Raw genomic sequence first — 552870 nt, 5'->3', positions numbered from 1 at the left:
AGCACAAACGTCTATTTGCCTCAACAGGTTTACGTAATAATAATAATAATAATAATAATATATATTTTAAATACACAAATTAAATTTACCTTTTAGATTTCCAATCAAACGGTGGTCTAGTTACTTTTTTTTCTTCTTCATACATTAAATAATACAAATGTAAAAAGTAGGAATGAATACCTTAATTTTCAAACGATCCCACCTTTCACGTATTGTCCACCTTAATTTGTAATCCTACAAAATCAAACACAAGTAAAATAAACTATACTGGTGTTTAACAGCAGTACAGCTGGTGTAGGTACTAAAGTGAATGTACTGAAGTCACCCGGTTTCCCCTGCTCCTTAGAAACTGGATGATTTATGAATCCCATTAAATTACATCACCAGAGTCTCCCAGTGTGTTGTATCATTAGAGGCTGATTTGTAATTCCTTGCTGTAATCCCTGTAACCATTGCATTGGGCATCACTCCAGGGGGGTCATGTGCTGAATGGTGCTACTTTCTTGTAAACATTTACAGACTCCTAGTTATAACGATTCTTGAATGATCATCCTATTTTAAAGAATACTTTACTTTGTGATTCTATAAATTGGGCATATTGTGGGTAAATTATTTTACAAAATAATAGAATCAATGGTTTTGTCCATAATAAATAACCATACTGTCTCTATTGCTTTATTTTGAAACATGAAGTATTAACTGAGGAAACAAATTGTCTGCATGTGACAGTTTTTTGTATGATATTTTAATGAAAAAATAATTAATATTTTGTATGTTTGTTAATATCAGTGATAATTTTTAATTTAAATAATAATATAGGTTAGTAGTAATATGCAGCAGTGATAGTGGCTAAAAGAAAGTACCTTACATTCCCTAAGTAATGTTTATTCTCTGAGAGAGCCAGAATTGTCGCTGCGCCTGTATAACAGCTTCCTCTGCCAAATAAAGCTGTTATCACCCCTGTCACAGCTTGTGCACTACGAAACGTCACCAGAAACATTGGATACATACATTTGTCCATTACCTTTAAGTATGCTTATGATAAATAGTTTAGGATTCAGATGCTGGCCAATAAATCTGCGTTGTTATTAGTCTGAAACAGCTTAAGAACATAAGAACATAAGAAAGTTTACAAACGAGAGGAGGCCATTTGACCCATCATGCTCGTTTAGTGTCTGTTAATAACTAAGTGATCCAAGGATCCTATCCAGTCTATTTTTGAATGTTCCCAAATTTTCAGCTTCAACCACATCGCTGGGGAGTTTGTTCAGATTGTGACGCCTCTCTGTGTGAAGAAGTGTCTCCTGTTATTCGTCTTGAATGCCTAGAAGCCCAATTTCCATTTGTGTCCCCGGGTGCGTGTGTCCCTGCTGATCTGGAAAAGCTCCTCTGGTTTGATGTGGTCGATGCCTTTCATGATTTTGAAGACTTGAATCAAGTCCCCACATAGTCTCCTCTGTTCCAGGGTGAGAAGGTTCAGTTCCTCAGTCTCTCTCAGTAGGACATTCCCTTCAGACCTGGAATAAGTCTGGTTGCTCTCCTCTGAACTGCCTCTAGAGCAGCGATATCTTTCTTGAAGTGTGGAGCCCAGAACTGCACACAGTATCCAGATGAGCTCTAACTAGCGCATTGTACAGTCTGAACATTACTGCCCTTGTTTTAAATTCAACACTTTTGACAATATACCCTAGCATTTTATTTGCCCTTTTCATTGCTTCCCAACATTGTTTGGATGGGGAAAGTGAGGAGTCCACATCAACTCCTAGGTCTTTCTAATATGTTGAATTTCATCTGCCAGGTGTCGACCCGCAACTGAATATTATCCAAGCCCCTTTGAATCACCTGTGCAGCCAAGATTCCAGATCATTAACATAGATTAGAAAAAGCACAGGCCCTAGTACTGATCCCTGTGGAACTCCACTAACAACCTCACTCCAGTTAGAAGCGACTCCTCTAATCGACACCCTCTGTTTCCTAGACATCAACCAGTTCATAATCCATCTACTTACATTACCCTGAATGCCTGCAGCTTCCAATCTGAGGATCAGTCTTTGGTGTGGAACCTTATCAAAAGCTTTTTGAAAATCTAAGTATATCATATCATATTCTTTCGCATGATCTAAAGCTTCAGTTGCGTGTTCAAAAAAACTCGAATAAATTAGTAAGACATGATCTGCCTCGTCTAAACCCATATTGACTATCTCAAAGAATATGGTTTTCATTAAGATGCTCCTCTATTTTCTGTCTAATCATTTTTTCAAAAAAATGCAGGTGATGCAGACTGATTGGTCTGTAATTTCCTGGCTCAGTTTTGTCCCCTTTCTTGTGGATTGGTATGACATTTGCTGTCTTCCAGTCAGTTGGCACATCCCCTGTTCTAAGTGTCATTTGGAATATTTGAGTTAGTGGCCTATAAATAATTTCCCTCATGTCTTTAAGTACTGTTGGAAATATACCACCTGGCCCAGGTGATGTGTTTGTTTTTAATTCTGTTAGTCCCTTTAGTACCTCCTCCTCATTTATCTTGATCTCTCTTAGGGTTTGACTGGACTGGTTGTTAACCTGTGGCATGTTATCTGTTTTTTCCTTTGTAAAAACCTCTGTGAAATATTCATTTAGAACATTTGTCACATCTTGTTCGTTTTCCAAGATACCTCCATTTTTAGCTTTTAGCAGTTTCACTTCCTCCTTTATTGACCTCTTGCTGTTATAGTTTAACAGACATATCCCTATAAAATCTCCTTTATTTAAATTGGACGAAAAAACAACAACAACAAAAAAAAACTTTAATAATAATTAATATAACCAAAAAAGAATACACAAAATCAGTTTATACTTTTAAGACCCTAAAACATAAGTAAAACATATTAGCCCCAGTATAAACACAATACCAAGCAATCACAGAAATGAAAAAATGTATTTGAGTTATCAAGTTCTTAACCAACTTTGGTCCAAGCCTTCTAACAGTTTTGGTAAATCACAAAGCAAGTCTGTTACCTGACCCTCCTCTTTAGAGTCCTTCGCCCCTGTCCTGCTCATTCTTTCCTTTCTGAACGCCATGAACCAAGCCTATGGCAAAGTCTATACATTCAGTAAGAGCGGGGGCCTACACAACAGAGAGGAGGTCACTTGTGTAGTGCAAAGCAGGACCATGGGCAGCCTGGGGTGCCCAACTCCACCGAACCAGTTTCCCTGGCCTTTCAGTAGGTACTCAGGGGCACTGTACCCTTTGTGCCCCATATTCCACCTGTCTGGCACCAGGTGAAGAGCTGAGCCTCTCTGCTCACCTCACCCATAACTTATATAGAGAAAGGCCAACATGAAAAATATGTAGAGACAGAGACATGAAAGGGATGGAGCTATGGGGCTATTGAAAGCTCTGTGTCCCTGCTTTCTAACGAGCTATGAACCACCAACTTGCAGTGTAAAATGAATGAATTAAGCAGGTTTAAATACAGTTGTGGGGGCAGTGAAGAGTTAAAATTTGAGCCAGTCTGAGTCCAGACAATAGTTCTCAACTCTAATCTAAGTCCAGTGCAATGTGTAGTACATTTTGAAGACCACACAAGATAATACAACTGCTGATGGGCAAAATAGTATCAGTTTTTTTTTCCCACTGATCTTTAGACATTGATGATTTAAAGAAATGAACAAAAGCTGCAGAATTGTGACTACTGTAATAAACAACCCCCTTAATTATAATAGCTTGGACCTTTGAACTGGTAACTTGGAAAAATGGAGTAATCCATATTCCCTTAGTGAGTCTTTGACCCTGCTTTATATGGATTTCCCCCAGCCTGGTTTCATAGAGGAAAGAGTTAAGATGCAATGTGATTATCCCAGTCTTGTGATCCAGCGTCCTGTCATGAAAGAACTCTCTTCATATACAGTGAACAGGCCTATTTCAACAAGTCGCTTGCAGTAGAACGGCAATAGTTGATTTTTAACAAAGAAACCTCCTGTGGACCTTCATTAAACCTGGTGAGTTAAATAAAAAAATACTACCGGTATCTAGTAAGACAAGCTACTCCATTTAAAAAATGCCTTCTGCATCATAGCTTCAGAGGGTTATATGCTTTAGTATGTGTGGGATACTCTTCCACTTCATTAAGATATCATGTCAAACTGCATATCATGTGTTGTGTTTCATCTTACATTGGCAGTTCATTATAACTTTAAAACTTGGATAACTTCAGGATTTTACACTATTAACATAATATTAGTGAATACAAGAAGTATTTGCCTTACTGTATGTTTTCTGTATTTATTTTGCTCTAATTTAATTGTCCAGAATGTGTTTCATATTTTTAAAAATGTAATATTGAGGTTTGTATTTCTATCTATCACAATATACTTTAAAATAAGTTTTAAAGAACAGTGTCACAATATGAAATTACATTTATATTGATTGAACAACAAAATATCCAATTAAACATTTAACCATTAAGATCAAACATTAAGATAGAATTGTTTTACAGATTTTTTTGTTTAAAGGCTGGTCTCATGTGAAGCACATATTGAGTAGATTAATTAGTTAGAGACATCAGTTGTATTTTCAGCACTGCTTCTGTTTTGACCTGAATTATTTCCTCAAATATTCATCATCTGCTGCTGCTGTGTGTAGAAAATGCTGGTGATTTATGTACGTTTGCACATGCGTGATCTTTGCTCTGTTGTCCTCACCGGCCAAGACTCCTACATGTTGGGGTTACGGCATCTCTCCTTCGCTTACCAGAACCTGGTGGAGATCCCCTACAGCACCATTTTCCAACACCGGGAAGTCCTGGAGGTGCTGGACCTCAGCTTCAACCTGTTGGAAGAGTATCCTTTATAAAATCGGTTTTATCTTCTGTTTGTACCTTTGAGCCAATTATGTGTGAAATATTAATGTGTGTGGACGAGGAAAACAGCCCCACAGGATGAAGAATTCAACTCAGAACCAGCAAGACGCAGGTCAATTCAGTGCCATCACATCACTAGGTTGCTCTGCTTTGTGTGGGACTTTGTGTGCCACACTATCAAGTAAAGCAACGATCCATGGATGCAGTAGTTTTAAATGTATGTTTTAAATTTGTATCTGTATGAATTGTTAGTTTACTTTAACTCAGACAATAACGGAGTCCAGCTCTTCTGGGGGAACTGGAGAAGCTCACCACCCTGATTCTAGACTGCAACAACTACACCTCTCACGTGAAGTTTCCATACATGCCCAGTGTCACAACGGTCTGGATCAACAAGAACAAAATCAAAAACCTACCAATTTTTGTGGAAGAGATCAGAAGGAAATTCCCAAACGTGAAGTAAATGAAATAGAATTTCAAATTTCACATTTGGCATGTAGTTGTTTTATTTCTTTGAAAGGACTCTTTACGAGCTGCTTTGAAATCCCCTGAATTTCCCAAGACACCTGAAGTAATTTCCTGTAGCCTGAAGATTTTTTTAAATTGTCACACATCAGTCACACAGAATTGAAGGACATGATCGTGAGAGTTAATATTGTCATTCGGGTGCATCAGCCCAGCAGCATTAGGCATAATAATTTTAAGAATGCAGGGGGGAAAAAAACATATGGCACGCTGCTAAACTATGGTAATATGTCAGATTATTGCTGTTGATGTAGAACCATTAATCCTGAACCTTCAGTTCAGTTTTTTTGTTCTGCATTTTATCTCACAATGTGTCAAGAGATCTGTATTACAGAGGCATAAAATATATGGTTAAAATAGGTCTAGTCTAGGTTTTATATTTTTCTAAGTAATCTGGAAATATTGAATTATAGAATGTGCAAATACACAAAATACAGCATTAATAACTTTATTAATAACATGAATGAATAATTTCCAGACCTCATAAGGTGTCAGGACACTGTCATCAAACTTTTGACCATCCAAGAAAAACAGAAAATTGGGCAGAATAGGAACAGACAAAGAAGTCTGTGTTATAAATGCGAAATGACAGCAATATGTTTCTTCTTTTAGATTTCTCAGCATGATGAATAATGAGGCAGCACCAAGCTATTTTAATGGAGGGACTTTGACTCAGTATCTAGATTACAGGTAAGAGTTGAAATAAACTGAAATGTGCATTTTTGTGTTTCACTGTTTGTTGTACTCATGCAAAGAAGCAAGAAAAGTTAGTTGGATTAATAAATTACAAGGCATATAAGCCATTCCCTCAATTGCTGTTAAAGTACATTCCTGCAGGCTCAGTAATTCTCACTGACAGCTTTTCACTATTAACTGTATTGGAAATTAATATCACCCAGAAGTTGCACCACTGAAATCAATACTCACCATCCATAACCAGAAATACTTTGACACCGCTTCAATTAAAATGATTGCCTTTTTTGCATACTTGCACACAGCAGCAATAATCATATATCAATCTGAAAACAGGAAATGTACGTTTTGTGTATTTGCCCCATTTTACAGAATCAGTTGACCAAGGCCTGGCACCTTGGACTTCTGCTAACGTGTTGCCTTGACCAAATCTCTCACAGGCAGTATGTTATCAGCCAGATCCCAGGACTGGAGGTTCTGGATGACAAGGAGATCCTAGAGGAGGAGCGCATCGAGGCCAGAAAGACCTACAAAATCCAGAAGAGAAAGGATACACTCAAAAAGAAAAAGGAATTAAATAAGTAACCCCAGACAACCTCTATGTTTTTAAGTGTTTTTTCTTCTTACCTTGCATGTATAAAAATAGGTATTATAAACAAATGTATAACTTCCAACAAAACAGAAAAGGGTCTGAGTAAGCTTATTACTCATCCAATATAAAGTTAAACTAAGTAACAGAGGCTCAGGTAGGAAGAATATCTTAAGATACCATGGCTATTTAGGTCTGTCCTTAGGTCTGTCCTGTCTTAATTAAATAAGCTAAAGCCCCACCTCATTTATTATGAAAATTATGATCATATCTTATGTGTAAGTGGCTTCTGACTGCAGGTAACAGAAATGAGTGATCATGTGCTATGAGGTTAATATTTATTTTAAGCTTAGGGAGCACAGCATTATTCCAATATTTAACAATATTATATTGTTAAAATAAAGCACCTACATGAAAAAACACAATTAATACATGCTCGAATTATAGGCAGTGGAAGATGATTGTGTAAAAACATTATATAAATAAAGACGTTATAAATTAAACAAGAAGGCACAGACATTTTTCCACAATTTTCAGCTTGTTGTCTACAACCGTAACAGCAGGGGGCAGAAATGCATTGGAAACACAACAGCTTGGAGCTAAATTGGCAGTGCTTTGTCTCTTGTGAAAACAACATTGCCCATACAATGTGTACTAAGGGATTTTTTTATCAGGAATCAGGAATATTCTACACTAAGGCACAGTCTGATCTGCAGGAGACCTCGGACTGTAGCGTGATTAACATGCCATGTACACAGGTCTGACCATTATGCTTGTGCTCAGCTGGGCAGGTTTGATTGGGCCGAATGTTATGAAATGCACACTCCCTAGAAACAGCAGATTCGAGGAAACACAACTGGCAGAAGAGACCACAATTATGATGTAGGAGAGCTTCTGATATATTATGTTTCCAAGGTAGTTTTTTTATTTTATGAATTGTATTAATTACTTTGATTATTTAATTGGAGCAGGACCTAGATTAAATAAAAAATTCAATTCATCTGCCAGCAACAACTGTTTATGTTTTTATTTAAGCTAGGCGCACGTTACCAGTGAGGAATGGTCTGAGAGTTGCAGAATAACAGAACCACTCCACCTTTTTCTGTACAATGACACTTTTCAACTGAACACTTTCTTAACACACGTAGGCAACTCTTTCTTTTGAAATACTTGTACAGCCCATCTCAAGTTCATCATTTATCTGCATTCAAGCTAGTATCTGTAAGGACAGGACATTTTAAAAACATACATGTATTTGTTCATGTTCCGAGCAGAATGTTCCACTTTAAAACAAGTCACTACAAAATGCTAAACTGTTCTGCTCAACATTTCAGAGTGTAAATACTAAGAAAAGTGATAGTGTTATGAAAGGAAATAAAATACTGTGAACTAGAGTAACAAAAATATATTCAATAAACTACCTTCATATAAAATATTATTTAATTAAAAAAAACATATGCTAGGAGTATGTTCTGCATGAATAATTCAACTGTGTAAAATATACTTAGTAGGTTCTGAAGTTAATATTCATTGTTAATTAATAAGCCAGACAGTTTGCTGAATGTGTGTTTCTGCTGCACATTGCAAATAACAGACATTTTTGTGCATAATGGGAGTAATATATATGGCTTAAGATATTATATTCAAATTAACATCAATTTAAAGCTCAAGAGTGTTGGAATTTGAAAACCACTTGCAGGTGGAAAGCAGGTCAGTATGAGAAAATAAATACAAATTAAACTTTTAATTGACTCCAATATAAAGCCTGTAATGTACTTAGGGCAGCTATTGTATAATTAAAATACAACAAATCCAGACAAAGCCACAGAAACTGGAGTATAGTCTACATATAAATTCACTAGCACTGACCTTTGGCAGAGTTACACTATCAGCTGATTACAAGACTGAACTTAACTTAATGTCAATAGGCTTAGTGTTAGCTGAATCTTTACACTATTATGTAGAGTAGAGGTGAAGTTTAATCCTAACTAGGATTGTTGCAGCTGTGTGATTTTCATTATAAAATCAAGGTTTTTGTATTGCTTGGAAAATAACATTTTGTTTGTTTTGGAAAGGTTCTGGATTGATTCCATTAAACCAGATATAAATTAAATAAATGCATACATTGAAATGCATAATTATTTATCATATATGTGTGTATTCATACACACACACATACATATATAATTTATTTATTTTTGTTCATCTATGTTTACAGTAGGGACTTTATCTGTAGACCAGATTGTCCAAACGTTCTTCCAGTCTAATCTTAACCTTGCCTATGGTACATCTTCTCTGTTCCAAGGACCTGAAAGATTGTACTAGCAGGGTAACGGTAACTCCTTTACTTTTTCCACCTAAATATATAAATGTGAATATTGAAGGTTTAAAGCTGTTCTATATTTTATGTTTTATATTTTACTAGATAGCCCGACTCTACAATTTTATTTGATGAATACACAAAGTATATATGATTACAAAACAGAATTGTATGGTTAGCTAATTTGGACCAATGTTCAGCAAGAGTTATGGTGACCCAATTAAACCCAGTTCAGTGGTGCTGTGTATGTATGTGTGCATGTATGTAGGTATGTATGTATGCATTCATGTATGTACTGTGAATTGTTTGTAATTCCTATTTTTATTAGGATTCCTTCAACTGAGTTCAAATTTCCAATTCAGAATGGCTGAAATTATGGGTAATTTCACAAATACGTATTTTAAAGTCATTGTTCATTCATGTGACGTTTGCATGTAGTGTATGTGCTTTTATTGCATGTAATGTGGAATACAGGTTTATAGCTACTGTCCCTTTAAATGCCGGTCACACTTCCAGTATTGCTACGTAGATGAGAGCGCACAATTTAGCAGGCTTTTCCAGAAGAAAGTAGCTATTACTTGCTAACTGGTAAGTGCTGTGAATTGCACCGACGTCGTGCGTTAACCATTACATAATGATTTAATAATAATGTAATGTAGGTTTAGTGTATTTTTTCAAATGCATGTAATCGTGAGCGCTGTGCCCTTTGCTTTGAGGAAACAAACCTGCTACTGCTAGCCCATTCTCAAGCTGTGATCACAGCAGTGCTAGGCCACAACACTGGGAACTATATATGTTTTTATTCATATTTTGCATGTTTCAGACGATAAAGCCAGCATTTAATGTAATGTATTTGTTTGTATGTGTTATTAGTATTTATTATTACGTGTTTTTAATTCTTTACTACCACTGTGTGAACCCTTTAGTTTTACAGCGCTGTCAGAAATGAAGGGGCAGTTTTTTCAGTGATTACAATGTAACTCAGGACAGTTCAATAATAGATACAAAATAGCCAGTGTGTTACACGGTACAGCACCTGCTTTTACAAGAATTATATACGTCTGTAATCATTACAACACAGTTAACTTGACGATTGTTGTTGGTGACGTGCATATTTAATATATGCTTTAATGAATCCAGTAATTATTATTAGCTCACTACAAATAATGAATAAAACCCTGTGACACTGAGGGAGGGGGGTGGGTTATGCAATACTTGTAAGCCAAGCCTTTTGTCATTCATTTGCAAACCGGTGGTGTCGTTTCTTTGTTTCTGTGCTGCAAGAAAAGTACTCGTGAAGACACCAACCAAGGCATGAGCTGTTAGCTTTAGAAATGTCAAGACAATAAGTGTCCATTTATGAAGTTCTTGTCAAATTGTTAACCTGTGCAATTGTCGATTTTGAAATCTCTCTATGCTGTTGTGAAGTAGTTGTCGTTCCTTAGGAACACTTGACAGATCAATAGGCTTAATGTTGCTCAATGTTGGGATTTTATTGAAAGGTGCTCTTTGGCTTAGACTCAGGGAATTGTGCCGAGTTTCTTTGCTGATTGAGAAAGACCTGCATTATCACAAAAGTCAGCTGTGACTGGATACTGGCAAGAAACGCCTTATTTAAACTTAATGTACTATAGTAACTCAATTATCTCTAGCAGTGTAATTCATCCAGTTACCGCAATTGTTAATCATTTGTTTGGTTCTGTAGAAGAGTGAAGGAGATTGGCTTTACCACTACATATATCTAATAAGTGTTCAAGTAAATGCAGTTTCTATACATGTTCTGCCTCATTGAATGATTCACTAGGGGGCATATAGTTGGAGCCCACAGAATATCATGAATATCCAGACCAATCTCTGCAGGTGAATCCACACTGATCAGAGTATTACACGTCACTCCCTCCCTAACACTACAACTAGCACACTGACACTACAGTTGGTTTCTAAAGAGGTGGCATTGTACTGTTTTACATAATATAAAGTAGTGTAATAAAAAAAAAAAAAAAACCTTTATTCTGCATTTACACTGCAAGGGTGGACCTAAAGTGGTTTTGTACTATGCCCCATGTTTTGATAACTGTTTCCAATTATCACGTGCATTGATCTTTTTTAGTTGATTTGTTCACTATATTATCATTCGGGTCATGGTGACATATACTTTTCTTTTGTAGGTGTTGGGTTTTGATTTTAAGTGCTGTGTCTACAGAACAGTTCACTTGAATCGGACCCTGCTTTGCCTTGGTATTAGTTACAAACTGTGAATTTAGATTATGGTGAGCTACTTTGTCACAGTACAGACACCTGATTGCTTGAAGTATTGGAATACTGTATCTATTGAAACCACAAGGATGACACCACTGTTGTCCACATGCATATTTTCTTGGAATTAACGTCACCCCTGATTTTGTACTTAGTTATTATTAATATTAATAATAATAGTAAGTATTATTGCTTAGCAGATGCCCTTGTTCAGGGTGACTTACAAAATATAAGAGAAATTAGGTGGAAAACCATCTTTCATAGGAATGTGGTTAAAGGTACTGTTGTTGTCAGGAGAGGAAAATCCATTATATTATCTTGTGAGACAAATGTAGATTTGCCCTAGACCTAAGCAAAGTGGGAATTTCACATTGTAAGGATTATTTAGAAAATCACTGTTCTCACTAGATGATTGTGCTGGAATCTGTGGAATTCAGAAAGTCTTTGAACATGAGCTCAAACATTTCCATTGTTCCTGCACTGCTAATTGACAAACTGTGTGAGAGAAAAAACATTGGAATGTGATACTTGGGGAGGAATTATGTCTGTTCATTTTTACGAAACAAGTTAACACAACTGCTGTGTACATAAAACACTTGTATGTAATTGTACGTATAATTGCACTTATGTTGTAAGTCGCTCTGGATAAGGGCGTCTGCCAAGAAATATTATTATTATTATTATTATTATTATTATTATTATTATTATTATTATTATTATTAATTGTTATACAAAATACTAGGAATTGCACATTTCTTTTAGCACTGCTCAACTCGAGACTGTAAGGGTGCAATCCTACAGGTTTTATATTTATCTAAAAGTTTCTTAAGATTATGAAAAAGTTCTTAATTGGTGCATTTAAAATAACCCAGATCTGACATTATTTTCTTTCATGCTGTCTTAAAATAAACTCTTCTGTGAAAAAGGCTGGGATAAGAGAGCAACAGTCCTGTTATTTTCCCTCAGTTACTGTTACTATCTCTGATCATGTGGCCCGCTGTGTGTCACGTACCAGGCTGGGATTTTGGCTCTGCGTCAAGGGTTTCGAGTTAAATAGGGGCAGAAAAGAAGCCATGTGTTTCATTAACACAGAGACGTCTCTCATAGCCTCTAGCTTGCCTGGATGTTTACAATCACAGCAGCACCACTGCATGAAAGAAAATAAACTGAGGAGGGGGGAACTGAGCACGTAGAGTACCTTTTGTCTGGAGAAAACCAGTGAACTTGGCACCTCATAGCTGCTGCTTTTCTGATGCTCCCCTGTTGAACAGTCTATTCTGAAGGCTTTTGTTTTTGTGAGGGGTAAGTTTTATGGCTGAACGGTGCAATCCAGTTAAGTTTTAGCATTCAACAGGATGCTGTACGAACTGTAGGCATTTGCCATTGCTGGCATTGTCTCTTGAGTGAGCACTGAAATCTAGCCGAAGACAAGGCATGATGAAGAAATGTGATGAAACATTGCTTGGCTTAGTTACCAATTGCATTAGCCCCTTTTTGCAAGATAATCAAAGGCTTTTAATGCTAATGTAACTGAAGGAACTGGAAATTGCTCACGTTTTAAGCACTTAACATGTTTATCAGTTTATGTAATGGGGCCATCAGCCTGTTAGGGTGATGTCATTCCTTTGCGTCCTAAGGTCTTATATCCCCTTGTCTGGGGCCTGAGCTTTTGATGTCATTTTTGTTGCTTGTCTGGGCTGAGCAGCTCAGGATTTGAGCTCAAGTTTGAATTATTCCTGATTGAATGCTTTGAATCTGGTCTCTGACATAGAGTACAATAACATCTGAAAACAGAAAATACTTTTCCTTATACAAATAAATCCATTAATGTTCATGAATATTCAGTTTGATTTATTTGTATTTGTTTTATTTTTAATCAAAATCCATAATAACCATTAAGTGTCCTCCATATCATCAAAGGGTACGACAACATTTTGTGCAAGTACGGGGTGCCACAGACACACGTCTTGTGGTCTTTGAAGGAGCAGGAGAATGTATACACAGTATCATGCTGGGATAAACTCCATTCACTGGGCTGAATGACAGGGGATGACTATTTGTATTGTGCTTATTTTGTAAGTCGCCCTGGATAAGGGCGTCTGCCAAGAAATACAAATATTATTATTATTATTATTATTATTATTATTATTATTATTAATAATATTGAGCTGTTTTTTTTTTTTCCTTTCAAAATTCTCCTCAGGTGATTAAAAGACACCATCAGTTGTACAACCATGAGGAACCCATACGCACACATTGTAGAACCTCTGGACCCAAAAGAGCCAGCCAAAAAGATCTACAACTTGTGCAAGTTGGGGGATCCCAGATACGGTAGGGATTTCTGGTTTCCTAATATTCTGGAAGAAGTGTTCATGCCTGTTGTTTCCTGCCTTTTAATGTTGTGCTCCTCACACAAGTGCAAGTGTTTTTACTGATTTGCAGCTGTTGTTTGTCTACTTACATTATTGGCCAGTATTACACAGGACTCCTGAAACAACCTTTTTTAAGCCTGACTGCAGCTGCTATTTCTCAAATGGTTTAATTGCAGACCCTAAAGCTACAGGTTTTATATTCAAAATGACAGTTATTCATTATTAGACTGAGGAGCTACATTACCCCAATGAACACAATTAAATTTAATCCAGAAACCTTGATTTGAATAATTAGCCTCATTAATGCAACAGTAGGAATGACTTGAATTACTGGACATGGTAACAACCTTCTTTCAGACAGACTAATATTTATGAATATGCTGAACTGCCCTTCCTAATTAATTAATAACAATATTGTACTTTTGTACTTTTAATATTATTCATCTTAAACCTTTCATTCTCATTCCAGAGGGGGTATATGCCTCCCTAGCAGAACCCTGTTTTGTAATTATACTTGAAATCAGCTGTAAATACTGGAATAAGCTTCACGATCGCACACAAAGCAGATGCCCGTGTTCCTGCAGGACAGTGTTCACAGGAGGGGGGACATTTCTGATTGGGTTTCTTTTTCCTTACAGCCCGCCTTCCGTTCTCCATCCGGGTGCTGCTAGAAGCTGCGGTCCGCAACTGCGATGAGTTTCTGGTGAAGAAGGACGATGTGGAGAGCATTCTCAACTGGAAGGAGACACAGACACAGAGTGTTGAAGTGCCTTTCAAACCTGCAAGAGTCATTCTGCAGGACTTCACGTGAGTTTGGGAATGGTCTCTTGCTGATGTTGTTCGGTGGAGTGTACATATCAAACACGTGTTCACTGGTGATGTTAATGAATAGAATGAAAAAATGCATTTAATTAAAGATTTGGCAATAATACAAGTTTTAGTATTGCATTTCCATTTCTAGAAAACTATTCTGAATCAAAGCAAAAATTGTCAGTGTTCAATGAATGCTGGTCATATTAAATGTAAAATAGAAATTGTGGATGTACAGAAATTAAAGTTAGTCTAAAATGTTTGTGCAACACTTTCAGTTTAAAAGTACTGCAATATCTGATGCATAGCTGCACAGAAATGAGTTAACACTTCCGTGGGGTATTGAGTTCGTCCTTGCTCCAATGTATTCCTCACATTTTTACTGCTGGTCTTGCCTGTCAGTGGAGTGCCTGCTGTGGTGGACTTTGCTGCCATGAGGGATGCTGTAAAGAAGCTTGGGGGAGACCCGGAGAAGATAAATCCAGTGTGTCCGGCTGACCTGGTGATTGACCACTCCATCCAGGTGGACTTTAACAGAAAGTAAGTTCTCCATTTTTTTTTCCTCTCTCTCTCTCCTTTAAAAATAGTTTGTTTTTCCATCTTTTGAAAATGTTAAATCCAGACTGCTCTCTTGGTGGCCATCCAAACACCAGTGAGGAGAAGTACAGACGGAACACCGCCCTCAGACTTTGTTGATGCTTGCAATGTTCCAAATCGGTATAAAGTTTAAGGTTAGACATTGTTCTGATTTCAATACAAAAGCATGGTTGTGAGCAACAGCAAAGCATTGCACTGCCTTACACCAGATGTGAGAACAAAGATCATTCAAAGGTGTTATGCATGGATCTGCAGCCAGAACCATATCATTTCGTTAGAACCTTCTCTGTTCTCTTGATACAAACCTCTTGCTGAAAGGCACAACAAAGGTCAGTTAGTTAAACATTTTTTCACATTGTTTAACAGCGTGACCTTAACGTTTTGTTCAACAAAGTTACTGTTGGCCATTTAGTTTATGATTGGGTTTATGATAACTGACCGAAAAGTAACATCCTAGCAATTGTGTTCTCATACTTTCTTGTATACCTTATTCCTAAAATGTCACAAATTGATAGGTGGCCTTAGAGTTGGGTGTCATCTTAAAGTTTAAAGTTGTCATGTTACACATAGCTTATTGCTCCAAGGATTTCATTTAAGATGTTCTTTGAAGTTAAATTTGCATGGCTGTTTGATCCATGATGCCGTGACTCCTTTGTGTAAAGAATTTCCCTAATCGGTTTAATTTCTGTGTGTGTTCTCTGGTCTTGGGTCCTGGGTTGAGTTTAGAGTGATCAAGGATATAGATTGCTCTGTAACTTTGCAGCAGTTGCCTGACTGTCTTTCAATGTTAGAAAGGACCACATATCAGTTATCTGCTGTTGTGGCTGACCGCAGATGGACTTGCCTTAGATGTGGATGAACATGTTCAGTCTCTTGGAAACTCTCCAGAAGCCTCTGGAATCACTCCCTGGCAGGCCACAAGTTCACACGCAGCAGCGACTGCACACATTGCAGAACTGGACAAACCTCCTGAAATGCTGAATATCCATTTGCCGTGAGAGTTTATCTTCACAACGATTCCTCTTTTTGAGTTAGCACTCATGTTCTTAAAGTGACATCCTCTTGTACTCCTCACTTCAGAACATTATGTACTACTTAAAGGTCCCGTAGATTCAATCTTTGTTTTGTCAAAGTTGTTGTGTGGTGCATCTAATTTTTACATGCTTGCAAATGACATATGTCTGCACTGAAGTTAAAGGTTGAATATAAACTGATCAATATTTTTTAAACATATTGTTATACCTTTGCTTAATTGTCAGAATGATTTTAATATATTTATTTTCGCAGGGCAATTTTAAATCATTTATAAATGAAAATGTACGTCTTTCATTTGATAACATCAAAACTTCCTGGTACATCCTGTGATATTTTGTGATTTTCAGGAAGAGCAAGTTTTGATAGCCTGCAAAATTACCGGCACCTGTTTGTATTTTTGCACATTAATAAATAAAAATCATCCTGTCAAACTATATCCAGTCATTTGGAGATTTTGACAAGTAAGCAAAGGTATTTAATACGATATATTGAAAGGTTTATACGACGACCTACAAAAGAAATGCCTACCACTGACTTGCATCATCTGGAATAAATAAACAACTAAACTGTCTTGGCTGATGAAACTATGTGCAAGTTGCATGGTTCCATTGTGCAGTTCAGTTCACTTGAAAACCTCATGTATTCATCCTTGAGTGCTGCCATTATAGGATGTTGTCCCCAGAGCTCAGTCTCGTAAAAGCACTTTTAATGTGTGTGCTTGCATGGCTGTAAGTACATTCGTTACATCTAAATGTCTTTTATTTATGATTATTTTGTTTTACTAAATATTTCTCAAAAACATTCTTCTTGGAGAAAGTGAACAATATAATGTCTGTTTTAGTTTTCCGTCTGCACCCTTTGTCCGTTGTTCCATATGGATGGAACTACAGCCTTTCAGAAGACTAAGATTCTCATACTATAGATTCAATACTATACTTTATAGGGAAACATTGGTCTGTCTCTCTGTCTCTCTTGATGTCAGGAATAACTTTTTCTTTATGTTCAGTTTCCCTCATTATATAAAGTCCCTCCCATAGCTCGATTCGATTGTTTCTCAAATTATTCCTTGGGACCAAAGACCTTTCATTTATATGCAGTGCTGTGTAATTTCTTCTCTTTCTGCTCCTGGAGATAACACTCCCTTTCATGTTTTCCCCACTAGAATTTAAGAAGTGCTCTCTGCTGGGAAGCACAAGGACAGGAACTGAGGGGCATCGATTATCTATGAGCGCTGACGAACAGAGCAAGGATAATTTATTTAAGTGACAAAGAAGGCCTTCAACTGTGACATCTACAAAGATATACATTAATCAGAGAGACTCATGGTGCATGTTACAATCCTACTAATCAGCTTTCCTGCTGTTTCCTTTGAAGATGTGAACTTCACTTTGGCAGAAAGTTCTGAAGGCCTTTATTTTGCGAGGTTATGACTATTTTTTGTTGTTGTTGGTTTGTTTTAGAAATCAGATCTTACTTAGTAAAGAGACCAAGACATCAGGAACTGAGAGAGAAGGCATTCTGGCAACTTCAATGTGTGTTAAGCTGAATGCTGTGTATGCTGGGCATCGGATTATCGCAAAACAAATATGCATTCACTGAGACTCCTGCTCATCTTATCATATTACCTGGCAATGGATACAAAGCAAAATAATGTAAAGTATTATTCTAAAGGCTTACAATATCATGAGTTCCTTCTCTGTTTCACAATGACTTTTTGGAGGGCCTTGCTAAGACTATAGCACCATTGTCTCTCAGGAAGTGGGGTAGGGCAGGGAGAAAATTGTTGGCTGCGAATATAGCTGAGGAAGGTGCTGCAGCAGACTTTGCCTGCAGTCATGTTATAACTGTTGACCAGCTTAATCGTCGTTAAGCAACTTCCACAAAATTCATTCAGATCTCCGAACTTTATACCATGCTGTTATCTCACTGTTGCTTTGAATGGCACTGAAAAGTAATGCAGCAGTTCAGATAATGGATAAGGGCGTCTGCCAAGAAATAAATAATAATAATAATAATAATAGTAATGCACACTCTTACGGCTTTGAATCGCTTAATACTGTTTCATAGCCACCATCGTTAAGAATTCATCACTTCAGTGAAACGCTTCCCCACACAAAAATATGTATCACCATCATGAACAGTAACTGCATGCCAGATTTAGGAAAGCTCTGTGTTGGGTGACGTACTATAAAAAAACTAAAAACAAATTGTCGTTTTGCTGTAACGCTTTGAGTCTGCAGTCTTCAATTTATTTTTCAGATCGCCGCAGGATAGGTGTAATTAAATCCAAGATTGTGCTGACCATCTCATAATAAAGTTATTAAAGGTTCATGCAGCTGCTTATGTTTTTGCCAGCAACAGGTGAAAATCAGCCCTTATGGGTATTTTCAAGTTAGTAAGAATACCTGTATTCTCTTTGCAGGCCTGACAGTCTACAAAAGAACCAGGATCTGGAGTTTGAAAGGAACAAAGAGAGATTTGAGTTCCTAAAGGTAGGTAGGGTTGTGTGTGTATATTGCATTTTTTTTTTTAATCTGTGTAGAGTGAAGTATACTGTTGCCACAAGACAAAAGATGTGTTGCGATCTATCCATCTAAAAAATGATTCTCTAATCATGTGATCAGTGAGTTTGGTTCACGAGGTGGGGAGGCTGTTTATGTATTTTTGTATTGTTGAAGTTCTTCATTGGGAAGATGTGGAAAGAAAATGCACTGTGTTTTCTGTTGCTTCCCAGTGGGGCTCAAAGGCTTTCCACAACATGAGGATAATCCCCCCAGGCTCTGGAATAGTTCACCAGGTCAATCTGGAGTACCTGGCCAGAGTGGTGTTTGACCAGGATGGCTTCTATTACCCAGACAGCCTGGTTGGCACTGATTCCCACACCACCATGATCGACGGACTAGGCGTGCTCGGCTGGGGTAGGCCACCAGCGTGTCAACTGCACCATGAATGTGAACTGTGTGTGCCAGTGTTCATTCAATACTGCTACCAGCAGGAAAATTGTACTGTAGCAAACACACGATTTAGACTGATTTAATGATCTGGATTCAACAGGGAGCTACTCTGCTTGATCAGCTTATCTCATTTTTTTATATATTTTCAATTAAAATGCCAGGAGATGCTCTGGTAAGGCAAGTAAAACCGTGAAATGTCACAATTATTTTTAATGCTGGAAAGCCTTTCCTTTTCTCTCCAGGTGTTGGTGGAATTGAAGCTGAAGCTGTGATGCTGGGTCAGCCCATTAGTATGGTCCTTCCAGAAGTAATTGGCTACAAGCTGCTGGGGAGCCCAGGTCCTTTAGTGACATCGACAGACATCGTCTTAACAGTCACCAAGGTATGTAAGAAAACAAACGGCTGGAGAATTCGAACGTCATCGGTCAGTTAACAACCTTTGATTTGTGTCTTTGTACACTTTGTGCACTATTTTGTCCCCCACCACTTCCTTTTCCTTTCTTTCTCCTACTTCTTCCTATGAAAAATTGACTGGTCATCAGAAGATGAGAGACCTAACAATGAGCATGATCTCAAATACTCCTTTTAAAGAACATAATCTGAAGTCTTTCCCTTTTTTATTATTATTTATCATCATTGTTGTTGTCAGGGATCGGAAATGTTACCTGGCCACCCAAGTAACACCAGAGCTCTGATTTTCTGTCCTCTCTGCCCACAGCACCTAAGGCAGGTTGGCGTGGTGGGAAAGTTTGTGGAGTTCTTTGGCCCCGGTGTGGCCCAGCTCTCTATCGCTGACCGGGCCACCATTGCCAACATGTGTCCAGAGTACGGAGCCACAGCCGCTTTCTTCCCTGTCGATCACATCAGCGTCAAATACCTGGAGCAAACGGGTGACCACAAATTCCCTGTGCTTCCATTCCCGGCCTGATGCAATCTTCTGTATTTTTTATTTTTTTTATTTGCTTTTATACTTGCCATTTTTGAATGCCTATGCCTTATTTATAGCCCTTGAAAATCCTTGTAATAGGCTAGGATAGATGGAGGCAGCTCTCCCACATGCTCCAAAAACATGCACATCAAGTCATCCATATAAGAAAACAAAAAGAAGCATCTGGGGAATTGCAGACTGCAATAGTTCTGAAATCAACTGTTTGCCTTTATAAAAAATAAATATATGGTGGTGTTCAAAACGAATTGCATAGATATTGCAGGCTCCAGCAGCTGAATTGCATCATATTGATCTCTAGCAAGACTGGAGTTTACTTCACTATTATTTCATGTTGCTAGAGATGTCCTTACTTTAGAATGGGTGAACTGCCTGGAGGGGGCAACTTTTCAGAGAAACTTTCAATCTTATATAAAGAGCTTTTAGTGACCTCTGTTGGTTGAAACAGGGAGTGTAACAATAACTATTTAATTTAATTTTCTAATTTCTGATAATCGACACTCCACTGTTGCACTTGCACTCTGCTTTGTAATGCTTCCTTTCTCTTTAGGGAGAGATGAAGATAAACTGAATTACATCACCCAGTACCTCAAAGCAGTAGGGATGTTCAGGGACTTCAACGACTCGTCCCAGGATCCAGACTTTACAGAGGTAACGGAAATCAGCGTTGCCTTTTCTACCCTGTGGAAGCATTCTATCTCTCTGCCTTTACTTAGTTTACATATGGAGGCCATTTATTGAAGATCGTTTGTAACTGCGGAGCAAAGATGAGCGTGGAGAAGCTTTTCAGGAGCAAAGATGGGCTCCAATTTTGAGAGCCACGTTGGCTGACACACCTCCTGTCAGTGTCCTCTGTGGCTGTGAGGCACTTTGCTGTTTCTTCTGTGCAGGTAGTGGAGCTCGACCTCAGCACTGTGGTTTCCTGTTGTAGCGGCCCCAAACGGCCCCAGGACAAGGTAGCGGTGACAGATATGAAGAAAGACTTTGAAAGCTGCTTAGGAGCCAAGGTAAGGCATCTTCTCTTGATCAGGTTTAGTGCTGTAGTTCTTAGTGTGTAGAATAAAGAGGAAATGTTGTTCAATGGGGAAGATCTTTTGTAACATCTCTTTATCACCCTAGCACTCTAAATTGAGTTATGGAATGTGCAGATATCACAATTTCAGTATTGTGACATCTATGTACCCGTTTTTCAGAATTGCAGAAGTGAGTGCAAGACTGGACATTGTAGACACCCACTTATATCCTGTCTAAGTCATGTCCTTTTAGCCCACACTGAACTCTTTTGGCTCAGACCTATTTCTGCTTCATATTATCTTCCTCCAACACTTTGTCTAACTTTAAACTTTTAAGTCTAGAACTTGTGCTGCTGTAGAGAGAGCCTATAGGTGCATTTGAGATCAAAAGATCCTGAAATCGACAACTGATTGTATTTTCAGCAAGGATTTAAAGGCTTCCAGGTGGCGCCCAAACATCAGACTGTTTCAGCCTCTTTCGAGTACAACGGCAAAGAGTACAAGCTGTCACACGGGTCCGTGGTAATTGCAGCCATCACCAGCTGCACCAACACCAGCAACCCCTCCGTGATGCTGGGTGCAGGTACCACCCCGGCCACCTCCGCTGCCTCTCCCAAAACATCGGAACGAACCTATATTTTATATATAAGGAGGTTCATTTTTAACATCTAAAATAAATGTATATATTACAGACTACAAATATAAGGGGGCAATGCTGGTATATGAGCAATATTAGCCTCATTCATCAATTACGATATTAATACATTTTTGTTCCATAAAGGCTATTTACATTTGAAATACTTATTTTTCTTTCCCGTCCTTTGAAAAATCAATGCTTATTAGATTTTAAGTCTACACACTTTTGTCTAGACCTCTTAAAAAACAAATCAATAAACCAAATGCAATGTCTAGTTTCAATCTGACATAGAGTTGCTGCCCCAAAATATTGAACCAGTTATATCAAGGCCATCAGTTACTGCATTTCTAATCCTATCAATCTAGCCATATAGAATGCCAGAAATGACAAAATGTGTCAGGTGTATGTTCCCACACTTTTGAGATTAGATTTTTATTAGAGCTGTCAGTTTTGGTCCTCTGTTTTAAATGCGTAGTTCCCAGGTTCCATAATGATCCCCAAGATAGTCTTCCTTGTATCATCAGTCACCTCTTTAATGTCATTCTGTTGCATTTTTTTTCCAGGGCTGTTGGCCAAGAGAGCTGTTCAACAGGGGCTCAGTATGAAGCCGTACATAAAGACAAGCCTGTCTCCTGGCAGCGGCGTTGTCACCTACTACTTGAAGGAGAGTGGAGTGATGGATTACCTCTCTCAGCTCGGGTAATGACACAGAATTCAAATGAATGCTCAGCCTGCAGGAAATTATGCAGAAGCAGCGGGACACCTGTCCTCAGGGCTGCGTTCAAAGGTTCCCTTCCTAGTCATACGTTCATGGGTAGATCTCAACCTTTGAAGTTTTATCAGACGTACCACAAATGTAGCTTAAATAAAGCCATGATGTTATGTCAATTCCATCGGCAGTTCTTTAGCATGGTCACTAGATGGTGCACTTATGTTGGCAATTTACTGGTACCTCAAGATGTGATATTTGTAAGCTGCAGGAATTTCTGTTTTTCATTCCTTAGAAACTTACTTAATTGAACTAATCATTGGCTCAGTTATTAAAGATCCCCGTTTTATTTCCTTTTTAGAAAACAAAAACAAAAAAAAACTAGTATGCTTGCTATGGTTTTGCCAACTTAGCTCACGGTCAATTGAACTTTGTTTATTGTACATCCAAAAGATGTACTCTTCAGGTCCATGTTTATTCATTGATATGTTGTGGAAATTCACATCTTGGTATACAAAGTGGACCTAGGAGTTGAGTGGCCCCATTCCTAAAGTGTATTATTAATAAAAGGTTTGAAATGTAACATCTCCTGGGTTTTGTAGCTTTCACCCGAGTTTAACCCCCACACTTTGTTGTCTTGCTAATTATATCAGTGGAATCAGGCTTAAATACTACAGATTTGTGGCTATACATTCTTAGGTGGTTAATCTAGTTCTACACCAGTAGTTTTATCCTCCCCACAGATTTGAAGTTGTGGGCTATGGCTGCATGACCTGCATCGGGAACAGCGGCCCTCTTCCAGAGCCAGTAGTGGAGGCCATCACTCAGGTATGTAGGGTTCAGAATGGATGTTTTAACATTTAAGTACACCACAGTGCAGACCTGCTCACTTGAGCTGTGGAAAGAGAAGTAAATAATTCCCCATTGCTCTGGCTGCTGGCCCAATGCACTACTTTCAATGTTGTTGTCGGCGTAACTAGACCAGCGCTTGGTATTCATTGGCTATTTATATAACTGTCTTATGGGGTGGAGTGTTGTACCATTAGTTTTCCATTGAAAATCTTTGTCTATTTTTGTGTCTATTTTTACATATATCCTTCCTCGTCTTGTACCTTAAAGATCACTTCATATACATTATGAATTAAGTTGATAATGAAGATGTGTGTTTAATTCAGATAAGAAAATAACAATGGTCTAATGGTGTAGGTAGTCTGTGAGTCTTTACTGTTTGAACAGTGTTTTGGCATTGTTGCTGAGATTGTGTGTGGTATTGTCTTCAGAATGATCTCGTGGCTGTGGGAATCTTGTCTGGCAACAGGAACTTTGAAGGCCGTGTGCATCCCAACACCCGCGCCAACTACCTGGCCTCGCCGCTATTGGTCATTGCCTATGCCATCGCGGGCACCGTGTGCATCGACTTTGAGACCGAGCCTCTGGGTGTGCTGCCGTGCTTTTACATCACAATCTTTATCGTGCTTCTGGAATGTTTTTTTATTTTATATTCATTTGCTTTCAAAAAATATATAAATATAAATAAGAAATATAGAAGTGTAATTGCCCTCCTTCTGTCTGTCTAGGCATCAACCCTCAAGGAAAAAAGATCTTTTTGAGGGACATCTGGCCATCCAGGCATGAGATCCAGGAGGTGGAGCGAGAACATGTAATTCCTGTCATGTTCAAAGAGGTCTATGAGAAAATTGAGGTAAAGTGCTTTTCAAGCTCATGTCCTGAAGCCCTGGAACTGTTGGTAACTCCTTTTTGCTCTGGAGAAATATAATTTAAAATTTTAATGACTCAAAGCACATAACTGTACTCTCTCTGTAGAAAGTGAACGAGCGATGGAATGAGTTAAACTCTCCCTCAGACAAGCTTTACACCTGGAATCCCAAATCGACCTACATCAAATCTCCACCTTTCTTTGACAATCTGGTAAGCTTCCATTTTATCTTCTAGAAATGCAGTGTATTTCATAACAAACAACTTTGTTTTAACTATAGCTTAATGAAAATGTAACATTGGCAAAACACTGTACTGAATACACAGACTGATGCAACCAATCTTTACCACCTGGCATCTTAGCCTTTTGGACTGAGCAAAATATAAATTCCTTATAGTACAATGTTTGTAGAGTGTACAGTACAATAAATTGAGTAGTACAGTACCACCATGGTAAACCTTTTATTTTTTCAGCTACAAGTGAATTTTGAAAAGAAAAGCTAATTTGAGAGAAATTCTGATTTATTTATTCAGATGTATGTCTTCTCGTGAGCACCATTCCCAGGTCTCCTGCAACTCAGAAGTGGAAAACAAACAGCCTTGTCATTATTTGCCTGGCCAGCATTATTTTCTTGTATTGGATGTCCTCACTTGCCCAATGCTCTCCAGATTACAAAAACTTCAAAAATGTCTCTATTTTTCAGACTATAGACCTTCAACCCCCAAAATCAATAACTGATGCATATGTGCTGCTGAACCTCGGAGACTCAGTGACGACAGACCATATCTCCCCCGCTGGGAATATCGCACGCAACAGCCCCGCAGCTCGCTATCTGACAGGCAGGGGGTGAGAGATGCATTTACGCCACTACTAACCTGAACACATCATTATACATGCATAATAATTGAGACGTTTCTTTTGTGAATGATACATTAATGTTTGGTTCTCTACACCAGGTATTATTTCATTTTTTCAGACAGGAATTGGTACAATTTATATAAACCTAATATTATTGTTCTGATATTGATTAAAACAAAATAGTGTAATTGCATTTAAGATTTTAATTAAAAACCGAAACCAAGAAAACATTTGGAAGAAAAGAGAGAAGAAATGCATACAAGACATAGTTCTGTTAGTATGATGTTTTCTGGCTTAAATATGATCGGTCAGGCAGGTTTAAGTAGTGGGAATGCCTCTCGCCCCTAGTTTAAATTCATGACCTGGTAGAATTTGAGGTGGTTAGTTTTGTGGACAGACTAGATTGTGATTAATCTGTGGGTAATCATTTGCTTTTCCTGTCTGGGCAGATTGACTCCTCGAGAGTTCAACTCTTACGGATCTCGCCGTGGAAATGATGCTGTCATGGCAAGGGGCACCTTTGCAAATATCCGCCTCTTCAACAAGTTCCTGAATAAACAGGCTCCTCAGACACTACACATACCTTCTGAAGAAACGGTACGGAGAACTCCTTAAATTAAATGGAGAGTCATAAATGAACCGCTTTAAACATTTTTCTCTTTGATTTATAGCACAACATCAGTAACCAACAACAAATATGCTTAGTAGACATCTTTTCATCTTTTTTTGCAGTCTAATCACATCTCTTGGTATTGTTTTAGCTTCTTTATTTCCATATGTTGTAGTTCAGCAAGGAAATGAAGTCCAGTGTATCATTTTATTTATTTATTTTTGTCTGCTGTGGCAGTTGGACGTCTTCGATGCTGCTGAGCGATACCACCAGGCCGGCCTTCCCCTCCTCATCCTGGCAGGGAAGGAGTACGGCTCTGGCAGTTCCCGAGACTGGGCCGCCAAGGGACCTTTTCTTCTGGTACGGTTCTCTCAGGAAGATTTATTCACACAAAGATTTGGACCTGCAGTGTACAGTACATTAAACACGCGTGCAAAACCATTCAAACTCAATCTCGAAAGATGACCAAAGAGAAGAAAAACCTGTTTGAATAATGGGCTTAGTTAGTAGATGATACTGTAATGTATTGTTTCCTGCAGGGCATCAAAGCGGTGCTGGCTGAGAGCTATGAGCGGATTCACCGCAGTAATCTGGTGGGCATGGGCGTCATCCCCCTGGAGTATCTCCCAGGAGACACGGCGGAGTCCCTGGGCCTCACAGGGAGAGAGCGCTACACCGTAGTCATTCCTGAGAAGCTTACACCCAGGATGATTGTTGACATCAAGGTAAGGCCCGCATTCTCAAAACCATATTGAGAGGTAGGATTATGAATGCAAGATACACTATACACCCATCTCTCATAGTCCGTTCTGGAGAGGTACTTAAGTTTTACAGACTCGAGGTTGAATTTTGTAAGATGATGTAGCAAAGCCTTCTGTAACTATTGTTCAAGTAACCAAAGTATAAGTTCAAGCTTAACCGGTGCCCTCTTGGTCTCGTCAGCTGGACACAGGGAAGACTGTGAAGGCCCGCATGAGGTTTGACACTGATGTGGAGCTCACATACTTTCTCAACGGGGGAATCCTCAACTACATGATCCGCAAAATGCTGGAGAAGTAGAGACGGAGCTTTCAGGTGGAATTAAAATACCCAGTCGGAACTAACAGCCTTATTCCAGGAGACCGCACACATAAGAGCATCAGAAAAGCATATTCTCTGTTTATTCTGTCTATTTTTCCTACTTCTTTCTTCTAGGGCACAGAAAATGTTTAAACTGAAGGGAATTTGTCATCTTCTTTTCAATACAATATAGACATATTATGGTTATTTTGTCAGTTTGTTGGCTTTATACCCTACCTCACTAGAGTTTACCACAAAACAAAATTCTTAGGTCAAACAAAGTCCTCTGTCCTGCTGCACTTTTTCTTTTGTTGGGGATCAATCCTACCTTGTCCATCAGTGATATCTTTCTTGTGTGGGTGAAAATGTTACAGTTGCATTTGGCCTGCCTTTTAACTCCCTTTTTAAGATGGATAAGAAAGAAATTATGCATCTGTCAACTATAAAAGCAGGTGGCAATACACACCTGCGTTTACATCAGCTCTGAGATCCTCTATGCTAGGATTTAATATGCTCAAGATGAATTTATGAAATACTGGTAATCATATTTTGTGCCACCTGGAGATGCCAGCAAAATGTGACTTTTTTTTTCATCCTCTTATGGTATGATGTGCTGCTTTTCTTCAATTAATCATGTTAATCATATTACTGATAAACTGTAGATTGATGGTATGTTTCTAACCTGAAGCCAGATTAAATGTATTTTTTGAATCATTTCTTCCCCCTTTTTTGTATTATTTCCTAAACCTTTGTCAGAAGAGTTGTTTCTGTACTACTCCTACCCACAGGTTATATTTAACAGGTGACAGGATCCCGTAACACGACTTTGATGGGGGGAGGCTAGTCCAGAATGACACTACACCAGCACATGTGTTCTGCTGAAAGGATATTCTGTTCTTGAAAATTAGTTTATGCTTTAACTAAAATGATTTAAATGTAAAATGTATATTCTGTTCTTATGTAGATTGCATAAATTTAAAAGACATGGAATTTGGGACTGGAGTATTTTAGTCAATTATGACGAGACAACACAGATGCATCTTAATTTGAACTTTTCCAGAATATTGGAATAATAAAATAATGTAAACGTGATTTTTTTTTTAATTTATTTTTCCTTTGAGATGTATTTTTAAAGGAATTCCAAACAGCATGTTTTCTTTCAAGCCCATTTCATTCTGAAAACTTGCTGAAATCTCTTGAATGCCTTAATTCTTTGTCTTGAACCTTTATAAAATGCTTGGCTTCATTCTCAAACTTCTGAGGAGGTTCTGAGATAGTCATTTTGATCTGGAAGTTTTTTACAATTAAGTACAGGCTTCTGTACTCACCACAGAATTTAACAATTTTCTTTTATGTGATTCAACTTGTCATAATAGCCCAAAAGTAGTCAATTTTATGGAAATGCAATTTTAGAATTTGTCTCTGGTTCCCTGAATATCCAACATTAAATACAAAATATCAGGAATGTCATATTTTTTGTTTTAATCCAAAAGGTATGAAGAGATACAGAAATGTGGTAAAAAAATAAATTTTTAAAAAGCATGTAAAAAAACAAAAAGTTCCTAAGTCCCTTTTCTCCACTGCAGACCATCCACAGTAGCCGATACAATGCTTTTCCTAGGTTTGGTTGCGGACCAGACTGGGGTCCATTAGAAAAGGCCCATTCTGGTGAGAGGGTCTCTCTTTCTGGACCTCACACTGACACTCCTCCACCATCATCACTACTTTGGTAACTTGTAAGGAATCCTGGCACTTGAGCTGCACCATCTTCCTGGTGAACTTGGCCGGGAAGCAGTAAGAGCAGAAAGTGTGGAGACCATCCTCGTTGCCTGGGACGTTCACAGAGCTGCACTTCCCAAAGCACAAGTTGTTCTTGAGCACCACCTTTTCACAGTTCTCATGGACTACACTCTAGAATGAGAAAAATCAACATTGCCAAATTAATATACTTCAATATTCACCTATAATAAACATACACACAACATATTTATATATATCATATATAATGACTATTAGGAATGAATGACTCATTAATAGCAGATGCGAAATATACTATTACAGAGCCAGTAGAATACAAGTTCAAATGTCTTAATTTAACTCCGTAAAATAACACTTAAATATTTGTGTTCTATAATTACATATCTTTTTCCAATAGCTTGAACAAAAATGCATACATGCAAAAAGGGTGCAGCATGTCTTATGAAAGAAAAGAAAGCAGCAATATGTGTGGTCCTACCTGCAGAAAAGGCAAGGTCCGGCATGTGTCCTGTTGCACTTGGTTGTTGGTGATGGGTAAGATGGACTGCGAGTCGGATCTTCGCCTGAAAACAAAGTGGTCCCAAAACTTTTTGGCATTTCTCAGCGCAGGGGTATAGGTCGGGACCCTAAAACCGGCGGCCGGTGTCGGTTTCAAACCACCGAAGAAGCTGCCCAACCCCAGGCGAGCCTCCTGGCCTGTGCGAGCCCTGAACCCCTGCTGTCGGGAGCCCAGAGGCTGCAGGACGGGCGCTGCCATCTTCCTAAGAGAGGGCGCCCTGCCGCTGCCCAGGCCAGGGCTGGCATTACTCTTGGTCAGGTTGGTGATGGCTTCAATCGCTCTCTTCATGCCCATCTCAGGATCTTCATGGTGGTCGACGCCTGTCATCAGATCCAGTACGAGACGCCCTTCTGACGCGGGTCTCCTCCGGTGATAGAGGTTGTTGACAGTGGCACCTCGGGTCTCCATCTGTATGGCGCTTATCAGCAGAAAACCCACAGCTATAATAAGCATCGCGCTGCGCTACAACGGGTCCCTGTCTGGATGCAGCTGCAGCCTCTTTGGTGAGGCAGGGATGAGGACTGGCTCTTTTTATGACAATCCTGCCACCTTATCTGCGTCCATGCCGGGGGGGGGGGTCCCATCCTGTCAAACTTCACAAACCAGCTCTAGATTTTAATTATGATAAAGCAGGGGTGAATGCACCTCCTCCCGCAGAAAGCCCACTTTGAAGTGCTGCTGTGTGTACACAAGGAACAGGAGAGATGTTGATTGGGGCGTCTCAGGGTGGATGTATATTGGCGGAATTAACGTCGCTGCTTTCAAACAGCAGATAGCAATCCCCCCCAACCACCACATGTGAGTGTTTGTATGGATCAATGTACTTTAATAATTTATGGATGATTGTTTTTAAAAAAAGATTTTAAAAATGAATCTTAATTGTTTTTAAAGATTTAGTTGCTTTTAAACCACATTGTTTAGGGTTTTTTGGTTTAGTTTTGTTATATTCTTTTGTCAAATACATTGACCGTTTTGGATTTAATTTTAAATGCATTGGACCTTTTTTGTTTGTTTTTTATTTTTACCTTTTTAATTGTTTCTTTATTTTGTCCAATGCATTTTCAGTTATTTTCAATGTATTCGACTTTTATGTTGGTGAGCAGTTTTTGCTTTTATCACGTTTGTTTTGTTGTTTTGGGCACGTTTATTTTGAAGTTAATTGCTTTATTGTTTGTTAAAAATCACAAAGATTTTAAAAAATTTTAAGTGATTTTAAGGATTGATTTTTTAAAGATTTTAATCATGAGTATTAAAAAATTTGAATTGTTTTTATTCATGTAAAATGAAAAATACTAAATACAATAAAATAGTATTTAATAATGTATAAAATAGTGTTGTCTTATGCATTATAATGCCTGGTAGAGAGCGTTGTAGGCGTTATAAATGTATGGAATAAAGATGTGTGTGTGGGACATTTGGTGGTTGGTTTCTTTCTTGAACAAGAAAGGAAACCTACACAATGATTAATGAAATGACTTTACTCCCCTACCCCTTTTATTGCAAATTGTACGCTTGGGATTCAAACAAAACGCGTGTAGTACAATCTGTGATAACATATTTTTTATTCAGTTAACATAATTAAGTTTTAATGGTCTAGTTTTGATTCTACATATCCCTTTCGAAATTTGAAAATACATTTTAAATAATTACGTTGTGATTAAGTTGTGATTCGGACTTTAACGCATTTGAATGGTCTCAAGAGTAATTTAATTTTAATTGTCTCTGGGCTGACTTAATCTTGTATCATTTAACAAACCATTTATCATTTTAAAGTGATCTTAAAGAGGTGTCAAGTTGTGGCCAGGTTGTGGCTCGATTTGATTAAGCACTTGCAATAAACAATTAGGATACCAGCATTTATTGATAAAGGGATCATGATTGGGGTTAATAGTGCTATATTTCGGCTGTTTGCATTTGATTTGTGTTTTGTGCGGGCTGGGTAAACAGTCTTACTGTAAGTATACTTGGGAGGAAATTGTATTTTGTTTCTTTACTTTTAATTGAGTCTATGATCGGATAATTGTGTAGTTTGTAATGAATCACATGTGTTTTGAAATTAGTTGAACGATAGGGAAATAATTTTAAAAAACGGTAAATATTGTATCGTACAATTATATAGGTATATATATATATATTTAAGAGAGAGAGAGAGAGAGAGAGAGAGAGAAAGTGTATGTGTGTGAGAGAGAGAACCAGAACAGTGGTATCAAATTTGATACCATTGTTCTGTTTTTTTATATCCCCTATATATACAAAAACATCTGAATATATGTGCCCAGACTACTTAGCAACACTGTGAAGGTCTGTACAGTTTTCAATACCCTAACACCCCAGTTATTCTTTAATGTACAATGTATTCTTCCACATCTTATATCCCCCATCGAAAGCTTTGATTAGAACATTAAGACAAATCTTTAAAAGTTCAATATATATGTCTGCATTATTCCAATCTAACTATAGGGAGCTTTGAAAAGACAAGACAACAAATGGTGGAGACTGCAATCCTCTGTCACACGTGTAAATAAAATAAGAAACGTGTAGGAAAAACCTACAAATGAAAACCAGAGGGAATTTAAAACTGGACTGTGAGTTGGGAGTGTGTACAAATTGGACTTTCAAGTTATGTGGTCTAATATCCTTAATATTCTGTTTTAGCACACACTTGTACCTTACCTTACCAGCACTAACTCAGACTTGCAAAACCTTTGGTGAATGTGCTCTATTCTTTCTTACAAAACCTCATCATGAGATTTTGAGAGGTCACTGACATGAATATTGAGCACATCCTGGGTGACTTCCACCTTATAGTGGCACCGTATAGTGTGTGCATTTTAACATATCTATCCACACAGGAAAGAAAATGTTAGGATTTGCAATAGAAAACCTTACCATAGTACAGAAGTATTAAATGATACCTATATGTTTTTAAGTACCCCAGCAAAAGATACAAGCATATTCATTTGAAGCTATTGGGACATATCTTAATTTAGCTCCAAGAATTTTATATTCAATATTTTTTCTTTAATTGTCATGGGGGGAAGGTGTCTCCTTAGCCAACTTGACAGGAGGATGCAAAACTGCTTTCATATGTTAACACTGTTGATTAGTAGGTCGGAACATATGGATAGGTGGTTTGTTTCAGACTTAGAAGAAAGACACTAATGAAAGGTTCAAAAACTCTGAATGTAAAGGTCTAGTGTTTGCTGATTATACAACTCTTTGCTTGTGACTAATAACTCATTTCAGAACTTTGATAACACTATGTAACACAATTTTTGTTCCTGGGTAGTAAGTGTTATTTCCTAATTGCTTATGCCTCAAAAGTATAGAAAGGCTATTATTTACGATTATACTGTAAATACAGTATAATCATGAATCTTGAAAAATTAATCACTTCTAAATCTTTTGTATTACTTTAGTATAAATACATGATAATTTGGATTCATATGTTGTTGTGTTCTTTACTTTATGTGAACGAAAAGACACAAATTCGCCCGTTTTCTCATTGGAAATAGTTACATTTCAAAATATCACTGTTCTGGTCACAACAGCAAAGTTTGTGGGGAATAATAGCCATTTTCTATACTTTTGAGCAATAAGGATAAGCAATTAGGAAATAACAATTACTACCCAGGAATAAAAATAAATAAAAAATGGTTACACGGTGTAATCCATTGCATTATCATCATCACCTTACTTCAGATTATAAAATGTATTGGACGTCAGGTGTATGTCCTCAAATATGTACAGCATTGAAATACACAACAATAGGGACAGTACTGATATAACTGGATTCCTAAACAGCAGCAGGTCTGTAATAATGTGCTGATACAATACAATACAGACTATACAAGCTTTCTGTGTTTAAAAGTGTGTGGCCAGCTGTGATATACTAGTCCCATGGGTTCTCCGACCATGTGGCATTTGTTTGTATACATGAGGGGATAAAAAGCTTTTGTCTGAACTCACTTTGCCCTTCTCTTTATCTCTGGAACATCAGTTTAACCATTTGGTACCCATGGGTGTGGGAGAGAGAGGGGGAGTTTGACCCAAGAATTTGGATAAGAAACATAAACTAACCATGAAGACAGTTATAAGTGCAAATGATTAATGACTGTGGCAATATTACCATGAAAATCTCACATTGTGTTATTCTGAAATAGCTAGCGGTTGCCAAATTCAGAATCTCACTAGACTTGTGTTTTTGCATTAGGTTTAGTTTTGGCATTTCATTCCTACTATAAAATAACTATTAATAGTAAATATGATTTGACTCCCTACTGTGTATCTTGAACCTTTTTTGACAGTGATATTCACAGAAAGTTAACTTATTCAAGTCTATCGTTTAATTAAACTTTTACCATTATTTTATTTGTTTGAAAGAAAAAAAAAAGTTAAATTGAGAGAGTAAATTGAGTTAAATACTTGTACTCCTTTGGCCCTTAGGATACATCAGCATGTCAGAAAATGAATGTATCTCACTGCAGGATAACATAGACAGTAAACATAGAAAATGAAAAACCCTAAACATATCATAGGGTTAGAAAGAGGTAATTAGTTCACCAGTTTCCTAGGTGTCCAAGAAATCCCATCACACAGCACAAGGGCACAGGAACTTTAGTCCAAGTGAACAAATCAACAAAGAGAAAGAGCTGCCGTGTAAATAGACACGATCATTTCCCACATGATAGACTTTAGAATTGGATTGTGTCGGTTAGTCAATTGCTGTCTAGCAGAAAAGGACACTTGGCTGTGCCATCTCTTCTCCAAAATGTGCTATGGCAGTTTGTAGGTCAAATAAACATAGCACAAAAGAGTCTTAGTCAAAGTCTAAATAGTTATGTACATTATTATTTGTATTTGTTTAGCAGAAAGATTAAATTTGGAAGGTTCTGGTTCAAATGAGTATTCTGCTGTCCTTGTGCTAAGTGATGTTTAGTGCTGAGTTCCAGACTGGCTGAACTGAAAGTCCCTGTGTAGGAGATGTTTTTATGTGGTAGCTGTTGTATGAAGTGGGTAATAGTGAAATTGGGGCTCAGATTCTTGACATGCACAATAGGGAGGTCTCAAACTCAATTCCTGGGGGACTGCAGTGTCTTTGAGAGACCCCTGGATGGGTTTTCATTGCCTGCCTTGTATCTGGTACATGATTAGACTAATATTTAACCTGTGTGTAGCAGTATACTTGCATTTCTAAAAGAGGTTTGAGCATTTATTTGAGGATGTCGAAAAAGGAAAATACAGACAAAGATCAGAGTTGCTGTTTCTTGATTCAAAAGGATCTTTAATTAAGGGGATACAGGTCTTATTTAATGGATATGCAATTCAATGAATATGTTGTTGATTAAAAAGGTCTTCTGTAATGCACACATCTAAGATTTGCTCTTCCTTCTCATTCTGTAGAGCCTCCTTTTACTGCTGTGTTTGGAGATGTGCAGATCAGGGTCACTCGTTCTCTTATTATGGACACTGCATTTACACAGACAGTTGGTCCGAGACAGGGATTCAGTCTTGGGAACTTTGCGCTGTGGGACGAAAAGCAAAAAAAACACATAAATATAAAGACAGGGTTATCAGTCATATGCATCTTTTAATTAAACGCTGTCACTGGAGTTTATTTCTCATGTTTAATAAGGTATGGGTGAATGCCAATTTCAGTATTTTTATTTACATTAATATATTGATACTAATTAATATATATTCTTCACATCTTCTGAATTAATTATAAATTGACCATACAGTGGTCATATCTCACCGTTTGCTTTGTGAGGTGGTTCTTTGTCCAGATGAGCATCTGAATCACAATAGAGATTAAACGGGCACCACCCACAAGGATCAGAAAACCTTCCAGAGCCTGCTGGTTGGGCATGGGCACTTTTTGGAGAACCTTCCACCACCTGTGAAGATCTTTTCCCACCACATCAAAAGCTTCATCAATGGGGTAGTTCTGTTCATCACCATCCATGGCCCTTTCACCCTGCGGGTTTTCTTTCTGAACCTGCCATTGCTCCTCTTCAGCAATCACCTTCAGTTTACCCTCATTGGCTGCCAGTAGGTTCTCTACTGGGGCAGTTGGTCTAGGTGTGTAAATCATTTGTCCACCAAAAAGAAGGAGGCCATACATCGTTATTAAGGTCCTCATTGTCGACTGCATCTTGTCTGTCAGTTGGCTTGCCAAACACAATACTTGCGAACAGACTGGGTTGCCAGGCTTGGAACAATTCAATGGAATACAGAGGAATGGTGATGCAGGCTGATGACATCACAATAGACAAGGCTTCCAGAAGACATGGCAGTCCATCAGTAACACAAGAGAATGATAGAATTTCAGCAATGTGAAAAACTATGTATTAGGTCCTCATTACAATTCATAATATTAAATATATAATACATCCATAGTTTGGATAACAAATTAGCATTAAGTATCAACAATATTGTTTTTATTTTTGCACAATCCTGACCTCTAACATGTAAACCATTATATTTTAAAATTAAGTTTTGTAACCCATGTTTTGAAATGCATAAAGGATTACAAATTAACATTACTTATTATCATACAATTGTATTTATTATTCATATACAAAAAAAAGCTGTGTTGTAAAACCCATAACAAACATTTCAAAAAGTTTATTTTTCAAGGAATAGTATGGATCTTGGAAAGGGAAAATCCTGTGTGGGGAATCAAACACTTAATTAATTAAATATCAAAGCTCAAACACTTGCCAATCACAAATTTAAAACCTAGTAGGCTACTCGGTGGTTGTAGTTAAGGCTGTGATGAACAAAAATCTGCCACAAAGTCAATGCAAACCTTCCACTGCCGACTATGTCAGAATTTTGTGATTGGCTGAGGGTATTAAATTAAATTCCAACTTAAAGTAGAAGAAATGTGTGAAATAAAATCACCTTCACATGAGGACTGCGATAATACCCACTAACTTAAAGTGAGTCAAAAAAAAAGTTTCCAAAGAAACAAAATTACAATATTTTAATTCCCATAACAGCCCCATGTAGTCCAAGATGTTTTGGACAATACGTGAATATTCAATAGAAAAACTGACCGTATAAAAATAAAACTTCTGCTATTAAGAAAAGGTCTGAACAGCAGACTTTTTAGTGAAATTATTCAGTTAAAATGGATTCATATCCTAACCGCAGCTGGTTTCAGTTTCTGTTGTAATTTCCACAAAATCCTGTCAAAAGCACAAAAATATACAGGATGTTAAATACAGCACCCAGATATTGGGATCTGGTCCCCGACTCCCTATCCTTGCACAAAATCAATACGCCATCTTCCCAGGCACAGAATACCACAAGGTCTTTCAGCTGCTGTCCTCCTCTGCGATTATTACTGAACCAACCATTCTGAATCGAGCAGAAACCCAAGCCTAAGCGGTTCGGCATTCTTTGGACGAGTGCAGTATCCATTGTTTTCGTGATTTCAAAAAAAATGACACATCTACAGAACCTCTGCATTGGCCATAAAAAATATTGCATAAAGCCTCATGGACAGGCGACCATGATTTGTTTTGGGGTTTTGCACTGAGGTACCCCAGTAGTTGGTCAGAAGGACTGGAGAAGACTATTTAATCAACCCCACTTAAATCTTCCAAAAGATTTTCTTCCTGTAGAGCAGGTAGGAGACGAGGACCCAGACTGAGGTGGCCACGAGGTTCTGAGTGAGGTGCTCAGCATGGGATTGGCTGTTCATCATTTTCCACTTGAAGGGGAAGTAGTCTGCAAACACTTCATGGCCGACGTAGATCAGGATGGAGTTCATTCCTTAAAATAGCACAGAAAGAAGAGACAAAATCTCAGGACATCCATTCAAGTCAGAAAACGTTATATGGTACATGTTAAAATTACATCACGTGACCAAGATGCAGGACTAAATGCGTATTTATTGTGCCTAAATAGGTGGAAATAAGATGGATTGTTTCTGAGGTGGACAATGCAGAGACTTTTCACTTGAATTGCTATTTTCTGGAATACTGGGCAATAAAGTATACATTTCAACATGCCATACAATACAAAATGCTGCCATTGTACCATGACTGAACTCACCAGGGTAAAAGAACGGAGCTCCCGACCACCATCTCTTCACATCTACCGTGTAGTAGGTAATGAACAGCAGCACAAAGGCGAAGCAGCCGAGTGTAGTGATGTACGATAGAGACCTGGAATGAATCAATCACATAAGACCCTCACGACAATGTACTCAACTCACAGGCCTTGGCTGAAATAAGTCAAGCTGTGCTCCCCAATTATAGAGCTTTCATAGGAGAAATGAACAAATCAGTCAGCAGAGTCTATGAAGGCGCCGATAAAATAAAGGAGACACGGTTGTGGTGTAATCACCCAAGGACGGAGAGATGAGACACGTGGTTAGAGGCACTTTTCAAGACACACTGTCAGAAGCTGGTAACTCCAGACAACAAGTGAGGAAAAAGTGGAGCACCCCCACTAAACTTAATGTTTACCATAACACGGTGGGTGGCCTGAGCCCAGGATTTCTCTCACAGTGCAATCGGACATAAATCCACTTTTTTAAGGCCTTTTCTTTATATTACATATTTTGAAAAATACAGTATCCCAATAAGGCAAGGCAAACAGAAGTCTTAGATGTTAAACTGGAGTTGTTTTAAGTTAGACATTACCATAAATTCTTATTGACGGGGATGAAACCTCGGTCTCTGGAACACTTGGTCAGAATGGCTGAAATAATCCCCTGGGATGAGAAGGAAAAAGCAATCAGTGTGTACCCATGTAAACCACTCTGGGGAAAAGTAACACAGATAAATCTGTCAGTTCACTACGACTTACCAATACAAAGCCCCATATAAGAAACCTGGTCATGATTTTCTTGTGAAGGTCCTTGTAATGTAGAAGGATTTTTCCAGCCTATTGAAATAAAATTAGAGTGTGGTTTAATGTATAACTATTAATCACGGTAGTAAGAGCAGGCAGATAAACTCAAATAAGTTAATTGATAATAAATGTTATACATTTAGCTTGTGCACAGACCCCATTTACCACATGAAATTCCACAAAATATATTCAACTCAGTGAAAACGTGGTTTAACAGACATAAACCTAAAGCTTCCAGCCTGTGATTCATCAGCAATCTTACATATACACATAACAGTCCAAGACAGGAAGGGAGAGGAGACATCAAAATAACACTTTGTGTGCAGAAGTCACATCATACTGACCTGCAGGCCTAGGAAGGCCAGTACAACTGAATTGATGGTGCCCAGAATCCCCTCTGGGTCATAAGGCATTCTGGTCTGGTAAAGGACCTTTCAAAAGTACAGAAGAATGCGTCACATTTTACACATGATCAGCTTACTAATGAGTTACTAATACAGGGAAGTGGGAACAACAGTACAGTAACAGGGAAATCAGTGGAGGAAATGTTCAAGCTAACTGCAGGATTGTCATGATTATTTTCAGCAACATTAGTGGTTTAGCTTCTAGATCTGTAGATCCTACATAGGGAATTGACCTTTCTTATGGAGACAAGCTGATTATACATCTACAATACATTATATTATGCAGTACAACCATAATACGACCGTTCATGACTGGTTTGGTTGAGACACAGTCACAGTCCTTTCTGCTGACGTACATGAGAAGATGGGTTCTGGTAGATGTGATTTTCCCCCAAGAGCCAGCGATCGATGTATCCCGCAGCCCCTCCGGTGCAGTTTGAGTACTGTCCAAAATCTCCTATTCCACCTGGTCCCAGGTAACCTCTAAGAATATAATAACTATTTCAGTTACACTGCAGATTTTGTGGTCCATGAGAAGTATCTCTGCTGCTGACAGATTCTGAAGCAATGTTGGTCTTCTTTGTCAAACTGTGGCCAAGTCTGGCAGTTGAAACAGATGGATTGGCAAGTGTGTATTTGTGTGTTAGCAGGCACTCACGATGGACAGTCGGGGACAGGCAGTAGGAAGGTGAGACAGAGCCACACAGTCTCTAGAGCAAGGATGCACAGCCAGGCTGGCCAGTAAAGCACCAGTTCCTGGGCTGGGTACCACCAGGCATCCTGGGAAAGAGGGGAGAGAGAAAAGAAATATTAATTATATTTTGATTGAAAGGGAAACATCATAGCTGCTGACTGCTTAAAAGTTGATCAAAAATCACAACAACCACATGCACAAACTGGAATTAAAACAGGCAGTTTTCCTAACAATGGAAATGAAAAGCTCATTAGAAAATACTCAGTTGGCAGTTACCGTGATGGTGTCCAGTCTGGTCATGGAAAACAACAGCTCCAGGACAGCTACTGCCAAGTAGGTGAAACCCAGTCGCTGGAGGACCCCTGGGATTCGCAGAGAGTCCCAGGACACTGTGGAGAGGAGCACAGAGGAAGGCTTTGAGAGAGCACAGATGAAGACATGCACCAGAGGACAGGAGAGGAGCATACTTGGCTGTACATAAAGAGGATTCGAGATGGAGACAGATATACAAGACATGAGAAGACAGTGGGAAGTGCAGTGGTGGGATGTACTCACAAGGCCCCAGGCAATAATTAGGATTAATGACCAAGACCCCAATCATGAAGAGCTGCAGGCTCCTCCACAACACTTTCCAGAAGAGTCGTAGCCGAGAGGACCCGTGGCGCAGAGCGGAGGAGAGGGACAGGGAGATGGATGTCCCCATGATGAACACAAACCTGGGAAGAGAGGCCACAATCACCTTCCTGCTTTACAGGCTCTGGTGTCATGAGCTCTGTGCACAACCACGAGTGATCCTGAATTGAGAGCGTCCACTGCTGTGGCATGATGACTTCTCCACTGGCCACGGTTTTTTATTTTATACAGAATCAATGCCTGATAATCTTCACTTTGAACAAAAAACTATTTGCGCCACCCACCACAGTCTGCATTATTTACAATTACATTTTGTTAGTTTCTTCTTTCTTTTTCATTTTTTTCATTAATAGGATAGTGCAATAAATTCAGATTTTCTCAGCTTACCAGGGAAAGACCAGATCTGCCACTGTAAGCCCTGGAGAAAGGAAATAATAATTTCAACCCATTGGCTACACGTATCTATAAATCTGTTCAGTTTACAGACCGATGGGAAAAACACTGAAAATGTCAGACGTCTTGCGTGAACCCTGAAGTCGTATGAAAGTGCTATGACATCAGTCTCTGACGTGGCCGATTTTCAATTGGACTGCAAGGGCATAGTATTTACAATAAAAAACATGCTAAGCAGCAAATCTTTGGAATCTGAATAACCTGAAGAAGTTTTTTTCTGCATCCTGACTGATCCACCTATTACCTACAATTCTGCATAAATCCCACAAACTAATGCCTAGAATGTATTCCATTCAATTTATTTGTATTTTCTGGTAATTCAGGTTTAAATGATAGTATCTGAATATGTTGGATAGATGTATTACATGCAGAATTCCTTTGTATTGATTATACACATTCAAAATTAATACAGCTTATTAATGGGACAGGAGTAATGAAGGGTTACCATTCCAGCTTTCATGTTTGAAGAACCAGTATCTCCCTCCTCCATAGTTGACAAAGATCATGATCACCAGGGACAGCCTGACACAGATTCAAAGCAGGTATATATCAATGTGGGCAACAGACACGGGCCATTATTTTTAAATAATACCCTACCTATGATAAAATAAAACACACACACACACACACACACACACACACATACACATACATAAAACCAGCCTGTGTAATGCCCTTTGAATAAAAAAAAAAAAACTAAAGGAAAGACTTCAATGCACACGGTTTCCCATTTCCTTCTATATTTAGGATAAAGAGACTAAACTCCAATTCTACCATTAGCCTTAGTCCTAACCCTTATCTTGACCTTAACTATAACACCAGCAGAAGTTGAGTTACACAACCTTTTTACGATATGTTTATACTAATGCTGGCATACACAGCTCATGACATCTTTAGCACAATCATTTTTTAAATTTTTTTATTTATCTGCAGTAAACATCCTTAAGTTGTTACACATTCTTGTGACTTTTTAACAAGTTCACCTGAGAGTAGGAATGTACATTGAGTCCAGTTGGCTTTGGCCGATTCAATAAAGAGCAGCATGCAGAGATACGTACCCTCGGAACGTGTCCAAAGATCGCAGTCTTCTGCCAGGGGCTACAGGGGCTGCTGCATGAACAGAGGCCTCCACTGACCTGCTCGGGGACCCCAGCTCCTGGAACACAGGTCAGATTCAGTACCGGAAACCACCGGTGTGGATTCTGGCCAATACAGACAAAAAAAACCACTAAACGGGAAGGAGGGATCATTCTTTAATTTTGGTCAACAGGTTGTCATTTTTATTCCCACCATGTGAAAGTACGAATTAATGAATAAACACACATACAAGCCATGATACACAAGAACCTTCTGCAAAGGTTTGCGTTTCATTCTCTTTGCCATTCAGCTGAATCAATGGGAATTAAATCACAAACCTAAGAAAGTTTAAATGTATCATAGACCTGAAATATAACTTACGTATTCAGAATAAACAAGTATGTATTAGGATATACATTTATCTCCCTCTCTCTATCACAGAACTGGGAATACATTCCTGGTTAAAGACAGGATATGCAACGAAGGACCTGTTCACTTACTGAATTGATGAGTCTCTCAGTCTCCATTGTGTTTGCCATCCTGTACATGAAATTTCTCACAACATCAAGTCTGGAAATGACAAGGAACTCATCAGAGACTTTTAACAGCATAGATTTGACAAGAAAGATCAATAAATCAATGTGACCCTATGAATATTGACACAGAAAACCACCTTACCCCATGAGGTACCCTCCAATGGCTACAAGACTAGCTAATCCAGTATAAACCAGGAAGGCTACCAAAATGGCTGAAGGGAAGAGAAGAAAAATATATAGAAGAATTCACTGAAGAGTCTCATTTGTGCAATGCACACAAAATCAAAAGTCTCAGTGTCTTCAGCACATCTGCAGATTGATTTGGCTTGTTTACACCTGGACAGAAGCATGCTAATAAGTCAGAAGAGGACATCAAAGAAACAGTGAATCAGCATGGGTAAGGTATCCATGTAAACACTCACGAAAATAGCTGTTGACAGGCTCCTCGTCAATGAAAATGGCACAGGTGATCTCTTTGGAGGTGTCGTTGACGTTCTTGATCCACAAAGAGTAATTTCCTTGCTCTGCAAAGCTGAAGTGTATCCTGCACAAATGTAATACAATTGAGTCTTGTGGGGATAAAGAACATTTGTCAATAATCATATCCATATGTCTTTTTTTAATGGGACCAGTATTCATCAGCTGAAAGTATATTCCACAGTAATGCTTTACTCACACACAGTAGGTTGTTTGTTTTTTGGTTAATACCGACAAACAAATACAAAATACAAACAAATGACTAAACTACTGCTGTCCCATTTCTTTCATTAGATGTTTTGTTGAAGCACTACGTGTTTAGTGATCACGGTACCTCGAAGTCTGAGAGATCTTATTGTATAACATATACTGGGAAAACTAAATTCCTAACATCAACAAGCTTCCATACCCTTCTAGAGGACACTATTACCACCTTAAAGGGTTCTTACTTTCTCAAATGGGAAAATGCAAATACATCTACTTGCATGCTCTCCTGTGATCTTACCTGCACAGCTCTGTGTCTGAGTTAGTGCTGTTGAGCTGCAGAGTCAGGGGGTACTGGGTGCCCACATTGAACACTGCTGAGCTGGGCTCACCGGGCCCTGGACCCGCAGGCACAGTCCCCAGAACCTGGAACAAACACTGTCATAGGAAACAAAGAGTTATTTTGTTTCTTCATTTACTGATATTTAGCCTAAGGCAGTGAATCTCAACCCATGTATCTGTGTTGCCTGTTTATTATTCCAGTTAAGCTCGGAGTTATGTTAACTTAACAATTACATTTTCTATACGTCTTTAACATATGGAAATGGGGAGCACAAGAAATCAAAACAGTGTATAAAGGCTTATCCAGGACCAAGGTTGTGAGCCTTATATTTCAAAATAAATATCCTTTTGAACATCTTTTACAGGAATTGAAAAGGAAATCTATGCCAAAAGCATTATGGAGGTGTACAATGGCTGTGGTAAAAAAAAAAAAAGGAAAACAGTTATAATGAAAGATTGTGTGGCAAACCTTAATTCTAAAATCATAATTCTAGAATAATAAAGACTGTACTACAATGGCTGCAAGCATATGCTAACATATTATTTTCTAGATTTTGGTGGGATAAATTCAGCATCCTGAATAATGCAATAGTGCTTCATAAGTCAGTGGAGGTTGATATACGATTCAGAGACCAGAGAACAAAGACCAATTTGAATGCAAATTAATCATTACATTTTAATTTTCTGTTTAAAATTGATTTGCATTTAGTTAATTCAAGTCTATTCTGAAAAATTCCAGGCATGACGATACTGGCCTTGTGTCATTCTATCGTATAGAAAAAAGAAAACCAAAAACTAAAACTGAATAAACAATACCACAGAGTTTAAAAGATATTTCGGAGTGCTAACCATTTAATGTTAACGTACAAATGTCTCTATGGTCTGCACAGTCATCTGTGTCTTGTCTTCATTACACACTGGGATGTGCCAGGTCTTAAATATCAGGCGATTAGATGTCTGTGAAATATAACAGAGCCGGAAAATGCCTTTACATGGTATGACCACATCTTCCAGAGATGACAGTACTCACTTGATAGCAGCGGTCAGAGAGCCAAGACAGCAGCAGAGTATCGTTCAGCAGTTCGTTTTGGATGTTCAGTAGAGCCTGATCCATCTTCAGCTCTGTTGATCTCCGGTGCGGGTGAGAATCTGGAAGGACCAGACAAAGAAAAAGAAAATCAGCTCTCCTAGAACTGTAACATCAAAACCCACTGCAAGCATTTGACTACACCGATTTGAGCACTTGGGATCACTTCATAGATATTGAACTGTAAGTGTAAACAACTTGGCTTTAGAACAGTGATAATAAAAAAAAAAACAAGGTCAGGAATTACCCTGTACTTGAGCGAACTGAAAATGTGTCTTTCATGAGATTACTTCAGTCATGATGTTATATTTCTACTTAAAAACAGAGAGAAAGCAGGTTCTGTTACTAGCTGGCGTCCTCCCTGCTCGACTGCCTGTGGATCACAGCAGCACTCAGTGAGCATGTGAGGAGCTGCGTGGGGTTTGTGCTCCCACACACACAAATCACATGCCTTAATCTGGCTTTCCAAACAGGGTCAAGTTCAATTTCCTAACCTCCTAAACCTAACCTCTTCAAAGGCCTGTTAGAGAAATTGTGGCAATGGAGGTGGTGCAATAGTGAGTAGTGTGAAACAAGGGGCCTGTAGCACTAGTTTAGTTGGAAGTGTGTGAAGCCTTAAGTGATAGAGCCCATCATGTTACAGAAAAACAGTTAAATCCTCATACAATACATTTACTTGCACAGAAAATCTCCATTTGAAACAATGTAACAGCTTTAAAACGCATACTTAGTTGAACTGGGTGTAGGCTACTACAATTAAGAAACCTATGCAGGGTACAATTAACTTTACCAGACACATTTTCAAGTACACTGGAAAGAAATCCATGTCTGGAAAGTTTTTTTATGGTCGGTACTGATTGTGGGTGTTCAGATAAAGCACACATTTCAATGTGAACATATTCAGATATGCATTTTCAATAGCTGAAAACCAAACAAAACCATAAAGCCAGGTCTGTCCCGGGATTAAAATCAAGACCAACAAACACTAGATCTTTAAAATCTTGAAATCTTTACAATGCATTTGGTGTTGATCGCGAAATCTGCATCAAGAAATGCTTTTACTTTTCGCATGCAGCTAAACCAGAGCAATCTCAGTTTATTGCTGTCTTCTCAGATGCCGATTTTTCTGTGGTGGGTGATCATTGGATACTACTTTTCCATTATTGCTGGACATTAGGCTACTTACTGACGAGTTGAGCGGTCAGGGGTGCCACGCACGCCGCCACTAGCGCAGTGATGGCAGACAAAATCACAGCCGTCTGCTTATCAAACCACTTGGCCATAGTCACAGATCCGTCCCTTTCTGCGCTGGTACTAGTGTCTTTGCCTTTTCTTTTTTGACGGTGTCTTTCGCCTTTCATGACGGACACTTCCGACCACTCCTTTTTGTTTTTAACACCATATGTGGGAGAGGGAGGAGGGACAGAGTACAGGACAGGTTGGGATTTGGACCGGCAAGCAGGGGATGATCATGCGTTTCACCCACCCCAGAATAACCCTTGCATGTTGGGATATTGTAAGAACTGTTCCACACAGACAGGATAGTTAGATGGTTTAAAAGGGAGAAAGACGTACTGCTAGCAAAGTGCACGATATTGCCTAAGGAAAAGTGAGGTGGATCACGTGGTTTTTTTGTGGTCACATTTATCACGTGGTCGCATCACATCTCAGCAATCAAAAAATACAACCAAAATAAGACACGTCTTGGATAATCGCTTATCCAGCTATGGGTGTGCTGATGTTATAGTTAATGCAATAAAGCAGTCAGCAGATCATTATATTGCTTTTTTTTTAGTATAACTTTGAGTCATCCACGTCGGTAGATGGAGAACATTGTACTTACAATCGTGTGAAAAAGGTTATTCTACTGCAGTAGCGTAATTTAACATTATACATCACACTGCATAAGCATAGGCTTACAATTATTTTGGATAAGAGGTCTCTGTCCACAATAAGCGCTATTTCATATATTGTTAGCAGACCACTCTAACCGTGATAGTCTACTCAATAAGCTCATTCTCAATAGAAATGCATGAACGACAAGTCTGAACGAGCAGTATTTAAAACCAATACATGAACAAATGCGAATATGTATCCGAATATACGGTAAACACTATAAGATACCATAGAAAATAAGAGCTAAATCTTTTCGAAGACCTTACCTGTCGATTATCGAGCCAGCACGCAAGCGTCAAAAGCGTGCGTTGTGACGTCTTTACGTAGGATGTATGGAGTGAGAGAGTGTATGATGGCGCAAACCAAGAATTTATAGAGAATGCTTGTTCAAGATTTTATTTAATTAGAAAAAGGTACACATTTTTTCTTTTCTTGGCAAGAGCCAGCTCGGACAGTCGGCGACCAGGTAATGAAATGGACATCTCTGTTTTGAGTGCTTTTTAATTATTTGTTTAAGTTTACTTAGAATGATAGATACAGTTTACTGTATTATGTATCAACATTCACTGGCGATAATACAGCACAGGTTCACAGTTGCATTTTGCTGTATTATAATATTTACTAATGTGTTTAGTGGAGCATTTAGTAGCTACGCCAGGTTTAAACTTCTAACACTAGTGCTGATGGAAACGATGACAAACAGTACGCTACAGTGTAACAAGAAGTTGTACCTTAATAGAAGTCGTCTGAACCGTTTAAAGTATTGTCGTGACACGAATATCAATTTGGATTCCTTACTATTGAATGTATCTTGTTAGCCTTACCTTGTATTTATCTTCCGAGTTTAGTGAAATATGATCTATAATGTTACCTATTGGAAAGGACAACTCACGAAACCCTGATCTACTTGAAAAGGTGACGATGTGAAATTGTGTGCTGTTGGTAGAAAATGTGGTAGACTAGCGCAATAATAGATCCATCAACGATCAACCAAAATCAGAGTAGTAGAATTGGAGTGATAGCTTATGATACGTATGTTTACCTTTACTGAATAATTGTTTCGCAAATATTTTAATGTAAAGTTTTGTTATTTTATAGTCTTTTTGTTCTGTACACATTGCTTTTTGGTATACAGATTTCACCTCACCATTTCCTTCAGACATTTTCTTGTATATGTATTCTTGGCACATATTTACATATTTTCTGCCATTGGTACACTCAAGAAGCACCGTTGTTTTATAAGTTAATAGCAGTTGTGCAGGAGTGAAATAAATAGATAGATAGATAGATAAATAAATAGCTGCAGCTACCTAAGATAATGTATCCCAACAACACCACACCTGAAAAGCAGAATGATTTCAATGCAGGTTGTTGCTTTGTATTGGTTTTGGAGGTGGAAGGTGAAGATGAAGACAAATTATCTGGCCTATTGTTATTCCCTTGTCCTGTAAAACTGTGTGTAATTGTTTTGCTCTATGCTGGCAGGATGGATCCAGCCCTGCTCAGAGAGACTGAGCTCTTTAAGAAGCGAGCCCTTTCCACACCGGCGGTGGAGAAGAGGTCTGCCCACTCAGAATCCTCTTCATCCAAAAGGAAGAAGGCCAAGCACGACCATGGTGGATCTTCAGGGTCCAAGCACGGAGCAGGTCAGTGTGTGGTTATGACTGACAAGCATTGAACATCAAGGTGGTCACAACTGAGAGAAAGCAGTTAGGCCCCTTTATGCTTCTCTGCGTATTAGTAGATACTTTAGATATTGATCAGTGGTGTCATCATTTATAGTATATAACATTTGGAAATTAGGTGCAGGGTTTTGCTATGTAGTAATCCTTGTGACCGATTTTCCACACATTTAAATTTTAAAAATAAGAGGAGAACATATACCCAACTGTGTCTAGAAATGTTTGACATGAAATATGTGCTTAATATGCATGAAAAAGAAAACAACACAACAACGTGACAGCACTCTGAAATTATACTAGTTCTGTTAGTATTTTGGAGATGTTCTAAATTGGAGATGGTTTAGAGGGGTTGTGAAATTAATGCTATAGAGAGGAAGGCTCTTTAAAATAAAGACTTACTTCTCTATTTCTCTCTTCAACTGAATATGGGATGATTGGCACACAGATACGTGTGTAAATTCTGAGTTGGGTATCACATGATGGCGTTGTACATCATACAGCCACTTAAGCTGAGAATGTTAAACTCGCTGCTTTAAAGTGTTTGTAAAATGAGAGGTGATGGGACCAGAGACTGATGGATACTGGTTACATTTAGCACAGTATTTCCAAATCACAACAGTCAATTTATCAAAGAGTATAGTTTAGTTCAAATTAAAGGGAATTTTGGTGCTAAAGAATTACTGGCAATCCTGGTTGCTAAAGTAAGGAACTCTATTTGTGAATGTAGTTCTGTTGAAAAGTACAATGCTTCCCAATGTGTAATGTGAGGGATGGTGATTGAAAACCTTAAGAAGCTTAAAGGGACAGCCTGACTAAAGAGACTGGGATTATGGACGTTTCTGTGTTGATTTATTTAACTGTGTTCTTCATCTGCATCCCTTTAACAACCCAATTGCATTACAACATAAAAAGGATGTAGAAAATCATTGTTTAAAAAAAACAAACGTTTACTTTAGTTTAATGCAGTCCATTATACAGTGAAGCAATGCAGTACCAGATAATTTCCTTTTCTGTTGCTGTGTTATACAACGAAGAGCTAACATAGAGTAGAATCAATGTTACAGAGTATAAAAGGTTTCTGTAATTTGATCTCCCTTATGTATTGCAGTTACATGGAAAGAATTATTTTGCAAATACTGATCTGGTTTTGTTAATTTTCTATTTACTATTTACACTGAGTGGCTTTTCATGTTCTTTTAGCACCTTGACAGTATCTCCTAGCATACTCAATATGTAATTTAAAATAACTTATATTTTATATCTCTAACAAGTCTATATAAACAAGACCTTGTTTATATATAATATATATAATTAAAAACAGCTATTCACCCATACCCCTGCTTCAAATATGCTATGAAAGCAAGCACCAGGGAACATGTATTGTATTGTATTGTGAACTGGACTTGGAACAGGAGCCATTTATATACACTCACCTAAAGGATTATTAGGAACACCATACTAATACTGTGTTTGACCCCCTTTCGCCTTCAGAACTGCCTTAATTCTACGTGGCATTGATTCAACAAGGTGCTGAAAGCATTCTTAAGAAATGTTGGCCCATATTGATAGGATAGCATCTTGCAGTTGATGGAGATTTGTGGGATGCACATCCAGGGCACGAAGCTCCCGTTCCACCACATCCCAAAGATGCTCTATTGGGTTGAGATCTGGTGACTGTGGGGGCCAGTTTAGTACAGTGAACTCATTGTCATGTTCAAGAAACCAATTTGAAATGATTCGACCTTTGTGACATGGTGCATTATCCTGCTGGAAGTAGCCATCAGAGGATGGGTACATGGTGGTCATGAAGGGATGGACATGGTCAGAAACAATGCTCAGGTAGGCTGTGGCATTTAAACGATGCCCAATTGGCACTAAGGGGCCTAATGTGTGCCAAGAAAACATCCCCCACACCATTACACCACCACCACCAGCCTGCACAGTGGTAACAAGGCATGATGGATCCATGTTCTCATTCTGTTTACGCCAAATTCTGACTCTACCATCTGAATGTCTCAACAGAAATCGAGACTCATCAGACCAGGCAACATTTTTCCAGTCTTCAACTGTCCAATGTTGGTGAGCTTGTTCAAATTGTAGCCTCTTTTTCCTATTTGTAGTGGAGATGAGTGGTACCCGGTGGGGTCTTCTGCTGTTGTAGCCCATCCGCCTCAAGGTTGTACGTGTTGTGGCTTCACAAATGCTTTGCTGCATACCTCGGTTGTAACGAGTGGTTATTTCAGTCAAAGTTGCTCTTCTATCAGCTTGAATCAGTCGGCCCATTCTCCTCTGACCTCTAGCATCAACAAGGCATTTTCGCCCACAGGACTGCCGCATACTGGATGTTTTTCCCTTTTCACACCATTCTTTGTAAACCCTAGAAATGGTTGTGCGTGAAAATCCCAGTAACTGAGCAGATTGTGAAATACTCAAACCGGCCCGTCTGGCACCAACAACCATGCCACGCTCAAAATTACTTAAATCACCTTTCTTTCCCATTCAGACATTCAGTTTAGAGTTCAGGAGATTGTCTTGACCAGGACCACACCCCTAAATGCATTGAAGCAACTGCCATGTGATTGGTTGGTTAGATAATTGCATTAATGAGAAATTGAACAGGTGTTCCTAATAATCATTTAGGTGAGTGTATACAGTAATGTTTAGAATATTATTATAATTAAGCAGTCTGCATTTTGTTTCTCTTTTAATGTTCTGTTTATTAAAATTAAGATTGTTCTTTAAACCAGGTTTAACACTTAACATTTTGTCCTGGAAACCAAATGCATACTGACGTGATTTTAATGCGGCTGATTCACAAATACGCAGTGCACGTGGAAGAGGGTAGACAGAGTATGTGATCGTTAGTATTCATTCAGTATGCAGCAGTGGAGGTGACTGTATGTTAGTCTGGTTCCCACACAGTGTGGATGTGGAATTCAAACGCTTTTGGCTCAAATACTGAGGACCCCTTGCCACAGATGCTGCATGGTACAACATGGATTTGATCCTGTAAATGAGCCTCTCTGCCAGTTAAGCCTCTTGAAAGAACCCTGTTAATTTAATTGTTTGACATATTAGATAAGTTATGAATGAATGTTAATGATGTTCACATAAACCATGCATGCGGTTTCTGACTCATACCACTATTTTTCACTGTGCAGACTGTGTGAAAATTAGAGGAAGCAATGTGCAGGTGCATAATATCAAGCTTAGTATCATAAACCACTTTTTTTTCCCCCCAAGAAGGAAGACATATTCAGTATGCATTCTTTGGTGCATGGAATTCTGGACTTAATCAATGAGGGCAGATACATTGAGAGATCAAGACAAAAGTACAGATTCTAATTGTTTTAATCTAAAAGTACATTGTTTTAAGGCAAGTGTATACATAATGTGCTCTATAATGCAAGGCTGATGTACAGTATAGTCAGGATTTTGTGTTTCACACAAAGAAGGCAAGTTAATGACATTTAAAAGCTATGAATGTGTGTGACACATGCTGTCAGCTGAGATGTTTCTATAATCAGCACTTGGTTTTCCAATTAGATATGCAGTAGATGTCAAGGTTAATGAGATGTGGGCTCTAAATAATGAGAAGTTAATCTCTCAATTTGGAATAGACATTTCTCTCTAGATGTCCTATGACAGGGATTCATGCTAAATGCACAGTGCTTTGAAGGTGGCTTTTAAGTTTTTACTTCCAAGGCTGATGATTTTCAACAGAAAACTGTTGATTGAACTTGTCATCTTTGCTCGAAGCTTTTGTTTTTACTGCTTACATTTTGCAAGCTGATTATCTGTGACCTCCAGCTCAGTTACAGAAAAATACAGTACAGCATTATTTAAATAAGGCAAGATTGTGTGTCAGTGTGTTAATGTTCATGAAGGGTCCCGTCAGTTTTTCTTTCCAATTTTATTTATTTATTTATTTATTATTATTTTTTTTAATTTAGCCTACTCTTTACTATTGCAGGTCATATTAGGCATTTGGTGTTTGAAATCAATGGAGTATATGACAGGGAGTGCAGGAACATTTTGATGAACAGTCAGAAGCGTTTGCCTGATCGGTTAGCTGGTAAATAACCTACGGAAATAATTGCTGTGTTGGCATTGATGTTGTACATTTATTTGTCCATTATGAAGTAGGGTGTTTACAGGGGATACACAGAATGTTTTGCAGCCAATGTGCTGACAGTGTAGCCTGCCATTGCCGTATAGAAAGAAATGGGACCTGTTAAATGGGCGTGGACTTGCTACAAGGCAACTTCCATCCCACCAGTCCCAGCCTCTCTGATTGACAGATGTGCTCTCAGTAGTAATGCCTGAGCTCCTGTCCTTGTGTGTCTGGGTCGTCCAGGTGGCTGCGTTCCTTCTGCTTTGTGGTGCAGAGCAAGCGAAGTCTGGCAGCGTGAATTGGCATCGTGGTGAACTTACACCACTTCCACCCGCCTCTTGCGCACGCTCTCCATCATGGCGCGCAGGGGCCCCGGCTGCTCTCTGAGCTCCCGCTCTGTCTTCCCCTTGGCACAGCAGCCGCAGTCCAGCAGCTCGTAGAGGAAGGCCAGGGCGGCCAAGGAGACCACTGTGAGGATGAAGAGAAGCAGTATGACGAAGCAAGCTGTGTTCCAGCCGTCGTGGAATGGGTACATCTCCTGAACCTGCAGGGACAGGTCTGCGGCGTGCGCAGGGGGGTGCCATGGCTGGCTGGCGTTCAGGCCTGTCATTGCCACTAGATGAGGGACGGTGATAGATTTACACCAGTATCCAACAGCTGGGAAAACAAGAGGTTTTAGGGCATACAATAAGTGTCAGTTTTGGCTTGGTGGGCACTGGTAGGCAGTCAGACAATAATTCACATAATGGAAGTGCTAGTTCAGCAATAGCATTAAATACATATATCCTTACACACAAGTGGTTAATTTAACTAGCATTTTCCCCCGAAATATACTTATTTTATCATTTAAAGTAAGTAAAGTAAAGTAAGAAGTAAAAACTTCTTAGTAAGGTACAGGTGTGGGGGTGGGTATACTAGGCTGACATTTCCTTCATGTAAGAACATCCTTATTAAACTGCTAGGTAGAAATGAATATAGTCTGTTATACCTGAATATAGGCTGATACACAGTCATAATACTTTGACCTTAAATTGATCTTTTTGTTAAAGTTTCAGGCCATTCGGTTTGAGGGAATTTTTGAAGAGCAAGGAAACAGAAGTAGTGATAAGATTCTGTTGTGTGTAACCTGAACTACTGTAGCTATCCTCCATGAATTGTTCAACAGTGTAATGTGATAAAGCTCAATTGTAAACAGCCTGTAGTTTTTCTGGAGGATGTGAAAAAAAATGTATACGTTTCCTGTTTTTTCAGTTCCTTGTTTTGTTTTGCTGGAAAACCCCTGAACCAATTACGTGGTTTATCTTTGAGAAGCAATACAATTGTTTTTGGAGAAGGATAGTTAGACTTTCTGGTGCATTTCTTTTGTAATATTACCGTCCAAGATATGTTCTCATTTCAATTATGTATAATTCATGAGAAGTTAAAAAAAAAAAGAAAAAGAAAGAATAGGTGCATGTAAGTAAACCAAATGAATGTGAAAAACAATGGATTTAATTGTATCTAGCATCATGTTTTGAAAATGTTTGTTCATGCAATAATAAATTGCAATGAATAGGCTATGCCTTCTTTTGATAAAAAAAAGACATCTTGTGAATTTGAATACTTGCTTCTTAGTAAGTCTGTACTGTTTTTTTTTTTTTTTAATATTGACCTGTCACTGTTGCATTCAGTTTTTTTAATATATATATACAAAATTGAAAACTGTATGATATTAATTAAGAAACACTAGATCTTTAATGTTTTTGTAGTTTGATTTTCAAATATGAGTTTCAGAAATGTCCTAAGCCTCTGACTAAGTACCTTGGTCTGGGAGTCCGCAGCTTAGGAACAAGGTTTTCCCAGTGTACTTATTCCTTATTAACATTACATTTTTAATCAATACTGTCTGCTGGTGAAAGTGAAAGATGCACAGGAAATTTCTTCATAACTGCAGTTCTGGTACAGCATATCTAAGTACTGAATGATCCAAATCAGGTCACGAATCTTATGTTAAGGGCTGAATTGCCTGCTCCCACAGGATGACACCACTGTAGAAAGGATATAGATTGAAACAAATACAGCATTCAGTGTGCTGAATATATTCCTTTGGCCTTTCAGGTGCTTTTTAAAGCAGTGGATCCCCCAAGATCTTTAGTAGAGAGAGAATACAATTAAGAGCATCCATACATTTATCTGTTAGCTGGGGATTAGCTTCAGTCAATGCCTAGCCTGCATCACAGATCCCCTCCCCTCCCCAGAAAAGCTGCATGCTCGATGGTCACACCTTGTAATTGTTGGTTAGTTTCATTTTGAGAAAATGGAAAACCCCTAGCCCACTATTACAGGTCAGTCCACCACCAAAGAAAGGGTAAACAAATGCCAAGCTGTGACACAGATCTGCAGTATTTATCCCTGTATTTTACCTAAAGAAAATTGAGTAAATCTCATAAGTGTCGAGGAAGCTGTGCTTCTGAATTTTAGGTTCAGTTTACAATAAAACACTGAACTTATTTTTGCTTTTTGGGGGTCAGGTTTCCACATATCAAATATAATCTTTCTGTTTTGCCTGGTCTGATTTCTGTCATTTAATGGTTTTGTTTGGGGGAGGCTGGTGATGGGTTTCTTTCAGATATGTCTTATTCTAGGTCAACTTATCTCAATCATTGATTGTTTTGTTTTGAAATTTTAAACTAGCACATTGCATCTTGCTAACAGTTAATGCACATAGGGTTTCATGAATAAAACATGTAATACCGACGAAATGAATACTTACAATTCTAAACAAGAAAAACAAAACAGGGTGGACTTTTTAAGGAGGAACTAAGCAATTTAATCTACAGTACTCCAATTCACAGCCTGTCAATTGGTTTCATATTCAGTTTCCCCCAAACCTAAATAAATTGCTACTCAATTCCCAATTCTAAAAAAGTCAATGTCGTTGGAAAAGCCCCAGTACCAAATTAAACCCAGTTAGGAAGAAAGCATGCAGATGTACCTTTGTGCCTGTCGGAGGGGATGCTTGAAAAGGCTTCTCCCTGCTCGCTGCTCCTTGCGGCCTGGATGACACAGACAGCAGCAGCGGCAGCTGTAAAATGGGGCAGCGCTGTGATTGGCTGGGCTGGAACACAAAGAGAGCAGCCCATCCTGTCTGCATTAGCATATAGCTCCCCCCCTGGACTGAATGTATAATGAATCTGAGAAATACATTCGCTTAAATAAGGAAATTACTGATCCATGGGAGTGAGGCAGACAGTGTAATCTTGGGACCGGCTGCTGCATGGGCCTTTGGCTGTTTACTGGCTGCATTAAGACGTTTACTGTCACGGCCATGAAACTGCAGTGTCAGTGAAGGATGACTTTCTTCCTGCTCCTGCCCTGTCGGCATCCAGAAGCATTTTAAAGAGACAGCCTGTATATCATTGTTACTCTTACTGTGGAGTTTCTATTTACCTCTTCCTCTTTGCCTTCTGTTCTCTTTACTCCAAACTATGTTTAAGAAGGATCAGTACATAGTGAGATCTGTAACAAGGCAGATGTATAAGAGCAGTGACTCGCCTAAGAGAGAGATCCTTTATTTATTATTTATATGTCACCAAGGGCAAACACAGATGTCTTTTTTTTTTTTAATTTCCTGGGAAGAAAAAATGCAATGGGTATAGATGTGTATTGAATGAAGGATGATACAAAACAATTTCTACACATTTGTTTTCACTTCTTATACAAATGATGTCGACCTAGTGTAAGTTATATAAACAATGTGTAAAATATATAAATGGCAAAGTCAAATGGCACAATTTTCCACAATTTTAGGAAGTTTGAATGAATGACACTCATCTGCATATAGCTTCAGGTGCATCAGAGGAAAACCCAGTTGATAGTCCTAACTCCTAACTGACATTTTTCAGTTTAATTTGACAATGAAATAAAGCACAGCTACTGTATTTACGACTGATTCTGTAGGGAACACTGACTTCAGTCACTATAATTAGGGCTGTTGTGATCTCATGCAACACTATATGCTAGATTTGATTGGTTTGAGGGATTTGCAGGCATGGGGCAAACAGCTTAATTCAAGGAAATTTGGGTTCAACTCAACTGGCCTTTCGCCTGTGATGGTCTAGTTTGCACTGTCATCCTCTGCTGAGAGCCCTACTCCTGACAGCTTTGAATCCAAAACTAAAACCCGTTTGATTCCTCTCATTGACAAGTCGGTTTGATTCCAGTTTTCAAAATATTTGCTGGTGAAAGTTATTTCTCAAGGTTTTACAGAATGATCTTGTAGTTAATCAGATTGCCCTATTACATTTATAGGTGTTGGTCTCAGAGGTGATTTTGTTTATTTTTGGTATCTTTCTGCAGACTGCATGATAGGTAAAATAAAATCCAATCTATTTTTACAGAACCTAACTTAGTGGAAAACGTGGGTTTTAACTGGATTTGTTATAGCACCGTTATAATTACTGGATGTGTGTCCTTTAAAATACACTCTGACATCAGCTACTGAAATAACACTGGATTATGTAGGTTGAGTGTGGGGGGGGAAAAAAAAGTTTTTGTTAAATGAACTAGAAATACATTTGTGAAAATTATAACAACAATGGGCAATGGGTGTTAAAGTGTGGGATGATCTAGGAAAAGCAATGGCACAGAATGTTCTTCTTTTGGCTGAAAACAATGTTGTTGTTTTCCTTTCACAAGGTCCCAATATTTCATGTTATTCATTTGACAGTGATGCTAGTAGATTTGACATCTGATCTTCAAATACTTCAAATCCTTTTCTGATTTTAATTTCAGAATCCAGTAATGGATCATTTAACCTGAAAGCATTGTCTGGGAGTTCGGGATACAAATTTGGAGTTCTGGCTAAGATCGTGAATTATATGAAGGTAAAGGAGTTTTCTATTCATGTTTCATTTATTCTTCCTTCACTTGTTTCGTGGACTTAAGATCTAGTTTAAACAAAAGTATTACCCACAGGCCAGAATCCAAAGCTCTCATCTCAGCTTCTTGTCTAGAAACCTCTTGCGTGTATAGGAATAAAGCCATCATGAAATATTGGTTTGAAGTATTAATGTAATTTTAAGAAGTTTAATTATATTTCCGTTTTTTTTTTTTTAATGCTGCAACATTTGATGAAACTTGTAAAAGTCTCAAGGGCTTTTATTTGATCTGCACAGTCAGAATAGCCTATATGTGGAAGCTGGTCTACTTCTGTTAAATGTGAATTTTATACATTGTTTAAAAAAAAAAAATCACCAGAATAAATATTTTTAGTGGTAAGTTCTCGGTCATTGACAGTAAATCTTAGATATTGGAAAATGGGATTAATTCCAACAAAACCTAGTTCTCATGACCTGAAACCACCAATGATTCTGTTTTATTATTGTTATTGATTCTTGGATAATTTATATAATGCAACAACCACAAAAAAACTGGTAATTCTGATGGTGTAGATAGTCTCACCACTTGAATATACTGCATGCATGTATTTACTATATACTGCATGCATGTATTTACAGTCTTTATGCCTTCAGAATTGTGGTTACTGGCAACTTTGGCAGTTTACAGCCCACTTATCAATGTGGCAGCCAGTTGAAGTGTTGTTGAAATATTTGTTGTTGAATATCTCATGATTATGTAACAAATAGATATGCATGATTATAATTGAGTGGGTTATTTTTATTTTGAAATTTTTATTTTAAAAAAACAACTTGTATTTCCAGTGTATACATATAGAAAGAGGAATGAGATATACATATCTTTCGTTTGTGTGCCAAGACCAATTATAATAATAATATTTACATTGAATTCTGACAAGTCGGTTACCACAGGGTACTTATTTGACATTAAACTAACAGTAGGGACTATCTTGCCATCTCTATAAATATACTGTCACTCCCTGGGTTACATAACACCTGACATAAATTTGACTTTACATAAAATGTTCCCATAGGCCCATTATGAAAATTTCAGAGTTATGAATATTTTAAGTTAGATAGGTACAGAGTGACTAGTGCCTTTCCAACAAAAAAACAACTTGTACAGAAAATTGCGGAATGTAACCCTTACGTATGTCAGGGAACGTCCCCCCCACACACAATGCTTTTAATGTTGAAAAATATATTGTTCGTTTGTCCATTGAGGTGAAAACCAACAACAAAAACAAACTTTAGTAAGTGACTAAGAAGCTCTACTCCATATAATAGGTTCCCAAGTTACTACTGATCCCTTCATAATCCTATTATAAATTAAATCTCCAAAGTGAGAAAGCTAAAGGGTGATGAGCAGATGGTGTTTCTGTGGGAATATTTACTGTCCTTTGTTTTGTGTTGTTTGACAGACACGACATCAGCGTGGAGATACGTATCACCTGACTTTGGAAGAAATTCTGGATGAGACGAAATTGCTGGATATCGGTTTGAAACAGAAACAATGGCTAATGACTGAGGTACAGTATCAAGTTGGGGATTAATTGAAAGTTTTTCCCTTTTATTTTTTAATGAAAGCACAGATGCTGAACTATATGAGAATCACTAGAACAAAATTGTGCTAACTGAGGTTATAGAGGTAACATCTTTTGTATTACCCTGTTTACTCCTTTTCTATTTCTCTATTTCTCTGTCTTATCACAATATATTCTGTATATGAAGTTGTGTCCCACAATTATTTGTTGTCATATGTTGCATTGAGTGTAGGTATATAGGTTTTTTATTTTTTATTGTGCAATCTTATTGTTCCCAGCTTTCCTTGCCATCAATATGACTTGATTTTTTGGCTACTCCAAGTCATTTATTTAACCTCCTAATTTTCCCTGACTGACTCTTTAATATTAAACATTGTATAAATGTCAAAGACTTGCAGTTTTGCTCGGTGGTTTGCTTCATGTTTTGTGCTTAAATAAAAATTGGAGTACAGTGCAGTTACCTGTCCTCTGTATTTAGTTTATTTTTAGAAAATTATATTATCCTCTAAGTTATTCTTCAATTTATTCATTATTTTTTTTATGTTTTTATCAATTTTGTTTTAACTAGAAAGATTAGTCCACTATTGTATAATGCTCTTTACTTTTGTCCTGAAAAAACAAACATTTCAATTAGTATCCACAAGAGGGAGCCAAATGTTTGCTGAATAATTGTTAACTTAGAAGGCTATTTCCATTGCCAAACTCCAAAGAAGTCTCTTATCCTAAATCAAGCATGTGGAATCCGAGTTAAGTGGATAGCATTATAAAATATACATTTTCTAAAGAAGATGGCATTGAAGAAAGCTAGTATACTTTTTGTTTTTTAACATTAGTAACTGAGAGGAATAGTGAAATTACATTTTACACTCCTCCACAAGGTCAACTCCATGTTACCGGACCCAAGTCATTCATTGATGTATTGTTATTGCTTGCTTTACTCACTGGTTGAATGTTGTCTTCCAGGCCCTAGGCAGTAACCCCAAGATTGAGGTGCGTGATGGAAAATATGCCTTCAAGCCCAAGTACCACCTGAAGGACAAGAAAGCGCTGCTGCGGCTGCTAGACAAGCATGACCAGCTGGGGTTGGGGGGGGTTCTGCTGGATGATGTGGAGGAGGGACTGCCCAATGCACAAAAAGCCATCAAGGTGAGGCACTGCACTGCACTGGCCAAATCATTAAAACGGACTTGAAACCAAATTCAGAAGTCGTACATATGATGATAATATGAAAATGGAAGCGGTGTAGCAGAATTCTGTATCGCTAGTATCATTAATTTGAGAAAGGCCCTTGTCTTAAACATGTTTGTTACATTGTCTGTTCTTAAGTCATATCCTGCCAGTACTATGACTCTATTTTTCCAGTAGAAATCTATGAAAAAGAAGAGAATGCTCCACTATATTCCATTCTGCCCTTCCATGAACTGGGGGAAAGGATTCTCAGTTTTGCTGCTATGCAGTCAAGAGATTCCAATGGATCATCTGCTTGTATCTGATCTGGCCAAATTATTGTCATTGGCAGGCTTTGGGTGACCAGATCATTTTCGTGACGAGACCAGACAAGAAAAAGATCCTGTTCTACAATGACAGAGACTGTCACTTTGTGGTGGATGAAGGTAAGACTATTTGCCGTGCTCCGGCCTCACAGAAATCAGAAAAAGGGAGGTGATAGGACACAGTTATCAGGTATTCAGTTACATTATCCTCAGCTTTGTATAGGGCTACATTGTACAAGCTATTATGTTTAGGTAGTAAGAAGTAGAAGTTCCTTTTCCTTACAATTAAATTGGTATACATTTGTTGTTGATGCCTCCATGCTTGTATGCACACCTTATACAGGATGTACACTGTCCATATGTGTTTCTGCTGTAGATGTCTTGGTAGGTTATTCATCACAATAAAAAATAATTGTGGGCTGTGCTGTCCATGTCCCACAGTTTTCCAAGCTTTGATCACACACTGACGAGTTACATTACCCTTTTTCATGTAAGTAACTGCAGTGGTTGTGATACAGTTGAGGCACTGCTGCACACTTCCCCACAGCAGCACAGAGTTCTCTCACCTTAAGAACGGGTGCGTAGAAGGGTTTGTTGCTGGGATCACTGAGAGCCCGCCATCATTGAGTGTTCTCAGCCCTGTCTTCACAGTCACCACAGCATATCCACACCAAAGCAGGGCCAAGACTCGTGCCCTCAGCCTGCAGCACAACTCTATTGATTGTAGGCTGAGAGCTCTGCCTCTAATCCCCTCGCCAGCAGCCTCATGGGTGAGGTATTAGTGGTGATATTTTGTATAATCTGCTCCTAGACAAGCTGCTTTGAAATGAGCTGCTTCCTAAGCTCATGCTATAGGGGCATTTTTGGGGGGGATTTATTTTATTCACTGGTGAAACCGAGCGTAAGAAGAAAAAAATTACATCAGTACTTTATGCTAGCTTCTATGTTTACACCAGAACTGCAGAAGTTGAACCATAAATGATACAGATGTCAAGGCTATAAGGCTTTAATGTTTCACAGTGTAGTATACAGTGATGGATTTTCTTGTTTTGGCTGAATTCTCTCTAGACAAACCAAGAGTTCTAAATTAGTTGGGAAAGGATTATTTCCAAGGTAATGTCCAGGTTGTATTTTGTCTTGCACCCACCATTTTCAGTTTGTATTTGATCAAGTGCATTACTGCTGCTAAATATCTAGTGTTGTAATTAAAGATACTAGTTATTATCTTGTGATCCCCCACAGTCTCCGCTCTGAAAATAATGCAATTCATTAAAAGCCAATGAACTTCATCAAAATCCAGGGGATATTTTGGTCTAGAGGATCTGGATTGACAAACCTTGGCATAAATATTCTAATCGAATTACAATAATTCCACAGTAGCACAACAACGCTTAAAGATGTCTGAAGCTTACATCTAAAATGAGGAATCTGCTGAAAGCATTGTGTTCTTGTTCTTGTCCTGTTTCAGAGTTTCAGAAGCTGTGGCGGAGCATTCCAGTGGATTCCATGGATGAAGAGAAGATCGAAGATTACCTGAAGAGGCAGGGTATCTCTTCCATGCAGGAGACGGGACCAAAGAAGATAGTACGTACCTGAACGCCAAGACATGCTGCCGCCCGAGATACCATCCGAAGTGAAACACTGATGCACACTAAAAGCACTTCATACTGAAACTGCCAGCACACACTTAACAGTGACTTTCACGGTTTATATAATTCACTGAAATATGCATGGCAGAGAATCTGTACTGGAATCCTGTTTACCTTCGTTGACGGTTCAGTAACCCTTTCTGAGTGTAGAGAGCCACATTTTAATAAAGCACGCTAGCTTATTTACTTGACAGAAATACTGTAAGACCAGTGTGAAAGTATCCTGCTGGAATCTTGCTGATCTCAACTGCCTGTGTTTGATCCCACAGACACCGATCCAGAAGAGGAAGAAACCTTCTCAGAAGAGACGTTTCAAGACTCACAACGACCATCTTGCGGGGGTTTTGGAAGACTACTCCGAGGGTGTCCCAGGCAAGAAGTGAACAAAGACTGTATTTTACCCATCAGGCTGCAGGAGGGACTGACTCATGCAATCCAAAAGAGGAGGGAAACAATCTTCTAAATGATCTTGGTTTTGGCTCCAGGGTTTGGAACGACTCAGCCAAGATCATGGCACTGGCATTTATTTTACTGTATAACCTGGTTCAGAGACATGCAAATGTGAATCTCTATATAATAGTGTTTTTCCTTTCATGCCAGCATTCAAAAGACAATAAACTGGATATGATTTGAAAGAATGATTAACCTTGTTCCAAGGAATCTGCATAGATTATCATCCGGTGCTTTATTATTGTGCTTTTCTTGTTTTCTGAGCACATAGTGTATGCTGGATATTTTACCTGAACATCTTTGAAAGAATATTTGTAATAAAAAGGATGGGGTAAAATAACCCTTTTTGTTTTAAGAGATGTCGATATGTTTTTCCTTGGAGGATGTAGTGACTCAGAGAGGTCTTTAATTATGAATCGGGATCAAAAAGATCAATTCAAATCCAGCGTCTTGCACTTTTTAATGACCTGTTTGCAAAGCAGTTAACCACAAGTCCTCGAGGTGCTCATTGGATTTCTTATCCAAAGACTGGTACAGACTCAAGACTATAATAATGAGTCCAGATTTGCTTTATTTCACATAGTGTCTCCCCTGGTTTGTCTTGTTTGCTACTTTGAAAAAGAGGGAGGTCTATTGCAACTTACATTTTTGCAAAACAGTTTAATCAAATTGCAGTTCTTAGGTTTATTGTGTAAATTGGATTGTATATAACTGGAAGCATATGTTAAAAAATACAATGCATTTATTTTAAAGTAACACAGAGGCCATGCCACTGTTTGGCTCAGCTCTGTTGTGTTTTTTGAGACCCGATTTTTTAAAATGTCTCTTGCTGTTTAAGCTGCCCTGGAATATCTTGGCAAAAAACAGAGTTCCTTATTGGAGCAAAGTCAAAGCACAGGGCCTTAATGTGTTACTGATTTATGTTTTATTCATATTCCCCAGCTTTTAAACAGTGAAGGTGGGTATAGGCTAGGGGTGTGTGTGATTTACAGCGCCGCAGCCCATAGTGACAGAGTGCACAGTCCTTGTAAGGCAGGCCTGTTTCTGTCACTCCTGATAAGTGCAGGCAGATGGTGGCTGCACACAGGGGAGTAGGGGTCTGGTGAAGTGCTCTTGATACCTGCTGATGTAGAAGGTCTGAAAGGTACACATGACAAGGGGGAAAGTGATGGTAGTGACATCTGATTACTTCCAGGCTCGTGGCTAGCCTGTCGGTCCTTTCCAGAACCAGTGAAATTCCTCTGTGCGGGCAGAGTTGCTAGGAGACAGCTGGTAAGAGCCCACCCAGGGGGGAAAAATTGATTGTAGGTGGTAAGCTGGGATGGGCAGAGTCTAGATTGTTCTACAAACAAATCAAATAATGGTCTAAAATGTATTTGTTGTGTTTACCTTTGTTTTAAAAAGCAAAACCATATACAAGTTACCAGCAGACATTGTTTTCAATAGTATGGCAGTAGATGGCTGGGGTCATTTCCTCAGAAAAGCTCCTCAAAACTATATACAAATGCAACCACGTTTCACAATCTGCCTTATAGTGTGCTCGGTCTCACTCCTAATTGAATTTTGTTCTGCTTTTCCAGTTGCTGTCAATATTTCTATACTACATAGTGTTTTATGTGTTTGTGTTGTAATTGCAAAAGTAAGCTTCTGGCGGCGTGGGTTCACTGAATAAGTGTTTTGTGGACGAACATTTAAACTGCACGGTGCACTTAAGACATATTCTGTATTCTGTAGCCCTGACCTGCTTGCCAATTGCCATTTTCAGTCACGCCACAAGAATATGTTTCTGGTTATTGTTATTTATTTATTTGCACATGCCCTTATCCAGGGTGCCTTACAGGCTACATGAGCAATACAAAAGGGCAGTATAGGTTACAATTTAAGTTCATTGTGTTTCCGGGAATCTGATCTATTATAAATTGGTAGCGACAAATGTCTGTTCATGTAAAGCCACCTGTGTAAACTCTTGGAGTTGCAGAGCAAAATAAGATGTCTGAACTTAATTCGAAAAGTTGCATGAAGCCAGTGACCTCCTATCTTTGCCTGGAGAGGCGGGGGGATTATTACGCTGACCCCGGTGCTCCCAGGGGTGATGGTGAACAAATTGGATGGTCACGGAATTTACTTATTTACTGAGTGGTCCCCAGGGAAGGCCCAGCTCTCATTATCCAGGCTGAGAGACATCCACCTGGGCTCAACACCTTGGCCAAGGCTCCTGATGACCCCACATCCGTGCTCCTGTGTGGGCTGCTGCTGCACAGTGAGACCTGAATGCTGAAATTGGTGGGAAAGATGTAAATGCTGCCTAGGTGCCAGTATGTCATTTATCAGTTTTTCAAATCATTCACCACATTACATACCGGATTTGTGTCTCGACTGCATTGGTGTTCTGGTGGGGCTTTTGTGGAGTCCGGCAAAATATTACCCTGCTGAAGAGAGATTGCACTGCTGGAGACGGTGCTGCATTTGGCAGAGCTTTGACAGGATGCCACTTATGTGTCTGATGATCCCTTGCTTTCATAAGAAGAAAAAAGAACGATATTGGATAATTTCTGTGCTTGTTGCTTCTCAGATTGTTTCCACGAGTCTTTTCACTGAGCTGGAGAGGCAGGGAGGTGTGATTGGATTGTTAATCAGATGAATGAACTGTACATTATTAATCATTTTGCTCCTTACTCCAATTCTGATGAGAAAGAAAAAAAAAAAAGATGAAATCGATCGCTTTGTTTTAGCTATTTATTTAAAATATTTTTCAAGTAAAACAGCAAAAAAGATACAAGATACAAAACATGTTTTTGAGCTGGTGTTACAGTTTCCCTTTAATTTTCAATGACATTTTTGGTTGTTGTTTTTTTTTCTTCCATTTTTTTTTTTTTTTTAAAGGTTAACAACAATGACTGCAATTCACTGAAATAAAACTCCCCCTGTGGAGACCTTTTTTTCTCTTTACAGCTAAAGCATAAGGAAACATACCATGAACATGCACAATGAGTCTACACACTTTACTACTAACATAAAGTTAAGGAACAACAAGTATAAGTATTTAAAAGTTGAAGAAAAAAATCCAGATTTTGTCACATATTTCAAGAAGGTTTAGTCTTCATGGTTGATAATATTTTATTGACTGGTTTATTGAATGGCGTTAATTTTTTAAAACATTTTTGATTATATGGTGAATTACTTTTTCTCTGTAGTATTCATGGCTGTGATCAGTCTATCTCATCTTATCTTCAAACATACAGCCTTACCTGCACAGATTGAAGTATTTTAGGGGGGTATTGGTCTATTGAAACCCATATCAGTGGCTTGCAATCAATAATTCTACTGCTTATTTATGAAAAAGATGTGTACTGGTTAAAAAATATCTTTAAAGATGAACAGAAAACAAAAAAGGATTGTGTAAATGTACTGCATCATTTAACAGCAGAGATGTTCTATAACTTTTCAAAACAAACTTTGAAATAAACTATTCACTACATTGACTCACTTGAGAATGTATTCAACCTTTTCAAATCAATAGTTATTTGCATTGGAAATGGTGTTGGGGTTGTGTAGAGACCAAGGAGAAAATGGAGAATTTAAAAATAATTTGCCTAAATTTAATGCTGGGGTTAAAGATGACTGAAGTAGCCAGGATCTAATTGGATAGTACTCGGCAATCAGTAAAAAACAAAGGCACACTTTGTTTAAAGGAACACAAATATTTTACTTGTATGTAGTTGTAGGAAATGATTGAGTTGCAGTTATTCACATTATTGCTCACACAGTTTGTTTTGTGGTGATAAAACAGTATTGCTTAGGATGTTCACCTTGTTCAATGGACACATTTTATGATGTTGAGGATGGTTATGATGGGTTATGTGATCTCTATACTGCTTGTCTGAGACAGTGAACTGGAGACTAATCAAGCTAATCTCCAACAAAGCTAAATTCTCATTGAAGATCACTTTTACTTTTTGCCCACAATTTGCAATTTGCCCACAGCTCTTCCAACAGGGAAAATATGGACCTTTCCCCTATGTTGGTATACAAAGTTCACGTATGTTTGAACTCACTCAAGGGATGCCTGTACTGGTAATTCAAAAGGGTATAGATCTGAAAATAAATTTGGCATAATAGGATGTCACAACAGCATTGCATTCTGAAAAATTGCTTTGACCCTCTGTTCTGAATGCTTATCACATTTAACCAAACCAGGCTCACAATTAGAAAATGTGTTAGTCTTATCAAGCTTATCAGAAAAGTACATTATAAAAGGGAAGTTTGAAGTTATAAAATCCAAGGCTGACAATGATAACGGATATTTGGCTGACTGGAAATACACTTCCTGTATATCATTAACTGAACTGCCCACCACTTCCACTCACACCTGAATCGCGTTTCTGCTGTATTGACTGCTGTACACTTTGACTGATGACTGAGTACCATCTTAAGAAGCCTTTGGATGTTCGATATGAGGTCGAATAAAATAAAAAAGCACAGTCATTTAACACTATAAGCAATGGGGAAAAACAACCAAAACGGACGGTTCTTCATACTCACATCTGCTCAATACAAAAATACTTGCTCTTTTTTCTCTCAAAATATTAAAAAAATTACAGCACTGTTTTGGCAAATCATGCTTCAACATTTATAATAATAATAATAATAATAATAATAATAATAATAATAATTTCTTTATTATGCAACAATATAAAAAAGGAGGGAGTTGGGTTGACAGGTGGATGTGTGATAGAGGCCGAGGTGAAGTCTTGAAGGTCTTGAAGTTGCTGAAGCCTGAAAGAGGCACAACTGGAAGTTAACACGGTGCCTACCACATCAGTACGGCCTACACTTCATCACCCAGTGAAACGCTCTGCCTCAGTTGGGCTTACGAACCGCCCAATAAAACAGTTTGAGCTGCTTCCTGGCAGCCCAGTTAATAATGATTGATTTATCATGCTTAAACATATGGAAACAGAATGTTTATCATTATCAAGTCGTTCTTCTTATACACAATATTTTAAATCTACTTTCACCGCAAATGTGATCCAATTTTAAAAGAGAGGTGGATCATCCATAACTGTCTCATCATCAGGCGCAGAGAGAAAGGAGAGTTTATGAGTCTTGAATGAATCTTCTGGATTAGCCGGTTAGCTGCCTGAAGTCAAAACCTATGGAATGCTCAAACTGGTCCATATTCAGTTTCCATGGGAGGCAGATGTTCCAGCCTTCCCCCAACCCCTCTGATGTGGGTGGAGGAGGAAATGAAAGATTAGAACAGATGAATGGTGCCGTGTTCTTAATACAGGTACAGGCAATCGCACAAAGATTGACTTTAAAATATTTAGTTTCTGAGCCTCTCAAAGTTCTGCCCAACCTTCATTTTACTGGTGATCGATGGATGAAGTCTAGACCCCTCAGCTCAGGAAACAATCTACATAAGGCTTCAAGATACTATTTGGAAAACTTACCAACAGTCCACAATTTTGTGATAAGGATCGGACAGCCTCAAGGCAGGGCAGGAGTATAGGTGAACACCATCAAGACCAACTGTCGCCACCATCACACATCAGAGCCCTGAATAAAATCCCACAATGGAGTGAAAGTTCAGAATCATTGCAAACTGAGCTAACAAATAATAGTCATGTGAGGATTCAAGGCCTATTAAGAGATTCATCCATAAAAAGAGGAACAAGAAAACTGCACACCTGATCAAAATCTGACAGGTGTGTAGAAGATAAAGCCTGTGACAATAAAGTGTATTGAGATCCTCCTGTGTCTGGCATTGTTTGTTTATACATTTTAAAAGAGCAATGCCAATATTTTCTGGAAAGCCTTACAATGGCAAATTATGATTATTATCATTGCTTTATAAAATGCTCTAAACATTGACTACCACATCTCATTTCAATCACCTCAAGAAGATTGAAGATCTCAAGATTCATATATAGGAAATGGGTTATTCCACCACAATGTCTTTAATCAGGGAGCTGGGTAAATATCACTGAAAATATGCTGCTAATGCTGACCTCACAATAAATGATAGAAGTGTTATTTGGTGACTTTAATTCTCTAAGTTAAGTAGTGCAGTGCAGTATGAGTAAAACATAAGCCATGCACACCTATTTCATCATCGTTACAAAACAGAATACATCTTGTTGAGGATGGTTATTAAATATGACATATGAGATCAATATTAAATCTGTTTAGAACTGTAAGATTTAGGGTTCTGGGAGTTGAGAATCGCTCTGGCCTCTGAGAGCCTGAGCCTGAGCCTGAGTTTACTCCGCTTTGCCTTTAAGGCAAGGTGTACTAGTACGCTGTCCTTCCCTTCAGCTTATCAATAGCTCCCCACACTTTGTTCAAGTGCATGGATGCCGTTCTGGTCTCCCTGAGGAGTCTGGCTGGTTTGTTCATTGCGTGTGGTGTGCTGTTTTGTGGTGTATTCTCGTTTTCAAATAATCAGGGTTGCATTCACAGCAGAGCAATTCCACTCTATATTGCAAATCTAATAACACAAACCCAGTCATACTTTTATTTATTTGTACCGTAACTTGTAACATGCTCTCATAGTTCTTGAATTGCATAATCACCCTGCGATCATTACTGATTAACTCACTACACTGACCTGCTTGAACAAAAAATACTTTGAAAATCCCAAGTCCAAGCCAAGCCAAGCCATTGCTCAAAGCTTAGGGTTCATATTGTGGTTTAAAGTGCCAATAGGTTAGAAACACAAAAAGACATATGAAACTGTGCTTTTTTACATTATCTTTTTGGCTCTGGAATTAACCTTTATTATGGTTATTATTCTTGTTTCATTGCCTCTGATTTCTGTTACTGTGAAAGAGGTCAAGACAGAAATCAACCTCTACATTTCCTTTTTAGAGGTCACTACATTTCTGAAGTGGGAATTATTTAAAAGTTAAACAAGAACCTCTGGCTTTGCTCTGTTATTGAGCAATATGCCTTTCGGCAAGTAGTAATCGTCTATGGTTGTCGTTGCAGAGAAATCTCCACTGATGTTTTGTCAGAGGGCAAAGCATTACATTTTTTTGCTTTTCACAGCACATTAGTATTTAGTTACTGACCTCATTTGTCATTGCATTTCCATAGTTTCAGAATCTGTTAAATATTAGGTCCATGTTCACCAGGAACCTCATGTTTAATTAAGGAAAAGGAACAGACTAGTTTTTGTTGTTTTCTTCCCTATATTGGTACACATTTTTCTTTTTTTACCCTCCAGTTTGGGATAATCATACTGACTTACCACTACAGCCCTTGTAGTAGTATGACAACTATGAAGACAGCACATCTTCTGAATTGTGCACTGGCAGGCCATCCGCTCAATACATTTAACCCTGAAAACAGCTCTAGATACAGCAAGCAAAGTTATGATGACAATTTGGCTAACCATACAACAGTTTGTAGACTGATCCAGCTCTCAGTGATAGCACTACAGCCTCCTAGCCACCCAACCAGCTATAGGAGTCACTGTTGCATGTCAAACTGATAATCTGTCCCCCTTACCCAACTCTGGCCTGCCTTGATTTAAAACAAGGCAGGATTTAAAACAACTCAAGACAACTATGACCGAATCGTTCTGCTGTTTTTGAGACATCTGTGAATGCCTTGCTTTGTGGTATCACGTTACAGCTTTCTACTGTTGCAACTGACGTTCAGGTTGAGAAGCAGTCACTTTGGTTTAGTTAAGTCCGATGACGCAGAGGTAATTTTCCGGCACTAGTCCTGTTGTACTCATGTCCAGGCCTGCACTCTGGCAAGGCAGTGACTTCTCATTGAGACACTCACAGCACTGCACCAGTTGAGTTAAATGTGTTCCTGTGAACATCTGTGTACATCTGTTTATCTGATTTCCATGAACAATTTCTGTTGAGGCTATATTTAACTTTTCAGTAACCTAAGATTAAAACAAATAACAGACATAAATGCCAGTCACTACTATGCTTTTAAATTCAAGCTGAAAGGTCACTAATAAATATTTTTTTTAAACTTGAATAAGTAGGAAGGAGAGAACAATGACTATTTTATATGAACCGAACAATAGTATACAGAACAGTAGTACACTATACTGTATTGCAGATCTATATACCTTTGTAATATGAATGCATCTGCAATATTTTTTCCTCCATTGTAATGTATTTCAAATAAAAATATATAGGCCTATTATATATACATATATAGAAATATGCACCTAAAATACATCTAGGAATGGCTGTTTAACATATGTCAAACAATTTTATCTAAGATATGCTTGCAATAAGAGCTTTTTTTTTTCTTCTCTTGATTATGTGAGATATTTACACAGGGTGTTTGTGGGCTTACAAAAGAACCTATTAAATTATGTTAAAAATGCTCATTACTAAGATGCTTTAAGAATTGGCTTAAAAATGGTTCCTGGATCAATAAGCTACACAGGTCTGTCATATTACAGAGAAAGCTTGAACATTGTGAAATAATCACATTTTCCCACAATACATTTATATAATTGGTAAGAATATCAGCTTTGTGCATCAGGCCCTGAACGGCTAAGCTGTTTGATATGCATTTGTTTGTGTCTACAACATTTTATGTTTGCAGTTTTGTAGGACTGTTATCTTTAAGTCAAAGCTGGCTGTACTGAATATGGCAGTTAGATGAGCAAGATGGGACAAACAATGTGCTCTTGTTTGCAACTTTCATTAGGTTCCTCAAAGTTTTAAATGAATATTGCAAACCTCCACAATTATTGGCTTCCTCGTTTCTCCCACTGGAATTTACAAGAGGACGATAAGGAGACAGCATCGGGTTTACTCTCATTTTTCATTTCCCTCACTTCTCCCTACAGAGAACAGCCAGCATGAAACGAATGATACGAACCTCACACTAATCAACACCACCCTGCCAGTGGACAGACCCAAGACTCACCCCCGGGACTGGGAGAATGTGTCTGAAAGGCATGTCACTTCCTGTTCTACCATCTCCGACTTCATGTTTACACTGCAAGATTTGTTTCTTTCCCTAGGATACCAAATCTATTCTTGAAATTCGAAAATCACTGTCAAAATATGTGCACAGGTTTAGAACACCCTTTCATTATAGTGTTCCCCCAAAGCATACCTTCCAAAGAATCCAGATTTCATAATACAAAATAACTGTTCTGGGAGCTAAATGCATGCTGTGTACTACATTGAGTCAGGCAAAAAAAGACACACTTATACTGTAAAACAAATAATCCACTTTACACTTTCAGTTTGATAGGATATTTGATAAATAGCAAAGGAATTCGATTCAATCAGACATTTGGCAGCAGGTTGTGATGTACTCAATCAATTAATTCTGAATAATTCAAAGTTGTAAAGCAAAGGATTTGATGCAGAATTTTGCTTGCATTGATTCCCTTCATACCCTTAATTAAATAAATGACATGACATGAATTGTGAAATGACTCTAATTTGCCAGTATGATCTTCAATATGAAAATGTCAACTCTTCATGCTCGTGACATAATGTTAGATGATTCCTATGTTCATTTCAGCAAAACACATAAATCTATTGGTGCATTTCACTAAACAATAACAGAAAAGCCGTGGGTTGAGGGAAGCGGTTTGAAGTGGAGGCACAAGGTTTATCTATTTTGCTTACACTGTTGCAGATCAATGTTACTTTTTGTAAAATATCTACTTGTTATATAGGCTGCAGCTAAAGCAGAACAAAATATAAATATGCATTTCCCACATTGTTTTAGACCATTGTGAGATTGAGTGGGGAGTAAATTACGGATGTGTGGTCTGTAATTAGAGGCTATGCAGAGCCCCAGCCTGTAGGCCTCTCACAGTGTATTCAGTAAGCATCACACTTTGGCAAAGCGACCCATACTCACGCAGATTTCAGCAGTACTGCCTGGACTTCCATCCCTGAGGAGCAGCGTCTACAGGAGGGATCCAGCGAATCTGGACAAGTGAAAAAAGAACAAAACAGCACCTGATTCACCGGGCTCCGGACCAGCTCAACTCTTGAACCTTGATTCTCACAGTGGCTCCTCTGCGCTGCTTCAGAAAACTACTCTCACTCATCGCTGCAGGGTTCAATCTGAGTGCACCCCCCTCTCTGGTTACAATGCACCCTCTTACTGCCTGGGAGCCGCCAAAGGACTTTCATGACAGAAAAGGAGCAATCTGAACATTTAGCACTTCTTGTCGTGACAACCTAGGAAATGTTGTTCAAAAGATTACTCTTCACATTTCTGGCTTTTAAACATATCCAAATCAATGGTATGCTCTGTGTTTTTGATAACAGCCCAATCACACTGTTCTAAACCTACATTTAATACTGCATTAAAAATAACTACAGGTGACATGGGTACAGTAGCCTCAATGGTAAAGCCAAGGATGAATAGAGATATTGAAAAACTGCTTGAGGAACCTGGGAAGAATGTGGTGAGACCAGGAGAATCAATCAAGCAACTTCTAGAATACACACTTCCAAAGGTAGGGACCTTTTTGCACAGCTGTTTGTTGAGGTGGGGACAAAGCAGTAACAAGCAACTCTATGTCCACCTTGCAAAGATATCTGCTTGTGCAACACCATCATTCATGTGTGGACATCTTAAAGTTTAAGAAGTTTGAAATGTTTAATTATTAAAACATGAAATAAAATAGTGCAGACTTCAGTAATTAAAACTTAATGAACTTAAGGGCATTTACACTGCAGAAGAGTTTTACAGGATTGTAACTGGGCAGCATGAAGGGTTTGATAATAATATGTTCTGTCAGACAGAGAGCAGGGAATCCACCAACTTATATTTTAGTAATGACAGGAAAACCATTAATGAATGACATCAGTGAGAAAAGGAGATGTTGAGAATGCCAGAATCTGTCTTGAACACCTGCCTTTTATCCTGTGATTCTTGCTTTCTAAAAGATCAGAAACCATGCTGCAGCACTTTCATGAGTTTTTCCAATTATACAATTCACAGAAGGCACTGCTTATTAGTAGACTAATGCCAATATGATAATGCGAGAATTAGAAATGCAACTGAACTTGCTCTTGACCCATCTTATATTTATAAGTTTCATGTGACTAATGTATAGCCCTGTGGTCGATAACATAAATCAAGCTCGGCATATCAGACAAATTGAAAATACAAGGAGAAACAAAAGGACACATTTCATTTCAAATTTACAAATACCAACTCCTTTTTTGTAACTGCAAACATAGTTTTCAAAGTTGTTTTTTCCAATTCTGCAGCTACTCTGCACAGCTCTTTACTGTGACATGGTATTTGCACTGATGTTTTTGTCATGAACATTTTGCGGTTTGCATGAATAGCTTAGTTTTGGAATGATAAATGAAAAAGTTAATTCTGTATTACTGCTACACTACATTAATGTGATGAATGTTCTTCTGAGAGCTCCCAAGTGGCTTAGCTGGTAAAATCCTCCCCTTGGAGCACACTTTGGACCTATTGGACCCATTATCTGGACTACGTCAGCCAGCTGTGCTCAACCAACACTTTGCTGGTGCACAGTTGCTTCATAGCCTCAGGGGTTGGGTGTTTTTAGGTCAGCCAGGATACTAGGCCAGGCAACAGCGATCCCTGTGGCTTACTGGGTGCCTGCGAGTCTGCAGAAATATCAGTGCTAAATAAGTCAGGCCACCATGCAGTGCTTTAGCTCTTGTTTGCACCGTGGGCTTGAAAAGAAGCAGATGTCGTGACAATGACTTCAAAAGTAATGTGCATGTTATCTGCATCTCTACCATTCAGATAAGAGGCCTTGAGCACTGACCGGAGTCGAATAGCTGGTTTGAAAAGGGGGGTTAACAAGACTAACTGCAATTCCAAATAATACAGAAAAGGAAAAGAGTGTATTTTACAGGTTTTAATGGAGCTCCAAAGGGAAGGATTACAATATTTGTATGTTCCTTTAAGTTAAATAATTACCTGTGTGTTCCTATTTATATTTAATCCATAATTTATTTTTTATCAGTAGAACACAATGTTATATTATTGATTCATTATGTCATATTATATATTCTAATACACTGTATTATGTTATTTCAAATTTCAGATTTCAAATCAGTACTTAACCATTGGATCTGCACAATTCTAGCTTTGTGTCTTTACGGAAATTGATTAATCTCAGCTCAAATGCAGCTCCAAGCAAAGTTGGGAGATGAATAAAATGAGACCCTAACTTGAGAATAAAAGGTCATGGCATGCTGCTGTATTCAATGGGAGGCAAGCTGCTTACTGAACCTCTGCAGACAGAGTAAACTATGTGGTCTATCAACTGGATGTGTTGCAAGGAGAATGATTTATTATGATACCCTGGGAGAACTAGGTGTCAAAGGAATGGGAGCACTCTCTTTCACACATTCCATTAGCTCTTTCTGGCTGTGGACAAACTGCAAATGATGCTTTCCTTTTCAGGTAGACATGCCCGGCAAAGTAGAGGAACTGCATAAATCTTTACTCCTTGTATACTTAAAAAGGCACCAGCAGGATCTTTAATTACATAATTATCACCAGCAGCCAACCCCTTTGCTAATACAATGCCTGCATATTATTGATAATATTCTTGATTCCCTGTAGGAAATTCTTCAATATTTGTTTTGTCTTTAAATATTTGTCATATCTGCAATTTTATATGGATCTACATTATACACTTTCCCTCTCTCTCTCTCAATTTATATATATTTATATATATCCCTTCTAGAAACTTACCCCTGCTTAGCTTCCTTTCATTTCCTCTCTCATTAATTCATCTCTGCTCTTGGCCTGCTAACCCCCTGACTTCAAGGCCAATGCAAACCCTCGTCTTTAAGAAGCCTTCTCTTGGCGTCTCCCTACAGAACTATCATCACATCTCTTTAATTTCTATTCCATCTACAACTGGAACAATCTGTGGTTGACCCACTCAATCCATCAATATTTTCTGGATTGAACTGTAATGTGTCCTGCCTGGCAGAGGTGTGTCTTGGGTCAAGTGACAACTGTGACATAGTATCTCGAAAACAGATGTAGACCACACCACAATTCCTACATAATCACTCTCTATAGTTGGCCACTATCTGGGCTTAAACAGTTTGGAGATTATGCAGTCAGGCTGTCATTCTGGTGAAGAGACTTGCTGTTCAGTTTTGTGGCAGTTTCAATTTGTCAGACACCATTGTCAATGAAACCCAATACTCTTGCTTTTCGACTTAACTTCGCGCTTCTCTCGCAGGAGGAGCAGGCGGTCATTTGTGGGTCACACGTCACTCCCAAATATTTCCAGAGTTTTACAATGTTCGACACATTGTATGTACTTAACATTTTGGACAGTGATGTACAATTGTATCATATTTACACATTATTTTCAGTGTTCATGAAAATGTTCTGTTCGGTTTAAATGAACTGACTAAATCTTGATCATAATAATACATTATTTTGGGGAAAATGTCTACAAATTAATTCTGGTTGTCCTGGTAGTTGCATTTAAAAATACATTGTATGTGTAATATATATATTAAAAAAAAAACTACTACTTTTAGTAAAGCATTTAAAAAGATTGAATGGCATACATTGTTTAATAATATTCTAGTTTCATTTAGCTTATAGTTTTACTAAATTATTTTCCTTACACATTGTGCAACTATAAAACACAGAATATATAGCACTTGTAAATGCCATATACATTTTAATATTGTCTGGCATTATTACTGCCAAACCTTAAATAAGTGTGATATCTACACTAAAATAACTATAACTATAACTATAAAATATGTGTATAATTTTATTTAAAACCAGAACTCCAGTTGGAGCTAATATATTCTCTATCCAATCCATCATGGCCTACTTGTTAATTGAAGAGCAATTAAAAGAATAACAATTCTGAATTGCTGAGCTGGAAGATAGTTTGAAACCTTATAAACAAGAAACCGATTCAAACAGAATAGTGTACATATTAGTATGATTCACCACAATATGGTATTTAATGATGTTTAAAAGGAACTAATTATTTGTGAAATGTACCTCTCTAGCCATAGGTCTGCCTACTAGTAAAGTGCAGTGAAGTTAATTACAGATGTTGTTGGTTACTGTAATGAACGGAATATTCCTGAAGCAGATGTAGCTGCAAAATTCTAGGGATGCGTTTTCCTGGAAATAAATAAATAAACATGCTCCTGAAAAAATAATAACAGGGCATCCTTTCTCAGTAATTCATAAACCCGTATTTTACCTGGACCCTGTACATGAAGATTGTAATTTTTTGGATGTTTTCCCAATGTTCAATTCAATCACTCAGTGAATCCAACGGATACACAATCCAACCAGACATCGCAGAGTTGTTGCTGGCTGTCACTCTCTTGTCAAATTCACCCTCTGGTTCTTATCTCTGTGCAGAGTTTGACAGACACCATCGACCCCTTGGTGATTTTGAAAAAGGCTAAACTTTAAAAGCTAAAAGTTAACCTCACTGATGCTTTGTGTTTTCTTGACTGAGCTATAGTCTTGTGTCATAAGTGTGACCCTCTAGAGAAGATTGTGGAGTCACTGCTGCCCCCACTATTACATACCTGTACATATGTGGGAATATTTAAGTTTTTCAACCCTATCTCTAATCCTGATCTCACCTTTAACCCTAAATCTAACAAATCAACCAAATAACTCAGTCGCAGTTTGCTGTGTAGACATTGCCACCATGAGCTATGAAGAGTGTTAGATGGAGAAAAGGGGATGAAAGGGGCAGGAGTGGTCACCTTGGACAGAATCTATTAGCTGAACAGGGGGTTAGTTGAATGGAGTGCACTGTGGGGCCATGAAGGGAAAAGGGCTGGTGGGAGGGTTGGTGAGGCTGGTTGCGCTCAGGGAGATTACCTGAGCATGCAGTGAAGAGGGGAAGGTGAAAGCAGGAGGAGGTAGAGCAGGTGACAACTCCGCGGGATACAGAGGATAGGGAGCCCAGACATCGGGGCTGCTGGGATAAAGTGCAGGTACTGTGAGCTCATCTGCAAGACAAGAAGAGGAATATGGTAAGTGAAACAGGAACGTAGACCCTTAACACAAACGGTGAACATAAATAAAGAAGGAAGACTGAGAAAGATCACTGAAGTTGTGATCACATTTCATTGAAGTTATTAGTTAAGGTTAGGAGCTTAAAAGGAGTAGTCCATTCTAAGATGTATGTGCTGAAGTTGTGAGCAAAGTCAGGGTAGTTTTCAGAGTCTGAATTCCACGAGGATGTAATACACCGCACCATCTCGAGGTTCATCCCAATAAATAAAGCTGACACCAGGAACACTAAAATTAAGTCATAAGCTGTAGCACATCATCTAGTCAGGAACAAATTAGACTACATTGGAATTTAAACAATAATAAATACTTGTCATGCCATCCAAAACTATTAATACACTTCTACTGTTTGGATTCTGACACATTCTCTCTTGAGAGAGAGATATGTAAGCTATACAGACGTATTGGGAAGCTGTTTCTTCTGAGCACATATACTGTATATATTCAAATATTTATGCACACATTCCCAGCTAGACATGTAGTTTGTTTTTGATTCTATGCAAGTCGGAACAGTAGGAATTAACTGAAATTTAACACTTTAAATATTGAAGTATTTCTAAGGTGCAGCACGATTAGCAGGTCTCATGGCGCGTCAATGAATAACATGACATAAATAAAAATGCAGAAGCAGAGAGATGCAAAGCAGTGCTGTGGGCATTGTTTAGCAATTTACAATACGTAAAAAAACATGCCTAGACACACTCTGCTCTACAGTTACGAAAACTTTATGATTCTCTTAGTAAATAGATGATTTATTTAATCAATACTATTAATCTTCTCTACAGACGTTAATTGTCAACTGTTTGTTTATACACTCCTCTCTAAGGCAGGAACTGGGCCCTCAAAGACTGCTGAAACAAAGTATGACTAAAGGCTTTAGACATGGTGGCAAAATAGGCAATCTTATTTAGAGTAACTGTGACTTAAGAAAAGCACATGTGCTAAATGTAAAATAAAATGTTACTGAACAGACACCTCAGCATGTTTTATTTACACTGACTGTCTGCTGGATGAAGTACAGAGTTATTTTCTTTTATCGCACTGACATTTGTACAACAGTCTTACTTTCAGATAATTATGGCTGATTTGCTTAAAATAGCATTTGATTATGTCATCTTTTCAACTAATTGTTTCCTTCCGTATTGTTTCAGAACAAACCAGAAGGAACATGACTTTCTGTAATGTAAGATTCCAGCTAATAGCTTGCTCTCTCATTTTTCAGGAATGCACCACTCCACTTAAGAACGTAGCGCTTGTATACAAAAATCTTTGCTAACTTCATACTGTTTATTCAATATTGAACAAAATATTTATCGTTAAAGTAATCAGAACACAACCGTGTATATAAAAACTCCCCTTTTAACTAGATTGAGTTAGTTTCATGAACATCAAAAAAAATCACAGAATGTTTTCTTTATGTTGCTGACGTCACTTTTCTGTCATTTTAAAAGAAAGAGTCGACTGTTGTTAAAGGTTCATAACCTAAATCCTTTTTCATTTTCTCCCACCAGCTGTTTGAACTGTTTTGCTTGACTTATTATGTGAATTTGAAAATGCTCTGACTCCTTAGGGAATCATTGTTTTCACTCATACTAGAACTCAATGCCAAAGACAACCCTTCCAGGAGATTAGCAACTAAGCAACATCTTCAGTAGTTATTAATTATGAACAAACAGGAGTAAAATTTATTATTTCTCACTATGTACATGTATATAACAAATCTTTATTAATGGATAGCATTTATTGAATTACTTTAGTACCAGGCCTGTTGTAGTTTATCAAATTAAATATAACAATTATATTTATTTCCATTATGAAATGAAAAAGGAAAAAAGGTCAGCAAAGTTTAAATTACACAATAGCCTACAACATGATACAATGATACTAACACTGAAGTTTCAGGGTTCATATTTACTGACGAGGCAGACAAGACTATGAAGTAAAATTAAATCACAGACTTTAAGAGCTAATGAAGTACACACCTGTGTCATTAAAAACCATTTCTCAGTCGCTTTTCTTTACATAGGTTTTGCCCAAACAGCACGTCTTAATTAAATTGTAACATGTGCTCTGTCTCTCAGTTTGAATGGCTCTCTACAGACAGCTAACTCAAATCTAAGCTACTGAATTCAATAACAACATCCCAAACTCCCCTGTACCTATGAGATGTCATATGAAATAAAATGTAAGAAATGAAATATATATATATATATATATATATATATATATATATATATATATATATATAATTTAATCACATTATCTATTGCACAACTTGTATGCGAAATGTATATATAGTACTTTTGTAAACAATAAATATTCAAGACACATAATTATTCTCTCTACATTTTGCATAGCAGACTTGTAATTATTGTTAATTTGCAATTGGCAAATGGGTTGAAGAATTCATATGTTAATTTTGTTCCACATTTCTTATTATGATCTCCTCCAACGTTAATGCAATTCTTCCATCAATGTTCAAATTTGAAGATGTTCTCCGACAACAGTTGTGTTAACAGAATTGTAGAAATCATGTTTCATGTCAAAATGCTGTTATTTCGGATGTTCCCCGACTTGTGCAATGTAAAAAAGGTTAAATGGTGCCGTATTTCAGCTATATTATTTCCATTGTCAAGCACGAGCAGAAGTCCATAGAAGGTTTTATAATCTGTCAAATGATATCTGACACAGTAGAAAACTAAGCCTCAGCAGATCCCTGCATAATTTACACATTATGGAATTAGCCTTAGTGAGGTGATAATTGGTTAAGGTATACTGTAGAACTGGACGATGATAAATGCTGAAATGGTCCATACATATGTTTGTCCTCTTGGGCAGAAGTTAGAGAAAATACTTATTTCACAGGTTTAATACATTATTTTAACAATGTCCATCAAATGGTTGTAGGTAAGTAAGTAAGTGAGTAACCATATGGACAACTCACATATGTACAATATATGAAAACATATTATTTATGTATAAATCCCCATAACTATCATAATCGGCCTATATTGAACCACTGCTGGCTGAAGGCCCCCCCAAGATGTTTCCACTTAGAACATAAAAAAGAACATAAGATAGTTAATTCACGAGAGGAGGCCATTCGCTCCATCGTGCTCGTTTGGTGTCCATTAATAAGTGATCCAAGGATACTATCCAGTCTATTTTTAAATGTTCCCAAGTGTTCAGCTTCAACCACATCGCTGGGGAGTTTGTTCAGATTGTGACGCCTCTCTGTGTGAAGAAGTGTCTCCTGTTTTCTGTCTTTAATGCCTTGAAGCCCAATTTCCATTTGTGTCACCGAGTCCATGTTTCCCTGCTGATCTGCACTTGCTTCAATCTACAGCTTCTCTTTTCCATGTCATGTTTGCAAAATGTATGATTTAATCTTCCCACAATTTCATCTATGTGGTCATATTCTAGTTTTTTTTAATCTCTTGGTATCCATTCTGTAGCCTCCTTGGTCCACCTTTCATCTGTTCTTCTTGCAATGTGTCAGCTCAGCTGTTTGAACATTTTCACTCTTTCAATGATGCCACATATTTTGGTTTGTTCTTGGATCCATCCGTCTCTTCTTGTTATTCCAAGGACACATCTTTCCATGCTCCTTTCTGTCGTCTCCAATTTCTGTATCATTTCAAGTGACCAGGTTCCACAGCCATACGTGAACATTAGTAGTATGCATTCAAATGGTAGATTACCTTTCAACAGCATGTGGTTTCTTCCAAATGCACTCCATCTCATTTCTACTCTTCTTTTGAAATCTGCGCTGTTTTGTTGTCCAAAGTAGACATAACATTTAACTTCTTCGAGTATCCATTGATCTATTTCAATTTTCTTAGATTTAACAAAGCTGATCAACATATCTTTGGTTTAACTCATGTTCATATTAAGTCTAGTTTTCTTGCTTGCATCTGAGAATTCTTGAAACTCAGGTATTTTTGCAAAGATTCAGTTGTTCAGTAAATTGTAAGTTTTTCAAATAAACTTCCTCCACCTCCTTGATGTACTCCTTTTCAAATATTGATTGAGTTGGATTGTGGATGTAGCATTGTTGTATATATATTTAATAAGAGTAACATAGGTTTCCTCATTGTTTTGATTTCTTAGAGCTCTGATGACTAAGGTTGTAAAATGTAAAAACGAATTTGATATATTGTAACAATTGTAAGTCACCCTGGATAAGGGTGTCTGTTAAGAAATCCAGTAATATACACTCACCTAAAGGATTATTAGGAACACCATACTAATACTGTGTTTGACCCCCTTTCGCCTTCAGAACTGCCTTAATTCTACGTGGCATTGATTCAACAAGGTGCTGAAAGCATTCTTTAGAAATGTTGGCCCATATTGATAGGATAGCATCTTGCAGTTGATGGAGATTTGTGGGATGCACATCCCGGGCACGAAGCTCCCGTTCCATCACATCCCAAAGATGCTCTATTGGGTTGAGATCTGGTGACTGTGGGGGCCAGTTTAGTACAGTGAACCCATTGTCATGTTCAAGAAACCAATTTGAAATGATTCGACCTTTGTGACATGGTGCATTATCCTGCTGGAAGTAGCCATCAGAGGATGGGTACATGGTGGTCATAAAGGGATGGACATGGTCTGAAACAATGCTCAGGTAGGCCGTGGCATTTAAACGATGCCCAATTGGCACTAAGGGGCCTAAAGTGTGCCAAGAAAACATCCCCCACACCATTACACCACCACCACCAGCCTGCACAGTGGTAACAAGGCATGATGGATCCATGTTCTCATTCTGTTTACGCCAAATTCTGACTCTACCATCTGAATGTCTCAACAGAAATCGAGACTCATCAGACCAGGCAACATTTTTCCAGTCTTCAACTGTCCAATTTTGGTGAGCTTGTGCAAATTGTAGCCTCTTTTTCCTATTTGTAGTGGAGATGAGTGGTACCCGGTGGGGTCTTCTGCTGTTGTAGCCCATCCGCCTCAAGGTTGTACGTGTTGTGGCTTCACAAATGCTTTGCTGCATACCTCGGTTGTAACGAGTGGTTATTTCAGTCAAAGTTGCTCTTCTATCAGCTTGAATCAGTCGGCCCATTCTCCTCTGACCTCTAGCATCAACAAGGCATTTTCGCCCACAGGACGGCCGCATACTGGATGTTTTTCCCTTTTCACACCATTCTTTGTAAACCCTAGAAATGGTTGTGCGTGAAAATCCCAGTAACTGAGTAGATTGTGAAATACTCAGACCGGCCCGTCTGGCACCAACAACCATGCCACGCTCAAAATGGCTTAAATCACCTTTCTTTCCCATTCAGACATTCAGTTTGGAGTTCAGGAGATTGTCTTGACCAGGAGCACACCCCTAAATGCATTGAAGCAACTGCCATGTGATTGGTTGATTAGATAATTGCATTAATGAGAAATTGAACAGGTGTTCCTAATAATCCTTTAGGTGAGTGTATATTGAATCAAATGCTTTCTTGTAGTCAAACAAAGGAAGCATCTTGCCAATTCTTCTTGTACAACTTGTGTATGATACATTGTGTTATATACACTTCTGAATCCTGTTTGTTCTCTTGGTTGTGTAAAGTCCAGTGTGTCTTGAAGGCAATGTGTAAATATTTTTGAAAATATGTTGTATTAGATGGGAACTACACTAATGGGCCTGTAGTGTTTCAGATCTATTTTGTCTTCTTTCTTGTGAAGGAGAATAATGGTTAATTATATATATACAGAGAAAGAGAGATAGATATAGATACAGATATAGATATAGATATAGATACAGATACAGCACATACTATATACACAGTATATAGTACATATATCAGTTGTCCTTATGGATATGTAAAAATGTAAATAAATAAATACATACATACAATACAATCAATTAGCATGAACACAAGAGTCTGGTGAGTTGTCAAGGCCAGCTCACAATAAAAATGTGTACCTACAATCAGTTATGATGAATACCAGATTTTTATATATGAGATTATTTTTCTTTCCTTCTCTTTCTTTTTTTTTAGTCATGGGGCTATTTTATAAAGATTGTATTGTTTTGTAACTGGTTACAATTACTGGATAATTGTCCAGAATGCCTTAATGCTAGAATGTAATTTTTTGGAATCATTTAGTCTCCTGTTTAGATATTCAGCTAAACCTCAATACATAATGAATACAGTCCTAAACTGATGCCTGCTTACCATCTAGGTAGATAAATACAATTTGACCAAGTTTGAGTCACACTCACACTTCTTATTGGTCCATTTTCAGATGTTGTGTAAATTCACATACAATTAGGCTACAGTTTAAACAATCAACATAGTCAGATAAGAGAGTATCAATAAAGATACAATAAATAATAATAAAAACAAGAAACACTTCATTTTCTGTCTGGATCGCAGCCACAGGAACCCAAACAAGAATCAAACATCTTGTCAAAACATGTGCATCAGTTCATGTGAATTCAATAGTCCATTTAGCTACAGGTATTCCAAAACGTATCCAGAATATTCAAGAAGATCAATAGGAGATAAATATAACGGCCTCGTCGAGAGGCAGTTTTCTGTCTTTCACAATAACAATAACTCAATATTATATAAATAAGAAAATATATCTGTATAAATTCAAATAATTGGAAGAGCATACCTTTATATCACTACAAAGGATTGGTATCTTGTAGTTACATATAGTTACTCATTTGATTTTATGAGTAACTATATGCTGAAATAGCTCTGCATTAAAATTAAGTTCTTAACATGGATCAAAGAAAATTTAAGAAATAACATTTTTTTAAGGTCACAATACCAAAATATACTGTTTGTTAGAAACCAATTGTAATAGGATAATATTTGTAGATAATAGAATGTTCACTACAAATCTGTTTTTTAATGCAAACAGTGTTATAAAAACTACTTAAATTTGAGTTAATATACTTATTACAAGATAACAAATGATAAAAAAACAGTAGCACACTATAATTATAATCAGGGGCTTTATATCTTAACTCTTATGGAGCATGGCACACACAGAGGCCTAGTAAACTAGGATAATATATTTTTGTGAAGCCTGTTAAATGTTTGTGACATAGACATCACATTGGATTGTTAAGGGTGGATTTTGTTTGTAGTATTCATTTAATTTACTCAACATAACAATATATATAATTTAAATAATAATAAAAAAAAATCTGTCCATATTAAGAAGCCCAATAATTCCTGAGGACAGAAATTCAGCCAAGGTCTCAGTCTGTCCTGCAGATGTGCCAGGATTGTACTCACAGGGTTCTCTAGTGATGAACTGGGGTCCAGGACTTTGCTGAGAGGGGTTGGGGGTTCCCACCAGTTTGCTTTTGGCCATCTTGGTGTTGGCTTTGGCGAACTCCAGTCTCAGTGTCTGAGGAATCTCTGGGTCGAAGCGGATACCCTACAGGTGGGGGTTCACAGAAGATAGTAAGAACCAGTAGGAGCACATAGTCCATATTTAGTGTGACTGTGGACATTTTGAAACTGAATTCCCTTAAACAGAGTTAAATTTAAATTATTACAATTTTGTCAATGCTTAATTGCAGTGCGTGACAAACAATTAGCTTCGATCAGTGGTCTTTGATTTTTGGGCAACGGATCAGTGGATTACTGACCACTTTTTCCCATTTGATTGGACAAGAAACCAAAAACTGGTTTACTTTTTAATAAACAAAATAAATCAGTGACTGTAATGCAGGCCTGACAGCAAAATAAATTCAAGCTGTAAATGTCAGATTTTAATGTGTACCTTTGGTTGCACTGGTGGTGGTTCAAAGTAACCAAATACAAAAACACAATAAAGTCTTCACATCCAACACAGACTGTAGGGTTAAACTACCTTTCTTATTGCACTCTGGCATATGCTGTGGAATTACACATGCAGAATGACTCATTACAAATAATACTTCTCTCCACACATACATGGTGGTAAAAATATGCACAATATTATGAAAAATACTCCTTCGGACTCACTATTCCCTCAAATTTTGCCCTGTGTATAACCTCTGCACTGAAATATAGCCCTAAGGACACCAACTGTAAATAAGATAGAATTTCAATTCACGGCTTAGAAAGTGTTTAATTTAAAACCTTCCCCATCTACACTATATTTTTTTCTGGAGGTTATATGTCTATATATGTAATTTCTGCATCTTTCACTCAAACCCTTGGAGGAATATAGCATCCTACTATATGTACTATGATGATTGCTCTGGATTAAAAAAAAAAAAAATGAATAAAGTAAATAACACATAGGTGACTCAAGCTCCAAATACTGTAGTTATTAAGGTTGAAAGTATGTGCCTTTACTGTACCCATTATTGTGAAATCGAAAGTACTTGAAAGTTGATGTTTTGCACATTCAAACACTAAAGCTATACAAACAAACTGTTACCTTAAAATACTGAATGTGTTAATGTACACTGAACATTCATTATGTGACAGTCTAGAGAACATAGGCATTATATAAAGTCAGTAGTGAAAATAGCAGTAACTGTAGCTGGAATGAAAGTTCATTCATTGATTTTTCTAAATACATTAAAATTCAAATGTCATAGTTGGGAATTACCATCAATCTATACAAGATACCAATCCTTTGTAGTGATATAAAGGTATGCTCTTCCAACTATTTGAATTTATACAGATATATTTTCTTATTTGTATGATATTGAGTTATTGTTATTGTGAAAAAAGACAGAAAACTGCCTCTCGACGAGGCCGTTATATTTATCTCCTATTGATCTTCTTGAATATTCTGGATACGTTTTGGAATACCTGTAGCTAAATGGACTATTGAATTCACATGAACTGATGCACATGTTTTGACAAAATGTTTGTTTCTTGTTTTGGTTCCTGTGGCTGCGATCCAGACAAGAAAATGAAGTGTTTCTTGTTTTTATTGTTATTTATTGTATCTTTATTGATACTTCAAAGTTTAAATATTTAGAATGAGCATTTTTTAGGGGAATAAATATAAAAACATGAAATAGAGTCACCTTTAATTTGTTTACCAAAAACATAATGCTAGTTAATGTTAAATGTAACATGATTGGTACATACTTAATAAAACAAAACATTTAACTGGCTTTTTATTTTATTTGAGAAAATTGTCCAGCCAAAATTTCGCTTCTGCCTGAACTACAAAACTTACTTTGAACTCAGTGACTTTCTGCACACACGCCTTACATGCAGTACGCTTAATCATCTTGTTCAACCAGAAATTAAAGATCTACAAGCCATTAGGTTACACCCTGTCTGAGTTTGAGGTAGGTCTCAGGTAATATAAACTGAGTGCCAAATAAAATATACATCTCTATGGGGTTCACAGATCAGTAGCTTCACTCAGAAACACACTTGGCTATAATGTAAGCACAACAAATTTATAGTCATTCATATGGTACAAGTCCTGGCCTGTTTTTCTCTCAAGCACAGGTGGTCTGTGTTTGTCCGCTAGGCCTGTCATCACAGAGTTTGATAAGCTCTGGAAAGATATTGTTCTTGGAATCACACTCTTAAAAAACCCCATAAAAAGATCAAATTTGAAGGAGCACAACACGTAATAAGCATTTTACATTTATTTGTATATAAAACATTTTTATAGGATGATTTCTGATTCCAAGACAAAACTCAATTAAGTTTTAACATCAAAGCTTAGCTGGGACCAAAACAGACTGGTTTCAGATGGGTTTTCTTATGTTTGTATTTCATTCTACTGGATGAACTCCAGAAAGCAGTTGTTACATTTTACCTTGTGCTTTCAGGAAGTAAATTTGGCTGTTATTTACTTATACACAGCATGTTCTGGAATTACTTAAACTAGTAACTGTAATGCTTCGGTGATTGAATGGCAGCTGGCAGGGGCATAAAATATGAATGCATGTAGAATTTACACATAGACAATGTGGTTAGTTCTAAATCAAGGATGCATTCTATATTGCATCACACATCTTACTTCAAGATAAATTATGTGGTTTTGCTTCCTTTGCCTTTATGTTTCAGACTGCGTGAGCAAATATGACTTCAAATGTAGCTGTCAGCTTTTTTACTCACATTCAGAGCATTCTTAGCCACCTCAGCTTCTGACCGGCTGTCGAAACTGACAAACCCTACAGGCTGGAGATAAAAGCAACAAAAGGAAAAAAAGTGATTTATTAGGCACTCTAAGCACCATTATTCAACTGTTATTGTTGAACTCTGATCTGTGAAAGAAAATTCACAGCAACGGAGAGACTAATTTACACAAGCCTGTTTGACCTAGATGAAGGCATAACTATAAGACTGTGCTTGAAGGTAAGTCAACCTTAACAGAAGACCGCTTGCTCTGTAGGTTAATGAGGCAAAGCATTATAAAACAACAAACTGTGAAATATATGGTACATGATAAATTAAGCATGTGTTGAAAATTGTGGTGGGACCTTTGTGTACTTCAAGTTCAAGATCACTAATAAAGTATGCATGACATGGAACTGAGCTTCCCAAAGACCAAATAAAGGCAATAATAAAGTGCTGAAAGCCTGCCCTATTCAGTTAAGATGTCTTTAACAGAGCTGTCACATGCCAGCGGAAAACTGCTCTGCTCACATAACAGATCGAAAGCATTCCTTACTGAAGGATTCCATAACAGAGACAAAGCCCTGAACAGGCAGTTCTCCAGAGGCTGCCGGGTAATCTGTGTGGAAAAGGAGTATCTTGAGGAACACGGATGCTTTTAACCAAGCAAGAAATACAAGGAAGACATGCACAGAGGGTGGATATAAATAGAATTACATTAAGAGCAGCAGTTTTGTAACTATATATGGGGATTGCTGCATTGCCGGGCACCCTGCTGGAATTCATTTATGTTACTGTCTTGCAATGTATTACCCAGTGTTGAAAGCAGACTAATACATTGAGCATTTTGCAAAGCTATATGATGAAGGTAGATATGTGTATAGATATATCACAGCATAACTAAATAATATTTTACAGCCTGACTATGTAACTGTCTCTAAGATAATTTAATTAATGCTTTCTGTGTTTTTTTTTTGTTTTTTTTTTTATAATATCAAATGATTACCCTGTTTTTGTTACAGTGCTCAACATATTATTATTGGAATCATAGGCCTTGTTAATTTCAACTTTCTCTGAATTATTAAGATTAAAGACTGTCCATGCTGCACCTGTGAATTTGACTTTTTTCATTTCTACAGAGCTGCTTTTATTATCTTTAATGGATTTAATTCAAAAGGAACTCTTTCACAACACAGAGAATGTGAGGTTATGATATCACACTTAAATTAAATATAATTCATCATGTGTAATGGCCTTAACCAATTGCTGGAGGAGTACTTCTCTCTGACACAGATGTTTTGTGAGCATTTCAAGAACGTAAAACATTATTCCAAGGCCAAAGGAACCTTGCAGTACCCTTAGCCAAAACACATATGCATGGACACTTCCACAGTTTGATTTATACATATTGTCCAGACAACTAGCATATACACAAAAAGTTGGAACCCTATAATCAGATAGTTTTTGTTGTTTCCCAAGTGTGATTGTGTGAAAGAGGTGATCACATAATCATGCCATATGCTCACTAGAAATGCTCAAATCTCAGACCTCCATAAGTGATTTAGTATTCGAAAGCACATCGTTTTTATTGTAGGATTTTTTAAGGAAATCGTTTCATGGGTAAACAGGGCACGGCTGGCAGATGGGGAAACAAAAACTTCCAGGAGGAGGATGTTTTTGCGGATAGTCATGTCTACAGGAGAGGGATTTGCTTAATGAGGCAGTCTGACACGTCTATAAAAAATGTATCAGTTCCTTTAACTGAGAATCAGAGAAAGGTATTTTCACTGAACCCAGGGAGCACAGAGAGCTCCAAAATCAATAACTCTGCCTAAAAGAGAAAGACTTGTCTTCTCCTTGATGTCTGCTGTGCTAGGGCTGCATGGGGGACCAATAGGAAAAGGTTACGTCATATTATTAGTCCTGGGTCAAATTAACATGACATGGAACTTCAGCATCTCCCTTGGCCAGCCACTTATCATGGAAATAAAGGAAATAAACACGATAAAACCCCCAAATGTACAGTTCATTTAATTTTCCATTTTTAGTTATTGGTGCCAAATAATACTATGAAAACTGTGTTATCAAAAATAGTCCCTTAACATATTAGTACGAGTTCCACGCCACATCATGCAGACCCCAGCTAAGTAACGCAGGAAAAATGTTAATGCTGCTCTGAGAATGACAAAAGCATGTTTCTACAACATTTTCCTACAACACCTTTCTTTTGCTTCCTCCTTAAAGCAATCTGAGCAAATTTTTTACTTGCCCCCTGAAAAAAACAAAAAACATAAAAAGAACAAAGACCATCTGACATCAGGCAGCAAAAATATGACATACATTAATCATGTGTAAACAGTGTGACATTGCCTAAGGAAAGCACTTGAAACCCAAGTCTATCATAGATGTTATTCTTCAAGACAACCGTATACAGACAGTTAGCATGTATATACAAATGAGTTTGCTTACCTGTTTGGAGGTGAGTTTAATTAGGGAACCTTCATAACCCTTTAAAATAAAGGAGACACAGTAAGCCACATTAAAGGTATAACAATATAGCTTGAGTAAAGGAACACCAACATTTATAATAAGAAAAGTGTAGAGAATGTGTAATAGTTGTCTACCTTTCTTTTCTGGAATGACTTAAGACAAACCTCTGGCTCAAAAGTCACATTCAGGCACGCTTCCAAATATGTTGTCAGAACACCTCTATAGTTTGGCCAACTAAGTGTGCAGATGCTCTTCTACACGTTACAATTTTAAATTAAACTCAAAAATGTGATCATTAGATCATGCAGGAAACATTAATTAAATCTACAAAAGTACCTTAAGGGAGAATGAGGTCACCAGTAAATTTTATATTATTTATGGCATTGTTTATGTATATAAATACATGAGCTAATAAATAAAGAAACAAAACAAAATATAAATAAACAGACTGACAGACAGACAGACAGACAGATACTTGAGAGGCAGAGTTAGCAACATTTGCAATCTTTAATTATAGACAGTTTTGACTGAGCATGCTACATGTGTTTTGTAACAATTACATTTTATGAAAAGGTCAGGGTGGTAGAGCCATTATTTGCCAGGCTTTTTAATTTTATATCAAGGAAATGTTGCAAGTTGATGGGTAATTAATTAATTAAACAACGGCTTCCAAATTCAATAGAAATAACATCATGCAGCAAAGCATAAAAAGGATCTTAAACCAAAAACTCTCAAAACAAACCTACCTTAAATGGTCTGAATAAAAGATAAAGTTCTCTGGGCTTGATATCCAATGGCAGTCCACTAACAAACAGTGTTCGGACCTGGAAGACAGCAGAAGAATATGATGTTGCAGTTCATCAAATAAGATACAATCAAATAATCAAATAATAGTTGCTTCATGTTAAGTCAATTTGAATAGGGCCTGCTTGCAGTAAAATGCCACGTGTCCTTTGCAGCTGAACTCCTGAGATACACACTGATTTATTATTATTATTATTATTATTATTATTATTATTATTATTATTATTATGATCATGTCTACTTAGAGTTTGTCTTCCTCTGTACAGAACTGTTTGCTATATCTGGTGCACAGAAACAGCAGTCAACAGTATACACTCATCAGATGTTGCTTTTAAATCATCAAGCCTATAAATTCACTGGATGGATTTTTAAAATGCTACAGCCATGAAATCCAAAGTGCAACCATGGTGGTGAACCTGAGTTTCACTAGTAATTTTCTGAATAGGATGGGATATTGACCTTTTATTAGCGACATGCATGCTTTCTGGAAAATGCTTTACACAGAGAAAAGTGAACAGATTAAAACGATTGCATGTGTGTAAACAACAAAGAACAACTATGAAATTAAGTTGTCCACTTGGTTATAATAACACTGAGGTAAAGTTAATAAATAAGTTAATAAAAGGAAGACTGATTCTTAAATATATTCCTTTTACTATAATTAATACATGTATTTCCCCCCTTCACTGTTATTTCCATTAGTACTGACAGTGTTGTACTAAATATTATGCAGGCCTACTTTTCCGTAATGCCGAATTTGCCTTTTTGTGTGTGAATCATTTACCATTTATGGTGCTGTTAACCTTCCTTTGTTACCCATGCAGATAATGAACTGTTGGAAAGGGATAGAATTCATATAATATGTAGCTTCAGACTGCTGGAACCACAACATGGTCACCTGGCAACAGTTAGCAAACTTTGTTTCTCCTGAGCTGGAAAGATCACATCCTATTAAGGTGACCTTTCTTATATTCCCTTCAAGCTTAGCAAACATATAGGTATCACTCATAAGTACACAACGCATGAAAAACACATATTTTACCTGAATTAAATCCAGTTTTCGAGTGCAACACAAACCAAAAAATCCATATATGTATTTTCCCCTTTGTGATTAATTATAATAGGGGATAGATACATATAACTTAATTTATTGGTTATCGATCGATTAAATGATTGATTGTTTGTTAGAAGAAAGCATGGCAACGTACAATTCTATACATTTCCAAAATATCAAGGAAACAACACAATGGTTCATCTTCATGCTGGTTCCTGCATGTGTTGTTACAAACAATGTCTTCCTCTGAGTCTTACACATATGTAATCCTGGATGGTGCCTATGCTGAAGGAATTCTTGAGGAATTCATAGGCAATGATGTCCCAGCAGTGTTTGGCATTAATAACTCAAGCAGGAAGAGCACAGAAGGAATATCAGATCCCAGCTACCACTTCTCATTAATCTATCAGCACCAACCCCTGACTCAAACAAGTCTGCACAGACATGAAAACACTGACTTCCATGCTTAAAACACAATGGAATGAGGTAAAATAACAATGTTTACAATTTAACCATTTCATGCATTGCAACCTTAGATTGGGATGGGTGAAAAGAGAGTACTCACATTCTCAAATCAACCACATTTGTCTTGGTTTTGGCACAGTTCAGTGTTACTAAACTATGTACTACACGTTTTTTCTTTTAAAAAGCCATTAGAAAAACACAATTAAATTACAAATATACGTATACGTCCAATAACACCTTAATGTGTTTAATTCAACTTAATTAAAAAAACTGATGCACAAGAAAGTAAAACTATATACATAGCTAATTAATGTAGCATTAGCCTAAACTAGTTAATCATATTCAGAATTAAATTCTTTGCTGTGCTGTGCTGAATGTTGAATTGTGGGTGACTTTCGTAATTTTCTGTGCTTGTTTACATTTAGAGAATCTGTATACTAGTTTTTCCTTTCGGGGCCAGGGCTCTGGTTAGGGATGAGATGGGTTGATGTTGAAATGGTGTAGAGAAGAACAACAAACATGAATTCTGCATGAATGCCACAGAATCATCTCAGTACAACTGGCAAATGAGAAATGAGCAATGCATGATCCTTTGAAATGAACCGAACACTCACTTTCTTTAACAGTTTCAGACATGAGGAATCTATTCAGATTATTGCGTGGATAGTAACTGTGGAATGGAACTAAAGAAATAACCACAAACATGAATAACTAGAAAACATAATTGGAAGAAAAATGAAACAACAGCAGAAAACATGGTATAAACTATCAATTTAATTGCCCCCAGCAGCATTTTTTAAATACGACGATTTTAAACCAATTGGCTTCACTGCCTTATGAGTTTCTTTGACAACACCGTGGCATACAGAGATTGATAGCCACTGGTGAATACTGAAAAAGATTACATCAGTCTTGGTTGCAAATATAAAAACACATGGTAAAATAAAACCAAGGATTCTTTAGTAATCTTTTCTCTTATCACATTTAACAAATTACACACTAATATAGAAAAACCTTATCTAAAAGTATCTTCTCCATACAAGGAAATTTAACCTCACAAATGATCTGAATTATTCTGTGATTTAAAAGGAGAATGTTTGGTTATATCACTTGGAATATAGCCTAATGTGCATCAGTATCAAGGTCTCTTGCATATACACTTGATCTTGATATGATACATGATCAACAAAATATTTGTTCCAAAATACACCATAGGTCTCCATTTAAGGAATCTAAAACTCACAAATGGACTTTTTCAGGGAGATTTTTTGAAGACATGTAAAATTGTAATTCAACAAACAGCTTCCCATTTAATAAAGCATCCATTTGGAATAATTAAAAATATAAATATAAAATAAAATAAATACAAATATAAATAATAAAAAAGATAATGTATGGTTATATCTTTTGGACTGTACTCTTTTGACGGTTTCTGGGTATGATTCATGGATATAATACAACATAGGAGCAGATAAGCAAAAGATTGATGCCAAAATATGTTAATGAAAAGTGCTTATCAAAACAGGTTGCAAGGCAACAACAAAAAATACATTTTTTTTTTTTCATTTGCAACTGATTTTGTAAATGATTGGTAACTAAACAAGCTGTGGAAATTGGCCATCCCAAAGACCCCAGACCTTGCTTGTTCTAGGATTAAATAAGTGATCGATTAATGAATCCTCCTGCAAGACATTCTGCTGTTGGTTAAGAACCAGGCTTGACTTCACTGCTCTTGGCAGCATTTCCATCATGTTACTCAGCTGAGACTCAGCAGCCTTTTCATGTACAGTTCTGTCATGTTTGGCTTCTATGACCATAAATGGACCGTTTAAAGGTTTAGGGTCATGCTCTTGAGATACATGATAAGACTTACGGCTGTGTGCCAGAAAAGGGAAGGCAAGCAAAACATTAAGACAAAGAAATGCTGCTCTTAAAGAGTTGAAACTTGGGAGACTTTGATGAGTTCAACGTTGCAACTCTGAAAAGGGTGCTATAACAAATAAAGATTGATTGATTGACTGATTGATTGAGGCTAGATGGCAAATGAGATTCAGTTCAAAAACCTGTGGAGTATTTCTCCTCAGTTCAGGCTTGAATAGGTCACATATAAAGATAAGTTACTGCTCTTAATTAAATGGATATTACACTACACACTGAAATTAACCACACAATATGGGTAAATTCATCCAGTTCTGCTAAGAAAGTCCCTGGGGATTATCATGTCACAGGGACTTGTTTACAGACCTATTATTACACTTGCCTCAACTGTGCCTGATTGTACGTAGTCCCGTAGTTATGCTCTTTGTGTTGTGAACATTTCACAAATACTAATATCCACAGCCAAGCAAGACGTGATCATAAACTGAAATAATTGAAATATTGCCGTATTCACTAATCCAAACCTCAAATGAATTACTTTACTCCTGAAGTATGTGTACTTTTGGCATTAGATAGCTATGTTAGGCAACAACATAATCAGATAGTTACTAATATAGTCATAATATATCAGGTTCTTTTTGAGAACAAATTAGACTGAACTCAGCCAATATCCTACTAGCAGAATAGACATTTAAGGCTTTACCCACACTCTTTTGCAGCATTTTAACCTGACAACATGCAAAACACCTTTTCCGCTCACACACAATATTCTCTGCTAGTGCATTATTGGTTTGTAAAAATATGGTTCTCTATGGTTTACTACATAATATCGTTAGAAACCAAAACAACCTTAGCCTCTTTGTCTTTTCCCCCAACATATATCCCCTTTTGCATACTCCCAAGAAACACTGAGATAAGACACAATTTCCCTGCACGCTTATATAAATAAGTGTCTGCGGGCATGCTCTGTCATGATCAGACCGTGGCAGGAGTTATGCTTCCTGTATTTCCAGCAAATACTGCCATCCCAGAAAGAGCTGACAAAAACTGAGGCTTTTTTGATGAAAAATGCTGTCAATGCAACCACATAATTCAGATCCTACGAATGCATTCTGTCAGTATACTTTGTGCAATTTCATTTACATCAGTGCTGCTAAATAGTTCCATCCAGATTAATTAAGGTTCAGGTTTTCTGTGCAGTCTCATATACTCCAGGCTGTACCATTAAGCCCCAGGTAAGATATTTCCTGCAGATTGTGTTCTGCAATGAAACTATTTGGATGAAAGCCAGGTTTTTTGTGGCTCCTATGTAGGAGGCAATGACTTAAAAGTCTAATTGCCATGTGAAAAACTATGTAAGTCTTAATCAGACAGAAGTGTATTTTTCTTTCATTTTAAATACAATTTTCAGAAAAAGTGACTATATTACATTAACTTCCATTCCTTTATATCTATTACCTATTATATTCAACTCAAGGATCTTGTTTTTTTAAATAATTCTAGCAGACGTTCGCGTGAAGTTGATGCAATCACTGATGCACAAAACAGTTCAAAGTGTGTTTTCTGAAATTAGGACAGAAAGCAGCAAAAACAAGTACATGCCGTACTCAAGCAAGAGTCTCGATTAGTGTTGAAGTGTTGACATTTTTTAATTACACTGAGGTAACTGACTTTCTCTTACAGTGCTGTACATTACAGATAACTAAACATTTACAATTTGTGTTATTATTATTAAAAATAAATCTAAATTCTTAAAAGGGAAAATAATGTAAACATGTAATACACACAAATACTAAATCAAGTGCAAGAAGTTAGAGAGCACCAAGTGTCTCCACAACAATCATATCCTATAAAACCAATGTATAATCTATGGCACAATTGGTGCTTACTTTATCCTGTGGTCACTCCTTTGAAAAAAGGCTTTATGGAACATTATGTTTATCAGGAACCAATGATTCATTCAAATCTTAAAAACTCACTATCTTCAGGCATTCTTTTTGCATTTAACAAATGTATTTTGTATTAAAATGTTTGTATAACTTACACATAGCCATGGGCCTGCTGATTATCTGTATGCTTAGGACAGCCTTTTTTTAAATATAACAACATAATTTATTCCAGCCTAATGTAGCTGTTTCTGATCTAGCTGAATGATTGGGTCAGATTAGATTAGATTTTGTAGGAATGTACCTTTTCACCCTTGTTTTTGTAGACCGGAGTACACTGAATTTAGATTGTACTGTTGCCACAACTGAGCCAACCACAACAAAAGCTGTAATGAAAAAAACAAAGAGTCTTTTAAAAGACCCCTCTGTAGTCTCAGAATACACTCTTTGGCATATTTCATCATTTTTTTTCATCAGCTTGGCTTGTCCATGTCTTCATACGAAAAATATTCAACAAAAGATTCTGTGTAGGAGAAACGCAGGCCGGATGTTAATATTTTTCGGAATTTAAATTGGACATTGTTTTCTCTGGTTTAACACATTTGTGGTCGCAAGTATTCTCAAAATGTATTTGAAACAATGCCATTTTGTGATTCTATTAGATGAATAAATATTGTTAACTAAATTAAAAATGTTGATGAGAAATAATGATATATTTTCAAAGTTTGTTGAATAATAAATATGTCTGTTAAATAAGTAACAACTAAAATAAGAACTAAAACATATAATCATCATTACACTTGATATCTTAAGCAACAAATACACCTATATATGTCCTTTACTATTGTATACATAATTAGTTTCTAAAAGCAATTACAAAGAAATAGAACAAAACAGAAACCCTCTTAATGAAATGAGAAGTTAAGTATATTTCAGATATTACACTGCATGTATTTACTAGCTGCATTTTTTGGCTTTCATCACATGTGCTTCAAGCCGGGACATCTAGATAAGATATCATGCAGGTTAACATTCCTCAAATATAAGGACTTTACTGCACCCTGGCATGGCAACTATTCCTAGCTCACATTTTGCTTTTTAACTAATTGGAAAAACACTTCCCTGAGCAATTTAGTTTAGGGAGTCATTTGTGCACTGGAATGGAGTTAACCAACCAAAAAATTATATTCACCCCATTTACATTTACACCCCAATTTGGAATCATCAACTTGATCCACCACCTACGACTGGTTATTCAGGAGGGATGAGACAAAGCCCTGACACACCGGTTGTCAAAACCAGTTTGCAATCTCACAATTACAAGTCCACCAAACAAACCAATTAGAGGATTTGATTGCAGATGGAACAGCTAACACCCTGAACCCGCTGGCACCGCAGAAGTCACAGGAGTTGTAGATAACACAGTGGTGCTCGGACAGTTGTGCACTGTGAACTGGCAGCCAGAGCCCATTATGCCTGGATTTGGGGCCAGTTCTGCACTTGCTTTTATAAGGAGCTAACATCCAAACATGTGTTCTGTAAATAAAATACGATAAACACTAGAAGATAATTTAACATCTTATTTTCAATCACTAAACACTGGTTAAACTTAATTCTGTATTTAGTATTAATCTGTTATTAGACTGACATGTACAAAATGCCTGATTTCAACATAATTTGTCTCACTTTATGCACAAGCAAGTAGAATAGGCACAACACAGTGAATTTAGACTACACACTTAAAAGATAATGACCATGTTAAACAAAGACTTAACATTTCTTGCAGGTCAAGCTTCTTCCAGGATATTCACTTAACATGTGTGTATCTGTCATGTTTTACAGTAGGTAATGCTTTTAAACTGCACCACACATTGGTTTAATTGCAAATCTCTTCATCACATGAAAAGGTTATTACATTAAGAAAACAAAGAACATATTTCTGACATAAAATATGATCTCTCCATATGACTTAAACTGTGACAGTCCTCACCTTACAGAAGAAATATAAAGTTAATAAATAAATAAATAGTTGGAGTACGCAAATGTTGTACAACAATCTCATGTTCTTTCGATTAACTAAGATGGTATAATATTTAAAATAGATACCTGTCTATCTTCAAATGCACAGATATCTATTTTACATCAGGAATGCTGATTTTAATGCTGATTCAATAACAAGTGGACTAGGGAAATTGTAGTTCAGTGACACTGACTCTTGGTCCAAGTTAAAGACAGCCACAACATTGCAGCATTTATAGTTAACTTAAAATACCTAATGGCTTGGAAACCAAGACCAATTAAGTCTAAGGAAAACATAGGATCTTGCGGTTGAATATGATAAAGAGTGAATAGATTTGGGGGGTTGGATGCTCTACCCAATATTAAAACGATTATTTTATTACAGCAGACTATACAGTCCATAGCTGTATGAGGCAACTGCACACCATACCCAGTCAAGCTATTAAAACATAAAAAAACACAGTCCATTCATGCAAATAAGACCTTTCTAAGGAATAAATCTGCGGAGCCCACACTTTCTTGTACTTTTGCATTTGTTTTCACTGACATTTTCTATAAGGCAATATTACAATATGAGTGAATACATACAGCGAGGGAGAGATGGTGCACCAAAAGATTTTAAAACTTTTTCTTTTTCTTGCCAAGCGTATATTACAATGCATTTCCATACAGAGGCTCCCGGCTAATAATTTACAATGAAGAATCTCTGTACGTGATACCAGACTGACTTTCCAGTGAACCTGAGTTTTAGCCCAGTTGTGAAGCCCAAAGAAATGCGGTAACAAGCTGCCCAAATCAATTCAAAAGGACATATAAGACCAACATTACACAAATATTACCTCTTCTTCGTAGTTATTAGATTCATTGGGCTCGATCTCCTTTTCAGGTTTGTTGCTGTTCATTGTGGAAAAGGATGAACTGTCTCTGGTTTCTGCGGGATGTGTTTTCTGTGGCGGATCCAGCTGTTGGGTTAGTGAGTAACCAATAAGCAAAGATGGTGCAGAAATGAAGAGCACTTGGATCTTCGATTAGTCAGCATCAACGACTGACTGGTGATAGTAACCAGCAGATCAAAACTGCTCGTTTCAGATCAAGCTGTTAGTCCGTGAAGATAAAAGTCCCACATGCAGTCCAGTCCAGTGCCCGGGTCTCCAGACTGCTCCAGTGCGAAAGAGAAACTGTTACCATGTCTGTGATGAGGCCACAGCGTCCCACAGCCCCTGGCAGCGCGATGCCATCCCTCACTGGGGGCTGGGCATGGCGAGGGGGTGGGCGCAGGAGATGCTTTATTGAAGGCATGAGGGAAAGGAAACCTAATTCTGGGGCCAGAAGGTGAAAAGGTGGATCGGTCGACTGTTCTGTGTTTGGGGCTGTACGACAGGCGGGATCTTTTACACTGAACAATTGGTTTTGAAAGTATACGCAAAGTAACTTTCTGGAGAACACATTGCGTGTGTGGGGCCGGTAGTTTAGACAAATCACAAACACCTTTGGCGACCTGCGTAACTTTGCACACGTTAGGGAAACGCGCTGCCATTGAAACATTGAAAACTTCATTGAAAATTGAACAATGACACGGTCAATTATAGTATATATGGACTAGATATATTTTTTTTTTTTTGGCAAAACTATACATCACAAACAGATGTCTAAAAACACTCTACTTCTACTATAGCATGTGTTCTTGTTTTTCTCCCATTACTTTTTTTCTTATCTCATTCCATGTTTCCGAGTCCCTGCAAAGCTATAGAAAGTCTATTCCATGATGGATCCACCTCAGGGATTGAGCTCGGGTACAATTAACTTTGAATAGATCTCCCCTTTTTAAGGGACTTTTCTGAAACTCTGGATGAGGTTGGTTGGTTCCAGTTGGCTACATAATGACATACAATGTGATTAATGAATGATGGGTCCTATGAGTTAATCTTCACAGGGTTGATTCTGGTATGAGCTAAGCCCCAAAGTGGACGAGATGGGAATCTAATGTGTAATAATAAAAAAGAGAAATTACACCAGACATGTTCAATGAATATATACATAAATATAAAATGCATATGCTTTTTGAATATTATGTTTGCAATAATGGTCACTTTGGGTAGAATGACACTTCCCCTCTTTGATGATGTTGAATGCCTTTCAACCAGTTCAAAGGACCTGCTGGTAATTGCACCACAGGAGTGCTAATGTGCTCTCTGTTGGACCTAGACCGAATGCGCAATAATGAACCATGAACGAAGCAAATTATAATTTCTCTTTCTCAGTTATGCTGGTGTCCTCATCCTCTGAAGGCTAGGGGTAAGATTAAGTTATACTAATGTACAAGAGTACCAACTGTCCATTTGAAGTCACTTCAGCTGCAGGCAGACCTCTTCATATGTAGTCCTGTCACACAGTGAAAGCTCTTGACGTTTTGGACAGGTGAGACACAAATCACAAAATTAGTTTTCTACCCTTTTCTGGGATGTAATTGTACATGTTTTCTGGACCTTATAGTAATATGTTGAATAAATGGAAAATAAATCATCTAAACTCATCTGTGTATAGAAGAAGGAAATTCACATTGTGGCTTATGGTAGTCTTTAATGTAAACTGACAAAGTTCAAGCTTTTTAAAGTAGCACATCTGCAACTGAAATTATACTGAGTGATACTGCACACACTGCAAACACACACTATGTGACATTACAACTAATCATTTTAATGCTAAAGACATTCAGTTCAACAGCTCATTTCAGTCACATGTAAGAAAGTTAATGTTGACCAAATAGATAGTAAGACATTTCTGAATCACTAAAGCAAACCTCTTGTTTGCTTGTTTGCAACTACTTATCTTTTGTATCACAATTATTATCTATGCTTGGTGTTATAGAGCTGAATGTGAATAGGATATAATATTCATTTGCAGCTGCTTGTGGAAATGGAGAAACCTCTGGGGGATATGTTAGCAGAATCAAAGAGAACTTTGGTCTCTGTCAGTTATACATTTCACAGCACAAATGGCACTTTAACTCATTAACATGATGGGGTTATTTTCCTCTTCAAATGTATTTGCTACATGTAAACATAGTTTGTACTTTGAACATTGCAGTCGCAGTTTATACCCCTCTAAGCAAGACAATTAAAATTGCTTTGTTGTATTAAAATTAGTTTCGCTTTTAGAAAGGTCAAAAACTAAATTATAAGACCTACTTATATGTAGTGTTTTTGGTAAGTGGCTAAAATTGCACATGCCCAAGAGTGTCTAACTCACCAAAATTGCAACTGAGGTTTTAATTTAAGATTTAATATTACAGAGGCATTGTTGTATTGTCTGCCTGTGTTTCTGGTAAGACAGTTGGGGAACTGACATGGGGGGTAAAAAGCCTTTATAAATATTTTAAATAGATATTTGCTCATAGGAAAACTACATACAGAGTGCCCTGCAGTGGCTCTGTTACACATGGCTTTGTCCTGGCCAGCAGGTGTCGAGACCCACAGCGACTTCACAAGAGGCACCTACAGTTGGTTAACTATAATATCTTAGATTAAGCCCTGGTTATTATCCTGTTATTATCAAGCCCTTGGTCACTAAATCTTCATATATTTTAATGTAAAGTTAGCAATTGTCTAACACATTAATTGTAATCCTTCAAATGTAGGCCATCTTAAATTACTGTAAGAATTAAGGCAACTAATAACACTGTATATGTATAAATTGTTTGAAAAGAGTATTTTTTTATTTTTTAGAAGATAAAATAAAATCGACAAACAAGACTGGATATTTGCAGAAGTGACAAGTTGAGTGTTTATTTTTTTACCGCTGAGCTTGATTTATTTATTCATTCATCCACCCATTTTCAGTAACCAGTTCATCCAGTACAGGGGCACGTGGGCAGGGTACACCCTGGATGGGCCACCAGTCTATCACATGGCTTGTGTGCATATTTTCTTGTGATTTCCCTTTTGTGTCTGGTGGAAGCACAAAACCCCAGTAAGCAGTTGCCTAATCTCATACAGCATTCTCTGTTCTTTTGAGCAAGTGGCTTCATGAACTGCCAGCATACCATGGCTTCTATATATAGATCCAAACAACATGCCAGCGATTGTTACAGCATTCTGGCCCCACCATTCTTTGCTCTATCATTTCCTGACATTCTCTGATCAAGCTAACCTACTGTGCAGAATTGTGTAATGCTGGTTCACAGTTCAGTTAAAGTAAATGAAGCCAATCATGCAGTGTGTCTTACTGTCAACCTGCTGCTTTACCCTATGCATGACTGGGCAAGAAAAATGATCAATTTCAAGTATAGGCATGACAGTCAAGGCATATAAAATTTTTTTCATCATTTACATCTGTGTCAAACTTGGATCCTGGATTGAAGACCTCAATTAAAAGCTTGATTTGTCATGCTCATACACCATCACAAAATAAATCAGGAATTCAATTCCAAAATTAGTTTTTATGACTCTAAATTGAATTCAGATTTCAGTTGAATAGGGCTGTTTAGGTTATGCAAGTTAATCTGGTAACATTATGAAACTCAGTAAGGTAACTAGTGTGAGCTGAAGTCAACATGACAATATAGGAAAATGTTCTGGTTGTCTTTGAGAATCTATAATCCATGCCATGTACATTGAGTAAACAAAACAATAAAAATGGCAAAAGTGGCAATAACCATGAAGTTAAATATTACCATTACCAAATGATCAGAATCTTTTCTCTGTTCAGCAACTTTAATCCTTCTTCCCCCCCAACGTCATAAAGTAACATTATGAAAAGAATGTGTCAAAGATGCCAAAGCTGCTCTTGACATTCACCGCAGTGGAGAGTGTGGTAAAGCTGGCGCAGAATGCCCTCTCTGGGATGATCAACACACCATGTTGCCAGTCAGAGCTGGTACCAGTGAAGATAGTCAGCCAATCATCAAATAATCCTGATGCTTTTTTCACCACACTGTTCCTTCTTATTTTATTTTTATCCCATATAATTTAGCCTAAGAATACGAAACTGAAATAGGATTTTAATTAATATTTTTAACCTTTTACTAATACTGCTTAGACGTATGTTCTTCTTTGAAGATACAAGAAGACTCTGAAAAACTGGTTAGATGCTGGTCGCGTTTCATGCCAAATGATTGGCATTAGACAATTGTCAAAAACTGAGCATTTTTCCATTCCCTTAAATAACCGTTTATTGTTTTTTTAAGCACTGAGCATGAGATACATTATTTCTTTGAAGCCTACAAGCCTGTAGAGCCTACCTTTTGCTTGACAGTTAACATTCCTCTTCCAGCTTATAACAAACCATTTTCTCTAATTGTATAATAAATTGTGTTTCATTAATACACATTTTTAGAATGTTAATACTGGGGCTCCTTTTGAAGTTAATCTTAAAATCATGTTAGATTTGAGATATTCTAGTGGATTTTTAACTTTGAATACCCCTGCATGCTATAGATTTACAGGACACTTTCACAATGCTAGGACTGCCTTAAACACTGATAATAGTGCATTTCTTTCATGTTTCTTTATGAGATCTTTATGCTACAAATTGTGGCTGATTTTGTGACCCCAAAACTACCAGAAAGAGAAAAGTACATACTCTGAACATTTCAAGAATAAGAACATCTACGCCCCCTCCACAGCTATTATGATATCTGGCAGAAAACATTGTCAATGACTCCACTTATGAGATTAAGTAGGTTGCATTGCAGAGGAATGAGGTAGAATGTGTATTTACCCTTTGAAGCAAGATAGGGTCATCTGGTTGTGACTGTCTCCAATTTGACATGCTGTAAGAACACACAGAGAAACAAAGCTGCACTTCCCAAACTTTTATTAAAATATATGTAACTCTTTAAGTGTCACTCTCTGAAGAAAATGAATAGCTTTAATCTGCAGCTGTCAAAGCCCCCCCCCATACCAAAATCACAACAGCTCATGGTTCAATTGTGTGGTTGAGTAAGCAGACAAAGGGTTAAGAAAAAGGAAAGACTGACAGGAACCACCTTAAGCATTTTTAACTCTGAGTTCCAAACTGTTGACATATGTTTCTATAATGGATTACAATTCCCTCTTGGAATGTTTGTACGCACTCTTACAGTGTCCGATCTGGAAAGAAAGAAGGGGCAGACGTATGAAAGAAAACGACGGTACACAGAGTTTTGCTGTTAGACATTTTGCAGCTAATAAATGATATTTTTTTTCTTCCTTTTGTGCAGCTCTCATAAACGGACAGTCTTTGTTTCTTCAGAGCATTAAAGCCAGCAGGCACGGTTTAAATTGTGGCTACACATAGAGTGGACCAATTCAGAATTCTTTGTATACTGTAGCTGTAAATATTATTTTATTTTGTATAAAGTTAAACAAATTAATATTCATATACACTAAAAAGGACATAGTATTCAATGTTTTATCTTTTTAATATTCATAGAAACTGACATCTGGCAATATTCCTAGCCCCACACCTATTTGTTGACAATTCACTTATCCCTTCATATCGGAGTCCATGCTACAATCAAAGATTACCATATTTCTTATTGGCAATCATTGCTGAAACTCAAATAGCTTCAAGGATGACACATCAGAATGGTATTGGGTAGCTGTTACCACAGAGAAATGAGAAAGCCTTTAATTTCAATTCATCTAAAGCAGTGAATGGAAAAATCAGAAAGATATTGTGACTGCATGAATGCAATTCCATTTGTTTACTTTAGTAAACTTAAACTCCCTCCCCACTCCCCTCCCCACACATAAAGGTAGTGGACACAAATATGGAAACACCAATGTAAAGTTACTGAATAGGGCATAGGGCCATTATGTGCGATCAGTACAGCCTGTATGTGCCGTGGCGTAGAGTCTACCAGCATCTGGAGTTCTGCAGGAGGGATGCAGCACCATTCTTCCATGAGCAATCAATCAACTCACACCTGGTTGATGGTAGTAGATAACGATGTCTAAGGCATCATTCCAGAATATATCATAAATGCTTGACTGGGTTCAGATCTGGTGACTGAGAAGGCCATGACATATGGATAATAGTGTCATGCTCATCAAAACAGCTAATGCCCCAGGTTGAAATTTGCATTCAAATGATCAGTTGCTCACCTGTTTTGCCTTGCACTTTTAATGAATGCATAGATATCACACTTCTGGAGTCTGTGCTTCTGCCCACTCTTGCCCTTTGCTGATGATGTCTTTCCCTTGTAGTTACATGCCGACATCACCTTAGATACCATTGCTAGTGAAGCATCATAAAGTTGAGCTGTCTAGGTCACTAAAGCTCCTGTCAAACGCCCCAACAATCTCCCCTCTTTCCAGGTCACTGAGGTTTCCTATTGCACCAATGCTAGCAATAATATATGCAACCAGGCCTGTCCAACATTTTTATACATGACCATAAGCATGCTGGGATGTTATTTGCTTAATTAACACACACGCCACACCTGTGTGGAAGCCCTTGCTTTCCATATACTTGGTGTCCTTCATTTGTGTTTTTTTTTTTAATTGTCCACTACCTATACATGACATACAATATATACTGTAAACATTATATTCAATAACAATTCAATACTTTCTATGTAACTTTGTAAATTTCCATTTTACAAGCTTGAATATTCTTTTAAATCTGTCCCATGTTTTTGTGCATGACTTTAACTTGACCATGTGGAGAGGGGAAAAATAATGGTCAAATGCAATGTATACCACAGAAACCTATAGGTCACCTTTCACTTTCAAACTGGAAGAAAAGCCTGGATGCAAAGGCCAGCTGTCAGAAAACGTTTATCTTTCTAGGAGTGTTTGGTGGCCTTTTTAATATGACATGTGGAATTTACACTGGGTTGTGATTGTGGAGCTGTCAGGGGAGTTTCTTGTTGGTTGCTGAGAGACCATGACTTCAGTGTCTATGAAGGCAGAGAAGGGGTCAGTCTTGTTTATCAGCCCCTATCTCACTGTCAGAAAGCAAAACTGTACCCTACTCATTACAAACAAATCATAAGATGTACGAACTAATCAGCATGAATAAATCATAAGATGTCTTTGCTAACCCTGACCATATATATATATATATATATATATATATATATATATACACCGATCAGCCATAACATTATGACCACTGACAGGTGAAGTGAATAACACTGATAATCTCGTTATCATGGCACCTGTCAGTAGGTGGGATATATTAGGCAGCAAGTGAACATTTTGTCCTTAAAGTTGATGTGTTAGAAGCAGGAAAAATGGGCAGCGTAAGGATCTGAGCGACTTTGACAAGGGCCAAATTGTGATGGCTAGACGACTGGGTCAGAGCGTCTCCAAAACTGCAGCTCTTGTGGGGTGTTCCCGGTCTGCAGTGGTCAGTACCTATCAAAAGTGGTCCAAGGAAGGAAAAGTGGTGAACCGGCGACAGGGTCATGGGCGGCCAAGGCTCATTAATGCACGTGGGGAGCGAAGGCTGGCCCGTGTGGTCTGATCCAACAGACAAGCTACTGTAGCTCAAATTGCTGAAAAAGTTAATGCTGGTTCTGATAGAAAGGTGTCAGAACACACAGTGCATCGCAGTTTGTTGCGTATGGGGCTGCGTAGCCGCAGACCAGTCAGGGTGCCCATGCTGACCCCTGTCCACTGCCGAAAGCGCCTACAATGGGCACGTGAGCATCAGAACTGGACCACGGAGCAATGGAAGAAGGTAGCCTGGTCTGATGAATCAGGAGTTCAAGGTGTTGACTTGGCCTCCAAATTCCCCAGATCTCAATCCAATCGAGCATCTGTGGGATGTGCAGGACAAACAAGTCCGATCCATGGAGGCCCCGCCTCGCAACTTACAGGACTTAAAGGATCTGCTGCTAACGTCTTAGTGCCAGATACCACAACACACCTTCAGAGGTCTAGTGGAGTCCATGCCTCGACAGATCAGGGCTGTTTTGGTGGCAAAACGGGGACCTACACAATATTAGGCAGGTGGTCATAATGTTATGGCTGATCGGTGTATATACACATGGATCACAAATTACATCAGAGGAATATATGATTCAACAATACCATCCATCTCATCAGTGCACCTAGACTATGTTGTGAATGTATGGGAGTGTGTCATGCCCATCAAATTAGCCATTTAGTCATCTATATTATTTATGCAAATCTTTGTTTTTATCTGAATGTCCTTAGTCTCTGCTGCCCTGCATTAAGATCATTATCCCATCAATCAATTGATGTATTGACACACCAAAACTGAAAGTGACTGTTTCTAAAGGAGACAGGACATACTGAGCTCAGTTTGAGATTGCCTGATAATTACTGTTCCTTGGATTAAGTCTTTGTTATTCTGTCATTACAAATAACTAAGGAATACACGTATATCAGCCCTCAGGATTAAAACCTGCTTGAAATAATTACATTTAGCCCATTGTTTCAGGTAGAGAAGAGGGCTGATGTTGATGAATATCTGCCTATTTACGTAACTGAATGGACATTGTAAACTTGGTGATGAGAGTGAATATAAAGTGATGCACTACTGAGAAATCCATAAAGCATGTGTCCTGAAAATCCAGGATGTGTCATGGCCAAAACATATTATAAAACCTGGCATACCTACAGTCCTCCTGTTACCTGCCTAAATCAGAATCAAAGTCTGTCTTATCTTGAAAAAGAATGTGACATCCTATTTTAATTATGTTTTAATTAAGGGTAAGTAAACAATAACAGCTCAGGTTTGTGAAAAATGCTTTGAAATTATGCCAATGATTGTTTAGTACACATTCAGTTCTCTGTTAAAGAAAGGGAAAGAAAGAAAGAACATGGCATTTATGTTAACTTATCTAATCGTTGACTGAAAAGGAATTGCTGTTCATGATCTTGGGTGCAGTGTCGTTATTGTATAAATGAGAAACAGGGCCCAATGGTTAAAGAGCAAACATCCCTTGTATTAAGCATTGGCAAATATGCAACAATACTGTATAATCTTTAAATGTGAATATAGTGGACCTGTAGCACTTTGATGCTGCCTTCTACCCTTTGTAGGGCAGCTGTCTGGTAAAGTGGCCTTTTTCTATTGGGGAGAGTCTGTCTCTGAGACCTGTGGCCAATAACACCCCCTGCTGTTTCTGTGAAAAACAACCACAGGACGACTGTGGTGTGGAGGGCAGATGGGGCTGCGCTAACATTTCATTTGAGGGATGCAGTCTCCAGGGCATTGGTGATTTAGCCATGGCCTGCTGCGAGCCAGGAAGGCTTCTTGGTCTCGACCTAAATCAAAGAGAATTTGCTTAGTCTGGCTACCAACGGAGTTAGTCCATAGGCCACTGATACACACTGGGAACCCTGATGGAACAGTGGATCATCCGTGCCTGTTCAAGAATGGGCATTCTGGGATTTGGCCCTCTGCTGAAGTTCTACTGCAACTTAGTGTCACTGTGGTATAATCAGAGACATTAATGGTAGAAAAGGAATGAAGATTTATAATGTGCATTAATGAAACACTGTATACATCTATCCAACTATAAAATGATTTGCTCCACTACAATTATGATATACAACGTATAAGTATAAACGATATTCTAAATGTAATGTTTAGAGTCAAATAAGTAAATGACTAAATGCATAACTGGCCAAGCACTGCTGATGTCCTAGATGTTATTAGAAACACTTCAGAATAAGAAGCTACACATTTTTCACTTTTCAAAGGAAATAATATAAAATATTTTACCAGGCCGACTTTTTTGTTATTTATCTGTACTTGCCTTATCATCAACACAAATGTTTGAGACACAAGTAACAAATCTAGGTGTGATTATTGTGCAGGAATACATACTGCCCGGCAAATATATGCATTGGTGGCTCCAAAGCACCCCCTTGTGGTTTAGATGCTCTACAGGCATGTGAACAAATAGTACCATTGCTGGTCTCGAATGTTACATACCATTTCGCAATTCATTTAATTACTGAATGATTCCAACACTTTCAGGCTGTTTTTAAAAGCAGGAGATATCAAGATTGTGGAAGGTTAGTACAATAAGAGACATGTGGCATTGTATGTATAGTGCATATTTGTTTTTTAATTTAAATGAGCGTGCTACCGGCAGCAAAATTATGAGCAGTGAAGATGAAAACAAAAACATATAATAATCCATTCCCATTCATCTGCTTAATGAATGTCATAATGTGTGTTTCTGAATATGTATGGGAACAGTAAGTCATATAATTAAAACAGCAATCAGCCAGACATACTTAGAAGAGTGGATCATGACTGGACCCAGGAAACATGTCATTTCCTAGAGAAAATAAAATGACCAGGAAGATTAAATCAGTGTTGCAGGAACAGATGAAGACAGATATTTGTGAAATTCTCTACAGGATGCCTTTATCCAGCAGTGCCTCAACAACAACAAAAAAGCGATGTGTGCTACAAAACTGGTGGCAATTTATTTACCACACATATTTTTATATTGATGTGCTGTGCTTATAACAGATAAATGTGTATCTTAAAAAATAAAAGTAATATACTTCTTGGTACTATAAGGCACTTTTAAAAATGGGGAAAATAACAGTTTGTTTCATTACTTTATTAGTGAGGCGTAACACAGTAATCAAGTTTATTACATGTTTTAAATATATATACATAATGATTTCAAAGACCAATTAAACAAAAGATTTCTTGACAATTATAAATAAAAGACAGTATTTCTTTCTTAGCATTGAGATTAGATAGTGTCTGTGTGCTTTGGCACATCCTGGACTTCTACTTTTAAAAATCAATAATACAAATTAAAATATATATATAAGCATCAAGCAACGGCTGAAGAGACCTGCCTCACTGACTGTCTAGACTACGAGTTATTTCACACACAGGGAGGAGAATAGCGACACCCTGAGCCCCTTAATGCCTCTATATCTGCATATTATTGATGTGCAGTAGTGTGTGAGCTATATCTCAAATTGAAAAACTATATTCATTAGCCATTAAAAGCAGAACTCCAGAACATGAGCAAGCAAACAATCTTAGTACTAATAAGGAGAGAAAGGCTTTTTGTTTATAAATTCAAAATCTTGACAAAGGTGTGGGGACTGAAACGTCAGCATTGTACTCAACCAAAATGACTGGAGAGGAGTTTAAGCGTGTGTGGAGGAGATTGCTTCTTGTTCTCACTAAATTCAGTTGACCTTTTTTTTGTTTTTTGTATTGGATGAACAGAATATAGACATTTCAGTATCATGTTTTCATTGAAATTACTGGATTCTAATAAGAAATTGTGCGTTGCACACATTCTTGCTACGGCAACATCCTTAAAACAAATACCTTAAAATAAACATTAGGTTTCCATGTCATTTTATTTTTTAAACTGCTTGTGGTGTGTCCGAGTGTTTCCATTTGTACTGCATGTCCCAGGTCCTGAGCGGTATAACATTGGTCTTTGAGTATATCCAGAAGTGAAGAAGGAATGTCTGATGTCAGTGCTTTTTTTTTTTTTTTTTTTTTTGCTTGCAATGAAATACCTCTGTGTGCAATGTCAATGTTGTTGAGAATTTAGTCAGTCCAGGTAAAATTTAGTTTTTTGCAGGAGTGGCGTTTCCTTTGACAGTCTTCTTCAGATGATGGTAATTTGGGAGGATCTTCATTAGGAAATCGAGCTGGAGTGTTTGAGGCTGATGTGAGAGAAATTAATGTATGAATTAATAAATACATTAAAATCCTCAAAATCTTTCCTACTGTCCACATATATGATTAAAGGTCAACAGCATGAAAAGAGTACACAAATTAAAATATACATTTTATTATTATTATAAAAGTGTATAATTATGTAGGAAAATCACTTCTTGGTTCTGATTTAAAACCTGGGAGAATATTAAAAAGGGCATTATGCAAACTCAAATCTTCTTTAGGAATCTACAGGTGGCTAGGGCAGGGGTGGAGGAAGTCACCCAACTACAACTCAAAACCTACTGGTAAAGCTGAGAGGGTCAGAAGGCAGCACCTACCTGTGGTCTCTCTGTCTGCACGCGCCGCATACATCCGGAGCCATAGATGACCGTGTTCTCTGGAATGAGCTCACAAGTATTCACCTGGCAGCAGGCTCCAATGATACAACCACTAGTAAGGATTACATTCCTACCTACTTCAGCTGGATGGAGAGAGAGAGAGAGAGAATTTTTTTAAATGGTAACATTATCTCTCTCAATAGTTGCAATATGGTTCAGTAGGAGTTACACAGCCCACTCTTGGAGTTCACTAAACAAACAAGAGCCGCACAGACCTAACAGTGTGATATCTGGAGGAGACGGGAGGCAAATTAGAATATTAATCTATTAAAAGAATATTTGATTATTTGAACTGAGTATTATGGGGGATTAGAGTTGTGCTCAGTGGGTAGTTTAGCACTTAAAACAGAAAGTTCCTGCTTTACTTCGATCCGATAATAACTTTTCAAACACTGCACTAATTTCGTCACACCCAACCCTGCATGAGATGTGAAATTAATATTGAAAGGCCCCGCCCCCAAAATAACAAAACTGTAGGGTGTTCAATTCATTGTCTTTTGGGTCGGTTGGCTTAAAGCATATATGTGGAACATGTGGCATATTTTATATTCCATCCCATGTCACACTATCCAAGTTTTAGAAGACATCTATTGAAGAAGTTATTTGGCACAGACTGGCCTGCAAGAAAACTGGAGTTTTGAATAACCACTGTAAATCTTTCTTACCTTTGGACTCTATGACATTGTTATCCCCAATTTTCAAAGCCTGTGATTCTGTGTAGGTCAGTTAAGGAAAGCAGCCTTCTGTGTCTCAGCAAATGCTTAAAAAGCAAGGTAACAACGTAGCATTTTAAATAAGGGGTAGCTTTTGATTATACCTCTTTTTAATATAATTTTATGCATGAAAAAATAAATAAAAGGTTATAAATATCACAAATAGCAAAGCATCTTAAAACGGAAAATGGCCTAACCATGTGATGTAAATACTTGCAATCCTTCACCCCTCTTCAATAATAAATACATATATACATACTAAATACAGACACTCTCCCATATGGCATCTTCCTCTTCTCTATATGACACCCAGCATACTTTTGATACGATGATATTAATATTTACCTGAATATGGTCAGATAAAGCATTACAAAATCCACATTTGAGACTCCTTTACTATCTTATATTAAGTGAGTTACTCAAACCATCTCCAACATAGAGCATTCATCTCACATGGAAAGGATACTGCATCCGACTTCAAAGACATTGTTTGTTCCAATTGTCATCGTCTTGGGCTCCACACCTTCTGAGTCAGGCGTCATATTTTCAGGAAAGCTAATAAAGCAAATGACAGGGAACAATCAAATAGTGTCAAGAACATAATTTGTTCATAAAAGCATCAACTAGCACAGAAGATTCCTTACGCATTTCTAATCAGGGCCTGCTCTTCAATCAGGTTGCCTTCCCCAATAATGATGGGCCCTGCATCTGCCAAAATGCGAGCCTTGGGGTGGACCACTGTCCTTGGACCTGGGGGAGAGATGTATACAGGGTAAGACACAGAATTAAGTGAATTATTTTAATCATACTCTTTGTCAGGATACTCTGGATCTACAAGCACTTTCTACTGCTCAAGCAAAGAAAGCAAGAGGTGTCTTTGGTGCATATTACATTTGTTACTAATCAGCTGTAATTTAAATGTTACATATATTTTAGTCAGTGAAAAAGGCAAGAATACAAGAACAAGAGATGTTAGTACCGAGATCATCGGTCTTCCACAGATTATTGGTTAGAGCAAGGCATACTGGACATTAGGTATTGAATAAGTTACCAGTAGACATTATGTATTTGAGAATGCTCTCAGTGGTTAGAAGAGAAAACAAAACAAAGCTGTATTTCACTTCCCCTTTGACCTACGACCTGTCAAAGGTTGACCTACATTTTCAAAATGGACCATGACAAGAAAAATCACCCTGGGGCTCAACTTAGCTACTACAAACATGTGCACCACCTTGTTCAATTTGTAAGTAATAGCAATTTAAATTAAACAATACCAGGAGCCTCTAATTCACTTTTGGCAAGTTTCCAGACAAGGGTGATGAGTTTCATTCAAACTTCAGCCCTACCCTTTACCTTGTAGGTGATACGGTTCTTAAAAAGATTGCTGTACGAACCTTAGTAACCAGTTTAAAAAATGTGTGAAAAAACCTTTGATTACAAGTCTCCCTGCTGATCATTAAACTCCTCTGAAATGTGAATATTTGCTATTTTTAACATGCTTACCATGTTTAACTCAAGTGAGGGGCTACTGAAACCCCCCCCAGTCGTTAATTTCAAAATATTTTACATAATACGTCTGTACTCGAATAGTAAATAACCCAGATCTTCCATTCAAAACTATTTTAATAATCACGAAATAAACACATGAAACTTACCAATAGTAACATCACCTCTTATTTCGCTTTCCACACAAACCACTGCTCCAGCTGCAATCTTTGCACTACAATCAGAACAAACGGAAAAAAAAATAAACGCCGTTTATTATAAAATTATATATATAGCAGATTGATCATAAACAATACATTTACAGATCACTGGATTATAAAAGATGCACAAATCCTGCATTTTATTAACTGCCTAAACAGATACGAGATCTATGATGCTTACTTGTAAATGCTGCAAAATAATACATTAATTTAATTGATTGCACAGGAAACCGAAACAGTAAACTAAAAAGGTGAATTCTGAGCAACCATTTAATTCATTACATCCATCGTCCGAAGCAAATTTGGGTGTTGGCTGCCGTCATTATTCACTTGTTTTATATGTTTATTTTTAGAAAAATGCATGTACTAATTTAACAAAGAACAGCCTATGGCGTTCCTGTTAGTAATAATAATAAAAAAAAAAACACTATAACAAAAACATCGACAACGGATAAAAAAAAATCTGCACTCTCTCTGTTTTACCTTCTCTGCATTATTTGTTTTGTGTTGATATCCGCCATCTTGGATTCAATCGAAGTATCCACGGTCGATTGAGACGCCTTTGACGTCACTGGAGCGACTAGGCGCTGTTTGATTGCGCGGCTGTCGTGTTGCAGACCAGATTGAATGTTTATGTTCAATTATTTTTTATGCTGCCACCTGGTGTATATGTGTAGACAGACCAAACAATGGTAGACCACAACTTTCAAAGGTTTTATTTATTTATTATTTATTTCATTTAATTAGTACCAGTATGGAGGCTGCAGTTCAATAAACATGCATTTTTTCTAAAGCATTTCCTACGCAGATTAAAAAATCACATATTTTACGTTATTATTTTATATGATTCAGGCCTAGGCATGAGCCACTCTTTTAATATGCAATTGTTAACACTGTTATTGAATAGATTCACAGTTTATTGCACATTGTCAATTTTCACAAATCAATCCACCCTGGTTTCAAACGTGACACAGAATTTCAAGACCCAGAGGGAGTGTAAGGGCAAGACAAGAGAAGCATCAATGTTCAGAGGAAAGGACAGGAGAGGGCACATATAAGCCTTATAGTGAGAGGAAACCTAAATGATTGTCTGGAAAGCCCAGAGAGACCAAGAGGTGGCAGTATGATTGGGATTGGATCCAACCCTATGATTGCAACAAAGTGCCATGGTGTGGGCAGCACCTCAGTTTCACATTTCACCTGAATCACACTTCCCTCCAGCTTGGTTTCCCTTGTTACCACAGGGGTGCATTGGTTTGGAAATCCTGATCTTTGGGGAGCAGTGCCACCTAGTGTTTCTCCAGCATGCCTTACTTCTAGCAGCAGCTTTATATTTCCTTCATGATACTCATCCAAAATACAAATCACACCCACTCTGGCTTAACATCTGAGATGTGGTAAGTCAGGCTTTAGGATGGTATATCTGTTTGCTGTAAATCATGTTAATTGGTTGTCCTGCCTCTGTTTGAAATAAGACGGAAAATAAAAGAGCCCAATTACTTGGATGAGGCAGTAACAGCTGCTGCCAAATAATGTAGGTTGTTATCACGACGCAATATGCCAAATTATCTCTGTGGTTTGCAGCGTCCAGCACATTTATCACAATCATGTCATGCTGTGTTTTCTTTACAACATCTGCTCCAGTCTCTCTGAATATTATTGTGTTAATGGCTATGTCACGCCTGCACAGAAGGGCTGTGCTTTGGAAGTTATACCCCAAAATAAATAGCTCTGTATGCTTTGCTTTTAGATATTTTCCAAACAAAAGGCATATTTGTTACAGCACACATCAATACCAAGTCTAACAGATGAGACATTACTAAAGCAAACCATGGTAGATAACAATAAAGGTGTCAGCTGAAAGTTGTTTTACAATTGTTTACAACCTTTTTTCTTTTTCATTTTGCTCAATTGGCTGTAATACACAAGTTCTTGTTGTCTAGAATGGATGGCTGAGTGAGGTTTGAAAGTAATATTTTGATTCTTTTGCTGCCTATTGCTGTCCAAATAATCCCATCTGTTCCCAAGGGTGACTCATTTGCTTACAGTATTGCTGTGTGAACAAAAGCTCAAGAATACAATTGTGAGCACTCAGAACTGCCAGTGAAACGTTTACCATACAATTTCATTGAAATTATATAGCAAGCATTTTAGATGGTTGTGCTATTAGAATTTAACATTGTGCACTCATCTTCCAAAATAATAATAATAATAATGAGCATTGAAACTAAACCAGCATTGTGTATTAACTTTTTTTCTTTTGGTGTGACCTATGATGTTTTACTCATTCCTTTAATTAAGGCTTTCTAGCAGACCAAAATTAAAACAGTCACTTTCCTTTCTCCAACTGGTTAATAATAAACCTCACAACCATAGCCCTATAAACACACTGATATAATTTCATTTGAAAACATTGAAATTGTGATATGCCATGAGATAATCAGAACAGCCAGAAGCAATTGCAACATGACAGAGTGTAGAACTCAGTCTGGGGTGGTGCCCTGCCCAACAGTCCAGTTGGCCCATGTCCCAACCAACTGGAAGCAAGGTCCAAAATAGCCAAGCAGGCATGTGGGCAGAATGACAGACACATTCCCACAGAGTTATGGACCATGTGACAATCATAAATACAACTATGACAGAAAGAATTAGAACTATTGACCCATTTGAACATTACTTAAGCATCTCCAAAGAAAATGCCTCATAGAATATATTTTGTTGCCACTTGACTGCAAAATCTTCTCATACAAATACCCCTCCCTCCCGCTCTTAACAAAAACAGTTTAGCACTTTCTCTGGGCCGACTGTCACAGTTTTTTGTTTTGTTTTTTGTAGTATTCATTTCAGTCAGGAACATTTCCCAGAGTATATTTATAACAGTTGCACCATTATAGTAAGTTCATCCCATAACACATCAATGAGGATGCCAGGGCATCAATTTCCAATCTTTCTCATGGAAATGATTCAGTTTGAAACAACAAATCTTCCTGAGGGTTGCAAATTAGGTCATGACGTCATGGTTAGATTAAAGGAAAAACTATTAATCTCAAGGAAAAAGAAGAACAAACAACAACAACAACAACAAAAGTAGCCAAGGAGAAAATGATGTGGATAATGGCAAGAATACATTTGTCTTATGCTGAAGACAATGATAATGATATATTTACACTGTCACTCTTGCTAAATCATACGTCAGTGTCATATTATACCCTCTGGAAGGCAACTAGCAGGTGGAGTATTTATTTTGTCAGAAAAACTGAATATACACACATAGATGCATACATGCACACATTGGCGTTCAAAATAATACATCTAAACAGTCTATACCCGCATCAGTTTTTTGTATCTCAATAATGCGATAAATCAAAGGCTAGACCTGTGGATTGCAATTAACAAACTTCTACCCTGTCAGATTTTGATTTATAAGTAGTAGAAAGTGGCTTTAGACAATAATCTCTAATAAACCACAATAGAGTACAAGTTTGTACTTTGCTAAATTCTTGATTGGGTTTAGCCCATATTGTGACTCTTTCTCACTAAGAGATCATGTACAAAGTCTCCCCCATTGTGATAAGAGTGGAATTCATCCCCTCCCCAGTTCTGATGACCTATTGACTCTGAAGTCTTTCATTAAGGACCTGTAGCTTTGGCAAGTCGAGATAAGTGAGGGAGCAGGGATGTGTGAACTGAAAAGCTGCTCTCTGATTAGAAAACAAGACATTCTGCCACACAATTGTAAGTTAAATATAGAAAGTGATTAGACAGACACTCATTGTTCTCAGTCCTGTTGAAGAAGATTATGCTCTTAATATGGAATGCTATTTGACATCCCTCCCTGTATTTGGTGCTCGGAAGCTATATAAGCGATTGTCATAGTTATTCTCTTTTTGGCTAAGTACTTTCCACACAGACACATCATTTTAAATCACTGAGGACAGACAGGCAGAGCAGTAGCTGGTCTCTTTCAAGAGCTGGACAGCTGTACCAAAATGTCACCTGCACAACATAATGATCACAAGAGCTTCTATAGCTTGTCCCAGCTTGTCCTGAGTGCTGGCCCTTTGTGTTTCTCACAGCCAAATCGGCACTCTAAAATTGCCTACTTTGAAGTGGAGATACTGGATGCTCGCACAAGGAAGCAAGTCTACGTCATAGACAAGGTAAAGCACTTCACAGTTCAAGATTTTAACTCTGTAATGTTACTTAAACTTTCGTAGAAAGATACTTCTAAACTTTTTAGTTACGCATCACAAAATACCTGATAAGAATTCACAAGACAGTGTGAACTGTATTAAGGAACAGAAGTAATCATGGTGATTTAACACCCAGGGAGCCTAGTCCTATAAATTGCCTATAAAAGTGCCTCTGGAAATTGTCATAACCCACAAAATACATTTTGCATTTTCATAATTTTATTTGATAGATTTTTTACTATGCTTTCATGAAATAAACCTTTTCATATGTAAACAATTTTCTGATTTCATCCTATTTTGCAGTTTTGTGTTGTTTTATGAAGCAGAAAAAAATTTCTATGTCTGAGCAGAAAATACAGTGCTTTCTCATATTATCCTACTAATAGCTAGACAGATTTAATTGGCTACTTAATAAATAATTATTTAATGAATATAGGCCAGTGCAGCATGCATTTTTGCTACAATGCCTGATGTTTCTTAATCATGTATTAATTTGTGTCCAGTCTTCATTGTTTATGCAGAGTGAATGACTCATCTAGGTTTATGGTTCTAATACAACAAAAGCAACCAAATAGCTCATACTGCTTCTTCATATGCAAGCTTTCCATTCACTGTACATAAATGTTTTATAGATAGTATGTGACAATCTGAATACTCATGTAAAATCCTTACAACAAATATTTCCATTCCATTGATTAATTGTGAAATTCTAGTAGTATAAGAAGCAGGTGTCTTTGTGTTTTAATTAGGCACTGTTGTTGTCTGAAGATCATTAATCTGTAAACAAAATGAAAGCAATGGGTTCAGACAGTGGTTCTACTTCAGTCTGAATTCAGTCTAAATCCAGCATGACAGGTTAATTCACAAATAGGGAAATTGTAGTATCGTCAAAGACTATATTGTTTTTGTCAATGTAGCATACATACTGTATATGAGCAATTTATATTGGAATTTTCCGCCTCAATATATATCCAATGCAAAGCATACTTGAAAGAAAAGTGTGTGCTTGCAGAAAATATGCATTAGATAGTGCTGGAAAGTAAAACTCTTTATATACTCAGAGAGCAGGCTTGGCACAGACAGCTTCGTTATTAGCTGCCCCTTACTGCCCCCTTGTCAATGTGCCTCAACCAGCTTGCCTTGGAGGACCAACCATATTGGGGGGTGAGAGGGTAATTAAGTCTTCATGACCATAAATCCTAGACCTCACGTATTGACATTGCTTAGTTTTGTGTGAACGAATCTCAGATGAACTTGTTAAGGGAACTCCTGCTAACTCCTGATGTAAATTAGGTTCTGCGACTGGGAATTACTTTCCCAAAAAGTAGTGGAATGAACCATGCTGAGGTATCCTTTTAAAGTACTTAGTTCAGGTAAGTGTCAGTTGCATTAACTGATATTAGCAGCTGCCCTAATTGGATTAAATGCATTTTGGAGCTTAGCTACATTAAGGTCCTTTGGGGTTAATTGTACTAACTTACTTAAGTGTTGCTACTGTGAGAGATTCTTCTCCCACATGTTACAGGAACTGCCATGTATAGCCTCACAGTATAATGTTCCAGAAATAAATATATATATATATATACTCACCTAAAGGATTATTAGGAACACCTGTTCAATTTCTCATTAATGCAATTATCTAACCAACCAATCACATGGCAGTTGCTTCAATGCATTTAGGGGTGTGGTCCTGGTCAAGACAATCTCCTGAACTCCAAACTGAATGTCTGAATGGGAAAGAAAGGTGATTTAAGCAATTTTGAGCGTGGCATGGTTGTTGGTGCCAGACGGGCCGGTCTGAGTATTTCACAATCTGCTCAGTTACTGGGATTTTCACACACAACCATTTCAAGGGTTTACAAAGAATGGTGTGAAAAGGGAAAAACATCCAGTATGCGGCAGTCCTGTGGGCGAAAATGCCTTGTTGATGCTAGAGGTCAGAGGAGAATGGGCCGACTGATTCAAGCTGATAGAAGAGCAACTTTGACTGAAATAACCACTCGTTACAACCGAGGTATGCAGCAAAGCATTTGTGAAGCCACAACACGTACAACCTTGAGGCGGATGGGCTACAACAGCAGAAGACCCCACCGGGTACCACTCATCTCTACTACAAATAGGAAAAAGAGGCTACAATTTGCACAAGCTCACCAAAATTGGACAGTTGAAGACTGGAAAAATGTTGCCTGGTCTGATGAGTCTCGATTTCTGTTGAGACATTCAGATGGTAGAGTCAGAATTTGGCGTAAACAGAATGAGAACATGGATCCATCATGCCTTGTTACCACTGTGCAGGCTGGTGGTGGTGGTGTAATGGTGTGGGGGATGTTTTCTTGGCACACTTTAGGCCCCTTAGTGCCAATTGGGCATCGTTTAAATGCCATGGCCTACCTGAGCATTGTTTCTGACCATGTCCATCCCTTTATGACCACCATGTACCCATCCTCTGATGGCTACTTCCAGCAGGATAATGCACCATGTCACAAAGGTCGAATCATTTCAAATTGGTTTCTTGAACATGACAATGAGTTCACTGTACTAAACTGGCCCCCACAGTCACCAGATTTCAACCCAATATAGCATCTTTGGGATGTGGTGGAACAGGAGCTTCGTGCCCTGGATGTGCATCCCACAAATCTCCATCAACTGCAAGATGCTATCCTATCAATATGGGCCAACATTTCTAAAGAATGCTTTCAGCACCTTGTTGAATCAATGCCACGTAGAATTAAGGCGGTTCTGAAGGCGAAAGGGGGTCAAACACAGTATTAGTATGGTGTTCCTAATAATCCTTTAGGTGAGTGTATATATATATATATATATATATATATATATCTGACATAAACTGTTCTTAGCTGTGGGTGTGTATAACCAATCCTTGTCTAATGGTATTTTATAAAATACATATAATGATAGTTGTTGGCCTCAGGACTGACCCAGTAGCAATCCAAAAGAGGTATGTATGATTTTTTATTTTTTTATTTCAGATTTTCCAAATGTTTTATCTTTTTTTTTTTTTGAGAATTGAATTGAGCTATTTGAATTCAGACTGCCTGTGATCTGCCTCTTACAAGTAGGATGGATACACACTAGGTCTAGGTCCACACAAGAGTGGTAACTCTGGTATGAGTGTTACAATGCAATTAGTGTTTATTACCAAATCCAATTTTAGTCTTACAAAAAAGCCCAACCCTAATACAAATTTCTAATCCTAATCACCAATAAGATAGTCAGGGAGGAATACATGCATGTTCATTTACATTTCAATCATCCATGTATGAATTCACCATAGATGCTAATATCAGGATAAAACAAAATCAGTGTTCATTAGACTTTTAGATAACTATGACAAATTATCCTTCTCCTGGGTTGCTACCAGCACAGTTCAGGAGATTAATCTCTAATTCTCAGAGACCCCAGGACAATTCTTATTGGTTAACAACCCTGTATAAAAAGGAGGGTATTGTTGGTATAATAAAAAAAATACAGAGCCTCTTCTTGTCACAAAGACACCTAAGAAGATTAAATCAGGCACAATACCCATGCAATGATGTGGATAATTTCCAGCAGGATTTAAGATTCACTTTTTATGTCTGCAAGCAAAGATGTGGTTTGCAGCATTTTATGCAGCCACTTTTAAGATTTTAAGACTTTTGTTCAAGTAATTGGGGCTCATTATGAACATGAGCTTGTTACAGTGAGGGAAAAAAGTATTTGATCCCCTGCTGATTTTGTATGTTTGCCCACTGACGAAGAAATGATCAGTCTATCATTTTAATGGTAGGTGTATTTTAACAGTGAGAGACAGAATAACAACAAAAAAATCCAGAAAAACGCATTTCAAAAAAGTTATACATTGATTTGCATGTTAATGAGGGAAATAAGTATTTGACCCCTTCGACTTAGTACTTGGTGGCAAAACCCTTGTTGGCAATCACAGAGGTCAGACGTTTCTTGTAGTTGGCCACCAGGTTTGCACACATCTCAGGAGGGATTTTGTCCCACTCCTCTTTGCAGATCCTCTCCAAGTCATTAAGGTTTCGAGGCTGACGTTTGGCAACTCGAACCTTCAGCTCCCTCCACAGATTTTGTATGGGATTAAGGTCTGGAGACTGGCTAGGCCACTCCAGGACCTTAATGTGCTTCTTCTTGAGCCACTCTTTTGTTGCCTTGGCTGTGTGTTTTGGGTCATTGTCATGCTGGAATACCCATCCACGACCCATTTTCAATGCCCTGGCTGAGGGAAGGAGGTTCTCACCCAAGATTTGACAGTACATGGCCCCGTCTATCGTCCCTTTGATGCGGTGCAGTTGTCCTGTCCCCTTAGCAGAAAAACACCCCCAAAGCATAATGTTTCCACCTCCATGTTTGATGGTGGGGATGGTGTTCTTGGGTCATTCCTCCTCCTCCAAAGAGGGCGAGTTGAGTTGATGCCAAAGAGCTCGATTTTGGTCTCATCTGACCACAACACTTTCACCCAGTTCTCCTCTGAATCATTCAGATGTCATTGGCAAACTTCAGACGGGCCTGTACATGTGCTTTCTTGAGCAGGGGGACCTTGCGGGCGCTGCAGGATTTCAGTCCTTCACGGCGTAGTGTGTTACCAATTGTTTTCTTGGTGACTATGGTCCCAGCTGCCTTGAGATCATTAACAAGATCCTCCCGTGTAGTTCTGGGGAGGAACCGTTCTCATGATCATTGAAACTCCACGAGGTGAGATCTTGCATGGAGCCCCAGACTGAGGGAGACTGGCAGTTATTTTGTGTTTCTTCCATTTGCGAATAATCGCACCAACTGTTGTCACCTTCTCACCAAGCTGCTTGGCGATGGTCTTGTAGCCCATTCCAGCCTTGTGTAGGTCTACAATCTTGTCCCTGACATCCTTGGACAGCTCTTTGGTCTTGGCCATGGTGGAGAGTTTGGAATCTGATTGATTGATTGCTTCTGTGGACAGGTGTCTTTTATACAGGTAACGAGCTGAGATTAGGAGCACTCCCTTTAAGAGAGTGCTCCCAATCTCAGCTCATTACCTGTATAAAAGACACCTGGGAGCCAGAAATCTTGCTGATTGATAGGGGATCAAATACTTATTTCCCTCATTAACATGCAAATCAATTTATAACTTTTTTGAAATGCGTTTTTCTGGATTGTTTTGTTGTTATTCTGTCTCTCACTGTTAAAATACACCTACCATTAAAATTATAGACTGATCATCTCTTTGTCAGTGGGCAAACGTACAAAATCAGCAGGGGATCAAATACTTTTTTCCCTCACTGTATGTTGATGCAGTCACTCTGAATGCAGTAGAGTATATAAACCAGTGTTTTGGTGTAGCGGGTTTGTTGCTCTGCTGGGTGTGCCTGTGGTGGCGCAGTTTGAATTCGAGCAGGGTGTAGTGGGTTTGGATCCAATTCTTAATGGATTAATGTATGAATACAACAGGAACAATACTGTGGAATAATAATGAATATTTTATGCACTTCATATTAGTTCTGCTGTTATTCACATGTATAACAAGGTTTGGGTCAGGTTTTAAGGATAGTGTTACAGACTGGGTTTGGGGTTAGGGCTTATACATGCAACATCATGACTTTGTAGAAGTGCATGCTATTGCTGTGGGATTCATACATTCATTAATTAGAATTGGTGCCCATTATTGTAACATGTTACTTTTATTCAAACTTTTTCATCTATGATTGTATACTTCAGAATGGACTGAGACATACAACCTAGGGTTAGACCAAATCAAAATTTTGACCCACCCCTGAGTCACAAATTACAAACTTGTACATTATTGTTTTAATTTATAAATAATATAAAGTGGCTTCTAACAATAAACTAAACCGCAATAGGGTACGGATTTTTAATTTGCAATTCATGGGTAGGGGAAAGTTTTGATTTGGTCTAGCCCTTAGTTCTTTTGGAGAGTGAAATCAAGAAGGAAGAAGTGAGGAAGGATTAAAGAAGAGCATTGAAAGTCTTGAAAGGAGAGAATAGTCACATAAGGAATGGAAAGTGTGTGTGTGGCAGAGCAGCCCAAGCAAGAACTTTAAAGGGCAGCTACAAAGACTTCTCCACTTTCCGGGGGGTGGAGGGAAATGCTTTGTGATATTTTACTTTCTTGCTCAGGGAACACTGATGTATTTCAAGTCCCTGTCCATAGATTTTACCTCTCATTGAGTATTCTCTCTCTCAATCTCAGGTCAGACAAGAATGGAACTTGTCTCCTAGGGCACCACAGAAACCAAGACTACAATTAATATGTATTTCATATGCGCGATGCTTTGTTTGCCACCTGAACAGTAGGAGTGTATGATCAACGTCTTGAATTTGCCAACAACCTGCCTGGTTTTCCTTACTTTTATACTCCATTTCATATTCAATAAGGTCAAAAAGGCAACAAAAACAACAAAAAATAATAGAAAACAAATGAAAAGTTTCCTACTTCTACATAACCTGTGCATGTCAGATTTCTTTGGTCATTATTCTTAAGAAAATTAATTCTTACTTCAGTACACTCAGCACTCAAATTGACCTTTTGTTTAATTCTCTAAGGTCTACAAATCACCAAAAAACATTTTTATGAGAAAGTGCATGAATACGAAACAGACTATAATGAATGTTAATTTAAAACAAATTATTACTGTCCTACTATGACTTATTTTCAATATGCTTTTAAAGATTTGAAGCACTCATTGACAGATGACAGAATAATTAAAATCCTCTAGTTTAGTTCTTAGTCAATAAAAATAATTACAGTATAATGAAGCATTAATCTCACTCTGGTCACCCCAGTTGCTTGATATAAATGTTATATTATGTTCCATTGATGAAAACCTTTTCCGTAAAATGCAAGCAAAAGATTACCTCTACTGCATTTTGTATTGAGAAAGATTAAACATTTTCATCCAAATGTATGTTTATAAATCTGGTTCTTCTTTTCAAAGCTGTATCTCCATAACATATCCAGGGGACCCTATGACTTTCAGCAACAGCGTGTACACACCAGATGAATGCAAAATATGTATTCATAACTTCAAACAAATCATTTGAAAAGCACTATAGGAATATTAAACATTTCAATAATTATTTCTGCAGCTATACATTTTCTGCAACTGAACTATCCTTTCCTGTCTTCCAAACTGTGCTTTGACTGTGGTTCTGAAACTGTTTAAGGGTCAGAAACGTATGAAATTGTCTTTTGTTTTCCCCAATGCTGGACTAAAAAGCCTACTGAGCTGGCTGTAATTTATCCTAATTTACAACACTTTGACGGCAGTCGGACTGCAGATGGTTCTTCTATGGGTTAAACCTTAGACTCAGAGCCATTATATTTGATTAGTCAGTAATCTCCACAGCAACATGGTTGGCATAACAATGTGGAAAACCTTGGCTGTTCGCATGCTTATGATGTCTTTGTTCTTGAACTGTGTCTCGATCAAGGGCTGCAGTCACTCGTTACTGTTAATTTCTCCTTAGCCAAAATTAAATTATTCAGCTTTTAAGTGAGAATTTCTAATATGAAAGGCAGCTTATTAAAAACGTAAGCACTAGCTGTGATAAGAAATAGGAGCTGCAGAGAAGTTAGAGCTGTCATAATAATTAATGCTCATCTCTCCAGTATGTTGGCTCCTGGGACATTATGATTTATCAAGTAAAACATTTCAATGCACTCCATGAAGGCATAATATATGCAATTAAAATGGAGAAACATATGCCAGGATTTACTATAGTAAAATAAAGAATACCACCTAACAAATGAATAAACAAAGACATAGACAGACAGACATATAAATATATAGATAGAGAGATAGAAAGATAGATAGACAGCAAATCTAAGTATCAACTTTTCTGAGCATTAGTCACCATGAACACATAGCACAGCTCTTAACATGGGAAATATCCCAACAATTTGCACTTAATTGAGATCTATAGAGTCAACTTAAAGAACACTGCTGAAACATACAATTTTATATGGCTGTTAAAATCAAGTGTATGAGCGCAGCACATTTTCTGCAGCGTATGGATTTTGCTGGGTATTTTTTAAGCTTCTGTGAAGAAGTTGCAGGCTATCTATCAATCAGGGAAGGATAAATAAGTTACCTGGTAAAAGAAGACATTTTCAGCTCTTTTGCCTGTGGAGCACAGTTTATCCCTTACCATGGAAGCTAGTTTATTATTGCTCAGCCTCTAGGACCTCATCTCCTTGAATATACCCTTAAATCAAACCTTTATTGCATTTTTTCTTATTCAGTATAAGAGTGGAGGAATATTAAAGTGTTGCCGTTCAGGAGCAAATTAATATAATTTCTACTGTTTTAGAGCCACTGACCTCGGGTAATCATGCAAGTGTCAAAGGGTGTTTATTTCATTGCTTCCTGAATTACTTTGTTTACCAGTAACAGAACATATCATTTTTAAACAGTCAAATGCCAGACTAATGGAAGCTTAGTGTCCAAGCTTTACGTTTTGAAACTTAATATAAACTAAAATCAGATATTTCACATTGTAATCTTCTCTAAATCAAAAGAACCAAAACTGAAAACAAACAAAGCAAAACAAAATAATATCCCATAGGCAAGATCCATTGTTGTGATGCTTTAAAGAACACACTTATTATTACATTTTTTTTTCAAAAAACGAATCCATCAAAGACTCAAGCAATTCATTTTTTAAATGATTATTATGATCCCTTATAAAACTCCATGATGTAAATCACTCCACTGCTTGAGAATATCTATTTAGCTATTGTGTAAGTCACAAGTTGCATGTGACCATTCCAGCACTGCTCATAATGCTTTGCATAAGTAAAGTGATACACAAAAAAGCAGCGACAATCACAACAATTTAAATACACACTCTCTTGGTAATGTATAAGGTGCATGGTGTCTCCATATCTTTAATCATCGTGTTTAATTTTTTTTGTTTAAGGTCAAAATGGCATTTGGGATATTTGGGGAACTCCTTAATATTATATAAATGCTAATGTAGATTAATGATTCTGAGATCTGCAAGACCAAATTTTGTGATATTACAGAGTATGATGAGATTTTTTTTTTTTATACTGCAAAATAATACAGTGTTACAAACACATAATCCAGATGAAAATCTATACCTGGGCATTGGAACCCCTTGACTGAGGCATCAGCTCTGCCTGTTCCAAAGGTGAATCTTGCACAGATAAATCATCACAGTGAACGGCCTTCTTCACAAGCAGAGATCTAAAGCTCTGGGAGAAAAAAGTGAATCTTTTTCCACATCTAATATTATGAATTATTTACCAGTCAAACAAGAATGATGCACAATTTTTCATTAATGATTGAAAATGTTCCAGCTTAATTGCTGATTAATAAATCATGGTGAAGTGGTTTCGCTTTACCAAGCAAACTTTTTAGCCTTCAGTTACAATAAGATTTAAGACTATGATATAAGGATGTCTACAGGAGCATAGACTAAACCAAAAGAGGATGAAATAGATAAATTATTGACACAGAACACAATTTAACTTATAGCTAATGCTATTGCATCTCAGGGGTAATGAACGCAGTTATTTTTTTGTATACTCAAATTTCTTATAAGATTAATCATATTTTGATACAAGCTTTGATACAGTGAAATCAGATGTTCAATAACATTTTAATTTACAGTAATGCAAATTACAAATAGTAAACGTTTGAGGTTAATTTTACTTACATTTTTGTATATGATTTTATTTTCAAGCCAGTTTATTTTTCAATCAATAATACACAGGGAGTATAGATCTGGAGGTCAGGAAACAGATTCAATTGCCGACACAAAATGGCTAAAGTGAAGGAAATAAGAGCAGTTTTATTGATTTGTTGACAATCTGTTCTGAGACAGATTACAAGATGAAAAGAATGATGGAGAAAGATGCAGAAAAAAGGGAAAATACAATTTTTAAGCTATTAGAAGGGAAGAGAAACAGAATATAGACTGCAGTCTTTAGTGAACAGCACCCTTTTTAAAGAATAAATAGAGAGATGTGTATGTATGTATGTATGTATGTACGTGTGTGTTTATATATATGAAAATGTTAAAATGGCAATGGGCCAGACAATTGCAAGAAGAACAGACTGAAGATGGACAAAATAAGCTAGAGAATGGATCCCAAGAGATTAAACAATACCAAAAAGAAGACCGCATAGAAGATGGGAAGATGAAATAAGATTTGTTGGTGTGACCTGGAAAACAAATTCTGTACATTGAACCAAGTGGAAATATATTGGGCAGACCTTCATCCAACAGTGGATCAATATGGGCTGGAGGTGATAGTGATGGTGATGATATAAATATATATATAATATACACACACAGAGAAGGAGAAAGAGAGTTACAGTGAGGGAAAAAAGTATTTGATCCCCTGCTGATTTTGTACGTTTGCCCACTGACAAAGAAATGATCAGTCTATATTTTAATGGTAGGTGTATTTTAACAGTGAGAGACAGAATAACAACAAAAAAATCCAGAAAAACGCATTTCAAAAAAGTTATAAATTGATTTGCATGTTAATGAGGGAAATAAGTATTTGACCCCTTCGACTTAGTACTTGATGGCAAAACCTATGTTGGCAATCACAGAGGTCAGACGTTTCTTGTACTTGGCCACCAGGTTTGCACACATCTCAGGAGGGATTTTGTCCCACTCCTCTTTGCAGATCCTCTCCAAGTCATTAAGGTTTCGAGGCTGACGTTTGGCAACTCGAACCTTCAGCTCCCTCCACAGATTTTCTATGGGATTAAGGTCTGGAGACTGGCTAGGCCACTCCAGGACCTTAATTTGCTTCTTCTTGAGCCACTCCTTTGTTGCCTTGGCTGTGTGTTTTGGGTCATTGTCATGCTGGAATACCCATCCACGACCCATTTTCAATGCCCTGGCTGAGGAAAGGAGGTTTTCACCCAAGATTTGACGGTACATGGCCCCGTCCATCTTCCCTTTGATGCAGTGCAGTTGTCCTGTCCCCTTAGCAGAAAAACACCCCCAAAGCATAATGTTTCCACCTCCATGTTTGACGGTGGGGATGGTGTTCTTGGGGTCATTCCTCCTCCTCCAAACAGGGCGAGTTGAGTTGATGCCAAAGAGCTCGATTTTGGTCTCATCTGACCACAACACTTTCACCCAGTTCTCCTCTGAATCATTCAGATGTCATTGGCAAACTTCAGACGGGCCTGTACATGTGCTTTCTTGAGCAGGGGGACCTTGTGGGCGCTGCAGGATTTCAGTCCTTCACGGCGTAGTGTGTTACCAATTGTTTTCTTGGGGACTATGGTCCCAGCTGCCTTGAGATCATTAACAAGATCCTCCCGTGTAGTTCTGGGCTGATTCCTCACCGTTCTCATGATCATTGAAACTCCACGAGGTGAGATCTTGCATGGAGCCCCAGACCGAGGGAGACTGACAGTAATTTTGTGTTTCTTCCATTTGCGAATAATCGCACCAACTGTTGTCACCTTCTCACCAAGCTGCTTGGCGATGGTCTTGTAGCCCATTCCAGCCTTGTGTAGGTCTACAATCTTGTCCCTGACATCCTTGGACAGCTCTTTGGTCTTGGCCATGGTGGAGAGTTTGGAATCTGATTGATTGATTGCTTCTGTGAACAGGTGTCTTTTATACAGGTAACGAGCTGAGATTAGGAGCACTCCCTTTAAGAGAGTGCTCCTAATCTCAGCTCGTTACCTGTATAAAAGACACCTGGGAGCCAGAAATCTTGCTGATTGATAGGGGATCAAATACTTATTTCCCTCATTAACATGCAAATCAATTTATAACTTTTTTGAAATGTGTTTTTCTGGATTTTTTTGTTGTTATTCTGTCTCTCACTGTTAAAATACAACTACCATTAAAATTATAGACTGATCATTTCTTTGTCAGTGGGCAAACGTACAAAATCAGTAGGGGATCAAATACTTTTTTCCCTCACTGTAGATACTGTTTAATATTATACATCACCACACGATGCTTTAATTGATTTTATATCCTTCCATCCATCTTCAAAACCGCTTATCTTGGTGAGGGTCGTGGGGAAGCCGGAGCCGATCCCGGCAGGCATAGGGCGCAAGGCAGGAATACACCCAGGACGGGACGCCAGGCCATCGCTGGGCTTGATTTAATATCCTACATTTAATTTATCTTAAAATCTCTTAATTAATGAGAATGCAATCATAATCACAGTTGCTGGAGAGATGCCAACTACAACCATTTCCGTTGCACCCCAGTTTGTGGAAAGGTGTATCTATAGTACCTACAAATTGTATGAAAGACCGCATCCCTGAGAGCAAGACTCCTGCTCAAATGCAAACTAACTTCTTGTTTCAAAGGTAGTCAGGATGTTAACAAAGTAAACAATAACAGGTTTGGTACTCAACCATCTGAATCAACATGTAAAATACTATATTTGATAGATTTTCTAGATTTTAAAGAGATTTTTAGTATGATTACTTAATTAGATTCACTTTCCAATTTGGAAATATGTTTAAATTTCTTTCTGTAGAAAATCAGCTGAATATGTTTTGTACACTTTTCTCATTTCATAATTTGTTTCTTCTTTTTAGGTTTATATTTTTTTCTTCTTGTGTGTACCATCTAGAATCTAGATCATTCTTGATAATTGTAAGATTGAATACACAAAATATGTAATAAGTAATGCAAAATAATGCAACTAGTGCTCTGTAAATATTACAACAGTATTTAAATTAAACATATACAACAAATACATATGCAATTCACAAAAGCAAGTTGTGTCAGCATTATTTATGTTTTATTACATATTGTATCTCACAAAAAATTTCGGTACTATGCTAGACAAGTATGTCCATAAAAACTGAAAAAAATACTCTCATATCACACCATACTTGATTAAATCTCCTAAAGAGACAAATGAAGAAGACCGTAATGCTCCACACAACTTTAAAGAAGACCAAAGCGCTTCACTGCCTTTTTGGCAGTTTGTTAAATATAAAATGTGCTCTCATTTTATTTAGGACGGCAGCATTTGGGTGTCTGTGATTAATTCCCCTGTTGAATTGTTATTACACTGATGTAGAGTGTATTTTTGCACTGCAACAGTCAGCTTGGTAGGCAGAAGGCATGTAGGCTTGTGATATTGACATTTTTCTTAGCTGAGGCCACTGAACTGAAAAACAGGGGGAAAGAGAAATGCAGGAACAGGCTCTATTTCTAGATGAGAACTTCCAGAACATTTTTGTGATGTGTGTAACACAGGTAGACAATAGGGTATTCCCGAGCTTGTGTGACTTACTCTGGCCTATATTTACACATACAGAAAATGCCGTGGTTTGCCTGACATTGCCCTGCTGTTTGCTTATCTTGTGAAATGTTTTGATAACCTGGTATGGTGCTGGGTGCTGGTGGCAAGGTGAAATCTGTATTATGGTTCACTTTCATATCTATAAAAGGCATTTGTGTGTACAGTGAGCAATTTGTCTGCTTTGCACTTCACTGCCTTTGTGGAATATACATAATTACAGATTATTTTACTCTGTGGGTTCAGATTTGTCATTGGTTCCTCAAAATGCCCTTCACATGTTTTTACAAAATAATGTAATATTTCTCAAATCTCATACATATATAATATTGGATGGTATGCGCAGTATCCTCCCTCTACCTGCTCCCCTTTTTCTATCTCTCTTACTATTAGTGGGGTTTTAAACTGTTTACACAGACATGTCTTGATACATGTTCCTAAATTACAAGGTTGTTTCCTAATCAATTTGCTTTGTATGGATTGTTTATATAATGCCATAATATATTATTCATAACAGCAATTTATGTTGCCTAAACCTTGTATCTTTAAAAACACTACAACTACATTATTTATTTTAATTAAAATAATTCTCACTTACAGCCAGTATGATAGGGTCACATGGATAGTCTTACTGAATTACAGTTAAGAGCAGAAGAACAGAACAGGTTTACATGAAGAAACTCAGAAACTGCCTCACAAGGTATGTTTTCCTGGAATTATTTTTCATATTTTTCTCTTGCCACACAGTGGTAGAATTATTATTATATACTGAATTATATTATGTACTGTACTGAATTGGATCAGCTATAGGTGTTATTTTTTCCACTAATTGGTTTACATTTCATGCTTGTCTAACAGGAAACAAAATGTACATTTGATTGCATTAATACAATAAAAGAGTATATATTAACAATTACTAAGCTTAGGTATAGATTTTTCACATATTTCTTAATGGAAATGTATTTGTTGGTAGCTCATTGTTTTAGCATTAGCTTGGGATCATGTGTAATGATTTAATTAAAATTGTTCTAGGCATTCCATATAGGCTTTGGTTTTGTGATGAACTAATTAAGTGTTAAGGCAAAATGATTTTTTTTTTTTCTCTCGTAATGGAAGTTTTTAATTTGGCACTTTAAAAAAATGAGTCATCCTCACAACAATATTAGGTTGCACACCATGGTGCGACTCTGCACTCTCTGTAGAAGGCACCACGAGACAGCTGAAAATGAACAGATTCTGCAGCCATGAAAACATCTACATCATAGACATAATGGGGAACTTAGCAAAGGTTCACATTTTGTTTTGATGAAAACCCCAATGCCTTCAGCTCATGATACACTGCCGAGAAACACAAGGCTTTGTATCCAGATTACTTTCAAAAGCCCTGTGGCAAAAAACATTGCTTTGTTGCTAACTGCATTTCAGATGTTGATAATTGTGGACTAATGATGTCTGAAATTCCATAATAGTAAAACATCTGCTGATTTTGGGAGCATTATCTGCTGGCATTTGCAAAGAGTTTCTTTTGAAACCCACTGTGCTTCCACAACTCCCTTCACTTATTTTTTTCTTCCTTTTGACAAAGCAACTGATTGCCAAATGGTTTCCAAAGTAAGCTGTCTAAATGTTTACGTATTTTCACAATGATTCCAAACCTGTTTTGGTCTGAAGCAAGATTTGCCTCTTGTCTTTGGAAAGTAGTTGTAAAAGGTTAAGGGTAAATTGGGAAAAATGTAATTACATTTCTGTATGTTTTTTAGACACTGACATGCAATGTATCTTTACAACATTACATCCTCTGATGACAGCACCACTAGTTATTTAATAATTAATAAATACATCTGAAAGTAAAAATAGCCTGTGCTAGATGAATTAATTAAGGATAAAACATAATTAACTTAATTTTAATTGACCCAAATATAAAAATTTGCATGATAAATATTTATATTTATATATATATATATATATATATATATATATATATATATATATATATACTGGGAATCAAAGAACCAAGTAATAGGCAGATGTGAGATTACTTTAGTTTGTTTGAAATATGTATTTATAAATTCTCTTTCATAGTTAAATACAGTATAACTCTTACTTTTGTCTGTGACAGATAGACAAAACATTTCTGAAGTCATTATACAAGCTCAAGAATATCCGAAAGGGATATTTGTTTCTTCCACAAATAAGTGCTAAAGATGTGACTGTCTACTGGCTTGAAAAAACAAACAAGCCAAGGTTGCAATTATGAAGTGTTACAAAAACTTCAAAGGAGAAAACACTTGGTAGCTTAATTAAAATATATTTGACAATTTGTCTTGCCTTTTTAATGCAGATCTTGAACCATCCCTTCCCATTTTAACACTTAGAGTAAGTTCCCCTATGACTGGCTGTTTTGTTTGAATCCTGTAGCTGTAAGACTTCTTCAGGAGGCTGGAAAGTAACTGTTGCCGGTTAAGATTCGCTTGAATCGATTCCTGTAGTGACCTGACCCCAGATTATTACAATCATTCCAGGAGAATAGGGGGCTAAAGAAACAGTGGGAAAAACAGAGATGTGTCAAATACACTCCCAGGAGCGAAATTATCTGCCTGATCTGTGACCTATAAAGTAGTCTGTTTCACTGTGAATCCTACAAAAGTTAGGTATTCATGTCTGGGTTTGCAAGGAAATCATAATAATTAACTTGTGGTAGAGGAACTGAAGATAAACTAAGTTAAAGTGAGTTTAGAACACCTTATTGATTATCTGTAAAAATAACTGCAGTGAAACCAGAAATACTCGGTTTCATTCTAGAACAAACAAGAGACCGTACCCTTTAATAAAGGTGGATAGACTCTGTATTGTTTTATTGTTATGGTTCAGTTCAGATAACATAAGCATGCATACTCTTCCAATTGAAGAGAATATTTCTTTAATTTAAACAAAAAACAGATTAGCTTTATTTGGCCATGACAACTAATCTCTGTGTATTTGTAGCCAGTAAAGCATAAATACTACCTGAACCTTGGACAATTGGGGTTGGCGAGCATGTTAAGGATGCTGTTGGGGATGTTGCTGGCTGCACCTTTAATTTCATACAAAGTGAGTGAACAATGGGAAACTTTGTGTCTCTTGGCCTCTTCATCCGTTTAGGTCAGTGCTAAACCTTCTGGCATTAGTCTTCCATATTGGTCGACTAACATGACTCACATCTTTGTGGTTTTAGGAGCTTGGCAACAACTGATCATTATATCCAATGGGTGGTTGGAGCCATCTGTCCAGAAAAAGGGATCAGAGGAGACCCACTGTGTCTTAGTCCTCCTCACCCTTAGTGCCACATCGCTGAGGTGACATTTGATTTGGACATTCAGAAGTGGGGAAAGTTAACACTGAAAACAGCTTAAAAAAGAAGAAAAAAATAAATGCCTTTAAAAAATAAAGTTTTTGATCTTTAGCAAAATATCAAAGGAATTATTTCCTTGGAACACTTTCTGGAGGGCATTCCAGCTCAGTCGAGATCTGTGAGTCTAACGAATGACAAACTTCAATTACACTGCTTGACAGCTTGAGAGGTACAGGAAGAAGCAACTCTTTTCTGTCGTTGCCTTAAGCAGGAGCTCAAATAGATGAACGTGTCACTGAGACTGAAATTAAGACAGGCTTGACATCTGTAAATCACTCCTGCATGATTTTATAGCAATAAATATAGATTGTGGGCTAATCACATCTTCTTTTCTTTTGCAGGTGCATCCATCCTCGACTGTTCTTGAACTTAAAAATAGGTTTCATAAAGCATGTAAGTATGGTCCTTGAAAGAACACAGTCACTTTTAAAAACACTTGCTGCTAGAGGCTTTTGAAGGAAAGTAAATCCAGATCTTTATTATAACAAATAGATGAGTAAGATGGCTAAGAATCAATTTTTCCAGCTGAAGAGCAATACAGAGAGGATCAGCTAGCTTTTAAATAAGTTTTAACTGTGGAAGTGTGTTATAATATATTAATACAGTAAAGAAAGAATGTTATATATAATATTTTATAACTGTTGAAATGAAAAACATGAACTTCTTCACTTGAGAGCAATGCTTGTACCCTCCGCAAAAGAAAATAATCAAAACCTTGCACTTTATGGGGCCTTATTATGGGATACATCCAAGAGGTCTCTGGCAAATGGTGCAATCGAGTTACTGAGAATCTGCTAAGCTGGGCTGAAGTTTTCATTGAACCAACAAATTGCACATTATTCTGACTGCAAAAATCCATCAAATCAGTAGTGCCAGTAAGTGTAAACATAGAAATATGTCTGCATGTTTCTAACCCTTTATAAAATAAAATACATTTCTTATATTAAACAAACAAATACACACAAACAACAATTTTCAACTGTATATGTTTTAAAGCTTCACATGGAAAACTTGTGATCAAAATTATCCATATAAATCTTTACTTATTGAATAGTATCAACTCAATTTTATTATGGAACTTATCATTACAATAGTATTAGGCTTTTTATAGATTATTTTAGACATTTGCTTACATTGGATTGTATTTGTTGTGCTTAAAACCAACAATAATACAAAGAGGCTGTGGCTGGATATTGCTAGGTGACCACCAGGGGACACTAAAACATTACAGAAAATTATACATTAATAAGGCTTTTGAAATAAATACAGACCAGACTATGGTTTGGAAAACAAACAAACAAAAAACGGGCACAATCTGGACACCTAAATTGGAAGCTTTTTATCATGTAGGTTAGTGTTAATTTTTAATTGCTCACACCCTGAGACAAATTTGTGAAATTAATATAGAAGGTTTAATGTCAACTGTGTAATGAGCTGAAGCCGTGGACAGACCATGAGTTGGTTGATGCACAATAAGTCACAGAGATTAAATTATGACATATATATGTACATAAATATTCTATACATGAAATGTTGCTTAAACATACATCACACAAAAGGCATCACTTCCTTGGCTAATGATCTGTGTCTGTGAAAAATACATCTGATTATGTTTACCTATTTTTTTACCTTAGATTGCATAAGTGGGGAAGTGGGGTAGTGGAGGGAGTAAATCTCTGACTAGTGAGGGAACGGTGAGCATTGATTGTGTTTCAATATGGGTATTCAATGAAAAAGATGAAATCTACATCTGAGGTTTCTATGGAAACCCAAAGCCTATATGACACTGTGAAAGGTAATTTTCTCACACACGGTGAGGAAAAAAATCCAGAAAAGTTTAAATAACAGGCAAGATTTGTGAAGGTGCTCACACTAAAAGTTTAATTGTTGCCATCAAAGTGCCTTGTGTGTATATAATACATATTAGTATAAATGCAAATTTTCTACAGTACTCTGAATTTAAATAATCTGTACCCAGCTGTAAAGTGGGAAAATGAAATTCCTCATACATTTCAAGTTCATTAAAAACTCTATGCAGATGGAGGATTATCTGAAGATTGTGAGAGATAAATTAAATTAGACACTGTTGAGTTAAAGCAGTTTCTTAGCATGTTGACTGCTAAAAAATAACTATAGTTTTCATTTACTGTCATCTCTCTTCTTAAGAAGCATTGTAAATGTATCACACTTTGCACTTAGGCATTCAATAAGATGTGGCTCTGAAAGGTAGCTATGAGTTTTGTAGAATGGCAGCAGAAGAAAATATAATTAAACTAAACTTCAGTCTGCATAGAAACTCAAGCAAATACATATGCCAGAAAGCAGAGAGAGGGGCTTAGCTATACCATAAAGTATACCTACGTGTAACTATTGTCTCCACATCATCATATGTAAAAGTCACCTACAAAAACTTGCATCAAAAGCTGTCAGCTATGTTGTGTTTAATGGCCTATACACAGCTCTTTCCCTGCTAAGCAATTGAAAAGTCTCCACAGAAATACATTTATATGGTGTGATCCTTTATGATCCTTTGACTTGTCAATTTCACGCTGTTGATGTGCAAAAACAGCAGGAGCATCTCTTAATCCAGGTTGAACATGCAAACCTCTCCATTGACTAGCTTTCTAGGAGGCCACTCTTCGATCCTGGAAAACCTTGGTTTAATACAGGGACTGCTGCTCGAACGCCCTTTCTAAATGTCAGTAAGTGAATGCCTCCTGAGGTGAATTACACTTGATAACCTGCAAGCCATGCTGACCTTAAATGAGGCCTGAAATAGACACTTTTCACTTCCAAACCAAGGAAGGAGGATTTTGTTTTTAATGGTCCTTTTTATATTCCTAACAATATCAATCATTGTCAAGTATTGCAGAAGGAAAGCTATACATTTAATCCTTTTAGCAGTGTGTTCCCGAGTCTCACAATTAATGAGAGAGCATGTGAAAAACACATTTAAATTTAAGACTGTTAATTGTGACCTCTGCTTGTACTATCTCTGGTAAAGTCTCCATGAAGCTGAAAGAGATGTCAGTGTTTATTTTTATTTTTTCCCAGCTATGCCAGGTGGAATAAATAGAAATCTGTTTTACTCTCATGGGTGATGAATTTGTATGGTTTACTGGATTACTCAATTTGACACGAAAACATAGCAACTAAACTGTCACATGTTTAAAATACCTGTACTAAAATAAAAGCAGCATAAGGTACATTTCAATCATCATCAGTTTACAGCTGTGCGATTGTAAATCTGATGAACATATTAATGCAATCATTTTTTTCTGTTCAGCAGATGCTACCTAGGCATGTGTACTTGCACTTATGTCAACTAATTGGTGATTTTTTTCCTATCGGTAAACTGTGGGTTAATTGTTCACTCCATAGTAAATGAAATAGATGGATAACTGGCCCAGAGATGATCCAAAGGGAGATTTGGGCAGGCCGCTCTGTCACGTATAAATTCATCATACAGTATAACATAAAAATATGAATTGTAAACTGTAGCTTTTAAACTTTCTTTTACAAACATGTTTTTTTTGCATGGTATCTGGACTGAAAGCTTCTGTAACTATATTCACAGTTTAATATTTAAGAAATACAGCCAGTGAATGTATCTGTGGTTTCAGATTTATGAAGGTTTGAGTCTCTCCACTGCACAATTAAATGAGAATTTATAATAAGATAACATACATATCTATATCCAACAGGATGTCTACACCCAGAGGAATCTGTATGTTAGATATTAGATGTATCAACACTCTCTGAAGAGGCTTCTTCATAGTCACTAGATCTTCACTGAAGCAGTTCAGCTCGAAAAATATCTCTGATCTGTCAGTGCAGGTTACACTGAAGCATATTTACAGCAATTTATAATATCATGATAATTGATTATTGCTCCATCTGTAACACACGGTAGACTACAAACCAGGATTACTGATCATACTTGCACAATGACAAAGTGCACTGCTGTTTTGCATAGGCCAAAGACCACAACACAAAGTACACAACACCCACTCATATTGTTCTAGTTCAGTGTTTGGTTTCAGAATGAACAGGTGTTTCCTTCACACTTGAGCATCTATTTAATAAAATCTAGTCTTTCATTCGGTATCTCTCTGGCTCTAATTTACATACATTATGTAACTAAAAGTTGATTAAGCAAGAAAATAAAGATGTATATTCAACATTTATCGGTACACAAAAAGTAACACAAAAATAATATGGGGTCAATGGTATATTTCATCATCTACATCAAGGGTTTGAATTCATTTTGAGGCTATTTAGGAAGCTACATTTTTGTCGTGTTTGTATTAACAGACATGATTACAAATGAAAACAGGATTTTGGTGCTGATGCTGCATTCTGTTTTAAGCAGGTCCCCAGTGGTATCCTTCCCGAACTGGCCTCAGGGTTGAACGCAGTAAGTCAGCTTTCCACACTTCAATATTTAACACTGATAGAGAATTATCTGCCTATTAGATTAACACATATCTTTGCAAAGAGAAGCTAACCACATTAATTTCAGTACATCCATTACACCCAGTGATATCTTAATATAATATACCAAAAGTTAAACGAAAGAAAGAAATGGTTCATTAAGGCCTGTGATTACGGCTTTTAACTCACTGCTAATTGTTTCATTTACCCTGAGGAATATACTTGTAGGCTTCTCTAGTAGTCTTTAATTTTAAAGTTAAAAAAAACTTTGATAAAGGAGAACAATATGATTGGGACTTCTCCTGCTATCAGCTACCAAGAGAAAGAATAATGTTTCATATATTTAAATAAAAACATTTTTTGCACTATACATATATACACTGCCAGTCAAAAGCTGGGGTCAAATGGACAGTACTGAATTACAACTATTATCTCTCACTTTTTATCAAGAACATATCTACACATACAGCATTGTCTTTTCAATTCCTGTAGACCTGTAGAGCTTCTCTTATACATCCTACCTGCTTTTTGTCTGTTAATATTGTGTAATGTGTTGCCTTTGGATAAAGGTGTCTGATAAATGCCTCTAACCTTTTAGGGCTGGAGTAGGGTAAAGAAGTTTATCTTTGGTCAGCTGTTACATAGTTTTTTTTTGTCTGCAGCGAAACTCCAAGCCTGCTTGCCTTGGCAAATTCCACTGCGTTAACTTTGATAACCGTTGCAAATTTAATGCACCTGCCTTGTGTTAGTTACAAGTGTTTATGAATGCCTCTCATTAAACACAACACCCATATGGTAGTTTACTGAAATAGATTGGTCTCCCGGGAGAGGGAAAAGGCTATCCACACAACCTTTCACTGCACTTTACAGAAACAGCAAATAAGGCAAACGTACAGAGACTATTTATAATGCCAGTCGCACAGCTGGCTCAGCCGGTCACCCAGATGTTCGTGTTGAGCACCTATACTGGTACTGATAAACAGTGTAAACCTGGAGAAAATCCTAATAGGAAAAAACACAGACATAGGCAAGGTGATATGAGTCATACGAGTGTGGGGCATACAGTTCTTTATTTAAAATACACTGGCCAATTGATATAACCTACAAAATTAAGCATTATATTGGCATGATGTTTTAGAACGACAAGATCTTCTTAACTCCCCCTCCCCAGATCCAACTAAATTAGTAGGCCATCTGAAGGTTATCCTGAGAGTTGACATGGGGCTGCAAACTAGACAAAATGCATGGTGCCAGGAAAGTAGTCTGTGGTCATCACCCGATCCTCACGATTCTACATGCATTGAAGAGCCTAGTAAAAGATTTTGTTTTGCAATCAAGGCGAGTGGGGGCCACCCCTGTAGCTCTGGGAAACAAAGGCATATGCATTGGGCCTTCACGATATAGCCCCCCATTGTAGTCTATAGAACAACTACCGCAAATCCCCGGTAGAGGCATAAAAGGCTTCTGGAGACATGGAGCAGGCGGGCTAAAGCATGCTAAAGCACCTGGAAGCTGTGAGATGTAAGGCTGAAGCAAGTGAATACCAGCTTCTGGGGAGCCTAGAAAGCATAGGATAAAGCAGCATTTTTTTCTTCTATTAGGCGCTATGATGCATGTAGAATCACAAGGATCGGGTGCGGTTAGGACACCAAACTTTGACCCACCTGCCTCAAGGTTTGCATTCTGTAGAACCAAGAATATTCTGTCAACAACAAACAGCCATCAAGCATCGGACATATTTGCAACTGGAGTGTAGGTCAAGGTTTGATTTGGTCTGGGTCTAGTCATACAAATGTAGCAGATGTATCCACACAAAAGCATTGTTTTTGGGAAATATAGTTTTCTTGCACAGGAGCAAAAAGCTTTGAAAGTCATCCTTCTAATTTTCTAGCTGCATATCATCGTCAAGCATATGTGAATAATGACTATGTTAATTAACTGGATAATTAGCAACCTTCATTGGGTGCTTGCCCACGTCTGTTTTAAATCATATAAAGCATACACATTCAGTTTTCAGGATTATGGATCTTTTTTGACTAATGAGAGAGGCTTTTTGTTCTAACTGTTACACTGACAAAGTAGGCTTTAGAGACAGATTTAAATAGATGTTTTTTTTTTAAGTGAAACAATTATTTTGATAAGATGTTATTTTTTCAATGTACATTTTAATGATTGAGACGTTTTAATTATGTAATTTATTTACTTTTCTTTCTAGATAATTTCCAGTCCACTACACAGACTGTTCCATATGCTACAGACAATACTGTGAGAACTGAATAAATTAGATTGCTTTAAGATATTTACACTATGTAAGCCATTCAAAAACACAGCCTAAACAACACTAAAAAACAAAGAAAGGGCACTTGAAAGTCAATATCATGCAGAAATGTATGTTATTGAATTTGTGTTACGGGATAAAGCAATTGAGAAGCGAATTTCGCACTGAAGCAATCTTAGTTTCCCTGTCTTGTTGTACATTTTATAATATGAGTGTAAAGATGCAAGAGCTGTTTTTAATTCCCAAGAATGAGCGCCATCTTTAAAAAAAGGGTTAATATGTTTGGAACATGTTTTATTTCTTTTATAACAGATGGGCTTTTCCTCAGAGATTCATGTGTTATCCAGACCATTGCTTCATCATCTCTTGTTACGTTATACTCCACAGACTTGGGCCGGCAGGTCAGCTGGAGTGCAGTAAGTGCAGGCGCTTGCCAGTTTCACTGTAGATGAGATGTGTAATTGTTTCCACACACACAATCAGTTTTATAGACTATAGCCTATAAATTCCTTTACTAGTAATGATGATCATTTTCAGACAATTTAATTGATGCTCGTTACTTGATTTAGTCCAAACTGTTATTAGATGTATCTATCTAGGCCAAGAGCTGGTATCACAAACCGAACGAGGAGTAGGAGCCAAAAGCGCTGCCTCATTCATAACCTTCCTTGTGCTGATACTTTGTCATTTAGTTAAACTGTTGCTAACATCACATTTTCAACACAATCCTTCCTAGAATCTAAATCGATGTTCTCAAGGCAACCAAAGTCAAGTAGTCCTGCTCCATGCATATATAATACAAATTTGCCAGAGCTGGATATTGTTTGTTTCGATTCAATGGAATGAATTTTGCTGCCTTTTGTTGCAGGTATTTCTAACCCAGTATTTTGGACCTCTCTTAATCTACCTGATGTTTTATTTCCGATTATCAAGTATATATGATGACACTATTGAGAACCATCGCCACCTGGTAGTGCAGTAAGTGTCATAAACAGTCCTTTATATCTAAATCTGATGTAATATCCTAAATTGACATGTAGAAATGAATCTATAATGTCCAGAGACTGTGTTTGCAATTTATGTAGGCATAGTTCTGGTGTTCCTGTTAATAAAAGTGAGGATTGCTAATCTCAGTAGCACAGTACCAAGGGGATCTCAGCCTATCATAGATGCTACTGGGTATTTCTTTTTCTGAGTTACAGAATATGCACTCAGGTCATGTTTCAAAGCGGAAAATGATTTATAAGACACAGAGGTGAGGTCAAAATTACTCAGACTTCTTCAGTATAAACCTGGCTCGGTCCTGGATCAAGCAAATAATTGATTCTTGAAAAAAAAAATGTATTTTTGCCTTGCTTTGTTTTGTTAATTCAGTTGAGACATACATTTGATTTCAAAATCTGGACACTTCACTGCTCTCAAGGACAAGAATGGGACATTTCTCACTTACTGTGACTTGCTTAATTGATCATTTAATCTGAGTCTTTAGAAACTGATGACCTTTTGGATTGTGGCCTTGCAGGACCAGGGTGCCATACCTAGTCCTAATTCTGGGTTTAAAATGTCCCTAGCAACTATAAATGATAATGGTCTGCTCTAGAAGTTAACAAATATATTTTATAATCCTAATTGGAGCTGAACATAATCACTACATCTCAGGGGTGCTTGCATACTCTCAAATAAAATTGTGTAGCTGATTCTCCATAAATTCCCTTTTCCTCAATGACATTTTCCATGATTTTTATATTATTCTATTATTCTATTTTTCTATTATTTTCCCAGGATCATGTTTATGCTTTTTATGCATTTTCTTTTTTTTTTTTTTAATCTCATTTTAGCTTGGCATGCTTCTGCCACTCCCTCCACTATGCCAAACACCTCCTGGAGACACTCTTTGTTCACAAATTCTCAGAAGGATACACCCCTTTACAGAACCTGTTGAAGGTAAATTCTTTCTTATCAGCTTAAAGGTTTCACCATGCAAGCTTTAGAGAGAATTTGTTTTGAAACACATTTCCACATGGACAGTTATTGAAAGCTAATTCCAGTGTGGAATTGGAAGACAATGTTTAACCCAGCTTGCCACTGTATCCCTGGAATAATGTAGGAGAACTGCTCTGGTCACACATTTGTTAATGGCATATGTTCAGACTACAGAGCACCAATGAGCTTTAAAAAACAACCCGTTTCATTACAAAGTGACTTGCTACCAAAAGTGATGCAGACATACTTGAGCATAGTTTTTATTTTTTTTCTTGTATGTCTGAATTCTGTGTTTTTTGTTCACTGAATGTTTTATATGGCAAGACAAGTGATTTCAATTAGAGCGATAAAGTGAGTTCAGACAGTCAATTGCTTCTTGATTGGCTTTGTGAAGCTGGGAGCAACAACCTGGATGTGAGCAGCATCCTCAGTGCCACTGCACACACAGGGTGGGCTGTTTACTGCAATCCCAGTAGAAATCAGTTTGTGTTGTGCAGATAATGCTCGAGCTGAAATGGCCTTGAGAAGTGAGGCAAGACAAACCTGCACCTGTAGGCATCAGGTGTGAGTTTTAAATCTGATTTGCAATTGAGTCCTGTTCACTTTATCACAAGGAGTTCATGTTTTTTCTGCGTTTTCTTGTCAAATCAGACTGTGTGATCTGGTGTTCAGACGCTGCCTAGATGTACTGATGTAAAGACAGTGTGATGCCCTTTGAATTTTAAAATGTTCATTCAAGTGGAGCGTGCTGGTAGCTCTACCTACAGTCACTTGTATTAGCAGTTTAACTCTTATGAATAATGCAAGAAGGAATGATCTTCAAATCATTTCCAGATCTTAACGGTAGACTTAACTGTGGTTGTCCGTAAGTTAACAAAATATTTCTGGTTGATTTAATTACTTTACTATGAATTACTATTGTTTTTATGTACTTGCAGAACTTAACTATGGGAGGAAGCAAAACTTTAAATGCAACAGTCAAAAATTAAAACAATACAATATATATTCGATCTACTTTATGCATACCTCTGTCACCTGTGACCTCTTAATTGCTGTTTTATGCATTTTTCTATTCCCTGAGGTCAGCTTTAATGAGTTCAACCTCTCCATTAATGCATATGTCAGATCTCTGCCTCAAAACAGTAGAGTGACATCAAAGACACAAAAAAGCAAGATTAAGTCCAGAACAAAAAAACTGTAATTGTAATCACATGCCAATCATTGAAGATAATCAAAAAGCATGAAATTGCAGGACAATAAATCGCAAAATTTAATTGTTTTAGTATAAAAGCTTGAAGTACATAGAATATGATTGAGGTTGTGTCAGAGCCCTTAGTTGAAATACATCTCAAAAACAAAAAGTAAATGTTGTTCACTCAATATACCACCGCCCTTTGCCATGAGATATTGGCAGTGGTCCTAGGATGAACCTCATGGTTAAAGATCACTCCACAGGGGGCTGAACTCCACTGACATCAGCCCACAGCATGTCTTAGAAGGTTTTGTGAAGTCCCAGATGTGCTCTTCCAAAGCAGCCTCTGATCCCTGGGAATCAATAGGCACAAACAGCCTTTTAAGCATGCTATCACAGCGAATAAACATATACACGAACAATATTTTGCAATCGGGGCTGCGACTTCTATTCTGCTGCTGGTATAATTAGTGTAAGCATTGACTTGCAAATAGATGCAGTTTGTGGCAGCACAGATCATGCTATTTGCATTGGCACCTCTCATGCAAGTTAATTTTGCTAACTCTCTGTACATATGGTTATTAAGAAGATGCATGTTTTGAAGGTAATTATAATTACAGTTGCTATAACTAATTGCGTTAAAGCAGTTTTACACGGTATCCCTGTCCTTCTAGCTATAAGGTTAAAAGTGTTCCTTAGATAATCATTAATTCAATTAAAATCCTGTACCGTATTTCTCCTTCTTCATGTGTACAGCCCTGTGTTGCCTTTTCTGCCAGGTAACGAGAGAGAAAGGCCCAGGGTAATGACAAATGATGGACAGACACGCCAGGAGATGTTTGCATAAGCCTGGTTTTAATATTTGATTTCTAGACACCACAGTAAAATGAAAGACCACTGATAACAACACCCTTGTCTGTAAGCTTCCAGAGAGTCCCCATGTGTCAAATCAAATGTCAAAAGCCTGTTTGCATTTAAAAGGAAAATGAGAAATATCAAATTAGTCAACATTAAAACAGCACATTAATATTAATGTATGTGGAAGACTCTGGTTTTATACAAAATTGAATTTTCTGAAACAAAGGAAAAAAATAAAATCTCATAGACTGCACTAGACATAGACACAAAAGCCATCCACTTTCAGTTGCAGCAACAACAGACTTATTTGTAAGCAAAGTTCACCATTGAAATGACACTTTCATTACTTTTCCTTTTGTTAAAATCCACCGTTGTTAAACAAAATGCATAGAGAAAGAATATTACTCTAAGATAGTCCAAAAAATATCCAATACAGTTTGTGGTGCCTGTGTTAACTTATTGATGTGAATATGTTATGCAAAAGTTATATATAACTAAGCTATATAAAAAAGCTTGTAACATTGTATCCTTGGAGTAAGAAGAAACAGAAGAAAACAAAAGGGGTAAAATACAAACAAAAGTGCAGTGCAACAAATAAGATTTTAAATGTCAAGACACATGAGGTATTATGGACTGTTATTGAACAGAGAAAAAACTGATCTGGATCCCAAGAGACAAAGACCTACTGCTGGATGGTAGGATTAAATCAATACATTTGCAGGAGCATATTGAATACCATTAGCTGAAGAGTTGTTGGAAGGCCTTCATCTAAGAGTTGACCAACAAAGGTTGTAGATTAATACGATGATGTCAATTATTTCCCAGAACATTCCAGAACAAAATCCTCAAAGTTGAAAGAGAGGAGGTGGAAACACATTCCAGAGCCTTCTAGAACACAGACTTTCACAAATTGGATTAATTGTTTTTTCACTAATTTGCTTCTACAATCGTTTTCCTTACCAGCTTCTGCTCTTAATTGGATGTTTTTGCAGGAATAATTATGTAGAATGGTAATAACAAAGTAAGCCAAAAAAACATCAGTAAGTAATCAAAAACACCTTTTAGACAATGTGAAACACATAAGTAATGCTAAAATGGAAAAAGCCAACAGTTATTTAAGGATGGAAATAACCCATATTTATAAATGTATTTGCTCTTTTCACAGGTATTTTCTTACCGTCAGGTGTTTTACACTATAAAGCAAAATTTAGCTGAATGAGTGCATTATATTTTTCCTGCAGTATTTCAACAATTTATCATAAAGTGTGCAGAACGCTGATATTTTTGTTCCTAAACCACATGGCCAAATTCTCAAAGGTAATGTTAATCAAAGGTAGTCTTTAAAACAGCCTTAGCTTTTAGAAAGATGGCTTTTACCCATGATTATAATGTCACCCTTCTTTTGATGTGCAAAAAGGCTCTGGAAAATGCCTGAGTTTGTAGAAACAAATAAAGAAAAAAAGTTACCTAGCAGGAACCTCAACTCTGGTCACATACAAATTAATTGTCAATGCCATACCACTCAATCAAAAGCAACCTCCAGTGACTAATGTTTAAGTCAGTCAAGTTTACCGATTAGTATGCTGTTTTAGGTAGAAGTGTGGAAACTATTAATGAACAGAAACTATAATAAATAAATTAAACTATAAATATGTATGATTACATTTACATATTATGATTTTATTTAAATATTTAAAGGATATTATGATTTTTACCTTTCTTACAGGGTTGCACCTTCTACTGGGGATTCACAACCTGGCTGGGTTATTATGTAAATCACCCTCTGTATACACCTCCATGTAGGTATCCCAGACCCTTGGTCACTTACGAAGACTGAATGTCATTGTGATTTATTTTGCATAAAGCTCAAGATCTTTCTCACATTACCATAAATGTTGTCACTAAACCTCCACACCTGCTGATAAATTCACAAGCAGAGGTCCTTACCATGGCTGCATGGTAGATGAAAGTGAAGAATGAATACTGGTTGGGTACTGAGTGAGAGGAGGATGCTACCACTGAGTTTGAAAATGACAGACTAGGGAGAGCATGCTGGTTTGATGGGGTGATGGAGCCAGAAACAGTATTTTTTAATCTGTTGAATCAGTAGGCATTTTGACAGCTTCCATTGGTGGGTCTGAGTATCTGGACTCATCCTGGTGTCAAAAGAACTCTAAGACCACATGGAAGTTCTGTTTAAACAGATTGGAAAGCACTGGGAGGTGGGGTAGGACTTGTAAAAAGGCTATAGATCTACTGTAAAGCCTTGAACTCTCCTTCTGTGTCATTTCTCTCCAGGATTAAGGTTTCTCATTTGCAGATTTTGTTTCCTTGCATACTGCTCTCCTCAATTTCCTATTGGTTGAGTGTATTTAATGTCAAATATTCAACGTTTTATTTCTAATTTCTCCACTATGTCGTAAAATATTAGAATAAGTTATCCAAAAACAAGTTTATTTCTTACTTTGTCTCCACCGATCACCTTGTCACAGCTCATTTGTCTTTATAGGTATCTCAAACCTGGCCTCTTTAGAGATACCGCTACTCAATAAAATGATAACAGCACACAAGGTGAGATTGTAAAAAATGATGTTTAACATTCAGAACCTTCTTTTCTTTTGATCTTCTGGACACAATTTATAAAGCGTGTAATCATCAAAATAAAATTAACTGCTCATAGGAAATTTCCTCTTGAGCATCATGAGACATGACCCCTATTGAGAGTCACTCCCCTCTCCAGCCTTCAGACTGTAATTGAGGTGAAGAATGTAGCCTCTGCATACATTTACTGTTCAGAGATTAACAACAAAGGTGGAGTCTGTTTTACATTGTTCAAATAACCAACAAAATTGGCGACAACAACAAGAAATTTCAACACTCATTACAGTAGTATTATTGTCTCAAACAATATGCACAAGGAGTGAGGAGACAAATTCACACATGTTCTGATTTACCATATCTCGTATTTCAACCACAATCAGTCAATTCCAAACCACAGACAATCAATCAGGTGTTCCCTTACAAATGAACCGAGACCACCATTTTCCAGTGGTCTCGGTCCATTTGGTTTGATCCGCATCCTCGTGTGATTCGTCACTATCAGAGGTTTCACATATAGCTTTAAACAAACCGAACCGCACTTCAGTCTGGATCAAACCGTACGTGTGAAAGGCCCCTTTAACTGCATGTGATACAGGAATTTGTCATGCTTCTGTATGTCTGTTCATTTGAGTTTTTCTTTGTGAAACTCATGAAAAATAAATCATGAAAATGCCTGCTGCTGATGGGGTGATGCAGCTAGAAAAAGTATTTAACAGTTTTCAATCACTTTTTTTGCATGAAAATCGTACATCTGCACTGGGTAGGTGGTAAGAAAACTGCATTATAATTGGAATATGTAATCCAATGTTAATTGACATCCCTTTACAATATTGGATATTTTACTCAAAATAAGTTGGCACTACAAGAACACAGAATAGTTCCACATGATTTTGAAAGTGAATAAGTTTGAAACATGATCCTTGGAGTCTGGTCTTGTACAATGATGTCTTCAGATTATAAAATGTGTTTTTCTTTGAACTTCGTACTGTAAATATATAATAAGATACACACAGCATTGCTTTATTTATTTATAAAGGAGGCATACAAATCTGATGCCCTCATGCTTGAAACAAGTCTTGGATAAGTGAAGGAACATGCGGGAATCATATAAATAAAATTAATTTATAATAATGTCCAATTAATTTAGTTTGGATTTGTGAACATTTAAAATGTCTATATATATACACTCACCTAAAGGATTATTAGGAACACCTGTTCAATTTCTCATTAATGCAATTATCTAACCAACCAATCACATGGCAGTTGCTTCAATGCATTTAGGGGTGTGGTCCTGGTCAAGACAATCTCCTGAACTCCAAACTGAATGTCTGAATGGGAAAGAAAGGTGATTTAAGCAATTTTGAGCGTGGCATGGTTGTTGGTGCCAGACGGGCCGGTCTGAGTATTTCACAATCTGCTCAGTTACTGGGATTTTCACGCACAACCATTTCTAGGGTTTACAAAGAATGGTGTGAAAGGGAAAAACATCCAGTATGCGGCAGTCCTGTGGGCGAAAATGCCTTGTTGATGCTAGAGGTCAGAGGAGAATGGGCCGACTGATTCAAGCTGATAGAAGAGCAACTTTGACTGAAATAACCACTCGTTACAACCGAGGTATGCAGCAAAGCATTTGTGAAGCCACAACACGTACAACCTTGAGGCGGATGGGCTACAACAGCAGAAGACCCCACCGGGTACCACTCATCTCCACTACAAATAGGAAAAAGAGGCTACAATTTGCACAAGCTCACCAAAATTGGACAGTTGAAGACTGGAAAAATGTTGCCTGGTCTGATGAGTCTCGATTTCTGTTGAGACATTCAGATGGTAGAATCAGAATTTGATGTAAACAGAATGAGAACATGGATCCATCATGCCTTGTTACCACTGTGCAGGCTGGTGGTGGTGGTGTAATGGTGTGGGGGATGTTTTCTTGGCACACTTTAGGCCCCTTAGTGCCAATTGGGCATCGTTTAAATGCCATGGCCTACCTGAGCATTGTTTCTGACCATGTCCATCCCTTTATGACCACCATGTACCCATCCTCTGATGGCTACTTCCAGCAGGATAATGCACCATGTCACAAAGGTCGAATCATTTCAAATTGGTTTCTTGAACATGACAATGAGTTCACTGTACTAAACTGGCCCCCACAGTCACCAGATCTCAACCCAATATAGCATCTTTGGGATGTGGTGGAACAGGAGCTTCGTGCCCTGGATGTGCATCCCACAAATCTCCATCAACTGCAAGATGCTATCCTATCAATATGGGCCAACATTTCTAAAGAATGCTTTCAGCACCTTGTTGAATCAATGCCACGTAGAATTAAGGCGGTTCTGAAGGCGAAAGGGGGTCAAACACAGTATTAGTATGGTGTTCCTAATAATCCTTTAGGTGAGTGTATATATATATATATATATATATATCGATATATCTAAGAAAGTTAATATATTAACTCTATAATCCCTGCCTCTTCTCATTACTGTTCCTTGCTCTCATTCTATTAAATGAGTTACTCTGACATCAACACATTTCTACCAACTAGATTGAACCGAACAGCACTTTAATTGTGTTCACTGACCTTCATTTCTCCTTGTAAAGAAACAGCAGTCGAAGTCTGTGGGACATCTGCTACAGCAGACTTTGCATCACAAACATTTATAAATAAATAAATACATGATTAAGAAACATTGTTCTTTTAAATACATTAATTGAAAAAATGTCCTTCATGAAAAAGGAAAAGTTGGTGCAAGAAGGAGTATCATCTGAACTTTGTTATTTAATCAGTCTGTCTTTTTTTAAAGATGAGCTAAAACTCTTCTGTATCTTTAGAACTGTAGCCATAAAATACTGATTTCATTTATTAATTAATGAAATGATTAATTCATTTACAGATTTTGCAAACACACAGATCATCCCATCCCTAGTGTGTTTTTTGGTAAGTTGATTTGTTTTTAAATATAATTCATATTTTACTCTGTTATATTAATAAATTATATAGAAACATACAGATAATGCAGTGCCATTTTTGTCCAATATGATTCATATAAATACAGCACAATACAAATATATGATACATTATTTAACATTTGTTTATAAAGCAGAATTATGTTGATGATTATTGTAGATTTATGGTACTACATGTCTGTTCTTAGAGCTTCAAAGTAAGAATTCACCAATAGCACTGTAGTCATTGTTTTTTTTGTGTAAAACTAGTTATGTTTTATCTTCAAGAATATTAAGCCAATATGTTCTTTATTCCAATCATTTAAATTTAATAAAAATGTGTTTAGCTGGCATTCAGCTCAGAGTCCAACAAAATGCTGTGTTTGATGTATTTTAGTCAATGGTAAAATAAATTATCAGAAAAATATAATTTAAAAAGCCTGTTATCCAAACGCTAGCACATTTGAAACAACAAGTATTGAGGATCGTTCTTTTTCTTTAAGTTTAAAAGCCATGTAGATTTCGTTTTCTAAATGTCATATTGCCATGTCTAAACTCCAAGACAAAAGCATTGCAGTGCACCCCGTGAGGAATCGAGGCATAACACATGTCATAGGAATCCCAAAACTGGCCCAGTGAATGACAATAGCTGTTTCTCTTTGGGGTTTGTAGGAAACCTATTTACACAGAGCTGCCACTGTGGTTCAAAAGACATTTTGAAATAACAAAGGCAATGCAGACAACAGTGAAAAGCTAATGTTGGCTTTTGTCATTGTATCATCCTGCATCTTGGGCCTTCAGTGTACAGACTGATCACTATGATGTACATATACTCTGATGGTCAATAAATTGGGGTCAGCTGAACTTAGAATAATAAAATACAAGGAAAATTGTCTTGATCATGCATTTTACAAGAAAACATAACCAATATGTTTTGCTGGTATTTTACCCTAGTTACTGTCATGGAACTTATGTCTCTTATGGTATCTTTGGTATACTCCCCAGGAGAGGATAAAATATAATGATCATGTAGACATATTTATAATCCATCTTCACAAGGAAGGGAATCTATTATATAATCAATGTGTTAAGTAGTCATCAAACACAGTACAACTGGCATTTATGCAAACAAAAGTGTTAAATTGCAAACCCCACAAAATACAGAAGACTAAAGACTATGTATGGGTTGGCCCTGTAAAAAATGATTACCAGTGAATGCATGTCTATCTAACTATCTATCGCAGTCAGCCTCACTAGGCCTCAACCTAAATTTCTAACTGACAGCTCTGTGCTGCCCACAAACAGAGGAGTTATTTTCTTGAGCTTTATTACCTTGGCCTCTGTTTCCTCCCACTGATTCCGTTTGTTAAAGATGCTGCTGACCAGACCTGACATCAGTTTTAGATGACTGATCATGCTTCATTCAGTTCAGCTAGTATCAATTATTTTGCTTTGATGTAAAAGTTATTTAAAACTTGTGTGCACAGAGCACATTGACTTAGAGAGATAGAGATAAATGCATTTATCTAGAAATGGACTTTACATTTCTGATCAAACTGCATGTGTTATGTTTTGCCAGTTAGTGTTAAGTAGCTTTTAAAGCAGCATAATGCCTACATATGGCATACTTTGTTTGAGTCAATACATTAGAACTGTAGGCAAACTGACGAAGTCAATAACAAAATAATAATGCTTTCAATTTATTGAACGAAATATGGCAAGTATAGCCGAAATGCATGGTTGATATTTTTCAAAATTATATAGTATCCTGACTTATGTAAATTATTATTTTTATTATATATTTCTTAGCAGATGCCCTTATCCTGTTAATTATTACTTATTGAGTTGTATAGAACTGGAGTGGAATGAGTATGGAAACCCATAATTTAATTAAGAAAATGTTAGGTTGCAAATGCAACCCTGGTTATCTGAGAAAGAGGATAAAGAGGCTAATCACTCAAATGGCCCTCCTCTGCTTGTATAAAAGCCATCATGTACAGTAGAAAAGCCTGTTTTTGCTGTTCATCCTGGCAGACCGTGATTACAAAAAAGTTTTGAAAAAGAAAAGTGGACTGTTTAAATTTATCACAGTTTTCTCTGCTGCATAGTCGATTGTTAGAAGCTAGCATAAACTAATATTTAACTACTACAGCTCTTGAAAATATTTGTCTTCATGAGTTTTGGGCGGATGAACACAATGAAGCTCTGTATTGTAATTTTCAAAATACTTATTGTGAATTACTATCAGAGCAATCATTCCAGTTCTAATTCTTTACAAATGGCTGTTTAAGGAACATGTATTGTTAATTTAGGCATGTGTGTACAATAAATCATGAGAAGTTTGTGTTAATTAGGTTTGATGTGGGCTTTCTCGTGTTGGGAGAGAGGATTCATTAAAGCCCTTTCACAAAGGCATTCATTGTCTATTTCAACTAAGGAATCGTCCATAATGGAAATTGTCAAGTGATATCACAAATGCCCAAAATTAACACTTATTATTAATGACTAGATATACTGTTGTAACTATGGATTGTAATTACACTGTAAGTACATATGTAATTACACAGTACATATACCCAAACATTATCCACTTCCAATGTTCCACTTAACTGCTTACTTAACACGGGCATCTGTAATATGCAGTAATTGAGTGTTTGATGTAATCTCTTCCTAGTGACCCCACCCTAGGATTTAGGGATGGGCTTTCTGAGAGCTGATGATAGCCATCTGGTGGATCCTTTCTGTTTTCTCCCTTTTGGCATCTTGGGAGGTTGGGCTTTGTTCAGATATATACTGTTATCTGAAATGCTATGACAAACAGACCTCTAATTAAAAAAACAGAGCAGCCAGATTTTAAATGTGAGATAACAGTCATCATCTCAATGTTGTATAGTGCAATGCGGCCAAGTTTTGTGTGCAAGAAAAATAACTGTTTTATGAGACATCCATGAAGACATAGTTGCATCCTCCAACATTGAAAACTCAATTATTTTACTCTAGTACAAAGAGGAATACTCTAGCATCACTGAAGAGTGTTTGGGCAGGGATTCAAGTTCTTTGCTTTGTGAAACAAAAGGGTTAACGTTCTTTAAATGTGGTTATTTAACAGGAGATCGGACAAGCAAGAAGACTTTAGAATAAAAGGGCAGTCTTCAGATGTGCAGGACTAGGACCTCACGTCTGCCAAAAACACAGCGAGCCGGAGCTTTGTTGTTACTGGACAGAGTCCAAGAAAGAAATGCTAACCACAAACTAATCCTAGGTTAATGAGATATTACTGGAAATCCAAACTCAGATAGTTTGCAGCAAGCATGGCCATCTGGATATTTTTCTGTGTGGTGAAAGGAAGTATTACAAAAAAATAATATTTATTATACAGGTCCAAATGCCACCTGAATAAAAATAAATAAGCATAAATCTACTGCTTATGTCCGAATTTGCTTTCCTTTCCAAGTGTCTAATGTACAAATATAAAGGTTCTGGAGCTCTATTTTGAATGATTTATAAATATTCAAACAAATCTGTCTGAATTAGTATAATTCAAGTAGTAAAATACTGAGAGACAAGGAAGTATCTCCAGTATGTCATTTATGCTGTTACAGTGAGAGTGTATAGTGCACCTCAGAGAAATTCCGACTTCAGTACTACATTTTGGATAGATTAATTTGCATATTTATGACTCACACAAAATTGCCCTCCAGACCATACAAATATGTAATGACACCGGATATGTCACCAAACAAAACTGGGATAATTATATATATATATATATATATATATATATATATATATATATATATATATATATATATATATATAGGACATACAAAATCTATTATTTCATTTATTTCACAGTTTTGTGAAGCTGGAAATTGTTGTATCAACTTTGCTTTTGCCCAACACAATCAGCCCGGTAAGTTGACATATATTTTTAAAATTATTTTTCATAAAACGGAGTTGCAGTTACTGTTGTAAATTTAATTCACTTGTTTTTCTATGTAAGAGGGCCACTGTAAAAAAAGAAAACAATTGTTCCTGTATTCCCATTTCCCAGTTCTCTAATTTAGTCTAACAATGTCTTTAAAAGCATCCATAAATAACTCATGCTGTGAAATGAAAAGGATAGGTTTGAATTTTTTAAGAGCTATTAACATATTCAAATCTTTAAACACTGATAGAGTCAAGAGGTTTTCATGAACACGCCACTGACAAAATAAAGTGAAAAATAATTGGCACATTATAGGAAATGCTCATTTAATAAATCCCTGGGAATACTCCTGAGAATGTATTAAACTGTAATGAAATGTCTTATTTAAATCCTTAACAATACATTAAAAACACTAAGATCAGAAAAATATATAAATGTATTCAATACTGTAAGCTAATACATCACTAAAGCTTTAATTCACATACATTTTGTAAGTGAATCTTTTTACATTTTCATGTCTACCTTGATTAAACATTCATGACAGCTTTTATTAGAGGTTCATTACATAAACTTCACATATGTGAATTTAAGAAATGTTTGTCAAGACCTTACAAAGAAGTACATAAAAACATTAACTATTATTGTCAAGAAACATTGAGAAAATATGCTTTTTCAAACAAAAAATAGTGTGTAATGTTAATAATGTATGTAATGTTAGTGTTCTGTTAAAATAAATATTTGGACAAAATTAAAAAAAATATATATATAGAACTTTAAGGAAAAGAAAACAAATGTGAAAAAAAAATATGTAACTATTACACAGATGCAAATTCTCTTTATTATTTATGTAAAATACAAATCAGTAATATGCTTTGTTGAAAAATACAACAAACTTAATAGTTATGTGTTTTCACTGTTATCGTTTGAAAGTAGAATTTATTTTAAAAATTTGAAACTTGATCTGTTTGATCAATTAACTGACTAGATAGTTTCATGACAAGCTAGGTACTGTATCAGATGAGAATTATATATATATTGGGGATGTCACCTAAAGACTGAGAACCAAAATAAGTCATCAAAAGTATGGCCCACTGTGACAAGGCGAAAGCTCTGTACAATTGGAATAGATTGCTATTTTTACTCCACTTTTCTTGTTTTGTTTTTTTGTGTCTACTTGAAGCACGACTATGAAAATTACTGATTGCAATGCTAATTCAATGTATGCATTTCTTGATTTGACAGCTAATCAGTTGATTAAATCAATCAGTCTCTCTATATATGTATGTTTCCCCTCTGCCTTCAAACAAGCTTCTTTGATTCCACTTCTCAAAAAATCCACCCTTGACCCTACCTCTCTTCAGAACTATTGTCCTGACTCTCTTCTCTCCTTCTTCTCTCAAACCCTTAACTGGGCAGTTCACTGTCAGCTCTCTTTATTTCTGATCACTCACTCACACTGGCTTTCACATCTGTCACTGACTCTCTTAATTCCTACCACACTGGTCACATATACCAGGTGACATGGCATCATTCTTCATCCATGTCAAACTCTATTAACTGGTATACGCCAAGGATCTGTCATGGTCCCTCTCCTGATTCCTATGTACACCCACTCTCTCCAATGGGTTTTCCTACCACTTTTATGCAGATGATTCAGATCTTTTCCCTCTTTTGAACATTTCAGCCCATCTCTCCCTGTCTGTCTGCTATCTCCTCCTGGATGCACTCACTGTCTCAAACTTAACCTTTCTAGATTTGATCTTCTCTTCCTCTTCACCCTCTTCAGGTCTCTCAATTCCCCTGGAATCTACCATACTCTGATTTTGAGTATGTTATGATTTTACCAAACCTTTCTAATATCATCCACTCCAACTGCATTTAACAGGCCATTTGGGAGTGTCTGATAAAGAGATAATACCATAATAACAGAATAATAACAGAAAGGAAAGAAGGAGGTAGAGATGTTTGACTCAATGATGATTTGTGCTCAAGTCAAATTTCTTGTTGAAACTAAATTGATTGAATAGATCTAGGAGTGATACTGAGTGATACTGTGTATTTGCTGTTGATCTTCAAGCGAACCTGTCCATTCTTGGGAGTATTCTGTTTATTTAAAGTGCTCAAGTGTGAAAAGATGCAGCAGCAAGTAAGCCAGACTAAATAAATATCCTAACAGGGAGTATGCACAATCTCATAATCGCTTCCCCAGGCGCTCTCCGGTAATCTGTGATACAAGATGCAAGACTGTTTTCAATGTGAAAAATGTAATGTAGTGATTTATATATATATATCATCATCATCTTCATCAGCCAATATCGATCCACTGCTGGTTGAAAGCCTCCCCAAGATGTTTCCACTTGTTTCAATCTATAGCTTTCCTTTTCCTGTTATGCCTACCAAGTTTATTATTTCACCTTCTATGTGGTCTTTTCTAGGTCTTATTTATATACAATTGGAAACAAGTGGAAATATCTTGGGGAGGACTTCATCCAGCAGTGGGTCAATAATGGCTGATGATTATTATATATATATATATATATATATATATATATATATATATATATGTAATTATGATTATTATTATTAAGTGCAGAAGTTATTTTACCATTTGTATTTATTGATTTGCTTATTTCCTTTGTGTTTCTGTGATCAGGAAACAGATCACATTTTCCAGGACCTACCTACAATCCCTTTACATGGCTCTTCAAGCTGGTCTACTGTCCCCATTATACATATGAGGTAAAGCAGACATTGGTTCGATTTTCGTAGAGAGCAAATAACCTTTTATGTTGATTAGAAATGAAATTATATGGAATCTGCTACCCAAAGAGGGAAACCATCTCAGTTCTTTCAAATTATTATATGGATTTACTTCATAAATATACTGGTAGATATACATCTGTATCTCTTTAGGACTCAGGCTTCTTCACTATTGCTACCCATAGGGGAACAAAGATCAAGGGCATACTATTATCCGCTAATCACCCCCAGTTGTTACTGCTGAATTTATATCAAATTATTTAGCCAGGGAGAAGTGAGCTGATCTTTGTCTTTGTTATTTTGCCCCAGCTGGCTTGGCATTTCTATGTCAAATTTAGACCAGTCACCCAGGGACAGTTCCCCCACTAATTCCTATGCCGATGGATGCATATTTAAAGCTCTCTACTAGTCTGTGATGGAAAATTGGCCCCATCATGAACTATAACAGTTTAGTTTGATTCATGACTGGCGGCTCTGTATTCATTAATCTTTTTGTAAACTCCTGAGCTGGTTTCTACTTTTACAGACATGTGAATTGCTCTTTCCTTTTCTATAAGAATTTAATTTGACAAACCTTTTACATTTAACATTAGTTTTGTTATACTATTTGCACATGCATACATTAAGGTTTACTGGCACATATATAATATATACAATATATTAATTAAGTGTACCGCAATAAAATGCATGTCATAAATTTTTGTATACATATGTGGCTAAAAGAACAGTCATATCGTATAGTAATTTTACACTGTCTATTAGTCTGCATTCTCTATTTGCAAATCTGACCATCTTATCTAATGAAAGAGGAATAATAAAAGGTAATATGTAAATAATTATTGAAATTTAATTTGCTTTTTTGTTTTTACAATTTATCTTCAGATTGGAGCTTGGATTAGTTTATCCATTATGACTCAAACTGTTCCTGGTAAGCCAAATGTATTACTTCTAATGGGACACAGTGATATTATTAATTATAACAATATTAATGAGAACATTTGTTATTTTTCAGTTGCAGTGTTTGGTGTGATGGTAACCATTCAGATGTTACTGTGGGCGAAGAAGAAACATCATAAGTACCTGAAACTGATGAAGAACAGCGCATATCAGAGGGCGGCTGTAGTTCCTTTCATATTGTAGACACTGGTGCCCGGGCAGTGTCATGATGTAATAACAGGAAATAATGCATGAGCAGGCTGAAAACAGAAGCATAGGCTGTAATTCAAAATGCATAGCATTTTAATCATCTGATTTTATTCCGATAAAGAGCACACAAGTATAGCGCTAGGAATTAAAATGATGCAGGTTTTGAACTTTAGAGGTTACACTGATAGCTGTTGACAAGGCATTTGGACAAATCTAGGTAAACTGGCAGTAAACTAGTGAGTCAGTGCCTCTGGAAGAGTGTGAGAGATAGAGGATCCACATTGGGCTTGAAAAATGAGACTCCCGAAACATTTGTTTTCCTCTTCCCTGTTTCAAGAGGTGCATGTGGAAATAAACTACCTGATGTACAGCACTCTAATGCTGTCATTCAAATAAATGGTTAATCAAAAAAACAGCAAAAAAACAATGTGGGCATGAGTTTCAGGTATTGTTGAAAGACTTTCATAACACCATATATCTTTGGCATCTAAAGTTGATTTCATATTTAATTTAATTCTGGTTCCAGTCTAAGAAATAACATACTTAAGTTTCTACTGGGAACACTACTACTTCTACTACTGCTACTACTACTACTACAAATAAAAATCCTGCAGGAGAACAGTGCACTGTTTGTTGTCACATGCACACTAATAATAATATTTGATTTTTTAACTTGCAATCACATTTCACAGTAGACTGGTGATGTGAAAATACTGCATGAGTGAACAAGACACAGGCAGAAGTAAAATCTAAGACGCAAAAGAAAAGAATACCTGCCTCTGTCAAGCCCTTTCTCCTGGGAGCACTGCGGAACTGGAATGCAGCTGTACAATTTTCAAATGGACAAAAGGTGTTACTGCTGAACTAGCAAGAAGAATCAGTGAATTGTTATAGTCAAATTTTCTAATTAAAGTCATACTCACATCAAGAACTTTTCAAATGTTTAATAATCTATGAGCTAAGTGCAATGTTCTCTATAAATACAGTTAATATGTTTTTGCTATGAACAGGTTTACAGTGTCAGAATAAATATACAGCTTTGCTTGGATTAGGAAACACATTTGTTTTGCACATTCTTTCAGAGCCTATCAGGCCAGGACTGTTCATCTAAGCCACACAGCATGCATATATTTCTTCACATTCAGTCATGAGGGGTAGTATAGCAAAGCAATTTTGGTCATAATATAGAATGGTTAATGAGGACACATTACATTATGAAACAATTAATTCAACAAAAAACAAAATTGTATAATCTACTCTTATAAGGTATCTTATGAATCTGCCTGTTTCATTTTTGAATATATATTGTAATGATGCATGCAACAGCAACACACATTAACTCTTCACCAAAGAGCTCAGACCACTGGCATGGAGGTGCCTTCAGGCTATATGCTCCTTGAACCCACTCCAAGGCAATATATATATATATATATATATATATATATATATATATATATATATATATATATATAAAATTAAAAAAAAATCAAACTACCTGGTTGAATATATAAATATACAAACACTTCTAATGGGCACAAATAAGAAATTAAAAGACTACAAGCATGTTCTACATATTTCCAGAAATGCTTAGTTTAAGATACTTTTCATAGCTTCAGTTTAAATAACCATTCAAGTAGGTTTACAGGGCATAGGATGTAACTCCAAGGCTGAAATCAAGTTTCAACATAAATATACATATTTAAATAATGCCCACTGATAAATATGAAATAAAGTGCATTACACAATATCTTAATAATAATTAAAAAAACCTGCATAGCTGTGCTTATAAGGTTACAAAAATATATTTAGGCAAATTTGTTTTGGTGCATACATTCCTGAGCAATGTTTTAAGTCATAAAATGGCAAAAAGTCATACAAAGTACACTACTTCTTTAATAACCATAGACATTTTTTACTTTTAGTAGGACAGTCCAGTGAAAGCCCCCCTTGGAACTCTGAGTTTTGTGCTTGTATTTCTTGATCTGAGGTTTAAGTTTGACTATATGAAATTTTGAAATGTATTAAAAGCAAGACTTATAACTGCCATTCTATAGCACAAAGTCCACAGTTACTATTTTACATTTAACATATTTGATTAAAAAAGATTATAAATTGCAGCTGAAGAATAAAATAATCAAAACAATTCAGTAGGATCTTGATAAGATTAAGGCATCACTTGATATTCATGTGTTGCAAATTAGATTGACTTGATATCCAAGTGTGAAGCTTTTGGTTTCACTGTGACTATATTGAAATATATCAAATGATTTCATGTGGTTGACATGTTATTATAAGAAAGTAAAAATCTTGAGCATCTTATAAAGTATTCAGCAAGTAACAAAGTCTCTCAATGTTGACAGCTATGTTTTTACCCATATTTTAAATTTAGGCTTCAAGAAAATAATGTATTAATATAAACTTTTATGTTTGTTTATCTTCTGTGTTCATAAACTGAACACAAATAGTACATGTGAATAGATCTAAACTTCCTACTTTTTAATTGTCTATTGAATGTCACTTGCAGAAATCTTATCAACACTTTAAATATATTGACAGTAGCTATAAACTGTGCACAGTTGGACCCTTCATTTAACCACTTGGAATTCTATTAATAATAGCGGAAGGGTTTTTCATTAGTTGGCTGAATGTTGTGTTTTTCAAACATTTTCGGCAGGAGGGCCGGTCATTAGCAGTTTCATGGGCACCTCATCTGATGTCACATCAACAGGGTTGACATGTACTTGAGGATCTTCCTCCTCATCCTGCTGTTTAGCAAAATTGACAAACACCTGTGAATCACAAAGAATCTGCAGTTGCAAGTCTATTCTTACAAGGATTGACAATGAGAAAAACAATGAATTCTGCTTAAACTTAATTTCATGACATGACAATTCATTACTCTGAGCGTGTAATATCGAGGCAAATAATATCAATATACTTGCAGTAAAAAAAACATCTGTTCAGTTATTGATATAAAAAAACAACACTATCATCTAGTAAAGTCTGTTAAATCATGCTTTCTGACAATATCTGAGACTAACATTTGTACTGGTTTTCCAATCTTCAATCTCTTAAAAACAACACACATTACTGAATACACTAAATACACACAATATTTTGCCCTGGGATATATACCACTTTAATTCCAGTCCCCTGGTGGTTAATATTGCATCATTATGCAGATATCGTTTATCTTCTCTCTGTTATTTATTGTTGTTTTTAAATTAAAATAAAATGCATTATTTGACTAAAATAGTTCCAGTGAGCTGTTTGAAAATGCAGAGACAATATAACAATGTCATCATTCTCTGGGATTCTTTTAAAAGCGCTATTTATTTATTCTTATTATTAATAATTAAATTGTTAAGGGGGGTGTTGGGGGGCAACAACAATGATAAGCCTTGCTAATAGATCCTTCTACTTCCTTCCCACACACTCGCCTCTCTTTGAGAAGAAGAGAAGAGAAAGCTAAATCTCCAACTGAACCTTAAAGATAACAAGTGATTTCTTCCCTGGCTTTGCGTGTTTTTATTCACTACAAAAGGAAATTTGCTGCCAATTTCTGAAGCTATCACTATGTCAGATTGCTCTAATTAGGAATTGGTAGATTTCAGTTATAGACGTGTTGTAAAAGATGGCATGTGAAGTTTCTCAGCTCTTTTGAATATCTTTCAGCATCAGCTTGAGAGACTGATCAAAAGAATGTTACTGTAACTGAAAATAATGTTTGTAATGATAAAACTATAACATGCTGAGGCATTCACCAAAGCTATATCATGTATATGTTACCTTTTCCCTCTTTTTGCTTATTCTGAAAATACAATATGTACAATTTACTGAAGACATTCCATTTCTCTTAATGGAAGATAATAGATGAGTAATGATATAATGGCATCTTGCCACCCGCTGATGTGGAGCTGTGGTTGCCACCTTCAGACCCTGCGGTCGTAGGGTCTTCTGTTTTGTATTCCAACTGACCTTTTAGTTACATAATTGAATCAATGATTTCCTTAATTGGCTTTCATGCATTAACTATTCAAAGATCACTCTAACATCTGCAGGTCTGAGGCGCTCTAAGACCAGGGTTATCTATTACTGTTGCAGACAGTTTTAAATAACTATTAGAAAACATTTACTCGCTATTTCATACCTAATATAAATATGCCTTACTCTTCCATTACAAAAAAACAACCAGTGTGATCCTTCCATTCATCTGCAGGAAGACCAGGTAACAGGTCCTTTAAGATCCCCTCCTCCTGCAGAGGCTTTCTTTTACATTTCCTAACCATGCAGCCATGAAGAGAGCTGTAACAGAGGGGCTGTACCTGATCAAGGGTGGTCTGAGACACAGAGTAGTCCTCAATGCAGAGCCTCTCCTTGCGGCTGCTGAATTCACTGAAGATCCTGCAGAGAGCACTCTCACCGCAGGGCAGCTGGTACTGCAGCGTGTTGTGATGCTTTTCTTTCAGTATACTACCGGGGAAAACGTCTTGCACAAAGTCCTCTACTGGCTTGAGCACAGGAGGAGACCCACCAACTCTCACAATCACAGTGTAGCCATCACCAAACCTGAAACACAAAAGCACATAGAAAGTACAGCTGAAAGGCATCTAAAACTTTTAAATTAGGAAACCTTAGTTACCTAAGCTGTTCCATATGTGCCCATCATAAGTGGGTTTTACATATTTCCAATTAACACAAACTGAGCATTCCCTATTTTAAACACTTGTTGTTTTTGCTATGTTTTTGGTACCTAATACTTTAGGTATATAATAAAACAGTAAGTAATTTAGTACACGACGAGCCACTTGTTATATATTGTTGACTGTGGAGAAAATTGACTGGCATTGGTCAGTTGATTGACATCTATGTGAGCCAATTATGCAAAGTGGTGCATTAAATTAAATAGCTATTTATCCAGTTTTGGACATTTTTATTTCAGATGTCACTAACTAAAATAAACATTGCCGTAATCAAATTAAAGAAGCTACAGAAATCTTTTGTACACTGGTTATGGTTCAGTGTTTTGTAGCGTCATAAATTTGACGACTCAAGGAATGTTTTATATTCTGATTTTCAGCATCCACTCTTTTCTCAGGATGAAAGACAAATCATAAATAATGAACAAAGAAATCTTGAATATTGTGATATTACAGTTTGAGTGTACTCAAGAGGGACTTTAAGTTTCTGCAATAGAAATGGTCTCTAGTTAATTAGATTCAAAACCTTTCAAAACTCCCTTGTACGACTAACTGTGGCACCAAGTTGTTAATCACAGTTGTTTTTCATTTTCCCAAGAAAATAATTAAGAAAAAGAAAGTCTGGGCTGATTAAAAGTTTTTCATAAATCAGGACCTTAATGTCTTTGTACTTCAGGCAATGCTCCCCACATGGTAGATCATGTTGTTCTTTAATTAGCGTGCTGTATTTCCATCTGAAGTTGAGTTAGTCTTGCGTGTAGAGAAATAAACTACTCTACCTTGTTATTTTGTCGTTAGCAGTCTTATGACCCTTTGTTTAATGGTAAATTAGTTCTTTAATGCAATATTTACTCATAAAAATGTCCAATGTGGGCACTAAGTACTACATGCAACTAGGACCCTACCCCATAGTAGTAATTAAATATTCAGTTAACACAGTATTTGCTCAGCTGTAAACCCACATGCAAACTTATGTCAGCTCCTACTGTGCTAAAGGAAATATCTTTCGGGTGAGTGAATCTGCATTGCCCCGCTGACTGCTTATCGCTCACTAAAGATATCAGGATAACTATTCCTTGTTGAATCCCATTTCCAAATCCAGTTTTATGTAATTACCTCCGATTAAGGCAAAGCTTAAAGATATTGGTAGAAAATGAAGAGTGAAGTTATTAACCTCCTACTGTCCTGCAGAAACCATTTAGTTAATTTAATACAAAGTCTGTAATCAGCTCTGTAAAGTCAGGAGGTTTAAATGATGTTTAAGGCTTTATTAGGGTGGTCAGTCCAGCTAGGATGTGGTCTGTGAGGTTTGAATAATATAATGGCTTTAAAGATTGCCCCTCTAGGAATTTGAAACTCTTTGACAGTGGGGTTTTAAATTATAGTATTATTTATATTAATTAAGTAATTCAATAAATATCCAATTATATCAAATATCTGCATGTGAAATTGCATTTAGAGTATTCATTAATCTTATGATGCCAATAGCATTACATTGCACTGAATAAATACTTCCTGTTTAAATATATCGTATCAGAAGATTTCCTGGTTGTATGAAAATTACACAAAACAAAAAGCTTGTTAAATATCATATTTTTAGAAATTCTTGCTTAATATTAACTAGAATAATGTTACCATATAATGCCATATAACAGTATTCTATTTCAATTTTTCATAATTTTGCATGTAATAGAAGTAAGAGTCAGGGGTGCACAGTTTGTTCCTATTTCTAGCGCACAACTTTTATCTGAGCAATTTTCCAACCCTTGACTCCTTTGTCATGGACAGATTACTCAACACTGTGCATGATTTTTCTATTACTCAAAGCATGTGGAATTTTAGTTTCCCTAGTGAACACCTGTACAAAAGTTCAGTACGTGTACAATTTTCTTGTATATGCCTAGACTATTATTATCTCTAAGATACTCAAGGTTTTTCTTTATTGACCTTTTAATACTGGATGACTTCTTTCTATTCATATCATCCTACATCACAATATTCCTTCATGTGTAGCTCTTTCAGATATACCAGAGTTCACAATAAATTAAGTTGTTAGGCACAATGCATGCATCTCTCAGGAATAAAACAATATGTTTGTTATCTGAGAAAATGCTATATTAGAATGGATCCCACTGCTGGAATAAATGCACAACCATACGGAATATTCCACGCCAGCACCCGTCTGCTTTGGCAGGTAATATACACCTGCTGGCAATCAGGGATTCACAGGACACAATGAAAACCCAGCACAGACACTTATTCTGTGCATTGTACCTGAAAGGAGGGCATTGGTGAGCCATTTAAGCTATGAGTAAGTGACTGGTTTGTCTTTTGTGATATTTGACTTTTGGATTGCATTTTTGATTGAGGTCTTGATTAGGTGGATGACCCTGGACCGGACTAACCCGAACATAATCTACAAGCAACTACTCTTCCTCCCAGCTCGGCATGCAACCCTTCTCTGGTAGTTAAATGTGGTGACCTGACTTCCTGGTCACAACCCCCCCAGTGCTACCATATATACATACATACATACACATACGTAACTAAGAAAGTATTACAACATATAGCATTTCAGCAGAGTCAAATTTCAGCAATAAATACATGAATAAACAAACAAAATAAATCCAATCATCTCTGAGCAGATTTCGGTTTTAGTCGAAAACATTTATTCGAAATCCACTTGTCAGCTGGATAATATAATGCTCATCAATTAGGTGACTTCTTAATTCTATAATGAATAATCCTCACCAGCTGAAATTGAAGCAACAACAAGATAAAGCAGGTCCTGATCTGAATGTGAAACACAGTGCTAAGTTTCTGCTAACAGAAAGCACAACGGCACATCTGCTGCTGTGCTGTTTATGTTTTTTTTGCTAAAATCGGTAATTGTTGAAAAATGTGTACAGCACAGGAATGATACAGTTTATATACAGTTAAAAGATGAATTTCAAAAGGTCAGACAAAACCATCTATATCTCCCCTGGGGGGGTGGGGGGTGTAGGGGTGTGAGGGGTGGAAGGATCTGAAGTCTTCTACCGAGCGAACACAGAGCCAGACCTGCCCATCTTTGATCAGACAGGAAGACTAATAGATCAAAACCCAACTCCCCGATGCCTCCTGTTATTGAAACCCTCCATGGAGTCACAGACAATGGAATATTGAGCAGCCTGATGCACATTTATGACTTAACCGCACCTGAACTGCAAAATTTCATGTTCGGTTACCTTTCAAAGGTTTTCATTTAAAAGTATTTGCTTTGTTAGAAAAATAAAAACACAACATCATAAACTCTGCAAAATACTACTTGGGGGGTATCAAATGCCGTAACATGCAGTTCCCAATTACATATATATATAAAGATACTTATGATTGATCTTAAAAACGTCAATTACATTATTTCATCAGTTCAGTTTAATTAATATACTCTAAGAAACAGAATGACATAGATAGTATTTGTAATTCTTTTTTCTTTTTGAAAATCTCGAAACATTCATTTTTTAAACCTTTGATCAGGGCATAATTCAAAATTATATCACAAAAGTAAACCAACTGTTAAATATCATCACAAAAAGGACAACGCTGGTCTGGAGAGAGTTTAAATAAAGTAATTATCAGTCTGAAAGTCATGAGTTAAAGGAATTGAGCCACTGTAGTGTTGAGTAGATGAATACAAAGAGATGAAGACAGAGAACCCAAAATGCTACATCAAGTCCAACAAAGAAAAAAGACATGTCACTGGTGCACATGCACAATAAGGCCTTTTAGGAAAGAAAATTGGAGATACTTACACAAAGAGTCAATATCTAAAGTAAAATATAGTTGATGCTGATTCTATGGGTTTCTTCGAAAACATCTAAAATACAAACTACATAGACTGACTGATTGGCCTCCTCCCTTTTGTGATGATCTTAATCTTCCACAAGCTTGCATTTTACACACCTTACTCCACAAACCAACTGACAGTATTTTCCAGGACTTTTTAAAACTCTTTAAAATACAAATAATACAACTCATGCGCTTAAAAATGATCAAAAGCCCATAAATATTGTATACTTATCTAACAGCTTTAAAGCAACACTCTATGGTGCAACTTCTCTGGGCAGGTTGCAGGTATTCGAGCTTAATCAATTATTATATAAATTGATCTTCACAGAGCAAAAATCTATAGAATGCCCTTTAGAGAAACTGGTACTTCTTGTCCTAGAGATGGCAGTATAGACAAATTAATGACAGAAGACAGGCCTTGAGAGAGCTTCAGGAGAATAAACAAACAAGCAAATGAAAGCGTAGATGAATGAACGAGTGAACAAATAAGGGATATAAAAGCCATGTTGTGTACTGAGAAGCCTGCCAGGAAATATTTTCTGGGGAATTATTTACTTAAATTATAGACACACAATAGGAAATCATGGCATTATAATGTTCCTGTGGTGAGAGTACCCTCAGCGAACTGTCCTCTGTAGGTTGATGGACATTTGTATGAAAAACAAAACCAACCAGATACACAAACAAACAAAACAAATGTATCAAAGGTTGACTTCAAAATTGCACACAGGTTGTGCCACATCTGCTGCTCCAAAACTCAGCAGTTGTGATAATTTGGCTGGCAATTTGAAACAAATTCAGGCAAACACAGCAGACAATTAATATATTTCAGAATGATATCAACCCAATCTGCATAATTGATGATCTAAATTAAATCCTTGTTTCTTTGTAAATAGAGAAAGATTAAATTTAAATAATTGAAAGTCACTGGAATGCACCAGGCTTTTTAAATGGCATACCCTATTCCACCACAGTCCCTGCACCATTGCACAGTTTATGTATTAATTTAGTTAAGAAAACCCCCATAAAAAACAAAGGAGACAGGCTTTAATTACATTTGCATTCATTAACATACCTATACCTCATGAAACATTAATTATGGAAGTTGAAAAGAAATACTACTGCTAAATAAGAAATTATTCTCAGTGTCAGCAAAAAGAGATCATAATGTAGTGGCAGTTTAAACGTGATATGCACTGCATTTAATATAAACAGGAAGCAGGGACGCTTACATTTTTAGTCTTCTATACTATGTATGACTCATATGTTCTAAAAAGGGGTTAGGATGCTATGTGGTAGTTTTATATTTTCCATCAAAGACGTTTACAGTGGTATACACACACACGGACAAGACTTAATTGACACAAGAAATAAGTCAATTATTTGTATTACTGCAAGGCGTATGTCGCCATATCACTTTGGTGGATAATGATTTAATACAGGAAAAATATATGCCAACAGTGCTCCTAATTTGAAATAACCTTGACATGTGTTGTCACATTTGAAGATTCATGCTGATACTAAGAATGCAATGAATAAGAGATCCAGAAAAGGGGAGCTTTCTCAGACATCAGGAGCATCTATTGATTTGTTTTTCCTTGTAATGGTTCGACCACCATATTTTCAAACCAGTAATATAATTTCACTGTACAATGAGGTCAGGAATGCTTGTAGCAAAGGTGAATGGTATTAATGAGGCTTCAGCTTCATTCACAATAGACTGGGCTAATCATGTTGGGGATTCAGAAACACTTATCTTGAGAAGAAATGTAAGGGATGTGACTATGTTAGTGGACTTGACGTTGTAAAAAAAGGCAAACTAAGGTGTTAGGAATGTAATGAGACTCATAGAATTCAAAGCATGGGGAGATATGCTATTATTATACAATGCATTAGTCTGACTGCCTCAGGAATATTTTAGGGCTGTAATGAAGGGTAAATTCCCACCTTACTGAATTAGAGTAGGCTTGCATTACAAAGAACTGCATCTGACTTAGACAAAACAAATCTGTCTATAACAGTCACAGTCTGAAATCGTTCATAAATAATAACAACACACAAATGACAAAGCAGTTATGGTAACACATTTTTTTGTTAAGAAAAAAAATATATATATAAAGAGAAAATTCCCTAATTTGTTTGTAGAAGAATCTTCCTATGTACAATCAATTTGCATTAATTACAAGGGTTTAGTATTTAACCTGCTGGTACTATTACTGTTACTAAATAATAAGAACAAGATCAAAAATATATAAGAATAAGAAAAAAAAAAAAAAAGATCAAGATTTCCATGTGAGTTACATATATGATTAGAATTCAAACTGGAATCAGTTCAAAGAACAGTGACTAGGCCTTAACATAATAATAGATTAAAGGAACCATATCAATTTTGTCTTGGACAGAGGAGGCTATGATTATAATTGATACAAGTATTCACAATTGGGAAAGGTATTGATAAAGATAACCCAGAGGACTCCTTCAGGATCACAACAGAGAAGTATGAGGATTTATGACTGAAAAGAAGAGAAACACATTCACACATAGGTGTTGGTGTCTAGAACAAGCAACCCTGCATTTGTGAATTTTGACTCCCTGGGATCCTTCAAAAAATGCCAATCAATAATATACAAACAACCAAATAAGCAAGATGGGCCAAATGGTCTCCTATTTTCCCTTCCTTAGTTTCTTCTGTCCATTTTTAATTTAAATCCGGAGCCCCCACTGTGTGTAATATAGCCTTCTGTGATGACAGGATATTGCTTTTTAGAATGTCAGCCCTGAAGAATGGATGATCAACATTGCTGACTGAGGTTATAGGTTGTGCGAAATGTCACATGAATATTTAGGAACTTTCCATCAGGTGCGGAATTTGAGGTCAAAAGAGAATACCAATGCATTCAACTTTATTGAGAAAAACCCATGGAATCAATCTGATTAACAAGTGGATTGTTTTTTAAATACGATCTTATTGCTGGTAGCTGGAGAACTCACTGGTAAAATGGGTAGCAGTTCTGGTTAAAGAAAGCTGGCGCGGAGTGCATAAGAATAGGATGACAAACAAGTTGATTTGTTTGTTGATATAGAAGGAATATAACACACTACAAGTAAAACGTTTGGAATCACACACAAATGTGCAGTAAAAGTAAATATATTGATTAAAGCACAACGGCCTTGACCAAATAGTTGAGCAATCCACCATTCACAAATGAACAATACTGAACTCAATCAAGGATTTGCATTAGGTAGAAAAATGCATTCTTGGTCAGAAAACCATCTGTCATCACGAGATTGTCAGGTTGGTTAAAGTCTTGCTTTGGTCCAGGTTTCAGTCTTTTAGTTCTAATATTAAACTCAAGAATAAATAAATCATCGTCTCCCTCATCAAGTAAATGCTCCAGCTAAGCTTTGGCAAATTCCAATAAATGGCTTTGCAACAGTGATGATAAATAACTGCCATGTTAGAAAGGTACATTTTTGCTTAAGTGTCCAACCTTCACCACAGTACATTAACAAGTACAAGTACCCTGCACATTGTTTTCAGCTGTAGATAATGTCTGTTCAAATGAAAGAAGGACTTGGTTTTCTCCATTGCCTGTCCTGGCAACCTCAGCGCTCACATTTAATATGCATCGAGCTTCTCTGTAATTAACTTGACAGGATTGTGAGACAGACCATGATAAATTATGCAATAGATTTATGAAAATACCTCAACACATTTTCTTATTTAGTTACAAGACAGTTATTCGTATTCTATTATATTCGTATTATATTATTCAAGAATTCATAGTCTTTGAAATGGTGTAATAATGGTACATAGGCATCAGTTGTGTTGTACGCACTGCCCCAGTGTCAATGCATTACATACCATTATTTTACTGATATGTTTTTAAATTTAGTATTCATATCCCTTGTACTTTATTCTGAACTTTTGACATTTACACAATCTGAAAGAGGAAACTAGTGAGTGTGCATTAATCTTTCATTTCAGTTTGCATAGCAAGTGGAACAGATCAGTGTTTACCATTCCTGTGTTTTACGGTCATTTCAAATCTTTGTTCCTTGTATACCTGTTTGTAAGTTCTCTTCGATCCCATTATTATGCCTTCTGGGATTACGGTTTGCCGTGCTAGCTAGTTTTTATCAACAACGTTTCTAAAAAGAAAATCTCTGCACTGATTACAAAGGAATGTGTTGGGAAAATAAATGAGTGTTCTGCAGTGCTCTGAAGCTCTTGCCATGTATTTCATCCATATTCCTGCCTGCCCCTTCAGCAATTAAATCACACAATACAATGGCTTACAGCCTTCTTTGGTTTCTAGAGGACCAAAAGTATGACCAGATAATGTGGCGTCATTGAAATGGGTACTAGCCTCCAGAAATCTTCTGTTTTGCATACAGGAGATACTTGTGTGTTGAACACATTGCATAAGAATTTGCAGTTTTTTGTAAATCAGTCCTTACACAGTTGTGTCCTATAGACTTCTTAAATATTTAAAGTTTCTCATTGTTTAAATCTGCTTGGCCCAGCAGTAAAATCTTAGTTTTCAAGTTAGTTATGTTACATTTTGAGGTTGATGGGGCACATCCGCCCCATCTGCAATGGATGAAAACAATTTTCAGTGGTTCTGTAATATGAACATTGTTAAAAGGCAATTCTCCCTTTATTAAGATGTATTCTTGTTTTATTGATGTATTGGAATATCTATTATCTTTCATTTATTTATAGAGACTGAATAATGAGAAACAATTAAATATTTTATTTTTAATTTCTGGAGTATTCTTATCAAGCTTCAGAGAAATAAAATGTAAATTATATATATGGCATTTATTTCTGTTGTCTCTACCTGCATTTAAAGCTGCAATTAGCGTTAATAAATGTTAATTTCTCAATTAAATAATGAAGATCTGCAGCAATTATTAATAAATGCCTGATTTGTGATTTAATTGAAAATTGGGCATGGATTAACAACACTAGTTACAACTTTAAAGGCAGATAGGTACATCAGAAAGTTGGCAGAATTAATAGCATATTTCTCCACTAAACCACTGCATTTAACCCATTGGGAGGTGATGGGTTAAAAGTACCATATGAATGTAATCAGAGTAATTATATCTGTCAATGTTATCAGTTTTAAATTGAAGATTATTTTGTCCTTATGTCTTCTTCTTTCTCTTTTACACCCATGTTTCTTTCTTTTTAAATATGATAAGAATATGACTATAATGAGGGTAACCATATGGCAATCAGAAATTCTTTTGACAATTATGTAAAAAAACATAAGCATTTGATCTGATTGTATTGTATGCATTAAATACAGTAATACTCTATGAGAAAATGTAAACAAGACACAGTAGTATAATGTAGTATACTATTGATTATATGATTAGTATTTATGCAATAGAAAAGTAAAATTCTGTAACTCACAATCTTTAACATTTTTCACTCATGCCTATAAAACAATGCAACGTGCAAGATGTAAAGGAGTAAAGGACTATTAATTAAAATGTAACACTCCCATAACTGATGAGTAACAGCTCTCTCTGCTCAACTACTCCCACATAACATTGTATAAATCAAATATCTGCTTTTTCTGATGTTGCAAAGAGACAATTAGGCAGCAGTTATGCTTTAATACATGCTCTCTGATGACTCTTGGAGTACAATGTTACTATGACATGTCTTAACATTCTCTTGGAAAAATTAACTCACATTTCTTACTGTCAAAATAATCAGATTTTGAATGATGTACCATTAGAGCACAGGGAAATGTGAGATGTACTTTGGCACAAACAATTTGATAATATTTAAAACGTTGGCTTTGATTTCATACATATGAGAACAAGCAACTGAACTTTCACACAACAGAAAATAGGTGTTATAAATGTCCTGCCACTGCTGTAAAAGACCGGGTGGCATTCTTCCAAAGCAAAATAACATTTAAACACCACACTGTTTAGATGCAAAACCTGTTGATTTCAGCTAGATCACTTTTTTTTTCTTTAGTCAGTCAACAGATGCTTTATTTGACAATCAATGTAATGCTAAGAACTCATAACATTTCCCCCTTTTTTAAAAGTGTACTGATAGATTTTGGGTTGATTGAATAGTTCAATCTATTCTGTTTGACATTTTGTGCTAGTTATATTCTAAAATGTATTCCACTGACAGTTATTACAGTGGCAAAAAAAACAAAAACAGAAAAAATGCAAAGACCATAATAACATACCTAGATTGGCAATTTTTGTAATACAACAGCTGTGCAGAACTGTGGCAACTCATAAAATCTGCAAAACCAGAACACAGAGCAGACAACCTTTGCTGTTGCTGAATCATTTAAAATACAGAACCTGCTAACACGGAGGCTCAATTTCCAATAAAGCTATATTTTCTCTCCATCTCACATGCAATTCAGGATGCAATTCAATTGAGTCGTGAATCTGTTTTATTTGCAATTTTCAACAAGGGTTTCTAAAATAATGTATTTGCCCCCCCACCGCCGCATATCAAAGCTTTATATTGTTAGGTCTGCAACTTGTAACTTACAGATACTGAAATAGAGTCTTCGGTGTGTTATACAAAATACTGGACCTTATATGGCTGTAGGTTTGTTGGTGACATCACAAATATCTATGATCTGAGATCTCGTACATGTGAAGGTGTTTGACATTTAGTGTACAGCAACTTGTTACTTAATATTTTCCCCAAGCTAGTAACATGCTGTCTCTACAGAGCGTTTACTGATCTGTTATGGTGATTGGATTGGTCCAATCTACCTTAAAGGGAGCCTTCTATGACATGGCATTTTTATTTTATTTTTGCCTGCATTTGCATTGAGGCTATGGTCTGTTTACCACAGAATATCAATGCTGTTGCTCATTCACTGCTGCCTTGCAGATGTGTCACTATGGAATTATAATGTGCAAAGCAGCAGGAGAGCAACAGGAAATCTGACCTTCTAGTTTAGTAATATGGTTCTCTGTATAAATACCGCAAATAAAGAATAATCTTATGGGAGTTAATAGTGCCGAGAGATTTTTTCCTCCCTGTTCTTTGCATTATTATTATTAAAGCGAGGCTACATTTTAAATGGATTTGTGCAAAGCATTTCTCATCCGCCCTGAAAAGTTGTTGATGATTTTTAATCCATAAAGGATATTCTGGGAAATACTCAAAGCTGTTTACTGCCAAGTGCGATTAGAAAGCTTTATTATTTTATTTATGTATTATGTGAGCAGAAACATCCACTGAAATGGGTAACTAAACATCTGAAAAATGTAATTAAATGATTCATAGATGTAGTATTCTGAGGCCCTTATTTGTTTTTTTTAGATCTACATTAAGATTTTAATTTATTTAATTGTATCTTACAGTAGCATGTATAATGCCATTTTCACACATTTACACAGAAAATACACCTTAATCATCACTTATTAAAATAACCTAATGTCTGATCCCAATTGAATAAAGAATCCCTCCCCCTCTGTTTTGGGGAAGCTTACAATTAAGAAGAAAATTATGAGGATTTAGAGCAGTGTTCTGTCAACATAACAAGTAAAAAACAAACATAAAATGACTATCTCCATAATGAGCACATTAATACAGAAATACTGTCTGTTTACTGAGAGTACAGAACCTGGGCTTCCTATTAGCAGGTTTACAGGATTAAAAAAGATGACTGTTTGTGTGATGTATTGTGCAGACCGTATCCCATGATTCCTGTCGTGTACCAAGGTAGAAATGCTTACAATAGAGGCAACAAAGCTGGCAACTGGGATCAGTTACTTAAGGGATTGGGTCCATAAGGAAGCATGCTGAATTTTAACAGAATTGTGAAATTACGGTTATACAATATACATGAGAGAAGAGAGTGTAACTGAAGATGAACATGTAAAATAATACTCCTATTTCTAAGGAAAATTATTTTCGTTAAAGTATCATATTACTTTGGCCTTAAATATTATCATTATTATTATTATTATTATTATTATTATTATTATTATTATTATTATTATTATTTAGTTATTTAGCAGAGACCTTTATCCAAGATTACTTTAACATACACTAAAATACAATGTTCAATATATGCACACTGTTACACAGGTAACACCATCACTATAAAACATATTGTATGCATTACATTCAGGTATAATAGAAGATCAGATTGGTGTAAAGGTGTCGTCTAAACAGATGCATCTGAAGAATGCATGAAAAATTGGTAAAACACAGTGCAGCTCTAATGCTCAAGGGCAGCTCATTCCATGACTGGGGCTCGAGAAGAGAAAGCCTGGGCACTTGGACACCTGAGGGGAAGCATGACTGATCGTCCTGTGGAAGATGAATGGAGAGGGCAAGAGGGTAGAAAGGGAAAGACAAGAGACTGGAGACAGGAAGGAGCAGCAGGGTGCAGGGAGTGGTATGTGTAATACGGGCAGTATGAGGTAGGCAGTGTGAAACAGAGGAAGACAAACAGCAGGATTGCGAATAAGGGGAAGAGGGCGAATAACCGAAGCAGGAAGGCCAACAAGTAGAGAGCTGCAGTAGTCCAATGCTGATAGGACAAGCACCTGGACTAAAGTCAAGGGGAATGCAGATAGAAATACAGTACAGGAACAAGAGGGGATGCAGATAAGATCAGATTTAGAGAGTTTAAGATTCGAGTAATGCAGATCCATCCAGGATGAGATGGCTGTGAGGACATGAGATGAAACACCAGAATTAACAGAGAGAAAAGAAGGAAGCTCTGGGCATCATCACCAGATATGGTAAGAAAATAATATGTAAGTATATGTGTTTAGAAGCATTTCATGTGATGCATTCTCATTGGTTATATATATATCTCAACAGAAAACACAGAACTAGTTTTTTCCAAACATACCTGCAACTCCTATAAAACTCACTTCATAACTCACCATGTGAGATACCCACTGACTTTAAATCAAACCACAGACATACCTGTCAGATTTAACAAGCATTATCTAGAAAAAACAAAACTAAGTCACCAGAGGACATTTTAACTTGAAATTCATCAGGAGATTCAGAAAAAATTCAGGAGATTCAGAGAGCTTGTCATTTTGAGGTTGATACTGCATTAAAATACTCAGGTTTTCTCTGGTCTTAGAGGTCAGCTCAATATGTTGTTATATGTCCTGTAATGTGTATCACAAATTCAACTTACCTACCATTATAATAGAAGGCTGGACAATCTACAATAATGTAATCACACCCTTTCTATTCTAGTTTTCAGAATGTATGTATTTTTCTTTATTTTTTTAATCTCAGCTATGATATACCTTTAACTCAGATTAACAATTTGGGCTCAGAAATGGTGCATTGTGTTTCAATATACAATAAACAAAAACTGGAGGAAATTCATAGCCAAATGAAAAACTTGAAAACATAAGGGGTTATTACTAGTTCAATGTGATTAACTACTCTTAACACCTTTTTGAGAATCTTGTTTGTCCTGAATTCATAGCATAAGTCTTTGACCACATTTTATCTTGTGTTTGGTCTCAATTTAATCAGGGGCTTTTAAATGTTGTGGTTTTCTATTCTGCTCCATTCAGCTCCAAAGATAATTTTAGCACCCCAGGTCTTTCACAGAACCAAATAAATGTGTCTTGTAAATCCAGGCTAAATGAGGCAGAAACATTGCGAATGAATACAACCTTAGTAGCAAGAAAACCTTACCTGCTCTTTAAATGCTGAATACTTCCAAGGCACTTAAATTGCCCATTCACCATGATTGCCATTCTTGTACATAAAGCTTCACATTCTTCCATGCTGTAAAAGAAGGTGAAAAAAAACTGTGAATTGATTACAACACAACATGAAAATAAAGCTAGATGCCACTCAGTAATGATAATTTTGAAAGTTTGTGAGTTGTAGTGGTATTCTTCCTGAAGGCTGATTGTATTAAGTGAGATACTGTATTACAAGTGCCTGTGGCTCAAGATATTTAGGTCAAGCAGTGCCATGCTAACCCTGTACTCCATTGTAATTACTGTCACAGAAGCTCAGCAGAAGGAAGCCTCACAAGTGATGGATATGGTGTGAAATTGAATCAACTCACCTGTGTGACAGGAAATCAGCGAACACTACAGCTAAAAATATGAGATTGCTTCATCACACCAAAAAGCTTACAACATAAGCAGATGCACAAGGGAGATCAGAGGATTAAGAAAGGAGAGACACTGTGGAAAACATTTCAGGAACAACACAGGATAGTTTGTGAAATCAAGGATAAAATGGTGTCTGACTTGGAATCTCTATTCTACAGAAAATATAAATAATTCAACTTTAACCAAGAAGCACAAACATAAGAAACAGTTAATTGTTCTGGATGTACTAATTCACAGGTGAAATTATGGTGTCTTGGAAATGGGAAGCTTTACCCAAGTGAAACCCAAGTATTTTTAATATGCATACAACAGTACATTTTGCAGAAGCTTAATGTGAATACGAGTATAGTGTTATTTATTGAATAGTGCAGAACACCGAAAATGTTGAAACAGTATCACATTGGGTGACAATTCAAGCAACACTCAAACACAGGGATCAAGGCCCTGTTTTAGAGCCAAGTCTGAGTTACACAACATATAAAACTTTTCTATTTACATATTGTTTTGTTTTTTAAGGCGGAGCAACCTATTGCTGTAGGAAGTACTACAGTGAAACAATTCTGATCAGTTTGTAAGACATGGGTTTATGTGGCAAAGTATGAGTGAGTTTTTATTTATATTGTTTTGTATTACGATTCAGTGCATGGCTTAGGTAGTTTCCATATATATGGAAAAAGACGTTCAGCTAGATTTTAAAAAGGTGTAAGTCTTGTTGTGTGCAAATAACAGCATTTGCGCTCCACTAAGTCCTCCTTTACATTTTTTGACCATCAATATATTATTACAAATATTCTCGCAAACTACCCTGGATTATATCATGTATTCTCATTTTACTATACAATTATGCATATCAGAACATATATGTCACCAACAGTATTATTTACATTCTCAACTTAAACATTCTTATATCCAGCTGATTCATAAATAAAGTGTTAACCCTTGAAAGTGTGCATTAATATACATTAACTGTATTTACATTAATTTATGCATTTAGGGCTTGCAAACGATTGCTGAAAGTAGTTAATCTGTATGTTAGTTGCATTGGTCTTGAAAAAAAAACAGAAACCTGTATTTGTTCACACATTACTCTTACCTGCAGACAAAAATTACAGTTATTACCCAATATCTCCAATAAATCAAAACACACACATAATAATTTGTCTGGTGGTGTTCTGTCTTCACTTCCATTCACTGCAAATCTGAGTGCACGTGTCATTTAAATAATGTGGTTCATTGCAAATTAGCTGAATTAATGGGACGTACACTTGGTTCCACCTGGCGCAAGTTGCAGCTGCATTGCCAGGCGTAGAGGCCTGCGATCTCTTAACATTTTTGAAAATCGCAGGGCGAGCGTAGCATTTGAACGCACGTACGGTGAGATTGCGCCCTTTTTAAAAACCAGCTGGAAGTCCATGTAGAACAAAGTGTGCCTGCCAGACATTTTGATTGGCTTATATTATTTATCATTTAATTACAGTTGTACAGTTACTTTTTTAAGGTTTTATTTTATTATAACACATTAATAGACTACAATAGACTAGGATGAAGAGTTATAAAGGCAATGTTAAAATTGCATTGACAAGCGGTAGAATGGATAGCCTATTGGGGGAAAATAACATTTCAGTTTTGCTGCTTCCAATAAAAACATTCTGCTTTGTTTGTAATATATTACATTTAATAAATGTTATCAGTAGATTTCCATAATACCAATTATGATGATTATGATTAATACTTCTACTGCTGCTGCTACTATTATTACAAATAACAGCTTCTAATAATGAAAAAGCTACCTCTATGAGTACAGCAACCTTATTCGGTTTAAACACATTTTATTCTTCCATCCACATTTTTACAATGTTTTATGGATAAGATTAGCTTTCAAACAGCTGGTGTTTAGATGATGTCAGACAGGAACTGCATCATTAATTAACTTGATGTTCCTGATCCTACACCAGATGTTCCTCAGATGAACTAACACATATGTATACACCTATATATGTATATTTAGTTAAATAGGAAATGAGTTTAAAAGAATCGGCAACTAAACCAACACTCATCTACCTGTCACCTCATTGAAATGTTATGGGATGAGCTTGACAGATGAGTGAAAAAGAAGACCACAAGCAGCTTACATATGGTCTCGGGGGTGATTAGAGAAAAACTGACATAAACAGATGGCAGTACACCACTGATGTGATATGACACGAATGCCTAGACAATGTGCAGGTTTGAATGCTACCAAGGGGAAACATTTTGATGAGATTTGATGTTGCATTTTCTTCTGAGAACTTTTTTTTCACATGAATCCATATTTATACTGATACTACTTTTTCATATTTTTACCATCAGTCTGGATTTGGAGGTATTGTGTTTTTATTTTATGTACATACTGGTACAAGAAAAAATAATATTCTAATGCAAATACATCACACCCATTTTTGTCCAGTCATTAGTAACAAAGTCTGGTTTGAACCTTTTTTTATTGTATTTTTGAAAAATTTGACAATTGTGCAAGACTGAATAAATGCTGTTTTATTCTGATTAATTTGTTGACCTACTTAACAGTAGTTAAATCTTAATATTTTAGCTCAGTGTTTTATTAATTTTTTTAAGTATTTTTGTATGGCCCTGGCCCTAATCCTTATGTTCAATTGTAGCAATAATCCAACTAGCAACCTAATGCAAACTTCTGTACAACTAAGATAAGGTAATGCACCCAAAGTTTATCCCCATCTTCCATAAGGAACAAATATCATATTATCATATATCATATTACAACACAAAGGATGAATATAAAAAAGGGGCCAGGTGAACGCGAGTGAAAGACTAATCACTGCAAGTCTCGGGATGGGAATGACCCTTGTGTGTGCGTGATGTGTCACTAGAACCCCATTAGTTGGGGTGACGCAGCACCCAGTACGTTACAGTGGGAATTTAACACAACACCCTCTGATTTAAAAAGGATAAACAAAAACCATGAAAATCTGGAATTATAATTATTATAATTATTATTATTATTTTCTAATATGGTACTGTATCTATCAATTTACCAACAGTTCGTCACACTATAATACAGTGGTAGAGAACTGAAGATGAAATCTGGAAATTATCATTGGACAAACACGATGTCAATATTGTATTCTGGTTGTTGATTGGTAAAGACATCCTCCCTTGGAGCATCATTTTACGTGTTTTGGCCAATAACAGATTAGCATGAAACAAATGAAGTACATTAAACTGGTATAACGAGATCCTGCCCTAAGAAGGACAGCAGGAGCCTGTCCTCTTCTGCCCCCCACCACCACTTCACACAGCCTGCCCTTCCCCTCTGCCTGCAGGTGTTGCTGTTGAAGCATTTTAATCAGAATAATGGATTTTTTCCAAAGAAGAGAACAATTATTTTATAAATGATACTGAGATTTGGTAATGGCTTATTTAAACCAAAAACAACCTCCTCTACCTCTATGGATCAGCCTCCTCTGATATATACAGAGAGAGAGAGAGAGAGAGAGATATTGTGTGACAGGTGAGTTTATTCATGGACAAGGGCACCTGTCGACTCCTTATTTGCACTGAATGGCTGCTGTAACCCTTATAGCATGTACAAACACTCGATAGATCTCATTAGATAGTCCATCCTTCTTAATTCTTTCCTTGTCAAACAGTGATTTGTGGCAAGCCTAATTTACTAAAATATGTGTAAAACTAAAGAAAGGAAAGCCTTCATTAATCAACATATTTCCAGAACAGTGGAGAACAGTTTGTTGTATTGATATAAAGGAACTCTGGGAATGACATCACACTGAAAACAGCCTTGATTACTACCCATATATTATATTTTAATTTAATTTCATTTAAAATTTTAAATTGTACACATTTTTCCAAATTAAATTTAAAAGCTCTTTCTTTTGCATAATCCCTTTTATTTATTATAGATTTTGTACACAGATGAAAACCCACCTATGTGATGTTAAGATGACAGATCTCCCATCTTTGATTATACTCAGAATACAGTCCCACAGGAAGCGGCGAGCTTTAGGGTCCATTCCAGTTGTCGGTTCATCCTGAAACACACACTCTAATAAACTACTGTGCAGAAAAGGGAATTTGTTATAATGTATCACCATTTACAATGTTTGAAGGCACCACCTCTGTAACAACTATTATACTAAGAACATGAGGGACAATCAAACCCTATTTCAGATCTCTTTACTTTTCTGTAATTTCTCCTTTACAAGTACTGTTCAAAGATAGGTTTTGTATAAATCCTGGTTATACATGAAGGCACTGGGTATATTTTGGACAGGCCAAATTAATTTAAAGGATGACTGCACGCAAACCTACCCCGAGGGTATGCTGTCTGCCGACAATTACAAGAAAAAACATACCGTGTTCTTTCTCTCCTGCTTCTTTCCTAAACACTCGGAATGCTTCATGTTAGGTTAACCTGGGTCAAGTTTATCACAGCTTTGCATCTCAAAGTAATTTGTAGCACTGTGAATATGAGATAAACATTTTCCTGCTTGAAAACAACTTAAACTGCCTTTGGAATCCTTGGTTTGTTAATTGTGGCATTTTACTTGTTGATAGACATTTTCCTTAGTAAACAGGATGAATTACACCTTAAAAACAAAACAAACAAACACAAAAAAACCCTCAATGGAATAGGCACATACGAGACAAAGATGTCCTAAAGGATTGCAATTTTTTAAGAGCCATACTATTTTGTGGAAATAATTTGTCTTTGTGGTTAAGCCATTAATAAATATTGAATTCTAGGTGTTTCTGCAAAAAGCCACAGGAAATGGTGTGGAGATTGTGTAGAAGAGGTGTACCATTTATTAAAATGAGATGTACTAAAGCTGCCAGCCTTAGCGACACTTTCAATTGCATCAATTAGTTTGGAAAGCATATTCAAACTGTCGCAATCAGCAATCCTTTCAAAGGAAATGTGCTTACTAGTTGTGCTTAATGCTTTTTTTAGAAGAATGCATAGTTTTCTTCCAAGCATGCTTGAGCCTTAACAATTCTTTCAAATTTCAGGTTTTCCATCCTGTTGTGAGCAATAGACTGTACACATACACCTTTAAAACCTCCTGTTTATTATGAGAAATAGAATATTCTATAATTTATAGAAATAGAAAATATACCCTTTCTGCGAATGTCAAGGTGGTTTGTGATTCAAAGTTAATAATCACAAATATTGCAGCAAAGTATCACAGGTCAGTCCACTACTTTATTTTTAAGAACAGTCACCTATTAAACCAGCTGAACGAAATATGGAAATGGTTGACTATGTCACTGGTATACAATCCAACTCCGCCTACATGGAGGAGTGCAATAACCAGCCTGATTTCATCAGTTGGCAGTCCTTGGATCACTTAATTATTAATGGACACCAAACGAGCATGATGGGTCGAATGGCCTCCTCTCGTTTGTAAACTTTCTTATGCTCTTAACTATCTACCATTGTAACATGATTAACTTTGTCACACTGCCTTCCAAGTAACCGATTAGCTTGCCTGCAACTGTTTTGATCCTGCTGGGTTTGTGACGTCATCTGCTGGATCTCTATAAGGACCAGGGCAGTGATTGAGGGAACCTTCTGTGTTCTCAAGACCAGGCTGGAGTATTGTAGTAGGTCATGCATATCAGACTAAACACAGTTCAGTTGCCGCTATTTTTTTCTTAAATGATCTCTTTTTCTTATTTTGCGACTCTGCACAACAAAGACAATACTTGCGGTATGTCTGTGCTGTGACTGGTCTTTCTTAGTACACATATCTCTTAATCTCTTGGGTATTAAGAATGGCTCAGGAACTCAACATAGACAATGAATATTGTTTTAATTAAACACTGGGATCGTCATCTTAAAGATACCAATGGATATAAATGCAGAAAGGTCTTGCTGTAGTCACTCAAACAGCTCCACAAGCTGCGTCTTTTACAAAGTGTAGTACCATTCATCCAAACTGCCATATAATATTCATCATTTCAGGAAAAGGTCAGGGCTTTCATACTGTACTATTAATTAATTCTCTCAAGAACATATTGTTATATTTCAAACAACCCACAGGTCATACCAGGAAGATCACAGGAGGACACCCAATCAGGGCCATGGCAGTAGAGAGCTTGCGTTTGTTTCCTCCACTGTATGTGCCGGCAGACTTATTGGAGTATTTGACAAGTCCCAGTTTCTGGATTCCCCACTCAGCCACCTACAGAGGAAAAATCTTGGTAAGTACTGGTTCATAGAAGATACACAGCTTTGAAATTCATTTAACATATTTTTGAAAATAATTATTCTTCTATTATATAATCATACTGAGCACATTACAATATTTATTATGAAATCTTTTATTTAAGATTAAATATCCCCCAGCTTTTTATAAACCAGCAGGGAATGAGGCTTTTGACCACAGAGCAGGGATTAACAGAAGCCTTTCTTGTACAGCAGAGGGTGATCAAACAGCCACTCCTACAGTAAGTCAAAGGCTGTGGGTCAGGAGCCATGGCTGGTTTGTTCCTTGATCACAGTGTTCTCAGAGGCGGATAGAACAGGCCATGCTACTGTAGGGAACACTGAGGAATGCAAACAGACTCACTAGATGCATTGATCCTGGCAGTGCCTTAAATAACATAAAATTACCAAGTGTTCTGGTAAGAACTGTCTTCCAGAAACCTCATATACTTTCGTCACCTAGTTTCTAATATGCAACCCTGAGAAGATTTTGCATTGCATCATAATATACAGTTTTGAACTGAAATGAAAAGTAACAATTTAATCAAATTATGAATAACTGTAATCAGTCATGTTAATGATTAACCCTGAAGTTCCATTAACACCTGCATTCTAACTGCAGTAATTGTGAGATTACTCAATACAGTTCTCACTTCAGGAAATACAAATGCATAACGAATGAACACATTTCACATTTTCTAAATTATATATATATATATATATATATATATATATACATACATAGATGTGGACAGCAATTAATACATAAAAAGAACCAATTAAAATGATAATATTTGAATTCCACCCATACAACTATTATTACTAAAAGAAACAGGTTCTGAGCAACAACAAAAGTAATGCTGGCTGCAGGGAAGACATTTTGATTCTACTATGAAGATCACATCTTTAGAATAAATGATATCACTCTCATCCTCTGGCTGAGATGGGATATGTTGCTGAACTGCAACATTGGCATGATTGGAAGGTAACTAAATTGCTTAAAAACAGACTTTTTTCACATAAGCAAGCACTAAAAAGGATTAAGAAACCTGAAGTATACAACTGACACAGCTGAATTTTAACAGAAATAAATACATACATATATAGATAGATAGATAGATAGATAGATAGATAGATAGATAGATAGATAGATAGAATACATATGCCTTTATTTGGTCATATTTGCAAGTTGTCAACAATATTAAAGAAAAATAAGGAATGGTTTAGATACTGTTTTGTGTATTTATATTACATTCTTATTATTTTGGTATTGTTTGGCACCTCTCTGTGTAAATTAACTCAGGTTTGAATGACTCAACAAGCAAGTTATGACAATACTGAATTTAGTTTTCTGTATAATAATAGTAACTTTAAATTATACATATGAGTATTGTGGTTTAAGTTGTTTAAGAAATTTGTTTTCAAGTGTTAAAAAGTTACAGCGTTATACTTCCCCTTCCTTAATAACTGTGACTTAATGAAACTCACAATGGTGAGGTGCAAACTGGGGTTATTTTCAATCCCAATGTGTGCTTGAGGTCAAAGATCATTAACATGAAGAGGGGTCATAATACTGACACTTACAAAATATGGAAAAAGAGGAACATACAATCCCCTCATCTCACAAGCCACACAAGACAGAAGATAATACATTGATCATTTTCATATAATCGTATGTATCCCCAAAACTGCAAAATATTCATGCCTGGATCAACTGCGTCTAGTGGTGCACATATGTACGGTAGGGTCTGGACGAACACATTAATAATTAGTAATTATTGTGTCATGCTCCGGTAGTTCTTTTCAAATAAAAATGCTGGAGTATAGGAAAAGTAGCAAAACCATACACTCCATATGAAGTGTTAATTTGTCCTTTATGTTGAACCTCATAAACTGCAAGAAAATATCATAAGTAATCTGCAAGCATTTTTCCATTTAATTAGTGTAATGAATTACAATAGCGATTAGGTGTACACAATGTAATGAGATTACTACTTAAAAGTTCATACATATATTATCGTTTTTCCTTTATGTGGGAAAGCAGTGATTCTGGGTAAGAGGTGTTTTATGCCTCATAATCTCCCTAAAGGTATGTCTTCGGTGACTTTGGACAGATATTCATCTTGTAACTAACAGGAGCTTAATGATCTGTGGTCTTGTTAGTGTAGTGTCGCATTTATCTTCATTTTAACCACAAACATTCTTTGATCGGATATCAAAAACCTTTTGCTATCCATGGACACAGATTAGAAGACATTAAACAGGTTATTCCTCTGTATTCTGTGATGCATCAGTTTCGGGGAAAAGCGTAGAAAAGATCACTCTTTTTTAAGGTGAAGGGAGAACAAATGTATTTTTTCCCCAATAAACTTTATTTATACATGTTAGGCAGAAAATGTACCCAGGAAACTGTTAATCATATATAATAAGAGGCAGGGCTGTAGGATCTCTCTTAAGGAGGTATTAGAAAACAACTTACCATCTTCACTTCATTCTCAGGAACCCCACGGAGACGTGCATAAAATTCCAAGTGCTCCCGTCCGGTCAGGAGGTCATCAATGGCATCAAACTGGGGGCAGTAACCCATGTTCTGCTGCACTTCTCTCATCTGCGTTAGTATACTTTAAAAAGATGAATCGAGTTCAAATATTAAACAAATAATAAAAAGTATGGTATGTTGTAATTACGCACCCTCCTCCAATGTGTTAACAACAAAACCCCAAAATCTAAGGAAACAATTAAAAAGTTCCAAATCACTTGGCACTAGTAGCCTACATACAGTAGACTGAAGCCAACAGGTACATTCAGTTATTGCACAGCCAATTGTAATACAGAATTATTTAGACTGCTATAGCATAGTTATGTAAGTATTTATAGACCATTAGAACTATATTAATTCCTTATCTGAGTTATGGTGTGGTGGGGCTCCACTCATATAATGAGCCTGTGATGATAAAGTCATTCCTCTTGGTTTATAACTCTTGTGCAAATCTCCTGTGCTTATGGTTGTGTGTTTCGGTAAACTACGATTTTTTTATCTGTCTGGTTCGGGCTTCGAGGCTTAGATACTCCAAGGTGTGCTAGAGATCAAAGATCTGAGGTCCATCCATTATACTACAGTGGAGCTCAGACTTGTATCAGGCTTATTATTCTGCATGGAAGATCAAATGCTGGAATATATTAGTTCAGGGAAGAGCAGCTATTGTTCTTGAGGTCTTCCATTTGGTGCCGAGCTCATAACTGTCAATCACGGGGAGAATTCATTACAGTCTTGTTTATTGTTATCTCTGGATTATTTCCCTCACACAAGGCTCAGAGGCTGACATATTTCTGAAAGTTGAAAGAAGTTTTCGGAACTTCTTTAAAAAGACAGGATCTTTTCCTTGGTGCCGTAGAAACATTACAAACCCAGATTTTCACATTTGTGTCTCACTAATTCCCCCACATTGATTCTAACACAAAAGCACTCAATTGCCAGTCCACTGCAAAGAGTTTCTAGCAATGCAATTAATCAAAGCTTTTCAGTGCTTTATAGCATGTAAACACACACACAAACAATCTCACTTCATAGAGAGTAAAAATTAGAATGATGTAACAAAAATAAAACCCATTACAATCCATTGTTCATACTCTACTGATAGTCCCACTGGAATATGCAGACAGCACTAATGATATGCTAAAAGTGTGTGGGTGTTCTTTTTTATTCCTTCTCCTAAAGGTATAACTGATTGCCTTTGATCTCCTTTACCAATGTTAATTAAAATGTATAACTGCCATGAAATTTCTTTTTTGTTTCCACCAATGTGTTTGTCTAACAGAAAGTAAATTACCAGATGCACAAAAGAGCAACACTGCAACAAAACAATGGTGCAAAACTGTTGTTTGATTTTGTAATAAGTCTTGCTTGTAAGCCTTAAGATCTTGCTGTTCTGGGACTGAACAGGTGTATAATGGACTGGCGATAAATGAGTAATTGGAAATGATTCCTCGTACAACCATTGTTGGAGCATAATTAAGTGGAAACATTATTTATTATCTTAGAAAAAAAGTTACATCTGGGTAAAAAAGAAAACATGCTCTGAATACAAGCTGCTAACTAATGTCTCACCCCAAAGGAACATAAAAGGAGCAGGCGGGAAAAGCAAGGTGGCAGGAGCCATACATTCTTGCCGAAACTTTCACAGGTAACGTGTGAACACGTGTGTGGGTGCCTGTGTGGCCTGCGCAGGGCATTCTCCATTATGAAGACAAATCTGGGGCTCTTAATTATGATGAGTGGGTTTGTGGAGAAGCAGTCGGTGTTCCTCACCTGTATCCATTTAGAAACGCCTCCCCACTGGAGACTGGAATGTCCCCTGTCAGCATCTTGAAGGTTGTTGTTTTTCCTGCTCCATTTATTCCCAGCAGACCAAAGCACTGTTGAAAAGAATAGTCAGATATATGATCCCATACTGCGATACTAAACACTTTATGAAAACCACATGATTATAAAGGTTTATTACATGTATAAGTACACCTGTTGATTATTGATGTTTTTCCAATTATTGTATATTTATTCCTGTTTGTTGTTTTGATAAGCAATTCCTCACCCAAGTTATGGATGCATTTGTAACTGGTCAACCTGAACTATAGCCTACCAAACGTTTTCAGCATAGCAACTACTGTGTTATTAAAAATGTCCTCTAATTATAAATGAGATTGATTGAACAACTGAAACAAAATATCTGCACTGACTACACTGAGAGAAAGTGCTTCTGGTTCTTATTCTATGCTGACAAAAAATCCAAATACATGCTCCCCTATTACACTAACTTTATCCTGATGGTGTAGTTGCCGTGGTCCCTGAGGGATATTAGCTGTGAAATAAGTTGGATTGCAGGGGAGTATGTATCCATTAAAAAAACCTTCAGGAGAGAAAAAAATGTCTGTGTCTGGTTTACTACAGGGATTTCACCCACACATCAAACTAAGTGTTTCATTTACTGTTTAACAGAATTGAAATAGCTATTGAAAGACTGCAGCCTCTCATTGCCTACCATTTCAGACTTGAAACTGTGCTTTTTTTTCTTTGCACACTTAAAAAAATATCACATTTGAAGATATCGTACTGACTTGATGCAGTGGCAAGTTCGAAACAGGCAAAAGACTATCACAATGTGTGAGGATTGTTTTCTAAGTTAATGAGATGAACTGCCTTTATAACTGTGACACTGCAATTTGCAAATGTTCACAGTCACTGTTGTGGCCATATGTCATGAAGCTGTACAAGTGTGTACCCAGCACAGTTCTGCATTCATTCTGGACCAATTACAAAATGACTTGGAGTCTTCTGACAACATTGTTTTGGAGAACTATTTCTAGTGTATACACTCTCTGTCTCTTTCTCTTTCTTACAATACATGCATATCAGATACAAAGCCTGCAGGAGGGGTATATCCCAATAGGTCACAGACAGTAACTATTAGAGGATTATTGTGTTCATGCACCTGTCATTGGGACATTAATTCCCTGGACTTTGAGGTTTGGGGCAGCAGTGCTTGGATGTCTTCCTGAGACAGTGGAGAGAGTGGTTTGAATCCAGGGTACGAATGCATACGTTACAATAAATACATGCGTGATGACATTGTTTAGTGTAAAGTATACATCCACATCAGGGATTACTTTTCTTTCACCTTACCAGGTGAAGCTTTAAAAAAAAAAAAATGCAGATGTACATATGCATGTACACACCCTTCATCTGAAACAATTCAATGGTTCGTTTACTTTACCCCCCCCAAGTTGCAGCCCAAGATGTACACATTCATCTTCAACTGCAATCTTTATAATTTTCAGTCAGTGCTAAACAAACTGAAAATATATCATTGATGAACACTTTTGGCTATAATTGTATGTATCTATATATTATGTAATGTAAAACAAAGAGAAGGGTAAAATTAATACTTTATGTGAAAGGTACAATACAATACAAAATAATAAATATTAAATTTGTTTTTCATTCATTCATCCATGGTCATTTATTTATTTTGAGAACGACAATGGTTGCTCTCTAAAAAAAGGCTGGTGGATTTAAGATCTGAGATAAGGAGGTGAATACATAATGTATGAAACAGAAAGGAACCACTGGTGTGAATCACATTATTCTGCTGACATTTATATTAAAGATGGGGTAAAAAAAAACAGCATCAACAAAAAACACTCCTACTATTGATGTCATCCTCTGAGATTATGCATAAATCAGACTGGTAAATTGAAAAAACGAAAACAAGAACAAATAAAATGCATGCTATTTAGCTCTGGCCTTTATCCTTTAAATATGTGTGCAGTCATATTGCTGCAATATTTTTCGCTAAATTATATTATATATATATTGCAGGCATTATTCAAATGCACAGAAGACACACTCTCACAGTTTCCCCTGCACTAGTGTGGAGGTAATAAAAGCTTGCTGGCTGTGACCGGGGTTGGGAGCTAGAAGCTGACCCCTGCTCCTCTCACCTCAGCCGCAGGGACACCCACACAGATTCTGTTGACAGCAGGTTTCTTTCTGTGGCGGTACACCTGGAAAGAAGCACATGCATTAATCAAAAAGGGCATGCGACAGAACTGCAGACGTAATTAGATAAATAAATGATCTTGGGTTTTGGTTTAATATGCTGCACGCTGTGCTCTCTCTTTTCTCCCCTGGGACTGCAGGAACAGGGGGAAGCTTGAATGCCAGCGAGTAACTGGTTTAATAGACACTTAAATGCTGGTGTTAGCTGCTTAGCCTGCCCGCTGCTCTACAATGGGAGCTTGCTGCTGAGAGGCTGACAGCTGGGGGTCTTCCTGCCCACTCCAGAAACTCTGACCCCCCCTACTCATTGATATTGCATCTGCAATCCCGTTAACAGGGTAAGGGCTTTTCAGACTCTATATTTCATCCACCCAGTTACAACAACCACTGCCATCACATTAGAGATTACATTTTGAAGTGAATAGTCCAGAGCTAGAATGAGATCTGCAGGACCAGAATACAAGGTTTATTCACCTTAATGAATCTATTATGATGTAGTGCCACTACATGGGCTATAAAGAAATCAAAAGCTAAAGCTTGTGACAATCCCTTGATGAGGGTCTCATAAGTGGGCATCATCTGACAAGTTTTCCAAAGACCACTCCAGACGTCTGAAACTATTACATTCTTATCTTTGTCTCGCCTTCTAAGGCACCTTAAGTCTTCGAATGTCTGGATAATAGAAATCCACAGATTTGACTTGTGAAGAGCTTTGCCAGTGTAGGCTTAATATTTATTACAATTCGATCTCTATTTCTGCTTGTTTTGGTTTGCTCTTGTGTCAAGTCCCAGCAATGTTTAAGTAGCATATTAGAACAGAGACCAGATTTTAGATTGTTTTGTTTAAAGGTTTATTAAAAAAAAGAGTATATGAAGTATTATTTTACCACATTTGACTTCAACTTCAACTTTAAAACAGCAATCCTGTTTTGTTTATCCATAAAGCATTTATTTATATATAATATATATATAATGGGCTTCAGCTAGGTATGAAAGCGCTCATTTATTCACCCAGAAAAGTGGCAAGCCTTTAGGATGTATTTGTGGACTGAGCAAGTACATTAATGCTTCCATTAAGTCCATTAATACTCGTTGACACATATTTTACAACTCCAACAAAATAAGTCAAGTGCCAACAGCACTTGAATTTGAACTCAGCCCCTCAGTGTCACAGGTGAGAATACGACTTCTGCACAAAATGGCTTGCAAGGTCGGAATATCATGCTGTTCCACTTTTTTATTACCTACGTGTGGCTCTGCTTCTTTCCAGCACTATAACCATACATCCTCTCATCTTTCCCACAGCATGGACAGCTTATAAAGGAGTACCTCCTTGAAGAAAACTACACTGCTACTTTCTCGATTTAACTGCAAGTACCCCTGCTGCCTCACTAACAGCCAGGGACTGGAATCACTCTCCCACTCTGACTACAATGTAATCAATTTTGGGAGCGGGGCTGGTGTGGATAAGTCACGTTCTATGGAAGTCTCCAATTAATCGCAAAAGACAAAAAGGGCTATTAGTATTGGTATTCAAAGGCCAGCACCACATATGAGCACATTCACAAAAGTGTTAGACCTGCTTTTCAGAAGTATTCACACTCATCTCCTATTGTGGTACCCAGGTGCAAAAGCTTTTTTTACATACTGAAACATAGACTGCTAAAAATACACCCCCCACCATATGACATGCTTCTCTACAAAAATGCATCCAAATCCCCTTGCTTAGATAACCTCCCTAGGCATTTCTACATGCATATCCTTACATCTGCCTGTCATCCTGAGTCCAAACAAATGAAAATAATAAAGAAAAAGCTCACAAAATATTTACTGAAGATAATGGTTCTCAAATTTGATGGTGTGCTGATTAGTTTATTAGTTCAGTGCTTGTATTTGGCAGGCTTCTCTGTTTAAGGCAGATATTATATTCTGTATAAACTGTACATTATCTAGCAATAGTTTTATTTTTACCTTTGCTAGGAAGGAAACTATTGTTATTGAGCATTTGTCGCTGAAAGATCATGAAAAAATATAATTTTTTATATATTTGCTCTGTATTTCCAGGGCACGAGCATTTTTTTTTTAAGTATTCTTTCTCCTAACAGCCTTTGCTAGTAAATGTTCTTTATATTTGCAAACTTATTGACAGTGAAGTTGGCTGATGATTGATGTATCCTGTCAACAGTTTGACAATATCCAGGCAGCCATTAGCACAGTATGTACTTAAAGGCACAAGGAATTAAGAAATACCATTAATAGATTGTTTTAATAAAGTAATGTACATATTGGAATGATTTTATTAAGCCTTTCAGAGTCATTAAATATTTTACGTAAATAAAAGGATATTACAGTAGACAATGTAAAAAGCTCAGTGAGAAGAAAATAGCAACACCAACAACATGATTGGAATGTGACACATTTCATTGATTTTGACCTTATGGATTTTTCTTTGATTTGAAAGCCATTAGTGTGCCACTATTTACATATGGCATTATAGTTATTGATTTATTAAGATGAATGCCGATATGTACTACAGAGACTGCTACATTGCACCACAAGGAAAGGGCAAGGGAATTTATAAACCACTGCGGCTCACCTTTCACAGGACTTATGAGGAATGTAAGAGAAACTTTGTATGCAGCATATACCACTGTCCCCTGCTGCGTATTCTTTCTTTCCCCCCCTCTACAGATAAGTAGGTGGCTTGATTTCTTCTACAAGCCATGCCAAACTCACTAGCAGTAATGAATCCACCTGCATTAAAACCACTTTTCCTGCTGAGAGCCCTTCTGAAAATAGCAAGCATGATTTGCATTAGAATGCAAAAACAACAAAGTCAGATATAACAGTGCCATCTATGATACATTTTATAGGAGAGACAGTGATCTGTGTGCTACATAATGAAGTAACAAACTCAGGCAGGACTTGCAATTCTGGAGTCGGAAAAAAGGATTAAATAAAAACACTGATACATTGAAGTAAATTGGTTTAAAATGTTCATGGGGTAGAATTAGTGTGAGCTGATTCAAAAGCATGTTAAACACTGAGTGGCCACTTTTGGAGGTAGACCGACCTAATAGGGAGTTGCCCTCAAAATAGACTGAATTCGTCAGAGCATGGACTTAACAAGGTATCAAAAGTGCACCACAGGGATGCTGACCCATGACAACTCCACTGCTTCCCACTAATGTTACAATGTTACTTGTTATAGTTCATGATGCTTTAAAATAAGGTGGTGGATATTTGATTTTTTGTTTTCACTGGTCCTGGGGCCCATGTTAAGGTCAAAGACATCATGAATTCTACCAAGTACCAGGACATTTTAGCTAAACACCTGGTTGCCTCTGCCAGCAGGCTGAATCATGGCCGCAAAGTGGATCTTCCAGCAAGACAATTGAAATCCATTAAGAAATGGTAAATTGACCACAACATCTACATTTTCCAATGGCCAACACAGTCTCTGGAATTGAATCCCATTAAAGTTTGGAAATCCATAAGCGCAGACCAAAGGATATCAAGGATCTGAACAGATTCTGCATGTAGGAATCGTCTATGATCCCATCCAATGAGTTCTCCAGTCTCATTAAAAATGATAGAAAAAGGCTCAGTGCCGTTATCCTTGTAAGGGATGGTGCACAAAGTCCTGAAAACAAGGGTGCCAATTATTGTGACACTTATTTTTTTTGGAAATACATTTATAAGTTGAGAAATGTGGAAATTTGTTTGATTCCCTTGAATAATTGTAATATACAATATATTCCACAAGTTGCAAAATTACAATATAACTCATTACAGGTATTGTTAATTTTATACAGCATTTTTTGCTCATTTTTTATCATGGGTGCCAATAATTTGGGAGGTGACTATGTATGTATGGTGTGTGTGTTTGTGTGTGTGTAAAATGTCATTATACTAGACGTGGTGTAATTCAAACAATTCAATTGTTATCTCTGCATTATAAGACAAAATGCAAATGCAATCCAGCATTCAGACATTTCGTACTTGTATCAAGTCATTTTAAATCATGTATTCAGAAGAGCTAATGATGAACGTCATGATTGGTTATCTCCAGTGTGCAATGAAGTTGTTTTTGCTTCTTAGAGTGCCTGTCACATATTAACTTGGTTTACAATGACAGGCGCTCTATATGTTATTGTCATCCTTTTCTACAACAGTTTTTCTATTCAGCAGGATGAAGCACATTTGCTTGCAATGTGAAAGTAAGCGCAATTTTATTCATGATGTGAAGCAAGCGATTGTGAGGTAATCCTGTTTTAGAAAGCAATTAAAATATATTTATTTCATGACCCAACCTATTTATTATTGGCAAACCAAGGGCAACATAAGACTGTTGTATAAGGCCTGAGACTGTTCTCTCTGGACCAGAGGTAACATGATCCCTCTAGTCAATATGCATTTTAACTCAGATATTGACAGTTAATGCAGGTTTGATGGAGTCTTCAAAAGCTGGAACAGATTAACCACATTTGTATTATTCAATAAAATATGATTATTCAAGAAGTATGCTATTAGTGAAACAACTGGTCAATGTAGAGCTACCTAATGTCTCTCACAAGAACACTTTTGCCAATCCTTGCATACTATACTATCCTGACTATCACATCTAAATCTAACACATGCAATTATGAAGAAAAGCCACACCTAACACCCCCCCCCGCCCAGAAAAATCAGCTCTGCAATGGATGTGATCAATTTAAGGATTATAATTAAATTGTCTTGTAAATTATACAAGATATTATATATGATATTCATATTAATTTGTGGCTGTGTTAATTACCTCATAATTGAATTAATCTGACCAAAGCACTTTGAGCCAGCTCTCTGTTGATGATGTTATTTGGCCCTTAAGCCCATGCTTTTCACAGTTGGCCTCAGACAGCCATTGCTGTTTTCTTGATGTAAATCCTTTTAAAGCCATTTAGACATAATTATTCAGAAAAAAACTATATATCACAGCACATATTATGTAATTTGTCCCCCAGTATAAGAAAAAAAGTTCTGTTTTGAATTGTTTTGTTGTGTTTCATGCTGCATGGATTGTCAGAAAGTAGCATGGTATATATCTCTGTCCTATACCTGTATATCCATCTCAATGGGTGTATTTTATTTATTATTCTCAGTTTTGAAGAGTGCTTATCTGTAAAAAGGGATGGGTCTGTACTTGCGTTCTCTTCAAATGGAAAGCTTCAATAAACACACCAATCTTTAATTTCACACTTCCTCCTTATATAGTAATACTGACAGCACATCTTGTACCTGGTGATTATCTCTTAAATATATTCATTAGCTAGAGGACAAACTGGACTTAACCTCTATAGCAATGTATGGACCTTTTTACTTCTTGTATTTAAAACATTTCATACCTGTTCTCATTAGGGCAGTTTAATATTTTATTCTTTCACACTCTGTGAAAACTGACTTTGCACTTTGCTAATCAGTTTCAATAAGCATTCTGATATATTGTGTGAAATATTATCAAATATGTAATACTAATGACAGGACTCAATAAGTTATATATATATTAAATGGACAATAAGTCACAAATGACTAAGCAGCATGGCAGAAAACATCAGGGGTGCTGTCGATCGGCGCGTCCGACTGTTCCCTACCCCTCCTTGATGTCTTATCTTTGAAATCGTGTTGATTTCTTAGCACCACCAACAGAGTTTTAACTCACGAGTGGCATTGCATATCAAATACTACAGCTAAAGTTAAGTTTCTGCTTTCACAGTGCTGTTTGGATTGACAGGCTATTGATAAGCCAGGTTCTTCTGTAGAATATTTCAAATATTTATACTGTAGCTGAGTTCTTTCATCTGTGGTACCGTGTTTATTGATCAGTCTTTCATTCAGCAGCGGTGCTCAGTGCCATTGGGACACAGCTGCATGCAATTAAATGGGCCTGATGGTATATTATCGAAGTCTCTTGTTCCTGGGCAACATTTGCTTAACTTTTTCCTTTTTCCTATAAAATAATCCAAATGACAACAAATGGCAACAACAAACAAACAGCAACAACAAACTAAACAAATAGAAACTTGTATCAGTAAAATTAAGCATCAAAATATATATTTTCAATCAATTCTTTATGGCGCCTCATTGTCTATTAATAGCATTTGAACTTTACATTTGTTGGAATTGTGAAAAATAAATAAAAATATGGCCAACTTGATTGACTCATTTGTTATTCCACTTAAAATGAGGACAGTCATAAGATTTCTCCTTACAACTAGTGCAAGTTACTAGTACATAATACATTTCGAATGATCAGTTAGCTTGTCCCTGTTTGTTGCTGTAAAACTACACAAAACTCTGAAAACTCCACTGATGTGTAAAACAACAGTGTCATCTCCTACTGGCAAACGCCAAGGGGCTCAACATCTGGTCGCCGCTGGTTGTTAATCTTAGGAATGATTAGCTCACCATCATAGCTGGCAATCAATAAGCACTAGTGTGTTCATTTTTAGCGGCGCCCAAGGCCAACTCAACCCAGCTTGTGTCAAGAGCCAAACTAACCAACCAGTAGTGATGAAGTGATTGCTGTGTAAAGATGTTCTGTGCAGGCTGGTATATTAATTTGCTCCCAAGATATATTTTTTAACTCCTCATACAGGCATTTGTGCAGTGGGAAAACACCCACTGGATAGCACTGTACTGTTCTTGCAAGGTGTGGCCTTTTGTTTTTAAGCCTACATCCAGGCCTGGATATGACAGGTGCCATTTTACTTACAGTTTGACTGATGATTATTATTATTATTATTATTATTATTATTATTATTATTATTATTATTATTATTATTGGTGGTGGTGTAGTTGTTGATATGATTGTAAAACCAGAAATTAATTAAACTCATTTGCAATGGGAGTTTTATGTCAATTCCTGCTGAGATTTTTTCTTTTTTTAATAATTTGTAATTTATTTAAAATATTAAAAACATAGATTATTTACCTCCCCCTTTCAACTAATTTCAAATCAACAATTAGTCAGCTCACCCAGCTGTGACAATTCACTTACACTTTTATGAGAGATTAGACACATTCCCAGAATATAACCATCCAATATTGTTCAGACTACAAGCAGTACATCTACAGTCCAGCGATTGTACCAATTGTAGAATTTCCAGCTGCCGGATGTGCTATAAGTTTGAACCTGCAGGTCTGAGAAGCTAGAGAGGGAGTTGCAAGTGTATGGTGAATGAAGGCTTGCCCAGCCAAATTTCATCAGCTCTGCCCTGGGGCACTTGGCTAACTGTATACTGGCCCCTGTGACCTCCCTGCTAAAGCCAGGAATAGCATAAGCAAGATTCAAGATTATTTGCATCCGAGCTACAGGACACATCCTGAACCCTGGGCAAATGTTTTAACAGGATACACCACTCAGATGCCCTGTACTTCTATAGATACTTCATTATGTACATACATATGAGTTTGTGTTTCTATAGAATCTGTAAGAAGCAAATACTTTCCCTAAAACAGCAACCTGAAAACTAGGAAAATAAAACTTGGTCAAGAAATTCTGAGTTCAAACCAGACACTGATGTTGCTGAGGTTGGTTTTCACTTATTTAGTGTCTTGGTCATATTTTTGAATGCAATAAAAATATGGTAATCACTTCTTTCTGCATTATTAATCATTATTGTTTGAACAATGGATTACAAAGGGAATGAATCAGAACACAGCAAATGTTATCTCAAAGAGCCAACACAGGTCATGTGACTATACCTTTGTCAGGTTGCAGATTCTCAGAAGATCCGTCTCAGCTGTACTTTTTAACACACGGAGACGTTCACGGGCAACATCTTCATCCTCGTTTGTGACAGGCTGTGAGACCACATTCACTAGCCTGAAACACAGCAGATGAAACATATATCTCAAAATGGCACAGATGATATTACGTTGTAATTTCTATACTTCAGTTATTTCAGAAGACAAAATAAATCTTATTTATTTTGTTTTTATTGGTTTATATTTTTAATACCAAATGTTTAAATTGTTTGAAGAGTGGTTTAATACACTTAACACTGACAGCATGATTTTCAACTTCAAAAGGGTCACTTAATCTCTTTTAAAAGAGTTTATAAATACAATATTATGTATCTACTTTTTGTACCTTTGAATATATACATTAAATGATCCACTTACATAAATCAGGCTTCAAGTCTCATTCTGCAATCAACTTTTTATTTTGTTCCCTTCAGAGAATCATGCTGTGAGTGTTTTGGTTGCCATATGTTATGCCTTGCTATTTAATTTGTCTTTGATGATCAGTGTTCGGTATAGGCCTATATCTTGGTTTGGCCAAGTTGCTGACCTTGACAGGGGGCCCAAGGGTAGTGCCAAGCTGTCATAAATCAGAATCTTTAAAACTAATTCTTTAGTGCTTTGTGGAAAGATTTATTTTTCCCCTTAAATTTATCAGTTGTGAATATAATGTCCCCAATTGTTTATACTGTTGATAATTATTAGATGAATCAACAGTGTTGCCAAGCAACTGAGGTAGACTTCAAAGACTCTACAGTTCTACAATCAGGTTAATATAGTAAATACCAGATATTTCATTTAAATAAAATTATAGGAAAATAATAATCTACAAAGATTAGTTTACTCCAAAAAAATCACTGATATACCCACACAAATAAAGAAGGCTTTGACTATTTTTAAACTGACAGGTAACAGGAAGAGGGACATTGGAATGTAAAGCTATGACAGTTGCTTTAATGGTAGCCTTGACTGGTGTTGTTATTGGTATTATTTTCATTATTCTAACATGAAGAGCAACAATGTATTCAATGAGATGACCCCTTGCCTCGGCTTGATGAAAAACCGATACTGAATGAGCAAGGTAAAGGTGAAGAAGAGAATTCCTTCAATGAACATTGCAAATAGGTTCTTCCCCACCACATCCCATTTCAGTGGGTACTGGAAACGGTCTTCCCCTGAAAACAAGATCAAAGTGTCAGTTAGAGACCTAAAGCGTTTCACTTGGGATGAAAGCACAAGCCTCTGGCAAAACACAAGTGGAATTGATATGTTGAGGTGAACACAAAAATCAACAATGCGTGGATGTGATGAGCAATCATAATGCTATGAGGGTGTGCAGATAAAACCATACTGATGGGTACTTACCAGACTTATGTCTGATGACTGGTGAATTAATAAATCCACTAATCTTGCATGAGCATTCGACATCTTCATCTTCATAGCTATTCCCTTGCACGTGTGTGTGTGTGCGTGTGTGTGTCATATTAGGAATGGACCAAATTAATTTGCCATTAGAACAAAAGAGCTGACATGAAATATGAGAGAATAACCACAGTAGTGATAAAACACATTTGAATGTCTAAGGCAAGCATCCATCGTCTCCATTTTAGCTAGGTGGAGAAGCCATTTTCATTTTCTTATAAATAGGCTTTCACCAGACAAGCCTTTTAAGTTAGGATTGCTTTATTCTTATGCTTAACGCAGCAAATGAATCCTCAGATGGTAATTCCCTGCCATATTACTGCTATAAATATATTTGCTTCCCTGTCATGAATTATTGCATTTCTGCTTTCTTCTCCTTCTTCTTCTTTTTTAAAGGCACTAAGCTATCACACTGAAGAAGTATGAAGTGCTCTAGACATTTCAATGTGCTGCAGTGTCCTGTATTTATTTATTTATATCCCACCCACCTCAACTGCATGCTTTTGTCATCTTTTGTTTTACATACAGCAGCAGAAACCCTAGTGTTTTTTCATTGACCATACCAACCATTTCATGTCCAAAATCAAAAGGTTAAGAATCACTTAGAAGAGTAGGGCAATCCAGTGGTTTTAGTTCAGTTGTGGAACATTGTGGTTTGTGGTGAATGGATGATGCCATATGATATAGGGTTAAGCATTCCCATTCATTTGTGTTTTGTTGTATTTCTGGTTTCAGATCTGTTGAAGGTTAACTTCCAACCTTAAATAATTCTGTCCAGTTAGTGCCTCTATCTGCTACAAGTCATATCTGTGCTATCCACATCCAGAATAAATCCTTTAGAGAAGATAGAATAATACCGTCAAAGTGAAACTCACCAAATCTTGCAAATATGGTAGCAGTCGCCTGGTTCTTGGCCATGTCAATAAGCCCTCTTCCCAGACAGAAATGTGGAAAAATTAACAACACCTGCTTCACAATATTATTAATCTGGGTAACGCTCTGTTGAAAAAATAAAAAGATAAAAACATTACTTTAAAAAATAATTATGACATATGGAGCCATCATGACTTTTACTCATTTGTACCCACCCTCGGGAGATACAGTAAGGCAAAGTGGCCTGGGGGGAATGGAAAAAAACGAGCTAATCGCTGATAAGAGGCTGCTGTGTTGCTGTGATACATGCAGGATAATTATACTGCATAGATCGCTTTATTAGAATTACTGCTGCATGCTGGAACTCGGAGTGAATGAAGTTTATCAGAATAACAGTGCCTCACTTTAAATTGCTAATAAAAATAAGTTCAACCAGATTGGTTTGTTCATTCCAATCACAGGGTTACAAAGCTATATTATGTAACGTTGTGCTCTTTGCTAGGAAATATCATTTTCACCCTATAAGGAAACTTAATTGTCAGGTTTGCATGACTGTTGAAGTGTTTCTGGATAAGCTTTTATGATTATGGCATGTGACTAAATTTTTCCTCTCCTGTAGTTACTAATGAACAGTGATATATTTTAGAGCACACAAGCCTTAATTAATTAAATGAAGTAGAAATGAAAGGCAGTCTCTGACTGTAAGCTGCTAGCTTGATTTCAAGACCACTTACATTATTAAACAAATAATAATGGCACTTCTGCTTCGGCATCGTGTTCAAAGTGAGGCCATTTATTATGCATGCATTTTTATCAGGGCAGTCTTCAAAAGAAGTTTAACATACAAAGAAAACCTAAATCTATGGTATCTTAACTGTTGGCTATATCTTGATGTAAGAATAAAATTGTATAATGATTTTTATTATTATTCTTCTGATTTCTACAAATATATATATATATATATATATATATATACACACACACACACTTTTTTTATAAGGCACACTGAAAATAAAATGACTACAACACTTTGTGGCAACTTAGAAGAAATGTAACTTCTGTGAATAAATCTGAAACTTCATGAAACCTGAAATTTTAACAATGCAAACTGTTACTCTTGAAATTAATTTAGAACAGCTTGATGTTTCTCGAAATCCTTTATTCATTTCACAGCTATGATGCACATCTGCAGCCACAGATTACATGTAAACAACACATCTATTATTTACTTATTTATACGAAAGCTGGCTACATTCATGGTTTTCAAAAAAAGTTCACATATATGGGATGAATAACCTTAATTGAGTCATTAAAATTACAGCACTGATGATTTTAAAAATGTAGTTTTTTTTTATTAAATAGGAATGTAAGTGATTGCTGAGGCAGGTAGTAGGTTTTTATATACTGCCTAACAGTTCCACTGTTTTAACTACACAAATGCAACAAATATTTGGTGCATAAATGATTAAATTTATACGGTGGCTCGTTGAGGACATTAGAACATTGTTACCAAAAACTGAAAAATAATGTACATTTCAGAGTTATATGCTGTGTTACTACACCCTCTAAAGCATTATTTGGCAGTGTTATGCGCAGCTCCTGTACATAGAAGTTACACTGTACTCCTACAATGCGCACATCATTTGAAAGGGTCTCATTCAGTCACAGATCACTCAGTTTTGATCGTATTTCATTGCAAATAGGCTTGTTTTGTTCAGAACAACATTAATCCAGTAGATTTTTGATGTTCTATCAAACACAGAGAAGTTCAGATCCAATTATGTAAAATAATTGTGTATTAGTATTCTGTAAACAGAATTTTCAATCTTGACATTTTGAGCTCTTTATGGGTGTGTGTTGCTTCTACCAAAACGTGGATGGTCTTGTTTTGATCAGTAGACTGTCTGGTTCCAGAAAAATTGTGAATATTTTCTGAGATTTTGTATTCCTACTCAGACCAAGTATCCCCGCACCCCCCCATTTCAGAATGCGGAGGGGAGGGGGCGTAAATGCAGGGGGAGTATGCTTCATATCGTTAGAAAGGTGAGAGTCTCAGATTTCATGGGATACCAAACACTTGGCAAGCACATGGATCTGGTGCCCCTTTAAGGGTACCAGAGGGGTCTGTCAGACATTAAACTGTGTACATTTCTATTAAAATTGGAAAAATTGAGGTGTTCTAAAACTTTTGACCAGTAGTGTGTGCATATATATATAAAATGTAACCTAGCATATGAATATGAAGATGAAAAATGTGACAGCTGTTCATTCCTCAGTCTTTCACAACCTTTTTGTACGAAATCCTTAAGGATTACATTAAAAATATGAAGAAAAAAACAACAGCACTCTGACACACTCAAATTAAAATTCAAAACATTCCTGGCTATATCAGAGATAGAAGGAAGAGTCACAAAAGGTCATAGTAAAATATAAAAACATACAAATACTGAGACTGAGATTATTTCAACTTTTCTGGCTGTACTGACTTTTACCATAGCATTATAGAACCCTGCATGAATAATGAAAACAAACCTTGAAAGGACCCTTTATACCACTTGCATATTCATAAAAAGATTTAAAACAATGCATAAAAAAATTAAATGTAGGTCCATTTTCACATAACGACAGTATAGCAGTTTTATGAAAATTGAAATAGATTTTTTATGAATCAGAAAATAATTTGAATTATTATTTAATATCATATAACAAAATATTTTGAACCAAGCGGATACTAGAAAAAAACAAGACCATACCATATAAAGTAACTGATAGAAGCTAAAGTGAAAGAATATGATCTCTAATATATTTTGACACAGAAATGGGTCGGTCTGCTTTTATTCTGCTGCAGTGATAATTAACAATTGATAAAATGCAGAGACTTAAAGGGTAATTTAATGAATGGAGAACTGTCAGATTGTCCTCTTTACTCAGAATTTTGTCCATACAGATGAATTTTCAAAGCAATTCCACAATTGAATATTCTGTAAATAATCAGTATTATTTCATGGACACAAAATCACTTCCATCCACAACTTTAATTTCCCTACAGGGTCTCTCTAAACCTTTTTGTAATATAGAAACATACAATTATCATTGTATCAGATTTTATTTATAGTCTCATAATTGTTATAATAATACAAGGAAGCCCTTGGTTGCCAAATAAAAAAATGATAAAAACCTTACAATAAGCGAACTAATAAAAAACTAATATGGGCCAAAATGAGTCTGTGAAGCTTCCTCCAACTTTTGTCCTATATAACACTTGTCCATAGTGTCAAAGAAAGTGAATGTGACAAGCAACAGAGATTAGGCTGTCTGCGTAAGTGTGTGATTCAAGATTGAATTTACCATATAAAAACAGGAAGATGGGAAGAAAAAACATGTATTCTACTGGATGCAAGCAGTTGCTATAATCCACTGTGGCCAATCAGAACCCAGGGCTCATAACTGTCTTCCCCTGGTAAAGACATGAATACATTTATAAACACAGATATATTATTACAAACAAATGTGATGGAAGAGCATTGTTCAGCTATAACTTAAGTGGGTACATGCGTGCAATATAGGTGGATATAGTGGATATAGGCCATAAACTTGTGTATACTCTCCACTATATCCCCACTTGCAGATTAACATTGTTTCAAATGAAGGGTGAGAAAAAACTGTATTATCATCATTAGCAGCCTTTGTGAATGAAGGCCTCCCCAAGATTTTATCCACTTGTTTCCAGGTCATGCAAGGAAAGCTTCTGATCTCATATTTCCATCTTCTATGTGGTTTTCTGGCCATTACTATACCAGCGCTACTGCTCCTATGGCCTTAGTTACAAACTTGCCAAATGTCTAAGGTTAAAATTGGTTATGTCTGAAAATGGCTAACAACAAACTGACGTTTCATGAAATCATCACACTTATTTGTCCATCAGGAACGCCCATGGTAGCAAGGGTCAGGGAAAGAGTGCTCACTGTATTCCTTTTCTTTCCTCTTTATATATAAAAAGATTTAATCAATGACACAGCATTATTCATAAGACATTCTTTCAGCTCCGAGAATTTCTTAGCCCAACAGATCCACAGTCATCCTTAGGCTGTCTGCGTGAGTGTGTGATTCATGAAGGCTGGATTGATTTTGACACTGTCTCACGCACACAAGCTGAGATATGTTTGATAGAATCAGCAGGGTGGGAAAAATATTCTGGAAAATCTACCTCCTGATAAAATTGGGGCGTTCAGCAGCTGTGTGATATCCTGCTGGTACTGCTTCTCATGCTGTACATGAACATTCCAGACCGTTACAGAAAAGCCATGATTTATTAATCTAGATCCGCTATAAAAACACAGCAGTGCTCGACACAAGAACACAGATGATGATGATTTTTCTTTGTTGTGTTCCAAGATGACATCTGTCTTGCAAAGTGTTGTTCCGCTGGATAGAGCTGTGATTCCTGCAGTGGCTATGGGTTCCAGTCCCATGTTAGCAAGAATGGGGTGTGCTGACAAATGTTGGGTGCTTTGTGAGCTTCATGTTTCTTCATGGTTTTCTTGATGAGTTTCAGTCTAAAATAAAGTCTTCATGAAGCCACATTTGTTGTCCTGTTACTGTTTTCTTTAACAACCTTGTGGATTTTGAACATGTTTGAATTATTGGTTTTAATGATCTGATATCTAAAATAGGCATTACCTGATCTTCCCACTGTACATTAATCATCATCGCTTCTCTTCCTGTCGGCCCAGCTTCTCTCTAGTATTTCACGTCTAGTCTTGGCATTTGATGTTCATTATTTATCTGAGACAGTTTAATTTGTCAAGCAATTTAACACAGCCAAGGTATGGGTCCATGTTTCCCAGATAAGGAAATAGAAAGTCCAAAAGTCTGATAGACATGTCTTTTTTTCCTGTATAAACAACTTTCTCATCACAGAGCTTCACCTGGAAGGATCCCAGTGAAATAAGGGGGGCAATACACTCCATACTAGAGCGAGTCTCCTCTGTGAGGAAACCATTTACTGTTTATTTGCGTAAACTCCAAAATATAATTATCAATATATACTTCTTTAAACCTTAAATATTTTGCAAGCGAGGATATTGTGCACATTTTATAAGAGCTTCCTTATGCAACAACTATTTAAGAAATGTAAAATGCTATGTTATAAAGGTAGAATACTGTCTTAGTTTCCGCTTCTCATTTGCATTGAGCTGACAGCAATTTGAGTGACTCACACTTGTTTTCATTGACCCTCGGAGTTATATGACAGGGCTTTGTACACAGTCAACAATAACCTTGGCAGGTAAATACATTGGGGTTTATGCATAAACATAGACAGTATTTTCAGATTATCCTGTAGATATGCCATGACAGTTTTTTTCTGTTGTTGTTTGATTCATAAAACCACTGCCAGGATATACAAACTGACAATCCTGTCTTTCACTGGTATTTGTTTCCACAAGATTTCCAATAATAAGCTGTCCCATGCTAATCAGGTCAGCAGAGCTGGGGGTACAATGTATTCTGTAGCAGTATGGCTAATGCAAAGAGTCAAAGCAAGACTATAGTGGGCAGAGCTCAGCACTGTTTGTGCAAATGTAAAGCTTCTTGGATAGTCAAAAGACACGACAGATTGGAAGATGTGAGGGTTAACATATTGTACATCTTCACAGAGAGGCTAATGGCACTGGTGCATAGCTATTTTGCTGGTGTTCTAACATCAGAAGTGGAAGTTTAAATGATCATAATTCCACCTGAAATACTTTTGTAACACATTTACCCATTCCTTATAACACTGTGCCAAACTTTTGGGAACAGTTGTCTCCTTAGATTTGCAGCTTTCTTGTTTGATCTTTGAAGTGATTCAGCTGCAAACAAACAAAGTAACAAAACCAAACCTAGCCAAAAAAAAAATACAAATTGTGCAGTTTGGATGTTAAATTCCTCATTTAGAATTTGAAAATATATTTGATAAAGTTCAAAGTCAGTGGATCTCGCTTGGGAAAGTCATTTAATGAATCACCTTACTCCTGGTACACTGCCCAGACCTCATCAGATAAGACTGCCATTCTTGATGAAGAACAACTACATACACATTTGTTTAGTTTTTCTATGCCTATATTAGTCAGAATTAAAATGCCGGGGGAGAGGGTAAAAAAAATAAAAAATAAAAATAAAACAGACAAACCTGGATAAAATTAAAATTCTCAGATGCTTCTTAGCCTTGTGAACATTATGAAAAAAGGGTCTCTCTCAATGGGTGTCAAAGTTACCTTTTTGAACCACTTTGAAATACCGTTCTCTTCATGATCATCACTTATGCACCATCTAAACTCCTTGGCTTTGATCCGGTCCTAATTATTTTCATTTAGGGAGGCAGGGGTCCAAATTAACTTATCAGGGACCCTTTCTCTGCTTCAGGGAGCACATATTATGTACAGTTGGCTGGATGAATAGCATTTCAAGGAGTGAACATAATGTAATAATATGAAGGGATTTTTATTCACTGTAAAAAAGCAGGAAACAAATAAAAGCCTTAATTATAGCCTCATTTTGGGTATTGTTGCTTGACCTATATGCCCCTATGCATTTCTGTAGGTGTTAAAGGTCCCCGCAATTGCTTCCAACCTTGAAACAGTGCTTAATCTGTTTAATCTATTTTATAATTGGTCCAATTATATATCTGAGAGAACAGGTAGAACAAATACAAGAAGACCCTGCACCCTGTAGGGCCAGTATTTTCATTGATGACAAAATGTATGCATTCATTGCACTTGAGGCAAAATGTATAAATCTTCAAATTTTGGAGGTTTAAATTTAAAGAAAACTAAAAAGTTTTAGTTTTATTTGTCTTTTATTTAAAACAATCAACCATTTCAATTTTTAATTCCATAAATTATTAAAAGGCCAACTTGAATTTATAACTGGGAAAATTATTCGCCATTAAGACAAAGTAATTATACAGACTGTACGCTCATAATTTGCATTATTAATTGTAATTAATTATTAAATTTTTGGCTTAAAAATCATATTTTTGCAAGAGACTCTAACAGTGTGAGTTAGATCTTTGCATTTAAAATGTTCTCCAAACTTCCCCAGCCTAATCCCAGTTTCTTCCTAATTAAATTTAGCTAATGGATGAAACACTATCTTTCAAATAAATATAATTAAAAGCTAAACTTTATAATATTATTATTATTATTATTATTATTATTATTAATAATAATAATAATAATAATAATAATAATAATAATAATAATAATAATAATAATAATAATAATAATATTTAGTTTCATTATCAAACTTAGGAAATAGTTTTAATTTAAAATACCTTGTTGAGTCATAGTAAAGCCATTTTTGTGAACATTTTAGACACTTTAACTCTCATTATTATAGTAATAGAATTATATCTGTCCAAATAATTGGTATTGTTCCTTTTAGTGGAAACAATTGTTGTCTAACACATACATTATCTTAAATGTTTCTTTAGTTTCTATATGCAAACAGAGATGAAGGGAGACAAATGTAAAGCAAGAGAACATGATTTTAAAAAGCCAATTCTTTGAACGAGACATGAAGTTTAAACATTCCACAAAATACAGGGAAAAAATAAAGTGTCAAAAAATAAAGAAAAAAGTAAGATTCTCAAAACTTTAAAGTTTGAAGAATGCAAGATATATCCTTAGAGATAAAACAAAACAATGTGAGTTCTAAGTCTAAATCAGCACTTCAAGCCAAGATAAAACACTCCTTTCTTCTAAATCAATAACAACACTATTTTTGATTATGTCAAATTATGAACCCCTCAGTACTTGTTAAAAATATCCTCTGTATGATGAAAAATGCTGAAAGTTAATGATTTGGTGAATAAAGAAAACAACTTTGGATGATGGCAAAATGTAACCTGTTAACTTCTCTCTGCAAAAAGCGATCTTCTTTATAATGGCAACTGCAGCAAACTAATGATTTAGGAAAGACTGGAAGCTAAATTTATGGAGGCAGTTAGTTCCAGCAGATATAAACACTTTTAGTAGGATAAAGAAGAAATCAGTCAATTAAATATATGTGACAGCCTGTTTGTTTGCATTTTTTTTTACAGATTGTGAGACCATTTGGTCATTTACAGATAATTAGCACCAGAAGTTATTCATAAAGGTTTCTTGCTGATACTGTCAGGTACTACATTTCCAGAGAAGAAAAACAGACTCCCCCCATTTGTTTTATATCTCATGTACATATACAACAGGAAATGTAGAATTGTGCTGTACATAATTAGCATAATATATTCTTAGATTTACTTAGTTAATTAGTGTTATATTGTTTGGGCTGCTTGAAGCTATGTGCTGCTAGGTATTACATCCATATGGTATAGAGAATGGCATCTCATCCAAACATTTGGTGGTTTGAGCCAGAAAGAAAAGCATACACACGATCTATTAAAACACAAGACAAGCCAGTACTAAATCACAGTTAACAACAACAGTCATTTAAAATTTTAACAATAAATAACCACAGCACCAATAACCTCAGTAACCCAAAAGTAGCATGGTGCTTCATACATATTTATGCTTGCGAAAAAGAGCTCTATAAAATGAAATGTTGAAATGTGAAAAAAAAAAAGACTTGACATGACAAAACATATAACACAAGGTCAAATGCCAACAAAAACAACACAGACTGGCAGTTGATTCTTATTGAAGTAGGTGTAAATGTGAAAAGGATATGAAGACCAAGACCACATTAAGATTACATTTTAAGAGACATGATTGCTCTATTCACAGATATTATTTATTAAACCATTTACTAATATTACTAGTGCATGTTTAAAAGTTGTCCATCTACTTAATATGAAAGCAAAATTGCTGTATCACTTGAGATACAAACAAATTGAAAGATACTGAATCGTCTATTGTCTGCAAAAGTAACCACACATCCCCAAAGGGGACCAGTATGTTGAACAAAGAACTGTCTGGATTTGTAGCAGAACATGAAATGACAAATGTAATAGGCAGTTAAAATTTTGATTAAACTCTCTCCTCTCTCTCTCTCTCCCTTTCTCTCTATCGCTCTCTATTTATTTGTTCAGACAGGAGACGGAAATTTAGAATGCATAGAATTGCATTGGACAAGATCAAAGAGAAGTTGGGGGGAAGACATCAAAAACTTTGCTGGAGTAACCTGGAAAAGAACCACTAGATACAGATGGAGGTAAGTGGGAAAATCAAGGGGAGGATCGACTAAGGGTGACAATGAGGTTGATGGTTTATACATGCTGGTAGCTGAAGTCTGGGGTAGATACTCACCTCATCATTAAACAGTTCCATTACAAACGTAGCCACACTCCCATTAATTCCAATGAAAAGGTTTACACATGTAAGTACAACATAGGCCGTGCTGGGGATACTGAACAGGAATGATGCTGGATACATAAGGGGGGTGATAGACCACCTGAAAAATGGAAATGAAAACAGGTTACATGTGTACAATACACTTCTGAAGATCTTTGTTGTGTTTTCTTTGTTTTCTTGCATAGGTTTCATTCTCATACAGGACAACACCATTCATAGTGAGGTCGCTTTGAAGACCGTTTTGAATGTGTAAAATATTTTGTACTGGCCACTGTGTGCTCTCCACACCTAATCTTTTGCAAAGTATTAGCTTAAGATAGGTTGAATAATAATCATTGTAATAATCATCATCTGGACTAAAATGATAAATAAAGAAAGACCTACCCAGCATAATTCACTTTCATTATCATATTACTTGATTATAATTGGCTTTCAAATTCAGGCTTTTTACCGTAATACTATTGCACTGAATCATTTAGAACTACAAAATCGTAGCGATGGTGTAGCAATCCATCTGCTGGGAATAAAATCTCTCATTTACCAAGAGGCTTAGCTGATTGGATTTTAAATTCCTCAACTAAGGTTATGGCTGTTATTAATTTACATCAGTTACAGCCCATCACAAATTTAATTCAATGTCCGAGTTCAGGCTCTGAGAGTGATGGGTTTATATGAAAAGAGACTGGAGCTCTTTTCCAAAAAGCACACATTTCTGAGCAATAAAACCAGAAATATTGCAAGCATACAGTTCAATGCCAATATTTTCATTAACAGAAACATTTCTGCCAAAGTCTTTCAGTATTTTGATCCTACAGTAATATTTTCAGCTTTTTAACCCCCCTAAAAAACACCAAACATTGCACTTCTGACAACAATAATCTCTTCTCAACAATAACAGCTAGAGAAAGACTAAGATTGAGCAGAACAAACAATCGTTTGTCCAGATGGTTAAGTTGTCTGCCTGTTGTTTGCTTGTTTTGTTATTGTATGTATGCATTTATTTATTTATGGAGGAGTATACACATCCTTATTTAACAAACAGACAACTTGATTCAGGAACATTGATACATTGTAACTAACAGCTAGGTTATATGATTTCATAATTTATTTAACTAAGATCATGAACGTAGCAACAAATAAACTAGTATAAACATCTGTAGTAATACCACAACTACCACTAATAAAGTATACATGTTGGACTTACCCATAAAGAATTAAAAGAAGGATCAATGCTGGCAAGTTATCACTAGAGACGTATGCTTTTTGTTGGAAGCACAGGAAGATGATAATCACTATCAAACATGGGATGATGTAATTACACTATAAAAGGAAGGACAAATACCGACATAGTGTTAGTTATATAGGTCACGTATAAGAGCCCCATAAAACATGACATTTCAATGTATAGTATTCATGAAATTTTCAGTCAAAAAAAGGTCCCAGCACGGTTTTTAGAATTAATTTATTATTCATTTTCATATATATATATATATATATATATATACACACACACACACATACACACAAACAGGTGACAAATTAAAGGAAAAAACAACATAAAGTGTCTCAGTAAGGTGTTGGGCCACCACGAGCCGCCAGAACAGCTTCAATGCTCTTGGCACAGATTCTACGAGTCTCTGGACTCTAGTGGAGGGATGAACACTATTCTTCTAAAAGATATTCCCTCATTTGGTGTCTCATCAAACCATTGAGTGACTCGTTGTGCCCTGTGGATGGGGCATTGTCATCCTGGAAGAGACCACTCCCATCAGGATAGAAATGTTTCACCATAGGATAAAGGTGACAACTGTGTAATGATTTGCAGTGACCCTTCCCTCTAAGGGGACAAGTGGACCCAAACCATGCCAGGAAAATGCCCCCCACAGCATAACAGAGCCTCCAGACCCCCCTCACTGTAGGGGTAAAGCATTCAGACCTGCACTGTTCTCTTGGTGTCACTACACATGCACTCGCCCATTTGTCAAGAACACTAGCCATATATATATATATATATATATATATATATATATATATATATATATATACAGTACTGTGCAAATGTTGTAGGCAGGTGTGAAAAAATGCTTTCAAAAATAGACATGTTAATAGATTATATTTATCAATTAACAGAATGCAAAGTGATTGAACAGAAGAAACATCTACATCAAATCCATATTTGCCCATTGCCTTCAAAACAGCATCAATTCTTCTAAGTACACTTGCACAAACTCAGGGATTTTGTAGGCATATAGTCAGGTGTATGATTAAACAATTATACCAAGGCAGCTGAAGACAGTTTACTGTCAAAAGTCATGCACCATGGCAAGACTGAACACAGCAACAAGACACAAGGTAGTTAAACTGCATCAGCAAGGTCTCTCCCAGGCAGAAATTTCAAGGCAGACAGGGGTTTCCAGATGTGCTGTCCAAGCTCTTTTGAAGAAGCACAAAGAAACAAGCAATGTTGAGGACCGTAGACACAGTGGTCGGCCAAGGAAACTTACTGCAGCAGATGAAAGACACATCATGCTTACTTCCCTTCACAATCAGAAGATGTCCAGCAGTGCCATCAGCTCAGAACTGGCAGAAAACAGTGGGACCCTGGTACACCCATCTACTGTCCGGAGAAGTCTGGTCAGAAGTGTCCTTTATGGAAGATGTGCGGCCAAAAAGCCATACCTCCAACATGGCAACAAGGCCAAGCAACTCAACTATGCATGAAAACACAGGAACTGGGGTGGAGAAAAATGGCAGCAGGTGCTCTGGACTGATGAGTCAAAATGTGAAATATTTGGCTGTAGCAGAAGGCAGTTTGTTCGCTGAAGGGCTGGAGAGCAGTACACGAATGAGTGTCTGCAGGCAACAGTGAAGCATGGTGGAGGTTCCTTGCAAGTTTGGGGGTGCATTTCTGCAAATGGAGTTGGGGATTTGGTCAAAATTAATGGTCTCCTCAATGCTGAGAAGTACAGGCAGATACTTATCCATCATACAATGACATCAGGGAGGCATATGACTGAACCAAAATTTATTCTGCACCATGACAACCACCCCAAACATACAGCGACCGTCATTAAGAACTATCTTCAAAATAAAGAAGAACAAGAAGTGCTGGAAGTGATGGTATGACCCCCACAGAGCCCTGATCTCAACATCATTGAGTCTGTCAGGGATTACATGAAGAGTGAGAAGCAACTGAGGCTGCCTAAATCCACAGAAGAACTGTGCTTAGTTCTCCAAGATGTTTGGGCCAACCTACCTGCCGAGTTCCTTCAAACACTGTGTGCAAGTGTATCTAGAAGAATTGATGCTGTTTTGAAGGCAAAGGGTGGTCACACCAAATATTGATTTGATGTAGATTTTTCTTCTATTCACTCACTTTGCATTTTGTTCATTGATAAATATAAACTATTAACATGTCTATTTTTGAAAGCATTCTTACATTACAGCATTTTTTCACAACTGCCTAAAACATTTGCATTGTATTTATTATACTAATGGTCATGACTGAAAAAGAAAAAGAAAACAATATACCAATATCTCTCTTCCTTTCCTGTCAACACATATTTTTGAAAGCTTGTTTAATTAAACAATTAATACAAAATTAAAAGCTATGTTAATTCAAATTGTTATTAATAAACTAATCACTGTTATTTTGTTTAGCTTTACATTTTGCAAAGGACTGTATACTAATACAAAAGCTAAAATGTTAAATTAGTTTTAAACTTTTAAATGGCAAAACCATGCTTTTCAGTAAATCAACCTCAGGTACAAGCTTTAAGTGTAAACAGGGCATGTGTGTATTTAGCATAATTAAAATAATCTAAAATAAATAATAAAACCTTGCTGCTAGCATTGAGATGTAGAGCTAAAGAAATTAATTAGCAAATGGTGGAAAGCGATCTCAAGAGCTTTTGTATTTCTCCCATTAAATGTGACAGTTTTCCATCCCATTAATAAAACTCCATAACAGTAAATTCCAGAGACTGAAAAAGGTTTAAAATATGAAAATTAAAGCCAACAAATGTCATCAAAAACAACTTCTGACAAAAGCCATTTAATTGCTTGCATAGTAATATTTTATTTTTTGTCAAATTGTTCACATTTATTTAGTTTTACTGCAAACATAAGTGACCTGCATTCACATATATAACACCTACTTAGTGGCATGCATGGAGAGTGGTTTTCTTCAATTAAACTTATAAGAAGCTGTTATTATAATGATACTAAATCCCCCCCAGAAAACAAAGCAACAACAACAACAACAACCAAAAATGTCAAACACAGTACTTGTGATACTTGGGGATTCTCTGTATGCAGCTACAGAGTAAAGTGAATAGAATGGATTAATGCACCTCATGCATTTCAGATTACCTACAAGGCGGCCCTTTGCCTTTCAAAAGGGAAAAGAGTTTGAAGAGCTCACCATATCCCAGGCAAAGTTAGCTATCCAGTAAACACCAGGGTTCACACCGCTGACGAACTGCAGGTGCTTGGCCTTGGTGACTCTCTCCTGGATCAGGAAAAGCACAAAGCTGGCTGGTATGAACGACATTGCAAATATCACACAAATTGACACCACGACATCTGTGGAGGTGGTGGCCCTGCCAAAGGGGAAAGGAAAAAAAGAAAGCACGCACTTCAATGAAAGCCTGACATTTTTTCAGCAATATATCTGTCAAAACAGAAGAAATGGGCATCAGTATAAAAGGTGGTTAAGCTCTGATTGATTCTTGCTCTTTCCGCAGTTTGGCACCATCATTTGATATTGCTAGTTGATTGGAGACATTTTAAAGCTCTTTTTTATAAGTGTGAAGTGCCATGAATTGTTTGGAATTTTATGATTTTAGCTGATTTATAATTAATGTGTGCAATGCTCTTTTTCCGGCTTTCTTGTGTAAATTACATTTTACTAGTCTTGGGTTTGAAACATAACCTTTATAAATTACAAATCAAAAGAGCTTAGTTATCTTAGAAGCTGCTGAGGGCATTACTTGAAGATTGCAGCAAAACATTTTTTACAAAAAATTAAAAATTAACATGACCTGAAAATAACATCTTTAGCTTGCTAACTGGGTCTCTTGGCTCTACAAAGATTATGTATAACAAGAGTTATACTAAACTAATTTAATATCATACTAAGCTACACAATATGAATGCAAGTTTATTCCCAAAATGGTTATTTTACTATTTAAGTATTTGTTTGTATTCCTAAATAGTAAAAAACATCCTGAATTTCAGAATTTCACAAATAAATCAAATTACTGTTACTTTAAGCAGGGATACGCAACCCATGGCCCATGTATTACTTCCATTTCACTCCAAAAAAATGCTAAAAGAATTCAAAATATAAAAGATATTACAGAAAATACATTTACAGAGACACAAGATGGTAATTGATAGAACAAGATAATACAAATTATTTATGAGCCAGGAACTATGGGACCAACATCGAGAAACTACAACTGTCACAGTTGTTAGCGAGTGACTACACTGCAACGTGATTCATGCACTGACAGAAATACCATTAGAAATGTGGTAATGCGTTGAAAAATCTAGTCGAAGAAATGCAGCAGCAAAAATCATGTCAGTGTTTGCATCAACATAAACATGTGAATCAACATTTTCTGCAATGTGGATGATTAAACTAAACTGAGATGCCATCTAATTGACAAGAAAATGGAGGCAGAGCTGGGATCAGCCGTTACTTCACTTGTTTCTGATTTTGAAACCATCTCTCAAAGTGTTAATGCCCAGCAGTCTCAATGAAACACAGTAAGTAAATTTTTATTTTGCTTTGTCTTACTGTCCTTGAGTGTGATTACAGTAAAAGTGAATTGTGATGAAACGGTAATTGTAGCCTATGTACTGCAGCTGAAGTTTCCAAGTATTGCAAAAACCCTGAATACAAATATTTTTTAACTATATGTGGCCCGTTTTAAGAAATAGTTAATCAATATTTTGGATATGCGGCCCGTGATAAAAGGTCAGTTGCACTCTTCAAAAATCCTGTTTGATATACAAACCACAGTGCTGGTGGAAAACGTGCCTGTTTCTCATTGTTAAATGATACAATGTTACATCATCCTGAGGAAGCAAACTCAACCTTCTAAATCCCCCCTTCTCTCATTCTGTCTCTCTCTCTCTCAAACACACACTCTCACTCTTTTTCTCTCCCTTCCGATTCACAGTATTGACGTGTGTGTGATTTAAATCTGATTTAAATTAAACAAAATAGATAGGCAAGTAAGCCACACACTTATGGGGCAGAGATACAAGGGATGATGAGGCGGACTTGTGCTTGTTATAGTTAAAGGCTCAGGGTCACAATATAATGAATGCTGAGAGGATTAGCAGCATGGCGTTCTAGAAATTAAAATGTAATATGAATAACATAAGGAGAAAAGACAGATTTTTTTCAAATGTATTCCACAACTGTATTGTACACATTCAATCGGGTGTATCCCGTAAAACATATTAATAGTTTTTACAAATAAAATTAACATTAATTTACCAAGCTATCAGTGAGAACATTCAAAACATCCACCTTCAAGAGATATTACTCTACAGAAAATGATCTGTCTATGCTGAATATACTGGAGCTTTTGCAGATCATACTGTAGGCACACCGGAATATGCTGCCATATCTGTTTTAATATTCTGTCAGTTCTGAAAATGCTGCAAGTCTCTTTGAATAAAATTGTTTCCTTTATTTTTATAGTTCTCTATGTCTGAGATCAGGGGGCTTTCAAGTTCACAAAAATGAAAGATACACATAAAACTCTGATTCTTACTGTGGACTTTCTGTTGGCATGTTTTGTTTTGTATTATTGTATTCTGTATAGCACTGCCTACACAAGGGGTTGACAAGTATCAGTCTTTCCATAGGTTTTTCAGAGGGTTTAGGGATCCTGCTTGCTGCTTAAAATTCCAGGAATCAAATTGATTGTAAGGTCTAGTATTGGACTACCCTGTACCTACTTACCAGGGTAATACCATTCTGGGTCATGGAGAGATTTTCGTTTAAATTACTTATTGACTCGATTCACCTTGATTCACACTAAACTGGCCTCAAACACCACTGTCTTTAGCCAAAGCTATTTGAATAAGACAAGCTTTTGGTCTTCAGAATCAGTAATGAGTATCACAGAGTTAGGGACTCTGAGGCAAGGAATCATAGTCAAAGCAATTCATCTACTGATTTGTCGAGTTTTTGTGTGGATTTTGTGTTTTGTGTGGATATGCCAAGACCCACCCACACCTACCAATCACAAACCATTTAATTTGATGTCAGCTTTACTCTCAATGAAGGATTTTTCTTTAACACATTAAATCATAACTTCTACTATTTCTAAAACATGGTTGTGTGTGTCTAAGTGTTGTTAGACATAATACTTGGTGCAGATTGCACTGGAATTAAAAAGTTACTATTTATCTTGAGAACACACACATTCTGTAGCATACATTACTGTGCGTTAGCCAAATCATACAAACCAGTGTAGGCGAGTAGCATTGATCAAGTGATGTAAATGTTGGAGTGCACTGTGATCAAACTGATTGCTGCCAAATTGGGTATGTTTTACATTTGAAATTTTTCAAAGTTGCTTACATGATAGCATCGATCTGGAAGTGGATCTTACTTATACACTACACCAACACATAAAGATGCATAACAACGTGAGCTTAAAAATGGGGAGACTTACACTTTAAGTACGTAAAAAAAATATTTAAATTGCCTCATGTGTCACCTATAGCTCTACATGGTAGGCATATTGACATTATACTAAATAATTCTAAATATTCTACCATTGAAATGTCCTTGCAGTGTATACTTAATTAGGCATGAATGAAACTGCATTTTAATCACAGAGCCAAGGTACACTCACTGTTTCTTCTACAGACAACCTGCTGAGTAATTAACATATTAAATAAGTTACCATCATTTGCAAGGTACTGCATTTGTCATTGCAAGCTGGATTCAATTAGGGCATATAAATATTAGATCATTTACACAGTGTGCAGCTCCAAATTCCAACAGGTTCATTGAAGCTGTCTCACCATGACTAATGCATATTTGATCCACTAAAGCTTTCTAGCATTTTATTTGATTAGATGACAACAAAACTGAGGAGAATATCACAAACCAGAAACCAGGGACTAAAAATTGAGATATGAAGGCCCCCCCATTTATTTTTGTATGTTAATAAATATCATATGCCAGAAGTCAATTTTGAATTATAATATTTTGCAAGAATGGATTAGGAAATATGCCCACTTGACAACACATTTATTATTCAGCAGAGGGGACTCACAAACCATAATATGTATATGGAAAACATGTTTAAAAAAAAAAAAAAGAATGCTTTTTTGTGGCGGAAGTGGGTAGAAAAAACAAATCACTAGGCTATAAAAACATATTGTTATTGCTTTCCTTGTTTCATTCTGATTTGAATGTTAGCAGATATAAACATTCACATAAAATGTTGATATAAAGCCCAAGGTAAATTACAATCTAAAACATCTCTAAACACATTTTATTTTTCCTTAAAGCAGGTTCATACTGAGATATTGTCTTGGGAACAACGATAGCTGACAGATGCAACCCTGGTTATCTGAAAAAGAGAATACTGCTATTCAAAGGCTGCAAGGTCACGCAAGAGTCTCTTGTCTTCCGGCAAAAAGGAAGGGCATATCCAGGGCATATGCCCCTCCTATATAGTATTCTTGACTTGAAAGGTAACTGTATGCCATCATAACGATTATTTCATAATGATCCAAAACTTGGAAGTGTTATGGAGTGTAGGCCTATAAGACAGAATTTCATTACTATGATGCATTGACTAAAAAAAAACAAATAACAACCATCTCCAGTATTTTAGTGCTTTTCTTGGTACACAGTGCACCCTGACATACATCGAAACTCTTGGGTCTGTGATGGAAATTAGCACTTGTCTTGTGGCTTGTCATGAACTGAACAATAACCATAGTGCAATAACCAGTGCTTTGGTGATTTCCCTCTGGCTTATATTGGCCAATTACAGTTCAAATCCTGTGTGGTATGGTCAGCTTCAGACTAAGGCTTGCTCTTGTTTACCATATCTTATACTGTGTTTATCAATCAGTTCTTTAACATTATACTGGAATTGTTTCTCAGGTGTCTATTTAGGAGTAAATAAGATATCAAATTAAATGCTAGCTTATTTAAACAGCAAGGCACAGCAACTAAGAGTCTATGGAATTATCTCAGGGTATGACAGCTCTTATCTGTATTGCTCATCTGACAGCTGTATTTTCATTATGTCTCCAAGTCACTTTGTTTTTCTATTTTTTTTATAGTATAGACAGAGGAAGGCATATTGATAGTGAACTAGGCAAATGATTCCACAGGGTGTGCACTATGGGCACAATTGAGAACATTAAAACCACACATGTCTGCAGATGACACCTCTTGACTACATGGTATGATGAAATGACATGATGGTGTGAAGAAAATTGGTTCAAGCTCTTATTCATTCATCCTCTTTGCTCTTTCTCTCTTACTTCTGACATTCATTTTGCTAGGCAGTAGAATTTCAAATTATTCCACAGATCAGTGCTAATAAATTGTTTGTGGCTGGTTAGACCACAAGAGAGAAAGGGCTTAGCCTTACTATACAGAATGCACACTGCATTAATTATCGCTGGGCCTTGCTCCTCTGCAGTTTTTCTGATTCACTCTTGTCAATCTCGCTGAATAATAAATAAATACCTTTACTTATGCAACAATGCCAGTACAGAGCTGGGCTCTGCTATACTAAAAGAATACTAGAAGATGTTGTATTAGAATTTATAATGCACTTTTAAGAAAATAACTGATGAAAGGATACTTACTTATCTACACATTTGATAATGAGCAAGAAAACAAATCTTACAAATTAGCTTAACTGACTATGTCATATTTAGATACATTACCTTAGTTATATATTACAATATTAGCATAGGGATTTAAAACTACATTTTCTACAAGTCATTGTACAATGTTAAAACAATGGTACCCAAGCTAGCGATTTGTCATTTCTCTTTCTAGTAAAACAATGGAACTTAGCTGCAGCTCATTGGGAGTCAGACAAAACACACGTCATATTGCACTGAAGCCAGGAAGTTTGGAAGACATTTTTAATTGGTGTCAAGCTAGACTTTGATGTATTAGAATATACATTTCCCTTTGGATTTTGTATTAATCTTAAAATCATTTAGATCAATCCTACAGAATCCTTTATCATTTAGATAAATCCTACAGTGAACTGTTTATTTTAATTTTGTGCTCAAGAGGGAGTGTTAATGTTATTCAACAAAAGTACTGCAAACAAAAGTACAAGAGAGTCTTAGTACCAAAGTTTAACTTTGTAATTCACATTCTGTAACATTTTAAAGTTGTTATTTACATTTGTTCTTATTGTCAACAATATGAATCATTTTGATCTGCCCTTTAACTTCATAAAATCACGCCTCATGAATTTAAGACCAAACACCTTCATGAATAATCAATGTTCATCTCATACTTATCCCCATATGGGTATTAATACATAATACAATGACTCAGAAGCCAAAAAAATGTATTTTATTCAATAAGAAATTAAATGTCCTGTTTTCAACACCAAAACGGTAGGGAACATTTTAATGCTTTACAATTCACATACTTGGTCCAGATTCCTGATTGCTACATTATGTAAGTACCACACTATTATGATACTTACTTATACACATTAAATTACGAGATCTGTCTTGAAATACCGGGTTCCTGAATATGTGACAATATTTTTGACATACAGCTGAGATAAACATGAAATGCATACCGATGTGGGAAGGCTATGAACTTGTCTGATGTATAAATCGAAAGCAACTGAAACAGTACTAATTACTTTGAAAAATGTGTTACATAAACTCATTAATTAAATACTTGTCTACTCTTTGCTGCACATGAAGACCTTCTTCTTCCTAGAGACAGAATCAGCTAAACATATAGATTTACAATGAAGATATGCAAGGATCTCTTGTCTTCAGTATTTAGGAAAATGCATATTCTTATCCATGTTTTTATTAACCTTTTATTTTTTTTATGGGTAGCAGTAGGCTTTGCTTTACTTTACTTACTTGTACATTATGATAAAAGAAAAAAGATTCTAGTTTCACATGCTCCCTCCAAGCACTCTCAGACAAGAAAATGTAAATTATATGCTATAAAAGGATTGACCTGTGCCTCTTGCTGTTCCTAGTATTTCTGACTTGGTGCCTTACACCTTTTTTTCCTCCCCACCTGCATCTGAAAAGGCAGAAAGCAGAATGCACTTACAGAGCCATGTCAGACAGCTGCTCCTTTGTCAGGTTGAGTGGGTGATTGTATGTCGTGATGCCAAAATCTCTGGGATCTTGGCCTGTGCGTAAATTCCCCCGCAGAATGGCATTGTTGGCCACGTTTAGAAATGAAACCATAGCATGCCACCCCACATTGTAAAACCAGACCTGGAGCACAAACACAGAAAATTATCAAATGGTTGTGGAACACTGTTTAACTAGGAGAGAAAAAATACGTACATATATTTAAAGAAAATTGTATGATAATTACAATGGAGCAAATGGTCCTACAAGCTTACATTGTTAACATTAAAATCCCTCCTTGCCGGTAAACTAATCCTATCAGGACAGGACCTGGATCCTGTTTCGACTTGGGCTCTTTATATCTATAATGATGTTCTACTGACAATTACCTCCACATGCTCAAATTATCGAACTGAAATATAAAATAAGACATTATTGATGAGATCTTCAATTATTTTCTTATTCTCCAAAATATGTATGTCCCCCCAGCACAGATGTTTTCTCTGTTTTCAGCAGGTTCCAGTAGAATTGATGAATAACTTCATCTAAAACAGATGCTCATCAGATTCCACTGCTACCTTGCTTCTCATGTGGATCAGAAAACCCCACTGAAATTCTAATTGAACAATGGGATAGCAGGCTGTTATTAACTGCCTCAAAACAGAAGAACAATTATTAGCTTATAGTTTTCCCACTGCTTATTTAATCAGTCCCAGACCTAGAGCTTGGTAGGGTCTTCTCTATCCTATTCAACATAACAAACTGCTTGCTTAACTGGAAAGCCTAAACTGTGTTCACAAGTGTACTGGTATATTCAGTTTTCATGAGACACACACATTGCCCACTGTTACCTAAAGTGCTTCGTTAAACTCTCAAAAGTCTACTACACTAACTGGAGCAAAAGAGTTCAGAATGTGCTAATAATATAACATAAGATATGGAAGAGTGAGTATAAAAAAGACTGGCAGAGCCAACAGGCCAGCTACAATAAATAACTAGAACGGTATTGAAAAACTCAGTCCTCAGCTCGGTTTTTGTTAAAAGCATTCGACTGAAACTAAGCTCCAACACAGCAACATAATTGGTTAGGTACCTTAACATTATCCTTTGTTCCAAGTTCTTTCATGAACATTTCTGCATTCCCCAGCATCTGATCAGTTAGGTTTCCCTACAAAAAAAAAAACAGAAAAAAAAGAAAAGGAGAGCAAGAAAAAGCATTTTTAATTGGTCACACATGGGAAAACACATCTCCCTTTGAAATGTAAAGCATAACGAAAAATGAGAAACTATAATCTTTTTGCATTCATTTCAACCAGACAGCATATCTTTAACAGTTTTTACAAGTGTACCCCACGCTATCTTGACCACACAGGGCTTCAACTGTCTTTTTCTAATCATACTTCTGAAACCTCGCCAACTTGTGCTGTCCCTCCCGATCTATACAGCATAGCTATGAGGACCAGACAAGTGGCTTATCGGGATAGGGTTGCTCAACGCCATTTTAGGAATCAGGAGTGCAGCCTGGGATTTGGTGATAAGTATTGTTATGTTATGCACAGTGTGGAGGAAAATGGCTGTTAAGAGGAACACAGAGTCCAATTGCTGTGTTTAGGATGTTTATCAGTTGCAGATTTTTTTTGACCCATGCCAACTGTCACTCCACCTCTGTTTATTGCTGGTGAATGAAATAATACAAAGGAGATGAATGTCCTGTCCTGTGTTTTTTGTTTTTTTACAGCCTGTGATATCAATGGAAGTTGAAAAACTAATGAGCCCTGGAGAACTGAGCTGAAACATACAGATTTACACCTGGTGCCAATATAGACCGCTGTGGCACAATGAGGCAAATCGACTCCATTTCATTGGCCCTTTCTAAGACCTGGCTGAATGGATGGCACTATAGTGTCTCTTTCAGGACACCAGCTGCGACAGGAATCTTGGTGCAGCTTGTGCTGCCCTTTCAGAGCTACAATAAATACCTTTACATCACCCAAACAAGTAAAATGGCTAATTTGAAAGTTATCAATTATAATTAAATATAAAATAGCTCCCCACCCCTTGGTCAGACTGATAATACATTTCACTGGAGTCAGAAAATGAAAAGGAACACATTTTTCTGAAAGTGTTTTCTTTTTTCTATGCTTAGCAAGCCAAGAAATAAGCTAACACCATGGAAGGTAATGGTGTTTTTTACAAGCTGAGTTTAATTTTAGGTGAAAGATGTTAACTAATTCTGCTGATGCAAATCAGAAAGTTGCTGAATTGGGTGACTTTATTCTAAATACTACAGAATCAACGGGTCTCTTGCACTGCTCGCTCCTTTGCTAGTTTCTTCAGGCATCACATTGATTAATTAAGTAACATTCTTGAAAAAAGGCTCATAGCAAGACAAGTCTTCAGATGAACTGTATCTAGTAGTAATGCTTCAATCTGCTACAAAATCTGCTTTAGATTTACAGATTTACACTGAAAAATGCAAAGACTCGTACTCAGAATATAGTGTTATAGATCTGATGTAAAAAATATTATTATTCAAATAATAAGTGCAAAATAGCTCAAAGCTAATTTGTTATGCTCATATTGAGAGTACAGCTGAATTTATTTCAAATATGTCATTATGTCATTAAAACAAAAATGGTATACTGGGTATTTTACAACAATAACAGAATATTAGCTTGTCAAATTCACGTTTCTTTTTCTCCATCCAGCCTCCTTTGGATTCACCGTCTATTCCTAGGTTAACAGATTTTAGATATACGGTAATAAAATGTGAATATTTGTTGGGAAATACATGCGCATATACTTCTAATCCTTATAAACTACCAGCAGAATGCATTAATAATACTAAGAAAGAAAAAATAGGACTAGCAAGTGTATAAGTCATCTTCACTTCAGTATTCAAGAACAGGGTTAGGTAATTAGCTTTGATCCAACGTTGTGCCATCAGGCTTTTCTTTTCATACACTGAGAATTGTTTTTTTTTATTGGGCTGTTTGTTTTGTTTTTTCACTGAGAAGGGGATAAAAAGGAGGCTGGTGTAGCTTGGCAGTTAAGTTAGTTATCTGGCAGGCAGTTCACTTAAGGATTAGCTATAGAATTGGATGTGCATGCTGTTAGGAGAAAGGGCAGAATATACAGCAAGCATTTACAGCAGCTAATCCAATCCCTAATGCATTTTCACTCCTCAAGGACAATGGTAGTCTGTCAAATGGCCCGTGGAAGGAACAGTGTTAGGGATCCGAACGCATGCGATTCAATGCGCAATACAATAAAACATGATCGTGAACTGACGAAAAAAAAAAGACATGGATAAGGAAGATATTTTATTTTAAGACGAAAAGAAAAAAAAAGATTCCAGTTGCACCGCAGTTTGATCCCTTTCAGGTTTTACAAATGACAACTTGTATTGATGTAAGCAATGCAGTGATATATTCAGTAGTAACTCCACACAGCTTATTGAAAAATAGACTGATATAAAATCAAATAATGTTTACATAACAGTTGTGGTCAAGCAGCTGAAAAGCATGTTGGTCATGTTGGGAAAAAAAAAAAAAAACAGCACGCCACGACTGCTTCTCTGTAGGGTGAGAGGGTATGACTATTGGAGGGAAAAATAAGAATAAACAGAGCAGACCCAGATGTGAACCACTGTTAAATTCCTTCATATAAATTGTCAGAACTGTGCTGTTTTAGTAACAAAGATAACAACCACATATAAGGATTTTTCTTATGCAGATATACAGTATGATTTTAAATTAAACAGTAAAACAGCAAACAAGCCATAAAAACATAAACCAAACTTAAAAACTAGTAAACATGTCTGTTCTTGCCCTTATTTAAATACTGCATACATGTACAAAAGTAATAAAGAAACACACATAATGGAGGCTTTCACAGGGTTTCACACATTATTAACCAGAGCACAATCACAACCGAAAAGGAAGCATAAGAAAGGATCATGATAATGACTTCGCTGGGCAGTGCAATCTCATACCAGTTAAACAAAGAAAAAGTAAATTAAAAGTGCAAACCTTTCCTATAGAGCTCCATTTATAATTGCTGGGATTGAACTAGGTTATGTTGGATATGCACCATGCAGCAGTTTTAATATTATATAGCATACTTGTGTGTCTTAAATGAGCTTACCCTTCAAATTAATATAACATCAGGGCTGACCTGTATATCTTTTTCTTAGATTTGTTGAGCATTTGCTTCTCTATTAATATTGCAGAAACTGATCATAATGCCTTTGAGTTTACCTTTAAGGAAATATTATATAACAAAACAATAACAAAAAGCCTACCCTTGACATAAGGAAAAAAACATAATGTTGAACTAATTATTTTTAGCGTGACATTTTTCACTTTTATATGACTAGCTGATGGTAGAGGCTCAGCATTGAGCATGTTCACTGATACTACAAAGCAAGAAGTATGATAGATGGTAGAAGATTGAAGACTAAAGACTTAAGGTTTTTGTTGTTTGCCTGTAACTGCAAGCATTCCAAATAAAGTGGTGACATGAAGGAATAATAACCTGCAATTACAGACAACACTTGGTAAAAAAGAGACACTGCGTGACACAATGGTACAAATGGAGAAACAGAACACAAAAGTAGATACTATTGAAACCTACATCTGTAAATCCCACACTTCAGATTGACAATACAAATATGGAGATTCTACCAAACCCAACTGTAGCTCTGAGGAAAGCAATAGCAGAATGACTTAGGCCTAGACCACATCAAAACCTTGACCAAGCTGCAAATCGCAAATTACAGACTTGTATCCTATTGCGTTTTCACTCCATAACAAAACTTTCACATTTTGATTAATTAAAAATAAAGTAAACCAATGTTATAAATTCTAAACTCTAATTATCAAACTAAATAATGTTATATGTTAAGGAGGCTGAATGTCACAAAAACCTGACAAGGAAATATGTATTGGCCTTGTACTTGAGTTTTAGATTCTCAAGCATGTTTTTCCTGTAGGATTCGCCTGTACTTTGCTCCATCCATTTTCCCCTCAATCCTGACAAGCTTCACAGTCCCTGCTGATGAGAAGCATCCCTATAACATGATGCTGTCACCACCACGCTTGACAACTGGGATGGAGTTGACTTGCCACTCACAAACAGAGGCCAGCTGTGTGTAGGGACTGGGATATTGTTGATGTATGAACACTGCCTCCCATCTTAGACACGGAACGATATTTCAAAGTCAGTGTTGTAACCTTTCAAAAAAGTATTTTGTAACTGAACTGATTTAGGGTTGCTGTAGAAAAGAGTTCTGCAATTGAGAATCTTCAAATTTCCGTGAATATCTAGCTTATTTACATAATATCAACATTTGTTTCTTTATCATTAGCAAACTCAGACGGCAACAAAAAGTGGAAATGTTGCAGGTGGGTGAATACTTTTAAAAGGCACAATAAATGAAACCACATTAGGGTACAGGTTTGCACTTTGTGGTTCGCGGGAAGGTTAATGCTTTGATTTGGTCTAGCCCTCAGATCTGCTTCGGTTTTTGTTTTTTTCACACGTCCCTCAGCTCTGTAAACTTAGGCACCGACTCCCGACAATGTGTGTTTAGTCAACACACTGAAAAGAAAAGTCACTGCATCTTACAGTGCCTGATGATTTCACCTTAGAATTTCAATTTCATACCTCAGAAGAATTGAAGATGTTTTTCAACTCCCCGAGAAGAGCTGCAATCTCAGTCTCATTCATTCTGACTTGTGAGTTGACTCCTCCGACCGAAATCCCTCCATATCTTTAGGGAACAACACATTCAAGCTCCATGTTAATAACCTTCAAAAAGAACAGTACAGGTCTTGCAGCAGTAGAATACTAACGGATATATAGACTGGTAACCAAGGTTTCAACATTAATCTTCAGTTTTTCATTCCTCTGAATGGCTGCCAAACTATGTGTAAATCTGGGAACAGGGGTATCTCCTGCCCATGGCAATTAAGTACATAAGAAAAAAGTTTTAGGCACTATTTAAAAAATGATTACTGGCAAATACGATTACTTGCAAATTCAGTATTAGCCCACCACATTAAGTTTGCTATTTCACATAAAAACAACTACAAGCATGACAACATATCAGAAGTTAAAAAAATAAGATTAAATAAGAACTGAAGAAAGAATTAGAGAGAGAAAAAAAATAAAAAGACTAATTAATATCATGTTGTTTAGTTTCTAGTAATCTTGTAAAATTATAATCATTTTGAAGGGCCTGATTGATTGTAGTACTGTAGTGTGAATACCTCATTTTGCCAGATTTCTGATATGTCTTCAAAAGGAAGTCTGTCACATTTCTTCCAGTCAAATTCTGCAGGGTATCCGTGGTATTCTGAATCCTCTAGAAAAAAGAAAAAAAAAAAAAAAAAAAGAGAGACAAATCTTCCTTTAAAAACAGAGAAAGCTTAAGACGTAGCATGTTCTTGCAAACCCCTGACAAGCATGCCATAAATATTTAACACAAAAATAGAAACAAGAAAGCTGTTTGACTGCAAATGTCTCTTTTCTATTATTAAAAACAACACCGTTAACAAAAAACCTACTGGCTATAACGAAGAAGAATTAGAAATACAAATCATAGACCTGAAGGAGAGAAACAATGAATTTAGATTTTCAAATTAAAATGTCAAATTCAAGTAAGAACACTTTGTAAAGTTTTAGTCATGATCAATGGACATCTTTGGTTATCTGTTTGGTTATCAATTGGCTGTTTCTGTCCATGCAGGTCCTATCCAATGATCCTCATGCTGAGGAGATATCAAAACAGTGATTTCACCAGTATAGCACACAGCAAAGTAATCTATAACACTGTGAAAGTACATAAACCTCTCGGGAGTAGTATTTCTTGCCTGCTGGTTTAATAGCAAAGGAGGACTTTATGCTTTCAATTCCTTGACACATACCAGCAGAACACAGTCTGCTTCATTTTGAATAAAGTAAAATGGAAAACATATTCATCTTAGGCCCCTGTTAAAAATAGCGAGCTGCTTTGCACACATCCAAGCCATACATACTATTAAAAATGTGCAAATAACTTATATGGAATTAGAGACACCATTCTGATTTGAGGATAATTGTCAATTAGAGCAGATGCCTTTAGAATCTCATTTCAAACCTGAGACAGGCTGTGGTGTCTGCAACCTTTAATTAAACATGCACTGCATAAAAAAGACACATTCAAACACATAATTAGAAGATGCAACGCAGTTGTGGGCATCCACTTTAAATGTGATGGTGAAGTCTAGTTTAGTTTAGAAGATGCATTATGATGATAATTAGAATTATTTTCAGCAAGCTTAATGAAAACTATTTATTAGGTCCAAAGCTTCTCAGATCCAAGCTTTCTTTTCATCATCTGGTTTGCCTCTAGGATTATTGCAATAGCTGTATGTAAATACCACAAGCTGAGTGAATTGTTTAGAAGGAGCTTCGTACTGATTAACTGTGTTTGAACATTTTCTATTTGTCACCCTATAATGATATGGATATATGCAAACCAATACTGTGATAATTAATTCCCTATTCAGAAAAGAGAATCCATAAGTTCTTTTGTGTTAAACCACATTTCCCAAATACATATTTATAACATATAATGGTGTTTGCTCAGCCATGACTGGACTGAGTATTATTCCTTTTTGAATGGCCTCCTTGGTAGTCAGCATTATTATTCTCATCAGGAAATTTTAAATTTAAATATGACACTTGAGGAACAGATATGATAGCAGTGTAAAAATCACTGCAAAAGCAATCGTTTCAGACTGAAATTGTTGCAGCTTTTCCTTGCGCTTATGAAATGCTGAGGGAATAAGATTTAAAGAGCAAGCGGTATTGTATGTGTAAATGTTTTTACAATGAATGAGTTAAAAGCAGACAATTTAATTACACATTTTTAGTGGATGTTTTTCTCTGGCAACATTACAACAGAACTAATGCATGATGAGTTTTTGTTCAACACTAAGTGCCATTATTTGGTTAATTGCACTGGCTGCATTCCTTTCCCTGTCAATTTATGCTAAGAAGGGAAAATTGAAAGAATGCGTTTGCTTAAAGCCACAATATATTTGCATATGCAAGCCCATGAATGTAATTGTGCAAATATCTAACAAGTGGCATTTACCCTGGAGGACTATGGACAGCAACTTTGTACTCCTTTCTCTTATTTCAATACCATATGCTTTAAATCCCAGCAATCAAATGGCTACGTGTGGATATACACATGTGGAGATGTGGATATTCATTCTGCAGTTGCCATGCTTGTTATATTAAGGTTCCGGCACCCAAATCAGCCCAGCATTGCAGAGCGGGAATCAATGGTTGGTTTGATACAAAGAAGTCCTTCATCAGCTCATACAAAAATACAAAAAATAAAAAACAGAAAAAGAAACAGCAGGCTTTGCCAAAACAAAAGGTACCTCTGGAAGGCAGGAGGCTTATTTTTCCGTATTAGACATATGGCTACATGACTCCAAATGTATTTTTTGCTTGATTCAGATGGCAGAACTGTGCTGTGAAGACAGATATCAGAAGAGCTTGAAGAGTGTCTGCCCCCATCAGAGAAATATCAGAGAGGCGTTATTCAAGTTTGGGATTAGGGGGCAACTTCAGGTGTTGAAGGACCTATAAAAGTACCGTAAAACCCAGACCTGCATTTCATAGAGGCAGGCGTATTCTTCTCACAGAACAAAGTGTTGTACCTGAACATAAAAAATATGGATATCTAAGAGAGAATGGAAAAGTCAGTATAATTATTTTATAGGAGAACAGAATAACAGCTATACAAAGAGTTACTAGAAATCCCTTTAGTCCATGTAAGGTATTGTACTAGTGCTATTGGCTGCCAGGAGAACTTAGAGCTTTGTTTGGCACAGCACACTGATAATTAATGTCGATTCCTGATTTCTGCACCGGGCGGGGAGCTCTGACTGCCAGCTAGAGTTAAAGCCATAATACTGGGATTCCTTATTGAGTGGAATGCATAAGGTAAATTGAAAATTATAATCAAAGCATGTCCCAGATGTTCGTTACATTTCTGTCTATTGATGTTTTGTTGGAATCAATTTTATTATTGGAAACAAACATAACTCCACAGATATTTCTGTTTTAACAGTGTAAAAACATGTTGTTTATAATTGTATATATTTATTCCATATAGCATTTGATTTACATATGATCAACTGATATTTTTGCAATGTTATCCAGTAACTTTTTTGTGCACTGAGATAATGTAGTACATTTATCTGTATGATTCAAAATATACATTGAGCATATTATCCAATGACTATGAGCTCAATATCATCAATTAGAAACATGGTAGATTCTGTTTATTAAACATGTGGTCTATGCCAGTGCTTTTGCTGAGATGTTTTATTTTATTATTATTATTTTATTGTAATCATTTATCTCAGGAAAGAGTTGAGCAAAGTAGAATTCCCTTCATCCTCCCCAGCCCCATTGGTCATAACATGGAGAATTCTTTTGATGACTTGTCTGAATTAAACTGGTAACCTTCAGGAGGTGGGTGCTGGACAGTAATGAGCAGGAGGTGGTCTATAAACACAGTCAATGTGCTGAGTAACTGAGTTAATAACAAATGCAGGGCTTTTCAGATAGAATCAGAACACATTGTATTTTGCTGGCAAAGCACTGTGAATTATGCCTCCAGAAACCAATCTGGCATTTGATTTTCCCTTCTTGATGGTGTCAACAATTTCTCCTACTTATGAAGATAAGAACTATAGAGTTCAGCTGCATTTTATGCTCTGAGCTGGATGACGCATCGAGTTTCCATGGCTGGCAGCTACCAGCTTCTCACAGCAGCAGCGCTCTAAGGGAATTGAGATTGTGCCCCCCCGGCATGTCACTTTTTTAACCAAGTGTCATTCTGCATCTTGCTCCAGGCAATGTGCTCTGAAGGACTTGTATTAAACTCACTACTAAGTGCAGCCCTTTCATTCTGTGTTTGTAGTTTGACTTTTATTCTCATATGAGGTTACCTGCAAGGATTTGATGGTCCTTTTTAATCCCCTTCAGGAAATATTCCCAGCACTTTATTACACTCTACCTTTTCCACTGATGAAGTGCTTATTATAAGTCATTTTGATTAAACATGTACAAATATGTTTCTAATAGGCCAATTTAATGTATTTATATTTAAATTAACATTCACAACTAACTTCCCATTCTTCTTTAAGTTCTACTTAACATTATTACAAATATTTCACATTCCATATTTAATTGGATATAAAATTATGCTGCAAAAAGATCTGATGGGAATTTATACTTACATTCCAATTGTCCTGTGTTATTCACTGTTCCACAACAATGGAAAACACAGGTCCAAAATACATTAAATAATATGAGACACATGTCAGAAGTGTAATCAGCATTCAGCAGTGTATTGAGATCATTGCCTGTTTTAAATACATGCCACATATAAATAGGATTTGATCATTTATGTAGTGCACATGTCTTTTTGTTTTCTTCACAAACACTTAAGATTTAGACAAAATCCTTTGGTCTTGCTGAAGCTTGTTTTCTACTTTTCTATGTGTAAGCTTCCACAAGGTTCCATATTTTATACAGTGCGTGAGCCTAAAATGTCTGACAGCAGTTAGAACTTCCATGCCATGTCAGCTGTCAGTTTAAGAAACATGTTCTTATGTTCACAGCTGAAAAAATATTGCTAATGAAATACGTTTTGAAAAATATATATATATATTGATTTTCTTATACTAATATTTGTTTAGTTTGCATGTAAGAACATGCCAAGTGTTGTTTCCTTTTATCATTAGTAGCATTATTATTACAACTACTAATGCTACAACTAATACTACTACAAATTATTTGATTATAGTGTAGTACAGTAGGCTACAACACAACGTTCAGTAAATTATAATACAGTCTACAGTATATTACAGTACAATGCAATGTAGTGTATCACAGTACAGTACAGCGCATTGTAGTACAATATACTATAAGTAATATAAGTTTTACAGTACAGTACAGTGTGACACAGCACAGTGTATTACAGAGTACAGCATATTGGGGTGACAGCCATCCTTGTATAAAGTAATGCTTACGGAGAGATGACTCAGATGGGACAGGGGGCTTAACTATGTAGTTCCGTAAGGCTTCAAAGTGACAGGGGTTCACTTTTTAAAAAACAGTTTGAAAGACTTTAACAAGTTTAATGCTCAATGGGGAGGTTTGCATTGAGACCAAGGCTGGGATTAAATCAACACTTTGAAACACGCAAAGCTGTACTCAGTGGCCCCTTTATTTATCGTCAGGTGTTGATTCCTTCTGTTTATAGCCTAAATATAACTGCTGTCAAGTTCAGGTCTGTAGTTGGCTAGTAGTGGGTGGGTTAAAGTTTTGATGTAACCCAGACCCAAGTAACTTCTGAATGAGCAGGAGAAATGGAGATTTGTTTTAGTTTTGATGGTTTGTAAGCAGCGTATTACAATCTGTTTCTATTGACAATGTAAGTATAGGTTTATGTGCTTGTTAACCTCATATCATCCACAATAAATGGTTTATTATAACCAATTAGTAATTCAAATAATACCATAATAATTATAATATACTGATAAAACACTACTGCTACTAATAATACTGATAAGTATTCATAGCAGATCCATAATAATATCTTACCAACAAGTTATTTTAGTTTTTCAACAAATGTCAAACGTTTGCACACGCAGTTATAGCTTTTTATCATCTGTGTATGTTATCTATCAATAGTACCCACATAATAATTTGATTACCCCACCCTCACATGCACACAGAAGAAGAGAAAAATATGAGAAAAGGGGTTAAGAAAAAACAGCCTCAATAGAATTGACTTCCAAGAATTCATCCTTCACTTCACTGATGTTACTGACACCCTGACAAGTGAGACAAACATACCAAATTATACCTCTCGCAGCTTCACTTTCTTTGTAAATTAGGTAGGGGACAATACTTTCACGAGGAGTGCAGTAAAATACTTTATATAAGGAAGTAATAGGTCTCTCTCTCTCATAAAAAAAAATATCTAAATACAAGTATAAATTGCAAAAGAAGCCTCGGACACTAATTAATTGTTTTTTGCTTGGATTTTATGTGGGCCTCAAGGGGTGTGAAGCTTTATTATGTTTCTCAATCCAGGCAGAGGAGAATAAAATAAGGCTGCTATCTATATAGTTTTCCAAAACTTGTGTCTTAGAGAGTAGAACTCTGTGTGTGATAAATGCTATATTCAAATGACACACCAGTCCCCCTGAAAGTGCCCTGGCATAAGGAACTGGCGTGAAAAGATGTATGTATCATTGTTCTTTGGTTGAGGAGTGATGTCATAACTTAAAATTAAATATTGTATACATTTCTTAAGTCTTATTAGAATGACTACATCAAATCAACTGAATATTGAGTAGAGCACACAAACTTAACTGTGTTTTGCAACTTTAATCTTTCTCAAACAGCCTAATTTGGAAAGTAAATAACTTATATTTGTACAAACAGTTTTTTTATTACATTAGTCAGGCTAATTAAGTGCATGTTAGCGACTGTGTGTGTTGTTTTAATTGCATTGCCACACACAATGTTGTATTGGGAGTATTGAAAACAAAGGGCCAAATTCTAAGCAAATCACAATTTATAGGTAGAAAGGAGAAATGATTTTCATCATTGATGGGTGTGAACTGATTGAATATTCTCAGATCATTAAGGAATGCATAAGAACACCCATTGCTGGACTCAATTGACCCTAAATCTGTCTAGCAATGCACAATTACATTAGCGGGTGTGAGTAAGTAAGGCAGGATAATAGTCAATAGCAGTGCTGCATGATGAAAGACAAGGACAGAGAAAATATTCTGGAAAGCCAGAAAACTGCAGAAATTCAATACTCAATGTGCGATTAGTGTGTTCCTTTTGCAAGAAAAGAGTAACACATATTTAAAACCTTACTGATGGAGGTTACAGGAACATGGAACATATAATCTTTCTTAAATGCAATAACCTGTACATTACTTCACTGTATTGATAGAAAATAAATACTTGTTACCATTTTATAGCATCTATTATTACAGATAGATAGATAATAGATAGATTATATATATATATATATATATATATATATATATATATATATAACTACATACAGAATACAAATGTAATGTAACACAGGAGTTCATCTAACACACTTTGTACATGTTTGTACTCTGTACATAAGGTTCTTTGTGCTTAGGTAGGTATACATGAATAATGCACAATGTATGTGTATAAGATAAAGACAACTATCCCTCCTGTTGAAAAAATAACAATACAATATAGCTCCTATTTAACCACCATATGGCAGCTCTGTTGGGTTGGAACATAAGTGGAATCACTTTATTTAATACTAAATACAAAATGTACAAAAAATTAAATAAATGTGAAATTGGTACAAATAAAATTGTTTCTGCTTGATATATAGGAGAAGTGTACAGAATACCAGATTTAGCAGGCACTGTGTATTTGCCTCAGGTAGTATGCTGACACCATTGACAAATATAAACCAGAAATTGCTCAGTTTTCAATATTATAATAATAATAATAATTACAATGATACATCTATGGAGCTACACTATGAATGTTGTTAACTTGTGTTGTATGTACTTCAGGTGGTTCAGATTTATGTAAATGAACCATGAGAAAATTGCATCAGTTTAAACTCTAATGTGTTTAATATTGATTATTTAAGTACAATATTTAACTGCAAAGAATCAAGACCATGTACACATTTAAGAAGTAAATGTATTTTATGTATGATACAACTTTGCTTATGTGAGCTCTGAACAGGGGTGTCACTAGACCCTATTTTGGGGGGCTTCAGCTTCACTAAAAATAATACATTTAAGAAGTAAAGGCGTGGTGAAACAGTCCGACAAAACACCGTCAGCCGCCCCTTGTATTTTCTCTCAGCCCCCCTAAAAATAATACAACAAAAGAATCCAAGAATGAAGAAGTTACTCCGCAAAACACTGTCAGCAACCCCCCCAACCCGTTCTGACACCGGAAAAAACACCGTCAGCACCATCCCAACCCAGCCCCCCCTTCGATCCTGGACACCGTTTTGAACCCCCCCCCTAAAACTTGAAGTCTAGAAACACCTGAATGAACATGTTACCCCTGCCTAAATGCATTAAGTGTTGCAGTGGTATAGATAGACCCCTAAGGGTGGAATTCACAAAGCTTTTAATTTTAAATGTTGTTTATTTATTATTATTATTTTTCATAAGAACGTGTTTTAATTTAAACTTTTTTTGGAAATGTAGTACAGAATTTTATACAAAATATGTATTTCTATGTGTGTGTGTATATATATATATATATATATATATATATATATATATATATATATATATATATATATATATATAACAGCCACAACTTTACACACCCTTCATAACTTTATACAGTTAATTGGAATCGCTTGGAATCTTTACTGTCAATCATTTTCTGTCAGTGTTCAACAAACTTTTGAAAGATATAATTGAAAAGTTCCATTTGAGAAATAATTATAGTTTAATTAACAAAATGTTTTAAACTAAATTTACCACTAAAAAAAAACTATTTCCAATAATATTTATAAATACTTCGAACTACAAATGTAGAAATATATGGTATTAGAATATTTCACATTGGTCTATCTTACCATTTTCAATCTCACTATGAAAACAAGATAACTGATTAAGCAGTCTTTAAATTTCATGGTACATGATGTACACGTTCCAGAGCTAAAGACGGTACTGCGGGAACGAAGACCATCTGCAGTGGATAATAAGCAAAGTTTTTCATGCACAGTTTATGGTGGCAAAAACAATCAATCCTAATAAAGCAACCAGTGGCTTGTCTATGCTTTTAAATAAAGAACAAATAACTGTTCAGCTATGAAGGTTAAATATGAAGAGATAATTGAATTGGTCAATATTAAAGATTTGATAACAGGAGTAATGATGCGTGTAGTTTCCATGGGAACCTTGTTTTCACCCTTCTTCCATGAAATGCATTATTTTAAAAATATATTCTGTTTTAAATTTTAAAAGGGCACATTAGGAGATGATCAGGTATAAATCAAATAACAGGATAAGGTACATTTTTGTTTGTATTATTAAAATGTTCATGACTGCATTTTAACATGTATGCAAGTTTAAAATTCAAATGCATATGAAGATGACAAAACCCCTATAAATATATTAACTCAACTGTTAAACGAACAAACCATATATATATATATATATATAAATTAATATTCACATTAACATTTTATTTGTCAACCTCTATATTGATATTGCTAATAGTCGGTGAGTTATGTGTGCCCTGGAGTTACAATAATCAACCACATTGCTTCAGACTGCTTTCAGTCCAAAAGGGTGGCAACATGTAATTAAATTGAAAGACTTAAGTGTGCTATTGTCATATTAAATTATTTCAATGCTTTTAAAATATTTATAATAATCTAACGTATATCAATTTCTGTCATTATACCATAGAGCAAATCTAGGGAAGACACAGGAGCATTTTACAGAGAAAACACAAATTACAAATTCACTCCTGTCACCCCTTGTGGTGCCTAGCCTTAAACTACACAATCAAATGTTCTGTGCCTATGGTTTAGAGGCTGAGGCAATATATGGCAATATATCAGGGAAAATAGTAAGATCTGAAGGTTTTAAATGAGCTCCATCTAATTTAATCTGGGGCATGACAAGTTTAGGTTATATTCTATTCTAGTTCTAGCTCTGTAAGTAATTAAAATATCTGTTAAAGCCATCAAGACATCTCATTTATATACATTTGCTTCAGTGAGAAACAGGGATTGCCTTTTACAAAACTCTCTTTCAAGTGAATTGTAATCAATACCCTTAATCTGCTTGAATCTTTACAGTAACAGCAAAAAACGAATGGTATTTCTCTGGTATTTCATGAGTTGTGTTTAAGACTAGCATTTTCACTAGCACTTGTTATGTTTAACTCAAGGGTAAGACTAAAGATACAATAAAGATTATGGGTGCATGATAATGGGTACATGTATGGATAAGGCTATGGTTAGTTAAATATTACCTTCAGGGTTAGAATCAGGGTCAATGTTAAGGCTAGGTTAAGGTATATATATATATATATATATATATATATATATATACACACACACACACACACACAGTACTGTTCAAATGTTTGGGGTCACTTAGAAATATCCTTGGTTTTGAAAGAAAAAAAAACATTTTTTGTCTATTAAAATAACATTAAATACAGAAATACAGTGTAGACATTGTTAATGTTTTAAATGACTATTGTAGCTGGAAACGGCTGATTTGTAATGGAATATCTACATAGGCGTACAGAGGCCCATTATCAGCAACCATCAGTCCTGTGTTCCAATGGCACGTTGTGTTTGCTAATCTAAGTTTATCATTTTAAAAGGCTAATTGATCATTAGAAAACCCTTTTGCAATTCTGTTAGCACAGCTGAAAACTGTTGTGCTGATTAAAGAAGCAATAAAACTGGCCTTCTTTAGACTAGTTGAGTATCTGGAGCATCAGCTTGTGGGTTCGATTACAGGCTCAAAATTTCCAGAAACAAAGAACTTTCTTCTGAAACTCGTCAGTGTATTCTTGTTCAGAGACATGAAGGCTATTCCATGCAAGAAATTGCCAAGAAAACTGAAGATCTCGTACAACGCTATGTACTACTCCCTTCACAGAACAGCGCAAACTGCCTCTAACCAGAATAGAAAGAGGAGTGGGAGGCCCCGGTGCACAACTGAGCAAGAGGACAAATACATTAGAGTGTCTAGTTTGAGAAACAGACGCCTCACAGGTCCTCAACTGGCAGCTTCATTAAATAGTACCCGCAAAACACCAGTCTCAATGTCAACAGTGAAGAGGCGACTCCGGGATGCTGGCCTTCTAGGCAGAGTTACAAAGAAAAAGCCATATCTCAGACTGGCCAATAAAAAGAAAAGATTAAGATGGGCAAAAGAACACAGACACTGGACAGAGCAAGATTGAAAAAAAGTGTTATGGACAGACGAATCTAAGTTTGAGGTGTTCGGATCACAAAGACATTCGTGAGACACAGACCAAATGAAAAGATGCCGGAGGAGTGCTTGATGCCATTTGTCAAGCATGGTGGAGGCAATGTGATGGTCTGGGGGTAAAGTGGGAGATTTGTACAGGGTAAAAGGGATCTTGAAGAAGGAAGGCTATCACTCAATTTTGCAACGCTATGCCATACCCTGTGGACGGCACTTGATTGGAGCCAATTTTCTCCTACAACAGGACAATGACCCAAAGCACAGCTCCAAACTATGCAAGAACTATTTAGGGAAGAAGCAGTCAGCTGGTATTCTGTCTATAATGGAGTAGACAGCACAGTCACTGGATCTCAACCCTATTGAGTTGTTGTGGGAGCAGCATGACTGTATGGTACATAAGAAGTGTCCATCAAGCCAATCCAACTTGTGGGAGGTGCTTCAGGAAGCACAGGGTGAAATCTCTTCAGATTACCTCAACAAATTGACAACTAGACTGCCAAAATTCTGCAAGGCTGTTATTGCTACAAATGGAGGATTCTTTGACGAAAGCAAAGTTTGAAGGTGCACATATCCACAGATGCTCAATTGGATTGAGATCTGGGGAATTTGGAGGCCAAGTCAACACCTTGAACTCGTGATTCATCAGACCAGGCCACCTTCTTCCATTGCTCCGTGGTCCAGTTCTGATGCTCACGTGCCCATTGTAGGCGCTTTCGGCAGTGGACAGGGGTCAGCATAGGCACCCTGACTGGTCTGCGGCTACGCAGCCCCATACGCAACAAACTGCGATGCACTGTGTGTTCTGACACCTTTCTATCAGAACCAGCATTCACTTTTTCAGAAATTTGAGCTACAGTAACTCGTCTGTTGGATCGGACCACATGGGCCAGCCTTCGCTCCCCACGTGCATCAATGAGCCTTGGCTGCCCATGACCCTGTCGCCGGTTCACCGCTTTTCCTTCCTTGGACCACTTTTGATAGGTACTGACCACTGCAGACCAGGAACACCCCACAAGAGCTGCAGTTTTGGAGACGCTCTGACCCAGTCGTCTAGCTATCACAATTTGGCCCTTGTCAAAGTCGCTCAGATCCTTACGCTTGCCCATTTTTCCTGCTTCTAACACATCAACTTTGAGCACAAAATGTTCACTTGCTGCCTAATATATCCCACCCACTGACAGGTGCCATGATAATGAGATTATCAGTATTATTCACGTCACCTGTCAGTGGTCATAATGTTACGGCTGATTGGTGTGTGTATATATATATATATATATATATATATATATATATATATATATATATATATATATTATTATACATTATTTATATATTTATTTAAGGTGTAGGCTAAGCTTAGAGTTACTTTGAGGATTAAATGATAAAGTGATAGTTAAGATAAAGGTTATATTTGGGGTTTTGATTAGCATTATTGTTGTGCTTTATTGTTTGAGTTAATGGTAGACTTTGGGTTTGGCAATGGAGCTAGGTTTAAGGCTAGCCTAAGGGAAAGGGTAAAATTAGGTTCATAAAGTTATGGGTAGACATATGGTTAAAGTTACAGCAAGGGGTAGGATAAACACTATATTAGTATGGTGCATTTAAAAACATTCCATCAGTTTTATCCAAGATACCTTCAACATTATATTGTGTATTTGACTCACTAGTGTTCATTTATTTATATATGCACAGTGTCTATAGGGAGTCTACATTTCTAGTCTTTCAAAATTATCAACTTTTTTCATTTCATTTCAGTAAAATCATTTCATTTTTGTTTCCCATTGATCTACACATTGTAATCCACAACTTAAAAATGAAGAAAATATTCTAGAAATGTGTAGAAAATGTATTAAAAATAAAAACTAAAAGAGTTTGGTTGGATAAGTATTCACACCTTTTGTAAAAGCAATCCTAAATCAGCTCAAAAATATCCCATTGCCTTCAAAATCACACACCATGATAAGTAGCCTCCATCTGTGTTAACGTCTAGTGATTCACATGATTTCAAGGTAAGGTCAGCAGTTCTTGTAGGTTCCCTCTGCTGGGTGGTGCATTTCAAAAGAAAGACTCAACCATGAGCACCAAGGAGCTTTCAAAAGAACTCCAGGACAAAGTTGTTGAAAGACACAGATCAGAGGATGAAAATAAAAAAAAGATTATTTTACAGAAGCACAGTGAAGATGATTATTAAGATTTGAAAGATGTATGGCAACACCAAGACCCTGCCTAGATCAGGCCATCCTTACAAATTGAATGAGCAAGCAAAAAGGAGACTGATCAGAGAGGCTACCAGGGGGTCAATGGCAAATTTGAAAGAGTTGTAGGGTCAAGACTGGCCAAAGTGTGCATGTAACAACAATATCCCAAGCACTCCACAAATCTGACCTGTATGGTAGGGTGGCAAGAAGGAAGCCATTACTCAAGAAAGCCCACCTGAAAAACTAGGGAGATTCTGTAGCCAATTTGGAATAACATTTTGTTGTCTGACAGAATTAAAATTGAGCTATTAGGCGTTAGACACAAACCCAACACAGTGCATCATGCAAATAACATCATCTCCACTGTGATGGTGGCAGCGGCATGTTATGGGGATGTTTCTCATTGGCAGGAATTGGGCACTTTCAGGATAGAAGGGAAAATGAATGGAGAAAAGCATAAAAAATCCATGAGAAAAACTTGCTGCCCTCTGAAAAAAAGCTGAAACTGGAATGAAGGTTCATTTTCAGCATGACAATGATCCAAAGCACACAGCCAAAACTACATTGGAGTAGCTAAGGAACAATAAGGTAAATGTCATTGAGTGACCCAGTCAGAACCCTGACCTAAATCCAACTGTAACTATGAAGATTGCTGTCCATTAACGCTGCCCAAGGAACAGGTTTGTAAAGGATAATGGTCAAATATTAACTTCCAAAGCAGGGAAGCTCCAACTCGCACTGGCTACACACACATATACATTTGCCTGATCACCACAACCCTGACCTACACTACCAAGAGAGATTTATTGAGATTCTTACCCAAAGAATTTTCTTGTAACAAGAAAAACATATCTATTTCGATAAGCTCACACAAGTTGAAACATCTTGTGTTTTCTTGGTGTAAGAAACTGAATTTAATTACAGCAGTAATTTCTTACAGCAAGTAAAATCAAACTTAACCATAAATAAAGCCATAAAATAGTACCTTCAGTTCCAGGTGATATTATTAATTCATTTATTATTATTATTATTTACAATTTTTTTCTTAGCAGATGACCTTACCAAGGGCGACTTACAGATTAAACTACATATACACATTTCAAGAATCATCATACAGTAACAGCAGTACAATAGCAGTACAATAAACAATAAGAGCTAGTTTATTGCAGTAAATATTTCACTCCTAGCAGATACAAATTGAATATCTACTTCAAAATGTATAATTTTGTTTATAAAATAATAACAAGGTGTTAAAAATAAAAGGAAAGCTGTTTAAAGACATCAGTATAAACACACAAAATATTTTCCAATTTTAAAACATGACAAAGATCAAAGGTAAATCAACCTGAGAAAAACAATCTATATTTAAAGTTTCCTTATACACTAATGATGGATGTGTATTTTGGTTCAAGTTAAAATTGCAGTTTCTGTACTTGTGCCTTGGCAATCAATAGTCGGTGGTGGTCACTTTGGGGCATTGGTTTCTATTACACATTTTATGAAAACTTGCTTAATGTGAGTGTAGATTATTTATATGACCCATGCACTTTCAATGTCAGAGACATGAAAGAAATGACAAATGAAACATTGCCAAGTCAGTCGATTGCTCTCCACTCTGCCTCACGCGATTCTCTGGACAGGTTCACGTGCATAATTCAAAGCACGAGCAAGAATTCAGAAGAGACAGGTTTTATTTTATTGTTTTATATTTGGAAAAATAACTAACAAAGATGGCGGACCAGTGATCAGTGATTAGGAGTGTGTCCACTGAATCACTGACTGGATCACTCAAACTGCTGTCAATATTTCTCTGCCAAAAAATGTAGACAACTTTAGTGTGATTGCAGACCTTATTGGGGTCAGTAATTTCCAACACATACTTGAATTAGCTTTCGAAAATGGAAAACACTAACAGATAATTCAATAACACAGAGGTTATTAACCTATTCATTCAGATATTTCGTGGAAGTATTTTTTATATAATATTGTTTTATTGTTGTTGCGAGTTAACTAATTGTATGTACAAATTGTGGATTTGAATGCTATTTCATAAAATTATATTAGAAGTAACACATTCTCAGTTCAAACTCAGGACTCCATAATGACATGTAAACATATTCGTGCTCCTATTACAGATTAAAAACTCAATGATATAGATACAATGTTTTGTGTAATGTGTTTCGTATAAAATAAGCCTTAAGTTGAACTAACTTTGTCATCTGCTCATGCAAACTGCATGAGAGGACTAATACTGTACAATAAGGAACACCCCAAATACAAAATATGAACAGGTAATTTCAATCAAGATATCTGTGTGTCCATATTGTGACTGGACTGTCTGGCAGTGTTACATTGTGCCATCTTGTTTCACAGATGTGCTTAAAAGTCAACAATGACATAATTGAATCATCATGCATGCCACTTTAATTAATAGTATTAATGCTGGAGTAACAGGTTTGTCCTTTGATCCAGAGAAGAAGACAGGCTCTTCAGATTCTGACAGATCTCTTTTCTGCAGGAACATTTGCTCCAACTGGCTTGAAAAAGAGTGTGATGCTGCTCCAGTTTGTACATTATCTAACGTGTATTTTGATGGATCAATAAATTAAATCTTCAATTTAATACAACATCCCATTGATGTTTTTTGTGTATTTGTTTTGCATCCTTAGTTTTGTTCCTTTGATTTTAGTCTTTTGCACTTAGTTAAGAAAGTCTTTTTAAAATAAAGTTTTAAGAAAGCACTGTTTTTCAAGAAAATAAAGTAATTTGAATAATTTCTGAACACAATACATAATTTCTCATTGCAAGAACTTCCTCTCCTGATAGAAGAAACCAATATCTTGTTTCAAGAAATCAGGTAACTCGTTTCATTGGAATCATTTCTAGACACTAGGGCTGGGCGGTATGGCCAAAATACAGTATCACGGTATTTTTAAAATTTTTGACGGTATGACAGTATTTTTTAACCCTCGAGACTGAGCCAATTTATCCCCTTTTTGCCACTTTTAAATTCTAGCTGATAAACAATATGCATTTGCTTATTAACCACAAAGTGTTCTATATCTATTTTTTCAGAACAACCTCTGCTAAATGGATTTTTCATGTATAATGTACTTATAAGACAGTATCTGAGTAAAAAAGTAAGAAACAGAATTCATCTTTTTATTATTATTATTATTGATCTCACACCCCACACAGTAATAGTAAACAATTTTGACACATGCTCTTCAAAGCCTTAGGTATTGAAAAATGCATGGTTTTTCAATAAACTATACACTCACCTAAAGGATTATTAGGAACGCCATACTAATACTGTGTTTGACCCCCTTTCGCCTTCAGAACTGCCTTAATTCTACGTGGCATTGATTCAACAAGGTGCTGAAAGCATTCTTTAGAAATGTTGGCCCATATTGATAGGATAGCATCTTGCAGTTGATGGAGATTTGTGGGATGCACATCCAGGGCACGAAGCTCCCATTCCACCACATCCCAAAGATGCTCTATTGGGTTGAGATCTGGTGACTGTGGGGGCCAGTTTAGTACAGTGAACTCATTGTCATGTTCAAGAAACCAATTTGAAATGATTCGACCTTTGTGACATGGTGCATTATCCTGCTGGAAGTAGCCATCAGAGGATGGGTACATGGTGGTCATAAAGGGATGGACATGGTCAGAAACAATGCTCAGGTAGGCCGTGGCATTTAAACGATGCCCAATTGGCACTAAGGGACCTAAAGTGTGCCAAGAAAACATCCCCCACACCATTACACCACCACCACCAGCCTGCACAGTGGTAACAAGGCATGATGGATCCATGTTCTCATTCTGTTTACGCCAAATTCTGACTCTACCATCTGAATGTCTCAACAGAAATCGAGACTCATCAGACCAGGCAACATTTTTCCAGTCTTCAACTGTCCAATTTTGGTGAGCTTGTGCAAATTGTAGCCTCTTTTTCCTATTTGTAGTGGAGATGAGTGGTACCCGGTGGGGTCTTCTGCTGTTGTAGCCCATCCGCCTCAAGGTTGTACGTGTTGTGGCTTCACAAATGCTTTGCTGCATACCTCGGTTGTAACGAGTGGTTATTTCAGTCAAAGTTGCTCTTCTATCAGCTTGAATCAGTCGGCCCATTCTCCTCTGACCTCTAGCATCAACAAGGCATTTTCGCCCACAGGACTGCCGCATACTGGATGTTTTTCCCTTTTCACACCATTCTTTGTAAACCCTAGAAATGGTTGTGCGTGAAAATCCCAGTAACTGAGCAGATTGTGAAATACTCAGACCGGCCCTTCTGGCACCAACAACCATGCCACGCTCAAAATTGCTTAAATCACCTTTCTTTCCCATTCAGACATTCAGTTTGGAGTTCAGGAGATTGTCTTGACCAGGACCACACCCCTAAATGCATTGAAGCAACTGCCATGTGATTGTTTGGTTAGATAATTGCATTAATGAGAAATTGAACAGGTGTTCCTAATAATCCTTTAGGTGAGTGTATACATCACACTGAAATAATGCACCTTTTCTGCAAACAATGCTAGGCGAACATTGATATTCTATTTCCCCTGAGTTATTCAGGTCCCTCAGACATGCCACTGAGCAAAGCAGGGCCTCTCTAGGAAGTGGCAGAGGGGCTCCTGGCATGCCAGGCGGTCTTGTTATATATTCTGCTGACCTTACAGTGCTCACAGTTCCTGCTCAAAGCAGCAAGGCAATATTGAGGGTTTGCTGTGTCCAGGAGGACAATTGGCAAAGGTGTGTGCTTGTTCTGCCTGTGATCCAGTGCACTGTGAGTCTTTGTTTTGACCAGTTGTTTTGACCAGAGTGGGTACCCAAACTGTATCAGATTCGGTACATTATTGCACATTTTCCACATATATAATATATACTGTATTATAAGTACATAATACATGCATAGCTGAAGCTGTTCTGAATCCATAGATATCACATATATAGCAGTAGCATCTATTATGAGTTAGGAGCTGAAATGTATAAGCCCCTCTCTCTCTCTGGCTCTGCTCAGTGTCTGTAACCAACAACGCACCTTTCTTCAGGACAGATTCTCTGGGGTCACTTTGTTGTGAAGTTTCACCTGCACTACTCTCCTCCATCTCATCTTCACTCATTGTGCATTGATCACGTTTGTTTGTTTATGTCAACATGCAATAGACATGGCATTTATTTTTGATATTTGGCTGAGGCAGCATTCATCCCAGAACAAAGGTCACGCTGAGAAGCGCAGTAGCGCAGAGATTCAGAGACGCGCGTTCTTGCACTGTTTCTTGCGTGACCCCGATCCCATTGGTGGAATCGTGCAGATCTGCGGAAATTTGCGTTACATGAACACTGTCGGCGTTCTTTGATCAGATGTGTTTCATGTCAGACAGCGCAGTCTCAAGCAGCTGGCCCAGCAAGTCGTGGGATACACGAACGCGATCAAGTTTATTGGTAGCTGAATGCTATGACTGAATGACACACAATTAATAAACTATTCAATTTAGCATAGAAAACTTTAAAATACCGGTATGAAGGTATAGTAAAAGTCCAAACCGGTCCGTAAATTAATACCGGTATATCGTTTTTTATGGTATACCGCCCAGCCTTACTAGACACAAGAAATCATTTTTTGTTGCAAGTAAATTCTGACTGGAATTGACATAACTATGGGATGAGAATAAATGTCATGAACCAAGAAAAATTGACCAAGAAAAACATTCTTGGCTCATGAATCTTCAGGGAAGAATTTGTTTAGTAAAAATCTAGTATGAAATGACGTTTGGCAGTGTACAATGCCAAAAGACCTCTCCCTTGATGTGAGGTCTCAATGCTCTGTCAAGCCTAGGGGAATGACATCATCGTAAAAGGGTCATGTACACAAGAAGCCCTGTTTCAACAGCATGGCCCGTAATCCATACAAGTGAGTGACTTAGTGCGGTGTCTATGTATTTTAACATTATTAATGGCCTGAATATCCCAGAGTAAGCACCACACATGACCATAACTCTGTCTTTGTGATTTTGATCGGTAGGGGGGCCAGGCTCTTTCTTCTTGTTGAATCATGCAGTGGGCGGATGTGCTCCACTTGTAGTTCATACTCTTCTGCACTACATCCCTTACACTTAAAGTCTGATGGTTTTGTTCAGAGAAATAAGTAATTACTGCAGAACAGCTGTAAGGTTTTATATAAACACCTAGAAATGAGTACAATTTTCTCACATCCATCTTTTCAGATGGATAAAACTGGCACATACAGTGTTATGCTTTTCTTATGTCCTTCTTGTTCTTCTCATCAAGATATACCCTTATTTATATAAGCCAAAATAAAACAATTCCTTGAAGTATCCTAGGATTCAACAGACTATATATTTTGGGAGGTTTGTAAATTTTCCCTTGTAAAGTTTTACAGTTATATAGTAAGACCAAAATGCACAATGGTACAATCATGATAGCCCCTGCACATGGTACAGACACACTTAAAGTATATAGTCATAGTATATTATAGTAATAATTGTGCACTTAAATATTTCTCAAAATGCTAGAAGAAAAGCAGTGCATCCTTATAATGGTAGATGAAGGGTTCGATGTGACTCACAGAGATTCACTGAATCAGAGTTTCAGAGTTTAACATATATTAATAAGGAGTGTTCACTGTGAAAAACCACCACCAAACACGAATATTTGCATGAAAAACTGTGGCGTTTAACCTTAGGCAATATTGTATGCATGTTAGATAAAGAAAATGAATGAGGGAAATAACACTTTCCATTTGAAAACGAAATACATTTTTATTTTCAGTTGCTGTAATGTGAGCAGATTAAAAATATTTCAATTAATGGTGTAATCTAACCTTCTTCCATCATTCATTTATACAATGCCTTGCATATTTAAAAATACTTGTACTGTGGCATAACAAAGATTCACACAAAGATTCAAGATTTTCCCTTAGGTGTTATTTAAGCATGGATTTTAATTACAGGAAATCAATACAGACATTTTAAATATCAAACCTAAGCTGGTTTATGGCAATTTCTCACATATGGATGATTACTTAGCAGAATATATATATATACACACTGTAAGTATACATGTAAATATTATGTAAGACACCCATACACACACTTATCATTTATTATATTCTATTTATATATTGTATATATAACCATCACCACCACCATCAGCCTATATTGATCCACTGTTGGCTGAATGCCTCCCCAAGATGTTTCCACTTGCTTCAATCTACAGCTTCTCTTTTCCATGTCACACCTGTAAAGTTAATGATTTAATCTTCCCATCTTTCATGTGGTTGTCTTCATGGTCTTTTTTCATTTATTGGGTCCCATGCGATAGCTTCCTTTGTCCATCTTTGATCTGTTCTTCCATTTTAACATTGTGACTTTCAATTATGTCACATATTTTCCATTTGTTCTCAGATCCATTCATTTATTTTTATTTATCTTCCTGTTATTTCAAGCATACATCTTTCCATGCTTCTTTGTATCATCTGCAGTTTCTATAATATTTTTGCATTTAGTGTCCAGGTTTCATGATCATAAATGAGCACTGGTAGTATGCATTGATCAAATACTTTTCTCTTCTGGCAAGTGGGTAGATTTCCTTTCAACAGTGTGGTGTTTCTTCCAAATGCACTCCATCCCATTTTCACTCCTTTCCATTTCTTCCATAATATCTCCATCTGCGTTGATTTGTTGTCCAAGGTAGACATCACTTTTGACTTCTTTGAGTATCAGTTGATCTACTTCAATATGATTATAGAAATTAATAGATTTTTCAAAGTTGTTAAACACTTTGGTTTTACTCAGATTCATTGCAAGTCCAGTTTTCTTGCATGCCTGAGAGTTCTTGAAATGTAAGTGTTTTTGCAAATATGACAATGTCATCAGCAAATTGTAAGTTTTTCAAATAAGCTCAGTTTGACATGATTCCTTTTTCTTCCCAGTCCAAAATCTTGAACACTAATTGCTGTGAAGAGTTTTGGAGAGATCATGTCTCCTTGACATATTCGTTTACAAATCTTGATCTTGTCAGTGTCTTGCTGGTGGAGTTGGATTGTTGATGTAGCATTGTTGTACATATTTTTTATAAGAGTGATATGGGTTTCTTCAATGTGTTGATTTCTTAAAGCGCTGAAGACCGGGTTTGTATATATTGAATCAAATGCTTTCTCGTAGTCAACAAAGCCCAGACACAGAGGAATCTCATATTCTCTGCATCTTTCCAATACTTCTCGTACAACTTGTGTATGATTCATCGTGTTCTATCAACTTCTGAATCCTGCTTGTTGTCTTGGTTGCGCAAAGCCCAGTGTGTCTTCAAGGCGAAATGTTAATATCTTTGAAAATACCTTTTCAAGATTGGAACTACACTAATACGACTGTAGTGTTTCTGATCTTATTTTTCTCTTTTCTTGTGAAAATGCATGACAATTATATATATAATTACACCAACATGCCAAAAAATAAAGGTACATTTTAAAAGACCTGTTACTGTTTTTATAAAAAAAAAAAAAAAAAATGCATTAAAGGTCAAATCAATTAAACTGAAGCCACATTCAAGCCGTGATGCAGCTTTTTTAAAATTTCTTTGCTCAGGGTCTTTGGCGCATTCCATAGATTCATGTAAGTCATGCACACCCTCAGGATACAACACCTCTGAATTTTAGAATTGAGCAGTGGCCTGCCTATCAACTATGTTTAAACAATTCCAGTCATAGATCTTCTTGGAAATGTAGTTCAATTTGATACCAGGAAGTGCTTAAATGGAGCCTTGGTTTAGCCAGGATGAATCCATTATGTGTCATTGTGTGGTTAGGTGTGTTTTACAATTTGAGTGTTCTGAAAGGCTTGTAAGGGCCATTTTCTCCCTCTACTGTGAGACATATCCACTGAATTGCAATAGACCTACACAGTTCTAGTTAGCAGTTAACAAAGCAGAGCAAATATGTACAAATACAAACATATTATTATGGCTGAAGTATTTACTTACATACCTAACTACCTACATACTTAATTACTTACTTACATACTTACGCATGTACTTATTTAAAATGTGCCAAGCAAACCCTAACCTACATAACACAAATCCTAAAGCTTCAGGGTATGAAACTGATGACCTGCTCTTACTAGTCCTCTAACTTCTGAAATGTTCTGTGATGAGCATGACAAAAGAGTTAAATATACCTACAACAAGCCAATCAGATGATAGATAGACATACAAATAGGTAACATTGTTTGCTAAAGTTATGTAACAGAATGACCAGAATATGTCCAAGAATATTGAAAAACTGTGTAACTGGAATCATGGATGACAGTTATGCCAGCAGAGACCTTTTCAGTGCTTTCTCTAATTTAAAATGATGTATCAACAGTCCTGGAAAGGGATCACCAATGAATAATAATGCATTTCAATCAGTGATGTTTCTTTCATTTACAGAAATTCCAAAAATAATATTCAGACAACAGCTGCAAATTGATAATCAGAGAAAACAGATAACTATAATTGTAGCAAAGCTCTTTTTCTAATTAGTATATTATTAGACTATATTACGTTTTCCCCTCTCTCTTTCTCAATATACAGCTCTGGAAAAAAGTAAGAGTCCACTCCAAGTTCAGAAATCAATGTTAAGTGGTCTCAATTTTTTCCAGAGCTGTATACATATATTTTCAAATTGAACTAGAATAAGACCAAAGTTATGTTCAACAGCTTTGTAAAAACTAGAAAGATTGAAGTAGATCAAAAGATACCTGGAGAAGAATCAGCAGAGGGAGACCTTACTCAAGAAATCAATAGAAGAGCAAAAATGTCTTGCCCACTATTGAAAGGAAATGTGCCCCTTTGCCTCAAGTAAAATGCATTTGACCAATGCATACTACCAGTGCTCACACATGGCTCTAATACCTGGTCTTTAAATGTAAAAAAATTATACACAAACTCTAAACAGCACAAATAAGCATGAATGTATATTTTCTTGAAATCACAAGAGAAAGAAAAAAAAACTATGAATAGATCCAAGCATTTTACATAACTGAATGAATAAAGAATATAAAATGGCTATGGACCAGAAGAAGAAAAGATCAGGGATGGACTAATGAAGCAATCGAATGGAATCCCAAGAAATTAAAAACGACCAAGAAAAAGACCACACAGAATATGGGAAGATAAGATTAGAAGTTTTGCAGACATGACCAGAAAAGAGATGCTGTTGGCCAACCCTCTGGGAATGACTCACTCCAGGGGAAACACCTGACTTGCAGGACTGCCATGATTGCTCTGGCTCCTGCATATAAGCTGGAAGCAGGCACTCCTTGTTTGTTGGAGAGGCAGAGAGGAGTGCCAGAGGAGATGGAGACTTTGGACTGTGACTTCTTTTGAAATACGATTTGGCTTTTATGCTTAAGTGCATATCTTTTGTTAGTGTTTATGTTTATAGAGAGGGAGCCCAAAATTAGCTGGACTCCAATGGAGCTAGGGTTTTCTTTTGGTTTTTGGTCTCGTGTCACAACCAACACTTGTACATAATAAATCACTGTCTTTGCACTGTACCCATTTTGTGCTTCCTAAAACCCCAACTATAGAGACCCAGACTCCATGTCCAACCCATACATATATACAGTTAGGTCCATAAATATTTGGACAGTGACACACTTGTCAGAATTATGGCTCTGTATGCCACCACAATGGATTTGGAAGGAAACAACCCAAGGCAAAGGAGTGGAATGTTCTGCAATGGCCAAGTCAATCACCTGAGCTGAATCCAATTGAGCAGCTTTTCACTTGCTGAAGGCAAAACCGAAGGCAAAACACCCCAAGCACAAGCAGGAACTAAAGACAGCTGCAGTGCATCTGGTGATGTCTATGGATTCCAGACTTCAGGCAGTCATTGACTGCAAAGGATTTGGAACCAAGTATTGAAACTCACAATTTCATGCATGATTATGTTAAGTTTATCCAAATACTTTTAAACCCCTACAATTGGCAGACCACATATAACAATGGGTGTAATTCCTATACCATTCACCCAATGTGGATGTAACTACCCTCAAATTAAAGATGAAAGTCTACACTTTCCTTTCAAATCCATTGTTATACATATAACCATATACAGTGAGGGAAAAAAGTATTTGATCCCCTGCTGATTTTGTACGTTTGCCCACTGACAAAGAAATGATCAGTCTATAATTTTAATGGTAGGTGTATTTTAACAGTGAGAGACAGAATAACAGCAAAAAAATCCAGAAAAACGCATTTCAAAAAAGTTATAAATTGATTTGCATGTTAATGAGGGAAATAAGTATTTGATCCCCTATCAATCAGCAAGATTTCTGGCTCCCAGGTGTCTTTTATACAGGTAACGAGCTGAGATTAGGAGCACTCTCTTAAAGGGAGTGCTCCTAATCTCAGCTCGTTACCTGTATAAAAGACACCTGTCCACAGAAGCAATCAATCAATCAGATTCCAAACTCTCCACCATGGCCAAGACCAAAGAGCTGTCCAAGGATGTCAGGGACAAGATTGTAGACCTACACAAGGCTGGAATGAGCTACAAGACCATCGCCAAGCAGCTTGGTGAGAAGGTGACAACAGTTGGTGCGATTATTCGCAAATGGAAGAAACACAAAATAACTGTCAGTCTCTCTCAGTCTGGGGCTCCATGCAAGATCTCACCTTGTGGAGTTTCAATGATCATGAGAACGGTGAGGAATCAGTCCAGAACTACACGGGACGATCTTGTTAATGATCTCAAGGCAGCTGGGACCATAGTCACCAAGAAAACAATTGGTAACACACTACGCTGTGAAGGACTGAAATCCTGCAACGCCCGCAAGGTCCCCCTGCTCAAGAAAGCACATGTACAGGCCCATCTGAAGTTTGCCAATGAACAGCTGAATGATTCAGAGGAGAACTGGGAGAAAGTGTTGTGGTCAGATGAGACCAAAATCGAGCTCTTTGGCATCAACTCAACTTGCCGTGTTTGGAGGAGGAGGAATGACCCCAAGAACACCATCCCCACCGTCAAACATGGAGGTGGAAACATTATGCTTTGGGGGTGTTTTTCTGCTAAGGGGACAGGACAACTGCACCGCATCAAAGGGACAATGGACGGGGCCATGTACCGTCAAATCTTGGGTGAGAACCTCCTTCCCGCAGCCAGGGCATTGAAAATGGGTCGTGGATGGGTATTCCAGCATGACAATGACCCAAAACACACAGCCAAGGCAATAAAGGAGTGGCTCAAGAAGAAGCACATTAAGGTCCTGGAGTGGCCTAGCCAGTCTTCAGACCTTAATCCCATAGAAAATCTGTGGAGGGAGCTGAAGGTTCGAGTTGCCAAACGTCAGCCTCGAAACCTTAATGACTTGGAGAGGATCTGCAAAGAGGAGTGGGACAAAATCCCTCCTGAGATGTGTGCAAACCTGGTGGCCAACTACAAGAAACGTCTGACCTCTGTGATTGCCAACAAGGGTTTTGCCACCAAGTACTAAGTGGAAGGGGTCAAATACTTATTTCCCTCATTAACATGCAAATCAATTTATAACTTTTTTGAAATGCGTTTTTCTGGATTTTTTTGTTGTTATTCTGTCTCTCACTGTTAAAATACACCTACCATTAAAATTATAGACTGATCAATTCTTTGTCAATGGGCAAACGTACAAAATCAGCAGGGGATCAAATACTTTTTCCCCCCACTGTATATATATATATCTTAACAAATTTAGTATGGATATGTGTTTTGGTTCTACTCAGATTTGCTTTTTCAGTTATTGTTATTTGTTAATAGCTTAACACCACAGGTAACTTGTTGTTTTATGTTAATTACAAAATAAATAGAAGGTCTTGTGTTACATTTCTGCAACTCCGTGACAATAAAGAATAGAAAAGAAAGATATGTGAACACAAGGTACAAGCAAAAAACATTTGAAAAATACAAAAGGTTAATAAATGTGGGGTTTCAGCACTTTAATGTTATTCCTGAAGTGGTATTTTCATTGGGGGTTTTATTATTTTACCCACCTACACATACAGCTTAAAGTATGTTTCTGCAACTCATCCCTGCTCACTAGATGGTGCCACAGCAAAGCTTTTATGTAAGAAATGTAATGTCATGGATTTTAAAGGGTATACTGTGAATACTATGACACTTCCCTTGTCAAGTAGCTGATTCAAAATTAAACATTTCGCAGAAGGTCCATATGGGAACAAAAGGGGAAATTATGTTTATTCCTGTACAAAGAGAATTCACATTCAGCTTTTACAGGTAATTGCTCAATTTGTTCAATCAAAGCTTCCAATAACCAAACGTAAACATGACAAACAATATAACTATATATATATATATATATATATATATATATATATATATATATATATATATATATATATATATATATATATATATATATATATATGGTTAAATTGTTTGTCATGTTCACGTTTGGTTGTCAGATATTTCCTTGTCAGATATTTGACAAGAATTTATTAACTGAGAAAAGGTCTGATTGCATTGTAGTTACACTAATATCTTAGGATTTCAGATCAGAGATTTAGGAAAACAGTCTTTTACAGACTTCACTAAATAAACATCTGCTTCTCCAGTTTTTTGATTGGCCAAGATCAATTCCTTATTTAAAACCTGACTGTATATGTATGCTATATGCCATTTCACTAAATCTCTGATCTGAAATCCTAAAATATTAGTGTAACTACAATGCAATCAGATCTTTTCTCAGTTGATAAATCCTTGTCAAATATCTGCCAAATATAATTATTTTATGTTTGTTTATTTTTTAAAGAGAGAGAAAGTTTTAATTAAAAATATAAGGGAATCGCAATATATATTTTTTTAAATTAAGTTTATCAAAAGAAATAAGATAATATTTCTTCAGAGAAAGATGACATCCATTTCCCATTTCCTGTTACCTGCTGTGTGACTGTTTACCAGTGGTGACAATGAAATAAGTTTCCTCTGTACTGAAAGAAGACCCACTGGAAACATTGATGTGCTTCCTGTACAAAGTGTTCCTAACTCCTTCTGTGCTTCATCATATGTATACAAATTAACATCAACAACAGTTTTATTTGAAATGTATCGCCATTGTTTCGCTTATGCAGGAACTGTTTCACTGTAGCACCCCAGATTTGCTGATTAATATGATTAATTATCTAAAAGGAATTATCAAAATATTTTTCAAAGGCTTAAGTATTTTCTTCTGAATAGATACGAGTGAAACGAGGAGCTTTGAAAGCTACAGAGCTCAGTACAAACAACCTTTTCCCTCTTCACTTCACAGAACCAAATTATCCTGGATTTGTCAGGCTACATTAAAATAAGTGTGTGCAAACTGGGTCATCATGATTTCAACTCGTTCTTCTGACTAGTTCTTGTTCACCTCTCTTTAGCAGACCTTTTTAGCCTCCCCTCCCTTTATGATATTAATCTTGGTGAGATATATTCTTGAGCACAAAATCCTTAAAAATGTAACTCGTTTAATCGTGTTAATATCTACAGGCAACATGTAGAAATCGGTTCTCATTCATGTAGTGTATGGACATCACATAACAGCTGGTAACATTCATGTTGTCTCTATAAACAATTGTTATTTGAGCTGAACTAAAAAGGTTAGATTCAGATCATGTTTGCAACTTTGATTTGGATAAAGGTGTTGCTCTTGACAAGTCATTAAGACATTCTTCAATACAGGGGATTAATTTATCATTTAGAAATTAGATGAATTGGTTAGCTACTTATTTAATCTTAAACAAAGAAACGCAGAGTTTATTTTTGGTTTGATTGTTTGCTTAGCTGGCCTAAGAGAGGCATGTCTGATTTGTCTTGTGTTCGCAGCAGCTGGCCCTGTGCTCTGCCAAAACAGCATAGATCCAGGGTACACAGGAGTGACGTAGTTTTCTGAGAATAGGATCCTTTATGGTTAGTTTGAAAAATAGTATATTAACTAAGTGTGTGCAGATTCTACATTCATAGTAACTCCTGCATTTGTAGTAAATCCATTTTGTTTTCTTTTAAATATTCCTTTTTAACTGGGGTTATGGTCATAAATATTGATACTAGCAACAAATTGATAAATTAACACCACAAAGTAAGTTAAACATGTTAAAATGCCCTTGGATGAGTATGTTGAAATCTATTCATTTATATTAATGTCATATCAAGTAAAGATATTTCTTAAGGAAATAAAGAATGCTCATATAATAAACTATAATATTGCTTAATGTGTTTATATATTGAGGAAGTGATCAATTATTTCTGAGACCCACAAAGATATACTTGACCACATCTTTCTTTCACCAAGAAAACCCATATGAACAGACAGGAACTGTCATTTGTCATTGAAAAACAGATGTCACAATGGTACCTCTAAAAAGAAGGTATTTGCACTTTAATACATGCAATCAGTTAAAACAATGTAAGGAGTATAATAGGAAAGCCAATCAGAATGACACATCATTAATAACTCTCATGTGCAATATTTATTGATGCTTTAAAAAATAAACTGAATTTTAATATAAATTGAACCAAAACTAACTCCTGCATTTCTTCTATTGTACTGTGCCATCAACATCTTACCTTTGCTGGTTTTGGGGAAAACTTTAAACTCTTATAAACATTATTATAAAATACAGTGATGTATGTGGCCAATTATGTATGCATTCATTTAAATTTGGGGGTGTGGACTGCTTCATGTGTGGTCCCATATCCAGTAGAAGACGTACTGAATCTCTCAAGAGGCCATGTGGCACAAAAATCTTTCACGGCTTATGTAAGACGAATTCTTGGTATCGCAAAAATTGCTGTGAAACTAATAAAGAGGATATTTTGGAAGCACTTATTTAATTATATTTCTTAGCAGATGCCCTTATCCAGGGAAACTTAGCAGTAGCTAACTTACAATAGCAGTGTCCTCCACCAGGGATTGAACCCATAACTCCAGAGCCATGACCAATACTCCAAACTGCTGCCCTAAAGTTCTGATAACATAAAAGCTTCAAGATAAATCAACAGAAGTGTTATTAAAAAAAGTGTAGATTAGATGAGTGTATCCCAAGGAAAACAACCCCAGTAACGTTGATGAGATACCCTCTGGCTTGTTCTTGTATATTTGGTTTTACCTGAAGAATGATAATGACTGAAAATACTTCAGAGATATCTCTCTCTCACTTAACTCTCATGTAATGCTTTAGGCTACAAAATTACATATTTGACTAGGCTTTTGTTTATCATCTGGTAGTTGTTTTTTCTCACTGATCTTATCTTTGTTGATTTGTATAGTGTTTCAAATGTTTCACAGAAAATTATTCATATATTTGTACTGTACCGGCAGAAGCAACAGGATTTTGGCTTCAGATGCAAAAGTCACGGTGAAGCAATTTTCATTGCTTAATAGTGACTAAGGAAGGTGATTTTACCCAGGTTTTAGATAAAAGGAAACAATATAAAATACACTGTTGGTGTCATCAGTTTCACTTATAGTGTTGAGAAATATAGAGTTGTTTAGATAGTCCTAATTTCTACTTTAATTGATCTTTAAATTACTAAACACTTGATACTTAGTACACTGATCTCTTAGACTTGACTAGAGACACTATTGATATTTGATATAACAAATTGTGTTGATTCTAGATTTGTTTTATACTCATGTGAAATTGTTTAGATTGATGTGGATTTCTGAAGTAGTATAGAGTATTAGCTCTCTTTTTCTAGATTATGTAGTAGAGAACAATCTATACATGAGTCAAAATCCATTAAATGCAATACAAATGCATTAATGCAAAACATTATATTTATATAGATGATATACACTCCCCTAAAGGATTATTAGGAACACCATACTAATACTGTGTTTGACCCCCTTTCGCCTTCAGAACTGCCTTAATTCTACGTGGCATTGATTCAACAAGGTGCTGAAAGCATTCTTTAGAAATGTTGGCCCATATTGATAGGATAGCATCTTGCAGTTGATGGAGATTTGTGGGATGCACATCCAGGGCACGAAGCTCCCGTTCCACCACATCCCAAAGATGCTCTATTGGGTTGAGATCTGGTGACTGTGGGGGCCAGTTTAGTACAGTGAACTCATTGTCATGTTCAAGAAACCAATTTGAAATGATTCGACCTTTGTGACATGGTGCATTATCCTGTTGGAAGTAGCCATCAGAGGATGGGTACATGGTGGTCATAAAGCGATGGACATGGTCAGAAACAATGCTCAGGTAGGCCGTGGCATTTAAACGATGCCCAATTGGCACTAAGGGGCCTAAAGTGTGCCAAGAAAACATCCCCCACACCATTACACCACCACCACCAGCCTGCACAGTGGTAACAAGGCATGATGGATCCATGTTCTCATTCTGTTTACGCCAAATTCTGACTCTACCATCTGAATGTCTCAACAGAAATCGAGACTCATCAGACCAGGCAACATTTTTCCAGTCTTCAACTGTCCAATTTTGGTGAGCTTGTGCAAATTGTAGCCTCTTTTTCCTATTTGTAGTGGAGATGAGTGGTACCCGGTGGGGTCTTCTGCTGTTGTAGCCCATCCGCCTCAAGGTTGTATGTGTTGTGGCTTCACAAATGCTTTGCTGCATACCTCGGTTGTAACGACTGGTTATTTCAGTCAAAGTTGCTCTTCTATCAGCTTGAATCAGTCAGCCCATTCTCCTCTGACCTCTAGCATCAACAAGGCATTTTCGCCCACAGGACTGCCGCATACTGGATGTTTTTCCCTTTTCACACCATTCTTTGTAAACCCTAGAAATGGTTGTGCGTGAAAATCCCAGTAACTGAGCAGATTGTGAAATACTCAGACCGGCCCGCTCAAAATTGCTTAAATCACCTTTCTTTCCCATTCAGACATTCAGTTTGGAGTTCAGGAGATTGTCTTGACCAGGACCACACCCCTAAATGCATTGAAGCAACTGCCATGTGATTGGTTGGTTAGATAATTGCATTAATGAGAAATTGAACAGGTGTTCCTAATAATCCTTTAGGTGAGTGTATAGGTGTAACATGTTACAATAATGGGGTCCAATTCATAATTCATGAATTAATGTATAAATCCCACAAGGATAAAATATGAATACCTCTTGCCCTTCCATAGAGTTCCAATTTGTATCATATTTATTTGTCCTAACCCCAAATCTTGCATGTCACCCTATCCCTAATCCATTTGTTATACACGTGATAAACAGCAGAAATCAGTGCAAAAGGTATTCGTCAATTAATTAAGAATCAGTGCCCATTACTGTAAAGTGTGACCAATATATAAGTGCATGGTATTATATGAAATACATGTAATATATGATATTCACTAAATTCATTTTGATTTCTGGTGTTTGAATACATTCAAACATTGTGTGTTTAGAAATATGTCACTATAACAGATATGTTATTGATGTTACAAAATTAGATGTCATGCAAACAAAAAGTAGTCCCTTCTTTTTTTAACCGATATATACATATATACATAGCGAGTTATGTTGCATGTTCTCCGGTGCTCCGGTTTCTTATAACATCACACTATTCTGCTGGGTTGATATTGGTTCTCTAAACTGTCTTGCAGGTGTGTGTGTGGTACTTGCTAACCCCTTTGGCTGGCGTGGTGAGTTGTGGCCAGTGATCCACTATGGGGAGGCCTCATCCTGCACTGGATTGATAAAGGCTGATGGATCAATGGATGTATATCCATAGATACAGTGGGGGGAAAAAGTATTTGATCCCCTGCTGATTTTGTACGTTTGCCCACTGACAAAGAAATGATCAGTCTATAATTTTAATGGTAGGTGTATTTTAGCAGTGAGAGACAGAACAACAACAAAAAAATCCAGAAAAATGCATTTCAAAAAAGTTATACACTGATTTTGCATGTTAATGAGGGAAATAAGTATTTGACCCCTTCGACTTGGTGGCAAAACCCTTGTTGGCAATCACAGAGGTCAGACGTTTTTGTAGTTGGCCACCAGGTTTGCACACATCTCAGGAGGGATTTTGTCCCACTCCTCTTTGCAGATCCTCTCCAAGTCATTAAGGTTTCGAGGCTGACGTTTGGCAACTCGAACCTTCAGCTCCCTCCACAGATTTTCTATGGGATTAAGGTCTGGAGACTGGCTAGGCCACTCCAGGACCTTAATGTGCTTCTTCTTGAGCCACTCCTTTGTTGCCTTGGCTGTGTGTTTTGGGTCATTGTCATGCTGGAATACCCATCCACGACCCATTTTCAATGCCCTGGCTGAGAGAAGGAGGTTCTCACCCAAGATTTGACGGTACATGGCCCCGTCCATCGTCCCTTTGATGCGGTGCAGTTGTCCTGTCCCCTTAGCAGAAAAACACCCCCAAAGCATAATGTTTCCACCTCCATGTTTGACGGCGGGGATGGTGTTCTTGGGGTCATTCCTCCTCCTCCAAACACGGCAAGTTGAGTTGATGCCAAAGAGCTAGATTTTGGTCTCATCTGACCACAACACTTTCACCCAGTTCTCCTCTGAATCATTCAGATGTTGGCAAACTTCAGACGGGCCTGTACATGTGCTTTCTTGAGCAGGGGGACCTTGCGGGCGCTGCAGGATTTCAGTCCTTCACGGTGTAGTGTGTTATCAATTGTTTTCTTGGTGACTATGGTCCCAGCTGCCTTGAGATCATTAACAAGATCCTCCCGTGTAGTTCTGGGCTGAATCCTCACCGTTCTCATGATCATTGAAACTCCACGAGGTGAGATCTTGCATGGAGCCCCAGACCGAGGGAGACTGACAGTTATTTTGTGTTTCTTCCATTTGCGATTAATCGCAACAACTGTTGTCACCTTCTCACCAAGCTGCTTGGCGATGGTCTTGTAGCCCATTCCAGCCTTGTGTAGGTCTACAATCTTGTCCCTGACATCCTTGGACATCTTTGGTCTTGGCAATGGTGGAGAGTTTGGAATCTGATTGATTGATTGCTTCTGTGGACAGGTGTCTTTTATACAGGTAACGAGCTGAGATTAGGAGCACTCCCTTTAAGAGAGTGCTCCTAATCTCAGCTTGTTACCTGTATAAAAGACACCTGGGAGCCAGAAATCTTGCTGATTGATAGGAGATCAAATACTTATTTCCCTCATTAACATGCAAATCAATTTATAACTTTTTTGAAATGCGTTTTTCTGGATTTTTTTGCTGTTATTCTGTCTCTCACTGTTAAAATACACCTACCATTAAAATTATAGACTGATCATTTCTTTGTCAGTGGGCAAACGTACAAAATCAGCAGGGGATCAAATACTTTTTTCCCTCACTGTATATATAGTATGAGGCCTCTCCATTAATCAATGCATATGTAGTTCAGCGAGTTCAGTTTTGCAGCTTGAGACTCTTGCCACAGTTTTCTGATATGCAGGTAATTATTTACTGCCTTCTGTTTCTCTAGAGAAGCCCAAGGACTTATTTATTTGTCCTCAAAGAAGTACAAAACAAAGGGTGATGTTATTTCCATGAATATATAGACGTAGACAAGATTTCAATGTACCACTAAAGTCTGTATTACTTCAACCAATCAGGTGTCAGTACTGTTTTAAAGTAGATCTAAATTTACATTTTATGGAATCACAAGCAAAGCAGGCCCAGATTTAAGTGAATGGTTGTGAAGATACAATATGTATTAGCACAATCAATCAAAAGCCAAAATGTACTAAACAAAGTATATCATCATGACCTAAATCAGGGGTTCCCAACCCTGCTCCTGGAGGATCCCCTACCATTTTTTTTTTTTTTTTTTTTTAAATCGAGCTTTTAGTTACTTAATTGAACCCTTAAATTAATTTAATAATTTCCTTTTAATGAAATTAAACAGTAGGGTTTTTAATTATCAACGTATTACATTTGTATCAGTCATACAATTTAAAAAGTCAAATGTAATACAATTATTAGTTAAATTAAGGGTTCAATTAAGTAATTGAGAGTTTGGTTGGAACAAAAACCAGCAAGGTAGGGGTTTCTGCAGGACCAGGGTTGGGAACCCCTGACCTAAATATCTCTAACAATTATAAATTCATAAGGAGTTGTCAAGAAACAGTTTCATATATAGTCGATAGGACATAGTAGTCTACATATTGACACAAAGGATATTAAACAAATGTATACCCTAAATATTCATGTATCTTTAGAACATTAAACAGCTGCTGCTCAAGAAAGTAGGAACATCATGTATAACATTTTATCAAATATTTGTGTTGATTTTGAACAAACAAAAATAAGTCCACATCACTATTATAACTTCCCCCTGTACACAGATATTGGAGCCTTTTACTGTCTTCATTCAGTATTTTAACATTAGTTGCCTCAAAAACGTTGCACGTTACACAGGATACGCATAACCTATGATATAATGTACAGGATAAACATTAACATGTCATTTTATGATTGTGTCTTTCATAGTTGCATTTGTAACTGAGGTGTTTCTGATTGTAGTAAGTTGAAGTTAGAAAATACAAGTTCAGCCATATCTGACTTTAGTGCTTATAGTAGAGAAATAACTTTTAGATGTGTTGTATGGGATATGCACTTAAACTGGTATTACTTTTTCACATCCTTGCCTAATACATGCTGTGTTTTGCATTCCCAGTCAGCACGCTAATGACTCCAAGTTATTTTAAACTAAGGTTTACTGCATTTCTTTTCAATAATACAATGTTAAACACATTTGATATAGAAGAGAACAGAATTGTAATGAATTTGCCTTAAAATATGGTTCTCCTCGCACTACTGCTTGAAAATCATTATGGATCCTGTTATTTATTAGATCACCGAAAAGCAAGGACAGCCACCATTTCATAGAATCGCCTTTAAATTATTTAAATATATAAATACATCAAACAAAATCACAAAACACAACCTTCATAATAATATGTTGATTTGTATAATCCAACATTCCATAAAGTGTTTTGGATGGTAGTTTAAGGTAGGTGTTCAGCTTTTTGCTTCTAATTGCTATCTCAGCTCAGCAGCTGTCAGCCCCACTCCTGAAACTGCAGCTCTTGCATTCTGTCCACTAACTCTTTCTTCTCCCCCCGTACCTCACATTTGGAATTGTTCGGTTGCCTTTGTTAACAAGACATTCACTCCCGACAAGAAGTCAGCTTGTAGGACATGCTCTGTGCTTTCTGTGAGCACTTGTTCCAAACACAGAGGAGGGAAAACACTTTCAGAATTAATCAAGTTGTCTGCCTCTCTACTTCTATTTATTTATTGGTTGGTTGGTTTATTACCATGGTCAAATGTTTTCACACCCCCTCCTTTCTTTCAGTTGAGAAATGTGTATATATACAGGTATATAATACATATCAAAATTCTTCTAAGTGTCCATAGTTTTAGTTTTAGTATTTAAGAAGGGAAATGATGAACAAGTAGGAAGAAAGAGAAAAAATAAACTGGAATTGGATGAGAAAAGCTGAGATGCTACTGCTGATTGTGTATCATGCCGAGGGCGTTTTTTGTCTTTTTAATATTGGACCATTTAATTCTGTCTTCTATGATTCTTGTTAAATGTAACAGGGTGTGCAAACGTTTCACCATGACTTCAACAAATATGAAATTGCTTGGGTAGCATCTGGCAAGCTCAGAAATGAAACTCAGATTAGAGATCCTTTATACAATGTAGCCTGGTTAGTTCTTTGTCTTTTTCTTGCAGCTTGTATGGCAACAATTTCTAATAATAAATCAGCTATTGCATAGAGTTGCAGCAGGAATAACTGGAGATTTCTAAACTGTTTAGGAAATAAAACAGTTTGAAAATAAAAAAACTTGTGGACATGTAAAGAGGTCTAACTTTCTCCAGCATACATTCAAATTATTAAATAATTATAGACACCCAAATGAGATACAAACACTGGCTGAGAGCACTAGGAAAAATGTTGAAAAAAACAACCATGGCGGATAGTTTTAAGCACACTATAATAATTTGCATGTGTTTATTTCAGATGATCTACCTGTTCTCCAAATAAAACTGTCAGACTTTAGGTTTAAGGGATAAAGTGCAGCAGAGTATGAACTACAGTGAAACATATCCTCCCACAGCTTGACACGCACACAAGGAGAAAGGCCAGGCTTCCCTGCCGATCAAAGTCATCAAGAAGCTTGTTGCACTGTGGTGTTTGCTCTAGGATATTCAGTACATCAATAATGTTAAAATACACAGACACTGCCTCAATTCCCCAACCTAAATGCAAGTGTATGCCATTCTGTTGTGAACCTCGGCTGTGCTGTACAGGAGTGCTTTTTTATTTTTATCCTGGCTTACAAATTTAATCATGACAAATCAGCCAGACTTGACCACAAATGTTTCAATACACTTTCTGTTTTAGGCTGAAGGTGACCTCCACACAAAGATGACGGAGAAGGTGGATAAGTACCAGCTTTAAGGTAATGACTGTACTGTAATCAGATTAAAATATGAGTAACTTATCTTTTACAATAACTTTACAATTATCTGATTACTGTTACTGACAATTTAGAGATTACTTTTTCTATTTGCTTAATTGATACAAATACTCATGCGATCAATATGACAGCCATTGTCCAGTGCAGCCCTAGTCTATGAATGCTGAGTGTCCTCTGCTGGCTAACATTTTGGATATTCTATGCCAGGGGTAGTCAATTATGTTTTGTCAGTTTCCAAATTTCTTGGTCAAGGTATAGCCTATAGGTCCAGCCTCCAGAGGGGGGGGGGTAAAAATTACACCTACAAATGCTCCTTTCCAACACACACAAAATTCTGTGAATTAGTAATATTCCCTGTTGCTTATATTTAGTACATTTATTTGACAAAGTACAACAACTAAATGTTTAAATACATGTAAATATAAGTATTAAAATGCTTTCAGACCACTTTTAATTGTTTTAATGTGTTAAAGATTATTGTAGGCATATAGATGAACAAAATAGAAACAAGCATTTTGTGTCTTATTAGATTCAAGTCTTTACTATTCCCCTTTGCCCCATTGTGCACTGCACAAAATTAATGTTGCAAAATGAGGGCAAAGAGGACTGAGGAATTCAGGGCAGGGGGTCTGGGGGGTCCTCCCCGCGAAGATTTTGAAAACGCAGGAAGAACAAGCAGGAACTAAAGACAGCTGCAGTGCAGGCCTGGCAGAGCATCACCAGGGAAGAAACCCAGCATCTGTGATGTCTATGGGTTCCAGACTTCAGGCAGTCATTGACTACAAAGGATTTGCAACCAAGTATTGAAATTCACAATTTAGTTCATGATTATGTTAGTTTGTCCAAATACTTTAGAGCCCCTAAAATTGGGGGACCACATATAAAAATGGGTGTAATTCCTACACTGTTAAGCCAATTTGGATGTAACTACCCTCAAATTAAAGATTGAATTTGAGATATTTCAAATTCAATTTGAGATCTCAAATTGACTTCCTGTACTATTTCAGATATCTTAAAATAGACAGGAAGTTCATACAAAACCTTGAACAATTGAATTTGAGATATCTCAAATTACATTCAAGATATCTTAAATTGACTTCCTATCCTATTCAAGATATCTCTAATTCAATTTGAGATATCTGCAATTCAATTTAAGATATCTTGAATTGTATTTTGAGATATCTATAAATGACTTTCCATATTCAGAGAGAATATCAGACGTCTGCTTCTGCACAATATATTGGTACTTCAATCACATTAGAAAGAACCCAACCATTCTCTGAGAGTGGCTATACCTTTCAAAAAGGAACAAAACAAACAATACAGACAGCAGCAGCACAGTGTTTTCTGTTTATTACTTTGGTTACTAGTTACTAGAGTTTATTATGTTTATTTTGCATCTTTCTGCTATGAAAGTGGGCATCCCTTTGCTTTTACTTCTCCACATTCAGATAGCGCCTTTACTTTATTCTTTGTTTGGCTACAACTGTTTATTGCTAGAAATTACAATAACTAAACTCCTATCTGTTTTGTTTACTTTGTTGCCATGTGCTTGTATGTGGTTATTCAAGGAGAAAGGAAGTAATGTCACATGACTTTTGACAATTCACCTTTCTTGATGGACAATGTGTTAATTAATGACCTCATCGGTTTAATCTCAGAGCAAGGCTTTAATCCCTTACAAAAATCTAAGCTTTTGCACCTGAACAAAAAGTGTCTCGGTGCACCTTTAGCTATTACAGGAGATAGAAGTTATAATTCCACCTGATTAAAGTTTATTTTGTTTGTTTTGAACAGTGAGGAATGATGCAGTCTCAAGTCTTACCTCTGGTGGTGGCCACCCTCCAGCCCCCAGAGGACAGTAAGGCAGTGAGAAGTATTTCTGTGGAGTACTACACTGACACGGAGGAGAAGGATTGGCCATAGTCCAGTTCCCGTTGGCAAGAATTTCAGAGGTTGCAGGGTCCACTTTAGGAGTGTACCAGTCTGATCCATAGGCACAGGGAAGATTCCTTGAAAAATATAGAGTTTTATTAATTTGTGTATGTGTTTGTTTAGTAATGTGTCAATGCATGTAGGTATGTATGCAATTATTTTTAATAAAGTGCTACAGTGCTCCTGTAATACCATTGGGATCATAGAAAATAGTTACTTTCCTAAAATGTATAAAAGAAGAAATGCTGTGTGTTTCATTTTAAACATTAATCATTTAAGAACAGGATTTAAGGGAGAAAGAAAGCTTAGGGTTAGGATGTGTATCCTAAGCTTTGGAAATCAAACCACCTTATTAAATGTCTGATAGTAAGTAGTAAAACATCTGTCTATCTATCCATCTTTGATTGCTATATTTCTCAGTTGCAATTTGGCTCCAATACTTGAATATGCATGTGATATATTACAGTTTAGCCTAGACTTACTAAAGGTCAGACTGATGTCCATATGAAACATTGGGATTCTAAATCAGTGGATACAAGTTATTGTTTTTGGTAAACATTTTGTCATTTGGAATTTCAGTTATTGTAAAGACAAGACTCTTTATCACTGCAAGTGACTTTTAAGAAACTGATGATCTGTTTAAAAAAGACCAATGAAGCACACTGTGCCAAATGAAGCTTGACACTGCAGGAGGAAGATGACATTGATCTAAGATATCTGGTGTGCTTAGTTTTCTGTGTTGTCTGTATTCCCTACATTAAAATAATATATACAAAAAATAACTAAATGTTGGTAATACAAATTCATAAAATGGGTCATATCGAACAAGTAGTGTACAGGGTATGTTGTAGCAGTGCTGCAGCTGCATGCTGTTTAATAAAGCAGGGTGTGATATAATCAGCTTGCTACTTACGGTATCGGGTTGTTTCCCATGCAGCGTGTTCCAAATCCTGGCTTGTTTACCAGCGAGTCCACTGCACGTGACACTTCCATGTTATCTGGAGCATCATTGCTGTAATAAGATAGAGTGTCTTATTAAATATTAATCACTATTTGTTTACAAGCTCTAATTATCAACATAATCCAATGCTACCACCTAATCTTTTAATTACAGACTATCTTTGAAGAAACAGACACTACTAAGAACTAGCTTGTACAATTTCAGGATATGCTCAGAAAATTATTATTCACTTGATCATGTAAGTTTAAAACATGATGAAATGAAACTCAAACATATATATGTGTGCATGCGTGTGTGTGTGTGTAAGGACCAGCAAAGACATGGTAGTTGGCAGCTCAAACATGCCTTTAAGTGTTTTTATTGCGTACCCAAATAAATTAATTGGTCAGTTAAAAATGTCATGTTTTTTATAACAGTTTTTCTATTTCCAAACAGACATTGTTTTGGAGGGGTTCATACATAATTGTTATTGGTGAAACTTATTTTTCTCCCTGTCACCCTGTGATATTTATCAACATGGACCTTGCTAGTCACCACAGGCTACCATCCATTTTTCCTCATGTCTTCAATCAGGGTTTGCCGCATCCTTTCTATAACCTTCCTCCTATGGCTCAAAGCAATCGCAAAGTTCAAAATGAAAACAACATCAGTTTTGTGATAGATAGTCGAAGTAGATAAGTCCCTGTCTCCAGGTTCCTATAACAATTGTCCCTGTTAAAACTGTTCACCTTTGAGAGAGCTGTTCTTGAGTCAGCTTTTTGGCTTTAAAACCAAGCCAAGTACAGGTCAAATGGAATCAGGCCAAAACCATCTTCAAAGGAAAGAAGAATTTGACAAAGTCCTCGATTACGGAATACTAACATGAAGATATCTGCTGGTAGTAATGCATTTTCCATATTGATGTTATCATGTTTTAATCACAAGAAATATAATTTAAATTTATATGAATGATTGATATGTATTACACTGAATGGAGGATAACAAAATGTTTTCAAATGATGCTGGTGTGAAAATGTTCAACTATAATTCTCTCTAGATATTTGTATATACATGTAAGTATGTGTTTTAAAACATGCATTACTTATGAAGCTGCATTTCTCTATATTGGTAGTGTAACTTATAAGTCACCTTAACTCTGTATCTTCACTTAACTGCATCAACTCTTCACCGTATAGTGTAATGGATCTTCTCTATAAATAGCTATTGACTTATTCTTCCTGTTCTTCATAATACTAATAGTAATGTTTGCAATCATTTTATTGTTAATTTACTTTTTGGGGTACCTTTTCCATATATCAATACCATTTAATTTAACACCATTTATTTATCTGCACGGTTCCCTTTGCTTTTTATTTGTCAAGGCCACTAATGTCTGTGTTAAGGTACAACATCCATGAGTGCAGGCATATTGTAGTTACACAGACTAATTAATTGCTCATTAACCATGCAGTGTCACAGTTCTACAATAGATCATTTCACCTCACCATCCTGTTGATCTATTGCCTGATCTGGAACCTATTGCATGTCAATCACAAAAAACACTGAGTTTTGTTTGCATTTAATATTTACTACTTTTACTACTACTGTAGAAATTAGGTCTTTAATACCTAGGAGTCCACAATTAAATCCAGGATCATGTGAACTTGCATGAATTGGTGATCGGACAATTCACTTTTCTCGTTTGTTTTTCTCTTTCAGTAAAATCATTGCCTTAAAAGTTAAACATCAACATCACTTAAAATACATACATTACCATTAATTTATTTTTGCCTGTTATGTGATTTTCAGCATTTTTGCATATTTTTGACACAGAATGTTATTAGATCTTCAATCAAAACCTAATATTAAATAAAAGGGACACTGAGTGAACAAATAACACTAAATACTGATACTTATTTAATTGATTTTTTAAAGAAAGTTATGCAAAACTCAATACCCCTGTGTGAAAAATAAATTGCCTCCTTAAACTCAATAACTTGGTACGCTACCTTTAGCAGCAATAATTGCAACCAAACAGTTCCTGTAGGTATTGATTAGTCTCTTGCAGCACAGTGGAGGAATTGGGGCTCACTCCTCCATGCAGAACTACTTCAACTAATTTATAGGTTTCCGAGTATGAACTGTTCATACCAGGTCCTCCCACAAATTCTCAATTGGTATGTCTGCCCTTTGACTAGATGCATTCCAAAAATGTAAATTTCTCGTTCTTCAACCATTCTGATGTAGACTTGCGTGTGTTTGCGATCATTATCTTGCTGCATGACCTGTCTGAGCTTCAGCTTCAGCTCACGGACAGATGGCCTGACATTCTCCTATAGTAAAGCAAAGTATCCCTAAACCATGACACTATCACCACCGTTGGTATGAGGTTCTTACCGTGGAATGCAGTATTTGGTTTTCAATAGACTTAACGAGGCTAAAAAGTTCAATTTTTGACTCATCTGTCCATAGAACATTGTTCCAGAACACTTGAGGATCATCCAGGTGCTTTTTGGCAAATGTGAGATGAGCATTCATGTTCTTCTTAGTGAGCAGTGTTTTCTGCCTTTTCTGTCTACTCTGCCCTGAATCCCATTTTTGCCCATTGTCTTTCACATGGTGGAGTCATGAACACTGAACTTAGCCGAGGCGATAAAGGTCTGCAAATCCATGGATGTTGTTCTAGGGTTCTTTGTGACTTCCTGGATGATTTTATATCTTGCTCTTAGAGAGATCTTGGCAGGACGACCACTCCTGGGAAGATTCACTACTGTACCAAACTTTCTCAATACGGCTCTGACTGTGGTTGGATGGAGAGCCTTAGAAATGTAACCCATACCAGACTGATAGGCATCAACACATTTTTGCCAGAGGTCTTCAGGAATTTCTTTTGATTGTGGCATGATGTGGCATGTCAGTGTGCTGACAATAGTCAGCTGTATATTTGACAGGGCTGGCCCAAATCAGGTTTTACTGTTAACCAAAGTATTCAAACAGCTGACCCTTATTATCCCTTTAATTGTGTTGTGTTAACTAGGGGGTGCAATACCTCTTTCACACCTGAAGATTGCAGGTTTGATTACCTTTGCACACCAAACAAATCAAAGAAGCACCACACTTTGATTCCCTTTATATACTACTACAACCCTCAAAACGATCTGATCAAATTCATTGTGAATAATGTGAAAAAAATGCAGAAAATCAGACTGGAGGCAAATACTTGTTCACAGTACTGTAGTATATTGTAGCCAATGTTTAATAAGTTTCCCAGTCTTGGTCACATAGCAATGATAAATATGACCTTATCGAAAACTGGGGTACAGTTACAGCAGACTGCTAAATATAGGTAGAAAAACTGTATGGATTAGTTCAGTGGACAAGTTTCATGCTTTAACCACTATTATTTATTTCATAATCTGAGTGTCACCATCTTATCATTGTCCAGTGTGGGTGATTACCATCCATACAACATTGCTGCTTTCCCCCTTGAACAAAACACTGTAAATTAATTACATTCTGTGATGACACTGTATTTAATCAGAGGCACAGATCAATTCCTGCACTGGTCATTGCAGGGTGTGGGGAATGATTTTTCTTTCATGACATTAATTTAGAACCTCTTTCACGAAGGTCAAGCTATAATTTCCCATGTGATTACAGAGAGCTATCTTTTCTACACTCTAAGTGGCTGATGGCTATGTAACTATCGGTAAGGCTTAATGTCACCATCAGTTTTGCTGGTGCTACAACAGTATATTATCAGCTGCTGTGAAGAAAATTTAAAAAATACATATAACAGATCTATAATTTTTTATTTAAAAAAGACAGATTTTGCACAAAAGATCTAGCAGAATTTAAAGGTCTGGTTCAACTAATGGAAATCTCCTTAATGGGATCCATTTTAATTATCTAAAGAGCAGCAATTTGACAGTGATGTATATGTATGCAAAACAAATTTCAGACAGTATTACCAGCTGCTATTACTCCTTACACCATTAAACTAGTTCACTCCAGTTTTGTTTAATATTTAAGCAGCGTAAAGGCTTTTAGAAATGCATTGTTTCCCATATTGGTGTCCAATACTATATATGTATTAAAAAGCTAGTGAAACTGTGATGAATTCTCAACAGAAAGTAATGCACTATTGTGTAACTTACAACATGACTGAAACTTTTATATTTTTCTCATGATTGAGAATGCTCTACACTCTGCACAGTTTTAGAAGTGTTTAAGCCTCGTTTTCCTGAAGTGAGACAAAACATAAAGATGTGTAAATGATAATTAGGTGTTATGCAAGATAAAAGTATATGTTAAAGGAAATACATATGTATGTTTAAAACCATCTCGATACACTTTCTGAATTAAAAGAGATGGAATAATTCCAGATGCAACTCCTTAATTATTTTTGGTAGTGTATGTGTACACATCAAAATACACAATATTTTATTTTATCTTTGCAGTTAAAACTTTTATTCAGTAGAAAGTTTCCATGCCTACTTCGCTTGTTAATGCTACTGTGTGGCTGTATTACACACTGATCCATCTAATCTAGCTACTTTGCTCAGTCAGTTTGTATGTAGCCTGTAAGATACTAGTCATTGATCAATGTATATGCCTTTTTCATTATTTATAGAATAGCTTAACTTATTTATGGTGTTAAAAAATATGGATGGTATGGATGGATACCACTGCAATAATGATCAAGAGTTTAGGCACCAGGGATTGAAAACAAAGTAAAAACATGCTGAAGTATTGTTTTGCATTGAAAGTATCTGAGACACCCTGATTTTTTATATTCTTTTTTTAAATAATTTTTTCATCCCTGACATAAAAGCGACCATTGAAACTTTCTTGTATAATACAACGTGGCAGTAAGCTGCATTTCAACTCACTGACAGTTTGAGTTAGATCACCTCAGAAACATGTAGACGTCCTGTTTTCTTTGAAACATTAAACAGAAAAGTGTGTACAGTAAAAAAAAAAAGGGTCTGATTACTCAAAAAGATAAGTATGTGCCTTTTCATTCATGTAATTGCAGAAATTAAGGGTTTTAAATAGACTGCATTGCAAGTGAAGAGCTAAATCCATTACAAGAGACACACAATAAAGTATTGATTAATAACCTTTTTGTTTAAATAAATAAAATATAAAAAAACAGTGGACTACATCTGCCAGTCTGATTCAAAATAGCTGTGCATTCCTTAGTCAACAGTCAATGTATCTATGCATTACAAAATAACTGCTGACTTAAATTGGCTAATATGATGATGTGCCTAGGTATTTAGTTTTTTTTTTTGAGCAGATACTGAATTAATTCTGGTTAAGTCTATGATTAATGGAATTTGCTTGATTTATATATTTTCATAGACATATTTTAAAAGGTTGTTGCATAATTAGTATGCCATATTTGTCTATTTAGAATCCTACAGGGGTTTGTGCCCTAGAGTTCTACTGATGGCCATGTTCTGGTCTCGGCCTCTACCTGAAAAATGTCTTCTGTTGAGCTCCATAAATCCACGGTTGCAGTTCAAGACGTGGGTATTCCACAAAGGGGGGCACAATCAATGAGAAAATTAAAGACAAGCAGACGAACACAGCAGGCAGCACCACCTGGAAAAAAGAGAGAGGTTAAAAAAAAAGAACATTGGATGTCTGTTTGTATGAAGTGTTCAATCACATATTTGTTTTTGTGGTGCTTCAGTAAAAGGTAATGATTTACATTCCACATACACATTATGTGCAAACAAACTGTGCAACCCACATTTCACATGAAAAGGTTAAGGAACACTTTTGTAAAGAAACACAATTGTACATCCTGAAACAAAGCCAAACTATATATGGTTTCCAATATACACAGTCTTGGGAGCACATATGGAAGGTGTCTGGCACAGATACTTATAATCCTATATCATCATCAGTACATGGGTTGGAATTTAAAAATCAGCCAAGAGAAAATTACAAATTACTGCTTCAGTTAAACACTATGCTATAAAAACAGTTTCACTCAAAGGAGATGCCACTAGACCAACATGCATTTCCTGCAGTGATCCTCTCCTATAAAAGTTCTTTTACATAGAATTTATATTGACTGAAAAAACAAGAATTCTACATGTGGCACAATTTGCTTATCAACCCTGCCTTTCCATATTCCATGGTAGAATAAACTTAATTGAACCTATTGATTCACTAATGGGACATTTTCATTTTTTATTTTAGTTTTGAAGAATCCCATGAGTAAAAATAAAACTCACACGGAAACCTCATTATTGTCATAAAATAATGAATAATAATGAAAACAAATAATTCAATTATAACAACTGTTGGTTTCACCTGCTGATGCGTTTGTAAAAGGTGTTAATTTGGCATACTACTAGTGGTAAATGTTTTGATATACACCAAACTTGCACATTATTTACTGTACCTCCGAGGAGAAACAAATCTGTATCACTTTTAATTTTTTTTGTTTTAATTAATCTTTTTATTTTAAAGAGCATCAACTGATTTCCAGTCACACATATTTCTTATGATAATAACAATCATCTGCTCTGCTGGTGTGTTTTTTTTAATTTATTTTAAATTTTTTACTGCAACTGAATACAGTTGAATGCAGGTAAATGCCAGGGAACATGTTTTAACTGCTCTGGTACTGACACTGACTATTTTTTATACTACTAGTAGTTAAAGCTACAATGCCTGTGTTAATATAAAGAAATAATGGAAATAAAAACTTTGAATTACACAGAGGATTAAAGGTCCAGTGGAGAGTGAAATGGGGAGTAAAATAATAAAGATTAAACAATGCTGAAGACATGAGGAGAGACATCAGGGAGCCAGTAATTAGCTACAATATCTCAAGGTCTTTTCATCTGTTAGAGGTCTTGAACCTCTACCAGATGAAATAGAAATGGTTGAGATAGTAAATGACTGCTTTCTAACTCAATTTGTCAGGGAACCAACCAGAGAGAGCGCATGCATTGATTTGATATTTTCAAATGACCAAGACAGAGTCAGAGAGACACTAGTTAGAGAACCAATGGCAAACTGTGATCACAATATGGTTAGCTTTGAGGCATACTTAAAAAAAATCAAGGACCAAGTCTAAAACAATGGTACAATTTTAGAAAAGCAAACCTTGAAGTTATGAGGTGGCACTTAGAAGAGTTAGACTGGATACAGATTCAGTTGAAAATGGATGGTTATATTTTAAAAATATACAACTTGAGGTTCAAGAGAAATTTGTACCAAAACTTAGCAAACTGAGGACCAAAAAACATTGGCCAAAATTGTTTAATAGAAGTATGCAAAGAAAATTTTGTATAGCTCATACAAAAGGGATAGAGACGAAACACAATACAAATAATATGTTGCAAATAATAACTGCAAAGCGATCTTAAGAAAGGGATCAGGAAAGCAAAGAGGGAAAAGAAATGAAAAGAAACATAGCTCTAAAACTAATGCAAAGAGCTTTTTTCAATATTACAACAGCAAGAGGTCAATAAAGGAGGAAGTGAAACAGATAAAGGGCAAAAATGGAAGTATCTTGGAAAACGAACAAGATGTGTCAAATGTTCTTAATGAGTATTTCACAGAGGTTTTTACAGAAGAAAAAACAGATGACATGCCACAGGTTAACAATCAGTCCTGTCAAACCCTAAGAGAGATCAGGATAAATGAGGAGGAGGTACTAAAGGGACTAGCAGAATTAAAAACAAACAAATCACCTGGGCCAGGTGGTATATTTCCAACAGTACTTAAAGACATGAGGGAAATGATTTATAGGCCACTAACTCAAATATTCCAAATGACACTTAGAACAGGGGATGTGCCAACTGACTGGAAGACAGCAAATGTCAAACCAATCCACAAGAAAGAGGACAAAACTGAGCCAGGAAATTACAGACCAATCAGTCTCACCTGCATCACTTGTAAAATGTTGGAAAAAAATATTAGGCAGAAAATAGAGGAGCATCTTCATGAAAACCATATTGTTGGAGATAGTCAACATGGGTTTAGACGAGGCAGATCATGTCTTACTAATTTATAATTTTTTTAACATGCTGTAGATCATGTGAAAGCATATGATATGATATAGTTAGATTTTCAACAAGCTTTTGATAAGGTTCCACACCAAAGACTGATCCTCAAATTGGAAGCTGTAGGCATTCAGGGTGATGTAATTAGATGGATTATGAACTGGTTGTTGTATAGGAAACAGAGGGTGTCGATTAGAGGAGTCGCTTCTAACTGGAGTGAGGTTGTTAGTGGAGTTCCACAGGGATCAGTACTAGGGCCTGTGCTTTTTCTAATCTATATTAATAATCTGGACTCTGGGATAGTTAGCAAACTTGTCAAACTTGCAGATGATACTACAATAGGTGGCTCAACAGATACAATCTCGGCAGCACAGGTTATTCAAAGGGACTTTCAGTTGTGGGCCGACACCTGGCAGATTAAATTCAATGTGGAAAAGTGCAAGGTGTTACATGCAGGTAAGAAAAATGTCCACTATAATTACACTACGGGAGGAATAGAACTAGATTAAGTAACGCATGAGAAAGACCTAGGAGTCTATGTGGACTCCTCACTTTCTCCATCCAAACAGTGTGGGGAAGCAATAAAAAAGGCAAACAGAATGTTAGGGTATATTGTCAAAAGTGTAGAATTGAGAACAAGGGCAGTGATGTTCAGACTGTACAATGCACTAGTTAGAGCTCATCTGGATACTGTGTACAGTTCTGGGCTCCACACTTCAAGAAAGATATCGCTGCTCTAGAGGCAGTTCAGAGGAGAGCAACCAGACTTATTCCAGGTCTGAAGGGAATGTCCTACTGAGAGACTGAGGGAACTGAACCTTCTCACACTGGAACAGAGGAGACCACGTAGGGACTTGATTCAAGTCTTCAAAATCATGAAGGGCATCTACCACATCAAACCAAAGGAGCTTTTCCAGATCAACAGGGACACAAATGGAAATTGGGCTTCAAGGCATTCAAGACGGAAAACAGGAGACACTTCTTCACACAGAGAGTCGTCACAATCTGGAACAAACGCCCCAGCGATCTGGTTGAAGCTGAAGATGTGGGAACATTTAAAAATAGACTGGACAGGATCCTTGGATCACAAACGAGCACGATGGGTCGAATGGCCTCCTCTCGTCTGTAAACTTTCTTATGTTCTTATGTTCTTACCCCTTAGCCCACTGAGGAGAAATGCCATTTACCTTTCAGGTATTAAGAAAAAGATTAATGGTAGTTTGTTTGGTATAATACAAATAGTTAAAAAACAAATCAATGTAACAGATTCAGGTGAGTTTGTGCATTTTCATAAAAAGTGTCAAACAAATTATATTCAAGAATTTAGGCGTGTATCATCTTGTCTCTGATATCTCACATCTTACTATCATTTATTGTGGTGTGTTACTTATTGCTAAATATGTTTACTTTATTTGCTACTGACTAACTACCCCAGCAAGACAATACCTACTAAGACTGAATTCTAAGAAGTATGGATGGGAGACACAAGGGTTCTGTGCATAATATTTTGCTATTTGGTACACATATTTGCTGAATAAATTCAATTAATTAATCTATGTGTTTATTTTAGGCTGGGGATACAAAAACATCAAGAATGCCTTCTGTTAATTGCAAATTTGCTGTACAAAGATCAGGATTTCAAATTACAATAATTAGCAGACATTTGGGTGGTTGGAATCCTATTACCTAAAACATACTTTGTTGTCATGTTCTAGTTTATGCTTTGACAGTGTTACCCCTCAATAAACACTTGATAGTGGTAGAAGCACAAACATATTCCTTAGGTTAGTGCAACTGCAATTACAAATTGAAGAGAGACATAGGTACACTGTAAACATTATTTGAATACTTTGTATTAACATTTTCAGAACCTGCCTCTGAAGACAAGTTACATTTTCTCAGTGTGCTATTGACATAATTTGATTAGGCAAAGTTTGGGGTTCTTCTTGTTAACCAAAATAGAACAAGCTATAATGCATAACTGTTTCACAACTCACTGGTCTGAAAATACATAGCCACTCACATTCACATATACCTTGTACCTGTGGAACCTGTTGTCTAAGAGGGAATTAGATTTTGTACTCATAAATTATATGCAAAAAACCTGAAGCAAACAGGAAGGTTTTAAACAACTGCTTACAACCATCCCCCAGAGAAAGGAGAATGGCTGCATCAGTCAAACACAAGGCTGAACAAGATAAATTAATATTCTTGGGTGAAATTAGTTTTGGCTGCAGTGAATGTGCAAGGTTTTTGATTGTATTAGACACTGGCAATGTCATCCTACACTTCTGTAATTAATTTCTTTGTTGTATTGTCTCTCTGCAAGTGGTAATGCTTCAGTTCTGTTGCTATGTGCTGTGTAGAGTTTTTTTATCAGCTGATGAAAAGGTCAAGGCAAGGGCCAAAAAGCAACATACTATATTTTTAATCACTTGCACTCTTTGCAGATAGGGTTTCTTCAACATGATTAATAGCAGCTTCATATTTCTATCCTTCTCAACAATTGAAATTGAAAGGTAAAAAGAAAACCTTGTGATATACAAATTCAAATAAGCTATTTTCAGATAGCGTATTTACTTATTAATTCATTTATTGGATTCAATGCAAGCCAATTATCTCAAAGAAAAACAACATGAAAAGTTGAAAGATATTGTATTCATTCATCATACTTCTGCAGCATGAAGAATGTTTGCAATGCTTAATTTTATGATGACAATATATGTATATATATATATATATATGTATATATATATATATTTATATATATATATATATATATATATATATATTATACATATATAAATACACACACACACACATATACACATATATGTATCTATATATATATATATATATATATATATATATATATATATATATATATATATATATATATATATATGGATGTGTGTATATATAAACACCCATACACACCATGTTGAAGGTCACAATCAGGTTGTCATAATGAAATGTATTCGAATACAACTAAGAAAGGAAGAATTTGAAAAAGCTTTGTTATTACACATCCACATACTCATATGTTCTGTTATAATTCTTCAGGAGTTTATCAACATCAAGTTTTGTAAATTAATTTCTAATGATCTACATATCTTTGTTATTTTTTCACTTGCTGAAATTAATTCTATTTCAGTTGGATGCGATATTAGGGGAATGGGACTATATATCCAGTGTTCGCCCACGTTTATATATATATATATATATATATATATATATTTTTTTTTACATACACGTATATGTATACAGACAAGTGACAAATTAAAGGAAAAACCTGAATAAACGAGTGGAGGAACATAACGAATGCAGATGCCTCCAAACAGATGTACTGCATGATACAATTAAGCAGTTAACATCCTATCATGCTCTGGGGCATGTATAAAAATGCTGAGCAGGCCTAGCTGATCTCGATTTTGGATCAAGATGGCAAGAGGAAAGGATCTAAGTGACTTTGAAAGAGGGGTGAAAGACCTGAGGTCTTGTCAGATTTAAATACAATAAATGATGTATCAGCTCTGCATAAATATTCAAATGTATATGAATATGTATATATATATATATATATATATATATATATATATATATATATATATATATATATATATATATTTCCTTGAATGGAATATATAAAATGTTGTTGTATAGTTCTGTCTGTCTGTCTTTCTCTCTTCCCCTGCACACCCACTTTTCTGGTTCCACGTGGAACAACTCTTCCTTCCCCCTGCACAGCCACTTTTCTCTTTGTCTGGTTCCACGTGCAAAACACGTCGAACCACTCTCTCCCCCACAGTCCTTTGCGCATCCCAGAATGCTTTGCGGAGGAAACGGCGACGTCACCCCCGGTGCTTGGTAACCCTATACTCCAAAGTAGGAAGAGGAAGTAGAGAAGCAGAGGGCTGAACCAATCCACATGCACATCCGGGACACTGCCCTCTGCTGATTGGACATTATTCACCTTTTGTTTACTACTGTATAAAATGTAAAACCCGGAAGAGCTCTGTAGGAAAGCTGTTTGAACATGAGTTCACTCTGGTTTTCTTCCAGGCCGGCCTGATTAAAAGACTTCTTTACCATTTCGTCAATTTAAGAGGGTTTCTTCAAGGGGTAATTATTAGGTCACGAATGGCAGGAGCTTCAGTCACAAAGACACTCAACTGGCTTGTGTTCTGGACAAGTGGGTGAGTGCATGTGAGGCGACACCAAGAGAACGGTACAGGCCTGACTGCTTGACCCCTACAGTGAGGGGGGCATTTTCCTGGCGTGGTTTGTGTCCACTTGTCCACTTAGAGGGAAGGGTGACTGCAAATCATGACAAACTTATTCTGAGTGATCACCTTCATCCTATGGTGAAACATTTCTATCCTGATGGGAGTGGTCTCTTCCAGGATGACAATGCCCCATCCACAGGGCACGAGGGCTCACTGAATGGTCTGATGAGTATGAAAATAATGTGAATCATATGCTATGGCCACCAGATCACCAGATCTCAACCCAATTGAATACCTATGGGAGATTGTGGACCGATGTGTTAGACAGCGCTCTCCACCACCATCATCAAAACACCAAATGAGGGAATATCTTTTGGAAGAATAGTGTTCCATCCCTCCAGTACAGTTTCAGAGAATCTATGCCAAGGCACACTGAAGCTGTTCTGGCAGCTCGTGATGGCCCAACACCTTACCGAGACACTTTATGTTGGCTTTTCCTTTAATTTGTCACGTCTGTACATACACACATATATTAGGGCTGTTAGTCGATTTAAATATTTGATCGGTTAATCAATGGGCATGGATGGGCATAAGCGTAACAGTCTTTAAATGGTTGTGCCATACAGTAATACATTAATAAATACTAGGCATTGATATTACAGTATAACAATGCTGAATGTGAATGTTAAAAATATATATATATACACTCACCTAAAGGATTATTAGGAACACCTGTTCAATTTCTCATTAATGCAATTATCTAACCAACCAATCACATGGCAGTTGCTTCAATGCATTTAGGGGTGTGGTCCTGGTCAAGACAATCTCCTGAACTCCAAACTGAATGTCTGAATGGGAAAGAAAGGTGATTTAAGCAATTTTGAGCGTGGCATGGTTGTTGGTGCCAGACGGGCCGGTCTGAGTATTTCACAATCTGCTCAGTTACTGGGATTTTCACGCACAACCATTTCTAGGGTTTACAAAGAATGGTGTGAAAAGGGAAAAACATCCAGTATGCGGCAGTCCTGTGGGCGAAAATGCCTTGTTGATGCTAGAGGTTAGAGGAGAATGGTCTGACTGATTCAAGCTGATAGAAGAGCAACTTTGACTGAAATAACCACTCGTTACAACCGAGGTATGCAGCAAAGCATTTGTGAAGCCACAACACGTACAACCTTGAGGCGGATGGGCTACAACAGCAGAAGACCCCACCGGGTACCACTCATCTCCACTACAAATAGGAAAAAGAGGCTACAATTTGCACAAGCTCACCAAAATTGGACAGTTGAAGACTGGAAAAATGTTGCCTGGTCTGATGAGTCTCGATTTCTGTTGAGACATTCAGATGGTAGAGTCAGAATTTGGCGTAAACAGAATGAGAACATGGATCCATCATGCCTTGTTACCACTGTGCAGGCTGGTGGTGGTGGTGTAATGGTGTGGGGGATGTTTTCTTGGCACACTTTAGGCCCCTTAGTGCCAATTGGGCATCGTTTAAATGCCACGGCCTACCTGAGCATTGTTTCTGACCATGTCCATCCCTTTATGACCACCATGTACCCATCCTCTGATGGCTACTTCCAGCAGGATAATGCACCATGTCACAAAGGTCGAATCATTTCAAATTGGTTTCTTGAACATGACAATGAGTTCACTGTACTAAACTGGCCCCCACAGTCACCAGATCTCAACCCAATAGAGCATCTTTGGGATGTGGTGGAATGGGAGCTTCGTGCCCTGGATGTGCATCCCACAAATCTCCATCAACTGCAAGATGCTATCCTATCAATATGGGCCAACATTTCTAAAGAATGCTTTCAGCACCTTGTTGAATCAGTGCCACGTAGAATTAAGGCGAAAGGGGGTCAAACACAGTGTTAGTATGGTGTTCCTAATAATCCTTTAGGTGAGTGTATATGTATATTTAAAAAAACACTGAATAATTATAATCAGCAAACTACATTATAATTGCTACAGCAAACAGAGCATTATAATTGCTCACAAATGATACTGTAAACTACTCACACTGGCCTTGTAAGAAATGCATTGCTTGCAAATTAAACAGAAAATCTTTACTTTGTATTCAATGTTTCCTTACGAATCCAGTTAGAATCCAAAGCTAGAATGTAGTTTTCCCTTTAGCGTCTTGTAACCCTGCAGTTTGTGTCGGATACTGTATGATCTTGTATGATCGCCTAATTTAACACTAAAAGCACAGAGCTGGTCAGTTTGACTGAGTTAATTTGAATTGCTCTGTTCCTGAATACACTGTGCATACCCATTCTTGACTTTTGCTGCAGGGAGTTACATTAACACACAGTTCTACAGTGTGGGTATTACGTAGTTATAAGCAATGTACAGTACAGTTACATCGTTGATTTTCATGTACTATGTGAGAGCTTCTGCTCTCGAGACTAAATCGTTACATGTTTTACTGGAAACCGCTGTCTTGGAGTTGTCACTCCTTAAACAACATTTAACACAACAATGTGTATAAAATATGCCTACAGCATTTTAGCTGCATAAATGCAAATCAAGTTCAAGTTGCAATCTCTATGTCTAACTTGTCTGCAGTATTTCATGTGCTTGAAAATTGCACGCATTGTACAGCATTACATGTGTCTTCTTACAACTAGTCCGATTCTACTAGTGTTATCATGAATCCAATCATTATAATGGAAAATACAATAGCACCTGCTCGCCGGTTTCTGGTCGCCAGACTGTTTTGTAAACGCGATATCCACGTACACAAGAAATAAACTAAAATGTGCTTGCCATAGGTTTTCCGATATAACAGGGTGAAGGGTGAATGTGCATGCGCATGTGTCATCTTTTCATGATCGGTAAAACTCTGAAGGTTTCCAAGAACGGCTGAATATTGTCATAACGTTCAAATGACAAAATATACATAAATGTGCCAAAATTATGACGTTGTGGAGAAAAAAAAAAGATTTTTTGTACAACAGACGTGCATGCAAAGGGTCTTGTCTTCGCACATTGTGCGTCTATTAGGACGGATATAGTATATATAGATATATAGTAAAACCAAAGTCATGTGTACAAACTTTATAAAATCTATGAAAATGTAAGTTGATCAACGAATTCTTGGAGAAGTTAAAAAGTATAACTACCTCAAACAAAAAATCACAACAGAAGATTGGAAGAGTGACAATGGGATGGTTACATTTTGAAGAAACAGCACTCTGTTGAAAGGAAACCTACTCAAGAAATTAATAATAATAATAATAATAATAATAATAATAATAATAATAATAATAATAATAATAAACCAATATATGTGAAATCACTGAAAAAGTGAAAATGTCAAGATGGTAGTGGGCAGGACACACTGCAAGAAGAACAGATCAAAGATGGACCAAGGAAGCTATCGAATGGATTCCAAGAGATGCTGTGTCCACAGACAAATTCTGTAACAGGTAGGCAAAGCAGTGAATCGTTAGGCCATGTGCAATGGCAAACTTAAATAATGTTAACAAAGGCTGAAACATGAAATATAGGAAATATGACTATCTCCTGGGCCACAAAACAGGTTCCTGGTATTAATACTTGGGTAGCGGTCATTGTTGCAGGGCAGATCTTGTAGTCAGGTAAAGGTCTCTCAGGGTTGGTTCCATAATTGTGTCCCTAATCCAGTGCTACTCTGTAGCCAAAGCGGTTCCTCAATACAAAATATCAATATCAAACAAAATCACTTAGAGACAATACTGTCTTTCCTCGAAAGGATATCAAACACCTTTCTGGTACAATTAAAATAGGCCATGTCTGTCTGATCTTTTTATACAGTACAGGGTTGCCCAAATCAGGACCAGGTGTGTGTACTTGCCTGCACTGACAGGTGTCTGTATGGATGTGTGCTGTGTGATATATGCCAGTAGAGGTATCTATCTAAGATGCAGAAAATTCTGTGAATTCCTTCTCTTTATGCATTATTTTTGCAAGAGATCATATACCTTTAAGAATAATTTACTCTAATTAATATTGATATGCTAAAGGAATGTTGTGTTTTTCAAACACACATACAGGGAATTAAAAAAAACAAAAGTGTGCATCAAACACATGGAAGTTGTGGATCCATTATAACTTATAAAGAGTAAAGGGGACTAAAATTACAATGGAATTGCGCCATAAACCAAATCCTGTATAAAACATAATGGCATAACTCCTTCAAGAAGAACATGGCACACTGGCTGTGAAAATGTAAATCACAATAAATGATGATACACATTAAGGTAATTACATGATTATGCACAAGTAATATGAATGAACAAGAAAATGAAGTATTTGGTTAAATTAAGATATACCTAGATGTTTTGAGATCTAGCTAAACTTGCTGTGTTTCCAAAACTTAAACAATTGAGAGATTTACATATACTAAAATACACATTAACCATTAAATGAGTTGAAGTGAGCTTAATTGAATGAAAGACCACTAGCACAACATGTCTGATGAAAACACCTCCCAAGGAAAAATAATAATGTGTAATTGTATATATTTTTACCTTCATATTTGGATTGAAAGTCTACCATCAAGTGAAAGAGTCTAAGGGGTGTGTTTCAGGGAAGGCGGTTATATTATTGGCAACATTTTTAGAAAGCCTTGTCCTTTGAAACCCAGTGGACACAATTCAGTGAGCTATCGTGGAGGTGGCACCTGAGCCCCATGCTGAGAAAGCACTGCCTTCATTTGCAAGCCTACGCTGCAAAGCTCTGGGTGCCAAAGTTCATCTCAGTCTGGATCACAACAATAACATAAAGAGAGTGGTGTCATTTCCTCAACAATTCCAACGTTTCTCGATACATCAGTCTTCCTGTGTTAGATGCCATCATCTGATTTGTATTCCCTAGGGGTCTGTTTGAAAAGATTACTTCACCACAACATATCTGCTGACAATAGGGTTGTTTACATGATGTTAAAGCCTTTGTCAGCTGTGCAGTGAGAAAATATATATGTGTGTGTTTGTGTATGTGAGTGTGTGTGCACGTGAAAAGGGAATACTGATATGTACAGTGCATAGTGTGTATGAGAAACACCTAAGACTGGATGACTGAATGGGGGATGTTTTTATGCAGCAATATACAACAATACCCTTTTTTTAGGAGGGTATCATAGTTGCTATTGCTTTGGAATAGGGATCTATCTTTTCAACTGCTGTGCTGATATCTAACAAAAACATGGAGTCCGGAATGATGCTGATGCTTCCATCAATCAATAAGCAAAAGAAAAATCTGACACTCTTAGCTAAAGCCTCCATTACACCGTAACAGAACAATATGAATGCAAAATCAAACTAAGATTTTTATGACATCCTCCATTACATGGTTGTCTTTTACAACAGTTCTGGTCTATAAATGCAAGTGTAATACTGTGCTTCGAGGTAAGCAGAAACACTCTCCTATGCTGCTCTCTCGTTTATAAATGACAGAAAATTAAATAACTAACCACAGAGCTGACAGTGGGACTAAACCTACTGTAGAAGTTTGAGCAGTACATATAGAATTTACACACACAACTGTCTCCTTGGCAACTGCAGACTACTAAAGCCTTCAGATAAGATAAAACATTCACAGCTAGTGGAGAGGAGCTGATGTACACAATTCATTCAAAACATGTTGAATACATAGCAGTACCACCTGGTAGTATGCTTTATGATTTTTTGGAATAGATAGTATTAGCTACCAGAGAAGGATATTTGTATATGGGTTGAGAGAAAATAATAATACAACTAGCTATGTGCAAATTTGTGAATGTAACCATCTGAATACAACCTGAGCAAAAACAGTCATGAAAACAACGACAACAAAAATGGAGGCACAAGGTGGAGTCAAAGTGCTTTGAAGAAACTGTTGGTTTAAACTGCATTTGCATGTGAGGAAATTGAGAACTCAGGCTTCTGAAATACTTTGGATAGTCTGCCGTTTGCAGAAAGACGATAACATTACAATCTAAAATGAGAAGAAATCTGTAAAAATATGTATGATTAAATAAATTGTCATCAGCTTTTTAGACCACAGTTTAGATTTATTGTAAACATTGAACCACCTAAAAAGATTGTATTTTGCTTATCATGGACTACATTTTTGATCTTGATGCAAAGCTACCTGAGTTGTTATATCCAATGGGCAGGTGGATTGAAAGGTTTATTTAATTTGGCCCAGGAAAAGGCAAAATATGTTTGCAAGGTATATTAACTCCAGGCTCAGGAAGCTGTCAGAAAGCAGTTTCATAAATAAAATGGTGTGTTACTTTCCTCAACTCTGGTAGACACCGGGATTTAAAAAATTGATACAAAAACTGTCAAAAGTGTAAAACAAAACTAGAAATCACATGGCAAAAGCACTAAATATTGAACTTCCTCTACACTGCAGATAAGAAGAAGAGCTGTCGGAATTAATCTACAAAGCATTTTAGTAATCAGCAACAGTTTCTCAAAAAACTAAGATTAAAAAGCAAAAGATCAATTAAAAGGTTGAATGAATATAAAATACTAAATTTGTCTTGTGAAAATGCATTATGTGATGATGGTCTCTTAAATTTGTGGTGTTTTTTAAATACAAAATAAAAGTGTCAGTTGCATGAATTTGATAGACAATTGTAATTACAATTCTTACAAAAACTTATTTCTTTATATTAGGGATTAATTGATATTGAATTTCATGAAGGCATGATGTGTTCAGTTGGAGAGGTAGGAGAAGTTGGCTGTGATGAGTTAGTAATAAGCGAAAGTACAAATATGCTCAAATAATTAATATTCACTGTAATAATGTTTGCAGAATTCACACAAGACTTTTTATAATAGCATCTTCTTACTCTAAAACAATATGATGTACCTTTTGTGGCTGCAGTGGTAAATATGAAAAGGAAAGAGCCCATTCGGTGATTTAATCATGTCAAATGAATATTATGCAGCACAAAGGACGGAATACCAAAGAGAATTCAGTAGTAAAATGGTTGTCACTTAGGCGATCTAACCACTACATTAATCACGCTCTCCACACAGTACCTGTGCAATGAGCCCTTTGCGGCTTCGGCGGGCATGGTGAAATCTTTTAATGAAAAGAGCAAGAAACTGTCTGCGGATCAGCTTCCACCCAGTGATAACATGAGAACCTTTCCCATTCATGCTGTCTGGCCTTTTGGAATCTAAAATGTAAACACAAGGGAAGGTATATTAATCAGAATGTCACTCCACAATGTATATTGTACAAGGAACAGTTCTTACTCTGCAAATGAAAAATTCAGCAAATATAAAAAACTAATCTAATCCTTAATATTTCCCAGAGTGATGCGGTTTTGTTTTGTTTTGTTTTGTTTTTTTGTGGTGTAATTTTGTTATAAGTTGCATATCCTCTTGTGTGTGTTTGGTAGGATTCTCTGCAGATATTGCTCCTTGTGGTATTGCTTTCATTAAAAGTAGCTTTTCAGAAAGAATGTTGTACTGGGGAAAGTAAATAAGCTGTGCATAAAGCTGAAAAACAAACAACATCCACAGATGATTTCTGGATTCTGAAAAGTAGTCAGTGGATTAGAGGAAGTACATTATTCCAATCCTTTCTATGGATTAGACTTTAATCAAAAAGACTCTTCAGGCTCTTTAATTAGTCTGTGTTTTGTACATGCTGGCAATCAGATTATATATTTTATATATATAAACAGCTATTGTTTAATAAAATGGACTAATGCAAAAATCTCTGTTAACACTGGAGTCTGACAGGTGCATAGTAAGTCCAAGGAGTAAGAAAGCAATAAAATATGGTCCAGGTAAAGTCTACATAACCCAGGAACAGCTCAACCAGTGGCACGGTACCCAATGGGGTATCACAGTCATACTCAGCCATGGCATTGTCCAGATTGAAAGCAGCATTTTCTGGACAATAGGGCTCAACCTGTGCTCCAAGCAGAAGCTTTTAATGGTCAAGCCACTTGGGAGCCCCACATAATGTTGTGCCAAGAGATCAATTGAAAACTAAATCAATGGTTTCTATAAAGAGACTCACTCCAGGGAAGAGAGTTTTGCTCAAGGAAGACCACAACTAATTACTTTTCTTTCCATACATACCTTGAACTCGGTTTATGAACTTCCCATTCCCCCCTTCTTCAGCGGCACAAAACAGAGAAGAGAATACATGGATAAAGCTAAACATACTTTCCTTTAGGTCTGTATATGTACCAGACTGTATGCATATATACAGACACACACATTTAAATGAAATATAAATTAAAGAGGTATATATATGTGCTACTCTGCAAAGCTCACATTTCTGAGTTGTCATGCATAAGGGTAATGGCAGTGCAGTCAAATTCAGTTTCAAGAGAAAACCCTACTTAAGTTCCTTACTTACTTTCCTGATTCCAAGGTCTATCCTATTTTACCCTACAATTCTTTGCCTAATCTATTATTGATATATATTTTAAGATTAAACACTCAAATTATATTTAGGTCACCTATTGCCTATATTCGTAACAAAATATAGAAATCTTGTAACGGTTTTTAACGCACACTTTATGTGTTATTATTATTATTTGTTAATTATTAATTCATCACATAAACGGTATGACAGACAGTTCCTTTATAGCTAGGAATGCACTTCCTATATATATATAAAATTAAATCCATACCATTTCTGTCAATAAGAAGCTCAGAACTCTTTCCAACATTGGATATGCTGTTCTGTTTCGAAATCCTTGAACTCCTCTTCCAGTCTCTTACAAATGTTTCATTGACATCTGATTATGGAACAAAATAAACCACATTAGATGAGTGCAGCATTTAACTCTGTAACCTTAATAAAGAATTTAAAACAGAATAAGATATTGCTTAATTTATTTTTAAAAACTATTTCTTTACACAATGATGTTTATTTGGTTTGAATCTAATAGTGCACACACAGGATTAGAGGAGTACAAGAGCAAAAAAATGGACACTTTTTTAGTGGGTTTAGGATTATGTCTTGTCATAGCCCCAATATGATGATGATGATTATTATTATGTAATGATCAAGAGAATATGGTTTTCAAAACACATCCTTATTAATTGTATGGCCAATGCTCTTAACACAGATTCTACTAGTCTCTGAAATCTACTAGAGGGATGAACACTATTCTTCTAAAATATATTCTCTCATTTTGGTGTTTTGGTGATGGTGGTGGAGAGCGCTGTCTAACATGTCGGTACAAAATCTCCCGTAGGTGTTCAATTGGGTTGAGATCTGGAGACTGCGAAGACCATAGCATATGATTCACATCATTTGCATACTCATCAGACCATTCAGTGAGCCCTCGTGCCCTGTGGATGGGGACATTGTCATCCTGGAAGAGACCACTCCCATCAGGATAGAAATGGTTCACCATAGGATAAAGGTGATCACTCAAAATAACTTTGTAATGATTTGCAGTGACCCTTCACTCTAAGTGCACAAGTAGACCCAAACCATGCCAGGAAAATCCCCCCACAGCATAACAGAGCCTCCGGACCCCCTCACTGTAGGGGTCAAGCTGTCAGGCCTGTACCGTTCTCTTGGTGTCCCACACATGCACTCGCCCACTTGTCAAGAATATGGTGAAGGATGACTTATCTGACCATATCACTTTTTCCACATATCTGTAGACCAGTGCCTATGTTTTCTGCACCACTGAACTTCCCTCTTGCCATCTTGTTCAAAAATCAAGGTCAGCTGGGCCTGCTCAGCATTTTTATACATACCCCAGAGCATGACAGGATATGAATTGCTTAATTGTATCATGCAGTACACCTGTTTGGAGGCATCTGCATTCGATATGTTCCTCAACTCATTTATTCAGGTTTTTCCTTAGTCACCTGTCTGTATGTGTATGTATATATATATATAATATATATATATATATATATATATATATATATATATATATAATAATAATAATAATAATAATAATTATTATTATTATTATTATTATTATTATTAAGAGTAACATATATTGTGTAACAAATGATGTAAGAACTTAGCTCATTATATATAAGTAAACTCCTCATCTCCTCAACTGGCTGAAATATAGATGCTGCATTTCAAATTTTAAATAGATGTATTCAATAAATCTATAATTATAATATTGATCAAGTAGAAACAAAGTGGACCATATGAAACACACAGATACAATGGTACTACTGTTCTAACTGTTCCATCATTCTAACACTGGCATTATCTTTAGATTAAACACTGAAATACCAAGACTCACTCACAGACTCTTCACAAAGGAGACTTTTTGTTTTAATCAAGAGCCGGTCTGTATCATAACTTCATTCGCTAAACTCCTGTTTGAGTTGAGCTTAAAAAATGATTGCAATCAATGGAAATAATGATATGATATTAACTGAAATTACTGAGGAAGGTGAAACGTTAAAATGGAGCATTAAGATGGCACAATTTGGTAAAGTACTGACGATAATAAAGACCAATTCATAATGAAAACAGAGATGGGTATCACTTAATCATCATGAAAGCACTCCAATGGCATTGAAATTAATATATCAATTATTTAATGTGGATTTCAGTTTAATGCATTAATCTAATTAAAATGTGTATGTTATTGAAGTGTATGTATATATATATATATATATATATATATATATATATATATATATATATATATATATGGATATATAAAAAGTTAACAATTTAAAACATTCCAAATCAACTTTTTTTCTTACCTGCTGTTTCGACATCAACACCAGTGTCCTCAGCCACCTTCAGAAATATCTGTCAAGTTAGAAATGTATTAAGTTTAATATCTTATAAAAAGGTTCACATTTATAATAGCAATTTTAAAATGGAAGAACCAGATATGTACAATATATAAAAATATATATTACAGTATGATTTAATAGATTTGTAATATATATTTTTATTTTAATGCTGACATATTGTTTCACATAAATGCACCATATGATGACATACATTTGTAAAAAAAAAAAAAAAACAATTCTATATACTATATAAGGGAATATACTATTTTATATATATTTTAGAAATTTTCATCAGTAACTATATTGTCATATACTTGAGAGCTTTGTACACAGGTTATACTTGAGCTTTGACTTGTAACTTGTAAGCCCCATAAAGTATTGATTCAATTCTGCAGATGCAAGTTTTGGACCGTATCTTTTATCTTTTAAAAAGGAAACAACTTAAATCAATAATGCATTTCATGTCTGAAAATGCCCCTTCCTATGTTTCTCTGTGGTGCTATCAATTGTTTCAGTAATGCTTTCAGTGGATTCCACCTTTCTGTTTGCAACAAATGCATTTCTAGTGCTGATTATGTATTCAAAAGGAGGTGTATTTTGTTCGATACATTAGCAATAGTTGCCTGTCTATTTATGAATATAAATATTGATGGTGTTCATTAGTTCTCAACTAAACTAATTGATCTAGGAGCATTAAGTTCATTTATCGTCCATTACTGTCCATAGCCCTTCAGCTGTCTATTTGTTTTTAACTACTTTATTGGCGTTAGTGGCTTATTTGATCTATGTTTCTATGATGGATTTTTTTACCTCCTATCACAAAGCAATATGTTCTAAGTCACCTAAATTCAAATATTAAAAGAATAAGAAATATATATATAATGTTCTATGTTACCTCTTCAAGGGTGGTATCTGAAATTCCATAGCTTGTTATACCCAGGTTTGAAATTTCCAAATCCAGCTCTTTAAAGAGTTTAGCAAATGTGCCATTTTGTGCTCCAGTGTAGGGTAGGATGTAGGTTATCTCTTGACCAATGCTCTCAAGAAACCGAGCTTCTGGGACATACTGCTTAATGAGATCATTTAAAGCCTTTATGCCTGTTAAAGTAAGATACAACTGGAGTTAAAGGTGCAATTTCAAATAGCAGGGATAATCATTCAAAAAGATCATGATGCTTGAATCACGTTTCTAAGCTGATTCGATCTCCACCTATATTTAGACTTTCCCTGATCGAACATTTACGTAAATTGTAAAGCACTCTTATATACTGTTAATGTTGACAGTATGGGCTAGTGTACAGGATTGCAAAGTGTCTTGTCTTATCCTATTCTATACAAACAAGCAATTGCACTTTATGTAAACACATTTTGTAAAATAAATAAATAAATACATAAATAAAAAACAATGTATTAGAAAATGCTTTAATTTTAATTTACTGGGACTTTTTAGGTAGTCAAGTCCATAACCCAGTGAACGTCTGTATACAGTATGAACACACACACACACACACAACATTCAACAACAATGGATATTAAATATATTAAAGATACAACAAAACTATTTGCAGAAGAAATAAGGAAAGCAACAATTAGCTCTCGGATTTCAGTTTATAATGCCAAAATAATGTAAATACCCAATTAACAATAAAGAAGACTTTAAACTACATTTTATTTTAATAATGAAAACATAAATAAAGTGATTACAACATTTCTTTGGGATATTAATACGTAAATCACCTTAATCTATTGGGATGTGTTAGGTAGATTTCCTGTTTTGCTAATGGATAGCCTTGTCTTACACTTCAATATGAATTAACAACACAGAAGGATGATTTAAGGCATCCTCCTCAAAACATGGGTCTTATGTGTGTATATATGCACTGTGTTTATTTATTTACACACACACACACACATCCCCTATTTACAGAGAATGATAGGATCACTTTTTGGAAACTTGGTCACTGATGACACATTTGTGTATTGAGTTATACCAATTGTTTTCAGCTAATGATATTGTTATATGACTTTGTGAAGTTTATGAATTTTAATTCCCATTGTTACACACTCAACTGTTAACCCATTTCATGGGTTGTATTGTAGCACTGCTGTAATAGTGCTTGCCTACACAAACATACTTGATTTGGTTACTTAACCCGTGTTGTCATATTGCTGTGGTAACCTGCAGAAAAAGTGTTTCCTTAATTTAGAAGTGTAGTATATTTATCATTGTACTCCTAGCAAATGGAATAAAAACATCTACACTTACATCATTATTTGTTTCCATTGCTGATAAATATATCATGGATATTTTCATTATTCTGTACAGCATTGGAGTTATTGGAAATTTGTGATGTTAAATATTAGAGATTTGTTTCTGCAAAAGTATTCTTACCTGAAAGGACCTGATCGCTCCCACTTTCACTACCAATGCCTTCATCTGAGCAACCACTGTGAGAAACATCATCATTCTGTTGTTGAAAGAAAAAAAAGGAAAAACATTCAGAGGAGTACTTGCAAACTGATTATACACAGCATGTCACAATTTGTCCTTGTATTAGATTTCAGCTAAATTCAATTACTTTGCGATCCCCTGGCTGCCAGGGGATGAATGGCAGGACGAAGATGAATGGAAGTAATTGTTGAAATTGATTGATCCAAACATGCAGGCAGGTTGATTAAAGTGTCCAAAAACAAAATGAAGAGTTGTATTCATCTGTAACTATTTGTTCGTTATTCACCTAATGTACAAATGGGGAAAAAAAAAAAATCTTTCAGCTATTCTTTTAGTCCAATAACTAATTATGTAAGAATGAATGTTGGACATGTCATTCATTATTGCTTTTCTTTTTAACACAAAAGGCTTTGGCATAAGTAAAAGTTTAACACTGGATGAGAAGTGTATCTCATGATCTGATGTTTTTGGCATCTTAGTTCTTTGTCAAGGTGTGCAAAAGAGGGCAATTGCCTTACGTTCTGGAACTGTAAAGCAAACCATAGACAGGACAGAGTGTCATTTGTTATATACAGCAAGAACTAATGTAATAAGCCTAACAGTGGCTGAAATAAACACCATCTGGTATTCTCTAATGATTAATTTATCAAAATAAGCGATAGAAAAACATGTACTGGTTTATTAATCAAATGCATTGGGTGGAACAATACATTGTGAAATGTAACACATACAGTTCGGAAGATCTGTACTGCTAATTCGACATCAAAAAAGTTTAGGTTTCTAATAACTTGGTTGCTGAGAATGATTACACGTTGCAATTGATTGTCATTCCATTTATGAAGGGAACATTTGTATCAACAAAGGGCAATGAAGTGTAATTGACAGTTTTATCATTTCACAAATGTTATGCAGTTTAATCTTGTGTGCAGGTTTCTTTTTCATTTGTAATTATTCTGTTTTGAAAAAATAAATGTATTTATCTTTGTTCATGAGCACATCAATAAACATTAATGGGTACATTATGTACATTTTTACATAAGATAACCCCCTTTGTTTTCTTTATGTGTAAAAATTAAATAGTTTAGCAGGGGGTTAGAAGGAACCAATGTAATATGAAAAGTGTCATTTTAACTAATTAGTTTGCTATGGAGGCTATATTTTGCTGCCTCTTCCTACATTCTGAAATTGCACACTCTGAACTCATTTCTTCATTTATCTTATTGCTACATGTACATTTCTATGATTTGACAACTGAGCCAGGTTAACTTTGACTGTAAAATTGCATATCAGGATCTTAGAAAAAATGCAGCTGAAAACTGATATGATATTTCTCAAAAAATATGTTCATCTGTTCTGATGGTTTATAATGAAAATCCAAAACATAAAGGCATTAGCAAATTATACATTGTTCTGTCAGTGTTAGTGCCCAATTTCTTTTGAAATTATTTTGATTTCCCTTGGCAGCTGAGCATCTTTTTAGTCGAAAATGCATACATATAATTAATTTTTTTTTTTGTCAAAAACATATTATTTCCAGCTAAAAGTTCTTGTCTGATCTCATTGTCTTACCACAAAACCACTATAAGAGAACAAAATAACCGCATGACTTGAGCTGACACAATATTAATGTCTTTGGTTTCCCTCTGTACTGATGGCATTACTTTAATTAAACAGCAATTGATATACATTTAAGGTAGAGTTCTCATCAAGCTGTACAAGAATACTCTTCTGAGACTTTTAATAAAGACCACTTCACCTCAATGCACAAATACATGCAGAGAGAGAGAGAGAGAGAGAGAGAGAGAGAGAGAGAGAGAGAGAGAGAGAGAGAGAGAGTGGTTAGTGCAGATAGGGTGCCCCCCACAAATAAATTTGGTGTAATCTTATTATGGGTGAATAATATATATATGTGTGTGTATTTGAGTCTGTGTTATTATGATCACAATTTATCTCAGTGCTGTTTCTGAGGGTGACTAAACCTGGACTGCCTCCTTGCAACCCACGTAGACGACATGAGTGCAGATCCTCCGAGCTCCACACACAGGCAGAGTGTTGTGGAATTGCTTTCACTCTCTCAGAAACAAACAGTCCCACCCAGGCAGATGCATGCACAATTCTATAAATGATTATTTTAACAAATTATCCAATTCCCAACTGACAGCCTGCAGATGAATGGTAATTGCTGCAGCCCTCCTGGCCACCATGCACTTCATTCATTTACTCCTATTGATTACAATTAAGTGTGTAAAGCTCTGCAAAGAGCTGTATCAAGTGTTTTCCTCATCACAATTAGCATCACGCTGCAAAACGGTGTCAGACGTTTCACGTACTGAGAAGGACACCCACTGAACGAGGAAAATCGCACAAAGCCACCACAATGAATTTCAATAGCTGGAGTGCAGCATCCACATATCAGAATAATTAAGGGCTACTTTTACTGTTTCAGAAAATTAACAACAAATGTACAGCACATAAGTGAGAAAAAATAGTGAATCATTACCATATTGAGAATGGTTGGATTGGACTGGCAATCTGTATTCCACTTAGGGAGCTTGAATTTGTCATCTGACACCCCTGCTTCATGATAGAGACATGTATGTCATGCATATAAAGCAATCTGCTGTGATTTTTGAAGGGGAGCCATCTAAGACTACACCTCTCAAAAACATAATCCCCTGTCAATACTGAAGGACAATGATACATATTGTGTGTGTGTGTACATATAATCTTTTGTATTGCTCTATCAGATGCTTATGTAACGGGACACATTGCATGTATGAACCTTACTGTGACATAATCCCCCTGGGTTCTCAAGAGTGTTGAAATCAACTATGCTCCGGGATAGCAGGTTTGTCATTATAAGGACTGTGTTGCTTGAGCTGTCTGAGGTGCACCCTGTGAGGGCAATTCAACTCTGATGTCAGACCTTGTATTCTACACTGAAACAATATCCCATTTTGTTTTCCAATACATTAAGCCACAGGCATTCAAAGAGCCCTGTACCAATCAGGGTTCCACTAGGGAGGGGTATACCACTATGCAGCTGTTTAGAATAAGATGTATTCCATATTTGTATGTAAATCTTGAAAACAAAAGTAAAGAGCAGTATTAAAGCAAATAGAATCCATGTTCTGGTTAATTAACTAATTTAAGATACAAGGTGTCATTACTTGCATCTGCAAAATTAACTGTATTCTATCAAAAGGGGAAAACAGCTGTACTCAGTTCACCTCCTCTGATTAAATGTGGTGGTTCTTGTGCATCAAAATATTAAATCAGTTAGTTCTTAATGATTATTTATGTTTTACCACAGGTTAACATTAGAGAATGGTTCTTTACTTACATATGTAGATAATTCAATGCTAAAGTATATTATGCACATCAACTATTGTTAATTTAATTAAGTGTAAAAGTGCAAAGGTTTTTGTTATTTATGTTTCTTGAGCAGTCATGGATATTTATAATTAATGAACTGAAGTAATGAATTCATGAAGAGTTCTTGAACTGTATTATAATTGTTTAACAATTTACATTCATTGTAATGCATGCCTTACTTGTTATTCTTCTTGGAGGACATTTTTGCACAAATAGGGCAACAGTTAATTCAAAGGTTGTGACAGAGGACAGTAATGAATACCAATGTGAACACAACCTCTGGTTGGAAACCAACCAAACATGGGTTTACGGCATTCTTGTAAAACAAACAAACAAAAAAATGTAATTTGCAGATATTTTATCCAATGCAACTAGTTTTATTTATCTGACATAAATGAAAACAAGCTCTTTTTTTTTGTCATATACTGACATAACACTGACCAATCATTTTTGTATCCAGAGTAATGACACTGTTTACTTTTGCATTTTGATTTTATAGTGTGTTACATGCACTCAAAGATACATGGAGTACAGATATCAGTATAGAGAGCATTTCCCTACATTTTTTAATTTGAATATTTCTATTTTTTAGAATGAAATGGATGTGTATGTTCGAACTTAACGTTAATGAAAAGCACTTTTACTAAAGAAAGAATGGGCAATTAGACCTTTAAGCATGATTTGAAGCATCTGTTATAAGGCAGTTATCAGCAGGATATAAATGATGTGGTGACTACAATTTCCACACCATATGTTTTGCATGGAAAAAATTGTGACATGTATGTTTCAGTACAAAGACATAGGTAAACACATTGTATATCTGATACTATGATAATAAATATCTTGATTTATAAATCACCTGCAATCTTCTAATTAACATCTCTAACATCTCACCCTTTTCTTGAATTCTACTTGTTTGTAGCAGTTTATTGGTACTAGGGCTCATACTCAGGGGTAGACGCAGAGAAATAAGCATGACTTTTTGGTTACGCCTTGTTGCCACTGTGAAGCTTTAGGGGTTGCAGTCATTCTGTTCCTACACAGGGGGTGGGAAGAAAGCTGTGAAGAGACTATCGAATAATAAATTGACTGAAAATTATGCAGTCGTAATTGAAAGTATTCACACCCTTCATTTAAAATGTCTTTTGGTGATTTAGTTGAACAAATATTGTTCATTAAACTATATTTATCAATTATATATTTTCAGTTTGTTGAACACTGGTTCAGCCTAGAGAAACCTAAAGATTCCAGTTGATTGAACTGAGGTAAGACAGGGTGTGTGCAAACTCTCAGAACTACAATTTGTGCTTACAAGACCAGAACATCTCTCTTTATTTATGTATTTATTTAATTTTTTACCTCAGCCCCCTCTGCCAGCCGGAGATCAGAGCGCTGCGCTGACATTTTGTTCTCTCCTGAGCTGACGAGAGTGAGATAGTATCCACTTCCAAAACATTTTTTCAGAAACAATGAGGACCCACAGCAGCACATCTTCCCGTGGGAAATAATGGTGATACGATCTCCCAGAATATCTGCTTCATCCATATGGTGCGTAGACAAGATAATTGTGCGGCCTGCAAAACAATACATGAGTAAACATGCTACATCTATATGTGTCTATGTCTGTCTTTCTGTCTGTCCATCCATCCATAGTGGAAAATATTATTTAGATCACTTAAGATATTTGCAATAACATTTCAAATGCAATTTGATAACAAATAGAAATACAATATGGATTTGTTTTCAACATTTGTATAAACACACACACACATATATTTATACATATATATATGGAGCATTGGCCGCTTGCTCCACTAGCCCAGCTAAAAGCGAGACCACACCAGCTCTACAATGTTTTACAAATGAACAACAATATATATCACTTGGCAGCTGGAACATTCATGCTGCCTCCACGCAGCACAGGAGCATCCAACTCAACTGAACAGTACAGAGCGGAGAGCTCCACTGTACTGACCACTTAAAATGTCGTACAAACGAACTATATACACACGGGGCGTAGGAACCACTCATGCGCCACCAGCGGAACACAGGAGCAGTTGACGCCTGCTGATTAGACCAGCTAACACAGGGCAACATTAGCTCTACTGTGATGACAAATTAACTATGTACACAGCGGAACATGAGAGGCCGCTCAAGTGCTTACCGCTGAGGACAGCAGCAGCGGTCTCTTGCTCTATGGCACACAGCCGGGCCACAGACCTGCTGACCAAATAACTATGAACACAGAAAGACAGTTAACAAACTCGATCGCCATCAGCTGGGAACAGTGGCAGTGAGCTCCAGTCTACAGAAGCCAGAACGGAGCCACAGTCCTGCTGTTTAACATAATGGGGTACAGGCCAGACGCATGCACCACCGTAACACAATGCAATAATGAACAAACTATATACAGGCAGCCTCATAAGGCAACGTACCTGTTGGCTGCATGACAGACACTGGGAACACATCGACAGGCTGTCAGCAAGTCCAGGAGCAGCTCGCGTGGTTGCTCGACTGGAAGGCATAGTCCGGTGGAAGGGAAGACACAGTTCAAATAGGTCCATCAGGATGCACTTAACAGGGGCAGACTGGGAGGAAATCAGGAGCCAGATCCTGGCTCAACTGCAGCCAACACCGGATTCCCAATGGAAGGGACCGGTCCCGTAACATCCAACCTTTAGAACCGGGCAAATGTAAGCGGGAAAGCCCAAGCTGCAGCCGCACAAATGTCTGCCAAGGGGGCGCCTTGAAAAAGGGCCCATGATGTGGCAACGCCTCGAGTCGAGTGGGCCACCAGGTGTTCAGGCACCGAGGTCCCCGTGGACTCGTAAGCCATGGTAATAGTGTCCACAATCCAATGCGAGAGGCACTGCTTTGAAAGTGCCTGGCCCTGTGTCCGCGCTCCATAAGACACAAACAATTGGTCTGAGTGCTGAATGTCCTTAGTGCGTTAGGGCTTGCACAGGGCAGAGCAGGTGAAGCCGACTCTCTTGCTCCGAAGCAAATGAAGGAGGATGAAAAGCCATCAACTCAATAGGCCTGTTGACATGAAATGGAGAGGGTTAGGCTGTAGCGTGACCCTGGAGCCCTCTCCCGCAAAACAGACACACGATGGGTGTATGGACAGGGTGTGTAACTCGCTCACGTTTTGCAGAGTTGATTGCCAGCAAAAATGCAGTCTTAAGTGACACTAGCTTAAGCTCAGCTGAGTTCAGTGGCTCAAATGAGGCTTGGAAAAGTGCGTCCAGCACTACATCAAGGCGCCATGCGGGCAGTGAAGGGGTGTGAGGAGGCCGCAGCCGTCAAACTCTCTTTAGAAACTGCACAGCCAAGAAATGAGACCCAGGAGGCTCGCCATCAATCCGAACATGACATTGCAGAGATGACCACCAGATACACTTTGAGCGTGGATGGGGACTTGCCCTGGTCCAACAGCTCTTGTACAAACTGTAATATGACCCCAATATGGCAATTAATTGGGTCTTGACCACTTGACCAGGTGCTAAACGTCCACCAGCGGTAAGAATACTGCTACCTTGTAGAGGGAGTGCTCGCTGACTGAATAGTGGCTACTACCACATCTGACAAACCCCAGGCAATCAAATGCTCCCACTCAGGGGCCAGGCCCAGAGTTGGAGGAGGCCCGGATTGGGGTGCCAAAGCGTGCCCTGCACCTGGGACAACAAATCTGCTCTCACTGGGAGTTGCCAGGGCTCTCCGTGGAGGAGGGCGATCAGGTCTGCAAACCAGAATCTGCGAGGCCACCGTGGCTCGTTCCCTCCTGACCTTCTCCAGGACCACTGGGAGAAGGGGGAACGGTGGGAACGAGTAAAGGAGACAGCGTGGTCATGTGTGGCGGAGATGCATCTGTAAAGACCCGAACCACCACTGTAGCGTCCTGAATCGAAGGAGGCCGAGAGGAAGGATCTCTAATGCCGCCGCTAGGAGGCCCAGAAGCCTCTGGCAAGGGGACACCCTGATGTGAGCTCTCAGACAGAAGAGGGAGAGACACGGGTGTATCTCTGGCGCCATCGCATAATTGAAGACGTGGACCCCCTTGCAACGCAGGAGGGGAAAGGGGCTGGTGTCTGCCAGCCATCCTCCTGACACATGCCATGCCGTACCGCCGGAAGCCAGGACCTAAGGCCAGGCACTGGACAGCCATGGGGAGCGCCTGCAGGGCCTGTTCCCTCTCCTGGGGAGTGTGCAACAGCATCTCCTCCATGGAGGGGCTGAAAGTAAAGCCCGGCGATATGGGCGCATCTATGAGGAGCGTCCTGTCCGTGATAGTCACCCGTCTTGCCTGTGACAGCCAGAGCTGGCGGCTTGCCAAAACAATGGCTGCCAAAGAGCAGGAGCAGTTGCCCTTGCGCCGTGACGCATCACATTGACCAGCAGGTCGGCTGCCACTGCTATCTCTCATAGGGGGCGGAGCCTGTGATTAAGTGGCTGGGACCGGGGCCTCAGCCAGCTGGGCCAGGTAAAGGGCCAGCAGGCTTTTGGTGTTACGCAGGCGAGCCGCTTGGGCTCCAGCCTCGCAGGCCCTCTGAAGCAGGGTCTCCGTCACGCGACATTGCCTGTCTGTACAGGCCAAGTCACGTGACTCCACGCACAGCGGGGTTAAGGAGACCAGAGCGGAGATGGTGGAGTTCACTCGGGGGAAGTCCACCAGGCCCGCTTCAGCCACACCCTGGGTTCTGGCATAGGCCTCCCCTTCGCAGTAGCAGACCCGGAAGTCAAGGCCAAATCAGTCAGTCAGTGCCCAGACAGATGGGGCATAGGACCTCCCCACTTCAGGTGGGCAAGGTGCGTCGGCCGCAAGCAGCACAGTGACGGGGGCGAGAGGAGCTCATCGCCGAGCGCACACGCGCGTGAAAAGGGAAATGTGCAGCGGAGGCGCCGGTTATTGTTTGCACCAGGGGCATACAACAACTGAAACACTGCCGCGACAAGTGCGTCTCAACCCGGCAACGTTTATGTACACGGGGGCACTGCAACACCAACCAAAACGCAACCTTGCTGTTGCTGGACAGAGCACTGTGCATGCCAAGCACCAGGTGCTTGATTCAAGCGCCGCGTAGGCTCGTAGGCTTAACCACATCCTGTGACACCAGGTGACGCGGAGTCCAGGGTCCAAGGGGGCCGAGTGTAGTAGACCACCAGCCGTAGTGGGTTCTCAACGAACTGAGACAGCGAGATCTACAGCCGCAGACGTGGGCTGTAGTGCGGGTGCAAGTCGGCGGAGGAGCACCTCACGTGGGTGAGATCTCTTACGACATATCAAGGCTCAGGCCGGGCAGCCGCTGCTAGAGCTCCTGCTGTGGAGGAAAAAGCCCTGTGGACAAAAAAACAACACAGCAAGCAAGCAGATAATATATGGCAATATATTAACACAATTATCATTTTTAAAATTTGTAGCCAAAACTAAAACCAAAAGCGCAACCAGAGCCCCGGGGCACGGATGGAACAGAGTTGGATTTACTTTCAATAATAACTAATACAGTACAAATAGAGACACAGACACAGTAAACGGTGGTGAACAACACAGCCGTGAAGCCAACCAACCGATTAATAATTGTTAATAATAACAAAGGGTCTAGTGCACAGACAAGACACAGAGAGCTCATGTTCTCGGGTCCAGGCGAAATGGCAAAAGAGGACGAGCCTGAGCACACATCACGTTTTATAGAACAGGAAGTGGAAAGGGACCTGAGCTTTGAGCTTTTTGTCAGATTGGAATCATTCTTTATATGAACATTGATTTTCTGGTTCTGGCAGCAAATTGAGTGGGATGTACATACTTTTAATCTATTTCCAAGATGTTACTTGAGAAAATAAATTAATTTGTATGTTGTATGTTAATGATCTTGCATGTCTTGCTTGTGTGCTCTCTAATTCATGGCAGAAACAGTGGGAGGTGTGCAACATTTTATAATCAAAGGGAAACAACAAAAATCAAACAGATATTATTTAAAAAAATATTCTTCTGAAAATGTGTACTTTGTATTTTATTTATGTCTTGGATTGGTGAAAACCACAAGACTAAGAAAAAAAAAACTGATGCCTTTTTTAATGTACAGATTTTCTGATCAGTATAGGGTAAATACAACTATTCATAATTTATTTCTTATAACTGTAAAACATTCTACAGACTGTAAGACAAACAAGTACATATTAAAATGATTTGATACACTATAAAGTCTACTTTCTTCATTGTGAACAGGTTAAAAATGATCTTCCCAAATCTAAGATGAAAAGGAAAAAAAATATGTTCCATATCAATTAATGCTGCATCAATATCTAGCAGACAAATAGTTTGAATTAGGCCAAAATTTGTTGTTAGGCATTGGCCAGATTATCAGCATTATTACAACAGTATTTATACCAGCAACTAATATAAAACTCATGTAATTCCATACATAATAAACTACAAGATAAAACAATACAAAATATACCAGATCATATCCAAAGGGTGAAATTAAGTTCAAATGAGCTGCAAAATGTCCACTATATTAGCATTTCAAAGCATTTCAAAATTTGATATCAAAGACAATGAAGTGTCCATTATGAAATATCCACCACTGGTCTAATTTGCATTACATTATTATAACAAATAATAATAAAATAAAAATGGACTTTCAGGAAGTGCAATTAAGCATATTAGCAAACCTTACTGCTATTCAGAAAATATGATCCTTTATTGAGTTATTTAGCTAAGACAAACTCACATGTCACTAGTTTGCTGATCATTTTAAAGCACCTCAGTCTTAAAGGCTGAAAACCTATGAAAGAATCTGTGGTTGGCTTTGTGGAGCCATATTTGTATAGATGCATAAGTACAGTAAAAATACTATACATTTCATAATTTTTCCTTACTGTAACCTTAAAGGCCTCTTCATACTTTTTGCTGCCATTTCTTTGGACTCTACTACAATTGATTTGTGACTGTGGAGGTTTCTAATACATTATTTTTACCATACCAACTTCGTAAGGTGTTAAAGCCAATCTTGGTGAATTAGTTCAAATTCAGTATCATCTCTTTGGTTGTCATGCTACCACTCCATTCTGCCCAAATGTGCTCTGACTGTGTAAAGGATTGCTATTGCTGAAAACTTGTCTTATCAAAAGGATGGTAGGAGGTGAGAGGTGGGTAATAGCTGGCAAGCATTACATTCATCTCAATAGTGTAGTATGTGTTAGCAAAGACTGGTCTAAAACAACAATGCCAAAGTTGACAGCATGTGACATGCTATTACAATTGGATTTCCAATAAATACAATAACTTTTTTTTCTCCAAACTGAGAACATTTTAAGGAGTTAGATTTTTTAATTATAATGAATTACATGGTTTACCAGCCTGACCTCTTTCACCTAATTTGATTGTTTTTAAATCAGTTATTGCTCAATTTTCACAAAGACATCTAAAAAGAAGGGACATTCAGCATCTTGAATTGAAACCATGAAATCAGGACATGTTTTTGGAACCTTGACATAAATTTGATAATTTAGAAATTAATATAATATCAGGGGGCTGTTAGACATACAAACTAAGACGTCACTGAAACAGGATGAGAGCTGGACACAACAGTGTGTCTATTGTTAAATGTATTATCTATATTTGTACATGTAGCATTTATAGTTAGATTGGCTATAACAAACCATTTGTGTAAACTGTATCTAAAGTCAAAACAGCAAAGTGATTGGATTAAAAATCACACTGCCTGAGTGTTAAGAACACGGTAATATTCTCAAAGGGAAATGCTTTAGGTAAACATTTAGTGTTTTACAGTTAATGTCCAGGGTAACCTGAAATGTGCTTCTTTCAAATGGAACCCTAATACATACTATCAGAAAAATAATGTAATGACATATCTGGCAGAACTCTAACAAACAAAACTCCCCAATTTCATTAAATGTACTGTCATCAACTGCATAAACCATAGCTTTTGGTGTCACAGGAGGGGCAATATGCCTCAGAAAAATGTGTATTCAGTTAATGAACAAAAATAATACATTACACACCAGTGAATAATGCTTTTTCATGCCTTTTTTCATTTTCTTTCCTTTCTTACAATTTACGCTATAAACCTGCTGAGAACTGACCAAAAAGTTACAAAATGCCCAACCAAATACCAAGCAAAATTAATTTATATTCTGTAGAAGCCCTAAGTGCTACTGGGAAGTTATAGAGGGGAGAAGCAATTATAAATGAGCCTTCGTGAGTAACTTGGCATTAGCATTCAAGAAGGAAATATTACTGTAATCTGTAATCAAGTGGATCCTTTTTCCTTTTCTTTCTTGTATAAGCAGAGACATTCAGGATTTCAGTATAGTGCAGAGGGAGGGTTTAGATGAAAATGACTCTGAGAACAAGTTTAGTAACAAAGTGAAAATTAGGGTACTTTGTTATTCTTATTCAATCAGAAAATCACACTTTACAGGTGATTCAATTATTTCAATGTACTTAATTGATTAATAGAATTCCTCTAAAATGATCAGTTCCTCTTAGGCCTAGACCAGTCTTCGATTTACCCAACAAAGTGCCCACAGCACAAACCTGCACCTTAACACATTTTAAATATTCATAAGTATTAGAAAGTGGTTCTGACAATAAAGCAAACCAAATCTGATATAAATTTTCATTTGTGATTCATGGATAAATCATAGTTTCCCTTTAATCGCTTTGAAATGTGGGACAACTACTTGTATATTTATTTTTTTAAAAGCTGAAATGTCATTTTTGTCATTGATTATGTCAAGTGAAAAAAATAAAAACACGCTATAGCACAGTATATCATTCTAGCACTAGTATGGTTCAGTTTTACTCCTCACGTTTCTTTGTTTGTATCTGGTTTTATTTAAACATTTTCATAGATTTTCATTCTATTTATTTCCTGAGTCTTTCATGCTTCCTTGCATACATCCAGTGCCATTAGTAATTCTCTGCCAATTTCTGAGTAAAATAGTACTGGTGTGTCTGATTCGTAATGTAAAAGCATATCTTAACATTTGCTTGTCTGTGATCAATGTTTAAGTGCCAGAGTCTAATGATTAATCCATTAATTATTCATATTATTATTGATGGTTTTTATTATTTTTCATTTTGTAACTATTAATAATCCACCAGCCTGGCTCTATATTCTGTAATATTTAACAATTTGTGTCAAACAACTACCAAACTTTATTAACTTTGTTAATGATCACTAAAAAATACACACTATATATACACAAATATAAATACATATATATCGTATTTTACAAAAGGGGTGAAATAATAGGATCATTCAAATCCAGTGAATTTATGAAATACTGTTATCATGCTTCATGGTTTACTGTATCACAGGATAAGGAGTATCAAGGATGATTTCAGTTGTATCACATGCCCTTGTGATATTTTAGGAAATCAATTGTTTGTTTTGTGTTAATTAATCTGTAAAAGTGGCATTAGTATTTATTACGCATCACTATTTATTACATTACAAACAGTCCTTTGTCTGAATCGCTGACAAGACAGATTTCCTTTATATGTATACATAACCAAGGATACATATTATGACAAAAAGGGCATTTGCTCTGCTGAGACTTGTCTTTTCCCTAAGAGCTAGTTAGGTTCCCATCCCCGCAGGTTATATTATCTGCTGGATAAGGACACACAGAGGTCATTATCTTATACTTCAGCAGTGCTTTGTACCTGAGATCGGACTGCTAACTCTCCTTAATCAGCACCATTTAACCCTTCCATCCAGCAGAATTCAGCCCAGCTAGGCTGATATCTGACTTATATCTTATAGACCATGAAATAATTACATTCTTTCATTTAGTTATTTGGTATACTAAACTACTGTTCAGAAAGAAAACAGCTTTTGAAAAGTTCTCACAAAGCTAATCAGGAGAAAGGGCACAGGAAAAGTAAATAACTCTGCAGGTGTATCATTTATACACTTTCCTATATAATTTTCTTTCAGTCAGCACTGACAGGCCTTTTGTAAAAGCTAGGGCAAGAGCAGCAAGAAAACGGTATTAAAATGGCAGCAGTGTTTTGAGCCGAGATGGAACGGGGGCTGGAGTAATGTACAAGGAATCTCTATTTATTCAAAACAACAGCCCAGATGGTTCAACACTTTATCATGTTTGGCCAGTGTGGTGAGTCATGGTTTCTTCCCCCTTTGCTGGGAAGATGCTCATGTATAGGTCAAGGGTCAGAGACTGCCGTTCATGGAGTGGCCGTGACTCACCGCACTGGCCAGATGAATAAGTAAATATATCGAAGGGAATGCAACCAACACCCAGCTGTTGGTGTCATTAGCACTATGGTCAAACCTTTTAATGTGTGATTATCCTGATTGGTTGACAAACTCAGTGGTGTACACATATGAATATAGTTAATATATATGCAATATATTGTGATAATATCCTTTTCCCTTGTCTTCATACCTCTAATTGTACAACCAAAGATGGAAATATTGAGTATTACACTGATTTATAATGTATCATAGAAAATAAATATTTCACAATTTATTTCCTATATTGCGCATCAACCTCTTTTAAGGTAAATTGAATTGAGCTGGGTGTAGCACAAGTTATAAATAATGTAACAATAGGAAACAGCTCAGTGAAAGAGCTTTTTTTTTTTTACAAAGTGTCATGGTTGAATGGTTAGAGATGATGTTATGAACTTGAAAATTAATCACACTGTGCTTTCTTTTTTACTCTAAAGGTCAGGTCACTGGGGTTTTGAATTCATTTTCCACTTCTCATTAGCTTTTAAATTGGTGTCACTGTTACTTGCCTTTTTTCAGTTTGGGCAAATGTTTATATTCTTATTCAACATTGCAATCATGGAAGGAATTGCTTAAAATCATATTTTTAACCCATACACTTTAAAATGGTTCTTATATCCTAGTGAAAATCATGCCTGGCAAATGCTCATGCTGTATGCACAGGTGATTTCCCATTTCCTGAAAATCTGAGTCCTCTGCCATTGGAAGAATTTCTTTTAAGAACAGCTATGCTTACACTATGGTATTTGAGATGTCCACCCTCCATTAAGAATTCAGCTAACATTAGTTTACTCACCTTAAATATCACAAACAAATGCACAAATAATGAATTTGCTTTATGTATTTAACTATTTATATTACTTACATTATATGACACCATTGTTTACACACCCCGAGTCACAGCATTAATCAATACAAAGATGCCACACATTAGGAAACTAGAACACCACCAGAGTGTACTCCAAATTAGCAGTTAAAGAGGACATGCTAGATCACATTTCAATATAAGAGGCAGCAGGTGATAATATGCCACAATGTGTGCATAACTCTCTCTCTATGCAATTCAAGACACACATGGAAAGAAAGTCATATATAACATGTGTCAATAAAGTACTCAGCCATTTAATTACCCCTGCTTTAAGCTCCTTTTTGTCCTCTTTGTATGTCAATTGTACCAAAAGAAATACTCCACACTGAAAGCTTATCTTCAGGGCACTGCGGCATACAACCTCACTGCTATCTTTAAGGGGCACTTTCTCCCATGAATGTGCAGTTTTCCGTCCACAGAAATGGCAAACACATTTATTTAATGAATCATATAAAACATGCTGATGTGAAACTTACAGATAAGACATTAGAATAGATAATTGGATTGCTTGTGAAGCAACTAAACTGGGCCCGAGGGACAGAAGGGAAACATATTGAGGATGCCAATGTTTAGATGTCTCTAATGAAATAGAAGGCGGGAGGCCTTAGAACATACAGCTCTAGGTCAAGAAAGATAAAAACTAATTAGCACTCATTGACTTTTTTCCCCCATAAATTGCAGATTGCTTATTTAATGATGGTTTCCATTTGATTGATTTACTGCCATTACCCCTATCTCTTATCAGCTAATCACTATTTCTCTTGAAAGATTTATAAACCATAAAAAATTTAAAGCACCCTGAGAAAAGTTTCATTTATCACCCACAGTTACCTATCCTATTGTTAAGGTTTTAGATTCTCACAGACTGCAGCACCTAATTCCAGGCTCAGATTAGGACATCCGCTTGTTATTCCAGTTAATGAATGTAATTAAAGCATTGGTAATGGATAATAGGTAATGTTTCCAATGCCCTTTCTTTTGACCCCGGGATTTACAACATACAAGTTGCAATTTATATAATTCCTTGAGATTTCAATTTCTGTTAATTAATAAACTTGGTAGAATTACAATTGTGTCCACACAGATATGCCACTCTACAGGTTTGTATTATTTTTTCAAATTCAGTTCATGCTGAACCTATTTGTCTCACAAGCCATTCAAGAAAAAGAACCAGAGTTCCTGAAAATAAATCATAGTTTGCTGAAGACCTATATGAGGCCAATATTTGGTGTGACCACCCTTTGCCTTTGCCAAAACAGCATCAATTCTTCTAGGTACACTTGCACACAGTGTTTGAAGGAACTCGGCATGTAGGGTGGACCAAACATCTTGGAGAACTAAGCACAGTTCTTCTGTGGATTTAGGCAGCCTCAGTTGCTTCTCACTCTTCATGTAATCCCTGACAGACTCAATGATGTTGAGATCAGGGCTCTGTCGGGGCCATACCATCACTTCCAGGACACCTTGTTCTTCTTCACGCTGAAGATAGTTATTAATGACTAGCGCTGTATGTTTGGGGTCGTTGTCATGCTGCAGATTAAATTTGGAGCCAATCAGATGCCTCCCTGATGGTATTGCATGATGGATAAGTATCTGCCTGTACTTCTCAGCATTGAGGAGACCATTCATTCTGACCAAATCCCCAACTCCATTTGCAGAAATGCAGCCCCAAACTTGCAAGGAACCTCCACCATGCTTCACTGTTGCCTGCAGACACTCATTCGTGTACCGCTCTCCAGCCCTTCGGCAAACAAACTGCCTTCTGCTACAGCCAAATATTTCAAATTTTGACTCATCAGTCCAGTGCACCTGCTGCCATTTTTCTGCACCCCAGTTCCTGTGTTTTCGTGCATAGTTGAGTCGCTTGGCCTTGTTGCCACATCAGAGTCTTCCATGAAGGCCACTTCTGACCAGACTTCTCCGGACAGTAGATGGGTGGACCAGGGTCCCACTGTTTTCTGCCAGTTCTAAGCTGATGGCACTGCTGGACATCTTCCGACTGGGAAGGGAAGTAAGCATGATGTGCCTTTCATCTGCTGCAGTAAGTTTCCTTGGCCGACCACTGTGTCTACGGTCCTCAACGTTGCCCGTTTCTTCGTGCTTCTTCAAAAGAGCTTGGACAGCACATCTGGAAACCCCTGTCTGCCTTGAAATGTCTGCCTGGGAGAGACCTTACTGATGCAGTATAACTACCTTGTGTCTTGTCGCTGTGCTTAGTCTTGCCTTGTTGTATGACTTTTGACAGTAAACTGTCTTCAGCAACCTCACCTTGTTAGCTGAGTTTGGCTGTTCCTCACCCAGTTTTATTCCTCCTACACAGCTGTTTCTGTTTCAGTTAATGATTGTGTTTCAACCTACATATTGAACTGATGATCATTAGCACCTGTTTGGTATAATTGTTTAATCATACAACTGACTATATGCCTACAAAATCCCTGACTTTGTGCAAGTGTACCTAGAAGAATTGATGCTGTTTTGAAGGCAAAGGGTGATCACACCAAATATGGATTTGATGTATATTTTTCTTCTGCTCACTCACTTTGCATCTAGTTAATTGATCAATATAATATATTAACATATCTATTTTTGAAACCATTCTTACTTTACAGCATTTTTTCACACCTGCCTAAAACTTTTGCACAGTACTGTACCTACATATATACACACACACACGCACTTGGGCTCCAGTGTATTTAGGAATATAGCATAAGCTTATAAAACAGATTTTCCTGTTTATTAATATTCAAGTGAGTTGATTACTACTTATCAAAAAGTAAACCCATTCCATGCTCTTCTCAAACCATTAATAATTTAAAAATTTCAAGATCATGCATGATGGTAGCATAATCCTTCACCATATCACCAAAGTGCACATTAATTCTCAGGACATTAATTACTAGGAACTCCAGCACAGTAATAGTACGTATACCATTGCAAGAATGATCCTCCTATCCATTTAAATTGTGCCAATATTCCAGCACGCAGAATACCATGCACTGTAAACAGAAGTATGACTTAAAATATCAGTTCTCATTTGCATTTTCAGCCGAAAGGTCAACATGCAATTCTGACAAATATACACCATTGTTCTATCCAATGAAAACTACTATTGATGTCATGTTTACAACAGAATTGTTACTCTAATTTAAACCAAAACTGTGTAAGTGCTTTATAAAGTTTAACAAGTCTTATTATTCTGTGGGGATTTATTATCTTAATATTAAGTATTTTCTTAAAAACACTGTTTTGTGATGGAAGTATATCAATTGTTTTACAGCATATTTCACCATAGAATATCACCATCTCTTGTGTAATGGAAGGCCCATCTTAAGCATGTGTCAGATTATGATCGAGTTCTATTACTTCAATAAATAAGGTAATAACACAAGATGACTAGAAAAGTAGGAGGTTTGTGATCCAGTCAGGGCTGATTGCAGCTGACTAATATTTAATAGTAAGAGAATATTACAAAACAAACAAAAAAGTAGTACACAGAATTTAAAACAGATCAAACAAATATTTGCTTAATTCATTTAAATTGTTTGAAAAATGAAAGTCTGAAGATTTACAAATGCATCAACAATATCACTTTTGCTGTGCACACAAATATGTTTGTAACTATCAGAAGCTAATTGCATGATTAGCTATGCATACTATAATACTGTGTTTTACTGAGAGGATGCAAGACAGTACCATATACTGTTTGTTAACATTTAAAATACCTTGTTTATATTTCAGCAATAGTTCCCATATTCCTCTTCTGGCATAAGGATCCACACCAGCTGTTGGCTCATCAAGGATAACAATTTTGGATCCACCCACAAATGCAATAGCAACTGACAACTTCCTTTGCATTCCCCCTGTTAGATTAAACATTTACAATTTAGCACACATTTTGCCCTTCTTTTAAAAAAAAAAAAACATGCACTGCTATTTAAAACAACAAGTGTGTTATGTAAGCCATTGCATTTGATTAAATAGCACTAATGGAGGTGTCTCTTCTATTAACATCAAACCCAGTATTTCAGAATTACTGTATCTTTATGTATAATCATAACAATATGGGCCGTTATTAACATTAAACTTTCACATGTGGACATTGTGTAGGTTCAACCTTAAAGGGCAAACTGGGAGGTAACTGAGGTTCAATACACATTCAGTTATGCTTAATGCAGGCCTGTTTTGATTATATAGTTTCTAATTAAAACTAGATTTGTGATTTACTCATACCTATCAATATTACATTACATTTAATCATGTCATTCTGAGATTATAAAATTGTCTTCTTGGAGCACTTTACTAGATACTATCTAATTCACAGTGGGATTTACAACAATATTAATACTGAAGCACCTGCTATGTATAATTATTTATATAAATATATTATTCTAGTACAGTAATTCCTTGAGATATAAGAGGGTTGAATTCCTGGAAAACTTCACATAGGTGAGAATCTTGCAGCATTATCACATAGTAAACAATGGAAATGTGCCGATATGTGTTACTCAGACAGCATATTTTATACACTTCTGTTACATTTAAGGTAACAAAATGAAAGACATTAATACATTATTTATACAGTTACATCATATTCAGTGAATATGTATAAAATTAACATACACATAAAGCAATATATTAAAAAAAAGACACTTAAAATGTTTATTTGGGATCAAAGACAATCTTATTCATTAAGAACTTTCGCCGCTACCAGGCCACCTGGAACTCCTTGTCAAGGCTCTTAAATGCAAATTCAAACAGAAACCAGAAGCAAAGATGTTGCTTCACAAAGGCAAACCTCCGAGTGGACTGGCTGGGCAAGCGCTCCAGCTTCCTCCCCAGAAACCGAAGCTGCGCATGACTGCGTTTGTGGTCTGCACAGCTTGGGTAGAGAGATACGGAATGTATGATGACACCTCAGAGCATGCTTGATTGCTCTGGGATGCTCTCAAACAACCTTATTTTTTCTTGGCTATAAATATAGACAATGAGAGAAATACATTTAAATTCTTGGTCATGCACTTCATGTTTGAGTGTGGCATTTGTAACTCCTTGCTGCTTTATTTTGTTCTGTTTCTATGTTTTGTTATTATACTAGTCATACAATTTAGGAGTTGGAATTTTAAATTAAAACTTATTTAATCAACTTAAATCTTTGGAGTATTGTTCAAATGTATTTATTCACTTTAAATCAAACAAAATCAGAATTCTCCCAGGAAGCATATTTCTAGTTTAATATCTCATATCTCAAGGGACTACTGCATAATAAGAGTTGAAAATAAGTCAAAAGCAGTCAGACTGGCACATAGACTCATAGACTTATTTATCATTTCAAACTGTTTAAAGTATCAAACTAAATGGGCAACATGTGAATGAAGAATAATATTGCTACATTGAATGTGGAGTGTAAACCATACAAAGAAAACAAGCTGAACTATAACTATGTATATTGTTAGTTTTAGCCTTGATTATGTAAAACAGTAGGAGGTCACAGTTGTATTCTCCCACAGCAAAAATCACAAACCACACACTTCTTGATCACTTAAGATGTATTGTGGTTCCCAAACCATTGTGAAAAAAAAGCATAGCATAAAATGCAGAGTAAATAATACAGTCCCAGCAAATAAAGGATTTCAAAAGCAGATGTATTTTGTACTACTGACAGTGTAAATGTCAGTATATCAAGCATAACACAGAAACACTTTAAAGGAACATTTTTAAAAGACTGTGTTCAAATGCAATACTTCTGTTTAATGCCATTTTATTGACCACATCCATCTGAAAAGACAGATTACATACTCGGTGGGATATCCTTGTTAAATAAAGGTCAATTCATAACAGAAGATTAGCAACAAAGCTTGAGTTGAAAAACAACAAAAAAAGGCTTGCTTAATAATGAAAAAAATAAAGTCAAATACCTGAGAGGTTTTTGACCAACTCTTTCCTTTTATGTGGCAGCCCAACATCTTTTATCATCTGGTCCATTTCACTTTTTACTTCATTTGAGCTTCTTCCCTTCAACCGTGCATAAAAATAAATGTGCTCTTCCACTGTCATCCTAGAAAGCAAAACAGGCATTGTTATAGGAATCACCAAATATGCTTATTTCCCTATCAGATGATCACATTGCAACATTTTTTATTCCCAGTATTTTGCCAAGTATGCAGACTTTCATTTATCAGGAGGGTATGTGTAGCCATCGTATCCAGTGACTACAGTGATGTAGCAGCCATGTAGAATAACAATCGGGTGCCTACATTCAGAGGTTTTCCTTCTCTGCCATTTTCTGCAGTTGAAGCTCTGTTGCTCTGAATAAATAACCAGGAATAGTTGCTTAGAGCACCTGTGAAATGAGGATCAGCATAATGACCAATCCTAGTAATAGAAGCAATGTAGAGCTGCCACATTTCTACCATGGACACCACATCTTCTGCAGCACTGTGTCTGCTAATCATCCCAATTTGCAAGATAAGTAGATCTACAGATGATAGATTTGTCCTGTGTAGCACAAGTCTAACAGAATTATCAAAGTTTCATTCCACACCATCATTGGCTTCCAAATCAGGTCTTTTATGACACAAGAACATATTCTTATCATGTTTCTTCTTCTAAAGAGAGAGATGGATAACTTTGAATGGCAGATACAATTGATAATGTGAACATTTATCAGGATGAATTAATGACCAAATGTTGTGCAGGTCAACATGTATGTCTTTGTGTAATCTCATTAAATAATGACTGGGTGTTGCAGTAGGGGTGTACACTAGAGAACAATCTCAGCAAATTATCTGGGTAAATTATCAGCTTTGGGGAGAGGAAAAGGGACAACTAATAAGTAAATACTCACTTTATGATCTTCATAAAATGCATTCTGGTGGTATTACGGAACTCCAATAAATATATTTTTTTCGTTGACAAATTACGACTTGCAGCTGACTTTACAATTCATTAAAGTAAATGTAATTAATTAAAAAATACTAAGATCAATAAAGACATAGATGGATAGTTCAAGTTATGTAGTTAATTACGAGTAAAAAAAATATAGTGAATTAAAAGATACATACTCATTAAATAAAACATTGTGCTGGGGACACATTCCCATATGATTTCTGATGGCATCCATCTCAGTTCGAATATCTTTGCCATAAATGAAAGCTGTTCCAGATGTTGGTGGAAATAATCCAGTGAGAATTGACCTAGAAATTAAAAAAATATATTTGTAAAAATAACTAAACATTCACCAGAAACATAATTAACACAATAATAAATATAGCTTGTATAAAACAGAATTATGTTAGATACAGAAGCATGTTGGATTGTGTTCTTGTTCTATACTGGGTTTGTTGATTGATATGATTGATTGGCAGGTCTCAAACTTGACTTTGATTGAACAGGTCAAAGACTGGAAATTAGTTTTGTTTGGTTTTTGTGTAAAACAAAACTATCACTTTTTCAAAATGAAAAGCATTGAATGAATTATTTTTTTAAAAGCTGAAGATACATATTGTAATAAAAACCCAATTTCATGTAGATTTGGTGAATCATATTACTGACTAAATGTAACAATTAATGCATTTTTAACCCCATTAATGGTGTACAAGGTGTTGAGTACCTCTTTCAAAGCATTGCTGCTCTTTACTTGCGTTCTTACCTAGTGAAATCACAATTAAATTCTCTGTCATGTCAAATATATAAATCGTACTATCATAAAAAAGGCAAATCCTCCACCCTCCTGTCAGTTTTAATGAGAGCTCTGTTTCCATTCGGGTTTTGTAGCACCTCTCAGATAGAATTCTGTACAGCTGCACATACCATCTTTTTTAAATCAATTTAGTCTCTGAGGTAAACCAGCCTCTAAGACAGATCTGCCTACAAGACAATGTTGCCTTTGACATCGTTCACATAACCAATTCACAATCTTTCAAAACTCCATAGCTCGTTTACTCACGACCTCCAGGTCGCTCTGAAATAAGGCCGATAATAGGAAGAAGGGAGTGGGCTTTGGGGTTATACCTCTCACCCAGAGATGTTAGATCATGTTCTCATGCTGTTCTTCTTATGTGGGGATTTTAACATTTAACCACTTTTGATAACTCCAGTTCAGTAATTGGATCAATATAGCTAGACAATGCAAAGACATATTTTCTTTGTGTCACTTACAGAATTCTCTGACTAGCCTTTTCCTAAAAGAATAATATTTCTTACATGGTAGTTGTTTTTCCTGCTCCGTTATGACCAAGAAAAGAGGTTATCTGGTCTTGGTAGAAATCAACACTCAGCCCATCCACTGCCAGCTTCTTTCCAGTATTGTACACTTTCACAAGGTTCCTTATGGAGACGCCGGGTTTTAAATCAGGTGATGCTGCCTCTATAAAAACTTATATATGAAAATATACAGGTTAAATATGAAGACACTCAGCACAATGAACAGGATCTGGGGATATAATGGAATTAGGAAAGAAAGGAAAAGGCACAAAGGGACATGCAGAGGGAGCAGCAGGCTATGACAAATAAATGCACAGTGACTGACAGATGTCACATTTGACAAAGGTCTTTGAGCCCAAAATGTGGCTGTTTCTTAATACAGCACAATATGAAGAAACTGAAGGTCTGTTTGTCAATGAAGTGACATCTGTGTTTATTGTGAAGACGCCTGAGACCCAGGTTCAAATCACTGGTAATAAGTTTACCTATGAGGTCCAGAGCACAATAGCTAAAGGTCGTTGCTCATGCTGCTAAAATTACTTTTAGGACATGAAAGAGTTTAACATTTACTTGCTTCTGCTACTAATATTGCTGCTTTCAGGAAATGCATGTAGCACTGCAGAGGACTAAATCTGCTATACAGAGGTCATTTCCATCCTCTCTCTCAGTTTCCAGTATGTTGCTATTATATGGTTGAAAAGATTGGATGACATAATGAATTAGTGAATAGTTTAATTGATCTAAATCTGCATCTTTGCTCCAACTCTAAATAAGAGGAACACAACATGAATATGAATATGGGATGGAGTGCATTTGGAAGAAACAACACGCTGTTAAAAAAGACAAATACCTATCTGTATGAAAAGAAAAGGATTTGATCAATGCATACTACCAGTGCTCACATATGACTGTTAAAACTGGTCACTTAATGCAAAAATGATACAGAAACTGCAGACGACACAAAGGAGCATGGAGAGAGATATATGCTTTGAATAACAAGAAAAGATAACAATCCGAGAACAATATGTGACATTATTGAAAGAGTGAAAATGTTAAAATGCCCATGGGCTGGACACATTTCTGTACAATTAGATCAAGGATGGACAATGGAAGTCATTGAATGGATACCATGAGTAGAAAAAATACCTAAAAGAGGACCACATAAAATATGGGAAAATGTAATCATAAACTTTGTGACATGGAACAGAGAAGCTGTAGATCCAAGCAAATGGAAATATTTTGGGAAGGCATTAATCCACACAGGTCACAGCACTGCCTTTTCATTATTTATTTGTTTTGCCCTCCTGTATAAAGTATCTGAATCAAATAACAATTTTAACCACACGTCATATTCAATTGGTGTTATTCAGGTCAAATTAAGTACAATGTGCCAATGTTTCCCTTTGCATTGGTCCTGCAAAAACATCAGCATGTTTATTTTACAGTAAGCATGCAATATGTCAGTAATATACTCATACCCACATCATCAGAATTAAAATAAATATAGTGTTTGATATGTGAACAAATGGTTCCAGTAACATTACAAGCAGATAAAAAGTAAATTTATTTTCATCAGCTGGCTGTTAACCCCCCAAAAAGACAAAAAAAAAAGAACTTGTTAATTTACCATTGTTGGCTCCAGTTGCAGTTAACAGAGCTGGGTCACCATCTGGGTTTGTTGACATCCCACACCAATATGATGCAGTAAAAGGAAAATACCATGATCTTGGTATTCCATACTGACCTGCAATATAGTATGTAGTATCTTGAATAGAGAGTTCAACTCACCAGGGAAATATCTGCAAAAGTAACCTCTCTTTCTATATATCCCATAACATTATGAACTACAATTGGAGGCCATCCTGTTTTTAATTAAAACTGAAGACTTACACCACTGTGTATACAAGCTCTTCATTCTATACTCAAGGTGATTCTACAATTATTATTATATTTAATTTAATTCAGGGAAGATATTGTGTGTGTGTGTGTGTGTGTGTGTGTGTCTATGTGTCTATATTGGACAGGTGGGGGGATCAAATGTAATCTCTACTGGGGGACATACTGAACTCTTAGTAGAGTTATTAGTTATACTTAAGCATTGTTTATAAAAGGCTTACAGTGCCCAGGTCATCACTTATGTAAGATTGTAAGGGATTTTAAATAACAATTTATTTTTTGTTACATTACATTTTTACAATCCAAAATGGACCGTGATTTCAAATGCTAATTTAATTAATTGTCTGCACCGTTCCTTTCCCTGTGACAGAGGCACAGACTGAGAGCTACTTATGGATTGAGACTAGCCTTTTAAGCATCTGGGAAGTTAAGGAAATAAGAAATGTAGTTTTAATGGCAATTTGGCAAGTATAGCAGACTAATTTCAATGTTGAGGATTTTCTTTTCAAGGCCTTTTTTCTTTCAACGCATTACATTTATTCAACATATGTGATCAAAATGTGCAATAATCATTTAATTCACTTTTGAAATTAAAAATGAAGTACCTGGGAAGACATTCTCGATGTACCATGTGAGTACCCAGTAGATGAAAGAGTCAATGAGCATCATGAAAATTGAGACCACAAGGCTGTAGCGATCCCCATCAACTGGACTGACTCCAATGTTACTCCACTGAATGCCAATGCCCTGCTCTTCATAACGGGAGAAGTTTTCGCAGCCAAAACCAAAGGCTACACATGACAGGAGGCTCTATGAAAGTAATAAATCAAATTTAATAAGATTTATGATTGAATTGAAATTGGAGTATGAAAGAAATGAATGGTTAAAAAAAAAAGAACAGCGATTTAAAATAACACACTAATGAGATTGATGAGGGAACTGACCAGTGTATGAGTGAGCTTTTAAAGACTTGGTGTATTTTTAAAGGAAAACGCAACCTATTTGCCAAATAATGCATATGAAAGATGAGCAACAATAATGCTGGCTATATTAAGACTTTACACACTATAATTTCACCTCAGTCCTGATCTCAACATACTTTATCTCTCAGGCCTGGGCCTCCCACAGGCAATATCACTGAACTGTGCCAAACACCCCCCCCCCCCCCGTCCCGTCATCTGTCAATGCTCCTCAACCAACATCATTAATGAAGTGAGAGGGCAGCTATCAAAGTCCATTCAGTCTATGGCCTTTGTTTGGCTTTTGCCTTCAAAGTAAGTCAGGTCTACTGAATGGCACGGCACCCCCTTGACTTTGCAAGAAGCTGAAACTATGAAACTGGCTGCACTCTTACAGCAGCCAATATTTGAATCAAGAATCTAGACCCCTAGAGAGGAAAGCCTTGACAGGCAGTAAAGTAATTGACTGAACCTGTAGTGACTACCCTTATAAGGTAAGAGTTACTTATCCTGCAATTCAAATCAACTGGAGATTCATTATGGGGGTTATTGAATAAATCTACGAATGTAATTATTTTTACAGTTTGAAACTCTATACAGAGAAAATATATGAACTTTGATTTTATCTCAACTAAAGTAATATCAGTGCCCCCATATTTCAGTTGCTTTTTTTTTTTACCAGATAAGTACTTTTACCTCTTACATAGTGGAAAAAGAAGCACAAACAACTGTACAAATATACTTTATTTTGTTTTGTTTTCTAGTAATTTGGTATTCTAAAAATATATGTAATGAATGCAATTGTGCAGATTTTCTTTTGCATGGTGCGCTTTCTTTTGCACACATTGCTCATAAATATACGATAGAGATGATAAACTAGATGTCAGTTTGGTCAGAAGCACATTGCTCATGCAAATGAGCACAGTGGCCCATCCATCTGCAAAAAAATGTTACAATCTGCATGTCAAGGACAGGAGGTTCTGCAAAGTCACTTTGAGTGTCACAACTGTGCTGGACAACACAACATGTATTATTGCTAAAGAGCTATCGTACCTGTCATGCAAACATAAAACAAATATCTAATATTGTAAGGCAGATTTATTTAGGATCTCTCATATCTCAGCAGCCTATTAAACAAAGTGTATATAAGTGCTACAGGGTAAATAATAAAACATGGCTTTTTCCAGTACTGCAAGATCAAAAGTTTAAATAATGTAGGTTATTTTACCATTTATCACATGTATTTTCAATCAGTTAACATCTGTTTCTAATTCTCTGTTGAATAGTAATTTGTGTCCTATTCCCATTCCGCCTGCTGTGTTTGACAGTATCTGAACTTTTAAGCAAAAGAAAAACATGTAATGCTAATTCAAACCTTGTCAGAACATCTCCAGTGATATTTATAAACATGCTATAAAATACATTAGAACACTTGCTAATTATGATATTGTATGTGTTATAACTGTTATTTAAACAGGCACAAAACAATGCCCAGCACACTTGATTTTAGCATACTGGCATTGTTGGTTTATATGACGTTAAGGAATACGTTTTTTTTTTTTATTAGTGTGTGTCTTTAGCAGATAACAGGAATACAAAAAGAGAAAAGTATGAGATTGGAAACTGGAACTGGAAAATAATATTTATGTAAATTGGCAGGGATATGGATTTATTTATGTATTCTTCTTCCTATTACTTTTTGATTGAGTATGTGCTATATATTATTTGATTAATTTTCTGTGTAATTATGTACTGTTTAATGTAGTTTTTACATGTTTTACAGTGTTCAAAATTGAACAAAATGAAATTAAATCTAATAAATCTAAATCCTAACACACACTGTCATTGCAGAATACAATCAAAATACTTGATGGCATCTTCCTGATAAAGATTTTTTATTCAGTCTTCTAACAGGTGCTGTGTTTCAATTTTAATAATTGGCAGGTGGGTCTAATATTTAATTTGGTCTTGGTCCTACAAGGTTTAAACAACTGCCAGTATTTTTTTTATTTTATATTTTGCAGTAATTACAAGAGGTTTGCTACTGTTCATAATTTGTGAATAATCCCCTTGAACTTTTCTTAAGATTACAGGTACTGATGAAAGCAGAAAGAAACCTGTTAAAAAAACATATTGCAACATATGACTTCCTAGCCCTTTCCTCTATTTTCAATTCACACGTTTTCTTTCCAGAATCAAATATAAAAGGCATCTTCTGAAAACTAATTTTAGCAGATATATTTTTCTGTGCATTTTACATGATGGTTTATTTTCTGATCAAGACATTGGGTTATTATGTCTGTCCTGATGAATGAGCAAAGGTTATCACAGAGTTACAGAACAGGAAAAGAGGAAATATGTATTATCCTCCACTGATAGATGTAGTTTATTGGATGGCAAGGACTTTGGTTTTAGATGCAAGGAAAAACTTACCACAATTATCTTTATGTTGAATGTTAGGATGTCTTGCCAGGAAAAGCACAGAACATGAGGAAGGTAGAGAACAAAATAAATGATTCCCCCACATGCAGCGGCAAGGTTGGCTTTGGAGAAGAACACGCTGATGAAGAAACACTCCATGATGGTAGAAATACAAAACACCACCAGGAAAACAAACAGAACCGAAGGGTCGCTGTACCTCAAGACTTTGCCAAACTGCACAAGATTAAAAAAAATATATTATAGGAGACAGATGTATATACATTTTTATACTGTAACATCTACAAAGATGAGGAAAAATGTTCATTTGCTTAAAATATGCATCACAATTCTAATCACACATACGCATACATTTTATTTTAATTGTTAGGAAAGCTACATAATTATTGCATGCTCCAACCTTCAGCAACCAACTGTTATGTCTATTTCTTTATGTATTAACATTATGTAAGTAAGTATATTAACTACTTTCTCTGTTTTTGTTAAAAGAAAATGCATATATCATGCAATGGTTTACATAATTGTTTGGATTGTTTTTGGTTGATGAAAGCCTTCAATCATCAAGCTACCACATTGTTAGCATGGAGGCAAAGATCCTGTACTATAGCAACTGCTTTCATTTTTTTTTAGCACATCTGGGAAGGGGAGTACAGAAGGGAAAAAAGGGAACACATCCAAATCAGATCAAATAACACATACAATTATAATTAGACTGGAAATGAACAAAAGTGCCTCCATCCTAAGAATGCTTGTGCATTTAATTAAACAGAATCAACATTGAATCACCTTGAGGATGAGGGTCAGAAGAAGGGCACTAAGGCACAGTGGCACAGCACTGCTGATGAACCAGCTTAGCCAGTAGGTGCCGTGTTTCAGACCCATCAACCTCACCATCTCCTTCAGACGGGCCTCCTTTTCTTGCACAATGCCCTTCACGATCATAGCCACTGAGAAAATCCATGCCAGAGTCATAAAGAGAGGCAGTGACCGCGAGAGTGAGCGGAGAAACCTGAGGGCCAGGGTGGACATGTAAATATTTCAGCTCATGTGTTTCTCTAAGAAAAAAATTAACCTATATGATCTTTGTGTGAAAAAGGAACTCACACAGATGAAAGTGTTGCCTATATAAGCGAGGGTCTAGGTTTATGGGTCCCATAGTAAATAAATAAATATATAAATAAAGCCTATTTTTAAGAGCCAAAAAGAGAGTGGATGTAAAACATTTGACACCTTTTCCAGGATGTGATGTGCCAAACCTTTCTTCACTCTCCAAAAAACATATAAATAATTAATGTGAGTTTTTGTCTGAGGATGACACACTTTGTGTTAAATTTGTTTTTAACTATAGTTTCATATTTTATGTAAATTACTTTTTGCACACAGCAGTAAAGTATTAATATATTTGGAAATTACTTGGGCACATTTTTGTTAAGTAATTTGAAGGGTTTCATAATTTTTTCAGGAGGGACTAAAAAAGTGAATATTAGGGGTGATATTGATGGTGAAGACTACAATCACTCAATATACTGGCAAGAGTCTTAAGATTCCATGTTAACTGAAGTGTAGCAGCTGAAGGCTGAAATTCTATATAAGAAAGAAAGAAAGAAAAACAACAACAAAAACACAAACAAACAAACAAACAAAAAATAGAAGCAAAAAGTGATAGATCATTTTCAATTACCTGGATGAGATGTCAAGTTAGCAACTTATCCAACATCACGATTGTGTTAATGTGTTCTAGATTTCTGCTGATGTATGATAAAGTAATGTGCAATGCAATTTAGGTTATTATCTTGATATTAAATTAAACAATCTATGTATGCATGTATCTATATATGTGTGTATATGAATTTACACTAAAAAGTTTCACACCCCTGATTTTTAAATATTGTACTTTTATAAGTATTGTTAAATGAACTTTATTTATTGACTGCCAATACGTAGAAACAGGGATGGGCAATCTGTTAGATCATAAGATGTATCTGATATAATAGCTTTAATTAGTTTAAATTAACATACTTTTTTTTTTTTTTTGATCTGTGCCATTGGAAATGGTGCATAAAACAGACAAAATAAATGGAGTGGCAATCCAAAAGTTTACACCCGGTCTTAAGTGGAATTTTGTACAATTTTCTGTACCCTGAAGCAGAGCTCAATCAACTCTGAAAATATCTAATTAAGAAATAAATAGTCTATTACTACAGTGCACTTATCACTGTGATACTGTTTCCTTTAAAAGTGAAATATTCAATCAGATTATATATATTGAGAAATGCACAAAGTAAAAGTTAGCATTACTTTAACACGAAAGAATAAACATCACTATATAAATATTATATCAGAAGCTACACTTTACCTTAAAGTAAGCTAATAAGAAAAAATAAAACTTTGCTGTTGAAGTAAATAAATATATATATAGTGTATGTAAATATAGATCACATCCCCATTTCAATATTTGTTTTCATTGCCGAAGGAATCAACTTGGATGATGAAATAAATGCAACTTGGCTGTCCTTCTGCAAGACCCACTTTCTAGTAATGCCCATGGGCCTTGTTCTAATTTATATATAAATACTTCATTACATTACCATCTTCTGCATTTTCATTCCTAATTTCCAAGCCTAGAAAAGAATGGTATGCGGCACACTTCCAAATTGAGAGCACCTTATTCAAGTGAAACATGTTAATGGTAAAGTCTGAAATCTTACTATGCTATTTTGATTCTGTGATGTATGTTAAACTCACCCAGCCTGAAAAGGTTCATGTGTGGTTTAATAACTGGAATAAACTCCTACATATGTAAATAAACTAAAAACTGCCGAGTGGCTTGCATTTGATCCTTAATGCTCTGCAACACAATGATCATGGATGATAACTAAATAATTTATAAAGGAACTGAAACAAATGGGTTTTCCAAAGCCTACAGCTATGCATTCCTTGAAAGTTATCAATCTTTAATAAAAACGTACTTCTTCCTCCCACAAACCAAAGTATTTCAATTTGAAGCGTCTAATCCACTTCCCTGCCTGAAATATAATATGAGGGTTTAGAAACATTTAATGTCTTTACTGTAAATATTATGGGATATATGACTCGTCCTGAGAAACCTGTAGAAAACATTGCATATTTTACATGCAGGACAAAAGATTGATACAGCAAGGTGGTTTTCCATTTTCTTCCTATGGATGCATTATGATCTATTTCAACTTACACTTCCATGCAAATGACGAATTTGAGCTTTTTCACTTTATTCACACATTACTCAGTTTACAACTAAGTATCCTATGTACCTATATTTGAAAAAAAAATACCAGATTTTTTTAAGGTATGATATAATATATGAAACAAATGAATGGCTAATTGCTGTTTATAGGAACTCTAATCCCTTACAATAGGATGTCAGAAGTGAAATATTCAGTTTATACATACAGATACCACAACTGCCAAAATATTATATTAGTAAAATTTGGACTTTAAATTTGACAGATATCTGGTACAACTGAGTGCCATTTCTCTATGGTTGTCTTGCAATATCAGATGGCTGTAGGCCATGTTTTTCCTGAATTGTTTCTAGAATTTTCTAAGGGGTTCAGCCTGCCACTGCAAATTCTCAAGATAATTCTTTATAAAGTACTGCCTGAGAATAACTTCCATATGGCTAGGTGCTTTGCAATGCTGAGATACAAGAGGTCTCCACTGTAGAATTGCCTCAAGCAGGGAATTGCAGATGCCCATTATGGAACAATTGACCTGAAAGTATCTTAAGGAAATGTTGCTGAAGATGTTAAGAGGAAGCACAATTTCTGATTAATCACCTTTTAAAATGCTTTGGACTCAAATTCTTCATTTACTGTAATTACTCCTAATGCAGACAAGATGAAAATATAATTACCTTTTGCATTGCAGTTTTATTAATGAGTCTTGAAAATCTCCATAAAATTATAATTTAGATTTCTGAATATGTATTCCTTTGAGAGCACACAACTTAATGTATTGTTATTAATGTTTGCAAATTGATGGGTACTAGCAAACATATTAAGCTAATAGAAAATTAAAGTTTTGCCAGGTGTAAAAATAGATATTCCCAATTACTTGCAAAATTGATTAACTGATTTTAATTTGGGCTTTGTTTAATGTTTATCAGAAAACCTGGAAGGCAGTCCCATGATATTACAAGATATTTAACAAAAAATTAAAAGAGGAGTATCTTTCCATGTGTCAAAGCTGTGATTTGATGGATGGATTATTTTTCTGAGTTATTTGAATAGTTTCTTGCAAATATTATTTCCACATAATTTTGTGTTGAATGTTTTTACATTTCCCTGCCCTTAAAATGTTACGTTGCCAGCTCAAACCCAGACTGTTCCACTAGCTGGCCAGCCTGGAACCTGAGCTCCACGGGGATTGGATGGGGTTGAGTAGACTGATTGGAGCCTGCAATTCCAGTTGTTATCAATAATGGCTGTATCTGTCCTCGGCCCCAAGACTGCAAACATTTATTTTTAAACCCAGATACCATTCTGGAGAATGTCTCTGTTGTTCTTATCAGGGTGAATAATAATTGGCTATTCCACACTAGTGAGTATGAAAGGAGAAAAATAATTGCTGATTCAAAATCAATCTGCATTTGAGCAAAACATTGTTGTTTAGTTTAATTATTATGCTATTCAGTTGAACAAGATTAAACTATAGATGCTGAATGCAAGCTGTTCAGTGCCTGCAGAAACAACAACAATAATACAAGAATATATGTTGTGATAAAGGCATTCATTTTTGATAACTGTGGGCTCGGCTCTCCCTTGGAATGCAGCTTCTGTAGTTTCTGCCTCACTCTTATGATATCAGTAATATATTTACTCATTCATTTATATCATATATTATGAGATGCATTTGATTCCCTTTCCAGTTTTAATTGGTAAATCAGGCCACTGTAGTTCAACAACTTTCTTTAAATTCTGTCCTTATTATAAAATACTTATAAACTAAAACAAAATTAAAAGGTAACAAGCAACTTCTACAACCTCACATCCTTTAAAACACATACATTACAAGAAGGATATAATTATAAGGAAATGTTTTCTAATTAGTTGATGTCTTGATTCTGTATTGGTTCTTTAGATTTGTTTCAGTGAAGTGGCTTTACTGATACCTTGATATTTTAAACTGATATTACGGTTGGTTGTCATTCAGATTCACCCATTTTGACAGGGCTTTATTAGTGGTCAGTGGTATAGTAATACTATGTTTATTTTTCCACTTGTGATTCGTATTCTGTATGCTTATTTTGACATCAATTGTAAACAATGTGCATTACAAATGTAACCAAAAGTTAAATATATAATAGTTTGAACAATTGTAAACGGCAATACATATATTTATATATAAAAATATATATAGGAAAAAATGAGGATGAGTAGAGCTTTGATTAAAAATAAAGTATAATTACAGTAATTTCCACTTTAGCAGAACTAGAAATTGGCATGCAATTCGATTTAATCAGATTTTTAATTATGATTTTATTATGATTATTCTTTTTGCTTTTTAAGACTGATTGTGATATAATGTTAATGAATACTGGCAGTGATCATGTGGTTATAGATTTTATTATGATTATTATTATTGTTGTAACCATTCACACTAACCTTTACCATCAGACATATCAGTGCCGATGGCACTAAGAGGACGAGGAAGTTGTCCATGAACCATGCAAACCACAAGACGCTGTTCTTCACCCCCACCATCCTCAACACCTCCTTGTGACGGAGCTCTTTCTCTTGTACAAGTCCCTTAATAATCATGCAGGTGGAGAACACAAAGGCCAGCACCAGGAACATAGGAAGGATGTTCCCAATATACTGTATGAAGCTGGGACAGAATGCAATACAAAGAGGTTAAAGAGGTGGATATAGGATTATCATAAATTGTAACTTTTAAAATAGGAAAAAAATTAAGTGGTTGAACAAAATAAATATGAATAGGCTTGTCAAATTTAATTTAATACCTTTTTTGTGACGCACGTGAAGCTTGTTAGAGCTGTGCAACTATTTCAATCCATCATGGCTGAACCCCTGTAAGAGTATAGGCAGCCTCAGGGAAGTATATAATTGTTTCTGAATTGACCTGGTGTTTAAGCCGTTACAATTTCACCTGCTGAACTGGTCCATGTATGTATTATAGTCAAGGGAGCAAAAGGAAAAGAAATCACTTTGATACAGTAAAAATCATTCTTGTCCAGGGTGACTGGGGATCACATTGACTTGTGACAAGCACAGAGAATTCACAGGAGAGGAGGACTCCTGGAGAAAAATAACGAGTGTCGAGTCTGTGAAATTATGTCCCACTTTTAGATTTAACAAGATATCATAAATATGGTGCACATGCACAGCCACACTCAATATCTTATTTTTAAAAAGGCACACTAAGTAAAAATATACACATTTCTCAGTATCACAGAAATGTCATATCAATACCTTGTAAAGCTGCAACACTGTGCTCCCCTTTAATAAATATCAACATTTCCTTTTAAAACACTTTACGCTTTCAGACGATTCAACATTCAGAAGATACAACATTTACACATTAATACTAATTAATGATGGCCAGGTTTAGCTTTAGAATTCATATGACCTGTGCAAAATCAAGTGCTCATCATAATGGATATTTAAGACTAATTGACATAATGGATATTTAAGAAGGACACAGCACACTTTCTTGTTGGTGGCGGTGTAGGAGCACAGAGGACAGCTATCTGGAGACAAGAACAAGAGAAACCATCTGCTACCCGGGCCAGAGAGCAGACCCATAAGAGTGTGGGAGAAAGATCTCTGCTTTGACCCTGTGTTTACGGACTTGGACTTGTTTGTCTTTGTATTTGTATGTATTGTGTCAGTAGCTACTTAGATACTGTAGAGGACAGGGGCCAGAAGGAGTTTAATTGGGCTTGGCTGAGAGCTAGGTTTAATTTTGGTTTGGTTTGTATATTGCACTATAATATAAATCATGGAAAACATTTGCATCCATCCTAACTATGCAATAATATTATGCATTTTTTAAGTAATTATTGTTTTACCAAAGGATCTGTTGCTATTTAAAACATTTTTTAAGTATTGTTATTTTATACTTTGAAATATTTAAAAATTTAAAAACGTTGAAATATATGAGAACCCAAATATGAAATGATACTCCAAAGTGTCCTGTACAACACTTTGGCCATCGTTCCCGTATTTGGCTAGCATTTACCTATTAAATGAGATATTATGATAAAATTACTAAATTAGTCTTGGGGACTATTTACACTGTATGATTAGTTCAGATGTTCTCTCATCAGTTCACAGATTTCTTGATTGGAATAAGTGATTAAAACAATGTGTCCCTTGACTCTCCTGTATGACACAACCCAATTTTTGTAATTTTAATTAACAAGACAATCAATTCTGGCCACGTGCCTAAGGTGTAAAGATTAAGTATTATGCATTTTCAAAATGAAAGTGTTTAGGGATGGAACAACAAGTGTATGTGTTGCAAAGAGAAGAAAAACGTTGCTGGTGGACCCATAAGACACAAATGGAATATGGAACATATATAGTGAATAATGCCAACATTAAACTCAGCAACAAGGGGTCAAAGTAAGATACAGTGGACTGAAGCAATTCTTAGTCCAATGGCTGAACTAAGAGGAAGATGAATAGTCTATCCACGTACAAACTATACCTGCTGAGACCAAGGAAGACCTGCCGACCTCACGAGCTAAGAGGCTTTTCAAAAAGCTATTGACAAAGGATTAACCACTTCAGCTGTTGGCTTCTTTGACAGGATGCCACAGAGAAACAGCGTGGCATTTGCATCTTCTCACAGATGAGAAAAGATAAGGAAAAGCTGTTCACAACCAGGACAGATTGTGATTGCTCTGACAGCTTGTCGCTGGGGGTCAAAATATGATTTTGTCTGACAGGATTAAAAGTTTTTGGAGCTTATGTGCAGAAAAACACTGCTTTCTCTGTTGAGAAAATACCAAAAGCACAGGTCTGTGAACATTAACAGGGATATTCTGAAATTTCAAACCAATTGGAGGTACCTTTTTGTGGCTCTTCCATGGAAAGGCACTGGGTTTACCTGTTTATCTATCCAAGCAGAAATTGTGTGTATGTATGCATTTTTAAGAAGGTGTATATTTTCTAAAATCATACTTAACATAAGTATGTGCAGCACATTTTCACTCTAAACTGAATATATATATATATATATATATATATATATATATATATATATATATATATATATATATATATATATATATATGTGTGTGTGTGTGTGTGTGTGTGCATGTGTGTGTGTATCTTATGATTATTTATTTTTCCTGCAAACCACTACATTTAGGATTGATAAGTTTTGATATTGTTAATATACTAAATTTATATTTGTATCCTCTATTGCTTTTTTCTGTATTGCATTTAACAGTGTAATTTTCTTTGACTTTGTCAGTCCCCTTCAAATTTTTTGAACACAGAAATCTAATGTCCTATTCTGTATTATTTCAGGCAAAAGAGAATCAATTTCTGAGATTTCTGCTCTTCTCTGTACACTTTTTACAAATCTTGCAAGTGGTGGAAGTGCTCATTAACACATTTTATGCTCTGTTACAGGTCCAATTCAAAGTAGACAGTAGCATCTGTTGTAGTTTTATAGTTGAACAGCCACGGTTATGGGTGGCTGACAGGGTCTTGTTTGAAACAGATTGTGAGTGGTATGTTGTCACAGTTGTTTCAAAATAAAGCTGGACAGCATCGACATCTATGCAATGGACATTGAAATGGGCATGTTTCAAGAATGCTGATTCATTACCTTCTGAAAACAGATTTATGCAAAACTGGAGACTTTGTCTTAAAAACAAAAAGATATATATATATATATATATCTGTGCAAAAACATGTGGCTGTTTGATCTCCTTTCCAATCATCATTCTGAACTACTATATTAAAGAGAGAATAGTAGCTGGCTTATTATACCTCACTTTACAGAGTAAAAAGCCTACCATTTTGAACAGGGACCCCAAGGCATAGCACTGAATTTCACCCAAAGAGCAGTTTTTCTTTTGTGTTGGGATTAATTTTTACATACTTTAACAGTCTCTAATAATGAGTTTAGCTGAGTAAATGTTAAACATTAATCTCTCCAGTAAGTTCTGACACACAATACTGTTATTTGAGAAATTACATTGAACTGGACTTTCATGTCCACATCATAGTTGGTTAAAACCTACAATATAAAAATAATATAAAGGCTAATACCACTGGAATGACTGTGCACCAAAAAACATCTAATCTGCTTTGGCTTCCTGGACTTAAATGCCAGCTCAGATTCTTTATCTGTAAATTCATTCTTTGGAGTTAGCTGTGGCAGTTTATTTTGAAAGAAAAAAAAGCAACAATAACAGAAACAGGTGAAACTGGAAGATATCCTGAGTTGGTGTAGTGAATTGTCCCGCCGCATGGGCTCAGTGGCCCACCAATAAATACAAGGTCAGCCTTCAGGTCAGTGTAGAGAAGATTTAACAATTTCAGAAAGAGACTTCCAGGTGTTTCTTCAATAGAATGGAGACATCGAATGGAGAAGGAATGACCACCCTGGGAAAAGATTTTGCTATCCAGTTCTGTGTCAAAACTTATTGGGCACTATGGGATAACTTAGTGTTAATGGACACTTTACTGTATTGAAAGAGGAAAGTGGTCTGTCTGAGGTGAAAACATCAAGTCCCTAAAGACAGAAGTGTTAACCTATGCTCATCTCTTGAAAGACTACTTATATTGGATGGGCAGAAAAACCTAAGACAAAAGTGCATTTTTACTATGTCTTGTGAAGTGTAAAATTGGTACAGATGGTTTACTGATTATGTGGCTACAAAAGCCCCTTGGGGGAAGAGACCATGCAAGGAATTGCAATCAACACATTTTTTACCATGAGCACTGCAATCAGTATCTTTGGTTGCCATGGATAACTTCAAATAGTGGTCCTGATAAATCAAGGTTCAGTCACCAAATTCTCCATTAGGAAAACAAAGTATTGAACTGTGTTATTTTAGATGCGTTTTAAATAGATTGATAGTATTGATATTTTTAAGCAAACACCATTAGTTTTCAGTCTACCTGTAGCCTTGATAGTGCTAGATCGTGAACCACACCAGTTTAAAAGTGTAGCAATAGTAAACTGGATGCCAGATGGAGTTAAATAAAAGTCTTGGTTGAACTCACTGTGGTTTGTAAGTTTAATATCAGAACACAAGAGGCTGTATTTTTGTACATGACTAAACTTTCTAAAGGTATGGGTCCTTCAATTTCCTTGCATCTGGGCTAGAATAACCCAGACTAAAGTGTTTAATAGAGGGTAAATCACTTACTCTAGTGGAGATGCTGTGAATCATTATTGTTAGTATCATTATATTTACACATTTAGCTACAATGTGTTAAACCTGTGGTTAGGTGTTTACTGACATTGCAGGATAGATTACTATATCAGAAATACACACAGTCCATAGTTTACTTAAATCACTCAAATGTTAGTCCCACATCTAAAAAACTATACAGGTGAGGGATGAAACCATTTAGACACATATATTACACTCTCACTACTGTAATTTAAGCTCAATATGTTATTTACTTAACAAAATAGTATTTAATATAATTAAAAGAAGGACATAATAATAATAATAATAATAATAATAATAATAATAATAATAATAATAATAATAATAATAATAATAATAAATGCACAAAAATGATAGAGTAGTTTAAAAATAAAGACCTACCTAGTCTGGGTCTTTGTTGCCATTAATAACTTACTGTCTTTTTGTCTCTCATCTTAAAATCATCTTGCATTTGTCAAGTGAATAGATAAACTACTTCTCAACAATTGATAGTCTAATGATGTGCCTGTAACCCATTGATATTCTGTGTGAATTACATAGCTTAAATTGTCATTGTGCAGTGAATTATTAGGACTCTTATCAGAGTGATAAGAGTTGGGGAGAAAAAAGTTCCAAAAGAGGTGATTCCAGAGCATTTCATTATGATAAGCTCAGTACCAAATAATGCACGTCTATAGAAATAGTTTTTAATGTTATCTCACATATTTCCAAAGCATAGATTCTATGAAAAGAACTACTGCTGTGATTTGATTTGCTCCTGAAATATTCTGGCCTAATACACTGATATATTGCATTGGTTAAATCGAATGCAACACCTTGTGGTTTTGCATTAAAGAGCCATGCCTTGCTCCTGGATAGGGCTGCAGTGAATGGTGTTGCTTTACCAATGATTTTGCAAATCCATAGGTCTGCCATTCTGAAGCAATTTATTTTTAAGTCAGTTAGCATTTAATCTGGCCCGTCAGTCCAATACCCCTCAAAAATAATGACAGGTACGAAAACTGCATTACGGGGTGTCAGTGCAAGTTGCCCCAAATTTGTACGCCTACTTTCAATTGGTGCCAGCAGTCACAATCAATAGTCACATGCATATGCACAAGGGAGCAATACAGATTCTTTGTGCTGGTTGGCAGCACTATCTCTGTTGGGTAGGAGAGTCCTACTACAACAAAAGGAGCTTCTAGACAGGATGAGGAGGAGAATAGAATTAACATTTGGATGCTATGTTGGATGCTATGTTGGATAAATGATAATAATATAGATAATATTGAAAATCTATATTTAAACACACACTAAGGTCTGAGACATTAGCAACATCATGTATGGCTCTACCTATTTCAAAAACAATAGTTATGGCAGCTTCTAGTATGCGTGTCTCCAACTGCATCTTTATGCTGGTGTGTATCTGCTTGACGCTACAACTTCCTCCCTGTGGCTTGGGCAGATGGTCTGTTGGCGGACAGCTTCTCTTTGGTGTGCCATTAAAACTACCTGCCACCTCTTATTAATTTCATGCACCAATTGGTTCCCACTTCCAAAAGTGTTTATTTTGTTGGCTGTTCTCTCAAAGCTTTTGTATTCTACATGCTGGCAAATCTAAACAAGGATTTTTCTTGCTTTTCTACCTACTCTTTTCCATGAAATCAACCACCAACACAACCATAATCAGGATGAATATATACTCACACCCAGAAAACCTTATACACAACCAACAAACAGCAGTATTCACACAACACATACACTTCAAAATAAGACACTTATCACAGCTACCACAACTAATACTGATTCTGACCACAAGGCTTGTATAATGTCTACAGCATAAAACATATAACATGTCTTTCTTCATACTGTAAAGTATCAAGAAAATCCAAAATACATGAGTTCAGCTAAATACCCTTCTTATATTAGGCATTAAACAATTTATATATATATATATATATATATATATATATATATATATATATATATATATAAAAAAAAGTTATTTGATGAAATTTTGTCTAAAAATTATAAATACATTAATGCAAGTGTATAATTCATTTGGCATTCCAGCCTAATTCTGAAGCGTTGCAATTCAATTAATCAATCCCTCCTCTAATCACATTTGATGAAATCTGGATCTCTTTACTACAACCATTAAATATGTATTACATTTCTGATAGGCAATCATTGACAACAGCTATAATCAGAGCAAAAATATCACTCTGAATAAAGTGTTTAATACTCTTTGCTGCAGATATTTATTTATGATGGAAAATCAATGTTAATTAATCGTGTGTCACACCCTCATTTGCAGTGTTGACTGCAACTAGGCAATCTCATAAAGTATCCTGTGGAGAACAATTAAGCTGTACTAATTAAAAAAATAAGTCAATGTAAGCATAATGTGCCTCAAAATGAGAGACCATAGCAGTTGTTTGATCTGGGTATAATAAGGACAAAGCATTACTGCTTTTTTTCTTGTAAACCTCGATTTGATCAACATGTTACTGTTGGTGGAATCTGTTGGTCAATTAAATAGTCTATTCTATGATTAAGTCAATTAAACAGACGTGTTATTAAGTCTGTGGACAGTGAAATGGATGCCACAACCACAAGCTTTTTTGAATCCTCTGTTTCTCTGTATGCTGTTGTCTTTCCTAGCAGATACATGACAGCCCTCAGAGGGTTGCACCATAATAGGATCTGAACTAAAGCCAATAATGACAATATTCACCCTCCTCCTACTTAAACTTTGCAAAGTATGGCATATACTGTGTAATACATATTGAAATAATTGTATGAAATATATAAGTACCATAGCATCAATTCAATAACATTGTACAGTATCCTATTTAAGACAATTACATTGTATAAACGTATATTGTATAATCACAGAATCTTCTCGGCTAACCTATAAGATCTATATCTATAACATTATTTATTGAAAATTAATTGTATAACTGATGATTTGTATCAATCATTAGCAAATACAAATGGTATTGCATATTTAAGTCATGTAATTGTGCAGTTACTTTTGTTCATTCCTATTATCAATTAGATAAACCGTTTTCAGAGCCTGGCTATTGGAAACATGGGCAGATTAGACCTTGATTTGTTATTTTATTTGTTGATACTGTCTGACAAACTATACAAATAGAATAGCATTGTCAATGTTGCAGGATTTGGCAATGCAGTTTATTCGGAAACAGTTTCCATATTATTCAGCTCCCTGATTTTGAAACATATTAATGATGATGTATTTATAATGTCATAATACAACAATTGGATTGATTATTACTCAATGAATTTGATTTATTAGTTTATTAGTACCTGCATCTGGTGAACACATATGGTGGAAAGTATTCAACTTCAACTGAAACTATTATTTAGTGATTCATTTGGTGAACTAAATATATGTATTTATTTATACTTATGTGTCAATAACATCAGAATTAATTTATCAACCTAGAGAAAACTGCAAAGATTTGAGTTGATTGAACTGAGATATGTCTCATTTACTTAACAGTGCTTGTGGACTACAACCCGGTAGATAATACTGCTGTGCATTATTCTATGTCATCCTATCTACTATTCCCATCACCATGCAATCAATAAGGATTATTCAGAATACAATCAGGAGAGTTGTGAATACTATTTGCATTGAATTAATTGAATTAATTAATTAAGCTGTAATTTAAACACTGTTACTGACCTCGCCTATATTCAAAAGCAATTGGAAAAGGTTACAAACACATAAAAAGCACAATGTATTAATTATACAGCTTTTAATACAGGTATTATTGTGTATTGGGTTTCTGACTACAGGGTTTATAAATTAACACTTTCAAACATGTTAATAATACAAATGTAATTAAAGCTTATAATAATAATAATTAAACTTACAATATGAGTATATACCTTGTACATTACCTTTCTAACCACACCAGCATCTACTACTACTATAATAATTATGTGGCACCTTCTGATATCACCTGACTTTTTGACAAAATAATAAACAATATCTGACTGCATTTGGGTCTACTCCAAGGGCATGCACGTTATGAAGAAGCTATTATAAGAAGAGGTAGAATACAAGGAAGAGGATGATGAAGAGTGTAGCTACTACCTTTAATTTGCTTTAACAGCAATTCAGACCATGAAGTGTGTTAGGGAAAGAGCTGCCTGACTTATAACCGCGTTTGTGAAGTGCTCAATGAATACTCAATTCAGGATTGCAAAAATATGATTTTAACCTCTTTCACTTAAAACTCAGTACAAAGATATGTTTTATTCACTTTACTTGATACGTATTTAGTTCAGTACAACACTATTGCAGGGGAGAAGGTTGTGAGATGCAGGATATTAATTGACTCAACAAAATTAATCAAAGAGCCTGTCTTTAATATGCGTTTGACACCACTATTCATAAGGCACCTGTTGTAAATGGACTTCAGCCCATTTACTGTGTAATATTTCAATGCAAAGTCAATGTTTTACATGCGATTTGGAAGTAATCAGTTAAGTAAATAACGCAATGAGCTCTAAAGAAATGCACATAGTTCCTCCATTGCAGATGATGATGATTTGACCCATTTACACAAATTTGTAAGTAAAGTCAGGTGTGTGTAAACTTTTTATTGTCTTGATATTGGCAACATGATATTAATTACTATCAGTGAACCAATGCCGGGGTGCATATTGGATTGGATGTTCAAAAACCAACCCTTTTATTCTACAAACATAAATAATGACGGTCATATAGCTCTCTGCTTTGTTCTTCTAAATTACTTATCTTTCAGTTTAACGTAAGTCCTGAGGCATTTGTGGTTGTACAATGAAAACCATTCATTATTTAAAATATTTGAAACAAATTATGCCCATAGTCTAGATGTTCTGAAAATAGATGGGATAAAAATATATAAGTATTTATATATAAAATATATATTTTGGTATGGTATCCAATAAAATTAATAGTTTTTAATTCACAAGTTCATAATGTTTATACACGAGAATGAAAACAGAAGTTTGGCATAATTAAATACTATTTTGGCAACAAACTATAATAAAAGCAAGTACACATATGGACACACCAACGTGCATACTTACAGAATCACACACGTATGATGCTTCAGTTTTATTTTTTGATGTTTTTATTGTGATTTTCCCCCAGTGAAGTGCACATACTTTAAATTGTTAATGAGGCTTGATCTAACAACATTTTAAATTCTCTAGTCCTTAAATTACATTTTAAATTCAGATTAGGCCTTTTCGAAGCTGACAAATGTGTGTGCCTGTTTACTAACTGAACATCTGAATTCACAAAGATGCTCTTTCTTTCGACTGGTTCAAACACAATACTCTGGATCAAAATAATTACCAGGAAGGTCTTCCATATAATGCCTCTCTGCATCTTAGCCATCTTCCATTTCAAAGCCACTTTCAATTATTTATGAATGAAATAACAGTTTTCAAGTGTTAATAATTTACAGCTATACGTACATGGCACAAGGATCAGGAATATTACAGCATTTATGGCTCCCATTCATCTTGTGTGATTATTCATCCTTAGTTTATTTTTTATATGGGAAAGTCCGTCAGTCCAAACTAGTTTAACATAATCATTGTAATGGTCAAAGAATGATTATGATCAAACTTTTTTTTTTTTTTATCATTTTATTTTTGTAAATTCTTATTTTTCACCTTTTTGGGAGGTATGAAAGATGTTACTGTTACTGAGAAATGTGTATTTTAATTGAGAGCAAACTATGCTACTGAATGATTGACCTGTACAGAACAGACATTTTCAGAACATTTAAGGTGAGGAATATATAATATTGCTATATTTTCTGTTACTGAAATTTGAATTATTTCTCATACAATGTCTGGATTTCTATGCAAATTATTTTAATTTGCATTTTATCAGCCTGCGTGTTTCAATGTTTTTCTTGTACTTAATTTAAATAAATAAACAACAAAGGCATGGATACATGCATAATATATTTGTTTAAATCTTACTACTAATACATTTGCATCCAAATGTATTGATACACTTGCTGAAGTGTAAGCTGGAGGAAGTGGAGAGGTTCTACATGTGGCTAAAAATCCCTCCTGAAATCTTGATAAATGTATTAAAAGGCAGCAACCAGATCCTCCCCAATTTTATCAAAGTCAAAGAATGATTGACATCTGACATACTAGGGTATGAGTACAGTACATTGCAGTATTTTTGTAAATACAATATTGATAGTTTTACAAATCTCTATAAACATATTGTTTACATGTGTTTATATCTATGTAGTTATGGTCCACATCATAAAAACAAAATCCTAAATTAACTTTTAGTTCAAAGTATTTTTTTTTTGTAATCTATGCAGTGTCAGTTAATATGAGATCAGGTTTGTTAGTTTTCTTGTTTATTTTAGAACAATGTTTTGTTATAGTTCATGTCCATGTGAGGTAGATAAAGTACATATTTGAGTTTTACTTCAGAAATGCCCTCACCCCTAAGTGGTGGAATGACCTTCCCACTGAGGTCAGGACTGCAGAGTCCCTGACCACTTTCCAGCGATTACTCAAGACCCACTTGTTCAGACTGTACCTGTAATACAGCAGCCTCATCTCCCGGGCTGCTCAGCACTCTTGCTATTATGCTTCCTTATGCTCCTATGTACTTACGTATTGTTAGCACTTATGTTGAGTTAATGCAACATAACTGTATGATGTCTGCACTTGTAGTACTAGGATGTATGCTTATTTGATGCTGTACTGATTGTACTACTGCACTTTTGTAATGCTGAAAATTATATCTTGTGTAAACTGTAAGTCACGCTGGATAAGGGTGTTTGATAACAACATTAACAACAATAATAAATAAATGGTAAACAATTGTAAATTATAGCAAATACAGTCTGCATAATTAATTAGGTACCTATATGACTGGTTGTTATTATACAGAACACAGACAAAATTAAACACAATATCTTAACCAGTGTCTTTTTCTAACATATCTAAATCACATGATTTACCCTGCCAAATGAAATACTAAATAAATAAATGGACTGAAATTTAATTTATAATGTAATTATATCTGTGAGGGGAAAAAATATATATCGTTAAGCAGCATATTTAGTGAAGGTTCTAAAAGTTAAGGTTTTCTGAATGTAGAAGTGAAGTAAAGCAAAGAAAAGCCTGGCACATGTGTAAAGATTCATTAAGAAGACCATATTTCCCATACCATTAAAGCTGCATCTGCAATTTACATAACACTAACTGCCAATACATTTTTTCTGTCCTCTCTTACTATCTGACACATTATTGCTTTTCCTTTTCATTTTATTTGCCCAGTGGTTAAGGGTTTGCATGCTCTTTTATTCTCTTAATTATTGAGTGAGGACACTGTGAGTTATCTAGTTTCCTACAGATAACATATACACATTTTGCATGAGCAACAAACTGCAAATACAGTAGTTTTTAAGCCTTTAGTGAATGTGTTGTTAAATAAAATATTTGTATAAATAAAGATAAAATATATACACATATTTGGTACAAAAACCATTCAAAACTAATTCAGATTCAACCTAGGCAAAATCTGTAACCAAGGAAACATACATTCAGCAATCATACTTAATCCAACCTTTTGTAATATGTTTATAGTACATTATAGTACATTTTGATGAGTAAATATTATTCTCAAATTTTGGTTAATATTTGATCCAAAAGAAAAATATATTAATGTAGAAATTCGGTTTTACTCAGAAATAAATTGATACACCCAACATCCACAAAGAAAACAAAATCCTACACTTACAATTATGGTTACAGATACCTATTGTGAAAAACTGGAAGAGGACACACACCCAAATGTGGTAGAGCTAATGGAATGAAGCATCAAACAAAGAAAAAAGAAAGCTGTACACTCTTAAAGCACTCCAATATAAAATAAAATTTATTATGCAAAAAACACACTAATATTTGGCCTAAAAGCCTTCATTCGGGATTGATGAAGCCTGATCAAGGATTTTTGGCTGAAACGTTGGTGTTAGGCACCATTAACAGTCATATTCTTTTCTAGAACAACCATAATGGGATATTTCCATTGCTTTATCTCTATATTTTTGCTGAGGATTTGCAGGTAGAACTGCAGGTAGAATACATAGAAGAGAGAGAGAAACCACACACTGTTAAACAGAGAAACAATTAAGTGGGCTGTATCTAAAGCTTTCATTGCATCTTCTGCATTTCCACTTATATTCTTGTAATCTATTTTGTTTAATCTTTTCTGTTTAAATATCTATTAATATAAATTGATAACTATTTGTATTAGCTCTCATTATCAAATACTTTACTATCTTATTCCTTGATTAGGACCTGCAACAAAGTGTTTTTTTTTTTTTTCCATTAAGTCATGGTCCATCAAAGTGATTGATCTATTGAACTGTTGTGGTCACCTTTTCTAAGACTATGATTTGTTCGCTTTTACCCCCCTTACACTGTTAAAGTTGTTTGAAATGATAAGATCAATACAAACACTTCCTCCTGTGGGTTCCTTGACAAACTGAGTTAGAAAGCTGCCATTAACCGGCTCTTCTAAAATCATTTTCAGCTTCTGTCCTCCAAATCGGTTCAGTAATTAAGAGTTATTACATAACCATTACCTCCCTGTTTTTTCTCATTTAGTAAAATAATTTTCACATTATTAAATGTTGTCAGAGTTGCAGTTTAATGCATAGCCCTTTAAAGTTTATTTTGAATGTATGTGTCTTTCATGCATATGGAGTCAGATGGTTTCTAATCTTTTATTACTTCTATTGCTTGTGGTCCACTTTTGAAGCGCTGCACCACCACATCCTCTGTACCATCTGTCCTTCTCGAACACTGATTACTTGGGCATAGACCAATTATAAACTTCAACCCACTAACCTCTAACAAATGTTGGACTTCTGTTGGCTGTGGGTAGGTGGGGTGAAGATTTCATTTGATCTGGCCTTTGTGTAACTGATATCATAGACAGTGACTTTCTTAAAGGGACATTAATGGTCATTGCTCAAAACATACAACATTAAAACCAACCTCGCATAGAGCTTCTGACATGTATTAAATCTTAAACTAAGTATCATTATTTTATTTTGTTAACATGATCCGTTCCCTCCACTGGATCATGTTATGGGCACGCACTCAGTTCAAGACATTGACCTTCACCTACCGCGGTCTCGACCACACTGCACCGAGTTACCTGCAGACCCTCATCTCTCCATACATCCCTTACAGACCACTGTGGTCTTCTGGTGCCAAAAGACTAACCACGCTTCCCTGCACTCCCCATCCTCTAGAGCCGCTCCTTTTCATCTCTGGCCCCTAAGTGGTGAAACGACCTTCCCATTGAAGTCAAAACAGCAGAGTCTCTGACCTCCTTTCCGGCGCTTACTCAAAACACATCTTTTCAGACAGTACTTGTAATTTAGTCATTTACTCTCCTGTAAGATAGCACTTATGCAATGTTTTATCATACTTCTTGCTGTGCTTTAAAAGTACTCGTATTGTTTATTTTGATTTCCCCTATGCTCCCTTTCCCTCTGCCCTTGACTGTGACTTAACATCTTGTCTGCACTTATCAGTGCAGCATTATGCCTTGAATTGCACTGTACTATTGCACTTTGTATTGCTCTTATGTCTTGTATGTCGCCCCGGACAAGGGCGTCTGATAATAAATAAATAAATAAATAAATAAAGATAGAGATTTGATATTGGTGACAGCTGTTATGCTGCAACGTTGCCTAACTGACCTGAAAAGTGGGCTTCATGACATAAAAAACATTTTTGTTGAAAATTGAAAAATCCACTCAACAGGATTACTGAATAGTTCACAGCCAATTTACCTTGGGCGGCATTACAAAGCTACTTACTGCAGGAGCTATAAATCACAAATTACCTTCCAGTCTCACGAAGATTCATAAATATTGTGTTTTTATCATTAAAATCTTTGTCTAATGTCTTTCTTGCTCAGTAAAGAGGATTACAAATATTAACAATACAATTAAAATTATTGTCCATATCCTATAATGTTTACCACACAGACTCCAATAACTGTCTATCAAACAGTTTAAGATAATTACTTTAAATCAATTTTCTTTATATAAAAAAGGTATTCATAATACATGTATCCAAACACCTTGTGTAACTTAAACTTGATTAAGTAAAGACAGGGTTGGTGTTCAAATAAAGATTTGGAACTGATTTGATTGCCATTTCGATAAAAGGAAGAAAGGTTCCAGTCATTACCAGATTACCAAGTGTCAGCATTGGTAAGTCAGAACTCTCTGAAAGTTTAAAGGTCTATTCACACTGGACGCAATGCGACTTTTGTGGTATGCCAAACCTCACCTGTTTAGATAGGGAGATTTCACACTTCTTGTGACACGACAACGTGACATTGAAGAGAAAGTGTTTCCAAGTCTGTGATTTTGTCACACGACATTTAGGGAAGTGACCAATGAAAAGCTTTCTACTGCTCAGAACAATAAAGTAAACAAAGATCAATACAAGGCTGTAGAGATGCCAACCCAGGAGCTAAAAGCAATAGAGGTGTAGGAATCTCCAGTTCTGAAAGGTAAGTTATTTTATTATTATTCAAATGTTACATTAGTTAACAGATAATATGGTAGCTTCTCTGTGTGCTCTAGAACCAGTGGTCACATTGTACTTAGCTGCACTACAAATGCATTAAACATTTGCATACATTTATATACCGTATATTCAGTGGCGGTTCTAGCCCCTTTCATTTGCATGGCTGGGGCCAGTCATGTAGTAGTGGGTGTATTGTCCACGATGTTAGCTGGGGAGGTGGGGGCGGCTGACGGTGTTTTGTCCACAATGTGAGCGGTGGGAGGGGGCCAGGGGGGCCAAGCTTGCCCCCCTTGGCCCCCCCTGAGAATACTTTTTACTTTTTGAGAATATATTACTCTATATGCCCATATAGTTTATTATATGCTGCCTATATGATTATCTGAATTACATGATTTAACTTAAACATATAGCCAACATTACCATAACTTTTTTTATTTTTTATTAAACTGTTGCATCACATGCAACTGTCGCTACTGGTGTGAAAGGCTATGTCGCAAATTGTGACACCTGTATAATAGATATGACAAGAAAACCTGACAAAACGATATTGCATATTTGAACTGTCCCATCAATTTGACCCATTATGCACTTTCTTAAATATGGGCAAAGGAGTGGGGATATTTATTTGAAAAGGTAAAGCTAATGTCAATATCCCACTGTGAAGCATAAGAGCTGTTTTGGAACATGGTTTGAACTGAGGGATGGAAGGATTTCAAAGTATGGTGATAGCGATGAAGAAGGTCTAATGGGATAACAAACTGCAGCACACAGCCATGCATACAACCAAATGGTTAAGGGAGTATACAATCAATGTCCCTTAAATTATTATTATTATTATTATTATTATTATTATTATTATTATTATTATTATTGTGGCAACTTTATTATATTTTAAAATTGCCCTCACATATACAATTTGACTATATGGGGAGTTACATGGGACATATAATATCTATATAAATTGAGCAGTAGTGAATTAGATCAGAAGATTTATGCTACACATACAGGTACAAATATTCTTGTCTCTTGAGCATTTTGAGTGACAGAACCACTCAGCTTCACTTATATCTTACATGCTACTGTGCTGAAGCTTTTGTTTATGTATTTATTGTTACAGGTGATTTATAATGTATTCAGTCCATATCAAGAGGGTTAAATCAACACATATTTACCCTGATAGATGTTCTGCAAATTCAGTGCCTGACAGGTGTATCATTTGTTATGTTAAAAGGGGGCATAACAGTTGACAAGCTAGGTGACAGTTTCAGTTTTATTTATTGATAATATCAAAGTTATGTGAATTGTACAGTTATGAGAAATTGACTTAATAAAAAATGCTAGTTAAATTAATTTAACATGGAAATTACAATAACAAAGAAAACTGTCCCTATACAGAGAATGAGATAATATTTATAGTCAAATCACATTTTGTAGAAAATATACTTTTATTACTGCACTGGGAAATCAGAACCTGTTCATTAAAAATGGACACATGCAGCTCTCCCAAGTTAAATTAGTGTGGTCAGAAATTTAATTTGCCGTCAGATTTACAGAGGAGTGGGTTTTTCAATTCAAGGCTGATAAAACTGTCTGTCATGAATGATCTAATAATGGAATTAACTATTGTGTCGAGGCTTATTTTCTTTGAAGATAGAATGGAAATGTGGAATACATATTTCTGTTTATGGAAGTACCGTAAAATTCTTAAGCTTTACAATCCTAGTTAATATTCCATTTTTATTATGAACCTGCACCTGCAAAAAGATAAGCCAAGAGGAGTGATGTGTAACAAATTTGCAACATTTTGGCTTAAGGATCTCTTGCCTATCCTATTATTACCACAGTAATGATAATAAAAAGAATAATGAGTGAACCTTCACATTTGGTATTATGGAAAACTGATATTCTTGGATGTCTTTAGTGTCCCATTGCACATTCTAAATTGAATATTATTGATCACATTATGTATGCAGGAATTGTTGGAACTCAAAGCAGAAATCATTAGGAAAAGAATCTGCCAATTTTTAATAACGATTGTAATTTACAAAATTAATTATGAGGATTCTAAAGTCTCGCTGTATAACCTGCAGAGCCAATACTTAAATATACTTATGAAAACTGATAAATATAACGATGCTTTGTGAATGCAACCCCGGTTATCTGAAAAAGGAAGCACTGCCCAAGGGGGAGGGGTTTCAGCGCAACATCTCTATATCAAAGCTGCCATTGGCCCCTGTGCACTTCACTAAAAACAGGTCCCTTCCTATTTCCCGTTTGTATAAGCCATGACACCTGCACAGGAATGTCCTCTTTTGCTAAGAGACTTGAACTCCCGAGCGACCTTGCAACCCTTGGGCAGCGTTTCCTTTTACAGATAACAAGGGTTGTATTCGCAACCTATCATTATCTTTCAAGTCGGAAGCACTGCCCAAGGGGGAGGGGTTACTGTATAACAAAACCATCACAAGGGAGGAGGCAGCGAGCTGATAAGGGAGCTTGCCCTGAGGTGTACCGCTATTGGGCCTCGGCAACACAACTCCAGACAGGAGCCACAGAGGCCCCTTGGGGCCACATCTGGGATGCTAAGGAGCGAGGCCCGCAGTCTACTGGGAACTGTCTGCAATCAGCATATACAAAGTGGGGCTACAGGTCAACTCTTACGCACTCCGTTCACAATAGCAAGGCTGGCTGCTCTACTAGTGCATCTAGGAGCGAGGCCGTATATATACTTGCACAAGATATGGCACGGGCAATCAAGGAACTTGTGTGCTCTCCGCGAATTAACGTGGCAGTGGATTCCTGATCCTGCAAGAGCGGGGCCACAGACCCCCTGTAATTCAACATAATATACAGCTGGCTAGTCAGACAGTAGAGTAGCCACAGCTGAGCACAGTAAATACAACGCGGGCAGCAGGAACATTCATGTCGCCTCTGCGCAGCACAGGAGCAATCTCACTCAACTGAACAGTACAGAGTGGCCAGCTCCACTGTGCTGTCATAATATATATATATATATATATATATATATATATATATATATATATATATATATACACACTCACCTAAAGGATTATTAGGAACACCTGTTCAATTTCTCATTAATGCAATTATCTAACCAACCAATCACATGGCAGTTGCTTCAATGCATTTAGGGGTGTGGTCCTGGTCAAGACAATCTCCTGAACTCCAAACTGAATGTCTGAATGGGAAAGAAAGGTGATTTAAGCAATTTTGAGCGTGGCATGGTTGTTGGTGCCAGACGGGCCGGTCTGAGTATTTCAACCATTTCTAGGGTTTACAAAGAATGGTGTGAAAAGGGAAAAACATCCAGTATGCGGCAGTCCTGTGGGCGAAAATGCCTTGTTGATGCTAGAGGTCAGAGGAGAATGGGCCGACTGATTCAAGCTGATAGAAGAGCAACTTTGACTGAAATAACCACTCGTTACAACCGAGGTATGCAGCAAAGCATTTCTGAAGCCACAACACGTACAACCTTGAGGCAGATGGGCTACAACAGCAGAAGACCCCACCGGGTACCATTCATCTCCACTACAAATAGGAAAAAGAGGCTACAATTTGCACAAGTTCACCAAAATTGGACAGTTGAAGACTGGAAAAATGTTGCCTGGTCTGATGAGTCTCGATTTCTGTTGAGACATTCAGATGGTAGAGTCAGAATTTGGCGTAAACAGAATGAGAACATGGATCCATCATGCCTTGTTACCACTGTGCAGGCTGGTGGTGGTGGTGTAATGCTGTGGGGGATGTTTTCTTGGCACACTTTAGGCCCCTTAGTGCCAATTGGGCATCGTTTAAATGCCACGGCCTACCTGAGCATTGTTTCTGACCATGTCCATCCCTTTATGACCACCATGTACCCATCCTCTGATGGCTACTTCCAGCAGGATAATGCACCATGTCACAAAGGTCGAATCATTTCAAATTGGTTTCTTGAACATGAAAATGAGTTCACTGTACTAAACTGGCCCCCACAGTCACCAGATCTCAACCCAATAGAGCATCTTTGGGATGTGGTGGAACGGGAGCTTCGTGCCCTGGATGTGCATCCCACAAATCTCCATCAACTGCAAGATGCTATCCTATCAATATGGGCCAACATTTCTAAAGAATGCTTTCAGCACCTTGTTGAATCAATGCCACGTAGAATTAAGGCAGTTCTGAAGGCGAAAGGGGGTCAAACACAGTATTAGTATGGTGTTCCTAATAATCCTTTAGGTGACTGTATATATCGCGTGGTGCAGGAAGCAGATCATGCACCCTCCATGTAACACGGGAGCAGTTGTCACCTACTAGCGAAGCTAGATGCAGGAAAACAGCGGGCTCTAACATTACATAATATATACATATACACTGTGGGGTGCAGGAGCCAGCTCATGCACCTCTTGCGCAACATGGGAGCAACAGGAGCAGTCACCTCCTGCTCGACTAGCACAGCTAGGACCAGGGTGTTGGCAAGTTCCACTGTGTGAAATGAAGGAGCCAATAAACAAGGTGGGGCATGCAAGAGATTCCTGCTCAAGTAGCACAGTTAGGAGAAGGAGTGACGACAAGCTCTACTGTGACAGCAAGGCTAAGTAAAGAAGCGGGGCAACAGGAGACCAACCTCACCAAAATTGAACATTGCTGCTGGACAGAACACTGTGTATCCAGACACCTGAGTGTGGGATACAAGCGCCGCGTAGGCCCGTAGGCTTAACCACACCGTGTGTGCCGGGGTTTCTGGGGTCACCGGGTGACGCGGGTCCGGGGTCCGAGTGTAGTAGGCCACCAACCGAAGCGGGTCCTAGAACTGAGGCCCACACACACAAACAGTGGAGTTCAGCAGAGCTCGTTCCCAGCAAGCTGAGAGAGCAAGATCTCCTACAGCTGCAGCTGCACGCTGTAGTGCGGGCACAAGCCGGTGGAGGAGCCCCTCACGTGAGCACGATCTCTTATGACAGACCGAGGCTTAGGCTGGGTGGCTGGGGATTGGGTTAACTGTTGACACTCTCGCTATGGAGGAAAAGCCATGTGGACAAAAACCAACACAGCGATTAGTCTGTAAATAATATAATATATAACAATAATTATATTAAAATTACTAGATAAGCCCTGCGTGATGTATTTTGAAACCGAAACTGAAAACAAAGCGTAGCCGGACCTCCGGAGCACAGCTGGACCTCCGGGGTGCAGCCGGCACAGAATGGTGTTAGTTAATAACTAACTAAAAAATAAACAGAGACAGACAAATGTGGTGATGGTGGGTGAACAGCACTATTTGTGCAGCCAGCCGACCAAAAGCAGAAGTTTGTGTTGTAAATAAACACACAGAGAGCTCTCACAACTTGATGTTCCAAAGGCAAAAATGGCAAAAGAGGAAGTTCCTGTGCAGTCTTGTACAAACAGGAAGTAGGAAGGGACCTGTTTTGAGTGACGTGCACAGGGGACAGCTTTGATATAGAGATGTTTCGATTGGGTTCCAGCGGAAGTGTGCTGCCCCCTTGGGCAGTGCTTCCGACTTGAAAGATAACTATGTCTAAAGTTTCTGCAAACAACTGGGAGATTACCACATTTGTGTGGTTTTACTTTTTTCCACATTAACCTCCACATTTGCTCTTTAAACATTGTATTTATGGTACTTCAATTGCACTTTATATCACATATCATATTTACAGTTTTATTCAAATCTATGATACAGGAACAAAACCTAAATGTAGCAAAACTGACAATGTTACTGGAATGTACATTTAAAAGAGAGCTTCACTGATGATTCATGGAAATTCTATTTGCCTTTGTCTCCAAACACATGTTGAGCTACAGGTTGGAATCCATGTGTTCTAGTGCCTTTTTGATAAAGGTACACATCAATAATTGATTGCAAAGTTATTTGTGGCTTCTATCTCTTTCATTAGAAAGAGATCCTTTTCAAGATCTCTAATGACTTTTTAGTTGTAGTTAATGCAGATGTTTTCAATTCCCTTAGACCAGACTAGATCACATGGACCAAAAATCAATGTTTCTTGAGAGGGACATCAAACTCCAGACAGATGCACTGTCACCCTCACCGTGCACTTTACTACAGTAGAAGAATATACATGTGAACAATGTCGTGCTCTTGAGATTTTCAGTAAAAGAGCAGTATCGCACCTCTGGCTGGGTGTAGATAAAGTCTGCAAAATGTTTACAGCAGTAGTTAGGCATGCCATGTTTTTATTTTATTTTCTAACCAAAGCATTTAAATCAATCAACTAATCAAATCTATTCTATTGAGCACCAGTGCTTCATGTTAATCATACATAAATAAATCTCAATAACATTGATATGATTTTCCGTTGGTTCATTTCAAAAGTACTTTGGGAATGTTTCAGGACCACTATTATAAACAAGTAAGGACACAAAACACAATTTCATTCAGCAACTGAATATCTGTATGATTAAATGGAGTATCATTTTCAACATCTACACAAAAATAACATTTTGTCAAAAAGATTACAGTGGATGATTATGCTGCACTCCAACTCCAATTTCATCCCAAATGTGTTGTTTTCGATCCCATGGGCCAATGTAGATACTAGAGGCACACTATAGTGCTTTGAATATGCACATTGTCATGTTTCAAGGTGTGTAACATTTTGTGGCTTTAACGACTCCACATTACCTAGGTAGACCTATCCCTTAAGACATCCCCTACAGTGTGGAGGTATCAGATAAAGCTGGTATACATCACCCCATGCCATCACAGGTGTGCCATGACCAAGGAATATATTTTCCAACCTCCAATACTGATATTGTATGATGCTCTGTGCTATTTTAACCTTTCAAGATAACTCTGCTATTAACCATGACAATCTGTATTGAAAATGTTGAAAAGTTAAATTGTATAATAGATTGTTCTTAAGTAAGTCTTATAGCCTCACATGCATTATTTTATGAATATTAATATGCACTGAGTTCCATATTCATGTTCCCTTGTATTTTGGTTATTTTCTCAAACTGGTGTTCTTTCCCTCAAATTCTTTACATAACACCTCAATGTCCATTTATAGGATTTGCTCCTGTTGCAGCAGCTATTAAATATATAATTAAAAACAACAATGTAAAAATGCCCATATTATTAAAACATATAAACAAATAATTAAAATAAACACATAAACAACAGAAGAATTGCACATTCGATTAATTTGTTTAAATCAGGGATAATTAACTTGTTTACACCTGAATATCTTATAATTATAACATTTTCTGTGTGTATTATCATCAGCAAGAAGGCCTTTTGCGAAACAGATTTGACTTGACAACAATTAATAGCTTGCTCTTAATTTTAATTAAGAAACTCCATTGGCTGTAAGTCTATATAAATTAAAGTTGATAAAATTACAATTCTCATAAAAATAATATAAGTTAAAGGGACACTTAGTTCTCAATGCTTTTTTTTTTCGTCAACATTTCTTCACCAGAGGCAGTAATTACAAAATCAAGCATCTGTTCTTCAATACTAAACATTTACTTAGCATGTTTTAACCCCTCCCACACAGATGCTATTCATAAGACCTAAGTCATGTGTGATCTCCAGGTCTTGGAAATGGTACTGCCAATGAGGAGAATAGCACTTATGATTACACATTATTTAGGTAGCATGAATAACTTAGCACACAGTTAATTACACAATTGTATAATACGCTCATTTTACATTGTGTATCATAATGGGGAGGCAAAGTAGCGATAAACAAAATATGCCTCCCTAGCATAGGAAATCCCCATGTTGGGCTTGAATAAAGTGGAATAGTTTTGTAACACTAAACTAAACAGCACACATAAGCAAGAGCTTGGTCTTATTTATTGAAGTACTGAAGTGTCTTCTGTCTTTGATGCAGACCAGTGCTCCCATCATGTTTTCTCTCTCTATATATATATTTTTTTTTTAAGAAACACACATTTACTGTTCTCTTTAAAATCATAGGTTGTTAAATATCATAGTTATAAATGTCATGTAAGGAATTTTTTTTAATGAGGCTTATTTTTTTATATATATTTTTTTCAAGTTTTAGTTTTCTCCTTAGCATGGACTAAGTTTGCCACTTCCATTTGAAAAAAATAAAAATAAACAGTTGCCCAAATTTCCACTGGGAAATTTGCAGGGGTAAGCGATTGATAAGAACATTACTCAGGCCCACGGTGCTGATGAGTGGCATCTCCCAGAGCGAGTAGATTTTTATTGCAGTAATGCTTTCTTCCCCTTATAATCACATTGAGACAGATAAAAGCTTTGTACTCACACATCATTCACATAGCAGGGATACGGCATTTGCTGAACAAATACGCCGAGTGGCTGGGATTTGGACGTGTGTGTTCGTATAATGCCGTGGTCCATCATGTCCTGCAGATAGGCAAATCCTCCCCATATATAACGCAAGTCGTTATAGGAATTGTCACGAGCCCCGGGAGCCCATAACCTTATTAGAAAAACACAAATCATTGTCAGCAACTGGGGAACGGGAGCCTCTGTGAACATACAATGCACATTGTAGCTGTTTTAGACCTCTGTTGCTTTCCCTTTTCCCCTCAACAAATGCTACAAATTACTGTTAATCTATGAGCACCATGTGACAACAAAAAATACAAGAACAACATGAAAACTGTCACAGCTACTTACAATCCATATTGATTATAGTCATATAGCCTAATCACAAAATGATATAGTGTGTTATTCTTTATGTATATGTAAGGTAAAAATAAATAAATAATGAACAATTGTTTTTTTATCGTGTTTAGTGTTGTTTGGTGTCTGAAGTTCTCAGGGTATTGTGACAGACACCTTCCATGCCATCAGTTTAAGGGTAGTAACTGTTGGCTGAACAAAGCCTGAATGTCCCCCAGTGCTGCCTGTTTGTTAGTCACATATAAAAAAAAAACTTGTAAGAGTCATTTGGTAGAAGTGTAATCTCTTCTCAATCTCAAGCACCAACAGTCTGGCACTCAGAATTCCTATAGCCTTTTCTCATTACTCTGGTGTCAATCTTGGTCTGTTGTGACTATCTTCCAAATCAATGAAAAATAAATGTTAAAATGGCTTCTGACACTGCAAATGTTACACAGAATTCAACACTTGTCCTGACACACATTTCAAGTACTTTTCAGGGTTCTTCAATGATCAATTTGATAATTTCCGCAGGTCTAGCTGAAAGAGTATGACATCATTTTAAATGCCAGTATCATATTGCCAACAGCACAATTTAAGCTTTTGTTGCTTATATATGTTTTTACCCACTGCACTGTAAATAATAAATGCACCATCCTGTACCATATCCCTGCCGTTTCCCTAGTCCCCGCATATTAATTGAACCCATCATCGGGGTCATCCCTCCACGGTGCCACTATATATATGTATGTATGTATATATGTATGTATGTATATATATATATATATATATATATATATATATACACATATATATACACACACACACACACACACACACATATACAGAGAGAGAGAGAGAGGTAATTCAGTCTATTTTGTTCATTGTACGAATCCTATGAAACATTCACAGTGTCAGAAGACAATTTTAATGTTTAAATTGAGGTTGTTCCTAGCATAAATGAAAAATACATAAACAAAAATGTAGTAACAATAAAAGTAAATTAAAATCTGTTGCACTGAAAAGACAGGAAGGCGTGATTTGGTCTGAACCGGAATATCACTGAACAATAGAGGACAATATACTCACAGAAGGTATTTATCTGACTACCACCTGTTGTTATGCATTAGGGAGTTTAACTTTTTCACCTGAACATGGCTTTTAAGTGGTAAATAAATCATACCATATTGGAAGTAAAACAAATCTTCAATTCAAGCTAGTTTTTCTTTCTGAAACTGTCACATTGTAGAATTTGCAAAGTTCTTTATGCTGTGCATTAACATTAGAAGTATTTTGTTCATGTTTTTCTTGTATTTGTTTTGTATTAATTGTATTGTTACAGGTTTATAGGAGAGTCTGGCATCATGCATGTGGAAAATCAATACTTGCTAACATGTAGGCTACATCATTTTGGTCCCTTGAAACACACTTTGTTTTATTTCAATTGAAATTGTGAATTCCTAAAAACCCCTTATTTAACTCCTAACATCCAACCCCTATGAGCATCGCTACCGTGCACCGAAGAGAAGCAGTAGCAGATACCTTAATAGTTAGTTAGCGTGATAAAGAAATGCATGAGATTTTTTATATGGAATACATATCTGTCAGACATTATAAGAGAAATGCTGACAATTTCCTAAAACATACAGACTGTCTGGCATGCATACAAACATAATTTTGGAAGCATGAATTTGCTTACATACCTCTCCTTCACTTTAGTTGTCCGTTCAACTTCATCAATGTCCATCCTAATTTTATACTTCACAAAAGGAGGAGGCTGACTGGCTTTAGTGTCCATAGCTTCAAATACAATCCCAGCCCAGAACTTCTTCTCTTGAATTAACTTCATGGACTTTTCAATCAGTCTTTCCTCATTGGGGGCTGCTTCAAACTTGTCTAAGGCTAAGCACTGTAAGAAATACAACCATCCAATGAGAAATATAATGTACATATAAATCAACATAAAGAGCAATATGTATTAAACTTTACATTTTTAATTGTATTAAAATACATTCTACTGCATGTGCACAGAATTTGCTTGTATATTCAAATAGCTTAAAAAAACAGGCCCATACTGTTTGGAATATGTTATTTTTGCAGACATTGTGCTACTTCTTGTCTAAGATGATTGTGATAAATAGACATCTTAATTGTACATATTTAAATATTTTCCCTGTGATTATTATCCTTTATCTTGCCTTATTATGATGTATTATGCTCATGGAAAAGGTGAGTCTTGAGGCTAGAACAACACAGATAGTAATCCCAGCCACCTGCAAGTTGCAGAACCCCCGTGGGAAGATTCAAAGTGGCCTGGTGGTCTCCTGGGCCATGGTGAGAGGACAGATTTGAGTTTATTCGCTTCACTCTGCTACAGTGACCTCCAACAAACTGGCACCCAGTGAGACATGGCTTGTTTGCCACAGCTGAACCTGATCCCCTGGGTTCAATTTCATAGCAATAGCTGCTCATTAGGTTAATTTTGGTGAAGAGAGAATCCATCCAGATGTAGAAATTAGACTCATCAGTTGCACTGTTTTGTTTTTTAAAAAGCTAGTCTGGTTTATTTCCTGTCCAGAGTACGGCACTAACCCTGACTGATGATGTGTAACAGGGTGGCTGTTCACATGTTTTATGACTTAATTATTATTACTTGTTAAATATTTCACTCTAGTACAGATGTACTTGATTTGAGAAATGGAAGCGTTGTGAAACCAGGAGGATTTTTGCCTAATAGGTATTTAACCAGTCTTTAGCGATCAGTACTAATCCAAAACAGAAATACTAATACGAGTACAGCAGTAAGGTAGAGAGGTGTGGTGGTGTTGTGTTTCGAGAATTATGAAGGGAAGATGCTTAGGGTGTTTGTAGACATAACTCCAAAGGCTAAATATGACAGATAGGTGTAGTGTGACAGATAGATAAGTGTTAAAAAAGTCTTCACTCTGCTCCCCCTTTTATCTTTGCCTTTAAATTTGATTTCTAACTTTGCTCTCAGTAACACAAAGCTAAGCAAATTAAAATTCCATTTTGATGTAACATGTATTTATTGAATAAATTGTGCTTTTAATGTCTCTACCTATATACAGTATAATTTTTTGGGGGACAACTGAAATAAACATCAGGATGATCTAAAGTACAGTGGAGTGCATGTGTATTGCATTATAAATGCACATTTTGAATTAAAACACTGTAATTCTATACAGAGAGATGTTTTCTTTTTCTTTTTCTTGATGATTCCAATGTGTCACACATGCAATCCACATACAATTATAATAAATTCTGTATTAATCTAAACAAACAATCATGGATCAGCACTAAACAATGTCAGTGCACAGAATGCTTCAAATCAAAGTTGGTGATTCAAATAAACATCTCAGAAATGTTTTTAGTTTTTAAATAGTCTAAAAGATGTTCTCATACATCTGCACCTAATTGTACATCTTATTTCTGCCTGTGAAAAGTACTGAGTGATCATCCTATCTATGCTGTACTACATACACAACCCCCTCACTGCTATCTCCCCACCTTAGCAGAGATGGGTAGAACACCTGCCATTTGTTCATCGAATTGAGCCTGCTATTGCAAATGCCAGTAGATAATTATGAAGAGGCAGGTACTTTTATCAGGTACTTCCAAGCACTGAAGCACAAAGCCTCGCTCCTTCAGATGCATAAAAGTCTTGACATGGCACAGCAAAGAAGCATAAACAAGGCGGTTTCTGCACCTGCTGCAGGTTTAGATACAGTGCTGTTTAGCTACAATTTAAATAAATTTCAGCTAAAAGAGTCCAAAGGTGTGGGAAGAACAATGGTATCAGAAAATAACAGACCCCTAGGAATTGAGTCAGAGTGCGGAGAGCTTCACTGGTGTAGTTGAAGGAGTTTCTCCAGTCATAGGTAGGCATTCCTGGACGCCGTCCTTCTGGGGGGCCATTGTACAGGAAGTTCGAAAGACGCTCTGCTGTCCATCCGGTTCCATTTATTTGGAGGTTCAGAAGCGTTGCCGCCACAGGGTTATTGAGCAGTGCCTATTCCGTGAGAGAAATGCACATTTCAAACGGACATCAATCAGTGTTCTCTGAAATCAAAGGCAGAATGCAAAACAATAGAAATACAAGCGATCTCCATGATGCCACATTGTGTTAATGCTGATTATCATGTATTAGAATTGCTAACATTTTATTTTGTATACCAATTAAAAGATTCAAGCTAGATGGCAGTATTGTACTATAACCTTGTGCATGAACCCCCCCTCCCATACACACACATACACACCACCCTCACCAGCAGCCCCCTTCCCACCTCCCTTTTCTTTTTCCTTCTTTTCTTTGCTGCAGGGACAAGAGCAAGGACTACAAATGTACTTGTAGCCAAAAGCAGACACACAGAGTATGCTTTTACCTAGTGGTCAATGTGTTAATACAAATATATGTTAATCTCAATTGAAATAAGGTTGCTATAAAAATAAGGACCCCGTCTGTCCTGCTGAAAGAAACAAATATGATTTCTTAGTGTGATTTATAGTTAGATAGATGGATGGATATAGTGCTCTTTTTGATTCTTGTATAACAAAATATTTTCCAGGAGCTAAATGTAAACATTAAAAAGTTACTGTTAAAGTTAACATTTGTGTTTCAATGCAGAAATCACTTTTTCATAACTTATCCTAATTATCGATCAAGTTTTAGTTTAATGCCACTCTTTTAAGGTAGGAAGGTTATCCCTATGAATTATTCAGCATATTTCATTCATTAGTTTTGAATAATGGCATACATCTTCTTAGATACGTAAGGTGCCCATGTATTTTCAGAGCCATTCAGTGTGTAATTAGACAAAACAGGGAGTTATGCAAGACATGGCAGTTATTGAATTGTAGGGTCAAAATAAAATAAAACATCTCTGAATCACAACTCAGAGATTTCATTAGCAGTTTCAGCGATGAGTTTTGTAGAATGATTTACACTGTGGATGAATTTAGCAGCACAGCTGTGGATCTGGAATTTCTTAACAAAATAGCCCTGTACAAACATATTATCACTGGGATTGCAGTTCTATAAGTGTTGCTAATGTTGTGAATATAACATCATGAATTGTTCTGTCTTCATTAATCATCCGTTTTTGTGTACATGGACATGGATGCATTTGTTTACAATGACAATGTTGTAAAAATGATTGTGTGTATTGTACAAGGCAATAATTAGTGTCAAAGGAGATGAACACACTGCTTTTTTAGGTTTGCTTTGGTGGCTGCTGAAGGTTTTGATTAGAAATTAATTAATTAATTCCAGTGCCACAGATATTTAATACAATTATATATTTCCAAAGAACAGGTGCCCTATGATATAGGTTTTCTTAATGGTAATGAGGGGGAGGAATCAAATCAGGGATTTTACAAATCTCAATTACAACCAATCTCTCACCTAGGAACATGCTAAAGCGCTTGCAAATGAGTCCGGAATGTCAGGTGACATGTGCTAAGAGCAATAACTTTTGCATTGCTTAAAGAATTGTTTTGCGGAAATAATTTGTGTTTGTGGTTAAACCGTTGATGAATTTGTTAATTCTGTGTGTTTCTGCAAAACAAACACAACAATGGTGTGGAGATTGTGCAAATGAGGTGTACCATTTACTAAAACGAGATGAACTAAAGCTACCAGCCTTTGTGACACTTTCAATTGAGTCAAATAGTTAAGAACTCTGAAAAAGCATGTTTTAAACTGTCACAATCCGCAATCCTTTCAAAGGAAATGTGGGGAAAACACATTACCAAGATCAAAAGAACAAATCATGAACAGGTACAGTCTTGCCAGCCACACAATTATTGAGCTACTGGATGATCATGCTTGCATGCTTGAGCCTTAAAAATGATATATGATTTCTGTTTACCCAGCTTGCTGTGAGCAAGAGACTGTACTCATATGCATTTAAAACCTCCTGTTTATTCTGAACTATATTTATAGAAATAGAAAACATTCTGTGAATGTCCAGGTGATTTGTGATTCAAACTTAATAATCATAAATGTTGTAGCAAAGAGTCTCGGGTCAGTCCACGACTACTATTGTTTTAAGAACGATCAAATATTAAACCAACTGAAAGAAATATGGAAATTGCTGGCTATTAGGTAAGGATACCTGGTTTAAATAGTAAATGGATGTGTAAGGGGTGGGATACTCAAACACCGATATTCAGAAAAACTCAAAACACTTTTCCATTGACATCATATAAACAGTGTGCATTTAATAATATTAATTTATTGGCATACTTGTATATACCACATTTTGAAGTGTATATCTATCTATCTATCTATCTATCTATATTCTATCAAGTATATTTAAGAAAAAAACAATTTAGGTCAGTGAGAAAATATGGATGTATCCAGGACACTCCTATTTAAGGAAAACATATAACTATAAAAAATAAAAAAGCTTTTTGTTTTCACAAGTGAACTAAAGCACTAATTGACCTTAGATTAATTATATCAAAATCCTTGACTCAGCTGGGCTAATTAAGAAGACTGAATTGTACAGACCTATAAAAACCTTTATCAAGTAGTTCTGTAATGGTAATAGTCATTTCCTTTAATAGCACTGTCAAAAAACAAATAAACTCATAAATCACAGAACAGACTATCTCTTTGGCTGAACTACTAAGTGCCTCATAGGATTAAAGCCTCATAAAGGACTAATCCTATGGTCTGAAGATCACAGGTTTGAATTGAGCTGGCCACTGGAATAAATGTTGGTAAATGTAGCAGAGGGATAGTAGACCTGCTATACAATATAAACACCCGTCCCTTGTTACTCAAGTGTGGGATTGTGCAGCTATCAGTCAGGTGTGTGCACTTCTCCCAGTAAGTATGAAAGCGGCACTTTTAAAGTAGTTTAACAATAATTGAACACCGTGGCAGCATGTATTGAATGAATTGTTAATGGGATCTCCTTGAATCATGACTAACACTCAGTAGTTAAGTGGGATATAAAAGGATAATTATTTTTGTTATATTATAACTGTAAACATAAACATAACATAACCTCACTAGTATTACAGGATGTTTTGAACATATATTACAACATGTTTCTCTACTGAGATAAATAATGTTTGAAAGACTGCTTCACTACTACACAAATCCACAGCGAAATACAGATTTTGCTAATTTAAGGAAACAAATAAACACTACTTGTTTAGTAGTTTGGTGAGGGTAAGGGTTAATCTATATATTGTTGTGGTTCAAGGAGGAGACTTAAAAACAGTGCATCCAGAAGAATTAGTATTCTGTATTCTTCACTGTTGAAATCAGAGTATGTACAAAGAAGGAAACAAAGTATATCGACTAAAAAAAAAAAATAAAGCCCAGTGTTTAAGACTAAAGGTTATGGCTAGGGTAATGAATACTCAGAATATGCATGGCTCTTTATTACAACTGCCAATAAATTAATTTTAGATGACACTAGAGTAATCTCAGTTTCAGGTGAGCGTGGTTTTCTGAAGGTTTATGCTCCTTCAGTGCTACACTAATCCTTCCCAGCTGCGAGGGTACAAATTATTCAGCACTTACCCATAATTAGTTTCTCATTCCCTCTATGACACAGGATGAGCAGCAATAGAAATATAATTAGAAAGTTCACTTTTTTCATTTTTTTTTTTAAATATGTGGCTCATCGTGTCTAACAGTATGTTGGAGAAATGACGTTCTTAACATGTTGTTTATACATGCCAACTGCAATTGTTGACACTTTCACCCGTAATATATTATCTGACAGCAGTAGCCTTTGCGAATCACAGGACCATTTGTTTATTTGTCTTAAAATCAATTTGTGTAATACTACTATGCCAAACATTAGTGCAAGCATTTACTTAAATACTAGATGGTAGTTTTTATTTAGAGAATCTAGTGATTTATACTACTAACCATACTACTAATACTACTACTACTACTACTACTACTACTACTACTACTAATCATAATAATAATAATAATAATAATAATAATGATGATAATCATATTTTAAAATGGTGTTTAATCATTGCTAAGACATTTTCTAAATGTATGATTAAGAAACCCTATACATGTTTCACAACTGCATTGTTCAAGACTTGTATTCCTGCACACCATATTAAGTTGAAGATCTAGTAAGTAACAGATCTTTTATTTTTATTAATAGAAGTATAAGCGTCATTCTGATGCATTTGTGTAGCCACTACACAGAGAAATATTTTCAGATCAGATGTTTTCACAGATGAATCAATCTGAAAGAACATTTTGTTATTTAAAAAAGGCAGTGTGAAACTTGACCTTTGTCTTAGCTTTCCATTAGTCATTAAAATTGATTGTACCCAACACTTATTTCCATTTCCATTTCAAAGTAATAATCTCATCCCTCACACTTTGTCTCATGCAAAAGTATTACTTTTATTTACCTATATATTGGTTTTTACAGTAGAAGCGCCAATTTTACTCATAGCTAGTAGTGCTGTAGAGGTTTTAATGACTGATTACAGTAACATTATGAAGGTATTATAATGATAGACAAACCTATTTCTTAAATCTATTGCAATATATATTATTGATATATATATTTTATATATATTTTAATCACTAATCATTAATTTTACATATTAAATCATACAAAAGTAAATCCTATACTCAAAATAGTCAAGTAATTAACAAACAAATATATCAACTTAGTTTTATGAGGGTTTAAAATGTGTAGCGCACAATTCATTACCGTCAAAACTATAATACAAGGGAACTATTAATATTTAAAATCAGCTTTCAAAATATTACAATCTATGTTTTGCAGTTTGCAGATGTGCCGCTTTTCTGTGTGGGCCGTGCACATGCCATAAACAGCCACTGGGTTGTCTATGGGTTGGATGCCATATGTTGTGCAGCAATTCAAGGGGCTTCTCCCTTCTAAAACTTTCTCAGTGAGCAATTACATTGTTTACTGTAGCAAAATACTCATACAATACAATTCAAATATAACAATGATCAAGTGATTACACCTCCAATTGATGTCAAAGTTGCCAACAGAAACCTAGACTGCGAACACCTCTCTTACAACAGGCTTACATTATACATCTCTGATGGAAGCTTCTTTCGTGAGTACTGCAGTGAATAATGTAACCACAGATCAAAAAAACAGAAGCACATTTCTGTGACAAATGTCTGAAATCATACAGGTGAAAATGGTTATTTGAAAGTGCAAAGTAAATCATTGAGGAACAGAAGACTAATTGAATTACAATTCAGTAAATCTAATCACATATGATGCAGTAATGAATAACAGTATATATTACAAAAATGCTAGTGAGCTGATTGATATAGATAACAGAAAGGCAATTAACATATCTGTCAATTTGACTGGTATGGGAGGTTTAAGGTAGACTAATATATCTATGTCACTGATGAAACTGCATGTCTAAAATTCCATTATTATTATTACGATGATTTCTTAACAGATGCCCTTTACCCAGGGCGACTTTCAGTTTTCACACAAAATTATATATAGGCCTATATCACCAGCAGCCGCCTTTATTGATCCACTGCTGGATGAAGGCCTCCCCAAGATATTTCTTCTGGTTTCAATATACAGCATCTCTTTTCCAGGTCACGCCAGCAGAACTTCTGATTTCATTTTCAAATTTTTTCATATGTACTTCTTCTTGGTCTTTAATCATCTATTGGGATCCATTCTATGGCTTCTTTTGTCCATCTTCGGTCTGTTCTTCCAGCAATTTGTCTGGCCCATTGCCATTTTATTGAAAGAGTGAAAAATTGAAACTTTTTCATTCTTTCAATAATGTCTTTTTATTCTGCCTCTCCTTGTCATTCCAAACATACATCTTTCCATTCCTCTTTGGGTTTCTGTACCACTTTTGCATTGAGTGACCAGGATTCGGAGCACTAGCAGGATGCACTGGTCAAATACTTTTCTCTTCGGTCACATGGGTAGGTTTCCTTTCAACAGCATGCTGTTATTTCCAAATGTACTCCATCACATTTTAACTCTTCTTTTGATTTCTTCCACAAGATCTCCATCTGGGCAGATGTGTTGTCCAAGGTAGACATAACAGTTGACTTCTTCAGGTATCTTTTGATCTTCTGCAATTTTCTTCATTTTTACAAAGCTACTGAACACAACTCATTTAACTCAAGTTCTGGGGTGCAGTTTTCTAAATTAGCTTCTGAGAGTACCTGAATTGAAAGCTGTATCAACTGTCCAATAGTGAGTAGTGATATATATACACCAATCAGCCATAACATTATGACCACCTGCCTAATATTGTGTAGGTCCCAAAACAGCCATGACCCGTCGAGGCATGGACTCCACTAGACCACTGAAGGTGTGCTGTGGTATCTGGCACCAAGACGTTAGCAGCAGATCCTTTAAGTCCTGTAAGTTGCAAGGTGGGGCCTCCATGGATCGGACTTGTTTGTCCTGCACATCCCACAGATGCTCGATTGGATTGAGATCTGGGGAATTTGGAGGCCAAGTCAACACCTTGAACTCCTGATTCATCAGACCAGGCTACCTTCTTCCATTGCTCCGTGGTCCAGTTCTGATGCTCACGTGCCCATTGTAGGTGCTTTCGGCAGTGGACAGGGGGGTCAGCATGGGCACCCTGACTGTTCTGCAGCTACGTAGCCCCATACGCAACAAACTGCGATGCACTGTGTGTTCTGACACCTTTCTATCAGAACCAGCATTCACTTTTTCAGCAATTTGAGCTACAGTAGCTCGTCTGTTGGATCAGACCACAAGGGCCAGCCTTCGCTCCCCACGTGCATCAATGAGCCTTGGCCACCCAAGACCCTGTCGCTGGTTCACCGCTTTTCCTTCCTTGGACCACTTTTGATAGGTTCTGACCACTGCAGACCAGGAACACCCCACAAGAGCTGCAGTTTTGGAGATGCTCTGACCCAGTCGTCTAGCCATCACAATTTGGCCCTTGTCAAAGTCGCTCAGATCCTTACGCTTGCCCATTTTTCCTGCTTCTAACACATCAACTTTGAGAACAAAATGTTCACTTGCAGCCTAATATATCCCACCCACTGACAGGTGCCATGATAACGAGATTATCAGTGTTATTCACTTCACCTGTCAGTGGTCATAATGTTATGGCTGATCGGTGTATGCCTCTATACATCCCCACATCTTGCTACAAATACTCGTAAGCTAATAAGCATGAGCCCACCATTTGATTCAAGTGTAAATGTGGACATGTTCTGGTGTTCTGAAATACAATAAACTGAAAATAAAACATAACAAAACAAATTATACACTAAACTTTACAAATCTCCATCCTGCAGGGTGGTACAAAAAAATAAATCCATTGTGATCATAATGAGAGAGAGAATACCAGTAACTAATTACAAATGCTTGACAGGAACATTGCACAACATTGAAACAAGTGCCTCGTCTTGTATAGTTTTATGTAACCATTACAATCAGGCTTCCAAGAAAACAGCCAACAATTGCACACAAACTGAAAAAGACTCTACTTGTGTAACTCTGCAAACACATAATAAAATCAATAGAAAACATAAATAGGTATGCATTTATATATGTGTGTAACTAATAATAAAAGCATTCTGGGTCTTTTGCTCTGAAACTGGCTTACAGTCCCAAATATATACATATAGATTCCTTTTTTGACTGATGAAGAAAAAATAAAAGACCTGATGTGTTTATTTCTGGGTAAGATCGTAATGTGGATTATGTTCTTGAATTCCAGTGACCCTAACTAAGGTAATTGAATTCAATTTACTGCAGCTGTATAGCATCTACTTTGTTGCAAACAGGCTCAATCATTAAGTACTTTAAAAAAAAATCGGAAATAGACATTGAAATACAGCAGCACTGCCATAATTGTCAATACATATCATAGAATATATACAAATGTCTACGTTAAACATTTAAATGAAAACTAATTATAACGGCAGTGAAATGACTGGATGATGTAATCAGATGGTGGGTTACTTATCACATAATATATCAAAGGCCGCCTCCACATCAGCACATTTATAATGGGTTAAAATAGCAATGGATGTCTAAAACGTTCTTGAATAAATCAATAGGGAATTCACTTTTAAATGTTATAGGGATAACAGGTCTTTTTGTCAGTAAATTATTATACATGTGATTATCTATGAAATAGCAGTATGCTAATAATACTGACAAAACTAAATGTAATAAGACGTCTGATATATATTTAACCTTGTATGCTATATTATCTAGCCTTTCAACTAATGGGTACTGGCCAAGTGGATCTTTTTGTTAAAACAATTAAAAGACAAAAGAGGAAGGTGATATTTCAAAGCATGGTGCATACGATACACAGAAGTATGCTATTTACAAAGTAGTCATGTTGTTCAGTTCTGAAGAGGAACACCTTTATCATAATCAATGCTTGTTTTATGGTGATGAGTATGATAAGTTATACATGTTGTACTGTATTTGTAAATCTAGGTAGTATGCAAAGTGGCTTTACACCTGTATACTATTTTAGGTAACTTTGTTCAAAAACAAACACAAAAAAAGCATACAAATAGAAAACTAGGACATTAGCTCTTAAGAGTCCCTCCTTACCATTTGACATGAAACATGTTAGCCTGTTTTATTAAATCTGAAGAGCTGCAGCTAACAATATATTAATTTACTTGCAAAGCAGCAGTAAAAGCTCACTCACAAAATTGAAAAAAAAACAATACACTCTTTGCAAAATGGACATACTCTTTAAGTCTAAACAAATAATAGTATTACAGTACTTGCAAAACAGCAGTGAGAGTTAAGTTGCAAATTAAACAGTGTACAAATACAGTTGGATGATCCTTAGCCTTTCATTGTAATTCCTTTCAGAAGTTATTGTTAGAACCCATGAGCTAAAGCAGTGGTTCCCAACCTTTTTAATGCTACGGCACACTTTACTAAGACCAAAAACCTCACGACACACCAACATGAAAAAAAACAAAATTTCCTAGGTATTGTCTTACCTGAATGGCAACAGGTTGCTAAAACTATTTTCACATGCACATGGCATGTAAAAATATGTCAGTAGAAGAGTAATTGAAAGGGCAAATGTATGAAGTGCAAGGAGTGGCCTTTAGTGGTATGGTAAAAAAGTAGACATACTAAATAATTACTTGTAAGTAATACAAATAATTTATTTAGTGCAGGCAGACCAAGACCAGACACAAAATACTATTCGCAGTAAATATAAATTAACAGCAAAATATGTTCAGTTCACAATTTTTTATAACAAGTTAATTCAGCTAAGTGGTTCAACGTAACAAAGGGCATTACAATTGTTGAAAAACTATAGTACACGGATCAAACATGCTATCCTCTCTGTTTTATTCTATTTGATTAAACGTTTTGCAACAGAAATGTTTGTGGAATGAATGCACACCAGAGCTGAGCACAATAAAAATATATCCACAGTTAATTTAAGCAGTTTCATATCAAATAAATAAACCTACCAAAAGGGCAAGGACAAACTACTAATAATATTAATATTATTTATAAAATCTATTTTGTCCACAAGTCCAACCTAGAAAAAGGACAAGCAGTGTGCAAGAAAAATAAAAACGAATTCAACATCTGTCCATTTAATTAATTGCGTTTCAGTACCACTGAACTCACAACCAGCGCGAACCGACTGCACAGCTCTCCCTTCCTTTCTGTTTAGATATCGACTTCAGTTGGATATATCATTTTAAAAAGTCTACAGTAGATGTTTAAATGTTACATTTTCACAATAAGTTTGATTTGATAAAAGATTTGTCAAGTTGACAAAAAAAAAACATAATATTTTTGAGGGGATAAAAATCTCATGGCACACCTGGGGAGTCCTCACAGCATACCATTGTGCTGCAGCACACGGGTTGAAAACCACTGAGCTAAAGCACGGTTTCTGATCAGGCTTCTAATAACTTGTAAGTAATGAGAAAAAGATCTCTCAGCATCCACTGAATGTGTGGAATGGATAAACAACCCATTGCAAGTTTGGCTATAGCTGGTCATCTTTCTCTATGAAGAAACCAGTAGATAGCAGGATCTGCATCATCAGTTGCTGCTGTAGGTGCAGACACGTTATTTAAAAACTAAAATAATACTTGCACCAGAAAAGATGATCACTGATTGGCTAGAGATTATTAAAAGCCATACCAATCCACCACTAGCAAAAGAGAATGTTATGGTGACAATCGTATTGTAATAATTGTCTTTTCTATTTCAGTTTACTTTTCTGAATGATTTTGCAACACAGATGTTGTAATCTGACTCCGTTTTCCAGACATTCGTTTTATGATAACTTTATATCATGTAAACCCTCAATTAATACTGCACTAGAATCATACTGTTTAAATAACTAAAATAAATGTATTTACCCGGAGTGAATTCATTTCAGTGCTTCTCTGCAAAAAATCCCAAATTAAAGGTCCATGAATTTCCCATGCTTCACCCAACTCTTTTAGCATTCCCAATGCTCTGAATGTATGGTTGGCCTGAGAAAAAGGAAAATGAATTAAAAAAAAAATTAGACATTTGTGGAAACTCAACACCACATTATAGCAACAACAATCATTACAAAATCAATCCCACCAAGCTCATATCCATCCCACCCATTACATAAAATATTTAAGACAAACTAAAAGATGGTTTGATCAATCTACCGCTTTTTATTTGGTAAATCGCCCATTGCAAAGTTGCCACAGAGTGCTTCACCCATTCAATTTAGAGAGATTTTGTTTAGGTAGCACATATTGTAACTTGTAAATTAGGACCCTGTAGTGAATTTGCTGCCGTTTGCTTTCACAGGAGTGAATAGGGTATGATTTGGTCTAGCCCATTATTTATTCTAGTGATGTGTTTCATTTATTTAATTAATAAATAGATATACAGCTATCAAAACAGATGCTGAATTTTAAATAACAGTTACTGAATTGCAGATATATGTTTAATAGAGCCTGTACAATTGTAACTGTCAATTCCACATTTGTCTGCAATCTTGTCTCACAGTCTTGGCTTCTGTCTGTCCTACTAAATGGGGAAAAAAATCACTTATTTTACAGAAAATGTTTTGAAGAATTAATTATGAAACCTCAGCTTTGATGTCACTTTGAACTCTGATGTTGTTAGTGTAGCATAAACTGTGACCATCCAGGAAACTCTAAAGCCCAGACTATGTTGTCTAGATATTAATGTGTCAGTTGAAGCTGGGAGCATACACTGTGACTTGTACTGCTCCCATAGGAAACTAATTTATTTTGCCCTGCAGTGTCTTATGTAAATACTCATGTTGTTTACAACAGAACATGAAAATGTACACAAACCATCAGAGGAGAGTGTGAACACACCGTGAGCTGAGGCTGTAATAAAACTGGTATCTGAGATGTTCTGGAGTACACAGTTCCCACAAACAGCTTAATTTCTGGGTATTTAGTTAAACCAGTGATTAACATGATATAAATATCCAGAGACAAGCTATGAAAAATACATGTGAAGATGTTTTTTGCATACATCAAGTTCATATTCATCTCCCCAAAGGAGCATTCTCTGTGCTTGTTCAGTATCGTGCACAAAAATATCATGGCAATATTCAAGGGAAAAGCAAGAAAAAGTATTTCTACTCTTTACACTGTCACTGTGCCCATATGCTGTGTGTGTGTGTGTGTGTGTGAGTGTATAATGTATGAATATAATAAAAAACATATATATATATATATATATATATATATATATAGGTTGGAAGAGAAGAAACATTTAAAATAGGGTTAATGTACACAAAGATGATTGAATATCATGATATAAACATGATCTGAATGATTAAGATTATTTAATTGCAAGATTTTTCAGCCCCTCTTGAGATGTGAAACAAAAATAAATATTCCTATATTAAAGAAAAAGCTGTAATTCTCTGAAAAGCGTTCATTGCCCTGATGTTCATTTGTAATAAATAAGAAAAAGGACGTTTACACGATACTTAAAGTCATTAGAGAAAAAATGAAACTATGATAATGACATCAGATTTTTATAATGTAGTCATGCCATCCAATTCTGACCAAAATTAATGAAGTAAGATGTGCCTTATCATACTACTATAGTGGGAATCTGGGTCATTTGGCATTGACATCAAAATCAACTTCACTGCTTTCACTTCTTTCATTATTCTTTGGTTTCCCAATAAAACGAACTTTTGTTAAAAAAAATCTTCAATGCCATTTTCATAACTTTATAATACTGGTGAAATTGTGAAACTGCATGGAAATTGTGTCACACCAATCTTTACTCTAAAGGATACATTCTCAATTTTCAGTTTTCCTCATATGTAATTCCTTTGTAATTTTTTAATGCATTGTTAATAGTGTGGTTATTCATTTACCATAATGTATTGTACATATTGTATACAGATGTCGACTCCTGCTCACTCACTCTCTATAATATTACTAATAATAATAATCACAAACTGCCATTTTGTGTACCATAAACTATTTGCTTCCATAATCTGAATTTAATGGAAATCAAAAATAATTTGCCTAATAGTTCTATTACTCATCATGTGGATATTGATGATTATTTACAATGTTGTGGTTTATATTCAACAGCTATTCAAAGGTATTTTTCTGTATATTGTTCCTTATACAGGCTCAGCAATACTCACAATCACTATTTATCAGATGGTTTATGGAATATATGCTCTATTTAAATAAACGTGAATATCGATAGGGCATCTCTTTGGCTGTATGTGAATGTAACCCTGGTTATCTAAAAAAGGAAGCACTGCCCAAGTGGGAGGGGTTTCTGTGCACTTCCGTAAGAACCCGATTGAAAACGTCACTCTATCAAAGTTGACATTGGCCCCTGCGTACGTCACTCAAAACAGGTCCCTTCCGACGTCAGCGCAGGTTCGTCCTCTATTGTCGGGAGCTAGGACTCCCACGTGACCTTGCAACCCTTGGGCAGTGCTTCCTTTTTCAGATAACCGGGGTTGCATTTGCAACCCATTGTTATCTTTCAAGTTGGAAGCACTGCCCAAGGGAGAGCTGTTACTGTATAAGGGAGCCTGCCCCAATGCGTACCGCTCCTCAGCAACACAACTCCAGACAGGAGCCACAGAGATGCCCAGGAGCGAGGACTGGAGTCACGCTCTACTGGGAACTGTCTGCAATCAGCATATACAAAGCGGGGCTACAGAGGTAAACCCTTATGCCCTCCGCTTACAATAGCAAGGCCGGCTGCTCTACTAGTGCATCTAGGAGCGAGGCCATATATCTACTTGCACAATATATGGTGCAGGCAATCAAGAAACTTCGCAACCTCTCCGCATTAACATGGCAGTGGACTCCTGATCCTGCAGGAGCGCAGCCACAGTCCCACTGAATAACACAAGCTGCCTATTCAGCTGGAACAGTATACACAGTGTGGCAGCAGGAACATTCATGCTGCCTCCGCGCAGCACAGGAGAAATCACGTTCACTGAACAGTACAGAGTGGCCAGCTCCACATGATTAAGTGACAACGTAGACCCTAACAACAAGGAATCTATCTCAAAGGTATATGATTAATATTTCATAGAAAAAACTACAGGTAAGATCAGGCTTTAAAAGGCAAGGATGAGTTTTATCTCTAAATCCTTGGCTCAGGTGCAGATTACAAAGGATAAAGACATAATTTATTAAGCCTTCACACATGAGCAAGTTCCTACTCAGTACAGGGAGTCATTAAAATTATGATTCTGGCTTGCATGCCATTTAATTTCTCTGGCACATCGGCTGTTCTTATTCTTTGTTTTTTTGATTATTATTGTTTTCAGTATTTTGGGTGTGCACTTGCATTAGATCAAAACAGTTTGTGATGTTTCGAAGACCTGACGCTGGGATAATGTCGTTCTGTGCACTTACCTCTTTAATGATGGTGTTTACTGCAGGAGTGTCAGGGGTATAGAGAATCTTGCCAAGCAGCAATGGGCGGAATGTACTCCACACATACCGCAGTGGAGGTGAGTTCTCCAGGGTAGCAATGAGAGACTGGCAGAAGGCACCTAGGATTAAAAAAATACATATAAAATTACTTACTCACACATGAAGCTGCATGAAGGAAATAATTTAAAGAATGCAACATGTATTTCAGACAGAACATGTTGTGTACTGTAACAGATTTGCAAGTTGCCGTATGCTGGTCTTTTTACTTATGCTTTTTTCTAAAAGCTCTTAATTTTATGTTGACATTGCTTCTCCTGTGAAGATAGTGTCAGCTAATTTTAGTCCAAACCCCCATGAGTCATTGATCCACATTGAAGAAGAAGAAAATGAAGAAGTGAGCCAATAGACCAATAACTGAAAGTAATTAGAACAGAAACTGTATTCCAACCTCTGAGGGGATCCTCCCAGGACGGGTGATTCATATACCCATCATGAGGTTACTGTTTGAACATACACAATCTGGCATTATATCTTCTTGATTAATATATTCAGTTTGTATTTCCAGCAATTCTTCTCTTCGCACATGTTTGTAAATAAATAAATACATACATACATACATATATACATTAATTACGGATTGTGTTCAAAGTCAATTTTCTATTCTTTTTCATTAGCCACATACTTATCTTGCAAGCTTCAACTTCCCTATATATATACTCAGGTAACGACCACATGCACAAACAAAGTAAATCTAACTAATGAAAAGTAGAGAATTGTGTACATAACGAAATTCGAGGTAATCTTCAAGGTATCTTCAAACAACGCATATGGCAAATGCCTGCCATCATCGATGTATAATACAAATAAGAACTTGAATTTCATTATGAACAATATATTTGAAACTATCTGTTTTTCACAGCTGCTGCATAAAAGATGCCTCATGTTTAGTTCTTTGCACATAACTAATGCTTACACCTTTACTCTGAAGCACTTTCAATGACCTAGTTCTTTCATCAAACAGCAGGCTGGATAAACAATTCATGAATAAGCTTTGACTTTTTTTTTTCTTTTTGCAATCATACCAATTACACACTAGATACTTTATCAGAATTAACTGGTTAAACTAGGTATTTGTAAAAACTCCCCGTCCATAATAAAGCCTGATAGCAGAAAATTTGAATTTCAATTTCAAAGGTGTTGATTTATATATAATGTCTTTTTTATGATTATTATTTGCATACAAAAAGATATGCATCAATCACGTAGTTTAAGATTTATGAAATAGGTAGCCAGGAAAAAATAATTAAATGTGGGAAATGGGTGCCTTATTTACAGAGTCTCACTTATTATTCACAAGCTTGGTATTGCTTCATGTTACATACTTTTTCTTGTTTTGTACATGAAGGATCAGTACACTCACACAAATAAATTCCCGCTGTTAAATATGTAAATATTAAGTAAGATAGCATGGGGCTGAGAAGGGAGGAGTAGACAAGAATATCACACTGGGTCTGTAAACAGATAGGTACTCATTGTGGTGTTACACAATTAATTAAAATAATGTGTTCGATTCTGTTTAAGTTTTCTATAGTAGACAGTGACATTACACTAAACTATAATTACAACATTGATTTGTGATTCGCAGGAAGGTCGGAGTTTTGATTATGGTCCAGGTCTTATTTAAAGATCAACTGAACAGTATTTCTTGAAAAATAATTATTAACAAAAACACTTAATTCCATTTTAGTGTGAAGATTATAGTCTGGATTAAATCAAAACCATCAAAAACATGTTAGCTTCTCATATGTGCTCACATTGTTTATACACAGTTGATTTATTTTTTTAAATAGTGAGATTGTTGTGCATAAGCTATGAGAGGCTCGATTCACACTACAGACTTTTTTGTATTTAATACAACCAAAGTTTAGCAGTGCCAGAGAGATCTGATTTAATCTTGCTAATGCTTCTGCATACGACTCAAATCGTTGGCTGGGAATAGTAGTCTTCCTTTTAATATGCGAATCGTTAGATGGAATTAAAAGTTCAACTATATTTTTATCCTTTAAACCACTGTGTACATTTAAAAAAATGTGGAGCAAACATAATGTGGTAGGGCACCAGTCAGCATAACTGATTATTTGATTTGATGTATGAACACTGTATTTCAATGATATTCTCCCACTGGCTGTGGTAGTCAGTTCTTTTGTGGTAATACTTCATTGTTATGGTTCTGGATTCTGGTATATTTTGCTTTTATTGAGAATGATTTTAATAGTCAGCTAGTTGTAAGCTTGTCCATTTTAGAAAAACTCTGTGAAGCGAAGAAAGAAGAGTTCCCTGAAGAACACTGTCGGGACACACAAAATGAAAAGTGTTTAGCCAGTAGACTGGGCGTACTTGTCAGCCAAAAGGGCTTTCAATGAGGTGCTAACTATGGAGATGATGACCTATTACTAGCAGAAGTGGCACAATTATGATAAGGATACCCTTGAGTACAAGTATAATGCACTCTGTCTTCAGTGTTATTTTCGTCTATGTTCTATTAGTCACAAGTAAGGTGCAGGGTAACAGTTATTCTTAAGAAAATGGCTAGCAAATGTACTGACACTTGAATGGCTTGTCATTAATATTAGAAGGGCCTACAGCATGGCTACTAACCAATCCAATTAAATGAACTTTCAAAATCTTGCTTTGAATAAGTGGCCTTCAGTAAAATGTTACAATGGGGAAAAAATGTCAGAAGTATGCCAGATTTCCATTTCTAATTATCTTTTTTTTCCATAGAGAAGTCATACAACAGCTTTTTCTACTTAATTAAATGTTTTACCTCCAGTATGACATGAATGAAACTGATGCAGTTATGAATGAAACTATTCCACGAGTCTTTGAGAAACACAGAGAACCATTACTTTTATATTGAAAGATATTTTTTTGAATGAAGCATATAAAACAGTTCCTATGAATTTAACCACAGATAGTTTTCATGAGATACAATTCCACCCACATCTGTGACAAACACAATCTGAGAGCGATGTGTTTTTTCAAAATAATAATAGAATCGACTAGTAAAGTTTTTTCTTCTGTATTGGCCAAATTAATTGATAAACACCTTAAACATGCAATATCCCACTGTAAACATACAAACTGAATGTTTTATATCAGTTCTCTTATGATAAAAAAGAGCCTTTTGGCAAACCTGCTATATGTCAGTTAAGTGATATTTTGACAGCTTCCTTAATGCTGAGAACAGAGCTGAGAGCAGTCGAAACTAAATTTCTAACTTTTGGAAACTTTTAAGGAGAAACAGAAGCTGCTCTAAATTTAATTCCTGTGAGACCAAATGGAAGATTTTTTTTTAATAAGAAATCTAAGGTATTAAACCATATTAAACCAGTAGAATAAGAAAAGACAGTTCTAGCCTCACATTTAAAATCACGGTAAGCTTCCATTAAATATATTACAAAAGGCATTCAGACAGTCCTATCTCCAGCGCTAATGGATTGTAACAGAGGTCAAGAGTTATGCACAATGCATGTGGTGTAATCCCAGAGAATACAGAAAAAGCAACTTGCAACTTGTTACAGTGGTTTTCTACCAGTGTGATGCGTGGATCAGAGTTGAATGTATTTCAAGGTGGAATGGTTGCTGCCATATTGTATATATGACCTGTAACATTACTGAGATTAAGGTGAATATTATACTGAACTGGTGTAACCAAGACCACAGAGACCAACAATGATGAAACTGAACAGGCCTAGCACAGTGTGAAGCTTCTGATGAAAGCTGTTATCTGGGAGATCAATGACTGCTTAGGTGTGCATGCTGGAGGGAATTGTGGTCATGGTCTTTGCTATGGATACATAAAATATTATTTATTCATATTAAGATATACTGTAGTTGTCAAAAATACAGAATGTAGAGCTGCATTATCTTTGCTGAATATATTTCTTGCTACACAATACCAAGAATATTTATAATTTGTGTTTGGAGTTTCACTATAGCAGATCTCCATATGGTCATTGCTGTATTTTGTAGTTTCCTCAGATGAAAGCCAGAACTGAATTACAGTGACAGCAAACACATTTGAATTCACCTTCAAACTTCATTGTACACTATATGGCTACAGTTATGCTCACGGTAGTTTTGAAAGAAATTGAAAAATTGCTGGGAGGCCCGGGCTTCGAATAACTATGGAAATAACTATGGAAAGATGGAAACTATAACAAACAATGAGTGCAAATTATGGCATTAGGACCTTGAAACTATCATAATTAATAAAACAAGTTAAACATGCTTTCTAATGTCGAGTACAAATAGTGGGCCAAGCAGAAATTGTACTATGGGTTAAAGCTTCTTTATTTATGTTTAATTAGCACAACAAAAGAATTTCCAAAACAACTGGAGTATAATAAACATAGATATGGTGCAGAATTGTATATTTAACTAACATCATCAGATAACCAACTCATAATTATTTATTCTAAAGCAGCATTAATATGAATTCAGAATATTTTACTGGATTACATAACAAATCATATCATTCACCCTTGTGCCAGTCTCCCTAAATTATTGCCTTATTGGATTACAGTGACAGTAAGCAGCTTTACATTCACCTTCCAAGTGCAATGTGCATTATATTACAATTCTGCACATGTGCTCTTACTTCAATAGACATTCAACCTACCCTCCACGATCCCAATCAAAGAATAACTGTGAACAGTAGAAAACTGCAGGAAATTGTGAGAATAAAGAATTAAAGACCAATGTGAGTACAACATAGGCCACATTTAGCAACGATTTGTAGTGCCAGATGCTGGGAAACTCCAGAAGGAATTATTCCACATAGCTTACTCAAACAAAAATGTAAATATCTTAATTATTCTAATTACTTCTGTCATTGAATCCAACACTTTAGGATACTGAGGTAGTATTACCTCATATATACAAAATGTAAAACCATATGCAGCATTTATGATCTCAACACAACCAAATTACTAATAATAACAACAATACATATTTATTCTCCAGAAAATGATATATTTGGTTGCTAAGTAACTTGCTTTCCAGAGTCATCTGTATCTGTTCCCGATGCCTTAAATTGCTGAAATGAATAAATTATTGCAGATTTTGGAAGGCAAACAGTGACACAAATAAATCTTCTGGTGACAAATGCAACGTGAAAGGCAATAACTGCATATATTTATTTTTTATAGTTTATTTTGAGAAGCAATTGGAAGTCTTGCATGCACTGCAATCCCCATGGTCCACAGGCAAACAACAGAAGACAGTCCACCAATTTAAATTTCTCACCTTGAGTCCTTAAAAATAAACAGAAATAATTCAATTTGTTCGCATACCATGAGCACATAGAACTGTTTTTATTTATTTATGCCTTCAGAAATCATGGATCATTGAACAAGACTGCAAAGCTAAGTGGGTAGTGCTAAGTGATGTGTGCTGTTTCTCTCTTCATAAATACTGTGCATATTTTTAGAATCTTTGGATATTCATGCTCTGTTGATTTGAAACATAAGGAAGGTTATGAAACACGAGAGACCATTCTCTTCCATTCAGCCTCATTCATTCCCTATTGGGTGGGGGGGGGGCAGATCATAAAATATGGTAACATCTAGGCAATCTTGCTATTAGAGGATGTCAGTGATGCACCAATGCTAATATAACTACACTCAATCATCCTTCTCAGGCTCTCAATAAAAACTGCATATTCCTTTAAGGTCTAACATTTCTGAAAATATGTTTTAATTGTTCCATAACATCATATATGAATTTAAAATGGACATCTGTACTTCCTTCAGATCATATGAAATAATCTATTCATAAAAAACATAAAATGACTATGTATTAAATGACTATGTATTAAATGATATGATACAAAATGCTGAATGCTTCTACTCCAATATCCATTTCATTTGTTTTTTAAGTTATGCTGTACAACATATCTGAGGTACATTTTCAGATGTCCTGTGTTGCATGCACTTTGTTTTAAATGATTTCTTGTGTGTCAATTTCAATTAAAACCTGGGAAAGTTGTCATGGTTAAAATATATATTGAACTAAGACTAAAGAAAACATTGTGCTTCCCTTTAAAAATGTAATGATTTCTGAAGACTCTGTATAGGAAGTTGAAAAAAGTGTTTTGTGATAATTATATAATGTTTTATATTAATACTAGCATTAGAAGTACCTTGTATACAGACTGAGCAGATTAGCTTTAGCAGGCTAAGCAAAAGGTCAACAAGGTTCATTTGTTAGAACTTCCCGTCAGTAATAAAAGATCACACAGTGCTGAAATAGCCTACAGCTGTTTGGTGAAAATTTGTTTGTGACTTAATCGTTTCTCCAGATAGGCAGGAATTGTTTCTGTTAATGAGCGATTGACACTAGGTAAATGACGACCGTGGGATCGCATCTTCCTAGTGCACATCAAAGACAGACATCTGCTTTTTGGGTCCATCGCCTCTTCACGGGAGGACAGATCGTAAACGGACCCGAACCTGTATCTTCTGATTGGATGAACGGCCATAAGATGTTACGTCATTTTCCTTTAAAGCTTCCCTCATGTTTGTAAACATTAAGTTCTCACTCTAGGAATTTTCCTGACGTGGTGCTTCCGTGCCGGCTTGATTAAAGTTCTGTTAGCTTTATATCGACGACTTCTTCACTAATTTCCGAGACGGGTTCTACAACTTCCTTGTAGTCTCCATAGCTGTTTTCTGTTTTGTTCTGTTTTAACCTACTACATGGATATAAAAATACCACCTATAAATATAGTATTTCCCAAAAGAACATCAAAGCACATTGCCTAATATCAGTTCATCACCTACCGTCTATTACTTTTTATACTTTATTCCTTATATGCACATATAATATATACATCTAAAAAAACTTGCACTAGAAACTGGGTGGGATCTAACACAATTCTTCCAAAATGGAACCAATCACAGTCAAACGATATTATAGTACTACCAAGTTCTTTTTTCACAAAAGCAAAATGCATTTTTTTGAAATGTTGACCTTTTTAACCTGTGGGAAATATATATTTTTTTTAATGTTTAGTTCAAATTTAAATATTAGTGGTATTTTGAGAAGTTGTTGGGTGAAAATACCATAAGAAATGAAGGAATAATGTGCATTTGAAACAAACTAGCCTAGGCAGAAAAGTTTAGAGAAAATGTGTACTCAGTACTTCCTTATAAGGGCCACAATCATGTGGGACCACTCACATGAAAGCATACAAACAGAATCAGTTTGTGGATCATGATTAGACCCACAATATTGCAACACTACAACCTATTTTTCCAAGATAAATAATATGAATTATGACATTTTAGGATTTTCCGTAAAAATATCAATGTAAACTTATTTTTCTTACAATTTCCCTTTTCAACTTTTAAAACAAACTGGGTGAAAATTGGATACAAACTGAAGGAGTTTTTATCACTATTTTTGTATGTATTATGTAGTAAATGTTTCCCCTATTTTGCAAGTCAATATCTCCACACAGCAACATCTGATCTTAACAATCTTGGTATAATTCGAAAGCCCTATGCCTCTAGTTTCCAGTGATAACAAATGTTATGATGTTATTAACAGATGTATCTCAAACACCGGCGGGTTAAAAACAATGGGGCTGAGTTCAAAGATTTAAATTAGCCATGCAAAAAATAAAACCAACCTCCATATTTCTGAATACATAAAAAATTGCTTTATAATATCAATATTTTTGCGGTCAGAATTCAATAGCTGTTAACATCAAGTCTAACTAAGGCACTGTATAATTATGCCATAACCTTTTTGGGTGTGTAACGTACAGGAATTGTAATAGTTAACTGGCATAATGTTGTGTTGACTGGGAATAACAGGCTTACAAAATAATGTGGTCCCAAACCTAAACTTTACATAACAGAAGGGTACTACACACATATACTTATTTCTGTTTTCTGACAATTACAGACCTTACATGTATATTTAACTCATTTTTTAAACTGCCACTTAAAAATTGCTTCAGAAAAAAAATGGCTGGCATGATTCATAGTTCAATAGTGCAGATAGCAGACAATCACCGCTTGAAAATGAAAATCTATTATCTTCTAAAGTAAAATCACAAAAACAACAACAACACAAGAACTAAAAGACATGATACAAAGAAATTTGAAATAAACTTCCTTCCTAGTAACCTCTATCATCCGTTTTGTTACATGCACCAACTTTTTAAACATAAAATGAATATACAGATACAAACAACTTTAGTGTCTCCTTACATAGCCTATAATGTGTATTGTGGGTCATAAGAGTCATTAAGACCATCAAAAAAAGTATGATTATTCTGCCTGAAGATTAATGTGTATTCATCCTGCAACATACAGGGATTAGTCTATCAAATATTCCAGTGAGGTCTACAATTAGTCATTACACTGGTTTTGTATTCTGTATTATCCAGAAATTTCAGGGTGCATTAAATGGCCCATATTCAAATTGTAAGCCAACATTTTAAGTTGTATTTGTGCTGAATTGTCCAGAATCTCTTGGGAAAAACTGTGATTATAAACCTCACTCTCCCATTATTGTGATACTGGACTACAGTTTCACAATACTGGACATTATAGCTGTATTCTGAGCTAATGCGTTGTTTCTTAAAAGTATATGAACAGTGTTTTCAGTGATATTGTGCGGTGAAAATAATTTGCATTTTATTATTCAACCTCACAAAAGGGCACTTAAAGAACGCTATTAGACATACATCAAAAAATCTCATCATGTTTTTTTACTCTTCTTGTTCTCCTATTCTAGCTTTTAATGTTTTGCATCCGCATACTCTGTGTCAAGGGACCATCATATGAATAAATAAATATATTATTTTTTGAAAACACAAGGACAATCCAGAACATAAAGAATCGATCTGAAAGGATGTGCATTCATTTATTCTCTTTGCAATGCCTTTTTGAAAGAACACAAAAAATCATATATTGATGTTGGCTGCCTAGGAGAGCAGTAACTTCCACATTATTTCTTTAATGGCACTGTCATTCTGTGCATAATGCAGTCATAAATTAAATTAGATTGAAACATGAGTAAAAGTAAATTTACAAAGGTGATATTTTCACAGTATAAATGTTCCTTGGAGTACTCTCTAAGACTTACAAGAGAAAGTAACATAATATGGCTTATTTTTAAGTATATTTTCATATTTACCTTTTATTCCACATCTGAAAGCACTCAAACATTACTTTCAAAAGTCAGGACTCGATTTCCTGAAAGCATGCATTTAGAACAGTTTGTGCACTTTTTAAAATGTATGTACAATACTTCTGTAGTGGTGTCAAATGAACAGAATTTAAAAACAACAACAACCTAATCTAAAAAAAACAAATTAAAAAACATGATGGACTAAGCAAAAACCACAGAAATTGTAACAGGCCATCCTGACCGAATGAGAATCGAGTGTGAGATATTCTGGCAGCTTATTGAAGCCTTTTGTAAATGTTCAAAGGGCAGGCAATTAACTATTCAGGATAGTAGGACTTAATTAACATAATTCCTATGAATTTGTACCACAGATACATAACTAAGAAAACACCAGAGAAAACAGAACAGGATATTACATCATGGATATTTAATATTTGAGAAGTGACCATTAAGTCCATCATATTTTATTGTTGCTTCTGAAGATTTTTTTTTTTTTTTTTTTTATATAACTACCTAGCCCCCTTCTTGAGAGCAATCAGATCTAAAATGCTGAGTCTTCACTCAAAGTGTATGCATTTAACTGCTCCACTGCACTCTAAAGCAGCCATTACAGCACAGAGCTGCATGAAATTGTCTAGATAGCTAATGGAAACACAGCTGTTTGTCATTGCCAATGTGACTATACCTTACCTTTACAGGCACCTACAACAGATGAAACACTTATTTCTATGTATTTCTTATTTCTAATTTACATCCATGTGTACAATGTTCTTTAGGTGTAAATCATTACAGATTTAATTTTTCTATCTATGAAGGCTTTCTAATTGCCAACCTCATCTGCCCATCAATCTTCTACAGTTAACAGTTTAGCCCTCATAACACTGGAACATACAGCCAGTGGTTCCCATTAATTCATTTAACTGTGGCAGCCCGCCAGAGTTTAATTTGTCCCGCCACAGTTTCAGAATGAATAAAAACATTTTTTTACTCCCATAATAAACATAAAAGACCTCTCCAATCAGCCTCTCCTCTCCCCTTGCACACAAGATGAGAGCGGGCCTTCAGCAGCAAATGTGGCACTCGATTCCTGCATCTCAACACCCACAAGGCATCGGTCCAGAACTCCTTTAAGGAGACAACATCGTTTGAGCTAATTGTTAGGGATGTGCATGACAAATATTTAGACTATCGTTAATTCCACAGCTGTTGTACACAACTATTTGAATAATTGCCCACCACCCATTCAAAATGCGACTAACATTAAATACAAAATAATGCAATGTGACACTTTTTGCAATTGCTAAAAGTTCAGAACTTTATTTAAAAAAACGTATCTAACAAAAACTTTGTTAAATAGCTGAACATTAGGCTATGTAAAAAGACCTTCCTTTTAGAAAGACATACGAAAATGGCATAATAACAACAGCAATAAGCAGAGCTGTCATCTCTCATGCATCTTGCGTCATACTCTGGTATTATAGTTTGCCGATATTGTCACAACTTTTGACGTCACAATTTCAAATGAACTATAAAGGTTGTTACTATTTGTTTAAAAAGGAATATTTTGCAGTTACAGTTGTAAACTGACCAAAATGTTTTTTCTTTTTAAATTTTAAATTTTAATAATAGTTTAGCAATGTGAGTTGCAATGAAAATGCCTTAACATTAGCGTCCTTGTGGCAATATTTTCCAGTCATAATAGCAAAATACAGAATGTATTAGAATGTCTAGCTAATTTATACAATCTAGTTAATTTACTTTTTCACGTTTTCCAACCACAATCAACACAGACTGCCGGTCTACATTTGGAAACATACCTGTGCATTTGAGTTCCAGTGAATAAAAATAGCTGGCTGTGTATGTAGTTTAATAATATAAATTTGTTTGTTGCAGTCCTCTTTTCTTTTCTATCATTTCTAACGTTATAGAAGGGCGTTTGGCTTTTAGGTGGGTTAACATACCAGTTGTAGATTTGTGGTAGTTTAATTGCACTACACATACACTTAACAGTGTTTTCATTTACTTTGTCAAAGTATTTCCATGCAGAACGTCTCTGTGAGGAAGCCATTGGCTGCATTCTTGTAGCGCAGATATCCGCAGATATGCGCAGATCTGCAGAATTCCACCGATCCCATTGGTGGAGCTGCGCAGATCTGCGGAAATCTGCGCTACACAAAAGTATGTTCTAGTTTTGACAATCGCAGACATGATATAACAAATCCCATCCTCCAATCAATCTTCATCAAAGCTAATTAAGTGGCCAAATGCGGGATGCAAACTATGCCACTGATGTGTGTGCCCCCCCTCGTCCCCTGTATGTTTTTGTTTTCTTCTTGACATTAATTGACTGCTGTGGAATTAAAACACTTTAAATAAAGCAGAACAACACATGTGACAGCTTTTACTTAATTTAATTGACAGCTCCAATATTGTCTCAAGTGTCTTACACAGTAGGTTTCTTGTCTTTCTTTCTTTTTATCCTTTTGCAAAGGACGATGATAGATGTAACATGGCAGAAGCTAATTTGGTGATTATAAGCATGAAGTTTGCTTTTCTATAAATCGTTGAAAATAGTGGTTTTGATCATTTGCTTCTACTGTAATATTTGTTTAAATGTTTCAGTACATATCAATATCTACAAGTAGATCAACTCCATTTGGGGAACTTGGATGTTTTCATTTTTTATAATATATTTTCAACTTTTAATTTTGTTTCTGATTTGAAATGTATAAAACATCTATTTTGGAATCAGATGAGTAAATATATTACACTTGTAACCTTAAAAAAAGACTATCACAGTACATTAAACAGACATTTTCTGCACCATTCCCTTTCAATGTATTCCTAGGGTCTATCTATTTGCTTTGTGGTGTGTTGGCATAAAATGCTGCAATCCACCTCTACCCTGGGGGGCCTGCGCTTCAGTGAGATTCTGCGAGGTCCTTGCTTGTGATGAAAAGTCCAGTATGTTGTTTTTACATTGCAACTACTAAAGCACCAACATTGTTTTAATAGGAATTGTTATTCGTGCACACTGACAAAGTTATGTAAGTTGAATAAACATGTCTTGCCAGTAAAGAGACCCAAATCAATACAACATTCGCATAAAACATTATTTTACTTTTTAAGGTTACTAGAACTTTGTACAGAAATTCTGCTTTGAATCTTATGCTTAAAATGCTAAGTTGTTCATGATGCTTAATTCAAATGTACATATAAAAGTGGAGTAACGGGAATTCAAACTGATGCCTTCATATTATCTTATAAAAGGTTGTATTGCCACTTTCCAAGTAGTAGCAGTAATCTAAGGAGCTTTAAAATGTATTGTTCTTTTATACTGCTTTTCACTTTCTGAAGCTTGGTCTTAAATTATTAATAAATACTCAAACATGCTAGTCTGAACAGCAGCACTTCCACCTTGCCTGGAGTCTTGTCCTTCGGACGAAACATTAAACTGAAGTCCTTAATCTCTGTGGTCATTGAAAATCCCATGGCACTCTTTAAAATAGTAGGGCTGCTAACTAAATTCTAAACCAGTCTTTCTCAATCCAACCTATCAAAGAAATACACTGTAGTTTATTTGGCTAAATTACTCCTTATCTGCAGTGCAGTGAGCTGCTGGTGCAAACTGGCTGCTGAGTATCCTTCAGGTGTGTGCGCATTTCAGTGGTGGAAGAAATGAGTCCCCTGCCAACCATAAAGCACTTAGCGATCCATCGGGATGAAAGGCACTACATAAATGCAATATATTACTGGAATAACGGAGCTCCAGCACTCAGTGTTTTGCAAACTGAAAGACACTTAAAAGAAAGATATGTTCATCATAGCTCTTTGAGATAGTATATAAACTTTTATGTTTAATTTTAGTATTACAGTAGAAGGGGCTTCATATGAGAACTATCAATCACATGCAGAATCTAACTTGTACCCATACCAAGGTGTAAGCATTGCACTTAATTGCAGCTAAATCATACAAGACTGAGCTTCAGATTGTGAGAATGTACACAGAATCAGAGAGCCCTAAATCTTAGATAACTGGTAGGTTAGCAATGTTAACTTTATTGCAAGCAAATCGAATTAAGGCTAAGTGTCTAAGTTAAGGTACTGCTGGAAGTATGTGCGTCTCCCACCTTTCACCAGATACAAGTTTAAATCAATTAATCAGTCAAAAACATTTCCCAATCAGTACCAGGGTCATTAGTATACTATTCTGCAAAGTTTCACAATTTACAATAGAGAGATTTTCCTTCAGTCCAACTATGCAAACCTTGTGTAACAGTGCTCATAGTGTATAAGACATGGTGACATCATTCCTCTCTATATAAAAGAGCCAAATTGATTATATATCTCGTCTTTTAAAAACTCTTTGAATTGGTTGTCAACACAATTCGTCCCAAATCTCATGAAGTCTCCTCATATCTCCACTGGTGCGCCATGCAGTGGCTTGAAGCCTAGTCTAATGAAATGAGATTGCAAGCCACAAAGATGCTTTGTCTTCCCAGGGTTAAGAGTCACTGTTTACTTGAACTGAATTTATAGGTTACTCTTCCATGTATGTGGTACAAGTTATAGCACTCTCTTGTCACCCTCAAATGATAAAACGCAATATAAATAAGCTTATTTATTTATGAAAATATGTGATTTCTTACAAGTACCTCTCAATACGACTAATTGCTTTTCAGTATTGGTTTGGTCCCTAATTAACCTTTTTTTGCTCAATGCAAATTAATCATTTTCTCAGATAAGCATTTGTTTGTAGCAAATTTCATTCTTAAATGGATGAGTGCAAAACCAAGACAGTGAAATAGCTGTTTAAAGTGGAAGTTGTCTATAAGCATTCTTGTGGCAATTAATTTACCTCACAGAAGGCTGCAATAGTCTTAGTAAAATAAAATAAAAGCCCCCATTCAAGTGAAACAACGTTTCATTTAGTAAATAAATGGGAAATTATACCTTTGACCGTCACAGACAGACAAAGCTATGAGAAATGCATACATAATGAATCGTTTCAAGCAGTTAAATTATTATATAGTCATTTACATCACAGATACTGACAAAAAGTAGACTGCACAGTACAGTTTACTCAATACGTGTTAAAACAATCTTAAAATAAAATATTTGAACAAACCTGTTTATGGTTTAACTTACTGGAATTGTTGTTGGTAGAATTGATGACACTGTTATTTCCTTCTGACGCAGTCTGATTCCACATGCTTTGGGGTGCAGAGCTGTTTGAGGTGCTGTAATCAGTGTGCACCACTGCAGTCTTACCACACAGTAATATATTTAGACTTCCAAATATATTGCTTCTGAAATCTAGAGTATTGCTCAAATTAAACAATATTGAATTCTGCAGTTTGGAAATCTGAAATAACAGAGAAGTAGATCATTATTTCAAAGACATTTAATTGTTGTAATTTACTTTACTTTGTAGTAAAAACAGTAACTACAACACCCATTGACTCATCCGTCTTCAGTTACTGCTTCATCTGATATAGAATCACAGTGAGCTGGTGCCTAACCCAGCAGGCACAGGGCAGAAAACACACACAACTACAGGTAAATCTACAAAAGCCAAATAATCTAAGCAGCATGTCTTGGGAAGTGGGAGGAAACTGAAGTATCCAAAGAAAACCCACACAGAAACAAGGGGTACATGCAAACTCCACATGCAGACACCCAACACTACAATTGAACCTGGGACCCACATGGTGTGAGGCAGTACCACTAACCACTGTGCCACCGTGCCAACCCAATAATAGACACGTACTAAAAAATGTAATTAGCATAATTGAGTCTATACAAATATACATAAATATATGTATGTATATAAATAATAATAGTAATTAAAGGTATAATATAATAATGAGAAATCATAGTGGTTCAGTGAAACTACCAGGCTAGGCTTAAATCCTGAAAAGTTGTACCGCAGACTACCACGGGCAATTTGTATTATATATGTTTTTTATTTACCCCCTAAGAAGAAGGGATTAACATTTTATCATTAGTGTTGAAAAACAAAATAGAATTTTCAACACATAATAAATGCATACATGTTTTTCAAAATATCAGGCATTTTGTTCTTCAGATTGCCTTTGAGATTTTAATCTTACTTTGTGTATACAATGTTCTACATTAGAACTGTTTGATATGAATTCCTGGCTTGACAATAATCTTAAACATTGGTGCTACTTGAACATTTAGGCTGTGGAATACAACATTTTACGTCATTTTCTATTTATTTTTTAACTACTTCCTTCAAGATGGAATAAATATTTATGGTTGCTCTCTCATCGTTTTTTATACACTGCTTAATTAATTCAGGCAGGCTGAAGTGTCTGGTATGGGTTAGGGCTACAAAATTAGGTGATTTAGTGAGCAACCTAAGGACATTGACACTGATCACTTCAGGTGCCACAGATGTCTTTTATAACAGATTTTTATAATACTTTGGGGGCTTCCAAAGAATTCTGTTGGATCATTGCTGTTGCAAATTCCAAAGCATCTCTTTCCAAGGGAAATACAAATCACACAATATTAAAATATGACACCATATGTGTTTGGAAACTCAAACACAATAAGCAATTAGAAGGCCAAAACATATATTTGTTAATTGTTAAACTGAAATTTAACTTGTAAGAAAATGTTATTTATTTTTTAATTATTAGAAAATGAAAACTTGAATTATAATTACCTACCTCCTCAAAAATAGGCAAAGCATGTGTTACTGTCTGTCCAGCTAGAAGAAATGTCTCCGTGGGATTTAAATTTACAGCCAAGGGAACCTAAATACCAAAAAGACAGTTACTTCCTTATGGATATGGATGGATAGGTACATAGATAGATACTGTATATAGATAGATAATGTACAGATTGATAGATGGATAGAGAAACATGTTTGTGAAACTATCTTCTATGTGCATCTGAGCAGACACTTCTTAATACTGCATAATAGCATACATTCAGTTTATAAAGGAACAATCTGATAGATAGCACACATTATCACATTTCCATTTTAACATTTATTTTAAATTACATATGATACTAAACCTTATTAAACATAAGCTTGAAATATGTGCACACATTTGTGTTATAATTTTAAGAAAATTAAAAGAGAAATCTGGTTTGACCTTCAGAAAGGCCCAACAATAATATGCTAATCCTTTAATTCCAGCTGCATAAAAACAATAAACAATGAGCCTTTCTAAATTCAAGAGGATGACACTTAAAGCTTAGTGTAATTCTAGCAATAGGTTAGCTGTTATTGAGACTTGAGTGCATCAATTTCAGATGTATAGTCCTACCCAAGACATCAATACACAAACAAATGGAGCTTCTTACACATTCACACCATTTATATTGCAAGAAATAACAGCTATATAGTCAAATGGGGCCAAATGTTGTGTGCATTTTAACATTTTAAGGTACTAATTAGGAATCTTCAGCACAGTGTGATTTTTGTCTGTCATTGCCACAAAAACAGTATATGTTGTTGTTTTTTTGTAAGTTTGTCTAAAATGTCTAATTTACAATTAGCAAATTCAGCACCCACAAGCAACGGACATCAGCAGCATGTTAATCTAAAGGTTGTATTTTTTCAGATAATCCTTGGCTTAGGCAGCCACTGTGCTATGATAACTCCAATAAGAAGTGCATGATATCAATGTAAAGGCTTGTTTGGTGTCAGTGCTGAAGGAGATGGCTCCAGGGATAAACATCTGTTTAGAAATTAATCTACTTTTAACCTGGAATTCAGAGATGGCTGAAAATTCAATTGCACGGTTTTCTCTGTCCTGTGTATGTACTGCAGAGTATTGGTAGTTAGCAGGTCTAATGTTAAACATTAAAAGGAAAATCAGGAAAGAATAAAATGTTGCCACAAGATAATACATGATACTTGGACTTGACAGTATTTCTCAAAATCAGCAAACATTTATTTATGCTTCAAACACTGCTGATGATTTTGTCCTGAAAATATAGTATCACATATACTTAACATTTACCTGTGTTTATTAATGTCAACTTTCAAATTAATTTTGTTCTTGATTTTTTTTCTTGATGGGCAGAATGAATTATACAATTATGTATTTAAACTTTTCAATTTAATTTGCTTAAAAAATAAGTTTATTACATTTGAAATCTTACAGTACCTCTACTTCCACATCATTATTTTATAAGCTATTTCTGCAGTGGCCACAACAGTAAATGCTCCAGACAAGTTTAGTTAATATAATGGAAAGTAAATGCTACTAACAATATTTCTCCTATTTCAGTTAATATGGGTCTAGCTGTCCTTGACATTTTGCCAGGTTAGGCCATTTAAACTATGTTTAATCAGGTTACATGTACAAATGCTCATTACAAGGAGGTGGTTTATAGCAGACAGCAATTCTAAATACCATGGCTCCAACTTTCCCTCTTATAATGACTCCCCAAACCTCTCGGTCTCATTAGAAAGCACATTGCACTCTCTTCATTATGATTCTCTAGCTCCAACCCACATAATAAGGAACAACTGTATAATATTGTCCTCATAATTCCATAGTGTTTCACTGTAATGTAACTGACACAGGAAGCTGCAACTATGTTTTGGTAAAACGTAGCTGGTAGAGGGTCATATATTTTGTGTAAGACACAAAAATTGTTTTCTTTTTCTTCACCTCACAATACAAACTGACCAAGGGTTGCTAATTGACAGATTGCACTGTAAACAGGTTTGTGACTGAAAATACATTTGAATAGGTTTACTATGGCATTGGTGGGAATTTTGAAATCACATAAAATGTCTTCTCGTATGTGTAGCACATTAAGTATTTAGTATTTTGTTCCCAGTTTAATGTAGTAATTGTACCCAAGCAGCATGTCTTTGGGTTATAGGAGGAAACAGAAGCACCTGGGGAGAAAAAAAAAACCAGAGAACATAGAGAATCCATACAGGAGGACACCCAAACCAGGTCCCAGGAGTAGTGAGGCAGTGATGCTAACCACTGTGCCACTTGGCTGAAATGTATGCTCCACATACGGAGTTTGCAAGATAAATGAAATACAACTAATTGACCTTTGTTTTTGTTTTTCAATTGAACATTCTGTGGGGTAACTTAAGATAACCGTTTCATTACATACACTTTCTGGCACAATAACAGATAGTCCACTAAATATTTCATATCCCTCCTGAAAATGTAATATCATAGATTCTACAAGATGCCACAAGACACCTATGAAGGATAGATTAGACATGCAACCATGATCATTTCAGTGAATCCACATTCTGCTGCATAAATGTTTGCTAAATTGCTGCATTTGTTTTAAAGTCTGTGTAGTAGAACACTTGGGATGTCACATTTCCTCTGAAATATGCATGTACTATGCATAGGGTGATTTTCTGTCCTTACTTTTCTCTGCTGTTAGGTTGATCACTGTATAATATACAGCATATATTACCAGGGAGGGCAGTATGGGTACCCCAGTTTTAAAAGACCTGACCTGCCCAGTTCAATGTGTGTTATCTGACTATGGATTATTTATTACATTTCCACAAACATTTGCTTGAATAGCTGTGTATCCAAAAGGAAGGAGTGAGAGCTTCAGGTAAGTGGGTTCATGCTGGGTTTCACGTCCCGCATGTGAAAAAATGTCAGTACTGGCAGTGAGAGGTAAGGCTTTTCAGACATTTCTCAGGGATACTTTTATTTACGGAATACATAATAAAGCAAACAAACACTACATAATCTTAATACTAATAAGGGTTTTGACCAAGACAAGAAGCAGCTTGAAAGAAACTATTACTTTGCACTTAAGGGAGTTTGTGGGGATTTAACTAGTATTATCTGTAAACAAAGGCTGATGTGTTGTCTGTGTTGCCATGTGCCAAAGTGAACTCACCAATAGGCCAAAGACAAAGTGAACTCATCGATATCCCTATATATTACTCACTCTGCTAAATATTCACTAGAGATCTAAGAGATCGTTTCCTGTTTATTCCCAGCAGATACATGAATCAGCAATTTTATCTTAAGTATCTATCATCCAGGAGCATCACATTATTCTGAGCAATGGTTTCCTTGTGAAGGTTTCCTTTCCTGCATAATCACATTTCACCTCTGTTAACATAATTAATAATGTAAGTAAGTGCTCTTGCCCAAACTCAAGTCAACCATAATGGTTGCTTTATATTATTTAAAAACAGCTTTCCACACCAAAAATGTATGTTGCTTAAATTAATTTTCAGTTGTTTCAACCGGAAAAAAACACCAAATCTATTTAATGAGATTTGTTTAATTCCAAACTAGGATTAAAGGGAGGTTAAATCTGGACAATTGCACATTTCTTCTGTGCAGCTCCTGTCTATTAACTCCTAGTGGAAAACATAATACATATATCTTATTTTCTAAATCATTATGAAATTGTAGCCTGCGAACAAGACAAACACAAGCATTTTTCCATTCCTCGTTGTTTTCACAAGTGAAAAAAGGTAATGAAAAAAATTAAATGTTTTTCTCTCCTTTCCTCCCTGTTTACACCTTGTCTTGTCAAGATGCTGACCTACTGTGACTCTGCAGGGAGAGTGTGAAAAGACTTTTTGCTATTTTGCCCCTAGCCGAAGGAACTCTTGATGCATCTTGTCAGATTCTCTGAGTCTTTTACTAAACTGAAATTCTGCCCAAAGGCATAGATTTCTTTGTTTCTCAATTAGGCCCTGTTTCATAATTTATCGTTGTTATTGTATAGTTAAGTCTTAATTCTCTTTTTGAAACCTTGGAGTACACATAAGTACTTTAGTAAGTAATTTAGTATCACAGTAGTCAAGCCAGGCGTTCAGATCATTGACAAATGTGCACCAAGAGACTGCAGACATGCTGTGACAAGGTAGTCACATCCTGTTGGTGCTTGAGAGAGGCATTCTAAAAGAACATCACATGCAGGAAGAGATTATGTTGGGGACTTTGCAGAGAAAAGTCTTAGCAAAAGGTTGAGTGATACCAGCATTTTCTATCTGTTCCTGTTTTCAGTGTCCTGAAAATCAGAGGTTGAAAAACCCATTCAGGGTTATAGTAACCTTGGTACCCAGGGGCCGGTTGTACTAACAAGATCAGAAAACTGGATCAGGATCATGAAAAAGCATTGTACGAAATTTTTTTGATCCGATTATTAAGCAAGCAGCGCATGCGGTAACTAAGGAGGTTCCTATTTACATAAACCTATTTACATAACCGGCTCATCCCTTACTGGTGCGGCTATATGAACGTGTACTGATCTAATGACACAATGACAATCATACACCTTGCAGAAAACTATTCTGTGCTATTGCTGATTACATTATTAATTGAACAAGCTTAGTTGTTCACTACGTTTTCCAATGCATGTTAATGTCAGTATGCTTATGCCCTTGTTGCAAACTGGACCCAACATGTCACCTGTAGTCCGTCATCCAAAAAGTTGTCCGTCAAGGACATGGCACATTGCATCCGTTAAAGCCGCACAAAGTACACAACCTTTCCAGTTTTGTGCACTGGTGTGTGTTTCTTTAACTGCTCAACTACAATAATATTATTATTATTATTATTATTATTATTATTATTATTATTATTAATAATAATAATAATAATAAACAAATAATCAATTGTATTTATTACTCACTCTTCTCATACCCAGAGCGCTACAGGTCAAGCAGTCAAAACAGACCAGATCAAATAGGCAACACAGCAGTAGCAACTCAAAAGTATAAAAAAAACACGCAACTAAGAGACTTAAAACTTAAAAGCTTTTTAAAAAAGGTGAGTTTTAAGAAATGTGATAAAACTATGGAGTGTAGGGGCACTTCTCTAAGCATTGCACAGCCGTAGAGGAGATGCTTTATGATCTGTCACATTTGTCTTGAGTTTGCAACAGGGGTGCTGGAGAAATAAGAGCTTTTACATGATTATTAACAATAATGAAAATAAATAAAATCCTAATCACACACAAATTACACCTCACCATTGTTCAACATTATACTCTTTATTTGAAAGTGCAAATATTTGTAAATAATGTAAGTCACATTTTTATTCTTTATTTGTGCTTAACCAGACTTGTCTACACCAATAATGTTACCTACTATTTGCTGAAACCTGCCGGCTGAAAAAAATCTCAAGGCTAAAGGCAGCTTCAAACGTGTGTGTAAGGCATGACTGCGTTCGATGTTGGTCCCTCTACAGCAGGGGTTTCCCAATGTCTGGTGATGGAGGGCCAATTTCCGGAGGTTTCATGGGATTGGGTGGCCGCAGTAGAAAATTAACCAAAGATGAAAACAAAATATGTCCCAAATCATACCTTTTAATTTCCTATACATTTCTGTTAGGGAACATTTATGAACTTTAATTGTTGTTTTATTATCTCCCCCCCCCCCATATTACATGTGCAATTTGTAACAGAATTTTTTCAGAAAGTGTAAAAATATAGTAAAGGTTCAGAAAAAAGGGGATTGAAGGTTGGCTTTGGGCGGCCGCACCAAACATCCTCGAGGGCCGCATTTGGCCCCCAGGCCGCACTTTGGGAACCCCTGCTCTACAGGATCAATCATGTCCGTGAGGTTTAATATGCTTCAAGGTGTTAATCTGTACCGCTTTCATACACCTTCCTCACCAAAACCTCTAAAGGGTTTTGCATGTCTTCAAATATCCGTGGTATGCATGTTTGATGCCGGCGAACTAGATGAAGTATGTGGAGTTCCTCCATTTTAAAATGCTGGATCTAGTTCTGATCCTGATCAAAAGCATGATCAGTTTTGAGTTCGGATTTGAGCTCAGAATGAGCGCTGATCCATGAGATCAAGATCAAGATTGGATCCTGTTAGTACAACCCGCCCCTGGTCTTTAGTTGTTATTTGTATTAGTACTCAATTAAGCAATTTAATGCTTGATTTCATTGTTAAACCTGTTTCTAGGTCATTTTAAAATCCCATTCTGTCTATGAGTAGTCCCCCTGACTTTGGAGGCATGTCCTCAGCATAGTCAAGAGTTTTTAGCTGTCACATCTTCAAGTCTTCTGCTTTTGCAAAGCTGTAAACAACGACCAATACACAAACATTTACTTTTTATTTTGCTGTATTCTGGGTCATACTGTGAATTAGGTAGCAAAGTCAAGAGTCATCCCAGAGTACAGTGAACAATTGATTGTACAGATCTACAATCAAGTGTAATTATTTAGACTGAGATGAAATGCAGAAAACACAAACAATTAATATGTTGATCACTTTATGAATGATACAAAGACTTTCAATATGTTTGATCACTGGACAGTGTGACCTAGTGAAGCCTCAGTTGGTTTTCATACAAACTTGGGTTGAACTGGAAAACTAAGCTCAACTCAACATCTGCAGAGTGGTTAACAGGACCACTCACTGTACAATTAAGTTAAATGACCAGTTTCATGAAAGGCTGTTGTGCCAATTTCATTTCAATGTATTTGATTTACATGGAATTTAAAAAAATGCACCACTCACCTTTGTCAAGATGAATAACTTGTAGTAGATAAAAATGAAAATAACAAAGGTAAAATTCAATGTACTTACCGCCATAGCTAGCTTTTGTGTATCCAGGTTTCTCAGTAAAACCTCCCTAGTTATTTCTAACTGCTGTGGTGTGAGGGAACAGCTGATGTTCTGAAAGATATCCTGTGCTGCTGAGGAGTTCAACACTATGTATTGTTTCAGCTCTGTCTTGTTGCAGAGGATGTGATTTAGGTTAACATCCCTGGAAAGGCCTATTACCTGGGGAACAAATTAGAAAGAGAAAAATGTTACAAATAACAGGACTATTCATTCCACTTAGTCATTTCAAAAAGCTAACTGATCCAGCAATATCAGCTAAGGAATTCTGAAAAGACTCCTAATAGATAAGATGCCACAAAGAAACAGGGTTATATTAAGTAATGGAGCGCTCGGTTAGAACAAAAACCAGCAGGGTAGGAGGTCCTACAGGACCAGAGTTGAGAACTAGGTTAAAGAACATGTTCCATAAGTTAAATGTATCATTTTCTGGACCGGAGCAATATTCAGATATTAAAAATAAAATGTTATAACTGTCTTTTATCACACACACATCATTTGGGCCCTATTATCAGAGCATTACAAACACGTTCTCTCATTTTCAAAGTTCCAGTTAATGAGGGTAAGGGAACACAGGCCTGTATATATTGGTTACAGAGTTACTGATGTGGCTCTTCACAACACTAATCTATTGTCTGCTTCTAGATGTTTTTTCATTTTAATTGTTACTTTGGCACTGAATTATCACAGCTGTAGCTCATGTATGCATTGAAAACCAATAGATCTGTAGTTGGTGATATTATAAAAGCATTTCAGTTTCAATTATTTTCCTTTAGTAATAATTTTCTGCTGATCCATCAAAAAGCATTAGAAGCTAAACATTCAACATTGGTTTATGTAATCCACAGAAGTGGAAAAAGTAGGCTACAGTAAATTATTACAATGGCGTTTTTAAAGTTTAAAGAATTAAATTTAGAATCAAATTCGAAGACATCAAATGGTCATCTTTGAGTCTTATCTGTTTCGTTGTTAGAACAGAAAAAAAGATGGATAAGGAAAACATGGAAAGCAAATTGCCCCCATTTTCCAGAATTTCATTCAAACATCTTTGTTAATTCGTATTCTTTGGTTTATTCTTGGTCGTTGGCCCAAAACTCCAAATATTCTCAATTTTGTTTTAATTGTTGGGCTGTTTCGCTGTTATGTTGCTGCTAAACAGTGTCTGGCTTCTCTCAATATTTAAGCTTACGTTTGTGTTCATTGGACACCCCTACAAGATTTTCTGAACTGTCAAATGCCTTAAAACTGTTGACAAAATAAAACTCAGAGGAGCCCTCAAAGTATCAAAATTTAAAATGCTTACTTTTTGTCCCCCAAAATATCAGTAATCCCCCAATAATAGATAATAGCTCTTCCTATCTGAATATACACAGTTTATTTTGATTGTATCTGTATTATTAAATTCCATCCCATAATAACATTTTTCATTTTGGACAAGATTCCGCTAGGGACTGTATTTCACTGATGAACATATAAGGAATGGCTGCAATGCCGAGCTCTTTCCTCTCTAATTATAGTGCATTCTATTTAACTGCTCTTTAGAGTATCTTCAATGCATAATTGTCTTCCACTGCCTAAGTTTTATATCATTGCAAATATGGCAGACAATCAATGAAAACTATGTGAGGGACTTTTAACATACTGATTATGATGACTGTGCTACTTTTCTTGTAAAACTATACAGGTTGTAGGCCTTAGCTCTTTCCCCTTCATACTAAATAAGACTGTAGGGTATTTTTAACATTCCTGGTCATGTGCATCAAAAGTCAAAGGTGCATTTTGTCTATTTTGGTTTACTTGCTCCACAGCATGTCCCCACACCTGCCTTTAAATTATGCAGTAAGAACAACATCCAAAATCCTAACCCCTAACCTTTGGCATTTATCAAACACGTCATCTTTTTCCTCTAAGTTTACGTTAACCAAGACAATACAAAGCAACACAATCAGTGATCCTGTCCTTTTCTTATTTTCTTACTTAAAAAAAATGTTATAATGCAGGAAATCCATCTAAAGTGACATCCTGTGCTTCTTATTCTACACTTTTCACAATACTGAACATATCAAAAGGGCTTTCATACTCATCCTATGTCAATTTTTATGCTCTCATTATAATTTATTGCTTTTTATTTTCTACTGAACCAAATGCATTCAAATGAAATGGAGCTGTTTCAGGATCCAAGCCAATTTTTTTTTGCTTTGTGGTTGTCAGACAGAATCGATTAAATATCTGTCAGGAGAGATTCAGGAAAGTTCTTAATTTTCTTTTGCTCTTAATAATCCACCCCCCCGCACCCCCACACCCTATGAACAATGAGGTGCTCAACAGGCAAACTTCAGAAAGTGAACTGATTGTGTGCACTCATCATCGCAGAAGCAGAATGAAAATGATAATAAAATGTTCTGATTGAAAATGACTAGTTTCCGCCGTGTTGTCAACAGGCAGGTCTCGCAATGTCGAATTACAGCAGCTGCTTGAGTTCATGGGCAAATAGGGTTAGAGGAGATGAAGACAAGTACTAGAACTTAGTTTTGGATCTTTGCTGTCCTGTTTTTACATTTAAATATTGATGATGTTCATATTGTAATCATGTAGCTGTAACTTCTACATAGCTATCATACAAACATATCAAACATGAACACGTAGGGAGAACTCAGTCTATATTCTACTTTTCTTAAAATTAAACATTGGCTCATGTAGATATATATTCTTAAACATGTTTACTGCTTTGTAACTGTCATTGTGAAAAATGTAACAAATTTAAACAAATTTAATAAATGCAAAACATACAATTTTAACACCTGTCATTAGGAACTCACTGTAGTGGTTCAAAAGAGGTGCATTTGTTTGCTGCTTCCAGAAAAATCGCCATGCCCATAGAAACGTTGCTTTCAAGATTATCATTGATATTTGTCTTGTAATAAAATATATTCACCACCCAGCGATTGTATATTTTATTTTAATTGCCATTCAAGTATCTAGTCGTGTGTGGTGACCCACAGTTCACCATTTTATGTCCTGGTAAATCCTTTAAAAAGCCCAAATCTTTGTATGAAAAAGGATGGAAATAAAATGCGCATTGTATAGCAACTGGAACAATTTCACATTTTAAAATATTTCTATATAAAAGCTAACGACAGTTACTAGATATTTTATGGGTGTTATTTAATTTTGAGAAATTTGCAAAGATAGCTAAGAGGAACAATGAATCAATTTGCGTCAGCAACTATTAAAATTTAAAAGGGCTTCAAATGCTATACAATGTACTATAAAGAATCTTTAAAATACTGTATTTACAGATTTTTTAAAGTAAGCAGTTAAGTATTCCTCCAGTAACATTCTGACTAGTATATGCTTCCTTCACCTCGAACTGTGGTCGAAATGAAAGGGAAAACTTTCACTTGATTTAGATCCTTTTGGTTAGTTGCTTCATTAATTCACAATAAAATGTCGGAATAAAAAATTGAGGGCACTCAAATATTATAATAAAATGTACTAAAACTGTTGACAATTGTAATACTTAGAAATGCATGATTTTTTAAGAGCCTTTGAAAGCATGTTTCAAACTGTCACATTAAAAAAAAAAAAAAGCTTTAAACGCAGTAGGAATAACACTACCCTTGGCACTGTAATTGTAACAAGGAGACATCATCCGCAGCAAGAACAAGTGAGTTATTACATACCCGCATTACCCTCTGCTGCTTAGATGAAGCCCAAATGATGTACAGCGGAGTAGTCACAGTTGATGTATTTAATACAGTACAAATGGCTGACGCCTATACTGATATACATGCTTTTTCACATTTCCTGTTGCCTGTGGCTGTACAGGTTCTCAGACTCTGCTAAAGGGAGGGGGTTATGTACATATATAACATTTGAATTTCAGTATTCATAAAATTATGTGAATAAACACATAAAGATGCACCTGGTGCCAGTCCATACAGTGCTGCCTGCTACAGTGCTCAAGTAGAAGCAACAGCATTTTAAATGAATGATAAACTCTGAAAGCGTCCTCTTCAATTCTGTTATGTAAGTATTGTATCATTTAAAACACGCAGAATCATTCTAACCCCTTTATCACACAGGGAACACTTGTTAGTGTACTGAATCCAGTAAACATACCACGTGTGCTCAGAACTTTGTAGGGGAAACATGCTCAGATCGTTTCTCTTTCACACTGGATGTGAGCCGAGTACACTTGGAAGTTACAGGTGATAACCTTTTGATCAGTGTTGCAATTGTAAACCACTAGCACACAAATGTCACTACAACAATTATAAACTCAGGCATACGTTATAAAGTACTTTACTCCGCTTCACGTGAGTGGAAAACTCTGGGTTAAACTGTATTTTCTTTATTGTAATAAACTTATTACATTTTGACCGGTGTCTACTGATAATTTCTGAATCCATTACAATCTCCTTGACATGAATCCTGGGAAGTTCTATAGCCATCGAGAAAGTCTTGATTTTGTGTGCTGTACTTCTGTGTATAAACAAACACAGGCAAAAGTAACTGAGCTTAAATCCCTTTTGGAACTAGATATTTGTATTACAAGGACAGTTCAAAATATGTAAATACTTGTAATTATTTTCAAATGTTTCACTAAAAAATGCCCTGCTTATTTAAACACTAGTTGTAAGCACAAGCTTGGTTGCATTTATAGTATGTAAAGTGTATGAAGAACAATATTCACACAACAACACAAATTACATTTGTGAATATTTACAGCTTATTTTATATCAGTTTACTCTGCTATATTTACTTTAAAAATGGGAGGATGTTTTAATGGAAAAAATGTATCTGAATAATTTAAAATTCAGTGAATGACTTACTAGCTTCACATTGGAATATAAAAAAAGTAATGTGAACAATATCATTTTAGTTATTGAATAAATTACCCATTGTGAAAACACAATTTGATACAGCCTCCAATCACCTAGTACTATTTAAGATACAGGCATAACATTCCATCTATGATGCATTACATATATATCTTAAAATAAACAAAATAAAAAATTATATATATATATATATATAATTGGGTCCATAAATATTTGTACAGTGACACAATTGTCATCATTTTGGCTCTGTGCGCCACCACAAAGAATTTGATTTGGATTTCATAAAGTCTATGTTATAAGTAAGTTAAATGTCACTTGTTAATTAAAATTTGCTTTGTAAGCTTGTTTGCACCACAATAACTGTCATTTATATCTTGTACACAACCCAGAAAATACCAAATGTAACTTAGAAATGTTGAGACTGTCTGAGGATACTTCTCAGGTCAGGCTCCTCTGCAGCTGCCGGAATAAAGAATAAACCTTCTACCACACACCGAGTCTCATGCTATTTTCTGCAACTCTTCAGAGAAATAGCAAAAACAGGTGTGGCCAAATCAATTATTTGGTACATTCTTAAAAGAAAGACACTGGTGAGCTCAGGAACACCAAAAGGCCCAGAAGACCACGGAAAACAACTGTGGTGGATGACAGAAGAATATTTTTCTTGGTGAAGAAAAACATTTTCACAACAGTTGGCCAGATCAAGAACCCCCTCCAGGAGGTAGGTATATCTGTGTCAAAGTCAACAATAAAGAGAAGACTTAACCAGAGTAAATACAGAGGGTTTACCACAAGTTGTAAAATTTTAACATGAACACCAGATTAGAGTTTGCCAAAAAACATATAAAGAACCCTGTACAGTTCTGGAACAAGATCCTATGGACAGATGAGACAAAGATCAACCAGAATGATGGGAAGAGAAGAATATGGAGAAGGGAAGGAACTGCTCATGATCCAAAGCATACCACCTCATTTGTGAAGCATGGTGGAGGTAGAGGGAAATGGTTCTCTTGTATTTATTGATGATGTGACTGCTGACAAAAGCAGCAGGATGAATTCTGAAGTGTTTAGGGCTATATTATCTGCTGAGATTCAGCTAAATGCTTCATAATTCATTGGACGGTGCTTCACAGTGCACATGTACAATGACCCAAAGCATATTGTGAAAGCAACCCAAGACTTTTTTAAGGCGAAGAAGTGAAATGTTCTGCAATGGCCAAGTCAATCACCTTACCTGAATCCAATTGAGCATCCATTTCATTTGCTGAAGGCAAAACTGAAGGCAAAACACCTCAAGAACAAGCAAGAACTAAAGACAGCTGCAGTGCAGGCCTGGCAGAGCATCACCAGGGAAGAAACCCAGCATCTGGTGATGTCTATGGGTTCCAGACTTCAGGCAGTCACTGACTGCAAATTATTTGCAAGTATTGAAACTCACAATTTAATTAATGATTATGTTAGTTTGTCCAAATACTTTTGAGCCCCTAACATAGGGGGGCCATATATAAAAATGGGTGTAATTCCTACACCGTTCACCCAATTTGGATGTAACTACCCTCAAATTAAAGATGAAAGTCTACACTTGAAGAACATCTTGATTGTTTCCTTTCAAATCCATTGTGGTGGCGTACAGAGCCAAAATGATGACAATTGTGTCACTGTCCAAATATTTATGGACCTAACTGTATGTGTGTGTGTGTGTGTGTGTGTATATATACACTCACCTAAAGGATTATTAGGAACACCATACTAATACTGTGTTTGACCCCCTTTCGCCTTCAGAACTGACTTAATTCTACGTGGCATTGATTCTACAAGGTGCTGAAAGCATTCTTTAGAAATGTTGGCCCATATTGATAGGATAGCATCTTGCAGTTGATGGAGATTTGTGGGATGCACATCCAGGGCACGAAGCTCCCGTTCCACCACATCCCAAAGATGCTCTATTGGGTTGAGATCTGGTGACTGTGGGGGCCAGTTTAGTACAGTGAACTCATTGTCATGTTCAAGAAACCAATTTGAAATGATTCGACCTTTGCGACATGGTGCATTATCCTGCTGGAAGTAGCCATCAGAGGATGGGTACATGGTGGTCATAAAGGGATGGACATGGTCAGAAACAATGCTCAGGTAGGCCGTGGCATTTAAACGATGCCCAATTGGCACTAAGGGGCCTAAAGTGTGCCAAGAAAACATCCCCCACACCATTACACCACCACCACCAGCCTGCACAGTGGTAACAAGGCATGATGGATCCATGTTCTCATTCTGTTTACATCAAATTCTGATTCTACCATCTGAATGTCTCAACAGAAATCGAGACTCATCAGACCAGGCAACATTTTTCCAGTCTTCAACTGTCCAATTTTGGTGAGCTTGTGCAAATTGTAGCCTCTTTTTCCTATTTGTAGTGGAGATGAGTGGTACCCGGTGGGGTCTTCTGCTGTTGTAGCCCATCCGCCTCAAGGTTGTACGTGTTGTGGCTTCACAAATGCTTTGCTGCATACCTCAGTTGTAACGAGTGATTATTTCAGTCAAAGTTGCTCTTCTATCAGATTGAATCAGTCGGCCCATTCTCCTCTGACCTCTAGCATCAACAAGGCATTTTCGCCCACAGGACTGCCGCATACTGGATGTTTTTCCCTTTTCACACCATTCTTTGTAAACCCTAGAAATGTTTGTGCGTGAAAATCCCAGTAACTGAGCAGATTGTGAAATACTCAGACCGGCCCGTCTGGCACCAACAACCATGCCACGCTCAAAATTGCTTAAGTCACCTTTCTTTTCCATTCAGACATTCAGTTTGGAGTTCAGGAGATTGTCTTGACCAGGACCACACCCCTAAATGCATTGAAGCAACTGCCATGTGATTGGTTGGTTAGATAATTGCATAAATGAGAAATTGAACAGGTGTTCCTAATAATCCTTTAGGTGAGTGTATATATATATATATATATATATATATACACACACACACACACACACATACACACTGTACTGTGCAAAATTTTTAGGCAGGTGTGAAAAAATGCTGTAAAGTAAGAATGCTTTAAAAAATAGACATGTTAATAGATTATATTTATCAATTAACAAAATGCAAAGTGAGTGAACAGAAGAAACATCTACATCAAATCAATATTTGGTGTGACCACCCTTTGCCTTCAAAACAGCATAAATTCATCTAGGTACACTTGCACACAGTTTTTGAAGGAACAAGGCATGTAGGGTGGACCAAACATCTTGGAGAACTAACCACAGTTCTTCTGTGGATTTAGGCAGCCTCAGTTGCTTCTCTCTCCATGTAATCCCAGACAGACTCGATGATGTTGAGATCAGGGCTCTGTGGGGGCCAATACCATCACTTCCAGGACTCCTAGTTCTTCTATATGCTGAAGATAATTCTTAATGACTGTGACATGCCGCTGTCTGTCATGGCACGGCTGCTGCTGACGCTCGCTGATTAGGTGCTCATGTGCAATGAGCACCGTGGCGACTGTGACGTCTCTTTAATCCCTCTCCTTTCCCGACGGAAGCAGCTAACCGCTGAGAAGGAGGACTGAGTCTACAACCCCTGACTGCCCGGAGCACCTCGTTTTGTGGACGCTTGTGTGTTTGTTTTGCTCTTGTTCTTTCCCGTTTGTGTGTTCCCCCCTTGACGAGCCTGAACCTTAATAATGCCCGTAAAGTACCAGAACCCGAGACTCTCTCTTACTCCCCGTTGTTTGTGTCCGGCTTTCACAATGACTTTTGCTGTATGTTTGGGGTTGCTGTCGTTGCAGAATAAATTTGGGGCCAATCAGATGCCTCCCTGATGGAATTGCATGATGGATAAGTATCTGCCTGTACTTCTCAGCATTGAGGAGACCATTCATTCTGACCAAATCCCCAACTCCATTTGCAGAAATGCAGTACCAAACTTGCAAGGAACCTCCACCATGCTTCAGTGTTGCCTGCAGACACTCATTCGTGTACCGCTCTCCAGCTCTTCGGTGAACAAACTGCCTTCTGCTACAGCCAAATACAGCCAGAGCACCTGCTGCCATTTTTCTCCATGAAGGCCACTTTTGACAAGACGTCTCCGGACAGTAGATGGGTGTACCAGGGTCCCACTGTTTTCTGTCAATTCTGAGCTGATGGCACTGCTGAACATGTTCTGATTGCGAATGCAAGTAAGCATGATGTGTCTTTCATCTGCTGCAGCAAGTTTCCTTGGCCGACCACTGCGTCTACGGTCCTCAACGTTGCCTGTTTCTTTGTGCTTCTTCAAAAGAGCTTGGACAGCACATCTGGAAACCCCTGCCTGCCTTGAAATGTCTGCCTGGGAGAGACCTTGCTGATGCAGTATAACTACCTTGTGTCTTGTTGCTGTGCTCAGTCTTGCCATGGTGTATGACTTTTGACAGTAAACTGTCTTCAGCAACCTCACCTTGTAAGTGGAGTTTGGCTGTTCCTCACCCAGTTTTATTCCTCCTACACAGCTGTTTTATTTCAGTTAATGATTGTGTTTCAACCTACATATTGAATTGATGATCATTAGCACCTGTTTGGTATAATTGTTTAATAATACAACTGACTATATGCTTACAAAACCCCTGACTTTGTGCAAGTGTACCTAGAAGAATTGATGTTGTTTTGAAGGCAAAGGGTGGTCACACCAAATATGGATTTGATTTCGATTTTTTCTTCTGTTCACTCACTTTGCATTTAGTTCACACCTGCCTAAAACTTTTGCACAGTAATATATATATATATATATATACAGTGAGGGAAAAAATAATTTGATCCCCTGCTGATTTTGTATGTTTGCCCACTGACAAAGAAATGATCAGTCTATAATTTTAATGGTAGGTGTATTTTAACAGTGAGAGACAGAATAAGAACAAAAAAAATCCTGAAAAACGCATTTCAAAAAAGTTATAAATTGATTTGCATGTTAATTAGGGAAATAAGTATTTGATCCCCTATCAATCAGCAAGATTTCTGGCTCCCAGGTGTCTTTTATACAGGTAACGAGCTGAGATTAGGAACACTCTCTTAAAGGGAGTGCTCCTAATCTGAGCTCGTTACCTGTATAAAAGACACCTGTCCACAGAGGCAATCAATCAATCAGATTCCAAACTCTCCACCATGGCCAAGACCAAAGAGCTGTCCAAGGATGTCAGGGACAAGATTGTAGACCTACACAAGGCTGGAATGGGCTACAAGGCCATCGCCAAGCAGCTTGGTGAGAAGGTGACAACAGTTGGTGCGATTATTCGGAAATGGAAGAAACACAAAATAACTGTCAGTCTGTCCCGGTCTGGGGCTCCATGCAAGATCTCACCTCGTGGAGTTTCAATGATCACGAGAACGGTGAGGAATCAGCCCAGAACTACACGGTAGGATCTTGTAAATGATCTCAAGGCAGCTGGGACCATAGTCACCAAGAAAACAATTGGTAACACACTACGCCATGAAGGACTGAAATCCTGCAGCACCCGCAAGGCCCCCCTGCTCAAGAAAGCACATGTACAGACCTGTCTGAAGTTTACCAATGAACATCTGAATGATTCAGATGAGAACTGGGTGAAAGTGTTGTGGTCAGATGAGACCAAAATCGAGCTCTTTGGCATCAACTCAACTCGCCGTGTTTGGAGGAGGAGGAATGACCCCAAGAACACCATCCCCACCGTCAAACATGGAGGTGGAAACATTATGCTTTGGGGGTGTTTTTCTGCTAAGGGGACAGGACAACTGCACCGCATCAAAAGGACGATGGTCGGGGCCATGTACCGTCAAATCTTGGGTGAGAACCTCCTTCCCTCAGCCAGGGCATTGAAAATGGGTCGTGGATGGGTATTCCAGCATGACAATGACCCAAAACACACAGCCAAGGCAACAAAGGAGTGGCTCAAGAAGAAGCACATTAAGGTCCGTTGTTATTCTGTCTCTCACTGTTAAAATACACCTATCATTAAAATTATAGACTGATAATTTCTTTGTCAGTGGGCAAACATACAAAATCAGCAGGGGATCAAATACTTTTTTCCCTCAGTGAATATATATATATATATATATATTGTAGCATTATGTTGGGTGTATTTGGATAAGAGCATTTGGGCTCTGAGCTGAAGCACTGATCTAAAGAAGACCTCTCCCCTCCCAAAGTTATCAGATTTCCTTAGCTCATCAGCTTGGAACTGGTTTGCATCAAAGTGACAGTTTTGGGGAGGATGGCACCGAGAAGAGGCCAAATAGTCTGGAATTCTGCTATGAGATGTCTGGAGAAAGGGGCCTGTAGGTGATAAAAACTTTTTGAAGTGGATGAGAGCCGAAATCCCGACATAGAGCTACGAACCCAGGCCAACCGGCATTTCCAAAAGATGGCATGGATTGACATCAGTCATAAATCAAGCCCCCCTCCAATAGGACACTGGGGGCTGAAACCGAAATCCAATCTCAAGAACTCAGGGACCAATCACCTATTGATCTGACAGACTATAAGGAACAGCGGACGGTCTCTCTCTCTCTCTCTCTCTCTCTCTCACCTGAACCAGTAACTCGCTGCCACAGCTCAACCTGTAGCTCTGTTGCCAGAACCGGAACCAGAAACCAACCAAGTCTTTGCCGGCAACAGAAGAGTTAAACTGGGAGAAGGAGATTGAGCCGTACGAAGAATTCTTTTAAAGGACTATATTAAATAAAGAACTTTACAGACTGCGCTGCCCGCCTGTGCCCACCTGATCAGTGGAGTTTTACAGCTGGACAATTGACTAAGTCGACTGTATACAAAAGTGTTCAGTCATTTAAATAGCTATTTGAGTCTTAAGAAACTTGACCCTTGGAACAAACAGGGCCCTGCTTTCCTCAAAGACTTCGTCTTCAAGTAACTACGGTGGAACCCCTGCTTACAAAGAAGATTTTGTGCACAACCTTGGAGCCTTCAAACCAGTGGAAAATCTGGTTGGAAATGACTCTACTTTCGCGAAACCCCAACTTCCAGGTGCATCGACTGAGTGGAAGTTCTTGGACAAAGCCGAACCGGACTGCCTTTGTTCCAACCACACGGACCTCGTGCCGTGTGCTGTTATCTGAGCCGAAGCCAGAGAGGCCTCTCTGCGACGAAGTTCAGATAAGTTTAACAGTTTGGAGTTCATGATTCATGACATTTGAGAAATCAATTAGAAATGTTAATCTGTGATTCATAACTCTAGAATGTGTAATATCATTTAGTTTTCTTAAATATAAATGTGTGTTGCATTAAACTGTTTTGTTGATAATTTTAGAAATAAAATCTGTCAACGCCGAGAAATATCTTCTCATTCCTGTTTAACTGTTTAGTCTGAAATTGACACAAGTTAATAGACATTAGATTAGTGGTGGCCCTGCCTATCCTTAATAATTGAATAATAATCAGTTAAGGGAAATTGTGGTAACAAGTAATGATAGGATCTTTCTCGGCACCTAAACGTAAATGAGGCTGATATATATATAACGAGAAGTTACCTGACATAACTACTAACCTGCGTAGTTATTTAATGTCTGACTAATAATACTAACGAGAGACTTACCTTCGTCTTACTAACCAGTATTGTAGTCAATGTGTTTATAACCTTTTTTGTTTAACGATTTGTGTGATATCATATGCGATCCCATGGTCTTTGATTTGGTCACGGAAGTGATTTGTCTTTGATTTGTTGATCTAGAGTTGAATTTTAATTAGTTTTTCCCTTGTATAATTGGTGTAGTGCTACATTTAGTCTTTGTTTTGAATACATTTGACAATTTATATCTTTGGAATTGGTGTCTGCGTCCAATTATTACAGAAATTGAGTTCTACAAGATTCCAGGATTCGTGATAAGGTGATACTATAAATTCACTTCTTTAATTGAAATTTATAAGTGTACCTTATGCTACAATATATATATATATATATATATATATATATATATATAGCCTATGTAAAGAATTCAGGATAGGACAGAAATACTGGAAAGTTAAATGTATTACTTACCTTGCTCAGATTAATTCTTGCCATTTTCACACTCTCTGCAACAAAAAGTGGAACTGAAAGATTCTCCTTTAGGTACCTTGTGAATGTCTCGTTTTCTTTTAAAATGTTTTTCAGCTGTATAGATTGACCTGGTTTGTAGGAAATAAATAAAATAAGGAAATAAATTACTACCAATTTATCTTTAAAAAAACATAAATACAGGCACAATGTTTAACATGTATACTACAAATGAAAATATTGAAGTTTTAGTCATCCCTTTGAATGCATACACTATCCTTAATTATCCATTACAACACAACAGCTACTTCTGAAAACAGTTCATTCTATTTTATTACAAATGAATCACTGAAGACACGGCATGATGGATTCTACAGTTAGGCTGCATCTAAACTGGCACACAATGTAGCTCTGTCCAAAGTTTAATACCAATACTGGGATATAATGCAATTAAATATATTGTTTTTGTTTTATTAGAGTGCGTTCTAATTCTTGGTCTTATTAAAGGGGCAGCTTGGGTTTAAATTGAACATAAAATGAATAAAGATAAAATACAAGATAAAGTTGAACTGCAATATATTCCTGTATTGTTGGTAAAGTGTATAAGGGATTCATAGCTCTCTAAAACTATATCTTTTTCATTTAAACATTCAATTGTTAGGTCGTCAGTGAAGTACACAAGGAAAGCGGTGAATTATTCTTGTGAGAACGGCATCAATTCAGAAATTACTTGATCATTTTAAACAAGTAATATCCTGTGACCATAATACCTGAAATACTATATACTTTATTGTATCTGTGCTACAATAACAATTAAACAATAATATAATATAGAAATATATAGGAACATAAGCTTATAAAAAAAAAAAATGAACACAAAACCTCATTATTTACCACGCTAAATTGAATCACTTCCATGTCTGAAGAATACATTATAAACTTCACATCCATTCAAGTCTGAACACTATCTATGAATAGATTATGCAAGCATTCTGAACCAATCAGAGTTTGAGTGTGCCCTGTGGCCAAGTTGTCTAAGAGACTTGTTGAAGGTTGGTTTTCTGGCAGGCTTTGGCATTATGCTCCCTCCAAGCATTTTGTCACACTTTTTGTTTATTAGCACCTCAGAACTAATCATAATATGGTCTTGTTCGCACTCAAGGTGACATATAATTTATGTGGAAAGACCCCAAGAGCAACAAAATACATGTTGGCAATGTGCTAAATAAGCACCAAGGTTTACAAGACCAATTAAAAAATCAGGCAGAAGCACCCATTTTAAGTATCTGAGTGGCAATATTTCCGTAAGCATTCAAACTAGAATATTAGCAGTTCTCATTATGTTGTCAAGGCTACATTATTTTGGTGAAGGACTTTACAAGTAAGAAGGAAATATTTAGTTAATTACCAAAAAATGCAAGAATTTGCATTCAATCCCATAAAGTATTTGAAATGTGTGTTAGGCTGTCATTTCTGGAGTGATTTTAAACAACGGACCTATCATTTTGAAATAATCAAAACAGAAATGAAAAAGTACGAACATCTGCCAAAAATGTACATTAGGTTTATTTAACAAGGGAGTTTAGCATTTTTTAAAGCACTACAAAGAATGGCAGTGCTCAAGCGTAGAATCAACCTGCCCACTGAGATAAGGACCTGCCAGTCACTGACCACATTTCTATAATGCATCTCGTACTTATCTGCTCTCCACCTTCATGGTCTCCGATATGGCTCCTTATTATATCTGTACTTCTTGCACTGTAAATTGTTTTTAGTACCTGCTGTGACCCCAATGCACATAGCACCGATGTATTTACATGTACTACTCCTTAATAGAATCTTGCACCATATTACATAGTCTCTTACATAATTTATTTAAATTGGGATTAATATGGTATATTGTATTTTCTTGCTCGTACTATATTTTGTGAAATTAGTGCTAAATTAAACTTCTTGAGGCTTATGGCGTTTAACTTTATTTGTACAGGAATACATTATTTACTAACACCACAAACAGGCATAGAGCTTTCATATATAAAAGTACAAAAAAATCTAGTGCCTGATATAATCAGTTATTGACTTTTCTCAATGACACAGATTAGGCTGTCTAAAGCAAACCGTTTCATGTTTTTAACAAGCATTACTCTTTGCCTGAGGAAATTGATTACAACACTAACCGCTTGAAAAGCATCCCTACAGGTAAGCATAGAAATGCACCATGCTATTTTCCTTTCAGATAACCTTGACCTTAGATCATGAACATCTTAGTACAGTTGTAATAAAACAAGCTTCCTGTTTCTCTTCAGAGCTGATAAACACCATTTGTATGGAAAATGGACTGGCACTAAAAAGAAAAGAAAACCATTCAGCCATGAAGTGACTGCTGTGGTAAAAAGGAAAAAAAACAATTCATTGTGTGTGTATGTGCGTGTGGGTGTGTGTGAATGAACGGGAGGGTAGTTAAGTGGAGCAGCAATGTGCTGTGCTTTGTTTCTTTAATAAAGATGACCCTTGATATTACTTCCATTGATAAGAAAGGTAGAATAATACCATAAGACTCAGATTTTGTGCCTAAAACATTCATATATGTCTTTTCTTCTCATCCTGTATCTTATGGTAAGCTGAAGATGAAATGTCAAGGTTGCCGAGCTACATTATGCAACTTTTAAAGAGCCAGGCAACTCTTTGTGCTCACTATGATTTCTTAGTTCCTTGGAGAAATACTGTTTTTATTGTTCAGATTATACAATGGGATTGCTTGTGTAGTTTAGGCAGAATCAGGAAGGAAATGAGTGCTAAACAATGACTGACATGTGTCACACTGAGTTCCCCAGTAGAATGTAACTAGAATTCTTTACTACCCTCTGGAGGCTTTACTGTCTTTCAATAAATGCAGATTAGCTAGTGTAACAGTGTGCTTCTGTCTTGCTCATTTGTAATATATATTTTTTGTTGTTAAATACTATTTAACACTAGCATGGTCCATACCCATGACACCACTAATTGATTCACACCAATTATTAACATAGTGACAATTCTTCTGAACAGGAAATGTGATTTGCTTGATCTCCTCAGTGACACATTGTAATAAGTCTGAGGAATTTCTCGAAGGGTACTGAGCAGCATATTTCCACAGGCGGCTAGTTTAGTGATTATAAACATGTCTGTTTTTGCCGGTTTAACATAGATTCTGTCTTTACTAGTGCATTTTCCCTTTGTCCATGACCAGAAGATAGAAATGATCTCCACAACATGTGAGAAAACTGATCTACCATGAAAAGTACATTTCCCTGATAAAAGGTTTGATGTTGAAAACAAGAGTCTTCTGATTGTTCATGACAACAAGCTATGGATGAAATATGACCTAGGTTGCTGGGCCTTATTATTTTGACATTCTCTTCATCTTTACAACAGTGTAAATGTAAATGTTCAATAAATAGTTTTAAAAAGATGTAGTCTCTCTTTCATCTATGAAAAATCATGCTTTTTTTTCCAAAGGCTTTAGAAAGCAAGCTTAAATAGCATAGGCCAAAAATGATTAAGAAGTTGAGACTTGTTCAAAGGTGAGCTTTGTACTTGAAATGTTTTATTTATTACCTTTTTAATACCCCTTAATGTGTTTCTTTTCATATATTTTACATTAGCGTGATAAAAAGGATCCTTCAAAGCCTTCGCATTTTTTAATTTATGTTTATTTATTTAATTTATTTTTTATAAATGGTTCTTCTATGAATCACCTTTTATTTTATTTCCACAATTGTAAATGCTCTGGTTTGATCATGGCTCTCATAGTAATTGGTAATATCCAAGTTAGCCAAAGTAAAATGAGTTAATATTCCACTTCGAGAGCACATATTGCTTTTACTCAGTGGAGCTGAAAAGTACATACATTCCACCCATGATTCAAATTTCTATAAAGACTGTGGTATTTCAATCCATCACAGAACATAATCTGATTCTGTCTATCATCCAGTAGACTCACTTAGGAGCTTTAAGGTTTTATTTCAGATGTAATAATAAAAAAGTAAGAAGACAGGCAACTAAACAACTTCAATGTGATATAAGCTAAATTTGCTTTATTAAGACAAGTACATGTATTTTGAAAGACACATTCAGAAACATCTATTTGCTTTTGAAAATAATATTCTGTCTTGGTTGAAGCTGTGCTCCCGAGAAAAAGCATTATATAAATTGATGAATACAAGACTGTTTTCATACAGACCTTTCAAGGTTTTTCACATTTTTACCTTCATCGTATACATTGTGACCCAGTCCATGAACATTAAAACTTATGGTTGAATAGTTATTGCAAACAAACCAAAAAATACTTGAAATGGTATTGATGAATACATTTCTGTTCTTATTTTCCCTGGCTACTGAATTATGTTCCCACTGATGTCAAAAATTTTAAGGACTGAAAAAATACAAAAATAAGAATATAAATATAGATTGGTTTCATCAATGTAGGTTGTGCTACATGAATACATTTTTTTCTGTGTTCTAATATTGATTTTGTATTTTATGGAGTCCAGTTATGATAGGACATTATTTAAAAAAAAACTACATTATTCAGTCAATGCCATGTTATCCTTGACGATACATGGGGTCAAGATGTTACTATTAACATCACAAGATCATTCTACGGTGTGTAAGTATGTAAGTATATGTTTGGAAGATATTCTGTCAGTAAACATTACAAGATTGTACACAATATAAAACTGGATCTGATTTTAGCCAGCTAGCTTGCAATTATACAAAATGTTGTTTAACTATTTTCTCTAATAATACAGCACTTTCATTAGCTATGTTGGCTGGATAAAAAAAAAAAATCTCAATTGCACAACAATCCACCTGTACCTTTTCAGGGATCCAATACACACATAATCCAGGGATGGACATATCTGTATCTTAGACCAAACTAGGAGAAATTGTATGCTGTATAGTAATGCTCAATGGAAAGGTCATTTACTTCGTCATAGCTCTTTATAATAGAGACATTTTGACAAGTTATGAAAACTAATTTGAAATGTGCTTCTTCAGGAGGGATGAGACAAAGCACACATCCTTCAATCTGCACAATATCAAAGCCAATATTTTTCAAACTGCAAGTCCAGAAAGTCCAGAATCCAATCATATGATTAGAACATAAGATAAGCCCCATTCACACAAACTTATGCAGCCTTTTTCGTTTAATTTTATTTCACACAGACTTTGCCAGCAAGGTCTATGCCGGCATACTGACACCAGTCATTTTAGACCTAGTCAAAATGCTAGCAAATTTGTGGCAAAGCGTCTGTGTAAATGGAGCAGGAATAAGAAAGCAGGCTAATGATGCATCATGTCCTTGCGTTGTCAATGTAGTATGTTAACTAACTGGCATTTCCACGTTTTGGTCACAACACATCCAGGTTAAGCCACCTTGTGACCATGACCAGTATGTAAACATGGACAGGGTCATTCAATATGGCAGAGGTTGAAAATAATGTTTTTGTAGCAATTCAGTGTTACTGATGAACATATTGGCTGGTGATGTATATAATGCTAACTACTGTCACACATATGTCAGAAGTTATATACCAATAAATCATGCAAAATATATCTCTATACATAGGCAAACATGTTAGACTGCATTACAGTACTAACGGTAGTTTGTTTCGAGTTATTTAATGTCAGTAATGTCAAAATAAAATTAAATGAAAAATAATAAGGTTTTTTTATGAATCAGTTGCAGATCTGCACACCCAGGCTTTTGGTATAGATATAGATAAACACACAAAGTATTGTCAAGCTTTTTTTATTTTTCATTTATTTTACTTGATTTAACTTTGCTGCAGTATATGTCAAGACCCCACACAATGCCTTGTTACATGACCATGAACTGAGAACCAAGTCTCATACTGGGTTCACTGGTTCAAATTATCTCTTACTGCTGGGTCCAGTGACCACACCGCAAAAACACACAACCATACAATCTGATGACATGGGTATAGGACCCGTCGAGGCATAGACTCCACTAGATCTCTGAAGGTGTGCTGTGGTATCTGACACCAAGACATTAGCAGCAGATCCTTTAAGTCCTGTAAGTTGCGAGGCGGGGCCTCCATGGATCGGACTTGTTTGTCCAGCACATCCCACAGATGCTCGATTGGACCGAGATCTGGGGAATTTGGAGGCCAAGTCAACACCTTGAACTCGTGATTCATCAGACCAGGCCACCTTCTTCCATTGCTATGTGGTCCAGTTCTGATGCTCACGTGCCCATTGTAGGCGCTTTCGGCAGTGGACAGGGGTCAGCATGGGCACCCTGACTGGTCTGCGGCTACGCAGCGACATACGCAACAAACTGTGTTCTGACACCTTTCTATCAGAACCAGCATTAACTTTTTCAGCAATTTGAGCTACAGTAGCTGGTCTGTTGGATCGAACAACACAGGCCAGCATTCGCTCCCCACGTGCAACAGTGAGCCTTGGCTGCCCTTGACCCTGTCGGCGGTTCACCGCTTTTCCTTCCTTGGACCACTTTTGATAGGTACTGACCACTGCAGACCGGGAACACCCAACAAGAGCTGCAGTTTTGGAGATGCTCTGACCCAGTCGCCTAGCCATCACAATTTAGCCCTTGTCAAAGTCGCTCAGATCCTAATATATCCCACCCACTGACAGGTGCCATGATAACGAGATTATCAGTGTTATTCACTTCACCTGTCAGTGGTCATAATGTTATGGCTGATTGGTGTACACTATACTGCACAAGCAATATATATATAACAAACAAACATATAACTGATGTATCAAGCATTGACTGAACTAGCAAGTCATCAGGATTAAATACTAAACTGAACTGCAAAGTACAAAGATGATCAAGGGCCAGTGCTGCCTTTTATCTATCCATCTGATTACTGACAGCTGGATGTTATTCAACAAGAAATGCATTTCTCATTCAGTCAGAGTAATGAAACCAGATTAAAACTTGCATCAAATAATCACACAAATCCTCCAGAACCATTCAACTTCCATTTTAGACAAAGAAAGACAACACTTTGTTGATGTTCAGTTCAATCATTGCATAACATTTAAAAAAATATATAATTCAAATACTGAAAAACTGCAAAAATAATATAAAACAAGCTGCATGAACAAATGTCTCCAGAGCTAACCACATTACTTTAAACAAGTCATTACTGATAAACTGATAAAGTTAATGTCATATTCATATTTAATTAAGACTAATTAAAATAGTTTTTTTTTAATAATACATATTCAGTTTTGTTATATATATTAACAAAATTATAGAATATCCCCATTAAAATATTAAATTCTCATAGGTAGAGAACAATTAAAATCAATCTAACTCTGTACTACTCTTGTTTTGTAGAACTAGTGCTTCAGTTTCTGAGTAATCAATCATAAATATAATGACAAGGTCACACGGCATGGGTCATTTTTCTACTGGCTGAATAGGAAACACTGTCATTTGTAAAAAAAATAAAAAAAAACGTTATATTTTAAGAATATATACTTTCTGTCATTTTAGGGATAAGAACCAAAGGATGGTAGAAAGAAAATATGAAAACTGGTCACATGACACATTAACACTGCATCTTGTCAAAAATATGATGAGAAAATTCATGAACAGAAAGTAGATTTAATCACATGTGACTTGGGGGTAACATCTTATACATCTACAGGTGTGAGGTTTATTCGTACACAGTGAAACATCTCTCCTAGCAATACTGTAGCATTTCACAGGCTTAGATATGTCATCATATTGTATTTCATGAAAGTGTTTGTTCGTTAAATTCCACTTGTACTCTTGTTACATGAAGAAAAATGCTCCAAGAAACTGCTATCTTCGAGATGGCTTATTGGGTCAAAGGAGCAGAGTATGAGTTCTCTGTAACCCTTTTCTGTCATTTTTTTTGTTAAAAGTTAGGCCATAGGGGTCATAACACACAGCTGGGTAAGATGAAGATGAAGCTCTGCTCATTGTGGGTGGTTGTGTTGATCCAAATTTCTCAGTAAATGTGTGTTTTTGTCATCTTCCTGAGACTGTCTTGTAGAGTGGTTGAGTAGTAATAGATAAGAAACATGGCTATAAAAGAAGAAAACATATATGCCTGCTTGGTTTGAAGGGGTTGGATTTTTGCTGGTTTTCAGTTGATATCTGCAATAGCATAGCGACAAGATCAAGTCCCTGCTCCCTTTGAAAAGCATTCAATCTTCTCTGCAACATCTGAAACACCCTCAATAGAAGCAGTAACATGAGCTCAAGAAGCAATTTTAACATTGTAGTTCAGTCACTGTGAAGATGGTCATATGATACCAACACTGACACCAGGAAAAAGAAAGAAAGGGAGATGTCGGTGCCAAACTGTTGTCACAAGTGGTTGGAAGAAAATGTCACATGTCAGAATATTAGGAACTATTCCCACTGTAATAAATCCCCTATGTAAAATATCAGTGTAATACACAAATAAAGCTAGATTGAGAATATATCACAGCATTCTAAAAGTCTTTGTTTCTGCCTCTAACATTTACAAAAGGAAGATGAAAAAATAGAGTTTCTTTGACATTCGTTTTTTTCAGTTATGAATTACTTCAATATATCTTTCAATATATAGGCCTAAGTTATGGAATGCTTTTAACCTTTTGCCATAATTAATGTAATGAACGTAATTATTGTATAATAGGCCATAGCTGATGTGTTAGTCAAAGGTTCACTGAAGTGGTGAGATCAACATTTAGAAGTTTTCAACTAAAGTGAATTTTGAATGGCCTTGTGTTAGATATATTAAAGCATCTTCACCACTCTGCAACATATCTAGGAAGTTATGAAGTTATTTCTTGTATTGAATCTGATTCTCCGCTGCTAGTGGCTTCTTTTCAGCCCTGATGAACACTCAAGTTGAACTCATGTTTTTATTAATAAACTATGAGCCTAGAAAGGAACAAAACCTTTTTCAATTAACTCACGAGTCAAAGCCTTTCATAATAGTGCCTGTGGCAGGAAGACTGAATCCCTTGTTTTAATATGAAACAGAGTTCCCGTGAGCATGATGTTTAATTGACTGACTTCTAGCATAAAAATGCTAGAAATACAGACCCTAATTGGTCCTGAAATCAGTGGGTTATCTACCCAGCACAGAGATGCATTAATAAAGGTTTGCAGACTCTTCAATGAACAAAAGGGAACACTTATATAAGAGTTGTACAATACAAGTTGGAAGCAATGCCATTGCATAAGACTAATATGATTACATAATTTCACAGGTCTTTTGAGTTGTTTTTATTGATATTATTTATTTAATCTATGTACTATTTGAGAAAGATCCATTCATATTTTTAATTAGGACTTTAGAACAGTTGGACTTGTATGGTACTGGTGTACACATATTTTGCTGATGATACTCCAAAAAATAAAAGCAAATGATTAAATGTAGTTTTGGGAAAATAATATGTAATTGAAAATATTAATAAGAATCAAGATCATCATCCCACTTCCTGATATTCCTATTTATCTCCTTTGCATAATGACCTTTATGAGTTTCTTAACACAGACACCTCTTCCATTAATTATTTTTAGCACAGATATTTGGATATATTTAATCTTGTATATTAGGAGTACATGACCTTAAAATGCAAATTTGTATCATGAGTTGTCAGGTTTCAATAACATAAGAGCTTTTTTGACTATTTGTAAATTAGGTTCCACATGAATATCATCATGCTAAACAAGCCTTATGAGGTACTGCAAACAATGAAGATAAACGATCTGCCAGTCCGTAATGCAAATTACTTTATAAATAATCAGGTGCTTTTGTTTCAGGGTTCTCAGAATACTAACAAATATGCAACTAGTAGGCCTAATCATCATTTATTTTTCTTAGTTTTAACAAACAGAATATGATATAGATAAATGTGAACGGCTTAATAATGAGCTACCAAAGTCTCTCAAAATAATAAAAGAGTAAACTGATTTCCAATTAACCATTTGTATCATGGTATAGTCATAAAACACCAAGTTAAATGCATGGGTATATAACATAGCATCTCCATTTGATACATCATAACTGCAGAAGCATAACCATTATAAATAATATATTTTTTGACAGAAAATGTGCTTATTTTTTAGGAAACATTTAGGTCATGGACGACCTAATGGTTATGAGATAAAGAGTGGCCCTAGGTTGTTCTATACAGATAGCTGGCCTATAAGTAAATAAATAAGTATTTAAGTTAAACAAATTGAACTGTTGAGCTATTCAGATACATGCACTGAATAAATAAAAGGTAAATAACACCCAAAGGGACTATAGGAATGATTGCATCATGTACCAGATAAAGCAGGGATGTCCAACCCCTTCTGTTTGCTACATCTGACCCAGCACATGGGCTCACTTCCTCTTTTACTGAAACCACCCCATGGGGCCCCTGCACTCAACCAAAAAAAGAAGCACAGGAGCAAGGCTAACTAGCCTAGGCTCCATCGAACAATATTGAAAGGATAGGCCAAGCTCAATGACCCGCAACAGAGAGTGGGGCGATTACTAGGCCTGAGACAAACATGTAAGGCAGACGGGAGTCAGAAACTGACATTCAACCGCCAACCATGGTAAAGCAGAAGGCAGGAGCAAGTGCCAACCAGGTTACAACCAGCACCGGATTCCCTATAGTTGGGCCCTCTACCTCAGACTGTAAAAATGAATTAAAATATGTGAGGAGGCCCAGCTCACAGCAGCACAAATAAGGGGCCCCTTGGAACAGGGCCCTGGATGAAGCCACAACTCAAGTAGAGTGCAACACCAGATGCTAGGGCACTGGGAGGTTTGCAAGTTGTAGGCCATCACAATAGCGTCCACAATCCAATGGACCAGACAATCTTTGAAAACAGCCTGCCCCAACATCTGCACACCATAACACACAAACAGTTGATCCATGTGACAGACACCCTTAGTGCAGGTATGTAGGACCACAGTGCCCGAACTGGGCAAAGCAAGTGTAAACAGCTCTACTCATCCAATGAGAAAGGAGGAGGATGAAACATCAGCTACTCCACCTGTTGACATGGAAGGGGAGAGAATTTTCAGGAGAAACACAAGGTTCAGCCTAAGCATAATATGCCAGGAAATGGGCTCCAGGTGACTCACCATCTTTACAGACATGACAACCTGCTGAACCGGCTCCAAATGCACTGCACCAACTGGGGGTAATGGCACCACAGTAAGGCCAGGGGACTTCCTCTAGACAGCAGTTGCTGTGTTGAACATGCCCAGAAGGTGAACAGCCTTGACTGAATGGAGCCGAGGCTGCTCCCACAGAAAAAGTCTATGGGCCAGACGATTGAGCGTTCGTGACTGCAGACCACCCTGCCTGTTGATATAGGCCAGAGCTCAGGGGTTGTCTGTCCGAATTAGTATATGCCTGTACCGTAGGGCTGGCAGGAAGTGCTGGAGGCCCAATTACACAGTTCAGAGCTCTAAGTTGTTGATGTGGGGAGCACTGCAAGGCCCCATCCACAGCTGTGGAACTCTGCAGCAATTGGAAATGGCACCCATCTTCGAGATGTCTGTCGTCACAATGATAGATTGTCCCGAGATCCACCCCGAGGGTCAGATCTGAGAATCACACCTGCAGCGGCCACAACACTGCCCAAGTGGAGATACTTCATATTTGGTGGTATAAACACAGTAGTTTAAGTGTCCACAAGTCACCATAGATTCCAATCACCTGGTCTGGTAGAGAGCGTGATGCGTGACACCTTTCTAACAGCAGTTCAAGAACCTCTAAGCCAAGATAGGGCACCAGGGACTAAATGGAATAAAACTCCTTCATTTAGCAAACTGCTCCCTGCAGCGCACCGGGGTGGGAGTGAAGACTAGCATTCTCCACATGCCCTTGAGTTCCAGCAGGAAACCTGGCAGCATGGGGAGAGAGCTGTAGCCATTGAAGATGAGGGGGAAACCGAGGGACCCCAAGTTCTCCATGGCACACTGGGTCAGATGTAGCAAGCAGAAGGGGAGGGACTTACTTGCTTTAATTACAGCGCACAGGGGCCTATCTGCTGCTCCAATATAAAATTAATCACATTCCCATAGTCCCTTTGAGTGTAATTCTCAACTTGAAAGATAACCGTTACCAAACATAGAATGGACTTTATCAAAAAGGACAAATCTCTCTGTCCCTTACACTTGACTGGTTACTCATCAATTATGAACAAAAAAATGAATACAAATTGAAGAACTGCATTTCTTTCCCTGTGCGTCTGTGTAAACAAGGTCACTGTCTCGCAGCCTTGCTGTGCTATGGTACTGTGCCATAGTGCAACCCTGATACTCAGAGGAACAGAGTCTGATAAGAACCAATTTTCTCTAGCAATTTGGACTTGAAATATCCAACAAGCCCCACTTACATAAACATTACATATGTGGCAGACCATCTATTCACTGCAGTGCGTGGTTCGGGCACTGCAGTTGGGATACAGAGACTGCAGTGTGATTGGAAGTGCCTAAGTTTGCAATCCGGAGTAAAATTATTAGCAGTCTGTGTGCCAGGGCGACAGGTGTATTGTCCATTGCTAACTGTCCACGCCACCAAGGTGCAGCCACCAGGCCTTTGAGGATGTGCCCAGGGATGACAAGGTCTCCAAGGACCAGCATGTCATTCACCTGCAAACACACTGTTGGTTTCGCAGGGCATGTCAGTGGTCCAAACCTATATGTAGGCATTTGGCACATGTGAGGCATTGTTGACACCAGTAAGCCACGTCTCGGCCCACCCCTGGCCACCACCACAGACCGGCGAGTTGCCTCATATGCCTCACATGCACCAAATATGTAATGTTTAATATAAGGGGGGCTTATTGGATGTATCAAGCCCACATTGCTGGAAAAAACTGGTTCTTATCAGACTGTTCCTCTGGGTATCAGGGTTGCACTATGGCACAGTACCATAGCACAGCAAGGCCGCCAGACAGTGACCTTGTTTACACAAACACACAGGGAAAGAAATGCAGTTCACAAATAAATTAAATAATAATAAAAAGTGTTTATTTCAACGCATTTAAAAAAAGCTGGAACCAAGCAAGACCTAACAAAAGGAAATATTTGCAATTAACTGGGAATTTGTGACTGGGAAATAAATTGGAGTGGCAAGGTCTCTGAAGTAAACCGGTTGAGGGATTTTGTTATCAGTAAAGGGATCTACTTTGGATGTGTATGAAAAAATAACAACTTTCCAATACTCCTGTTCAGCTGAATCAGTCCCTTTAGATTGTGTCAGGTGATTTATGTTTTACACCACCGAATGTTGTTGCAAAGAGCCTGCTACATTGGAATGTATTTAGTCCAAGGGGAATCTAGAATTTTAATGCTATTTTTTATGAATAAGATTGGGCAGGCAGGCTTTATTAGGCTTAAATCTTAATGGAAAAAGGTATAGTGGTAAATTAAATATGAAATGAACCATGTCATTGGGACTGTGCTACAGCTTCAAAGTGATGACTTTCAAAATTCTTAAAACATTCTAATACCACCGACACTGGGCTGGGCCAAATCAAAACTGTGACCCACCTGTGCATCTCAAAGCATAAACCTGTACCCTATCACAGTTTATTTTATAGTCAGAAGCCACTTTCTACTATTGATGAATGAAGACAACAACTAGGGATTATTGGAAAGGTCAGTGTGGTCTAGGTTTTGGTGTAGGCTAATGCGTTAGAAATCGATCTAGTTTTGTTTATTCTTGCAAATCAGGTTGTAAAGCAAAATTGGGTAATGGACGTTCCACAAAACACTAAACATGTTTAAAACTTAGTATTTTAATGTCTAGTTAAATTACCGTACCGTTTTCAGGATTGGAATTCTGGAGGATTTTAAGCCACTCTTTCACATCACTGGAAAGACGCTGGTATTTGGTAAGACTGGATGTGTTTGAAACCAGACTCTGAAGCTCCACCATTACTCCAGTAAGCCTAAATATAAATTGTTTGGTTGTGAATGAATATCCCCACCTCTGCATTGTAATAACAGTGTAATTGCATTTATTGTCATAATGGTAAAGGTATAGGTAAATCTTGTAGGACAAAGGAGGACAACAGGTTTTGAATCCTAGCAGATGAAATATAGGTAGGAAAATGTGCTAATTTCAGCTGAAGAGAATTAAGCATTCTGGACGATAAATGTGTATATACTAAAATAAAGCCAATGTATTTATAATGTTCCCCAGTGCATATCCAAAAGGATTTTATATAATCATACTAATAAGCAGAGGATGCCACAATGTGGAAAAATATTAAAATCATAAAGAATTTATTGTATGAATACACATTCCCTAATACACAGTATAATTGATAGTGTAAGTACACACGTCAGCTAAAACACCATATGTATAAATTTTTTAATCCAAAAACAAAATAACCAACTTAGTAAAAAAAATATCTTGCATGTGTGTGAATCCCCCACATTGTGTAAACATACCAGTTTTCGTAAGACCAAAGAAGGTCAAAAATAACAAACTATGTTTAATCATGTGATGTTTTTGTAATACAAGGGCATAAAGCCTAGATTTAAAAACATGTAGTCATGGAGATTAAAAATGTAGTATGAAACAGTGCTGGGTTAGTCTGAATAAGCCTTTAAATATAATTTCTATACTTAAAATGTTCTATAAAATGTTCTGCCTTTAAAGCACACTTACACTGATGAATTAAAGTTGTTGACTTGGCCTGGTGTTTCTCCTTCAGTTGGATGATTTAAACACGGGTTGTTAATGTTGCATACCATTCCTTGTAACCATGGCAGAATACCAGCAGAGGGCATGGCCTTATTAGGATAATGACCTGAAATATAAAATAATGATGGCAGGTTTAACAGCAAACACTTAGCATCTGCAATTCTAGCCTCTTGTTTTTAATTATTAAGCATTTACTGATGCAATGTCCTCCTACCATTTTCTATTCAGAGATACTTGTCTCCCCTATTTTTTCACTCATGAAAATTAAAGGGCAGAGATGTGAATGTTTCAGCCCCAAGTCTTTCAGTGTATGTCACAGGCATTTAAACAGTTAAGGGATGATATCATTTCCATTTTACTTTGTTAATTAGTATTATTTATTGTGTATGTATTTATTACTGCTTTATCAATTAATTATAATTAGCTGCATAGCCTGTAAAGGCCCCTTTGAGAGTTATAAGAATTTTTACATTAGCAGTGGCCTGACAACTGAATAGACTCCTCTGATTTATCACTTAGGGTCTTGTAACTGGCAATAGGAGACACACACATACACACACACCCACACAAAAAAAAAATCATCTTCACAATCCATATTCATTAGCTTGTGTTGCCATCTACCAAGTTTAATTTGAAAGGTTAAAATTAGGTATTGAGGAAGTGTGCAGTAACTGTTCCACCTTCTTGTTTGACTGACTTAGCATTTTCAACTGAGTTTATTTTGAAAAGGGGTGAATAAAGAAGTCTCACATGTAAAACTTAGGGGTAATTGTTTTGCACAATCATATTTCAAAAATATTCAAAACCATTTGTAAAATAAATATTCATAGTAAAAGCAGCCTAATAAATACATGCATACATACAGCTAACAGGAAAAAAAGTTTGGCATAAAAGACGAGTATACTTTCTGGCTAGAGCAGCATCTTTATGTGAGACGTTTCATACAAACCAACCTGCAGATTGAATATTCTTCAAAATGCTATGTATAACAGTCATTTCAATACATATCATGTCATATATATGTTCTCAGATGTGCGAGACTCATGTTGAGCTCTGGGATCACTGTGCTGGGGGTCTGATGTTGTGTGGAAGATTATCAGCATCCTACAGTGATTCCTTATCGACTGATTTGGGAACCACATCGCTATTAGTAGTAGAGCTGATATCCTCATGTGTCACGGGTTTGTTGTGTATTTGTTGTACATCCTACAGAGCAGGGTTTTCAAACCAGTCCTAGAGAACCCCCTGCCCTGCTGGTTTTTGTTCCAACCAAGGTCTTAACTGCTTAATTGAATACTTATTTGATCTAACAAAGCAATAAACCATTAAATTAAGCAATTAAGACCTTGGTTGGAACAAAAACCAGCAGGGCAGGGGGTACTCCAGGACCGGTTTGAAAACCACTGCTACAGAGGATACCAAGCATGGTAGCATGCCTTTCATTTGCCATCGTGGAAATTCAGGGTTCCCACGGAAATCAGATTTTTTTTTCTATGAAAAACAAAAATGCTGGAAAGTTGGAAATGTACAGTGAGGGAAAAGAGTATTTGATCCCCTACTGATTTTGTACGTTTGCCCACTGACAAAAAAATGATCAGTCTATAATTTTAATGGTAGGTGTATTTTAACAGTGAGAGACAGAATAACAACAAAAAAATCCAGAAAAACACATTTCAAAAAAGTTATACATTGATTTGCATGTTAATGAGGGAAATAAGTATTTGATCCCCTATCAATCAACAAGATTTCTGCCTCCCAGGTGTCTTTTACACAGGTAACGAACTGAGATTAGGAGCACTCTCTTAAAGGGAGTGCTCCCAATCTCAGCTCGTTACCTGTATAAAAGACACCTGTCCACAGAAGCAATCAATCAATCAGATTCCAAACTCTCCACCATGGCCAAGACCAAAGAGCTGTCCAAGGATGTCAAGGACAAGATTGTAGATCTACACAAGGCTGGAATGGGCTACAAGACCATCGCCAAGCAGCTTGGTGAGAAGGTGACAACAGTTGGTGCGATTATTCGCAAATGGAAGAAACACAAAATAACTGTCAGTCTCCCTCGGTCTGGGGCTCCATGCAAGATCTCACCTCGTGGAGTTTCAATGATCATGAGAACGGTGAGGAATCAGCCCAGAACTACACGGGAGGATCTTGTTAATGATCTCAAGGCAGCTGGGACCACAGTCACCAAGAAAACAATTGGTAACACACTACGCTGTGAAGGACTGAAATCCTGCAGCGCCCGCAAGGTCCCCCTGCTCAAGAAAGCACATGTACAGGCCCGTCTGAAGTTTACCAATGAACATCTGAATGATTCAGAGGAGAACTGGATGAAAGTGTTGTGGTCAGATGAGACCAAAATCAAGCTCTTTGGCATCAACTCAACTCACCATGTTTGGAGGAGGAGGAATGACCCCAAGAACACCATCCCCACCGTCAAACATGGAGGTGGAAACATTATGCTTTGGGGGTGTTTTTCTGCTAAGGGGACAGGACAACTGCACCGCATCAAAGGGACGATGGACGGGGCCATGTACCGTCAAATCTTGTGCGAGAACCTCCTTCCCTCAGCCAGGGCATTGAAAATGGGTCATGGATGGGTATTCCAGTATGACAATGACCCAAAACACACAGCCAAGGCAACAAAGGAGTGGCTCAAGAAGAAGCACATTAAGGTCTTGGAGTGGCCTAGCCAGTCTCCAGACCTTAATCCCATAGAAAATCTGTGGAGGGAGCTGAAGGTTCGAGTTGCCAAACGTCAGCCTCGAAACCTTAATGACTTGGAGAGGATCTGCAAAGAGGAGTGGGACAAAATCCCTCCTGAGATGTGTGCAAACCTGGTGGCCAACTACAAGAAACATCTGACCTCTGTGATTGCCAACAAGGGTTTTGCCACCAAGTACTAAGTCGAAGGGGTCAAATACTTATTTCCCTCATTAACATGCAAATCAATTTATAACTTTTTTGAAATGCGTTTTTCAGGATTTTTTTGTTGTTATTCTGTCTCTCACTGTTAAAATACACCTACCATTAAAACTATAGACTGATCATTTCTTTGTCAGTGGGCAAATGTACAAAATCAGCAGGGGATCAAATACTTTTTCCCCCCAATGTAAATAAAGAGTACACAAAGATGTAAATGCAAAATGAAACCTAGTACTATCTAATCAATGCATATGTAGTATAAATGTTAATTACAGTAGAAACTATACAAAACAACATTAACAGTCTGTATTTTAGCAGTAATTCTGAATTGACTTGAAAACAAACTACTATACATCAGTTTAATTAATAAACATACATTCAAACATGATATGTTATGACATACAAATAATTTTCACCAATAAATTACATGATTGTTGTGTTTGAGGAGTTTGGATTTTACTGATTTATACCCATTTTAAAACACAATATTATTTTCAGTTTCTTATCGGTAATAATTTTTTTATGAAAAACTACTTCACAAGCTTGTTTGATATTAAGACATTATCTTGTCTGCTCTCACATTGAAGCTGTACTGTAGTGTACCACTCACACAGATGCTTGCTGGAGGTCATGCGTTTAATATCGCGCTATATGATTGGCTCACACACGGAGGTTGGTCAGCATTGTGGCATTGAGGACAGGGCTGGCGCTGACAGAATAAAGCAGCACGTAGAAAGCAAACGGCACAAGAAACTCAGCTAAAATGAGCTTTGGGATAAAAAGTGTATATTGGTAACTTTTGTAGAATTTGTTTGTGGTTTTGAAACAACAAGCAAACCCCTGTGTCTGCTGTTCTCAACACATGAGAGCTGAAAATGACAGGAAATGTCTAATTAATCACTTCATTTGTTCAATTACAGGTTTGCTTAAATAAGTGAGAGCTGAAAGCACAGGTGAGCGAACATTAGAAAAGACAGTGGTTTGTCAGGACCTGGGTTGAGAAACACTGCCTACATTAAATGCTCAAACTTTATGAAGTGTCCGTTGCATTTCAATGAAGTATGATGTATGATATGCATATTTATTTCAAATCAAGTTAATAATAACAATACATATTGTTCTATTCAACAAATTAAATTTGATTATTTCAAAACCACTGATGCAGGCTATAGTAAAACCTTTTTTTTGTTCACCTTATTAAACCCGATATTTTCTTTGCACAGCTTTTCACCGAGTTCTAGTGTTTGTTTTGTTTTTTGTTTTGTCGTTTCCTAAATAAAAACCCAAAACACGGAACACTATGTGTATGATAATGAGAAAACAACAATTAAAACAGCATTTCAACTTTATTTCACAAAAACAACATTTCGATCTACAAGAGATCTTCATCATCATATCCTGATGCTAAAAACCTGTGAAGCATGGGTTACATGAATACATTTTATCTGTGCATTGGAGCTGTGGTAAGTGTGCAGGTATTTCTTTCTTTTTACTTTATATGGATTTTTTTGTACCCTGCACCTACTAAGTAAGTTGGATGTGCCTGTGATTAACTTTTACTATTAACTTTATTTCACATAAAAGGGCGATCATCATTCTGTCAGATCCTGACCAATTTAGTCACGATATACATGAGCATCCACTGTATTGATTTCTCATATCATATCTACAGCAGCTGGACGTGGCTCTCCAATAGAGCCTCTTTGATCCCATAGTTACAGCTGGGTCAACTTTTTATAGGCATGAGGCTATGCTGCCAGGGCTGTCTTACTGATAACGGTGACACAAACCCATTACTGATTTACTTTTGAAAAGGACTTGTTACCCTCATGTGAACACTTTGAACCAAGAATTCAGACAGTAACTGCCGAATGTTTCTCTCTCCAAAATGAAAACGACAATGTCTTTCTAAACTGAATTAATGTAACTCAATCACATATTCTTTTGTTTGTTGGACTTTGACATAGAAGCTGAATATATGAATATTTGCTTGTGTCACTTCTTGTCTGCTTGTGTGTGTGTTCTGGTTATTTTCTGAGTTTCCAATATTTGTGTTATTAGGTTGGTTGCCTTGTATTGCTATTCTTTTGTGAATTAAAATGACAAGTTAACCTAATAAAACAATAAGTACATAGACACAAACAATAAAATGCAATGTTTCTTTCTTTGTTGCTGAAGTACACATACACAAAATTGATTAATTATACACTTTTTCATACTTACACTGGTCTTGGTTGACAGGTTGATTAGTTGATCGAACCCAGACAAGAATGAAAAATAGGAAGAGGGGCCATACTAGCTCAACTAGCAATCTGATCTGAAAGATAAAAAGTACACATTTATTATTGTAGTGTCAGAAGGATTAAAATATATTTTCTGGTACATAACCAGTTTTTATGGAAAAGAATCAAGCGGTGAAAGTGCTCCATTTTAGTTTAATGGCTTGGCATTTAATTTCCTTCCTTGATGGTTCCTGTGGAGCTTTGTGAAGTAAGTCTATATATGCCTTGCCCTCAAAAGCCAGCTGTCACTGTGTGGATCAGTCTTGTAGGGCTGTTTCAAGCAGACCGCCATCGAAGGGCAAAAATGTTTGCCACAATATAACGGGCACTGACAAGTTTGTTTTATAATGATTCAATTAATTCGTCTAACATCATTATTAAACATACCTCTATCTCCACCCATGCACGTTTGCAGCGATTAGTTTGTGGCCCAAAAAATACTCCCACAGAAAAGGACAGGTTAAATCCCAAATACTCCAGTCAACAGGGGGGAAACGCTCCCATTTCAACGTGTAGACTCATATTTCACGTGTAAATGCAACTGAGAAAATCGTATATAGCCTTAAATTAGCGCATTATAAAAGTGTAAGATAACTGATCGATGTATTGTGGGTTTCAGCTAAAGGACGTGTCATGGTTAGCAACGAGTTTCCTGTTAATGGCAATGCGGAAAGCTTTGTTTTTTCCTATTATCATTATGCTCTCTGTATGAATTGTTGTGGGTCTGGTGTGCACTTTTCAATACTACTATCCATCGTGTTGTAATGCTAACTTCATGAAACATTTATACTCACGGATTGCTAGCTCAATCAGTACCATGACAAAACAGTAAAACAAACGATTAGCCACTACGCTGCGCACGTGAAGCACGCTTTCTGGGATAACGTCACATTTGGCATGACGTCGGGTCAACAGCAGCCCGACTATGGCAGTGTTGCCAGATCAATTTCGGTTTCAAATCCATTCATATTTACTTTTTTTAAAATGTAGTTTTTCTCTGATGCTAAAACACTTGAAAATATGTTGTATTGTTTTATAAATGCACGTTTAAAAGACCCACCTGTACATTGCGTTTGATATGAACTTCTGATTGAAAGATAATGAGATGCTAGCCTTCCTCCTTTGATTGATTCACTACCCCTATTTTACCTTTTGTGATAAAACCATGACAAATTGATTATTGCACAGTATGGCGAGTTCAACTTTGAAAATTGCTTTTATGTGTGTGTGTGTGTGTGTGTGTGTGTGTGTGTGTGTGTGTGTGTGTGTTAAATCAGCACAGTGAGCTGTTCCAGCAAGATACATGCCATGGTGCATTTGTCAAATACTATTAGCACTGTATGCATGTCTGACAAAATAATGCATACAAATATTGATATTTCTTATATTCCATATTGAAAATCTGTCTAGTCACATCTTGGAATTAAGGAGTCATTTGGGAACTGTACTCTGCATTGCATGGCACTCTTTAGACCAGTGGTTCTCAACCCTGGTCCTGGAGAACCCCTACCCTGCTGGTTGTTGTTCCAACCGAGATCTCAGTTACTTAATTGAACCCTTAATTGAACTAATACTTTCTGAAATCAGAGCCTTTTAATTATTTTAAACAGTAGAGGTTCAACGTTAAGTATAAAACTGTATATGTAACTTATTTTCTTAAACATCCAACTTTTATCAGTTACACAATTTTTTCATAGTAAAATGTAAGCAAATTATTAGTTCCATTAAGGTTCAATTAAGTAATTGAGAGCTCTGGTGGAACAAAAACCAGCAGGGTAGGGGGTCTTACAGGACCAGGGTTGAGAACCACTGCTTTTAGACACGCTCTGAATTAATTCAGTTTAATAGTAGCTTTCACAACCTCTGCCTTTGTGAGACAGAGGCCATGTTTAAATAATAGAATTACAAATCGACCTCCTTCCTGTGCTATAGTTAAGACTTGTGTCATACAAAATACATGTTTAATTAGGTATAACTTTACTATGTACTTCACTCCTTATAATGTTCATATTAATTAAAAGTTGAGTTTCTGTTTCATGTCTAGAGTAGATATGTCTATAACAGAAGCATCACAAAACAAACCTCAGGCAAATTCGTGCTTTATAATCATATGAATAGTTATATTACTAATAATGTTAATTTTTATGTTTGCATTATACAGAATATGTGTACATATGATCACACATTCCAGAAAAGATAACAACATAGCATCAAACTTAAGAAATTTGAAAGACTATCTATAGTAATAAATCAGAAAGTAAGACATAGAAAAGCAAAACTCACTGGCATTTCTAAAGATAAGAACCTCCAACTAAATACTTGACAACCAGCTGTCTGGTTAAAAAAGTAAACATTATTAGACCAGAAAAGGAAATCAAGTGTGAACCCAGCATATGTTCTGGGCTTGCAGATGTACTGAAAAAAATTGTGTAAAGAAGATAAATACAGAGAAGTCTATATCTAAACTGTGTCATATAGAGTATATAAATATATTTATATATAATATGTAATATGAAGCAACTGGTCTTCATCTAACTTTAGATTTTTAAAAAATCCAGTGGAGCAATTGACACATATTAACTTTTCAACATAGTTATTTAATCTCTAACCTCTCTACTAGTTGGCAAAAGCTGCATTGAAAAGTAATGTATATTGTTTTAATTTCACTTCTGTAATTTTTAGAAACAAGATATAAAATCAATGTCTTTCAAATCCTGGGCTTGAGGCAATGCACCAATCCTGAACCCCTCCTTAATGTCTTGGGTATGTTTTTGCTGGAAGAGGGGTTAGTCAAATGTCTCAAGCCCATGTCAATATAACCTCCAGCAGGGTTATGAAAGGTTGAATGCAGCAGACAACACGCCTCACTTGCTCTCTTGTATGCCCAAAGCTCTTGCTCTCTGATGCTTATGTTATTGAGTCAGCTTAGTCAGCTAGTAATCAGGGTGTATTCATTTTTATAGACACTCCTCCTATTTATTATTCTGTCTCCTTCAGTTCCAACTACAGTATATTATCTGTCAATCTCAAGCATTTTTCTCCCAAAACACCAGAGAAAAGAGAGCAGAGGATGGAAGACAGGTGACTTTTCTCACTGGGTCATCTCTTACCTTTCAGCAGTCTGTAAGCCACAGAACATTACTTTGACCTTTATTTCTCCTATCCCCTCTAAACCACTGTCATAATGCTAACCATAAACTTTTCACAGTCTTACTCCACAATTTGCGAAAGAGTGTCAGACTCACCTGACCTCATTTACATACCTTGGTTCAGTAGGTTTAAAATACACATTTTAAAGCTGAAGGTATTTCATTACATATATATATACACACCCACACACATTATATATATATATATATATATATATATATATATATATAGAGAGAGAGAGAGAGAGAGATTCATAAATACTGGAATGCCCTGCGTGGGGTGATCCACAAAGGTAAATTTATATACACTTTTTCTAATACCGCCGGAAGGCTGGCACAGAGTACAGCTTTACCTCCAGAGAGCCATGTCTGTGACTTTCAACCCAGATTCCTGGACACACCTGTCCCACACCCAGCACACTATTGTATATGTACAGTGAGGGAAAAAAGTATTTGATCCCCTGCTGATTTTGTACGTTTGCCCACTGACAAATAAATGATCAGTCTATAATTTTAATGGTAGGTGTATTTTAACAGTGAGAGACAGAATAACTACAAAAAAATCCAGAAAAACACATTTCAAAAAAGTTATACATTGATTTGTATGTTAATGAGGGAAATAAGTATTTGACCCCTTCGACTTAGTACTTGGTGGCAAAACCCTTGTTGGCAATCACAGAGGTCAGACGTTTCTTGTAGTTGGCCACCAGGTTTGCACACATCTCAGGAGGGATTTTGTCCCACTCCTCTTTGCAGATCCTCTCCAAGTCATTAAGGTTTCGAGGCTGACGTTTGGCAACTCGAACCTTCAGCTCCCTCCACAGATTTTCTATGGGATTAAGGTCTGGAGACTGGCTAGGCCACTCCAGGACCTTAATGTGCTTCTTCTTGAGCCACTCCTTTGTTGCCTTGGCTGTGTGTTTTGGGTCATTGTCATGCTGGAATACCCATCCACGACCCATTTTCAATGCCCTGGCTGAGGGAAGGAGGTTCTCACCCAAGATTTGATGGTACATGGCCCCGTCCATCGTCCCTTTGATGCGGTGCAGTTGTCCTGTCCCCTTAGCAGAAAAACACCCCCAAAGCATAATGTTTCCACCTCCATGTTTGACGGTGGGGATGGTGTTCTTGGGGTCATTCCTCCTCCTCCAAACATGAGTTGAGTTGATGCCAAAGAGCTTGATTTTGGTCTCATCTGACCACAACACTTTCACCCAGTTCTCCTCTGAATCATTCAGATGTTCATTGGCTAACTTCAGACAGGCCTGTACATGTGCTTTCTTGAGCAGGGGGACCTTGCGGGTGCTGCAGGATTTCAGTCCTTCACGGCGTAGTGTGTTACCAATTGTTTTCTTGGTGACTATGGTCCCAGCTGCCTTGAGATCATTAACAAGATCCTCCCGTGTAGTTCTGGGCTGATTCCTCACCGTTCTCATGATCATTGAAACTCCACGAGGTGAGATCTTGCATGGAGCCCCAGACCGAGGGAGACTGACAGTTATTTTGTGTTTCTTCCATTTGCGAATAATCGCACCAACTGTTGTCACCTTCTCACCAAGCTTCTTGGCGATGGTTTTGTAGCCCATTCCAGCCTTGTGTAGGTCTACAGTCTTGTCCCTGACATCCTTGGACAGCTCTTTGGTCTTGGCCATGGTGGAGAGTTTGGAATCTGATTGATTGATTGCCTCTGTGGACAGATGTCTTTTATACAGGTAACGAGCTGAGATTAGGAGCACTCCCTTTAAGAGAGTGGTCCTAATCTCAGCTCGTTACCTGTTTAAAAGACAACTGGGAGCCAGAAATCTTGCTGATTGATAGGGGATCAAATACTTATTTCCCTTATTAACATGCAAATCAATTTATAACTTTTTTGAAATGCATTTTTCCGGATTTTTTTGTAGTTATTCTGTCTCTCACTGTTAAAATACACCTACCATTAAAATTATAGACTCATCATTCCTTTGTCAGTGGGCAAACGTACAAAATCAGCAGGGGATCAAATACTTTTTTCCCTCACTGTATATATATATATATATATATATATATATATGTGTGTGTGTGTGTGTAAAATGCCTATAGAATGTCTCCACCCCTTGAACTCTTGAAGTTTAGTGTAGAAAGGGTCTAGACAGGGTCTTGGTGGTGCCATACACCTTCCACTTCTTAATAATAGTCTTGACCATGCCCCTAGTGACATTCAAGGCATCTGATATATATTTTGAATACCCATCCTCTGATCTGTGCCTTTCAACTGCTTTCTTCTGGAGTTCTTTTTGAAAGCTCCTTGGTGTTCATGGTTGAGTCTTAGCTTTGAAATGCACTGCCTAGCAGAGGGAACCTACAGGGACTGCTGAATGTATCCTGAAATCATGTGAATCACTACAGTCAACACAGGTGGAGGCCACTTAACTTGGTGTGTGATTTTGAAGGAGATTGCTTACACCTGAGGTAATATAGGATTGCTATTACAAGGGGGGTAGACACTTATCCAACCAAGGTATTTCAGTTTTTATTTTCAATTCTTTGTCTACAAATGTCTGGTATATTTTTTCCAATTGGAAGTTGGTGTGTAGGATGTGTAGACAAATGAAGATATATATATATATATATATATATATATATATATATATATATATATATATAGAGAGAGAGAGAGAGAGAGAGAGAGAGAGAGAGAGAGAGAGACGGGCTCTGTAATAGGCGAGACCTCAGGAAATAGACTCAGGAACAGGGGATATAGTACACGACGTACAGGTTTATTATTAGTGCTATAGTGTATGAAAACAAAAACCAGACCCCAGCTCCATGTTGAGCCTAACTACATAGTGGAACAGATCCCTCTCTAAACATCAAGCTAATCAAATTCAGACACACAGCAAACAATATATATATATAAGTATATGTGTGTGTATATATATATACACCGATCAGCCATAATGTTATGACCACTGACAGGTGAAGTGAATAACATTGATAATCTCGTTATCATGGCACCTGTCAGTGGGTGGGATATATTAGGCAGCAAGTGAACATTTTGTCCTAAAAGTTGATGTGTTAGAAGCAGGAAAAATGGGCAAGTATAAGGATCTGAGCGACTTTGACAAGGGCTAAATTGTGATGGCTGGACGACTGGGTCAGAGCATCTCCAAAACTGCAGCTCTTGTGGGGTGTTCCCGGTCTACAGTGGTCAGTACCTATCAAAAGTGGTCCAAGGAAGGAAAAACAGTGAACCGGCGAAGGCACATTGTTGCATGTGGGGAGCGAAGGCTGGCCCGTGTGGTCCGATCCAACAGACGAGCTACTGTAGCTCAAATTGCTGAAAAAATGAATGCTGGTTCTGATAGAAAGGTGTCAGATCACACAGTGCATCGCAGTTTGTTGCGTATGGGGCTGTGTAGCCGCAGACCAGTCAGGGTGCCCATGCTGACCCCTGTCCACTGCTGAAAGCACCTACAATGGGCACAAGAGCATCAGAACTGTACCACGGAGCAATGGCAGAAGGTGGCCTGGTCTGATGAATCACGAGTTCAAGGTGTTGAATTGGCCTCCAAATTCCCCAGATCTCAGTCCAATCGAGCATCTGTGGGATGTCCTGGACTAACAAGTCCGATCCATGGAGGCCCCACCTCACAACTTACAGGACTTAAAGGATCTGCTGCTAATGTCTTGGTGCCAGATACCACAGCACACCTTCAGAGGTCTAGTGGAGTCCACGGGTCAGGGCTGTTTTGGCGGCAAACGGGGGACCTACACAATATTAGGCAGGTGGTCACAAGTTTGGGGGCAATTAGAAATGTCATTGTTTTCAAAAGAAAAGCAACTTTTATGTCCATTAAAATAACATTAAATTGATCAGAAATACAGTGTAGACATTGTTAATGTTTTAAATGACTATTGTAGCTGGAAACGGCTGATTTGTAATGGAATATCTACATAGGAGTACAGAGGCCCATTATCAGCAACCATCAGTCCTGTGTTCCAATCGCACGTTGTGTTTGCTAATCCAAGTTTATCATTTTAAAAGGCTAATTGATCATTAGAAAACCCTTTTGCAATTCTGTTAGCACAGCTGAAAACTATTGTGCTGATTAAAGAAGCAATAAAACTGGCCTTCTTTAGACTAGTTGAGTATCTGGTGCATCAGCAATTGTGGGTTCGATTACAGGATCAAAATGGCCAGAAACAAAGAACTTTCTTCTGAAACTCATCAGTCTATTCTTGTTCTGAGAAATTAAGGCTATTCCATGCGAGAACTTGCCAGGAAACTGAAGGTCTCGTACAACGCTGTGTACTACTCCCTTCACAGAACAGCGCAAACTGGCTCTAACCAGAATAGAAAGAGGAGTGGGAGGCCCCGGTGCACAACTTAGCAAGAGGACAAATACATTAGAGTGTCTAGTTTGAGAAACAGACGCCTCACAGGTCCTCAACTGGCAGCTTCATTAAATAGTACCCGCAAAACACCAGTCTCAACGTCAACAGTGAAGAGGCGACTCCGGGATGCTGGCCTTCTAGGCAGAGTTACAAAGAAAAAGCCATATCTCAGACTGGCCAATAAAAAGAAAAGATTAAGATGGGCAAAAGAACACAGACACTGGACAGAGCAAGATTGGAAAAAAATGTTGAGTTTGGACAGACAAATCTAAGTCTGAGGTGTTTGGAACACAAAGAAGAACATTCGTGAGACACAGACCAAATGAAAAGATGCTGGAGGAGTGCTTGACGCCATCTGTCAAGCATGGTGGAGGCAATGTGATGGTCTGGGGGTGCTTTGGTGGTGGTAAAGTAGGAGGTTTGTACAGGGTAAGAGGGATCTTGAAGAAGGAAGGCTATCACTCCATTTTGCAACACCATGCCATATCTGGTGGATGGCGCTTGATTGTAGCCAATTTCCTCCTACAACAGGACAATGACCCAAAGCACAGCTCCAAACTGTGCAAGAACTATTTAGGGAAGAAGCAGTCAGCTGGTATTCTGTCTATAATGGAGTAGAGAGCACAGTCACCGGATCTCAACCCTATTGAGCTGTTGTGGGAGCAGCTTGACCATATGGTACGTAAGAAGTGCCCATCAAGCCAATCCAACTTGTGGGAGGTGCTTCAGGAAAAAATGGGGTGAAATCTCTTCAGATTACCTCAACAAATTGACAACTAGACTGCCAAAGGTCTGCAAGGCTGTAATTGCTGCAAATGGAGGATTCTTTGACGAAAGCAAAATCTGAAGGACACAATTATTATTTCAATTAAAAATCATTATTTCTAACCCTGTCAAAGACTATATTTCCTATTCATTTGTTATATTTCCTATTCAAATTCATTTAATGTATGTTTTCATGGAAAAGTGACGCCAAACTTTTGAACGGTATGTGTGTGTGTGTGTGTATGTGTATGTGTATGTGTATGTATGTATGTATATATATATATATATATATATATATATATATATATATATATATATATTACATTTCAGTTTTCTCTGCTATCAACTTACGGTACCTCTGCATAATTACAATGTACATTAAGAGTCCATTATTGCCTTAACTCTACACAGATGTACATCCACAATTATACAGTTTCTTACATATAGATTTGTTTGCAGATTTGAACATGGGTACTTTGGAATTCTCTGGCTTTGTTTTCATTTTCAGTATTTATTTATAACTGTGAAATGTTGGTACTTCTAGAATATTACAGAATAGCCATAACCACTCCTAATTGTTACAAGATATTTTATAATTACCTAATAACACATGGGTTGACATATATTGTACTGGCCTAATTAACCTTGAGGTTTCAGACTCAAAGCCCATGCTGCCAGTCATTCTAACTTATGTACATTCTAACATTCAGATTTTTGCAGGGCTTTACATCAAATTTATTCAAACAGTAAAGGTGTGATAAAAATGTAGTGAGTAGTGCTATGTATTAGAGAATCTAATAAACTGGTGTTGCAGCACACTGGTAAAGGTATATGCTGTTTTATGATTTTTTTATGCAAGCAAGTTATGAAGGAATGTTATTTTTCTCATGTACTTAGTCTTTGTGTAATATTTTAAAGGTTACTGTCAAACCCCCACACCCAAGCTCAAGTTCCCAACTCATCTTTTATTTTCCTTAGGGGATATTCTTGGTGCCGAGTCTTTCTAAAGTTCCTAGTGGTTGGATTTTTCTCAGCATGTGTTCATCCTCAAAGGGATATATTTAACAAATTGACATAGGCAGGAGGTATTTGGTTTTTTCTATCTATTTCTGTGTGTATATATATATATATATATATATATATATATATATAGTAGCATGTCAGGCTTTTTGCTATTTTATTCACGACTGACAAAAACAAAAATTCAGGCAACTTTTAAGGAGCAACAAATTCTCAGTATCTCACTACACTACGTCTCTGTGGTGGGAACCACGGCACCCCTGTATATCTCCTTGCCCCCTGTGACCGGCTCCCCCAATCATGGCACTCCCTCTGTTCCCACACAGGGTTAACCTTCGACCCCGGAAACTACAATAATTCCCGATAATAATCAATCTGCCCCACCCCCAACACACACAACTGACAGACAGACACAACATGCTGCAGTCCCTCCATGCACACAGTTCAAGATTGCTACAATATATAGCCTACTAAGATATATATACATCCCACATGTACCCAAATGGAATAGCAGCTTTGAAAACAAGGCTTGAAGTGTTAGAGCAGTTTTGATACTTTCATGTAACTAAAAAGAAAGATGTCTTGCACTATGTAATGCTGTTAGACTAGTCCACAGCCTTCAACATGTTTTTTTTTGTTTGCTTTTTTTTTTTTTTTTCTAACAGTATATCCTGAGCCTTGTTTGAATTTGTTACAGTTTAAATTTGTTTGGGAAAGAAAACATTTGTTTGATATCTTAAGCAATTGAAAGTGACATTTCTTTGCAATACTTACTGTCTAGAGAATAGTCTACTTTCAAGGCTGTCCAATATCAAGACCGCTGTACTGGTATTAACCTGCCTCAGGTAAAGTGCCCTTTGTCCATTGTAAACAGCAATGTGTTTTCTCTAATAAATGTTCCGAATATATTTATACTTTAACCTTTAGTTCACAATTTCAGAAAGACAAGCAGATAAATACCTTTTGTCTCTTTCTGAGAATGAAGTTTTTCCACAGGAGGAGTCCGAGCTGTGCCAGGAGACCCATTATGGTTATCTGTGAAGCCCTGCCAAGGCGTCGTTATGGCAACTGGCACTTAATAAATCCTAAAGGGAATAAAGAAAAGGTTTTTAATAATAAAAATAATAATAATAATAATAATAATAATAATAATAATAATAATAATAATAATAAAAACATTCAACATAAACCGTCAGGGTAAACTACTAATCACTGACATGCCAGAGGCATGTTTTGGTGGTATGCAGGGACCAATAATGTTTCAAAGCTATAGTATATTAGCAACTCTCCGTAACACACCCCACCCCACCACTTCTCACACAGTTGTGGGGGGTTTGTTTGCATCACCAATTTTATTTCAGCATGTTGTACACATATACTGAATACAAAAACATCAGCATATATTGTTCTATAAAAATTAAAGCTTTACATTAAACTAATTTTTAATAATGTTTTGTCATATTACATAGAATTACCTGTTTTTCACTTTTCACCTCTGATCACTACATTTTACCAGTGAAAATGCCACATATTACTATCCATATATCCATATATCCATATGTATATTCATATCTATATTAAAATATTGTCATCAAAAGTTATTTTATGTATATCTGTGATTTCATTTCTGGGTTATACCTTTAAGATCTTTTGAAAAAATCCAGTGTATTATTATTATTATTATTATTATTATTATTATTATTATTATTATTATTATTATTTATTAACTTTATTATTATTATTTGTAAACTCTGGACTACAACTCCTATGAAGATCTAAGTTTACACTTAGGTTCAATTAAATGGAATCCTTACAGTTTCCTTTAGACTGAGTCAGTGTTCAACAAATAAATAATTGATAAATAATTAAAGTTTAATGAACAGTGTTTATTAAACAAAACAACTCACCAAATAACATTGTTTCAAAGTGTGTATACTTGCAACTTCAATTGTGCATGGCTCACATCACCAACCAAGCACATTTACATGTTAAACTACTATGCATTTTGAAATAAGATGACACATAAATTGTACTTGGTATTACAATGGTGCTACCACAGAAAATAAACATGTAGTGGTTTTCTGCCCTATGCATATAACTCTTGTTGTGACCCTCAATTTTAGACTTAATATGTTTTCATCATGAGGGTATTAATATAGGAATAATGTTGTATAAGCGATTTCAACTTCTTTGTAAGCATTATTTTAATGTGAATGCATTAAAGGATACGGCCTTGTTAGGAAAATAAATAAATATTAGTTCTGATTTATCATCATTCCCAAGAGGCAACATTTTTTATTAATCCATATTACATTAAACAACAATAATATTTTATTTGGTAGACTAATCTCATCATAAAAATATTAATACATATATGAATTATTCAAATAACACCTATTAAATACAATTATTTTATGGGATCATGTAGAAGTAAATCATAGTAGCTAACCATAATTCGTTGTGGAGGTTATTTTAAGGAGAGCTCAAGTCTACATCTTTGAAATACATTTAACTTTCTCTCTCTTTCTCTTACTGCCTATTGACATCAAATAACAAGATTATTTTGCTTGAGGCAATTCCTGACAAATGCTGTCTGGGTAGATTAATAGCTTCTGTGTTTATGTAACATATACACACACATATATATATATATATATATATATATATATATATATATATATATATATATATATATACTGTACATATATAATATTATTATTAGTCATTACTGCTACATTTATATCTTATTTTCCAGAAAAATAAATGCCTATTATATAAAACTTTATTTAAATAACAACAGCATTTATTTTGAATATTTTCTGGTGACCCAGACACTTTTTCATATTATGAATTCAAGACCAAGGTTGATTAATAATAAAACATCACCAAATTCTGCAGATGTGCTCAGTATCCGGAAAGTTTTTTGTTATTTGAAAAGCAAGAAAATATAGGCTAACCAAATATTTGAAAATAAATGGTTCAGGTTCACATTCAGTATCATCATGACAAGTAAAACATGTTTCAAAAGTGAATAGTAAAAAATATAACTGACAAAGTGGTGTTAAACAGATCATTGCATAACAGAGCACAGGAAGAAGAAATAGAAGGAGAAGATTATTTACTTATTAATCGCAATGACAGGTATTGCAATATATTTTTTTCTCACACTTGACCTAATAATGTTTTGAAACTGTATTTATATTAAAGTTGATGGCTGGTTTAGTTTTGACATGGGAAATCCCCCCCATACTTCTTTTTTTTCTGTGGTGTACACATTCTTATCGATTTCCTTTAAGTAACTAGGCATTTTTGAACTGCCATCACTGTCGATCCTTCACTATTTTGTGGTCATCTGGTAGTGATATGAGGTTTATAAAAGCTTCTGTAAGTAACAATCACTGCCCCTGGGTATAAAAGGAGGGTTCCTACAGAAGGAAACCTAGTCAATACCATTTATCATAATGGAGAAACTCAGAATTCTCTGAAGATCTCAGGGAAAATGTAATTGACTTCCATAAGTCATGTTACAACTATACAACATCATAATGAGATGAGCATTACAATTTCAACTGTAGCATCCATCATAAAGAAATTAAAGTTGCATGGTTACTACACTACCACTACTGAAATATGCAGTCAGGAAAATGGTTCAGGAAATTGGGGATCTTAAAGAAACTCCAACATCTTTGGGATGTATCACTAGTATTTTATGTGAACTGCACTTTCACCAATGCCTGTAATCCACAGAGATAAACTTGAAAGTCCTAACTTCAAAACCCTAAAAGCAGTAATAAAAACAGTGTTTAGAAAAATGAAGTTGTTCTAATAACAAAAAAATGGTATTTGAAGATCTGAAAATAATACAGTATTTACTTTGTCATGATTGTGACGAATCAAACTTATTATGAGCTTTAGTTCACAACTAATGCTTTCATTCTCATGCACTTCCTGAAGGTGCTGCTTTAAAAGGAGTTTGACATTTACTTGAACAGACCTTTACTGAACCTTTTGCTAAGGTATTACTATCCTCAACAAAAATATTATATTCTTCTATTTCTTATTATTAAAGATGCTGCAAGCACACAATTTTTATTTTCCATTACTTTTCTTATGCCTTAAAAGGTGTTCTAACTTTCATCCTTCCCTCTGGCTTTTTCATTGGAGGTCATTAGCAAAACAGTAGCATTGCCCGTTACATTATTTACCTTTACTGTGAATGTTTGATGCTTCTTCTTAAACATTTGATACAAAAAGACTGCATTATGTAATGTATGTTTTCATTAAAAGGTTTGATTTTACAGAGATCTGCAATAAAGTAAACAGCAATGACATTTTCAAGGCTGATAAGCAGTAGGTGCATAGTTTCTAGTGGCAACTCACATAACTAATATACCCGAGGCATGAACAAGTACCAATCACTGAGATAAATGTCCCTTCTGAAAAAGGGAGTATGTTTCTGGACATTTTCTAAGAAGGGAGATAAGAGTTAAATATCCAGTTTGAAAACAAAAACAAACAAAACAAATATTTTTTTTTCCGTCTGAGAAAACTGATAGTAGAAGTAGAAGAAGCAGAAACAGGTTAACTGAAAAATAAACTAGTCTTTCCCACATCAAATCAAAGAGGAAGCTAACATTATTATTATTAGTTGGCTCATACATATCATTGTGTAGACCAGACTGCACCTTAGCAACCTACAGACTCTCATCCCTCCTTACACACTCCCTCTGCAGCACTCCAGTCTTCCTGCACCAGAAGACTCACTGTATCGCTCTCCACTCCACTCTCCAGCATATTTCTTTTCCACACTTGGTGGACCCTAAATGGTGGACCGCCCTTTGCACTGAGGTCAGTACTTCAGTCCCTGACCAGCTTCTTGCAATTACTTCAAGACATATCTGTTCAGACTGTACCTATAATACAGCTGGCCAAGCTCTTTGGCTGCCCAGCACTCTTGCTCTCATGTACTTTCGTATTAAACTATGCTACTTTATGCTCCTACTTACTGTAACTATTGTGTCCATTTATTTAATTTTATGCCTACCTCTTCCTTTAGCTATACCTATGGCTTAACTGTATTATTCTGCACTTGTTAGCTGTATTGTACTAGGATTTATGCTTATTGTATTGTGTACTGATTGTATCACTATACTTTGTAATGCTTTGAAATGTTTCTTGTGAAAACGGTAAATCTGCTAATAAATAAATAATAAAATATGCAATTTTGCAGCTTGTACATAAAACTACAGAAAATGGAGATGAGTGTTACAGACAGAATACAGTATTTAATTTGGATCAATGTTAATTCCCAATTCAAAGGCCAAATTGTATCTGCACTAATGCTTACACATGCATGATACACACGTTCAAAGATATATGGTACATGTTTGCATAAATATCAGTATATAGGCCATTTTCCAGTATTTTGTAATATTAACATTTCTGTTTTGCTGAGGATCTGACATAAACTGTGAAGCGTATGTTAAAACATAATGGTAATGGAAAGCACTTTTATTTCAGAAGAAGCAATACATTTAATAAATATTGCAATAAACTAGTTCATGCTTCCTTCATTGCCATGCTTTGCATAAGCCACTGCCTGACGAATGGACAGAATGACCTTTCATACACTCCTGACTAGAGACTGCATCCTAATGAGTAGCATAATAAATTCCCTGCTCTGCCCAAATTAGATCAAAGAAAACAAAACAGCAGTAGCAAAAATAAATAAAAGGCGTCCATTATGAATAATACAATATACACTTAAGCAATGTCTACTGTATCTAAGGTTTACTGTATATACACATTTCTAACAATGATGTATTGGTATAGGAAACAATTCCAATTATATGACATCCACAACTGCTCATTGGTTTCTTCTCCATTATTGCATTGTACTCTTAACTTGCTGCAGATGCAGTCTTTCAAATACATTTTGTGCAGTCTATGAGAAGATCCCCAAAAGTTTCACAGAAGCATTGCAAAAATCACATACTTGTTCCGTCATTTCAAACAAGATTACCAACTTACCATTACAAAACTACCTGCAGCTATTAAAAATTATGTATTTATTTGTTTTACCAGATTTTTAATTTGGCCTAAATTTGTTAACTTTCTACCTCTGATGTATTCTGACTTACTAAACAGACAAATTAATTGATAATCAATACACTATCCCACACAATTGAGTGCCCTATATATCATTATCTGGGGATTACATTACTTTATAATTTGATAAATGTAAATTATTTTTAAGCAACACTTATGTTTTAGCTGTACATAAAAACAACAACAACAAAATAAATAAGCAATCTCTATTCTAAAAGAGATTCTGGTAGGTATCACATTGATTGTAATATGACAAGAAATAATTGTATTTCGATTATGAACTAATACAATGTTCTTTTGTACAGTAAAATCTTGCATTTCAGGGCAGCAGTTTTCCCATTGGCCCTTTTTGCAATAAATATACTGTATCTCTCTATTCTCATCACAACATCTGTATATAAATGACATCACAACACCCTTCTTTCTGAAAACAAAATAGAAAACATAAAGAAAAGTATAATATTAACATCATAATACATTGTATGTAGCAGATTCTGCAGGGTCACTGCCCAGGGGGTGAAAAGGTGGTATTATGTCAACAGTAAGGAGTGGGCATTGACTCATATGGTCACAAATTTATAGGCATGATTACTGTAGATAAAAATGCCATACTATTTTTAACAGAAGGTTGATTCATTTATTTTATATAGCATGCTTAACATTCACAGGTAGAGCACATTCAAACAGTAAAGTAATCTAATTATTATAATTAATGCTCAAAATAACTTACCAGTTAAGTAAGTGATTTATATAGAGAAACATTTTTAAAAAGTCAAAAATGTATTTCAAAGTAGGCACAATAAGTCCACTGAATCCCTATTTTTCACATAATATTGATGAAAATGACTCCAGTTAAAAAGAAAAAGACAATTCCCCACGAATATTATTGTATACATTTTATTAAAAATCAAGAAAGGAATTTTCACTATGTAAGGGCAAGTAAGGAGTAACAACCATTTTCTTTGCTATAATGCAAACATTTTATTTCAGGCATGGAAAGTAGACTCCGATTACATAGCAGTTTTGTACTGATAAAGCAAGAAAAAAAAAAAAAAAAAAAACATTGTATTTTAACTCAGCCTCTATGTCTAACAGATAAGGTATCAAACTTGAATAATTCAGCAACTGGGGTTCTGTTATGCCCAGATGTCTGCAGCTGGTAAACTTGGGAGTGCAAAAACTGCTATGAAATGGGAAACTTATTTCCTCCTCTGTATTTTATTGTTTTCATTCCATTTATCCTTAGCTTTCAATTTCCTTTGGTCCCATGCATTGTGTTTTATTGAGATCCAACATTTCTTTTCAACATTTATGAGGCTAAATGGCGTGCATAGAACGAATACCATCATGTCGTTTTTTTTTCTTTATCATAAGAATAATTATTATTGCTACACACAGACACACACACACACACACACACACACACACACACAGTATATAGTCAAATAATGTATTCATACACTTTAAGAAATGCAAATAAAAACATATTAAGCTATGACTTAACTGCAAAAAACAGCTACCCACAGAATTTCCAAAAGGTTATAGAAGCTTCTGGAAGTCATTGGGTATAAAATAAGGCAGTGAGTGGGCAATCCAGTCACGATTATGGGAAAAGTCAAAGAAATCTCTGAAGGAAAGGTTATTGATATGCCAAATTCTGGCTATAAATTTTGAATAAGTATAAAAACAAAATGGAAGCTATGATGAAGTTCAAGGCTAGTGCTATGATTGCTACCCTACTTAAAATAGGATGCAAGAGATTTACCCAAATGTACAATAAAGTGGTTCAGTAGGGTGCCTCAAACTTGGAAACCGAGGATCTTAAAAAAAATCTGATATCACAGGGATTCAACAATCTGGTGTCCACGGCAGAGGTTGAAGCCACTTCTGAAGCAGCAGCATAAATTTAACAGGCTTGGACTTGCCAAAAAGCATCTAGAAAAGTCTCACATTGAATGGGATCATGTTGTGAACATTTTGGACATGCAGACTAGCAAGATATTTTCAGAAAAAAAAAATAAGCTTATGTTAAGAAGAACATCATCTCCACTGGAAAGGATGAAGGCAGATCTGTTTTGCTTAGGGGCTGTTTTTCATCCTCCAGTGCTGGTGCTCTAGTTGGGATTAAGGATAGATAAATTCTAAAATATACCAGGATATTATAGCCAAAAATCTGTCAAGAAGCACAAGCTTTGTTGCAATTTGACTTCCTAGCATGATAATGATTTGAAGCACACATGCAAATCTACAACCAGATGGTAAACAAATAAATAAAATAAAAATCAACGTTCCAGACCTCAAGCTAATATATACGTTGTGATATGAACTGAAAACAGCATTCCACAAGGGCAAGCTGTGCAACCTGGAGGAAATGGAAAGATGCTGCATGTAGGAATGGTTGAATATATTCCTCCGGTAAGGAGCATGTATCCAATGATTACTGCCTTTCCTGGGGATCTGGACCTTTTGGTGCAACAGTAGCGTGCATGCCCAGGGTTGGTGGCATGGGGATTGCATAGTGCCAGCCCCCTTTAGAGCTACTATGTAAATAAAATTGTTTCTGCTACGATGCATAATGCATTAATGCGGCATGTAACCCATCACATATTTTGTACAACAGGGAACAGCAGTGTAAGATCGGGCCCATGAGAAAATTATATTGTCAAAATGGAAGAAGTGAGAAGATTCAGAATTACATCGCATAGCTCCATGAAGATCTTTGTTTGCTCCCCTGAGAACTTTCCTGAAGCACTGTTTCTCATTTTGGCTTTTTATACAATTCTGGGAGCAGTGCTAAATAATTGAAATGTGTTGTCATGCCGCTTCGCATTTATATGATGTCTCAATAGTGTCGTTAGTTCCAGAAGTACACATCAGTGTACAGCCCCACAAAAATGTATCTTCATTGAGAACAACATGCCTGCCGTAAACTGTTGTTTCATCAGCAAGCTGCTTCTTTTGTTTTTATCCCAAGACAAGAGATTTTACAGAATAAATAAACAGATATGTTCATCAAAACATCCAGATAAGTCATTAGACGTCCATTGTGAAGGGTTCTGCAGTTTCCCGAAACCAGATGTCATCTCTCTTGTAAAGGGCATGAGGGAATCACTTATTCTTTGAAGGCAGTTCAAGAGAAACGCTTATGATGCTGAGAGTTTTAATTGGTACTTCAGGGAAAGGTGAATCATTGGGTCACATGAATATATAATAGCTTGATTTTACCTGGAATGGTTTCTTATGTACTTGTATAAACCCAGTGACAGATTTAATCCACTGCTTTCATAGACTTCTTTAATTAATTACACTTATGGGAATGTGTGAATTTATAAAGCTGTTAATTTGCAAATTACAATTAATTCTTTATTTATTATCTAAATGGAGTTGATTACCCCAACATAATGTAAGTGATACTGTGGCTGCAGCACAGTATTTATCATTAACATCAGGGGCCTTTCTACTTACATATTTGATCTGTTTACTTGCTAAGATTTGTTACTTCAAGTGGAACAGTAAGGCATTTCAGTGAGATAAAGGAGCAGATATCCCTTTACTGTATTTTTAATACTCTATTCTAGCTGTAAACCTTCTTACATCCTTAAATATTTGTATCATACAGATTGTTTTTGACACTTCAGATAATTAATATTGTTCATTTCAGACCATATGAATGATAGTTCAAAAGAAGAGTGGGTAAAAAACTAAAATCAAACTTTTTCTCTGTTCTCAGATGTATTCTAAACAGATGTGTAATCATATAATTACCCAACTTTTGTTATATTACACTTAATAAAATAAAATAAAATAATTGATGAATGGAAAGGCATTAAGTTCAGTTTAAGTGAGTGTTTATTGTAATAGATCACAACCTTGGAGGTTGCAATTATAAGAACATATAATAGAAGTGATATTTATTTAAGCGGTTAACACTTTGTGAACTATTGTCAGTGCATTTCAAAACATAATTAAATAGTGTTTTTAACACACACCAAAATACAAAAATTTACTTCTGTAACTTCATTCACTTAAAGTGTGACTTGCCATGACTGTAGAAAGCAGCTGACTTGTTGACCTAGATACATTACTTGAGTGTTCCCATTAACAATTAATATAGCCACACTGATTTGATGCAGGAGAGATATTTAATTCATGTGGCATACAGAATGAAAAGTTTGGGGGTAAAGTCAAAGTCAAAGTAAAGTTGTATTGTATCTTCCTATACACATTATCTGTATACCATATACTGCATATGTTGGGTACAATGTTCAGAGGGAATTTTATATTTTAATAAACACTGCATAACAGTTTTTATACCAGAACTAGAGCCTTTTTAAAGACCATTTTCTCTTAAAGACCTTTATAAAGAATATGTAATAATGTGTTTCCTCTAGTGTTGTTACTCCTCCTCCTCCTCCTCCTCCTCCTCCTCCTCCTACTACTACTACTACTACTACTACTACTACTAATATAGTTATTTACTTCACAGTCTCACACAACAATTGAACTGGTTTATGACTATAGACTACTTCCATTTATTCATACACAAGGACATGTCTGTATTGTGCTATTCTGGGAATAGGGTAAAAGTTGAAAATACTCCATTATGGAGCTCATAGACATGATAGAAAATTCCATTTAGGGGCTGATGATTTTGACATCAAGCAGATAGTCAGGTAATGGAGACCTGGTTCATATCTTATTGGAGGGAGCAGGAAATCCAAACAGGATCCTCTCCTCTGGGCCCCTTTTGCCTGCAAGGAAGATGTTACAATGGAGATGAATCTGGGTACGCAGTGGGGACACATATCAATTCATTAGTAATTTTGCTCATGGGAACGCAGGGAACGACAGAACACCATGACTGTCTATCAGTGGCATCTTATATCAACAATTGAAATGGAATGAGGTTCACCCCAAAGTAGCCAAGATTTAGAAAGACCATCCACTTACAAAGTGAAAGCCGTGGCTTAATCCCCATGCCAATAAGCTCTTGGCTTCCCATCCCGGGAATTCAAATAGGAATTTAATGAGAGGCAAAATCATAGGCTGAGATGGGTACTGGACTGTTTCTGACATTAAAGGCTGATTCAGAATACAATTTCATCAGGCAGAGAAGCCTGTGTGAATCACTTTCTATGTGACCTGAATAAACCTTTATAGACTAAAACTAGCTTGTTTGGCATCCCATTTACTTCTGGAAAAACAATGTATATGGTGCATTGGAATATGAGATCTAAATTACATCATCATAGTAAGTGTCTGTGGCACATTACAAGTGGAAATCGTTTCACCTGTGACATTAGATGCTCTAATGATAGTAGAGTAGCATACAGAAGTTAATGAATAATATAACAGAGACAGACAAGGTAATACATGATTTGCTGCTGTACAAACCTTCACAACATGAATGAATGCTGACTAGCCCAAAAGGATTTAAAATCTGTGCATCTAAATTTAGTAACAAGAACCAACGTAAAATAACAAACCTAGACTGCATCCAGTGGAAAGGGGGCTTCTGGTCAGGAATGTACATGTTCTACTTGATTTTACAAACTGGTACGAAGGTCAGATACTCCCTCCGTGATTAGATGGTGACGGCTCAGCTGATATGTAATTTGTGTGATGCAAATTTTTGTCTGGAAAAACATATTGGGAGGTATATTTGTATTTTTCCCATAATTGTTTCAGTTACAAATTGTATGGATCAGAACTAAATCTCCTGCGTCTGGAAATCCTAGAACACACAATTTACTAGTAGGTTACCTAAAGTAGAATTTAAGTGCTATGTTTTCATTTTACATTGAGGGATTAGTATTTTATTTTCCCATGTTTCCATATTACTTTTATTACCAAGAGCCGTACACTCCTAATCCTCTCGCAGTACACTGCCAGTTAACTTGTAGCTCATTCACATATATCCCACTATTCTATCTTCTGAACTACATTTCCAAAACAGGCTATAAATCAAAAGAAAGAGAATATCATGCAACTGCAGTCATAATTTCATACAGTATTATGATTAGACCACATACACAGTTTAATGTTTTGTGATCATGAGATAACAAACCCATTTTTATTATCACTTAGTCATAGCCACAATGTGTTACCATAGGCAACTGGGTTATTGAGTAGAAGTAAAAAACTGAACAAAAGACAATCATGTGAAATTATTTTGGTGACTCAGTTATTGGCATAATACGTGTCCTTTTCAGCATTCAGACATATACACTTTCAAACACATAAAATATTAGAGAGATATTTTCCTTTACCTTTGGCTAAATCAAATAAGCACATGCTTTCTTATTTTTCCGTCCTTGTTTTTAATGAAAACAACAGAAACATGTCGATCATTTCTTCTGTTTGAAGTGCGTTTTCAATGTTTTCCACCGGTCTGTAATAACCATTAGCAGCTGCTCAGTTATTATCAGGACTGGAGAATTACAGCATTGTAACTACCTTTCGCTGCTACTTTTTCAGAATGCAAATGCTTACGGAGGGAAAAAATCACATAAAAAGTCTGATTTATTATTACTATTAACAAATAGAGAAAAGAGCTTCTGGGAATGTACATGCAAAATATTGTCATGTTCTTGCAATTCACCTGTTGTTGTAAATGTGGATCTTGGAATCTAGTTATGGTTGTGGTATTTTCTTGTTAACATAGACACTGCTGCTACTGAGCCAACCAGATGTGCTATTAGATTTGGTTAATAAACTACATGCTTCTTTGATAAACCCCCAATTAAATGTTCTTATTTAGTTTTTATATTGTATTTAACTTTTCTGCAACCGTAGTATGTGCTATCTGAGTTTAAGTATACATGTTGATAATATAAATATAGTGAGACAGACTGAGCTTTGATTCTGAAGAAAAATATGTTTCTACATGAACATTAAATACTGTATTTTTTGTTAACTAAGTTGTTCCCTCTGAGCTTGTGCATTACCCTTTTCCATGGTTCTTGATCTGAGGCATGTGACTGGAATTCTTGTACAATTATGTTTAATCAATATTGTTCCTCTGTTTAAAGGTCTTACAGGTACACAATCAGATACATTAAAAAATAATTACTAAGCTCTCAATTATTTTATATGTTTGAAAATTCTGCAAGTTGGTCATTATTATTTATTTATACTATTTGCACATTCCAGAGCTCAATATTTAATGATTTTGAAATATGCAAACACTCTCACTTTATACTGTCAAAGGTAGACTACACAGTCAAGTCACTTTGCGACAGCCACATTCATTTACACACAGGATTTAAAAGCAACTCCAGGAAGCACACCTTTGACTAAATGATTCTCTTTCAAATAATGCACCTGTCATCTGCTGTTCATTTTTATCTGAATTTACATGTGTCACTTTGAACACAAATTAAATAATAATACACTTGTTAATTTGTTTTAGTATTTACTTGTCTCTATGTGTGTTGTAGAACCAGTTAACACTCTCTCTCTCTCTCTCTCTCTCTCTCTCTCTCTCTCTCTCTCTCTCTCTCTCTTCCTATCCCCTTTCTCTTCTACAGTTGTCTATAAGCAATTATTCTCTGTGTTATGAATCTACAGATGAATTGAAATCCTGGAGCTTTAGGAGTTTATGTTAAAGATTCTATTACACATCTGTATAAACCTTAGTCTTCACCGGTTTCTAACCCTGATGATCTGCAATACCTGAGTTTCTTTATATGCCCAGAGTTAATTATTTATATTTTACATAAAGGTTAAACAGTTTTCATTACTATTCATATCTGGCAAAGAGCACTAAAACAAATTACTAAACAGCCACCCACATGACATTTACAAATCAGAGCTTTATAACATCCGTTTAACACTGCATTAAACAGTTGCTTCCAAATAAAATGTCTCCTGTCCTGACCACCATTAATTTCCTAGCATAATTATGTCCCACACACATTGTAACCAAATGTTTGGGACTTCTAATCAATTTAATTTAAATACATGCATGCATACAAACATATACACACAATCATGTAATGTTAATTTTAACTGTTAAATTATTAACAGCAACAACATATAAATCCCTGTTACTATTTAAATTGTGTATTTAATAATGTATTAACAATTAAAAGTAGAGCTCCATCAACTAACAGAGATTACATAATCAAATAAGTATTTTTGATAATCAGTCTTGGCTATTGTACTCAGGCCTTTTAATACATGGAGTTCTGAGTTTTAAACCAATTAATTAATTGTCAGTGAGGCCTAGGGCTGAATTAAATCATAAGTTTTACCCACCCACTAATAGCAAAATACAAACCTGTACATCATAGCTGTTACATTTATGATTAGAAAAAAGTGGCATCTTACTAAAAATGAAGCCGCAATTGAGTACAGTTCTGTAGTTCTCTATTAGGGGGTGAGTCAAAGTTTTGATTTAATCCGGCCCTTAGTCAATAATTTAAAGCGGAAGTATATACATAACACAGCAACAACTCTGTAATCATTCCCATATATATATATATATATATATATATATATATATATATATATATATATATATATATAAATACATAATGATAGATATATATTCAGTTAAATGTGCTTTAGAAATATTTTTGTATAGAAAAAAAACTCACTGAGTGAACTTTCTCCTGCTGTCTATTCTGCACACTATATACTTCCCTATCACTGTCTTCGCCTCAGTCTCCAGTATCTTGCCAGTCAGCAGCTGCAATAAGTCTTCTACCTGCAGAGTCAGTTGGGGGACTATTGAACACTTATAGAGCAGGCCATTGCTCAGTAAAGCAGCAAATGTAAAAAATATATATATATTTTCTTACCTGTACTTCTCAAGGTTTTTATCTGAGTGTTCGCCTCATGCTGTCCTGTGTCACTGACCTGTTTCGTGTGATTACCTCTGCCTTGGATCTTCCTGCTCTTTCTACCTGGCCTCCTTACCTGCTGCTATAAAACATGCAAATGAGCAGACACGAGGTCGCCATGGACACTTCTCTCCTGGTACAGCCTGCAGTAATACTCTCAGGTAACTCTCTGGTGGTGTGAATTTCAAAATAGATTTAAAAATAAATGTGACTAAACCTCAATTGTGGAAACATTTGTAACACACTATTTCTTGGGTAAATATTGATTGATGTAATTATGGTAACAAGATGCTAAACCCAAAGGAAAATATCAACTGCATCAATGAGGTTTTGTTTTGTACTGTTAATTCAAAACAACAGGTAGCAAACAATTAAGAGTAATACAGCAGCACAGAATCAAGCCATTAATTCATCAATAGAAGAGATTGACTTGGTATGGCAGTTGGCAGTAATGGGTGACATGCAGTGTGTGCTGAAATAAAATTCTATTAAACGTGGACATTTAAAAATAGCATATGCTTAGCTGGAAAATCCACTTTCCTTTGCCTGAAAATAGTGGTGTTAGAAAGAGCTTATTTGACATAAATATAAGTGGCAAAAATCTGCTGTTGGGGTGATAATTGTGCATACAATACATGGACCATTTTCACAGATTTCAAAGAGGTAATTTAATGTGTTTCATATAAATGTAATAACTGGATGGACAATTAAAGATTAAAGCTCTTGCATTAACCATTTTTAGGTTGAAATGTAAAGTAATAAAACGGAGGATGCCCAGTTTCCATCAACAGTTAGTTGTGTTTCCTCTGACTGAGTGCTTTATTCTTAAATTAATATTTTAATGCATACACTTACATATGATTAAAGAATGCTATTTAAGAATACATTTACTCTGGTGTGGTTCAGATGTTCCCAATGTTGGATGTGCAGTAGACATTTATTAAAACCAGAATCTATTCATGCAGAGAGAAAAAGATCCACATATTCAATTCCATCATATTAAAATCAAAGAACAGACAAAAGCTTAGAAGTACTTAAAAGGCAGAAACCATATGAGTGGTTATGAGCAAGATAAAAAATAGATTAACTAATAATACAAATACAATAAAATAAAAAACATACATGCGCAAATAGAGTAGAGACACAGGTTTGAAAGCAAAATAATGAAATACTGTCTGACTGAGGGAGAGCTCAATATTGGTGTATCTTCATTAGTCCGGAAACTGAGTTTCCTAATATATCCCAATGCCCGCTCCTTTATAAATACACTACAGACACTGCTGAATAGGCCGTTTGAGGAACGTGATGCTAGTTCAATGTGTCAACCTTTTACTAAGAAGTCTACCCAGTTGGGAAGGGGTGTTCTTCTTCATATATTAACTTAAGGTGCCTGCAATTTACATATATTTACTTTCAATAGCTCAACATGTTGTTTTTCAAGTTATGTAAATATGTTTAATGAACATTATGCCCTCTTTATGTAATAACAAGTCAATATGTTGCACAAGAATTATGATGCTCCTTTGTTTTATTATCAAAAATAATTGCCAGCCAGTAAAGGTTAGTCTTCCAATAAACACCGTTTTGTAGAAAACAGAGCAAATGTTCTTGCTTTGTAGGAAATGTGTCGACATCATGCTCCTGTAATGGCAGGTAAAAGGGTTATATCTCAGCAACTGTTTCAGATTTCCAAGCACTCTAATATCGATCATGAAAGACACTCAGCCTCCTCAGTTTATCAAAATATTTTCAAGAACTTTCAGCGCCTTGAAATTCCGACTTTTAAACACAGGCACTCTGAAAGTTTTCAAGTAACCATACAAAGTTTAAAGTATCTAAATCCAATACTCCTATAACAGACTTTTCCCATCCAAAAGTATTGTAGTGCAGAAAAAAATGGTAGAGTTTAGAGAGTAGAGTACTCAAAACTAAATTGAGTACTTGATAACATACATTTGCTATTATTGGCGAGGACAATAACTACCAGTACTCAAGAGAAGGGAAAATATAGGAACACAGAATACCTCCGACATGTAGAGGTACAGCTGAGAATAGTTATTTCCCAAAGCATTGATTTTAATTTCTAATGGAATGCTGCCATATGTATCCTCAGAAAAAAAAAAAAACCCAGATGGTTTTAGCTTGAAGACGTCTGAAAGTGTTGTGTTTAAAAATGTATGTTTTTCTTCCCGTTCTCTCTGTTCTTTTCAGATGTAATAATATAAATATATATCTTTAAATTCTTTAATGGTGTGACAGAACACACCTTTACATTAGTTCAACTATAACCAAGGCAACATTTAATATCTTAAATTGACTGTTAGTATCCATTTACATTCAATAGGTGTGTGTATATATATATATATATACTTATTGTCTTTTGTATTTGTCTGTTTATCCTATCAACTTTTATAATTATGGCTTTTGATTTTGTGGAATATATATTCCTTATCACTAACTGCTTTTATATTCTAAATAGTTTAGATGTATCTGCTACTACATATTAGAATTAATAGAATTAATCAAATCTAATTATGAATCAGTTATGTTCAATTTGGCTTGATAACAAATTCAGGGTAACAGTGAGAACGAATATGCCAGTTAAAATGATTCGTGTGACTGGTTAACTGAGCATCTCAAAGAAGACATGAAAGTGTGAATAATCAGCTTTGTTTGGTCATGAACTTCTTGAAGTTGAAATAAAGAAATTAATTGTCACAAAATACATTTAAAGGGATATATTGTGAGCAGAAATAAAGCTTTATAAAACCCAATGTATAATGTACATTTAGAAGCTGCTGCTATGCTTCTCTAAATTTAAGTTTATACATGTGTAGCACAGTGCCACGAGTGATGTGACACAGCGCCTGAGATTACAACCCCAGCTACGCCACCCCAGTGTGAGGACGGGTAGCCTCCAATTCACCCCAGGTACAGCACTGCTCCCCCTGCTGCTGCTTGATTATTTTGCCACAAAAATGCATAAATAGGGTAGGACAATCCTTCTTAACAATGGGGGGAATAATCACTATTAAACCCATCATACTCAAATCCTAGAATATACTCTTACATAACCCCCAGCAAAAACAGAATCAGCAATCAAATACTAAATGTCTGGAAAGTAAGTGCATGTTCTAGTAAGTCCATTAGCTCTAGTGCCACATCCCGGCGACTCACAGGGACTTCAAGACAGCGACCTATCGAGAGGGGAATGCAAGGCAACACACCTGAGACTCCAATCCATCTAGCAGCGCAATGGGACACCTAGGCAGAGAAGCCAACCCCCTCCACCCTCCCCCTCGGCCCTAACATCTTATTGTCTTGGGATTTGACTAATTATTGCAGATCATTACCTAACCTACACTCTTAGATGCAGGTGGATGTCATCAATGGCGGCTAAGGTTACAGAATGAAAAATATGGGGATAATTAGTAAATTCCAAAAATACAAAATATAGAAATCAGAAACCCATCCCAACAAGCAAAAAAAACTTTAATTGACATAAATCAATTACCCTTCACAACAGAACAAAAAACACAGCAATTCATAATTGCACAATTGAGGACTAATTACCCCTGTCACCTTCCCTGACACAGGCATGAGCAAAGAAAGTGCAGGCGAGACAGACTTGTGAGAAAGGAATTTGCAATTTAAAACAGGGCAGTATCTGTGGGTACTGTATTTTTTTAAAGGAGATTAGACAGTTGTTAAAGCTGTTCTGGGAGCTGAAGCGAGTTCAGCTGCATCAGATTAGGCTGCCAAACACAGCAGCCTAATGTTCTACAGAGCAATAACTTTATTTCATATCTTGAATTGTGGTGTGCTTGTTTGTTTCCTACTTCATGTATTATATACAGTGAGTGCCATGATAGAGTAAACTGCATTGGAATCAAAGTTAAGGCAAATAGCACACCAAGAGTTAGATATTTACAAATATTTAAAAGCATTTTCCATATGCAAATTATGGCAACAATGGTGTATTTCCTCTGCATGCAAATTTAAGCATCCACTGTTAATCTAAAGCTGATGTTTGCTTCAAAAAGAATTATAAAAAATAACATCAACTAATATTCATAATATTTCTTGTGGTGTTCCATACCGCACAGTACAAGTTTGATAAAATTGAAATAAAAGAAAAACAAACTAATACTAATCATGCATTAAAAGGGTCAAATGTTTCTAACAAACAACAGCATAATGGTAGATTTGTGAAAGAAATAAAAACATACTTAAGAGAACTACAAAATGGCCAACTGCTGGGAAAGCTTTGATCATGTTGCAGATATATGTTTGGCCTTTTCAGATTCTACTATACAGATTTGTTTTGCATCTTTTTAATTACCCAGAAGCTGTGGTCCTATCCCCGCCATTGCTTTCATGGTTTTCTAAGACAGTGTTAAAGAACTATAAAATATGGAGTTTTCATGATGATACATTTTTCATTATTGGATTGTTTTGAATCTCTTTTGCTGCACTTTAAAGTATAAAGGAAGAGCAAATTGAATGTGTGGCTTCAAAGGGATTGGGGTGACACAGTGCATCACATTTGTTTTAAAACAAAACAATTCTCCAACTGCTTGGTCTGTCAAATTGAACACAAGTTGCATTTGTACTTATTTGTTGTAGAAATCTATGGGCTAACAAAAAAGGGAGGCTCCTCTGTTCATCGCCTACATACAGATACTGAGTTGTTACAATTGGGGTGTTACATTGTGTAGTTGCCATGCTGTTATTTTTCTTATTTAATTGGTAAAGTCAATTTATGACAAAACACCACAGATTGCAGACGGAGTGAAAAATACCAGAGGGAATTCAGTAGCAGGACGATATGGTAACATTGGCCGAGATTAAATACATAAAAAAGCCAATGGCAAATTCCAAACATATCATTTAATGACAGCTTCCTGATTGCCAGAGGCTTCTGTTGTCTAGTTATTGGGAAGCTGCGATCAAGTATTGGGTTTGGTATTTATGGTTTGTGGGTACAACTTTTGATTTTATCTGGGCCATTGTCTGCTTACTGCAAAGACATGCAAGTTAATTAGTGGAAGTGGATCTCTAAGCCTTTGAGTTTTAAAGCTGTAGTTCTCTCTTTTAGACAGGATATAAATGTAGGTCTGTTCAAGTTTCATATTTTGGGAATTTGTCAAAAATAAGTGATCAGCCGAGCCCTTTAAAGTGGATTTCTGTAACAGGGTAGTGTTCAGGACACTTATATGGTCTGCAGCACATTTTAAATTGATCTCTTTAGAATATACTCAAATACTTTACAGTGAAGTTCATGTAGTTAATCATTTAGGGTCCCTCCCAATGACCTTTGCACACAAAGCATCGCTAGTACAGTTGTAATATTTCATTTTACATCCATAAGATATTCTCAATTTATTGGATGCATTACTTGAAATGCCACATTTAAATAAGTAACCCTGAAACAGAGACAATAGAACAGCAACACAACACCAATGGTCTCAATATAGTTGATACAAGTATAACATTGAAAATGAAAATATTTATTTAACTTTACCTAGTCCTAACCTTAGCCTAAACCACAGCTTAACTCTAATCAGAACCCCACATCATAAAAGAGACAGAGAGGATGAGTACAAAGTGCATTTATATTTCCAAAACAATGTGTGAAACTACTGAGTAGTAAATGACAGGGAAGTTCCAAATTACTATTCAGTATTCATTTATATTACTCATTCAAATGATTATTCTACTGGGATGCTTTCTGCAATATCCTGCAAATTAATCTTTACATTCTGAAGGTAGTATTTGAAGTTTGGCAACACTAGGTACTATCTTGCTTTCACGGTGAAACACTCAATAACCTACAAACAGATCCATTAGTACTCCATTGAAATTTGATAAATTGGCAGAAACAAAATGTAAAATTATCTTGCAGTAAAAGTGCTATAGAGCTTTATATTCTGGTCCAGTCAGTGTGAGCTCATTCAATATTCAAGCACAATGTAGAAATAGCATCACATCTCCAATATTATAGTGTTACTGAAGTACAGTCCAAAGCTACACTTTCTAAAATAACAAAAGCTTATGGGACTTGTTCCAAAAGTAAAACTTGCATGCCTTCACTTTCATTTCTGCAGACCAGCACAGAGGCGCTTGTTAGTTCTGCTTATCTAAGAGAACAGTGGACAGGTGATGGACATCTGCAGGATATAAATTGAGGCATGGTGGTGTTTAATAATTCTCTATTTTTCTTCACCTGTAATATCTTCTTTTCATTTCTGAATGCATGGGTGAGGAAAAAAAAGAATTATATGAGCTGTTTAAAATGATTATGTGTTTCACAATACTATTCCCTGGTGTTCCTGATATTAGCAAATGACCTCCGCCCCACAAACAATAATTGCTGACCTTACAACAAAAAAGTATATTTATTGAATAAACTGTAAGTCTCCCCAGAATGAAGCAGCAACTAAAGACAGCTGCAGTGCAGGCCTGGAAGAGCATCACCAGGGAAGAAACCCAGCATCTGGTGATGTCTATGGGTGTCAGACTTCAGGCAGTCATTGACTGCAAAGGATTTGCAACCAAGTATTGAAACTCACAATTTAATTAATGATTATGTTAGTTTGTCCAAATACTTTTGAGCCCTTAAAATTGGGGGGACCACATATAAAAATGGGTGTAGTTCCTACACCATTCACCCAATTTGGATGTAACTACCCTCAAATTAAAGACGAAAGTCTACACTTAAAGGACATATTGATTGTTTCCTTTCAAATCCATTGTGGTGGCATACAGTGCCAAAATGATGACAATTGTATCACTGTTCAAATATTTTGCCTATTCAAATATACTTTGCCTAATACATTTGTATTGGTGTAAACATTCATGGCTCTTTAGAAGAGAACAATGTGTGTATATATATATATATATATACAGTGAGGGAAAAAAGTATTTGATCCCCTGCTGATTTTGTATGTTTGCCCACTGACAAAGAAATGATCAGTCTATAATTTTAATGGTAGGTGTATTTTAACAGTGGGAGACAGAATAACAACAAAAAAATCAAGAAAAACGCGTTTCAAAAAAGTTATAAATTGATTTGCATGTTAATGAGGGAAATAAGTATTTGATCCCCTATCAATCAGCAAGATTTCTGGCTCCCAGGTGTCTTTTATACAGGTAACGAGCTGAGATTAGGAGCACTCTCTTAAAGGGAGTGCACCTAAACTCAGCTCGTTACCTGTATAAAAGACACCTGTCCACAGAATCAATCAGATTCCAAACTCTCCACCATGGCCAAGACCAAAGAGCTGTCCAGGGATGTCAGGGACACGATTGTAGACCTACGCAAGGCTGGAATGGGCTACAAGACCATCGCCAAGCAGCTTGGTGAGAAGTTGTTGCGATTAATCGCAAATGGAAGAAACACAAAATAACTGTCAGTCTCCCTCGGTATGGGGCTCCATGCAAGATCTCACCTCGTGGAGTTTCAATGATCATGAGAACGGTGAGGAATCAGCCCAGAACTACACGTGAGGATCTTGTTAATGATCTCAAGGCAGCTGGGACCATAGTCACCAAGAAAACAATTGGTAACAAACTACGCCGTGAAGGACTGAAATCCTGCAGCGCCCGCAAGGTCCCCCTGCTCAAGAAAGCACATGTACAGGCCCATCTGAAGTTTGCCAACATCTGAATGATTCAGAAGAGAACTGGGTGAAAGTGTTGTGGTCAGATGAGAACAAAATCGAGCTCATTGGCATCAACTCAACTCGCCGTGTTTGGAGGAGGAGGAATGACCCCAAGAACACCATCCCCACCGTCAAACATGGAGGTGGAAACATTATGCTTTGGGGGTGTTTTTCTGCTAAGGGGACAGGACAACTGCACTGCATCAAAGGGACGATGGACGGGGCCATGTACTGGCAAATCTTGGGTGAGAACCTCCTTCCCTCAGCCAGGGCATTGAAAATGGGTCATGGATGGGTATTCCAGCATGACAATGTCCCAAAACACACAGCCATGGCAACAAAGGAGTGGCTCAAGAAGAAGCACATTAAGGTCCTGGAGTGGCCTAGCCAGTCTCCAGACCTTAATCCCATAGAAAATCTGTGGAGACCTGAAGGTTCGAGTTGCCATACGTCAGCCTCGAAACCTTAATGACTTGGAGAGGATCTGCAAGGAGGAGTGGGACAAAATCCCTCCTGAGATGTGTGCAAACCTGGTGGCCAACTACAAGAAACGTCTGACCTCTGTGATTGCCAACAAGGGTTTTGCCACCAAGTACTAAGTTGAAGGGGTCAAATACTTATTTCCCCCTTAACATGCAAATCAATTTATATCTTTTTTGAAATGCGTTTTTCTGGATTTTCTTGTTGTTATTCTGTCTCTCACTGTTAAAACTGTTTCTCTGTCAGTGGGCAAACGTACAAAACCAGCAGGGGATCAAATATTTTTTTCCCACACTATATATATATATACAGTATATATATATATATATATATATATATATACACTCACCTAAAGGATTATTAGGAACACCATACTAATACTGTGTTTGACCCCCTTTCGCCTTCAGAACTGCCTTAATTCTACGTGGCATTGATTCAACAAGGTGCTGAAAGCATTCTTTAGAAATGTTGGCCCATATTGATAGGATAGCATCTTGCAGTTGATGGAGATTTGTGGGATGCACATCCAGGGCACGAAGCTCCCGTTCCACCTCATCCCAAAGATGCTCTATTGGGTTGAGATCTGGTGACTGTGGGGGCCAGTTTAGTACAGTGAACTCATTGTCATGTTCAAGAAACCAATTTGAAATGATTCGACCTTTGTGACATGGTGCATTATCCTGCTGGAAGTAGCCATCAGAGGATGGGTACATGGTGGTCATAAAGGGATGGACATGGTCAGAAACAATGCTCAGGTAGGCCGTGGCATTTAAACGATGCCCAATTGGCACTAAGGGGCCTAAAGTGTGCCAAGAAAACATCCCCCACACCATTACACCACCACCACCAGCCTGCACAGTGGTAACAAGGCATGATGGATCCATGTTCTCATTCTGTTTACGCCAAATTCTGACTCTACCATCTAAATGTCTCAACAGAAATCGAGACTCATCAGACCAGGCAACATTTTTACAGTCTTCAACTGTCCAATTTTGGTGAGCTTGTGCAAATTGTAGCCTCTTTTTCCTATTTGTAGTGGAGATGAGTGGTACCCGGTGGGGTCTTCTGCTGTTGTAGCCCATCCGCCTCAAGGTTGTACGTGTTGTGGCTTCACAAATGCTTTGCTGCATACCTCGGTTGTAACGAGTGGTTATTTCAGTCAAAGTTGCTCTTCTATCAGCTTGAATCAGTCAGCCCATTCTCCTCTGACCTCTAGCATCAACAAGGCATTTTTGCCCACAGGACAGCCGCATACTGGATGTTTTTCCCTTTTCACACCATTCTTTGTAAACCCTAGAAATGTTTGTGCGTGAAAATCCCAGTAACTGAGCAGATTGTGAAATACTCAGACCGGCCCGTCTGGCACCAACAACCATGCCACGCTCAAAATTGCTTAAATCACCTTTCTTTCCCATTCAGACATTCAGTTTGGAGTTCAGGAGATTGTCTTGACCAGGACCACACCCCTAAATGCATTGAAGCAACTGCCATGTGATTGGTTGGTTAGATAATTGCATTAATGAGAAATTGAACAGGTGTTCCTAATAATCCTTTAGGTGAGTGTATATATATATATATATATATATATATATATATATATATATATATATATATATATGTTAAAGTGAGAAATAAATTAATAAAAACATCTGTTTATGGTATATTTACTGAAAACAAAAAAGATGCAAAAACTAAAAATAAAAGTTATGTAAATATGTTGTGGAAGGTTCTTTCAAATTTATTAATGCACCTATCAAAACTATCGATTTATTTTATTAATCAAACATTGTCTGTTTTGTAACAGCAGTAAAGCATGAGAGGGCAACCCGGCATTTATTAGAGACCATCTTTTGTTTACATCATTATGCAAATTAACCTGGCGACTATTGGATACCGTTTTATGGTATGTGTAAATTATATTCCATTGAAATCCACGTTTGTTGGTGTCCTTTGACAACTGTGATGTAACAGGACATTATGTCATGTCACATATGTCATAGCAGAGTGTTATAACATTAAGTCATTTATGTATCTATGAAATTGTATCACTGTTAAAATAGTTTGCCTATTCAAATATACTTTGCCTAATACATTTTTATTGGTGTAAACATTCACGGCTCTATAGAAGAGAACAATGTAGAAAATAAACATTGAAACAACAACAGAAATGATGCTATGGTAAAGGACATCAAAAACAATAAGTTACTGACAGCTACTTGCAGCTTTATCATCCTTTTGACAGTAGTATCTATAATATGTTTATCCTTAGGGGAATTCATATTGAGATCAATTAGCTATAGGTTAGCAGATATCAGAGGTCATGCAGCTAGGTTAATTGCAGTGTGTCTATTCGATTTGTGTGTTGTCAGTTTTTTAATTTTATTTGTTTCCTCACTGATTAAATTTAATAATTTCCCCATCCAATTAGGAACATCCTACTAATTAGGTAATCTTGTTTGTAGGCAAATTAGGTATCTACTTTAGATGTACAGTGTCTATAGAAAGGGTACACCCCTTTCATATTTTCAGCTTTTGTTGCCTTATAGCCTGGAATGCAATAACTATCTGAAGAACATCCTACCCCAGTGACTTCCAAGTAAAAGATATATGCTACAAATTTGTGAAAAATTAAAAAAAAAAAAACAACTTGGTTGTATAAGTGTCCCCCCCCTTTATAATAGCAATCCTAAATTGGCTCAGGTGTAAGCATTCTCCTTCAAAATCACACACCTAAGTGGCCTCTGCCTGTGTTAAATTGTAATGATTCACATGATTTTACAATAAATTCAGCAGTTCCTGTAGGTTTCCTCTGCTGGGTTGTGCATTTCAAAGCAAAGACTCAACATGACCACCTAGGAGCTTTCAAAGAACTCTGGGAAAAGGTTGTTGAAAGGCACAGCTCAGGGGATGGGTATGAAAAAAACATCAAAGGCCTTGAAATATCTCGTGGAGCATGGTCAAGATGATTATTAAAAAGTGGAAGATGTATGGCACCACCAAGAACCTGCCTTGGTCAGGCCATCCCTCCAAACTGGATGACAGAGGAAGAAGGAGACTACAGAGAGGCTACCAAGAGGCCAATGACATCTTTGCAAGAGCTACAGGCTTTTCTGACCAAGATTAGCCAAAGTGTGCTTGTGACAACAATAACCCAAGCACTCCAAACATCTGGAAATCCCACCCTGAATCCTGTTTGAATCCTGCAAAAAATAAACACTCAGGAGATTCTGTAGCCGTGTGACAAAAAGATGTGTTGCTTAGTTTAGTGCAAACCCAACACAGTGCATCACCCATGAGACACCATCTGTACTGTGAAGCATGGTAGTGGCAGCATCATGTTATGGGGATGTTTCTCATCAGCAGGAACTGGGGCACTTGTCAGGATAGTAGAGAAAATGAATGAAGCAAAGTACAGAAAAATCCTTGAGGTATACCTGTTGCCCTCTGCATTTTACTTTAGTATACATTTTACTAGTCATTTCATTATGTTTTTATTATTATTATAATTAATGCATATGGCACTGGAATTAGATTGTATGAAAGTCATATGACGTGTAATATTGATCACTTTTTTTTTTATTGCACAAAATCCTTCAAAGCACTGTAATGTGAGTGTTATAACACTTGTAATTCTTTATAATATGTTATTATTACTTGATTGCAGACACCCTTATCCTGGGTGACTTACAATTGTCATAAGATATCTCATTATTTTTTACACAGCTTATATATATACTGCAGCAATCTATTTAAAGGACGTTGCTTAAGGGTACAATAGCACCTGCAGTTGAACCCACGACCCTGTGCTCCAGAGTCCAGAGCCCTAACCATTACCCCACACTACTGCCTGTAGTTGATGCTGATTTTCTAGTTTGTTGAATATACATAATCTGCATATGGAAATTGGTAACTTACTTCCATTTAGGAAGCACGATAAAGAGTAGTATGTAAGAATCTAGATCCTTCATTAGAGCTATGAAGGTATATAGTTATTATAAATTAAGAAAAAGGAAAGACATTCAAACAGCAGGATGTAGATGTAAATATTTGAATATACTGGTTAGGTAGATAAATTATCCATTTAGCTCCACAATGAAAAAATAACAATAATAATAATAATAATAATAATAATAATAATAATAATAATAATAATAATAATAAATACAAAATGATACAATAGTATGAATACCGTAAAACTTAAATAAAACGCCCCCGGCGTTTATTCCAAATAACCGCAAGAAGCCCTGGAGTCAATTGGAGACTGGCGAATGTAGGAGACTGGCGATTGTAGGAGACCGGCGTTTGTATTAAATATTTATAAATAAAAAGACATTGCGGACTTATGCAGGGTATGAAGAGCCTGGAAACATTGTAGAAGTAGGCTAATAGGCCAGGCTATTTTTTTCATAATTATTTAATAATAATTTGCATTCCAAAGATGGAAACAAGTCACATTCAATGTATGGATGCACTGGATTGAAAACAAGATACGAGTAATTCTAAGATTCAATATACTGTTAATTCTCATTAATTAAACAAAACGCACTTCAACAAAACTGTGGAAATACACTTTAAACCAAACCATCAACATTATACATAATTAATGCATTGTTTATGTCGCAATACAACACAATACAACAGCAATACAAATATACAGCTATATATACAGTGAGGGAAAAAAGTATTTGATCCCATGCTGATTTTGTACGTTTGCCCACTGACAAAGAAATGATCAATCTATAATTTTAATGGTAGGTGTATTTTAACAGTGAGAGACAGAATAACAACAAAAAAATCCAGAAAAACACATTTCAAAAAAGTTATAAATTGATTTGCATGTTAATGGGGGAAATAAGTATTTGACCCCTTCGACTTAGTACTTGGTGGCAAAACCCTTGTTGGCAATCACAGAGGTCAGACGTTTCTTGTAGTTGGCCACCAGGTTTGCACACATCTCAGGAGGGATTTTGTCCCACTCCTCTTTGCAGATCCTCTCCAAGTCATTAAGGTTTCGAGGCTGACGTTTGGCAGCTCGAACCTTCAGCTCCCTCCACAGATTTTCTATGGGATTGAGGTCTGGAGACTGGTTAGGCCACTCCAGGACCTTAATGTGCTTCTTCTTCAGCCACTCCTTTGTTGCCTTAGCTGTGTGTTTTGGGTCATTGTCATGCTGGAATACCCATCCACAACCTATTTTCAATGCCCTGACTGAGGGAAGGAGGTTCTCACCCAAGATTTGACGGTACATGGCCCCGTCCATCGTCCCTTTGATGCAGTGCAGTTGTCCTGTCCCCTTAGCAGAAAAACACCCCCAAAGCATAATGTTTCCACCTCCATGTTTGATGGTGGGGATGGTGTTCTTGGGGTCATTCCTCCTCCTCCAAACACGGCGAGTTGAGTTGATGCCAAAGAGCTCGATTTTGGTCTCATCTGACCACAACACTTTCACCCAGTTATCCTCTGAATCATTCAGATGTTCATTGGCAAACTTCAGATGGGCCTGTACATGTGCTTTCTTGAGCAGGGGGACCTTGCGGGTGCTGCAGGATTTCAGTCCTTCACGGCGTAGTGTGTTACCAATAGTTTTTTTGGTGACTATGGTCCCAGCTGCCTTGAGATCATTAACAAGATCCTCCCGTGTAGTTCTAGGCTGATTCCTCACCGTTCTCATGATCATTGAAACTCCACGAGGTGAGATCTTGCATGGAGCCCCAGACCGAGGGAGACTGACAGTTATTTTGTGTTTCTTCCATTTGTGAATAATCTCACCAACTGTTGTCACCTTCTCACCAAGCTGCTTGGCGATGGTCTTGTAGCTCATTCCAGCCTTGTGTAGGTCTACAATCTTGTCCCTGACATCCTTGGACAGCTCTTTGGTCTTGGCCAGAGTTTGGAATCTGATTGATTGATTGATTCTGTGGACAGGAGTCTTAAAAGGAGTGCTCCTAATCTCAGCTCGTTACCTGTATAAAAGACACCTGGGAGCCAGAAATCTTGCTGATTGATAGGGGATCAAATACTTATTTCCCTCATTAACATGCAAATTCAATTTATAACTTTTTTGAAATGCGTTTTTCTGGATTTCTTTGTTGTTATTCTGTCTCTCACTGTTAAAATACACCTACCATTAAAATTATAGACTGATCATTTCTTTGTCAGTGGGCAAACATACAAAATCAGCAGGGGATCAAATAGTTTTTTCCCTCACTGTATATATATATATATATATATATATATATATATATATATATATATATATATATATATATATATATATAGTTAAAGTGAGAAATAAATTAATAAAAACATCCGTGATGGTGTTTTTTTTAAATTAATTTATGGTATATTTACTGAAAACAAGAAAGATGCAAAAACTAAAAATAAAAGTTATGTAAATATGTTGTGGAAGGTTCTTTAAAATGTATTAATGCACCTTTAGAAACTATCGATTTATTTTATTTATCAAACATTGTCTGTTTTGTAACAGTAGTAAAGCATGAGAGGGCAACCCGGCATTTATTAGAGACCGTCTTTTGTTTACATCATTATGCAAATCAACCTGGCGACTATTGGAGACCGTTTTATGGTATGTGTAAATTATCTTCCATTGAAATCCATGTTTGTTGGTGTCCTTTGACAACTGTGATGTAACAGGACATTACGTCATGTCACATGTGTCATAGCAGAGTGTTATAACATTAAGTCATTTATGTATCTAGACATGCAGTATGATGCTTTACCACAACAATCTGGAGGAATCACTCTATGTCATGTGACATGTATTATGTATTAGAGTGCTTTAACCAGTACTATAAATACGTATATGCCTGTTATGTCATTTGGAAAAATTGTAATGAATGATTATCAATGGCTTATAGATGTGTTATGTAGCCTTTATGGAGGCTAACGACTACATAGAGGGGTGTTCTAATAAAGTATTACCAAAATTATATTATCTTTTGTCGAGCATACATTTCCTTATGCTCTACCATAAAGTAAGTATCTTAGCCCTGATTGTGCACTTTGTGCATGTTATCTGTGATATGATCTTACAATTTTTATTACATATTTTATCCTTCCTGTTCCCTCTACAGTGCATGTAGGTTACCAACCTGATAAGTAACTTATTTTTAAATGAAATGCAAACAATTAACGAGGTGTATATAAATGGTACATGTTTTGGGGTTTTTCAATTTTAAAAATCCATTGAAAAACAAACAAAGACTGCTGAAGTTCAAAGAGCATTGTAACATGTTGAAACAGAGACAGTCTGTTCTTATTAGGGCTCTGTTGGAATTGTACTGGATGTATGCATGCCTTGTAAAACAGTCAGAAGAGAAAATGAGTTAAGGTTAAATAAAGGGTAAAATAAAGGGGCGTCAACCAGAGGGCAATCATTTACCTTAGTACTTTTCACCATACACCCATCATTCGTAGTAATATAATATACTGCACCTCAGTCTCCCTAAGGGAGAGTGATACAGAACTATCCTTCAGAAGAAGATTAACCTTTAGATATGTTTGAGTGATGGACTGATAGCCTACATCTGCCCTTTGAATCATACAGGCTAAAGCAAATAGCCGTCTGAAGACCAAGCAACAGAATGGCAGGCAGGCAATGAAGTGTGCCTTGGATTAGGACCCCCACATAAAATAATAAATACATAGTCAGTAGCAGTAGTGTGTGATAGACTTGAAAAGTAATTTACAGGAAACTAGTTTCAAAGAAGCATCATAGAGACCTAAGCATAGATTGGCAGGGAGCTTTGAAATAATCTGTCAGAAATAATTACATGTAGGCCTATTTCTAAATGCATGTGTCTTCTGGTACTACTCTGTCTTTACTTTTAAAATTTTGGATGTGCATGTTTTTTTAAATCTTATAAATGCACAATGTTCATTTTTTTCAGAACCCAGCAGTCAGTACTTCTTATATTCAATCTGGCTTTGATAAGAGATGGAGAAAGCACATCATGCAGCATTTTAACTAACTTCTCATGAGGCATTATCAACCACTACTCCAAGAAGAACCTCTTACAGGTTGCACAGCTGTGAACTGCTTTTTTCAGGTCATACCAGAATATGTATATTGGAGCAAGGTGTGGAGATTATGCTCATCAATGAAGAATGTTAATTCTGTGCTAGCGTCACCATTTGGTCACAGACTCATGTGTATGTTCTGGATCACTATCATCATGGAAAGTTAATTTGTGACCAAGCTTGAACTTCTTGATAGAGGGCATCAGGTTAATCGGCTAACGTGTTCTGGTATCTTTGGTAGTTCATCTGTCATTCAGTTATAATAATGGCACCAGGAAGATGCAGGGCAGACCATACTTCGCAACTGATATGACAACTTCTGCTTCACTTTTTTGTGCCAGATATACCACTGATCTTCATGTCCCAAAACTACACGGTCTCAGTTGACTTGAGGGTAAATTCAGATGCTTTTTATAAGCCTCTTATTTTTGTGTACACAGACTAGTAGTACACTTGCTGTCAAACTTAAAACTTTAAAAAAGATATACCGTACTTACATAACGGAAATTGTTTGTAATTAAACTGAAGGGAAAGGCTAGTTTGCACTTTACGCATTTTTTTTCACCAGTATGAAGAGGATTTCATGTGAGTTACAGCTTACTTCACTGAAGTGTAACTGAATGCATGGATTTGAAGTGAATACATTGCCAGCACTAGTTGTAGACATAAGTAAGCATATCCACTTGGCTGTGAAAAATATAGCAATCCAACTTGAAAGGCTTTTTACTACACAGTTGGAAACAACCAGCCACACATGGTTTATGTCTACCTTCCAGCAGAATGTGACTGATTGCAGTATGTTGTTATGTATGAAAACATAAAATAAATTTTGGTTTATAAACTTTAATAAGCTTATGTGCAGAGTCCACAGTCTTGTGTGAAAGGTTTAATGTTATGTTATTTAAATCCAGATGTGTGATGACAGAATTACCTTTTTCAATAATTGTTTCAATAACTCATACATGTAGTTTCTTGGAAATGGTTAAAGTTTTTAAAAGGGGTCTCTGACATAATTCATTTTTAAATCAAGAATGAGAAATATTTTATTGTTCAAATATAACTCTTTCTAATAAACATGCCCTGCAAATGTCAAAGAACAGTATTACAAAATGTGCTTTATGCCTGTTATGGTGATTTCACTGCAATGGACCTTCAAGATCTTACAGACCTGCCACACATGGGGACTCCTCTTTGGTGTTGGTTGTATTTGAGTTAGACAGATCAAGCAGAGTCGTGCCAGTGATTGCCAAATTGGTCAAAGGAATCTCAAAAATCCCATCATAATCAACGACCACTCCATAACCTTGACAGATTCTTAAAAAAATGATTGGCATGTACATTAGTAACTCCTTGAAATGGGACATCAAACACCAATTGCATCGTTAAGAAGGCTCAACAAAGACTGTACTTCCTCAGAGAGTTGAAGAAGTACAGGGTCAAGAAGCAGCTAATGGTTCAGTTATACACAGCCAATATTCAAACCATCCTGAAAACTGGTAAGGCAACACAGATATACAAACTAAAAAGAAACTGCAGAGGATTGTAACAAAGGCATCTAAAATCGTTGACCGTGATCTTCCACCTGTTGACTCTCTTTATATTAAGCTCATCTCAAAACGGGCAAGCAAACTCATTTTAAACTTCCCATACAGCTGATCTCCTTTTCCAGCTCCTCCCCTCTGGCCGACGCTACAGATCAATCATCACAAATCCACTCCTTTTAAAAGCAGTTTCTTTCCTACAGCAGTTAGAATATTAAACTATCAGAGTTAAAATATTTCACTGACATTTATATTAGTTGTGGGTTAATGTTGGTGAGTTATGTTGGGTATGTATGATGGGAACTTATTTGTTTATCACTTGTGTCCTTGTATTCAGAGTTGGAGTGAACCCAAATACCACCAACCTTGGTTGTGTGGCAATAAAGAATCTTGTATGCTGCATATGCTAATTTGGTGAAGTGAAGTAAATTGATGCATATCAGTGCCTGAGGTTGCTGTGTAACACCTTAATGTGCACATGAGCCTGTTATTATTATGCAGCAAGTTAATGATCTACTCCATATACTTTCAAGAGGGTACAGATTCCCCTTGTGTGACTCATTTGGTTTTATGCAGATGGGGCATAGTGTATGCAGTCAAACTGACAAAAGCACACTTCCAAATAAATGAACCATATATGGTAGCCATGCAGAGCAACAAACCCTACATGGTGGCATGTCCAAACTGAAGAGCATGGACAAAACGTGGCAAGCTGTTATCGCCCAGCTTGCTGCACAGTGCAATTTTACAATTAAATTGACTCCACTATACATGAGTTTAAGAGGGAACTCTGGACAAATGGGGGTAACGTCAACTTGCCAGCACTCCACCATCCATGAGGTTAAGGAATTAACCGTAACACCATGATAATATGTTTGGATTTTGAACTAAAAACAAATATCTGAACAGAAGTTATCATACAAGTCCCAGGAATAGTGAACAAAAAACAAATGTTTCCTGAAGAAAGCATTTTCTTCAAAATCACCCATGAACAAATGCAACAGTGGGGGGCATATACATGCAGACATCAAGTTGTGCATTAATCACAGGTGACTAACCATGCTGTGACATTACTGATGGAGGTGTACTTGAGAATAACCCCATGAAATTGTATGTACGTTCTGCAGGCTGTAGTCAGGAAGCTGAGCGAATGTATTACTAAATACACCTGACCAAATAGCAGCAACTGCAGCCAGTTTAGGGGATGAACATTACTTCTACTTAAACTAGTAGTTATATGACCATATACATGTTCTTTAGTTTTTTTTTAAGAACTGCTTGTTATTAAGACATCACTCACTCCTTGTTTAAAGCTTGCCTTTTGCCAGTCGATGGTAACCCTGTCTCTATAATTAGGATCTCATTGCTCTTCCAATTTGAAGGCAGTGTATTAATTATGCAATTTCTTTAGTACATTTATCTAACATTTTATTTAATCTGTATTTAATGCAGGTTGATGGTATGGAATCTAAAGCAATGGAGCACTGGGCCTACGTCCAGGGATATTTGAATAACTCAGTTGAATTTTAAATATTTTTAATGTGTATTTCTATAACCAAAATTAAGCTGTATGTATGTTTTATTCTTCATTTTAACGTGTGTATTGCATTATTATGATGAAAGAAATTGACATTGTTTTGTTCTTCTGTGAAATAATGACACAGTTTGCAAAGACTGTTCTTCAGGCTGTGTGTCATGATATACTTTCTTTTTTTTGTGATATATCCCAGAAGTATATTCAAGAGGTTTGTGAGCTGTAAAAAATATTATTATTAATACTAATAATAATATACATGCACAGTTACTGCTACTACTACTATTTCTACTAATGATAGTGAATATAGAAAAAAGTTACACCTTTCATCAGATCTATTAAGAAACCAATAATGAATCACAAGAAAGTTGCTTGAAGCTATGCAAAATGTATAATTTGATCTAGTTCCTGGAAATACATAATGTTGAATATATAAAATGGAAACCAATTGCTTTTATCTAGCATAATATCACTATACACTCACCTAAAGGATTATTAGGAACACCATACTAATACTGTGTTTGACCCCCTTTCGCCTTCAGAACTGCCTTAATTCTACGTGGCATTGATTCAACAAGGTGCTGAAAGCATTCTTTAGAAATGTTGGCCCATATTGATAGGATAGCATCTTGCAGTTGATGGAGATTTGTGGGATGCACATCCAGGGCACGAAGCTCCCATTCCACCACATCCCAAAGAGGCTCTATTGGGTTGAGATCTGGTGACTGTGGGGGCCAGTTTAGTACAGTGAACTCATTGTCATGTTCAAGAAACCAATTTGAAATGATTCGACCTTTGTGACATGGTGCATTATCCTGCTGGAAGTAGCCATCAGAGGATGGGTACATGGTGGTCATAAAGGGATGGACATGGTGAGAAACAATGCTCAGGTAGGCCGTGGCATTTAAACGATGCCCAATTGGCACTAAGGGGCCTAAAGTGTGCCAAGAAAACATCCCCCACACCATTACACCACCACCACCAGCCTGCACAGTGGTAACAAGGCATGATGGATCCATGTTCTCATTCTGTTTACGCCAAATTCTGACTCTACCATCTGAATGTCTCAACAGAAATCGAGACTCATCAGACCAGGCAACATTTTTACAGTCTTCAACTGTCCAATTTTGGTGAGTTTGTGCAAATTGTAGCCTCTTTTTCCTATTTGTAGTGGAGATGAGTGGTACCCGGTGGGGTCTTCTGCTGTTGTAGCCCATCCGCCTCAAGGTTGTACGTGTTGTGGCTTCACAAATGCTTTGCTGCATACCTCAGTTGTAACGAGTGGTTATTTCAGTCAAAGTTGCTCTTCTATCAGCTTGAATCAGTCGGCCCATTCTCCTCTGACCTCTAGCATCAACAAGGCATTTTCGCCCACAGGACTGCCGCATACTGGATGTTTTTCCCTTTTCACACCATTCTTTGTAAACCCTAGAAATGGTTGTCCGTGAAAATCCCAGTAACTGAGCAGATTGTGAAATACTCAGACCGGCCCGTCTGGCACCAACAACCATGCCACGCTCAAAATTGCTTAAATCACCTTTCTTTCCCATTCAGACATTCAGTTTGGAGTTCAGGAGATTGTCTTGACCAGGACCACACCCCTAAATGCATTGAAGCAACTGCCATGTGATTGGTTGGTTAGATAATTGCATTAATGAGAAATTGAACAGGTGTTCCTAATAATCCTTTAGGTGAGTGTATGTCCAGGACTTTATAGAGGAAATTGAAATTAAGGAAAAACATATTTTCAGGTTTATATCTTTTTATTCAGAAGGCAAAGCTGACATCTGTACATTATGCATTGGACTGCAGTCTCAGGACAGCACATCCATCTCAGCCAAATATGTTACATTTTTATACATCTGAATTTAATATTCATTTTGTGGGGCTCAGGGGGCTTGTTAACATTCTCCTTTGCAAATCCAAGCTTTCGGCTACTGATGAGGGCCTTTTTCTTTCTGTCCTGCTTATAGAGCTTGGCATTGCTAAGTCTCCCGCAGATGGTATGGGTACTAACTTCAGCACCATTGATGTTTTAGACCTCAGCATCCAGAGATGGTTATAATACTCTTATGTTCTACTATGCCAGTCATTCTAGGCATCTGCCATTTCTGGCATTTGCCTCTTACACCATCCACCACGAGGAGAGATTTCCAGAATGTATGTGTAGGTTGCTGATTATTTCCAAGTATGTAATCTCTTCAATGCCATTCTTATGGTTAATTCAATATTATTTTTGTCAGTATGCATTCAGGTATTTGATTTTTTTTCCAGAAATGTTGGACATGTTTGTGTTAGTCAGAATAACATGTTTATGTGTGTGAAGCTAACCATCTGAAAATAAGATGTAACAAGTGTTTTGTTTAACTGGCATTTTCCTACATCATTTTCAAATCAAAATATCCCACCTTGTTGCATGAAAAGGCCAGTGCTTACATTTCAAAACATGTGGTTATTAAATCAGAGTGAAGTCTGACTTTGTGTTGAAGGTCATTATCATGTTCAAAAACACCGTCCTGAGTGTATTGCCTGATGTTATTTTATTTTGTTCAATTATATTTTGCCATTACAAATATACCTTCAATTTTTTAATATATCTCCTCTTCATGCACAACCCTAAACCATGTTACAGCATTTACATTTTATTCTAGGCACTAGCTATTACTTAAAGGTGAAGAAGTTACCTTGGCTTCAAGGAAGGAGATAAAATATGACTATCATGCATCCATTATTATTCTTGGATTAAAACTCCATGGAAAATGAAATGTCTTTGCTACAGAAAAAATTGTCAGATGCAAATCCCTTCCTAAACACCAACCAACAGGCTGATTTCAGTTTCTCATTAAGTCACATCATATCCAAGCTAATGAAAATATCAGAAACACCAAGCATGATTGGTCAAAACAGTTTGGAGAACAGTATTATTACAGATTACAAAAAAGCTCTTTCAGTTCTTGCTATTTGTGCAATTTTGTATTTCGAAATTCAGCCAGGCAGCAGGAGTGGTATCCTGTATTAATATTCTCTAAACTGAACAGTGCAATCATTGCATTCGTACTTCCTTTGTTCCACAGGTTTTGCTGCACTGCAACTGTTCCTCTGGTATTTGACGTGTGACAATCCTTCACGCTCAACAGTTTGGAGAATAAAGAAAAGAAAGGTGCACGAAAAGCTCTCTTCCGATGTACAGCTTCTTCCTTTCTCAGCTCTCTCTGAATGAACAAACAAACCAAAAAAACAAAGAACAAACCAAAACAAATTGCTTTCAGGTGCCAGTAATCAGGGAAGTCGAGGGCAGGAGATTAACTCCGGTGACCATGCTGAAAAAATAATTATTGAACAATAAATGTTTTAAAATAAATAATCTAAACACACAAACAAGAGAAAGAGATCTATGCAATAAAACAATTAATAATAAGATAACACTATTTGTCACCCCCTGTGACATATATCTAAGAGTACAACTTGTAAAGACTTTCCTAGAGGGCATATGTATTGTGATTGTTTTGCTAGTTTTTTTTTTTTTTTTTTTTTTTTTACCAACAAATTACAAAAAAAAGTTCAGAGATTATCTCAACAAAGCTCACATTAAATATGCATTTTAAACCTCAGCAATTATTTACTGATAACTGTCTGGGAAGCTTAGAATTCTCAAATATTTATTTAAAGGTTCCAAATCCCTGTGATACATAAAAAAATATGCAGTAACTAAAACATATCCTTACAAAATAAGCACAAAGAAAGATATTTGGAAGATATTTAGTAACACCCAGAGAACTGAAGGGTACGTTTCATAATACTTCTCATTATAGGCCCAGGGTTAAGTGGGGGAATGGGGGACACATTGCCCCCAATGTTGAGAGAACATTATGTCCCCAGTAATGTATGTCCAGCTCCATAGGCATGGGGGACGCATCCCCCCCAATTCTGAAACTAAACCTATGCCCCTGCTTCTCATAATAATTAGTTTGATTAAAAATAGAATATTACCTCATGTACTTTTTATGCTATAGGACTATATTTTGACTGTGTACATTTTTGTAACGTTGATGACTATTTTCCCATTGAGTGATTACTGCTACAACAAGTAAAGACAATGAGATTTTGTGTATACTTTGGGATGCAAAATCAATTGAAATGAGTGAGAATTTGAAATCAGATGAATCACTCTTCATTTTCTGTAAAAGTATTGAATATTTGTTTAAAAAGGTCCAGATCATTGAATGAGAATTGGTCAGCAGTTTGTGTTTTCATTTACCTAAGAAGTAAGAATGTAGTGTCCAGATAAGGTTCATGGATTTTTGCAGTGAATAATCTGAAGCCCACACCTAATGGAAAATGAATCTAAAGTTTGTATATCTTTCATGTACAGTATGTGGTTGTTTCTGCTAGTATACTATATATCTATACGGAGTTCTTAACACAACAAAAAAACAAGGAGATCCTGCTTAAACAGACAATTCACACATACATACACATTTAATTTGAATGTGAAGTTTTATCATGCAGACTGTAGCATATTTGGGTTTATTGAATTTCTAATGTTCCTGGAACTCCAGTTTTGGCTTCTGTAAGCTTGGGGTAAAGAGACTATGGATCTTCCCCCCCAGTTTCTGTCCATTATTATTATTATTATTATTATTATTATTATTATTATTATTATTATTATTATTATTATTATGATTATTTGTATTAATAAGAGTTACAGTATTTCCAAACAAATGCTGTGTGCAATTGTAGCACTGTGACACTTGAGTAGTGTAGTACAGTCCAGTGTTATTCAAGTGGCTAATAGACATCCACAGAATTCAAAGATAGATTTTGTTGTCTGAAATCCTGCAGCCCATATTTTGGGAGAATGATGTTACCAATGCTACTAAAGATATAACTGACAGTGTGGGATATGTCCATTCATGCTTTTTCTTTTTCTGGTTGTTTTTTCAACAGCACAAAGAAACCTGGGAACTCATAAAGGTGATCATAAACACACTGAAACTACAAATCTATTTGACATGAGTGCAATAGGAGGTGATGTGTCATTTAACATCAGCACCACTAACAATCACTCCCCCTGTTCTGTTGCCATACATGTCATACAGCATCTGGCTTCAAAAGCTTAGAAGTTTGGCCTCTTACTTCAATTGCCAAAGTGTGGCAAAACCACAACCATTAATCACAGGGGGAATGGCTGAGTACATATTTATATAATGTTCAAAGATAATAAAGATATTTAATTGAGTAAATGTAGATTATGACATTTTCATGTCAGAATGAAGGAAAATTGTTTAATTTCTGATTTATTTATTTTTATTTATTTTTTAATATGGCTCAGCAGTCAGTTATAGCCATTCATACATGTACTGTAGCTGTTACACAATGTCTGAAGAATTATATTACACCATGCTTTCACTTGAAGGATGACTATTTTATTGTTAGGTGTCTAATCTTTATTATTTGCTTAGTAGTTACCATTCTAAAATGTTTAATAATACAATGGGGCTCATAGGGCTTTATTTTTCTTACCTATTTTTAAACATGATACTATCATACCTCTTTATATAATCTCTGAATTATTTATAGTTTTGCATAGTGAATAGATACATTGTGCCAGTAAAGGTTGGTAATTTGTAGTACAGGTTTGAGGTACAGTAAACCAAGGGTTAACCAACACTATAAGAGCCTTTCATTTTCTTCAGTCCAGTGCCCTTCTCTAATGGTGCAAGTCTTAATGACTTACTTTGAATAGTAAATTTGGAAGTAGAAGAAAGAGCAAGACGTGCTAAGCTTTTATTTCTGCATTAATGTAAAGTGTGTGATAATAAATACAAATGCTTAGAAAGCTGAAATGTATTCAGCATTAACATGAAGGTAGAGGACTGCAAGAGGATAACAAATATTTGCTTCCTCTTATTTGTACATTCAGTCATTGATTTGGATGTCTGTTTGCAGAGAAAAAACAGATAAATATGCAGTGACAGCTAAACGTCTGAGACCAAGATAGACTGAATGAGATGTGACAGTGCCTGATTTTGCCAATGTCACTCACACAGCAGTATGTGGACTTATCAAATCAGTCGTTTTCATGAAAGGTGAATCAGCTGACAGCTGCAGTTTGCTATAGGTGACCTTACTCTAGCAGGAGGCTGAAGGAGAGAACTAAAAGTGCTAAATTTCAAATATGCAATCCATATCTGTTGTTCGCATTACATAATCAAGTCAGATAAGACAATCTTTCACTCTTGTTTCATGTAGCCAGAATACATAAACTGGATTGTTTATTATTAAAATCATGATTTGTTACTCAATCATTTATCTGCCTTTCTTTATATTACATTTGATTGCTTCAAGTGGAGAATGTGCAACTATGTTTTTCATGGTGATCAAGCAGTAAAATGGAAAATACATCAAATAAAACAACAATATTTAGTGTTATATTTCAAATACAGTATCCTATACTTGTAGGGCCATTATATATATATATATATATATATATATGGGGCCACAAGGGAAAAAACATATTATATATATATAGTTTGATATTATACAGTTAAATTCAAGGTAGTGGCTAAAACAATGTAGTCTTAAAGTACGTACAGCATGTCTTTCTTCACCACAACCAAGTGCAATCTTTCACTCGTTTCATGTAGCCACAGCACCCACCTCTGACGTCACTCCACTCCCCACCCCCTTCTGTATGAGGTCTCTGACAGCTAACTTTTCCCAATATTAAAGCGGATTATCAAATCTGAAAAACAACTTCCAATGTATTCTTAAAACATATCAAATTAAAAGAGCTCTTAAGGGATACAGCAGATACCCAACATCCCAAATGATACTGATAAAGCATTCCAACTTTGAAGTGAGAATGATGTTGTTTTCAAACATTATTTCACTCAGATTTTCTCTAAACATATCAAAACCAACAGAAATAATTAAAGACCCAACAGTATAATTAGCTTAAACGGATTCTGATTTGAAATGCTGAAATTATTCCAAAACCCTTTCAGAGTCATGGCAGAAAAAAATAATCTATATTCTCCAATAGGATTTGCTGCATCAACAGTTCTGAGATCATCCAAATTACTTTGGGAGAATTGTAAGTGTTTTCTGAAGAAACACTTAAATTGATATCATATTATATGTATCACTGCTTAAACTTCCCTTGACACTAATGTATTTTTTAACCTGGCAGTAACCAATATCTCTAACAGGACAGTTAAGTGCCATATCAAATTTCTATTTAGATTGGAGAGAGAAAACAATATAATAAAAAATCCCCAAAATGCAGACCACCACATATGATGTCTAACAAAACATGTATTTATCAAAAAGATAAATACAAGAAATACAATATTTGTCATTGACAGAATGGAAATAAATGTTGAGTTTTTTTAAGCAAGACGAGAATGGATCACTTCAAGCATTTGACCCAAGTCTTAATAGAGAAAAGATAATAACATTGACCACAGCAGAAGAAAATAATTCCAAATATTCAGTAACACTGACCATAGAAATTCATACTGACAGTCTACTTTAAAAATACCAGTGGGGTTTCATGACTTTCTTCAAAGGCCTGGCATATTAAAATGAGTAGTTTTTACAGAGTAATAGTACAACATGTTACAAACCAGCCTCTTGGGAAACAAAAAAACACTATCAAGTACTGGATGAAGTATTATCCAGTAAAACTATGTTTTCCTAAAGGATTTTCCCTAACAATAGCGTAAAAAAACCATAAAGAACACTCACCATTGAAGATATACAACACTTTAGGCACAAATAAAAAAGGAATGGAGTGGTCAAGGGTGAAATTGGATCACAACACAAGCTGAGGAGGAATTTAATAAAGTGTCCATTTTGAGAAATCACTGCCTGGCAGCTCTGTGGATCGCAATGATACAACCACAAAGATTTGTGATCTCCTAGATTTTTACTTATGGGTTCTGAGATAACATTGCCAGGAAAGTGGCAAATGGTTGAATAGTATTAACTATTTCTAAAAGAATACGTCATCCATCTTCCATTATTGCAGCGTTGTTATTTTGTTAAACACCCAGAATACATACTTTTGTAAACTTCAAATTAGTCAGATAAGCATTCACTCAGCACGTGCACTATTTTCCTCTGTTGGGCCCATTATTTAAACTAGTAATTGCAATGAGAAAAAAACAAGAGAATGGGCAGATTCCCACAAATTCATCACTTTTCAAAATAATGCCAAAAACTTTATATTTGCATTGACATGACCTGAATTGTGTATCATAAGGTAACTGGTGAAAATAGCTCTGTTTATCCCTCTGAATCAATCCAAAGAATGACAAAATATTCCTCTGCACCGTCATGTATCTGATTTCTGTGCACAAGGGTAAACAGAAAGCAGTCATGCATTGTGCGTAAAAACTACACGCAGAAATTTTAATTTAAAACACAACAATGCAGCACACTAGGGGATTTGGATAAATACTGTGACCACTGCTTCACACTTCCTGCTTCTCTGCACACACACATGACAGCAGCACTGGATGAACACTCCTCTGTTAAACTAGACTCTCCCTCTCCATTCAGGTTCCACCGTTGATAGTATCACCAGTCCCATTAGGGAATAAATTGCTGTGGCGGTCGAACCACATCCACATCACAGAGATAGACACGTCTTAATAAATATTCCATGGACTCTGCTGGCACTAAACCAGGCAGAGGTTCCCCTGACAACACGCAGGGTCTGTGTAAGTAACCCTCACTGCCTCGTGAGCTTATTCCTGCCAGGAGTCCATATGGAATTCTGACTTTGATACTTGTACCCCCTGCTGATGTTCAGCATGGCAGGCAACAGCATGCTACAGTCTCAAGCAACACCTTCCTTTTTCATTCTGGTCCTTTTTAAACAGAACTCGTCTGATATTATATATGTATATATATATATATATATATATATATATATATATATACTCAGTAGCGTACAGATTTATTAATACCTTTGTAGAAGGTATCTTTGATTTAGCAAGAAAATTCACATACACACTTGTAAACAATACAAATGTAAATAACCTCTCCAGTTCCTCTGGGTTGGATGGATTACACTTCATTTTTCATTTAATAACCCAACTATTTATTAGATTAAGGTCTGAAGATTGTAATGGCCAGTCCAGTGCTTACTGTAAAGCTATTGACAACTTTCTATCATCCAAATCTGGGACAGAAGGTGGGGTACAGATGTGGTGTGGGTTTGGTGTTGTATGGATGTAAATCAACACATACTGTTAATGATATGTTAAAGAAACTACACGCACACACTTATACAAATTGCCATATTGCATCCTGTATGTGTGTAATGGGACTCATACAGTATATGAGTACTTTACAAGTGGTGTAACCCTCAGTTAAATCAGTACAATGTTAAGCCTCCTGCATCGCGAAACCAAATCTTTTGGCGTAGTGGCTTAATACCATACTAGGTGGAGTCGCTGTGGTTGCGGAACACTCAGAGGGGCACCTGTGGTGTGTGACTCGAATCCCGAGTGGGGAGCTCCAACCACACCGGCTTCATGTGCAGATCTATATTTATAGTTGACTAGAGACTTAAAGCAATGGACACATTTCAAATACATTGGAATTAAAGGGGCTGGAATCACCTGCGCTAGGTCGTTCTCTCCTCCATGGCTAATTATGAACTCTAGACAGCATAAAGTACTCTCATTGGATCACCACTGATGTGTTTAACCCAATTTTTTTTCTTCCCATTCCTTGTTATAGCTACATAGTCTTTTCTTTTTGCCAGGCCCATGTATATTACCACTTGCACTTGAAGAAATAGCTAACTGGACACTCGTGAACAAACAGATATGCTAGTGTGTAGGTGTTCATGGGTTAATGCTTTATGTTATTTAATTACGATAGGGGACTTTACATATCACCCTTTACATGTGAGTGACATTTTAAGGTGAGGTATTATTTTAATGTTGTTGCTGTTGTCTCATAGATCTGTAAGACTTTCCTCAAGTGGTGATTCCAAACAGTGCACCCAGGATTCTATTTTGATCTCCGGTATTTTGTTATATGGGACAAGCAATTTGGCTCAAAAACGGGACGTCCCAGCTAATACGGGACAGTTGGTAACCCTAGTCGTGCTCTCTCTCTCTATAAATGATAATCAATCTACACGGTTTGACTTGCTTAAGCCAACTAGGCCACTGTGGTATGTTGAAATAGTGTAATATAGAGTGTGATCATTTTTTCATTAAATATTTCCATGCAGTTGTTTGGCAAAGATAAGATTATATCTTAAAGGACACAATTCATGAGTGAAATGTCAAAGGCATTAATGGAAATGTGACACAGGTTAGAAGCTAACATTGACATTTACTATGTGTATTTTATATATACTTTTTATTCTTCATTGTGTTCAGTTCTTATCATCAATCATTGTTATTCTCCTTGATTAACTTTGAGATTAACTCACACAGAAAATAAATATAAAAAAACTATTTTATTATGTTTTACAAACATATTGTGAATTGCAGAAATTATTACACAAATACATTTCATAAGTACAGTGAGGGAAAAAAGTATTTGATCCCCTGCTGATTTCGTACATTTGCCCACTGACAAAGAAATGATCAGTCTATAATTTTAATGGTAGTTGTATTTTAACAGTGAGAGACAGAATAACAACAAAAAAATCCAGAAAAATGCATTTCAAAAAAGTTATAAATTGATTTGCATGTTAATTAGGGAAATAAGTATTTGATCCCCTATCAATCAGCAAGATTTCTGGCTCCCAGGTGTCTTTTATACAGGTAACGAGCTGAGATTAGGAGCACTCTCTTAAAGGGAGTGCTCCTAATCTCAGCTCGTTACCTGTATAAAAGACACCTGTCCACAGAAGCAATCAATCAATCAGATTCCAAACTCTCCACCATGGCCAAGACCAAAGAGCTGTCCAAGGATGTCAGGGACAAGATTGTAGACCTACACAAGGCTGGAATGGGCTACAAGACCATCGCCAAGCAGCTTGGTGAGAAGGTGACAACAGTTGGTGTGATTATTCACAAATGGAAGAAACACAAAATAACTGTCAGTCTCCCTCGGTCTGGGGCTCCATGCAAGATCTCACCTCGTGGAGTTTCAATGATCATGAGAACGGTGAGGAATCAGCCCAGAACTACACGGGAGGATCTTGTTAATGATCTCAAGGCAGCTGGGACCATAGTCACCAAGAAAACAATTGGTAACACACTACGCTGTGAAGGACTGAAATCCTGCAGCGCCCGCAAGGCCCCCCTGCTCAAGAAAGCACATGTAAAGGCCCGTCTGAAGTTTGCCAATGAACATCTGAATGATTCAGAGGATAACTGGGTGAAAGTGTTGTGGTCAGATGAGAACAAAATCGAGCTCTTTGGCATCAACTCAACTCGCCGTGTTTGGAGGAGGAGGAATGACCCCAAGAACACCAACCCCACCGTCAAACATGGAGGTGGAAACATTATGCTTTGGGGGTGTTTTTCTGCTAAGGGGACAGGACAACTGCACTGCATCAAAGGGACGATGGACGGGGCCATATACCATCAAATCTTGGGTGAGAACCTCCTTCAATGCCAGGGCATTGAAAATGGGTCGTGGATGGGTATTCCAGCATGACAATGACCCAAAACACACAGCCAAGGCAACAAAGGAGTGGCTCAAGAAGAAGCACATTAAGGTCCTGGAGTGGCCTAGCCAGTCTCCAGACCTTAATCCCATAGAAAATCTGTGGAGGGAGCTGAAGGTTCGAGTTGCCAAACGTCAGCCTCTCAACCTTAATGACTTGGAGAGGATCTGCAAAGAGGAGTGGGACAAAATCCCTCCTGAGATGTGTGCAAACCTGGTGCCCAACTACAAGAAACGTCTGACCTCTGTGATTGCCAACAAGGGTTTTGCCACCAAGTACTAAGTCGAAGGGGTCAAATACTTATTTCCCTCATTAACATGCAAATCAATTTATAACTTTTTTGAAATGCGTTTTTCTGGATTTTTTTGTTGTTATTCTGTCTCTCGCTGTTAAAATACACCTACCATTAAAATTATAGATTGATCATTTCTTTGTCAGTGGGCAAACGTACAAAATCAGCAGGGGATCAAATACTTTTTTCCCTCACTGTATATATTTTAAAATATATTAATGTATGTATAAATATATTTCAGGCACAAGCTGACGTATTCATATACATAACATATAGTTTACATATGTGAAGAGAAACAAATGTGTTGGTGACAGTCTTGCTGAGAGCTCATCCTATCTCTAGCAGAGCTGATCAGTAAAAAGCTGAACTTGCAAAAAAAATCCTAGATCTTTACACACTCACAAAGAAGATTTCAATTCTGACTTGAACTACGGCATTTTGGAAACCATTAACCAATCAGTAGGCATCCAGCACATCCAGACCCCACATCCGTTCAATTGCACAGATGAAACAGATCAAGCAAACTTACCTTAAAACTCCCACAATGATTAAACAAAAGGAGATGCTGAAAAACCATCAAGCTTCCCTGAAGCTGAAATGAAACACCCCACAGTGTGTTTACAATCTCCCTACCGACTGAGAAGTAGAACTCATAAAGAATAATATAAAGAATCTTTCCTTCTGTTTTGGAAATTCAAGACTTTTTTGAACCACTTGTCTTGTTGTCATGCTCTCCAAAGAAACTTTTTATTTCGATAGGTAGCGAATGCAACCCCGGTTATGTGAAAAAGGAAGCACTGCCCAAGGAGGAGGGGTTTCTGCGCACTTCCGTAGGAACCCAATCGAAAACATCACTCTATCAAAGCTGCCATTGGCCCCTGGGCACTTCACTAAAAACAGGTCCCTTCCTACTTCCCGTTTGTATAAGACATGACACCTGCACAGGAACGTCCTCTTTTGCTAAGAGACTTGAACTCCCGAGCGACCTTGCAACCCTTGGGCAGCGTTTCCTTTTACAGATAACAAGGGTTGTATTTGCAACCTATCGTTATCTTTCAAGTTGGAAGCACTGCCCAAGGGGGGGGGGGGGGGTTACTGTATAACAAAACCGTCACAAAGAAGGAGGCAGCGAGCTGATAAGGGAGCCTGCCCCAAGGTGTACCGCTAGGGGACCTCGGCAACACAACTCTAATCTCAGGGGCCCCGTAGGGCCGCACCTGGGCCTCCCAGGAGCGAGGACCACAGTCATGCTCTATTGGGAACTGTCTAGAATTAGCATATACAAAGCGGGGCTACAGAGGTTAACTCTGGTATTCTGGTATTCTCTCTGCCCCGATTCGCACATGCTACTCCACTGCTCTGCTCCCTCCACTGGCTCCCAATATGGCATGCATTCAGTTCAAGACATTGACCTCACCTACCGCTGTCTCAAACAGACCAAGTTACCTGCAGACCCTAGTCTCTCCATACATGCCCTCCAGACCGCTGCAGTCCTCCGGTGCCAGAAGACTAACCCTGCCTCTTCTCCACTCCCCTTCCTCCAGAGCTGCTCCTTTTCATCCCTGACCCCTAAGTGGTGGAACGACCTTCCCACTGAAGTCAAAACAGCAGAGTCTTTGACCTCCTTCTGGCGATAACTCAAGACATATCTTTTCAGACTCTACTTGTAATTTAGTCATTCATTCTCATTTTTTTTCATACTACTTGCCTTGCATTACTAGTACTCATATTGTTATTTTGATTTCCCCTATGCTCCCTTCCCCTTGGCCCTTGACTGTGACCATATATCTTGTCTGCATTCGGCTTTTACAATCCAGGATGTAAGACCTCATATATCATATACACTTGTGTAAATTTAAATTTGTAAAATGTTTTATTGTTTGAATTGCACTGTAATTTGTAAATTGGCAATTTGTAATGTTTTATGCCTTGAACTGTACTGTATTTTTGCACTTGCATTGCACTTATATCTTGTAAGTCGCCCTGGATAAGGGTGTCTGCTAATAAATAAATAAATAATAATAATAATAATAATAACTCTTACGCCTTCCGTTTACAGTAGCAAGGCTGGCTAAGGTCTAATGCACAGACAAGACACACAGACCTCACGTTCTCAGGTCCAATGAAATAGTAAAAGAGGATGAACCTGCACAGACGTCATATTTTATATAACAGAAAGTGGGAAGGGACCTGTTCTGAGTGACATGCGCCGAGGCCAATGAGAGCTTTGATAGAGTGACGTTTTCGATCGGGTTCCTATGGAAGTGCGCAGAAACCCCTCCCCCTTGGGCAGTGCTTCTGACTTGAAAGATAACCAACTGACACAGAGGCTCTCAAAAGTATTCAACCCCCTTCGACTTTTCCACATTTCATTGTGTTACAACATGAAATCAGAATGGATTTAATCAGGAGTTTTTGCTACTGATCAACATAGAAAATGTCCATAATGTCAAAGTGAAAAATATAACCTGCAAATTGTTCTAAATTAATTGCAAATACAAAACAGAAAGTAAGTAATCACCCTCTGTGCTATGACACACCTGATTGAACTGTGATGAAACCAATTGTCACAAAATTAGTTGAATGAAGTCCACCTCAGTGCAATTAAGGTGTGTCACATGATTTCAGGTTAAATACATCTGTCTGTGGGAGGTCCCACAGTTGGTTAGTACAATTCCTAACATAAACTACATCATGAAGATGACGGAACATTCAAAGCAAATCCGGAATAAGGTTCTTCAAAAGCACCAATTAGAGGTAGAATATAAGAACATTTCCAAGGCATTGAATATCCCCCACACTGGAGTGGCTTTAAAACAGAAATGTCAATGTCCTGGAGTGGCTTAGTCAAAACCCGTGGAAAGGGTTGAAAATTGCTGTCCATCAAAGGTCCCCATCCAACTTAATTTTGCAAAGAAGAATGGGCAGAAATTGCTGTGTCCAGATGTGCACAGCTGGTAGAGACTTATCCACATAGACTCATGTCTGTAATTGCTGCCAAAGGTGCCTCTACCAAATATTGACTGAAGGGGGTGATTTTATGCATTTCATGATTTTCTGTTTTGTATTTGTAATTCATTTTGAATAATATTTTTCACTTTGACATTATGGACATTTTCTGTGTTGATCAGGGGCAAGAACTCCTGATTCATTCTGATTTCATGTTGTAAAAAAATGAAATGTGGAAAAGTCCAAGGGGTATGAATACTTTTGAGAGCCACTGTATGATCATATACAAAACCCAACACATTACGTTCTACTTTGTTTAAATTTTGGTTCAAGTAATCAAGTAATCCCTCTTTGCAAAACATTTTTAGCTCACAGTCTGGCTTTCCACCAACACTCTTTAAGGTAAAAATGAAAAGTAATTCCGTGAATTCAATTTTTTTTCATTAAGGACTTTTGTTTAAATTATGAGAGAAGATGAACTATGCAAATTTTGAATTCTCTGAAGGTACTTAAAAGCCAAGCAAACTAAATTGTTTCAGAAATAGCACTGGTTATTTGGACAGAAAGTCTTAAGGCAGAGACAAAACACAATTATTATTTTTTTCTCTAAGTGGTTATTTCACAACTGTGGGAATATCACTATTATCTTCCAAATGATTTTGTTTTAAACTTTAGACTCTCCTTGGCCCCAGACCCTGGGGAAGGTTCCCACAGTGAGGGAGTGATGGTTAAATTAAACCTTTAAAACCTGACCTAATATTTATAGTCTTGTTATTGGAGAAAAGTGAGCAGCATTATTTTTTGTTCATTCAAACTGTTTACTTAGTAACACGGTACACTGGTTTTATAAATAATACATAATTTCAATTTTGTTTAATTTAATCTTGTACTGCATATTTAGTGTTCTACTAAGACCTCTTGGCCTATATTAATGTATAATCACTAAATAATTATATAGTCATTAAGCTTTAAAGTAACTAGCAAAAGTATTTTTTTTTATTTTGTATTCATATTTATAAAGTAAGTACAAATTATAAAGATTAGGAGAAAGGAGACATCACCTTTCACAGCCAGGGTTTGGCATGACCTATCAGGATGATACTTCAGATATAGAGATTTCGTGTTAGGGGAACTGGTTGTGGAGAAACAAAAAATAGGAAGGGCCCAAAACAAAGACACATACAGCTCTGGAAAAAATTAAGAGACCACTTAACATTGATTTTTGAACTTGGAGTGGTCTCTTAATTTTTTCCAGAGCTATATAAACATTGGCTTCTCCACTATCCACAGTAAGCTGCAAGCATAATTTAATATTTAATATACATATTGCACATTGCTATTGCAAACTACAGTGAGCTGGTATTGAGCAACAGTACAAAACACTTCAACTTTGTAGTTGAGGAAGATCACTGCTTTTTGATTTTTTCATTCCATCAATATCTATTGAATTAATAAATTTGCAAATTTTCCCTGATCTCTATTTCTCTCTATGATACTGCTGATAATAATTTGATTTGGATAGGAGTACTTCCTTTGTCAACCAGAATGGACACCAAATCAGATCATTTTGAAGCAAATTCTACATTAAGTTTTCATGAAGTTCTTCCTTTCTCTGACTCTCTTCATTTTTTTGGTGCTAACCATATTCCCTCAATTTGTAGAGAGCACCCAGTCTCTGTTTCGACTTCAGAAATATACTTTTCTTAGACACTTAAGGAAGGGCAACTGCTTGGTATATGTTTACAAGGAAATCTCACCAAGCACCTCTATAAATATGTTCTCACTATTAGAAAGCAAATATTTTATAATATAATAAAACTTTCAAGTTGAATTAGTAATTTAATTTAGTAAGTAGATGCCAAGCTTTTGTTTATGGATTGCATCAAGCAAAATGGCAAAGTGTTAAGAGATGGGCTGTAAACACTGCCTCTGTTTTACACACAGTAAGCAATTCAGAAACCTGGCTACCAAGGGACAGTTTTTTATGTCAATACAATTAATTGTTTAAATCATGAAATAGCTTACTGCACATTTTCACATATAAAGCAGTTGTGTCTAAATGTACATAGAGATTATTTGTGTGTGTAGACAACATTTTTATATATTATTACATACATATTTATTTTTTAACATAAAATTACATTTTAATTTAGAAACGTTTGGTAAACTGACCATTTTATGTACTAATGAGCTAGATTAATCACTTCAATACCCCCCCCCCTGCCCCCCAAGACATGCTTGGAGAAACAAAAACATCAATCTGTCGTGGGGCAAATGACCAACTGTAGTTTATTTCAAAGAGTAGAGCAGGTGCAGATGAACTAAAAAAGAAGAAACATTTATGGGTGTAAATTAACAGTAATTAGAGGCTTAATTAATCTGTTAAGAATGTAATGAATGTTGGACATAACAATGGAGGATTTTTTCGTGTCTTTTATTGTACTCAAGATATTTACATCGAGCCAAAAAAAAAGATTTGGACCTGGACGTTGTCCTGTTGCCATTGGAAGAGTATATTGTACTCAGGATGATTATCATGTTCATGAAGACTATAAAAAAGACTATAAGAGCACTATAAAGAAGACTTTAAAAAGAGCATTATACACTGATTGCATAAACTACTAAAGAGGGAAAAATCAACAGCTCCTGGGTGGTATGGCTCCTCTAGTGGCAGTGCAGCCCTAAGTGATACCTGTAAAGCTTAAACGCTGAGGAGTATGGTGAGGGAAGCGATCGTCTCCATTACATAGAAAGTCAGTAGTTTATTTACTGTGATTTGTCCGCCTGCTCTTTCTCTCCCTGAGGTTTTGTTCTATCTGTTTGTTGTGGAGGGGCCCTGCATCTGCTTTGCCTGTACAACTGCAATTTAAGAAAATAAATAATTAAAAACAGCTAATTATTTACCTGTGTCCATTGTTGGGTGCCTCCAAGGTCCCCTGCCTCAATAAGCAGTTCGGGGTGGAATACCTCACACGATTGGTAGAATTCGTAAATGTAGAATGATTATCATTAACAGAATTTCTGGTTTATTCCAAAGATTTGTTTGAGAAAAGCACAAGCCTGAATGTGGGTTATACAATCATACTCAATAAGGTGTTCCTGTTAGCAAAAGGGAGCCTCTTCTGTCCTAGAAAGAAGACATTTAAGTACCAGAAAAAGGTTTCTTTTGCTACTTTTAAAACAAACAATCAAACAAACAAACAGTATTTTTTCTTTAACACTACATACAAATAGTCTTTTTAGCTGGCTACCTTTCTTTCTGTACTCTATAGGGATTATTATCAGTCTAGTATGAAATAAGGTTAATTGATGATGACAAGTGCTGGCACATTTTCATACCTCAAAGTGAGGGCTTAACTGTATCTGCTTCCAACTTCTTCTGTCATACCTTTCTTGTAGCAAATCCCTTTTGTCTACTTCTTATTTCTGAATTATCACATCACTGAAGGCTCTCTTTTTCCTGTAACATGGTGCTCACTGCGGCTAACATGTGTGACATTTTCTCCAATTGTCATTTTTTGAAAACATTTGAAATAGGCCGTCAGCTGAGGCTAGAAAATGAGTTTCCTCCCAACCATCTGTGGTCTAGGTTTCCTACATAGTTTTGGACAGGCAGTAACGTGTCCTGCTTCTTTTGTGACCGATCTTTTTGACTTTTTGACTATACCATGTTTCCAACCATTACACTTATTTTTTTCCTCTCCTCAAGAAGACTGTAATCTTAGCAATCAGCACTTTAAATCCATTCACAGATACAAATCTACTATCTGAAACACACAATTAATTGCTCAAACATGCTGGACATAAATACAAGTAAGGGCTGAGATAACCTTCATTTTTAGAACCTCTCAACCATTCAAATTGACTTAACTTCTTGCCTAGATTGTCATTGTAAATTAGTTCTCAATTGTCTGACTGACAAGATTGCTGCATTAAATAATTGTGGGTCATGCTTAAAATAAAGATGCATTGGTAACACTTTACAGTGTGTCTATCATCTAATATTGGCTAATATGTTAGTTAATGTGAAGAAGTCAGTAACTAATGCATCAACAAGGCATGAGAAGTATTTGTTCATGTTAACTAATTAATTAACTACTGCATGAATTCATGTTTTGGTTGGTTTTCTGTCTTCAATAATCGGATGCAGTAACTAATGTGATCAAATTGCTTAGTTAACATGAATAAACATTATTATTATTATTATTATTATTATTATTATTATTATTATTATTATTATTATTATTATTATTATTAAATAATACTCATTTCAAGGACATATATAGATGTTTGTTAATGTTAAGAGTTAGCAAAATATTCACCATATTTTACATGGCGAATTTAAGGATCTTATGAAGTAACATTAAATACCTTAGTTAAATTAAAGAAAAAACATTATTGATATGATCTTCAATCTTCGGAGTGCACAGATCTTGACGAGGATGGCGGCAAGTTATTTTGTACTGTCTGTAACAAAGTCCTTGACCACACAAGGCAATCAACAATTGATGATCATCTCAAATCAAATCAGCACACAAAGCGAAAGTCCTGTAGTGCTGGTTCCTCACAGACTGAATTAATTTTAAAACGCCAGAGGACCTTGACGACAACTATACATAAAACAGTGGCTTCTGAAGAGAGAGAAAAGGTAGATAATGTGCCCTGCGTACATGCACACACACAGCTACCTACCGCTAACATGTTAACAAATGCAAACCAATTGCTTCCTAGCCTAGTTTAGCCAAATCATCATCAGTCTGTTACGTGTTACAGTTGATGCTTAGTATTTCTGATTCCAAGCATTGCTGTGTAGATGTGTAAAATCCTTACATCTCAGTCTATTGAACATTATAATAAAGTTATGGCATTTACAAACATAATGTTCACAATACATGTATTAGAGAAAGATTAAAACTCTAGCTTATGGTTTTTGTTTGTTTTATTATGCAGTCACAATAGTCAATTTATTAACAGACATTTAATTTGATTAAAAAATAAATTGCTTTTTTTGATAGACAATTATATTTAAAAAAAATATTTACAGTAATGCCATCTAAAAGTAATGTATGTTTATGCATTTATAGTTAATGTAATTGTATGCATTTTAAAATCAGATTATTTTATTCTATTTGATTTTTATATTGATTTGTCATGACAAATAAGTTAGCATTCTCATTCAAATTGGCAATCATTGTGTTGCATGTTCATTTTGAGACATGGTTCATTAAGCAGCCATCATCTCAGTTTTTGCCTTTTAATTTTTTCTGATTTAAATCAATGCAGCAGAATTCTGCAGAAAACATCTTTTTAAATCACAGAATTTGAGAAACAATTTTGCAGATTTCTGGGGGTACTAATTAGTTTATGTTAGATAAAAGACACCTATTGTAAAGTGTTACTGGTAAATATGCAGTACAAAGTCACATATTGCAGATGGAATGCTCTGGAAATAATTACTACAATCACATTAAGAAATGTTACTTTTTCACCTTCATTCCTACAACAACAATCAAAATATTATACCTTCTATTGGACAGTCTAATCCAAGTTATTTTCCAGCACCTTTCTTAATTCTTTGCTTCTGCAAGAGTATGTGATTTAAGGAGATTCTAAGTTCGTTTTTAATACATTCCCAATCTTCAAAGTACTGTTTGTAAAGGAAAAATGCTTCCAAAGTTTATCCTTGGGCTGTGAAATGAATGAGATAGTATAAACTGCATTTGGACTTGAAGTATAAAGCATTTTCTAATGGTTACTCACAGGAATCATTACTGTCAGCAAAGAAATGTTTCCCTGTGTAACCATGGCTACATGCAGCCATAGGCCACACACACAGAGGGGCAGCCACAACACGGCACAAAAGATGTCTGCAATGAGGCAATTACTACATTGATAATGGTGCTCACATACAGAGCCTTGAATGTATCTTAAAGAAAACTACATATTGCATGGTGGCTGTATAGTCATTTTTACCCACCTGAAGACTTGCTGTCAGGCCTGGCATACAGTTTAATGTACTCAGTGTGACAACATGGCAGTCAGGAAGGCTGACAGATTTGCTTTTTTAAGTTCTCCCAGGAGCTCAGTGTTGGCCTAGGGCTTCCTACCCTGGTACTTGTCACATCCTGAATACAGTATCTGATATTCTGGACAGCTCTGCTTGTCCTCATTACCATCACCCTGCTTTCACTGTAGCACAGCACCCTACTTTAATCACCCGTGAGGTCAGCAGACTCATGCTTCAGTAACAAAATGAAAATGGCAAGAAAGAAAATTCCAGTAATATTCAGTGGCATATGCAAACAAGGCTCTCTGGAGTTTCTCAGCTTATGCATGGAAGAAAAGGAAGGTACCCCTTATCATACTAGGGTTTTACAGAACTTTGAACTTCAACATTGCTGAAAGAAATCCTTGGTGTGTAAAGATTTCTGTGTAACATGTTAATTTTTTAAGAGTCATCATTGTTTAGAATATATGTTGTGCTATACTGTATATATATATGTGAAAACACAAGCTCAAAATTAGAAACCCTGTCAACAGATGGGTCTTGGCAATTCCCAAATATGTGTATGTAGAACAGGATTATATCATGTGTTCCTCAGAATTGATTAAATACAGCTGGCAGGCCACAGAAACATAATTAGGTTACAAGATTGGAAAACCACAGATGTCTTAGACTTCCAGAAGGGTTTTTTCATTGGTGCACACCAAGAATGATTAATCATTATGCAGTAACTATTTATTGGTATGGTTGGTGGATGGAAAAACATCATCCATGAGAAGGAACTGTTGAAGAAAGTAAGAGTAAAATAATTAAAAAAAAAATTGAGTGACTAAGCAAAGTCTATTTAGATTTTTGTTAACATTAAAACATACTGTGTATCTTTCCACACCTTTAAACACAGAAATGAAGTTCAAGAAATCAAACATTAAAAACTATTTCCTTATCCCACCCTGTCTGAAAGTCACGTTGAGATTTCTATTGTTCAGGCTACTGTAGATGAGATAATTTGGTAATGTGTAACTGTTATGGATTAGGCCATCTGATAAAGCTGTAATTAGATGAGCATCATAAAGGTCAAAGTGCACCCAACACTCCTTTGTTTAAATACAGAAGTGATGGCTTCTTTCTGGGTGAAAATGCTGTATCATGTGTAATGGGCTCATTTAATGAGCTTGTTGCAATGATGTAATCCCTCTGAATTCATCAGGGTGCAATGAACTTCCATATTGGGAGACTGGTCTTTTGGTGATGTGGGTTTGAAACAAGTAATAATTTCCTAAACAGGACATTTTCCCAAACCCTATGCTATTCATGATTATTTTTTGTTGGTCAGCTGCCAAGTTTTGTATAGATTAACCTCGAGAGACAACCATTTTTGTAAGATCTCTTTAAATGATTTTGCCCATTTAGTCCAATGTGCCTTGATGTAACAGATATCCATGCACAGCTCTGTTTGAGGTCTCCTATTCAAATGAATGTCTGTCATCTGACTTCTGTACTTAAACTGCATTTTAAATGTGATAAAATGTATTCCACGTATAGCTTTCTTTTGTTAAAATAGACATCCATTTGAAAAAACTTGGTGCTGATGTTGAAACTGCACATGAAAGAAGCCTAATCTGTAGCCGAGTAAAATTAAATCTCTGATGTTTTCAGACATCTTGCTCTTAGTTTAATCAAAGGTCAGTTTAATTAGGATTCTTAGTTACTTAATTTTTTGCGACAACAGGCTCGCTAATTTCCCTTACATTGTTAATGCATCCGTGACTGGTTTGGGAGAGCTAAAGGGCTTTCTCATTTTCATTCATATCAAGCATTCATGTACATTATTTAAACAACAAATGGTTTAATTAGGAAAAATAAACATGATCTTTAACTTCTGAATGAAGACACCCATACAATCGAGAACACTGGGGCTGTCCAGGACCTGGGATTGATAACACAGACGTATAATATAATAATGCTATACACTTACCTCAGAAAAATTTCCAGGCAAACCCACACATATGCAAACATTCCTCTCCTCCAATATTTGCTTTGATGTATGTATAAACAAAGCAACTGCAGAGAGAAATCACAACTACCAAACTATTGTAATTATCATATGTGAATGTGCATGCCTGAGAGAGCAGAACTCTCTGTCCTCCAGTGTGTGTAGAGACATAACAGAGGGCTTGTGTATATCTGGATACTTCATCAGGCCTAGTTACCTGAGGCCTGAGGTAAATGTGAAGTTTCACCTTCAAAAAATAACATTGTTATCCAACTTCTAACAATGTCATTGTCATAGGTTCTGATGACAAACTAATAAGTGGTAAAACCAGAAGTGCATTGTATCCTGTTGTAAGAAGAGTACAATGCCAAGTCAGTGCACTTAGTGAAGGCAGTATCCGAAAAAATAACCAGAATTGGTCTGCTTTAACAGCTGGCTTGCTGTCTATTGAGTGAAAACAGAAACTGTTCCCTGGCAAGGAACTCCGAAAAAATACTAGTGCTGCATGACAAGATATGATTATTGTGGAACAGGGTTTTCAGTGATTATGTACCGTGGTTTTCATGGAGGTGATTTAGCACTCAAATGTCAAGAAGAGCTACTTGAATCTGTACTTTATAAATTCCCTACTCAAGGAATTTATTAAATTAAACTGCTTTGCTAACAATTCAGATGATTTCCTCAGTCACATATTTTGATTTTGAGGTCTTCCTCAATTGTTTTTTAATGTAATAACCTCTATAAATGTATTAAATGGAAAGCAATTAACACTCTAATAATTTAATATTGGAAGAAATGTTTGTGCCCCACTGAGACCTCTCACACGAGGCAAACAGTTCCAGTTTGTGTTCCTTAATTTAAGTTTTAACTTAACAGTCACAGATTCATAAAAGAGATTGCAAGGAAGCCAATACCCAAAATATGTCATATTGAAATACTCAAGGAGACAAGAGGTTATTTATAATGATTCCAGTTTATTTAGCCATTCATTTAGATGCACGTGTTACAGGTCCCAAGAATAGGACCAGGTGAACAGATGATAATCCTGTGAAACAAGAGAAAGGATGAGACACAACAGCGCTGGCTTCTTTTCAGTAAGGCGTTACTCAAGTCCCAACTGCCTGCGCACGAGAGTGTTTGGGTGTGAAGCCGAGCGTGTCGTGTTCTTTGGAGGACACAAGTACCAACCCATCTATGAAACAACCTTTAGCCTATTACATTAAAATGAAAGAAAACTACAAATAAAGGTAAAAATGTAACAATACATTTAGAGTGTGTCACACACGAGTCAAAAATATTTTAGAAAGTTTTTGTATTTTGTCCAAATAATGATAATAAAAAAATTGATCTATCAATAAATCTGTCTGTCTTTCTATATATCTGTCTACTTACAGTATATGAAATATGTGTGCATACTCTGTCCATACCTATTTGTTAGCTAAGACTGATTTGAAAATCAGCCTAAATATGTTCATACTTCACATCGGCACCCAAATACATTAATCAAATGTTACTCGTAGAATGTGTTTAAGTAATGTAAAGCATATGAGATAAATAACATAACATCATATTACAACATATTTTCCCAATACATATTAAATTTGATATACATTTCCCTACCAATAATTTATAAAATATGAGTCAGCATATGTGGAAAGGGGATTTTGAGGATGACCAAATGAGTCGAACATATCCTGATACTCAGATCCACAGAATGAAAATGTAATTGTTTAGTATTATAGTAATAATGCATTGAAATGAAACCGTATTGACGCTTTGCTCTAACTCATTCAAGTGACAGCATTTGTATTAGAAGTTGAATGTTTTGGGGGTTCTTCTCTATTTAAGCAAATATATATATATATATATATATATATATATATATATATGATTAATTCAGTTGAGAATTTCCATGGACACATCATCCCCTCATGAATTTTTATGAATGTATCTGCAGCTCAACAAAACACATTTATGTAACCTTTAAATAGAGGTGTTTACTTGTTTTTAACATTCTATAAATGTATTACTCAGTCAAAAAGAAATATTGAATTATTGTTGTGGCCGTCTAATTTCAGTATGAAAATTGAAATGGCATTTATTAATCTGTACTTAGATGAATGAATAAATAAACAAATTAATTAATATATTCAATTTTTCATATACTTTTAGATGTAAATGTCCCTGTTGAATATGGTCTACTGCACTTCAGATATACAACACCTGTTTTAAATCTGTTCCAAGACTAATAGTAAATTATCATAATATGAGACATACTGAAAGTAATTAGTAAATACCACTGAGATTTCCTGAAAATTTTTGTAATTTATGTGCTTAATTGCTATCCCATACCATTTTCTTTGCTTTTTTAAAGATCTTTTTTTTTATTCACCTTAGCTGTTCATTTATAGTTATAACATCTGTTCATTCACTCATCTTAAAAACACAAAACAAAACAGAAATTCCATTAGCAAGAGATGGTAATCTCTTTAACAGAATCTAAATTGTGATCACATTTTGCAATTAGCCCATCTCTTCACATATCAAAAATGTTTTGTATTAGATGTAACCGTCTGAATAGATGTATCTGTTTTTTATCAATGGAAACCATGTATGTAGGAAATCGTTAGAAAAGTGATAGTGTATTGTATATCCTCAATTACATATATTTGTGGAGGTGGATATTAAATGGAGCTGTCGGATTCCACAAAATATTGCTCTGTTGTGTCTCCAGTAATCATCTCCAGAAATGTTTTCTAAATCTGCTCCTTAGTTTTCATATCTGATATATAATTTAATTGGAGTCATGAACGACATTTCGGAAGACAGCATTCATCGCTTTGCATCCCTCCATCCACCGAGAAACATTGCCTTTGCAGCAAAATTCCCTGGCAATCCTACACTGTGGACAGGGGGTTCCAATGCATTGTCCACATGGCCAGGCCGTCATTCGCTCAGCCAAGCGAGCTCAAGCCAAATCTAAATCACTTTACAACCCTCTCACTTTACTCCCACCATTAGGGTATAGCCAAAACTCCTGAATTACATTATTATCCTGTATGGCCCATCTTTCAAACATGGAGAATAGCTATCATAATGCAACATTTGTCGTGTTCCCTGTTGTTATTCAAATGGTAGAAAAAGCTGTCTTTAACACATACTGGAAATGACTGTATTAGATACATATTGTACATGTTGAAGCCAGTGGGGTATATATTTGCTACAGGCATATACCATAAGCAGAGGCCTAAAGTATGTTAATGTTTTTTCATGTGTTCAGTGCAGTGTTCTTTCTTACGTTAGTACATAATTGAAGCTTGAAAATAACTTTATTCAACAGGAATGTCATTACTTTGGAGGATAGTTACACTGAAGTGAAGTACCAAAACCCAAGCACACTAAGACACACAAAGTTTGTGAATTTTCCACCACTAAAGTTATTTTTAAATAACATCAACAAAGTTATGCTTCATGAACTAGTTAAAATAATATACATTTACAGGACTGGTCTGGTCTGATTGCAAAAGCAGCAAGTTCAACTAATTGCTATAAAATGTAATAAATACATTTTTAAATGGTTCCCATTTGTCCAACTGTTTTCTGTCAATTTAAAAGTACTGCACACAACTAGGAAGGGGAAAGCAGAAAGCCTATATCTCTACAAGAATAACACAACACCCAATATGCCTGCCAGCAAATGACAGTACCAGTACAGGGAGCTTACTGCAATCTGGCATATCTATATAACTCTCTGTCGCTGAATGTTGGTGTTCGCCGTAGAGTGATGGAATTGCTACATTCACAATTGAATAATGTTGCCATATCAGTACTGATAGACAATACAGTACCAGGGAGACATGGGAGACAAACTCTGACATGATAGTAGTAATTTTGTACATTACAAATTAATTGGACATTTTTACCTTTGTTTCCAATACAGAGAGATATTGCAGAGAGCAACACCCACTTACTGCTGTTCTTTTTCATAAATAACATTTATAGTCCAATCGATTGTATCTACAGGGGTGGCATTTACACAACACCCATATTTATTAAAAAATATCTCTGTTATCTGTTGGAGAACTGAGCCTACACTCTAGTGTCCTTCATTTTTTTTGGTTTTGAAGAAGTATCAGATTTCGTATTAGACACTGAACAAACAAAGCACTGTCATGATCATTAATGGTAGCTTAAATGTTAGCCTTTTAAGAAACATTTTATCTCATACATGACCCCTTTTTTGAATGATTAATTTCACCTGGTTCACAAGATGGATAAAATAACTACAATCCAAAATGTACAGGCCATATCTAAAACTATTTTCTCAACCGATTACTAATCTTCTGTTTTTCACACAAGAAAATCACAAATAATGTATTATTTCCAGAACCTAACTACAGTGAAAAACTAAAACATAATTATATTATTTTCTAATAAAACAAACATAGTTTACCATATTCCAGGAATATTCTATTACCTATAAATGGTAATGGTGAAATATGTAATTCACAGTAAATCTAACAAATGCTCCTTCATTCAGAACCTCCATGTGAAGAATAAATAGCACTTTTACTCCCAATGTAAACAGTTTAAATCATTGTGTAATTTCAGCTTTTGCTATATCACTACCATCGCTGCATAAGCTTTAGTAAGGCTTAGCTTTCTCAGCCATGTTTATTCCGTAATTGAATTCCGTAATTAACACAATGTTTAGTTTTACCTTTCAGTTATTACATTTAAATAGATCTTCAGTTAGTGCACAAAAGCTCTTCTTCATATACTATGCAACATTATTTGCAGGGCGGAAATTTAAACAAGGAAAAATAAACAATGTCTATAGTGGAAAAGTCTTAAGCTTGGATTTAAAAAATAAATATAATTTGATTTGGAAAAGTAAATGCACAAATATCCTTAGTGAGTTTATGTCTGTTGATACTATATTTTCGTAGGTACTTTATATTAGCAGTACCTCTCCCATGATGTTTCTCTTTGCATTTTCTCATTTAAACAACTTAAATGATAGGGGAATAATATATTTTACCCATTGTGCATTCCAATTATATAGTAGGTTCCACTGTATTTGTATCCATGAAGGTCAGGGACTCCACAGAAAAATGATCCTGTACCCCTGATATCCTATTGAGTCTTCAGAATATGGGATTATCAGTGAATGTTGTTGTCATTAAGATTGTCAAAGCTTCACCAACAGATTGTCCAGTGGTACCTATCAGTCCAAGGTCACTTACATCTAGATCTTGTTTCCATTTTGGGCTGTAAAAAGGAAGATATGATGAAGATATAGCTTTGCTTAATTAAACAATGAAATACGATGTATTCACCTCAAGTTAACACCAGAAAAAAAAAACCTTTCTACAAATGTACCTCTCATGTCCAGTTCTTTGAGTTTTTTGTATTATTTTTTGTGTTTGTCTGAGAATGCCACCTACTCAACAGAAGTGAGTCACCACAGAAGACAATTACCACCATGGAAATTTCACACTTACCGACCTTGTGGAGACATGGTTGTTTCACACTATCCCTAGGGTCTTTATCCAGCTTTAAAAATAAATTAGGGTCTTTAACCATACGAGAGCCTTTTACAGAGCACTCCAAATATTAACTTAAATTTCTGGAAGTAGGGCAACATGGCTGTTTAAAATTCAGCCCCTTTACAAAGTTAATCTCTTTCAAATTTGGAACTAAATGACAACTTAAGGGGATTCAGATCACTCACAACTTCAGTGTGAAAACACTTTGAATTTATTGTCAAGAATGGATTGCTTCCAAGCTGATCAATATGTTATTGAGTATTATCATATATGACATATTGACAAAAGTTCACAATTGTGTTTCTAACGCTCCAGTCCTAGCCCTCACCACCACTTTGGCTAAATCATTGAAGCTTTCATCTGAATACATTTACCAATTTGTCTATTGATAAAAGTACAGAAAACACTAAACAGGCAAGGCTGCAATCTTCACATGCTTGCTGCACAGATTTGATACTGTATGGATATATTTGGTCAAGCATGTCATTTAATGGATAACGTCCAAGGTACAATTAACTTTTGAAGAAAAATGTAATATACAGAATGCCAAAATGTAAGTCCATTAATCCATAATTCACCATAGCTACTGTTAAGCAGGCAATGCTTCAATCAAGGAAATGGCATGAGATTTGCAGGTCCTGAAAAAGACATTTTACAATGCTGTCATATGTGTCAGTGTGTCTGCAGAAATTCTTGTTAACAGAATATTTCTACACGATAGCACATTGTAACCTTTCTGTAGTGGTGAAAGAAGTGGCACACCCCAATGGCAAAATTGGCAGAATCTGGGAATGTATTTAGTGTCACCCTGTGTGAATGCACAGAGTACTTGCATGTCTTTCTAAATATATTAATGCAACTTTCCCCATCGATCTTTTCCCACTGTAATAATTATTTAGTCATTCTTCCACAGGCTTTGAATCCCTGCTGTTGTACTCAAACAGAGTGTACAATGTGAAAGGTCAGCTCCCCCTGGTATTTGTTATTCCTCCACAAACAAGAGTTACATAATAATATCTTATAGGGTAAGTGATTTAATATGATTATTTTGGCTCAAGTATATTCAATGGGGAATATAGTAATATATAGATGTGTAGTGACTATAGCATTATAGTTATATGAAATAATTACCTCTGTGAACTAAATAATAAACACCACTATAATACAACACATTTATGCATTTTTTTTTATCATAGCTAAATTTGTCATACCAAAAAGGAATTTAATAAAATAAAATGACCTAATTATCTATAGAATCTCTACACAAGAAACAATATTTTGTGAGACAAATAGCACATATGAATAGTCCTAATGGATTACAGACCACAATCCACAGATAGTAGCTATTTATTTAAAAGCAAAAAAGGGGTAAAAAAAACCATGAAAAAAATAAGACATCAAATACTGTCCTCTTTGGCCTTCATGGCTGCATATAATCTTATCATTCTGTATCAAAATCTTAGCATCACCACCTTATTTGTTAGTTCAGATCCAGTAATCTCAAAGAATATATATACAGTGAGGGAAAAAAGTATTTGATCCCCTGCTGATTTTGTACATTTGCCCACTGACAAAGAAATGAGCAGTCTATAATTTTAATGGTAGGTATATTTTAACAGTGAGAGACCGATTAACAGCAAAAAAATCCAAAAAAACGCATTTCAAAAAAGTTATAAATTGATTTGCATGTTAATGAGGGAAATAAGTATTTGATCCCCTATCAATCAGCAAGATTTCTGGCTCCCAGGTGTCTTATACAGGTAACGACCTGAGATTAGGAGCACTCTCTTAAAGGGAGTGCTCCTAATCTCAGCTCGTTACCTGTATAAAAGACACCTGTCCACAGAAGCAATCAATCAATCAGATTCCAAACTCTCCACCATGGCCAAGACCAAAGAGCTGTCCAAGGATGTCAGGGACAAGATTGTAGACCTACACAAGGCTGGAATGAGCTACAAGACCATCCCCAAGCAGCTTGATGAGAAGGTGACAATAGTTGGTGAGATTATTCACAAATGGAAGAAACACAAAATAACTGTCAGTCTGTCCCGGTCTGGGGCTCCATGTAAGATCTCACCTCGTGGAGTTTCAATGATCATGAGAATGGTGAGGAATCAGCCCAGAACTACACGGGAGGATCTTGTTAATGATCTCAAGGCAGCTGGGACCATAGTCACCAAGAAAACAATTGGTAACACACTACGCCATGAAGGACTGAAATCCTGCAGCGCCCGCAAGGTCCCCCTGCTCAAGAAAGCACATGTACAGGCCCGTCTGAAGTTTGCCAATGAACATCTGAATGATTCAGAGGAGAACTGGGTGAAAGTGTTGTGGTCAGATGAGACCAAAATCGAGCTCTTTGGCATCAACTCAACTCGTCGTGTTTGGAGGAGGAGGAATGACCCCAAGAACACCATCCCCACCGTCAAACATGGAGGTGGAAACATTATGCTTTGGGGGTGTTTTTCTGCTAAGGGGACAGGACAACTGCACCGCATCAATGGGACGATGGACGGGGCCATGTACCATCAAATCTTGGGTGAGAACCTCCTTCCCTCAGCCAGGGCATTGAAAATGGGTCGTGGATGGATATTCCAGCATGACAATGACCCAAAACACACAGCCAAGGCAACAAAGGAGTGGCTCAAGAAGAAGCACATTAAGGTCCTGGAGTGGCCTAGCCAGTCTCCAGACCTTAATCCCATAGAAAATCTGTGGAGGGAGCTGAAGGTTCGAGTTGCCAAACGTCAGCCTCGAAACCTTAATGACTTGGAGAGGATCTGCAAAGAGGAGTGGGACAAAATCCCTCCTGAGATGTGTGCAAACCTGGTGACCAACTTCAAGAAACGTCTGACCTCTGTGATTGCCAAGTACTAAGTCGAAGGGGTCAAATACTTATTTCCCTCATTAACATGCAAATCAATTTATAACTTTTTTGAAATGCGTTTTTCTGGATTTTTTTGTTGTTATTCTGTCTCTCACTGTTAAAATACACCTACCAATAAAATTATAGACTGATCATTTTTTTTGTCAGTGGGCAAACGTACAAAATCAGCAGGGGATCAAATACTTTTTTCCCTCACTGTATTCTGGTTGCAATTTTCATTTTCACTCATCTGTCATACTAATCCCATAACATTTCAATGGGGTCAAGGAACTTAAGAGATTTACTCTAGCTGTGTGTTTGGGGTCATGAGAATGATAATAAACAACCCTTAATTCACACCATTTTTCTGAGAGTATTATTATTATTTAACCCCAGGCCATTCAACCAATGACATCTCAAAAAATATTTGGTTGAAAGCAATAAAACAAAATAAGGCACAAGACATTTAAAAATCATAGTTTTATAACATATGTTCCTGTCACTCATACAAGATATCAGTTGTCCATCACAGATGGACAGATTTACGTGTAAATCTTATGTGTAGGTGACAACCACATTTTCACAGTTCAGATGTTAGTTTGATATGGATGACCCAGTAGACATAAAATATGTTCATAGGCTTTTCATATGTTATATATCAATAATGGCATTGGGACAGATTTTTGAATATACTTAATGTCATATGCCATATGCCATCAAGTCCTTCTCTTGATTTTGACAATTTGTAATAATTTATGCTTTTAAAAGTAAATTATATTTGGTCACAACCAAATAAACAACAACAAAAAACTTTGCTGCAAACTGAGGGAGAAGACAAAAAAAACTCATCCAAGACAGGTAAAACAAATACAATATCCTAGTGTTTTATGTACATATTACAAAGAGGAAATGGATAAATCTAAGCAATTAAAAGAGACATTGTCATTGTGGAATTTTGCATATTGCATTGTGTGTAGCTATAGCACTCAGCTGTGGATAATGTAACAGAAAATACAAGCATGCCTAGTTGACATGTTTATAACAACACAAAAAGGGATATTTATTCAGCTGAGATTTGACAGGAGACAAATATATATATATATATATATATATATATATATATATATATATATACAGTAGTATTCCCATCACGCTAATCCGGGACTGCAGATCAGTAGATGATTCAGGACCATCGTGGGGATAGGCAACATCAATATTGCATCTTTTTAGAACCAGTAGGGAGTGCTTTAGTATACTTTATATATACTGTGCTTGAATGATACAGTAGAAATGAAGAGGACGAGAATGCACTGCTCTTGTACTAGGGCAATGCTTGCATGCCAAATGGCTTTCTGGCACAAAGCCGTTGGAATTCTAGTCATTCCACCCAGTCTAATGTGCCCTGCTCTTCTGGGGTGTGTGGACAGGGAATTGCACTTTGCAAGTGTCTTTTTAGTAACTTTTTGGTTCATCTCTTTCATGCAGGCCGTGTGTGGCAGTTCAGTCCATTAATAGCTGCAGATCTGTCTTTCATCGTTATGATTAAAGGAGCACTTATCAGCTCTCCAGTTCAAAACACTTCATTTCTTATCTATTTGATACACCATTTTATTTTGCTTCCTTTAATATTCTCTGTTTTATTTTTTCCTCCCTTTACTAACTGGTGCAATGTATTTCTCGGTCAGAAATACTGGCTAGGCTCATTAGACAACCACTGCAACTGGCAGGAGCCAGGTTAAAATGTGACTTAGAGTTCACTGGGACAGGTGAAGCAGGGCAGTTTTCCCATTAAGCATGGCAGTTTTTAACATATTGCCTTGCATCCAATAAAGACAATAAAGTAAGCACAAGCTGCTTACAATAAACTGTGAGTTAGAGAATGTGAAGGTTTGTTACAAGAGCATCACTACTATTTATCAGAAAAATAGGTCAAAATCAAAATGCATTTGTCTTAATAATATTTATTATATATAATTGTATAATTAATTCTCATGGCATTTAAGGTTTCTTTGATTATTTTATAAATGCTCAAAATTAAATATAGACCTTTCTCTCTACTGAAAAGGGAACATTAAATCAAACCTTTTTATATTCCTTTAGTTACATAAAGTGTTGTATGTCTCTATAATGTAATGTCCTGAAAGTACAAGGGTAAGCAAACTCAGCTTAGAGCCGTGTCATTTGCAATGATGCCAATGTGGGAAAACCCAGAAAAGAACTTTAGAAGTTTTATATTTGTCTTCTTCTCCTACAACTCCACTCCTGTAAGGCCACAGTCCATCAAGTTTTAAAGTATTTTGGAATAAGCAGCACATAAATGTTCATTTGGTCCAATTAAGCCAATTAATAGTTGAATTATATACTTTATAGTCAAGGTTAAATGAAAATCTGAAGGCACTGTAGCTCTTCATGACTGGAGGCTGCATACTGCTGCAAGCCTTCTGCCTGGATTAAACTTGATTTTTTTTCATTTGTGTCTGTTTTTTTCATACTTTTCTGTATAACATATTTTACTAATGACCCCTTTAGTTTACCTTCACTGTTCTGGCGCTTGTAAATTATTTTGATCAGATACTGCTATAAATTAATCATTAATTCTCCTTGCTGAGTAAAAGGCTGGGCGCTAGCCCGACACGAATATTTAGTCCTGTCAGTCTACAGATATTGGATATGTCATCTTCAATTGACTGTGCTGTGATCACTGACAAATTCACTTTGCTGATATTTCTCCAGAAACCCTTACAATGGTTTCTGTGAAATGGTGTTCCTGTAAAGAATACTTAAGGAAGGTAACTTCATTGGTATTTTTAATGAGAATGTCATGTATCTAAATGAATAATATCTATCTATCTATGTATACACACTGTGACACCGTGTGGGGTCATCTGGGGCTCTAAAGCGGGGCTCAGGAAACAATAGGCAAGGGTATGGTGCAATAGTGGTGAATTTATTTATCAAAGTACAGAGACAGACACCTGGTTGTGATCGCAGACCAGTGAGACTGCTGGCGAGAATAGTAGTGGCTCTATACACACACACACACACACACATATATATATATATATATATATATATATATATATAACAGGTGGGGGGGGCACTGTCTACTTTATCTACCCCATCTGTATTCATAATCTTCGCAGTAACTGTGAAGGCAGTTGACTCCTGTAACAGTGCAACAGGCTAACACCACCAGTAGCTGAAGATCCTAGTCTTGCTATATTACCATCATTACTGAAAAATGCTTTTAATGCATCGGTTCTGAGACTAGTAGAACAAAAAGCAAATGATGAGACAGAATGCAAAGAGGAAGCAAAACAAGTCAAGAGCAGTCAAGAGCTGAGTTAAAAATATGACACTTACAAGAGCTTCACTCTCAGAGCCACTTGATGTAATGAACCAATGGTTTACATCATTGGAAGAAGTTCCACAATGCATGGAAGTTGCTAAAAGAGTCAGTCAGAACAGGTCAAATCACAAAGTCATATGAAACGTTTTGGTTAGCACATCTCATCTACAATTTAATAGCAAGTTCGGATTTTAATAGAATAAGTGACAAAATGAAGCTGTAGTATGTGTTTCTTTATGTGATACTGCACTGTGCAATTAAAAAAAAAATATATATAATAGTATGGGAATAAATTAATTAAAAATAATACATGACAATTTAATGGAAATACATATGAAAAGTATTTGTAAGTTTAAAATGTAAACCTATTACTGATGTAATGTTAACGGTGCAATCTTCACATTAGCTGAGAGTTTTACAAAACCAAAGAAAAGCCAAGCATGTCCACAGGGAGTTAGATATGAGGGGCAGAACAAAAAATAACAGAATAAATAAATCATATACCAACATGGATATATCATATATCAAAGTAGATATATCATATACCAGAAAAAAATATTAATATACCAAAGTGGATATATCATATAGCAGAAGAGTGAGGATGCACAATGTTTGATAGAGTAATTATTCTGTCATAGTGGAGCTATACGTTTTGAGTAGTTTTAGCGCACTGAATGATCGCTCCCCTGTTGCTGTCATAATTGGTATGGACCCCCCCTGAAAAAAGACAAATACATTGTTAAGCCCACAATAAAGTATTGTGCCCAAATGGCCTAGCAGGTATAACACAGTGCATGGAGTATCTGAAATGTGTGGTTTGAATCCCGAGTGGGGAGCTCAGTCCAAAACCTTTTTTTTTTTAATTGCCATGGGGGGGCCTCTGTTTGTAATAAACTTCATTAATTTCATCACAAGCTTTTCCTCACCATCAACAATTCACCACAAAATTACATAAAAAAATACAAATAGAGCTATTAATAATAAATCATAAATAACAAATACAGTACCAATAATGTAAAAACTGTTATAATTGTAATGTATGTATATTAATGTATATGTGCACTCAGCGATAATGATCATTGCATGCTAGTAAACGTTTGCATCGATTTCTCCCTCATTCGGTTCTAATGCCTGTGACTCTGTGAAGGATCCGCTCTCATCTCTAACCAACTGGGCACACTGCTCATGTCCAACCCAACATCTCCACCACGTGACTTTGGTATATATTTTTTGTGCAACGTGACATATTTTTTCTGGTATATGATATATCCACTTTGTTATAAGAATTATTTGTTCTGCTATATGATATATCCACTGAAGAGCCAGTATGTTTTATATAAACTGTATTATGTTTTGTATTTATAATAGTAGTCTGACCAAGCAAAGTAGGGCATACCTTCTAGACATTCCTGTCAATAATAAAAGGATCAAACAGGAGAGAGAGAGAGGGCCCAGAGCTATTTGTTAAAAGTTTGTTTGTGGACATAATTGCTTTCCCAGATTGGCAGGAACTGTCTTTTATAATGATTGAGGGACAGTTGTAAAAGACGACCGTGAGACCAGACTTCTCGGCAAAATATCAAAGAAATCCATTTCATTTCCGCATCCCACACCTCCCCCAGGAAGACAACCACAAACATTCAGAGACCTGACCTTAAGATAACACTTTTGGAAACCTGTGACTGACCCTGCCCACTGAACCACATGTCATGTATTGTATAAAAGCTGTTCACTTCTGCTGTTCAGAGAGACTCCGCTCAGGTGGAGAGCTTCCATGTCAGGGGCCTTACAGGCCAGGTATGTTAAATAAATACACTTATCCTCTGTGCATCAAGACTGGGTTCTTCATCCACTTCGGTATATGATTTTGTTTTCTGCTATATGATACAGACATGCTCAAATTTGATGGTACACCACCACAAAAAATGAAGAATGCACAATTTCCTCTGAAATAACTTGAAACTGACAAAAGTAATTGGCATCCACCATTGTTTATCCCATATTTAATAGAAATCAGACTTTGCTTTTGATTTTGTTTTTCAAAATAATATGGTAAATAATAAAACAAATGAAAATGGCATGGACAAAAATGATGGGACCCTCAACCTAATATTTTGTTGCACAACCTTTAGAGGCAATCACTGCAATCAAACATTTTCTGTAGCTCTCAATAAGACTTCTGCACCTGTTAACAGGTAGTTTGGCCCACTCTTCCTGAGCAAATGTTTTGTTCTTATCCATTCTTGGGTGCTTTTAGCTGTGTGTTTTGTGTCATTATCCTGTTGGAGGACCCATGTGGTGCACACAATGATACCAAACAGCACAGTGACTACTTTCCTCCATTTAAATAGGTTGAATGACTGATTACTGATTAAAATTGGACATGTGTGATACTAATTAAAGAAACTAATTAGTTTGGAATATCACTATAATCCATTTATTATCTTTTCTAAGGGGTACCAATACATGTGTCCAGGGCATTTTAGAATATCTTTGTAGCATGAGCAATAATTCATCTATTTTCACAGCTTCTTTGCTTCATTCTATGACATACCAAAGGCATGCAAGTATACATGATGCAATAGCTTTTAATTTCATCACTGAAATGTGCTGCACATGGCATTTGTTTTAGTTTTCTTGACACAACTCCTAAAAACTATCCAAACTACAATCATAATAATCATAAACATGTTCATATTAGCATATTCTACATGTGCCTATTTGGAAATAGGCTCATTCTGCATAATGAACACGTTACAAGTGATTTAACCCCCCAGTACAGCATTAAGCCTCAGTTGTAGAAAGGCTCTGTGTTGTGGTGTAGCAAGCTGAACACTCTGCTGTGGTGGAGGTGCTTGATGAGAGTGGTGAGAGTGGTGAGTTTCAAATGCATTGGTCACACATACATTTATTGTTATTACTATAAAAATATTTTTACTGTTATTATTTTTCCTTACAATACAGGGCTTGGAATAAGTCTGTTAACCATTGAGTATAGTTATGCCTGCTTGAAATTATATATTTTAAGCCTTCATCTGTGTACAATTGCTGAGGTCGGGACCACATTGACCGAGTTGTCCGCGTGGTCTGAATCACTGCACAGTGGTCCTTTTTGATAAGCATGACATTGTTTGTGTATGGTCTTATACAGTTTTCACTGTTACATATGTAGTGGTCTCAGTCCACTGTATGTTTTTCACTTTGATTACTTTGATTAAATACACCTATATCACATTTGCACGTTTTAATTTGTATTCTCCCCCTCCAGACCCTGTGCAATTTGATGTTTAATTTAATAATTTAATATTTGAGTATTTATAGCCCCTGTGTCACCAGTTACCAGTTAAGGGATGGCAACTCCTTTGATGTGTAGTCCTTCGATTATTGAAAGGCATAAAACAATTTCTGTCTGCATTAACCTTGTTGACAATAAAACCGAATGTGTTGACACAGCACTGCCACAGTCTCTGATAGCGAGCGATAAAGTTAACGGGAGATTTATGTTGTGGTCATTAAATAACAACTCGTTATGTCGTGATCGTGATCGTGACATAACCAGAGGGGCTATTTAAAAAAAAAAAATGTTATGTCCTCAACGAGCCACCATATATATACATTTTGGTATATGATTTTTGTTTTTTTGTTGTATGATATATTCACTTTGCTATATGATATATCGACTTTGATATATGATTTTCTTTCTGCTATATAATATATCCACTTTGGTATATGATATATCCACATTGGTATATTAATTATTTTTTCTACTATATGATATATCCATTTTGGTATATGATTTATTTTTTCTGCCATATGATATATCCATTTTGGCATATGATTATTTTTTTCTGCTATATGATATATGCACTTTGGTATATGATTTATTTTTTCTGATATTTTTTTAATTGAACAGCCCCTCATAGATACAGAGTAAAATCTATTGACCAGGTGTGCTCTTTCTCACTCTGCAGGTTTAGTGCAGGAAAAATAAAAATGAAACTGCTCAGTCCTCCAAAGAATAGAGAAAGAACAGGCAGGTCTATCACTTCTCATATCTGTTTCTTAATGTTAATTGTTTTAGGACATGTAACACAACATGTTCTCAGCAGATGTAAATTGTATTTAACCAAGTCTGGACAAGAAAACTGCATATTGAACACTTTTAGTCAGTAATACATTAAAGCATTGTTTGCTTATAAAAGGAATATGAGCATTCCAGGGTCCTGGTTTATAATGCCCAAAGCAAAAAGCATGGGTATTACTAATTAGTGGGTTATATGGCCAATGGATCTGTTTTTCTTTCATTATTTTTGGATATTGGACAAATTACATTAGGGGAGGGCTGATCAGGTTTTTCTTAAAATAAATAATTGGGGATGGGTGAGTGGGGTTATAGAATACGTCTGTCACGGTTCCCAGCACTTACACTCTATCCCCGCTAGGTGCTGCCATCACCCTGCCTTTTCTATCACTCCCAGCTCTCATCCTTCAATTAATATTCCGGAAACCCTTGTGCACTCTTGTGATCACCCTCTGCTCCCATTCGCCCTGCACCTCCCAACCTGGTTTTCTTTCCCCTTATAAACCCCTCACTACCCTCAGTCTGGGCGAAGTTTTGTCAGCCCTGTCTGCAAATTCCTAGCATTCTCCCTGTGCCTTGTCTCCCCAACCACGACTCTCTCTCCCTTCCCAGCAGGCAAAATACATTAGAAACAACCTTGTTTCAACTTCATATTTCAACGTTGAATATACATTGAAAATTGATTGGATTTGCAAATGGAATCGATGTTGAATTTTCAACGGTGAATCAACGTTGATGATTCAACGTTGGATCAACTTGAAATAACCTATGTTGATTCAACGTTGGATAGGCAACGTTTATATATCATTGAAAATTGGTTGTATTTGCAAATGGAATCGACGTTGAATTTTCAACGTTGAATAAACAACATTGAAATTTAGTTGCAAATTGGTTGCATTTGCAAATGGAATCAGTCGAATTGTCAACATTCCTTGAACATCAATTTAATCAGCAAATGCAAACAACCACAGAAAGAGAGAGACAGTGATGACAGAGTTAATCTGGGGGAGAAGAAAAGAAAACTAAAATACACTTTCATGGTGTTAACTATACAAAAACAGTAGAGGAAAAACACTGTACAGCTTCAGGATGAACCTAGAATGAAAACTCCAAACATAATTTTTTTGGCTGAAATTACTTTATTTTCATGTATTAGAAGAAAGACAGTACTCTGCACATATTGTGTTGAAAATAACACAAAATGTGTCATAGGACTATTAACACATATTTTGTGTAGAATTTCTACACATTACTTCTAAGAATGTATATTAAACCACCTGAAAAACAGATATAAAAATGCTATCAAAACTAGCTTTTTAAAACTAGTTTCATGCAAGTTATGGTTAGAGAGCACTTTTATACACACCCACAGTTTTTCCAATATGTTTTATACAGGTCTCCAGTTGAATTAAAGTTGAAGTTAAACAACAACAACAACAACAACAACAACAACAACAACAACAACAAAACGATGCACACTGACATTTTTCAAATTTCAAATATCGTCAACGATCTCTGATCAAATATTTTAATTGTAGTTACTATTTTGATAATACATTTTGTTAATGCACACATAATACAATTTTGTTATCCTGCACTGAAATACTTTTCTAGTAAAATATTTGATTTAAACTAGCCGTTAATGACTTATTTAAATTAACGACCACTCACAAATATTTTTCCTTGAGGAATGTGCTTAAATTCTAATTATATACCTTCATCCATTTCTACAGTATATAGCAGTTAAACATTCAAACAGCAAAGACCCTTTCAATAGCCTATACAATATGTATATATATACTCTTACTTGAGAAATCTTTCCTCCATACAGCCAGCTTCAGTTAAAATGGAGGTTCTTCCCAGGCTGTATTCAAGTTTAGAGGCTTTCCCGCTTTCATCTAATTGGCTGATTACTTGATACCCCTTTCCGACTCTATCTGATTCGTCGGCTAAGCTGTTTGTCATAGAGTAGCATATACACACACACATATATACATATACACATACATACATATGTATGTGTATTTATGTATGTATATTTACAGATATATATCTTTGTTTTATTTATTAAGGGGAATTTTGCACATTTTTTTACCATTTCACTCAAAATACACCCATGAAAAAAGTACCGACTGGGGAAATACATTTGTCTGAGAGGATATTGTGTTTTCTATCTGGGGTCTGTTTGATTGTTTTGACTGTCACGACGTCTATTCAACCTGAAAGCAACGTATATTTCGACGTTGATTAATTGTTGCCAAAACCACATTGAATAGTAGTTGTATTCTTGTTGATCCACGTCGCAACTAGATTTCAACCATGAAACAACGTTGAAATGACGTCGAGTGCTGCTGGGTTGCTTGCTCTGTTTGACTGACCACCTCTACCAGCACTGCAATTGGGTCCCCTGTTCCCGAGCCCCGCAGTACACGTGTCAATGTCCTTTTTTGCTGAAATTGTAATGCATCATTTTATTAAGTTTGTACCGATGCGGGGTATAAATGATTATATTTCTTAATGTCTTGTAACTTTACTTTAGAAGAGAATACTAGAAATCGGTTTTATAAGGCAAAGCATACATTTTACATGGAATAAAATACCCATTCAAGCTATCCAAGGAAGTGAAATTATGAGATTATTTCAGAGAGAAAAAACAAGTATTTTTTTTTCTATTGGTGCTATTCTATTTAAGACTACAAAATGACAAATGGATCCCAGGATTATAGACAAGTTTGTACAGATTGAGTCTAGATGAAAACAGAAGGACGTTCCATCCTACTTTTTTTTGTCTTCTAACTGTTTCTTCCTGTACTTCCACACTGTTCTCACCCGCCCTTTTACCAACACCCTTCAGTATCGACATAATTACAATCAGAACAGCTGTGTTCCTTTACCAACACTCTCACTTCCAACATCACACACATGATGTGGCTGCTTTATACTGTCAAAGTGGAACAGGAAACTAGGAGAGTTTAATATCAAAGTCTCTTCATTCGTTTTCCCATCAGCAATAACTGATGATAGCCTACAGGAACATAATCTTGACAATCACAGCAAGAAGTAAAGAAGAACCAGGCCTCTGTTTGTGCCCTTTTCTCAACGATAAAACACTGTCATAACAAAAGTAAAGATTGAGGATTCAACAAAACATGAAGGCTCTGAAATGTAACTGGTGCGTGTTTTAATTTACTTTATGTACAGATTTTATTAATATAGTTATTTTTAAAATAGTTATACGCACAACAAATAAATTACATCCTTTTTTCAATTAATGATGATACATATGAGCAGAATAATTGCAGGTGACTAAGTTTTAAAATATGTTTTACACTTCAAATCTGTACTGGATGAAGCAGTTACTGAAAATGGATGGATGACCAGATAATACGAATGTTGATCTTTTTTATTAAATACACATCATCATCAACATCATTTGACAAACTGAACAAATTGCAGATTCATCGTAGACAATGATGTATATTCCATTATAAATCTATAAGTATAGTGAAAATATACCTCAAAAAACGGTGATAAACCTCTCTGTCTCTCAAATTTTATTCTATTGCTGATGGGAAACCTTCAGTATAACTTTAATTAGACAGACAGCTCACGGGGAAAAATAACTAATCTAAACCACAGAACATTGACTTAATGATTATTGCTAAAGGAAAAGGGGGATTCACATTGGAAAACCAATTGTCTGCGTCCAAAGGTTTGAGATCAGTCCCAGTAATTCAATGGCTTGAGCTGCAAGCAGTTTTGAAGCACTCTGCTTGAGGTGTGTATTTGCATATAGATAAATCAACTAATTCATCCAAAAGTGAGCTTTAGAAAATTAAAATCTAGACAAACGTGAATCTTCTAAAATAGACAATATGTTTGTAATTATATACATTTTCAAAAAAACAAGGGAGAATACAAAGTTTCCTTGTTACCCTTTGTCTTGATTCATTACTAAAATACACTGGCTGAGTGATTTGTCCATTCCAAGGTCCAGTGCACAGTACTGTTTATCTCTTCTGAAGTGTATTACTGAAGAGCCAGAAAGCCTTCACTGCAGGGAAAACTGGAGATTTTCAATAAATGATGTCATGAGCCTAATATTATGACTTTGTGGAGATATTCATAGCTTCTTGTTCTATTGATTTAAGGCCCCAGTGAAACCCCCGCCCCCTATCTCTACCAGTCATACTAATCCATTTATGTTACATTAAAATGTCAAGCTGTATTTTGTATCATTTTACAGAAATATGTTTTTAAACCAATCCAACATCTAGGTGTTGACAGTATTTTGTCATGTAAATGCAAACCAGTAATTCAATTTTCAATGAGTAAGTGTTTTGATGGACAATGTCGAACCGCATGCTTTGGTAGTATTGTAATCTATTTAGACTATTAGTACTTGGAGATGGAAGACTTTGATTTGATATAATTAAATGTATTAGTTTAAGTAAGGGTTGAATACAACAGGCAGCTGAAGTTCTTTTTTTATTGCCCACTGATTTCTTCTTCATAATCCAACAGTCCAGTCATGATGGTTTACATTAGTATTGTTTTTCAACAAGCAAATGACTTGTCTGCAGCAGTCATATCAAAACAGAAGTTAATTAAATTACCTTCAGGCATAAATGAAGTTTTATTATCTACCATTAGCATTGTTTCTAAACGAATGGAGTGGAGTTCTCCTATACACATTGTCAACACTAAACATTACACAGTTCAGTAAAACATTTTGGATAAATACAATATTATTACTGGAAAAAAACATATACACAGATATATATGTTCTTCAGGATAAAAGAACAACATTTTGATGTAACTTTGCTTTTAAATATAATCTACAGATGTATGCATTCATGAAGAAGTTGACAAGTTTCATAAGTAACTTGGAATTCAAGCAAACATCTACTTTATGAATCCAAAACAACACATTCTAATTACACGCTACAATGTAAAACATTTCCAAGCAGCAAACATTTATTTTTCTAACATGATGTAATACACCTTTACACACATAGTTCCTGGATAAATCAAATGTGTATGCTTCATGCATTCCTTTTTTCATATATATATAAATATAGCATGAACCCCCCAACCAAAAAATCATACAACCAAACGAAACACTCCCAGACACAATTTGTTTCCAGAAATCCTTCTTTGATACCTTTAACTACATTAAAGGACCCTGAGGTAGTGTATGCTTTTATATTGCTTTTCTGAAACAACACTTGTTTACTTTGAACATCTTTTATGATGTCTTATACCTTTGTTTATTGCAATAACTATTTTCTCTGTGCTTTTTGAGCAACGACTTAATGAAACAAAAACACTGTTTCTGCAAAGGTTTCCTTTATACACAAATCTTTTTCACAATATTAAGTTTTATTGCCGTCTTTCTTATTTGAAATAGTCTGTAACCTCAAGGCTATTGTGCGTTTATTGACCTATTTCATATTGATTGCACACATCAAAACATGTTTGACAAAGATAAATAAATACATTTTTAAAAGTCCTTTGAAAAAATAAAGTAATGATATATATACAGTGCGGGGAAAAAGCATTTGATCCCCTGCTGATTTTGTACGTTTGCCCACTGACAAAGAAATGATCAGTCTATAATTTTAATGGTAGGTGTATTTTAACAGTGAGAGACAGAATAACAACAAAAAAATCCAGAAAAATGCATTTCAAAAAAGTTATGCATTGATTTGCATGATAATGAGGGAAATAAGTATTTGACCCCTTCGGCTTAGTACTTGGCAAAACCCTTGTTGGCAATCACAGAGGTCAGACGTTTCTTGTAGTTGGCCACCAGGTTTGCACACATCTCAGGAGGGATTTTGTCCCACTCCTCTTTGCAGATCCTCTCCAAGTCATTAAGGTTTTGAGGCTGACGTTTGGTAACTCGAACCTTCAGCTCCCTCCACAGATTTTCTATGGGATTAAGGTCTGGAGACTGGCTAGGCCACTCCAAGACCTTAATGTGCTTCTTCTTGAGCCACTCCTTTGTTGCCTTGGCTGTGTGTTTTGGGTCATTGTCATGCTGGAATACCCATCCATGACCCATTTTCAATGCCCTGGCTGAGGGAAGGAGGTTCTCACCCAAGATTTGATGGTACATGGCCCCGTCCATCGTCCCTTTGATGCGGTGCAGTTGTCCTGTCCCCTTAGCAGAAAAACACCCTCAAAGCATAATGTTTTCACCTCCATGTTTGACGGTGGGGATGGTGTTCTTGGGGTCATTCCTCCTGACTGACAGTTATTTTGTGTTTCTTCCATTTACAAATAATCGCACCAACTGTTGTCACCTTCTCACCAAGCTGCTTGGCGATGGTCTTGTAGCCCATTCCAGCCTTGTGTAGGTCTACAATCTTGTCCCTGACATCCTTGGACAGCTCTTTGGTCTTGGCCATGGTGGAGAGTTTGGAATCTGATTGATTGATTGCTTCTGTGGACAGGTGTCTTTTATACAGGTAACGAGCTGAGATTAGGAGCACTCCCTTTAAGAGAGTGCTCCTAATCTCAGGTCGTTACCTGTATAAGACACCTGGGAGCCAGAAATCTTGCTGATTGATAGGGGATCAAATACTTATTTCCCTCATTAACATGCAAATCAATTTATAACTTTTTTGAAATGCGTTTTTTTGGATTTTTTTGCTGTTAATCGGTCTCTCACTGTTAAAATATACCTACCATTAAAATTATAGACTGCTCATTTCTTTGTCAGTGGGCAAATGTACAAAATCAGCAGGGGATCAAATACTTTTTTCCCTCACTGTATATATTTGTAAGATGTGTATATACACACACACAACACGCACATGCACACACACGCATACACATATATAGGTAATTTAACCGAGTATTACTTGCCTTGACTTAAATGCCAAATGTCTGTAATAGCCTGTACTATTGCTGGAAGCATGTTATAAATTACATGCTGTAAGAGTCAAAAAGGATATTGGAATTTAGCAACAGGCACCATGAAACGAAGAAAAGCTTATTTAATTTCAATGGCAATTCAGTCTTAAAGGAAAATTAAGGTTTGTTTTCCCACAAATATGTTTTTGCTATAATAAATAGTTAAACACACAACTGTTAATACTATTAACTCATTATTCATTTAACAACTTCAGCTGTGAAAGTTTTTCCTGCACCAAAAAAGGTTGCTATGCAGATAAGAAAAAACATTAAACACCATTAAATGCACTTCAGAATGAATGTAAAAATTGGTTGGAACCACAGAATTGTGGCACCTGTTGCACCAGGACCTGAACTCTTTGCACCTCTACTGCAGGTTCTCCGAGTTGGAAATAGATGAGAGACCAGGGACCAGCCATTTTAGAAAGAGACAACACCTACCTATTTTAGATGGTTTAATGTCACATGGCCTTGTAATTAATATTTGTTGTCAGAATGGATGTACTGTGACACTGCAATCCCTGCTAAAATGTGACAATAAAAAGCACCTCTGTAAATATATGTAAAATGGGTAACACTTTACAATACATCTCCCAGTTACAGTTTATTTACATAGTAGGTACTCATAAGAACAGTGCAATTAATGTGTTAAAATGATTAACGGTATATGTAAGTACACAATTGTCTGGTAATGCCCTCCAGGAGGCTACCGTTGGCACTATATCAAGCATGGTCCTCTTTTAACACATTGAGTACATTGTAATAATGCATAATTACATTGTACTTATGATACCTACTATTCTTTTTACGAAAGAAAAAAAACAGATGACATGCCACAGGTTAACAATCAGTCCAGTCAAACTCTAAGATAAATGAAGAGGAGGTAATAATGTATAGGCCGCTAACTAAAATATTCAAATTTAGACTTAGAACAGGGGATGTGCCAACTGATTGGAAAACTGCAAATGTCATACCAATCCACAAGAAAGGGGACAAAACTGAGCCAGGAAATTACAGACCAACAGTCTCACCTGCATTACTTGTACAATTTTGGGAAAAAAATATTAGACAGAAAATAGAGGAGCATCTTAATGAAAACAATATTCTTGGAGATAGTCAACATGGGTAAACATGGGTTTAGTCAACATGGGCAGTTCATATCTTATTAATTTATTAGAGTTTTTTGAACATGCAGCTGCAGCTGTATATCACGTGACAGCATATGATATGATATACTTAGATTTTCAGAAAGCTTTTGACAAGGTTCCACACCAAAGACTGATTCTCAAATTGGAAGCTGTAGGTATTCAGGATAATGTAAGTAGATGGATTATGAACTGGTTGATGTATAGGAAACAGAGGGTGTCGATTAGAGGAGTTGCCTCTAACTGGAGTGAGGTTGTTAGTGGAGACCTATTGTAAAGTGTTACCATAAAAGGTGTGAGAAAAGGACAAAATACACAGAATTCACTAAGTGCAATATTCCTTTAAATCAAACATTCATAACTAAAGGGGTGCACACATATTTAACACACTTAAGCTACAGCATTAAGTTAATGCATTAGGAAAATAAAAAGGTTTTCCTTTCACAAAATGCTGAACAAATATCCCCATTCATTTGGTTTTAGTAAAGCTCAAATAGCTGTAATTCTTTTAAAAACTGTATTAAAACCAGTTACTGATGGGGAACTACTAACCAGTATAAATATGCATAATGATGTGCAAACAATATTGTGTCAAATAAAACCTCTGTAGCATTTCCAAACATACAAATCATTCCAAAAAGGATTTATTCCCTCTTATTAACACAACTAATGATATTAGTATTTGCTGTGTCCTCTAGCAATGAGTGCATTTTGGAAATTAGCCACTTGATAAAGTATGTTACTCTGCTGAGCTGTGGACCAGTAATTGAACACACTACATAGTAAATGAACACATTACTTTAGTGCAACAAGAAAGACAAGAAACACGAGTAGAATGTTTACCACTGCTCTAAAATACTTGAACACGGCAGACCAGGGACCAGATTAAATCAAAACTTTAACCCACATGCTGAAAACTATAAAACCTCAGTGGCAGCTTTGTGTTTTATCAGATGATTCTTTCTTCTACTTATAACTATAACAGCTATCAAATACAAGTTTGTTGCCTACGATTAGTCCATGATTTGATTTAATCCATCCCCAGATGTTAAACAGATTAATATATGGATATCAGCATTGACATCCATAGTGCTTTTCAATTTTCAGATCAAATATTTTGAAACATTTTGTAATGCTCATATTCAAAAATCTATAGCTTAAGAAATTATTGATTGATGCAAATAAAATGCTAGGAAAGCTGCATTCATTTGGATAAAATGGCGTTAGACTGCTGATTTAAAGAGGGCAGCCAAGACAATTTGCAGCAATCCAGTATAGAAAGAATTAAGGTGCTAGGATGAGCAGGTTGCTAATTAGATCCAATAGATGTTATTCAGGGACAGAGGACACAGCCAGTAGGTCAAGGAAGATAGAAGATGGGTCATGGGTGATATAGACAGGTCAACCGAGGTGGAGGAAAAAGCATTGCAGAATATTTGTATTAGATCTGGACGTTTTAAATTTGAGATTATTGATCTGCATTGTGAAAATGGCTAAGAAGCAGTGAGGTATCTGAAGGAATATCTGAAGGAATGTAAACATCAGAAGGGGAGAAAGAGAGACAGATCTGAGAATCCTCAGCACAGAATGGGTAGGAGAGGCACTAGGAGGTGATGAAGGAATCCAGGGGGGGTATGTGGAGAAAAGAGAAAACCTGTACATTGAGAAGCACATTTCAAAAACCAGACAGGAGCAGTCAAAGGAATCAGACAAAGAAACACAATGATAGGTTGCGAACGCAACCCCGGTTTTCTGAAAAAGGAAGCATCGCCCAAGGCGGAGGGGTTTCTGTGAACTTCCGCAGGAACCCGATCGAAAATTTCATCTTATCAAAGCTGCCACTGGCCCCTGCACTCACCACTCAGAACACGTCCCTTCCCACTTCCTGTTCTATAAAACGTGACATCTGTGCAGGTTCGTCCTCTTTTGCCAGGAGCCAGGACTCCCACGCGACCTTGCAACCCTTGGGCAGTGCTTCCTTTTTCATTTGTATTCGCAACCTATCATTATATCGCCACAGACCTGCTGACCAAGGAACTATATACATAGCGAGGCAGCGAGAACAACTTGAGTGCCATCAGCTGGGAACAGCAGCAGTGAGCTCCAGTCTACACAAGCTAGAACAGAGCCACAGTCCTGCTGTTTAACACATATTATATACATAGCGGGGTACAGGCCAGACGCATGCACCACCGCAACACAATGCAATAGAAAATAAGAACATGAAGTTTACAAATGAGAGGAGCCCATTCAACCCATCATGCTCGTTTGGTGTCCATTAGTAACTAAGTGATCCAAGGATACAATCTAGTCTATTTTTTAATGTTCCCCACTTCGCTGGGGAGTTTGTTCCAGATTGTGATGACTCAGTGTGAAGAAGTGTTTTTTATTGCTTCCCCACATTGTTTGGATGGGGAAAGTGAGGAGACCACGTAGACTCCTAGGTCTTTTTCATGCATTACTTAATCTAATCCTGTTCCTCCCATAGTGTAATTATAGTGGACATTTCTTTTACCTGCATGTATTACCTTGCACTTGTCCACATTGAATTTCAGTTGCCAGGTGTCGGCTCACAACTGAATATTATTTTATATATTATAAGTCCCTTTGGATAACCTCTGCTGAGCCAGCTATTTTAGTATTGTCTGCAAATTTGAAAGTTTACTAACTATCCCGGGGGTCGAGATCATTAATATAGATTAGAAAAATCAAAGGCCCTAATACTGATCCCTGTGGAACTCCACTAACAACCTCACTCCAGTTAGAAGCAACTCCTCTAATCGACACCCTCTGTTTCCTATACATCAACCAGTTCATAATCCATCTACTTACATTACCCTGAATACCTACAACTTCTAATTTGAGGATCAGTCTTTGGTGTGGAACCTTATCAAAAGCTTTTAGAAAATCTAAGTATATCATATCATATGCTTTCATGTACTCTACAGCTGCAGTTGCATGTTAAAAACATTCTAATACATTAGTAAGACATGATCTGCCTCGTCTAAACCCATGTTGACTATCTCCAACAATATGGTTTTCATTAAGATGCTCCTCTATTTTGTGTCTAATCGTTTTTTCCAACATTTTACAGGTGATGCAGGTGAGACTGATTGGTCTGTAATTTCCTGGCTCAGTTTTGTCCCCTTTCTTGTGGATTGGTATGACATTTGCTGTCTTCCAGTCAGTTGGCACATCCCCTGTTCTAAGTGTCATTTGGAATATTTGAGTTAGCGGCCTATAAATAATTAAGTACTGTTGGAAATATACCATCTAGCCCAGGCATAGGCGATTCTAGGTTTTAAAACTGGGGCAAAGTGTAGTGAATTTTTTTTTTGCTTACGAAAACACGCTCAAAATTAATAGTAGATCTAGATAGGTCTACTATAGCCTAGTATAGCTAAATAAGTACATGACCATTGGTTATACATAGGTTTAAATGTTTGACATTATGACAAAAAAGGCCACAACATTAGAGCCAACAACGCAGTGTCACAGCAATTGTACATGAACACCGTAATATCCTAGCTGAGAGTGCCACAAGAGCCACAGGAGCGTTTATAATGCAGCCACATCACTGCAATCGCAGATGACATCATGTCAGTTTATCACTCAGGCCAAATCAGTCTATCATGTTCACAATGGGTCACACAACACTGCAACCCTAAACTTTATAATTGTAAAGAAACAGGCAAAGTAAGAAGCTTCTGTTCTCATGATTCCACACAACAAATGTAAAGCAAGACTGACTTGTCAACCCAGGCCAAAATAATAGAAAATATGAATCCATCAGGCCTACCTTTTATGCTGTAAACTGGAGTTTCCTGTTTTTCGCCGATGCATATTTCTCAATGACTCTGGTGATGCTGATTTCCTGGGCCTTCTCTATTTGTAATATTCCCAAATTCTCTTGGGTCCATCATTGTGGTCCTTATATATGTTTTCAGCTGTCTCAGTGTGGAGAAACTGCATTCGAAACTTACAACTGGCATCTTATCTTTTGTTGTGAGTTGATATGGCCCAGAAGATATATTCTGAAGGGCGTTCTCTGGACCAAGGCAGGGATCCCTTTCGTTTGGCTCTGCAGGTGCAGGTGCCAGTGCGTTGTTAGCATGCAGCTCCGCCTGGTCACTGTTAATCCCACCACAGGCGCTAACGTTAGCTTCATTGGCAACAGCAGTATTTGCTTCATTATTGCAAGCTGATGCAGCTCCTTCACCTTGGCTTTGGGTATTGATAGGAGGACTGTCAGTTGAGGAACTTTTATTCTTCTTGCTGAAGAATGCATCAATGGTTTTGTTAGGTCGTTTTACCATGACTCGCTCGATCTCAATCGCACTGTGCTAACATTAACAACGCACAACCAGATGTTGGACATCGTTGCGTTCCCAACAAGTAGGGGGTGAAAATGCACCCCCTGCACCCGCGGTAAAATCGTCTATGGGCCCAGGTGATTTGTTTGTTTTTAATTCTGCTAGTGCCTTTAGTACCTCCTCCTCATTTATCCTGATCTCTCTTAGGATTTGACTGGAATGATTGTTAACCTGTGGCATGTTATCTGTTTTTTCTTTTGTAAAAACCTCTTTAAAATGCTCATTTAGAATATTTGCCACATCTTGTTCGTTTTCCAAGATACTTCCAGTTTTGCCCTTTATCAGTTTTACTTACTTCTTTATTGACCGTTTGCTGTTGTAGTATTGAAAAAACCCCGATTTGCATTAGTTTTAGCTCTAAGAGCTATGTTTCTTTCTATTTCCCTCTTTGTTTTCCTGATCCCTTTCTTTGCAGTTCAAAATATTCTTTGTATTTTGTTATGTCTCTATCCCTTTTGTATGTAATATACAACATTTTCTTTCTCTTGATATTTTTTTGCATACTTCTATTAAACCATTTTGGCCATCATCTTAAAAACACAAAACAAAACAGTTGATGCCAAAGAGCTCGATTTTGGTCTCATCTGACCACAACACTTTAACCCAGTTCTCTGAATCATTCAGATGTTCATTGGCAAACTTCAGACGGGCCTGTACATGTGCTTTCTTGAGCAGGGGGGCCTTGCGGGCGCTGCAGGATTTCAGTCCTTCACAGTGTAGTGTGTTACCAATTGTTTTCTTGGTGACTATGGTCCCAGCTGCCTTGAGATCATTAACAAGATCCTCCCGTGTAGTTCTGGGCTGATTCCTCACCGTTCTCATGATCATTGAAACTCCACGAGGTGAGATCTTGCATGGAGCCCCAGACCGAGGGAGACTGACAGTTATTTTGTGTTTCTTCCATTTGTGAATAATCACAACAACTGTTGTCACCTTCTCACCAAGCTGCTTGGCGATGGTCTTGTAGCCCATTCCAGCCTTGTGTAGGTCTACAATCTTGTCCCTGACATCCTTGGACAGCTCTTTGGTCTTGGCCATGGTGGAGAATTTGGAATCTGATTGATTGATTGCTTCTGTGGACAGGTGTCTTTTATACAGGTAACGAGCTGAGATTAGGAGCACTCCCTTTAAGAGAGTGCTCCTAATCTCAGCTCGTTACCTGTATAAAAGACACATGGGAGCCAGAAATCTAGCTGATTGATAGGGGATCAAATACTTATTTCCCTCATTAACATGCAAATCAATGTATAACTTTTTTTAAATGCATTTTTCTGGATTTTTTTGTTGTTATTCTGTCTCTCACTGTTAAAATACACCTACCATTAAAATTATAGACTGATCATTTCTTTGTCAGTGGGCAAATGTACAAAATCAGCAGGGGATCAAATACTTTTTTCCCTCACTGTACATGCAGTCCTGATTACATTGTACAATGCAACATCTTTCTGAATATCTGAGTTAGGTGGTCTGTAACACACTCCTACCACTAATCCTCCAGATCTTTTATTCAAAGGTTTAATCCACAAAGATTCTGTTTCGTTACTAGGATCTAATTTGAGTTCTTCTGCATCAATGTCACTTCTGACATATAATGCTACCCCACCACCTCTTCGATATTGCCCGTCTCTCCTAAACTGTGTGTATCCTTTCATCTTGTATTTATCCCCATCATTTTCTGTAAGCCATGTTTCTGTCAGTACTACAACATCATAGTCACACGCCAACACTGTGGCTCCTAGGTCTAACATCTTGTTCCTTATACTCCAGGCAATGAGGTACGAACATTTCAGGACTTTCCTACTAGCAGTTTCCCTTTGTTTTCTTTTCTTAGTGGAACATCTCCCATTGTCAGAGCTCCCTGCCCCCCTGGTTCCTAGTTTAAAAGATTCTCAATTACTCTACACATATGCTCTCCCAATGCATTAGCCCCCCTTCTGTTTAGATGTAGACTGTCCGGTTTGTACAGGTCCCATCTATCCCAAAAGAAAGACCAATGCTCCAAAAATCTAAAACCCTCTTCCCTACACCAAGATTTCAACCACATTTTAAACTTTCTAATCTCCAACAGCTCTTGTAAAAATTGTAATATGACCCCAATGGTACAATTAATTGGGTCTAGACCACCATCTTGGCACCAGGTACTAAATGTCTGCCAGCGGTAGGAATACTGCGACCTCGTAGAGGGAGCTCTCGCCGACTGAATAGTGGCTACTACCGCGTCTGACAGACTCCAGGCAATCAAACGCTCCTACTCAGGGGCCAGGCTGAAGGCTGGAGGAAGCCCGGATTGGGGTGCCAAAGCGTGTCCTGCACCTGGCACAACAAGTCCGCTCTCACTGGGAGTTACCAAGGCTCTCCGTTGAGGAGGGCGATAAGGTCTGCAAACCAGAATCTGCAAGGCCACCGTGGGGCTATCAGCAGAATTGTCACTCATTCTCTCCTGACCTTCTCCAGGACCACCGGGAGAAAGGGGAACGATGGGAATGCGTAAAGGAGCCACACTTGGGCTAGCACATTGATCCCTAGGGTTTCTGAGCGGTCTTGGACAGAGAACCATAGTGGGAAGTGGGTGGACTTTGCCGAAGCTAGGAGATCCACCTCCGCTCTGCCAAACCGGCTCCACAGTTGTTGTATCAGACTGTTGCAGACTACTCCCCCAACCTCATTTGGAGACGTCTGTCATCATCACCACTTGGTGTCAGACTAGTCCCAGTGGCACACCGAGGGTCTAATTGTAAGGGCTCCACCATCAATGGAGCACCTTCCAACACACCAGAGTGACTGTGAGTGCTTAATTGTGGCAAGGATGCATCTGTAAAGACCCAAACCACCACTGCAGCATCGTCAATTGGAGGAGGCCGAGGAGGGTACACTCTGGCAAGGGGAAACCCCGACGCAAGCTCTCAGTCAGAAGAGGGAGAGACACGCATGTATGGAGGCAACTCTGGTGCCAGCGCATAATTAAAGACATGGACCCCCACTTGGAAAAAGTGCATGGGGCTAACGACAGGCAGAAGGGGAAAATGGCAAACTTGAATGCTCATCCCTCGTAGGGGAAGCATAGGAACTTCCTGTGTACCTGCGCAATAGGGATGGGAAAGTAAGGGACTTTCAGATCAACCGCAATGAACTAGTCGCTGAGCTTGATGGCCTGGGACATGGTGCGCAGGTTGAGCGTGCTGAAGTGCAACACCCTGAGGTGGCGGTTCAGGCGTCTCCAATCCAAGATAGGGCAGAAACCGCCATTTTCTTTGGGTACTAGGAAGTGTGGGGATTAGATTACCCTGTGCTGCCCCAGTGGGGACACTTCGCCAATTGCTCGCCTCTCCAGGAGAGCTGCGATTTCGACTCAAAGTGCCACACACTACAACGGGTCCCCTTCTCACTCACGGGCCTGAAACTACAGGGAGTAGCTAACTGTTATAGTTTGGAGTTGCTGGGAGGTGTATGGGTGGCCGTGGGGGATGCCTGCCTGCTGGTTCGAAGATCGGCAGGGGTGCATGACTGCTGCCTGGGTTGCTGCCTGGGAGCCGAGGTTGGGAGACATCGAGCTCCTGAAGGCTATCTGCGAGGCTGGTCCAAGGGTGTAACAGGGTAGACCCTGGCTAGCTGCAGGGACTGTTCCCTCTCCTGGGGAATGCATGTCAGCATCTCCTCCATGGAGGGGCCGAAAGTGAAGCCGGGCGATATGGGCGCAACAATGAGGTGCGTCCTAACATGCCACCACAATGGCTGCCAAGGACCGTCCAGTTGCCCTTGCACCGTGACGCATCACATTGACCAGCAGGTCGGTCACCACCACTATCTCTCTGATAGGGGGCGGGGCCTGTGATGCAGTGGCTGGGTCCGGGGCCTCAGCCAGCTGGGCCAGGTAGCCAGCAGGCTTTCAGTGTTACGCTGGCAAGCTGCTTGGGCTCCAGCCTCATAGGCCCTCTGGAGCAGGGTCTCCGTCACGTGACATTGTCATGTGACTCCGCGGACAGCGGGGTTAAGGAAACCAGCACGGTGATGGTGGAGTTCACTCAGGGGAAGTCCACCAGGCACGCTTTAGCCACACCCTGGGTTCTGGCATAGACCTCCACCATTGACGGACGGTCCCAGGTGGCTCTCAGGTTGTCCAGGAGGTCTAGCAGCAGCGGGAGGGCCCTTGTGGGCTGCTGCGGCCGGTGCTCCCTCTCGAACCTGGAGCATGGGGGGGTGTGGTCAGAGGGCCAGGGGCTCTGCAAGCAGTCCACGGCCCTCTGGATCACCGCCCAAAACTCCCGGTCCTGACTTACAGGAGCAGGGGGAGTGCCAGTTCCCCCTCCATGAGCTTTGCCTCTGACTTCAAGCCTGCGTGTGTGCTGAGTAATAGGCGGTCCTCCTCCCAGATTACCTGTCTGTTGCCCTTTTCCATAGACAGGGCAGAGAGGCTCCCCTCAGAGTCCAGTGGCACATGGGCCTGAGGTGGAGACTTGAGATGTAGGGGGTCAGGGCGTGGGCTGGTGTTTGCGCTGCCTGTGCAGACAGGAGGGTGTAGATGTGGTCCATCCTGCTATTCAGGGCAAGGATGGCCTCATCTCGCTCTCTGTCCGTGGAGACTCAGAAGAGGGGGAGGGGGTCCGTGGGTGTCGCTCCACAGATCTTCCCTGTTGCCAGGGTTTCTGCTGTGGAGGAAAAACCTAATTTTTAAACCTAACCTATATCAACCTAATTATTGTTTTTAAATCCTCTATTTGTGAACCGAAACTGAAACCGAAAGCACAGCCAGAGCTCCGGACAGACAGGATCAAAATTAGCTATAAATATAACTAATAAGACACACAATAGAGACAGAGATGTAGCGAAACGGTGGTGAACAACACTATTAGTGAAGCCAGCCAGCCGAAATACGCAGTTTTTAATGTCTAATGCAACACACAGACAGAAATGGCTAAAGAGGACAAACCTTTGCAGACATCACGTTTTATAGAACAGGAAGTGGGAAGGGATCTGTTCTGAGTGACGAGTGCAGGGGCCAATGGCAGCTTTGATAGAATGACGTTTTTGATCGGGTTCCTACGGAAGTGTGCAGAAACCCCTCCCTCTTGGGCAGTGCTTCCGACTTGAAAGATAACCAGGCAATCAGAAACAGGCAGGAGTGGAACATTTATATCTGACAGGTTGTCAAGAAAAGACTAAGTAAAATGGAAAATCTATTTGTTTTGTCAAGGTCTGTTTTAACATTCAAAGAATAGCAGGAATATGGATTTATTCAGAAGTCTAGGGAGAATTTCATCATGCAACGATCAATTAATAGTGAATGTATAGTTTCCACATACTATACTGTATGTACATGACATGATGCTACTGAATAGTATTACCTGCCAATTACATCTGCTTACTAACAACTATATTCTACACTCAGTTGAAACATTAGTCCCAGAAAGGGGTTTGTGATTCCAACCTAATCTCAAATCTGTATTTTAATGTTTTATTTGTATTTGTGTGCAGTACTGCTGTATCAGATTCAGGGTATAAAATACTGATCTCCAGAGAAAGCTGTTCCCTCAGCTAACTTGAATTACCATTTATAAACCTTTCACAAGGCCTATCTTGAAGCACTACCCTCCAGTGTGGATTTCAGGAAAATCAAATGTATATGTTGGACACATTTCAGAGCTACACTCTCTATATAATTGTAATGTTGGACCCCTCACTCTGCAATATTCAGCTCCAGGAAACTCCAAGGGTGTGACTAACTTGACACTGGTGTACAAGATATTCTTTGATGAATTATCAGGTTGACAAAGGTGGGCAATACCAACCACCTACATTTGGGTCTAGGTCAAAGAGAGCTGGTGGCAACGATCATGAGTTCTACCTCACTCCCTCCAGATTTAGCACTATAAATAGATGATCTGTCTTTTCCCCCTGAACATATACTTTGGAACCATATATCCTCTAGAGTTTTTCATCCTATTTACAGCCTCAGGCATCTTAGACCAACTGCTCTTTGTTCTCCTGTCACTTCTGCTCTCTATTGTATTGTTGCTATGTCATCTCTTATCTGGTTATAGTATTGGTTTCACGATTACAGTCAATGGTAATTTAATAATGATCGATGGGCTCACCTACACATTTGAGTTTGAGACCCCTGTTGTCATATCTACTGCAGTGTTTTTCAGTAATCACACTTCTACATCTTCAATTTGTTTCAGAGTATTTTTCCCCCCCTTAAATAAGTACTTGTTATATAATTTAATCTGATTATTTATTTGCCATGATTTCAGTGATGTTTCAGAAAGGTTATGATTATTGATGAATGTTAAACAAATACGTTGCAATCCCAGAATTAAGCAAGCATGTTTGTTGATACAAATTAAGTTTGTCTTATTGTTGTCTCAACAGATATAATTTATATTGCCTTCAACTATGGAAAACCTTAATGGGATTAATGATGAACATCCATTAGGGATTGCACACCTTTAGATCTCACTAGGCACTTGCTCATGTGCTAATATCATGTCTCAGAGGCTAAGGAAAACCTTTAGGTGGTTCCTTAAGATGATCAGGGTTCCATAGCAACAGCTTCTCACCTCAGCATAGCAGAGACAGGGTACCATTTAGTCAACCTTGGGATATTTCTAGATCTCTAGATTACATTTGTATTAACACATAGTTTTTTTTTCAGCTGCGTTGACAAATTGGAGTCAAGAGTGGGAGAGGTTGGACCCTAATCCTACAGCATGTATAAATTTGGGGCTCAAACGCTACTTTCTCAATATTTGTTGCTTCAAATCCCTCCATCCTCCCCAAACAATGCCTTTGCAAGCCATTACCCTGGCTATTCCACACTGTGAGAGGGGTTTCTGGTGTCTTGTACACACAGTCTCAGCCAAGTGAGTTTAAGCCAAATCTAAATACATTACACTTCATCCATCAAGGTTCGGCCAATTCCTTTGCATAAAGGGTTAGGGCATATTACATTATTTATAATTGCTCCCTCCCCAATCAGATCATACTTCTACCATTTAATCCCACCGGTCACAATTGTGACAAAAAACTGTCAAACACTTAATTGCAGAACTTTACACTTTTATGTAAATTATGACACATCATTGTCATCACACAATTTTTCCAATGCTTTTTTAGGCCTAGGTAGCCACAGCTTCTTAAAAGTCTGTCTGAGACAAATATAATAAGGACAGTAATACCATAATAATTTCAATAATCTAGGGCTACATCCATGTTGGAGCAACCATCTTGAGTCATATTATAATAATTATTTATTTTGAACATAATTGAGAGGTTTTAAAGTCATCAAATCACAGAAGAAACTGAAGAAACTATTTACATTGTTTAATCTATTGTATACCAAATCATATATCAGATTGAAAATACAAATGCTTTGATATAGTCTAAAATACATTATAAGTGCTGTTCCTTGTTAGTAGCAGTTTTATATCTCCTTTCTATTAACAGTCACAGGGTAGCTGTTCAATTGACTGTCACTATGCAAAAAAAAAAGCTTTTAAATCAGAGCAGATAATTAATTTGACAAAATGTAACCTTGTACATGAAAATATAAGGCTACAGAACTTTTCCTTAAAATGTGATTATCTCTAAGAGGACACTCCAGTTTCCCAGAATAATGTATTCTTTTGCAGCTTCATGTTAACATTTTTGTCACTGGTCACAGATCTCAAAGTGGGAATTCAGGGCAGAGGAATCAAGTATATCTAGTTGTTTACTTTTTATGTAATAATTTAAACAAAATAATATGCAACATTACTGCAGACATCACAGAACTAGCATGGTCATTTGATCAAATCTAATATCAACAAATATTATAGTTACATAATATCTGTGTGATCTACATCAAACATAGGGCCCTTTCTCTGCTGTTGTTTTGTTTTGTTTTCTGCATGCACTTAGCAGCTATAAGGTGAACTGATGATCTAGGCAATCTAAGCTTTGCAAATATCAAAGTGGCAGATGTTTGATATTGTTGATGGAAAGATCTGAGAACTCACATTATACATCTGCTCTGTTAAAGTCATTAAGGCATCAAGCTCTGGTGCTTTCAGCAGAGCAAGTCACACATTTTATTTTCTCATAATTTCCTTTAAATTAAAAACTTTCATATATGAATTTCTCCAAACAAGGTTTTATTTAACTTGTTCAGGATTACAAAAAGATACAATGTCTCAAATATGTGTGAGTTTGTTTAAGTGAAAATCACTTAAGGCTAGACCAAATCAAAACTATGACCTCCCCACAAATCACAAAGTACAAATCTGTACCCTATTGTGGTTTACGTCATTGTTAGAAGTCACTTTATACTATGCATAATTAAAACATGATATAGTACAACTTCTAAATTGGTGTAGCCCTTAGATTCAATTTAAATTAGCATCACATACCTCAAAACAAAACCAGCAACAAAAATGAAAATAGAAAACACATGTAATGTTAATGAACCACAAACAAAAATGAAATGACACTTGTTTTTGTGTTTCATTACGAAAATGTGACTCTCTACATTTTCATTAACACTTTAATTATCTGCAGGTAAACATTAATGTTACACTATAAAATATCAAGCAGTAAAATAAAATATCTATGGAAATCTCATGAGATTTCCCTTCCAACTCGCATTGATTTCTCCCAAAGGAACATAGAAAATACACTTGAAAATGGCGTGGTAAGGTTCATTTTTTTTCTGCACTACAAGGAGTAGTTATTTTAGGTTATATTGATGCCACATTTTGTTATCATTTATTTGACAGGGTGTCCCAAGAAACAAGAGGTTTGATAATACAGTGGATATTTTGCGTTTAGAATTTGCTTATTTTAAATGAACAGTGAAACCCATACCATGTGTCAGGGGTAACGGGGAAAATGACTTCCATTTTGCCTCTAATTCATTACAAGTTCATATAACAGACCCCGAGAGGTATTGCTCTTTCAGTCAGGCCCATGGGAAGCCATTGAATGATAAGGGATGATGAATGGACCGCTGTCATGCACTGCTCTGTAGTTTTAAGCTGATGTTGAATCAGCCTGGTTATTTCACTCACTGTGGTGTAGCACTCCGCATTTGACAGTATGCAAAAATAAAAACAATATAAATAAAAGAAAATGATAAATGCTGCCTACTTAATGAATACAATTATATCCTATTATCTCAGGTTGTTGTAATAAACATAAAAACCTACCAGATCTGAAACTTTTTAAATCCCTAACATGAAACGTCATTCTGTGATTAATTTTAGTTTAATACATATTAAACTCATATAAATAGAATGGAGTAGAAGTCGAAGTTTGCACACCCAATGTCACTGACAAATAAGTATAATTGTATTATTTTTATTTATTGGAGTAAATTGAGGAATAATGTAATTTGAAATGAAGCATGTGAATGCTATTTGCATTATTTCTGCCCTAGCGGTTAAAAACAATATTATGCAGTCATTTCCAGGTACAGTAGGGCTACTCAACTCCCTGCCCTTCAAAAGCATGTCCTTGCAGGACTTAACGTGAATCAGATATTTAATTATTTAGTTTATTATTTTACTCTAATAAAATGATTAAGGAGATGATTGCAGCAAAATCCTACACTGAGATAGATTGAGAGCGCTGGTTGTCGACGGATACTGCTGTATAGATTTTTAGAAACCTCTTTTGATACGTATTTATTGCTATTTATGACAGCATAGAATATTTGGTGCAGAAATAGGTCACACAATTTCAAAAACTGTTTTTATATGTGCATAGGAATGCTTGTATTAAACCATGCAGTCTGAACTCGATTCGATATTCATTGAGAATAATTATAAATTAGGGGCCAGAGGGAATGTGGTAAGTATTACAGCTACATTGAATTTCTATGTATATGTAAAACATTAATTAATTGATGAATTGATGAATTATGGCTTATTTGTCACTTCTTAGTTTGTTTACATAAACCAATATGCTTCTGTGCCTATACATTGTGCAAGCATGTTTTATAGTTATACATCCATGCATCCTATTAAACTAGTATACCCTATATCATGTTCTATTAGCATGACAATTAGCCCTATATCATGTTCTATTAGCCGACAATTACCTACTTAGGTAGTTAAGTATTCAAGTTGAATGAAAGCCTGAAGACACTAAAGACCTACAGGATCAGGGCTGGGGACTCGGGTCTTATGGGACTGTGTGGTTAAGTAAAATCACTCTGAGGAAGGATATAATATGATGGTAAAGTGTACACTTACAACAAAGGGTATTCTATAAGGGAGACTGAAAGCAAAGTTATAATTAATTCATACAGTAAAGGTACAGTAAAACTGCTGAGTTCACAATTAGGTATTGCACATAATATAATAAATTACTGTGACAGAACAAAATGCTTAGGATTTAATTAAGAAACTAGATATACAAGTTGCTTGAATTAAAGCATAATATATATATATATATATATATATACACACACACACACAGTGCCTATAGAAAGTAAAAACCCCTCAAACCTTTTCACATTTTGTTGTGTCAGTGCTTCAGAGTTTCATGAATTTAAATGAGGATTTTTTCCACTTATCTACACACCATACTCTACACTGTTAAGGATACATTTTATTGTGAAAAATAAATTACATATTAAAAATACAAAACAGAAATATAATAATTGGATACGTCTGCTATCCCTTTAGTTAATAATTGGTGTAAGCACCTGCTGTGAGTCTGTTGGGATAGGTCTCTACCAACTTTGCACACCTATATTTATCATGAAACCCTGAAAGAGTATACATGCTGACTTTTGACATCAGCAGTTATTTGGCAAGTTTTACATTTTTAAGTTTTCAAAGCCGTTTTTATGATTAAAACGAGTGTTATAACAACATGTAAAGATGCATAAAACCATAACTTTTGGAACCATGTGTGGTTTCCTTTAAATGGATAATGCTATTAATTATTATTATTATTTTTAAATTTAGAAAATAATTGTTTCAATATGTAGTTCATGATTACTATAAACACATGCAAAAGAAAGCAAAATACAGGATTATAAATTTGTCATACAACAGATTATCTAGTTTGAGTAAAATACTTTTATAGACAATAAACACATACAGTATAAAGAAAAAAAACATAGGATCAAAAACAGCCCCTTTCAGTATTTCATTTTTCCAGACCCATGTGTAAGATTTTGTGAGAGTTTAACATAGTAGATGTTCTATCCAAGTCATATTTTGCAATTTCAATGCCTCCACTCAATTTTTAAGCTTATTTATGTTTTCCTGCATATATGAAAAACTAAATAAAATTAAACTAAACAGTTTACTAAATTCCCACCTTAACGAGGAATTTGCAAAGGTCATGACCGCTGTATAATCTTTACTATTGCACTGCCACTCATAAACCATAATGACAATTATACCCATAGGTATCTCAACAACCAATATGGAGCGGTACAAATACATTCCAGACATCAATTATTTATCTTGCAAGGAATTCTTATCAGGTTTAGCAGGTGGTGTCTTCATAAGCATTAGTGAGTCACTCTTGCACTCGGCTTCCAGCCAGAGAGGTGATGTAGATGGGTTTTTATCAGAGTATGCATGAGATGAATCTGAGGAATCCTTGAAAAACAGCAGATGGTAGAGCAGGCAGTGTGTCAGTTTATAATTACTACCTGGTAGGCCTAAGGCAGCACCCATGTGTCTAAAGCAGGGGATGAATTGAGCCTTAAATCCTGTGGTTTTGTTGCTGTTTTGAAAATTAATTTTGGTCTACTTTAAAATGGCATTGATAAAGATTACAGTTAGGAGAGCAAATATGTGCTAGGAGTGATGAAACAGGGTAACACTAAAAATTACCAAATTAATTAGTACGTTCCTGCCATTCTGGAACAAAATTAGTTTTGTGAGTTTTGTAATTTAGGGCCAGATTAAATTAACAATGTTTGCTCTGTACATCACTCGCAGAAGCATGAGCAGCATTTCTGCAGATGGATATGGCACTGCTAAACATTTGTGGTATCAAATCTAGGGCCCGATAAATAGAAAATGTTCGCATGCACCAAGACAAAAAGTTGCGAAAGAGTAGCAGCTCTGAATATCGCAGCACCACTTCTGGCTGTATTAATGTAAACCATCAGGAGCTGCAAACTAGGAGGAGACACACCGAAATGGGCAGGCAGTGAGAAAGAGACGGCAAATCAATCATATTGGGTGTTATTCAACAGAACAAATAACTAAAATAATGTACATATTTACAATTAACATGTGAATGCATTATGGTCTAACTTGATGTGGAGGCAGGGGGTTGATAACATTAAATGTCATGTTTGTGCCCCACCAAGCCCAGGTGAAAAATCGGACTCCCAACCCCGTTGGAAATTTTCACTTGCACCAATAACCAGAGATCATACAAATCAAGCTACGTTGTGGTTGCTATACTGTTAATAGCAATTACATATACAATCATAATAGATTTAAATTTCCTTGCCCCCCCTGGAATAAAGTCAAGTTACACCACCACTACACCTGTGATTGTAACAACATGCACCAGGTCTCAGTTAAACATTTATCCTAACTGCTGTGCTCATATTAAATAAATAAGAAATATGGGGCTAGATATTCAAACTTCACACAATTTCCACACAAAATGAGTGCCAAAAAATGCGACTTGGCCAAAAAAGGAGATATATTTGTAGCGTAAGTTACACTTATACATTTCAGTTAAAGAAGTGAATTTAAGTATCACCTTATCAAGAATCCTAGAATCTTGTAAAACTCAATTTCTGCAATAATTGGATGCAGACACCAATTCCAAAGATATAAATTCTCAAATTTATTAAAAACAAAGATAAAATGTAGCACTACACTAGTTATACAAAAAGGGAAAAACTAATTAAAATTCACTCAAAATCAACAAATCAAAAACAAATCACTTCCGTGACCAAATCAAAGACCATGGAATCGCATATGATGACACACAAAACATTACACAAAATTACAAACACATTGACTACAATACCAGTTAGTAAGACGAAGGTGAGTCTCTCATTAGTATTGTTAGTTGGACATTAGACTAATGCAGATTAGTATTTAAGTCAAATAACTTCTCGTTACATATATCAGTCTCATTTACGTTTGGGTGCCGAGAAAGATTATATAATTTCTTCTCCCTAATTGATTACTGTTCAATGATTAAGGATAGGCAGGGCCACCTATAATCTAGTGTCTATTAACATGTGTCAATTTCAGACTAAACAGTTAAACAGGACTGAGAAGATATTTCTCGGCATTGACAGATTTTATTACTATAATTCGGTTTCAACCCCCAGTGTCCTATTGGAGGGGGCTGGATTTATGACTGATGTCAATCCATGTCATCTTTTGGAAATGCCGGTTGGCCCGGGTTCGTAGCTCTGTTTTGGGATTTCGGCTCTCGCCCGCTTCAAAGGGTTTTTATTACCTCCAGGCCCTATTCCCCAGACATTTCACAGCAGCGATTCCAAGGCATTTTGCCCATTCTCGGTGCCATCCTCCCAAGAGCGCCACTTTGATAACTTTGGGGGAGAGGTCTTCTTAGATCAGAGCTTCAGCTCCAAATGCTCTTATCAAAATACACCCCCATTTAACGCTACATATTCAAACTTGGTTCAGATTTTTGCATGACATTGGAATATAGCATTGTTCTCCTGTGTAGCACAAGCCTGTTTGCACCTCACAATTTCAGCTGCACCACTCCACACTGTGCTATTATCCCCACTGTTTCAACATAGTTTTGCGTAGTTATTGGATGAATGTGATGCATTAATATCGCACAAAAACTGGTTATTCACTCTAAGGCTTTCAACACAATTCAAATTCATTTGCGCTATGCGCTTGTGTATTGTCAGCACAGAAAACATTTGCATCTCATGTTTTCAATTACTGAGTCATTACCATATGTTAATAAGCCATGACATTAAAGGAACAGGACTCTACATATTGAATTGATGATCATTAGCACCTGTTTGGTATAATTGTTTAATCAAACACCTGACTATATGCCTACAAAACCCCTGACTTTGTGCAAGTGTACCTAGAAGAATTGATGATGTTTTGAAGGCAAAGGGTGGTCACACCAAATATGGATTTGATGTAGATTTTTCTTCTGTTCAGTCACTTTACATTTAGTTAATTGATAAATAAATCTATTAACATGTCTATTTTTGATAGCATTCTTACTTTACAGCATTTATTCACACCTGCTTAAATCTTTTGCACAGTACTGTATGTATTTAATTATAGCTTCTTGGTTCATTTTTTTTCTCAGACTCACTATTTGTCCCACTTATTAAATATCCTCATTATTTCCAAAGGTTTGCAGGGCTTTATAACCCCTAACAGGAGTTAAGAGACTATAGGGCTGCACAACCAATTAGTGAACTGCACAATTATGCCTTGATTTACGGAGCTGCTTTTTAATTAGAAGAATAATTTTCAAAGTTTTCAAAAATCTAACCTGCACATGATTTCAGAAGTGCTGAGATAATCATCCTGATATTTTATTAATTACCAAGAAAATACCAAAACTGAAATACAATAATACTAGTGATATATCTATATGTGTATATATGAATGGGAGTTATGTATTTCTTTATTAGGAAAAACTTAAATTTGTACTTTGAAAACCAGAGCCCTGGTAGAACCTGCTTGATTTAACCTCAGTTTTTACAGTCAATGTCAAATATTTATTTTAATGGTAGATATTTGTCAGGATGTCATAGAGACATGAAATACCAAATGTAAAGGGATGTTGTGTTTTTAAATGCAAAACAATAGCATTACCATGGTATTCGTACAATGGTTAAAAGTTAATGTTTTGAAACAGATTACATAATCTGATGAATGATAGGTTGCGAATGTAACCCCGGTTATCAGAAAAAGGAAGCACTGCCCAAGGAGGAGGGGTTTCTGAGATCGAAAACGTCGCTCTATCAAAGCTGCCATTGGCCCCTGCGCACCTCACTCAAAACAGGTCCCTTCCCACTTCCTGTTTTATAAAACGTGACGTCTGCGTGGGTTTGTCATCTTTTGCCACCCTTGGGCAGTGCTTCCTTTGTCAGATAACCGGGGTTGCGTTCACAAAGGAAGCATATCATGCACCACCATGTAACACAGGATCAGTTGTCACCTATTAGCACAGCTAATGCAGGACAACAGCAGGCTCTACCATGACAATCAAACCATAAACATTGCGGAGCATTGGCCACTTGCTCCACTAGCCCAGATAGGAGTGAGACCACACCAGCTCTACAATATGTAGCCAGAAATCTTGCTGATTGATAGGGGATCAAATACTTATTTCCCTCATTAACATGCAAATCAATTTATAACTTTTTTGAAATGCATTTTTCTGGATTTTGTTGTTATTCTGTCTCTCACTGTTAAAATACACCTACCATTAAAATTATAGACTGATCATTTCTTTGTCAGTGGGCAAATGTACAAAATCAGCAGGGGATCAAATACTTTTTTCCCTCACTGTATACACACAGGGCGCAGGAACCAACTCATGCACCACACATGGAACACAGGAGCAGTTGACGCCTGCTGATTAGGCCAGCTAATGCAGGGCACTATTGTGTTAACAAATGAACTATGTACACAGCAGAGTATAAGAGCCATGTACAAGTACAAGTGCTTACCATGCATCTAACACACTGTTCATGCACTTTGGAAAAAGTGTGTGGGCATTGCGACAGGCTGAAGGAGAGAATAGCAAACTTGAATGCTCGGCCCTCATAGGCAAAGCAGAGGAACTTCCTGTGTACCTGCGCAATAGGGATGTGAAAGTAAGTGATTGATGGCAGTTGCAGGAGCGGGCTGTAGTGCAGGCTCAAGCCGGCAGAGGAGCACCTCTCGTGGGTTTTATTGCTGCTGCTAGCACTCCTGCTGTGGAGGAAAAAAACAACACAGCAAGCAATCGGATAATATATGGCACTATATTAACATGATTATTATTTTGAAATGCTCTATTTGTGAACCAAAACTGAAACCGAAAGTGCAGCTAGAGCTCCAGTTATCTGACAGACAGAATCTAAATTAGCTATAAATATAACTAATAAGATACACAATAGAGACAGAGATGTAGCAAAACGGTGGTGAACAACACTATTAGTGAAGCCAGCCAGCCGAAATATGCAGTTTTTAATGTCTAATGCAACACACAGTCACAGAAAGCTCACGTTCTCGGGTCCAGCGAAATGGCAAAAGAGGAGGAACCTGCGCCAATGTCATGTTTTATAGAACAGGAAGTGGGAAGGGACCTGTTCTGAGTGTCGTGTGCAGGGGCCAATGGCAGCTTTGGTGATGTTTTCGATCAGGTTCCTATGGAAGCGCACAGAAAATGTATTTAATTTCAAAGCGACGTACCAAACGTACAGAAAGAGAATAGTTCCTAAATGCTGCTCCTAAGATATCTGTAAATGAAATGAGCTCCAAGAACCTTTTGAGATTTTTCTTTTTGAAACAACACGCAGACTATGAATAATACTTAATTGTGGAGTGTGTTTAGAGTCAGATAAAGAGGGATGGTGAATGACAATTTGAGTGTACAGAAAATGATGTGCTGGGACTGCTGATATAATGGTTATTCAGGGTCATTCCGAGATATTCATTTTCTTTCACCAGCAACTCTGGCTGAGTTTTCATATCTCTCAGTGAGATGGAATACACCATTGTTCCCAAGAGATTAAAGAATATGAAATGTCAATTTACAATAAAGTGTATAAGCAATAGTGCAAGTAAGGTAAATGGCACAACATAGCTTGCAAAAAAGAGAGAGAAGTTGCTTCTAGTCATTGAAATGGCAGATTTTTTTTGTAACATAAGATGCAGCATTTTGGGGGAGGGAAGAAAAAAGGAAGGCACTTAAATATTCAGTGACCCACTAGCTAACGTAATCTATTCTCTGCTTCTATTCTTTCACTGCACTATTCCCTTGGTAATGCAACATCCTTGATGGAAACAGTTACATTCCAATGCATATTCAGCCTGAGGTGGATGGGACCAAATATCATTACACTGTAAAATATCCGGAAAACCATTGCACTGGGGTTAATGAAGCTTCTATCTCATCGCAACAGAGAGTGCTTTATAGCCAAAATTAATTACTTGTGACAAATACAACACCGGTCAGATGGGCTGATATTTCTGCAGTGCAGCCTAGAAACAAAAACATTTTCATTGGAAATTATATTGACCATAAATTCCTAATCAATGTGTCCATCTACTGGGCAGTTTATACTCAATAAAAATGTAGGCAGAGTTTGCCTTACTGAGCCTTAATGCTTTAATCAGTTGTTAATAAAATATGATAACAAGTCAGACATGTTTTCCATTTACTAAGGCATAGACTTATGGATGGTTCATGGATGATGTACATTTTATTTATTAAAGTCCCCTGCGTCAAGTAAGTCAGAACCATTTCCCACATTCAGTGGATGTGTTGGTTAATCTGAATGGCTTAGGGCTTTGGCAATGCAGTTCAATTGTCTGCATGATAATTAAATAAGTATCTATCCCTTGTGTAAGTGTTTAACATGGTAAAAATGTTAAATTCTAGCGGATCAAGTTGACAATATATAGAACAAACAGTGTAACATGAATTTCAAGGGACATTAAGATTAAAACATATAAAAATGCTTTAGATTAACATGGTCTTTAAATGTTACGAGTCCAAATCAGGTATTTTGTTTATGTCAAAGCCTCTCCAACACGGTAATATGAATATTACAAAATACAGAACTTTGAACTGAACTGAAGTCAGATGTCTTGGTGAAAATGAATTGAAAACTCTGTATTCCTCAAGCTATGATGTCCCTACAGAAACAAATTATGTTGACATTGCAGTCCAGATGCAAAAATGTTCCCCCAGTGCTTTTTCAATTATAAAAATAATTAAAAAAAGAAAAGTTAAGCATTCATCTTTTCTGAATTCCATTAAACAATGTGTTTCAATTACATAATTGTGTGCATGTGACTGATATGAAAGTTTTCAGATAAAATTATATTAATTAATTTGTAAGATGGTGATCACATTAAACATAGGGAATATAGATACAGTGAGGGAAAAAAGTATTTGATCCCCTGCTGATTTTGTACGTTTGCCCACTGACAAAGAAATGATCAGTCTATAATTTTAATGGTAGGTGTATTTTAACAGTGAGAGACAGAATAACAACAAAAAAATCCAGAAAAATGCATTTCAAAAAAGTTATAAATTGATTTGCATGTTAATGAGGGAAATAAGTATTTGACCCCTTCGACTTAGTACTTGGTGGCAAAACCCTTGTTGGCAATCACAGAGGTCAGACGTTTCTTGTAGTTGGTCACCAGGTTTGCACACATCTCAGGAGGGATTTTGTCCCACTCCTCTTTGCAGATCCTCTCCAAGTCATTAAGGTTTCGAGGCTGACGTTTGGTAACTCGAACCTTCAGCTCCCTCCACACATTTTCTATGGGTGTCTGGAGACTGGCTATGCCACTCCAGGACCTTCATTTGCTTCTTCTTGAGCCACTCCTTTGTTGCCTTGGCTGTGTGTTTTGGGTCATTGTCATGCTGGAATACCCATCCACGACCCATTTTCAATGCCCTGGTTGAGGGAAGGAGGTTCTCACCCAAGATTTGACGGTACATGGCCCCGTTCATCGTCCCTTTGATGCGGTGCAGTTGTCCTGTCCCCTTAGCAGAAAAACACCCCCAAAGCATAATGTTTCCACCTCCATGCTTGAGTTGATGCCAAAGAGCTCGATTTTGGTCTCATCTGACCACAACACTTTCACCCAGTTCTCCTCTGAATCATTCAGATGTTCATTGGCAAACTTCAGACGGGCCTGTATATGTGCTTTCTTGAGCAGGGGGACCTTGTGGGTGCTGCAGGATTTCAGTCCTTCACGGCGTAGTGTGTTACCAATTGTTTTCTTGGTGACTATGGTCCCAGCTGCCTTGAGATCATTAACAAGATCCTCCCGTGTAGTTCTGGGCTGATTCCTCACCGTTCTCATGATCATTGAAACTCCACGAGGTGAGATCTTGCATGGAGCCCCAGACCGAGGGAGACTGACAGTTATTTTGTGTTTCTTCCATTTGGGAATAATCGCACCAACTGTTGTCACCTTCTCACCAAGCTGATTGGCGATGGTCTTGTAGCTCATTCAAGCCTTGTGTAGGTCTACAATCTTGTCCCTGACATCCTTGGACAGCTCTTTGGTCTTGGCCATGGTGGAGAGTTTGGAATCTGATTGATTGATTGCCTCTGTGGACAGGTGTCTTTTATACAGGTAACGAGCTCAGATTAGGAGCACTCCCTTTAAGAGAGTGCTCCTAATCTCAGCTCGTTACCTGTATAAAAGACACCTGGGAGCCAGAAATCTTGCTGATTGATAGGGGATCAAATACTTATTTTCCTCATTAACATGCAAATCAATTTATAACTTTTTTGAAATGCGTTTTTCCGGATTTTTTTGTAGTTATTCTGTCTCTCACTGTTAAAATACACCTACCATTAAAATTATAGACTGATCATTTATTTGTCAATGGGCAAACGTACAAAATCAGCAGGGGATCAAATACTTTTTTCCCTCACTGTATGTATCCATTTACCCTGGCAGTCAAAAAGGAGACAATTGCAAATAGCTTCCTTCTGCTATTTATGTAATAATGCTCATATATAATGCTTTCCCTAGGTATACCACACTATTGTACATCATTGGTGTATGGGGATGTGTTACTAATTGTCAATAGTTATTAAAAATATTAATTTTGCAGCGTGTGAGCAGGAGCAATAATATGTTGGGGTTGTCCGTGACAACCTGATTCCTGCTGAGTAAACAACAATTATAACACAAATATATGACTCAAATTTACAACCTGAAATAAAATCTTACTGCCGCACAGAAACTGAGTGTAACATATTAAAAGTACAATGTGAATGAAACATTAAATAACACAGTTACTAGGATACAAGCTAGCATTATTTATTATACTTGCTGGGTGCTCTGGTTCCTGCAGCTCTGATGATTGTGTTGATTCAATTTCATACAAAGTCTGACTCAAAATCTGAAACTGAAAATTATAAAGAGCATGCCCCAGAACTCTACTTCTGTACACTGAGGTGTGTACAGGTTTTACACCATGATGTTTTTATAATGAAAAGTAAATAGTCATAAACAGAAATGAACCCTTAAACTATGAGTATCTAATCATCCTCAAAAGAGTAAGACTTTATATCCAAACAGTACACAAATTATCTGTGAAGAGGTATATTTAACAACTGATAAAGGCACAGCTGCCCTTCCAACTCTCCAGATCTCCTGTGCACCCCTTTTGTGAACATAGATACTTTGTTTTCATTACCAGTATCTAAGGTAATGATAATATGTTGTTTTTGAAAGGATAACCAAAATTTGAAAATTATAGGTTTGTGTTTAGAGCTCCAAATAATGTCACAGCTGTGTCAAATATATCTATATTTTGCTATATCAAAGTCATATAAGTTCCATCTATTTATTTATTTTTTTGGTTTGTTTTTCATAAAGCAGGGTTTACTTCCGTACTAAATAGTTGCTCATATCATTATATTTGTATTGTATGTGTTTATTTGTTTTTCCAATTCTAATTGCACTTATTCATAATGCTGCCACCTACTGTGTTTTTGAGGAAACGGTTGTTGCATGGCAGAAGATAGACCATGTAATAAACATGTATGTTTTTCTCTCCATAGCTGAAATACTTGAAAAAAGATGAGATCGGGAATTATGTTATTGTTTTTTTTTCTCAATCGGTAGTGTTATTCAGTTTCTAAATAAGAATACTATCGCTGAAATCTGAATATATACTGGTTTGTATGTTTTTTCTTTAATTAAAACCATCCCTTTTCACTACCGTTTAAGTATATTGATCCCAACAGCAATTAAATATGAACAATAATATATAAGCACATACATGTCTTTGAGTGTTTTTCAGTTGTAGAGAGGAGGGCTGTTTCCTAATGTTAATTTCAAGATGCTGATTATTCATTTATTTAAAAAAATATCACCTATGTCACTGAGCAACACAATAGTATAATTGGCGAACACTAATTAACTTGCAGTATCTTCATGCTTAATATTTGTATTCAACCATGGCTGTGAAAATGTATGACTTGAAATAATCAGAGGGAGTTGAGGGCTACAGTGATGGCACTCTTTCCATTTGTGCGCAGTCATTTAGCCATTAAATGCAGATTACACTACAAATTGGTGTGGTGTGAGGTATTTATCAATGAGCCATGTAACCCTATCAAGGGTTGTGCACACAAATGTTGCTGTAGTTGTTTTAATGATTTTCCAAAATGTAAATTACCCCTGGATGGCTTTCTTTCCTCATTTGGTTTAATTTTCTTTGTAATGCATGTCAATCTTTCAAGTTCACTATAAGTCTGTATTTGTTTCAACTCGCAATTCTCTTATTTGTATAAATGTTGATCATATATCATGTTATTTAAGCTGAAGCTGATTTCAGTCTTCAAAAGTGTGACATTCTCGTGAGTAAGTATTTCAATGACAACAAATTACTTTTGTAACCACTTGTTTAGACACACAAAACACAGTATTTTCTAAAAACTCAGGGTGCATTTTTAAGCTCAATATTGTAATATTAATAAATAATGAATTTATAATTGTAGATTAATCCTAAGAACAATTAGACATTCATTAATAATGCAAACATACTTCCTTGTAAAAGATAAGTTAAAAATAAGTCCAACAAATTAGGTAAAATCGAGGGACACAGGTACAATACTTGACTCATGCAAGGTACTAGGGAACTTGGACAAGAATATAAATGTTAAAAACATCTTGATAATGCTGCAAAGGTTGGCTGGGGTGGGGTGGAGAAATAGAACACAAAATGTCTTTTTGTTCATATTTTTAAATCAGCTGTTCAGGAATGTTTGGATCAACTTGTCTCCAGGTCTATATAGCTGTGGGTTAAGGTAATAAAATTCAGCAATTATATTTGAAAGACGGGAGCACCTAAAAGATTGCATCTCACAGTGAATGACAGTTGCTATTGTGTTTGCACTGCATTTGTTACTCATAATCGCAGAAAGCTCAGAACAATTGCTTTTTGCAGGTTGGAGGTCGTTCAATCTCAGATATAGCTAGGGCTCAGGTTGATAAGCTTAGACACCACAAACTTTGTATTGCAGAAAACCTAGTCTGTTTTTAATACTTTTTGCTTATTTTATTTTGTGATAATAATAATACTAATAATAATTTTAAAAATATGTAATTGTTATTAAAACGTTATATTATATATATATGGTATTAAGCTAATGGTGTTTTCACATTTTGATTAATGTGTGTAAAAACATATTGAATGTACATCTGCATTATTTTAGCTGAATAAAAATAAAACAGATATAGATTAACTAAGTAGCATAGAATGAGGAGTATAAAGTATTTATGTTACAATATCTGTTTAAAAAAATACTATGACTCAGAACCTTTTTAAAAAATGCCTTAGGAATATATACTGAATTCATATTTTGCACAGGTGTTCAATACAGAAAGACCGAATACCATGCCTCGGGTTAGACAAGGATTCAACACAGGACTGAATAATTGAACATAACATGAAAAGATCTGTAATGATTCCATAAGTTTAACATGACTGATTGGTCTGTACCTGTTTAGGTTCTGTCCCCCTTTTTTAAGGAGGGGTATTTCATCAACACAAAATCTGTAGTAAGAGCATGTTAACCCTTAGAGCTGCCCCAGTCAACTGTAAGTGCCATTATTGTGAAGTGGAAACATCTAGGAGCAACAACAGCTCAGCCACGAAGTCGTAGGCAAAAAAAGCTAACAGAATGTGTGTAGAATGTAAAAATCGACTGTCCTCAACTACAACAATCACTACTGAGTTTCAAACTGCCTCTGAAAGCAACGTCGGGACCTTCATGAAATGGGTTTCTATTGCTGAGCAGCCGCACTCAAGCCCACGATCACCATGCACAATGCCAGGCATCGGCTGGTGTGGTGCAGTGGACCAGCGGAAACATATTCTCTGGAGTGATGAATCACGCTGCACCATCTGGCAGTCCGACAGACTAATTTGGTTTTGGCGCTACCTGCCTGAATGCTTAGTGCCAACTGTAAAGTTTGGTGGAGGGCTAGGTGCCTTCGTTCCACTGATGGGAAATCTTAACAATACAGCATACAATGACATTCTAGACGATTTTGTGCTTCCAACTTTGTGGCCACAGTATGGGGAGGCCCTTTCCTGTTTCAGCATGACAATGTTCCCGTGCACAAAGCGAGGTCCATACAGATTTTTTTAGATTGGTGTGGTTGAACTTGACTGGCCTGCACAGAGCCCTGACCTCAAGCCCTTCGAACACCTTTGGAATGAATTAGAATGCCGACTGTGAGCCAGGCCTAATCGCCCAACATCAGTGCCCAACCTCACAGATTCTCTTGTGGTTGAATGGAAGCAAATCCCTGCAGCAATGTTCCAACACCTTCCCAGAAGATTGAAGGCTGTTATAGCAGCAATAGAGGGACCAACTCAATATTAATATTAAGTGTATACAGTGTATTGGCATTTTCTTTTTGGTCATATACATTTTTTCCATAATTCTGTCTTACATTCTTTACATCTTTGTTATAATGTTTTGTCCTTCTATATTTTCAGTTGATTTTCAGTTTTTTGTATGACAGTTTCCTAAACTTTGAGTTACTTATTTGTTTTGATTATTGGTTTAACAGTACATTTGTGAAATATATTACTATAAAATATGTTTTTCATGCAATAAACATCCCTTAAGCTTTTTCTCATTCCTTTGTCGTCTACTTTTAGAAAATGTAAACCATATCTGCAGACCATACCCATATATTTTAAAATCTCAAAACGCCACAGCATTCAATGTTGCAGTCACAATGTGAATGTCTCATCTTTGACCTCCTTAGTCTGTCATGGTTATTTTAAATAAGACTTCCTCTTGAAGGCACCATGGAAAATTGACTTGGAAAGCTTGGAAGTAAACTTCCTTTTCACTTTCCCCTGTCCATTCTAAGGCATTATTCTTACGTTCTAACATTTTGTGCCTAATGTTGTTTGCATTGAGATTTACACACATTTAAGAACAGGGTTATTTAAGGTGTTTTCCATTTCAATAATCAGTCCATTTCTATTTGCCTTGTTCCTTTCATAAGGCAATAAGACAGATATGTTCCCTCCCGTTTCACATTAAAAGCTTCTGTATGTTCTTGTAAACCCTCACCCCAAGCACGTTCACTCCCTTCTCATTGAAGTGCAGTTCATCCCATCTGATGATGCAGACCTTGCCGTAGAAGAGATTCCAATGGCACGTCCCCATGAATTTCACACTAATCAATACTTCCTGCTTACTTGATCAGTTGAACAATGATTTATCTCATTCCATAAAGTGCTGCATGATTGAATGTAATTTTCATATGCATACTAGTTGAATACATTAGTATCAGTATATTTATAATAAAACACAATGCAAAGCAGATTTATATGGTTGAATTGATCTCAAGGCACTAGAATGTATCTAAAGACATCAAATGCCAGCCTGAAAAAGTGAGTCTTACGCAGGTATTTGAAAACGGAAATACATTAATGAAGATTATTTCTAAATAAACGGTTACCTGCTTCTTTCAGTCATAATCTGGGAATGTTCCAGAGTTCAAAGTCTTGCGAATGGAGGACACATCCAGGATTACAAGGGGATAACATCTCTGCTGAGTAAGAAAGGGCTAAGCCATGCAAAGCTTTAGAACTCAATACAATCATTTTTTTTAATCGATATGAAGTGAAACTGGTGTAATGACATAGAACTACATTAGAACTACACAGAAGAACATTGTTTTCTGTTGCATTATGTCTAGACCAAATCATAAAATGGCCAATTACAAACCTGTACCCAATCAGCGTACATTTTTTGGTCAGATGCCTCTTTCTAGTCTTTATAAATAACAAATACATAATGGTTCTTGTTTGTAATTCGTGAATTGTGCATAGGTTAAAGCTTGGATTTGATCTGGGGTGTAGTTTCATACAATCTGTTGTATCTTCTGTAATTGTATTAATATACACCCAACCCCGGTGTGTTTTAATGGGTATTGTTCTACTCATATGGAAGAAATGTATTTATCTTTAATAAATATTAATGTAGTGATGTATATTATTTCCTGTGGGTTTCTTAAGATAATGAATAGCAAATAATTAATGTTCATGAAAGTACTCATCAATTTATCTGGCGTCAGTTACTTGTGATGTTTAGACTATCCAGTGTCAGAAGTCCTTTCACATAGTAAGCCAGTAATGTATCTCAATTGGTTGATGACTTTGCAGTGCCATGAAGGAAGAAAATAGATTTAGCTGTCCCTAGATACCTTGGGACTTACCTTGGGACCAGGTAAGATAAAATTGCCATTCTATTACTGCCATTACATGCAGAAATACATAGTATCTTGTTGAGGTATATGATTTGTTGTTTTCATTACTCAGATCTTTCAGATATTTTACCTTCCTCACTGAGAAACTGAGTGTCTTATTATTATTATTATTATTATTATTATTATTATTATAGTAGTAGTAGTAGTAGTAGTAGTAGTAGTAGTAGTAGTAGTAGTAGTAGTAACACTTTACAACATAATTCCTCATGAATTAATATGTGAATACAATAGGATGTAAATATCAATGACCATCATCTGAGTTCTGATGTTGAGCACATGAACCCTAACCCTAAAACCTAACCCTGTTATACATATGATTAACATAAGAACTCAGATTAAGTGCTTGACATTTTCATGTGTTTATACTGTGGTATTCATATATTAATTAAATTATGGTACTTTATTGTAAAGTGTGACCTTATTGGTAGTGGTAGTAATAGTAGTAGTAGTAGAATCAAAGTAACCTATAGTTATATAATAGTTACACATGTAAAATCATTATTTCTATTTGGCAGGCTCGATATTATCCAATGTACTTGATTATATTCCAAAACCAATAAGGAAATGCATTGCGCCAATCTTATTTTGAATGGAATGACCTGGCTTCTTGCAGTATTTGATTCTTCATGCCATTCAATGCAGTATTTCTTCAAATGTTCAGTGCTATGCCAAATGCAATCAATAAATGTGCCATCTAATGCTGCCATTCAAGTAGGAATTATTATCTCTTGGAGAATTGATCTTGTCTGAAGAATTTTATTGCATTCTCAAAGCTAAAACCATTTTTCTAAACAGGGTAATGGAAAAAAGGAAAAGCAAGAAGAACAGGAATTTATAGAAAATAAATACAGTATTCAAAGTAATTATCTTTGGAGCTAAACTAAATAATATAAAATTATAACTTTTTTGAATATTATTGTTCTGATCTGTAGGAATGTTTTGTGACAGCAGAACATCAAATGGCTAAAGATGTAAAGCTATTGCAGTCCTGTATGTTACAGTTAATTTTATTGAAATCAGTGACAAGTTTACACACACCCTTTGTTCACTGTGTCCAATAAACTAGAATAGTTAAAGCTTCTAAGCTGAATTATTGTTCTCTGGGAATATATAATTGATAAATAAATATAGTTTAATAATAAATATGTATTTATTAACTAGATGAATCACAGAATAACAGGGTTTCAAAGAAGGGTGTTAATACATACAAGACTATAAATAAACACAGATGACCTGAATACATTTCAACAATTTTTTTCACAAAACATTTGAGCACAAGGGGGCAAAGACATGATTTTACTGTTTTTAGATGTTTGTTTTATTTGTTATTTTTTATAAGTTCATGCTGTTGTGCCTTATTTGATATGCCTTAATATAGACTCTTTTCTGTTAAACTGCCATTTACTTACATCATTTTGGTAGTGCTTTGTGTCACATAACTGGATAAAAGTACAATTTAAATCATAATGTGTGATCTCCCAATATAACATATACAATTTTTAATATAGCTGTTTAATTGACGGCTCGTGGCAGTTGTAGTTATGCTTATAACTCTAGCGGTTCTAATGTTAATCAGCCATGCTATTAACATGCATTGACGCATTGATGTCAGCAGCAGACATTGATTTAGTCATTCATCCCTTTATTACTAAGATGTCTTATTCAACGGGATTTATTGGAATGAGTAAATAAATAATTTTAAAGTTAAAGTTGGAGCTGGTTGAAGAAAACATGGTTCTATTTGCATTGATCCGGGTTATAGTCATTAATCAGATTTTCAGCAACATTGGAGTCTTTTATACAGTTTGTTTATTGTGGCATTGGTGCTATGTTCCTATTGTGCCATTGCTCAGTATGCATGTATTCATTCTGCAACTTTACTAGTTTGATGGACTCTTTAAACCACTGAATCAAACCCACCAGTTTCTTGCCATGTGTTGCAATCAGGGAGAGTTAAGAATTTAAACTTTGCACATCTTTAAGCAATAACTACAGTATTTGAGAAATTTGCATTTTCTTTTCTACAAAGCCTGCATAAAAAAGGACGTATTTGAAATAATATTCCAGCAGAGAGAACCAAGTGCCCCATAATGTTATGTATGGTTCAGGTGGCAACTTCATGGGTAAAGTACAGCCTTCTTGTTGGATTGCCTCTCTCAGATGGTCTTTAAAACTTTATTTTCTGCTTGTGCAATGTTTAAATGTTTTTTCAACAATTGCAACTAGCTTCTCTGCTTTCAGATTTTTGTTTTGCAAGAGATATTTATGGCAAGGGCATTCTTCTGTGGGTCAATGTACTGAATTTGGTAGTACACCTTGAAGAATGTCATTGCCTAGATCATTGGCATTACAGGCATTTTCAGATACAAAGTCACAGGTATTCATCTCCTTTTCAACAACAGGAGATCAATGCACAGTAGAGATGGTTTGTTCAAGTAAACAATTCTACATAAAATAAAGGGGAAAAAACAGCAGTCTGATCTATTGTATATATTTTTTTTATGTATTGCCAGAGAAATCAACAAAGATGACCAGCTGCTGCTGGAATGGACATTGCCCTGACCACCTACACCTGTGATTTTCTACCTTTTCTGAAGATCCCCACGCTTATATAGGGGCAGTCTTTGTGGGTGTACTAGATAAGCACTGCAGATGGGCAGTGAGACAAAAACACACACATATTGATTGTAGTTTGGCATTAGTAAGATGTACAGAGAATTAAACCTGTGCTATCTATGAGCAGCACCCCTGGTTTTGCAAATGTGCTCAAGAAAATGGACACTGAATAGAGACGTGTCTTTTTTTATTATCTTTATTTTGTTTGCATGCATAACAGGAGTGCGGCATGCACTGAATGTGGATTCCCGTGGTGAGCAGTGTTTGATGATATGTCAACAGAGGTCAGGTGAGGATATAGTGAATACAGAGATGCCCTAAGTCCAAGCATGAGATGCCTACTGAAGTCAGTGCAAGCATGGGGTTGCAGCTTGTTGGAGCCCTACACTGTGGAGAAATGTGATGAATGTGAGTCACCACTGCCATTTTGGCTCTGAATACCAACTCCATTTTGGAGCCTTAAAGTCTAGTTTACAAACATTTCAATTCCAGGAGTATCACAATACATAATAAGGCCTTTTCCTTTGTCACAGCACCCTTTTTAACGAATTAATTAAAACTACTTACCTTGATGCATCAAGTGGACTGAATAGGAAGGATGGAAGGAAATCTGATATACCAATATGAAATATGAACTGTATGTTTACTTTGTTGTTTTAAATAGTATATAATTGCCTTTCCCTCAACTAAATATGCTTAAATGTTCTTTTATCTTTCCTTTTTTAAGCAGCATTTTCAGGCCTTAAACTATATCCTCAGAAGTAAGGACATACACTGTTGCGAAAGGCCCACGCACTGGCCTGTGTAAAGTTTTTTGGGTGAATGTTTTCGTCTCTCCTTAGGGGATGTCTGTTTTCTATTTTCTTCCCTTTCTTCTTCTTGATTATCTTGTATCTTTTTTGTGTTTCTTGAAAGGATGTATTGTATTTTTGAATGCTTATATAATTATTATTGGCATTGTTTTCAATCATTATGATATGGTAAAAGGTAGCAATTATTCCTTATGTACCTGTGTTAGCCTCTGGGTATAAAAGGCTGATATCTTTTCATTCAGCAGAGGCTTAGAATGAGGAATGGTTTTATGGTGCTGTGTTCAACGCAAAATTTGTTGCCCCCCCCCATTTTTTTTTTGTAGTAGTAGTAGTGTAGTAGTTTATTATTCCAAACAATTACCTATTTGCCATTTTGGTTGTTTATTTTTCAATATTCAATCTAGATACATGTTTTTCTTTTTGTTTTATGTTCCTGTTCACCTGCTTCACCTCTTGATTGTGGAATTCTTATCTGGTGCGCTGTAACATCTTGGACAATAAAATACTACCCCTCCTGTTTTTAACTCCAGTCCCTGTTTGGACACTTATTTCATCTTCCACAGGATCCTCATCCCAACTACCGAAGTCAAGGCACATTGGTGACCTCACAAAAAAGCACTTATTCGTCTTGCCTGTTTTCTATAAAGTCTGATTTGTATTAAATGTTTTGGCACCACTTAGTTCTAGGAAGTTTAGTTCAGTTGGAATTTGTTTTACAGGTTTTGCCTTAGGATTTATAGCATTCATCTTTTTATTTGCCCAAATAAGGGTTTTGGGTGTTGTATTGGTTTTAAATGGGCTTTGACTTAATTCCTGGGCTAATTTATAGTAATATTCAATTAAAAAAATATATAAATCTTAATATTTTTGTTCACTTACTTGTGTCTTATTGAATGCCCTGCATTCTCAGTCTGTGTAGGGACCTCTGAAGTTAATAGGGATTTTGCAAGGGTTCTCAACCTCATGTGGTGTAGTCTTATTAAACTTTGACATAACAACATGGGACATATGTCTATGCAATCTTATAGGATCTTGTAGGATCTTGGAGGGGGGGGCGGGGTTACATTTGAGTTTTATTCCTGTTTCTCTGATGCTGATAATTGGCCAACATTTTGAAATAGTGATTAATTATTTAATTAAAATGCTTTGTATATATGTATGAATGTGCTTTATTTCTCTCGTCCAAGTAGGCAGAGATTAATGATACCATCCTGATTGTATCTTATTTGAACCTCAGTGGATTGCATTGCACAGAATACAAATGGGGCATAGAATATCTTAACTGCTTCAACACAATATACAGCTAAACAATGTGTCATCTTTTCTGAAATGAATACTTGTAATGTATATGGGGGGGCCATACAGGCCATAATACATTGGTTTGTGTGTACTATACTGGTTTATGTGTGTACTATATCGGTTTGCGTGTATACTATATCAGTTTGTTTGTGTACTATATTGGTTTGTGTGTGTACTATATCGGTTTGCGTACATACTATATCGTTTTGCGTGCACACTATATCAGTTTGTGTGTGTACCATATCGGTTGTTGACGTGACTCAAGTGGGTGGGGCAAGACTGGGGACAAAGGGAAACCAAGGCGGAAGCAGCAGTTCAAGCTTTGTCCTCAAGTAACACATTACTCAGTGACTTAACCATGTAATCTGAGCAAGACATTACAGATTAGTTTTAATGTATGAATGTGTGTTTAGTCTCTGTGATATTTGTGTTCTGCAGTAATAATAAATAAAACAATTTGTTGTTGCACTCGCAATGATGAGTTGGATCAGCTGCTTGGAAAACCCTCACAAGCATTACAATACTAATCCACACTTCAGAAGTAAAAAATAGCCGATCTAAATTAAAACATTTGATTTGCATACTGCCAATTACTTAAATAAAAGTTGTTGGATATAACTAAGTTCGAAACAGTCATTAGAAGCCCCTCAATTGCCAGTGTTGTATCGTGGGTTACACAATTTGATATTTCTGAAACTTTTTCTGTATTGAATAACATATAAATTAAAGTTAACATTCATACGTCACTGCACATACAGTTTATTATGAGTAAAGTGCTTAGGAAGGTTACATGTTTCATGCGAGCACAATCAATACCTATACATAAAATTGTGTGCTTGTAAAAATAAATAAAAACAAGATTGCTGTTCCAGATAACTTATATTATTCTACAACGGGGTGTTTAACTTTGTTTTTATGGATTATCTGTAAAAAGAATAACAAAAATATATATATACACTAGTAGCTAATGTGATGTCATCATTAAATTATGCAAATTATCACCAATGAAGCTTCTAACTTTCATTCCTTAATATGTTCTGAACCTTAAGACATAAAAACTGAGCCTTCGGGGCAGCCCTATTGCATGCACAAAATTTTGTATGACACAAACAGTGCCCCATAAGTGTTAACCATACACACGGTATGATCAATACATAAAAAATAATCTGTAATGTCTTCCTCAGGTGACATGGTTAAATCATTCAGTAATGTGTTGCTTGAGGACAAAGCTCGCACTGCTGCTTCTGCCTCCCTTCGTCCCTAGTCCTGCCCCGCCCACTTGAGTCACGTGAACAATCAATATGGTACACACATAAACCAATATGGTGTGCACGCAAACCAATATAGTATGCACACAAACAGATACAGTATAGAACGCACACATACTGATATAGTACACACACAAACTGATATTGTACACACACAAACTGATATAATATGCACAAGTACACACACAAACCAGTATAGTACACAAACAAACCAATGTATTATGGACTGTTTGGCCCCCCATAAATGTAGTGGTGTGTTTTTGTCAAATTCTACAGATATTGTTAATGGTTGATTGACTCAAAGGGGAGATCTGCTATAGGGTAAGACAAGTATCCTCAGGGTAATCTAAAATAGTGTTGCTTGTCTGGATTAGTTTGCTCATCATGGGTCAGTGTCACCGACAAAGGAAAAAACACACAATGAACAGAAAAATGACTCCTCCACAAATTCTCAAATAATACTCCAAATACTTATGAATACACCCTCCTTTCACCACAACACTCCTACTACCTTCTCCAAGTAATTTGGTTTCAGGCTCCTTTTAAGTGCAAATCCCCGCCCACAGACTAAACCAAATGCATTTCCACCACGTAAAATAGCAATGCCTCAATCATTGACATTTTAGTCAATAACATAGTCACAATAACACATAATATTTCAATAATAAACTATGTTTTTTGTAGTTTCATTCCATCTCATTTATCAGTATAAACAGAATTATATATTATATACTTACAAAACAGCACGTTTTACAGACCTAGAGGAAATATATAAAATACACTGGATATTCCCAACTCAGCTTGCGTGGATAACGGTGGTTATTACTGAACACATAATGCACACTAGCGAACAAACAGACATCTGGCCAGATAAAGACAAACAAAAGACAAATACATGCATCTCTTTTTGGATGGCTGAAGATACTACAGAGTAAAGTAAGTAATCTGATGTTGCACTCCATATGTGCACCCATGACGAGAAATTGCAAACAAACATTGCAGCCTATAGGTTAAGGATTATTTTCTCTGCTTTACAGATTGATACTTCTGAAAGCTACAAAATCGACTTCTGTGATGCGGTAAGTATTTGTTTTGCTTATACTGTACATTGCAGTGGTGTAGTGGGTTTGGATGTATAGTGAAGTGTGTAATAGAGTCGTGTATGTATTGTCAGTGGCAATTCTGTCACAATCTCACAGGTTCTGGTACTGGAAATTTTCCAAGGCTAACAGATGTGTTTTTAACAGTGAGAATTTTACCAATATCTGAATTTCCAACCAAGTTTGGAAAATGTTATAATGACACATTGCAAGAAGAAAATACCAAAGATGGACAAATTAAGTTATAGAATGGTTCCCAAAAAATGCAAAAAGACCTAGATAAAGACCACATAAAAGATGGAATGAGTAAATCAGAAGCTTTGCTTGTTTGGGGAGGCCTTCAACCGGCAGTGGATCAATAAAGTTGATTTACATTTTTATTAAAAAATTAACAGGCTGGTTGATATAATTTCAATATTAAATTTTATATATAAAGTAAAAGATGATAAAATATGTATGTGTATTGTGTTTGATTTAAAAAATTCAAGTAATTCTTCAGTCAAACCATTAAACCAAGTCTGGCAGACAGCACAAAGAGGCTTATAACGGCCTAATGGAAAGGGGATGTTTAGGTTCTCAGTGAGCAGATTAATTTATTAGAAAAAATGGAAGCTTTGAAGCTTATTTACCATAAAGCCTCAGAACACACCAGGAATTTAATTCAGCGACAGACCAAAAGTACTAAAATAACAGTTGGGGAGGCTATGAAACAAGCATTCAGCCAGTGCTGATACAACCTGTCAGACTGTTCACTGGAGTACAGCCTTGGTAAGACAATTAAATACCAATCCATTCCTTCTAATAGGCACATTTGTTGGAGAAATGACAAATTATAGTTCAATATAGCTTCAGTGTAATGGTTGACTGCTCGCAACTCAGTCTCAATATAACCCCCGGGACTTACCAGCAAAATTGGCCTTCAGGTTTTTCCCATAACGCTGTGCTGATAAATTAATTATTTTGAGGTGTAGAAGGATGTGTAGACCTGACCTGAACCTTTTGGACACCTACAAAAAAAGATTCACAGATTACTGGTTTATCGTGTTTCTTCTCAGTTAGTTATTGAGTCATACATATAAAAAAAGGGACATATCGAGTTCAGATGATCTTGTATAAACTCAATAAGGGATGTATTTACATTCTTGTTTGAAACTTTGCAAAGTTAGAAATGTGCTATGTGAATAAGGTTGAAATTGCTCTTACATTACATGTTAAGAAAGATACAGATATAAAAGAGTAAAACATTACAATACATTGTGTTTATAACAACACTGCATTAACCAGGAATGATGCTATTCCTTTACAAAATCATATAATCATATAATTACATTCTTTATTTATTGTTAAAGTTATTTACAGGGAATTTGAACAAAGATATTCTAATCTAAACCATTGCTGCATCTGCGTATCTATATATTATCCTTCAGAATGCATGCATTTTATTTAGAAATCAATCGATTCCTATTCAGTTATTTGGGGAGCCTCAATTAAGCAAAGGCATGTCAAATTATATTGACAGGTTTATATGAACCATTTAATGAGTAAGTAATTACTGACACAATCTACTAATTATGTAATGAACTTTCAAATACATAATCTATTCAAGAGTTTATTTCCCAGCCAAAACAATTCTCTGGGAAATCTCATTAGTTTTCTGATGGGTAGGACACACACACACACACACACACACACAACAACTTACAAACCTTACAAATGTCATGGTAAGTGAATCTATAAAGTTAAGCATAGAGGATGGTAGACACATTTGGTATTCTAACAAATATGGAAAAATCAACAAAATGCAGGTTGATATGTACAACCAGGACTCTACCCAGATCTGGGAAATCAAGTGAAATATCTGTTTAAGCAGAAAGACATATTGTTGGAGGTGTCTAATCCTTAGAATAACAGCTAAAGATAAAGAGTGATTTGACACACAGTGGAACATAAGGTCATAAGAGAACCACACAACAGTTTATGAAAAAGCAAAACATCTGCAAAACAGACTATAGTTCATGTCTCTTCTCAAGAAGATACACATAAACAAGCTAATGGAGAGTACCAAAATGTTTTTAGAAGAGCCTTATGAGTTCTTTCATCAAAGCTCTTGGTCTAATGAGTCAAAAGTTGAACTGCTTCTGAAGCAGATATAAAACTTTGTTAAGCTGGCAATTAAAAGCCCTTGATTAAAGACACACAGTAGTACTTTCAACCATGCACAGTGGCAGTTTCATTATAGTAGTAGCAGTAGCAGTAGGCCTTCCTTAGGTCTTCAGGGACATAAAACCTTTGCATGATTGAATTGAAGGCAATGCCACAAAGTGCCAAGAGATTCCACTATCTGAAATGAAATTAAATGGAATGTTTAATTTCAGAAGACATCTGAACTTAAAACTCATATGACTTGCACATGCAAGAATGTGCACATTTAAGAAGCTATGAAAGTCTGGTTGCATGGTTGAAAAGTACAATGGCCACATTTGATGGTGTTCAAAATAACAAACACAAGATCTGCTATTGAATGAAATAACAAAACATAAAGATGCCATGCAGGGGAATGTGAGAAATGGGAACATAAACTGAGCATCAACTACTGCAGTGTGAGCTTAGAAATTCAACATTACTTTGTATTATTATTCTAGGCAGATGCCCTTATCCAGGGTGACTTAGTTTAGACTATAAGCATTATAAACGTGTAGTAATACAGTCAAAATTCAAAAGCATACACTCTAGCTCAATGGGGTAACAAGTGCAGACATAGAACAGTTAAGTCCTGGGTTTGTGCTAAAGGGAGAGGGGGCATAGGAGAAGTAGCAGTTAAACAATACATGGTAAGCAGGGGCATAAGGAAGCATAGTTATATAAAGTGCAAAATAACAAGTGGCTGCTATATTACAGGTCCAGTCTGAGCAGATGTGTCTGGAGTAATCCCTGGAAGGTGGGATCAGTGGGAAGGTCGTTCCACCACTTGGGCCAGGGTTAAAAGGGAGCTGGCTCTAGAGGAGAGCGGAGAGGGGGTAAAGGCATGGGGTTAAGTGTATTGTGGTAGCATGTCTTTCATTAACTGATGTAGCATGCCTTCATCATCAACTTGACAATTAGGTAACAAAGGTATAAATGACTGCTTAGTTGTTCAGAGCTTTATACTTTTATATATTATTAGATCTTGCTGCATGTCTTGATTTGCATTCCTTCAAGCAAGAAACCTGCAGTACATTATTCATCCAAACTTAATTAAAAATAAATACATTAATTGACTTTAAGTTGTTTTCAAATTGCTAATGTTGCATAAAGTATCCAGAGATGGAAAGCTAGTTAGTTTTTCAAAGCTATCCTTAATATCATTGTATTGCAAAGATGTTTTGGCCATTATAAAATCGGAAATATTCTTATTCCATAGAAAGACATATTAGGTGTGCAGCAGGACTTCATTCAAGTGGTATATACAGCACAAACAAAAACACTAATGTATTTAAATTAAACAAAGCTATTTGGTAGAAGGCCAAGATTCAAACAAATGAAGATGAGGATTATGTATGCAAACAAATATCAGTATCAGAGCTGACTTTTTATATACTAGCCTAACTATGGTTCCATTAGGCAAACATAAACTTTGAAAGTGAGAATGATAAAGTTTTCTAAAATGTGTAATCTTTAAATTGTGATATGTAATGATTTTGGACTGTTTCAGTGATCAAAGCACTGGTAAAATCT

General features: G+C 36.5%; 10 protein-coding genes and 1 long non-coding RNA gene across 21 annotated transcripts; 5 read left to right on the top strand and 6 right to left on the bottom strand.

Annotated features, from left to right (window-relative positions):
- The first annotated feature begins 3696 nt into the window (after window positions 1-3696).
- LOC136766698 (leucine-rich melanocyte differentiation-associated protein) lies at window positions 3697-6745 on the top strand. The gene is made up of 5 exons (XM_066720417.1): window positions 3697-3981; window positions 4692-4821; window positions 5121-5300; window positions 5979-6056; window positions 6500-6745. Exons 2-5 carry the CDS (start codon window positions 4700-4702, stop codon window positions 6642-6644), a joined length of 525 nt encoding a protein of 174 aa, XP_066576514.1. The 5' UTR covers window positions 3697-3981; window positions 4692-4699; the 3' UTR covers window positions 6645-6745.
- Window positions 6746-8961: 2216 nt separating this feature from the next.
- On the top strand, window positions 8962-27255 carry aco1 (aconitase 1, soluble). Of its 4 annotated transcripts, none has more exons than XM_066720414.1 (21): window positions 8962-8977; window positions 13428-13555; window positions 14235-14403; window positions 14809-14946; window positions 18461-18530; window positions 18773-18956; window positions 19235-19374; window positions 19711-19882; window positions 20489-20589; window positions 20829-20945; window positions 21375-21534; window positions 22152-22287; window positions 23041-23125; window positions 23578-23734; window positions 23875-23999; window positions 24122-24226; window positions 24718-24860; window positions 25322-25469; window positions 25720-25842; window positions 26022-26207; window positions 26425-27255. In XM_066720414.1, the coding sequence occupies exons 2-21, from the start codon at window positions 13459-13461 to the stop codon at window positions 26539-26541; spliced, it is 2673 nt and encodes an 890-aa protein (XP_066576511.1). In that variant the 5' UTR covers window positions 8962-8977; window positions 13428-13458; the 3' UTR covers window positions 26542-27255. The 4 variants fall into 4 exon arrangements, with proteins under 4 accessions (XP_066576511.1, XP_066576509.1, XP_066576510.1 ...); XM_066720412.1 differs by lacking the exon at window positions 8962-8977 and adding an exon at window positions 9433-9556; XM_066720413.1 differs by lacking the exon at window positions 8962-8977 and adding an exon at window positions 12332-12526.
- Window positions 27256-28006: 751 nt separating this feature from the next.
- LOC136766697 (uncharacterized) lies at window positions 28007-29550 on the bottom strand. Its single transcript, XM_066720416.1, has 2 exons — window positions 28778-29550; window positions 28007-28452 (listed from the first exon to the last, which is right to left on the bottom strand). Exons 1-2 carry the CDS (start codon window positions 29309-29311, stop codon window positions 28159-28161), a joined length of 828 nt encoding a protein of 275 aa, XP_066576513.1. The 5' UTR covers window positions 29312-29550; the 3' UTR covers window positions 28007-28158.
- A 5920-nt stretch (window positions 29551-35470) lies between these two features.
- On the bottom strand, window positions 35471-45864 carry hgsnat (heparan-alpha-glucosaminide N-acetyltransferase). Of its 3 annotated transcripts, none has more exons than XM_066720402.1 (18): window positions 45796-45864; window positions 43577-43695; window positions 42506-42642; window positions 41946-42067; window positions 41666-41735; window positions 41488-41557; window positions 40969-41066; window positions 40356-40432; window positions 39845-39875; window positions 39380-39540; window positions 39101-39213; window positions 38789-38910; window positions 38487-38613; window positions 38071-38157; window positions 37682-37759; window positions 37516-37586; window positions 36923-37035; window positions 35471-36640 (listed from the first exon to the last, which is right to left on the bottom strand). In XM_066720402.1, exons 2-18 carry the CDS (start codon window positions 43658-43660, stop codon window positions 36459-36461), a joined length of 1743 nt encoding a protein of 580 aa, XP_066576499.1. In that variant the 5' UTR covers window positions 43661-43695; window positions 45796-45864; the 3' UTR covers window positions 35471-36458. The 3 variants fall into 3 exon arrangements, with proteins under 3 accessions (XP_066576499.1, XP_066576498.1, XP_066576500.1); XM_066720401.1 differs by lacking the exon at window positions 45796-45864 and adding an exon at window positions 44820-45034; XM_066720403.1 differs by lacking the exon at window positions 45796-45864 and adding an exon at window positions 43881-43983.
- gtf2e2 (general transcription factor IIE, polypeptide 2, beta) lies at window positions 45814-61714 on the top strand. Of its 2 annotated transcripts, none has more exons than XM_066720404.1 (8): window positions 45814-45995; window positions 47015-47175; window positions 56099-56190; window positions 57645-57752; window positions 58731-58913; window positions 59287-59380; window positions 60729-60844; window positions 61179-61714. In XM_066720404.1, the coding sequence occupies exons 2-8, from the start codon at window positions 47016-47018 to the stop codon at window positions 61290-61292; spliced, it is 867 nt and encodes a 288-aa protein (XP_066576501.1). In that variant the 5' UTR covers window positions 45814-45995; window position 47015; the 3' UTR covers window positions 61293-61714. The 2 variants fall into 2 exon arrangements, with proteins under 2 accessions (XP_066576501.1, XP_066576502.1); XM_066720405.1 differs by lacking the exon at window positions 45814-45995 and adding an exon at window positions 46380-46444.
- Window positions 50545-54606, bottom strand: smim18 (small integral membrane protein 18). The gene is made up of 2 exons (XM_066720410.1): window positions 54300-54606; window positions 50545-51982 (listed from the first exon to the last, which is right to left on the bottom strand). The coding sequence occupies exons 1-2, from the start codon at window positions 54445-54447 to the stop codon at window positions 51642-51644; spliced, it is 489 nt and encodes a 162-aa protein (XP_066576507.1). The 5' UTR covers window positions 54448-54606; the 3' UTR covers window positions 50545-51641.
- A 2367-nt stretch (window positions 61715-64081) lies between the features above and the next one.
- On the bottom strand, window positions 64082-98283 carry LOC136766693 (RNA-binding protein with multiple splicing). 4 transcript variants are annotated; one of them, XM_066720406.1, is made up of 10 exons: window positions 97880-98274; window positions 89681-89758; window positions 88914-88952; window positions 87001-87063; window positions 86445-86507; window positions 83652-83796; window positions 76204-76334; window positions 71224-71293; window positions 66813-66918; window positions 64082-66135 (listed from the first exon to the last, which is right to left on the bottom strand). In XM_066720406.1, exons 1-8 carry the CDS (start codon window positions 97940-97942, stop codon window positions 71231-71233), a joined length of 645 nt encoding a protein of 214 aa, XP_066576503.1. In that variant the 5' UTR covers window positions 97943-98274; the 3' UTR covers window positions 64082-66135; window positions 66813-66918; window positions 71224-71230. The 4 variants fall into 4 exon arrangements, with proteins under 4 accessions (XP_066576503.1, XP_066576505.1, XP_066576504.1 ...); XM_066720408.1 differs by lacking the exon at window positions 76204-76334 and having other exon boundaries at window positions 97880-98283; XM_066720407.1 differs by lacking the exon at window positions 87001-87063 and having other exon boundaries at window positions 97880-98273.
- A 10281-nt stretch (window positions 98284-108564) lies between these two features.
- dctn6 (dynactin subunit 6) lies at window positions 108565-113060 on the bottom strand. The gene is made up of 7 exons (XM_066720400.1): window positions 112956-113060; window positions 112422-112486; window positions 111411-111516; window positions 111233-111321; window positions 110719-110766; window positions 109994-110136; window positions 108565-109660 (listed from the first exon to the last, which is right to left on the bottom strand). Exons 1-7 carry the CDS (start codon window positions 112991-112993, stop codon window positions 109562-109564), a joined length of 588 nt encoding a protein of 195 aa, XP_066576497.1. The 5' UTR covers window positions 112994-113060; the 3' UTR covers window positions 108565-109561.
- Window positions 113061-116265: 3205 nt separating this feature from the next.
- LOC136766687 (trans-2,3-enoyl-CoA reductase-like) lies at window positions 116266-158527 on the top strand. Of its 2 annotated transcripts, XM_066720396.1 has the most exons (12): window positions 116267-116632; window positions 133680-133731; window positions 137711-137755; window positions 140363-140466; window positions 140919-141028; window positions 141889-141994; window positions 145810-145882; window positions 149582-149625; window positions 153489-153546; window positions 156215-156300; window positions 157204-157249; window positions 157334-158527. In XM_066720396.1, exons 1-12 carry the CDS (start codon window positions 116462-116464, stop codon window positions 157459-157461), a joined length of 1023 nt encoding a protein of 340 aa, XP_066576493.1. In that variant the 5' UTR covers window positions 116267-116461; the 3' UTR covers window positions 157462-158527. The 2 variants fall into 2 exon arrangements, with proteins under 2 accessions (XP_066576494.1, XP_066576493.1); XM_066720397.1 differs by lacking the exons at window positions 145810-145882; window positions 149582-149625 and having other exon boundaries at window positions 116266-116632.
- Window positions 158397-446207, bottom strand: LOC136766688 (phospholipid-transporting ATPase ABCA1). The gene is made up of 50 exons (XM_066720398.1): window positions 446120-446207; window positions 432168-432292; window positions 421841-421934; window positions 416654-416795; window positions 415801-415928; window positions 401963-402090; window positions 389089-389286; window positions 382238-382324; window positions 380688-380904; window positions 366312-366451; window positions 362799-362915; window positions 352236-352433; window positions 350107-350312; window positions 348042-348218; window positions 324383-324605; window positions 318735-318956; window positions 315948-316152; window positions 315074-315190; window positions 313447-313618; window positions 312306-312437; window positions 311160-311299; window positions 308967-309104; window positions 295456-295670; window positions 290662-290737; window positions 289165-289367; window positions 288234-288282; window positions 286169-286276; window positions 285609-285644; window positions 284553-284692; window positions 270754-270881; window positions 265245-265343; window positions 264222-264408; window positions 225948-226042; window positions 225343-225448; window positions 220769-220843; window positions 219650-219819; window positions 212744-212921; window positions 209525-209640; window positions 208276-208420; window positions 198991-199114; window positions 197739-197868; window positions 196655-196775; window positions 188854-188916; window positions 186668-186774; window positions 184838-184979; window positions 182201-182335; window positions 180078-180181; window positions 175687-175779; window positions 161793-162036; window positions 158397-160256 (listed from the first exon to the last, which is right to left on the bottom strand). The coding sequence occupies exons 2-50, from the start codon at window positions 432231-432233 to the stop codon at window positions 160125-160127; spliced, it is 6768 nt and encodes a 2255-aa protein (XP_066576495.1). The 5' UTR covers window positions 432234-432292; window positions 446120-446207; the 3' UTR covers window positions 158397-160124.
- LOC136766689 (uncharacterized) lies at window positions 181735-184932 on the top strand. Its single transcript, XR_010821767.1, has 3 exons — window positions 181735-181861; window positions 182194-182354; window positions 184858-184932. It is a non-coding gene; the product is annotated as an uncharacterized LOC136766689 (long non-coding RNA).
- Window positions 446208-552870: the final 106663 nt, after the last annotated feature.

Source organism: Amia ocellicauda, chromosome 13 (assembly GCF_036373705.1).
Source record: "Amia ocellicauda isolate fAmiCal2 chromosome 13, fAmiCal2.hap1, whole genome shotgun sequence".
Classification (NCBI taxonomy): domain Eukaryota; kingdom Metazoa; phylum Chordata; class Actinopteri; order Amiiformes; family Amiidae; genus Amia; species Amia ocellicauda.
Note: the sequence above shows the minus strand (reverse complement) of the source record. Positions and strands in the feature narration are given on the sequence as shown.

Excerpts from the sequence above, each read along its gene's own strand:
- dctn6 (XM_066720400.1), bottom strand. The coding sequence starts at position 112,993 with ATGGCGGATATCAACACAAAACAAATAATGCAGAGAAG. Across the intron at positions 112,487-112,955 it reads AAACAAATAATGCAGAGAAG|TGCAAAGATTGCAGCTGGAG; the intron begins GTAAAACAGAGA and ends TTCTGATTGTAG. Across the intron at positions 111,322-111,410 it reads CAGGCCCTGATTAGAAATGC|CTTTCCTGAAAATATGACGC; the intron begins GTAAGGAATCTT and ends TTGCTTTATTAG.
- LOC136766698 (XM_066720417.1), top strand. The coding sequence starts at position 4,700 with ATGTTGGGGTTACGGCATCTCTCCTTCGCTTACCAGAACCTGGTGGAG. Across the intron at positions 4,822-5,120 it reads AGCTTCAACCTGTTGGAAGA|TCCAGCTCTTCTGGGGGAAC; the intron begins GTATCCTTTATA and ends ACAATAACGGAG. Across the intron at positions 5,301-5,978 it reads AGGAAATTCCCAAACGTGAA|ATTTCTCAGCATGATGAATA; the intron begins GTAAATGAAATA and ends TTCTTCTTTTAG.
- LOC136766697 (XM_066720416.1), bottom strand. The coding sequence starts at position 29,311 with ATGCTTATTATAGCTGTGGGTTTTCTGCTGATAAGCGCCATACAGATG. Across the intron at positions 28,453-28,777 it reads GGACCTTGCCTTTTCTGCAG|AGTGTAGTCCATGAGAACTG; the intron begins GTAGGACCACAC and ends TTCTCATTCTAG.
- LOC136766687 (XM_066720396.1), top strand. The coding sequence starts at position 116,462 with ATGTCACCTGCACAACATAATGATCACAAGAGCTTCTATAGCTTGTCC. Across the intron at positions 116,633-133,679 it reads AAGTCTACGTCATAGACAAG|GTGCATCCATCCTCGACTGT; the intron begins GTAAAGCACTTC and ends TTTCTTTTGCAG. Across the intron at positions 140,467-140,918 it reads GGCAGGTCAGCTGGAGTGCA|GTATTTCTAACCCAGTATTT; the intron begins GTAAGTGCAGGC and ends CTTTTGTTGCAG.
- gtf2e2 (XM_066720404.1), top strand. The coding sequence starts at position 47,016 with ATGGATCCAGCCCTGCTCAGAGAGACTGAGCTCTTTAAGAAGCGAGCC. Across the intron at positions 47,176-56,098 it reads AGGGTCCAAGCACGGAGCAG|AATCCAGTAATGGATCATTT; the intron begins GTCAGTGTGTGG and ends TTTTAATTTCAG. Across the intron at positions 57,753-58,730 it reads AACAATGGCTAATGACTGAG|GCCCTAGGCAGTAACCCCAA; the intron begins GTACAGTATCAA and ends GTTGTCTTCCAG.
- smim18 (XM_066720410.1), bottom strand. The coding sequence starts at position 54,447 with ATGGGCTGCTCTCTTTGTGTTCCAGCCCAGCCAATCACAGCGCTGCCC. Across the intron at positions 51,983-54,299 it reads CCCCTCCGACAGGCACAAAG|CTGTTGGATACTGGTGTAAA; the intron begins GTACATCTGCAT and ends TTGTTTTCCCAG.
- hgsnat (XM_066720401.1), bottom strand. The coding sequence starts at position 44,994 with ATGAAAGGCGAAAGACACCGTCAAAAAAGAAAAGGCAAAGACACTAGT. Across the intron at positions 39,214-39,379 it reads TAATTATTGCCTGGGGCCTT|TGTCCTGGGACTCTCTGCGA; the intron begins GTGAGTACATCC and ends TCCTCTCCACAG. Across the intron at positions 37,587-37,681 it reads TTATATGGGGCTTTGTATTG|GGGATTATTTCAGCCATTCT; the intron begins GTAAGTCGTAGT and ends TTCTCATCCCAG.
- aco1 (XM_066720414.1), top strand. The coding sequence starts at position 13,459 with ATGAGGAACCCATACGCACACATTGTAGAACCTCTGGACCCAAAAGAG. Across the intron at positions 18,531-18,772 it reads AGAGATTTGAGTTCCTAAAG|TGGGGCTCAAAGGCTTTCCA; the intron begins GTAGGTAGGGTT and ends GTTGCTTCCCAG. Across the intron at positions 23,126-23,577 it reads TAGTGGAGGCCATCACTCAG|AATGATCTCGTGGCTGTGGG; the intron begins GTATGTAGGGTT and ends TATTGTCTTCAG.
- LOC136766693 (XM_066720406.1), bottom strand. The coding sequence starts at position 97,942 with ATGAACAGCAACAAACCTGAAAAGGAGATCGAGCCCAATGAATCTAAT. Across the intron at positions 87,064-88,913 it reads TTAAACTCACCTCCAAACAG|ATTACCCGGCAGCCTCTGGA; the intron begins GTAAGCAAACTC and ends TTTTCCACACAG. Across the intron at positions 86,508-87,000 it reads CTCTGTTATGGAATCCTTCA|CCTGTAGGGTTTGTCAGTTT; the intron begins GTAAGGAATGCT and ends TTTTATCTCCAG.
- LOC136766688 (XM_066720398.1), bottom strand. The coding sequence starts at position 432,233 with ATGGGTCTCCTGGCACAGCTCGGACTCCTCCTGTGGAAAAACTTCATT. Across the intron at positions 286,277-288,233 it reads TGTTGATGTCGAAACAGCAG|ATGTCAATGAAACATTTGTA; the intron begins GTAAGAAAAAAA and ends TTCCATAATCAG. Across the intron at positions 264,409-265,244 it reads ATGGGAAACAACCCGATACC|GAATCTTCCCTGTGCCTATG; the intron begins GTAAGTAGCAAG and ends ATATTTTTCAAG.